This window comes from Drosophila obscura, unplaced genomic scaffold, assembly GCF_018151105.1.
Source record: "Drosophila obscura isolate BZ-5 IFL unplaced genomic scaffold, ASM1815110v1 contig_73, whole genome shotgun sequence".
NCBI lineage: Eukaryota > Metazoa > Arthropoda > Insecta > Diptera > Drosophilidae > Drosophila > Drosophila obscura.
This window is the reverse complement of record NW_024542865.1, coordinates 1,734,253-2,198,893: the sequence shown is the minus strand read 5'-3', so window position 1 is coordinate 2,198,893 and position 464,641 is coordinate 1,734,253. Positions and strand designations below refer to the sequence as shown.

Sequence of the window (464,641 nt, the reverse complement as noted above, 5' to 3'; positions counted from 1 at the left end):
GCTTTCGTTTTTAATGGCAGCGCTTTGCGTGCCTAATTTGAAGCGCACACGGCGCACATTAATGAGAGCGAGGCTTGGCTTGGCTTGGGTTGAGCGGGGGGACAAGGGCAGTGCTTGGTGCCAGGAGGCATGGGGTAGCAGGGGTGGCAGGGAGGAAGGGACAATGATACACGGTGGAGCAGGATCCCATGCATTTTCGCTGCAGACTTTCTACGGCTGCGTATTAGTATATCCCAAGAGAATATACCCGTAGAAGTAGTCATCCATTAAAAGGATTCGTTCAACAGAATTGCACTATGCCCCAAAATTACTGCAAGCAGCTGCACCTGCTAATAGCTATAAAATAGTTGAGTAAACATAAATACATACTTACATATATATTATGCCAGAGGTGCTGGGCCAAGATCGCGAGAAAGAGACGGATCAGACGCCAGCTCAGACTCTCCGCATTCGGTTGTCAGTCGTCAGACGTTAGAATGGATTTAATGAAGCGATTTAAGCTCACATCAACCTTAACTGTTATATCTTACCAACAATAAACATTCATTTAAACTTAAACTTTCACATAATATTATATATATACATATATATATATTTTGTTACGCAGAAACTCTGCTGCCAGCTGCCAATTTCATTATTGGCATTTGATTATTTAATGAATATATTCACGCCACTGTGCACACAGTTGACACAGTGGGCGTAAAGCAAACAGCTTTCGGTGATATTATATATTGCGCATACGACCCGTAGTGTGTGCGGATGATTAAATAAGACTCAAGCGGTGGGAAGCGAAGCGAGGGTGGAGACGCCAGTAAAGAGTCGTGTGAAATGCAATTTCAACGCTTTCATTTAACTGTAAAATTAATGATGATAAAGTGCGACCCGGTCAGAAGAAGAAGAAGAAGTGATGGAGACGCGGTGGGGGAGGGGGGAAGGACACTCATTGCCACTGCTACGCTCGTGCCCTGGGCACACACGCATGAAATTAATTACGAGCACATTTAAAACATTTACGCGTAAATGCTGCCAAGAAACAGAAACAACAAACAACAAACAGAAACAACAAACAGAAACAACAACTAAACAAATTCAACAAATTGCTAAGAATATTCCAAAATCTGAAACCAAAGGAGAAGCAGATGGAAAATAGGTGTGGAGGCTGGGACAGCGACGCCAGAGACAAAAATGCAGACAAATAAATGGCTGGCAAAATCTGACGCATGCCATATGAGAATAGAGTGGAGGAAGGGAGGCAGGGAGGTAGGGGGGTAGGGGGGTTATAAGAATAAAATGAAATTTGACACTTTGTTTCATTCGCATGTCCTCCCCGCCTCCCCCTACTACCGATTCAGCATAGGCATCCATCTGCTTCGTCTTCGTCTTCTTCTTTTGCTTTTGCTTTTTGTGGCTGCCAACAGAAGCATTTTGTGGGTGCCCCTACAAGTCCCTCTGTGTATGGGTATTTGTGTGCATAGAGAGAGAGAGAGAGCGAGAGAGAATGATAAAGGATGTTTCGTGTTTTGTTGTTGGCAGTAGAGATTTTCCGATCATTTTACGCGTATTTTCCCTTCGAATGCCAAAACAAGCGTAAACGACAGACAACGCACAGCAAACCTTATCATACCATACCATCCCCCCGCTCTACTCTATTATTTCCTTCTGTCAGCTATCCGCTGCCATTGCGGGGTGCGCCCCGCAACCAAATCGACTGCGACATTTACAGGACCCTAGTGGCCTTCGTCTTTGCCTCTGTCCCTCTGTCCCTTGTCCCTTGTCTCTTTAAATGTTTATGGAACGGCAAATAGAACAAAGGAAAACTTGCATCATTTGGCACGAGCACCTGAATACCCTGCCATTTGAAAGGAAACACCCTGAACGTTATGCCACACTTTGCAATGGTCACAAATTAAGTATACGCTCAGGCACATGAAAGTGGAATATATTGTATAGAAAAATGTGCTTTATATACGGAATACAAATTAAAATGGGGATTATTTTATATAATGATTTGTTAAAATAAAATGGGAATGCCATTGAACCAATTCTTTAGTTTGGAATATCCTAGACTGGAGAGTAGTACATTTTTCAATAAATATTGAATTGGTGCGCGGTGCATATCCCATTTACAACAGCAACAAAATAAATCAAAATTGAGTGGAGCTGTATGAGAAATGGCGGCGAATACTTGCGTGTGCCACTTACCTTTTGTTCTACCTTTGCTAGCGGGATACCCACCAGAACACACACACACACACACAGTTAATCGATCAATTGCCGAAACGATACCGACAGTCGACGGGGTGGTGGGTGGTGGGGGTAGTGTGGAGTTCCATTTCCCTTATTCAATAAATTGTAAATTGCATTACGCATCCGCCATGCGACTATATACACACACACAACTTATTTATTATTTATTTATAAATGTGTCTGACCGGCAAGCGGAAACCAAACACACAAAAATAAATAAAACAAAATACAGTTAAAGCTGGTATTAAACCAAATAAACAAACACAAACACACACACACAAACTCATATAACTATATTTGTATGTATAAAAGGAGCGGCCCAAGACTGGCAGAAGGTCGAGGGACAAGCAAAATACAAAACCAAAACAACAACAACAACAACAACAACAAAAAACACACACAAAAATTCTATTGAAACAAATTTGAAGATTAAATTACAGCCATTTACCTCGGCAAATATTTGCTGAGCACACGATGAAGATGCCCCAAGAGGAGTCCCCAACAAAAAACGAAGGGGCTGGGGGGGGCCTACCAAACTGCTGGCAATGATGATGATGATGATGACTATGACTATGATGATAATGATGATGATGATGATGACATTGATGGGATAACCGACAATAGACGTGGCATAGTGTGTGTGTGTGTGTCGGTTCTGGGGTCCGAATTCGAATTCAAAATCAGAGTAAAACTTTTGTGTTCCCTCCGTCTTGGGTCTTGGGTGGAGGGGGGGTGGGTGGAGGGGTGCCCAGGAAGTTTATAAATCTGTTTAGCCAGTCAACTGTATGAAATTGTCGTGAAATTGTTTATTATAATCGTTTCATTGTTGGCCATAATCCTTTGGGTTCCACAGTCTTCCACCTGTCCCTTGTATCACTTGTCACACTTCCAATTACCCCTTTGCCCATTTACTCATTTACCCATTTGCATGCTTGCCTTGTGTTTGCCTCTTGTTTTTCTGTCCGTTATTCACAGTTACTCCTTTAAGGTGACCCCTAACCCTACCCATTCATTCGTTATCCGATCCCGAGCTCTAAGCGGCACAATCACTCATTCTCTTTGTTGGGAGTCTTCCAGTTGCCAGTTTCCAGTTCGCGCTTATGCAAATCCCATTTATCGTTTTGTCGCCCATCTCTACCTTGTAATCGTTTCACTGACAGCGCTGTCATTAGCCGTTGCTAATTGAACCGTATCGATTACCGTTACCCGTTACCCGTTACCCGCTATTTGTCCAGCCATATCCGTTTCCTATTGGCTGTCATCCTGCTGCTGCCCTGCAGGCAAATTGTATGAGAGAGTTTCTGTGTGTGCCCCCAGCCCCATTCACTGCCTCTATCCGCCGCTCTCACTCTCTCTCCATCTCCACGGAGTTGGAAGTTCAAGTGCCAATGTGCTGTCAAAAAGTTGTTTAGTTCTTGGTTATGTGTCTTAGCCCCCCCGCCCATTCCGCTCTCTGTGGATGTTGCCTGCTCGCCTTTTGAGACTTGTCTGAACTGGCTTAAGTACAAATTGAGTTTCACTGTCGTTGATGGTTTGCTGTGTTCTGCAGCGAGAGCTCTCGCCTTATAAACATTTAAGGTTGTAATTTTGTTGTGCTGGCTTTTTAATGGCTTTGTTTGCCATCGGCGGCGGGCTCTTTGGCCCAGTCCCTCCCTCCATGGCTTTCGTGGCTCCGATTTGTGAGAGACAAAAGCGCAGCACATAAATTCATCATAAGCGTCGACAGTATTAGCTAAATTGACATATGACCTACCCGGGCACACAGACCCATAAAGTGTGGCCAAATGTAGGTGGGGCAAGCGGAGGTGGAGTGCACGCAACTTTTTTCTTTTTGGCATAACTTTTTGGCAGAGAGACAGCGAGTGTGGGTGGTGGATAGGGGCTGCTGCAGCTGCAATGCCGCTCTCCCTACCTAATTGCCAGGGTACATACATTAAAGACGATCGGTAAACAGCTTAAGCAGCCCTTGACAGCGCTGGAGCCCACTGTCGTGGAGTGTAATCAAAGTAATCAAATTAAATCGAAAAAAGAACGAAATGCCAGCGAGAGTGTTTTGGTGTGGGAGCGACAGGGAGGCGGGGGCTGGTAGCTGTGTGTGTGTGCTAAACTTGGCAAATTAACTAAAACCATAAAGCGTAAATCGAATTAATTTGGACGGCAATAAAGGTTAAGTTAATCATACGCCCCAGAGTGTAAGCAGCAAGGACACCAGCAGCAGCCGCAGCAGTAAGCCATTAACGCGATGACGCAGCTGTTGCGGGCTGGACCTTAACCTGGGGGAGGACCTTAGCGGAGTGGTGGTGGAGTGGAGTACCAGCAGTCCCACAGCGGAGCCTCAGGCTCCATCGGAGGCTTTTGTCTATGTAAATGAGATGGCGCCCCAAAGACGACGGCGGCTCAAACTAAACACAAATCTATATGTATGTTTGTATGTCGAGAGAGAGAGAGAGAGCGCTGAGTGAGCAAGAACAACACAGCCGAAAGCAATCTAAAAGTTCTGTTTCATTTATTGACAATTTGTTTCAAAATAATTGCCAATGGCGGCGAGCCATCACCAGCCATCAGCCACCCATTCCAGCCCTTTGCAGCAGCCTTTACAGCCACCAAAAAAATAAACAAAAATAAAAACAAAAAATGTAGAGAGCTAGAGAGAGAGAGAGAGAGAGAGAGAGAGAGAGTTGACCCACTGCTGGTGGTGTCAATGGTGTCCATGGTGTCTCTGGTGGTATCGGTTGCCGCAACGGGACCAGTTAACAGTTAACAGCTAAAAGCTTTGCTCATTTGCTTTATGCCCCCCCCCCCAGGACATGGCCACGTCCAGCGATTACGAGTTGAATGAACTATTCCGTGGGGGGCGGGCGTTGGAGGGGACTTCATGAATTTGTTCGTGTTCAATCATTTTTGGTAAGCAATTGAGACGGTTCGATCTGCTGCTGCTGGACATATCCAGCGAAAACTGGCACAAGGGCTGGGCACAAGTTGAATATGCTGAGCCAAAAGGGGAACTTGTTTTAAGCCCAACAAATGTTGGGCCCAGCCACAAGCTAATGGCTGCAAAGGCTTGCCCCCTCCATGGCGTGCAAATTGTAATGCAAAAGCCTTGCTAAGCCTGATAAATCGCGCTTCGAAGGACACCTAAGCCATTGAATGGAATTTCAAGTAATGCATTGAATTTTCAAATCATTTGTGCTGTAATCCCTATGTCCCTTTCGCTCGGGTAATTACCGACACTCCCAGCTCTTGGGATACTCAAGCGACTAAGCGGCTTTCGTTTGATATTTCACCTCCTCTGCCAACCCATCTCCCACTTACATTTAGGCCAAATTTATCTAAGCAGAAATCAGCCCAGATCGCGCCGTGCCCTGATATTTGTTCCAGCCATAATATATATGGAAAATCTGCTGCCCCGATCTACAGCGGAGCAATAAACAATAGCACTTAAATAAATAAAATAAATATTCTGTTTTTTTTTTTTGGTATTTTTCCTTTGAGTTTAGGTTCAGATTACTGAACTAAATTATTCCCATTTGATGCGTGGCGTGCCTTTCCCTTTTACGCTCACATTTTCAGTGTCAGTTGTTTTTCAGTGATTTTCTTCGTTTTATGCGGCAATTGGCTTCAAACGTGCCTCTAATGTGGCCACACACACAAAGCAAGGACACCACTACTATGTGTGGCACACGCTCTCTACCACACTCCTACACTCCTACACTCCTACTCTCTGTCTCTCTGTCTGTCTGTCTATCTCTTGCCATGGCCGTGTCTCCATAAACGCGACATTGACAGCTTAGTGCTTCAACAGCCAGCGAAGCGTGCACATACAATGAGTAGATAAGTAGCTACGAATCAGAGTCCAGTCATCGTCCAGCCACTACGCCAGAGCGAAGGAGCGAAGGGGCGGCGGCGGCGGCGGCGGCGGCGCTGCAGTCGATGCCCAGATTGGAGCTGGGCTCGAGCTGCGGATGTGCGGAGCATGTCAAACTATTCACTGGAGGGTGCTGCAGTGGGTGGGTGGGCTGTTTGTCTTCTCCTGCTGAACTCTCTATGGTACAAACTGTCCGGACTCCGGTCGTCCGTCAGTAGAACTTTATACATTATGCTTCTGCATGATTGATAGGAATGCTGCATTGTGGCCACTGATAAGTTTAGTTTCAGTTGAAAGTTACATTGTACTCAACGTCGTGCAGTAAGTTGGCATAATGCGATTTGTGGTACGTGGCTTGCTACTCTATGGCTGGGGCGGTATGTGCCATGTGCCATGGCAACTCTGGCAAGTAAAGTTAGTTCTTCGAGTGTTGAGTGTTATTAGTGGGCTGCTAGCTAATTATCGGGGAATGCCGACCCACAGACCATAGAGCATAGCCATTAGTTTCAATGGGAAATTACCCATAATTGGGGAATGTCCGAGAGTGGGGGTGGGGGAGCGGTAGCTTCAGCTTTAACGATTAACAACCTTTCCTCCATATTCTTCAGACCATTTGGCTAGTTTTCGTTTAATAACATTTTGAATGTGCAGCACATTTACGGATGCTTCACACGTCTCACGTTGAGCACAAATTGTGGCAAATTTCGTGTTAAATTATCATAAAAATATACTATGTAAGGTATGTACATATGTACATATGTATGTATGTATGAACTTGTGTTTTATCTACACAAATATTAGCGCTTGACATTGAAAATGTATGCAAATGTTTAATGGATTCACACACACACACACACGCACAAACTACTACGTGCATGTGTATGTACATACATACATAAAAGACTGCTAAGGTGTCCGTCTGTCCGTTCCCTGCTTGATAATGGGAGAGCAACGGCGCTACTCTCCCTTTGTCTCTCAACGCATTTGTTCCCAGTGCAAAAATTTAAGAGAAAACTAAATTACGCTCTCTTAACTTTCGTTAGCTACCAACAGTATTTCCCCTTTTCGGTTCATTCACAGTATTTTATCGTTCTCATTCAGCTGGGCATAGCGGTGACTGGTAACAGCAGTGACTGGGAATAGCTGCCACTTGGAAACAGTAGTGACTGGGAATAGCTGCTGGCTGCTCACAGAGAACAGCTGGGAAGCGGAACAGCTGGGACACGGAAAAGCTTGTACTGGGAACATTCGGAACTGTGAACAGCGTGGACTGAGCACAGCTAACAGCTGGGAACAGCGTGGACTGAGCACAGCTAACAGCTGGGAACAGCGTGGACTGAGCACAGCTAAAAGCTGGGAGCAGCGTGGACTGGGCACAGCTAATAACTGGGAACAGCGTGGACTGAGCACAGCTTATAACGGGGAACAGCTGGGACTGGGAACAGAGGGGACTGGGCACAGCTAACAGCTGGGAACAGAGGGGACTGGGCACAGCTAACAGCTGGGAACAGAGGGGAAGGGAACTAAGAACAGCAGTAATAGGGAACACCTGGACAGTGGTAACAGATGGGACTGCGCCGACGCGGATAAATTCCCCAGTTTCTCGGGTCGTTCCATTCCCCCAAGAGCAGGCAGAAATTTATGAATGAAACGCAAGTTACTACGCAACTGGGAACAGTTTGCAGCGGATGGGGGCCACAAGGAACAATGCCTTGGCGTGGTAAAACACGGCACTCATTGGGAATGGGCAAGCAAGTTAGGGATAGGGATAGGGATAGGGATATGGGACAGGTTCACGTTCCGCCAGAGTTGAATGACTTTGTTTGCAAGAAGTGTGAGAAGGTGTAGGAAGGAAGGCACACAACAAAATGAAAGGTAAACCTAATTAAATTGGCTTCCATCCAAATTCCAAAAATGCATTATGATAACACAAAAAGCTGCCAAAATGGCCAAAGAGCAAGAGACTCTGGCATAAAGAATGCTCAGCATGCTGCTGCTGCTGCTGTCCATAATTTCTGGGTTGGTTGCCCTTTGTGGACATCCTTGCGAGGCAATGTGTGGATTACAAACGGTTCATTTAGCCTGGCCTGGCTATAGGTATTCAAGGCTCTTCATTTGACCATCCACGCAGATCCTTTTCAAAGTTCATAATGTTGTGTAGCTCCTTCCCCTGGCACCTGGATCTAATTATAGTGGCGGATTGCACTTTGGAACAATGTCGCAATGAGATGGGGTCAATTGATTTTCATTTCATTAAAATGCTGCCGAAGATCGGAATATCAGTTGTGGCAGATCTGCAGTGATTTCGTTTAGTGGCAAGAGCCAAAAACCTTTGGCAACCTTCGCGGGCCAGTCAACGCAAGGTCAACACTCATCCGCACAGACACTGTCAGACAGTGACTTTGATTCAGTGGGGAAATATGAAGTGTACGCCACGTGCGGCACGGCGAAGAGACAACTTCTTCAACACATTTTACGCGAGTGCTCGGATATTCAACTTTAACTGGTTGGAGTCCTCGACTCAGCCCGGGGCCCCCCATTCTACCCTGCAGAATACCAAACTTCAGGCCAACGCAGATGGAAAGGGTAGGTCATAATACTCGCACAGATTCATCAGCATTTTCCCCAGTTGCTGCAGGATGCAGATGCGAAAGTCATTTTTGCCCAACTTCTTTTTCTTTTTATCTGTTTTGTCAGGGCAACGTTTCATATGTATGGCTCCACTTATATATTGTTTTACGATTTAAATAATTTAAATAAATTTAAATTTAAAATTTAAATAAATCTCACAAATTAAAACTCCAACAAATTCGCATTGCTTAGAAATTAAAATCGGCCATTTTAATGTATAGAAATTAAAAAGAAAATTACAAATTAAAAAATGGTCTTATGAATTTGTATGGGTGTACTAGACGTTTACGCCGCATTCGGCGTCATAACTTTGCCAACAAGGATGACTAAGCTACATAGCGATACAATAATTTCGGTTAGGGAGAAGCTGAACCGAAGCGCAACGAGATTTTTCTACAAAACCAGTGCATTAAGTGCAGGAAAGCTTACGAAACGGCCTGGATAAAGAAGGAGAGGAGATTATTCCCCGATGGGCTGACAATCTGAACTCTAATCAGAACCGACACTAGTGCCAGCTCTGGCGAAAATTTTGTGAGAATTTATTCATGGCTTTGTTTATGTTCGCCAAATGGTCCGAGTCCGTTTGCGAACTTTTAGCGAGGATGGCAACAAAAAAGGAACGGAAACGAGTAGGAACGTTTGAGTCGCTTCTGTGGACGCGACTCTACTTTTATTCCCGTACTCAGTCGGTACATAAATTTGTGAGCTTATGATTAATGTAAAATTTTACATTGTACACTTTTTTTTGCTACATCTGTCATCTACCTCTAACATGTTTATTCTACATCTGAAATGTAGATTCTACATCTGAATTGTAGATTCTACGTCTACTCTGCGAAAGGTCGCGCGCTGCATAGGGCAGAGTGTGAGCGAGCGAGAAAGAGAATAGTTAGCGTTAGCAGCGCTGGAGGAGGTGGGGGAAGCAACTGAAAATGAATTTCTTCATTCTGGCTATAATTATAATCCGATTTGATTTAGATTCGGCAATCTGGTAGATATGGTCATTCTGGTTAGCCTGCAGCAGATTTTAAAGTAAGCAAATAATTGTAAATCGAAAAATTGTACCCCCTGGATGTGGCTTGCAGGTGCACCGACAGGCTCTGATATTATTCCCATTAAGAGACTTTTGAGTCGGGTTTTGCATTTTTTTAAAACGTTTTATTAAAATTTGTCATCGCTTGTTGTTGTTGTTTTTTTCTCTCAATTTTGCCAGTTGGCTGCACAAAAAAATATATATATATATATATATATGTATATATGTATGTATGTATGTATTATTGCATTTATTCACTATTAAACGCCAGTGTTAACGCTAAATTTCCTTAGGTATTTGTTATGCAAAAATTGTTAGGTTGCTGTTGTTGTTTTTTGTTTTATTTGTTTGTTTTTTAAGTCAAGTCGCATTTGTTTTTGTTTGTTCGTAAAGCAAATTGCAATGAAATTGGTTGCATCGGCTGCCCTCTGCTAGGTAAGGTACTGTACTGCTTTCTTACTTACAACTTACAACTATTAAACATTACTTTCGTTATTTGTGGCAGCTTTCTTGGCCACGCCGCCTGCACCTCCGGCTCCAATGGCCACGCGAGTGCGCGAAAATTTACTAATGGACGTTGGGGACGAGGACGCAGCCGAGCCAAGGGCATCGATCCGTATGCTGGTGCCGGCCGGATACACGCAGCCCTTGCGCTTGCGTCCCGATGGAGAGCTATGATTGCTCCTATCACCGATTTGTACTAGAGTGGGCAGATCCTCGCTGCGCGTGAAAACAAACTCCTCCGAGGACAGACGCTTGCGGACTCTGCCGCCGACCACATCCGGCCGCTTGCCGCCATTGCTGAGCGGTGAGGGTGAGGCGGGTGCCACAATCGCCGGGGTCTCTATGCAGCCGCCACTGCCGCCGAGAACGGGAAAGTGCGACTCTAGCACGCCGGGACGCATGAGAATCTCATCCAGATGGAGTACGCCGTTCAGCTGATGCTGCTGGTGATGCTGATGCTGATGGTGATGGTGATGCCTGCCTGGTGTGACAAACTGATCCAGCGATGAGTTGGCGCTGTAGAAGCTCGTGTCAGTGGAGCCCAGTCCGAGTGGGCCGCTTGTTCCCCCTTCGCAGCACTGACCGTGATCGGATCGTGTGCAGCAGCCGCGCTGCGCGTCGCGACCACAGGGACAGTGCGGACACAGGCGCAGGCAGTGCTCTTCGACCAGGATGTCGCTGTCACTGAATGTGAGCTTCTTGGCTGCCGGTGCCGGACGCGCCGGTTCCTGATTGCCGTCCAGCTGATCGGCGGACTTGGAGCTGGCGCCGCACTTAACAGTCGCCGCTGGGGGCAGCTGCAGACGCTGCAGGCTGTGGGCCGAGGCGGACTCGAAGCTGTCGTCGCTGGAGTCCAGGCTGTGCGGCTGGTCGGGAAAGATGCGTGGGAATGTGACAAAGACGCGCCCCATACGCTTGTACTGGTCCATGTTGCGGGTATCCTCGGCACAGCCGGCCAGGTTCTCGCTGAATTTGGGCGCACGCCGCATCACCTTGGGCGTGTGCATCTGCGACTCGAATATGTCCTCGAGCGGCACCTTGGGACGCGCTGCTGGCGCCGACACCCATGTGCTGCAGATACCGCTCGATGCTGTTCGCCAGGCTGATTGGGCACACTGGTGCGGGACGAAACGCTGGATATTTCCGAGAGGGTCTCGGGACTGGCCAGTGGTGCCAGGCCATACCAATCGTCGTGAAGCAGATCCACGCCTGCATCGGAGGCCCGGCGCAGTGCCGGCACCTGGGCCAACGGCAGCGTTCGTGGCTTCCTTTCCGAATGCTGGCGACCCAGCAGCGAGGGCGGCGGCAGCGGCGGCGGTGTCAGTGCCATGTCAAAGGCCACCGCTTTGAGGCGTGGCACTGCCCGCTCGTTCTCTGCATTCACAATCACCGTGGCCGTCTCACTCATCAGCGATGGACTCCGGCGCATGGCCACCGTGGTGATGCTGTCATCCAGGGCGCTTGATATGTCGTACGGCGTTGTTGTGTTGTTGCTGATCTGGCTGCGTCCAAAGATGCTGCCCGCTATGGAAGAGGCCTTGCTGCCGCCACCGACAGCTGTGGATAGGATTCGCTGCTGCAGCTGCAGCTGCTCCTTGGCCGAGCCATTGGTGAAGGACGTCTCCAGGCAGAGCTTGTGCTGTGTTGTCGGCGTCAGCAGAAGGCAGTTGCTCAGGTTCGTGTAGGAACTTTGCGATGGACGCTTGCAGTGCAGTGTCTGCGTCTGCGTCTGCATCTGTGGCTGCTGCGAGATGGTCTGGCCCTGATCCGACTTCACTTCGGTCTCGTTCTGGTGGCCAATCAACTTGGGCGCCTCCCGATCCTGATCCTGATCCTGACCCTGATCATGGTCTTCATTGGATGTGGTGGAGAATGCATTCGAGGTCTGGCGTAGTGGTTTTCGTGGCCCACTCGTTGTTACAACCTAACGAGAAAAGAGAGTGTGTGGTGTGTGTGAGAGAGAGAAAGGGGAAGTGGAAAGGAGCAGCGAGAGATACCAGATGAGTGTATTGATATTAAATAAATGTCAGTCTTAAGTCTAAGTTTTTTTTTTCTTACTAAAATGAATTATCAATCCTGATTTATACAGCTGGTAGTTAAACATATACGCATATATATATGTGTGTGTGTGTATGCAGAAAACAGACAAGTATATGTGGATGTGTGGATAGGGGGATGCGTGTGTAGGTAAGTACAGTTGGACAGATGAGTGTGTTGTTGTACGAGTAGTAGGTGGAGCGAGCGAGCGAGCGAGAGAGCGAGAGAGACTGGTGCAGATGCAGATGCAGTGGCATAGCGAGTAAGTTACAAGTACAGTTACAACAAAATGTTTGATCGGACAGCCAAGCCTTGCATTGGTAATTGAAAATAAATAAGAATCTTGAGTGGTGTGTGTTGGGGGTGGCTTGGGGTTTAAAGTTGAAAGTACAGTTGACAAAAGAATCGATAGTAGTACAGTTTTGGGTGGTGAGGTGCTAGGTGCAGGACACAATATCGAGATTGGCTTTTCTTGTAAATAGTTACACATCGAAGTACAATTTATATTTAAAGAGAGAGTTTTACATAATTGATAGATTTTTCTTTTTTGTAGGTTAGGTTGAGAGCGGGATAGAAACATATATAGTATACATATGTATATACATATACATATATATATATATGTATGTATATATATATAGAGAGAGAGAGAGAGAGATAGCGAGAGACTTGTAATTCGGTTTTGGGGATATTTTAAGAATTTGTGGTTGGTTTAATTTTATACTTTTAACGAGAGCAAAATGGAAAAGTTTTTTCTTTTTTTAATGATAATTTTTTTGGTTTTTTTGAGTAGATTTTTAGAAGTACATAGAAGGCGGGCGGTTGTACCTGGTATCTGTATTTTGTGTTGTCGTAGTTGTAGTTGTAATTGTTGTTGTTGTTGTAGTTGTAGTTATTGTCGTGTTATCATTACGTTTACGAGCTGTACATGCCTTTACGGTACGATCTCTACAAGACACGACCTGTGCACATCATCGATTTTTTGGTTCATTTTGTTTTGGGCACATACAAAAATCAAAAGATATTTTGTTTATCGGTTATCGTTAATCGGTTCAATTGCATACATCGATGTCGATCACAAAAAGCAAACGAAAAAGCAAACATAATTAAGTTGATTTCATCGTTGAATACAGCAACAGTTCGTCTCAGATACAAGTAGATTTTACATATAATTAATACTCTGATACGATCCGATCAGCTAAGGGTAGGGGCGGGGCCGGGGGCGGGGGCGGGGGCAGGACAGGGCAGGACAGTCGGGGGCATACCTACAGCCTGTATCCACTACTCTCTCACATGTCAACTAGCTAGCGCACACATCATCTAGTGGGGTGAATGGCCTCATACCCAACTCAACAATACCGCAGATACATCGATGAGTGTATATTTTTGTATGCTGTTTTGGTTTTTGTTTCTCTTGGCCATTCAGAAGCTTTACAACAATTACAAACATTCCCATGCAGCAAATGTTTTTGTGGGTGTGTAGGTGTGGGTGTGGGTGTGTGGTTCAGTGGATATGGCATACAGTGTGGTGAAAAGCATAATGAAAGATTGACAACTTAATTAACTTACCAAATCAAGTACAAAAGAAATAAATCAATTTAAATAAATCATTAGACAATTAAATCTAGCATCAATTACTATTTATTTATTGTGCTCCTTTTTTGTTTTTGTGTTCTTCCAGCAGATAACGAAAAACTGTAAACTAAAATCAATTTATAATCCGCCAAATAATCCATAAATAGGTTAGGGCCACTTTCCGTTTATCTTCAAAGTGTAGCGAGTCAGAAGTAGCGAGTGCACTCCATTCCCAATTAAAATAAAATAAATATTTTTAATACAAATTTGTGTGTATATTCGTCATAAAAGAACAATTTAAACAAACAAATAAACATCGAATGAGATAAAGAAACACGAAATGCAAATTACATTTGTTTGAACTTAAGAGATAAATGGAGAAAATGTACATAATAGTGTACTATAACTTGGGATGGGGATTAATTCCATTGGCAATGCCTTGGCCTTGGCCAGGGCCACCCCCTCAACCATCGATAAATGCATAAATATAATAGATAATGGATGGGATTCAAGGGTTCAAGTGATTTGTTTGGTTTTGGCTAAGTAATCTGGCTTCTCCTCCTTCAATTGCCTGGACATATGTGTATATACTTGCAGTATCAAAAAGGAACAACAAACAATAAGTTCTTAACTCTAACGACAAACAAATATCAATAAATGAATACAAAATAATTGAAGTGTTGAACAAAATTCACACAAATTAAAAGCGATAAGCGGCCGGCCTTACAACTAGATAGCATTATTTGCTATTTTTTTGTTTTTTTTTTGAATTGAATTGAACATACATATAGAGATAGGCATTAAATAGATATGTTTGTGTGTGTGTTTGTCATGATATACGCGTATGTATGTGGGCCGAAGTGTTCGTTTGGCTTGTTTTTAAAGTGTTTTTTTTTTTTCGTTGTTGTTGTTGTTGTGGTTTTTCTTGGGTGGTTCAGTGATGGGCGACGCTGGCAACGAACGCTTTTCGACCTTAAACACTAGACTAATACAAACAAAAAACAAAATAAATACAATACAATAGTCGAACTAACTAACTAGATCGGTGCTTCTGTACTATATATGTATATACTAGAGGCTCTAGAGAGGCTATGGGACAACACGACGACGGGAAGGTGGTGGGGTAGTATGTAGTATTTCATTCCTCGTAACGTGGGAAGGGAGGGGGAACTGGCATTGTGATCCATCCGAATCAACTGGCTGTTGAATAGCTGTGCACGGAGGAGTTGCGCTCATCGTCGAACTCCGAAATTACCTTCTTGAGTGCAGCCAGAATCTTGTCGGGCATATGATCCTGCAGCATTACCGGTGATATGAGAACCTCATCGAAATCGGTTGAATCGGCCCAAATGGCCTGGTAGACGGGCTCTCGACTCTTTAGCACATTTCTGTAATATATTTCAAGCACATCATTAATACAGCAAATCCAGTTATACATATATAGTATCTGTATAGTGGGTATATAGTATATGTATATTTGAATAATAATAATATGTGGCTATGGCTAAATTCAGTCAACTATTCTATTATAGAGAGAGAGAGAGTTAAATTAGAACTTGATGCTGGGGCTCGTTGGCATGCACTTTGGGGTATTGGGTGGGTGGAGGGGGGGGGAATATTAATGTATGTATAAGATACAAGTAGAAGCGAAAAGTATTTTTCCAGACTAAGCCAAGCTGGGAGAGAGAGAGAGAGAGATATACAGAGAGAGAGAGACACTTAGTATAGAGACAATTTCTAAGGAGCAAGGGCAAGAGTAAGGAACGATGCATGCATCGATTAACAGTTGCTTTCATTCATGCACTAAAGAACACAAAAGATGACTAGAAGATCTCTGAAGATGGTACGGGGTGGAATTCCCCACTAAATTCAACAACGAAAATACTAGACAGAGAGTGAAGTTCTATGTATGTTTGTACGGTAGATATGTGTGTGTGTGTGGGTGGGTGTGCGGCTGAAACGAGAGCGAGCACGAGCAAGAGTGGCATAGACATATACAGAAAGAGATAAGGAAATAGATTGATAGATAGCTAGAGAGAGAGAGAGAGAGGAAAAGAGAGACAAGTTACTGCAGTGCACTGCTCAAGCTCTTCTTTCGTTTTCTGTTCGTTGGTTGTTGGTTGCTTGGGTGCGTGTGGAAGGGGATGCCTAGGATGCATTTTGGTATCTATGGAATTTTGTAGATGCATGTGGCATGTGGCATGTGGCATGTGTGTATGTGTGTGTGTATGTGTGTGTGTATGTGGTGTTATTGTGTGCCTACCTCCAACCACTGTCGTATTTTTGCCTGAAAAATATGGAGTATTTTTTGTAAATTATTCTCTAGTTGATCCTTTTTTGTTTTCATTTGTTTTTAATTTTGTTATATTTTTTGGGGGTGACGGGAGTGAGTTGTATAAAGTTTAAAAAACACAAAAAGAAAAACAACTAAAACTTAACCAAATGAGACTCTTTTGGCGGTGCGTCAGGGTCGCATAACTGGGAGCAACAAGTTTCAGTCAAACTCCTTTGCCCACCTATCATCCATGGCATGGAGCACACAGAGAGCATATCCCGAGAGACTAGAGAGAGTACAGGCAGCCTGGTCGCACTGAATAAGAGATCCTATAGCACAAAGACAGTCAGAGGATTGGTAGCAGTGAACCTCTACACCTCTCTGTAGCATGTACAAATAATAGTTCCAGCTAGCTTCACACATTTCAGATGGTTCCAGAAGAGTGTCTAATAATTATTATATTTATATATTTATCTCTAATATTATCCATCTACTATATGTACATATGTCCAGCCTGCTGCTCTGGCTATGACTACATATTTATTGTAATCTATCAAGCTTATGCTTTTCTATGCCATTTCTTGAAACGTAGAAGATTCAGATTAAACTTTCGTTTCACATGATTTACGAGCAGCGAGCAGGGATTGGTGACTCACAGATCGCGGCTTGAGCGATGAGCGATAGCCTTGAAGTGCGGCGATAAGCCCGATGCCGTTTCATGCGCCCCATTATCGCACAACAATTAGCGTAGTGGCGCAATGGGGGGCTTGACGGGACATTCCAGAAGCGGATGACAAATTAAAATGCATCAAAAACGAAACGGAAACAAAAGTACCAAAAACATAACAAGGGGGGCGGGGGCAGGGCATAAGATCGGTTCAGTTCGGCTGTCCGCATTTAAAAGTTAGCAAATTTTGGGGGGCCATTATCAACAGACTTTCTACAGCGCCAAAACAAAACAGCAGCAGCAGCTGGTGATACTTACTCGTCGGGCTTGGGATGATGTCGCACTATGTGGATGATTCGACCGGGCGGATATAAGGGGCTGATGGAGTGTTAAAGCTATTGAGCTATCCGTCGGATGGGCACTGGTCGAACGGGCCGTTCCACGCTCCTGTTAAGCAAAAATTGACCCAAATTGGATAATTCAATTCTGTTCGGGGAATTCAATGGGGGTTTTTACCTCCTGATACTGATTGATGTGCGTATCCTGGCCGGACATGTTCACCACGGACGTGGGCTCTGGTCCGCAGCCACAGCAAATGACCGAGCAGGAAATGGTTTTCCACTGTGAAAACAAAAAAATGCTTAAAACTAAGTTCAGAGACAGAGATAATAGCAGTCGTACCTTGGGGTCCACACTACGCTGAATGGCATTGATGAGATCCGCGCGCATTGCTTCCATTTGATTGAGCCCGATGCGCGGCACCACATCCTTTCCAAGCACCACCGAAGTGATGAACGATTTCGAGTACTCAACGGCAGGCATGCTGAAAGATAGGCACACACAACAATTGTTGAAGCAACCCAAAGCCAACCGAAAGAAAAAGCATTTTCATGTTCCCAATTGCAATACCTGAGCAATCCCCCAGGCGGTGAGTAGCTAAAACACTGCAGTGTCGGGTGCTCCGGCTTGAGGAGTATCGCCAGAATGGCGGCCGTGCCAGCGCCCAGCGAATGGCCCACCAGCACCAGATCGAAGGTGTGCGTCTGCCGCTCAGCGTTACGCTGCAGTGCCCGCTCAATGAGATTCTCCTCGAGCAGTTTGTTCCGTATGTAAATGGCCGCCTGGACCATACCCTTGTGACCCAGCCAGTCGTCGCGCGGCGGCTGCAGCGGCAACACCTCCGCCTCGGCATTCAGATCGGTGAGTATATCCTTCATGCTCAGTGTGCCCCGAATGCTAATCACAATCGAGCGCTGTGTATAGTCGACGGCCACAAAGAACGGCGTCTCGCCCACATCCACATGGTAGGTGGCGTACACAATGTCGATGTCGCCCAGCTGGAGGGTTTTCTTCAGTGCGGCATAGTTGCACAGGCAGCAGTTGTCCTGTATGACAGCCGTGTCATCGCTACTGCCACAACAGCAGCCAAAGCATCTAAAAAAAAAAAAACAGAGAGAGAGATCAGAGAGAGATATACTCAATAAGGGGCGCTCAGCTGAAAGAGGAGTCTCCAGAGCTTCCAGTGAACAATGAACTCACTTCAGTTCGGGCAATAGATGCCACATATTGGTGCGATTGATGATGACGTACATGGGCCAGCCGTAGGCGCCCTGGGCAAAGTACATATAGTGTATGACCGTCTGGAAGAAGTCATAGTTTTTGGCATCGTTGAGTGCTAGGAACTGTGTGCGCTCCGTGATGGGTACACCGCTTAGGAACTCGTAGGTGCCGTTCTTTCGCTGCCTGACAACCGCCTCGCGCTCCAATCGCTGGAACTTTCGCAACAGCACCAGTCCGGCCACCACATCCGACGGCACCACATCCAGCTCGCGAAAGAAGTCGCTCAATAGGCGGGCAATGTCCGTAAACGAATTACGATTGCGCTCCGATGAGCCCATGCAGCAGAAGAGCAAGCGACAGCGATGATCCCAGCTATCCTGATAGGCGCGTATCACTTTTCTGTTAATCGAGAATCGAGCATAATGGATATAGATAGATAGATAGATATGTATGTGTGTATAATCCATCCATTCACTCACCTCTGTCGCCAGTTGCGGTTCATGCTGTTGCTGCGCTTGTAGTTGAAACGGGACTCTGTTTCGCGCATCGAACGCTGGTACTTCTTCATCTTTACCCACGAACGGCCGGCGGCATCGAAGGTGCACCAAATGGTGATCAATGTGATCAGGACCAGTGCCCAATTGCAAATGATGATGGCTGAGCAGAAAACATAAATAATAATTTAATCAGTACAAATTTGCCATAAACAGCCACAGAATGTGCTACAAAAGCAGCAGCAGAGAGAGAGAGAGACTCACCCACAAAGACCTTTTTGGGATCATCAATTGGCGATGTGGCATAATATTGGCCCAGCCAAACCGAACCGACCGTCAGCCAGGCGATATCAAATAATATCACCACTAAAAAAAAAAAGAAAAACGAATATCGTAATATAAAAAAATTATCCATGTATAATTATAATTATGTTCCTGGCGCATACTTACAACTCTTGAGATATATCCATATATTGATAGAATTACGCGCCTCGGCATCCAGAATGCTGCCACGCATCGAGATCACACAGATGCCTATTTCTACGCATATTGAAACTGCAACCAAGAAAACAAACAAAGCAAAGCAAAACAAAACAAAACAAAAAGTACAAATTACAATACCAGCTCCAGCGATAATGGAAAATGTTGTTTGCTTTGAATACTTACAAAATAGTATTAACAAGTAGCCTATTAGATGATAGAACAATAGTTTTATGCTTAAAATTCGTGTATTATAATCAAATATAACCAACGAGACGCTAACAATCACAAAACTGTCACATTAACAGGCAACGACGAAAAGGAATTGGAATAAAATAAAATAATTAAAGAGAAAAATAGAGAGGGAGAGAGAGAGAGAGATATATATAAGTGATATCTAGGTAGATCTGGGCAGTGTGCATATTTGTATGCGTACCATATAAAATGTATCGTCAAGAGAAATGCTCCAGGCACCACGAGATCATCGGAGCCGACAGACCAGCGACGTCTGAAGACCACAAGTCCAGGCATCTGCAAATACAAAAAAACAAACAAAAATGACTGAGCATATGTAACATATGTAAAGAGTTTGTAACATCAAATCGATGGTTAAGAAAAAGGCTATATAGAAAATAAATAAATAAATAAATAAGACACTTGGACACACAATTGATTGGAAATTAACAGCAAACATAAAGGACACGACACATATAAGACAGAATTATGCAGATCAAATATAGACCGATTTGTGACACCGAAATATATAGATATTAAAAATATATTAATTTAATCACGGTGAAAAAAATGGTTTCAAATCAAAGAGAAAGATATTCATCCAAAACGTTAGAAGAGAAGGTAGAAAAGAGAAGGTTTTTCTTGGAAACCTTTCAATCTGTAGTTTAGGGCTAAATCTATGGTTAATGGTTATTTACTTGGTCTAGTGCCAAAATTTAAGGCACTAGTCACAAAAATATGCACAAACCGAAACAGATCTTGGATGGGGGGGATAGCTTTCATCGCCCCTCTAAAAACTGACGCACACACATGTGCATTATTATTATTTATAAATTGTGGATTATAATTAAGTTTCCTGTCTATTGACTCGTAATCTCTAAACACATAACTCACGCAACATTGAGCTGTCGTTTTGGGCAGTGGCGGCCACTGCTTTTAGTTATGACAGTCGCAAGGCGGGGCGGGGTGGGGTGGGGTGGTGGGAACCTCCTTGAAGTCACAAATGCAGCCCTAGGAATGTTTCAATGTTCCAATCAAATGGAATGCATGCACCATGCAAAGGCAAATGCAAAGCGCAATGATGGAGAGCTTAAGGTCCCCCCAGCCGTTTTATTGAATGTAAAGCAAAGCATAATCGACAGTGGCAAAGCAAGGGCAGAGCGGGGCAACGGGAAATAGCATGTGTTCGACATTCGCATTCCCCCTGCGGGCCGGCCATTAAGGAAAATAGTTACCATATACTCGTACTCGTACTCGTACATATGTACATAAATATATGTATCTGTGGCTAATGATGCCATTGAGGGCATCAGATTATCGTGTGTAAGCAGCGTTTAATTTTTTTTTTTTTGTGAATCACACCAAAGTGAATATATAAACACACACAAAAAAAAAAAAAAGCATTCAATATGTGGGGATATATTTTCACATGTTTCCGTTTGCCATTGCAATGTTTATAGATTCAGCGGTAAGAGCCCTCCCAGCTCTCGAGCTCTCTCTCCCTCTCGTACTCTCTTTCTCTGCTTTAATGAACACTCAGCCCGCCACAAGACCTCGTATAAACAATAAACAATAAACAAGAATGTAATCTGCGGCTATTGATGAATTCGACTACGCAGCTCGATATCAATACCACTAAACGATAAGTCCAAAAATAGTACAATTTGCACATGACTTTCCTCCATAAAAACCAAAAAAAAAAAAACAAAAAAAAAAAAAAACCAAAAAAAAAAATCAAATTCATGCTTATAATTTTTCTGTGTCTGAACCAGCAAACTTACGATAGTCTATGACGAAGCACACACAAAGAATTCTTCATAGATTCAAGAAAACGGCACCAAAATAAACAAATTAACAAGAAAACTAAACTGCAAGTGATTGGAACCAGCACCAAGCAAAGCCATTATCTTTCTTTAGAGTAAACTCAGCAGCTCCGCCTCAAGGAAAGAGGCGGCAGGCGGCAGGCGGCTGCTTTAATGCATTTTCCTTTCGAATTCACTTTTCCTATCTGATTGGAAGCAGTTTTTGTGCAGGCCCAAGCGGCTGAGCATGCCTGGGCTAAATATCAAAGGCGAATCAACTAAAAGTTCGAAAGGCCATAAAAACCATTGGCATTGGCCTTCGATATGAACTTTGCCCCCCCCAACGAACAATGAACGGGAGCTTGGGAGCATGGGAGCATGGGAGCATGATTTTGCATTCATTTTGCACTCCGTTTGCCGTGTGGCCAATGAGCCATGATATGGGCAGGCCCCCATTCAGAGAGGCAGGTGCAAAAGGTGAAGCAATTTTCTCTATTGAAAAGAAAATCCAACCATTAGACGGCCATCAGAGGCAGGCATTGTCCAGTCCAAAAGCGAAGCAGCTGCTGGCCAGCGAAATCTTTAAGTTCGAATTTAAAGGGAATTCCCCAAGGAGAAAATTACATCCCACAATAAATTATTATTTATTCTTTGATTTGAGTTTCGTATCAATAAATATCACAATAAGTGGGCAGCTCGAAGAACATTATGGGTAGTACTCAAAAAGGGTATATTTCCTACAGGGAATTTTTTTACATTTCCTTAAACATTCGCGGCACCAAAGCTTAAGCCAGATTGAGAACTCATATGCCCACAAAATATTCAAATATTCTACCAATAATAAATATATGTATAAGCGATGTAATTGCCATAATACTTAAATGATATTATCAAGGCCCGCTGATTGCCTGAATAATTATGCCCCGAAAAGTCCACAAAGTTTTATTGTGCCATTTAGCTCTTTTTGTTGTTATTTTTGTTTTGATTGTGCCTGTGGCGCGCACTCGTCGTTTACTCATAAATCAAAAATACATAGATCCCCCCCTCCCCCAACGCTTCTTATTTAAGGGACCTGGCGATTAGATAGCTCCACTCCACTGCGATGCAAGTCCACTTCCAATTGTAGTACAAACAGGTGGCATGCACTCAACAAATTGCTGCAGAGATACGACAGCGCGGGAATCCGTGTGGCAGGCAGCACACAAAACCCCTGCCTGGATGGGTGCCATAAACATCTATAGATTGCACGATAGACAATTCAATTACAATGATTCATTCATTTAATCAATCATTCGTTTATTCATTGTAATGGTAGTACGGAATTACGTTCAATTTGCAGGGGCAAACGAACTCTGCCACGGAATGACCGATACGAGAAATTGCCTATGCCTCTCAAGAAATTATTCTTTGATTTTAGTTCTCAGGTTCTCCACAACAAGTAAACCTTTAAGAACGTTTCCATATCCAATGGAAGCATTTTAAATTATTTTTTGAAATGGCATTTCATTTGAGATTTTCCTCAGAGTTTCCACTCCCATTCGCTTATGGGAAATTTATACAGCAAATCTGCGCATAGCTGTTACTTCTCAATTGTCATAGCTTGTCATAGCCTGAGAACTTTCATTCAAAATATAAAACGTAACTTCCCCAAAAATTAAACTCAACTAAAAATTAGAATTTAAAAAATTAAAAGTTTAAATTGAAAAAGTTTCCAATAAAAAAAAAAAACCATAAATCATGGTTCAAGTTGTGGAGGACATTTTTGGCATTGCCACAAATCCGTTTACGAAAAAAGCTCAAGTGATCCGCCGCTACACCATGACGAACTCGAATCACATGTCCGTGGGCATCATCACATTGGGGGCCACCATACAGAATATTCGGGTGCCCGATGCCTACCACGAGACGGCGGATGTGGTCCTGGGCTTCGACGATATCGCTGGCTATCTCAAGCATCAGGATTTGAAGTTTGGCTGCACTTTGGGCCGTGTGGCCGGGCTGGTCAGCAATGGTGAGTTCATTTTGGACGAGCATCGTGTGATTGTTTCGAAAAATCTCGATCAGAGGCATCACATCGACGGTGGTTTGATCGGCTTTGATAAAGTCATCTGGGATTTGCATTTGATGCGGCCGGATGGGATAACACTGAGCCATGTCTCGAAGGCGGGACACGAGGGCTTTCCCGGCCGCCTAGCCGTCATGATTCACTTCACCATCGACGACGAGAGTCGCCTGTTCATTCGCATCGAGGCCAAATCGGATAAGACCACGCCCGTCGACATTTGCAATCACACATACTTCAATCTGGCGGGCCACAAGGCCGGCGTTGAGGGCCTCTTCGAGCATCGATTCTACATGGAAAGCAAGGAGACAATCGAAACGACCACCACCGATAATCTGCTGCCCACGGGCCGCTGCAAGTCCGTCAATAACTCGGTGTATGACATCCGCCTGCCCGTCTTTATGGGCGATCGTGTGCGCCAGTTCAAGGATATGCCCGTGCCCGGCTATCACGTGAGCTATGCCTTGTCCAAGGAGGCCACGAATCTGGACACACGATACCTGGGACGCTTCCTGCACAGTCCGACTGGACGCTACATGGATATCTACAGCAATCAGCCGGCAATGCACTTCTCCACGGCCAATCGGTTTCCCAAGTCGTCGCACGGCGAGGATCCCATTATGGGTAAGAAGTGCACACGATATTGGCAGCACAGCGGCTATGTGCTGCAGTTTATGGGCTTTCCCGATGCCTTAAATCAGACAATGTTCCCCACCATCATCATTCTGCCGGGTGAGAACTATTTCAATGAGACCATCTATCAGTTCTGTGTGAAAGAGCCATGGCAGTGCTGTGCCACACCGGAGGAGCTCGCGGCCATGGACGAGGATATGGTTAAGAATTCATAAAGAGAACTCAGTGGATGTAGTAGAAATCACAAAGAACATTCCCTAAATTATTATTATTATTATTATATTTTTAAAAATAGTTTTTCTTCAATTATGTGCTTAAAACAATTAAATTCTTGAATTTGTGCTGACCAAAAAAAAAAGAAGGAAGTGCCCAAGAAAATTGCAGTTTTTCTTCTGCCCCCTTGGGGTTAATTGCACTTGCAACCTACCCCCTACCCCCTCATCTGCCACCACTCTTCTCTAGTTATTTACTTCTCTCTTTAGCAAAGGTTTTCCGGCATTTGCGTGACTAGCCTTGCCCACAAAATACAAAAAATATATATATGTATACATATTTATACATGTACATATGTATATAATAAAAATGACGACGTTTTGGCGGTTTATTAGAGGGTGTCAAGCCAGCAGAACGGATAGAGGGGGGCGGGTCGTGTGCCCTGTGTGTAGGTATGATAAAAATGTGGAGCCTGCGCTTTGAGAAAGGTAAACAACACACACAAAGTACATATATAAAGTCCCCACTGTGGGCGGAGTAGGCAACGATTTGGCCAACGAGCAGCTAATGTGTATTCATCCCCCCCCCTTGGCCCTTGTAATGGTGCACACGGGCATGGGGCAGATGGGCTATTATATGACACACTAAACACTGTATTTACTTGGCTTTTAAGCCGATTAAAACCTGTCCATAATTATGCATATATACATAAACAATTTGATTCGCTGTGCAAAAAATGTTCCCATAAGTGAGCGGCCACCATAACAGAGAGCATTCGCCACGAGCCTGAAAGACTCTTCGTGGAAGAAAGAACCAATCAATATCACCACCAGCCACAAAGAGCATTCGCGTCGCAAAGGAAGAACCAACCATCATTATTCGCAAACAGGAAATTCCTATCAGTTTTGTCGTACCTTCAGCTATTCGAATTTATACATTTAACGTTGAACCACAGCCTAGATCTATCATAGACAGCCTGTCATTAGCAGACAGCAGATTGACACACAAAGAGGAGACAGGAGAAGCCGCCTTCCACTCTCCACTTTCAAGTGCTTTTGTTATTGAGGATTGGCATATGGAATAGGCTCAGAATCAGAAACAAAATCAAACAAACCAGTTAAGCCCCCAACAAAGTTGTGTCGCACACACACACACACACACACACACACGCACACGCACATATGTATGTATGGGCAGCGTCGTATATCCTTTTGTCTCTATTGGGGGAGCATGGGAGCCTTGTGGTTGTCTTTCGCTGCGCGTCATAAAAACAATGTCATCAGGAGAGAAGAAGGAAGACGGCGGCCATCGTGCTAACTATAAAGGCCAATGCCATGCCGCCACCACCAGGCAACAGGAAAAGCAGGAAGGAAGAGCGACTGCAGGAGAGAGGCAAGGCAAAAGTAGCGTGGCGCAAAGAAATACGTTGCGGCAGGCAAAACAAAAAAAAAAAAGTTTTTATGGCAACGGATGACATACCATTTTAATGGTAAACGATGATGATGATGGCCGCATTGAGGATGAAGATGAAGCTTTCAGAGTGGAACAGGATCAGCGCCAGCCATAAAACAAACTCCACTTGATGATACATTAGATACATCGATTTAGATTAAATTAGATTTTATTTATGGCATTTTAGAATAGTTGATTTTAAAAGATTTATAAATCTAAGATGCTCTTTCCTGGTTAATTGATTCGAAAAAGTGGCCAAAAGTGCTAAAAGATATGAATATAATGCTTAAGCGAGTGCTGCAAACCAAAGCATCTATTGTTTGCCCTTTTTAGAGACAAAGATTAGCCCCGTTTTGGTTCATTAAAAATGGATTTGAGGTTCTTCATATTTGAAGAAGGTGAAAAGGTTTTATTGGAGGTTGCCTTCCTAGAGGACGCAGCATCATCACGCGCGTCATGCGGCAGTGTCCCTCGTTCATTTGGGTTAGGGTTATGGTTCCTGCCTAGGATTCTTCCACTTGTACATGTTCCGACTGTACTTTAACTGTTCTGTTATTCGCTTATAAAATAATGGTACTGCAATATGTCAAGGCTACTCTTAAAATCCCCAATTGGAGGAGGGAGAGGGAGAAGCTTTTTTTTTTTCTTTTTCGGTACAGTTACAGCAACAGAAAATCTAGTAAGTGCTTTTTTCTTGTTTTCCTTCTCTTTTGATGGAAGGGAGAACGGAACGGGGGGGAAAAGGCGAAAAGGATAAATGTTTGCTCATTTGACATTTTTAACCAATTTTGGAGTGGCCTTTTGGGGAGTGAGAGAGCTTCTACTCCCACACTCGTTGCCATTCCATTCCATTCCTTTCTCTTTTCGTTTGCATTTTTAATTTCTTTGGCCGCCTTTTTTGTTGTTGTTGTTGTTGTAGTTGTTTGTTTCTGTATCGCATTTTGGTATTTATTACATCTAATGGAATGTGGCACAGCACAAAATCTCTTGGCCGCACGTAATGGGAATGGAGCACAACAGGGCAAAAGAGGGATACAATAGGAAAGTGCCGGAAAACCAGAGGAAATGTGTATGCAAGGAATGTTGCTTACATTTTATTTCCTTTTTTAGCTGGGAGCAAAGCACAAGAAATAAAGTTTTGTCCATGCAGCAGGATCAGAACTTTACTAATTTCCTCATAACTTCCAAACCATTCATTGATCGGATGCGGTTTTGGGTGACAAAAGTTTGTAGAAAACAAAATAAGGAAGAAGTTTTCAGAAAGGATTCGGGAACTATTTTTAAGCTTTAAACAGTATATTGCTGGTCAGGAAATGTTTAAAACTATTTTAAAAATTTATAAAATTTATTTTTGTTTTTTCTGTTTTTATTTTGTGAATTTCTCAATCGATCTTCAAGTCTTTCCTTTAGTAAGCAGTGCAGTAAGCAGTTCAACCTTAAAGCAGTGTTAGATTCTGTAGGGCTGTTTCTACTCGCATTTGAATGAACTAATGTTAATGCATGTAAATCCAATCAGTCGGTAAATGTTCCGTTAAATATCATACGCATGCAAGTACAGGTGTGACGACAACACTCTCCAAACAACGAGAGTGTTTGCCGGCTGCATTAGGCAATGAAAGCACAATGGCAAAAACAAAGCAAAGGGAGAAGGGAGAAGGAAGAAGGAAGGAGCGTGGAGAGTGGATAACAGCAGAAGAGTGGTGGTGGAGTGGAGTGAGCTTGCGTGCGTGCGTACGTGCGTGCGTTGGTGCTTTACGTGTGCATGAAGCATGGATGTGTTCATTGTGAGTGTGTGTGTGGGCGGGCATAAACATAGAAGGCATCAACAAAAACAAATAAGAAGCAACACCCATACATACAAACGCCCGAGAACAATTGCAAAGCTTCTTAAAGCTGCTAGGAAAAGAGAAGCGAGAAAATGAGAATGAGAATGAAAAGAAGCCTTTGGCATGTTCCGCTATGCTGTGGCCCATTGTTATAATGTGCAAGTACCCTCTCTGGCTGCAAGATTATGATGATTTTGAGCAAGTGTTTGGAACTTTCTACTAAGAGACTTAATCAACAAAGGGTATCAAATGTTTCGGTCATCGTGGCTAGTGCTCGCTTCTTGTTGTAATTCCTACAGCTTACAGGAACAGTGGCGATGAAGAGACACGGTAAAGAGAGTTTGAACCGAAAGAGAAAGAGAGAGAGAGAGAGAGAGCGACAGACGTGTGAAGTAGTACCGCATTTTCTGTTCTTTTTTCTTTCTTTCATTTCATTCTCTTTCTCTGCAGATTTTCATCAACCAACAACAGGCCGCCCAGCAGGCAGTAAGAATGCTCCAAATTTCAAGTGCCTGCAAAAAATATGCAATACAAAAAACTGACAACAAATACACGCACACACGTGGAGTGAGAGGATGGGGCGGGCGAGGAAGAAAGAGTGAGAATGGGTGGGCGGCCGGGTGAGTGGTAAGGCAGGCGCGTGAGGTTAGGATGGTGGTGAGTTTTCCTAAGTTTCACAATCCCCAACACACACCCACCCCTCCACATTCTTGGCCCCACCCCATCAACTAAAAGAGAACACGCGTGGAATGGCAGAAGAGACAACACGAAAAAACATACAAAAACGCAAACAAAATCAAGGTATACTGAAGTAGAAGGTAATGCCCCCATTTTACAACCAAATTCTGGCAGGTAAAATACATCCATTTGAAACTGTAAATTATGTAGGCTTTTACACTCGCTCTCTCGCATTGCACCTTACCCTTCTGGTTAAACATGCCTTGGGACAATAGCAAACCAAAACAGAAGCAGCGCAGCCAGCAGCAACGATTTTCATTCCTGCACAAACAAAATCCGCTAAAACTCGCCGATGGTCCTCGCCACAGGCGGGTGCGATGCGGTGGTTTCTGTCATGGCAGGGAGGATGGGGCGGTGGGTGTGTAAGTGAGATTGGAGATGGCGGGTTGGACGTCGACAGCCATGTCGCGTCGCCTGGCGGCAACTTTGACATTTGCATGTGTACTATGCGTGTGTGTGTGTGTGTAAGGGAATCTGCCAATATACACACACACACAAGCACACAGGCAGCATCAGCATCAGCATCCTCTTTAGCCAAATAGAAAATCCTTCAAAGTTTCTGCCTTTTTGGACAGATGTCCCTTGACATTTTCTCTTGCGCCTCTCCAACATATAGCTGGGGGGATGCGAGGGTCCTGTGTGATCAGATCTTAGTATATTGTGTGTCCGTTCAAGAGTGTCATCTCTCTTTTTGTTTTAGTACAGCCAGACGCAGGGAAAAACTAGTGGAAACTTTGCTACAGGTTGTAACATTGAATCAAGGCCATTTGCATTATTCTTTGAGATTATTTATTTATAACTGATTAACTACTTTGTAGAGCAACAGAGAGAGAGAGAGAGAGAGAGAGAGATGGGTATAAATAACAACGACTTCCAAAGAGATCACAAAATAAAAAAAAAAATTAACTTTATCTTTAGCTTACGGTCTTGAAAGCACACTTGCTTCGAATTATCACTGCATTGGGCTACTCTGAGAAAACGCTTTCTTCTTTCCAGCTTCATACAGAACATACCATGGGTATTCTAAGCACACGTTTCCCCTCCTCTCGACGGCTGGCTGTGTGTTGTCCCCAAATATAACTAACCCCCGAAAGTGCTTGAGTCTGGGCTTTGGACCACGGGCGTTTTTTGCCATGATGGAAAACGGGCATGGAAAGGAAAGCAGCGAAAGCAAGAATGCCTGGACATGGACACTGCCACTGTGTGCTCATACAACAGTTTCCTCTCCCGTGGTGCTGACGTTCGTTCCCAACCTCCAGATGGCTGGGAACGACCCTCGTTCTGCTATCCAGACATCCCAGCCATCAGGCAGGCGGCGGCCATCCCCCATTTGCCACCCACCTTACCTACTTTTCAACGATTGCCGCTGCCGCTGCCGCTACCGGCGCCAACCAGAGCGCATCAGCAGAAATTTGTCTATTTTTATCACTTTTTGTTCAATTTTCGTGTGTTTTTTTTTTTAATTCTACCCTCCTACCTCTGCCCGGCTACCATTGCTGTTGCCTTTGCTGTCGCTTCTTGTTATTTGCTTTGCTTCTTAGGCGTCATTCGCATTTTTTTTCTGCTTTCTCATTTCGCTAAACGTTAATTTTCATTTCAATTTGCAAAATCATTCACACGTTGGCACACGTTTTTGTGGAGAGTTTAAAATTAAATATTGGGGATGACTTTTCCAGCATTTCAGTTCGAGAAAACTGAATTAAATTTAGGGGTTGATCTTTAAAAGTGGGAAAGTGGGATTGTTAATCCTACTGATAAAATGGCGCGGTGACATGCAAAATACCAGATAATTGAGCGAACTTATAGATGAAATTTAAAGCCACAATTTTAAAAATTAATTTAAAAAAAGCTTCCCAAAAGAACTCCTGATAGTCAAGGGTCTTCCAAAGTTGCATTAACCAAAGTTGATATATGTATAATTCCATTTATGAGAATTTTGTCCATTATGTTGTTGGTCGTCTGTGACGCTGTGAATAATGTTCTATCGTTGATCTCGCCTATATTTCTGTGCTGCCAGCCTGGCTGTGACCGCTCTGCTGCGATGCGATGCGCTGCTGCTGCTGTCCAAACTTTGAACTACATTTTAATTTCAATTTTGTGCTGTTTTCATTACATTTTTGGCTGTGCTGTGTCCACAATTTGGCAAAATTACAAACTAAACAGTAAAAGTATACAGTGTAAAGTGTATAAAAGTGTGTGTGAAAGAGAACACACAGTAAATATGTATATATGGGTATATGGAATATGAGATTCTTATATGATTTGGAATGAACACTTACCGCAATTTTGTTGCCAGCGCGACCGCTGGCTGCAGTCCGACGTCGACGCCGCTGCTCAGCTTACTTCACCGGCGCCGTTGACAGAGTTGCCAACTTTATGTTTGGTTTACGGTTTTCACTTATTCTGCTGATGCTTTTGCTCTTCAATGCACTGCTTCTTTTTTTGCTTGATTTTTTTCTGTTGGTTGCACTTTAAAAAATAAATGTTGAAACGTTAAAAAAAAACGCACTTGTATTGGGAGAGCTTTACAAAGCTTCACGCTTGGTTTCATTAGCATTTTTGTTGTTTATGGTTAAATCTTTTGTGGGTTTTACAAACACTTTCTCGCACAACAGACAGAGAGATAGAGGGAGAGATAGAGAGAGAGAGAGAGAGCGGCCATGGATGGCCGATGCTCATTGTATTAGTGTAACCAATTTAGCCTTTTTTTTCGCCAATATTTGGCAGTTTTCTGTACATTTGAATAAGTAATTTATAGTTTTGCTATTTATAGCCCTTAAAGACCTTTGCACAACCTGAAAGCTATTAAAAAGTTTATTAGTGAATAGTATTTGCGTGTCTCAAAAATTACTTAGAACGATATGCATACACAGTCGTTCCATAAGTTGTTCATCCACTCTCAAAAAAACCAATTTATTGCAAAGCAATTTTAAACACTTTTAAAAGCCACCAAGGCTGTTGCCTTTTCTAGTTCTCGCTTTTGTTGAGATGAAATTTAAAGTAAAATTCCAAAATTTCATGGTTTATTATTGTGGGTCAATTCTTATTTACTACTAGTCTATTATATGTTCTAGTTTATCTGCTGAACTGATTTTTCGTCACTTTGGGAAAATATCCTTTGGAATTTTCCTATGTATATTTGAAATCACTTTCTCCTCCTTCTCTCTGCTTCTTCACACAGTTTCTTAATAAAAACCTTAAGAATACGAAACAGTTCCTTCTCTTAAGTCATGGAAGAAATTGATATTATTTTGGTATAGTATTTGTTAATTATTTCGCTGATTAAATGTGATCGTTTTATTTTTGGTCTTTAGTTTTTGGCTTTTTATGGAAATTTCATGACAGCACTGTGCTGCTGTTGGCGCGGTGCCTGCTGCCGGTTTGTACCGTTATGCCTGAAGTTTCACTGCGTATTGGCGCTGGGGCTTCTGCTGTGGCGCGGCTGCATTTAATGAGTCTGAACTTTCACGCCGCTGCAGCAGAAGCAGAAGGCAGCGTCGATGCCTCGCAACCAGTGTTGCCAATTCAGCTATTTTCCCCACTAAATCTAGCAATTTTTAATTTGCATGTGGGATATATTGTAAAATAGCGGCAAGCGGGAAATATAGCTATATTCAAGATCGAGTTTTATACCATCGCTAACGAGGTATTTCACAATTTATGATCGATCGCGAATGTAAGGAAATTCCTAAGATATATACAAGACACCACATTCAAAGATTGGCTGGCTTTAGATGGGAAATTCTTTTGCAATTATTGTAAATCTAGCATTAATGCAAAACTTAGCGATTTACACGTTACCTTACTCTAACATTTTCTTTTAGCTACCATCAAAATTTTCAGGCTATTTATAGCTTTTCCAAGGCTAATATAGCTTTTTTATGACCCGAGGAGTTGGCAACACCTCTCGCAACAAGACGCGACAGCTCTGCCGGCCTTGTCGGCTAATTACCGGTGACCGGTAATGCAGGAGCCTGCGTCGCAGTTATAGCTGCGCGTGGGCGTCGGATGCGGCACGTTCGCGTAACCCTAATCCCGCTCCGGTGGATTATGTTGCCCCCAAAGGCCATGTGCTCTAGTGCGGATACGGATCGATATGGCCGCCGCAGCAGCACCGCACCGCTCTGGCTTTCTCAGTCACTCTCTCTCTCTCTCTCTCCCTCTAGCATCATTCTCCCAATCAGATATTCTTATTGGAATCACACAGGCACGCATCGACATCCAACTACATTGGGAGAGGGGTGGGGTGGGGTACACTTTCATTACCATTCAATTGTTTGCTCTTGGACGGAGGACGAGTAGTAGGAGTAGGAGCAGGTGATGACCTCGAAACATCATTCGAATGCAGTTATTTTACAGTTTCTCTTGCGAATCTACTAGTTGGTATTTTGGGTGTCTACACAGAAAGCAATCAACACCACCGCACCAACACCAATAACACTGCCAGCAGCAGCATCACCATCACCATCACCGCACCAACCCCGCCGAAACATCGTTAGTCCATCAGCATCCAAAGAAATTCGAATTGTCTGCCCGCCGTTGACGCCGGCGTCGCAGTTTCCATTCCATTGCTTTCGCTTGTCGCTGCGCTGCGCTGCCGCTGTCGCTGTCGACGAGATGCGGCGCGCTGCCGCTACACCTTGTTGTTTTGCCTTGTATACTTCTTGTTCTTTGAGAGTAATTTTTTGCTTTATGGATTTACACACACGTTTGTTTACGGTCTTTTTTCGGTTGGCGATCGATTTATATACTCTCTATTAGGCACTATTTCTACACCGGGCGTAATAAATTACAGATTTCGATTTACAATATGTTTTTCATTTATGCACCGTGTATAATCATGTAGTGTAGTTTGTAAAAGACGCGCACGCAGCGTCGATGGGGGAAATTGGGGCGGCAGCAGCCCCGCTGGTCTGCTTTTGATTTGGTTTTGTTTTGGCAGTAGAGGTGTCAAACCATCGATGGCACTATCGATAGTTTCGATATTTTACTGGCTAGCCTCTACTATCGACGGTTTTGCGAATACTGACAGATACGACACTATATCGATACCATACCTCGTTACATTGCACAGCTGATTGCAGACTATAATTCCCATCACTAGACTTTTTGAACAAACTAAAAATTAATTTTTAACAAAGTAATATTAAAGTAACGTTAGCTACTGCAAACGACAACTTACTGTGGGAATTGTGACCTTAGAAAAGCCGCGTGGACAAGATGCAGCAGAGAGTGGTTTTATACGGGATTTTGGTCTCGTTTCTAATCACAAATCCAACCACCGACGCCATACAGGCACGCAGCGACAAGGAACAGCCGCAAACGGTGGTCTCAGGCACGGCCGTGCAGTCCGTGGTCCCCGTACAGGCCCAACTTGGCTCCAGCTCCTCATCGGCATCGTTATCCTCCGCCTCCAACTCGGCATTCCATCCATTGGGGCCGAATGTCTTGTGCTCCTTTCTGCCCCGTGACTTTCTTGAGTGCAAGGATCCTATCGATCACAGGGACAATGCCACGGCCAAGATAGAGAAGGGCTACGGCTGCCTGCGATTCGGCGGTTCCTCCTACGAAGATGTGGAGCACACAAAGGTCCAGTGCACCGTCTACTCGGACATCGATTGCTACGGCAACCGCACCTTCTTCCGGGAGGGTGTGCCCTGTGTCCGCTACACGGATCACTATTTCGTCACCACGCTCATCTACAGCATGCTGCTTGGATTCCTTGGCATGGATCGCTTCTGCCTGGGACAGACGGGCACGGCAGTAGGCAAATTGCTGACAATGGGCGGTGTGGGCGTCTGGTGGATTATTGATGTCATTTTGTTGATTACCAACAATCTCCTGCCGGAGGATGGTAGCAACTGGAATCCCTACGTCTAGATACATGTTATGTTAGTTGTTTGTGTGATATTTTAGAATTTAAGTAAGTTTAAAGTACAATAAATTCCATTGTTTAGAAATTTTGCAACATTTTCAAAATAGCTAAAAAAAAAAAACCATCGATAGTTGCGCCCCAGACCATCGATTGCAGGGTATATATATGTATATTAACATGTAACAAACGTGTAGTGACTGTGTAGCTACCGTGTAGTTACCATGTAAAAGAGGGAACATTTTTGGCTGACCTTCTTTGCTGAAAGCTTATTTTAGAGGTAATCCAATAAATGGGAGTCCTTAAAATAAGCCAGATTGTAGAAAATTGATGCATCTATTTGATAAAATGATATTTTAAGTTGTTAAAGTCCTAACTAGCTAGTAATATTAAATTGAATATCAAAATTTATGAATATGATTTTCTTCGGTATATTTTGAAAATGAGAGGAATATTTTGGTATATTCTGAGGGTCTCACGGTATTTTTGATCTATAAATCCCCGGTCATACTGATGTGGCATAAAAACAAAACTCGGCTAGAACAAAAACATACATAAAGACGCATTTTTCAACCGATTTTCACACAGTTTTAAAGCAACGCTGCAGGCTGCTGATGCGCCCTCAGCTCTGCCAGTATTATCAGAGTCATTAACCTAAGCTGCGGCGTCATTTTCCAATTTTTGTCTCTTTGTGTGTGTGAAATTTTGCTTTGTCAGCTTCATTTTTGCTGGTAATAGAGCAGAAAAATGAAACTTCTACTGCTGTTGGCCATGGCCATGGCCATGGCAGTGGCTTTCGTCTCCGCCACGGAGGAGCTGTCCATGCTATCCGATGAATTCATCAAGCTGGTGCGCAGCAAGGCAACTACCTGGCAGGTAAGACGCAAAAAATAGAACACCGATTTTTTCTTTGTGACGTGTGACACTAGTATTATGTTTTGTATACAACAGGTTGGCCGCAATTTCAAAGAATCGGTGTCGGAGGAGTATATACGAGGCCTGATGGGCGTCCATCCCGATGCCCACAAGTTTGCACTGCCCGAGAAGCGTATTGTTTTGGGCGATCTCTATGCGGATGATGGCGCTGATATTCCCGATGAGTTTGATGCACGCAAGGCCTGGCCAGATTGCCCCACCATTGGGGAGATTCGTGACCAGGGTTCGTGTGGCTCCTGCTGGGCGTTTGGCGCCGTTGAAGCCATGTCGGATCGCGTAAGTTTGTGTACAGTCAGGTAGACCGGTAGCGGCGGCAGACGGCAGGTGGGTGGTGTCTTATCTGATGCCCTGACCATTCGCTTATCGATTCAATAGTTGGCCTTTTGTTTTGCGCTCTGTTGTTGCTATTTGCTGCTGCTGCTGCTGCTTCGCCTCTTTGTTTGCGTCTCGTTTGCTGATTTCGCAATCTATCTCCTTAAAGGTGTGCATTCACTCCAAAGGCAAAGTAAACTTTCACTTCTCGGCCGATGATTTGGTGTCCTGCTGCCACACCTGCGGCTTTGGCTGCAATGGTGGCTTCCCTGGCGCCGCCTGGAGCTACTGGACGCGCAAGGGTATCGTCAGTGGCGGACCCTTTGGCTCGACTCAGGTTTGTCCTCATCTCTTCTCACGCCTTGTGATGTATGCCTATTTAATTTTGATCAATTGCAGGGCTGCCGACCGTACGAGATAGCGCCGTGTGAGCATCATGTGAATGGCACTCGTCCGCCCTGCTCCAGTGGCAGTACGCCCCGCTGCCAGCATAAGTGCCAGGCCAGCTACAGCGTGGATTATGCCAAGGACAAGAACGTTGGCTCCAAGTCGTATTCGGTGCGTAGCAATGTGCGCGACATTCAGCAGGAGATCATGACCAATGGCCCCGTCGAGGGGGCGTTTACCGTCTACGAAGATCTGATTCTATACAAGAGCGGCGTCTATCAGCATGAGCATGGCAAGGAGCTGGGCGGCCATGCCATACGCATTCTCGGCTGGGGCGTTTGGGGTGACGCCAAGGTGCCCTACTGGCTGATTGCCAACTCCTGGAACACTGACTGGGGCGACAATGGTTACTTCCGCATTCTGCGCGGCCAGGATCATTGCGGCATCGAGAGCTCCATATCGGCTGGTCTGCCCAAGCTATAGGGCAAATACTTAATCAATTTTCTGTTCAACGTATATCAGTTTTGTGCCACCACGCCAAAACCAACCTATTCCATTTAGTTCGAACATCCTTGCGTATCGTATCCCCCCGAAAGGCAACGCAATGACAATTGTAGTTCAATAATAATAATAAACAACAACAAACCTGATTGATAATAATAAAGTATTGTAAATGTATTCTATATTTCATGATTATGGTGCATCCTCTCCAGCCTCTCCTCTCCACTCGGCTAATCAGTTTCCATGAGGCTAAAGTGTCAGTGCGGCCGGCTGCTGGCGGCTGGCGGCTGGCGGCTAGCTTTTTATGCATATATGTAGTATAGCTGCTGTTCAGCTCAATCTCTTGAACTTGTTTTGCTTTTCGCAGCCACAGTTTACGCGATTAGTTGCTGAATTGATTAGTCAAACACTGGGTGGCTCTGGGTATGATTTATGTACACTGCTGTACACAACTGTCGTGCCATGCCATGCCACCAATTGTGTCTGATTATGCTATCCTATGTGGTCCATCGAAGCGTGCAAATGTTCCTATGAAATGGCTAAAAGGTAACTGAGAAAACTGGCAAGCAAACGAGACTTGGAATGACCGCTTGGGAACGAAAGAAATAGAGTGCGGGAGCAGCTTAGATGCTGCGGCTATCTGGATTTACTAGCTAATGTATGCCTGAGTGAAACTCTCAGTGAACTCATCTGTATGGCTGGCCCATATATGACTCTTAATCTTAGAGACTGTAGTGCCTAGTGCCACTGGATTTTGTGTGGTTACTCCTGGCTTTCACAATTGTAATGCAATTCTGCTTGTAAGAATCGATCGTTATCAAAGTAGGTCAATTATGAAAACAACATTAGATTATTGTCGTTCAAAGTACTTCTTTAAGCGATGTACTCTCTTTTGAAATATATGCAGATAGGAATTAAGAAATGCTGGCTGCGCCTCAAGAACTTTTCAAGCTATTTATAGTTTTATAGCTGCAGAACATTACGATTCCAGAAATGTCTCAACTCGATGAAGAAGCTCTCAATGCCAAGGGCTATCTCTGTCACCTGTTGGACAGCAGCTCAAGAAATTGTAACTGGCAGGAGATAGATTCCTGGAGCAGGAGCAGAACAGACAAATATTGAAGCTGCAAATTTATAGAGCAAAGATTTCAAAAATTCACATAAATATATAATAATTCACATAATAGATATAATCAGAGTCCCGGAAAGTACTTCATTTTATCAAGCTGCGAAATGCTACGGGGTTGCTGAAAAAAATGGGGTAATCCTAGAATATTTAGCTAAATTCTGTAAGGAGCACAATACAAAAATAAGTACTTCTCGAATGAAAGAGAAAAAAGGCTACATCTGTGTTGATCAATAATTCGTTTAAATATAATATGTACCTACCTATATACTAATAAAAATCACTAATCACTTCAAGAAAATTTCTTTGGAAAATCAAAGTGCATTTTTTCCAAGTACTTACATATTATAGTTAGATTAGCATAGCTATTTAAATGAGTTCAAATAATGCAAAAAGACCTCTCACGATCGTTGATAGTAAGCTGTGCTGATTTCTATATCTAAAGAGCGCGCACTGTTTTGAGCAAACCATCTGCTTGACGCCCATCCATGCAACAAAGAACAAAAAAAACAAAAAACAGTTGTTGGGTCATTACTCACCCATCCATACACCCACTGTATGCTGTCATCAATTTAATGGTACGTCGGATGTCGTCCCCTCTGGAGCCCGTCACTGCATTGCTGTTCATTTTCCAGTCACTGATTTAATGCCGAGAGAGCTACAGCCCCGACCCGCCCTGGGAATGTGATTCCCCAGTTGTATCTATTCTGCATCAGCATTAATAACCGACTAGATATGTATATATTCCATGTCCCTCTAGATCTTAAAGCACTATATTGCCTGGAGCCATTGGATTCTGTGTGAAGTTTTTTTACTCCTTTGCCCGCCCCCCACGACAAGAACGTTTTGTTTTTTTAAATAGCATTTTTTTATATATTTATTTTTCTCATTTGCAACATCAAATAGAACATTATTTTTTTTGTTTGGATTTTCCTTTTGTGTTTTTCTTGTTTTAATTTATGTCTCATGAACCGTTTTCGATTTTGTTTGGGAATGATTAACTGCTATTGCCAGCTCGCTTGCTTCGAGTGGCCTTTTGGTAACGTCGCCGTCGTATTCTTCTTTCTTTATCATATCTTTCCTTTCGCTAACAAACAGCTTACATCGAAAAATACATATATTTTACTGCAGTATTTTTTTTTGTTTTTAATCCAATTCATTTTTCTTACAAATTTTTAAATTTTTTGTTTGTTTGTTGGATATTTGCATATATAAACACATAGTTTGTATGTATGTATGTATATATGTATATATATAGTATATTTTTTTCAACTCTTGTCTCTGTATGTTTGACTTTCTTAAATTTTCGTTCTCCTTTTTTTGAATTTATCTTTAATTTTGCATTGCATATCTTTTGCATTGCATTTCCTTCCCTTTCCTTGTTGGTTTTTGTTTTGTTTCGTTTTCATTTTGTTTGTAAATAGATTGCATTTGGTTTGCTCCACATTTTTGTTGCTGTTGTTGTTTTTGTCCGTAGAACAATTTTTTTATCAATAAATAATTACTTCATTTGTTGTTGTAATATTTGTTATACCTGGACTTTTTGCACTTAATAAATATAAAATACAATATACATACGCTCGCGTACTCTGTGGTAGGTACATATGCATATATTTAAATATTTTCAACAATTTTTGTTTTGTTTATTCGCATACCATGCGATTTGAACGGTTTTTAGGTTTCTGTAGGGGCGTCTCTTTTTTTCTGATCTCGGCTAAGTAAATTACGAAACGATGCAGCAGCTCCATCCAATATGTAAGTATACCTCATCTCTGGTTTTGAAATTAGAATTTATCTGAAGGCTGATACTATTTGGGCAAATTAAATAATTAAAATAAAATATTAAATTTCATTTGGTGGCAATCGCTAATTAGGAAATTTATATTTTTAATAAATTTAATTATTCAAATTAAATATAATATTTTAGTTGGTACGTGGAAGATTATTTTTAATATTGGAAAAAAAAACCGTTTATTAATATTACGTAAATTATATATAATATTTTAGTTGGTGGACTCCTTATTCGAATATTTTTTTTTATTGAAAAAGTATTCTTGAACTCGATTCTTTCCAATCTTCCGATTTGGCATTGATTCGGGTTTTCGATGCCACCATATGGCGCTACGAATTATTTGTATCGAAAATGAATAAAAAAAAAATCCAGCTGCGGGAAGGGATGCCATACATAAGGTATTCTTTGTCGTAAATATATTTCTCTGTAGTTCTCGTATCATTTTGTTGTACAAAATAGCTGCTGTTTTGTTTCGACAGTACTTGAATTTTAATCATTGTTTTGAGTGTGTGTGTTTGTTTGTTTATATGTGGTGTGTGTGTGTGTGTGTGTGTGTGTCTGAACTTCCATAGCGCCAACTATCTGCGGTTTGCGGTTGAGGGGAAGGTTGGCATTTCTTATCATCTAAATGGTGGGTTTTCTTTTTTCTAGTAATATCAATACAGTTTTACTTAACGCTTTATTGGCTGTTTGGGATAGCCAACGCTTACAGCTATTGTGGTGGGGTGGAGGGAGGGAGGGACGGACATACATACATACATATGTACATATGTATGTATGTATATCTGAGAGATCTGTTGTAGATCCGTTTGTAGATCTATTGAAGCCGAAATGCTTAAAGGGTTTTTTACTTCTAGCTTTTGCTTCCAACTCCTCATCAAATTGACATTCTGAGGCGTGTGTGGGTATGCATAAAAATATATATGTACATATACTATATATAGGCGCTATATATTTTTTCAACTCTGTGACTAGTTTCGTTCCCAAAGAAAAAATGTCTGGAAAGTATTCAAAATATGGAATCGTTGCATTCCACACAACGTTCCATTTAATATATAAAAGTTAGAGAATCTGTAAGTTATACTCGTATGTTGAACACGATATTGTTGTGAAATGTGTACTCGTTTTTTTTAGTATTATCTCTGCAATTAATTAGGAAGCTATTCAGGTACAATATGCATATTACGTGTAGTGTATTACGAGTCGCTGCAAACGGCCGTGGCAGGATGATCAAATAAAGTACTGTTACCACACTGTCTCTGGGAGGAATCGCGATGCGGAGCGGGTCGGGGGAGTTACGTGTTAAGCGTATTTTTCTAGACAATGAATATACATATCTCTTGATTTTTGTATTCATAATCTGATCAGTGAGTATAATATTTGTAAATTTTCCCTTTGCATATAGGATATATATATATTATATATGTATGTATAGTATAGTATAGGATACCCTCTACGGACAGAGATCATTGTGTAGTTGGAGAATCCATGAAAGTTATTCCTTAGGGTATGTAGCAGTATTTATTTTTGTTACTTGTTGTCTACAAACAAATTACAAAATTGAAAAGAGAAAACAAAAATGCAAATGCACAAAGCATAAAGAGAGAGAGGAACATATGTATTGTATGTGTGTGTGTATAGTCCACACAACAAAATACCTGCTGGATATTCGAACACACACAGTTTTTAAGTTACCAGCTAGCAAGCTTCCAAAGTTCTTAGTTTTAGTTGCGCTACATAAATATAGTATTTAGACATTACGCTCGGCTTTCCTCTATATAAATGTATACTCTTCAATTTTTTCTCTTTCTCTTTTTCTTTTGCATTTGTTTTGCCGCTTAGGAAGTAGGTTTAAGTTCTCTTTTATAACATCCGCTAATCGAAGGCTAAACCACAATTATACAATATTTATTATATTTAATGTATAATGTATATATATATATTTTTTATCATGTTCTTTTTGTACCGTTCTGTTTTTTTTTCTTCTCTAGAGTTTCCATATATTTTGTTTTGTTGTGTTTGTATTTGTTGGTTTTTTGTATTTGGTTTGCAAGGTGAGAGATTTGTTAGTTAACTTGTGTGGACAGCTTTGGTATTAGGCTCTATGTATACATAACTCTGTGTATATAGTACTACAATACATACAATATATAGGCTACACACATATATAATTTCATCATCATCATCATCAGGTCGCCTTGAGTTTGTTGGGTTTCTACTTTAAGGAGATGTAGGATATCAGATCTCTGATCCACTCTGTTCTCATTTCAAATTCGAACTCAACTTTGGTATTTGGTTTATTTTTGTAATTGTTTTTTTTTGTTTAGTTTTTTCTTTGGTATCACAAAATCGGTTTTTTTTTAGTTTATAACATTTCATATTTGTTTAATATTGATTAACTTGTTCAACTTTTGACCAGCAAAAAGAGGGGAATTTTTCATGCCAAATAACAATTTTTGTTTGTTTTATTTAGTACAGAATTTTACACTAAATATTGAATCCTTCCATTTGGTTTTTTTTTTTTTTTCATTTACAATTAGTATTTTGGTAGCGAAAGACTATCACAATTATGGAGATTTAAATGTTTTCTTTGTGAGGACCTTTATTTGGTGCCTGAAGACTGGTATCGTTCGGGCAAATATACTCGTAAGTATAATTTTTGTTGGTTGGTATTCGGAAGCCGTTAGTTTATACATTTTGTTGTTGTAAGAATTTGGTTTTAATCAAGAAATGCATTAAATTTTTCATTTGATTTTGCAACGCCTTTTTTTGCGCACTCGCTTTAGTCCTTTGGATCCTGTTGTTGAGAGAGAGAGAGATAGAGAGATCTTTCATCGGTTTGGTTTCCATTTTGCTGTTGTCCGTCAATTGGTTGTAGTAACACATTTTTTAAATTTAAATTTGGTTTGTGTTGAACTTGGTTCGCTTTCATATGTTAAGTGGCTTTATATATTGAATATGTTTATTTTTAATTTTAATTTATCTTTTTTTTTTTATATATATTTATGTGGTATATAGTTTTATGATCGGTTTTTACTTTTTATTATGTATTTATTTTCTTTTGTGTTTCTTTAAGTGGTTTGGAAAACCATCAAACAACAGGAGGAAACAGTCTTTCGTTCCAGGTACCTAAAGGGCAATAAAATTTCAAATATTATTTAAATTGTTTTTATTAAAATAGATTTTCAGTATTTCAGTATTTAGTTGTAAAGCTAATAGTTTTGAAATTTTCCATATATTTCGTTTTTTTCTTCTTTTGCAATTTTTTCTATTACTTTTCTATCATATACAAAATAAATTAAAGCATTAAATACTCAAATTAATAGGATTTTAAACTAGACTGGGCCTTCGATTCGATCATAACAAAATAGATATAGATATAGATTGTATGTAGTATTAGTGGGGGATACTCACCGCGTGACTTTTGGTTATACATATGTTGTACAATATTTTTGTTAATTTAGTATTTTGCTTTCATATATACACCCAACCCAATATTTTGTTGCTGTATATATCGCGCATAGTTTATAAATATATATAATATATATTTATGTGATATATACACAGAGGTGACATATATGGGAGGCATCAATGTTTTTTTTATCCTTGATATTATATACTCTTTCTTTTTTTTTTTGTTGTATTTGTTACTCTTTTTGCTAGTATGTAGAACGGAATGCAGGATTGCGGTGTGCTATAAATCTTTCTGGAGTTTGCAGTTCTTTTCGGGTTTAGTTCGTTTTGCTTTTGTGGTTGGTTGGTTTCATTCTAAGTTGTTTTGCTAGTAGGGACCATCTCGCTATTGTTTGATGGCTGTTATCTAGTGATGGCTCAAATATGTTTTTCGCTTCAGATAGCCGCTGCGTATGGGCGATGAAAGTCCTGTCTCGTTGCTATTTTTCATGATTGTTTTATGATGAATTTTTTAATGTTTTTAGTGTTTGTTTTGTTGTGTTGTGTTGTGTGTGTGTGTGATGATGTATTGATTTTTCAAGCAAATTTTGGTTATGTTTTGTAGATTTATTTTTGTTTTTTTTTGGAAAAAGAGAGACAGAGTTATAGTTGAGTGAAAAGAATTGAGAAATGATTTCTTGGTTTTATGGTTCTTTTTGTTTTGTTTTTTTTTTTTTTGCTGCACAACACCAATTAATTAATTAATTAATTAATCAATCAATAAAATGCTCAGCTAGAAATGCGTTAAATACATTAAAAAAAATATAACTAAAAAGGCACAAAAAACTAGGTGTGTGTGTGTGTGTGTTGGTGGTGGGGTATAAATTCTATAAAACACTAGAACTAACACCAATTATTTGCTTCTAAATTTGTTGTTTATAAATGTTCTTCCATCATTTTTGTTAAACTTCAATTGTTGCTTGTTCATGCAGCCTGTACGAGTGTGTGGTGTGTATGTGTGTTGTGTGTAGTGTGTGTGTGTGTGTGTGTGGTGAAATTGTCAGCGTGTGGGTGGTGGTGGATATACAATATTTTATGTGACGTAGTGGGTTTATTTTATTTTTATTTTTTAAAGCGTTTTTTTTTTAAAGCATTTTTGGTTCATCCGTAAAATCAAAGAACAAACAAAGAAAAGATTACAAAATCGTAATCGTAACATTATAAATCATATACAATATTATCTTGTTATATATTTATTGTACATATGTACATATTATACATATCAAACTAAATGCATTTTCTATGTATTGCGTTTATTTATTTACACGTACATATGTACATACAACTATGTTATATTTTTGTTGCATTTTGGCATAAATTTTATTATAGCAATTTTTTGTTCGTTTCGCAAATCAAACATAATATCAATATCAATATAAAATTAAAATTATAAATAATAATACAATGGATCAACTTATAGCATACATAATACAGAATAATAAATTTTGTTCTATGCACTTTTCGTTATTTTTTAATTTTATTTTTTTAAGGAAACAAAACAAACTAACAAACAAAAAACCTCTATGGGGGTATACTTAAACGAAAGCAGGGAAAAACAGGTGAAAAATACCATAACAATCTATAAGGACGACTAGCTCTTTGGGTGGTTGGTGGTGTTGTGGGGTGTGGTAGTTTAATTTTAACTCTTTGTCAGTCAGCCATGAATGCCATATCCTCGTTGAGTTGGCCCAGACTATGGCTGTGACTGTGACTGTGACTGTTGTTGTTCTGATGTTGATAATGATGGTTGCCGTTTCCCGTGTTGTGGTTGTTGTTGGTTGCCAATTGCAGCTCGAAAGCATTGCTAAAGGTGTTGGTGGGGTTGGTTGGTGGAGGAGCGGGCGGGCGGGCGGGCGGGCGTTTAGGCAGAACAGGGGTGGGTGGTGACAGGTGGCAGGATAGCAGATCGTGTGGGGAAAAGTGCAGCATCAAATTAGTTGGTTGGAAAGATTCAAATAAAATTTGAATTTTTTTTTTTGGCATTTTTAGATGAATTTCGAGCTGAAGGTGCTTAAGGATTACACACAGATTAGGCGTTACATATCACAAGAGGGCTTTGTGGTGATGTGGTGGGGGGGCGGGCGGTTATAATCTTCTTCGAAAGAAAAACAAAACATAAATCAAGAGAAACAAAAAACAGAAAGCCATAAAAAACCGATTTAAGAATTTACATACAATACGAATATATGTACATACATACATATAGAAATGGTGATGCATGTCTAAACAAACACAAACACTGACATAGATACAAGATACGTGAGAGTACGGATATACACAAGACAAGTACAGGTAGGATTAGTGGTGGTGGGAGTGGGGTGGCGTACAGATCACAGAGATTCACAAATCATACACACAAACACACACAAAACGGCTCGAATTTGGCACTCGAACCTTACCTTCGGCGTCGCGGATTTGCCGTCTGGCCGGGCAAATTGAAACATCCCCTGGGTATGACCATGCGCGCATTCCCCTTGGCCGGACGCGAACCGCCCACTGCCTGAAGGCCAGACAAATGGGCCGCATAGCCATCGCTGAGCACAATGGCATTCGATTGTAGCTTCTTGCTCACCTAAGCAACGACAAAGAGACAGAGAGAGATAAAGTTAACGAAACGAGAGAGTGATGAGGCACTTACCTTGCCCACAATAAAAATCTGATCGGTACGCATGCCCACATTTGTGTAGACGGTAATATCCTTGCTGCTGCCATAGGCGGCCGTAATTGAGATTCCATGGTTCTGCACCAGATTGTTAAGATAGGCGGTCTTGTGGCCCAACGGATCGGTGGACAGACCGTCGGCGAATGAGATCAATCCATGGGGGAAATTGTGCTGGCTCAGCCACGAGACGACACGCTGTTGCTGCATATCCGGACGACCAGTGATGTAGATGAGCAGATAGCCCAGCTCCTGCCAATGGCGGCAGACATCAACGGCGCCGGCACGCACCTTGGGATCGCGACCCGTCACCGACATCGAGGCGGTAAAGGAGCCATCAATACTAAAGACAACACACTCGGTGAGTGGTGGCACCACGGCCATATAGCAGTCCACCGATGTATGATCGCCGCGTACGACCATCTTCACCGGATAAATGCCATAGCCGAGGGACAGCTGATCGGGTATGCTGTACGAGATGCGTCCATTTTTGTCGGTCATTTCGGTGGTGAGGAATGTCCACTCGCCGGCCGGTGGATCCTTCATAATATGCACATCCACCTTCTCGCCATGCAGCGTGATCATGTCCAGGGGACCGTACATAAAACGAGCATTCAAACGCTGCTCACGTCCCTCCTGGACAATCACATCGTTGGCCCGATGATTGGCGGCCACATTTTTCAGCTTGACCGATGTGCGCTTCTTGATCCACTTTTCGCGCGGCTGTCCCGGATGGAAGGAGGCCGCATCCTTGTCATCGTTGGAGCCCACAAATGGTATGCCCTCAAATTTGCCAATCTGTCGAAATATAAACGCAATCACATCGGGGCTCTCCCAGTAGCTGGCATGGAACAGATGCGGCAATGCATGAGCGGGAAAATTGCTCAAGCCTTCGGGACAGTACAGGGCATAGTCCAAGCGCTTGGTACCCCACCATTTGTTTTGAACTGCGGATAGAAAGAAAACCATTAAGATCTAATATACTTTCTCTGTTTGCTGTCTCGTCGGCTGGCTGTCTTACGGGCATGAATTGTACTGAGGGAAACGTTCTCAATTAGTCCGGAAATCGTGCTCTGCATGGAGGCGTCCGAAAGGCGACGTCCGGCCAGTATATTGTTGCCATCGTTAAAGTGCTGCGGATGCGATTGAATAACCTCCACTGCAAATGGAAAGAGAGTTAGAGAGAAATAGTCTCCAGGATCAGGATCAGCGTGCATTCTCGTGCGTTCTCTTTTGCAGTTTTCGCTTGTGCATCAGATACAAAAATACTCACATAAATGCAATGCCTGGCCATTTCCCAGCGGATATTTGGCATAACGTGGAACATTCACCGGCGACAGTATGGAGAAGCGTGCACTTAGCAGCGGCTCCAGCCGCGCGGCAATCGGATCGGTTGGATGGAACAAATTGTACACCTGATGGCAGTTCGGTCGCACCAATGCCGTCTTGGCATCATGCAGCTTGCGGGCGGCCAGTACAACGGACAGCGGCGAGCCGAACATGAAAAAGTCACTGACTTCAAAGTCCAGTTTGGTGAGCCGCGAATCGCTGGACGAGCTGGAGCGACGACGACGCGGCGATGGGGCCACCAGCAAACGCTTGGCATCCAGATCGGCCTCAATGAAACGCTCATCATCGTCCAGTCGCGAGTGTCGGCTGTTTATCGGATGGGCATTGCTGCTGCTACCGCTGCCAGCGACAGCATCACCGCCCGAGTTTGAGGCCCCCAATCCAGCGGTGCCCGGCTGACTGCCGTTGCAGCGGCACAAGGCCTCGTATGCCAGCAGCGAGCCCATGGAATCCCCGAGCATTACAATCTGACCGGAGAAGCCATGTCCCTCTTCCGATTTCAAAAACTCATGATACACAATATTGGCGGCGGCCACCGTCTTGGTGACGGTCTCGTGGAACTCGGGCGAGGCGACAGCCAGCAGGGGTATGGCCCCAATGGGCACATCGGCTATATTCGGTATATCTGCGGCCGACGGCGAGGCATCGAACGAGTATGGACTGAGGCTGGACAGTATACCCAAAGCATCGGTGCATATCGATGGACAGGGCACCATTTTGATCGTCACGTGTGTCAGCAAGCTGGGATAGTGCTGCCGCATTACGGCCTCAAACGAGCCGCGGAATGTGGTGACATCTGATTTCTTGGCCGTCAGCTCACTGGCGGCATCCAGCACACTGCCGGCATGAACGACCAGCATCAGTATGGTGGTTGGACACGATGGCGTGCTCGGCGATCCTGGCGGCGACGAATCATGGCTGCGATCCACACTGGCCGAGGAGCGCAACTGTCGTTTGTTGCCGCGCTCCGAGGCGACGCGCATTAGAAAGTCCTGATTGAAAATGCTATCCTCCTGTTTTCCACCAGTGTGGTGGCCGCGACCACCACCCACCACAGAGCTACCGCTGGAGGGGCCACCATGTGGCGGTGGGCTGTCATCGCCCTCGCCCAGCAGCTCCAGGGAGCTCCATTTGGCCAGGGAATTGGTCTCATTGGTGTCTGCCAAAAAGAAGCACAAAGAATGGTCGGTTATTCCCTCTGAATGCACTGAATAAATAAATAAAATGGTAAGACCCACCTAAACAATCAAAGAACTCCTCATCAGAATTGGACTTGGAGTCCACCTCCAGTCGTTCCATGCGCCAGTTAGCCACCTAAGGATCATCCGCACAATGTTAATTATTTAAGTACAATTACCAAGCAAATATTAACAACGTTTCTGCTCTAATTTTGTTTTTTGTTTGCAACCTAAGCATACGAGTATAAACCAAAAATGATTGGAGAAGCGGCAGCAGCAGAATCAGACTAATTGGCTCTATTGACTCTCTACAAGAACGAAAGCTCTACGAAAGTCTACTCCTGCGACTAAAGCAAAAGCAGCTGCCTGGCAGCAGCAGCAGCAGAAGCATCGGTGCGTAACATTCTTGTTTACATTTGGCGAAGTATCTCTGGAGCTGCATCAGTCAGAATTCTGGTGTCAATTGGCTGCAATCTATGGCCACCATTCAATACAAAGGGGGCCCATTTCTTTTGGCAGGAGGTGGAACAGCAGTGGGTAGGAGAGAAAGAAAATTTTGCATTCGTGGTTCCTCGCTCGCAGTCTGGAGTCAAGCATGTTTTGTATTCTCGAGCATTCTCTTTGGTACTATTCGCTTGTGCGTCTTGAGTCGGGCCACAATGCGACTGCGTCGCGTATTTTCTATTAATTTTTGGATTTTCGTGCATTCACTTTTGGAGAATTTCCGAAGAATAAGTGAGGAAAAGATGTGCCCTAAAGTTCTTTATGAGTTACTTTCCTTCTTTGACACTTGGCATAATTGATAGCTCATTGCTTTGTATTTTTTCACGTGCATGTTTTTGGCTAAAGATTTCAAAGAGTTTTAGCAAATTGTGTCTAGGCAGAAACTCTCGTCCAACCTTTATTTCTTGACAACTTTTTGTTCTTTATTCATTCTCTGAACAATGGAACGATTGATTGATGTATTTTTATAGATACACAAATATCCAACGCTGAGGTGAAAGATCTACCAGTGACCAGGCCGAATGTTTTGCTGTATTTTTACCAACCGACCAAGCCTAGACTTTAACAAGGTTTCGATGCTGTGCAAGGCAGCTGCTTAAAAGCTAATTCTATCACTACAAGAGAGCAAGGAAGAGTTTTGTTTAACAAATGGTAGGGGTGGGGCGCATTTTTGCCTAAATTAATTACTAGCGATTGGCAAGGATTGGCAATGGGATTGAAGTTTTTTGGTTTTTTTTCTTTTTGATTTGGCGTCTAACAACGGCAACTTACATGTCTGCGCGGCGCTGTCTTGGCATGCGGCTTTTTGGACTATTTTTAGGTAGGTTTGTTGTTGTTGTTATTGTTGTTTTGTTGGTGATTTGTTGTGTTGTACGAGGAAGTGTGTTGTTGTTGTTGTTGTTGTCGGAACGTTGGTTGGAGGTTTTGGAAATTATAGAGAATTATTCGCACAGCACATTTAAAGGACAAAGCGACACAAAAACAGACACGCATATCGGGTAGAGAGAAAGTAGAATCAAAAACACACACACCGAGACAGAGACAGAGACAGAGAGAGAGAGAGACACACACAACAAAAAACAGGCAACAGATTTACATACATACATATGTACAACAAGGATACTAGATGGAAACTGAACGTTCGATTCTAATTGGAAATGCACATTGTTGGAGTGCACATTCTTTTTGACTTTCCAAATATTCTCATCAATATGCAATACATTTTTGGGTTCATTTGGACTACTAATTTTAATATGGTATTTTTTTTTCGCTTTGAATTCAATTGAAAATATATATAAATCTTGCGAGTATTAGAAGCCGGCAGTTTCCATCGGTATAAACGGGATCATAAAATCAACACCAAGAGACAGCAAACGGTAAGTGGAATCCATATGTGGGGGATTCGAACGTCGTCGTCTCTCACCTGCAGATCGAAGCTGTGCGCCGAGCCGACGGGCGAGTGTAGAGCACCCTTTGATCCAAATTTTGCCTTGTTGGCCAACTGTATGCTCTGCGATCGGGAGCGCTCCTTGGCGGTGCCCTGTGTGTTGCTGACGAGATCAACGCCAGTGCCAATTGCATCGTTCTCATCCTCATCGTCATCTTCGTCCTCGCCCTCCTCCTCGTCGGAGCTGGCCTCGGCACTGGGCGGCTGTTGGGTGACAATTGGCGGTATGGCCGGTGCTGATTTCTTTCGTTCGCTGCCACCCGTTGAGGCGGCAGCAGTGGCCGTCGTGCTTGTGTATGCCTCGGAGGTGCTATCTGAAAAAGACAGAGACAGACAGACGCACACAGTGTGAGTGAAAGAAGGCAGAACAGACAGAAAGAGAGAGAGTGTGAAGACTAACCATCGCTGCACTCTTCACCGCTGCCCATTTTCTTGGCCAGTGCCAGCTGTGTCTGACGCTCTAGCTCGCGAATATCCTGAATGGTAAGGCCAAACCATTCATCTTGCCATGCCCAGGCCTGACGATGCGCCCGCAGCATCATTTTGCGCAATGCCACATCGTGTATGAATTTCTCCAGCTTCGTTTGCATGCCCCAATATCGAAATTCAACGCGACATATCTTATAGGCCGTCATCAGGGACATGTTGCGGGGTGTTGGCTGCTTTTTGCCTTTTACCTCCCGCCAATACTCCTCCAGCCAGTCGTCGGCCAACGGGCCACGTCCCGTCTTCTCCGATATAAATTGTTTGGGATCCTCCTCCTTCACATAATCGCCGCCCCATAGCTGATCCTTGACAATATCAATTACATCTACAAGCAAACATATAAGAAATAAATAAATACATTTTTTTGGGGGGCGGGTCGCACTGCTTCGACTGACCGACAATACGATTGCGTAGATCGCTGCCCGACAGCTGAAACACATTCTCCTGATATCCATTGTCTGGGAAATAGTATGTCTCAATGTCCAGCGAGAATTTCTCCACAAAGGGGCAGGTGTAGCGTGTCCTTGTGTATGGATATGCATTCCATGCCTCCTCCTCCACGGTCAGAGCACTCTTGGGCAAGAGACCTAAAAGGGGAAAATGGGAATTAGAAATCATCTAAATTACATTTAAGGAGTATGACGAGTTGGTGGGTTGCACTTACTCTTTATCCAGCCTGGCAAATGATTGCCCACATGGTATATCTTTTTCGTATATTGACCATTGCCGCCGGGACCATCCTTATAGGGTTCATTGATGATTATTTCAACGCCGCTGCCCTCGCCATGGCTCTCCTCGCGGCTCTTTTTCTGTTTTGTGTGTGTGGGTGGGAGGAATAGATGAGAGAATTATTGGTATAAACTTGCCCATCAAAATGCATCTATTTTTATTCCAATTTTCGGGCATTTTGTGTCATGGAACATTGCAAAATATTCCAGGAAATGCATTTTGCAAGTAAATGTTTTTGTACGCGATGTTTCTCAAATGTAAAACATGCAAAAGAAATAAACAAAAGTCTGTAAATATTTTCTAAAGGCAAGCAATAATTATAATTTACTGACTTAATAGAGTCTATCGGAAATTCCTCTATCGTAAACATTTAAGGTACATAAAAACAAAACAAAAAAGTATAAATAAATAAATTTAAATTTTGTTAAAACTAGACTTAACTTATAACTCTGAATGGGGCCCTATAAATGGTGCCTTAGGTTTATAAAGAAAATATATTTTTAAAATATATATACATATATATTCATTCCGGAAATATTCAAAAGCCTTGAAATCATGACTTTGGAGGAATTTAATCCGCCAATCGCAAACATTTTTGGGACGAAATTTCAGATAAGGTCTGACAAACCGCTTGCATCTCTCTTCGAAAACGCATAAAGCTATTACACATACATATATATATATGCAGGTAATTTTAACTAAAAAAAACTATTCCCTTAAAAATATATCAAATGAGTTTTCAGCGTAAGCTTCACAATAGTTTTTATTTATTTTCTGAAAAGAAAGGTGAGTGAGCTGATAGCTAATAGCTATTAGTAGCTGGACTGCTCATCAAGCTCATCAATCAGTCTAACGTTGTGCATGTACTGAATTATACGTCCCCATTGTATGCGTCTATGTACTAGTATATGCATAGATAAAAAAAATAATTCCGTAAGGGTGTCCAATTTTTCTCGAATACGTAAATTACCAAGGCCACAGAATCGTGTGTGCTCTATACAAAAGATCTTAAGCAAGTTCTTGCATATATGTATGTACATAAATACATACATACATATTAATTGCTTTATCTATTAGGAAGGTCATCCTCATGTGCATTTGCATTTGATTTACATGAAAAATGTAATAAAAATGCCTGACATATTGTGGCCATTGGCCCCTCCACTTTTGTTCCATTGTGCTCAAATTGTGCTTTAACCATCCCTCAATCCATTGTGTGGAGAGGCACTTGATTCCACTTACCGCTATCATGTACAGCTGGGCAATCCGATACTCCTCCACGGTGAGGGGCAGCGGTATACGGTACTCCTTAATCAACATAATGCTGCCTGTGTGTGTCTTCTTTTTTTTTAGTTTTTTTTTTTTTGTTCTTTAAATGGTTGATTGATCGGATGCCTCCTCCTGATTATCGTTCCCGTTCTATCCAGTTGCCTATTGTCTTTGGTATCACGCTCGCCTTCTCCCACGCTCACTCGCTCCTCGCTCTCTCTCGCTTAGGCAATCATCGAGTGTAGTGGTACATGACTGGAGGCGACGCTGGCGCCCGGTCGTAGTGCCAGAAGAGAGTACATACGTCTATGACCTGCAAACAAAGGTGGAAAAGAAAGCAAAGTATGAGAATAAGTACAGCAAGGTTATTCAGTGTGGGGGGTCTGGGGGTTGGCTGGCCATTGTTGCTATGGCTTCTTCTTCCCCTCCTCCTCTCACTATCTGGATTCCCGCATACGGTTTGAAAATGTAAATTGCCATTCAATTTATTGATTTCATGGCGGACTGAACGGTGTCGGGACGGGATGGGGACAGATGAACCCCAACAAGCAGGCAGGCACTCCAGATAATCGGATATGCTCTTGGGGGCTTGGTGTGTGGGTAACGGAGAGCAGGGGTGCCTGTCAATTAAATATCAACGACAATAGTGTGTGAGTGTGTGTGTGTGCGTGTGTATTTTGTGGGTGTCCGATAAGGTCAGCCAACGACCGACCGTCTCGCATTTCTCTACAGCAGCAACAACAACAGCAAATTTAGTTTATCGCGCAGAATTGTTGTTGTTGTTGTTGTCACCTTGAACCATTTTCTTTCTCTTTTTCTTTTTTGCTAATTGGATTTATTGTTGACTGCTGACAAAGAGCATACCAATATATCGGTAAAAGTACATGTGTCGTGTGGTGTGTGGTGTGTGTGATGGGTACCGTACCCCTCTGACGCATTCCGCATCGCATTTTGACCTATCGGAAAGTGACAGAAGGTGTGGTTTGACTGCGGGGGGTCGCATACCACCACCATACATACATAAATATGTGTGAGTGGGAATGTGAAGAGTGCACGGCACACATGTGCTATATGTACATACAATCTGTAGTTGTAGTGTCACTTTAGTGGGGAGAGCAAACAGATGGTAATTATCTAAATAATAATTTTTGTTTATGGGACTCTAACCAACCCAGCCCCCGTCCCACTGCCACTCGTGGGTCAGCCGCTTGAATTTTATCATTCAATTATCTTGGCCAGCTGCGCACTGAAATGGCACTCGGCTACTAATTGGAGGATTACAGAATTGATGAAAATGACATTCTGCTGCCCGCCGCTGCCACAAGTGGTGCATCGGTACATAGGTATGGCTGAGAGGGAGAGAGAAGGAGAGCAACAGAATTGAAGCAGCATTCAATCAATAATTATTGGGAGCACATAGACGAGGAAGGAGGAAGGGAACCCACAAAAAACAGCAGCAGCAGCAGGCAGTTTGAGGGGTGTACATGCCATGGCTGTTACATGGGCAGAGACAACCATCAAAAGCACACACACGCACACACACACTAATATACATTTAAGCTACAGTCGGAGCATAATTACATCTTGTCGACTGCCATGGGCCAAAATCCATTGAATTGTGGAATGAATGACAAACCTCAGTGTCTGGTTAGATATAATAATAAAATAATACACATACAACCAAATGTGATAAGGGAAGTATGTACATATGTAAAATCATGATGAGATTGGGCTTTCAGCTGAGATAAGCTTTATACGTGCAATTTCCAAGACGTCAGAAATTTATGATATAGAATAATTATAAATGCAAGCCGCGACGACACACAAACTGAAATAACTTATACATTTTCTCGGACTGACAGTTATTAAACCCTTTAGCGTACCGATCGTAAAGTGTGCAATTTAAACCATGACTGGGCCCCACTGTGCACGAATACACGTGCAAACACGTACGCCTATAAAGTGACCGTGCAAAGTGCACATAGCCGTCAGTGTGTGGTGGTTGTGTGTTGTTTATGATTGTATTTTGTCATTTTACATTTTATGATGTGACCAAAGGGTACAATGCCAAAACCGTGCGGTGCGGTGGTAACGATGTGCTGGCATGGTAGCTCTTATTAAGTTCGACGGCGACGGCGGCGGCTGTAATTGCAGCAGAGAGGCTACATAGTATGTAGCTGCCTTTCATAAGGAAAAGAAAGAAATCAATTTGCACAATTTCAAAAACGGCTGAGCAACAACAATGCCAAACAGCTGCTGCTTTTGCTTTTCTTTAATGGATAAATTGCCATGGTAATTGGCAACAACAAAAAATGCCACAAACGAGAGAGTGAGAGAGAGAAAGATGGTGGGAAGGGGGAGATGCAGAGAGCGCGAAAACGGTAATAAACGCTGCCGAAAGCGACGTCAGCGTCGACGCGCATTCAAGCAGAGATAATTAAATGCGAGAGATGAAAGCCCGCTGCTGCCCACACCCGGAAGTGCGAGGGGGAAAGTGATAGTTACGAGTAACAAGCAGTATGCCAGCGGTAGTGAGAGAATCCGGGTGCATAGGGCGAATAGTAAAAAGGTCTGAAATAAACCAAGTGTAGCCTAAGGCAAAAGGTTAAACACAATTAAAGCAGTAACATCTCATCAATTTAGCCAGATTGCGGGGTTGACCTACATATGCTATATTTGACTTGAAAGAAGCCGAACCAGCAGCCCTGAAAGGGGCACACACACAAGTACACAAAGGTCGCTAGTTCACTCTCTTTTGGTCTTACTGTTGCTGTTGCTCTCTGTCTCTGCCTCTCTCTGAGCACACCTGTGGCACGCTTTATGTTTATTAATAATTTATAAATATAACAAGGCAGCAAAAGCAGCAACAACGAAAAACAAAAGAATAAGAAGCAACAAGCCAAAGACGCTGCAAGCACATTCATTGTCTGCGTGTACGCGTGTGTGTTAGTGTGTTTGTGCCTCTGCCTAGGGCTAAGCTTTTTAAGGTTCCGATATGGCCAGACAAACAGTTACAACAGGGCCGAGAACGTACTTAAAAATCACTTGCAAGAGCATTTCAATGTTACACCAGCGGCCACAAATAAATAAAAAATAAGGGAATGGAAAAAAATTGTATGTTTGCAGCTCAAAGGAATGACAATTCTTATCAGCCAGAAGCTGCAGCTTTTTGGGGGATGGACGGCGGGGACCTTGAGACCTGGCCACAGCCAACAACACAGCTTACGCATTTACGCACTGCTTTACACTCACTCACGCTCGTGTACACACACACACACACACATGCATACACAAAATACACACTCGTAGATACAGGAACAGCAGCTCGCTTCGCTACACACACAAATACACGATGAAACTGCTGTTATCCTTAACTAATTTTTGCCCAATTCAACAATTTCCACAATAAAAAACACAATAAACAATGCTGAAAACTCACATTTTTATCATTCACAGAGAGGCAGCTGCACAGCAACAAAAACAAACAAATACAACCAATAAAAACACAACAAAAAGTGAATAGAGTAAATATTTGGCTGGCTAGCTCTATTTTCTGTTAAACACAAAAGTTTATCTATGATTTTTTGCTGAACACTTTTCCAGGCCACCACAGATGAAAAATGTTTTTTGTGCTGGCTTTTCTTAGGCTGCTTGCCTTCCTTTTTTGCAATCAAAAACATACACACAGAAAAAAGAAACGGAGCTTGCGCTGGCTACCCGTCGCGTTCGGTTCAGAGAAGGGTATAGTATTGATAAATTGATATATCGAATATAGTTTATTTGCTGTGATAATATTAGGTGATATTGGCCATCAATATGGATATTCTTGTGGAATATATGAACGCAACTACTTTTCTGAAGGTTAAAAGCGCCAACCGCCTGCTTTCTGTTGTTTCGGGGGCCGCGGCCGAGAGCACACTGAACGAAGCAGCAAGCAGGGCAGACAGAGCAGAGCCAGCCCCAGCTGAAAAGCAGTGGAGAGGCACGGCAACGGCACGCATGGGGTGATTCCGAGAAACGTTTGCTTATGTGAAATAGATTCAATTTATTCAGACCGGAATGTATAAGAAAATAGCACTTTAATGGAATCAAAAGCAAAATTTCAAGTGCTGCAGCCCTGGAATTTTGCAATCGATATGCGGTCGGTCGATAAATGAAAATATATTTGTAATAAATACTTCGGCTGCGTGAAGTATAATTAAAAGAGAATTAACGAGAAGTTTGACCCGTTCATCTAATAATGGCATGCCACGGCTAACAAAACACAGAACACCCCAGTTGGCAAGTTGGTCAGTTGTGCGCAACAAAAGCGCGCGAGAAAGCGGCATAGAAAATTGCTCATTCTCCTCTCTTCTCACCCGCAGCCGGGTGACGAGACCGAGACGCTGTGTCCGTCGTAGGTGACGCAGTTGCCTCCAAGGGGTTGTAAATTGGATTTATGCATATCGGCCAATGAATAATATAAATATAATTTCCTTAGAAATTGTAATGAACCTACCACAAAACGCCCAGCGTGTTGTCCTTGCCACTGCAATCACTCACCCGTCTGGAAGGCTGGAATGGGAGGAGGCGAAGCTAGATGGCGCTGCTCCTCCGCCAAGGCATGCCAACAACCAAGGTAAGGCAGTCCGGCTCTCCATCTACTACTCGCGTAATCCCTTGCACCTACACTACTGTAAGATTAGTATACCATGTCTTCAGGCAAGTACGTGCATATGACAGACGTTGACAGAGATAGAGAGCGGAAGGCTGAGAGCCGTTAGTCTAGCTGCACTGACGTATCCCTTCCAGGTGTATTATACGGATGAACCGAACCGATGATAAGCCGCCTCATCCACCACTTGTATCAAAATGTTTAGTAACGAGTTCTCGTTCTCTCTGTCAAAGTCAAAGCAAACATGTCACGACATGCACAGCATTCCGCTTACGTTTTTGGCGTACGAACGGAACGGGCCAAAATCAACAACGTCTTCCCTTCTCTGCCACCAACCCTTCTGTCTGTCACTCTCTTTGTAGTACTCTGGGCATAACTGTTGTTTTGTTGTTGCTTTCGCCTATTCCTATGCATGTGGATAAAGTTCAACTTTGACATTTACAAAAAAACGGCAAGTGCACAAGGCGCATGCCCCAAAAGCGACAGCAACAATAATTGAGTTTGGAAATCATTTAGTGCAAAATAATGCAATATTGCACCAAGCAGTGCAGTGAGCGCTCAAGCAGTCAAGTCTCAGCCGCTTGACTGACACTAGTTGCCGTTGCCTCTGCCTCTCTCTTGAAAGCACTCGAGATTTCCTCTAGCCTCTAAGGCTGTACTGCTTTAATTTGCTTTGCTTTTGTTTGAAGGCAGCACCATAACGGTATTAAAAACCCATATATGCATTATGCTTTTGAACAGATGTTTTGCCAGAGAGAGGAGTAGCAAGTTTAACGGTATGCACATCCTTGCTCTCAACTGCTCCCCTCACAGCTCAATTCGTGGTGCACAGGAAAGTACTGCAATTAATGTTAAAATATTAAAATAAATTCATAGAAAATGGGATTTAATTTTTAGAAAATTTGCGGGTTTTATTTTTTGTGGGATTTTTTAAGGTTGTTTTTTTTTCGTTGTTAGTTAAGTTAAATTTTCTTCAGAGCTTGTTTGTTGTGTATGACATGAGCATATCCAAAGGGTCCGGGGGGTGGGGATGGGGGTGATGGATCCTAGTTCTGGTGATGGACACCGTGGTAGGAGGCCTGCTTGTGGGCTGGGGTACGCTGGCCGAAGGGGCTCTTCTCATTGACCTCGAGAATGTAGTCGCCCTGGAGATCAAAGTCGGTCTGGAGGCCCATGTAGGCGCGCTTGCCAAAGCCATCCTTCTCCTTGTACTGCTGCAGCGAATTGGCAGGCACAGCTGGGAAGTTGCGCTCATTGCCCGGACGCACAGACTCGGCAAAGTAGCGGGTAGCACGGGCCACGGCCTCGATCACGTTCTTGGCACCGGGCACACCAGCAGCCGGGCCATTGGGATAGAAGTCAACATCGCCGCAACGGAAGAAGGTGCCCATGCCATAGGCAGAGGTGTGGATGGCATCAACGAAATCAGCATCGCCGCGGGACAGGCCAACCAAGGCGTTGCGACGCTTGGAGAGCAGCTTGGCGGGGTCCAGGCCGGTGATGCGGCGCAGCTTGTGTCCGGTTTGGGCGGTGAAATCATTGCCGGCAGCACCAGCCACATGGGCGGCAATACCCTGGCCAATCAAATGGATAATCTCCTGGGGCACACCCTTGTTGGTCAGCTGCACGAGCGTCTGGCCGATCATGGCACCGGTTGCAGTCACATCGAGCATGGCATAACGCTTGAAGTTGGTCAAAGTGGATCCCAGATCGATGATCTAAAGATGGGGGGGGAGGAAATCGAATAAATGAGTCAAAGGGGTTTGTTGGTTTTTTTTGGTTTTTGGGGGCTTGCTGCTTCACTTACGATCAAATCACCGCTGGCTGTCTTGGCCGATTTCCATTGATCCGACTGCTCTTCGCTGGATGTGGAGGTGTAGTCGTAGTCCTTGCTCTTCTCCTGTCCCTGCTGCTGCTCCTGGGCATTCTTCTGCTGCTGCTGGAGGTTGTAACGCTGGATGTAGGCCTGGACCAGCTTGCGCATGGCCTTCTTGGCGGTCTGGCTGGTCTGGGGCAGGCCAGTCAAAACAATGGTAACCTCATCCTCACCGAAACCGGTCTGAGCCTTGGCCTTCTCCACATAGTTGTTCAGCTTGGCCTCCACACGATCGCCATTGGATTTGATAATCCAAACGGGCACATTGCTGGGGCTGGGCACAAAGCTGGGCGTCAGATCGTGCTTGATATGGCTAACATGATCTGTGGCGGAAGGAGGATATTATTTAGTGATTATTCAGAAAGGTTGGGGGGGGGTGCATGACACTTACAGATCTTCTCAATCAAATTGGCACCCTTATGCAGGGGCTCGTTCTCCAGACGCTCCCAGGTAATGTCGTTCAGCGAGGGCACATTCTCCAGCTCCGAGGCACTCAGCCATTTGGTGGGCTTCAGCTCGTGCATGCTCGTCGAGGATGCATCCTTGTTGGCATTGACCGCCACGCAAAGGCAGGCCAGCAGCAGGCACAGTCGCAGGCTCATGATTGGATTGATTTCGAATCGGGTTGGGTTGGGTTGGGTTTTGTTTTGTCCAAACGTTGATCGACGTTTGATGGTTGTCTCAGCGATGTTTTGGCTTTTTATAGAGCGCCCGCTCTCAGACGTTCTGAGCGGCGTTTTGTGCTGACCAGAGGAAGTCCAAGTCTGGCTCTCGGCTCTGGGTTCTCTTTCTGCTGATCTTGCACACGGGAATGCATATTACGAGCCAGCGAGTGGGCAAAATGCTGCATTTGCAAAAAAATCCTATTCGATTTTGCGTTGGGCAACCGGATCTGTTATCAGAGAGAGGTTCTTGAACCATACTCGTGTAACCTGAGCCGATTGGAAACGGCAACAAAAACACTTAGCTTAGGTACATCTCGCTAGCAAAAAAAAAACAACAAACTACAACAAAAAACGCAACAAACTTGCAGCGACTGCGGCTAACGCAGCACAAAGTCAGGTGCTGGATGACAGCCCAAGGGGATTGTGCAATGCCTACAGATGCACCACACCAAATATATACAATATATATAGATATATACAAAATTATATAGTGCTCTAACCAGGCACAGAGGGATCCAAGGAAACTAAGTGCCAGATTCTGGCAAATACGCGCAGAGCGGCGGCTCCTTTCTGCCTAAGTTGAAAATCATTTTATGGGAAACTTTCCCACACCAAAGCATCTTCAAGCCGGGTCAGGAGCTGTCCAGCCATTCATATCTTCGATAGCTAGCCCTACACCACACAATTTCCAAATTTCTTAACATAAATATTCTATATACATATATACAGCTTTATAAAACATTGCAATCTAACGCCAATGCAATTGTGATACTCTCGACGCGGACGACTCTTTGCTCTATAATCAACATTTAATATTAAATATAAAACCTTTTGGTCCACACATGGAGCTGCCTTGGAAAACTTTAAAAACTTATAAAGATGTATATCTAAAAATTAAATAAATTCCCGATGGGACATGGGCAAAGGGAATTCTGTATGCCAGATATATGATTTATAGCCATGGTTTTGATGGCCGTGCCCCTTGGCTATAAATCACATCACATTTCTGTATTTCGTTTGGGAGTATTGCAATGCAATCCATTAAATGGTACAGGATATTAAATTCGTTTACACAACATCGAAAATAGTTGCGGGGTTTTCCGGGGTTTATTCTAATAAATCGTTAGCCTAGAGAATCAGTTAGTTGACACGTTTATTGATATTGGTATAGCCAATGCCCACACAGGCCATGAGCACCTTTTGGGCACCGCGCACATCATCGGCCTCGTCCTCATCTTCGGCCTCCGGATTCTCCAGCTTGAACGTAATCGAAAAGAAGTCGCGCAGATGTTGCAGGAAGTGCACCGTATAGGTGGATAGAGCGCCTGCAAAATGGAACTTAAATATTCGAATTCTTATGCTCTGAGCGCTCTCGGTCGTACCTGTTAGGAATTTGGAGACATGCTTCTGTCCCAGGGCCATGTAGAGAGCCGCCAGCCATTGGTAGGCAGAGTCACAGCAGCCGCCACGATAGATTTCATCTAGCAGACGCATGGCCACCTCCTGGCCCAGATCCTCAGGCACAGCAGGGGTATCCTAGACAAATGACATACGAGATATTTTAGGATGAGATGTTCCCATTAGGGGGGGGCGGGAGAATCTGATTATTGCTACTTACAGACTCCTCGCGGGTATTGGAACTACAATCGGCGGCAAAGCAAACGCCCTCGGTGGTCTCGGCCAGCAGACAAATGCCAAATCCCGGGGAATTGCCCGACATTTTGCCACGATTCTGATCGGTATAGATGTACACATCGGGCAGGAATTTCAGCATGCATCCCTTGGCGGACTCCACGGTGCGATTGGCCATCGCGGGCGACACTTTGCACGCATATACCGTGCCGCGTATGCGCTTGATCATGCCCTGCGATTGACACTGGATGGCACGCAGACTCTTGCGCACGGGGCAACGGAACTCAATCTCCCCGCCACCCAATGGCGCCACACCGCGCTTCACCACACGCAGATCGAGGCCCTCATCCACCAGGAGGAAGCGTTTCAGCAGGGACAAAGCGGCCCCCTTGATGTGATCCACCGAGGGTGAGTCCTTGCTGTTGGTCACGCCGCGCAGAGTGCAGTGCAGCGAATTCTTGCAGAATGGCCCCAGGGCAATCAAAGCATCCAAATAGTAGCCAATGCCACGCTGGACACAGCAATCGTGATGGATTTGGCCGCCATGCAGCAGGCCGGGCGTGAACATAACACTGGTGCCGGCCGGATTGAGTTCGATTCGTGTGCCATTCGTGATTTTGTCCAGTAAACGTATCAGACTGATCTCGTATTCCCTTAGACCGGGGGCGGATTCATCCTCGGAGCGAATTTGTGTGATCTTAAGGGGCTTGCCGGATAGGCAAGCGAGGATTAGGCGCTGCTTAAGGAAGTTGCTGCCACGGTAAATCAGGCAATTGCCTTCCTGCGCCACTGGCGGCATCGTTTAACTTATATTTAACACAATTTACTTAAATTATTTCTGCACAGCCCTATGCACGTGCGTCCAGAACAGGTAAACAACAATCGATACGGTAATCGATATAGTATCGATGTTTTGCTAGCTATGTATGGTGCCGATCTGGCAGCCTTGTCTTAGAGTCGTAAACCATCGCAAGCCGCAAAACATCGATAGTGCCCGCGATGCTTTGACACCTCGACTCGATACATCCGCGGTCACACTAATTGTCTGCCGCCGTTTTTGTGTGAACAAAAAAATTTTGCTGCTCCTGAAAATGTCGTCGCACAAGCTCCTGAAGGTAGCACCATCCGACAAAGATGACTACCTCATCTGTCCGTTTGCCGAAGCTCATTCCATTTTGCGCAGTCGCATGGCCGTACACTTGGTCCGCTGCGCCCCCAATCATCATGGCTCCAAGAAAGTCCGCTGTCCGTTCAACATCACCCATATTTTGACCATAACTGAGATGAAGGTAAGCGTTGGCTTGGCCATTTATCAGTCCATTAAACAATATAAGCAATCGGTTGGTTTTGCTTTTATTCTCATCAGATTCATGTCGAGGAGTGTCCAGATCGCTCTTCATTCGCGGAATTCGTGAATCCGGATAAACTGAGCGCGCCTGAGGCGCTCCCTCACGAGAAAAAGGAGCCAATCGAGTCCAGTGAGAATTGGGACGACGAGCCGGCGGTGGCCACTTACGATCCTATTGCTTATTGCAACAAAAAATTTCTAATTCGTAATCCCCAGGGCAATCCGCCAGCAGTGCGACGCGAAATACGCCATAACGAACGTATGCGCTTTAACGAACATAAGAGACGCGAAGAAATGTTTAAGAAAAATAAATAGTCGCATTATATGAGAATATATTCACGGACGAGTGTGTACACATATGTATACGTACGAATTTACATACATACATAGCTGGTTTTCTGCATTTTGTCATTTGATCTATTCTCTTCCCTTTGCTTCCTATTCGTTTCCCCTTTTGAAAATTTACCGCAATATCGCACGGAGACCAACGCTTGACCAAAATTTGTTTGCGGCGGAGGTGATCACGAGTTTAATCAATTTTAAATTTTTTTTTTTTATATAAAAATGTGCTGAAACATTTCTCGTAATTCACTTACTTATTTAGACAATATAATTAACAGAAGGGCAAAGAACCGTTTTATTTAAATTTGTGATCGCCTGTTCTGCGTAGAGGATACCAAGGGTATATATGTTTTAGCTGCAGGCAACTCATTTATTATCTCAAATTTCCTGCATGCATAGGTGCCTTGTTTCACACTTCCTAATGTTTAAAATATTCGATTCCATAGACTATATTATTGCTAGAACAAACTATATTAAAAATACAATCAAGACCGTCGATATAATATTGAGAGCGGAAAGGAAAATAGGGTATACAATTGGCCATACTCGATAACATATAGCTGATATGTAGTTACCATGTACAGTAATTGACATTTTTGGCTTGAACCTTATTTTATAAACAATGCAATAATAAGGAGTCCCTAAAATGAGCCAATCTTTTAGATAACTGAGTCATCAATGGAATAAAATTATTTGTTTAGGGCTGAGAGAGCTAAATAGCTAGTATTATCAAACGGAATATCAAATTCGAGGAATATCAACATTGAATGTTTTGAAGAAAAAACAATCGATACTATCGTGATAGTATCGGGCTCAAAAAATTATTAAAAAACCATTGAAACCTGTTAGGAACTTGTCCAACTTGCAATCTTGTAAAAATTAGATGCCACCTGTCGATTTGTTTACAAATGTGTCTTCGTATTTTATAGCAGCCCATCCAAACATATCATAAGCGCACAGTCAAGCTCGATACTATCATGATAGTCGCAAAACAGTCGATAGTAGAGGCACATACAAGATGTGCAGCATACAACGAGGGGCGCAGCTGAGCACGAACGTTCCCAGATCTTGGGAATGGCCGGTGCGGGCCGCGCGGCTCATGCGGCACCAGCCGACGGCAGCAGCGGTTGTGTACCTCCAAAATATATGTGCAGAATAATTTTTAGCTGCCGAAACCGACGTTATTTCAGTTACGTAAACGGGTGTGCCGATCACCCTGGGCAGGCCGTTTGAATTGGTTTTCGTTTTGTTTTGAGGGCTGGTGTGTAGCGACCATCAGGGCCGGATCAACCCTCAACCGACGAAGCGGTCATAAAATATTTTTTCGTTTTGTTTTGAGCTGATGTTGCGACGGGCGCGCGGTTCCTTTAGGCTAGCCTTTGCCTCTGCTTCGGCTCGTCAATGCCTCAACCCGCGTCGAGTCGAGCGACCTCAACCGGGCGCCACAACTGGGGCCCCCTTGATTTTTCTCAGTGGCAGTTGAACCTCCAAATATGAATACAAATATAATGGCCACTGAGATACAAAGGGGGCAGGGGGGGGGGGACCGGCCCGAAAGGGCCACACACGCCCACAACAACAGGGCCACAGGCCACACCCAGAGGAGCACGGGTTGGGCTTCAGTCATTTTGGGGTACGCACACGCGGTGCCACGGGGCGCGAGCCGACGCGGCCCCCGAACGCGGCCATCCCAGCCGGCGGCGCGCGCGCCAGCGCGCCCCCGGAGCGCCCGAGGTAGTGGTAGAGGCTAGCAGTAAAATATCGAAACTATCGATAGTGGCTCACAATTAAACGCAGAAATGAGTCCGGAGAGCGTTTTGAGTGCTCTCTTTCGACTGGGTCATGGCAAGGTATGGCCCCAGTATTAAGCCGGCCAAACTTTATTTAAGGGCCTCGTAAGGACCTCACCCTAGCCCCGACGGACTAAATATACCATGTTTGCGCGAAAGCACAAAATCCCGCACGGTGAGTTATGTGGTGAGGTGGGTATTTTTCTTGAAAGTTCTGAATTTTGTGACGTCATACTTCACACCTCATATCTTATGCTTGCGGCGCAAACAAAAGTTTAGTCGTGTAACGTCGCTTTGGCCGTTTTTGTTTGGACCCTATTATCCAAACAATCCCATTAAAAATAGTTCTGAAAACAAGCCAATCCTAAACAAAATTCATTGAGGAACTGGATAAAATTATTGTTTTAGGGCTGAGAGGGCCAACTAGCTAGTAATGTTAAACGGAATATCAAAATCGAGGAATATCATGTCACAAAATATCATGGTATGGCAGCCCTTAGCAACTACGAATTGCACGAGTCTGGCAGCGCCTCAAAAACGACGTCACATTCGTTTTATGTTGTTTTTGTTTGAACCTTAATATGTAAATAATCCAATAAAAAGTACTTCTGAAAACTTGCCAATCATGTAGAAAATTAATGTATCTATCGGCTAAAATTATTTGATTAGGGCTGAGAGGGCCAACTAGCTTGTAATTTTAAACGGAATATCAAAATCGAGGAATATAAACATTGAATGTTTTGAAAAAACAAAAACAAACAGCAAAATATCGATACTATCGATAGTGCCCTCGATGGTTTGACACCTCTATCACAGTTATTAATTCCACGGCGTACGGTGTTTTTCTCCAGCTCATCCAAAAAAAAACGGTTTTCTGCCCAGCAAAAATCTTAGATCAAAGAAAATTACTAACAACAACAGCGCATTGTATTGGCTACTTGAAGAAAAGTGCAGCTACAACTGCAACAACATAATAAGCTCCATCCCGCTGCTCCATACATACCAGCCAGTGTGTATGCAAGTGTGTGGGTGTGTGCAACTGCATCGTAGGTTCCAGTAAAAAGCAGGAGGCAACAAGGAGACAAATCGGCTGCAACGCTGAAAATCCAAATCATTTTTTTTTGCTGTGAGCTGTGAAAAAGAGTTTAAAACGAAAATTGAAAAAAAGAGCTTTTCTCCCACTGCATTTTCGGGCCCACGCAAAATTGCCGCAAAGCCCAAGAACGAGGAAGTGGAGAGGAGAGACAGCAGCAGCACACCAACAAAAAACAGGCTCAGTTCGGCTCAGCGCAGTCCAGGCTCCAGCGCAGCGCGCCAACTTCAACTTTGTGAACGCACCCAGCCGACGTCGACAGCGCTGCTGTTGCATTTGCTGCAGTTGGCCCAAATCGCTGCTGTTGCTCTTGCAGTTGCAGTCGCCTCGTTGTGGTCGCCGCGAGTGTAGGGCAGCATCGGAAGAGATAGAGTGAGACTCTGAGCAGCGCGAAGCGAAGCAAGCAGCACAAACAGCGGTAAGTGCTAAAAGGGAGGAGGGGAAATATAAAGAAAGAAAGACAGAAAAAAAAAACAATCAGCGAAGAGTGATCCAAAGTGAGAGCAAAAAAAAAACTGGCAATTGCCGGCGAATGCGAAACTAAAAGCGAAAATACAAAACAAAAATACATAAAATAGAGTGGGGGGGGTCACAGTGTCTTCCCGAAATAATGGATGGCTTAGATTTTTTCTTTTTATATCCGTAACAATGGGGATCCTTCTTAGCGCTTCTGACACCACATATGTACATACATGTTTACTCTTTAAGAATCTGTGAAAACAATTGAAGGCCTGCTACTTCCGAGCATCTATAGCAGACCTCCAATTGGTTTTTGGAAATTTCGGGAATTTTTCTCATTTGAGTGGAGGAGATTGGCCTACGTGATAAATTGGACCGGCACGCACGCACGCACAACCGAACAGTAGCGTAGCTGAAAAACAGCTGCCTTTTGTGACCAAGGGAGAGAGGTTTTTCTTTGAAAGGGTGGGGGTATCAAAATTTGTTTTTGTTTGTTTGGCTATACAGTATTTATTTATTTGTGTATTTGCCTTGGCTAGCTCAGGCATCAGTAAATCTTATTTGTCATCAGCTCATTCCTGTTGCTTATTTATTGTGATCGCGACTGTTCATAGACTGTTGAAACAGAATGACAGTAATGATAGACAAATAAATGTACATAAAATATAGGTAACCCTGATATTTTGCCCTGACACTGTACTAAAGTACGTTCAGCATACAATGTTGCGTTCTTCTTCCTCTTCTCTGCTAGGCTTCTGAGCTTTGCAAAATTTTGCGACGCAATTTCGGCAGCGTCGGTTTTATGCTCCCTCTAACATTTCCATGTTGAGAGAGTAAGCAAGAGAGCGAGAGAGCGAACAGCCGAAAATTGTTTTGGTTTTGCGCCCTATCACGAAAAAGGGGGCACAACAAGTGCGAACATAGCTCCGGGGTGAGTGCGAAAGGGATGGATGTCGATGTCCATGCCGCGGCAATAACATAGAAATTTCGTAAAACGCACTAAAACTTTCAAGGTTAAACCGGGCAAAACAAACATAAGAACCGGTTACAGCATATAAACGAACGAGCGGGCACAGTACATAAGAACTACCCAAAAGAATGAGGTAGGGGGGGGGGAGTGTAGAAGAAGTAAAAGCCGAAGCAAAAGCAACAGCGACGCAATAATAAACCTCAGAGGCAACGCTGCTTTATATACATATGGTATATAAGTACAATATATATGTATGGATGTATGTTTATTGTTCTTATGTATTGTATGTTTTACATGTTCGAAAAAATGCACCATTAGCAGGGATGTGGTGTGAAAGAGGAGAAGAGTAGTAGAAGCTTTACTGGTCTGCTGCTCCTTTTCACACACGTCAGCAGCTGTCTGTCAAATGCATACATACATTTGCACATACCTACAAGCAACTTCATTTCGAAGTTATTGGTTAGACAGGGATGGCGCTAATGTTGTGCCGGGCGCTGCCAAAGCTTTAACGGTAACACAAATTATGTCGTTTGTATGCTTGTGTTTGTGACCTTGAATTTTGACAAGGGAGAGTTTGCCCACTCGTACACCCACACACTTTCAATTTTCAAAAGACGCAATACCGTTATTATTGTCTCTAGCTGTAGATAGAAGAACTACAGTTCCATATACATATATTACTTGCATAAAGTGCTGAAAAAAATAACTGAGAAATTGCACACTTGTAAATTTGTATGTACATATGTATCGTTTACAATATAAATATATGTTTATATATGTTTATACGAATGTATGCATGTATGGGTTGTATGGAGGCGACGTGCCAGACAGCATGTGTTTTTGTGTGTTATTTTTTTTTTTTTTGCCTTCGTCAGAACAAGCTTTTGGGCACGAGAACAGACCAGACCAGAGACCCAGACATTTGGAAAGCATTCAAATTAGCTTTGAGCCACATTTTAACAAGCTTTGGCATTACTTTTTTGTTTTTGAATTCTTTTTGTTGCAGTAAGGACCGGCACCTGGTGTCACAGTACAAAAACCAAAACGGATCCCAAACACAGCGCCAATTTTTCAGTGCATTCCAAGCGGGGCAAGAAGAAAGGTAAAGGCAAGAAAGCAATCATGGAAGTCGAATCATCATCCCATACCAAACATGCCAACAACGGTAGCGGTCGTCGCCACAACTCTGGAGGCTCCGACTCCAAGGAGAGCTCTGTGGAACGCGAGCTGAATGGCGACATCCAGGCAGTGGAGATCAATGGCGGCTCCAATGGGCATGGTCTCATCAAGAAGCCGCTGCCCGTCGGCGACGACGGACGCATTAAGCGCAAGGCCAAGAGGCTCATACAGAGACAACATAGTGGCAGCAACGGTACTGTCGCCGCCCTAACCAATGGCAGTGGCCCGGGATCGGGCAGTGCCAGTGGTGCTAGTGGTGGTGGTGGTGGTGGTGGTGCCGCCGCTGCGATTGCCACCGGGATTTTGCCACAGCCAGGTGGCTATGTGGTGCCGCATCGTCGCTGGAAGAACAGCCGCCGCTCGCGGAATCTAACTCGTGGTCGTGGGCTACCCAAGAAGGGCGGCGCTGGCGGCAAGGGTGTGTGGGGTCTGCCCGGCTCTGAGGCGCTCGCCGAGCTCTACGAGGACGAGAACGATCCCAACTATGACAGCGAGTGCAATGATCGGAATGTGGAGCTCCGTGAGGTGATCACCGAGACCACACCGGATGAGTTCTTCAAGCTGGCCGAGCCGATTGTCTTGGAATACTACGAGCACGGTGACACACACGAGGTGGCCCTCAGCTTTGATGAGATATTGCAAAGTCCATTGCGAGAACAAATTACCTCGATTCTCGTGGAGATAGCCATGGATCACAAGGACTCGCAGCGCGAGATGACCTCGGTGCTGATTTCGGATCTATATGGTCGTGTCATTACTGGCAAGGACATCGAGAAGGGCTTCAACATTCTCCTGTCCAATTTGCCCGATCTCATACTCGACACCCCAGAGGCTCCCATCATGCTGGGCAATTTTATGGCCCGCGCCATCGCCGACGATTGCATCCCACCGAAGTTTGTGGCCAAACCCGAGGAGCATCTGCAGCTGAGCGAGTATGCCGAGCAGGCTTTGCGACGTGCCGACTCGCTGCTCCATAAGCAGGTTTGGGCGCATCTCGACAATGTCTGGGGCATGGGTGGACCGCTGCGTCCGGTGAAGACCATTACCAAGCAGATGACATTGCTACTCAAGGAGTATATATCGTCGCGTGATGTGGCCGAGGCCCATCGCTGTCTGCGTGCCCTCGAGGTGCCGCACTATCATCATGAGCTTGTCTACGAGGCCATTGTCATGACACTGGAATCGCTTAGCCAGACCACCGAGGAAGCAATGTGCGAGCTGCTCAAATCGCTGGATCTCACATGTCTGGTGCTGCCAGCGGGCATGGAGCAGGTAAATGGAGCTGTGGAGAACATTGTGTGCATATGGTATATTAATGTTCTGGTCCCCTTTCCTCCTTTCTTGACCAATTTTAGGGCTTCATTCGGGCTTTTGATGATATGGCAGATATTGTGTTGGATGTGCCCTTGGCCTATATAATACTCGATCGTTTTGTCGAGCGCTGCAACCGTGCCGGTTTTCTCACCGACAAGATCATTAATAATGTGCCATCGCGGTAAGTCGCTCATTAACACTCTCCTATCCCTTTTTCTTTTCCAAATGCATAAAAAAAAAATCACCATCGAACCCATACTTACGAGTACATAAAAACCCAACAATATGCAATAAGAGCGAGTAATTCTTTACGTAATCTTAGCTGGGCATCACCGATACACGCCCCCCAAAAAAAGAAACCACCCACCCACCTTCTTATACCCCCCCGCCGCCATAATAAAAAGTTGTTTACTGGCAAATACCCTGCACCATATGGCACACAGCATATCAGTTTCATTCCGAGTAAGGTACGGAATGTACATTGGACTTGGAGTTCCTTGAAATGAAAGAGAAGACTTGATTAACACTTGTTGATTATGTTTTTTTTTTTTGCTATACGCTCGTGTAGGGTATAATATTTAATGGCCTGATAATTTCCATGCAACTATTTTTATAAGGAATCAACAGCTGTTTTTGGTCTTACCATATCCGTCTGTCCTCTGTGTTCCTTAGAACCACATTATTTCTGTTTTTTGTTGCAAGCTGTTTTAAAGATAGCTTAAGGGCAATTGCATGCTGATGGAATTGTTTGTTTCCCAGGCGAATGTTATTTTCCGCATGCTATTAAATGTTTTCGATATATTCGCAAGAATGCCCGGCTTTATCTGCAAGCTTTGCTCAAAGGCGCCAAAGGCTATTCTATTTTTAAAAATATGTATAAGTATGTAGGTAAAAGTAGGGTGTACCTTTGAATTTGCATGGCCGAATGTGTTTGTTTGTTCTGCTTTGGAGTCTGCCGATAAGTATACCTAGCAGTATGTATGTATGTATGCGTCTGCTGTGCTTTTATCTGTGTGTGTTTATATTTTGTTTTTGCCGGCTTCGACTTGTTTATTATTCTTTTATTTTTGTTGTTGTTTATTTTCTTTATACGCTTTTAGCTCAATTTCTTATATACACACAGGTATGCATATACATGCACAGCGATATATGTATGTATGTTCCTGTTTGTCTGTGTGTGTGTTTGTTTATGAAATTTCTATTGCGCAGTTTAGTTTTTTGCTTCGACACTGACAAGGCGCCGCGACGCTGCCGCGTCATCCATTGGGGCAGTCCGGGCCAGTTGCCGGTTTATCAGGTGCCTGCCGCCGGCTAGTTATATTTATATGTACATATAAATATTTACATACATACAAATACACATGTATGTACTCCTAGAGTTTTTAGCTTTTTGTTTTTTTTTTTTCTCCTTTCCTTTCTGTTTCTTTTGTTGTTTTTTCTCTTTCTGTTTCTGCTATGCATACTTAATTGTTGATTTATTCCCCTCGCCTTGGGGGCAATATCGCTGTTTGATTGTACCCTTGCAAAGAGTGTGTGTTACAATGTTTGCTACGGTGAGAATGTTACCCCCCTCCTCCCCTGTGTGCGTGCCAATTCTCGATCAGTTTCCATCAGAGAAGTCATGTTTCATTTTGTAACTACAAATCTATATGTGTATGTACCCACACAGCTACTATATCTATTTACATTCTGTACAATCGGTGGAAAAGCAATGCTTAGTGATAAAATCAGTTGGTTCTTGACATTAAAACACACATCTCTGAAATTGTGATATAGTTTTTAAATACACACAGCATAAAATATAGCGTTTTTATATGCCATACCTCTAAGCGTCCGTGGCACGTCCTTGCTCTCAAGTGCACCCACACAAGTGAATGCTGCCAAAGAGAATGCCGGCGAATGTTGCCAAATGAAAAAAAAGCTCACCGCTTCTCCATAATAATGAACGGTTAATGCTTTTAGGAGAAACAAAAAAATGCAGCAGGGTATCAAGAGGTTCGGCCTCAATGACTTTTCAACTTGCTTTTATCTGTTCTAAAAAAAGAGCCACATTGCATGAACATATGTACATATGTATGTATGTACTCGATATCGATAGGGAGAGAGGACGGCTCTTATCGACGTTTAGTTTTGTGTTTGGATTTTATTTTTTATCGCATCAAACTTTTGGTGCAACAACCTGCATGTGGCTCAAGATCGTCTTGAGTGTGTGTGTGTGTGTGCGCGAAGGTAAACATGGCGGCCAAGTTGCTGTTATCGACCTGCTTGCCACTCCCACTTTAGTTGCTTTTGCTGCTGCCGCTGCTGTTGTTGTTGTAACTGCATTTGCATTCGCCTTGGCTGCGGCTATTGCTCTTTGCCACTTTAAGCGCAGCAGCGACAACTAAATGCAACAACAACAACTAAAATCAACAACAAAACAAAAGTAACAACAGCCATTCTCACTAATACAGGGACCGAAACATACATACATACATAAACTCCATACATACATACATACATACACAATACCCCCTGGATGTTGTGGCAGACGGCAACACCGCCAACACCGCCAACGAAACTGCTCACATTTCTATAAAAAGCCAAATTTATGATGCAAAAATAAACTACAAGCAACAAAAACAAAAACAACAACAAAAACCGCTGAAAAAAAGGTCTAAACTCAAAGCCAGATGAATTGCACATAACGGGGTATCAGGAGTGTGCATGTGTTTAAGCAGCTGCAGTGGCCGAATAGTTTGATACCCTTACTAAAGGCTAGGAAACTGAAACTGTAGCTTGTTAATGCCGACTGTTATTTGATCTCTAAAATGATTATACAAATCTAAAAAAAGAAGCTAAACTCCGTGTCAGAGGAATCGCACAGCGGAGTGGCTGGGCTGTCAGATCTACAATTACGAGAGTATAGCGGGTGAAAAAGCCAGATGCGCAACACTGTCTGCTGCGCGAAAGCAGCTGCTGCTTCTTAAAGGCCGGCCGCCTTGCTTTTGTTCTGTTATCCTCTCCTCTCGCGCTCATGTGCTTTGTTCTTGTTTGTGGCCGGGTCACTTATCATTTCACATTTTGTTTTATTTTACTTGACTCTTTTTTTTTATTTTCTATATTTAAATGCAGCAATTAAGGCTCTGCTTGGCATTTTGCAGCTTAGAATTCTTCGATTGCGCTTGTCAAAGCAGCCGCCGGCTCTCTCAATAAAAACGAAAAAAAAAACAAACACTGAATACAACAACAAAAACTAGTTTCAATGCTTTGGCAACTGTCTGCAGAGAGACCGACCACTGCACTGCAGCTTCTCCCGCTCTCTCACCCACTACTTGCACAGCTGTTTTGTTTTTGTTGTTGCAGTACTCTGCAGCTGAGAGCAGTCTGAAGCAAAGAGAGCGACAGAGCGAAAAAAGGGTCAGCAGTTGAATGAACTTTTGTGCAAATTGTTTGTTGTTTAAGATGTTGTTTTTTTTTTGTTTTTGCCAAATTTGCGCAAATCTTTTATGCAACACTTTATTCCGTTTTGTTTTGTTTTGTTGGCTTGTTCTTTGTTTTCTTGCATTGCATAATTGTGTAATTGCAAAGTGCGTGAGTGTTTGTGTGTGTGTGTATGTGTGCAATTGCTCTTCTCTTTTTTCAAGCGAGACTTTCTGCAGATGTCAATTTTCATACCCCGCATACACAAGGTACAAGGGCATAAATATACCTGCTGTGCATGAATTTTAAGAAAAAAAAACTATATTAATATCGATTGGTTGTCTCAAAACGGTCAAAATTTAAGTACATCTGGGGACCTATTTCACAATAAGCTTTGCTTGTTAGAGCTAAAAGGGGTTTATTTTATTTGTCCACTGTACAAATCAGAACCGTTAAACTATACATTTTACGAGGATCAATATACATATGTACATATATGATTCAAGAATGAAGAAATCTATTTGGCCCTATCCGTATGTCTCTCACCTAATTATGATATCCTGAGACTATTATGGAACTATTATTGCTCCCTGCTGCAATTGAAAATTAAGAAATTGTTAAGGTTATAATATTATTAATGGCTCTTTATCCTATGGCTGAATTATGATCACTGATCGATCAGTTGTTATTTGGTAGAAATTCCATATTTCAAGGCAACATGTATAAATATTTATCAACTCGTTTTTCTATCATCTTTATAAAATATCTAATATTTTGTTTGTTTTTTTTTCTATTATATACAGCGGACGCAAGCGCTTTGTCTCGGAAGGCGATGGCGGTCATGTCAAGCCGGCTATTTTTCCAATGCGCGACTAAATTGGGGAGGAACTTTTCTAAAACGGGGTGGACTTATGTAGTATGCTTATATAAACAGCCCCGCCCTCCCCAAAAAAAAAAAAAAAAAAAACCCAAAGTCAACCAAAACTATTAGCAACAACAAAAACAACAACACATAAAGGATATATCTGATGAGTGGAAACAACAACTACAAAAAGGAGCAAAATATCAAGAGGATTCTGAGGAGGAGGAGCAGCAGCAGCAGCAGTAGCAGTATAAGAGAGAAATGCATTATTTGTCGCAAATTTTATTGATCCACAGAGAAACTATCGCTTAACTATCGAGAAAACAAACACACACATAACACAACACAAAAAAAAAACCCGACAACAGAAACAACATTAAACAATCAATCCGGATATTGATCTCCGCGTTTAAACTATAACTATAACGATTTAACATACACACACACAAAAAACCATACAATACATACATACATATATATTAATCTAACGAGGAACAGCAAATCTAAAGCAAGAAATATATATTTTAAATATGTGTATAAACAAAAAAAAAAAAAAAAAAGTAGAGATCCAGTTACCGCCCAAGAAAGCAAAACAAAAAAGAACAAGAAGAAAGTAAATACCCTAAAGAAACGGCGGGAGGGCACGATGATTGAATTTGTTTTTTGTGGAAAGCCTGGAAGTTGAGGTTTTTTTTTTGGTTTGTTTGTTTGTTTGATGAAAGAACGAACGAACGGACGGATTGATGGATCAGATCAGCGGCGTACTTATAGCACGGCTGCCATTTATAGTATGTCTCACTTGCAAGCGAAGCAAATTACTTATACGAACTGTTATACACAACAACAACCCACCCACACACACACACACACACACACACACACACACACAAACAACACACACGCGCAGGCAGGCACTTATAACCCCCCTTATGATATTTCATGTGAAAACAATGCAAATTGAAGGGTACAAGTAAATTAAATCAAGAGAAAAACTGTGGCCACTACTACTATTGGCGGCGGCGGCCTAAAATGTCCAAACAACAATATTATTTTATTGTAACATGTAACATTTTCATGTACAGTTATTTTTGCTTACCATTTAAACTTTGAATGTCCCTTGAAATTTCTTTTCTCTGTTTCCCGCCCAATTTCTTTTAAGAGCTTGTGTGTGAAATCCAAACCAATTGTTATTATCTATAGTTATATTTTTTTGTACTTCCTTAAAAAGAAAATCTTGCATAGATACGTTTTATTTTCGTGTGTGTGTGTGTGTGTGAGAAGACTAGCGCCACGGCGTACACATAATTATGTTTAAAATATACATACCTATACATATATATATATATAAATATATATATATATTCCACATGAACCATGAACTCCACATACAGAAAATAACTTTCCTTTTGGTAAACAATTTGGTTGTTTTTTTTTTTTTTTTTGTAATTCGAAAGGATAATAATTGCATTTTATATTTTAAGAAGTTTCCACTTTTCCTACAACCCCTTTTAGTTTTTTTTTTCGTTGTATAACAGTTGGATGCGAAATCAGGTTAACAAAATCTTTTTGTTGTACAAAAAAAAAAGAAAAGAAAACTCATGGAAAACCCATCAAAAACCAAAACTAAACAAAAACACATTGAAGAGGAAAAATTCGAAATTTTTTTACTCCAGCTATATATATTTTTTTAAGACGATTACACACAGACACGGAAAAAGAGAGGAGAGGAAACACACTCACCACAACCCTACACATCTATATATAATATATATAACTATTGTGTTAAAAATATACATTACAAAAATAAAACCATTGAGTAGTTGTTTCTTTCTTCAATGAATCGTTCGTTCGTCCATCGTTCAGTCAGTCTCCAGTAGTGTCACTGCAGGAGCATCGGGCGGCTCCAGCTTGACCTCGCATCAGGATCGGATCATGCCCAGGCCCCCCGTCGCACCCATCACCGGCGAGGGGGACATGTGGACGGGCTGCTGCTGCTGTTGTTGTTGTTGCTGTTGTCCACCCAGTGTTTGAATGCCGCTGGTGCCGCTGAGGGATCCATGCATGGACACATGCTTCCGATAGTTGGTGAACTGCTCCAGATATTGCTTGACCGTATCCGTGGGCTCGTACATGTCGTTGTGCTTGGGATGCATCTGCTGCTGGCCCATGGCCGTCATGATGGTCTGTGTGCCAAAGTACGAGGGGAAATCCTTGCCCACATTGATGTTGAGGAAACCCTGCAGCATCTCGCGTATCATCTCCCAGCAGTAGGCCAGTATCATGCACGACTTGTACTCGATCTCGATGAGGATGCCCTTGAAGTGCTCCATCATGGTGACGGATCCGAGCTTGATCACAAAGTCGCCGTACTCGAACCGGGCGCCACGTGATTCAATCTTTGTCTGCTTCTTGGAGGTGAATGTGTTGGTCATTTTGAGCATCAGCAGATCGAATATGCTGTCGGCCACCAGGGAGACCTGCTTCCCGGTCCCACTGTCGATGATCGAAAACGTCGAGGCTGGATACTCCGAGTTGTGCAGCACATGCACCGCCCGTCCCGGTGTACCATTGTGCGGCTGCGGTGTCGAGATGAAGGTCTCGCAGTCGACCAGGAATTGGCCGGCATGCGTAGCGCCAAGCGAGAGCAGACGCTTACCCAGGTAATCGATGATATGGGCGCCAGATTTACCCTCGGGCATGGGATACGGTTGTAGCACAGTCACGCCCATACCAAAGTTTTAATAAGTTTTTTCTAGTCCTTTTTATTTTATTTTTGTTTGCGAAATTATTATGGCTAACAAGTATCGAATGTGCTCTCTGAAGTATCGATGCAACCGAACAAATCATCGATGGTGTACACAATCGATGGTATCGATGGTATGGATTGAATTGGACAATTTGAACTGCGAAAAGTATCAAAATCATTCATATATTCTAAGAAAATAAAAACAATAAGGAAATAAAGATTGATGCGTTTTAATATTTCATAACTACCACAAATATCTGATGGTTTTTGTTTAAGGGCAGCTTACATATTTGATGTTTTATTTTATTTTTAAATGCTTTCGCTTAATTGGTTAGTGGTATGTAAGTTATTTAATTTGAATTATTAATTCTTGTGGTTTATATATAAACTTCTTAATTAATTTGTCTCAACTCGTTCTGGCATTTTGTGGGGGTGTTCAATTTTGCCGGGCAAAATACTATCGATGGTGCATTGCCGAAGCAATCGATGAGTGGCTAATTTTTCAATGGCGCTATCGATATTCGTTTTCTGACACTTGGTAACACTGCATTCTTGTACATTTGTTGGTATTATGATAGTTTATTAAATTGATTGTTTATTAAATTCGCGGTCACTTCATGGTTAAGCAAATGCTGCATTTTCGCTAAACGCCACAGTCTCAGCAGATCTCAATAACGAAACAGTGTGCATAGGCAGTTTACCAAAGTTTTTGCCAAACAGTTGCTCGTCTTTTTGTTTCCCCCTGCATCGACCAACGCCATATCCAACGCTTGTTGGAATCTCGTCGCTGTTTGTGGTTTGGATTTGCGCGCGCGGGTAAAAAAAAAAAATTTGTAACATTTTCCGAGTGAATAAAATTTGGCTCGTCTTGCAACGAAAACAATGTCCAACTACTCAAATGACACAGAGGAGCTGAGTCCAGCGACTCCAATCCACTATATAACGAAACTGCTGTCGGATATATGCCTATCCATAAACGGCCCCCAGCACGCCGAGGAGCATGGTAAGTGTTAAGTTATTTGAATTTTACCTCACTGCCCGTTTCTCACGGATTCATCTCCGTCAGATCGTCTGGTTAACAATGCCTTGAATAGCATAATGGAAAAGCCCAACTCGCTGAGCGAATCGGGGCCGATCTTGAGCGAGGACGATTGTGTGATCAAAATAATGCATATACTCAACTCAAAGCCGAATCCAAATGGCAATCGGGAGGAGCTGCCCGGGAATCTGTTCCTGAAAACGTACACAAAGTTCTTGAAGCTGAGCACGGATGAAAAGCGACGCGAAGACGTCATGAATTTCTTGCTGAATATTCTGGATAATGAAGAGTCGACGTTCTTGCGTCCCACGAATTTGATGCGCAATGGCAAGATTGGCGGTGGTGGTGATGGTCCCAGGGATATGCGACCGGTGGTGCCGGACCTCAAGATACCCAATTCCGATGATAGGCAGGAAGATCCGCGTCGCACCATGTCCGACAGCAAGATTGGTGGCCTGCGCACTGGCCCTGAGCTCACAGATAATCTAACAGAGGTGCTCTCTGAGAGATTGACTGGTAGCTATGCCTATCGCCAGCAGCAGAAAAGGGAGCAGCAGCAGCATCAGCAACACCAACAGCAACACCAACAGCAACAGCAACAGAATGGCAGCAGTAGCTCCTTCAACTATGATCCCAGCCAGTCAAGTGCTGGCTTGGGCCAGGAGCAAATGCTCAGCTACACAGAAATGGATGAAAGCTCGGACGCTGTCATGAATGCCATTTTTTCGTTTACGGGCACTCAGGGTAAATATCTACGAAAGGATGTCGTCACTGGGCGCTTCAAGCTGGACACGACGAACATGAAATTGCTGACAACGACCGATGCTGGCCTCCTGCTACGCCTCTCCGAGCTGGGCTACTATCACGATCGTGTGGCCGAATTTGCCGATCCCACGAAGGGTTACAGTGCCCTGGGCTGCATGGGTCAGGCCCTCACATGCTTTCTGCGGAAGGAACTGGCGGACTATCATGGCGAGGTGTCGCTGCTGCACGATCAGGTGAATGCATTCAAGATGGCCCAAGGGCAGGGCGGCAGCTTTACCGCTCGCGAGCGGGAGTGGCACGACAGACAGCAGGAGCCGGTGACGCTATTGCAGCTGCTGATGTGGTACATAAAGCCGCTACATCGTATGCAATGGCTGACCAAAATTACCCATGCCTGTTCGATGAAAAAGGGCGGCGAACTGACATCCGTGGTGTGGGACTATCTGGATCATGGCAATCCAGCGGTGGATAGATTGGTCAATGAACTGCTCACGGCCATGTGTCGACCGCTGGCGCGCATGATCTCCCAGTGGATGCTCGAGGGTGACATCACGGATATACACAGCGAGTTCTTCTTGGAGTCGCTGACCGATGTGGGGCCCGATCGCCTGTGGCATGATAAGTTTCGCTTACGCGTTCCCATGCTGCCGAAATTTATTTGCCAGGAGCTGGCCGATAAAATCCTGAGGACCGGGAAGAGCATTAATTTTCTGCGAGAAGTGTGCGACAAGAACGATTTGGTCAATGACCAGGGGGAGCTGAAAAAGATCATGGAATCGAATGGTACGGAATAAATGCGTGAGGGCAGGGCAGGGCGAGGCAGGCTTATTCAATCGGTTTGTCATTTTAGCTGGCGACATTTTCTCCTACACACAGGACACAAAATGGCATGCCGCCATTGAGATCTGCTATCAGAACACCGCCAAGAATGTCCTCGACTATATGGTGGGTCCCCACAAGCTTCTGGATCATTTGCAATGCATGCGCCGGTACTTACTGCTCGGCCAGGGTGATTTTGTCAGCGTATTTATCGAGCATATGAAGTGAGTCCTTGCCCCCAGCAGCAGCCACTCCAAACCGAATAATCATTAAATAAATCCCACCCGTTTCAGAGATGAACTGGAGAAGCCAGGCACCGAAATCTTTACCCACGATCTGTCGGCCATGCTGGACACTGCCCTGCGCTGCACCAATGCCCAGTACGATGATCCAGAGATCCTAAACCATTTGGATGTGGTGGCACAGAAACCGTTTATGGGTGACAAGGGCTGGGACATTGTTTCGCTGCAGTATGTGGTCCAAGGGCCGCTGGCCACCATGCTGGAGCCGACAATGTGCACCTACAAGGCGCTGTTCAAGCCCCTGTGGCGCATAAAGCACATGGAGTTTGTGCTGTCGACAAAGATCTGGAAGGAGCAGATGACCAACGGAAAGGTGAGTTGGCTTATCCCCCCAGAGCTCTACACTTTTCTTATCACTTTCGAGGGTCACACACTCTCTCTCTCGGCTTTTGCTCTGATCGATAATGCAATTTGGGTGGGGTGTGGAGGGGACTTCGGAGCACTCACTCTTGTGGGCAACAAATTGATTGAGGCGGAGTGGTTCCAGATTAGATTAATGCTCGGGGGCACCTGTAATCTAATCCATGGATGATTACCCATTTCCCGGTACACGCACAGCAAAAGTCTCAAAGGGCATACAAAATGTTAGTTATCCTTATGTATTATTTTCTATATTTTTGATAGAAAAAAAAACACACACACAACTGCCTGCCCGTACAAAAATAACATTAATTAGAGGGTGAAACAAAAACATATGAATACGAAAAAAAAAATAATAATAGATATACAGAAATGTGACTGCTTGGAATGCTGCTGCTGCTGCTGCTGCTGCTGCTCCTTTCTGCCAGCCTCTTACAACTTGGCATCGGTCTTGAGCAGTGGCGCCAGCTTCTGTGTGAGCATTATGTTGCCGGCAATCTTCAATTTTCCCTTCATGAACGCGGCCTGGGGATTGAGCTTGCCGAGGGCAATATCAACCATATCCTCATCGGCCACCGTCAGAGTGGTGTCCACTTTAATGCCCTGTGCGGGTCCCTCATAGGCCTTGGCGTTCTTGCAGTCGAGAGCTAGAAAACAACAACAACAAAAACGCACACACAAAAGATAAGAAATAAGGAAAAAGTAATGTAATGTAAATGTAAATTTGTGTGGCATATAAAAACCAACAAACAGCTGGTGCCGAAGTGCAAAACATTTTGCACTTTGAACTTCCCACAAAACACACACACACACACACACACACGCACACACACGCAAAAAAGACCACGTAAACCCACAGAAAATTTGAGTGTGTGTGTGTTGGGAATATCAGGCAGGGGGTGAGGTGCGGTGCGGTTGCCTAATATTTGTATTTGTATTACTTACTCCATTCCTTGGCCACCTTGCCATCCTTGGTGATTTTATAGACAAACACACCGTTGACAGCCTTGGCCTTAGCCTCGTTTTCCTTCAGGCCATCGATGATTTTCTGGAAAACGGCATCTGACTGAAGACTCATGTTTGGTTGAAGTATTTTTTTTTTTTTGTTTCTCGGGGAACGGGGTGCGCTGTTGTTTTACAAAAGAAAATGTTAATAAATTGGAGTAGCGCGCCCCACACACAAATTGGGGGGGACAAATGCTTACGCCGTGAATGGAAGAATGAGCCAGAAGCGTGCAGAGTCGTTGGTTTTATTGTCTCTCTTGTTCCTTCGTATTCGCCTGTGCCTTGAGGCGAGATAGCGATAGCACGGGTAGCAAGTGTTGCCAACTTTATAAACGCAAATAGCTGTTTTATGTTGAAAAAAAAAATAGCCAACTTTTTTTTTTGGTAGCTACGGTTTTTCTTTTATTATTCATAAAACATCCGTTCATTTTTCCATTACGACACTGGCATTTGCCATTGTACCAATATTATGTTTTATGAGAAAACCCTTTCTACCATGGCAAGGAAAACATACGGACAGATAAGCGAACTTTAGTAATATTATAGCTAGCTATAAATTAGCTGAATTGGCAATACTGGTGAGGGGAGTGTGAGCCGGTATGCTACGGGTGGTTCTCTCACTCCCATTGGTTTTGTCTGTTTGTATTGTGTGATGGTTATTGTGCTCTCTCGCTCACCGCCCGTCCAGCTGATGGCACAGTGACGCCATCAAGTGTAAAAATGGAGCCAATTCAAAAGTTTGCAGCGCAGTTAAGCCAATAGATTATTTTGGGGGATAAAAAACTAGTGCCAGTGGTGGATTTTCAAATTAAATTTATTTTTTTTTGTTCGCCTTGGGTCCACTGTGCAATTGTATGGAGTTTACACTTTAACATTTACCTATCGCACCTAACAGCGAATGTTAAAAGCGCCTGTTATCGACTGTTACTGTTACCAGGCTGTGGACCTCGGGAACAAAGTGCGCAACGAATTCGAAATCACCATAAAACAGAAAGATAAGAAGCCTTGAAGTGGCCAGATAATGGCCCCGCCCGATGCAGGAATGGAACTTTGTTTAAGAAACATTGCTTATATTTTATCAATTGCCAAATGCCAGAATTCTTTATGCCTTGGAGGCATCCACAAACGTCTCCGGGTCGAGGCCAGCCTTCTTCATTTCAACGGCAATTGAGAACAAGTAATCGTAGCACTCAGATCTATATGTGTGTGTGTGCGTGGAAGGAAAGTTAGGAAACCCTTTGCGGCATGCTTATCCATTTGTAACTCACATGGCTTTGGCTTTCTCCCACGTCTGTCCCCATACATAGACGCCGTGGCGTCTGACCAGAACGGCACTGCAGCCGGGATGCTCCATCATGGCCGCGTACATACTGTCGGCCAGGTCACGTTTGTGGAGTGTGTTCTCGATGATGGGCACCACCAATTGCTCGTCATATCGCAGATAACGCTTTTCGGCCTCATCGTACACGCCCTTGATCATCTCCAGGTGCGTGCAGCGGAAGGTCTTCCCCGGCCACAGGAGCGTGGCCATCACCGCATGCTGGGAGTGGGTGTGTATGACGGCGCCGGCATTGCGGTGTCGGTAGGCCATCATGAAGACCGGTGTGCACTGGCTCTTTTTCAGGGCTCGTATCTCAGGCGGCATTTGCAGATCCTTGCCATCGATATCCTGAACAAACAGATCCTCCGGTTGCATGCGCTCCTTCTGCACCCCCGACGGGGCTATGTAGATCTCATTGCTATTGTCTGCAATCGTTAGATTTCTTCGTCGTTGCACTGTCAGGTGGTTTATTACTCACTTCAATTTAATGCTCATGCCGCCGCCGGTGCCGGTCGCCCAGCCCAGGTGATAGAATTGCCTGCATAGCGCCGGAATCAATCGCCGTGGATGGTCTTCTGGCAAATCCTCAAAGATTGAACAATACATTTTAAGCTGCAACGTGATGAGACTACAAGATAAAACAAAGACAAGCTTAACTTTTCAAAAGACAAATCTCAAATGTAAACAAAATGTTAGCTTCGATAAACGATGATATCGATGGTGGCAACAGTGTTGCCACCTCTCTTTTAGTCCCCACATATGGCGCCTTTTACTTATTTAATTTTCCGTTTGATTATTTTCAGAAACTACGCAAAATGAGTGCTGAAATTGCCCATGCTTCGTACAGGCTTCACCTCTTTACATCCGAGATTATGCATTTCATCCATCAAATGCAGTACTACGTTCTGTTTGAGGTCATCGAGTGCAATTGGGTGGAGCTGCAGGAGAAAATGAAGCAGGCGACCGGACTGGATGAGATACTCAGTGCCCATGAGCGTTTCCTCGATACCATTACCGTGGGATGTTTCATCAATTCGATGACCGACAAGGAACGGCACCTGGAGGCCGTGTTCGAGAACATCATAGCCCTGGAAATCTGGCAGGCCAGATTCTACAAGGATTGCTTTAAAGAGCAAAACGACCGCGATGTGTTGGAGGGAAAAATTGCCCACTCTGAGAAGGAGGGCCGCTTTGGCGTCACCACAGAAGAGAAAATGGAACGGGATCAGGAGCGAAAGATGTTCGAGCAGAAGGTGATTATCGCCTGTCGTGGACTCGACGACATTTCCTGTAACTACGAGAAAGCAGTGACTGGCTTTATGATGGGCCTCAACTGCAGCGAAGATCCACAGCTTCAGCTCTTCGGCACACGGCTCGATTTCAATGAGTTCTACAAGAAGCGCGACACCAATCTCAGCAAGCCCCTTACCTTTGAGCATATGCGCATGAGCAATGTGTACAATAGTAATAGAAATAATCCAATCGGTAGTCGTTTCGTGATCAATTCCCAGGCATCATCATCACCAGCAATGTAACAGCTAATTTCAGATCGCTTTTCGCGTTCAATCATAGTCCATCAGCCATATTCATGTGCCAAGAACAGCAGCAGCCACAATGCTGTCAAAGATGATGACATTTTCCATATTAATTATGATATAAGACCTGGGGGCTCATGTAGTTGCGGAATATTATAGATATCAGTATACGCTAAATCTCACAGTTCTGCTAAATGTGATCTGTACGAGCACCAAATCGACAGCATCTCATATTTCGAAAAATCTGGCACAATCTATACAGCATTTTAGTATAATTTGGTTGCTATAAGCGAACCGATAGGAAATCGGGATAAAGTATTAAAGTGAATTTTTTTTTTTTTCTATTCAAGGGCCACAATGTTTATTTTTACTTAACAAATATTGGAACTTGTTTTATTTATTCCAATGGTGATAGACAGCCAGCTTAAAAGCTGAGAATGCGCCCTCAAAATGGATTGGTCAATTGTTATTAAACAAAGGCTTTAGAACCGAGATTGTAGAGTATAGAAACGTTTTATAATGCAAATGTTTGAAACAGTTTGAATGTCTTTTTGGTCAATTTTTTTTCCAGATTATTGGGTGTGTGTACATATATGTACATAGAGGGACTAAGCTCACAAAAACTTGGTAAGAATGCTTACATTTTGCCGCAAATGTTTTGGTTAGTTGTTAAGAAAAAAGCAAAGTATTTTAAATGTTGAAAGGAGTCGGAATGTAAATAATTTGTTGTAGACCAGCTGTAATTGAAATAAATGTTAAATCGGGAAAGAAAGATTTAAATGTTGGTTTTATTTTGAAAGCCGAAAAAAGTCAGCTAGCAAACACAGGGATGATATTCGTATGAAACCGATAAGACATTTTTCCAATGAAATTTTGTTGCTGCACTTTGTCGTATCAGTTACATACGAACATCTTCCCTGTTTTTGCGAGCTAAGACTTTTTTCGAAACTGAGTAGTATGCTTTTTTTCCTCCTCAGAATTGTAAAAACTATTATTGGTCGGTGATTTTCAGCTTGGCGGCTCTCATGCTATATGATATATAATATATGGACGCACGAAAAAAATCCATCGATTCATCGCAAAATTCCACAACCATCGATAGTGTCATCGATGGTTTGGCAGCCCTAGCAGCAATTTTTGCAAGTGCAGAAAAAAAGAAAACAAAATAGAAAAAGACGGAAGTGTGCTGCCGGTGACAGAATTGCCAATATATATATAATAAAATCAGTGTCTGCTGCTGGCCCTATACAGTTAAAATTGCAACCAAACGATAGCAGCACACCACGAATATGGCATTAAAAAAAGTGAAGGGAAATTTTGAGCGTATGTTTGATAAAAACTTAACAGATCTGGTGCGCGGCATAAGGAACAACAAGGATAATGAGGTAAGCCCTGGGTTTGTTGTTACTGTTCCAGTGCATGTGTGCACCCACTCCCACTCCGCCCACATAATCCGTAGTCCCCTTAATTACAACTTTGCTAATTGGCTGACAAATTTCATTTGCATTAAGGGAATTTTGTTAGAGTTTGTAACAGAACGCGTACGTGTGCATGTTTGTCGTGTGTCTCATTGGTGTGTGTAGGTGTGTACGTTGGCATCTGCCAACAATGCAAAAGGAAAAGAACACAGTCTCGCTCTCCCCCCCACAACAACTCCCGCCACTCAATTAGCGGCATTTCGCTTAGGCCCTAAATGCTTTTATGTCAAATTCTGACCAATTTCCCTTCACGCCAGCACTGGCTTGTCTGATGTGTTTTGTAGCAGGAGGGTACGTACACGACGGCGCACGTTTTATCAAATATTTACCCATGTAAATTCCCCTGGACAGAGCTTGCTCTTGGTCCTTATCAGCTGTGCTGTGGCACCCCCCCTCACACACAGATGTTTCTGCTTGTGTGTATGTTTTCTCTTTGCTTTGCTTTTCTGCCCCTCAGGATATATAGTCTCTCTTATGGATTAACTAACTGTTCCTTAAGCTCTGTTTCTTTATGTTCGAACTTATTGCAATGCACTCATGTATGTACATATGTCTGTATGTATGGTGTAAGTTTTCTCTTTTCCACCTCTCTGGCGTTTGTTTTGTTGTTTGTTTTTCGATGACGCCCACAATATTCAAATCGGAGGGGAATGAGAGGAGGCCTTATGATTTTTGGAGAGCAGGAAAAATATACAAGTAACGGTGCCTCAAGCCATCTTTTTGTCTATTCGAACTCGCTGATTTCGCCTTGGTCTGTTGGCCTCTTTGGCCTTGCCATTAATTTCATATTATACCCTTGAAGAAAGCAAGAAAGAGAGAGCGAGAGCGAGGTATTATGATTTTGATCAATTGTTTGCCACACAAAGTACGAAGATCGGAAATGGTTAGCAAAGATCTAGAACTCAGGGATCTGGATCCAGCTTTCTGCCATCTTTTTGGGCTGTCCGAATGGTTGAAAAACAAGTCTTTATAAATGTAATAATAAAATGCAGTATCATGAGTAGAAATGTACATAAATCAGCTAAATGAATAGATCAAAATCCAATAAAGAAATATTTGATATATAGAACGATCAATCTCCCAGGGTATCAAAAGCTTCGGTCCCCTGAACATAGTCTTGCTTTCTTATTTTCTGATTCCACGACGTCGTCATGCGAGAGAGAAAGAAGAAATTCACAAATTGCTGATTTATGCCTTGGTATTTGTACTAATTCGTGTGCGTGTGTGTGTGTTTTGGGGTGGTATGGAGGGGATGCACTGATAGCGCCCAAGAAAAGATTTTTGTTTCTTTGCTGCCTTGCACATTTCCCAAAACCAGATTCGGTGTGGCAATATATTATATTAAATAGATGTGTATTATATGGATAATAATAATTGTTTGAATCTACATACATATTTATGTGCTCTTTTCTATTGCAGGCCAAATACATATCGACATGCATTGAGGAGATCAAACAGGAGCTGCGACAGGACAATATCAGCGTCAAATGCAATGCCGTGGCCAAGCTGACCTACGTAAGTCCTCACTCTATCTACTGATTTAAGTGGCCAGCTCTTTTGCGTGTGCCCTCGCATAATGTCTATGTCTGGGACGGGCCATTCAAGGACTATATTCTGTACATTCTGCACTTGAAATTTGCCACCAAATTGCCAGCAGGCACATGGCACCCAGGCACCCATGGGGGACCCTTGTATGCAAGTCCTGACAATAAATACAAATTAAAATGGGAAAGGTTCGAAGTTGATATACCCTTTAAGGCTTAAACAGCTTTATTTTGTATTTCATATATTGCATAAATATATGTCCTGGAGACCGCAAACTGTTTCCCTTTATAATTAGTTCATCAATCTATTCACCATCAATTATTTCATTAAAAACGGCAAGTTGCTTGCAAAGATATGGGGATTTTTTCCTCTTCAGAAATGTTGGCGCTTTTCAGTTGAGGCTTCTTTCGATTAAAATCATCATAGCCTCCTCTTCAAGGGTATTGTAGTACAAGTAACAAGGAAGCGAATAGGTGGAAGAACAATTTGAAAACAAAGCATAGAAGAAGAGAAAAAATTTGGTAAGGACAAAGAGTGGGGAGGGAAGGCAGAACAAAACAACTGCAATACCACCAAGAAAGGAATATAGCGACGCTACTCTCTGGTTGCCCGATTGCTTTGATACCCTATGGCAGATTGATATTTATACCCGTACTCAAAAAGAGTTAATGGGTATATTGTATTTGTGGCAAAAGTGGATATGTGTAACGCAGAGAAGGAAACGTTTCCGACCCCAGAAAGTATATATATTCTTGATCAGCATCAATAGCCGAGTCGATATAGCCATGTCTGTCTGTCCTGTCCGCCCTGATAAGCGCCTAGTTCTCAGAGACTATAAGAGCTAGAGCAACCAAATTAAAAAATTATACTGACTGAGTACGGGCTTAAGAGTAGAGTCGCATCCACAGAAGCGACGCACACGTTCCTTCTCCTTTTTATTTAGTAAATTAATTTTTTAAAAATGATCTTTTGTATGCTATATTAACTCTAAAAGTTTGAGTGGTGCTTAGAACTCGAAGAAGTAGATTTATAATCTATGGTGTCCTATGGAGATTCTGCCATGCCTTGTTTGCATTACACACATCCCCGCTCCGTCATCAAGGGTATCAAAGGGAGAAGGAGGTGCTGCGGGATGGAACAATGTTGTAGAAAAAAGGTGGCAAAAAACTAACTAAAAGCTAACAAAGCAGGAAGGGAAGCCACTGATATGAAGAGATGGAGAGAGGGAGGTTGAAGGTTGGGTGTGGGTGTGGGTGTGGGTGTGGGAGACAGATTTCTACGCTAACGAGTCCTTTGGTCTATTCTTAAACACACACCCCTATAAAGAAAGAAATATACCTTGCTAGAAAAATGTTAATATTTATTGATTTGCACTTGACAGATACAAATGCTTGGCTACGACATCTCCTGGGCAGGCTTCAACATCATCGAGGTGATGAGTTCGTCACGTTTTACCTGCAAGCGTATCGGCTATCTGGCAGCCAGTCAGTGCTTTCATCCCGATAGCGAGGTAAGACGAATCGTTCAATACATGTCATGTATGTATGTATGTACATACGTGTGTCTACCTACCTACGTCAGTCTCAAGGAAGGCCGTGCGTGTGTGCTGTGGCACGTGAGAACATTTCTTGGCATCTCTGGGGGGTCTCCAGCTTATGCCTGATTTAAAATACCCACTGCTAATAATAAATCATGCAACATAAATATCTTATAGCTGCTCATGCTGACGACGAACATGATACGCAAGGATCTCAATTCACAGAATCAGTATGACGCTGGTGTGGCGTTAAGCGGCCTAAGTTGTTTCATATCGCCCGATTTGTCACGCGATTTGGCCAATGATATTATGACACTGGTAAGGCTGTAGAGGAGGAAAAACCACTCAATTTAAATTTCAATTCAATTTCAATTTATTTTGTCCTCCCATTTTAGATGAGCTCTACGAAACCTTATCTGCGCATGAAAGCCGTCCTAATGATGTATAAAGTATTTCTACGCTACCCCGAAGCACTGCGACCTGCCTTTCCAAAACTCAAAGAGAAACTGGAAGATCCCGATCCAGGTCAAAACTCAAAACTCATACAACAAATACCCATTCAAGCGAGACTCATACTAATGGCATTTATTTGTTGTATCTTGCAGGTGTTCAATCGGCTGCCGTGAATGTCATTTGTGAATTAGCGCGTAAGAATCCAAAAAACTATTTACCTTTGGCGCCAATCTTCTTCAAGCTGATGACCACATCGACCAACAATTGGATGCTGATCAAGATCATAAAGCTGGTGAGCGCTTCGTTTCAATTATCCCACTCGATTCTCCCCTCCCCCCCTCAATTATGTATTTTCCCTGCCACCAATTCACATGAAATTGATCATTTATGGAATTGAGATTATTTTCATATTTATATTTTGGATAATTTCCCTTTGTGTTCTGTTCCGTTTGTTCCATGGACAAACCACAGATTTCATTTTGCAATATACTAACTGTCTTTATGATACATTAATTATTGTCTTGACAAACAAACAAACAAACGAAAAATGTTTAATTAACACTACAACTACTCCTCCTCCTTCCCTCTGCTCCCACTCCATCTGCCTACTCCAAAAAAAAAAAACCAAACAAAAATAAAAATAAATATACAAACCAAAAACATTTAACAAAATGAAATGAATATACAAACAAACAAAAAACAATCAAAAATAAAAATTCAAATGAATTTTAGTTCGCGAGCCTCACGACAATTGAACCGGCGCTGGGACGCAAATTGACTCAGCCCCTAATCGAAATTATTTCCAGGTTTTTATCGGCGCGCTTTTATTTATTTATCTGAAAAAAAAATATCAAAAACAAAACGACAAATCCAAGAAAAAAAAAACCAGCACGCGCTTTGATTTACTCCTAACGCATTTTACTATATATTTCCCATTTAGTTTTTAATTTTTTTTTGTGTTTTTGGGAACCAAACAATTTGTTGTTTTTGTTGGTTTATATGTTGTTTAAATGGAAGCCACATAGTTTATGGTATTATTGAATTTAGAGTTTGTGTTTTTATTTTGTATTTCATTCGATTTGAAGGTGCAATTATTGTAAGGTTAGAGGTGCTGTGCTCTCTCTCCCTCTATGGATTGTCTCCCAGCATTCATATCACTATCACACACCCACAACCACACCCACACCCACACCCACACCCACATGAGCGTCGTCATTGATTATGGATTATTAATTGTATTTTTTTTATGGTATTTGAATTCAAAATTACATTTGCAATTTCAACACACCCCAACCCACACTTGAACGTTGAAATTTGTTGAAAGCACCAGCCAGCCAGATGTTTTACACAATTAACAGAAGCTCAATGGAAAGTATCAGCAGCAGATTGGTGTTTGAAATTTAAAATAAAAGTCGATAAGGCGCACTCGCCTCGAACACGAAAAACCACCAAAACACGACAATCAATCAGCTCTTTTTCTATATCACCCACCTACCACCCACCACCAACCACCCCCTTATACCTTTTCGGCTTCATTTGCTTGATTTATGAATAATGAACACCCAAAAAATTACAAAACATTATGTATTTATTTTGCTGAAAACAAAAAAAAACAAACCTTAAAAATGTATGAAAAAAATAGAGGGCCCCTCTAAATACAGATCATACGAGTATTCTATGTAAAAACACACGCATCAAATACATCATGAGAACTGGAAAGGACATACGGAAGTGAAATACAAAAATTAAAAAAGAAAAAAGAAAAATTAATTTTTAAAGTCAGGTTTTTACAATGTTTTTTTTTGAGACAGGTTTTAAATGAGAAAAATATCGTTTAGTGATTTTTTTATGATTTTTGTTATTGTTTATAGGTTTATAGGTCTATTGGTTTTAGTTATTAGATTTTAGATTTTAGTTCTAGTTTTAGTTGTGAAGATAGGGAAACTCTCTGTACTGTGTTTTTTGATTGTATGTAAAATTAAATTATAATTTGTTGCTTGTTTCTTTTTTCTCTTTGCATTTGCAGTTTGGCGCTTTAACTCCCTTAGAACCCCGGCTAGGAAAGAAATTAATAGAACCACTCACAAATCTAATTCATAGGCAAGTCTCTTAATTCATTCCAAAACAAACTACAAAAAAAAAAAAAAACAAATGCAGTAAAGAACAAAACAAATTTAAAAAAAAAAAATATACCTATATATGGAAAATATATGGAAAAGCGAATGCAAACAAAATAAAAAAAAAAAAGAAAAAGAAAGGATCGATGAACGAACGAAAGTTGCTGCTGCTCTGTCAGTCAGTCTCTCCATCGATGATTGAATGATTGATTACTTACTTGATTCTGGCTTCTTATGTCCGTCTTTCCTCTATATACTACAATGTGTACATATATGTAACTCGTATCTTTAACATATATGTATAACCTAAAAAAAAAAACAACAACAAATACTACTACTATGTATAACCATCCCGCTCTATTTTGTGTTTTGGATATTTTGTTTGCTTGTCTCCGAGAGCACTTTCCACGAAAGAAAAGAACCCCAGAAAGATGGATGTGTGTGTGTGTGTGTGTGTGTGTGTGTGTGTGTGTGTGTGTGTGTGTGTGTGTGTATTAAAGCAGAAGAAAGCTAAATAAAAAAATAAAATATCAAAAACATTTTTTTGCTGCTGGCTCTCTGCTCTGCTTTCTGTTTTTTCTTTTTTTTATGTTTTTATGTGTTGCATTTGATGCTGCTGCAGCTGCTGCTTAAAATATTATATATATATGTATGTATATGTATGTATGTACCCACATATTTTGTCTGTAGATATTTATTGTCGTTGTTTTGCTATCGCTATTGCCATATATGTATATATATTGCTATTGTTGCTGCCTACCTAATATTGTCGTTGTAGAAGTGCAAATTTTGATACGCTTTAAACGCTGCTTACTCTTTAATACAAAATTCTTCTTTTCACCAAACCAAACCAACAAACAAACCAAAAACGAAAACGAAACAAAACAAAAAAAACTATCAAAATCCAAACGAAATGAAAAACCACAAAAACAAAAACCAAATCCCAAAACAAACAAACGAACAAAACAAAATCAAATCAACAGCACCTCGGCGATGAGTCTTTTGTATGAATGCATAAACACGGTGATAGCGGTGCTCATCAGCATCAGCAGTGGCATGCCCAACCACAGTGCCTCCATACAGCTTTGTGTGCAAAAGTTGCGCATACTCATCGAAGATTCCGATCAGAATTGTAAGTACTAGAATTTGTTCCAGATAATCATTTTGCTCATACCCTTATTTATTATTTTTTGTATTTGTTATAGTAAAATATCTGGGGCTGCTGGCCATGTCCAAGATCTTGAAGACTCATCCGAAGAGCGTGCAGGCGCACAAAGATCTAATATTGGCGTGCCTGGACGACAAGGATGAGTCGATACGGCTGCGTGCCTTGGATCTGCTGTATGGCATGGTCTCCAAAAAGAATCTCATGGAGATTGTGAAGCGTCTGCTCGGTCACATGGAGCGTGCCGAAGGCTCTGCCTATCGCGATGAGCTGCTCTACAAGGTGATCGAGATCTGTGGCCAGAGTTCCTATCTGTATGTGACGAATTTCGAATGGTATCTGACGGTGCTCGTTGAACTGATCCAATTGGAGGCGGGCTCACGGCACGGCCGATTGATAGCCGAACAGCTGCTGGATGTGGCCATCCGTGTGCCGGTTGTACGTCAATTTGCTGTGAACGAGATGACCAATCTGCTGGACACATTCACAGTGTCGGCCCAGAGCAATTCCATGTACGAGGTGCTCTATGCGGCCGCCTGGATTGTTGGCGAGTTTGCCGGCGAACTGGAGGACGCCGAGAAGACGTTGAATATACTGCTGCGTCCGCGGCAGCTGCCCGGCCACATACAGGGCGTCTATGTGCAAAATGTGATTAAATTGTTTGCCCGCCTGGCAACCACATGCCTGGAACTGCAGGATCTGCCGGGCATTGTTCGAGTGAGTTGGGGTCCCAAGGCTGGCTTATTCTCTGTCCCTCGAGTTGCTCCAGCTGCTAATCCCACGCATATTTTCCAGCTCTGCGATCATGTCTTGGACAAGCTGCAGCATTTCAACGGCTCCAGCGACATTGAGGTGCAGGAGCGAGCCAGCTCCGCTTGCATGCTCATCGAAATGCTGCGCAGTCAGCTGACAGCGACAGTGGCAGAGACAGAGACGGCGACGGCGACAATGACAGATGAATCATCCATGGGCATGGAGACAGCCGAGAGCGGCGGTGGCGGCGGCGGCGGCGGCATACCAACGCTGGCCATTGAGATTGTGCAGGAGATGACGCTGCTTTTTGCTGGGGAACTGATACCAGTGGCGCCCAAGGCACAGCGAAAGGTGCCGCTGCCGGATGGCCTGGATTTGGATGAATGGATCAATGCCCCACCGCCGGAGGATAATCCGAGCAGCTCCTCCTCGGAGCATGACAAGGAGGAGCTGTTTGTGAGTGCCGCCCAAGCGGCAGGAGCAGGAGCGGGTCACGATGCCAGCCATGCTGGAGCGGGCAAGCGACGCAAGAGCCTCGAGCTAACGCCCGAACAAATGGAGCGACAGCGCCTGGCCCGTCTCATCGAGCAGTCGAATAATCCGCATTACCTGAAATCAACGAATGCCTCCGCCTCCGGCTCGGCTGGAGGGGCATCGTCGAATGCGGATCAATATGACAACATAGACGATATACCCATAACGGAGCTGCCCCTGGATATGGAGGGGGTGGCGGCACTGCGTGTGGGCGGTAAGTGGATACCCACAGTTGGATAAATCCCATTTGCTAAGTGCCATTCCATCTCATTCTTTAGTGACTAAGCGCTCGGATAAGTATCTGCAGGATCAACAGGCAGCGGCGGCCTTGCAGGGCGGCGGTGCGGGCAAAGATGGCAAAAAGAAGCATAAAAAGAGTAAAAAGAGCAAAAAGGCTAAAAACAAAGTGGCCTACAACAGCAGCTCCGAATCGGATGGCGGTAAGAGTGCCCCTGCCCCGCCTTCAGGAATATTTCTGATAATATATTTTTGATATTTTTTATTCAAAATAGAACCGAAACCCTTGCACATTGTCAACACCACACTGGACATGCCCGAGGGTGTGTCGCTATCAGACAGCGAGGACAAGGATGGCAAATACGATCCCAATGATCCACACAGAGCTTTGGACATTGAACTGGATATGTGAGTGTTGATTATCCATTTGAATCGTTGGGCAAAGTCAACTGAAATCGTTTTCGTTTTTCAGAGCGGACTTTGAGGCGCCTGCGGCCAGCAAATCAGCGTCCAAAAAGTCCAAGGAGGGCAAAGAGAATCTCAAGGTGCCAGCGGAAACAGCGACGAACAGCAGCTCCAAAAAAGAAAAGAAAAAGGACAAGGACAAGTCGAGGGAGCATAAGCGAGAGCGCAAGGCGCCTGCTCAGCCCATGGTCGTTGATCTAATCGATGCCGATACACCCACGCCCAGTCCCAAGCATGCTCCTGCCGCCAACGCCACCGCCACCAACGACAACGCCTCCAACAACACTTCAAGAGCTGTCCTTCCAGATGCAACATCCGAGGAGCATCACAAGCAGCATAAAAAGAAGAGAAACAAGGAGAAATCCAAGGAGACGGCAGCGGTAACAGCGGTAACAGCAGTAGCAGCAAGCGGCAGCATCATCGATGTGGAGAATGATGCCAGCGCGCTGATGGCGTCCAAGACGCACAAGAAGAAGCATAAAAAGGAGAAATCTCGACGAAAGGAAAAGCAGGAAGAATCAGCAAACGCAACCGCAACCGCAACTGAAGCCGTATCCGCGTCCGTGTCGGCAGCCGACTATGAACAGCCACTGGGAATCTCAACGCCCAGCAAAGAGATTTTTTAAATGTTTAAGATCTAAGTTCCATTATTATTATTATTATAATTGTAGCTATTATATACATATATCTACTATATTCCATGATTTTTTGTTTTTGTTTTTTTTTTTTTACATTTTTCTGAATTTTTCTACCCTTTTTTTTGTTTAAAGTTAAACAAACAATTGCCTCCTAACACAAAACTAAACAAATTATCGCTGCGATATAAAAACAAAAACCTTGAACAAAACATTAAAAAATTTATATAGCTACAAAAAACCATAGACATATATGAAATGAAACATAAATATATATAAAAAAAAAAAACAATTCGAGTATATAGAAATGTAATTTTAAAAAACAAAAGAAAGAGCCGCCAGTCTGCCAATTAGCGGCTTAAAAACATAACAAAACGAAACGAAACAATTAGAAAACTGAGAGAAAACCGATCAACTATATATACTACGTGTACTATCTATTTTTGATGAATTTGTAGCCTAGAGCATGCGATTCCACACCCCAAGAACAACAACAACAACAAAAAAAACCATACAAATTTATATATGTAGATATAAAAAAGAGAGACTTTTTTTTAACAAAACACAAAGAGAACACACAGAACACAGAACAAGAACAAGAACAAATAAAGACAAAACTTGAATGGATTGTATAAACAAAAAGTATATAATGAAACGTATATACATACCTTACATATACATATATAAAAATCATAAGAATCAAATTTAGAAGTACATAAATGCTATTAAAAAATATAACAATTAAATTGGAACAGAACGAAGCTAAGTGAAATTATACATACATGCTACACACACACACACACACGTACACAAACATAAATAAATAAATAAATCTATATATAAACGTTAAATAAATGGAAAGTACAATTAAATTTGATATTCAGAAAGCTAGGCTTTGTTTTATGCCCATATTAATTCATTAATTCAGAATGCGGAAATTTTGTAGCCTACAAAGAATCAATCTTAAAGAACATTGAACGATAGGATTCTGCAATTCCAAGGCCATCTACGTAGAGGCGCAGAGTAACATAAAGTGCTACCCACCCATTATTTTAAATTATAATTTTTAGATCTTTTAGTCTGATCTTATCCCAAGATTATTCAAAATATTGGGTAAATATTTGTGAGCAATGAACAGACAAATTTCCAAATACTACTACTCGTCCTCTCTTGCCGTGTCCGGCACTTCTCCAAAATGTGATTAAATGTGCTTTAAAATAATGGATATTTAGGGTAGGAACGAGCTACATCCAAAACATAATTAATTAGGATATTCTCCAAAGCCTTACATCAGTTTCAAGTCCATTAAAAAATACCATTGACTGAGAAGAAAATACCTCGAATCGCATTAAATCGAATGGTAGTCAAAGACAATTGACCAGCTAGCAGTATATCCAGAAGACAGGACAGTGGACTGTGCGTAAGCCAAACCCTGATTGATGTTCATCAATACTAATTGGATATTTTATAGATAAAACTGAGTGACGTTTGACGTTTAAAGTCATGTCGAAAGTGACTTAAATAACATTTCCTGTTGCTCCTTTTAACTCAACAAAACAATTCGCAATTGTATTTTTGAGGTATACCGATATAATGTTGAAATTAATGCTCGCTGCGAAACTACCATTCTTTGGTTCAACAGCAACCATCAAAAGGTAATGTTTTTTTTAAAGTTATTTTCTCATTTTTCACATTCCAAAACTTAGGCCACTGATTGTCCATGCCCGTGCATGCATCTGGTGGCGCCCCTTTGCTGCCAAGAAGAAGAAGAAGGAGAAGAAGGTACGCTCCCACGCCGAGCAGCTGGAGAGTCTGGCCAAGGAACGGGCGGTGATCTGTCAGCATAATGTCTTCATGGCGGACTTTGTTAAGCGTGTGCTGTCCGACAGTGTGCAGATCGAGAGGCGTCTCAACAAGAAATTAAATGATGCCAAGAATTTGAGCATCCAGCTGTTTTGCCGGGATCTGCTGGACATATCCGATGTGCTTGAACATATCCTAGAGTCAGTACCCGTGGAGAAGGTATGTACATAAGCCCTAACAATATATATACATATGCATATACATATTTATTTCTATTTAATCAATGAATCTACAAAAGCGGCTGCACTGCGACGACTTGTTTTATCTGTACGAAAATCTAAAGCGGACACACAAAATATTGCATCGGGTTTTCAAACAGTATGGCTTGAAAGCCATGGAGCCGCCCATCTACGAAAAGTTTAATCCGGAAATCCATGTGGCACTGTACGAGCAGACAGACCGCTCGTTGGAGCCACAATCAGTGGTGGCTGTCATCCAATTGGGCTACAAACTCAACGATCGCGTGGTTCGCCCTGCCCTAGTGGGCGTGTCCAAGCATTAAGCGTCTACTGGCTTTCCTTTCATTCTATTCAAATTTCCAGTGTAATATCTATGTGTACTATCTGTTTGGGATGCCATTTAAGGAGGTTCGGTTCGGTTTTGTTTGTTTATGTATCAAATAAAATATTTAGGTGTCAAGCTTAGCTTGGCAACATTGTATACGATGCCCGGTTTGATGTTGAGCAACATTCGCCAGGAGCGACGAAAGCGCATCATGCTGCACCTCTTGCATACTCCTCTCTCTCTCTCTCTCTCTCTCTCACTCTTCCGCTCTCTCACACTTTGCGCCGAAGCCGTCTTGGCAACATTGCAATGTTGCAATGCATTGTATACGATGACATGCAAGATCTGATGTTGAGCCACATCTCCCACAAGAGCTTCTTAATGTTGCAATCCTTCTCGCTCACAATTAAACAATCACAATCTCCAAGAAAAACACACAAAAGAATAGCCTAAAAACCAAATAAAAGATGCCAAACTAAACGCCCCTCCTTGGGAGTCTTGGCTATGGTCCGGTAAGCCCCGGCCGGACAGATTATAACATGATCGGCGCCTCTGTCGTGAGCATCGTTGCTTTTTGGCTCTAAGCGTATCCAATCCACCTCTTCATTATCACAACTCGAACTCTGAGTATTATTCTGATCTGAGGCCACAAAATCAACGTTTCTTGCCACACACACACACACGCCCCTTCTCCAGACGGTTCCTTTACACACAAATGCCAGAAACTGTAGCACACTTTTGAGCGCAGTCCACAAAAAAAAAATAAATTCAAGTTTTTAAAATTGATTTAATGTGTTTTTAAGGTTATAACAAATTGATTTAGAAAAAGATAATTATTATGCGGATAAAGATCGAAAGCTTCAAGGGAATTTCCATAGCATTTACATGGATCGGATCAAATCAATTGATTCGTGGGGTTAATGCTCCGCAGATTTGCACGATTTTGCTTCTTTCTTTTAGGGCCATTTGAAAGAGAGACAAAGATAACAAACGGTGTTTAAATGTAAAGAAAATGTTGATAAAAAAAAAAGAGGAGATACTTAAAGCTAAGCGTAGATCAGCTGCAGGTTTCAGGTTTCAGTTCTACTTGACCACATATTTATCTTGATTGGCCTCCCGACCATTCATCAGATAATAGTTGATGGCCAATTGGGTGAAGACGCGCACCCCACAGTGCTGCAAATGGGCCAGATCCCTGGCCGCCAGCGGTGCCTTTTTGATGTCCACAAAACAAACGGTGGCTGTGGCCGCCACCGGATCCTGGGCAAACGGAGAGCGCGGCTCCAAAATGCAAGCACCGCCAGCACGCAATACATTCCGTATGGCCGCTCCACTGCGCTCATGGAGACTGAGTATGACACGATGCTCGGAGTAGGCGCCACCGCCAGAGGCACTCAGTTCGGTGCGCCAGCGATGTGCGGCCACAGCAATGACATCCTCTTCGGGTGCCAGAGTGGGCAGATTGAGGGCACGCGGATTGCCCCACTCGTACAGGGCCTCGTCCAGAAAGTGGCCCCGGGTGTGGCACTGTTCGATATACTGGATATTGAGGATCCACTTGCCAGCGGCAATGCAGGCCAGCATTTTCTCGCCTCGGTTGGGACGCTCGCAGAGCAAGTGCGTGCAGGCCTCGTCATAGTTGACGAGATTCTCGCACAGTTTGCCGCCCAGCTGCTGAATGCGGTCGATTAGCTCGGCGCGCTTCTCTTCGTCGTCGCCGCAGGAGATGCTGAAGCAGGGTGTGCCCGCATGCTGCATGCGTGGCGAGCCCGATGAGCGCCGCTTGGCCGCATTGAATTCGCCTGGATCACGCCAGTCCACCGTGTCCTCGGTGGCCAAGGCAAAGCCCTCGGACTCGAATGGCTGTACAAACTGCATTTCGCTCTCGGCCGACTCCACATGGCTGTCATGGCTGCGCTTCAGGCTGTTCCGGCGGCTCTCGCAGTGCTTTAGGTAGTCGGTGATCTGCTTGACGTCCGGCGAGTTGTGGCGACTGAGCGGCTCTGGGCCGGCCGGTGCCGCTGCCGCCGCTGCAGCTGCTGCTGCTCCTCCTGTTGTTGTCTCCTCGAAGCTGATTTTATCAAAATTAATGGTGCTCTCAGCCGCTGCCACACCCGCAGGACTCTGGGTGTTTGGCACGTAATTGGATGCCGATGGCGAGCCACTAAGATGCGACACAGAGAGGCGTGGAGGTGTCGCCCTCTTAACTGTGGCTTTGGGTGTCTTCGGGGATCTTCCCTCAAAGCTTAGCCTTTGAGTCTTCTTAAGGTTGCCGCTGCCGCTGCTGCTGCTGCTGACCGGCTGCTGCTGCTGCTTTTGCTCCTCCTCCTCCATGCCGTCATAGTCAATGCCCAGCGTCTCGCAGGTAATGCGCATCACCCGCTTCCTGATCACCGATATGGGCGTGTCTGGCTGGATTTTTTGCGTGGGCAGGCGCCAGCGTCGCTCGAAATCATCGGCCATACGCTGCTTAAATTCGGGCGTCAAACAGAACTCGGGTATGCCCGGCGCCGGTCGCGGATGCTGATGGCTGACCGGCGTGCACGCCTGCCTGCGTATGCGCTCCAGCTCGGGCGTTTGGTTCTCCCGCATCTCGCGTATGATCTGGCGCACACAGTCCTTGCCCTCGTCCGTGTCCAGCCGCTGGACGAACTCTTCCAGGAACTCAAAATTGTAGCCCTGGCTGTACACCTGATTGGTGGGGGTGCGCGGCGAATCTGTGGGCGACGACGAACTGCTGCTGCTGCCACGCCGCACGCCCGCCAGCTCGGAGACGCGACGATTGCGCAGCGGCGTTAGCTCTGGCACAGGCACAGGCACTGATGGCACGACTGCAGCGCTGCTGGCAACAGGAATGAGCGTAACCTCTGGCTGGTTTTCATCCTCGTCCATGGCTGGCTGCTGCTGCTGCTGCTGCTGCTGCTCCTGACGCCGTGGTGTGCGCAAATTGTTCTCCTTGAGACGCGGAGAGATTGTGGGAAAATCGGCTTCGCTCTTGCCCACCAAATGACCGGCATACGGCAGCTTCTCGCCCGCCTGGGCGCACTCCACCAGCCAGGCGGCCGTCACCACCGGATAGTGCCACTTGATGGCCCCCTCATACTTGGAGCCCTCGGCTGTGGGGCACACCAGCAGCGGTTTCTCCTTCTTGATGAACGTCTTGTTGACCGAGGCGCCCAGGAGTGTGGCCACCGAATTGATAAAGTCGCGCTCCAGGTTCGCATAGATGGACACCACAATGGTCATGCCCTGGAGGGGCTCTCGACTGGCCGCATACGGCACTGGCAGATGATAGTATTCGGCGGCCAGCAGTTTGTTCTTTTTCATGCAGCTCTCGAGGAACAGCTCGGTGACCACATGGCGCGCTCTAACGGGCAGGCTGTCCGCCGCGAAGGGCACCTCAAAACTGACAATGGCATAGTCCACCTCATCGGAGAAGCTGGCGGGCACCAGGTGACCCTGGGCAGCCTCGCATTCGCTCAGCATTTGCGTGTAGAACTCCTTGTTGAAGGACTCCTTGTGCACGTACACGGAGACGCCCGTGAAGTAGTCCAGCTTGTCAAAGTCAATGGACAACGTGCTGGCGCTGAGATCCGGCAGGGCCAGGGCCAGTGCTGCAGCCGTCGTTGATGGGCGACTGCCAGGGGCTGGACGTATCTCCAATTGTGTGGAGCTTGCCGCCGGATGCAGCAGCATGCTCACCTCCGTACTGGCCGTCGTCGCTGTCGGCGGCAGCTGTGCTGCTGGCTCTTGGTCCTGCGAATACTGATTGAGCAGCTCCACATCCACATCCACGTCCACGTCCTGGGGCTGCTCCTGCTGTGACTGTGACTGTGGCTCTGGTTCTGGTTCAGCGCTGAACAGCTTCTTCTTGATGGGCAGCTGCTGGGGCTGCTTGAAGCTGTGATTCATCGATCGCAGCGTCCGCTTGCTGGCGGGCGAGGCCACATCTGGCTCCCCCGTCTGCGGCAGGGAGGCGCGATGCGCCAGCTCGTTGACGATACGACCAAAGCGTATGCTCTCGAGCAGCCAGTCCAGGCGCACCACATGCACGGTGGCCATGAGGCCATCGCGCTGCCACTGCCGGTACTCGGCGTCGTCCAGCTGGCCGACAATAATGTGCGATATGCCCTCGTTGGCCTCGTCGTAGCGTGTGGCCCCGCCCGTGTTCAGTATGCGATTGAGCTTCTCCCGCTCCTCGGCACGAAAGCCGCTGAGGTACACGCAACAGCCATCGAGCAGGGGGCCAGCCTTTTTGGCCTGACGCGGACAGATGTCGGCCAGAACCTGCTGGTAGCTCCTGCTGCTGCTGGCCTGCTTCAGCAGCTGCTTGGATGGGCTGTTGAGCGTCTCGTTGACGGTGGTCAGGTCGCTGCACATGCGGCCCGAACCAGAGACAAAGCTAATCCTGGACAGATCCGACAGCTGCGTCTGGTCGCCCGGGCCCAGTGGGCCGACTGCTGCTGCTGCTGCTCTCCTGGTGGGCGTGGAGACCTTCTTGCCGGCGCGCACCTCGTACCTCTTGGTGGGCAGAGCATAGCCACGGCTGTGGCTATCGAATATCCATTCGGGCAGCAGGACATCCTTCTTGTAGCGTACGGCCGCCTTGTACTTGTCGGTATCCGTCTTGGACTGCTCGGTGATGACAATGTCCACCACCTGAGAGCGAAAGGCGCGATGGTAGATGCCACCATTCTCATTGACCAGACGCATCACCTCGTCCTTGCGCGCCACATCGAGGCCGCTGCACGTGATGTTCGCCCCAAAGAACGTGGGCAGGCGATACTTGTCAAACTCGGCATCTGTGGCCCCCAGGCTCTCCCTTTTCCGCTTGCGACTCTGGTCCCAGACGTACTGCACCCAGTCGACATGCATCACGGGCACATCCGTCAGCGTCGCCTGCTCGTACTTGTGCGACTTGATGGTGTTCGAGATGAGGTGCGTGGTGCTGTGGCCGAAACTCTGAAAGTAAACGCCGCCCATCCATTTGATCAGCTTGCTCAGCTCCTCCTTCTTTTGCGGTGTTATGCCGGTGGCAGACACCACCAGATCACGCATGGCCGTCGTGTAGATGGCACTGCTGCCCAGCGGCACCGGATCGTTGTGCCGCAGGCAGGACACCAGGCAGGGCGGACCCAGTATCAGGGCCTTGGTCATTTGCAGCTGCTGAAAGAAATCGCCCTCGAATTGGGCCAGCACAAAGACATCCTTTTTGGTGAGATTGCCGGCCGCTATCAGGGGATAGCCCTCGCTGGGCTTGATCTGGCGTATCTGCGTCTCGGCCAGCTTCTCGCCCATCAGCCTCAGCGCCGTCGTGAACTGCTCCAGTGTGTCCGGCTCATTGCTGTCGCTCGATTTGAGATTGTTCACAAAATACGCACAGATGGTCTCATCCAGGCTCATGGTCATCTTGCACGTCACACTCTCACTTCACCGCTTCTTATATTCAAAATAAAATAAAAAACAATTGACAGCGTTTTCTTTTCTATTTCGCATACGCTATTTTGGCGCCCGTTTGTTGTTGCTCTTCAAGAGCAGGGTTGCCTTTCCAAAAACTACCTGATACAGCACTCATCCCCCCCCCGATAGTGCTATCGATAGATCGATGCTCTGTGTTATCGCACTTTGTTGCCATGTAAATCGCAATATTCGCTTGAGGCAAAGGAAAGCAAAGAAAAGTAGTTTCGGGAACAAAATAAAATCAACATACGGACGGTCTGGTCTATACGGGCTACAGTTAATTAGCTAATCAGCTACATCAGCTTATAATCCTCCACCCCCATAAATGGGCAACTTTGTAAGCAGGCAGAACGCAGCGGTCGAGGAAGCGGACCAGATACCCAACAATGCCTACAAATATCCGCCTCGAATGGGCAACTTCTTTGGCACCCACTTCATAATGGGCGGCGAGCGCTTCGACACGCCCCAACCCGAATCGTATCTGTTTGGTGAGAATGCAGATTTGAATTTTCTGGGCAATCGCCCGACGGCATTCCCCTATCCGCCGCCCCAGGCGAATGAGCCGACCAAGACCCTCAAGAGTCTGGTCAACATACGCAAGGAGTCGGTGCGTTTCGTTCGCTTGCCGAACGACAAGAAACCGGACTGTGTGGATGGCGCCGCCAGTCCCATAAAGGAGAAGCCCAAGCCCAAGCCCATGGAGATCCTGGACGATATCGACAAGACGAACGTAACCATCGAGGATGTCGATGGCAATGTCCTCTGCTCGATGGGCCTGGGCGGTGGCAGCTCGGACTCGGTGGCCCCGCCGCCGCCCTGCTGCTACAACATTGAGTTCACCTTCGATTCGGATGCCAAGTGTGCGATCACCGTGTACTATTTTGCCAGCGAGGAGGTCAGTCCCAGCGGCGTGACCCTGGTGGCACGCGAGGGCCTCGCCTCGGAGACGTATCACTTTGACAAGGGCATCAACCAGAGCTTCTCGCAGCCGGGGCATGTGTTCAATCCCCAGGTGATACCCGAGGATGAGTTCATATACAGCTCGGGCCGTGAGCAGTATCCCGTGGCCATACACTGTGTGGTGGAGGAGGGCAACGACGAGTGCCGACAGTCGCACACGACCATCTGTGTGATCGACCATCACCCGGAGACGAACAGCTATGTGCTGCGCGCCCTCAAGCAGAAGATCTTTGTCGATGGCCTGTGCTACCTGCTGCAGGAGATCTACGGCATTGAGAACAAGGCGGTGAACAAGTCCTCCATTGACGAGGATATCGACGATCATGGCAGCGAGTGTGTCATCTGCATGAGCGAGACGCGCGACACCCTCATACTGCCCTGTCGGCATCTCTGCTTGTGCAATTCGTGCGCCGATTCGCTGCGCTACCAGGCCAACAATTGTCCCATCTGTCGGGCACCGTTCCGGGCCCTGCTCCAGATACGGGCCGTCCAGAAGGGCATCAGTACGCATGTGCTGCATCAGAATACACCAACATCGGCGGGCGGGGACGCGGCACCCGTCGATGTGCCGCCGGGATATGTGCCCGTCTCGCTCATCGAGGCACTCAATGGGCCACCCCAATATGTGGCCAGGGCCAGGTGAGCAATTCAGCCAGTCAGCCAGTCAGTCAGTCAGTCAGTGACATGAAGCGACGTTTAATCCCCTCCCTCCCTCCTTTTTGGCTTGCAGAACAAGCGAACATGATATTACGGACACGGCGGCCACTGTGGCCGCCTCCACGATGACCAGCAGCGACATCAAGGCCACCTCGCCCGTCAAGTCCAACAGCACGCGTCGCTCCAAGATCAAGAAGAATGCCTCGACGTGCACATCGACCAGCGAGGTGGGCACCATCACCACACCCCAAACGGGCGGCAACCTGTCCGTGGTGGAGATCGAAAGCGATCCCAAAAAGACGACGGCGACGGCGACGGCTACAGCAACGGCAACGGCCGCTGCCATCACCTCACCCACCGGCAAGACTGCGGTGGAGGAGGCGAAGCAGGACAAGCTGCAGATTGTGAACGAGCGAAAGTACCCAACCACCAGGGGAGGGGCAGGTACAGGTACTGGCTCGGGTGGCGATGCCTCGGCCGGCACCGATGACGATGTGGACAGCGAGAACGAGAAACTGTCGCCGTTGCTGTCGCCGGGCAGCAAGAGCCGCAATCTCTCGAACAAGTCACTCAAACAGGTTGTGGCCTGCCTGGAGGCGGATGATGCGGACAAGACGGGCGGCGGCAGTGGCAGTGGCAGTGGCAATGGCAGCAACTCGGGAGCAGGCGGTGATAGCGGAGTGGCCAGCGATGAGACTGGCAGCAAGAAAAGCGGCGCCTCGCTGAAGCGAGCCAAGCCCAGGCCGGAGCTAACGAGCAGCAGCGGTGGAAGCGGTGCTGCAGCTGGTAGCTGCGGTGAGCCAGCGGCCGATGATTCGGACTACTATACGCCCGAGGATACGCAGAACTCGATACTAAGTCCGCTCTGTCCCACGGAGAGGGAGCGCGAGCGAGAGCGGGCCAAGAGCGGTGATCCGCTGTGCGGAGTATCCGCAGGCGGTGGCAGTGCAAGTGTCGGCATTCGTGGCGGCGTCGGCGGAGGCGGCACCCCAACCAGTGTGGTGGTGGGCTTTAGCAGTGCCATGAAGAAGAATCTACACAAGAAATCCACATCGGTGGGCAACATGGTGGGCTCCGGTTCGGGCACAGTTGTTGACTTGAAGTCCAACAATGTTAGCTCCCTGCCAGGTAGGATTTGCTGCTCTCTCACATAAGGGCATCCCCTTTAATGGCTCTCCTCTCCCCTTCAACAGATATGCTGGATAGTCCGATTAGCGGCAATTCGGCATCCACACGCAGCTCCAGTGATAGCTACTCATCCAGCTCATCGACAAAGCAATTGCTCAGCTCGAATCCAACCACAACGGCGGCCAATATCATTGTGGACGATAAGACGGCTCTGCAGAATGCTGTCAATGTCTGAGGCAAACCAAACCGAAACTCAATTTCGGTTTTATATCTTAACACTTGTTTATCTTATTCTTATTTATTTCTGTAGTAGTTGTAATTTCTTAGTTAAATCGAACAAAACTCTCTGGCGACGTGTAGCAAAGGAGCTGGCAACGAGCAGGACGAGTGGGGAAGCAGCAGCCAGAAGGGACACTTACACTTACACCTACACCTACACCTACACCTACCCACATACGTACAGCATGCATGTGTATGTAGTTTAATTAATTTAGCATAACGGCTTGGGTATATTACAACAACAATACAAACAATAATAATAAATTGTGTCCTTAGGGCACAACATTCCAAAATTGATAACAAATCGATAGTGTTTCTAGTGATGTGATGGATGGTGTTGTAAGCTCGAACAGCTGTGCGATCGATGCTCACAGCTGGGCAGTCCATACAGAGCCCATTATATGCCAAAATGATTTTTTAATAGTTCGCCGCTAAACAATATTCAGTCCAAGCTAATTTTGTGGAGTTAAATAATTAATTCATATATTTTCTATCGATTAGAATTGTGAAATTTGTTTCATACTTGTTAGCTTTTTGCCAGAGGGCAAAACTTTGCGCTGGCCAACATTTTGTGTATTTAAATCATTTCAGTTCTGAGTGAGCGTATTGTTCTACCAATTATTTATGCTAAAATATATAATTGAATAAGCTTAGCCTCTATCGATAGCTATAGTGTCAAAATGGTTAGCTTTTTGTCAGGCATATGCATGCATGACTATCGAAAGTTCGCGCTGCCATCACTAGAGGTCACAATTGGGCAACATTTTGTTTACTTTCGCCAATATTTAAACATTTCAGTCAGAGTTAAACGAATATAACGACTTCAGCTTGAATTGTGCACAAGTTTGAGCGGCGGTTTGCGGTTCGGTGCTCAGGTATGTACAGGTTACCTTACCCAATCTCACAGTCAACTACTGCTATCCCCCGCCCCCGCTCCCATCACACACTCACGTGCCCGTCCGGCCAAGGAGGTCCTGTCCTGCTTTTTGGTGTGTGTACGACGTCTGTCTCTGCCGCCGTTTGCCGGACATGTGCGTAATTGATTTTTAGTTGTCTGAATTATTTATTTGAGCCAACAGCAACCCCTCGAACCCCCCCTGAAGAGCCTCTGGTTCGTTTGATATTTTTTAAATGTTTTTTTTATTGCAAATTTCCATAGAAAAACTCCTGCAAAGCACACACAAAAAACAACAAAAAAATAGCAGCAGCACACACACTTTTTAACATTATTTTTTATGGATATTAATCATAGGTACAGATTTGATTTGATTTGAATTGAATTGAATATATGTATATATGCATGCACCAATCTATGTATATGGTCTGCTATATGCATACATGCGTACACATGTATAGGATATTTACTATATTAATTTTGCTAATTACTTTTGCATAACAAACTTGGGTGGAAAATTCGACTAAAAATTTCGACTTAAAGTGGAAAACAAAACAACATGGCTGGTGGTAGGGTGTGGGGAGGGTTGGGGAGGGGAGGGGAGGGGTCTAGGGGTTAAAGGTAACTAAATTCAGTACTAAAACACAATTGAATAGCCTCCTCCTCCGCCTTGTGGATGGAAGAATATTGGAGTAGCAGCAGCTGTAGCTGGTTTCTGGGGCAAGTGGGAAGTGGGAATGGAAGGCACAGGGGGGCTGGGGTGTGGTGGGGTGTGGTGTGTGGTGTATCCTACTTGGCAGGTCCATTGGACAGAGCGCGGGACTTGCGCTTCTTCAGCTTGGTCTTCACCTTGCGCACCAGATTGACCGTGTCCAGGCTGATGCCCGTCGTCGAGGATTTGTTCATCTGTACGTTGGTGTTCCGCTGATACTGCAGCAAACCGTTGCCGTTGCCACCGCCACCGCCACCGCTACCTGCTGCTGCCTGTTGCAGCTGCTCCGAATCCCGTGTGTCCCCCCTGGCTGGCCCTCGGCGGCAGTCCGGCTGCATTGCGCATCCGGCGTGAGCTGCTGCTGCTGCCGGGCGCCATGCCTGGCTGCTGGACGGCAGTGACCACCAGTCCGCCCGTCTTGAACTTGCTGGGACCGCGATGTGCATGTGCATGCTGTGGATTGATCATGCCAGCGGAGTAATGGCGTCCGCTGCCCGAACTGGCCAGCGATTGATTCTTGTACATCATACGCTGGCCCTGAGACGGATGCTGCTGGTGCTGCTGGTGCTGCTGCTGCTGCTGCATCTGGTGTGGATGCTGCTGCAGTGCGGAGCTGCCTGAACTGCCGCGTGTGCGGGCAAAGCGTGTGACCAGCTGTGTGGTCTCGGCGATCTTCATCATGCTGCTCGACTTGCGCTTAACCTTCATGCCAGCACTGCTGGCATCGGGCCCCAGCCCGGACATGGTCTTGCCCACCAACGATTGCTTCTTGCCCAGCTGCATGGGCTTGAAGGAGCGCATCATCTCGCGCTGTTGATCCTCGACGCGCACGAGACGCTGCGGCTGCACTTTCTTGTGCTCCTCCTGCTGCTGCCACATGATGAGCTTCTGGGAGCAGGCGCTACAAAAGAGAATTGACATTAAGGATTTGAGACTCGGTGCCAGGACCAGGGCCAACTTACTTGAACAGATCCACCTGCTCGAGTTTCCTGGGCTTGCGCGGCGCTCCCATTATGGTGGGCGGCGCTGCTGCTGCTGCTGCTCCACCCGCTTCTCTGCCACTGGCAGCAGTGAACACGGTGCGGCTTGCTCCTCCCCCTCCAGCGGCCATGGCATTGGACTGTGCCTGTGCCTGAGCCTGTGCCTGTGCCTGAGCCTGGTTCATGTGACCCTTAAACCAGGACAGCGGTCGTCCATCGGGCTCCCCATGGGCACCCGTCCAGATCTTCTTCTTGAGCGACAGCTTCAGCTGCAGATCATCCGCCGAGGAGGTGCTCGTCACATTTCGCTGGGGTATAAAGTTCCTGTGCACCAAGTGGCAATCAGAATCAATGCAAGACCAGCCCAGCAGGAGCGATTCGGTGGCGCTTACCTTCGTGGCGGCGGTGGCTTGATCTTCATCGCTGCCTTGGACTCGTTCATATAGAAATTGGCTGCCTGCTTGCTGATGCTGCTGTTGGTGGCGGAGATGGCCGCCTCCTGGTCGAGATTGTGCCACGAGTAGGTGCGCCTGGCAGACGTTGATGTTGTCCCAACGCTCACCACCTGCTGCTGCTTGTACATGCCCATGCCCATGCCCATGCCCATGGCCAGTTCGGGCGCTGTGCGTGGCGTCAGCTTGTAAAAGTCAAGCTTCTTGCCGCCGCCCGGTGTGTTGCTCTTCGAGGGCGTTGTCACAATCAGCTCCGGCGGCATATGGGCGGGCTTTGGCTTCTGCACCACCGTGTCGCCGATTTCCTCAATGTAGCGCCGCTGCAGCTCGCTCTGGAGCAGGGTGTGCCGCAGCGGGGCCACGGCACCGTAGCCGCTCGGCCCTGTCGTCGGCGAGTGCTCCTCGTCGTCGGTGGAGAAGTGCAGATCGGAGCCGGGATCGGTGGTGGGCAGATCCAGTGTGGTGCGCACCACCTCGCCGCGCTTCTTGGGCGCCTTGTTGCGCACACGAGTGCGACGCGTCTGCAACGACTAATGAGGATTACCAATGGAAGAGGGGTAGGGTGGAGTGCAGTGCAGTGCAGTGGGGGGGTGGGTGTGGGGGGACTCTACCTTTTTGCGGCGACATATGAAGATCTTGCGATTGGCCAGCCACAGGCGAAAATTGCGATCCACATGCAGCTTGTGGTTCGCCGGCGGCTTCTTCTTCTCCGTTTGCATATACTTCTTCTTCTTGCCTGCCTTCTGTTTGCCTGCCGATCCCCCAGCCGATCCCCCAGCCTGGGGGCCGCTCGCGGCGGCCGTGCTGCGTGTCCTGCGCGCCGCTGTCTTCGCTTTCCTTGTCCTTGTCGTCGTCTCCGTGGCCGCTGCCGGCTCGTTCTCCTGCGATTGGGAGCTCGAGCCAATGCTGTCGTCGGAGCTTTCCTTTTCGATTGCCTGCTTGCTGGCTGCTGGCTTCTTCGCCTGCCGGCGCATAAACGGCTCGGCCAGCGATGTGGCGGCTGCGGCGGTGTCACCAGCGCCGCTTTTCAGCCGCTTGACCACCGGCGACGGTGTCTTGGTGGCGCCCAGCTTGTGGCGCCGTCGCTTCAGTGTGTTGAGGGCCTTGAACTTGCGCTGGAACAGCGGCGTAAAGTAAATGCGATCCAGTTCGTGCATCACCTTGCGCATGCGACGCACTCGGAACTACAGGGAGCATGGGGCAGGTGGCAAGGTGGCAGGTGGCAGGTGGCAAGGTGCATTACGGTGCTGTAGTTTGAAGCGGCGACACCACCTACCTTTCGTATCTCGTGTATGACCTCCGGCGAACTGGGCGGGGCACGTGTGGGCGCACAGCAGGGTCCCTCCAGATCGGAGGCCGTGATCGAGTGCTTGCCCTCGTTGTCCGAGCTGGAGCTGCAGTTGCCCTCGTCGCTGTTTGTTTGGTTGTTTGTTTGGTTGTTCATGCGGGGTTTAGGGGGTTATACAACAAAAAAAAAGAGAAAACAATGTTAAGGGTTAGTAATGGGCTTTGGCTTTGGAGAGGTAAAATGTCTCATGGATTAAAGATTTAATTAGATTAAATTAAACTGAAAAATCAGCTGTGGCTTTTGCCATATTTTAACCTCCCTTAAAACTTAAACCCTGAGGTGGTAGGGGTGGGGTGAATGGCGTGCTGCACCGTACCTTGAGTAATCCGATAATGGTATATTCAGTGGCTCGTCGGCACTGGAGCCTTCTCTCATCAGTCTTTCGATGATTTTGGATCGCAGCCTGTCCTGTTGTTTGAGTAAATTTAAAATCTATTGTAAATGTTAATGCATTTGGATTAGTTAGAAATCAAACCCAGGCGGAAAGTAAATAAAAAATAATTAAATAATTAATAATTAAAATAAAAATAAAAATAAAAATAAAAACAAAAAATAATTAAAGCCAATGTGTGTTGTGGAAAATACAAAGCAGATAAAGCAACAACAACAACAACAACAAAGCTAAACTACAATACATCAAAATGTGGATACAAAAATCGACTGTATAAGATGGTATTTATTTCAAAAAAATAATATTTTCTCCGGCTATAATAATACGCAGTTTATGTTTCCATTTTTACTTACAACTAAAAACATTTAAAGTAAACGTAAAAGTAATGTAAGGTAAAAAATAAAAAAAAAAACAAACAAGTTATCAAATAATTCTAATATGTAATAGAAAATAGATTAGAAATAGAGTTCTCTCCGAGGAGCAGTGCGCCTGGCTGCAGAGTTTGGCTGTGCTGTGTGTACATCAAATACTATATATATATATATATATATGTATATATCGCAGCTATATTGCGATATTTACGTGTGTGATATTGAGTGGATGTGTCTGTGTGTGGGTGTGGTAAGATATATGTATATCTTCCCATTGCGTGCATAGGATCCTCTCGGGTGGTGGCGTGGGCGAGGGCGAGGGCGGGCGGGTTGGCCTATGCACGCAATTGGGAATCCAAAAACATTAGAAAAACTACGATACGCGCAAATAGACAGCATTCAAATTAATTCAATTCAATGCCGAATATATATCTATATATATATATATATGTATGTATATATAGATCTTTGGCTCTGGCCGATGTGTGGGACGCTCTTAATGCGACACTTTTTTCCCTTTTCTCTTCGCAATTTTCTCATCGTGTGTACGAGTATTTAGTATATGGGTTTATGTATATATGTATATGTACTATATATTGTTGGTGTGGGTGGTGTTGGTGGGGGGGGATATATATTTGATTTGTCAGCACAGCACAGCACGCGATAGCAATACGATTACGATAACGATTACGATTATCAGGCAAACACACAAACAGGGCGATAACAATTACGATGACGATGACGATAACGATAACGATAACAGTACAAATACATTTTGAGAGCGGCACACTACTACGATCGTGTATCTCCGTCTACTATGTGTGTGTGTGTGTGTGTATTTTGTGGTGTGTCTGTGTGTGTGTGTGTGTGTGTGTGTTTTGAGAAAGAGTTTCCGGAGAGAATCGTTTCCTAGGAGACACTTTTCTCCACAGAACGTTTCACTTTCAGCTTATCGTTCATTATACATCCCTGATCGGCCATTTTCTGTAATTTCAATGCTTTCTGTTCGCGTTTCTCGCGTTTTCTTATCTTTTTGATTTGCTTAAATAACTTTGCATGGCGCTTTACTTTGTTTGGATTCTCATCGCAATAGTCCAACAGTGTCTCACAAAATGCTCGTCCCATGTGTTCATAGTCCTGCGCAAAAGAAACCAAAGAAAGAAACAAAACAAGAAAGAAGAAAGAAGAAGTAATATCAGGCGCATAGCAATCAACTAACTGATGGAGATCGGTGGGCAGGGAAGCATCAATACACGACATGTATGTTCTTTTCTCGAGCGTTCTCTTTTAGCCGACTTCGCTTGTGCGTCTCGAGCATCCATGTGTTGCCCACCGCTCCGCACCGCTTTAGATTCCCATCATATCCTGCTGGATGGCACTTACCTGCGTATTGAAGTGCGTGCCCTTGCGCGACCCCAGCGAGGAGCCACCAAAGGATGCCTCAATCGTATAGCTATTGGTGATGCCCAGCATCCAGACGACAATGCGACCAGTGCCCTCCTTGCTGCGTTGTATCTTGAACTTGCAGCTCTCAAAGGAGAACTACAACATATATGTACATCGAATATATCGAATGTCCCTCTCGTATCATCTGTGCAGCACTCACCCGATCCGCACTGTTCTTGTGTAGCATCAGGGGGAATACCTGCTCGGTGAGCTTCTTCTCCGGATTCCGCTTGTTCTCACAGCCATAAATAAATATGTTGTGTTTGCGTGAGTGCGCGTGCATATCACAGTACATGGCCACGCCGCACTCTTCAATCAGTCTTGAGTAGAGTGGAATACATTAGGGAATAAATTTAAATGGGGACTGGGACTGGGACTCGGACTCACCTTCTAATCATGGCTTTTGTATACCAAATGGATGGATATGTCTCACGGATAACCGTGCGATACTGACGATTCAAGTCCTTGCCGGTGAGCGAGTTGCGCGTATTGCCCACAATCACACCGTCCGGATTCAGCATTGGCACCAGCTTGAAGATGAACTTGTGGCGCAGCCGCTTGGCCACTGTTGTGTCGCCAGTGATGAAGTCCATCAGTCCCTTCATCATCCACGATGCAGGCGTTTCACTTGGATGGACGCGTGCCGAAACGACAATTGATTTTTTACGCTGCGCCCAGGCCCCCAGGCCACACGAAAAATTGTGTCGAATATTGAGAATCGAGAAGATTATTTAGTTAGCTACTACTTACCCGCATATTTTCTTCGTTGCTGGATGGCGCCGTCACCGTCAGATAGTAGACATTGTTGCCGGCCAGCGTGCGGCAGAGTAGACGCAATTTGCAGAACTTTGACTTGACCGGATGGCGCTGGATCTCCATGAGATAGTCCTGCAGATCGCTGTATGTGTACGGATAGCTGTGGGCAAAGTAAACCGTATCCTCATCGTGCTCAAACTCAATGGTGAATGTGAGCGTGTATGTGGAGTTGTCCTCATCCTCCTCATTGCCATTATTGCTGGTACTTCTTCTTGGGGATGAGATGGAGAACGAACAAACAAACAATAAACGAGCTGCCGGGACTACTGCTTCGCTACGGTTCTGTACTTACTCATCATCATTGCGATAATAACAGATATTATCGCCGCAACGCCGCCAGCCCTCGCTCCTCTCCTTGGCCCCCAGCGTGGAGTACATGACCGGCTGCATGCCATCGTTGTAGAGGCTGTCGGACTTCACAAGATTCACAATCGAGAAGCGATAGAGCATCTTGCGGCGTGTGCGCCGCACACGAAAGTAGAACCACTGCTTGGAGCGGCTCGTGTAGAGATCGGGACGCAGATACAGCTCGTAATAGGTGGGCGTGATCTGTACCGCTTTGGCCAGGTTGCCGCTCTCGAAGCGCGACTCAAACTCCAGCCCGTCGTACTCCTCGGCATTCATGGGATGGCAGTTTGTGACGAATTTGGCACCGCCCACCGCCGAACGGCTGAACTGTGCTTGCGGCAATGGATTAGAAGAGCATAACAGCGATTGAGACGAGGTGTTCGTCTCCTGATTAGTCGATGATTCTTGACTCTGGTACGATGGATAAGCATTGAGGCTGCTCGTGGTTGTGCCAGTGCCAGTGCCAGTGCTAGTGCCCGGCCCCGGCCCAGTCCCAGTCCCAGTCCCACTACCAGTTCCAGTTCCAGTCCCAGTCCCACATTCACCCATGAGGCTATCCATGGAATTGTTTGGCTCTGTGTCGCCATGGCGTGCCGCCCTGTTGGCAGCTGCAGCCGCCGCAAGGGTTGCCGCATGTGTATATGGCACAGTGCTGCCGCCTCGCATGGAATGCCTCCCTCTGGACTGCTTTATCTTGCGCTGTTGCCCCCCAGCTGTGGGCAGGAGCTACGATCAAATCAACTACTTAAATATTGAGCTAAACAAATGTCAACGATTATGGCACACAAAGGCAGAGTGAACGAATGGGGGGGGGGGCTGACAATATGTGTTCCATAATCTTTGATTTTGTGTGCTCTTGCCACCGGATTGAAGCTAGATCTAGGGCCAAAGTCCCGCCAGATCTGACCTCAATCGCCTGCCTGGGCGCCGCTGCTTTGCTTACGTGCTGGCTTGATTTTGCTCTGGCTTTTGCTCTCCTCCCCCACCAAAGTTTCCGTTTCGGATACATTGCCGGAGCCCGCACAGGGCTGAGGCAGAGGCGGAGGCGGAGGCAGCGCCAGCGCCAGCGGCATGTTGTCTGCACCGCCGGCCAGTCGACACGAATGGAATGAGGCTGATTCGGCTGATTCGGTGGTGTCGGATTCCGTATCGGAATCGGAGCTGACGGGACTCGAATTGGTGCTGGCATCGGTGCTGCTGAGGGGCACCAACAGATCGCTCAGCAAATTGCTATGAATGAGCTCTGGATTCGTGACTATGGCCGAGGCCGGTGAAACGGGACGAACACTGCGCTCAAAGGCGATCTCCAGCCGAGCGATATTCTTTTTGGGCAACTTGATCGGGGATATGGCATACTTGCTCGACGACGCTACCTTTTGACTGCCGCTGGCCGTGCCCGTGCCGCCCGTCGGCTGCTTCTCATCGCCATGATCCACCAGACGATCGATCACGGCCCTGGTCACATTCTTCCCGAACTGGCTGAGGATGTAGCGCGGCGAGGCGGGCTTGTACTCGCTGGTGTTGTTCTTCCAGATGTCATCGATGCCATCGCTGATGGCGTTGCCCTGCTTGTTGCTGTTGCTGTTGCTGCTCTTGGGCTTGCTCTCCGATCTGCTGGCCGTCTGGCTGTTGTGGCCAGTGGGCTGCTGCTGCTGCTGTTGCTTCTCCTCTGCTCCGGCCGCAGCGCTCATGTAGCGGCGCTTCTTCTCCTCAATGAGATCCTTGATGATGGCCTTTTCCCGGGCCTCGCCACTGCCGCCGCCGCCGCCAGCGCCAGCGCCACTCGTGTCATAGTCATAGGGGTCGTCATCGAAATCATTGTCATTGTCATTGTCATCGTCCAGGGAGGCGCTGGTCGAGCGATTGTCCAGGCTGTTGATCATCTTGGAGACGCTGTTCAGCTTGCCGCCGCGACTGCCAGCCCCCGGCTGGCGCACGGGCGTCGTTCGACTGGGCGGCGTTGAATCGTTCCTCGAGTCCGATGAGTAGTCCGATTCATCGCTGGACTCATCCTCCTTCTTGGCCCTCGGCTTTGCCTGTGGTTTTTGTTTTGTTTTATTTGGTTTAATCAAATCAAAAAGAAATATGTGAAACTTGTGTGTGTCCCGTCCCTCTCCCTTTCCCCCGATAAGTGCCGGTTAGTGCAGAGTGCGTGTGTGTGTGTGGGGAATATTTCCAATGGGGAATACTTACATAATTGACGGCACTAATCGGACTGTAGCTGAACACAACAATGCCGTTCTCCTCGCCCACGGGCCGTGGCTTCAGCTCGTTGCCCGTCGGTGCATTGAGCGGCTCCGGCTGGGCCGGCACATAGGGAATGTGTGTGATGCGCTCCTCGATGACCTGCACATCACAAAAAGGGAACACAAATATATACATACACATATACATATACAAAAGATATACAACAAATGGGGGACAAAGTAAGGGATGCATCCACGCCTTAATTTAATTAAATATTCGCTTTTTAAATTAAATGGAATTTCAACTGTCAGAGAGAATCTATGGGCATAAATTTATATATAAATTATAAATCAATTTGAGTGCTTTTCTATGGGTGTAGCTTCCATAAGCGAACGGCACCGGCGTAGTCATTTCCTTTAGCTACTTTCCTCCGGCTGTGATTGCTCAGTGGCATTCAAGTGCCTGCCATGCCTCAAAATCTGGCGACAGGCCGAAAAAATTCTCATCGCTCGCAGTGTCCATCTTAATAAGGAATTTTAACTAAATGCCAGTCATACGCAGGGCAACCGATGGGAATTCCCCGGTACGCCCCCCCCACTGGGCCATTTCGTTTCTGTCCCACACATTCATTTGTCTGTTCTGCCCCCCCGCCCCCGCCCCCGTCTAGCCCACACAGCTTTGGCTTTCACGTCATTTGCTGTGCTTTTATTGTGCCCAAAAGCTGGAGCAGCTTATTTGCTTAGCCCTGGATGTAGTGGCGCTTACGTACATGCAGAAGACGGGCGGGATGGATGTGCACAGTGGGCCACTGTGAGCCACAGCGGCGAGATCTCGAGGGAGCTTTAAAACAAGCATAGCAAACATGGAGCGGCGTGTGCCGACGCCTTGGATACCCTAGCTCCAACTACTGTGGACTACAAACAAACAAATGCTGCACAAATTGCCCATAAGCGAATGGAGGGGTGGGGTGACTGTTAAGGGGGTTTGGATTTTGTATGTACATAGATACGATTTTTGGGTGGAATATTATCTACTATTACAGTATAGAGGGGGACACAGCCATTGGCTGCTGCATCAGCTGTTCTTTTGCCAGTCACATGCTGCTGTCAAGGGGCAAATGTAAATGTCACAATCCCATAACAGCGGCAGCACAATGGCGGACAGATTAATGTAATTCTGCTGCTGCTGCTGCTGCTGCTAATGGAACTTTAATATTGCCTACATACTTAAAACGTTTCGTTCCACTGTGTGAGGCGGCAGCAGAGAGGCTTAAAATGCAAATCTGACTGTCTTTCTGTCTGTCTGCCGTGTTTCGTTTTCTGTGCGCGTGTGTGTGTGCGCGCTCTGGCTTAATTGAAACATATCAGCCGTCAGTTTGCAGCGGCAGCGGCAGCGCAGCTCTTTCCCGAGACGAGAACAAAACGTAAAGCAAAAGCAATCCGCCCGCGCGCTGCGCTGTGTGACGTGTGCCAAAGGTTGCTGTAAATCATCCTTTACTCTCCCGCGCTCTCTCTCTCTCTGCCTGTCTGCCTCTCGGCTCTTTTTATATTTTTGCTGTATTTATTTGAGCTTATTTCTTTTGTGTGCAGTGCATGTGTGTGTGTGTGTGTGTGTGTGTTATCAAACTAACTAACTAATTAGCTTGTTTATTTCTCTCGTCTCGCTGTCAGACTTCCCCCGCGACTCACTGCTCTCTCTCACTCTCTCTCTCTGTCTCTCTTACTGTTTCTGTTTCTCCCACTGGTAATGAAAACTTTGAATGCCTTTCTGTGCCGTCGTCCCACTGTCTGTTCGTCCATTGCCAATGCCAGTGTCAGTGCAGTAACAACAAACAAACAAAAAACACCAACAACAAGTACAAGTACAACAAATAAAAAGTCAAATCAACACTGAAGGCGTTTTTGAAATTTCACTTTTTATTTGCGTTTGCAAAATTGCACGTCATGGCCGTCGTTTCGCCGTTAATGAGGGTAAGGAAAGGGGGGAAGCATAAGAGACAGCAGAAGAATCCGAGCGAAAGGAAGAGAGCTGAGCCATAAGGAAGCCAATTTGATACTCTTGCAGATCTCGGATTATTAATTATTCGATTCAGGCAAAAAACAAAAAAAAAAACAAAAAAAACAACACACACAAACACAGCTGATTTGAAGTGTCATGAAGCAGTGCAAGCAGTTTAAATAATCGTGTTTACTGGTGGTACCGAGTATCGGATACCGAGCATTGGCGTATCTCCCACCAATATTATGTTTTTATGCTTGTTTATGCTTCTATCTGCAGTTAGTTTCAAACGTCTGCTAGAAATCCTTATAGCCCTTATTTTCAAAGGGTATTCATACCAAACACAGAAGAGAAAAGAAAAAACGATTTGCCCAACTTTTCGCTGCCGTTTGTGTTCCCTATTATTATTTTTGTCCTTAATTGCATTTACAGTTTGTGAAACTTTACAAGACAAAGCGGAGCGTGTGTGTGTGTGTGTGTGTGTGAGCGTGCCTAGAGCTTCCTGCAGAGAAGAGAGCTGGAAGGGGCAGGTCAGGGTTAAAGGCTACCAACTCTGTGCAAAATATTCGATATCGATATGTAGTGGGAGTGCTGATTAATGACTATTAAAATTAAAATAATTCTATCTTTTTTTTCTTTTGCATTTCATTGATGGATTTTTTGTTGAGTTTTTTTTTTTGTGAATTTTTGTTTTTGTTGGCACTTTTGTTAATTGAAAACAAGATAATTGACAGGCGCTTTTTTGTTGTTCCTTTGATTCAGTCAAACTGCGCCACAAACAAATTGCCCAACAATTGACCTCCACTTTGATAGACTGCCCCCCCAGCCCCTCTCTCTCTCTCTCTATTACCACTTAGCAGTCACCCCGCTCTAGCAGTCAGTGTTAGCCAATTTTTTTGGCTTATCCCCCCTCCCCCATATAGCCCATATAGCCCATAGATCATTCCCCGTTGCTATGTAGCTGCGCTGCGGACAGGGCGGATGTGTAATATTTGCCTTAAACACAATTTGGCAGCAGAATCAGCAGATCAGCAGCAGAAGAATCAGCATCGAATGTACGAATCCGTTCAACAAATCAAATCAATTGTTAACATGGCTAACGATTTGGCCCATCAATTAGGCAAAAAACCAAAAACAACAAGAACAAGAACACAAATCTGAAAACAAGCGGAAATGAAAGGATTTTTCATTGCATTTTTCTTTAGTTTTTTCTTTAGTTTTTTCTTTAGTTTTTTTTTGGCTCACAAATTTGTGCCGCATGCCATGGGGGTTAACCGGTGGGTTAACGAGGTGTAAACGCCGATGGGTCGGATGGGGGAGGGGGGAGTGTGCACCTTTTATTTTATTTTAGTTTTTTGTTTTTATTGCAATTTGACCTACATGTGTATGCATTCGTAGCAGAGAGAGAGAGAGAGAGAGAGAGAGAGATGGATGGATGGATGGTTGGGCGGATGTGAGAATGGGAGGCGAATTAGTTGCTGCCTTTTTGTGGGCGCGCGCGCTGCTTTTTAAAACTTCCGCGAGGTCGCACCCCGTGCCCCGTACCACATCCTCGGCACCTCGACTCCTAAAAGATTCTCTCGCTCTGGCTCGTTTTATGTGCATTAATATTTATGAGGCGTGGCACGCATGTCCCCGGGATATCCTGGCCGACAAGGTGCGTGTCAAAGGCATTGAATATAACCCACATAACCCAACCTCCCCTAGAGCGGCGCTTGTCCTTCGTTCGATATTGAATTTAATGTGTTTGGATGGTTGCATAGATGGCTAAATATTTGCGCTATACATAGCGTCCGTCAATGGGTGGAGTCTTAACTCCTGTTGCACTTTTGGCCGGCACTGGCGAGCCACACACTCACCTGACACTCGACGGGCCATCTGGGGGCCTGCTGTGAGCAGTCATTGTCCTTGTCCTTCGGCAGGGCGAAAAGATCGCGCGGTTCCTTCAGTCGTGCAACGGGTCGCAGGGTTTTCTCATCCGTATTCACAACCAATTGATTGGTCTTCAGGCCCTTTGATAGAAAACTGCCAAGAAAGCCTGCCACACAGAAAGGGAGAGAGAGAGAGAGAGAGAGAGAGAGATTGGTAGATTAATTTATTCTTTATTCTTGCGCACTTTCAATCAAGTTCGTTTATGTATTTCCCTTCGGAACCACTCACTTCGCAGCGAAGACTTTTTTGTTTTTTTTTGTTTTAATAACATAGGGAAAATACAAGAATTTAATAAACTTTTGGCTACTCCTTTTGGGGCACACAATAAGCGGATAAACGGACCGAATTTTTACTTAAACAATTGTTGAATGTTTGACTAGAATTATGGAATTGAATTGAATTGTGAAAGGTAGATACGAGTACACACAAAATGATTATCAAGTCAAGGCTTGCGTTGTTTCGGTTTCGGTTTCAGTTTCGGTTTCTTTTTTTTCCAGCTACAAAATAATGAGAGACGGGGAAAGTGGGGAATGCCTATTAATGAATGCTGTGGGGCAGCATTTGGCGACAACAATTAATTTGCCATGGCACACACATCATTCACTCTCCCTGCCCCCTCCCCCATCTGCCCCATTTACTCTTTCCACAAGCTAAGATTTTTGTGTGTGTGTGTGCAAGAGATATTTCATTTTCATCTTTTTTTCCCCATTTGCCTGCCACTGCCTGGCCTGCAACATATTTTGTTAATTAATTTTGGATGCTTTTCTTTAGCCTCCAGTCTCAGTCTCAGTCCCAGTCGCCAGCTCCCCCTCCTCCCCTCTGCTTAGACGCATTTTATTAGCTCATAAAAGAAGATTTTTTGTTATGCTTTGTCCTGCTTCTTTTTCTGGTTTTTCTTCTTTTTTTTTCCGCCTCATTGGCTGCTACTTTTATTGCAAAATTTTTGCGCTGGAATCGGTTGGGGCAGCAGCATGTTCAGGAAGGCGGGGAAGGTGTGGGTGAACCTCTAATGTCTGACCCACTGCTGTAAATTCTGTCTTGGGGTGCTGCTCTTTTCCAGCGCATAGAAAATAATTTCCAATTCTTTCAACTCGATTAAATATCGCTAATAACTTGCATGCTCTTTTTTTTTTTAATGCGTGTGCCATCGTCATCGGGCATCTCTTTTAATGGCATCGCGGCACATCCGATGCCGAAATGTGGCCTATGTTCGCACCAAGATGAACATTTAGTCAAGCAGACAAAATCTCTTCGAGGAAAGCCAGCGAACCCATTAAATGTTGCGCAGAGATTTATGGCCAACAGATTTGTTCGTACAGATTTTTCAAAATTCAATTCTAAGATTTTCTTTTCTTAACGAAAAATGGAATTAATAAAGCGAAATAATTGGGAAATAATAGCTAATATTATTTGTTAGATATTTGGAAATTAAATGGAATTGTGAAAGCTTTTGAATGGCTGAATGGCTGGCAGTGCTGGAGGGGAGGGATAAAATCCTGGGTATAAGAGTATGGTAAAAACCAGATAAAGCCATAAGCCCTTAAGGAAATAAAGGTTTAACCCACACACACACACACACACACACACACACACACACAAAAAGTGCAATAGATTGGAAACTATTAAGGAAACTTTATACAAAAAGTGTTTATAATTTTTAAATGAGCCCTGAAGGGCAACAATTATTTCAACAAAGAAATTAATGGAAACCTATAACCGCTAATAATAATAATAATAAATAGGGTAGAAGTGACTCGATGCTTGTACTTTTTGCTTAAAAATAGAGAAGCCTTTCCCCTACAAAATTTATTATATTTAAACAAAAAAAAAAAAGTAAAGTGTTAAATAAGAATTAGAAATATGGATTACAAATATGGTATGAACTTTCTCTTTACACTTTCATATATCTTAATTATAAACAATTAAATGCAGTCCTGTGGCAATTTCTAATAATTCTATTTGCTAGCTTTTCTCTCCACAATTTCCTATACATTTTCGACCATCTGCTAAACGTTATATTTGTTATTAATCCTTTGGGAATGCGATGAAGAAGACCATTCTTAAACAGTCTTCCCCCCATTTAAAGAGATCTATGGAACTGCAAGTAAACAAGATTAGAAGATTTTCCGCCGTCACTGGCTATCCGTACGTAGCAGCCTCTGCCCCACACTCAAAAGAAGACAACAACTATGGGTACGGGTAGGGGTAGGGGTACGGGTAGGGGTACGGGTAATCCATTGCACCGAGTTCGCTCGTTGGCGGGGGATTTGTCTTTTTGAATTATTCTCGGAACATGTCAGGACGGAGATTACCCGCCTGAATATGTTGTGTATAATTTTGCACGACACTCGGCACTCATGTACAGATACAGATAGATTCCTCCTCGTAAAACTATGTCAAATCGCTTCACAGCTCGTTTCAATGGATTTCTGTGGGTTCCCAGCGCTTACCGGCAAAAAGATCAACACTCGAAATGGGGCGGAATGGGGGGGGGCTGCTGCTGCTCCAAAAGCGAAAATGACAACACAGAGCGAAGCAAAGACATGCAGAGAGAGAGAGAGAGAGAGAGGAGAGACAGAGAAAAAGAGAGGGGTTGAGTGGGTGAATGAGAGAGGAGGAGACACACGCACAGCTGTTTCGTTTTTGGGGCCGAATTTTTGGCTTGTTTTTGGCAAATGATATTCAAAAATTTCGTGTGGCACTCAAACAAAATAACACACAAAAAAAAACAAAAAAAAAAAAAAAAAAAACAAATAGAATAAAACCAAAAGCACAATGTATTTTGAACAGAAATCTATAGAAAACTTTGTGCAGAACCGATATAGATAGATAGATAGATAGATAGATAGATAGATATTCTAAGATACATAATAAACATAGAGATTGGGAGCACAGCAGAACCGTTTGGGCTTAAATTGTAATGCGATTCGATTGTGGCTTACTTTTGATTCGAAATACGCGAATTCAGCGGAGATGGAGAACGAGGGACGGCGTCCAAGAACCGTTTGAACTCGAATCGTTTTGGTTTTGGTTTTGAATTTTGATTTTACTTTTGGTTTCGATTTCGATTCACACGGATATTTGGCGTTCTGTTTTGATATTTTTGTCGGTGGATCCGTGGGTTGGTCGGTCCGTGGGTTGGTTGGTCGGTCGGAGGCGATTCTTGTTTGTGTCGTGTTTGGCGCTTGCCGTTGCCGCGTTGTTGACTAAAACAGAAAACCCAAGCGAATGTGGAGGAATGCTCAAAATCTTCCTTTGCCACACAGACGCTGCCGTTTGCCGTTGCCGTTGCCGTTTGCCGTTGCCGTTGGCTTCGGTTGTCTCTGCCATCGTTGGCGTCGTTGGCGACGTCGATGCGTGTGCACCTCTCGTACTGCCACTGCGACTGCGAGACGACGGCAGCGGCAGCGACAGCGGCAACGACAGCGGCAGCGACAGCGCGGACAGCAAATATTATTTAATTCGAAAGAGCAAGGAACCCAAAAGAGCGAGAGAGAGAGGGAGGCGCGTGTGAGAGCGTGTGAGAGAGTGCTGGCAGAGAGCTTTTGCACTTTCGCTGCCGACGCGACGCGACGCGACGCGACGCAAGCAGTGGGTGGTTGGGCGTTTTAGCTTTTTTTTTTGTGCGCCCCATCAGCTGTTTGCAGCTGTTTACCGTTATCCTGTGTGTGGGTTTTGGGTGTTTTGAGCTTCGTCAGGCTTCGTCATGTGTGTGTGTTGGTGTGTGCCCATTACGATGTCCCAACGATTATAAATCGAGCTTCAATTAATCGTTATCGTTATTGGTTGTTATCGGTGTGAAATTGTGGAATCAACAATCTAAAGGATATCGACGAATTCCACAGAGAACTCCAATCGATCGTCTCATCTAACGCCAGCAACTAGTCGCTAGTCTTCACTTAATTAATCCTATATCCTATGGTGATCGGAATCGGTTTAACTTTTGGGGGCGGGAAAGGCAAAAAGGGCAAAAACAAAAATGGTTTTAGCTGGAAACGATTCAAATGGTAGTTGAATTAACAAGGGAGATTTTTGTGCCAGAAATTTAATCATGAATCATATTAGAGAATATTGAAGTAAAAAAAAAATCCATTAAGAGATTATATTGAATCAAAAAATGATATTAAAAAGAACGAACAAATTGCTCTAGGAATTAATTCCAATTTTTGCATTTAAAGAAACTATTTAGAGACAAAAGAATATGTGAATATTTTTGTATAAAATACACTCTTCGAATAAATTTTTGGTATTTATTTATTGAAGGAATCGGAGCAAAGCTGCCAAGGGGAAATCATATACGAAGAAAATCTCTCGCTATTATATTGTTATATGCATCAACAAACACAACAAATGCAGACTAATATTACATTGTGTAGCATGAATAAAGATTTACACTAGAAGTGGACCGAGTATAGCTTTTGAGGGAATGTTTCCACGAGCAGGGGGAACGGCTGAACTCAGCTGAATTGTTAGATTTGTGTAAAGTAATTTAATATTCTGTTGCTTAAATTGTTTGTTTGCTTTGATATCCAGAATGCGCGCACACACACATGAACCACTTTGGTTGCAAAAAGCTTGCCCCACGACGACCTTGACCTTGCACTCAAACGATGCATGCGTAATGGCAGGAGACGGGACCCTGCCCTGCCCTTCCCTTTCCTTTCCTTCCCGTGCCGCTCCATTATTTGTGGCTTTTGAGCTTTCAAATGCCAGCTGTCGCTGGAGCTTTTCTTAAGCGAATAGTTTTCCCTTTTGCTGTGGTCCCCTGTCACCCCCCAGTGCCCCCAAATCGATGCCACTTTTTGTTACCCAAAAAGAAAAAAAAAAAGCAAAAGACATTCCCACATTCCTGATTTCATTCATTAACCAAAGAAAAGCAAAGCAAAGAAAGAAAGAAAGACAAGCCACCCAAAGCTCTCTCTGTTTTGAAATGTTGCGCCCAGCGCCAGCTCCCTGCTCCCTGCTGCATGCTGCATGCAACGTCGACTGCACTGTACACGGCGACGGTAGACTGGCAGGAATTTAGCATTAATTAAATTTTCATGCTCAAATGCAGGCAGCAATCGGCGTCGCGATGCCAGCCACGGATGAATGCCAAGCTGCCGATGCCGCTGCCGCCGCCGCCGCGGCTATCGGCTATCGGCTACCGAGAGAGATTCCTAATTGCAACAAAATGTTGTGCATATTATTTACCTTTTAAATTGTATTATAATTTGTAATATTTATGGCATTTTGTTTATCTCCCAAACGGCTAGAAACATTCGGCCAATGCCTTGCCCACAGGCCACAGACCACGGACCACAGACCAGACCCGATCAGAAACTGCGCTGCGTCGCAATACAAAATCTCATCTCATCTCTCGGTGGGTTCCCTCGCAACAAAATTCATCGAATTTCACAATTTTCTCAACAATTTTATTTCCCATTGTGGATATTTTCTTTATTTATTTGGTTTCTCTTGGTTTTTTTTAATTATTTCTTCTGATATTTTGGATTTCTTTGTGTGTTTTGTGGTCGTTGCCTTTTGGATTTATTATGAGCAGCTACGACCCAATATAGATGCAGGCCCACGCCACGTCTTTTTGCTCGCCCCGTTCGAGAATAGATCGAAAACAACATGCATGTCGTGTACATGACTTTTTTCCCTTTCTATTCTAACACGTTTTTGGACCTGCGATTCCGACTGACAGTGAATGAATGCACTCCCGACACCCCGGCTCAATCGTATCTTTAATTGGGATCCAAAATAACCCCGATACATATTATTATTTTGTTTGTTTGTCCCTTCCATGCGGGTCCTGAGAGAAGGGCATTCCCGCAATCGTCTTTAGCCATTTCCACCTGCAATTGCATGCTCTATATGCGATGTTTATTGCCATCAGACTCGAACCGAACGAAATGCCCGTGGTACAAAAAAAAAAGCCAAAGGAAAAGGAAAAACCCCAGCCCAGCCCCGCAAACGACAACGACAGCGACGACGACGACATTAATGAGAAATTGAGGTGGTTTTTGGTTGATTTTGGGGTGATTTATGCATGGTCTGGGGGCTGGTGGGGGATGGAGAATATCGTTAATCGCAATTCAATGAACTGCGAATGTATTTTTATGCCCCCAACATACGGGGCTGCCGCTGCCGCTGCCCCTGCCGCTGCCTGTTGGACGGATGGTATGGAAACGACTTTGATTTTTCCTTTTGATTTGCAACTTTCGAGTTCTGTGATTTCTGTGTGATTTTCTTTTGTGTGCTAATGATTTTGTTGGCGTTGTCATGACAGCCCCCACACCCCTCTCCACACACAACCAACCACGGAAACAACTTTACGGCTAATTCTAATACCAATTTATATCCGATTTGTTTATCTTCCAGTGATTGCAGCAGTGTGTGCGTGCGTGCGTGTGTGTGTGTGTGGCCAAAGAAGGACAATAAAAAAGGGAAATCAAAGGACGGAACAAGAAAGAGAACGAGAAGGAGAACGAGAACGAGAAAAGCAGCAGAAGAAGAAGGTGCACAGATTCCACAAACAAAACAAAACAAAACAAAACGAAACAACCAACGAAACCTTTGCAGCAGGCAACAGGAATTATTGAACGATTATTGAACAGTACTACTCCATCGGCCCCGGACCCAAAAATTGGGCCATGTAGTACAGGACCAAGAGAACACTTAACAAAATAAAAAAATAATAAAACAACACAAACACCGAGGTGCCCTTAGACAACCGAATTCGTACAACAAACCAAGCAACAAGCAACAAACAACAAACAAACAATTACCAATTATAACCAATTGAAAGTAAGTATTCTCTATGGATAATTCTCTTCTCACAGATAAATGTTCCCAAACATCTTTCAACATTCCTTGAGACTTGAATGTCTCCTTTGAGCACAGACAATTATATATTTTGTCTAAGCAAACGTTAGAACCTCCCGTACCTCAGTCTGTTGAATATTTCTTTATATTATTTCCGTCCCCATTTTGTAGGTCTGAGCTTACCCTTAATATCCTTTCTTGGTGAGTTCTGACTACCATCTAACAGCGCTGAGAAGCTGTCTGAAAGATGGAACTTTAACTCAGCCAAACAGAACAGTTGCGAATTGAACTTTGTAGCTTGCATGGAACCCGGGGGCATAACATAAAAAGAACCTTAAAGCGCTGCAACTGGCTTACTAAAATATACACATATAGTCTAGTCGTATGTAATATGACGATCTGAACGATCTTATATCACATACTCGCATATTAGATAGGATTACACTAACTTGTACCTCCACTGGATGCGGTCAGCGTGCAGACGGGAAAGAGTTGAGCCTGAAGAAATTGCACGCGCCCACCGCCGCCGCCAAAGTCCATGATTTCAGATTCGCGACGACCCTACGACATGATGATGGCAATGGGCCTTGAGAGGATTGCCAAAGAGGAAGAATGATGCAGGGCTAGGGCTGCTGGCTAATCCACTCGATGTATGTAGATGTTCTCGGATCTATTTCGATTTGCAGTTTTGTTTGGCTTGTTTGGCACACATTGAAATGCAAAAACTCTGCTACTACTTCTACTACTAATGGTAGTACTAGTACTAGTACTAGAACTAGTGCACTCCTGTGTAGATGGGCTTTCTGCTCGTGCTTATGCAACTCCCTGGATATGAGCACACGGATAAATGGTGTCGTCGGCTCCGGGGCCCTCGTTGGGCGGCATTTTGACGCTGATTATTATTATTTTGTGTGGCTTTCTGTTTGAATTTGTTTGCTTTGCTCGAAGACGACTCCTACTCGAACCGACTGCGACTCCGACTCCGACTCCGACTCGCATTGCGTCGCGTCGCGGCGATAACTGAGTGGTTTTCCCCATTCGATAACTGGCGGCGGCCCGCCTGCTGTGAGCCAACTTCGAATTTCCACTGTGCGACTGTTATAAACAAATAAACAAAGCCAAGCCAAGCCAAGCCAAGCCTCGCCTCGCCAGGCCTCTAGCCGTTGTTCTCTGCTGCCATTGTCGGTTGTCTCTAATGCCAAAAACAACAAAAAAACAAAAAGAAGCAAAAAAAAACACAAAAAGAATAGAGGAAGTGCAAGGTAGTCCTGGCATTCTATGTGGCATAGAGAGGCGGCCCCGACTGAGGCCCAGACATACCCATGCAGGCACACAGACATGCCATGAACATGAATTCGATTTGATTTGATTTGATTTGATTCCGGCTAGGTGTCCAAACAAAGCCAAAGGGGAAGGCAAAGGCAAAGGCAACCCAGCCTTGGATACGGAAAACAAAAAACAGAAAAAAACAACACGGAATTTGTATACCCACCACATAGTACATATATTCTAACAAGCAACAAATGATTCCTGGAAGTGGATCGAAGTGATGCATACCGTTTTGCCATTTGATTCTCGATTACGTTGGGTGGCGGGAGGTGAGCCAAAAACGACAAACGAAACAATCCACGAGACTGGAAAGTAGAAACTGTCAAGTGGCTGTGGTAGGTTCTGCAGAGCTCAGATGGAACGTTTTGGAACACTGCATCTAGTGATGGTGCACCTGCAGCTGCAGCTGCTTTATCGTTTATCGAGCGAAAGCACAGGGTCGCATCCTTACAGAAATGTGAAATGTTTTCGTGTGATCGATCTGTCGATTGGTCTATTGGTATCGAGTATCCGTTACTTGGCTCTGCGCAGCCCATTATGCCCGCCCTCTATATTGGCCCCTGGCCTCTGGCCACTGTCTGGCTGGCCCCCCGTCACGATCAGCTGCTGCTGCAGCAAAGAAAAATGAAAAAAAAAAACCTCGCTGCCAAACAAATTAGTCAAAGTCGTAGATTTCTGAGGTCCCACTCCTCCCACAGTGGCAGCTGCTGTCAGCTGCGCTGCCTATGCGGAGACAAAACGAACAGGTGTCAAAGAGTGGGAGAGAAGCATAGAAAGAGAGAGAGAGAGGACAGCAGCGACGTGAGTCCTAATCCACATGTTCCACCTCTGTCTCCCTCCCTCTGTCTCTTGATTGCTGCTCTGCCTATGTGCCTATGGGATTATGTCATCGCAAATACATAGATAGATGCACAGAGCCAGCCAGCAGCAGCTGTGGCAGTGGCAGTGGCAGAAGCAGCGGCAGCGGCAGCAATGATCTTGATCGTGCAATTTATGTGTTTTCTATTTTGGCAAGCTCCGCCCGCCATGACTGCCAAGGTGAAAAGACTCTCTCACCGTATCGTATCCCCGGTACTGCCGCATCCCGCGTCTCTGCCCTCACCACACCGCATGCTTGGCCCTCGTCAATCATCGAATTGTGCCAGCGATTAGCTCTCTCTCCCACTCTCTGTCCGTCGCTCTCTTTGGCTTCGCACTTTGTTTTGTCATATTCGTGTTCTGCTCTTATTGTGTATGCATACCCTTGCAAATATGTATGTAGGGTATATGCAGCATCTCGGTCAGCGTAGATGGTAGATGTCCATTTTCGTTGCAATTTCAATTTATAAAAAGCAATCACAGTACAGTTCTCTGGGCGAACAAATGGCAATCGCATTACTATTAAATTTAGCGATAAAAGGATGTACTTTCAAGGGAATCAAAAGACTCGGCCCTCGAACATTGTAGCCTTCCTTTGCATGTTCTCGTTGTTGTAGCCTATTTCTCTTTTTCCCGCTGGTGCTCCACCTCCACCTCCCACTCCCCCGCCCCCCTTGTTTGTGGCTGTTGTCGCTTGGGGTAAAAATTAACAAATTGCAATTAAAAATGTTCGCTTGCCACATTTTGGCAGCGCTCAACGCGCGTGTGTATGCTGTGTGCGCCAAAATAATAAACGGAATAATAATTGTGACAGAGATAAACGACGAACATGAATTGAAAGTGAAAAACGAATTATGAACTTTGTGAATTATACTTAATATTCGAATCATCGCCCCGAGGGTATTTGTATTCAGTCTTTGATCTGATCTGATCTGATCCGATCCGCTGCCTGCACGTACATACACATACACATGCACATGCACACACACATAGTGAGTGGCGGGAGAGACACTCACCATTCACATAGTCCCCCAGGACGAGAGAGCATTCCATGTCATTGCATTTGAAGTTTGCTCTCACCAAATTGACATTAACGCTGTCCCTCTCCCTGTCCCTGTCCCTGTCCTCGTCGACGGGCTGCTGCTGCTCTGCCAGCGTCTCGCCTGTGTGGGTGTGTGTGTCATTCCCACACTCATCCTCCGCGTCGCTGCAGCTGCTGCTGCAGCAGCGCTCGCTGGCAGTCTCTGTCGCCGCGTGCTGCGCATGAAGCTTGGGCTGGATGAAAGCCTGATGATATGTGGGCTTGATTAGATGCCGACGACGGCTACTTATCGAAGCTGCGCTCAAAGTACGCAGCAGACAGCTGAAGGATGATGCCTCTGCTGCTGCTGCGGCTGCTGCGGCTGCTGTTGTAACGGTTATTGTCTCATCCGCCATGTGGTGCAAAGAACGCTGACTCAGCGGGCACTTGAGGCACGAAACAACACGCACACACACACAAAAAATAATACAAAAGAATGGAATGCACGAATAACGGGACAAAGACGCGCCCGCCCTGCACTCGTCCAGCTGAATGGATATGGACTCTCCGTTATTCTCTGCCACTGCTGCAGTTCCCCACGTAAGTAGCGGGACCACTTGGCTGCCAGCCTCAGGCTCACTCTCAAAGCAACTGCGGACTGACTCTCCGGCGAGCTTGGACGACAATGATGGGCTCGGCTCCTTTGGCTCCGGCTCTGACTCCGGCTTCGGCCTGTGCCAGTGCCTGTGCCTGGGGCTGTGGCAAAATTGCGAATCACAGTAAACCACGGCATCGGCAACAACGGCATTAAAATTGTTGCTGCCACGTCGTTGCCTTTGTGCAAGGCACCGAAAAAAAAAAAAAAATTGTTTTTCGTTTTTTTTTGTTGTTGTTGTTGTTGTAGGCCTACACACGGCAAAAGCGGGGATGTGGGTGGGTGGGCTTGGAGGATTGGAGTGGTCATGAAAGAGACAGAGGGCGGGAGAGAGAGAGAGAGAGAGAGAGAGACAGACACCCCACTGACACCGCTGGCTGTTGGTGGGAGGGAGGGGAGGTGCGGGTAGAACTTGTGGCAACTCTGGCTGTGATTAACATAAATTGCGCACGACATGGGCTATAAACAGCGCAACAAAGAACACTCCGCTTAACTTCAGGCTCACCTTCCACACAACTCATGCCACAGCTCCTACGACCCACCCAACCCCATCTTCCAACGCCCCGAACATTGTTTTCTGCAATTTTAAAATATAACACTCACACACACACACACACACACACATAGGAAACTCTTTAAAAGTCCCGTTTGAGCTGGAACAAATGCCTTGCGGTCATTTCCGATCTTGTTCGCTCTCTCAGCAGCGATCACAATGGCAAACAAGAGAGCCAAAGAGAGCACACACCTTGCTTTGTACGCTCTCTTCCCTCTTGCTCCTCGTTCATGTTGCCTACTCTTTTGGCGCGTGAGCGCCACTCCCACTCCCCCTTTGTCTCACCCTCTCTGTGCTTTTTGCACGAGCCCCCGCTTGGCACCAATTTTGCAGCTTTTGCTGCTGCTGCTGCTGGCTGCTATTGTTGTTGTCGGGGATGGAGACGATGTCGGCTTATTGGCATTTGACAGCGGCCTGGCAACGGCGGGACGTCCTTAGAGAGGTCCTTAGAGCTGGAGGCTCAATGACGGGCAATAAAGGATGGGGCGTGGGGGGTGGGGCCCAGCAGGGCAGGGGGCCATGTGCAGCAAGGCAACGAAATGTGGCACAATGGGAGATCAGCTGGAACTAGAGATGCGAACAATGGTACATGCAGAGCTTTGATCGATACTCATCGCGTTATTATCGATTAATGATGATCGTGTATTGCTTGTCACGTAAAACAAATCAATATATTATTTAATTAATTAATATTGAGGCTAACTATTCCATTGGCATGAGGAGTACGAGTATACGAGTATAATATCTTTTCCACCAGCAAGCAGCAAGCAGTTACCTGAGTTCGTCTGCCTGCAATGCGTCATTGGAGCGCCCTTCCCCTCCCCCTCCCCCAACCGAATCGGGAGGTAAACCCAGACCGAGGCTCAACACTTTGCTGCAACATCCCACAGCGCACACCACCCACCCCACCCCCAGTCACTCTCTTTGTTTCCATTTGATGTGGTTGTCGGTCGGACGGGCGGGGGGGTGCCGGATGGCGGCTGGCGGCTGGCTGGCTTGCATGACTCGGTGTTGTCATTTTGCTTTACCAATTGGTTGCGTCTCCCTTTTGTGATGTTTGCTCAAATGGTTTCGTGTAGTATTTTTGGCTGCGGCCGCCCGCAGTACCCCCAGATCCCCCCACCACCGCCGCCCACCCCATAGGGACAGGCAGTCCCAAGTCAAGACAGTGACAGGAGCCAAACCAGAGAGGGAGAGAGAAGTACTAGTGCTCGTGTTCTGCTCTGTTATTGATATGCATTTGGAGCTACGAAGCCAAAAATAGACGCAGGAGCCCAAAAAAAGAAACAATTTTTCAAAACTATTTACGGGGTGGAACGGACACGGACGTCAGGCAGGCAGGCAGGCAGGCAGGCATCAGGTACGTCAAATGCCAGCAGGCTACGTACGGAAACGGAAATTGCACGGCCAAAACAGAAGAAAGTGCAATAGAAAAGGCAAATCCCCCTTTCTACCCGCCCCCCTACAAGGCGTTAAATAGATTTCCTGGGTATTTTTTTTGGTTTTTTTTTTTTTTTAGCTAGTTACCAATTAGGAAGCACTAAAGCTCTCGATGTTTGCTTTTAGATTTATATAGAGGGGAAATCACTAAGCCACCATTAAAGCCATGAAAGCCAAGGGCCATTTGGGCAGGGACTCACCATCGTTGGTCGTCTGCTTGGACTGTTGTTGCTGATCGCTGTTCTCCTTGTCTTTGTCCTTGTCCTTGACGCCCTTCTGCATCCTTGAGCTCTGGCCTATGAATCCCACAGATGCCTCACAGATGCCTCCACTCCCTGCGTAGCTTATCACTTGTGTTATTTTGAGAGAACTTTATATTTTGCCGCGTGTATTTTGCCGACTTTGTGTGTGTGCAAGAGCGAGAGAAACTTTAGAAACAAAAAAAAACGTACTATATGTGGGAATATCAGATTTGAACTATGTATATTTTGGGATGGGATATTGTGATGTTGTGCGTGTGTCTAAGGCCGAACAGTACTGGCCTGCTACGGATTGGAATGGAATGGAATGGAATGGAGCAGAGATATGAATTACTTAAATTTTTCACTCGGCACACTTTCTCGTCTCGGCTGTGATTCTCTCTCTCTCTCTCTCTCTCGCTCCGCCCTGCTTTGAGCGCTTCTACGCGTCGTCCTCCGGTGGCGAGTGAATGAACGGCCACCAATGCCGGATACCGGATTACTGGCTACCGGATGCCGCTTGGCAGCCGGAAAAAGCGGCCCCAAACACTTCGTGACAATGCGATGCGGGGTATGAGCTGGGCTGGGCAGGGCTGGGCTGGGCTGATGGTGCCGGTGCTGGCAAACAAATCAAAGCGAATTAGTTGCATTAGTGGCAGCTATCAGCAGCAGCCGAGCAGCCGACTGGGCCAGGATGCCTGCCGGCCCGGCCCGGCCCGGCTCGGCCCGGCCGCCGTCGATGCCAGTCCCATATTCATTTCCACTTCCCGATTCCCAGTGCCAGTTCCCATTACCCGTAATCTATACGACTGCCAAACTTGGGCTTGGCGTGCCAGCACCAGCGCCTCCAATAATGCACATGCGAGAGAGTTAAAACAGGGTGCCTGCCTGCATACAGCATAAAATCAATCTTCTCACGTATTATAATAAAATTGGAACAGATCACTGGCTAGACATGGCACACAGCATGGACTCTTCTCTCTCTCTCTCTCTCTCTCTCTCTCTCTCTGTGTGTTTGAGTCTGCACGCACTGTTCCAGTATTCCAGTGGTTCACCCTTTATGCGCTTGATAATCGCACAGCATGTATTGTAGCCCGTTCCACCCGTTTCACTGCTCATTGCACTGCTTCTTGCACTGCTTCTTCCACTGCTTCCTCCACTGATTATGTGCCATTAAAATTGGCTGCCAATTGGCATAAGGTTTCGTTCTCTTCTTCCTTTGAGGCTCGGCTTTTGCTGTATTTTTACTTGTTTTTTTTTCTCCGGCTCTTGCTCTTGCTCCTGCTCCTGCTCTGTTTCTGCATTTTGTGCACTTTGGCTCGGTTCAGAGTTCAATGCATTTGTCTTGCCACACGCAGGCTGCCCTGCCCCCAAAAGACCACCTGACAGGCGGTGACGGCGGCCCATTCCACACACACACACACACACACACACACTCGCACTCGCAGCAACACGCGCTCTCAGCGCTCTCAGACATAGTCGAAAAGAATTCTAAACGCAGCTTTGTGAGGAGCGGAGCTCCTCGTACTGGCACTTGCTTTGATGGCTTGATGGTTTGAGGCATTTGGGCTTTGAGGTTTGGTGTTTTGGGCGGAGCGTGTGTTCCGTTTCGTTCCTGCTGTCAGGTGGCCATCCACACAAGCCAGGATAAATGAAATGTGCGCGAGTGGGTTCCTTTGGCGAATGAACTTTGAACTTAATGCAGAGTTTTTGCCACCTCATGCTCATGCATGCATGATTGCAGCAGTAGGTGCAGGTGGAGGAGCTGAAAGGAGTGCTCGTTGCGTGTTTTAAACTTTTGGGTAACCTCGCAAAAAGGTAAATTTGCATACAGGAATACGGAGGGGGGGGAGATGCTTACAATTTTCGTTGCTTGCCAAATGCCAAAAGTGCGTCCATAAATGGAAGAGTGCCCGGCCCCTTAGCTGCCCTGAATGATGAATGATGAGGCACCGCTTCAACAAATCCTTTTATCTGGTGGTTTAAATAGAAGGGGGGGCCATTCCCCAACATGCTGGAAAGCAATATCACACAGAGGGTATCCCGAATGAAATCATATCCACCCTTATCTTTAAACAAAGTCCCTCCTCCACTTTGCCCTCTCCCCATCTGTCCATTGCCGGGCTACGTCAGCGGGTGCTGCTGCTCCACTACTGCCCGCCCTGCCCTGCCCTGCCCTGTCCCCTTTTCTGCGTCATTTGTTTGATCAATAGAGACCCAGTTATGTCCCACACAACAAAACAAACAGCAACAATGGGCAGCCACACACCACGCAGAACCAAGTGCCGAGAGACTCGAAGAAGTCGCGTCGGCTGCATCGCGCGCGGCAATCAAATTAATTGCAACTGCAACAGCATTGTCCTGTCCATTAAGCCTAAAGACCAACCTCCTCGCTACGTTTTTGTTTCCATTTTCCAGTTGATAACTGCCGATTTTTGTGAACTGACAATAAACAAAAAGAGAGTAAAACCTAAACGCAAAGAGGAGGCAATAACACAACCAACAAAACAGCGAAACAATCAGGAGAATAAATACAAATACAAATACAGATAAAAATGGGACGCAAAATAACTGTGGCTGTGTCCACACTGAATCAGTGGGCCCTGGACTTTGAGGGTAATTTGGCAAGGATATTGCAGTCCATATTGGAGGCCAAGGATATGGGCGCTAGCTATCGCACTGGACCCGAGCTGGAGGTTAGGTAAGTGCCCTTAACGCTTAAATGTAATGTGATTCTCCATTCTGGGCAGCACTTCTGCTTCTATTTGTATATGGTATGAGGAACGAGGAACAACGAACGAGGAACGATAACCGATTAGCGAGGAGCATGGAACATCGAAACAAAATGGCAACGAAACGCTTAAACGCTTGAAAGATCTTTTTTTTTTTTTGGTTCACTTAAAGAAAATATCCTTTTACTTATCTATCCAACACAGTGGCTACAGCTGCGAGGATCACTTTCGGGAGCCGGACACATATCTGCACTCATGGGAGGTGCTGCTGGAGATCATGATGTCGCCCATTTGGTGAGTGGAAGCCACGCAAAGAGCCACCGAATGAATTGTAATCCCGTTTCAAAATTACAGCGAGAGCATGCTGGTGGATGTGGGTATGCCGGTGATGCATCGCAATGTCGCCTACAACTGTCGCGTGGCCTTCTTCAATCGGCAGCTGCTGCTGATTCGACCCAAAATGGCCATGTGCGACGATGGCAACTATCGGGAGTCGCGCTGGTTCACCGCCTGGACCAAGTCCATGCAAACGGAGGAGTTCCTGCTGCCGCGCATGATATCGCAGCACACGGGCCAGCAGACGGTGCCATTTGGCGATGCGGTGATTGCCACACGCGACACCTGCCTGGGCTATGAGATCTGCGAGGAGCTGTGGAATGTGCGCAGCAAACACATCGAAATGTCGCTGGCCGGCGTGGAGGTGATTGTCAATGGGTCCGGCAGCTACATGGAGCTGCGCAAGGCCCACATCACCTCGGATCTGATACGGAATGCCAGCTTCAAGGCGGGCGGGGCCTATCTGTTCAGCAATCTGCGCGGATGCGACGGGCAGAGGGTGTACTTCAACGGCTGTTCGGCGATTGCCCTGAATGGCGAGCTGCTTGCCAGGGGCCAGCAGTTTGCCCTGCAGGACGTGGAGGTGACCCTGGCCACCATTGACCTGGAGGAGATACGCGCGTATCGCGTGAGCCTGCGCTCGCGCTGCACGGCGGCCGCCAGTGCGGCCAACTATCCGCGGATCCACTGTGACTTTGAGATGTCCACGCACAGCGACATCTTCAAGACATCAACCCCGCCGCTGCACTGGCCCAGCCACACGGCCCGAGGAGGAGATCGCCTTGGGGCCGGCCTGCTGGCTCTGGGACTATCTGCGTCGCTCCGGCCAGGGCGGATTCTTTCTGCCACTGAGCGGTGGCATCGACTCGAGCAGCTCGGCCACCATTGTGCACTCCATGTGCCGCCAGATTGTGCAGGCCGTGCAGCTGGGCGACGCCCAGGTGCTGCACGACATCCGAAAGATCCTGGCCGACACGGACTACACGCCCGACAATGCGGCCACGCTGTGCAACCGCCTGCTGGTCACCTGCTACATGGGCAGCGTCAACAGCAGCAAGGAGACGCGCCGACGGGCCGCACAGCTGGCCAACCAGCTCGGCAGCTATCACATCGAGATCAGCATCGATCTGGCGGTGAATGCCCTGCTGGGCATCTTCAATGCCGTCACCGGTCTGACGCCCCGCTTTCGCACACAGGGCGGCTGCGCGCGCCAGAACCTAGCGCTGCAGAACATCCAGTCGCGCCTGCGCATGGTCCTGGCGTACATATTCGCGCAGCTTATGCTGTGGGTGAGGAATCGACCGGGCGGGCTGCTCGTCCTGGGCTCCGCGAATGTGGATGAATCGCTGCGCGGATATCTGACAAAGTATGACTGCTCATCGGCGGACATTAATCCCATCGGGGGCATATCCAAGACGGATCTCCGACGCTTTCTGGTCTACGCCAAAGAGAAGTACATAAGCGAATTTTCATCCCTCTCCTTTGACCTGTGACCTGTGACCGCTGATCCATCTGCTATCTGCTCTCTGGCATCTGCCATCTGTTCCAGGTACAATCTGCCCATTCTGGAGTCTATCATTGAGGCACCGCCCACCGCAGAGCTGGAGCCGCTGCAGGAGAACGGAGAACTGCAGCAGACCGACGAGCAGGACATGGGCATGACCTATGATGAGCTGAGCGTGTATGGGCGCCTGCGCAAGCAGTCCTTTTGCGGGCCTTACAGCATGTTCTGCCACTTGGTGGCCACGTGGAAGGGCGACCTCAGTCCCAAGGAGGTGGCCGACAAGGTGAAGCATTTCTTTCGCTGCTATGCCATCAATCGGCACAAGATGACCGTGCTGACGCCATCGGTGCATGCCGAGAGCTACAGTCCCGATGACAATCGCTTCGACCACCGACCGTTCCTGTATCGGCCCAACTGGAGCTGGCAGTTCAAGGCCATTGACGATGAGGTGGACAAGCTGCAGCCCATCTACACACCCTCATCGATGCGGCCCAGCAGCGACGATCTGCTGCTGTCCACGCAGCGCTCCTCGCATCTCGATGACTCTAAGCACTCGTCGCCGCTCTCCTCGGCCTCGGGCTCCGCCTCCCTGGATGTGGGCATCTCGACGGCGGCCGTGCCACTGGCAGCTGCTGCCGCTGCCGCCGCTGCACCCGGCCTGGCCAAAAAGCCCAGCGGCTACTCCAAGGTGCACGTGAATGTCCTAGGAAAGATCAAAGACCGCACCGGGATACCTGTCTAGGATCTGCCGTAGCATCGAACCAAACGCACTGTTGGAATTCTTGTTTGTGTTTTTCCTTTCGTATACACACATACATAAGTATGTACAAGGATTATATGTAGGATTGATTAGCCATAGCCATCGTCTAATTCGAAACTCAAATCTTGTTCAGATCTTCATGGATACAAAACAAAAAGCCTTTGTAGAGCATCCTTTTTCCAGTTGGCCTTATCTTAAAACCAAAAAAAACCAAACTTATTCCTAATTATACACACAAGCATACATGCATAGAAATGTATATACATATATACATATATATACCCGCATCTTCTCCATCTGCCCCATGCTTAGAGAGCGCTAGTCAACAGCAAAGCCCCTGGCAAACGGCCCTAAGCAACTTTTTAACCTAAGCTCACCGTCTGCGAAATATCAGCACACTTCTTATTAGATTTCTCTTTTAATTTGCGGCCAGTTGTTTGCTAACATTTCGCTGTTGATTCTCGGCCATAAAGACACACAAAGTGCGCAACAAACTGTCTGAAATGAACCACTAAAACAGCTGCAGAAACCCCGAAGTATGCTTCTTTGTTAGTTCTCACTGTGTTAGATCTTTAAGGGAAAATGTACCGCGATATCTTTCACCTGACGTGCGCCGAAAATCCTTCGAGTTTCCTTATAATTTATGGGTATCGGATTTTGTTGACTAGTGTCTAGAATCGAATGAAAGGCGAACTATTTGTCCCAATGTGTACAATCTTTTTCTTCGTCGACTATTAAGCCCCCCGTTTCATGTGTGACTTTTGATAGTAGCTTTTATTTAGGCACTTTTTTGAGGGGAGTTCGGTTGTTCGGTTGTTCGGCTTGTGTACACTGTACAGTGCGTTTCAGAGCCACAAGCGCTCTAGGAAATTGTAGGAATTGATGTAGGTTAATTTTAAAATTGAATAATAAAAAATGCACAAAATCCAGTTTTAAATTTAAGAGGCCCTCAATGTCTTGATCTAAAACTAATCGAAAGCAATAACTGAACATTTTAGCGGCCTAATCATAATTGTTGACGCAATCTTTTCGATTTTACGAGTATTTACTGCCCCTTTTGGATAACTAAACTAAAACTTAACTCAACTGTGAGCGAGCTATTGGATAGGATAGGATAACTAGTGGGATCTAGTGGGAACTCATTCACTATGAATATATACGGGTAGTATGTAGCACACACACACACACATGCAAAGTTTTATTCTCTGAAACGCACTGCAAGAAATTTGTTATCTGTCTGCAAGGAAAACGAAACCAGTTGGAGAGTCAATTATGTGCGAGTGGATGATGCTAGGGAAATACTCGTAGAGCTGTGGCAAACACCTGACACCTGGTTTGGCTTATCAGACAGAACCCCAACGACCCAAGACCCACGACCCACGACCATAAACCGGGCTCAGATTACAAACGAGAAAAGTAGAGAAAAGTACACCCACGCGTGTGTTTGCCATATAATGTATCATTATATACTATATATGTACATATGTGCATCTTAGCTGGCAATGGAGAAAAGAGCAGTTGCTGCTGTTGCTGCCTGCCCTGTTGCTCCTTCTGATATTTAACATTTATTTAGTTTTTTAGCTAATTGCATATACGTGCATACTGTATATGGTGTGCATATGTATATACATACATACATACATATATACTACGTACTATATAGAAACTGATACTTATATCAGTATACACCTAGAGACTTTGTGCACGTGGCATCGCTAATTCGAACACTGTTATGGAACACTCGCATCAATTTATTCACTGATTGTACATTTATCAAGGAAATATATACACCAGACATTTTTGTAGTTTGATATTGCCCCTCCCGCCGTGTATTATCTTCTAGCTACAGGCTTCAGCTACAGCTACAGCTCCAGGCTTCAGCCCCAGCTACAGGCTTCAGCTCCAGCTACAGGCTTCAGCCCCAGCTACAGGCTTCAGCTACAGCTACAGGCTTCAGCTCCAGCTTGCATACAAGCATGGCGTATGCGGGGTACAGGCTCTGGATTAGGCATGATACAGTATCATCGCGTAGCTCCGCATTGGCTTAGCACTACCGCTCGTCGGCATCACCTACTATGGTATACATATTAGAACTCTGCTGTGGCACACTCGCCATCAATTTATTCAGCATAAAAACATAGATTCAAAACAAGGAGCTGCATACACTGGACATTTTGGCACGAGAACTGCACTCGGTGCTGGGTCCCTTTCTAGGACTGCTGCTGCTGCTGCTCCTCCTCCTTACACAATCTTTCCATATCAATTTCTGCTTGGGGTAGGAAAGCCGTATACGAAATGATTGTGCGAAAGGGCTCTGCATTGAGTCGACGGATAACGCGAACATTCTTGGTCTTGCCATGGATGGCATCCACCCAACGGCCCCGCAAATGGTCCAGCACCATTTGACCGCGGGTGTGGACGCCGCACAGCTCCACGGTGGCGTAGTACTCGCGCTCATCGGCGATCATCTGCTGAGGGAAGAGATAGGCAGCCGTGAGCAGAGCATCGCAGCTGACCCACTTCTGAAAGCCGCGCGGCACCAGCATGGATCTCTCCACGCGGGTGAGGAGCTCAACAAACGGATGCTTGACAGCGCCCAAAACATTGAGCCGCCAGTCCAGAGTCATCCCGAGTTCGCCATCGATGCAGGGCTCCCAGGGCAAGATCAGAGCGGGTCGCTTCAGACGCTCGAGGACAATGTGCGCCGCCTCCTGGTCCATCATGAAGTTGAATTCGGCGCTCTTGGTGACGTTTCCCTTGCCCAGAATGTTGCCGCCCATGATATAGACGCCGCCCAGCTTGTCCAGAAACGCATCGCCATATAAATTAATGCAGCAGGCGAAATTCGTGAGGGGCCCGCACAGCAGGAAGTCAACTTTGCCTGGGTGCTGGCAGGCCAGCCGGTACATGGCATTCACCGCATGCTCTTCCGACAGAAGGTCGTCGGCATTCACGGCCGGATAGTCGCCCACATCGCCCAGGCCATCCACGCCATGGAACTGGGACTTAAGTGCCCAAGTGCGGGGCACAATCGGATCGGCGCACCCCTTGAAGACCGGCACCTACTCGTTCCACCACAACAACAAACAGAAAGGGGTAGTTGGAGAGAGGAATGTGATCCATATTGATGGCAATACTCACATCCAGCCTTTCCAAAGTGGATAGCACTCGGAAGGCGTTCAGTGTGCCGTTCTCCACACTGGTGTTGCCCTGGACACAGGTGACGGCAGTCACCCTGAAGCTCTTCCTTCCAGCGATGGGCAGGCCTTCGGCACGCAGAAGCATTGCCAGGCCCCAGGCATCGTCCGTGCCGATGTCGCAGTCGTAGACCACAAAGCTGTCGCTGTCGGACACGCAGGCGTTCGCCATGGTGATGATTCTGATGTCTGAAGTGGGTTCGGTTCATCCTCTCTCTTCTGCACTGCACTCTTTTGTTTTCTCCTTCTGCTTTGCTATCGCGCAAAAACAGCTGACAGACTGTCACCTATCGCCCATTCGATAGGCTTAACCAAACCAAAATTCTATCTTATCGCGGTCTGTGGATTGGTGCGGGTACTGGGGGGTACTGGGGGGCACTGGTGGAATTTAATACTAATCTAAAGTGTGTTCAACAAACAATTTAATTTATGAGACTTACGTATAAGGTGTTGCTTGTACGTGCAATAGAGAGAATGAGGGCGGCAGCAGGCATGTGGAAACCCAAGTTTGCCTTCGGGGGAACACTGAACACCTTGCGACTTGCGCAGTACCCTGGGATTGCGCCATTCCCTGCTGCAAATGGATATTCAGATACTTTTAGTTGCTCCTCGAGTGCATCCATTTAATATACCCGTATGTACCGGGGTATATTTATTTAACTGCAAATTAAATAACAGAATTACATACATATATGTATGTATGTACCCTCATCCACCCCCGTCGCGAAAGTGTCGAAAATGGACTTGTTGCGGGCGACTTTCATTATCGCGACGACCTGCCGCAACAGCTCCGAGCTCGGCCTGGCCTGTGATGACTATCGTGCTGATTGCGCCCCGCTTTAACCGGCCTTAACACAACTTCCATGGAAGTAATTTCAACAAATTAAATTCTGTGTGTTCTTTATTGTATTACGTCGTACACAAGTGATTCGGGAGAAAGAAATCCCTTTGTTGCGTTTCAAATGGGTGCACACACACACATATCGGTCGTTATGCAGGGTATCAAAGTGGTCAGCCATCCAAAGGTGTGTGTGTGTGTGTGTGGAAAGTGCACGCAGTCCTCTCCCGGGAGAGACGAGACTGATTATCTGTCGTGCAATCGCAGCTGATTCACTAAATATGGAGTATAGAACGAAACGAAACGAGACGAGACGAGCGGCAACTGCTGCATATCTATGTACGGTAGCACATGGGCATTGGGGGTACGGGTACACACACACATCTGTGCAGGTGCGGGGATATGTACATGCATATGTACCTCTGTGTGAGGTGGGGGGAAGGGCGTTATGAAATTCCGTGCAGCCCCCATATCACTGTGGGTTGGGTTGGAATCAGAATCAGTGCCGATACGCGACGAATACGACCAGCGACGGCGACGACAGCGACAACGACGCGTGGACGGTACGAAGTCAGCCCCCGCACAAAGAGCATACAATGGAGCGCAGATTAGCTTGGCTGTTAGCTGCAGGCGTCGTGCAGGCCGGTGTCCAATCCACTGAGCAGAGCTGAGCAGAGCAATTCCGCATTTGTACGCGCACTCACAGTTCGCCTTCGATGCCAGACGGACGTACAGCAGCACCACAGCAGGAGGAGACGGCGGCGGCAGGAGAGGAGCCGGCGACAGGCAAAAGGTACGCGATACTCGACTGCGATGGCGGCAGCGACGATGCCTGGGCCCTGTTGCTGCTGTTGCACGCAGAGCGCAGCCAGCTGGTGAAGCTCCTGGCTGTGACCACCATCGGGTGCGGCAACACCACCCGCGAGCATGCCGCGCGCAACATGCGACGCATCCTAAACGCCTGCGACAGACAAGATGTGAGTACACGGGGGGAGTACTGGGGGGAGGGCATCCTATAATGTGTGTGTGTGATTGCAGGTGCCCATCTATCTGGGGGCCGTGGAGCCCCTGATTAGCTGCAGCGAAGATGACAAGAAGTATTTCCATGGACGCGACGGCTTCGGCGACTGCTTGGCGGCGTGTGACAGCGAGGAGTCGCTGGAGAGCCTCGTGCAGCCGGAGCATGCGGTGACCGCCATTTACGAGCTGTGCCGCAAGCGACCCAAACAGATCACCGTGTTCGCGGTGGGGCCGCTGACAAATCTGGCCCTCGGCTACACCATGTACGGTGAGGAGTTCGGCCAGCAGCTGAGGGACCTCTACATTATGGGCGGCAACTATCAAGGCGTGGGCAACTCCTCGCGCTCCGCCGAGTTTAACTTCCATTCCGATCCGGAGGCCGCGCATGCCGTGCTGCTCAAGACACACTGTCCGATCACCATTCTGCCCTGGGAGCCCTGTCTTCCAGAGCGTTTCAACATACACATTGTGAGTAAAAGAGGTCCCGTCCCCCCTCTCCGCTGGAACGATAATTAATTTTGTTTCCCTTCTCCCGTAGAACTGGCGCCTGGAGGAGTTCGCGGTGAGGGCGGCGTCCGTCCAGCATTCGGCCATCACTCTGCTGAACCGCGTGGAGAGCGCCCAGTGGCTGCCCATGATCGAACAGTATGGGATCGACACTTGGAATCCCTGCGATGCCATTGTGGTGGCCGTTTGGCTGTTCGAGGACCGGCTGGTGCGGAAGCAAAGTACGTGGCATGCCACAGTTGATCTGCGGGGCACGCATACGCGCGGCCAGATGGTGCTCGATCATCTGCGTGAGCGGGAAAAGTATCCGGAGAATGTGCGCATCATCGAGCTGGTGGACTCGGAGTTCTTCAAGCGGATTGTCGAGTGGGTGGCGGGGCTGGATGGTGGCGAATTCCGTCCGAATAAATAATAATACGAGTAGCACATCAAATAAACCCATTAAAATGCACAAATAGCGTATCTCAAGTCGCTTGTTTATTTTTTTTTTTAGTGCTTGATTTTATGTTTTGAAATAAGTTTTCCTTGCCAACAGTTTGAACGTCGATAAGCGCTGACAATCGGCGGGCATGCACGAAAAATTTGTCCGTCGCCACAGCTGTCTATAGCGCCATTTTGTTGGCTTCGCATCCATCGGATATTACGCCAAGGTGATATTTCCCGTTTCCGTGGCGGGTACAGACACTTCAGGTGGCAAAATGTATTGAACATATGTACATTAGTCCCTTATCAGCTTTGTTTCGATTATTGAAAGATTTCAGAGACAATGGCTGGGACTTGCCAATTTTTGTTGTGGTTTCCTCTTTGAGGAGAATTAGCGGCACCCTGTTCCTGTACCTGTACTGACATACGTTTCATAGTCGACTGATGAATCAAATTTAATGAAAACTTCCATAGAAAAGAACAGAATTGGAACACGCAAAAATACACAATCTAGGGAGGCTCTGAGACCGAACTTGATCCCAAATTTTGTTGAGGCGTAAGCAAAGCCCAGGCCTGAGCTCATTCCAACTCCAGACTCCAACCGATACACAGTTCACACATACAGAAAAATACAAAACATCAAATTTTCAGTTTTTTTTTTTTTCGTAAATTTATATTTTTTTTTTGTTTGTTTATTTGTGCTTGCTTTCAATAATGTCTTACTCTGAGGCTTCATCTATTTCGTCGGATTACGACTCCGACTCCGACTCCGTGCCAGTTCGGGAAAAGGCCAATGGCGTGCGAACGCCAGCAGCTTACCGCAATTTCTTGCGGGGCCAACGGTACTCACCAAAGGCAAAGCTCAACCTAGCTGCGCAGCGGTGGCGGGATATGGCGCCTGCACAGCGGTTCCAGTGCTCCAGCTGTCGCTTGTGGGCCCCCTGTGCTTCGTCCGTGTCTTTGTTAGACTCTCACAACGAACCGGAGGGCGCTGGCTGTCACAAGAAGACGAGAAAACGCGGCAGCTCAAAGCGCAAGCGCAAAGGAGGCAAGTGCAAGTCCAAGCGGGCAAAGTCTTCTTGTGGCAAACGACGACGACGCAAGTCACGTAGCTGCAAGAAGTCGAAGCCGAAACAGAGCTGCGCAAAGAAACCGCGTCGCAGATCCCGTCGAAAGTCCAAGTGTGCGAAGCACTAGTAGACCTGTTGATGACCCTTGAACTGATGATGAAGCTCCGTTGATGATCCAGACAAAAGCAGCACTCAAAATACAAAAACAAAAACAATTAATCAAAGCCATCGTAAACTCAGCATAAACTCGAGGCAAACACAACTTGCAGCTGAGAAGTCCCAGGAAAGCACCACTGTTGAGGACACATTAAAATACCGCCCACGCGGACGCATCCTCGACGCCTGCGACAGAAGATGTGAGTACTTACAGTTGATGCTCGTAGAGCAATACTGTTGAACGAGGCACCCATTGTTTTTGTTTTTTTCAGGCGGAACGCGAAATAAACTTGTCCAGACAAACAGCACGTGAAACATAATGGAGTACTGAAGTACTTACACTTTTCTTCCTTATTCCCAAATCAAAATTCTCAATTGCTAGTGATAACTTAATACGTACGTTACGTTTTTCCTTCCTAATTTGTAAACAAAAGTCTTACGTTTTTCCTTCCTAATTTGTAAACAAAATTCTTACGTTTTCCTTTCCTAATATGTAAACAAAATTCTCAATTGTTAATACCTGTCTGATTCGCAGATGAATTTGTGAACAAAGTAAAATAATACATTTTCTGTTACTTATTGGTCGCACTGGCTTTTCATTGGCTGTTGCTGTTTTGTATTCCTAGCGTCATTTTCCTACGCCAGCACAGGTGTTTTCCGGATTTTTTGGCGCCTTCTCTGTAGTTTAAGTGGAACATCTTGATCTTATTTGAAGGAGTGCAATTGGTCTAATAACACTATAATTAGCTTGTAAATTTAAATATGATATGAATATGATATTCTTCGGTATATTCACGGTATATTAGAAAAAGAGAAGGTATATTTCTGTGGGTCAGGCGGTATATTTTATTGATAAGTCTTGTGGGTCTGTCTGTCCTTCGGAAACTAGAGCTGTCGAACGATTGATAGTTGAGCCATCGGTAGTTTTGAAAAAAGAAACAATCGATACTATCGTAATAGTATCGGGCTCAAATAATTATTATAAAACTATGGAAACCTTTCAGGAACTTGTCCATTATAAAAACTTGATGCCACCTGTCGATTGGTTTACAAATGTGTCTTCGTATTTTAGAGCAGCTAATCCAAACATATCAACATATTCAATTTTCACAAACAAGTTTTTAAACAATACATTCGGAGGTTTTACACTCTTCGATCTGAAGATCTCACTAAACACATATTCTGGAGACACACCTTGGGCCCATCAAGCGTCCGAAACTGAATAATCGGACAATAAGTCACACACCAGTACCTGATCAATGTGGCAACACAGCTGCGATCAAACCCCTGTCATCCATGCGATGATTTAATCAAAAAAAAAAAAAAACATCAAAAGCGCAACAACTGTAGCTCGATACTATCATGATAGTCGCAAAACCGTCGATAGCAGCGGATAGCAGCAAGACATCGATACCATCGATAGTGCCCTCGATGGTTTGACACCTCTAGCGTGCATAGCAAAAAAAAAAAACATTAATTGTTTGTGTTTTTATTTTTTATTCGGTTCAGCCAACGGTTGTGTTAAGACTCGGTAATTCAAGTTAAACAACATTTCAAGTTGAAAGTGGAAAGGCAGTCATATCTCCAATTGCAAGCGAAAGTGAGTTGTTGTGTGACTTCTTCTCGTCTCCTCCATTCCCCCCTGCTTCTGTTTCTGTTTTCTAGACCGAGCAACATGTTGCCAGACAAACCGAATTATGAGGCGAGAAAATGGACGTAATCATTTAAACAAAAGGCGTGCGTGTGGAAATCGCAATCACAGGCTTCAATATCCACGCAATAGGCTAAACGGCGGCTACCCGCTAGTCGGCCGCCCTTCCCACACAAGCAGGCTCTTGCGCCCGCGCCCGCAGGCTCACACACAGGACGACAGCAGACGACAGAGAGCAGCCCCTGCCCGAAACGTAAGTCCTGCAGCCACAGCAGCCAGCAGCTGAGGAAATCCGCGCATTCCTACATATATGGTAGAACCCCACAACCCTTGGGAAGCGTACCTATGGCCAATTTCCAGGCTCTTTCCATTATTAAATTATTAATGCACACACACACTAGCGCGAAAGTCCACCCCCCATTTCAGCGATGGGGACACATTGCGACGCCTCACGTTGCTGCTGGCTGTGGGGAATGTGCAATGTGAGAGACAAACAAAACACCCACACAAATTAGATTTTGTTTCACTTTTCACTTTTATATGTGTTGTTAGCTTGTCATTGTTCCAATTGGTAGGCTGTTGCATCTGCCTTCCTGCTGGACAGACAGAGAGAGAGAGAGAGAGAGAGCATCATCGGTGGGAGCATTTTATTATTGTTTTGGAATGCATATACATGCATACTTTTGGTACATACGCTTATAGAATCCCAGTCAACAGTCAGCAGTCACCAACTAATCGTATCGGGCATGGCAGCGTGTGACATGACCCATTGTTTATCTAAAACGCCTCCTAAGACTTTCGCCCAGCTATCGATAAGATAACAACAATTCCAAATTGAATACAACAATTTAGAGAGAAAAGGCTAAACTTGAGCAAAATTCTGAAAATTACATGTACACCACTCCAGGACAGCGCTCCTGGTCGTCCCCAAGCGCAAAGGTGCGCGGCACCAATGCCCCTGTAATCCTCAGTGGATCGTTTTTCTCTATAAGCCCTGGGGAAGAAAGTAAACAGATCAGATCAGATGATTGATTCATACGCTATGGACTGGCTGACACACCATATCCCTCCCCTTCCCCCATGGTTCATTCACGAGGAACAAATAGTGGCCGTAATTGATGCGCAAATATTGTGACTCCATCTCCACTCACGACAACGGAAAGCGGCGGATCTTCTGTTGTTTATCATCTGTATCTGTCTGTGTCTGTGTCTGTCTGGGCACGTTCAGGGCAAGTCAGGGCAACTACATATCTGGCCTTGATCAAGGCCTAATCTGTAACTGTAACTGAAGCGGAGATTGGCAAGCGTTTGGCATTGTTCGTGTAACCACAAAATCTATATATACTATATACTATATACATATGCACACATGCATACAAATACGTGTATACTCGCTGAGAGGCTTAATTTCTCGCTCCCACTTCCATTGATTAGCCACCAGCTAGCTGCTTAGCTCTCTCTCTCTCTCTCTCCCTCCCTCTCTCGCTTTCTGTCTCACTTTGGCACTCAATTAGAGATGTGCGCGTGACTGTAAGATCATTTGAGTAGAGCAGAGAGGAGATGCTTTCGCTACGCAATCGTAGCGCATGTGTACATGTGTTCCATCGAATATAACGGTCTAAGAGTGGCGGCAGCACAGCAGCTGATTTCCACTGTTAATCATTCCATCCATTTGCTTGAAACCGAAATAAGTGGTATGAGAAATTCCAGACCAATTTAAATCACGGAAATGCGCAATACGGGCGGCGGGCAAGTGACGGGCCGGACACCGAACGACACCGAGCGTTGGGATGTGAGTAGGAATGTGGGCGGAACGGAACTAAATTTGAGGATAAATTGTTGCAAATCGAATTAAACGTAAATGAAAATTGCTTAAATATTCCGTCAAAATGGGAAACTGACAACAAGTTCCGTAGAGATAATTAAATTTTCATCGAAATTGATTGATTTGGAATGGAATTGGAATTGGAAATGGAATTGCCACTAAAAGTGTTTCCAAAGCAGTGTTGGAGCCGTCTCACTGGCTCGCTGGCACAAGCGAAGGCTTCCAAAGAGAAGGCTCAATTACAATTTACTTGTCACGCATTTGGCGACATGCGCACATGCACATTTTCGTTATCTTGTTGGGATTCGATCGCCTGCTCTTGCTGCTTAACTAGCTGGCATGTTTCTAGTTCTAGCTTTATTCGTTGAGCGGCCCGACGGCATTGTTCACTGTAGCGCACAGTGACGCAGTAGATTGATGCTCGGCTCAAGTTCAGCTCAAGTTTGACTGCTCGCAAAATAGCAAAAAGCCTTCCCCAGCGCTGCTCTAGAGTGTTCAGTGTTCCTCCTTAGAGGAGGAAGAGATCCACGTCGGATCAGGTCTTTCAGGCGTCTTTTCTAGCGTTTTATTTTGACAAATTCAATTCATCTTGCATCTTGCAGGAACTCTTATCTGCACTATGGAGCCCACTGCAGCGGGGAATCTGCTGGAGATTATGGACCTGGCGCGCACACTCCGCCAGGAGCAGCTCTTCATCCAGCAAGAGCAGACGGCCTTTGGCCAGCTGACGGGGGCTCTAGAGACCAATGCAGGCACCATAACAAAGGTAAATATAAATATCAACCAATAGATAAAACCCAACGTGTTTAGTCGTGTTTGTCGTGTTTCTCATTGTCTTGTCTGGTTGCCCGTGACAGTTGGCCTTTGTGTGTGCCCAGCAGAGGCAGATACTGAACGAGCTGCTGCTGGCCAGGCACGATCACGATCCCCTGCTGAGCTGCAGACGGGCGAGCGCCTACGACAGTGCACAGTTTGTGGATGCCAAGCAGGTGCTGCCGTACGAGCATGCCCTCGCCTACGAGGACCTCTTCAACTATCTGTACAATACGCCGTATTTGTTGGCCCTGTCGCTGGCCACCGCCGATCGGCTGTCGCTGCTCTCGAGCGGCCAACTGGGGCAGATCATCAATACGATAGCGACGGGCCTGTACGGGAACGCCATCAACACAAAGGATGTAGAGCTGCTGTTGAAGCTGCTGCGTGAACTGATCGAAATCCAGCTGCTGGGCAGCGAGCAGCCCCGCCGGCTGCTCCGCACCAATAGCAGCTCCTTCGCCCGCCTCTATCAGCGGCTGGTGGAGAGCCTCTTTTCGGCCAGAATCTTCCTCACGGCCGCCCTGCATGCGCCCCTGATGGGAGTCCTGAGCGAGCACGATATCTGGCTGGATCTGGATCCGCACAAGCTGATGCAGAGCTTCAGCCAGAAGGAGCGCGAGAGGCGCTTCGGACCGGCGAGCCAGGAGCCAGGCGGGGAGCACGCCGAGGAGTACCAGCGGAATGTGGCACGCTTCCATGCGGAGACGCTCGGTAAGCTGCACACCCATGCCCAGGTGTTTGTGAAGAGTCTGCAGCAGAGCTGGGCTCTGTTTCCGAGCTCCCTGCGCTGGCTGCTGCAAACGCTCAGCCAGCAGCTGCGGCAAACGCATCGCCACGAGGAGCAGGACATTCGGCACCTGCTCACGGACCTGGTGTTCACGCACTTCATCTCCCCGGCCATTGTCAGCGCCGATCTGGTGGGCATTATCGATGTGAATGTCAGCGAACGGATGCGCCACAATCTCAATCAGATTGTCCAGCTGCTGCAGCGGCTGGCCGTCAACGATGAGGGCAGCGAGCTGGTCCAACTCATGGAGCTCCTCATGCTCGGCGAAACGGGTGAGGATGTGGTGGCCATCTTGCCACAGCAAACCGACTTTGAGCGCTCCCAGCTGGCCATCAATCAACGGGAGCTGTCACAGTTTGTCGAGTTCTTTCGCCTGTTGACGTCGCGCGATGAGTACGATGTCTCGGCCGAGGAGAGGCAGCGCCTGCAGCGCATCCTTGGCAGGATACCCAAGCAGCAGCACCAGCAATCCCAGTCGGAAGTGCCAGGGAGTCCGGAGAAGCAGCAGCAGCAGCAGCAGCAAACAACAACAACAACACCAGCAAGAAGAGCAACAACAACAAGAGTCTGATGCGCTTGGGCAAGGCCAAGAAGAAGCTGGCCAACAGCATGAGCTTCAGCAACAGCAACAGCAATAGCAATAGCAATAAAAATGTCCAGCCAGCCGTCGAGCAGCTTCCATTGCCATTGGCAAATGGCCAGGCGAATGTTTCGAACGTTTCCGCTGCTTCGAACGGAGATCTCGAGCAGTGCTCCAGCCACAGCGGCAGCAATACGAGTCTTAGTTCCTGCGGTGCTCCCGTTGCTGCCCCGACCCCTGCTGCTGCTGCTGCTGCTGCTGATCATCATCAATGCAGCCACCCAGATGAGCCTGTGCTGATGTTCAGCATCTACAATGCCTCAGCGAAGAGCAAACTGAAGCCCCTCACCGAGGAGGAGGTGCTCAAGATGAACTGCATCGGCCAGGATGGCAGCAATCTGCTGCCCGCTGTCGCCTGCACCACTGGCGCCCTGGTGGCGCCCTCCTCGAACAACGATGATGTGAGCAGCCTGGAGGCGATGCGGCGGCCGCAGGACGATGCCTCCATTGGCAATTCGGATAATCTGGAGGCCATCAGCGAGGCGGCGCATTCGGTGGCCAGTTCGCTGGACCTCGAGGAGCAGCAGGAGCGCGATGTGCACGAGAACGAGGACAATCTGTCCGATATGGTGTCGGCGAATGTCTCCGGCCGCGGCACCCCCAATATCAGTGGCCGGGACACGCCCTCGTCCCAAGTGACGGACGGCGATGGCGGCGGCGGCGATCTGGCCCACCATCATGGCCATCACGTGCGTGCCGCGAACCCGCAAATGCAAAAGATGCTCCTCTCGAAGGCCCGCTCCGACATCGAGGATAAGTTCTGCAAGTTCGAGCTGAAAAAGTTCGAGGGCGATGAGAACGTGAGCATCATTTCGGACACCTGGTCGACGGATGTGCTGGCCAGCGACTCGGAGAACACCCTCGATGCCACGGGCAGCGAGCGGGGGGGCGATCGCGGTGACCGGGACCGGGACCGGGACCGAGATCGCGATCGTAACTTCTCCACGCCGCTCATCCCCTCCGCTGTGGTCCTGCCGGGTGACAATAATTTCGTTGTGGAAGCCCTGGCCCGGGCCGGGGCTGGTGTCATCTCTGGGCCCCACATGGACGCCTCCGATCAGCGTTCGGAGAGCAACTGGAGCACCGATGTGCTGGCCAGCGACTCGGAGAAGTTGGCCGAAATCGATACGGACGATAATGCCAGCATCACAGCCAAATCGGACATAGCCGCTGCCGCCGGTGAGAGGGATGCCGGAGTGCCGGAGGCCCCTGGCGGTGGCGGTGGCGGTGGCGGTAGCGGTGTGGGCGATGACGACGATGAGGACGAACAGACGCCGGGCAGCAGTGGCGACGGGGAGCCAGACCCAGACGCAGACCCGGACCCAGACCCAGACCGTGAACGGCTGCGCAATGGCAGCGAACGCAGCCAGGAGGATTCGGCGTTCTTTGATGCCGTGAACTCGTATGAGGACGCCCACCATCTGTACCATGGCGCCTCCTCGCTGGCCCGCAGCTCGGTGAGGACCAGCTACCATGTGATGGGCGGGGAGAGCAGCTTTCCAGCAGCAGTACAAATGCAGCGGTGCCGAGGGCATTGGCCGGAAGACGACCCCGCTGATGGGCACCTCGTGCATGCGACGCCAGACCTCCGCGGAGAGCAGCATCAGCAACCAGAGCCTCAATCTGGAGGAGCCGCCACCGCCGCCGCGCGCCCTGGCCAAGCATCATCATCATCGGGATCGGGATCGAGATCGGGATCGGGACAGAGACTGGGAACGCGAGCGGGACCATCGGGAGCATCACCACAAGTCGGTGGGGCTGAAGAAGAAGAAACCAGCAGCTGGGGCTGGGGCTGGAGCATAAGGAGCACCAGCATCGGGATCTCATCGATTTCAGTGATTGCAGCGAGGACAAGGATGAGCAGGAGCAGCCGCCAGGACTCGTCCAACAGCTGCTGGACATGTTCAACCAGGAGGAACAGCAGCAGCAGCAGCAACAGCAACACCAACAGCAGCAGGGCTGCTCCAGCCAGTCGTCCGTCGAGCATCGTCGCATCTCCATGGAGCAGCGCTCCCAGTGCATCGATGGGCGGCGCAATGGCATCCTGGCGGGCAGCATGCGCCGCCACCAGAGTCTCAACTATGAGAATCATGAGATTATGCTCAATTCGATGCTGCCCAAAACGGACGATGACAAGCAGGAGCTGCTGCTGTGTGCCCAGACCCAGCAGCAGCTGCAGCTGGAGGAGCGAGCAGCAGCCGCAGCAGCCGCCGCCACCGCCACCGCCGAGAGCATCAGCAGAGCCGAAGCTGCAACAGGAACCAGAGGCACATCCAAGCCGCCCAGCAAGGCCACGGGGGCCATACCAAAGAGCATTAGTTTCGATGCCAGTGCGGATAAGGAGCAGCAGCCGTACCACCGGGACAGGGACAGGGATAGGGAAAGGGAGCGGGACAGGGAACGAGATAGGGAACGGGACAGAGACAGAGAACGGGACAGGGATAGGGATAGAGACAGGGATAGGGACAGGGACAGGGACAGAGATCGTGAGCATCACAGTGCTGGCATTTTCAACAAGTTGAAGCAGGGCTTCTTCAAGCATCGCCGCGGCGGCTCGAGCAGCTCCAAAAACAATGCCATTGCCGCCGCAACGCCAACGAACATTAATCCGAATCCCAATGCCAATCCGAATCCCAATCCCAATGCCAATGCCAATGCCACAACAGATCCGGGGGGATCGCGCAGTGTTAGCTTTGATCCCAGTGCCGCCGCCTGCGTTAGCTTCGGCACCCACTACTGTGATAGCAGCGAGGATATACTGGCCAAGTACAGGCGCAAGGTGAGCAGCTCCAGCGAGGCAACCAATTCCGATTCAACGGGCAACGGAGGAGCAGCAGCAGCAGCAGCCTCAGCCACAGCCGCAGCAGCGCATCTGCATAAGCATGTGAATGGAGGGTAAGTCCAAATGTGCATTCGAATCTGACAGCTTTGCCGATGCTCTGCTCTCTGTTGCAGGCAACTGCCTGGCGTGGCGTTTGGCAGCGTGAAGCAGAAACTGCGCACGGTGCTGTCGAAGACGGATCTGCATAGCGGGGACTTTCGGCAGACGACGCCGCTGCGTCCGCTGGATGCGACCACACCGCTGCAGATCTACTTGCAGATCCAGCTGGCGCAGTGCATCAGCCTGCAGCGTTTGCCGCAGATCTCGCACGTGGCCGAGGCGCTGCGTTGCCTCGAGCAGCTGGAGCGGCCGCAGCATGGCCAGCTGCTGGTGGAGCTGCAGCATGACCTTCAGCGCAGGCAGAGCTATCTGCAGTACCTGATGCGGCACCGCCAGCAGCTGCTGTTGCGCTCCGAGCAGCTCGAGCAGCTGGAGCTGCGGCTGAGGAGTGAGGCGCGCAGCTGCCAGCGCTGCCTGATGCAATCGCTCGTCCGGCTCTATCTGGCCTGGGCCCGCCAGCAGGACAAGCTGCAGCAGTTCCACACCGAATTCGGCCAGCTAAGGGCGAGCGATGAGCGGGCGGAGCTGGTCGATGAGTTTGTTGAGCAGCTGCTGCAGCAGCTGGTAACGAGCGCCGACCTGCTGGACGACTGGCAGGTGGATGCCGCCCGGGAGGCCATTGAACGTATGCTCTTGGAGCTAATGTACCAGCAGGTGATGTTCCCCAACGAGGATGCCGATGTCTCCCGCGACACAGTGCTCTCCGAGCACATTGGCAAGCTGCAGCGGTTCGTGCATCCCGCCCATCCGGCCCTCTGCATTGCCCAGGAATATCTGGGCGAGGCGCCCTGGACCTTTGCCCAACAGCAGCTCTGCCATATGGCCGCCTACAAGACGCCGCGCGAGAAGCTGCAGTGCATCATCAAGTGAGTCGTCGTCGTCCCACAGCCGCTACATACATGACACGAAACTCTATTAATTGATTGCCGCCTGCTATTTCCCTTTCCCATCAGCTGCATCGCCAGCATCATGAGTCTGCTGCGCATGTCCTGCGGTCGTGTGCCCGCTGCCGATGATCTGCTACCCGTGCTCATCTATGTGGTCATAATGGTGTGTATATAATCCCTGCCCTACCCCCAATATATATATATATAATCGTATTGCAGGCGAATCCCCCCTATCTGCTGTCGACTGTGGAGTACATCAGCTGCTTTCTGGGCAGGAAGCTCGATGGCGAGAACGAGTTCTATTGGACGCTGTTCGGTTCGGTGGTGAAGTTCATCAAGACCATGGACTATCTGGACTAGCTCTTTGTCAGGCGCTATCCTCCTCATCCTCATCCTGCTGCTGCTGCTGCTGCTGCTGCTCCACACACCACGAGATATTTTTAGTGAATATTTTCATGTAGAGATAACCTTTTGTTCGTTACCCCCCACCCCCACCACACCCCCTGCTATATTTTCTACCCATCGTACTATATATGTGTATATATGTTTATCCTCCATGTATGTGAATGTGAGTGTATGATATTTAATGTGAAGAGAACAACAGCAAAATGCAACTTGTTAAAACGTTAAACTTTAAGTTCCACTGCGGCAGACGAGACATAATCCCCCCACTACTCCATATACTCGTACACACACACACATACACATAAGATCTGCTCGAGAGCTACATATATCTAAATATTAAGTAAAAATCAATCCACAAGGCCTCGCCTCATCCATGCAAGATAGTAGCATATACGGATATGAAATATAACATAATGCAATTGTATATTCATTCTTATGGCATGCAAACAATAACTCTGGAGGAGTAAAGGAGGGCCCTCCCTCACCCTGCTCCTCTGCAATATACAACACTGTACATACATGCATACATACATATATATATATTTATACGAGTATATCCCATATTTACATACGGTCTAGCCTCTGTCATAAGAAATGCAACTTAATATTCCTTATTGTGCAACACAAAATAATTAAAAAACAAAAACAAAATCAGTCGCCATGTGTGTGGGTGTGTGTGTGCCGCGACATGGCTACATAGCTACCCACCATGCAGGATCAGCAGCAGGAGGAATGTGCCCCGAAAGTGTTTATCAGCGGAGCACGCAAAAGATCCGGAAAAATGCCCAAAATGTGGCCAGAAGAACAGAACTGTGCGCAGCGTTCCAGCTGTGAATCGTCTCTCACCGTTTTATTGCAAAACGTAAATCATCATGTGATATAGAAAAAGCACAACGGTAAATTCGCGATTGCACCAGAAGAATCGAAATAGATACGCCATCCAAATGAAGAAGATAATGGCGCTGGTGAAGCCCACGCGGATCTCGTGATGCTTATGCAACTCCCCGTCCAGGCTTGTACCGTGGTACGCCTTCCGTATACCTTGCCGTGTGGGCGGCGATTTGATTTTCATGCCGGCGTCGTCCCCAAGGTGCCGGCTATGCTGCTTCCACCTGAGGAAGTCGCTGCTCACGGGCAGCACTCGGCAGCGACCATTGCGCACATTGAGTATGAGGGGCAGGTGCTGCTGTGACGGCGTGTTGTCGTCCCCTGGGCTGGCCTGCCAGTGCTCCAGCCGGATGAACCCCACTGAAACATGGTTCGCCTTCTGCTCCACTCCCTGGGCAAACTCCAGCCACATCCGCTCGCAGCTCTCCACATTCGACGCACAGACGCCAATTAGCCACTCGTCCTCCAGCATCAGCTCCTGGTCGTCCTGGCGGCCCACAGCTACGGGTGATGCTGCAGACACATTTGCACCCAGACAGCCGCCAGCCAGCAGCAGTGTCTGCAGAAAGGCCAAAGCGTACAAGCCGAACACGTGCATTGGGTTTTCGATTTGCTCAAATTCAATTCGAATTGAAGTCTTTGTACAGTTACAAAGTGTTCGACTTGACAGATAGATCAAAGTCATGGTGCCGATCCGCTGGCAAGGAACATGCTTAGCTTAGCGTAGGCTCAAAACTTATCAACAAAGCAAGCAATTGAACATTATGTCCACTATTCGTTAGCCGCTCGTTCTCCAAACATAGTCAATATTGTAGGAAGCCTAGTCTGGCTAACATCGGAACAGATTAGAACAGAAACGCGAACGGAACATGTCGCTCGGCCGTGTGTCGGGAATACGGAATGGAACGCTGCGAGCGCTGGCAGCCAAGAAGGTAGCGGTAACGGTGCCGGCACCAGCTAAGAAGTCGAGCAAGAGCCGCTCGTTCTACTTTCGGTATTTGGAGCTTTGTCGTGCGAAAAACCTCACACCCGTTCCGGATATTCGGAAGCAGTCACTGGACAAGAGCTCCCTGGAGTTCTACGCCGACAAGCTGAGCGTGAGCGACTGGCTGCTGGTCAACGAGTCGCTGCAAAATGATCTGTGCCTAAAGAGCCTGGTGCTGCGCATGCGGCGCTCCCATCAACACAGTGAGTAGAGTAGAGCCACAGTGGGACCGTCTATAGAGCGGGGAATCTAAGGGACCTTTCCCATGCAGATACAATCGATCCCATCGACACGGAGAATCGGGCTCGACTCTTCACACAGCGTCCGGTGGTATACACGCGCTTTATTTTCCGCGGCCTCGTCCAGTCCATCGCCAACTGTGTGGCCAGCAACAAGAATCTGACAGTGCTGCAGCTGGAGGGTCTGCCCCTTTATGGCGGCTACATTGACTGCATCGCCAAGGTACGACGCGCACCCGTCATCCATTCTAGGCACTAGCTGTTATTGTGCTTCTCTGCTTCTAGTCGCTGGCTGCCAACGATTGCCTGGAGACCTTGAGCTTCCGCAAGTCCATCATCGGGGACAAGGGGTGCGAGCTGGTGTGCAACTCGGCCAAGTACCTCAACCGAATCGCACTATTCGATCTCTCCGAGTGTCGCATCACCGCAAAGGGAGCCGTTCACGTGGCCGATATGGTCAAGGTATCGGTATAGCGGCGCTGAAGGTGCATCGGATGAATGGTAACCGGAATCCTTGGTATCCCCCACAGATGCAGAAGATTTCCCGATACACGGGCGGCTCCCACTTGGGCTTGCGCACGCTCCTTCTCGCCAACAATCCCGATATTGGGGACCAAGGACTCAAATTGATTTGCGATGTGCTGAAGGAGGATGCCTGGATAAAGGGTAAGTGCGATGAAGCATGGCCCATGCCTTGAGTCCACACTCAAATCTCCTCCGATGCCTGCAGTCGTCGACCTGCAGGGCTGTGGCCTGACTGACATTGGGGCCAATGTCATACTCGACTGCCTGGCCCTCAACCAGACCATCATGGAATTCAATTTGCGAAACAACGAGGGAATCAGCCAGCCATTGCACCGCAGCATTTGCGACCAGCTGGGCACTCCGGACGCCGAAGCGGAGCAGGAGCCAGCGTACGATGTCAGCTTCTTCGACGGGCTGCAGAGTCTGCCCAAGGGCATGAAGTTCACTCTTACCGAGCTGCGCTCGAACAACGAGATGCTTGAGCAGCGGCTGTCCTTCGAGCGCACACTGCGCCAGAGGGCTGAAAAGCTGAACATTAAGCTCAGCGACCAGCTGATGAGCATTGAGAGCCCCGTGGGCTCTGAAAAGGAAGACCACGCAATGATCTCCAGCTCCAGAGTGGAAGAGGAACAGCTGTACTCAAGCCAAATGGAGGGGGAACACTATAGCCAATCGGAGCTGCAGTCGATGATGGATGCTTCCCTGCCCTTCCCCTCCCACATGCTCAACGAATATCTGGAAATGAAGGAAAAGGACCCCATAGAGTATGTCTTGTATTTTCTTGTCTGTGCATTGTTTATCCCTGTCCTCTGCCCGATTGTTGTGCACCACAGATCACAGAAATATGGCCAGACGCTGTTTAGCGGACTATTCAACAGCTCCGCCACCACCCCGGCAATGACTCCGCGCACCGAGTTTCAGTTCAGCCATTTCGAGGAACAGCAGAAGGCGCAGCGGCAGCAGCAGCAGCAGCAGGTCCGAATGGTGCGCAGCGAGATGAAATACGCAGAGCGAAACGTGAACGAAGCCTACAAGAAACACGAGTCCAAAGTCGGATCAGGAGTTCGGCAACGAGCGCCACGTAAGTGATGTCCCCTCTGGGACAGTCACAACACTAGCATTTACCTTCATTTGCCTTTGCTTTCTTTATGCCAGTTCAAATCGAAGGAGGAATTGGAGCAGTTCATTAGCGACACTTTCGTGGTCAAGGGCGGGCTGAAGCAAGGAGGAGCTGGAGACGGCCAGCACAATTCGATGATGCATTTCGAGCAGTACCGTTGGGAAACTGTTCCTGACATGACGCAGGGCCCTTCGTGTGGTCCGAACGATGGCGCTGGAGACGGCAAGCATTGCAATCAGGTACAACAGCGAGGTCAGGGCCCAGTGCGATGCCGAGGAAAGATCGATTGACTTGCGCAGTTGCCATCCTACAAAATTGTTTCAAAATGTTGACTTTTTATTTTATATGCAAAGACAATTAAACGGCTCCACCGATTATTACGAGCATTTACATTCGCGTCGTTCCTTCGTCTGCCATTCGCTCATCCGAAAGTGCTGATTGAGAACTGACACATGATTCGCATGGCATGGTATGGGCTGCGTGTCAGGAAGAGTGCAACTGCATGAAATTGAGACGCCACAACAACCATGGAAAGGTTAGCCGTGTCAGCTAGCCAATAAAAAAATACACACACACGCACGCACATTTACAGCAGGTTTTTATATATTTTTTTTGTTGGTTTGTTTGTTTGTGGTTTTTCTTGGTTTAATATTACAATTTGACTTTCGTTTGTAAGGTATGCAGAATAGAAAGAATAAAAAAACAATGACTAAATTGAAAATTCAACTAAAGAAAAAGAGTTGCACATAATACTTTTGAGTGTGGGGGTGGCAGAGATTATTGCACAATTGTTGGTTCCGTTTGGGGATTGACTTAGGCGAAAAACAAGGAGAGAGGATTGCGGATTGAGGATCATCGTTATAATAATACAAGGCATCAATAAATTAAGTATAAATAAATAACAAATAAACAATTAATAATTATACGATGTAATTAATACGAGTACTCGTGTCTGTCCGTGTCTTTCTGTCCGTCCTGTCCAGGTTCTTTTGTCGATTTTAAATGTCGTTTTTTGAGTACAAAGTAGCCGCCGCTTCGCTAAAATTATTTAGCGTCCAACGACATGGACCAACAAGCGTGGAAAATATATATAATATAAATATATATATCTTCTATATATAAATAGGTTCCCCCACTCCACCGAGCGGCACCAAGCAGCAAGTTTCAGCAGGTATTATTCAGTGCTTGGCTCAACGCCTGGCCGGAGGGGGGGGCGGTTTGCTGACTAAACATTTACACGGGATGCAAGCGAAAGCTTTTTAAAATTGAATTGAATTGCATTTATAAATTTTGTTCGATTGGATGGGAGTGTGCCCTATGCCATTAGCAGCTCCTCGTGCAGGCCGTCAGTGTCCAGGGACTTGTTCGATTTAAACATGAAATTGTTGTCGCTTGAGCCCTGGGACTTGGAGCTGGATGTCATATTGTAAAGCTCATCGAGATCCTGGCTGCGTCGATAGCTGTTGTTGGTGATAGTGTTTCGTTGCAAGAATAAATTAAATTTAATTACATTTTTTAGGGAGAGTTTCCTGTGGAGCTCATAGCTTAGCTTACGTGCTGAGTGGCCTGCTGTAGGTGGACATGGCCGGACTGGCCGGATTGTTGTTGCTGTTATTGCTGTTGCTGTTGTTGCTGTCATTGTCGCCATTCATGTCATTGTTGTAGAGATCGCAATTGTCCAAGTATTCGGAGCGCAGATACGTGTCCAGATCATTGTCGCACTCATCCTCCTGATCGGCATAGTCCTGCTCGTTATCCTGATCCTGTTGCGACTCCACCATGCACAACCACTGCGAATTATGATTGCGGAATTTCTCCAGCTGCAGCAGGCAAAGAAAAAGGGTCAATGAGGGATGAGAAGCAGCCTAACTAGCCGCAGCCTTGAACCGAACCGAACCGAACCGAACCGAACCCACCTTAATCCGCTTGGCCCATTCGGTGTCGCTGATGGCAATGATATCCAAACAATAATCGCAAACCTTGCGTATCTCCTCGTTCTTGTCGTGCATGAGATCGATTAGGTAGGCGGGCGATTCGGTCTCCTTGATCATATACTCGCGCGTGCTCTCGTGCCTTAGGATCTGCTGGAACACATAGATAATCTGCAGAACAATCTCATCGTCCTCCTGCTTGGCCTTCAGCAGCTCAATCAGCGAGATGACCACCTTGGCCCGGCAGAAGAGCAGGGCGCACAGTTCGTCGCAGGCACAGGTGCCCAGATACACGATCGTATCGAGCACCAAGTCATCGAGACGTGAACAGGGCACCAGCAACTGCCTGATCCAAGGTATTAGCTGGAAGTTCTGCAATATTTGCGAATAGTCCAGATCGGTGAGTGCGAGATTCCCCAATATGCCAAGGCACTCGACAATGAACGCCTCATCGTCGCAGATGGTCAGAATGCGTGCCAGATCGCCCACATAGTCAATGAACTGCAGCTGCAGGGATTCGTGCTGCGAGAGATTGCGCAGCAGTTTCATTAGCAGGGCGTCCTGATACTTGAACGCACGATCCATGAGGCTGTGCAGGCGCTGGCCATCGACCATGATCTGGGCATTGCGGCGATTCAGCGACAGATTGATGCAGAGGGCAATCAGATCGAGATCGACCTTTACATTCAGATTGAGTATGATCGCATCGGTGGCCATTTGGACGCATTCCGTCTGCGTGAACATCCCCTTGACCTTGTCGTCGAGGCTCATGTGATAGAGTATCTTGACGGCAATGCCGTGATGCTTCTCATCGTTGATGAACATCACCAGCATCGGCAGATAGCCGGCGCCAATCATTTTGCGCCTCAGGCCGCCATCGAAGGAGAGATTGAAGACCAGCTTGAGGGTGACCTGCACCAGGTCCGTGTGCGTGCTCTGGAATAGGCGCGGCAGCTTGGACACAATATTCAGCGAGCACATCTCATCCTTGTTGTCGCCCACAATCGATAGCTTCTTGAGGAATGTGCTGACAAGCATCAGCAGATCAATATTTTGGCGATCCAGCGCCTTCACCAGCATCTTGACAATATGCTTGCGTCGCATCTTCTCCTCCAGCTTGACATTCTCGGCCATATTCAGCAGCAGATAGAAGGCCACACGCAACAGCTGCTCCTGCTTCTTGGCAAAGATCTTCAGCTGTTTGTTCAGGCGATCGATCTCCTCCTTCTTCACCTTTGGATCGTTACGATCCAGCGACTCGTTGCTCTGCGCCTTCAACTCGGCTGGCACAGAGCTGGGCGGGTCTGCTGCCACGCCACCACCACCACCGCCGCCGCCGCCAGCACACAGCGCCTCGTGATAGCTGCTGTTGAGAATTTGACTTTTGATCAGCGACGAGGACATGGAGCCATGAAAGCTGCTCCAGTTGCCCGATTTGGGACGCTGCTTCAGTTCGGGAATGCGTCGACGCGGTGGCTCCATCTGAAAGCACACAAAAATCATGGCAGATTAGGGCAGGGCGATTTACAGGTGGATGAGCAGCCAACCTCCTTGGGCTTCTCCTCATTCATGATGTCCAAGAAATCATCCGTGCTGCGATTTAGCTTCTCCTTGCTGGCCTTTGCCGAATGCGGTGTGGAGGAGCCATTCGGCTGCTTGCGCACATCCAGCTCGTTTCTCATTGTCTCATAGCGTCTCAGCTCATAGTCGATCACATCCATGCACAGCGAGCCAATCTATAAGAAAATTATGTTGCTTTCTTCCGCGTTATCAGTGGTGTGCTGCCCTTACCTTGTACTGCACTATCAGTGGATGGAACTTGGTGTAGGTGGAGAAGCAAAAGAATATATAGATGATGTTCGTCGACAGGTCGAGACTTTTGCGCCAGTCCTCGCGTAGTACACGCGACAAAGCACTAAGGCATGCTTCTGCAAAGAGGAGAGCAAACAGAATAAGCATCAGAATCGGATTTATAAAGTCTGCACAAGTTTGTTCGCCATTCTACCATTTTTTTCCAGCTCCTCTAGGTTATCAGGATTGCGTGCCATTTGCAGTATCATGGCCGAACCGCGAATGCGTTCGCCTAGCTCCTCGTACAGCAGCTCCACATACTCGTCAATGTTGTTGATGGACACATCCGCCGTGGGCGTGGAAGCGGCCAAAGCATTGCCACTGCCATTGGGAATGGCTGAGCCAACACCACCGTGGCCGCTGCCGCTGCCAGTGCCAGTGGTAGTGCCCGTGCCCGTGCCACTGCTGGACATGGCGGCCACACTGCTGTGTGAACGGGCCGAAGAGCGTGTATGTGAGTTATGCAAGGCAGCCGACCGGCGGCTGTGTGTATTGTTGTCGGGTATATCTGCGAAATGGTAACAATATTTTATGTATTTATGTATTTACTTATGTATAATGGCACAGAGCAAAAACCCACCATTGCTGGCATTGTCCTTGCGATTCTTCAAATAGAATATGATCTGTTCGACATCGTTTAGCTGCGATTTGTGTATCAGGTCGCATTTTTCCACCACTTCGCGGGCCAAAGCAGCCGGATCGGTTTTGGCATTCAGCGAGCGAAGCCTGATGATTTTCTGGCAATGCTATCAGAGAGAAAAACCCAAAAAAAAGCAGAGTTTTTAATAAATAATAATTAGCAATTAATCGAACACACGACAAGCGAAACGACTAGACGGGGTAAATGAGGGCAAAGACCCCGCACTGCCGACCGACCCGTCATCGACCCCGTTTCATGCTATCGATTGGCCAGCAGCTCAATGTCAACCGGAGTAGCCCCCGCGCCCACCGCCGACCATCATCACGTACCTTCTTCTCCTCAATCATTGGATTATTGGGCTCCCCAAATACTGTCGCCTCCAGCTGATAGTTGACAATCAGAGCCTTGTCCGTGGGATGCGGCTCAATGGAGCCGCCTTTCCATCGCCTAAAATGGTAAAGAACATTAAAATGGAATGCAATCAGCAGAGACAGAGACAGAGACAGAGCTACAGATAGAGAGAGGGAGCTAGCATACTGCAGCATTGGATATTGGATTGTTGGATCAATCATAAATTATGCGGTTCAATGCGTAATGAGGTAATAACTATTCCTTTGTTCTGGACTAATGTTTCTTCATTTCTTTTGTTTTCTGTTGCAAGTTGTTGTTGCAGACACACAGACAGCACACACACACACGCACACGGACACGCATAGTAACAAAAGGTTGCGGCAAGTGGAAAATCAATAAAGAGCAAACCGCCAGCAGCAAGGTGAGTGGGTTTTTGCGGGGGGACCGGACCACCTCTCTTCTGACATATGACGCGCGAGTCGTTTTTTTGTTTTTTTTGTTTTTTTGTTGCTGCTTCTCTGCCGTTTGTTCTTCCACTTCTACACCCACACGGTACTACATACGCACTTTTTAATAAACTTTGCGTCATCATTTGTTTGCATCTCTGTGGATTTGGTTTTCGCCAAATTTGTAATAGGAAAACCAAACTCCAATTCCGTTGTGGTTGTTGTTGTGGCTGTCGTTCTGGGCGGGGGGCGGCAGGTGTCACTCAGGCAGCACAAATCGCCTCTTTTTGGCCGTTCTTCCTGTGGGTGCTGCTGCTGCTGTCTCTGCGAGTCGCCGGCAATCGCATTGATTATATAATAGATGTAGTGTATCACAATTAGAAGCAGCACAAAGCCCGATATTGTTTGAAAAATTAATAACAAAACAAATTGCATGCGACTCCCCGATTCTGGCCCGTTTCGTAGAGGTGTCAAACCATCGAGTGTACTATCGATGCTATCGATATTTTAAGGCTAGCCTCTACTATCGACGGTTTTGCGACTATCATGATAGTATCGAGCTACAGCCGTTGCGCTTTTGATATGTTTGGATTGACTGCTATCAAATACGAAGAGTAACAGAAAATATATTGTTTTACTTTGTTCACAAATTCATCTGCGAATCAGGCAGGTATGACCAATTGAGAATTTTGTTTACATATTAGGAAAGGAAAACGTAAGTACGTATTAAGTATTAACAATTGAGAATTTTGTTTACAAATTAGGAAGGAAAAACGTAAGAATTTTGCTTACAAATTAGGAAGGAAAAACGTAAGTACGTATTAAGTTATCACTAACAATTGAGAATTTTGATTTGGGAATAAGGAAGAAAAGTGTAAGTACTTCAGTACTCCATTATGTTTCACGTGCTGTTTGTCTGGACCAGTTTATTTCGTGTTCCGCCTGAAAAAAACAAAAACAATGGGTGCCTGGTTCTAAAGTATTGGCAGGGAAACGAGCATCAACTGTAAGTACTCACATCTTCTGTCGCAGGCGTCGAGGATGCGTCCGCGTGGGCGGTATTTTAATGTGTCCTCAACAGTGGTGCTTTCCTGGGACTTCTCAGCTGCAAGTTGTGTTTGCCTCGAGTTTATGCTGAGTTTACGATGGCTTTGATTAATTGTTTTTGTTTTTGTTTTTGTATTTTGAGTGCTGCTTTTGTCTGGATCATCAACGGAGCTTCATCATCAGTTCAAGGGTCATCAACAGGTCTACTAGTGCTTCGCACACTTGGACTTTCGACGGGATCTGCGACGCGGTTTCTTTGCGCAGCTCTGTTTCGGCTTTGACTTCTTGCAGCTACGTGACTTGCGTCGTCGCCGTTTGCCACAAGAAGACTTTGCCCGCTTGGACTTGCACTTGCCTCCTTTGCGCTTGCGCTTTGAGCTGCCGCGTTTTCTCGTCTTCTTGTGACAGCCAGCGCCCTCCGGTTCGTTGTGAGAGTCTAACAAAGACACGGACGAAGCACAGGGGGCCCACAAGCGACAGCTGGAGCACTGGAACCGCTGTGCAGGCGCCATATCCCTCCACCGCTGCGCAGCTACGTTGAGCTTTGCCTTTGGTGAGAAGCGTTGGCCCCGCAAGAAATTGCGGTAAGCTGCTGGCGTTCGCACGCCATTGGCCTTTTCCCGAACTGGCACGTCGGAGTCGGAGTCGTAATCCGACGAAATAGATGAAGCCTCAGAGTAAGACATTATTGAAAGCAAGCACAAATAAACAAACAAAAAAAAAAAAAATTTAAGAAAAAAAATTTGAAATTTGAAAATTTGATTTTTTGTATTCTGTATTGTATTTGTGAACTGTGTATCGGTTGGAGTCTGGAGTTGGAATGAGCTCAGGCCTGGGCTTTGCCTACGCCTCAACAAAATTTGGGATCAAGTTCGGTCTCAGAGCCTCCCTAGATTGTGTATTTTTGCGTGTTCCAATTCTGCTCTTTTCTATGGAAATTTGATTCATCAGTCGACTATGAAACATATGTCAGTACAGGTACAGGTACAGGTACAGGTACAGGGTGCCCCAAATTCTCCTCCGTGAGGAAATCACAACAATCGGATACTTTTTGCATTCCCCTAATTGCAAATTGGATGCGAGATAATTGCTGACTTTGGCTCAAGGATATTTTTCATTCGGCATGCACAGCGCCAATATTAAACAAATTGATGGGCTGAAGGGGGAAAGGTCATAGCCTTTCGTATGATGTTTATTTTTATTATTATTAAATGTTTACGTTTAAATTTACCATTTTTTGAGTGGGCATCCGTGGGCCTTCTTTTAATATTTTTGTAGTAAGTTTAAGTACTTTTCAAAGACTTTATTTATGTATTTATTTATTGGTTTTAATGCCCAACAAAACCGGATTTATTTTGTTTGTTATTTTGAAAAAAAAAAATACCGCCATTTGATGAACTTTGCTAAACATAAAATTTGCCGCATTTAAAGCTACTTGAAGAGCAGTGGCAGCCTGCAGTGGGGCTCCGTCTCGCCGGGATTGTCCGAATAGAGGGACACGGTCCTGGCGCTCAGATCGAAGACGCCAACGGCAATGGTCTTGACCACCTCGTCGCAGCTACCATTCTCCCGCCACACGCAGTACTCTCCGCCAGAGACGTCGCCCAGCATGTGGCGCACATCCTGCTCGCTCATTGGCGGCTTGTAGCTGCCGAATACCCGCATGCGCGATACGCTGGAATCGACCATCAGGGCGTTCGCCTGATCCTGGCGTATGCGATCGAATCTGGGAGCGATCGAAACGGTAAAGGGTAAACAGAGTACTGTTCCTGCTGCGGATATCTACTCACTGATTCACATGGTAGTTGTGCTCGCCCAGGGGTATCTCCTTGATGTTCAGAAGCGACTCATTCTTGCGGTCTGGCGATGGGGCCATCTCCACGTTGTAGAACATCTGGCGCGGATCGCTGTGGAATGCCCAAGGGAACACTGTAGACTCTGCGGCAGGGCAAAGCCCAAAGCCCGAAGCTCCGATACTCACGCCAAGAAGGTGAAGTTAATGGAGCAGGCGTCGGCTGCCCCCACGCCAGCGTCCCTGAGCACCCTGAAGGCATCGTCCACGTTGCTGGTGGCCAGCAGAGCTCGTGTCAGGAAGTGTCTCGCTGAAGCGAACGGCATTAAGGATCACCGGATAAGGATAAGGATACGGATAGCCTGGAACAGGCACACTCACGTGTCTTGCCGCTGCGCAGCAGCTCCGCGCTGATTGTGTTGATGCTGAAGACCAGTCCGTGGTGATTCTGGTTCATGGTGTAGCCGGGCAGGTGGCCCGCATAGCACAGCGACATGAAGTGCTCCTCCTTGACGTTGTACTTGCCCTGCGGCTTGTCGCTGACGATGTGCGCCACAACAAAATAATAATGATTGAGCGCCTCCGTGAGGGCGTCCTCGGTGTGGCCCAGCAGTCGCTGCAAATGAGATGCGATGCGAGTGTTAGTGCCACCTGCTGGCGGGGGTTAAGCTGCTGCCGGGGGTTTACCCACGCAATTCTTTTGGTTGACAATAATGGTGGAGCAGCCGGTCGGCTGGTTCTTGTTGCGCGGCTGCAGCTTCAGGGCCTGCGGCAAGATGTCATCCAGATGCAGCAGAAAGAGCTGGCAAACGAAAACGAAACGCAACCGTTTAAAATTTGATCAATTACTTTGGATAATTGGCCTGCACCCTGGCCACCCTGGCAGATTGCCTCTGATTGAATATTTTGTAAGTAAGTAAGGCAGACGGCGGGGCCTGAATACTCAATCGATATGCCTGCTTAATTATTTATTTATGAGCTATAAGCTATCCCCCCAGCTGAAGCGATTCCCATGCTTATTTACTGTATTTACTGTGTGTCTGTGTGTCTGTGTGGTGCATGGATCACAGCCATGACTCTGCTCTGGTGGGCCTCTTTGGCTAGCCTTCCATTCTTGCCAACATTTGAGATATTGCAATGGCAAGGCATCTCTCAGCTGCAGCTGCAGCTCGTCATCGATCCAATTCCATGCTAATTATCAATAAAGCTGCAACAGAGAGCTGCCATCGAAGTGCTAACACAGCTTAATGCAATCATAATGCTGCTAATTTGAATTATTAATTGTCGCCCAGGTCTCAGTCTCCATCTCAGTCTGCGTCTCCGTCTCCGTCTCCGTCTCGGGCACCGTCACAGCAGCCAAAACGAACGCACTGCCCACCGTGTGGCGCTGCTGATGGGGCTGGGCTGATGCTGATTTAGTTGGTTGGATAGATGTACATATGTATGTACGAGTTGATTTTCATAGTTGCGCGGCCAGGGTCAGCGCGATTTTTGCGTGCAATTAATTGCTCGGACCAAAAGCTGTACGAATGCTGTGAACAAAAAATTATAACACATTATCGAGCAACAAGGCAGCTGCTCTGCTCTGAGCTGCGACTTCTGCATTGCTGCCCCATGCTGCCCCATGCTGCCCCATGCTAATGAGCCATGTGCCCAATCCCCCAATCCCCCAATCCACCAATCCCAATGTCAATCGCAGTTCCAATACCAAATGGCAGCCATAGGCCAGGCCAAATGAAGCCAGGCAAGGGTTAAGTTCAGATCTGAGGTGTTGCCAATTTGTCAGGCTTCTCTTCTCTGCTCTTGCCTCTTGCCTCTTGTGTGTGCTGTGGCTCTACAAATTGGCTTAAATTAGAGGGGAAAATGTCTAGGCTTAGCACTGGCAGGCACTGGCAGCTGTGGGGGATCTAACTTTGACAGTTCTACCAACTGCAGGGATAGCTGCAGATTATTTGCTCGAAATTGAGGCCATAAAGTGATAATGATTTAGGCTGCTAAAACATAGCTAATGTAACCCCGAACCCGTCTCGTGTATCGGCATAAAAATACCTGGCCCTGCCCATGGGAAGCAAAAGCAGAATCAAAGAGGGACTAAAAATCGATGGAGGAACTGCCGTTGGCTTATCGTTGGAATGAAATGTGCTGGTCGTAATTTGAGACACAATTATTTCACCACAAACCTGATTAAAAATAGTACAAGGGGCGCGTAAGTCCCAAGACTATAAATTAATAAAATTATCAATTTCACAATTGCATAAATTTCAGAAACAAGTTATTGTTTTTTTATGGCAGGCTTTATCTGTAAAATAGATCGTACTTCGAGGTAATTTCAGTGTGCCGAGTCTGGGGGGGGGGGCCCCTGGAGATGTTTCCGCTTGACAAAAGGTTGCCTCGAGTCGTGGTAACCCTTGGCTGTGGTAGGGTATGCAGCAGGCAGCAGGCAGCAGGCAGCCGCAAATCAGAACTAGTTCAATGTCTGTGCTCTCTGCACGGGGCAGTTTCGACTGCTGCTTGCTGCACAGTGATCGCTGGCTAAGTGGGAATCCTCAGCTCAGCTCAGCTCAGCAATTAGATGAGGCAGAAGCCCATTGTTGGCATTGTTGAACTGTGCACGTGGCGGGTGAATCCGCCTGCCAGTGCATCGATTACAATAAAATTAAATTGGAAAACTGAGCTAAACATCTGCTAATTGCATTGTTGGATTATCTAACAACATGCAGCCCTGGCGGTGTGTGAAGTGTACCCTTTTAGCCAATTAACACTGTACAGTTAGACAGAGAGAGAGAGAGAGAGGGGGAGGGGGGGAGAGGGCAGTGCACTCGGCGCTGTCATTGGACACCCCACAGACACGCAATGAATGTCCCACAAAGATTATTCAATTGCACGACCGACTCCGCGTCGACTTTGACTTAAAGTTTTTCCCCCTTGAGCTTTAGCTACACCGTTAGAGCCTGCCACACTCCCTCCCACACGGCGTGGCCTTGCAGTGTCGATTATTAGCGTTAAATTACAATATTTAAGCCAAGAGGCAAGGCAAAGCCAAGAGCCAAGAGGCAAGAGGCAACCCCAACAATTGTATTCATTTTAATGAGCATTTAATTGTGTACGATAGATAATGCCATATTACCCATTAGTCGGTCGCTTACAATTTACAGTTGGATTAGTTGCTAATTAGCTACAGCTACCACCCCCACCCCCACCCAGACCCTGACTAATTTGGAATTGAGGCTAGCCTATGCTCACCTTATGGAATTCCACCTCCGCACCATCGGCCACGCCCTCCAGCTCGCGTATGTACTGGGGGAAACTCTCCTTCACCGACTCCAGGGTCTCATTGTAGATTTGCTCTGGAATTAAATCAAATCAAATAAATCATTCTAATCCAATTCAAACCAATTCAAAATCCACTCGATCATCTATCCATCTATCCATCCATCTGTTGTGCTCCCAAAACTATATATTTGTGTGGTGGGTGTACTTACTGCCTTTTGGGGACTGATAGAGGGGCAAGTACGTCTCGATCAGTGTCTTCGATAAGAGCAAAAAGTTCTTAATCATCGAGCCAAACGTGCGGCCCTGCAAACCAATTAAATAAACAGAAAACAAATACAACCAAATTATATATAAATATATAAATATATTTCCATTATAATTAAACGATTAAATGCTTTCTAATTTTGTAACAAAACAAAACAAACAAACAAACAAAATAGAAGGCACGCCCCCCTATGGAGATTTTATTTTATTTTTTTATTTATTTACTTGATGGAAACAAAAACATATAATCGATCACGACCGATCGATCGATCGGCAGTGTAAAGGAAACCCAACGACGACTAAAACACAACCAGACAATAAAGAAAGAACACAACACAAAAAGAAAAAGAAACATGAAACATGAATAATGAATAATGAATAATGGAATGGGTGTTGGGGGTATATAAAATAACCTTTTGGGTGGGCAGCAGAGACGGACATGGACACGCGGACAAGCGGACACGCGGACACGAAAGCGGATAACTGCGTGCCGTGGAGAGCTCCATGCCATGCAAATTAGATCGGATCGGATCGGATCGGATATTACATATCACGAATCTGCATTAGCATTTGGCATTAGCCAAACGAAACAACGTCCCGAGACTTGACTGTAAGTCTGGTCTGTGCTCTCTGGCATATACACATATATATGTATGTATATATATGTATATTGTAGGTATGTACGGGGTAACTGCAGTAAAGATAACCCCAACCACAGAGCAGACAGATAAAGCTGTTGGCAGCTCTGCTCGCGTTGCCTGTTGCGGCCAAGAATTGCTGGGCTTCTGAGGGGTAGGATATATATATATACATATATTTATCAATTTATAATTATAGATTTATTTAGTGCAACTTCACTTGTAAGTGAGGGAACAACAGGATATAATTAATATAATCTAATACAAATATAATAATAATTATATATATATAATTTGGCTACTTTCCGTTGGCTTTAATTTGGCCTTTTTATGCTTGACTTTCCTTCCAAAAGGTAAACCAAAATAGTGTACAAATATCAATGAAATGTTGCACTTATTTGCGCAGAAATTACGGAGCACTGATGCCACATGGCACACAGTCGAAGTCCAAGTAAAGATGGTAAATGTCTTTAGCTCACTTTCAGACTCTTGCTCAACTATTTGGACTATGAGTGCACTGAAGCCATTAAGTCATTAAATCAGGATGCAATATGCTGCACTTATTCCGCAAATACTGGCACTTAATAACCAAAATTACTGAGTCTGAGTCTTCAGCCAGCCACTTTGCGTCACAATATAATCTAGATAATGAACCCAATAAAGGTCCCAAGGAATTGCAATTTAAAATTCAGTTGGCGTGACCAGCCTAGGAGTGGGGAGTGGGGAGTAGGTAGGACTTCCGCTACTTACCATATCGAAGCCAACCTCATAGTGGGTGCCGCGTGTGTAGAGGACGGGCACCGCCTGGCGACGCGGCAGAATCTTTCCGGAGGACATGGCACTGATTGGAGGCAAGTGAAGTGAAGTGAAGTGGATTGGATTGGATTGGAGCAGCGGCTGCTTTTGATAACAGTTCGTTTGTGTTTGTTTATTTGTTTTATTTGGCGCTCTAAAAATGTTATCGCTGCTGCTGGCTTGTATTGGTTTTGTTTGGGTTGGGTTGGGTTGGGGGTATACGTATCACAAGAACTAGAGTAAGGCAATAAAACTTGCACCCAAAAAAAGAACACAACGAATTTACAATTTGAGATACGGGGGCTGTATTCTTTGATTAATTGCACAGCAACTGGAGAATCAGGCGGCGGCTAATCTGTGTGCGGACTCCACTCGGATTTGGCCAGCTTGGTTCTGGCTTGGTTCTGGCTTGTTTGTTCTGTTCTGTTCTATTGCGCTTGAAGGCAGAATTCAAACTGATTTTGGTTTGTTTTGGCGCCGTTGTCCCAGGCCGGGTGGGCCAAGCATTAGCGATAGCAGCAGCAGCAGCAGCAGCAGCAGCAGGCAGCAGCAGCAGAAGCAGCAGCAGCAGCAGCAGCAGAAGCAGGCAGCAGCAGCAGCAGCAGAAGCAGCAGCAGCAGCAGCAGACGAAGGCGTCGGCGTCGGCGCTGCGGCCGAAGCACTTACTCTTGACAATATCAATCCAAACGACCAAGCAACAAACGAGCCGACTGACTGGACTGGACTGACTCTGATGACGCGGCCAGCAATGATGACGAGCTGCCGCTGTCGCTGGCGCTGCCGCTGCCACTGCTGGCCAAAGCAGAGCGCGGTGACGTCAGCGTTGGCACGCACCACCACCCACCTGTCCGTTTTCACTCCTTTAAGCTGTGATCGATGGAAGTGAATGGGCAAAAGGAGTAAGGGACAGTCGCGAAGGACTCTGCCTTACTATTCCCACGACTACTGGCGTCATAAAGTGGGATTATGTGCTGGCTCGGGGTTCCCATCCCTATCCCATTCGTATTTGCATTTACATGTGGGAGGGAACCCTGTAGCCTGTGGCTCGTAAGTCAATTAGAGGGCTAATAGGCTTTACAATTTAATGCTGGAATGGCAGTTTGTTCTTTTCTGCATTTCTTGTGCCCCTATGCTTTGGGGCCCCACATGGAGTGTGCTTACGTATACGTAATACGCGTACAACTATGACCATGAATATTTTTTTTTTGTTATTTTGCTTTTGTTTAGCGTGCACATACATATGTACATACATATAAACACGTTTAATTTATTTTCACTCCTAGCTCATTTCTTTTCTTGTTTTCTTTTCTTTACTTGGCTTTGTCTTGTCTTGTCTTATTTTCATTTGTTGTCTCATTTAAATGAGTTCGATTTTTGCATGAACGGAACTCAACCGCATTCCCCAGTGCCAAAGCTAGACTTCCCCCCCCATTCCCGCCACTGCCATGGCTGGGCAGTACATTTCCACGCTGTCTGAAAAGCGTGTGAGAGAGCTGAGAGCTGGATAATTAATTAATGGGTAAACCCCACCGAGATGATCTCAAATTATAGATTAATTTTCGGGGCTTGTTGTAGCGAATTTCCACAGCAGCGAATTAAATGCGAATAAATTACAATCACAATTCAATCGGAGATGTTTCTGCAATATATGTATAAAAATGAGTTGCATTTTAAGTTTGCATCTTCTGTATTATAATTATTATAATTATTGTATATATTTTTGGTTTTTTTTTTTTGTTAGTTTCTACATAGCGAGCAGAGCTACGAGTATGAATGATGAACTTTCCTGACGATGATGATGATGATGCGATAATGCCGCAGCGCAACTTTCTCAGTGTTGGGCCCCCCCGCCATTAGCATCACAATTAAATTAATTTTTTAATTTCACACAAACAACATTTAAAAGATAATCACAAATAATCCAGATATTATATAACTGAGAATATGGGATATGTGCTGGTACTATCTGTGGGGGATATACAAAGGTGTGACAGACAATTTCTCAACTGCAATTCGGTCTCAATGATCGAGCCAGAAGACCCATCGAATCGTTGTTCAACGATGGGGCAGAGACCACCCGAGCCCAAAGACGCTTTCATTATTGAATTTTTGAATTTTTGGTATGAACTTTCGTTACGATTTTTATTTGGCTGGCGGCTAGAAAAATGTATGCGCCGCATTTCAATGATAATGAAAACAAAAGTTAAAACAAACACAAAATGAACAAAAAGAACCGCTATGTGGATAAACGATGCTACCAGCCAGCAGGGCCAAAGAGAGTGAGAGTGGATGGCAGAGTGGCAGCGAGAGAGAGAAGCGTAGCAGCGCTGCGCAGCGACGACTGTCAAACGGTGGTTGCCAGAAAATGACATTTTACAGTTGCTTTTACACTCTCTCTCTCTCTCTCTCTCTCCTAATCGCAGCGAGCATGTGCACTTTGTGTTGCAGGCGGGGAACACACACTTTTATGGAGCTACAGAGGGGGGATACAATTGGAATCATCTGGAAAATGTCCATAGCGTCTATAACCATAACGAAACAAATCCAATATATTGTGTATTATAAATTAAATTATTTTTTATGTTGAAGTTAGACTTGGACACTGAAAGTAACCTTTCAATAATGCTCTTTAAATATTTATGTAGTTTTTCTTGTGCGTGACAATATATATATATATATATATACACTATGTTGTCATTGTTCATAATGTGCAGTTTATGTATATAATTTAATAATTTGTATGTTGCGTGACTTAAAAAATCAACTTGCTGCTTGGCTTTCAGTTTAATTGGCATTTTTCAATAGAGACACATTCAATTCAATTACATATACAAACAAACAAACACAAAAACGAAGACTATTTCACAAGTAGGGGCATCCTTTTCCTTAGGGGTTCTGTTTCTTAAGTTGATTAGTTGGTAATTAGTTGTGGGAGTACTCAAACCGAGTACGCGTAGCAGAAGTATCAATAATCATCACTAATCTATCAATCAATAGCGTATCAATCAGTAACCGTTTTGTTCGAAAATTCTTAGATATGTTTACTGCTCAATAAACTGAACTAACTTGGCAAGCAGAGTAGAACAAAGTGCCGTTGTATATACATATTATTTATAAATGGCATTGCCACTGCACTCGCTACAGATCAGACTCAGATTCAATAAGGCAGAGCCAATTCTAGAGCTACTGAATATAAGCTTATAAATAAATAATATATACCGAGTATATGCGATTATGAGCTGAGCTACTGGAGTGCCCCTGCAAGGGTAGGCACATTTCGAAGGGAAGGGCATTCAACGGTCAACCTATGCATGGACCGCATCTCTTTCCACCTCTCTCTCTCTCTCTCTCTTCCCCAAAATGCCCCGAGGCGGAGCGTAGGTCAAGAGCTGCGTCGCAGCTTCGTCTGGTCTGGTCTGGTCTGGTCGGTGGCTGTTGTATATAAATTTTGACATGGGAAAGACTTCGGTTTAAACCAATTTTGGCAAGGCGGCGGTCTATAGGCCATAAGCTGATGACAGCCACCAAACAGATCGCGTGCGCGCTTCAACAGAACCAGATCGAATCCATACCCATACCCATCGCTAGACAAAGCTACAGCTACAGCCACAGCCACAGAATGCACACGAAGAAGCCGCTGCCAAGCATGTTACAGCACCTCCTGCCGCTGCCGCTGCCGCTGCTGGTGGTGTTCGGCTGTGCCTCGGTGGCCGCCTTCGGCAACGAGTATGTCCACATCAAGGTGCATGTGCCCAAGGAGCAGGGCGGTGAGCCGGAGGTGGCCAAAGTGATCCATCACTACCATCACCATCCGCATCCGCATCCGCATCAGCTGCAGCGCCTGCAGCGCGGTCGCCTGGCACCGCCCAAGCCGAAGCATCCCAGTCCCCTGCTGGAGAGCGTCATACTCTCCGATCTGGATAAGCCGCTGCACATGAGCGAGCACGCGGACTACCTGAATCATGCCAAGGAGCTGGCCGCCCATCTCACGGAGTCGTTCAACAAGAAGCAGCCGCCGCCACCACCACCGCCACTGCCCCCCAAGAAGAAGGTGAACACCTACACGATCATCGAGGAGCAGCACAGCTCCAGGCCAGTTCCAGCTGCAGCTGCAGCTGCCGGGCACAGTGGCTACGACTACGAGGATCATCCGGAGCACAGTGTGGAGACGTACCGCGTGATTGAGTCCCGCCCGCCCCAGCCGAACCACCATCAACACTACCACAAGCAACACCACGCCCATCACGAGGAGGAGGAGGACGAGGATCTGGATGTGGATGTGGGCTACCACTACCCATCCGCATCCGCATCCCAGCGATCCCATCCGCATGCGCATGCGCATCACTCGCATCGTATTGGCGGCGGGCCCTATGCAGAGCCCGCGCCCGTCGAGGAGCACATTGAGCAGGAGGTGGAGCCAGGCTACAGCTACTCTGCGCCCTACACCCATGCTGGACGCGGCGCCAAGTCCGGCCGGGCACCGGCACCGGCACCGGCACCGGCCTACACCCTGGAGGCACCCGAGGAGTCGTCCGCCGCCTACGGCTATGACTACTCCAGGCCGAGCAGCAGTGGTGGCAGCAGCACGGGCTTCCGACCATCACCACAACTGAGCAGCGGCGGCAGCGTCGATGGCTACGAGGATGAGCCGGCGGACACCTATGGGGCGCCAGCGCCAGCGCCAGCACCAACGCGTCTTCGTCGACCGGCACTGGTGGATTGGCCCGAGGCCACGGGATTCAATAGTGCCGCCCCCGAGACGTACAACGGTGTCGACAGCTACAACGTAGGTCATGTCCAGGGCTACGGCAGCGGGGGCTATCAGTACAGTGGGCCCTATCTGTAGCGCCCAGCCCCCCCTTAATTATAGACATATTTATTGGCCCCTTTTTTTTTTTGATAGTTGATAAGAGTTCCCGAGCAGACAAATATACATATGGTAGACCTTGAATGTACTCGTACGTGTTTTTGTGTGTGGTATGGCAACCGGTTGGAAAGTGGTTTAAAATGCTTCGCTCGGAAGAGCGGGGAGCGTGGAGCGTAGAGTGAGAGTGAGAGTGAGAGAACTTCTCGAGACCCTAGCTGCTGGCTACTTAAGCTAATGAAATGAGTTATGTCAGTCAGCCGGGTGACCCAGATGTTTAAATTATATGTGGATGGGCAGGCAGGTGCGACTGGAGAGATACCCTAAGCCAGCCATGGCCAGGCTATACATCTCTGGCATTCTCGCCCATTCTCTTTGCCACTTTTCGCTTGTGCATTCGAATAAATGTTCGCACCATTTGGAGTTTCAGCTGCCCTCAATGGAGGGAGGCTCAGAGTGGGAAATACTCCTACTGCTGATGAGACAATAAATATACGGGTATTAATTTATATTGCTGTTCGTTTGCTGTCAAATAAATTGCCAGACATCCTTGGGTACTGGGTACTAGCAGGATATGGGTGTTGCCTATCAGCAGCTTCCATCAGCCGCTGAAAATGTGTCGCCGGGATAAGCCAGAGAGCCAGTAGCCAGCAGAAAACCTGCAGCCAGTTCACGATGAGCGGCCGCTTGGGCCATGTGCTGCACTTTCACCTGCGCGTCTATCAGGTGCTCGGCCTTCATGGCCTGCCCCTGCCTGGGGATGAACGGCCGCGCAGGACGCGCCAACTGCTGCGAGCCTGGAGCCTGTTCATCCTGTTGGCACTGAGTGGCATGGTAGCCGTGTGCCTGACCAGCAATCTGGAATTTCTCTACAAGGGCGACATGTTCGGCTGCGTGAACGATGCCCTCAAGTACATATTCAGCGAGTTCGCACTGCTCTCCATCTACGGGGAGACAATGGCCAGCCAGCGACCGCTGGCCCGCTTCTGGTGGCTCCACGGGAAGCTCAGCAGGCAGCAGCAGCAGCAGCAGCACGGAGTAGGCCAGTCTCGGCCAGCCTCCATGCGCAGCGAACTGCTGCAGTATCGACGCTACCTGATCTCGCTGTACGGCATCCTGGTGGGGGAGACACTCGTCAATATCTGGCTGTGGCAGGTGCAGCCCGCCGACATCCACTTGTTTCTCTTCTGGAGCACATTCGAGCCGCTCGTCTTCATCATGTACCTGCGGAACATGCAGTTTGTGCTGCACATGGAGCTGTTGCGCCAGCACCTGGCCCAGCTCGAACGGGAGCTATGCCTGCTGGCCGACTACTCGAGATTTGCCAGCCGAACGGGTCGCAGCTTCAAGGGCTTTGGGCCCTTCCTGCGACGCCGTCTGCTGCAGAAGCAGTGCGTCTACAACGATGTGCATGAGATGTACACCTGCTTCCAGCGGGCCTTCTGCTACTCCACCCTGACCGTTCTGCTCTCGATCTACGTGCGGATCGCAGTCGATTGCTACTTCATGTACTACACCCTCTACATAGCCATTGCCAATTTGGGTAAGCCACCGAGTCGAGGCGAGTCGAGGCGAGTCGAGTCGAGTCCATTCTGATCCTTTATTTTGGGCTGTGTGCACCGTTCAGATTACTCGCTGATATTTCCCGCCTTGTTTGAGATACCCGCCTTCATCTATGCCTCGCAGAGCTGCATGGTGATGGTGCCACGGATAGCCCATCAGTTGCACAACATCGTCACGGACACCGGATGCTGTAGCTTTCCAGATCTCTCCCTGCAGGTACGTATGGCCCAGCCTGCACTCCAGCTAGCTCTACTCCGATTTCAATTCGTTGTCTCATCCTTGTGGAATCTTTTTTGCAGATTCAAAACTTTTCGCTGCAAATCCTTCATCAGCCGCTGCGCATCAATTGCCTGGGCATCACCATCTTGGACTGTTTCCTGATCACGCGGGTGGGTTGGAAGAGTCCTGCAGGTTCTGGCAATTCAATTCTCTTTCAATTTTCTTGCAGATTGCCTGCTCGGTGGGCACCTACATCATCTACACCATTCAGTTTATACCAAAGTTTAGCAATCAATACTGGTAGAATTTCTACTCTATCTTGGCTCGAAATGGCTCTCCGCCGTTGTTCTTCTGCACCAACTGGAACTAGAATTAATATTATTCGCTAGAAGGCTTAACCTTATAATGCGATTCCATTTATTGTCTTATTTTCGCTTGGCCTCTGTGACGCTCCTGAAATGTTGATGCAGCAGGACAGGAGGAGGAGCGGTGCAGACTCTTGCCCCACGAACATCAACAATTGCACTGATTGCTATATGGTAAATTTAAACCAGACCAGAGCTCGAAAAAGATGCTCAACCAATTTTTTGTACATATGTATTACTGTCTGCTCGCGGAAAAGACAGAGAAAAATGAAACAGACGTGCTCTCTCTCTCTGAGCAGAACACGTATTTTTGTTGATCTCGTGTTTTCGGTTTCGTTCGGCGCTCAGGAACTGAACATCATCGCATCATTCACTGAGAAAAACGAGCCAAGTGCAAGTAGGAAGTGTCTTTTTTTGTGCGGTTTTTTGTGCTCCTTTCCTCGCAGCCAAAGCTTGAAAGAGGAAGGGAGAAAGATATAGGGCACATCCTAATTGAGGCACGGACGCAACACACACACACACACACAGCATTCGCAAAAGACACTTTCGGCTCGAATGCATAAGGAGAGCGACAAGACACTCCCGTTGGTCGAGCAAAGAGCGAAGAGCGAAAAAACGAAGCGGAAGGGTCTTTTCGATTCCGTTTTTAATCGTGTCCGCGAACGACCGGTTTTTTTATGACTTCTTGCTAAAAGGGACCACTTCGCACGAGCTCCGATTTAAGCGGATGCTGCACCACCGACAACATAAATAAAACTGCACAAACCAATTATAATAATATTGGCCGATGGAAAATACAAAAGTGCTTGGACATAGCCAGAGCAGAGCAGAAGCAGAGCGCAGTCTTCTCGATCATTTTTGGGGCATTCACAAAAAAAAAAAAGTGCTGCCGCGTTGCAAACAGCGTTTGATGTTTTATCAGAACAAGTGCCCAAGGTAATGGCAGCAAATTTCAGAATTTCCATTACGAAATTGTTTTTTTGCTTATCTAGCTAATTCATGAGTGGGTGCCGAGTCTGACAGAGTTTCTATTGGCAATCGATCCAAGTTTAAAGGTAAATTTAAATTGTTAGAGTCGAGCCTTGGGGACTGGGGCGTGGGCTAGGTATAAGATGCATTCTTTCCTGGTTTATATATTAAAGCTTTTTTATATTCATTAAAATTATACATAAATTTAAACATATACAGTATATAGTATTTATATATATATAGTAGAGGATGGGAGGGGCGGGGGTGGGTTGAGTCAGAAGCAGCGTTCGGTGCGTTGGATTATTAAGTAATTATTTACAAATGTGTCTTCCGCCTGGGCGCTGGACGGTTGCCTCCTCCCTCACTCCCGCACGCTCGCACACTCTCCTCTCTATCGCTCTATCGAGTCTACTGCAAGTTGTGCCGATTGATTGCTCCACAAATTGAGATTATTCTCTGTTCCATTACAAAATTTGTAGCTCCTCTTGTCCTTTTTCTGCCTTATGTACGATCAGGATCTAGACTCAAGTATTATCTGTTGTCTAGCCATAATGCTACAGTAATGTTTGCTGAATTGATCCAAATAAAGACCTACACACACACACACACACACACACACACAATCTACTCTCTCTCTCTCTGGGGGTAAAATATTGCTAGAATTTCAGGGCGAAGATTCGGCGAGTTCTTTGGGGGCGGGTGTGGAGACACGTGCTGCTGGGAGACTAAAGACTATGCATTGGAATTATATTTATAAAGATTGGATTGCTTGTTTAGTGTGTGTTTGGGGGGCGGGGCGTGGGCTGGGGGATATTCCATATCGCCTAATCGTATTCATGACTTGATTCTCGTTTCGCAATCAGATTCTCGCGCTCATCCTCATTGCCCTCAATGATGGTTATGCCAGCACCGGCCGAGCCATGGCTGCCACTGCGATTGAGCGGCTTAATGCGGTGCACTGTTTCGGTTAGGCCAGAGCCAGTGAGCACCTCCACCTCATCGTCATCCTCGTCGTCGGGCACTGTGAAATATGGATGCGATGAAACTGGACGGAACTTATAGCCCGTCAGCACGAAGAACACATAGGTGGCCATCTCGCGAAACATCTCGTCCAGCCAGGCATACTGGAACACCACAGTCATCTGGAGCAGGTCGACAATGATGCGTGTGAAGTAGATATAGCAAACGATCATAATGTAGAACTGGCGGAAGAGCTTCAGTTTGCGTAAATTGATCGCCGCCTTGCCATCGGTGGCAGAGGCCTCATGCAGATGGCGAATGGACCACACAATGGGGAACAGTATGGCGCCGCAGCACAGCAGATCCACAAAGAAGAAAATGTTGTGCCAAGTGCGAAACTCGGCATCGCTCTGGTCCGATTCGTCTGTGATGATTTGGGCCACATTAGCCAGAACCTAGCGCAGCAGAATGAAGACAAGTTAGAGCCCCCCCAACAAAAATCACTCCAAATGCAGGGAGTCACACTCACTTGCAGGGGGATGACAATCATGAAGATCTTTTTGTCCTTGTCCGAGAGTATGTGCTTGATGAAGGTCCAGCCAGTGCCGATAAGCACTATGGTTATGAAGAGCACAGCCCCCTTGAGCAGATGGGCGATGTAGTAGAGTATGGCCCAGGTCTCCACATGCTCGCCGCGCTTCTCAATGAAATGATAGTTGATTGAATGGAACATGAGGGAGAGCGACTTGAGGAACACCAGCACAGCCATCAGGTAATGGATTTTATACACAGTGTGCTTGCTCTTCTTCAGAATGAAGACCCAAAACAGGCCGGACAGGAAGAAGAGCAGACTCATCATGAAGTACAGCGCCGGCAGGGGCATCTCCCCCGCCGACAGATAGTTGCCATTGTTGTTCTCCTCAATGTCCACCTGTAACAAGAAGGCATAGCCAAATGATTAGTTGATGTGACTCCACCTCCCCCATCCCCTCCGGGTATCGTGTGGCTCTAACTCACATTGAAGGACACTATTTTGGGCGCATAATAATTGGGACAGGCATGGAAGTACAAGTTGTAGAGGCCCTCATCCCGCAGCGTGGCCACCAGCATGGAGAAGGTAAAGTTGTAATATGTCACACCCTGGATGACCTGCCTGTCCAGCGGTAGCGTCGAGTCCTTGCACAGTGCATTCTGCGATTGCTTGTACGAATTATACATGCTGCTGCCCTCCCCCATTTCAGGCAGACTCTCGCCGGGAAAGGGGCCAAGTGGCTCAGAGGGCCAGGGATTAACAGGGGCTGGTGCTACTTCTTCGCCATCGTTGTCGGCCTTGGTCTTGTCGGATTCAGTGTCAGTGTCAGGTGCAGCAGCTGCAGCTGCAGCTGCTGGTGCAGCTGCTGGTGGTGGTGGGAATGAAGCCACCTTTGGCGCTTCCACTGGCTGCTGCTGTTTGGGCGCTGGTACAACATCTTCCTCCTCCTTGCCAGCAGCTTCTGGGTCGACAGCAGCTTCCTGTTTGAGTTCAGGCCTCCTCGGTGGCTTGTATATGGTGTTCATCAACGATTTTAAACGCTCCTTGTCCAGGGTAAGTTGTTCAGGAATCTTGACTGGTGCATCCTTCTCAGTCTCGGGAACAGCATCGTCCTGAATTTTGGCAGGAGCAGCAGGCACACCCTCCTTGGCGGCAGCCGGCACTTTGGGGCTGGGCTTCACATCGGCTGGCGTTTCGATTTTGCCCACAACGGCGATGGGCGGCGATGGTTTCACGACACGCGGCTGTCTCAGCTCTTCCGTATCCATGGGCTCCTCCACTGAATGCTCGTCCATGTCATCGGCTCCCTCGGCAGAGTACGGCGGCGGTATATCGCGCCGCTGCCTAAACAGCGCCGAGTCACTGACCTTGGCCAAGGAGTTGCGCTTGTGACGCGAGGCGACATCCTTGTAGATGTGCATATTGCCCCATTCGGGGGAGCACTTAACGCGCACTCTGTGCATGCAGAGACATGTGTCAGTGTGTGTGTGCAAGCAAGGTGTATCTGTGTGTGTGTGCAAGCAAGGTGTATCTGTGTGTGTGTGTGTGTGTGTGTGTGTGGCTACTCACTTTAGCTCCTTCAGATCGAGAACAAAGAATAGTATGGGTCCACTGGTCTGCATATTGGGCGGCTCCTCGAGTATGCATTTGTTTTGATGCGAGTCCAGATAGGGATTCAATTGGTCAATGGTGGTCTTGTCCAGCGACAGGCCAAACTGCACAACAGTTAGGTTAGAGGAGTTAGGCTCAAGGCTCAAGGCTCAGGGGTTCGGGGTTCGGGGTTCGGGTCCACCTTCTACTTACCAAGTCCCCGGAATTCTCTCCATCAATGGTCAGCTTACTGAGCTGCACATCCAGGTGGCCATTGGTGTAGAAGCCGAATGTGCTCAGTGCAATGTAGGGGCGCATATCGTTCTGTGTGTGATAAGTGGTTAAAGGAAAATATGAGTCAGGTGCCCATTTCCACTGCCATTGCCGGTTGTGCGACAGGGTGACAGGGGCCTTGGGCGGGGGGGAGGGCGGGCCCTCACAAACTTACGCGAACTTCCAGGTGATGTTTACGCGACAGCACAGCATGGGGAGCGCTTAATAGTGTGACAATAACTAGCAAAACTATTGATTTAATATTTAAGATGTGCGCCGGTGGCACCTGCTTCGCGAATATCCTCAGCGCACGCATTTTTTTTGTTCAATTATCGTCTCGCTGGATGGTGTCGTCTCGTGGCACTTTTGTGGCTCTGTTCCAGAATAGACAACAAATTAGTATGTGCCTGCTTCGATTGATACTGTCGCAATTGATTGGTTTCGTTTGACACTACAATTTTGAATTTTTCACACCTTTATCAGAATTTATTAGTTCTTTTTACACATTTATTTAGTTTCTTTTTATCAATACGCCACCCGGCCAGTGTGACCGCGGATTTATCGATCAAATATACCGCCCGGACCCCCAGAAATATTCCGAAATATACCTTCTCACGAACTGGCCACACCATCCACACACAACAACACATTAGAGGTGGAGAAATATCGATGTTCGTGGACATCGATGTTTTTCAATGTTTTCAAAATAAACATCGATGAAACATCGATGTTTTAAAAAATAGAAACAAATTTTTTTTTCTGTAAATTAAATTAATTTAATTGAAAAGATTTGTTTAATTTTATAACAAAATAAAAAGCTTTATTCGTAAAAGCAAGAAAACAAAAACAAATTTAATGAGATCAAAATACAAATCTTATTCTATAAGTTTAACAGAACATGGTTTGGTTCTTATTGATACATGAGTTTAGCTACGACATCAACTTTAAGTCTGGTGCGACGGTCCGATATGATCTGTCCAGCCTTGTTGAAAGACCTTTCGGACTCGCACGAAATTGCCACACATCCACCGACGTTGCCTACACCACAAGTTGAATACCTGAAAACATCTATATACAGTTAATAATTCAATTTATAAATTTATTTTTGCACATACCTTCTGCGCTTCCCTTACTTTACTTACCTTGCAAAAACATCGATAGTCGCCATAAAACATCGATGTTTCCAAAAATTTTAAAACATCGATGCATCGATGTTTTCATCGATGTTTCCCCACCTCTACAACACATCCATACCAGTGCTCGAAAAAAGAATTGGGAATCCCAGACTTTTGGGATCTCTATTTTGCAGGGTCATTTACATTTGCATGTTCCAATTCGCGAAAACTTTAAAAGAGAAATAAATTTTAAAAAGAAAATTTTAGAAAACATTTCTCGAAAGTCTGCAAAAATCAGCAGACCCCAATCCCGATCTCCACGATGTCAGAAAATTCGGACAAACCGCCCACAAAGCGGGTTAAAATGGATCCAAGTGAGTCATCCTACCGGCACTCCCCCCTACGTTACTCTTGGTTAAATTTTTGTACATTTTTTTTTGTTTCGCCAATGTTGCTGGCGGCGCAGGCAGTGGTGCGGGAACCTCCCAGCGGCAGGGAATCCGGGGGGGGGGGGGGGGGGGGGGGGGGGGGGGGGGGGGGGGGGGGGGGGGAAGGAGGAAAGGGGGGGGGGCCGAAAAAAGGGGGGGGCGAACCAGCAACAGTGTATGCTCCCAGCAGCACGCACACAAGTGCAATCGGGGTTGCACGCTGAAGGAGGGGGAGGGGGGGGGGGGGGGAGGAGCAAAAAGCCCCCCCCAAAAAAAAAAAAAAAAAAAACCCCAAAAACAAAAACCGCCAAAAAGCCAATGTCGGGGCGGGGGGGGAGGGGGGGGGGAACCTCCCAGCAGCAGCAGCAGGGAATCCAGGGTGTTGTGGGTGCCGCAGAAGCTGTGGCGGCTGCAGTCGGTGGTGGAGCGGGTGGATCGCAGGACAAACGCCAGGATGTGCCCGAAGACTGCAGGTGCCAGATCCAGAAACAGTATATGCTCCTGCAGCACGCACACAAGTGCAATCGCGAGGTTTGCAACGTCACTTGCTGCAAAGCGATGAAGGCGGAGCTGGCGCACGTGAAGCAGAGCAAGGACTGCAAGCAGGGCAAGGACTGCACCATGCTGTACTGCTTCTCCTTGCGCCAACAGGCACGCCACTACAAAAACTGCACCAACAGCACCTGCACATTCTGCTCTCCGCTCCGCCAGAAAGCCAATGTCGGTGGCGGCGCAGGCAGTGATGCGACCCTCGGCGGGGGTCCACACGCCCCACACACTGACAGTGTTTAGGCTTAAGCTTGGCTCAAGCTTGCAGCACCGCGGAATGGAAAAATTCCTGCCAACTTCATATAAAAACATGTATCCGTGTATCCGTGTATCCGTGTATCCGTACTTATTCAGTATATTTATGTAGGAATACATGTTTTTTTTTGATTTTAAAGTTTTTTAAATTGAAATTCTACGAGTGGAGTGTACGGTACGAGTGAAATACGTGCATTAAACGCAAACTTGTGACTTAGAGCTGCTGCGCTGCATTATATCGAACAAACGGCCGTTGCCGCCGGACCCTCCCTCATTCCATGTAAGCCATTGGGGGGGCATCGAGGGCTCCTAACTTGCGACGCGGCTGCAGACCCAGGCGCGGCTTGAACTTGCCATCGCCCAGCATTACCTTTGGCGGCACCTTTTTGCCCCGAAATGTGGCCGCCTCGAACGAGGGCGGCGGCGTTATCTTGGCCGATCTGTGCACATCCAGTGGTATATGCCAGGCGCCCTTCTTTGTGGCCGTGACAGGAGCAGTTTCTGCATCAGTATCGGTAGCCGCCCGAATGGGTTTCACCTGAGTGATGGCCTGAGCCTCCAAGGTGTCGTTGCGCTTTTTAAAGTAGACCACCTCCAGGCCAAGGGTGATCATGGCCAGCACCAGGCCAAAGAGCGTGGCTATGAACACACCGCCCAGACTCTCCAGGGTGATGCCCTCCTGGTCCTCGGAGAGCGGACAATTGCGGAGATTCGATTGATTCCAGTAGCGGGCCTTGAGCTCCTCGAAGAAGCGATCCTTCTGCAGCTCCAGTATGGCGTAGCTGAGCTCGTCCCCCAAGTGGCTGCCCTGCTGGACGGCCACCGCATACGGCTGTTCGGCGAACACCTCGCCCACCTCCGTCAGGTTGCAGTTTCTGGTTATCTCGTACTTGATCTCCGCCGCATCATGGATGAACGCATAGTCGGCATTCTCGTGGGCATCCACGTTGGCGAAGCCCTGGCGGGCATCCATCACCGGGCCCGAGCTGTTGATGGCCAGCAAGATGTGGCCGTACTGCTCCTTGATCGGATAGTCCCAGATGCGGAACTTCTTAAAGTCCTTGGAGGCATTCAGCGCCAGCTCCTTCCACATGCGGTACAGCGTGTCCTCCGCAAACTTCATATTGATGAAGTACTGATGCGTGTCCGATTCCATGACGACCGTGTAATTGATGCGCGACTGGCGGGCCAGCTGCTCCAGCGACTGCACCGGCGTCTGCATGCGCTCCACCGTAAGGAAGGCGGCCAGATTGGCCGTAAATGTGGCCAGCATGAGGACCACGAACAGCCAGTAGGCTGCAACCAGCATGCGGCCCGAAATGGCCTTGGGCGCCTCGCCGCCGCCCTGCGGCGTGAACGAGGTGAGGGCGAACCAGAAGCTCTCGCGCAGCGTAAACTCACGGCAGGCATACGGATAGGCGGCCCGGTTGTTCCGCGAGCTGTACGGCGAGTACTTGTCCATGAACCAGATCATGAAGGCCGTGCCCACCAGGGCGGCCACAATGCTCAGCCACACCTCCAGCCGCAGGACGGTCATGAACTTGAACAGCGACGTCTTGCGGACGGGCTTCCGGATGACAATCGAGATGCCCGTCTGCTCGTAGTAGGGCGGCAGGAAGTCGATGACCTCCTCCCGCTCCGAGTACATCTTGAGGGCGGCAATGGCAATGTCCGTTTCGCCGCGCACCAGATCCCCCACCACCCCGTCCCACTCATTGTCCGCGCTCAGCTCGCCCATGTGCCCCGTCCGGGGGGCCACGATCTCGTACTCAAAGTTGAGCTTCTGCGAGAGCCGCTGGATGAAGTCGATGCAGTAGCCCTCCCAGATGGGGGCGCCCTTGCGGTCGAGCAGCAGCTCGCCGGTTCGCTCGCTGCGCCGCAGGTAGCTCCAGGGCATGCTCTCGGCGGTGCCAATGCGAAAGAAGCGACGCGCCGGACTGACCGTCTCGTTGAGCAGGCGCAACGTGCCACCGCCCAGGGTCGACCACACGGCCAGGTCCGTTTTGGCCTCATGCTCGCTGGAGTAGTAGCCGGCGGAGATGTTTGCCGCAAAGGTGAGCGCCGGCAGGACCACTGCCGTGGGCTGGCCCGGCTCCAGTTCGTCCGGATACCGTTCCTCGGGCGGTGCAAAGGTCAGAAAGTTGCTCCAGTGCACCCAGTCCAGCCAGGAGCCAGGAGACTCTGTTTCGGTCTGGGACTCGAGCTGCGGCTGCGGCTGGGTCTGGGGCTCGAGTTCGGGCTCTGCTGTGACCAGCTCCAGCGAGGCGTCGGAGGAAGTGCCATTGCACTCCACGTAGATGGGCTGCGGCATCTCCGGACTCACCTGAGCCGCATTGATCAGACTTCTAAGGACATTCAGCAGCATGGCCCGCTGCAACTGGGAGGGAGAGCGAGGGAGAGCGATGGAGAGAGAGGGAGAGGGATTAATGAAGAGAGAACGGAACACTGGACAGGGCTGTGCTCTTACTGTGAATCCACTGCCGCAGTATAGATCCGGCATGGGCATGGACCTGCATATGGCACGAGCATTCAGCGTAAAGCGATTGGCCAGCTCCGCCTGCCGCTTGTACTTGAAGACCCGATCGCGCGTGTCCAGAAAAACGAAATGCCATTCGGTGGGTCGCTCAAATATGCCGCCCTTCTGCGCCTATCACCCGTCCAAGAGAGCCAAGAGAGCCAAGAGAGCCAAGAGAGCCAAGAGAGCCAGGAGAGCAATCAATTGAGTCCGGCAAAGGGAATGCCAGAGAACTCACCCGATCGAAGAGTGCATTCATGGCCGCACCACGGGCAAACAGGGCCACGTAGTTGGGCGTGGGCCTCAGGCCTCTAATGCGCTGCACAAAGTCCCCCCGCGGATTGTCGCTCGAGCTGGCATCGAGGATCAGCGTGCGAAAGGGATAGCCGATGATCATCTGCTGCATGGCCTCCTCGGCGTCGCGTGCATTCTGGAATACCATCGCCACATTGTTGGCTCGCTTCTGGCGCATGAAGGCGCCAAGCATCTCCAGAAAGGGCCGCAGCATCCGCTCCAGCCGCACATAGCCAATGCCCCGGGCGCGCACCAGACTGTAGCCCTCCGGCCAGTGGCTGTACGTGAGATCTATAACGATGCTGGCACCCTCGCTGGCTAAGATCTCACAGACTAAGTGCCACAGAGCACAGAGTGGAAAGGAAAGTTTACAGTGGAAATCAAGCTAATCAATCGAATCGAATCACTTTGTGGGTCTTACAGCGTTGCATATCGCTGCCATCTTTGGAGCGTGTCAATGGCATGGAGACGTCGGACACCTTGATGTCCAGGCGCATGCCCTCCAGCTCCTTGAGCACCACCACCATATCCGCATCGAACTCCGCACGCTGCAAGGGCTCTATCCAGAAGGCTGTGGGAGACAAAGCAGACTTTAGTTTGCTGTCCGCCGATCACAGGCATCTCACCGCTCACTTATCTTGAGCGGCTCCTGGGCGCTGGCCAGAGTGCAGCAGCCTGCAGTCAGTAGGAGTAGCAGCAACAGCAGCACCAACTGCACCATGATGAACCGCTTGCCTTGGGTTCTGTTACCGAATTGGCATTGCCATTGCCATTGCTACATATGTCTGACCAGCGCTGGCTGACCTGCGCTGCCATAATTGTTGCAATTATAAATGCGATACGAATGGCAGGCAGGCAGGCAGGCAGGCAGGCAGGCAGACGGCAGACGGCATGCAATGCCCATCAAAAGCGGGCAACTATGAATATTTAAGGACCGCCACAGACAAATGGCTGTGACAGGCCCCAGGCCCCAGGCCCCAGAACAAAATACAAAAAAAAAAAAAGGATTTTTAATCATTTTGATGAATCCAATTGGCTTACACTGCCGCTTGGATAGATTCTCCTTCTCGTACAGTCGCTGCATAAAAAGTTTTTGCTTCCTTTTATTCTTTGTAAATATTTGGGGAGCACAGCAAATAGCTGCAGCAGCATTAAGGACTGTGTCTTGCACAGGCCCCGTTCCATGGATATTCCAAAACAAAACAAAAAAACACCATTAAATATATATTGAAATATTTGTTTTTAATATTTAAGGAGCCCCCCTCTGTCCCAACACACAAAACCTCAGTGCTTGTGGCTTGAATTCGTTGCATAGATTATCAATTTTAATATTGAAGATGTCCCTTCCAAGTAACAAATTATTTTTGAATACAAATATTTATATGTTCTTCTTTTTTTAATATTTAATGAATACTTAAGATGTTCCCCACACAACACCCAAATGTATATTTTTAATTCGTTACCATTTTCATACCATATTCGCGTTTTTAAATTGTTTTAAATGCATAAGGAGGCGGCACTTAAAAATAAAACATTTTCTTTTTTTTTTTTAATATTTTGTATGAGTATTTCAGAAGATTGTCCAACTCCCGCCCCCAACCCAAGCCATGACACATAACATTAAAGAGTTTGGCCTGAATTCGTTCGTAATAATCGTCTATTCTTAGAAAAGAAAACAAACGCTAATATTTAAATGGTTCTTTGTTCTTTGTGCTTACAAATTAAATCAACTTTCTTTCTATAGTTCTCTATAGGTATATTTATACATCGTATCGTATCGTATCGTATCTTATCGTATCGTATCTTATCGTAAATGAAACATTTGTTATTCGCGTTATTCATGGTGAAGAATGTTTGTGTGAATATCCGTCCCGTCCCGTTCCGTCCGTCCGTACATTCCTTAGAGCTTACAAAACGAAAAATAAATACTATACAAAACACTTCATCACTTCACTTCACTTCACTTCACTTCACTTCAAACGACGGTGTGAACGCGTCTTCTATGCCCAAGTCTTAATGGGTCTATAGGTAATAATAGTTCATGGTTCGTGGGCTAATTATATGCAGGTCTACATATTGCTGGGATAAGTTCAATACAAAAAAAAAAAAAAGAAAAATATAAAAGAAAAAAAGAAAAATAAAAACATATTCTCTCTTCAGTGGAAAGCCTTAAAAATATCATCTATCTGCTGGGATGAATTTACTACATAAATCTACATGAATGTGAATGAGATGGAGCGAGGAGGGAGTGGGAGAATAATTTGTAAAAAAAAAAAAAAGGGGGGGAGCAGCACGCGCAAACCAAGTCAAGTGCCATGCAAGTGTGAGAGTATAGACTCGATATCCTCAATTTCCATGGCATCATTTACTTGATTTTCCTGCTGCTGCTGCTGCTGCTGCTGCTGCTGCTGCTTCTGCTTCTGCTGCTGCTGCTGTTCTGTGCTGCGTCTGTTGTGGCGACTTGTGGTGCTGCTTGAAAGAGAGAGAGATGACAGATATTAATGTAAAGATTCCACTTGGGAGATATTCACTTACATGGCCGCCACTTCCAGATCATTCTCATCCTGCTGCTGCTGCTGCATCGGTTCGCTGCGAGAGCTAACGAGCTTGTCCGCCACTGGCGTGGATGTGGCCATGGGCTTGCCACTGATGGCAGCTCCTGCCACTGCTGCTGCAGCTACGGCTCCACTGCTGCTGGTCAGGCGGCGTATCCGCTTCTTGGGTATATTCCGGATCGAGCTAATCGCCGGCTGCCGGCTGCTCAGGCCAAACACTATGGGACTGGCCATGCGCATCGTGTGTATCTGGTTGTCCTCCATCATGACGCGCATGTGGTAGCTCTTGAAGTAGCTGTTCGAGCGACGCCTTAGCTTCGGGCTCTTGCGCTTGGGTCCCGCATCCGCATGGACAATGCTGTAGGTGTGCCTCTCGCGGCTTCTGCTCAGGCACAGATCCAGCTCGTAGTCCGCATCCAGATCGTCCTCCTCCTCCTCCTCGTGCTCATCGTCTTCGCGCGTGGCCATCCCCAGCTGCATCTCCTGCTGCTGCTGCTGCTGCAGCTCTGGCGATGGCTGTGTGGTCTGTGCCTCGGCCACCATTGGCAGTGTGGGAACAGCCGCGGCAGCAACAGCAGCAGCAGCAGCAGCAACTCTACCCTCTGGCTGCTTCTTGGCCGCCGATGACTTGTTCTTCTTGCTGGCCGCTTTGCCATTGGTTTTTTTTGGCTTCGTTTGCTCGACATTTGGCGTCTCTTTGGGCTCGACATCCTCTGGAGCGGGCGCTGGCGTGAAAAGAAACAATTTCCAAGTGATTATCAGTAGCCCACCCTCTCGCTTCGCTTCGCGTCACTTCGCTTCCCACTTACTTTTATTGTCTATCAAACGCGATGAACGTCGCGTTGTGATCCTGGCCGGATCCGTATTTTGTGGCTTCTTGGGGCGTCCGCGTTTCTGTGGCGCTGGCTGTGCGGCAATCTCCATCACTTTACGTGCCACATTCACCCTCAATTTGGGCATCTTTGGCACTGGACTGGCTGCTGCTGTTGCTGCTGCTGCTGCTCCCGAGTAGGAGCAGGACCAGGGCTCCTGCTTCTTGGCTGACAGATTCAGTGCGTACAGCAGGGGATCCAGATTCCGTTCAGGCATCGATTGTGTGGGCGTGGGCGGGGCTTCTTGTGTAGATGTTGGGAGATCGTGTGCTGTGGTTGCAGGAGCTGCTGTTGCTGCTGTTGCTGCTGCTGCCTTCTTCTTTGTCGTCATGTTTTTGGGCTTCTTTTGTACGGGCGGATTTGCCTGCTGGGCCGTCTCCCGCATGGCTGTCAGCTTCTTGGGCTTCGTCTTCTTTGGCGCTGCCTTGGCTGGCGGATGCTGCTTCACCTTGGCCACAACGCGCTCCCGCTTCTCGAGCAGCAGCTGCTGCATTTGGTCGCTCATCTTCGAGGACGAGGACGGCTGCTCCAGCTGCAGCTCCGACTGTTGCTGCTGCTGTTGCTGCTGCTGCAGCTGCAGTCGCTGATTCAACTTCTCGGCGGAGCGCGGCGGCAGTGTCAGTTTGATGGTCCTCAGTGGAGAATTGACAGGAGTTGGACTAACTGCGGCACCGGAGGGTGCAACAAGGGAGGCTGCAGGCGCCACTAGAAGCTGCGTAAGTGGCGGGCGATCCTTGCTGGGCGTCAGCCAGTTCCTAATGGGGTACCGCACCTCCCCGTCCTGGCTGACCAGCTGCCCCGGCTGGCTATCAACGGCCAGCGGCTGGGCCATCGCTGCCGCCTTCAGCCACTCCTCGTCCTCGGTGCTGCTGATGTTCGACAGATTGTCCAGGCTGAGTCGCACTGCCACTGCCACTGCCTGCCGGCTGTCAGCCGCAACGCCGTTGCTCGCCCGCTGCTGGCTCCTCCTGCTGCCCTGCGACGAGGACGATGATGTAGAGGAGCCCGAGGAGGACGTTGAGCTGCTGGAGGAGCTCGAACTGGAGCTGGACGAGGACGAGGAGCTGGAAGAACTGGAGCTGCTGCATGCCTCCTCCACGACGGATTCGGGCAGGCCGGGCATCAGTTTATAGTGGGGCGGTGGCGCCTCCATTTGCTGTTCTAGTGCCAGGGACAGGGCGGTGGCCGCCTCGATGCTGTCCACCGCATCGCTGCCAAAGGAGCGCACGCGTCGCAGCACAGTCGGCTCGATGGCCAGACGCTCGGCGCACAGCTCCACGAAGCTGAGCACTGCATCATCATTCGGATCAAGCTCTTCCTGCACGACAACTTCCTTGGGGGCTGCTTCTGTTTCTGTTTCTGTATCTGCTGCTGCTGCTGTTGCTGGTTCTGGCTGCTGCTGCTGCTGCTGCTGCTTTTGTTTCCTCCCAATCCTCACGCTGATGGATGGCGCACTGCGCATTCGCATCCGTATGCTCGGCCTCGTCCGGCCGATAGTAGCTGCTGCCCGACGAGTAATCCGTTTTGGCGGCACTGCCCAGCGGAGTGCCCGCCGGCCCATGGCCAAATGGTGTCATGCGGAAGCCGGGCGTTATGGCGCTCATCTGTGGCGTGTCCATGATGCTCTTTGTGTCCGAGCCGAACAGAAACGAGCTGGTGGGCAGCTTGCCATAGGGCGTGTCCAGCGGCGGCAGTATGGCCATGCCACCGGGCGTGGGCGGCACACCCAGCGAGCCACCATGTGCGGGGCCCATGCTGCTCAGCGAGCCAATGGGCGGCTGCTTGAAGGGCGTATCCAGCAGCATGGCCATATTGGCGGCTATTTCATCGGCCTCCTGATTTAGCATGAAGGGAGCTTCTGCAGGCTCTTTCCCTACGACAGGAGCTGCTTCAGTGGCAGCTGCTGCTTCTGTGGCTTCAGTGGCTGCTGCTTGCTTCTTATCCTTCTTGGCCTTTGGCTTTTGGGGCGTCGTTATCTTAATGCTAACACCACCGCCGCCACCGCCGCCCGTTTCTGGCTGCTGCTTCTTGGCTTTGCCGGGCCTGCCCTTGGGCTCCGGCTTGGCCCTGGCCTTGGGCTGGGTCTCTGGCTTGGCCTTGGCCTTCGCCTTGGGCTGTGGCTCCTTCTTCTTTCTGGTGGTGGGCGTCACCTTGCGGCGATTGCGTGTTTGCTTCACACTGGACGGGGGCGCCTCGTCCTGTTGCTTGGCATTGATCTCGCGCAAGCGATTCTCCAGCTCGCTGCTGGAGCCAATCATCTGGCGCTGCCAGGCAGCCAGCAGATCCTGGCCCGCATCGGCTTCGCTCACATCCGGCGGCTGATTCTGTTGGTTCTCCTTGCCGGCCTCGGCGCTATCATTGGCCTCCAAGCAGCTGGCGGGCGTCGCTCCAGCCTCCACCTGCCCCTCGATATCCGTTTCGCTTGGTGGCGCCGCCGATGCCGTGGGTTCCGCCTCCAGTGCGGGTGCCTGGGCGATGATCCGCTTGCAGGCATTCACCGCCGCCTGACGTTTCTGTTTACGCTTCGGCGTCACAGCGGCCATGGCAGGTGGCGCTGCCGCTGCCGCTTCCGCTGCTGCTGCTGCTGCTTTTTGTTTGTTTATTTTCTTGGCCGATGAGGCCCTGATCACCGTCTGATTGCTGCACTCTTCCATCGCGAACAGCGGCGGCACGCCATGTCCCAATGTGTCATTGGCACTCACATCGGACATGGAAACGGGCGCCAGGGCCGGGCCGGGCAGTGCTGGTATTATTTCCACATTATTGATCACGGGCTTCTCGTTGGCCCTGCCCAGCCTGCGTGTGGACAGCGGTGTATTGGCGATGCTGTTGCTGCTGCTGCTGGGATTCTGTGGCAGTGGGTGGTGCGGCACTTTCGGGGAGAATGTCAGCGTGCGGACGTGGGAGGTGCGCTTGCGGGGCGTCGACAGACTGCGGTAGGCCTTCACATTGATGATGCCCGATGTGGAGGGTGTGGCCCGTTCGATGACCGTGCGGGAGGAGTCCAGCGAGGCGGGTGGGATTGCAGCTGCTTGCCCTGCCAGATGATGCTCCTCCTCCTGCTGCTGCTGCTGCTGCTGCTCCTCCTGCTGATTGCTCTCTTCTTCTACTACTGCTGCTGCTGCTGCTGTTGGTGGCTGCTTCTCTTCCTCCGTTGCTGGGGGGACTTCATCGATTAGCTGGCTGGGCGGCTGCTTTTGGGCGCTGTTGATGATTATCGCATTGGGCGGCAGCTGATCGGCCGTAAATGTAATGGGCTCCGGCAGGGAGATCTCAATGTGCGAGTCCTCGGCATTGGCAAAGGCATCCGGGCCCAGCTGCTGGGCCACCCACTCGTTGTTCACCAGAAACGGCAGATGCGACAGCATGCCACCGTTCGAGTAGAACATGGGAAAGGTCAGCTGTCCGGTGGTGGCGTCCACGCACACCTGACCCGCGGCGGCGGCCTCTGCCTCGCTCAGGATGGCCCCAGGATCGAAATTCAGGTTTAGATTCTCACTGGCAAAGCTCACATTGGTGGACGCAGTGGCGGTGGCCATCTTCTGGACGCTCTCGTTCGAATTGAAGACAATCAGCTTGGAGATGGAAAAGTTGGGATCATCACAGGCATTGGCCGCCACAGCAGTGCGTATGATTAGCGGCGTTTGTGGTGGCTCTGGCTCTGGCTCAATCTCTGCCTGTGCCTGTAGCTGTGCCTCTGGCCCTGGTGGAGGAGCTGCCGCTGCAGCTGCCGCTGCCGCTTACTTCCTCTACATCATCGGCACCGACCACCTCCTGGATGATGCGATCGAATGAGGGATCCTTCTCGGTGGCCTCCAGTATGTTGCGCACCAGGCCATCCAGGATGGCATCACAGCTAACCGTGGGATTGTTCACCGTCACCGTCTGCAGTGCCACATTGATGTTGTTGACCAAAGTCTCGCGGAAGTCGGGATTATTGATGATGGCCGTTGTTAGCTCCTGTGCGGCAAGGGAGAGAAATGGCATTAAATGTTATCCAGAGACTGCCTGCCTCCCCTTACGGGCACTTACGGGCATTGATTGTGGGGTCAGCATCAGCTGGAAGGGCTCCGCCTCGCCCTCGGCATAGGGTTCGGGTTCGGGCTCGGGCTCGTCGTTCTTCTGACGTGGCGTGGAATTGTTGCACGGCTCCAGCGGCATTTGCTCTTCTCCAATATCCTCGCTGGATGTGCTGCTCTCCAGCTCCTGCTCCTCATCCTCCTCCTGCTGCTGCTGCTGCTGCTGCTCTTCGTCGTCGTTGTCCCCTTGGCTGGCCAGAAAGCTGCTTATGTGCGACTTATCGCGGTTGAGACTGCAGCAAATGTAGGGCGGCAGCAGCCGCGGACGCTTGCTTAACGTGGGCGATGGCGAGGAGGCTGCCGGTGATTGTGTGCGTCTGAAATTAAACGCTTGCCGGTTGAGAATCTCTGGCACCGGCCGCCCTACCCAGTCTCTACTTACATGCGTCTCCTCTTGCGTTGCGCGTGGCTGCTGGCCTGGCTGGGTGTGCTGGTGGTTGCCGCTCCCGCTGCTGCTGCTGGCTTGCTGCGATCCATGTTCATCAGCTCAAAGACACGCTCGGATAGCTTGAGCTGTTGCAACTGCTGGCGCATTTCCAGCGGCAGCTTCTGCACAGTCTGAGCCACTGGGGGGAGCATAAATAGGTTAGCTGTGCTGCGAGCAGACGCGAGCGCTGTGCAATCCGCTTACCCAGTCCAGTGATCTTGACATGCTCGCATATGATGTCCTCCAGGCCGCCATTGAGAAAGTTGTGCGTCTGCAGGCCCTGCTTCAGGGCAACGAATTCCTGCCGCAAATGCGGCGATGTGCGGCACAGTGTGTGAGCGGCCCTTTTCAGATCCTGATTGACCAGGTAACCTGAAAGCCAAGCCACAAAAAAAACACCCACACAAAAAGATCAGCATAATTACAAGTGTTTTGCGGGCGGGATGTAAACAGTAAACAGTAAACAGAGGCACTTACCCAATACCAGGCGAGCCACATCCGAGTGCAAAACAATTGATTCCATGTCTGCTGCGCTGCTCAGCGGCACATGCTTGCAACACACTCTGAATAAACGCCAATGTATAAAATAAACGCTTGTTTGGTTTGGACGCCTCTTCCTCTTTTCCTTCTTTGGCTCTCCGCTTTGCCGTTGCTTTCGCTTGGCTTGCCTCTCGTTTTGTTCGATACAACTGTGTTATCGCTTTTCAGCACAGTGTAGTCAGTGCTGCCAGCTTTGCATCAGGAAAAAAAACAACCGTTTATTGGACAAGAGACAAAAAGTGCTGAAAAATGCTGCAAATTTCCAGAAACATTAGGTTTACAGCAAGTATGCGCTGTTATTATCCCATTTTCCCGTTCAATTTCTGCAATATTTTCAACTCTAAGGTGGGCCCCAAAGTGTCGCTAATTCCATTAGCGCACAAGATTTTGCTGACAGGTAAACTTTTTGCAAGCAAGCCGCTTATTGCACTTGTGGTTGTGATTTTGCAATAGCTGCAGTACAGTTATGCTCATCTGTGTCAACCCTTGAACTTGGCTTATGGTATTTTGGCATTTCGAACATGTTCATAAATGTTAAATCCACATTTGGTATAGAGATAATAGTTTGCTTAAAACTTAAAACAACCCTGCCAATATTAAAAGAACGCGGTAAAAATCCAAACGAATTTTTAAAAAAATCAAGAATTCCCGCTTGCCGCAAAATCAACATTTTTCCCGCAGGTGATCTTCAAAAACAGCCTGATTTGACGGGAAAAAAGCGAAGTCGGCAGCACTGGCATGTCACAACGGTTAACATTATGTACATGCTATGTTAAGATACTTTTGTATTTTGGCAAAATATTCGCATAGTTATTTCTATTTGGTTAATTGCATTTAATGGCAGCCAAGGCCACAGTCAGTGATAAGGACGAGGGGGGCCAGGAGCCAGAGAAGGCAGCCCCCAACGATAAAATCGAGCCGAGGGATGCCAAGGAAGCAGATGCAGAGTCCAGTGAGAGCCCGGCGAAAAGAGATGCCGCCGCCGCGGCCGCCGCAGCCGCCGCCAGTGGGCGCAAACGTAAACGACATTTGTATAATTCCATTCGCAGCCAAATGGAGTTTTATTTTGGCGATGCGAATCTAACCAAGGATCGCTTCCTGCGACGCTACGTGGACCAGGATCCTTGTAAGTGGCACACAGCACAAGCACGCTTATTCGCGGCTGATTTTCAACATTCTTGACTTGACTTGACTTGACTTGACAGATGTCCCCCTGGAGATCTTTCTCACGTTCAACAAAATGAAGCCCCTCGCCCAGGATGTGCAGCAGATAGCCAAGGCATTGAACAACTCCCAGCTGCTGGAGCTGGATGAGAGCGGCCTGAAGGTGCGCCGCAAGACCAAGCTGCCCGACCAGCGGGATGTCAACGACAGGACGCTGTATGTGGAGGCATTGCCGGCAAATGCCAGCCACGATTGGCTGAAGGAGGTCTTCAGTCGCTATGGCCCGGTGGCCTATGTATCGCTGCCCCACTATCCGGGCACCAAGAAGATCAAGGAGTTCGCCTTCATCGAGTTCGAGCGCAGCACGTCCCTGGAGAAGGCGGTCAAAGCCTTTGCCCAGGTCCAGGGCGTTCTGTCCCTCGACACAGATCCAGCCGTTTTGGCCAGCGTGCGCTCATTCCAGCAACAGCAGCAGCAGCAGGCCAAAAATGTTGATGCATCGCAGGAGGATGCCACCAAGCGGGGTCGCAAGAGAGACGCCCCGTGCAGGGCCAAGGAGGAGGGCCATCATCATGATATTAAGCGTATAAAGCTGGAACAGCAGCCCAGCGAGACGTCCACGGCCGAAGAGACTGCCAGTGAATCGGACCAGGAGGCAGCCTCAGCCGCGGAGGAGGAGGCGTCCTCGCAAGATGATCAAGCAGCTGGCGAGGGCGCTGGCGCAGGCGCGGGCGCGGGTGGGACTGATGCTGATGCCGACGAGGCAAAGAAGCGTCGCCGCAAGCGCAAGAAGAAGGCCATCATAGACAAGCCCAACATTGATCGCTCTGCCGTTGAGCTGAAGGTTCTGCCAAAGGCCAGCTGGTGCAGTCTGCGCAACAAATATCTCAATCTGCAGCGTCGCCTGGTCGGCGAGGCCAAGGCGAAATTGTGGCGCGAGTCGCAGCAGCAGCAGCAGCAGCAGCTGGATCCCAATCAGCCGCGCAAGCGTACACCCATGCAGGCGGCGGGCAGCCAACAGCTGTCGGAGACCAAGACTAACATCACAAACGCGAGCGTTGGCGGCGTCGTCGTGGGTGGGGAGGAGGGGGAGCCGCTAAGCGATGTCGATGATGGCGGTGGGGCGACGGAGGCTAGCGTGCCCGTGCCGCCAAAGCGTCGCAAGGCAGTCCACAAAATGAACATGAATTTCTATGGTGCCGGTGGCGGGGAGACGGAGGACAGTCGCAGTGCCGTCAGCACCGAGGATCCCTCCCAGGAGCGCACGCCGCTCTTTAAGTACGAGCCGGGACTGATTGTCGAGTGCATCCTGCATGAGCCGTGCACCAATATCAAAGAGTTCAAGGCAGATATGCGCCAGTATACGGATATCAAGTACGTGGACATTAAGGAGGGCGATCTGGCGGCCACGTTGCGCATGGCCACGCCCACAGCCGCCGAGGATCTGGTGCGCCAGCTGAGCTGTGCCGAGCGGCAGCTGAAGGTGCTCGATGGCCAGGCGGAGACGCAGTACTGGCGCAAAATTGAACAGGATCGCGAGGCGAAGCTCACCAAAAAGGTGCGCGTACAGCAGAAACGTGGGCGCGAGAAGGTCTCTAAAATGCTGGCCAAGCATACAAAATTCGATGATACCGATGACGATGTGGCTGCGCCTGTGCCTGTGCCTGTGGCCAGTTGCGAGCCATCCTCTGGGGCGCCAACAGAGGCATAGTTCCCTGCCATATAGCTTCGTTTGTCGCAAAGCAATAAATGTGGTTGGATTTGTTGCTTATATTCTATGCATTTGGCTAACAAACAGACAGTCGTTCTTAAAGCTATAGATTAGATCCCACATATGTATATGTACATCTCTTAAATGTAGAGCGAGCCATCGGCTGGGCCCAAATAGTGCATCGATATGAGCAGAACATCGATGATGGTCCAAACGCCGAGGCCTCCGAAGCTGAACAGCTTGCCAATGCCCTCCTGCCAGTGGCCCAAATAGAAGCGATCGGCCCCAAATCCGCCCAGGGTGAGGCTTATCAGGAGCGCTGTGCTCCAGCGATAGCCCTGCGTCCAGTTGCATTTTAGATTGCGTGTAAACGAACGATTGCCCAGACAGAGCACATCCTGGTGGACGGTGCAATTGGTGCGATAGAATTTATTGCAATTGGCACGCTGCAGGCAGCTCTGCTGCCAGAGCTCCGTCTGGTAGCAGTAGCGGCAGCTCATCTGGCGCTGAAAGCTGCGCTCGCCCTGGCACTGCACGTTGGTGATGGCCTCGCAGGTGACGTTCACCTCGCGTCCATAGAAGCAGCCATAGTTGTAGCTGCATCGGATGCAGGGGAACTGCAGTCGGTCGCAGGGCGTCTCTCTATCGAATGGACACAGCATGTTGTTGTTGCTGCTGCTGCTGGTGTAGGTGGTTATGTTATCGATGGATCCACTGGAGGATGATGATGATGATGATGTCTTGGATACCATATTGCCCAGGGCGGGCATAAATACTTCGTTGTCGTTGTTATTATTATTGCTGGCGTTGCTGTTGTCCTTGTGATCGCCCTTTGCATCGGATAGATCCATTTGGTTGCCACCGCTGGCCGTCTCGCTGTTCTTGATGCCGTTTAGCACGAATATAACGATGAGCGCTATCGCGGAGCGCCTATTCACGACAATGCATTGACGTTGTGGTCTCATTTTGATCAACAAATCTTCGAAGGAAATTTAGTTGAATTGTTTTGCTATTCATGGACAGAGAACACTTAACCCGTTGTCGACCAGTGGGTATTTAAATATACACACCAATATTATGAAACTTGAAAACAATTTTAGCCCAGTTTAGGTGAAAGATATCGCAGTCATTATTGTTTCGTAAGCAGAGAGGAAGGTTCAATCTACGAGATAAATTCAAAAACAGCATTATTTTCTGCGGCTTAGCTCAAAGTGTTCACCTGTTCAAATAGAGCTGGGTTAAGTGGGTTAAGTTCGTTCTTTTTCTTGTTACATTTTAACGATACGTGGTCACACTGTATCTTGGGCTTACCGATAAATTGTGCAAATACGGCGGCGGCGGCGGCGGAAATTAAGTTATTAATAACATGTCGCACTCAGGCAACAACAATGTGCAACGTCTGCATGTCAATAGGCGTCTGCACAAGATGGGGCACACATACAAACACCCATTTCCCAAATTCGGTTTGCCGGAATGCTTTGGGATCTACAGCATGAACGCCCAGAGGGAGTTGGAGGATAATGCAAGCAGTGCCAATTACCTGTGGACGCCGCCAAAGGAATCCTTACCCATGGATCTAAAGGCCGGCTATGAGCGCGTCATACGCAAGACAGATCAGTCGGGAATTAAAGATTTGGGACAGCTTCTGAAGTACATTTACAACCATCAGCAGCTGCTGACAGCGACCGAGTCCAAGTCGCTCTCATTGCACGCAGACTTTGTAGTCCTTCGCGGCGTTCTTCGGCTGCTCATGTGCATGCCGTACGAAACGAAGGACGATTTATGCGTGCGTGCAACCATGCTCAATGGCACCATTTACATTGCCAAAATGGATACCGATCAGCAGCGCAAGGAAGAGCTAGCTAGCACTGAACGCTTCAAGGCCATGTGCTCTTGGGGCTTCAAGTTCGAGCAGTACATGTTGTCGTCGGCGCCCAATACTGCGCCCGACACCAGCCTCCCCGTGAATGAGGGCGTGGAGTTCACTGCAGTGTTTCGCTGCTCCTTGCAGGGAATGCGTTTGCTCTATGGTGCCGAAATGGATGGCATCATCAGCAAGGATCCTATGTTAGTTTACAAATATTCATATTCATATTCGTATATTTTGATGCCATTTAATATATGTACATATATTAATATTTCAGCAATTTCAATGATCCGCAAGCCCTCAAGCACGTACAGTTTGTGGAGCTGAAGACGGGCCCCTTGGATGCCACGAGCCGCCAGAAGCGCTCATTCAATTTTTTTAAATCGCGCAACTGGTGGAGTCAATCATTTCTGGTCGGCATCAAAACCATTATAGAGGGATTGCGCGATGATGACGGCATGTGCCACGACATTGTGCATCACGATGTGGCACAATTGGCACGCAACAAGCCCTGGAGTCCAGCGGCCATGTTCATATTCCTAGAGCAGTTTCTCAAGGAGCTGAAAAAACTGCTCGAGGCCATCGATGATCCACAGGCTGTGGTCGAAATTGAGTTCCTGCCGCACTCCGATAGCGTCTACTATCGTGTACTCAGGTCGGCCGAAGATCAAATAATACCCGACTGGTATCGCACTCTGATGAAGGGCGAGACCTAAATGAACGAAAACGGAAACCCCAAACGCTGCCCCCAACGCCAAAAAGGTACAAGTAGCCCTTAAGAGCAAACAAACGAAAGTTATAGTTTCTGTGAAGCATTCACAAGTCCTCTCGATTTGTTGTCCATGGAAGTTTGTCGCTTGTCTCTATCTCGCATATTTCAACTGAAATATTTACTATTTGATAATAAAGTGTTTATGTACAATATATATATAACATTCCATTCCATCAGTCACTTGAGGTCGCTGGTCTCTAGGAGCGGCACACCTCTGCCCGCATCAATGGAGCTGCTGCTGCTGCTGCCGCTGTACAGCGTGTACTCTGGCGCTTGTGTGGCCGTGGTGAGGGGGCGGCGTCTGTCTGCCAATGCCGTTGCAGATCCGCCATAATAATGCGAGCCACAGCTGCCACTGGATTCACGCTTCTCGATGACACAGTCAAAGAAGCGTGATAGCTTTACGGCATCTGTGGTGCCGGCGGCTAGACTGCGTGTGTCCCTGCAATTCAGCCAGATCTCTTCGGCGCCGCATTTGTCAGCTTAAAAAAACAAAAACAAACGGAGTATATTTAAAATGGGAATGCAGAGAGCAAACGATAGAGATAGAGGGAGACGAGACGAGACCTATGCCACCAGCCTTTTTCAAAGCAGTCTTGGGCTGACGCTTCTCATCGATGAGATCGAGCTTGGTGCCCATCACCAGTATGGGGGTTTGTGTGGCGCCCAGGAACTCCTCCAAGTCGAAGCGGACGTGCGAGCACGAGTCTGTGGAATAGTTGGCCAATGGGGATGGCGGCATTGAGCTGGCACGCGACTTGTACGTGTCCTTGCCCTCCTTGTTGAGTATCTCGTGCAGCCAGTCGAGCAGCTGCTCCTGCGACTTGCCATTCGTCAGATCATGGACCAAGATAATGCCATGCACACCGGAATAGAAGACGCCGCGAGTATTCTTGTGGCTCAGCGAACCGCCAATATCGAAGAGCTCCACGAAATACTGGCTCTGGCGGGCCGTGCCCTCCTTGAACTGATGGATCTTCACTTGGATGTTGCAGCCCACCGTCCAGCCGGGACGTGTCAGCGACTCATTGTGGGCAATCAGATGCGTCAGGCAGGTCTTTCCCACCCCTATCCAAGGGCATTACATCAATTAGTTAGTTCTCAATTGGATTAGTGTACTGGACGCAAATAAATACCTGAATCGCCGACAATAACAATACGTACACGATTGTTGGCCATATTTGTTTTGTTTACATTGGCATCGGCGACTGTCGATAGCATATACCGAAATATACCGTAAATATACCGAGGAAAAAGAACAAACTTAACCCACTTAGCCCCGATATATTTAGACAGGTTAACACTTTGAGTTAAGCCGCGGAAAATAATACATTTTGTGAATTCTTCTCGTAATATTTCATGCTAGCTGGGACCCCCAGCACTCAAGACATATCTTTATCCGATGAATGAATACATTTTCTACAAAACTGGCTAATTTTTTATGGTTACTCCCATTTATTGGGATTGCTTACAAAATATAAAACAAAAAAACAATCAATCGATCCTGTCCGGCGGTTGCGCTTGGACTTGATCTTGCTTTCCATCATCATTCCTTATTACGACCACGCCCTTGCTTAGGACCGCCCCCAAGGTCCTGCTTGCCGTCTCCGCATAATTCGTTACGACCGAGTCCTTGCGGATTCGCGCATCCCTTAACACTCGGCTTGGGGATGTCCTTCTCGACTTTCACCACGCGAATGAACTTGTACTGGGATAAGGAAAGATAAAAGTTGTGACTGTGAATCCACGAATCACTCACGCTGTACGTCTTGGCGAATTCGGGATTCGAATTGGACTCGTGAATCTTGTTGGATTCCCCCCTCACATTGCGCTCTGCGTTTTTCTTCTCGCTGCGCACCTTTTGGACCTGCAACCGTGACGCCTTCTGCTGCTCCCAGAAACGGCTGAGCCCCGTTGGCTCCACCTCGGATTGGCCGTACTGCTCCTCAGAGTCCTCGTCATCGCACAGCGTCGAACGGTCGCTCGATGGACCGCTGCGCGGGGACGATAAATCGCTGCGCGGAGTCATTTCCGGGCTGGTGACTTGCCCGCTAATCTCGGGAAAGGGAACAATGCAGAGACGCAGAGACACACAGCAGAAACAAAAAACATACTCTTTGTGATCTTCTTCGTTCGTTTCCGGATGTTCATTAGGAATGTGCGTGTGCGTGTGGGAGTGGGAGACTTCCGTGCCCTTGATTGACTCCACGACGGATTGGCTATCGTTTTCCTCTTTCGTCTGTTCCTCTTTCATTTGGCTTGAGTTCGGTTGTTCCTCTGCCGTTTGGCTTGAGGCCTGCCCTTCCTTGTCAGTGGCCTTGTGGCTGTCGATGCTCTTTAGTTGATTGGTGAGCTTAATGTTCATCTCTTCGGCCCTGAGGCGTAGTGTCCGCTCGCAGGACAGCCGCTGCTCGAGCTGCTTGGTGTTCGAGCGCAGCTGGCTAATAGTGAACTTCTGGCCCTTGGGCAGACTCTGCAGCCCGTCAATGCAGCTGAGATCGTACTCCGGCTCCTGTTTCTCCTCGACGTCTGGGCTGCCCAGGTGGTCGCGAATGTTGCGTTGCAATAGCTGGCTGATCCCCTCGTTGCCTCGCACATTGAACTCCTTTATGGCACGGTTCAGGGCCAGGCAGTCGAGTACGACATTGGCTGCAATGTCAGTCAGGCCACAGCCCTGCATGTCGACGACTGCAGGCATCGGAGGAGATTTGAGTGTGGACTCAAGGCATGGGCCATGCATGTTCATCGCACTTACCCTTTATCCAGGCATCCTCCTTCAGCGCCTCGGCGATGCATTGGAGTCCCGGGTCTCCAATGTCAGGATTGTTGGCGAGAAGGAGCGTGCCCAAGCCCAAGATGGACTGCTTCCATCCCTCTGTGCATGGGGCTGCCTTTTTGATCTGCGGGGGATACCAAGCATTACGATGCCCGATGTACTGGAACCCTTTAGCTTCGATATACCGATACCTTGATCATTTCGGCCACGTGAACGGCTCCCTTTGCGCTGATGCGACACTCGGAGAGATCGAATAGTGCGATTCGGTTGAGGTACTTGGCCGAGTTGCACACCAGCTCGCACCCCTTGTCCCCAATGAGGGACCTGCGGAAGCTCAAGGTCTCCAGGCCAGTGTTGGCCTCCAGCGACTAGAAGCAATGACACACAATGAAGGGTATTAGAATGATGAGATGATGGGTGCGCGGCCCACCTTGGCAATGCAGTCAATGTAGCCGTCATAAAGGGGCACACCCTCCAGCTGCAGCACTGTCAGATTCTTGTTGCTGGCCACACAGTTGGCGATGGACTGGACGAGGCCGCGGAAAATAAAGCGCGTGTATAGCACCGGACGCTGTGTGAAGAGTCGGGCCCGATTCTCCGTGTCGATGGGATCGATTGTATCTGCATGGGAAAAGTGCCTTAGTCCCGCAGTCCCTTAGTATTGCGACGACTCTTTCTACTCACTGTGCTCGTAGGAGCGCCGCATGCGCACCAACAGGCTCTTCAGGCACTGGTCACTGTGCAGCGCCTCCGTAATCTGCAGCCAGTCGCTCACGTTCAGCTTGTCGGCGCAGAGCTCCAGAGCGGTGATCTCGTCGGAATTCTTTCGGATCTCTGGAACAGGTGTGAGGTTTTTCGCTCTACACAACTCCAAATACCGAAAGTAGAAGGAGCGGCTCTTGCTCGATTTTTTTACCAGTGCCGGCACCGTTACCTTCCTCACCTTCCCCGGCACACGGCTGTGCGACATGTTCGCTTTCTGTTCGATATGCTCGGAATGTGATTGCACAGTCGAATGGCAAACAGTCGACTCAATATTCAAAGCCAGCAATGGCTTTCAAATATGTCATGTTTGTTTTGTTTTGTTTTGTCTTGTTTTGTTTTTCTCAACAAAGCGTCTAAAACAGGGATGATATTCACATGGGTCGCCATTGTGAACGCGCAATTATCGATAGGCAAATATTTCAAATGAAGTTGAAGAAAACTTCAACTTTGTTTAGCTATATCTTAATGTATATCCATTCTATCGACACGAATTAACATTCCTATGAAAGGTCATGTAATTCTCTTTTTAGCCCAGTATTAAAATCATTCGTGGATAATCGCGCTGCTAATGCAACGAAATTTTTAAATTTTTGAAAAAATCTTTTTGGGGTTTATTGCAAACGAGTGGGACCCAACCAACCCCGGGAGCAGACTTTATTGTCGAGATTCTGACAAATTTCGAAGTCGGCGGGAATGGCCGAACGCTCTGCCCTGCTCGTAATCCAACCACAACCAAAGTTGCGCGCCAGGGCCGCGGCGCTATTGCTTCGGTTCAGATCGTGTTTGGAGCCCTGCAAAAATGATCCAGAGTTGCGTTCCTTTTTCTGTTGTTGCAAGCGCGTTTGCAATATTTATTTAATGTTGCATATACATACATATGGGTAGGTGTATATACGTCATGTGTGGGTGTTTGTGTGTGTGTGTAAATTAAATTGTTTTTGTGGTACAAAAGTTATAACAAAATAAATAACAAGAAATTATTTAATACATATTACTCAAAGATACATTATATACTCGTAATGCAATCGCTGCACGCAATCGCTGCATCCCTGCCACGATTGGCATACATTTTGGTTTACCAGGTGACGTCCCGTCCCGTCCCCATTTCCCCATCCTCCTCCTCCTCCTCCCATCAGACCCACAGGGCAAGGGAAGTGGGATGCGGTATGCGGCGGTATGCGGGGGACTGAACTTAAACTGAACAGAACAGAAGTGGCTGAAGCGGATGAAGATGTACATACATAGAACATAGATGAGATGCCAAGCCAAGCCAAGCTCAGACATTGGTGGGCGCATCCATGCCACAGATGACCGACTTGACCACCGCTGCCGCCGAAAGGGCGGCAAAGTTCTGCCACTTGCGGGTGGACATGCCGTCCTTGTAGTCGGATATGCCCTTGACCAGAACGAAGCTCTCGCGGCAATTGCCAATAATGCTGTCCAGGACGCTGCTCATCTCGACATCGGTGGCCAGCAGGCCGTACTTGCGGGCGAACTGAGTGCGCAGATCATCGCTGCGCACGAGATCGCGACCGGAGCCAATCGGGCCGAGATGCAGCCGCAGGCGGGGCACACCGTTCACCTCATCGGCGGCAATGGGATGGGCCACCTCGATGACCTCGTTGTTGCCAATGTTCATGAAGAGCTTGTCCGTCCGGGAGTCCGGCCGGCCAAAGTCGCTCTCCGTCTTCTGGGCGAGCGTCTGCTGGGCCTGGCCCAGATAGCTCTCCCACGGCCGCTTCAGCTCCATGTTGGCCTGCAGGCTCTCGGCGATATGCTGCAGCGAGTCATTGACCGGGAAATATGTCTTCACATCCTCGCCGCTCTTGTACAAATACACGTACGGTTTCTCCTTGCTGCTGTAATTCGATAATTTAATCACTCCCGACTGAGACTCTGAGAACCACGTACCTGTTGCTTAGGAGGGCCCGCTGCTTGTCCACATACGAGATGACCACATCGCCCAGCCGCACATGCTTCTTGTAGTCGGTGTAGTGCGGCACACCGCCAGCGACGCCCACAATGAACACAAAGTCCACCTTCTGGAATGTGCCCAGGAGCCGTGTGGTCGTATTGCCCGTGGCAGTCATCGCCTCCCTGGTGCTGCCCACCGACGGCAGCTTTGTGCTCACTATCCGATGTGCCCCGATGTTGCCCAAGGTATAGACATTCGATTCGCCTGCGCAGAACGGGAGAGAATAAGCTCAGTCAGTCAATGGTCACACAAATTACACATGGGCTGGGCTGGGCACTGGGTGCTTCGATTTGGTACAGGTTGAAGTGCGTGACCAGAACAATCAGTTCACCCCACAAACAAACAAATGACACAAATATCATCATGGAGTACATGTCCCTGTCCCTCTTCCCAGGACAATCCTTTGCCATAACAACACAACACACAAAAAACAAACACGAAAACATGGAAATAAAAACGCAACAGAGAACAGAACACAGAACAGAACGAAGCGCACATTATCCACTTATATGTAGGAGGTGCATACGCACATATTGTATGTTGATCTGAGGCCAAGTTTTTACCTCCAACTGCAATTGGGCAACACACAAATATTCGTAGGATACGTACGTGTACGGACACGCACACGTAAGTTTCTCTCAAGTTTAAGCCAGGCTCCAAGTTCATGTGCGTATATACAGATAGAGATTTATGTGTAGTACCCCCCATATACCGCATGCACAAATTGAGCTTAAATTAGGGACATTCTTGGCCTCGATTTGGGTGCAACAGAAAGCATTTAAGTGCACATAAATGTGGGTTGGGTGGGTTGTTGAGTGTGGCTTGGACTTGTGGACTTGTGGACTTGTGTGTGAGGTTCTTCAATGGCTTACCAAATCTGCGTTTCTTTTTGGATTTTCTTAGGGTGTTCGTTAGATTGGGATCGGAATCTGTTACGGGTTGGTTATGTGGTTGGGTATAGGTGTCGAATTTGGGGGTGGGCAGGCAGATTAATGTGGTTGGTCGTGTGTCGCGCAGTCGTCGGGGGCAAGCCAAAAAACCAGCAACGAAATTTGATGCAAATTCATTCAATTGTTGCGTAATAGTTTCACGATGATAAAGGGTTGCCGCCCCGTGTCGTGGTTAGGTTACGATTAAGAGTGGGTGGCGGAGAGAGAGGGAGAGAGAGAGGGAGAGAGAGAGAGAGAGAGTTAAGATATTATTAGTGAGGAGCTTGGGGATGTAGAAGGATTAAATTGTTTTAGCAGCATTCTATGGATCCACTATCAATGGGTCGATTGGTCGATTGGTCGATGGTCGAGCCCCGCCGCACACCTACCCACTGTGGTGTAGCGAACGAAGGTCTCCTTGTTCTCGAGCATCGCATCCACCGCCAGCTTCTCGCAGTACTGCGCCGTAATGATGGCAATCGTCGGCTGCTTGTTGGACGCTATCGTCGGCATCTGCTTGACCACCTTGATCTCCTTGTCCTCGTGGTGGATGCGGGTGTAGGCATTGTACTCCATCGACTTGATCAGGCCACGGTCCTGCAGCGACTGTATGACCAGCAGCACATCCTGCTCGCTCCATCCGTAATCCCTGCGGCAAAACAAAACAAAAATGTTATTTCAGTTTGCCCCACTGGCTGATAGTAGGACACACTCACTTGGCCAGATCCTCGGGCGAAACGGGATTGGGATAGGCCTGCTCGATCAGCTCGAGCACCTTTTCCTGTGTCAGCGGCGGAGATTCAAACTGCGATTCCTCGAGTGAAACTGCCAAAGAGAGCGAGAGAGAGGGAGAGAGAGAGAGAGAGAGTCTATCATTAGTACAGCTCTCAGAGACGGTCGGTCGGTCAGTGGCTGGAGGGGAGCTGTAGCTGTAGCTGTAGCTGTAGCGGCTGGGGCTGGGGCTGGGGCTGCAGGGGTTATACGAGTATTTTCACATTCCAGCAGGAAACGTGAAATCCGTGCGATGCAACGAGGTTAGCAGGTGGGCGTGGCTGGTTAGGCAGTGGAGAGCGGTGGAGAGTGATGGTGTCTGGTGGTTAGCACAGAGACGAGAACGGCACTAGGGAGGCGGGTTTCGAGGGGTTTTGTTTGTCGAGAGTCGATTAAAATGCTCAAGCAGCGTATTTTAATTGCTGGCTGCAGACAAATTGGTCTCTCAAGGTGTCATTTTAGAGTTTCGCGGAGCATGAGTATTCCAGAGAGAGAGCGGGGCGGGTGTGGGGGGCAATGGATACTGATTCGCGTTGCAAAGGACAACGACCTGCAATGTCTGCAGTTGGAGCAGCACCGGAAAGCACACATTGGCAAGCAGTTCACACGAGCATAGTTTGAGGGCCACTGTAGTGAGAAGCAGACGGTCCTTGTAAGCAGTCTGCAGCCACGTTTGACAGCCAGCCAGGGTTTAATAGAAGTTACATTGCGGTTTTGTGAGCAGCATTTAGCAGAACAGTTTTGCAATCAATGAAGCTGCATTAAGTTAAAGTTATTCATTTTTTGAGTCTTTGGGCGAAACTGCAGTTTCAGTAGAACGCTTTGCAAGCAGTTTACATGCACAAGTTTCAGAACAGCTACTGATTAATAAATGCAGTTGATAGCAGCTGCAGGCAGTTAACAGAAGTTTTGTAAAGAAAATAATTACAGTTTTAGTACCATTGGGGTATGTACTGTACACATACACTTTGACATTAAGTTTTACGATTACTGAAAAACAAACTACAGTTGTGGCAGCTTTGGGCAAGCAGTTTTCTTAAGTATTCACCTTCTCAAAGTTGTGACGGCAGCTTTGGGCAAGTAGTTTTTGTCTCAGTTGCAAGCAGTTTACTTCTACCCCACTGCTTGTGGATCCGAAGAAGAAGGTTCTACAGTTGCCAAGCCACTGGTTTAAGCATTTTTTATTGTTTTTCTTGGAGTTCGCTTTAACATTTTTTTGTGAAACATTTTGGATTTTCAGTGCAAAAACATTTCTTTATTTTTTGACGTGCATTTAGTACGAAAAAACGAACGAACAAAAAACAAAATAAAAACGGAACAAACAGCAACGAGTGAGCAAAGAGAGAGAGAGAGAGACAGAGAGACAGAGAAACAGTAGGGGAGAGGGGAAAACGACACGCTTTGGATTTGCATTTGGATTAGATGGATTAGTTGCGGGGGACTGGACTGGACTGGACTGGACTTGGACGAGCACCATGGAAGCGTCAAGTGGCAAGTGGCCAATCACTTCCGCCTGGCACTCAGCTGATCCGTGTACATGTCCAGCCAAATGGCCTTCATCAGATCGCCGCCATCACCTGTTTTCCTCTGCGCCAGCAGCGCCTCCTCGAACTTGCGATTGCAGTCGCCGTAGCAATAGATGATGTAACCATCCCGAGCTGCTTCCCACACACCACCACACACACACACACCGTGAGGGAATGGGAGTGGGAGTGGGAATGTGGGATGATTCCCACAGAATCAGATCAAATCAAATCAAATCAAATCAAATCAAATCAATGATTAGGAGGAGATGGCAGTGCTCTCTCTCTTAGAGCAGAGCAGAACGGAATCTGAATGTACTTACGCGGACGCGAGGGCGGCGCCGATGTCTGCTCCAGGATGCGCAGCTCGATCTCGATCGACTGGATCTCCGAGTAGCCGTGCTGCATCAGCTTCATGATCTTCTTGATGAAGCCCACATAGTCTGCAAAGAGCGAGAAACGCGATTAGAGAGCGACCAACCCCCCCCCCATCCAAAGCAAGAACCCCAGAACCGAACTGTACCTCGGGGAAAGTCCTGCGGACTGACGAGCTCCTTGAAAAAGTCCTGGGCAATGTGGGCCTGCTTCTCGTCGTTGGTGAGCCAGTCGCGGAACCAGAAGCGCAATGTGCGCGACTCCTGCGAGTGCTTGCCCGTGTTGGCGCTGACCAGGAACACGCGAAACTCCAGCGAGAGGGCGGCCGCCTTGCTGGCGCTCTTCTGCCCGGCCACCGTGTCCTTGTTGATGATGATGCCCGTGTGATCGCCACCGGCGACATGCACCCGATCGTTGATCTCATCCACCAGCTTCCGCTCGATCAGGATCACCGTGCTGCTGGCTGTCTTGCCTCGGGGCGTCATCACGACCTGCTCTGTCCGCGGCGGTGTCTGGCTCCTACGAGAGACGCTCTCGTTCTGGCCCTCGTTCTGTTCGCCTGTTGTGGCTGTGGCGCCGCCTCCAGCAACCTGCGGCGTTGCTGCGACACTTTTATTGCCGTGGATTTTGTTGCTGCTGCTGCCACTGCTGCCATAACTGTTGTTGCCATTCGCCAGTAGCCCCCCCCCGTTGGCATTTCCATTTCCAGTTCCAGTTCCATTGCCTCCATTCGATGTCTGCGATTTGTTTGGCTTGGGGGGCGGCGGCGGTGGCCCCATCTGTGTGTGAGCTCTTCGCTCTGACATATTTCTACGGCTACGGAGACGGCTACGGAGACGGAGACTCCGATTCCAAATTCCAAATTCCGAATTCGATTCCCTCGCTCTCTGTCGCTCCGCTCAGATCCTGCTGTCTTTATGGGCGGCTGGTATGTCCTTGAGCCCAAACAAAAACTTGATGTTGATTGCTGCCAAAAGAAAAGCAAAAGTTGACTGTCAGCAAAGGTACAACAATACACGGAAGGGGTGTACAGACAGCGTGCCTACAGTGGAGCGTGCCTAAGGTATACCACACACACACACACACACACATTCAGTGGGGTAGGGTAGGTGGGGGAATTTACATATATTCTATTCCTTTTGCTTTGCTTTGATTTGTTCTTACTTACTAGGCCTGCCTGCCAGGAGCTATTTGTGCAGAAACCAAGTCTGGGAGCTGCACGCGAATTAATTTCTCAGACGAGTACGGGGAATACGAGCACGAGGAATACGAGTCTTGGGATACACTCTAAATATATCGCATATACATGGGGAAATACTTCCATCTCTCATTGCAAACGAATAGCTGCAGCTCCCATAGTTCGCACATGGAAAGGAATAAAATCGTTGGAGATGCCTTTAGCTAGTGCCAATTTAAAAGCAGCCAAAAGTCCCCCTTAAAAGTGATTTATGCTGGCCAATAGATCCCCTCAATTGGCTGCCTATCCTGAGCTGCTCTTTTGACGCAGGAAAGTGGATAAGTTCACCCTTTTCAATGTTCATTCGTCGCCAGATAAACCTTGGAATTAACTACAGTAAATAATTTCTTGCTTGAGTTTCCCTTCTCAACTTTCTTTCGCTCCTGTGGACGCTTCACTGTGTGTTTGTGTGTGTGTGTGGGGGGGGGGGTATCGTATTTTTAGGACAGGTCTTTGCATTTCCATATACCCGTGGATCAAATGTTGCGCCTTCCTCTCGGGGGGGACGGGCTCTGACGTTGTCTCTTGTTTCGTGGGGCGTGGGGCGTGCGGCGTGGGGCCGCCTGTCTGCTGCTCTGGCAATGGGCCAAACAAATTTAGAATTCATAACTAATTGGTGTCATAAATACCCAGCACCCCCTCCCTCCCACAGACCAACCCCCGCACCAGCACCTGCACCTGCACCTGCCGGTTAGGTAAATGCGACCCAGTGACTCGCTTTCGGCCTACAAAAATACAAATAATCGTAGCACAAAAAAAAAACAAAAAACGAGACCAAAACAAACGAAGAAACGCAAGAAGGAAAATCAATAGGAAAAGCTTGGCAGCACAAGAGGCAGAGGCAGAGGCAGAGGCAGACTCGGAATTGGAATTGGAGTGCATGACAACCCCCCATCCCCCAGAGACCGAGGGCGTGGAAGGGTTGCTGCATGCCATGCCATGCCAGACGCCCCCCCCACCCCAGGTACACCTCCTGCCTATTCCCACTCCAAAGCCCAAAAGTTTTGCCCGCAATTAAAGCCAAAAGCGAACTTCCGTTCCGGCCAAATGTCACCCAAAGAGCGGCCGCAGAAAGAGTTTTTTGAACTCTCTCAACTGGGGAAAGCAGAAACAGAAACAGAGGCAAAGGCAAAGGCAAAGGCAGAGGCAGAGGCAGACCCACGCACCCATCCACTGGGGGGGGGGTGGCTTGTGTCCCGTTCCGTATATTTGCATAGCACACACACAGAGAGAGAGAGAGAGAGAGAGAGAAGGGGTGTGTGCGGCCCCAGGGGGGAAAAAAAGGCGAATGAACCGCGGTGGCAAGAGGCAGCAGAACAGAAGGAAAGGAAAGGGAAGGAAAGATGGGAAAATGCAACCAAGGAAATGAAATTTACATTTTTTAGCTTTTTCTCTCCCTTTGAGAATTCCACAACCACCGACGCACACCACACACACACACACATATCCTTGGTGTATGTGCCCTAAGGGTGGCTTAAAGGGTGCCCAGTGCCAGTGCCAGTGCCAATGCCAGTTCCAGTGCCATCCAAGTATTGCTTGAGTTTCGTATTATTTAAGAACACAAAAGCTGTTGAATAGCTGCGATCCATCTGCTGTCCAGTCTCTGCAGAGCTGAGTGCAGCAAAGGTCCATGGAATGGTCCAAGTGCAGGATCTGCCATGGCTGCCAATTCACGGCTTCTTTTGAATCCATTTGATTGTGTATAACTTTTAGAGAAGAGTTGGCAGAGAGCCATGACAGGAGGAGCACCTTACTTGAGGGGCATACAAAAGATTGTGGCAAAGTAGCAAGCGGTAAATAAAGTGCATTATTTTCTCTGTAAATCGAAGCGTATTTCCATGTTTGGGAAATGCCAAACAGCATCAGCAACACTTTCGTGTTCCCTTTCTTATGCGAGCATAAATTACTTTGAGATTATTTAAAGAACAAAGCTACGATACGAATGGGAATGGGAATTGTTGCAGTTCAGGGCAACCTCCTGCTTGGTCTGTCGGGGCTGAAAGGCAGTCTCTCTAGCTCTTACTCAAGTGCCCGCTTATGCCCGAAATTTAGGCAGTTTAATCATACCAAATTTAAGCTAGAGTTGAGCTAGCAGCCTGGAGTTATTCTCTACTAATTCTCATGTAAGCCAAGCCCAGTGCTTGTCAGACTTTCACTTGAAGACGCACTTAAAGACGAATATCAAACTGGCAGTGGCAGTGGCAGTGGCAGGAGTCGCAGTTAAAAAATGGCAGATACTCGTACTGGATTCGTGATTCTTGATTCTTAATTAGATTAAAGAGATTCTTCATTTCATTGCAGCAAACCCCCCCAATGCCCCCAAGCCACTTTAACCCCTGCTTTTCGTGTGTCAAGGGTGCAGCAGCCAGCAGCCAGCAGCAGCAGCAGCGGCACTCAAATTTCATGAGCCGGAAATTATTTGACGTCTGGTCTGCAATTTCAATTAAAACAAAGCAAAAAACAAGCAAAAGCAAAAAAGAAAAAAAGAAAAAAAAAAAGGTACAGTGCCTAGAGACACTCCCTTGGGGAGCGGTGGTCTGCCCCCTGCCCCTGCCCCTGCCACAGCCACAGCCACAGCTCTGCCTTCTGCTGTAGCCCCTTTTGAAAGTGCATTTTCTTCACTTCCGCTTTATAGTTGGCCGATCTTCTCGGGGGCGTCGTCTGCAATTGGGAAATTCCTATGGCAAGTGCCTGACGATGCGTAACTGCCGGGGTGCCGAGGGGGTAAGGCAAAGGGTTTGGCTTTCCAGCCGAGAAAACATTTTATGGTTGACAGAGCGCCAGTCACGTGTCTCACAAAACAAACAAAACACAAAATCAAATTTCATATTTACACCCCGAGGAAGGAGCAGGAAACTAGAGGCATAGAGTGGGTGGGGGGGTGGGGTGGGATATCAATATGGAAGAGGAAACAATATACATTGAGAGGAAGTGCAGTATAGCGAAGGGGGCAGGAGGCAGTGGATAAAGAAGAGAGACTTAGCCCACACGCAAAATGGCAACCAACTCTGCTGAAGTTATCTTCTTTTTATTTTTGTTTCTATTTGCAGAGAGAAACTCTGTTCTTCCACTTGAATTTATTGCATTGCGAGGTCTAAGAGATGAAGCAGAACCAAAGCCAAAAGAGCCAAAAGAGTAAGCGTCAAAAAGTGGGCGAACACAGAGGAGAACCCGCAGACGACCCACAGACAGACAGACAGACAGACAGACAGACGCCCATGCTTCAGGGGCATATACATACCTACATATGTACGAGTACGATATGTGGCAGCATGCGCACAGTTGTGACCACAAGAATAGTCTCCATGAAGGTTCGGATATTTGCTGCAGTTGCCACAAGAGTTCAAGAGATTTTAAACCAATAGAAAAATATTTTAGATTTAATTTTAGTGGCAAATTGGTAAAGAAAATCAAAGAAATCCTTTGCTCATATAGAAGGCTATAAAATAATAGTATTTGCATGAATGGTAGCCAGATCAAAAATATACATAAATGAAAATTTCGTATCCATGAATTATATTTCTCACAGCCATTCACTTGCCACGCTGCCCCAAAGAGCCCTGGAGAAAACTTTGCTCACCATCAAAAGGGGAAAATATAGCAGAAAATCTCTAAGTGAAGATTGATTTGATAATGAAGAAGTTTGAGCTGAATTTAAGCGATAATTTTTAGTTGGAGATCTCTACCAGAGAAGGCCTACCAGGTCTACCCCAGTGGGTGCATATCGAGAGCAGTCTACAGAGCATCAGAGATGCTACCCGAGTGCTAGCCCATGTCTGAAACGACACACAGGATATTCCATGTCAGGGCATTACAACACTCCCATAAGTGAGCAAAGCCCCAGGGATCCAAGGTTTAGATCACAGATATACAGTACCAAAAACAATTGAATTGCAGGGACAAAGTACAGCTAAAAAAAAACGCATAGCAACTATAATTATGACCGCAATTGTAGCTACGGATGCATACTTATTGCATGTACTGTAGATAACCAATACATGCGGTTTCCTGTTGCGCGTGTGGGAAGTGAGGCTGAGGCTGAGGCTGAGGCGAATGGTGGAAACATGTGTGGCAAGCAAAACGATCGTTCAACTAAGAGATCTCTCTTCAGTGTTGGATAACAACAGTAAAAATTTACTTTCTCCCATGCAAATGGGGAATGGCGAATGGAAAAAGAAAGATCTTTCAGCGGGAAAAATATGCCCAAGATATTTTCAGTGTTGCGTATCCAGCAAATGGCACGCTATGCAACACTGTTTGGTGACGCTAACAGCGGAAACAACGGAAACAACGGAAACACGTTCGCATTCACATTTTATACTCGTTATTCATGGATGGAAATGGGGTAAATGGGGTAAATGGGGTAAATGAGTGTGCAAACTCTACATAATCTGGCATGGTTTATCTACAAAAGTAACAACAGCTAATTACCGCATAATTTGAGTTAATTTTTGTGTACCCCTTTGGAGCGTACAAACGTACGGCTGTAATTAGCCCCCAAGAGGGCGGGGGTCCGTAGGTGAGTCGCAACGGAACGTGACTCAAAGCTGAAGCAAAACTATTGAACCGATATGCGAGCTTACGTCAAATGTACACACAGACATCGGATGGACAAAGTAATTCTCTGACTCACAAATAAGGCAAAAGGCAAAGGGCGAAAGGGCGAGAGGCGACTTGCCTTCGTGATTCGATTGCAAGTTTCATTAATTAGCAATCAACTCTGAAAGAGAGCGAGAGAGAGGTAGAGAGAGATCATATATCGTATCGATGGGCACGATCCCCCCCCCCCCCATTTCTGTTGTCAGTTGTCGCATCTGTCCATCTGTTGCTTTGCTGGCTGATTGGGCAAGATATATTTCTATTTATAGGCCCAAACATTTCTGGACATTTTCATCATAATGTTACGAATCAGCGCCCCCCATTATGTTGTCTCAAGGTTTATTCCACAACAAATTGCGAGAGAACTTCCCACTCCACAGCCAGCCAGCAATCAATTCACATCCCACAATGCTCCTCTTGGCTTCGCCTTTGTTCTTTGGCTCTCAATGGCCGGGCACTGAATTTACTTTTCATTTTTGTTTATAAAACAATTTTGGAAGCATTTGGGAGTGGGAGCGCTACGGCTGCGGTTGGCATAAGGAAATGCTGCTTGATAATTTATGATTATAAATAAGGAAAAAAAATTGAGGAAATTAAAATATCCAACAGCTATGTATGTAAATTATGTTTTCCTTTGCCTATAAATATTTTCTAAAGAAATTATTTTCACATTTTGGGCAGAAAATCATTGAAAAATTCCAAAATATGTATATAATATCGCTGGCTATAAGCCGAAATATAAGCCCAAATATATGCCAAATAATTACAGCAAAAGATGAGCCATAGATCAGATTTTCAAGCACTATTTGCCACTCCAAAAACATGCACGAAAATTCAAGCAATCAATTTAAATTTCAGTGAATATTCACTGGCATACGCGTATGCCAAGAACTTCCATCCAAATATGAGAATGCGAATTTGTGTGTTTGCTTTAGTAAATTAGCAAGACAGAGATCTGGGAGGGAGATCTGTTCTGTTGAATTATTTACACTTACAGGCCAACAAATCAGACCCAAAAATCCACAAAATCCAATTATTAATTTCACTCAAATTTCTGGGAAACAAAATTGTGTTTTATTTTTCCTTGATAAATGTATGCATGTCGTGCGTTATCAATCGATCCACTTGGAATCAATATTCGCCATGATTTGTACTTGAACTTTGGCTGCGAAAATAAATTAGAATAATAATTGCAACACAATTTGCATATTTGAGTAGCAATGAGGAACACTCTCGCCTCAGCCCCCAGCAAAAGTTTTAATTGGAAGCCAGAACACGGGCCGCCTGAGAACTGACACAGCTGAGACCTAAAAACCGGAGACCCCTGGGATCGGAATGGGGTCTAATAGCTCTCAGTAATAGTCCCCTCCCCTCATGGGAGGATCGAAGATCGATCGAAGTGGCAACGGAAGAACTGGGGAACTGGCAGTGGAACTGAAACTGGAACTGGAAGTGGAATCCAATCGAAGGATGACGTCATTTATGCGTTTTATCAACATCCCAACCCAGAGCAAACTCTGACGCAATTTCGTGATTATTTTAATCGTCAAACAAGTTGGTGGAGGGGGGTTGGGAAAAACTCGTGAGAGCAGCGACTGCTGACCTTCAAAAAATATATACAATCTAAGCTTTAGTCAGAACCAGAGAGAGAGAGGAGAGCTCCAGCTCCAGCTGCAGCTCAGCTTTGAAAAGAGGTTTTGGATTTATGTAGAAGAGAACTAGATTTAAAAACTCAATTTACTTGAATGAGTTTATCTTGCTGCTAGGGCATTAATCAGAGCCTATTTCCCTTGGTCTCTGGCTAGCTACGAATCTTACGCAAATTCTAGGGAAAATATTTATACTTTCGAGACACACAATTTAGCTATAGACTGCTCGTATATATGTACACGAGCTATAGCTATGTATCTGCTGCATGCTGGAATCTTTCGTCAGACACCTTTGAGAACTTTTGTAGGGGCATGGGGCATTGGGCATGGGGCCTGCCGTTTGGTTTGTCGTGTGGGCGATGGAGACGACCTCTTGCCTCTTTCCCTCTTTCTCTCGCTGCGTTCCTGATGTCTGATGCAATAATAAGTTCTGTTGTGGCACCAAGTTTCGTCACAAGTGGCATGCGTCATCTGCCCTGCTCTCAGGCTATTGCAGCGGCTGATCAATTAGCTCTGTGGATCAATATAGGTGCCAGCTGCACCATGCGTGGATGCGTGGGTGGCTGCCCCGTCCACTCCACTCCACTTCCACTTCACTGCTCGCCACTCCACTTCACTTCACTCCAATTAAATGTCCAATTGCAGTTCCAATGCAACATTGTGGCCCTTTTATCTAAGCGACGCACGCAACACTGGCAAGGGGTAACGGAAGCACTTGGACAGCCCCCAGATACCCTGTAAAATTGCACTGCAAAATCCACAAAGAGAACAAACGGAAATATCACAAGTTCCCTTTGGCAGTTTTTTTTTTTGGTTTTCAAGCATTTAAATATTTCCAGCAATATTCTCGCACAATATTATTAATTTATAGCACAAAAAACTATTATATTTTAAAGCACGAATAGAACAATTTATTTTTTATTTATTTATTTATTTTTATTATTTATTTATTACTTTATTATTATTATTATTATTTATTTAGTATTATTACTATATTATTATTATTTATTTATTTTTGTATTTTATTTTCCGTTTTGCCTGACAAACACACAACCAATATTCCCCCTTTTTTACTGCAACACAAAAACAAAACTAAAAACAGTCGCTCAAGGGTGAGGGAAAAGTCGCCTTGGCTTGGCTTGGCTTGGGGCTTTCCTTTGCTTGGACTTCTTGGAATTAGCGTCTGGGTGGGGTGCGAGCGGTGCTTGGGTGCAAAAGTGATGCAAGGGTGGCGCTTGGCTGCTTAATAAATTAGAGCAGCAGCAGCAGCAGCAGCAGCGGCGGCAGCGGCAGCGGCAGCGACCGTGCAATATGGGCAGGCGGTGTCTTGACAGTTTTATGGCCACGTAATACAGCTCCAAATGCAGCTCACAAATGCGAAGAAACCCTCTTCCTCTTCCCTCTCCCCTCCCCCCCCATATGCCATACGTACATATTGTAGATGGATTTTCTCTTATTGTTTTTCTTTCACTGTGTCAGTGGGTGGTTTTCCTCGACTGGTTCCCCTCGTTCGCTTGTGTGTGTGTGTGTGTGTGTCTGATGGCGATTAGAGGCTGATTAAGAGTGGGGTGACCTACATTATGCCTTGCAAGGGGGGTGGTGGGTTGCCTTTGGGGGATGAAGGGGCAGCATAATACTTATAGTGCAACGGACAACCCTTAGCTTATGGTGAAGGGGCACGTGGCTAACCCGTACGAGAAGGAAATTTCATGGACGGAATTCGTGCAGGAGCAGCAGGAGCAGCAGGAGCAGCTCTTGGCAGTTCCGTTTCAGTGCTCTGCTCTCTGGCACTCGTATTACAAATAAAACTTTCAAATATGCCGCATGCCACACGCACACACACGCACACAGAAATGCTGCTGGGCCTGGGGTAAATGCATCTCAAATATCAAATTTGATTATCGCATTGAGTGTCGCTCGTAGATGGGGTTAACTCTGGATGCCAGAGTCTGCCCGACATCCTCCTCCTCCTCCTCCGCCTCCTCCCAGACAACATATCAATTTACAGCTACGCCCCAATTGCCCCGCTTCAATCTAGGGAGTCGCTCCAATGCCCCACAGAGGCAAAGTGCGAAAAAACAAATCAAATCAAATCAAGACAAAAAAAAAAAAACAAATGGAAATTACGAGTATTTTTAAATGCAGAGAGCCAACAGAGCCACAGAGCCACAGCAGCAACGGGGCACTACGGATACCGAGTACCGAGTACCGAGTGCCGAGTGCCGGAGCATCTGCTTCAAAAGTTGAATGAACCGTTACGCTATGCTACGATCCCATCCCACCCCATCCCATTCGAATGGCTTCGATTAGTTTAGTGGAGCGCAGCGGAGCTCCCTCGTCTTCGGTCTTCTAGGCAAAGGTGTCGAGCAGCCACAAAATAATGGCAAATTTGTGGCCAACAATTAATTTATTTGTAAATAAATCTTCGTTCTAGAAGGGGATCATAATAACTGTTTGTCTAAATTATACCCAGAGATGCCTGGAATGCCTGGAATTTCCGCGAAACTTTAATTTAAAAATTTAAGCCAGTGGAAAAGTGAAAATTGTAATAAGAATAATTTCATACATATTTAAATAAACATATTTCTTGTCTTTTATTGTCATTCAGTTACTTTAGGCTGTGTTTAAAATTTCATATTTAGATGAAATATTTTGCACCTTTCCCATTTATGAAGGATATATTTAATTACCTTTTAAGTGTTTTATATTCAGATTAAATATTGATTTTGTCCTGAGTGCATCTGGATGCATTCGAAATGGAGGCAAGCTGAAAGCTTCCTTTATGATATTTTCAATTAGCCATTGAACGCATCCGGATCCTATTTTTAATGGATATTCCACCGCTCCAGTAGGAATTAAATATTCTATTTAATGCTATCCCCCCACGGATAGCCGGACAAATGAATCTGATGGCTTATATTTTCAATAGAAATTTTGCTATACATTTAAGATAATTTTGCACACAATAAATTTCAATCATTGCCAATATATAAAATTAATTTCAATGTTACAATTTTGTTGCTTCCAAAAGTTCAGCAGTTAAGCAGCTCAAAATTTGGATGCCCCAAAGACGGATCTGGAAACCGAAAACTGAAATCGAAAATGTGTGGAGAGCAACAAATTTTCTGTTTACTCGTAGACCCTGAGAATGAGATCATTTTCAGAGCTCTTTCTCACTCTCTGCATCTGCCTCTGCCTCTGTATTGCCTCTGTATTGCCTCTGCCTTGCCTCTGTATTGCCTCTGCCTTGCCTCTGCCTTGCCTCTGTATTGCTGTATCTGTGTGCTTTTTGCTATTGGCCTCTCTTGATGTTTCTTCGTGTTGCGGCGTTCTATTTTTTTTCTTTTTTTTCTTTGTATACATTTTTGTTGGCCAAATGTTTTTGGCATCGTCAAAAAATTTGTTGAAATTTCTCCTGGCTCTGGAACAAGCAGCCGACGCAAAGCGCATTAAACAAAACAAAAAACAATGGAAAAGAGCAACAACAAAACGTTGACCAAAATGCAGGTCACCCAGAAATAAAACCCGAACGGATGGATGGATGGACTGCAAGGGTTCGAACAGCCGCCTACCCCTTACATTGTTTCGTGAGGAGCCCATCACACTCCCGAATGTAGCCAAGCTCCAAGGCGAGTTGGAGCTTAGTCTCCAACTTTTCCCAAAAGTGAAAATCGTTAGTCATGGGCTGCGGATGCGGGATGCGTACATATATAGTCAGGGATGCCTATTCGCTCGGGGAATTACTCACCTTGTACTTCAAGTTAATCACAACAAAGATTTCTTCGATGGAGGCTGGAGGCTTGATATGCGACACCACTTGAACAATGGGCACAGAGTATTGCGAGAATGCAGACCCAGTCAGGTTCTTGTTGTAGCGTAGCATCTTGTTGCAGGTTTTAGATTCTATTTTACGCTTTGAAAGCAGACCGTGAATATCACACGGGGAACACTGAGCTATTGACGGAGAGATCAAAATCCAGCTTTGGCCAATCGATTTGTTCGGGAATGCTCGTTCAACTGCTCCAAGAGGGCATAAGGAAATCAAGGGCTGCTTTGGTCATTCGATTTAATCGAAATATGAGCTATCAGTTTGGGGGATTTAGGGCTCTCGGGATTAGCAAATGGCAGCGTCGAATGATTCGTCCATTTCCCATTCTCGCAGCCTTTCGCTTACGGAAGCTTTCCACAACGAAGCCAATACACCTCTGCACTTCCAGGGTATCGTCTGGGAATACAATCGCACGAATTGGCGGCCACCAGCAACCACAATACTCGGGTTGTCGGTAGTCGGGCGAAGGGTAAACGGAAATGGACTTGGATAATTTGAGAGCGCACATAAAGAATAAAGAACCCAAAACAGAATAGTTATCAACAGAATTAAAATAATAAAACTGCAAATGGGGGGGACAACAAATGCCTCAGGGGAGAGAGGCTGACGCAGAGGCAGAGGCAGCGAGCGAGACAGTCATAAAGGGTAATCGTTTTTGGCTCAGCTTAATGGAGGTCAATATCGCTACACAGTATACAATACTCACACAGCCTTGTCTCAGTCTCAGTGTCTCGAAATTTAAATTCAAATGCAGCAGCAAACACACCACAGACCGATCCCCACGTTGCTCGAGTAATCCGATCTATCAGACGAGTTGGAGGGAGAGGCGGCAAACAAATTTGCATTCACGATTGAATAATGCAGAGTGGCAGGCCAGGGCACCCTTCTTGCCGCAGCACTGTATACATTTTGGGGAAGAGAAAAGATCTATTGGCCGACTGATGGAGCAGCCAAAAGTGAGCCACAGAAAACATGGTATAGAGTCACTTTATATATAGAATAGACACCATAAATCTTAAATATCTAATCAGTTTTACAGCGGGAATAAACCTGGAACACTATTAAAAAAAAGACACAACATACACGTATGGGAATCCCATGCTGGATGCAATGCATCTCTTGCCATCTATTCAAAATCAAATTCCAAAAACAAATGCAGCCGTTCGCTTATGGCACATTTGTCACAGGCAATCAGCCAATCAGCCAATCAGCCAATCAGCCAGTGCTCTAGTCTGTGGCATTCTTATACATTTGTATCCTAGTTATTCCCATTTCAAACACTTATGCAAATGATTCACACAAGGCAAAAACTATTTTGTACACTTCCAAGAACTTGTTAAACTAAATGCCCATAAAGGGTACTATTGACTATTGGCTGTAGTCATCAGAGCAGCTGTGGGGTAGGGTACGCTGCCTGGTTATAAATAGATAAATACTTTTGGTGAAAGTACAACAAAGACATTACAAGCCCCTACACCCCCCACCACCCCTACCGTACACCACGTATACCCCCAGAGGCCCCCCCTACCACTTGTACGAGTGTGTAGTATAATCCACCCGTATGGGGGACACTCACCTGTTGAACGTTGAGCGGCAGCAAATGACGTGTTTTTTTTTTGATTTTTGTTTTTTGTTTTGTATGTATGTATGTGCAACCGGTTTAAACGTTTTTTGGCTATTTTTATTGTTTATTTAATTTGTTTATTTCGTTGTGGGTTGGTTTTGTTCTTCTAAAAACACAATATGTATCATTACACAGAGAGAAAAAAAATACGAAAAGAAATGCGAAAAATGTTATATCTTATCTTATCGGCCAGCACGAAGAGCGGGGTGTGCGGTGCGCGGGGCATGGAGCATGTGGAAGTATTTCTCATTATCATCAAATGATAAGGGCACACCGCCACCGCCGATATATGTATTTAGTCGTTGCGTTTCGTTTCGTTGTGTTCTGTTTGTTGTTTGGTGATTTCGGAATGGGACTTGTGATGGGGTTGTAACTACAATAAATAGTCGCCCCCTCCCAGTCACTGATTGTGTTCCAAAAATGCCCGCTGACGTCAGGGGTTCCGCTCCACAAAACGGTAGGGAGGGATGAGTCACCACCTCTCAATCTCCCTCTCCCTTTCTCGCGCTCTACCGATCTAACGAGCCAAGCGCTCTTCCACTGACGTCATAAGCTTAGCGGATAGGACAACAAAGAGAACGGCAGAAAAGACAATAGGGTTGCACTTGAAACGGTAGCCTCCAAGCGACCCGACCGAACCGGTTCACCTTCAGCTGATCAGATCAGATCAGACCCACCCCCCCGCCATCCTGCGCCATCACGCTCCAGCACCGACTCGACTCTCTTTACTTCATCTCCTCGCCAAAACAATTGCTGCTGCGCGCCGTTCACTTGCAAAACAACAACAAATACCGACAGAACTGAACTGAACTAAAAGATAACATTATCTAGATTCTAGATACATGCAGGCAGGTATAATATCTGTGTGGTGTGCACACGCGTTATATTAATAAATTACAGTTTCCGAAAATGCGCGCGCGTCACTTACACTTTTACACTAAACAGCACAGCACACAAAAAAAAAAATAAACATTCGAGTTCTACTCAGTACACTTACGCCAAAATGCCGGCAAAACAAATTGGTTGGGGAGGGAAACAAAAATTGGTACCCGTAGCTAGCGCCCTGCTCAGTGCGTGCGATTCGTAGAAAAAGTTGCGATTGAAACTTGGCAAGGCCGCCAAAATAGGTTAGTGTGACCCCTCCATAGATGGTTCGTACAGTGTGACCTTATCGACTAAATATGCCGTCTGACCCTCAGAAATATACTCAAATATACCTTTTCATTTTCATAATATACCGTAAATATACCGAGGAAAATCATATTCCTTAATTTTGATATTCAATCTACTATTTTTAGCTAGTTAGGACTCTAACCACTGAAGATATCATATTATCCGATAGATACATACATTTTCTACAAGATTGGCAAGTTTTCAGGAGTCCTTTTTATTGCATTGCTTACATAAAAAGGTTCAAACAAAAACGGCCAAAGCATAAAACGTAAATGTGGACTAAATGTGACGTCAGTGTTGCTGGTCAACCAAGTTTCTTCTATGCGTATAGACTTTTGTATACCATATTTTCTTTAATTGATGTTAAATTTATTGTTCCAAGCTCCATTTGAACATTATTTATGATTTTATCCTAGATTGACATGTTTTTAACCTCTTAATGAATATATTTGTGTTTTATATATACATTTATCCCAGTTCTGATACCTATTATTGGAACCCGCGAGCTGCAAAACTTTTTTAATATCTTTAGAACAGAGACGGAATAGTTTTTGCATTAATTGGAGCCTGAAAATTCAAACAGTATCTCAAATCCATAATATCCATTTTCCCAAGGTATTCAGACTTGTTGCTCATTCCGTGCTAAGGTTGCACAACATTGCTGCTACTTCATTTTCCCATGCTGCTGAAATAAGATACCGTAAGATACATTTGAGTTTGTATGGGAAAAATTTCAGCAACATGCTGCCACACCACGAAAATGAGGGGAAAGTCTCCACAAAAACACTCTATTCTCCACTGAATAGAGAGCACTCTCACAATGAAGCGAGTTTGCAAACTCTCCACGAATTGAAAGCGAGTTTCAAACCTCCACGATGAAGCGAGTTTGCAACTCCCACGAATTGAAGCGAAAAATGTCAGTATTTTTGGTGCGCTAAATGAGTTTGGCGGTCATATCAAAAGTATATTAATATATGGAAAAATAAATAGTTCACTTGTTTGTTTTGTCGAGTGTGACTGGAACCTCAGAAACTTTATTTTCATAATATACCGTAAATATACCAGGAAAATAATATTCCTCAATTTTGATATTCAATCTACTATTATTAGCTAGTTAGGACTCTAACCACTGTATATATCATATTATCCGATAGATAAATAAATTTTCCACAATCTGGCTTTTTATAACGACTCCTTGTTATGTGATTGTCTAAAAAATAATCTTTAAACAAAGAAGCTGAACAAAAATGTTCTTATTTTACATGGTAACTACACGGTAACTACACATTTGCTACATATCAACGACTTATTTGTGGAGTCAATACGCGGGATATACAGATGCTAATTCCATGATTTTTATTGGTTTATTTGGATACAAAAGAAGAAGGCTCAGAAAAGGTTACTTCACAACGGATAACTTTGGAGTAAAGATACCTATAGATAAGGTCTGGTCTTCCATTGAGTAACTAGCGCAGCCGGTTTGGATCAAAATACGAACTAAAACCAAAGCAATTCGTAATAAATCTGACCCAGGACAGGAGGTTCAATGCGCTATCAATGAGAACCGGTCGCAGCGCGCTGCCGCCGTTCATTATCACCCAAAATTGAATCCGAAACCCCCAGATGGGATGGTGTGTCACAGAGTCAAGCTCATTGGACGATTAAACTTATGCTACAGATACAGGAATTATTAAATACGCGCAATTATTTCTGGTGGAGGCAATTCAGCGCTCGTGCGCTCGTGCCGCACCTGGAGAGTAAGTGGAGGAAGTTGCCCGGCAGGTTTCCGCTGCTGCTGCTGCTGCTGCTGCTGCCCGACAGCTCCACTCGATTAGAAATCCAATCCAGCCACAGACCGAATCGTTCCGTTCCCCCAAAAAGCAGTACGCGTCTGGCTGGCGAGCACGAAAGGAGGAACATGAACCTGTCTGTACTGTTGCTGCTGCTCCCGCTCCCGCTCCCGCTCCCGCTCCCATTCGCCGCAGGTAATGCAGAATAGAGAAAATATGTACATATATTGTTGCAGAAGATCGAAATTTTCCATGTACTTTTGTTTGTAGGGGCCAAGCCTGCCATCAGTCCGCTGTCGCAGCGCGGCATCATCTTTCCCAAGGAGTCCTTTGACGACTGCTTCCTGGACGATGCCAGGCAGCTGGCTGGCAGCTGTAAGCTAATGCAGGACTGCCCGCCGGCACTGAAGCGTTGGCTGGACAAGCGGGAATCGCCCAAGACCTGCTATTTTGTTAAATTCGATCACTACATTTGCTGTGAGCCGGATAAACAGCCGCTGATCGACACAACAACAACAACAACAGAGAGACCCACACTGCCCCCGCTGACGTCTCCCAAGAAGCGCCCCAGCGTGCTGGGTGAGTGAGAAATTCCCCGTACCACTCGCCATTCTAAGGCCGAGCACTTAACCATGACTAAACCTTGGATTTTCGTGTATCCCCCCTCCACACACTCCTCTCTCTCTCTCACTCTCTCTCTCTGTCTGTCTCTCTCTTTGGCAGCGTGCTATGACTACAACAATGTGATACAGCTGAACGAGCGCGACATTACCTTTGTGGTGTCTGTGGTGGGGGGGAAGCCGACAGCCTACCGGGAGTTCCCCTACATGGCCGCCCTCGGCTGGCGTTCCAATTTCGATGAGCGGATCTACTATCGCTGCGGCGGTGCCCTGATCTCACCCACATACGTACTCACGGCGGCCCACTGCATCGACTTTGGCGGGTAAGAAGACCATCATCAGATCATGCAAGACATAAGGGCAAAGATCGCCGAAATATGTATACAAATAAACCTTTCCGTTTCCTTTGCAGCGCGCTGCCCAGCCAGGTGCGCTTGGGTGGCGACAATCTAACCCTGGCCGATGGTGAGGATTTCAACATCAAGCGCGTTGTCATCCATCCGGAGTACAATGCCACTGCGGCGTACAATGACATTGCCCTGCTGGAGCTGCAGCTGAACGACCAGTTGCAGGCGCCTTCGCTGCGTCCCACCTGCTTGTGGAGCGAGCATGAGCTGGCCGATCCGGAGCTGATCGCCATTGGCTACGGCCAGACGCGCTTTGCGGGCCTCTCCTCGTCCCAGCTGCTGAAGGTGCCCCTGCAGCATGTGGACAACGAGCAGTGCCAGATCCACTATCCCGCCGAGACTCTCTCGCTGGGCGTGGTGGCCACGCAGCTGTGTGCTGGCGATGTCACACGGCAGCGGGACACGTGCCAGGGCGACTCCGGGGGCCCGCTGATCATGCAGAACGGACCCATCGGCTACGTGGTGGGTATCACATCGCTCGGCCAGGGCTGTGCCAGCGGGCCGCCCTCTGTGTACACCCGCGTATCCAGCTTTGTGTCCTGGATCGAGGGCATTGTGTGGCCCGAGCGAATGCCACAAGGACCTGCGCCCGAATTCGATCTGAGAGGAACGCTCTGAATCAGTATCTGTATCTGAATCCGCGCAGCTTGCACAATCAATTATAATTATTTATCTATTAATTCATTAAGAAAATAAACAGAATATTTCGCACCAGATGATGAACTCCTTCCTCCCTCCATTGATCGTTTAACGTTTTTGTGGGAAGTATTCTGTGGAAGGTACGCCGTCTAATGCCCACGACTGGGTGCCGTGCCGCGCAGTGCCGTGCCGGCTGGTGATAAGGGCCAAACGTTTCTGTTCTGTTCGAACTGTTTTCCCTCAAGTATTTTCAGCTGTTTTCCGTGCAGTAGTTTTTGGCCAAGCCAGCTGGGCTGCGCCCCTATAAAGCTACTGGAGCGCTGGTCAGGATAGTATTCGTGCTCCGTACTCAGAAGGTTAAAGATGCGTCGCTCTCAATGGAATTCGTGTGGTGGTGCGGTGCTTTTGCTGCTCCTGGCGGGCGGCTGCAGCCTGGCCTGGGCCTACCTGCCCGATGTGAATATCTTCACCAACTACCGCACCGAGGTGTACAATGGTAAGCGGCGGGGGGCTATGGCATCTAAAGAAGAGATGGCATCTACCAACGTATCCGCCCAATTATTTACTTGCAGGCATTCCATCGGAGATTGACACTACGCCGTTTGTGAGGATCGCGGACAACTACTACTATATCGAGCCGATGAACAAGGTGAATTGGTTTCAGGCGGCCGGGGCCTGTCGCATGATGAACGCCCATTTGGCGGCCATCGAGGATAAGCCGGAGATGGAGGCGCTGATCAAGTATATGAAGGCGAAAGGATTCCAGAACAACGATTACTTTTGGGTATCGGGCAATGATCTCGGCACTGAGGGTGCCTTCTACTGGCTGTCCAATGGCCGGCCGATGACCTATGCACCCTGGAACGGGCCCAAGCAAATGCCGGACAATTATGGGGGCAACGAGAACTGTGTCCATATGTTCGCCACTCGCGAATTGATCAACGATGCCAACTGCAAGATCCAGATGCTCTATGTCTGCGAATCCAGCGAGCCGAAAACCTTCAAATTTACCTACATCAAATGGTAGAAAATATTCATGAAAGGACTCGAGACGAGGCGCACGCATCGCATAGTTTTAGCCGGCTTTTTATTATCCGCTGTTTTTGTTTTTGTATCATTTTTAATCGTAATCGTAATCGTATCGACTATCGCTCTCATTATCATTTTTCTCATTGTTTTCTGATTCCATTCCATTTCTTTTTCTGTTTCACTTTGTTTCTTCATTTGTTGTTTTTTGTCTGTTCCGCTAATTATACAATCAGTTAATTTGTATGCTTTTATGCTAAACTTTACGATTTTTTCGACTTAAGATCTATTTGAATTTTCTACTGAATATGTTGTATACATAGACATACATACATACATACATACTATACATATATGCATGTAGTTTGTTTCAATCATTTCAATCTTAACACTGTATTTTAGTTAATCGTACGTACATTATGTATCTCTCCTAATATCGCCCAAAACGAAAAAAAATGTTCAAGAGTTCACAATTTTTACCTTTTTTTCTTTTTCTTTCTTTTTTTTTTCGTTTGTTTTGTAACAACAACGGCACACAAATACTCTTACTGAGGATGCATATGCGTGTGTGTGTGTGTGTGTGTGTGTGTGTATGCATATATGGAAAGGAGCATACAGAATAAAAGAGAGTGTGGGGAATAAAGCGTTAAACCCAGGGTCTATGTACGTAGAATGGAATTCAATTCAGAGATAAAAGAAATGAGTTGCGTGTGTGTGTGTGTGTGTGTGTTTTTGGTTAGTTACAGTGCTTACGTGGCTAGGGGGGAGGGGGGAGTTGAAACAGCGATTTGGATATTGGAAAATCTACGACATAACCTCAACATTAATATTGATGCGCAATTAGGCAATGTTATGTGTCTTTGTGTGTGTAGGGTCTCTCTGTGTGTATGTCGTGTGTATTCTAAGTAGCTATCCGTTTAAGAATCCTTAGAATTAGCCTACATATATTCTAGACATTTTGTCCAACTTGCTTTACACACACACATACATATACATATATATATATATATATATTAATTCACAAGTCATGAATATAAATATTGTATATCTTTATATTTAGTTAATAGTAGGTAACTACATACATACATATAAATATTCAACAGACGAGTGCATAAATTTAATAATTCTTAAACATTTACTTAGCTCTTCCTTCCTCTCTCTCACTCTCTCACTCACTCACTCACTCGTTCTCTATCTTTCTTGCTCTCCGGCCTTTGCTTTTACCGTTACATTTTCGTATTAAGTCTGCCTGTCCTGTCTGTCTGTCTGTCTATGTGTGTGTGTTTGTGTGTGTGGGTGCAGCAGTATGCGTGTGTCTATGTGTAGGTGGGCTTCAAAGCTCAATCTCTCTCTCTTTCTGTCTGTCTGTCAGCTGCGCAAGCTTATTGGTTTTGTTGTAATGATCGTCAGCAGCATTCTGTGAATGGAGAGGAGAGGCGACGACGGTTATTTGCGACATTAGCCAACACTGGACAACAGTCAACACAACATCGATTACCAGACACCGACCGATTAGCTATCACAATCGAATCGAACGATTGACGCGCGCGAAAGGAAACATTTAAATTCTCATTCGCGTTACATAATCTCGTAGATATTCTGCGCTTTTCTCGTAGATTTTCTTTTTACATATCGGGTACAGTTTTAGAGTTTTTTTGTTTTGTTTTTGTTTTGGTAGTTTGTTTTCCCTTACAGATGGAAAGAAGAACAGCCTAAAATGTTATACATGTACAAAGTCTCTAAATGTTCATCTCTTCACTCATGTCTCTTCGCTTTAGTTTTAAAAACCTTTCTCAAAATGGCAGTGCGTATAGAGAGGGGATGATCGGGTATGGGTAAAGCCAAGCCAGTGGCGGAGGTAGCGGGAGAGCAAGAACTAAATATATAATTAGAAAGAAAAAAAAAAACATAGAATTTACAATGTAACAAATGGCAGGAATCTCTATGCGTAATGCACTTTTGCAATAATAAATATAATAAATAATTGTACACAAATTTTTTCGTTTCTTTTGTGGGTTTTGTTTGTTTCTTTTTTTTGTGTCGTTTTTTGGGTTTTTTTTTCTTTTTGTGTGTTTAAGTTTTTTTTTTTTGTTGTTGTTAGTTTTGTTTTAAAACACACTTGCATTTGTTTTTTCTAGGGTTTAGGGCGAGGGCGGGGGGCGGGGCATTGTGTGTTCATACAGGCTACAATATTGTTTACTATCCTTAGAACATAGCATAATAATTATAAAAACTAGCAATCAGCATCATAGTAATAATAATCATAAAAACATTTACAGTATGTGTGTTTTGTGTAAGTAATAGGTAATAGGTAAGCAAGACTTCCATCAAAATCATCAAAAAACACATTTTGAAGTAATACGATACAAGCTAAGAAGTGTGTGTGTAGGGCGGGGGGGAGTGTACAGAATTTAGATTTACGAATTAGATTTTGTTGATTTTAGCATGGATTTAGATCTTAGATTTAGGGTTTAGTTTTAAGACGGCTTTTTTTGTTTTGTTTTGTTTTGTTTTGTTTGTACAGTTTTGCGCACTTAATAATAAATAGCATGAGCGCATGATATCCGGGGGGAGGGTTGCTGGAGAATGGGGGTTATTTTTGCTGCAGAGCATTCTCAGGTTTACAAAAGATATAGTACATATATCATTTACAAAGATCGTATGCGCGCACATGTGAGTGTTTTTGGGAGTGTGGTGGGGGGCGGAGGGGGGAAAAAGAAGGGGATTCTAAACATTTATAATCTATATTATTAATATGTGTGTATAATATATATATATATACTATATTTATATTATATATGTAAAAAAAAAATATTATTTAATGAAAACGGCCTAAGTTTGCTTTATATATAAGATATATTACTATATATAGATACAAGATGTATATATATATTCACATTGATGGATATACGGGCTAATTTCATAATTCATTTTCGCTTCTTCATCTTAGGATCATCCTACATCTACGGTTTGAATCCTCCTCAAGCACTCTTAACACATATATCTCCGTCTATATATAAATTGGTTTTGTTTTGTTTTGTTGTTTTTTTTTTTTGTTTGCCTTTCAGCTTTCATATTATTTTAGAAACAAAATGAAATACATTTAGCGCAATGAGTAGGCAAAAGTTGTTGTGTTTTTTGTTTTGTTTTTGTTCTGTTTTCCTAAGTCTAGTTTTTAGGAGTGAGCAGGCGCGTGCTCGCAACCCCAAGCGAGACAGCAGTAAGGATATACACTCCTAGGAGAGTGCAGAAGGCGGAGGAGAGGGACACATCGGTTCTATGGGCGGGGGGGTTTACAGACTTTCGTTTTTACCTTACGTTGAGAATATATATATATATATATTTATATATATAGTATTTGTTTTTAATTCGAAAAATGCAGAACATTTGAAGTACGGGTACGCGTGAGAAAGGAGGAATATACGACGAATATTGAATACACTCAATAAATATATATTTACGCTAACTCTCTTCTCTATCCTTCTCTAACACTATCTATCGTTCTCTCATTACGCTTACTATTCTATCTCTGTCTCTCTCTCTGCTGTGCTGTGCTGTGCTTTTGCTTTGCTTTGCGGTTTGTCTGCTACTGCTGTCCGTCTCTGTCTCTGTTGTATGGGTGTTCTATGTGTGTGTGTGTGTGGTGTGTGTATGTGTGTGGTATGTGTATGGGTTTCTCCCTAAATTTCGGCCTATCGTGACTTTTGATTACGATTCTTTCCGGATCGATTAGACGAGGACGAACTGCTGCTGGCCACCGATGATTCGGAGGATATGGAAATGATTGATATAGCAGACGACGAGTTCACTAAAGTGCCACGCAGCGGCGGCAATCTGTTGCTATTATTATTATTGCTTGCTACAGCCGCAACAGCCGTTGGCTTTTGATAGCGATTCACAGATTGTCGCATATGCTGCGTACGCTGCTGCTGCTGCTGTTGTTGGTTCTGATGCTGATTCTGGTGCTGCTGTTGCTGGCTCTGATGATGATGATGCCGATGCTGCTGCTGCTGTTGCTGTTGTTGCTGATGATGGCTATTGTTATTGCCGTGATGTTGATAGGTGGTTTTGTTCAACGTCGTCGTCTGCTGTTGCTGCTGCTGCATCGGTGGCGGTACATAAAACTGCTGGCGATAATAGCTGTTGTTGCTGTTGTTGTTGTTATTGCCGTTGTTGTTGTTGTTGCGCTGATTGTTGTAGTGCCGCCCACCTCCTCCATTTGGCGGTGTGGTCGACATAGATACTACTGCTATGGCATCATTGCTTCCCGTTGAATGGCGATCGTCCTCCTCCTCCTGTTGATGGTGCTGGTGTTGGTGTTGCTGCTGCTGCTGCTGCTGGTGGTTGGACGACACATTGATGTCTGATGGCTGTTGTAGTTGTGATGAAGAGGTTATACATGTATGCTGGTGGCTGCTGATCATGCTGGCCGCAGTTGCTGCTGCTGCTGCTGCTGCTGTACCACCAATACCAATCCCCACTCCACCACCACGCAATTGGCGCAGGTGATTTTGATTTTGATTTTGATTTGGATTCGGATTCTGAATTAAACAATGATTCTGATGTTGGATTGGATGGGCGGCGCCGGCGGCAGCGGCGGCGGCAATTGCGGCCAGCATGTTCGCATAGCCGGCAACCTGATGCTGCGGCTGCTGCTGCTGCGGCGGCTGCTGTTGCTGTTTGAATTGGACAGTGAACTGCTGCGGCTGCGGCTGCTGCTGCGGCGGCTGCTGCATGAGGAGGCCGGCGACAACCATTCATCATGTATTTAGGCGTGTGGGTGTGTGCATTACCGACGAGCCCGCTGAGGAGCTATTGTTGTTGTTGTTGTTCCCGTTTCCGTTTCCATTTCCATTCCCGCTGCTTCGGCTCCGGCTTCCATTTCCATTGCCATTCCCGCTCCAGCTTATATTGCTGCTGCTACTGCTGCTTGTGTTGCTGTGACTCCTGCTGGCTCCTGTTGCCACCACAATTGGCAGCGTCATGCCAACGGCGGACACTGGCATCGGCATGGGCATGGCCAGCGTAATAGGCACCACTGTGGCGGCACCCCGGCCATTGGGCGGGGGGGATGAGCTTATATCGATAATCTCCATGGGCACAACCGTGGAACCAGCTGCTGCTGCTGTCGCATTCGGATTCGATGCTATTGCTGTTCCTGTTCCTTTTCCAGCTGCTGGCGCCACTTCCACAATTTCACAGTCTTTGCTATCCTCGGAATCGTCACCGGATGAGGTGCTGCCCCGCCGATGCCGCACCTGCTGCTGCTGCTGCTGGTGTTGATGCTGCTGCTGCTGCTGCTGCTGTTGTTGTTGCTGCTGCTGCTGGTGCAGCTGCTGTTGCGTCGGCGGCTGCGATTGCTGGTGCTGTTGCTGTTGCTGCTGGGTGGCAGCCACCGCCACAGCCACCGCTGTCGTCGTCGTCGTCGTATATGGCTGGCCGAGATGGGCATGCGCATGCCCATGCCCCGCATGGCCGTGGGCTTGCACCTGCACCGGATGATAGATCTGTTGGACCATTGTGCCGGAGGGCATAATCACATATTTGGTTCCATTTGGGGTATAGCCGCCGGGCGGCATTGGGGAAATGCGATCCACTAGCAGCAGATGTTCAAAATTCTCGCGTATCCATTCGCGATAGTCGATGACATCGTCGGTTATGTGGATAATGCGACCTTTGCGGGATGGAACGAAAGGAAAGGAAGGCAAACGAAAAATGCGATTAGGGGGAGGCATCGCTCAGCAAACGGATCGAAGGACTGAGACTTACCCAGCACTGAATCGGTGCGCGGATCGATGCCCAAGAGATTGAGTGGACTGACGGCGAGTGCGAGGACACGGTAGGCGCACCTGAACGCCTGCTGGACATGGAACACGCCATAGCTGCTGCGTCCAATATCATTGCCGGGCGTCAGCGGATCCTCGATGCACAGCAGCGACGGTCGATGGCCATCGACCATGTCCCGCTGCAGCTCATCCTTGGCCATGTAGCGACCACCGTTCTTGATCGAGATGCCAATGCGCATGTAATTGAAACGCCGGCCATAGAGCTCAAAGAACTCGAGCAGCAGTACGCCCAAATTGGTGGTGTCGTGGTAGATGCCTCGCGGATGCAGCTGCAGGAAGCTGATGCACATGAGGATCAGCGAATAGGATGAGATGCCGCCGGTGAACACCTCATTGAGATCACGCAGCAGTAGGAACTGCTTGAGCACCAGCACCAGCTTCCCCAGCACCGGATAGTCGCGCTTGAACTTTTTAATGAGCTCCGCGGACTGGACGCCCGATTGCATATTGAACGATATGTCGACCTTCACCTGAGTCTCACGATCCGTCAGCTTGATGATCGGCACCGATGCCTTGTCCAAGACACGGACCGTGCATGCCTCTGCAATGCCCCGATTCACCAGCTCATATTCCAGTGTTCTCAGTGGCAATTTATCCCACAGACCTGCAAGCAGAAATCCACAATAACAATCAGTATCAGTAGCAGATAAAGGACAGACAGACAGACACCAAGGAATGACCCAGGGCCAGACAGACACTCACCCAAGACAACGAGATCAATATCAGAGGTGGGCAGAAAGAGTCCAGTGCGAAATGAGCCAAAGATCTCGACAACCGCCTGTGGCCAAATGCTATGCACCACATTCTCGATCCGCTTCACAACCTCATTGCGTATGGCATGCTCACAGGGCGTGGGCAGCACATACTGATAGAAATGCTCAATTTCTTCGTGCAGCCCAACGACACCATCGCCATAGGGATAGTCCGGTTTGCGCCAGGGTTCGCCCTTGTATTTGGCTATCATTGCCATGTGATTGTTCATATAATAATGTGTGACACCAACTTTGTTGTTCTCTGGACGTTTCTTACGTGACGGATTGTAATAAATGATGTTTGTGCGGTTGCTTTGGTTTGTCGTGTCATTCATGATGCCGCCTGCTACAGTTGCTACAGTCGATACAGTTGATGTTGCTACAGTTGTTCCTGCTGCTGTGGTAGTGGTCGTCGTCGTCGTTGTTGCAGGAGTGTTGCTAGTACTGCTAGCTGTAGTACTCGTTGTGCTATTGCTGGTGCTAGTGGTTGCAACTGTTGCTTCAGCTGCACCTACACCTACACCTGCAGCTACACCTGCAGCTACACCTGCAGCCGCTGTTGTTGCGGCTATACTGCTGTTTGTTGCGTTTGCAACTGCCTCGGGGCTGGCACCACTGTTGCTTGAGTTACTGCTGCTTGAGCTACTGCTGGAGCTGCTGCTGCTGCTGCTGGAGCTGCTATTGGAGTTGTTGTCTTCAGGCGCAGCAGGGCTGCTGTTGTTGCCGTTGATTTGAGGCAGGATTTCAAGTGAATCCGCACGAAAGTTGAGCACGCGACTTAGCGTACTGCTGGTGGTGGTGCTGGCGGTGGCGGTGGCGGTGGCGGTGGTGGTGGTGGTGGCGGCGGCGGCGGGTCGCGACAGAAATGCCTTGCCGTTGCTGCTGCTGCTACTGTTGCAGTTGTTAGTGTCGTTGGTGTTACTGCTACTTGTGGCTGTGGTTGTGTTGGTGCTGTTTGTGGTGGTGTTAGTGCTGCTGCTGCTGCTGTTGATTTTGGTGCCTCCTAGATTGGTGCTGCCTCCTCCTCCTCCTCCCCCACCGTTGTTGATCGCCAGCTGTAGCTGCTGATCAAGCAATGCTCCCATTTCCTGGGCATTCGTCTCCCAAATCTTTAACCATGTGCGCAGCGATGGACCCTCCTGTTCCTTCTGAAACCAGCCAACAAATGGATCCATTCAAATTCAGATGCACACGATTGTTGTTGGCTGGGATGTTGTTTTTTTTGTTTTGTTTTTGTTTTGTGTAAGCCGAGGGGAGCGATCGTTATCACTCTCTCTCTCTCTCTCTCTTTCTCTATTGAAGGACCTACCGATCTGATATCTGGGATGCAGAACAAAAATAGTGTGTGTATTTTCTGCAATATGAGAATCGTTTGCTGTCTCCCTCTTCCTTCGTATCCGGACTCTGCGGATAATCCTTTACTTCTTCTGGAGGATGGAGAATATCAGATTTCCATTTGGAAAGAACTGGAAATCACTGCTCCCGTCGTGGCAAGGAACTGCAATGAAAACAGACACAATTTATTTGAGTTTTATCCGGCAATGTATGCCCGACTCTTAGTTTTCTTTCTAGAAAATCAGGGGGCTGCAAAAAGGCCAAAGGACAGCCACTGGAGCGTTGCCACCTGTTATGCGCATAACTGTGCTTCGGGCCCATGTGTGTGTTGGGTGTGTGTGTGTGTGTGTGTGCTATCGCGACAGCTGATAGAGATGAGCAACTACTGAATAGTTCTACCGCCAAAGTGGCTGTTCTAAAAACGGTTGTATTTGTTTGCCTATTGCAAATCTGTTGTGAGTGCAGTGCACTAAATGGACAACTGCTCTTCCAAAACCATAATGATTGCATGCGCCTGCCTGCCTGCCTGCCAGACAGACAGACAAATGGAAAGCGCCTAATGGCCACCAGGCATTTCTTCGAATGATGCGCTCTTTTCTACAAATAGAAAACGGCGCGGCGGTACCCACCCCGGTCCTATCTATTCGGCGTCATCACTGGTTGCTGCAGCGAAATGCAGCTGAAGCGTTCATCACCAGGCGCCAGGCGAAAATTGTTTTTCAGAGCGCAAAAACATACACACCACTCTCTCTCTCTCTCTCTCTCACTCTCCGAATGTCCAACACGAACACACACACACACACACACACACACTACTCACATGAACATGCACATGGGAAAAACAGACCAAAAAATAAAAAATAAACTACTAAAAAAAATGGGCCATCAACAGCAAGCAGCAGCACTCAAATAATACAATAATTCGCTAGAGCGATAACAATTTGGGTAAAGCCAGTCATAGAGCAATTGCTCACGAGACTCTCGTCAAAAAACAAAAAAAAAAAAAACTATATTATATCGATGGATGTACACACTCACATACGCACACAACCCACACCCCACACACAAAAAGCACAACTACTCTATGCATATGTGTATTGGTGTTTTCTCGTGCAAGGGCGTACAGGTGGCCGTTGTATGACTGCCAAAAGGTGGTTCTCGAACGAGAGAGGGGGGTGGGGGGGGAGGCAGCGCATGCCACCACACATATGCATATGTAGAGAAAAGCGGCTTCGATTATGCAAAAAAAAAAAAATACAAATGGAAAAAACCCCGCTAATTATGTTAAAGCCTATGAACGACGCACACAAAAGCCACACCATCGAAACACACACATTTTAAAAACTTGTCTTGCGCTAATTTTCACTGTCACTCCATGTGCGAAACAAATTTTCATTTATGGGAAAACTTTGATTTTTAAATCCGTGGATGCACCGTAAACGACCAGTTCAGGCCAACACACATACACACACAATTTTGGCAAATTAACACTTTCTTGCTGCTGGTCAAATCCAGTGTTGACTAAGTTGCTGAAGCGAGATAACACATACCAGAAGCGGCAGAGCGAGATGAATTAATACTTGTGTGCCCCGGCAGAAATGCGGGCCTAAATTGTATGCAGCAGCATTGCCTCATATTCTCATTCTCCCTGCCCCGAATTGTAGTTCAAATTATTTAACATTTAATTTATTGCACCCAAATGCTTGTGTGATGGGATGGCCACATGCGCTCTTATCGATATGTGTAGGCGGTAGGTGGCGCTGCAACTAAATCAGACATTTTGTTATACAGCACTGCCAACTACAGCTAGGCGGCCCAATGTAAACATTTAATTTATGCAATTATATTTTTAGCACAAATCAAGTAAAAAATCAATTAAAACATATTTTAAATTTCATTCAAACACCCAAACACGGAAGACACTCAAATAGTAGAAGCAACAAACGTAGAATAAGCTAAAAGCACCTCTGCTCAACGCTCCCTCTCGCGTAATTCCGTTGGAATTTTTCACACACATTTTTTTCTGCTTTACCTTGACGAGTTCTATTCTGTTCTCTCCCTCTCTCTTACGCTGCGATTGCGTTGGATTTCAAGTTTAGCACATACACACACACACACACAGATTCATACGTACACGCACTCGTGTATGCATACACATGTTCATCAAAAACGAAGTTTTCAAATGCAATTTTTTCTCTCCACATTTCAACAGCAATGGAATCACAATCCGCCCCAAAAATTAATGGAAAATTACAGTTGTTGCTGCTGCCACTGCTACTGCTTTTACGCCCTCTCTCTTTCTTTTCTCTATTGGCTAGCAATGTCGCTGGCTCTGGCTCTGTCACTGGCCTGCGTTTTTATCAATCTGCTGTTCAGTTTTCGCTATATATCCTTATAAGCGCACTCACAATTTCTGGTTCTCGCTCACTTTCGTTGCTTCTGCGAATCGAACCGAAGACGACGACTGTGTGCCTCCCCGCTTGTCCGTCCCGGGGGCAGTGGGTTGCTATGCCTTTTTATGCACACACCGCACTCCGAGGTACACACAAACACACACACACGCACACACACACACACAAGAGCGCACGCACGCACTCACACGCACAGTGAGTTCTTTCGAGAAACGTTTGCTCGTTGCAATCTATTGATTGTTACGGCTGCCAACGTCACTGTTGAATTTTCACAATTTTTATTCGTTTTTCATGCGTGTTTTATGCGTTTTCCATGGGTTTTCCTTTCGAATTACAACAAAAAACGACAGAAAAATTGCAGACAGCGTGACCGTGACGATAACGATAAAAAATACCATCCGGCAAAAAAATAAATACCATTAAATACCATTTAAGTTTCGAGAAATACCATTTAAATACCATACCATAAAAAACCAGGGCAATCCGGCGATCAAACGAGACTTAACCCACTTAACACCCCTCTATTTATTCCATAAACGGTCATGCTGCTTTTGAATTACGACTGAAAAATTGCAGACAATGTGACCGCGGACTACGGATCAAATATACCGTCTGACCCTCAGAAATATACCTTATTATGTTAAAAAAATACCGTCAATGACGTAATACTCCATTTCCTACGTTACATTTTATTCCCACTTACGTTTTATGATTCTATTTTATGGTGACCCTTTTTTGTGGACATATAAAAAATCACATAAGAAAGAGTCCTCAAAGTTTGCCAAACTTGTAAAAAAATAATTAACCTATCGGAAAAAATTATAGGATCAGTGTTGAGGGTGCTAGCTAGCTAGTAATTCCAAGTCGAATATACAAATCGTGGAATATAACACCAACACACATTCTCGCACACACTCATTCGAATAGTAACTGTTCTTACATGCAGCTCTACATTTAATCTTCGCGCTCATTGAGATCAGAAATGAAATTAATTTTTAATTTTTAATTGCACTTTTAATTGTTAATCAGTTGGAAAAATGTGTCGCTTATTGTGTGTTTCTTTGCTTTTGTGGCATTTTTTATTGGTGGCTCAATTCGAGAGTTCAGCAGCAGCCGCTTTTTCTGCACGACAGAACCGCAACGATTTGGAAGGTGATCATCAGCACACGTTGGCACCCGAGTCTCCTGCTACAAGTGAGGCTACAAAAACAAGTACAGGTAAGTGGTTAATCTCCTATTTAAGTAGTGACTAATATTTGTGGATTTAATTTTTTTGTCCGAGCTTCGATTTTCATAATGGCTACCGATGAACGGTTATTTTGTGACAATAGTGTCATCCCGTTCTAGCGCATTCGTGCACAGCTATGTTTACGGTTATCTGTACCCTGCATCTCTTTCTAGCCACCAGCGGACTGCTCAAAAAATGTCTCCCATGTACCGGTGTGATTTGCGTGCCACAAATCCAATGTCCAAGCCATGTCCGCATGGAAAGCCATGAGAAGCCGCAAATTTGCGATCTACCAGCCGGCAAATTTGGCTACTGCTGCCAGACGGGCCAGAACCACACCGCTCCGCGCTCGGCCAGCAAGGAGCGTCGCGCGGATTTCCCCAGCTTTCTGTCGCCCGCCGTACTGGACGAGGCCCGGCGAAACTTTGAGCATCTGATGCATGGCGTGGCCCAGATACCCGTTCGTCGGGGTCTGCCCGACTTCAGTCACGGCATTGTCTTCCACTCCACGGCCAAGGAGGATCTGCATAACTTTGCGCTGTCCAACAATGCCCTCGAGCAGGTCTTCACCACACAGCTCTTCAGCAAGAAGGAGCAGGTGCCCGTGGACGACATCATCACCAACAACGTACCGGTCAAGTTCACAGAGACGCCGCTGGCCCAGCACTGCCGGGCTCCGGTGGTCTGTCGGGACATCCGATCCGTGTATCGCAGCCACGACGGCACTTGCAACAATCCGTTGCCAGCTCGGTCGCATTGGGGCGCTGCCGGCCAGCCGCTGGAGCGTATGCTGCCGCCGGCCTACGAGGATGGCATCTGGAATCCGCGCGCCCACTCGACCGATGGCACTCCCCTGCTGGGAGCCCGCAAGATCTCGCGCATCCTTCTGGCCGATGTCGATCGTCCCCATCCCAAGTACAATCTTTTAGTGATGCAGTTCGGACAGGTTTTGGTTTGTGTAGCACCAGAAGCTTCTGGCAAGAGATTGGAATGCATCCACTTCCCTTTTTGCAGGCACACGACGTCTCGCAGACCTCCACGGTGCGTCTCGAGGACGGGGATCTGGTGCAGTGCTGTTCTCCTGGTGGCAAACTGGCATTGAATCCGCAGCAGAGCCACTTTGCCTGCATGCCAATAGCCGTGGATCCGGAGGATGAGTTTTACGGTGCCTTCGGCGTGCGCTGCCTGAACTTGGTGAGGCTCTCCCTTGTGCCCAATCCCGACTGCCAGCTGGGCTATGGCAAGCAAATGAGCAAGGTGACGCACTTTGTGGACCTCTCGCCGGTGTACGGCTCCAGCCAGGAGGCAGCCCGTGAACTGAGATCATTCCGAGGCGGCCGCCTGCGCATGCTAAACGATTTCGGACGGGATCTGCTGCCGCTGACGAGCGACAAGAAGGCCTGTCCCAGCGAGGAGGCCGGAAAGTCGTGCTTTAAATCGGGTAAATACATTCGCTCCAATCCCTGTGTACACGCGTGGCGGCTAATGTGGCTAATGTGGGCTCTGCAGGTGATGGACGCACCAATCAAATCATATCGCTGATAACCCTGCAAATACTCTTCGCACGCGAGCACAATCGCGTGGCCGACACACTGGCGCAGATCAATCCGTCGGCCAGCGATGAGTGGCTCTTCCAGGAGGCACGCCGCATCGTCATTGCCGAGGTGCAGCACATCACCTACAACGAGTTCCTGCCGATTATCATCGGGCCGCAGCAGATGAAGCGCTTCCGACTGGTGCCCCAGCATCAGGGCTATGCGCATGACTACAGTCCGGACGTGAATCCGGCCATAACCAATGAATTTTCAGGTGCCGCCTATCGCATGGGACATTCCAGGTGGGTTTCCATTCCGATTATATGATAATATTCCTATTGACAATTCCCTCCCCCCCCATGTCCAGTGTCGATGGAAAGTTCCATATACGGGGGGAGCATGGCCATATCGATGAAGTGATCAATATACCGGATGTGATGTTCAATCCGTCGCGCATGCGCAAGCGTGAGTTCTACGACGACATGCTGCGCACGCTCTACAGCCAGCCCATGCAGCAGATAGACAGCTCCATTACCCAGGGCGTAAGTACACTTAATATCCATACCTATCCCGTCCTTGCCACTCATCCATCCCGTGACTCTGGAGCAGCTCAGTCGCTTCCTGTTCCGCGGTGATAATCCCTTTGGCCTGGACCTGGCCGCCATCAATATACAGCGTGGACGCGATCAGGGCTTGCGCTGCTACAACGACTATCTGGAGCTGATGGGCGCACCCAAGCTAAAGACTTTCGATCAGTTTCCCAGCGAGGTACGAGCTGCTGTCAGCTTTGAGATTATTCCATTTGTAACCCCCTTCCCACACACAACAGATTGGACAGAAATTGGCGCGCGTTTATAGGACACCCGATGACATTGATTTGTGGGTTGGTGGCCTACTGGAGAAGGCCGTTGAGGGCGGCATTGTGGGCGTTACCTTTGCCGAGATCATTGCCGATCAGTTTGCGCGCTTCAAGCACGGCGATCGCTACTACTACGAGTACGATGCGGCCATCAATCCGGGCGCCTTTACGCCCAGCCAGCTGCAGGAGATACGCAAGACAACGATGGCTCGCCTCATATGCGACAATGCCGATCGCCTAACGCTGCAGGCAGTGCCCCTGGCCGCCTTTGTTCGTGCAGATCATCCAGGGTAAGCGATTGCAGCATTTCCAAGTTTAACTCACAATTTGACATCTTTTGTTGTTGTTGTTGTTGTTGTTGCAGCAACCAAATGATTGGCTGCGATGATCCCAGTCTGCCCGATATCAATCTGAATGCCTGGCGCACCTGAGACTGATGCTTATTCCTTAAGTAATCATTTTCATATTTATTTAGCAAGTTTTTTGCGTGGCCGAATGCTGGATCGATTTATGTAACAAAATACCGAAATTAAAGCCCCAATCGAATTGGATTCAACTAAGATTTCCATAGATAATACTCGTACAATAAGCAACTTGCTTTTGTTACTTTGCTGTGTGTCCGTTGCTCTGTTGCTCTGTCCCTGTCCCTGTCTTTCTTTTCAGCAGCCACTCCACTCACTAATTTTGATCTAATCTTAATTTAATTTACTTATATACTATATACCACCTACACTTGTCTTCTTTCGCGCAGAGAGTATTTCCATTATGCGAACCACAAGCTAAAATTCTGTTGTGTGTTTTCTGCACTTACCTCGGCGATAATCGTTATGGCTGTTCTGTTAATAATCCAGTCATTCAGTCGGAGAATTGCATCCAAGGAACGAGAAATCGTTGGAATAGAAGTACAGAATTTTCCGGGCTTGAATTGTGCAAGCAACATCCATATCCATCCAGCTCGTGAACACTTTTGACACTGCCTGCTTTGCTTTACCCCATAAGCTTTATATCCAGACGTCAAGCAAAGTGGAATGCGACGGAAATTAAACGGCACATTAAACGCTCAACAAAAGTTTCTATTTATAATTTAAATTTAAATTCAAACACTGCACCGATAAATATCGGTTCATACCAGTTCAGTTCGATTCATTTCAGTTCGGTTCAGTGGTTCCGGTGAGCAAATGAGCCAAATCAAAAGCCGACCACTTTACAGCACTGCACTCGGCAGCAAGCCATAATTCAAAATAATACGAGAATTCTCCACAAAATGATCCATCACATAGCCCTTGGATTCGATTGTCACGTCCAATATGCTATACTCATCTCGTATATACTCCCATTCGTCAGTGCTAAGCAGCAAGTCGAAGCGAAAACAGCTCCCCACATAAAACACATCAAACAACACAACGAATAAAATTAAACACAATATATAGAAACCGGTGAGTGGATAAGTAGACACATTTAAACAACCAAAAGGGCTCGTAGCAACATGCCGACTTTAGTATTTCCGCAGACACAACTACGATGGAGGGCAAAGAGAACCACAACCCCAATCCCCAGATACCCAACCGACCTTCGCCCTCCAACGCTGCTCGCCCGTTGGTGAACAACGTCACTGTGCCCATCTACGATGCATCGGCATCGCAGGCGCACATGCGCCTGGCCATCGCGAGTAATACCGACGTACTACTAGGCGGCGGCAGGCCCTACTCGAGAGCTGCAGCGGCAGCTGCAGCTGCTCCTGAGCGGCGCCCGGTCAACGTGTATGCCCCCGACTTACCATCGGCATACCTGAGGAGGGCGCGCGCAACATTCCGCGGCCTATAATGGCTACATATGTATATTCTGTAGTTGATAATCGTTTTAATCGTTCATTGACACACAAACAGAGACTGGTGAGTAATGCCATAACAGGAAGTGCCACCAAAGGGCTGGCATAAAGTTAACTTTGCAACTTTCCCCGCAGACACAGTGCCATCCCAACCAGTGCAAACCACAGCGAACCCAGACGATCTTCGGCAATCCACACACACTGGCCCTGGTGCTGTCCGCCCGTTGGTGGGACACCCGACACATGGCACGCTGACTGACGAGCCTTTAGTTCCTAATCATTTGATGAATCGTTTTGGTGTGGCGATCATAAATGATTAAATGCTAAACTCGCAATTGGTGCTTCTATTATTTGGGAGCTATATACATATATAGGATATTTTGACATGAAGGGCAACACACACACACAAAATATGGAAACAGATTATATTTTATGGACAGATTGGCTGAGATTTTGAATTTAATTTCATGCGGAGGCCCCCTGTCATTTATTTTATTTATTTGGCGCTAAATTCAAACACAGTCGTTAATTTTATTTTGCATACACACAAAAATGTCTTTATTGTTTCGTTTTTGTTTTTTTTTTTGTTTTTGGTTTTTGGTTTTGTTTTAGTTGGTTTTTAGTTGTCAAATGTTTTGGTATACGTTGTGTCTGTTGTCTGTTGTTTGTTGGGAAATACATAGTTCTGCTATTAATACGCTAAAATCTATTTGAATTTCGCTTTCGTTTCATTTAATATACCATTTACTTTTGTTTTTGTTTCTGTTTTTTCAGTGTTTTGTTTTGTTTTGTTCGTTTTGAAATGTTCGTACGTCTTGAAACCAAATCACTTCGTTGAGGGTGGGGTGTGGGGGCGTGGGGGCGTGGGTCGCGTGTGTCACTTATCCAAATGACTAAACAAAAACATCATCATATCGCAAAAACATTGTCCAGTATTTTTGGTCATTTCTTTTGGGGATGGAAGGAAACAAAATTACATTTATATATATTTTTACTTTTTTTTTTGTTTGTACTTTATGGATAATGAGATTTAGTTTTTGTATTTGTTTTTGTATTTTTGTTAGCTTTTTTGGTTCCACATACTCGCACTAGTTGAATGGTTTCTTGTCTTTGTTGCTCTTTTTGATCTAAAAGTTCTGTTCTGTTCTGTTCTGTTCTGTTCTTTTTTTTTTTTTTTTTTTTTTGTATATGTATGCATGTTATGTACGTATGTATGTATATATATATATATATTTACTTTCGTTTATGTTTTGTTTTTTTGTTTGTTATCATAGAATTCTTGTGTTAAACATTTATAAATATGCATTTTGGTTTACTTTCCATTCCATCGTTATATTTCTTTTTAATTTCGTTTCGTTTCGTTTCGTTTCTGTAACATTTACTATTTATTTAGGGCGATGGATTTCTTCGATATTTATTTGGATCCATCAGTTTTCGAGTTTTCTGCTACAGGACCTTCCCCCCTTGTTTCTCCTGCTCCTCCTGTGTACAACATTTAAAGCTTGACTATATTTCTGTTAGTTATTTTTTTCCTTTTTTTTTTCTTTCTTGGTTTTTTGGATTTTTTGGTTTTTGTGGGATTTTTGAGTAGCTACGACCCCTTGTTTTCTTTATTGTTTATTGTTTATTTTTGTTTTTTGTTGTTGTCTGGGTCCTGCTACAATAAAATTTCGCTTGCTCATGCATGCAACATTTAACATCTATGCTTGACAATCATTTAATTCACTTCTCATACATGCATACATATACACACATATGTATGTGTTTATGTATGTCTAGTATACATATATATATATATATCTTTAGCTTTCTTTTAGCTTTTATTCACTTGTTAATGTTAATGGTAAAAAAATCTAAAAAAAAATCTCTTGCTCCTTTTTGTTTTGGTTCACGCAAAAGCACACACACACACACACACACATACATGCAAACACGAACACACAAACATTCCCCTCCAGCATCCCTGGCATCCCTGGCATCACTGGCAGCCCTGGCCTTCACAGTTCTCCTCCCACAACTGAACCTGGGGCGGGGGGCTCTTTGCTCTGTTCCAATCGGTTGACTTTGGTTGATGGTGGGCGGGGGGTGTGGGTGTGGTAGTTCCAAGCCTTGGACTTGTCTCTGTGTGGCACATTCTCCTCATCCTCCTCTTATCCGTATCCGTATCCTCCTCCTTCTATATTGTATATATCGTACTTATAGATTTCTTTTAAAATTAGTTTTATTTTTTTTCCTCTTTTGTGTGTGGAGGGGGGGGGGGATTCAATTTCGATTATCGGTATGGTGGGTGGGGAGGGGTTATACATATGACGTTTAAAGCTTTCTGCAAGTACAATGTCTGCGGAGGGGAATGTGCCCAAAAGCCCAGGGCTAATCCTCTGGCAGGTTAGTCCAATTACAGGGTACTTTTATGGTCGCCAGCCAAGAACATTCGCATACTCAGCAATACACCCGATGGGATGGATTCACCCACCATTCATGGCCATAAGCGAATCTTTTCCATTCGCAGTACATAAATATTTCTGTGGGCGGGTACGGGCGTAGTGGGGGGCTGGGGGTTCTGTTTTCATTTTCGGGCACATTCAAAACTACTTTGCAAATTTCTTTTCATTTTTGTTTGTTTGTTTTTGCTAGTTTTTGTATTTATGTTGCTGTTTAAAAGATATTTCCTCCTTCCTTTGGACATGAGTTAATTGTTTTAATATGTATTTTTCATAAATATGGTTTTTAAAATTTAATTATCAATATATACATACAAAAAAAATAACGTTCAGTCAATTATAACTATTTAGGTATGTATATATATAAAATAACATATATGTATGTATATACACATATATCCACAAACGTTTACGAATATCCAACAAACAAAAAAACAAAACAAAAACAACAAACAAAACAAATAACATACAATTTAAGGTAACAACAACAACAACAAAAAAACACACATGGAATACACACACACACACACACACACAAACATGGGCATAGGGAATGGGAAAGGGAAATGGGTATGGGGGGGGTAGGTTACATAGACACATGACAATGGGGGCTTGGGCAGGGGTTTGGGCTAGATACACACACACACACACATACACATATGTAGATCGTATAACTGGATACACGATTGTTTAAATATCGTTTTTGGTTTTTTGTATTGCATTTTTCGCAATAATTTTTTGGTTTGTGGTTCTCCCCTACGCTTTTTATCTTCCCTACGACATTTTACATCGACATTGGCTGCACATTCTCCTTCTATTTTATTTCACCCCACTCTCTCACGCACTCTCCTCTCTCACTGTTCTCTCTCTCTCCCTCTCTCTCTCTCTCTATTTTGCTCGATGACGTTGTTTTTGTTATTAATTATTTAATACACATATGTTAATAATCAGTCGCATAAATGAATCACCTTGCTTTGCTTTTGCTTCCAGCTCAGAGGGGGGCCTCCTCACTGGGCCCTAAAGCCTGTCCAGTTCTCCAGCTCAAGGAACAAACTAAGAAACTCCATCTATAGTAATGCCTCCCACCCACAAGATCGCGATCGTTCGCTCTCCCAGTGGAACTTTACTGCTGGCATACCATCAAAATAGAAACCGAAACTAATATTTAAATTAAAATAGAGTACGAGTACGAGTACGAGTACGAGTACGGAGTACCAGCGCACAGTGGATGCAAATGCAAATGCAAATGCAAATGTGTCTTGAGAGTCGAACTTTGCCACCTTCAGCTTCACCTTCACCTTCACCCACCTTCACCCTTCACTTTCTGTTGTCTGTCTGGCACTTTGGTTTGCTTTGCTGGTTTTTAGTGCTGCAGGATGCGCTGCTTTTCGGCCAGGGCCGTCTCTGACTGCTCCAGCCGCCGTTTGCTGCTGTAGTTGCACAGCTTGCCGGATAGCTTGCTGAGGGTGGTGGAGGTGCTCGACGAGGTCATGAGATCGAGCACCTGGAGGCTGTTGTCCAGCTCATCCAGAGCGGAGAGCGACGCACTGGTTGTGGTTGCCGTGATGAGGGTGCTGAGATTGCTGCCATGCTGCTGCTGCAGCTGCTGCCGATCCCCGCCGGTTTCCCCGGGATCAATGTCGATGTCGCTTAGCTGATTGGCCAGCGGATCCTCGTCGTAAGGATCGTAGGGGGGTCTTAATTATTGCTTGAACACAAACAGACCCGTGGGGTCCCACTCGTTGTCGTCGACGGGGCCGAAGCACTCATCGAAATACCATTCCATGGTCTTGTAGACGTGACTCAGCGACCTGGCGATGGCATGATCCTCATCCGGATACACCTGATGCCGGAACTTCACCTGCTGATCGACCAGTGCCCGCACCAGCATCAGCGTATGCTCCTGATGCACCAACGTATCGGCGGTGCCGTGCATCAGCATCAGGTTGCGTCCCTTGATATTGCCCGCCTTCATGGTCAGATCCGCCTCCTGCAGTGCCCGCAAATAGTCGCCCTTCAGTGGTATATAGCGCTCCGTGAAAAAGGAATCTACATGGGCAGATGGGTGGGGCAGATGGGAGAGGCAGATATTAATTCTCGTTCTGCAGTCTGTTCTTCGCAGTCCGCTAAACACTCACAATGGAAGCCAAAGTTCACAATGGGATTGATGGACACGGCACACTGCAGCACTTGCTGCGAGTCATCGATGAGCATCATGGCCGATGCATAGCCCCCGTAGCCCCAGCCAAAGGCGCAGATTCTCAGCGGGTCAATGAACTTTAAGTTGTCACGTAAATAGCTTTAAAAATAATTAAATAAATATTAAATATATATTTAGCTCTGGGGTAAATGTAACTCCAACTGCAACTCCAACTCCAACTCACGTTAGCACGCCCAGCTGATCCTCCACCTCGACTGTGCCCAGTTTGCCGTGCACCTGGGTGCGCAGCAGCTCGCCCTGGAAGCCACTGCCGCGTCCATCGATCTGTGCCACAATGAAGCTGCGCTGGCTGGACAAGTACCAATTCCAATCGATGTGAAAGCGTTCGGTGACCAGCTGCGACCCGGGCGAGGCATCTCTGCAAATTGCAAATCAAATAAATATAGATCGGGGAATCGGGGGCACTCCACTTACACATGCAGCACCAGGGGAAAGGCAACCTCCTCCTCTTCGCGCATGCCCGGCGGCAGAAAGAGTCGCACCTGGGCATGGAAGCCGTGCCGTATCTCCACGCTGAATGTGCGCATCTGTGGTGTGGCCAGCTGGGAGAGCCGATGCCGCAGCACATCGCCGGCATTGAGCACAAAGATCTTGTCATTGGTGGCCGTCTCCACCAGATAGACGCTGGGCGGCTCCGGGCCGAGGCACTCCTGCACGTAGTAGCTGTAGTCGCCGCTGAACTGCACCCGATTGTAGAGACAGTTCTTGGGTATGTCGTAGATGCAGTCATCCGGCTCGAGCCGCGCCACAATGTCCTCCCAGCTGTCGCCGCGCGTCGGCATCTTGGAGGGATTGGCCCGGTGCAGGCGATAGGTGGCCTCCGTGTTGTCGCACGTCAGGCAGGTGGGCTGTGTGGAGGTGATGTACGTGCGATTCGATTCGGTGACATTCAGCTTGAGGCTGATCTTGTAGAGATGCCGCTCGCCCGGCCGCTTCTCGGGCGCCGCCATAAAGTAGACGATCTCGTGCGGCTCGTCCCAGCCAACGATTTCGGTGACCTCGAAGCGGCCCATGGTCAGGGGCACTGGGCGGCGGTCCAGCGACGAAATGAACACCACGTGACGGTAGTGGCCATGCTCCCCGTCCCGCACGGGCAGCCGCTTCAGCAGGTAGCCCCCATTGGTGATCTCGTAGATCGTTTGGCCATTGCTACCCAGCGTATCGTTGTTGTTGCCCATCGACGTTGCCGTTGCCGTCTCCTGCTGTAGCTGCAGCTGAAGCTGCAGCTGTCGCTGTCCCTGGCGCATCTGTGCCGCAATGCGGGCGGAGAAGATGGGCCGCTCGGCGGGCAGCACCCAGCCATCGTTGATGGTCACCTCCGTGTGCACCACCTGGCAGTGGAAGCTCGGCGCCCGACAGATCACAGTGGTGGCCTTCGTTTGGTCGCGATTCGTCACCGTCACCGACAGATCGATGGGCGAGGCCCAGGTCAGGCCGCCCACATAGCTGCCGTTCGCCATCTCCGCTGGCAGCTTGATTTGCGTCGGAAACATGTACTTGATCACCGACAGATTAACCACATTCACGGTCACATTCGGATTCCTGGCACCGGTCTTTGGATACCGTTGGCTCAACACTGCCGGATATTTGATGTCATCGCCCATCCAAGTGTATCTAAGAGGTTAGAGCAATACAAATACATACATATATAGTTATAAGGGGAAAATTCCTATAGCAACTAAAGAACGTTCGGGATGCAAGTCGCTGCTGTGTTTCTGTCTTCACGAACAAATTGAAGTGGAAAAGAATGGCGACAGCAGGTTTACAGCATGTTAACAGGCTGTTGCTGCCAGCATTCGCTGTTACCACTCACTGTTACAGTTCGCTGTTACCACTCACTGTTACAGTTCGCTGTTACCACTCACTGTTACAGTTCGCTGTTACCACTCGCTGTTACAGTTCGCTGTTACCACTCGCTGTTACAGTTCGCTGTTACCACTCGCTGTTACAGTTCGCTGTTACGACTCTCTGAGAGCGCTCCACACGGCTTGCATATCGTTTAGCTTAGCATGCAATGTAAGCTAGATTTAATGACGCACCAGCCCACAGAAGCGAAGCACTTGCCTAGAACAAGACGCAACACGGACAGCGCTCAAATTATTCAATTGCTGTATATCGTATATCAATCAGCCTGCCAACGATCGTGAGGCAGGTGAAATTTTGCTGAAATCAGAGCACTTCTCTGAGGATATTACATGCGGGGCCTTGGCCTAGAGATTTCTGACATTTACAAGACGCTTGTTCGGCGGCTGCGGCTAAATGCGGCAGAGCTATGCCCTGGTGGATTTACTACCACAAATAGTTGAAATAATATCCCATGCCAGATCCGGATGCGAGCAGGCCATTAGGAAGTGCCACCCACCACCCACCACCCACAAGAATCATTGTTTTGCGACCTGTCTCTCGTTTTTTGTGTTGGTTTTTTCATTGTGTTCGGGATGTGTTTAATGGCCGTTAATGTTGTTCCAATTTCCAACAGTTTTTACGATGCCAAAAACATTTGGCCAACAAAAATGGAAACCAAAAGAGAGCGCCACAAAACAAACAACAAGGGGGGAATGCAGAGCTAAAGAAACAAACAGAAAGATAGCGTGGTAGAGAGAGAGAGAGAGAGAGAGGAGGGTCTCACTGGCAGTCTCTCTCGTTTGGGTATTTGCATTTCCACATCTGATTTTAGACTGAATTTATATCCGTTTAAGGGAACTCTGAACTTATCCAGAAACTCCACTTCAGCAGCAAATAAATCTGCCTGAGAGAAGCTTTCAAATCACACCGAAAAGTGCCCTCAGCGATCGATTTTTGGAGCTCTGAGGAGGCCTCTGTGGGCAGGAGAATCAGCTGCTTGCTGCTTGCTGCCTGTTGAGGGATGCTTCATGCCCTGCTTACGTTCCCGAATTATTCGATAATTAATCTAATTGAAATTGGGCAGACTTGCACTTGTACTCACTTGTACTCGTTGACGTCGCTGTCGTTGTAGCTGAGGAATGCCAGAAAGAGGCCGTCTGGCGAGAAGGCCATGCCGCTGCGTCGGCTATCCAGCTCCGGGACATGCTCGTACGTCCAGTCGGGCACGCCGTTGAAGAAGACCCCGCCCATGCCCGTCTGGGTGATGCGGCAGACCAGTTCGCCCTGCACCTTTGGCTTGTAGTAGATGTCATTGTGGTGCACAAAGGCAATGGCCTGATTGAGCGTGTAGGCGGCATTGCCACCTCCATTACCTGCACCTGCGCCTGCACCTGCGCCTGCACCTGTGCCCGGGGCGGTCGGTGTTGTTGTTGTCTTGCCACCACCAGCCGCCGCACCGGCCAGACTATTTAGAATGATGCTGCCACTGGGCAGCGGCGCCATGGTGGATGCTGTGGCTGCTCCTGCGGCTCCCGCTGCTGGCGGTGGATTGATGGGCGCCCACACCACATGCTGTAGACTCGGCGCTTCGGCAATGTTCTCAGTTGGTCCCAGGGGAAATGTGTTGGCCGTTTGCACCTCATACACGTGGTGTCTAAAGGGAATTAAGTTAAGAGATTCACAGAGCTAATGGGACATAGTTGGGTAGATCTACCTGGAACCCTCTGCCGTGCTGTCCGACTGCAGGAGCACGTACTTCTGGTCCGGTGCCACAATAAACGATTCTGCATTCAATTGCCGCTGAGAGAGAGAGAGAGACAACCGTATGAGCACAACACAGAAGCCGTTACCCAACACTGGCACTTACAAATGTTGAATTAGTCATCAGAATGCGTGTGGTGAGATCTGCCATATTGAGTATGGACAGACCGCCCGTTGGATCGCGATAGATGAGCTCATGTTCTGCAAATGGAAACGAATCAATGGAATCAATCAGTAAATCAATGCCAGTTGCAGATGCATCTGCTGGGCCGCCTCCTACCATTACTCCAAGTGCCATTGAAGGGCTTCCACTGGAGGCTCTTGCCGAGTATGTCGCTGGGCAGCATGCGACGGCCGCGGATCCTGAGGCCCTCATCCTCCGGCGATAGCAGAAAAATTGAGAATATGATCAGGCTAAAGACGGCGGCGATTACCAGCAGGGCTATGAAAATTCCACGCCAATTTCGACGCTCGGGTGAAATTGCCACCAGCTCCTAAAATTAACAGACACACACACAAAAAAAAACACAGAGAGGTTTGTCATTCGGAACAGAGGAAAATATATGTATGTATATTATTAATTCACTGGCTGCAAATACAGTTATACATACATAGGAGCTGAAAATAGTTATTAATATTTTGCCAAGCTGTCAGGCAGTCATTTCCCATTCCCTTCCCTCCCCCCCCACAGTTAATTTTCGCGGTTAATTGCACAGAAAGGCTGCGCCTTGTTTTTGCTCTCAGCCACCCATCGGTTTTAATCAATCTAATGGAAGCCAAGTATTTAACCCAATCCCCTACCCCCGGTGGGGTAAGAGACAAACCCCACGCAGCATTGAAATAATGATTATTGTTGAGTATTCTTTGAATACCGCATGAGGGTTTTTCCCTAAGTTTATTTATTTTCTTTTCTTTTCGTTTTGACCCCCAAAATCCATTGTTTTAAATTAAATTTTAGCTCTGACTCGGTGCGATGATGTTCCACTGGGGCGGGCAGACCCCAAATTGCCAATCAATTTCCGTCAGGGGGTGGGGCATCAATGGGGCAGAGAAGAAGCGACTTGCAGCCGAAATTTCACAGGCAAAGCAATCGCTTGGATGCATCTCAGTGGCTGGTGGGTCGGGGGTTGGTGGGTTGGTGGTGGCAGCGTCCTTGAGGCGCTTAATTGACAAGCGAATGGTAAAGAAATTAAGGCCAAATTGTTGAAAACACACACACAGACACACAGACACAGAGACACAGAGACACCGACACGATGAGTGCAGGAGGCAAGACATTGTGCGGATACAGCGGATACCCTCGAAAAGGAAAGCCAACAATGAGAGAGAGAGAGAGAGAGAGAGAGGAATGGCAGTGGTTCGTTCCATTCCACACGTTCACATGTGACTGGCAGGCAGGCAAAAAACAGCTGACGCACAGCCGTTCGCTTATGGCAAATATTTGCATTTACGATTTGTGAGACTTCCGATAAGAAGACATCTGCACTTGCAACTACATACATACATACATACGAGTATATAAAATAAACATAGTTGCAAAGAATTTGCGCATACCCAACGTACAGATAGGCGAGGGTGTTTGCCTCCCGAAGGGAGTGCGGACTAAACTATTTTAATGCATTTTGCATGTGAGCAGAGCAAACTTTTGGCACGCCCACTCCCTGGGGGGGGGTTTTGAGAACAGAACAGGAGAGACCTCGGTGCCCTCTCTCTCTCTCTCTCTCTATCCTTTTTTCCCTTATCCGAATTTCTCACCGATGGATTCTATTTTTTTTTTGGTAGGTTTTTTCTTCTTTTTGTTTGCGCTTTGTAGATTTGATTTCAGCCTTAGTCCCCGAAGTGGTTTTGCATTCAGAGCTGGACGGAATCGAATTAAAAATGTACGAGCAGTGCGGGCGGGGGGCACGACGAGTCGAGTCGAGTCGGCTAGCTATGCAATCGAATGGAAATGAAATGGAAAACAGTACAGAATATAGAATTTCCTCATGTGTGTGTGTGTGTGGACAGGGCAAGTCCTAATTGAAATTAGTTGCCCCAAGGGGTTGCCACAAATTCGATTAGATTGCTGTCTTGAGGCGAACTGAGGTCACAGTTTCAGTTTGTGCCCCCGGAGTGGAGTGCGCCCTCTGGCCAGTTGTTAAAAAGAAAACGCAACTTTATATTGAACGAAACTGTGCCACATTGTACACTCGCATCAAGTCGCTTGCCATCAACGAAAGTTTGCAAGTAGTTTCCCATGATTTTTGAATGGTTTTTGTCAGCTTTTGATGTGCTCGTAAAACCCAAAAAGGTCTTTAAAATATCTTGTGAAATTATCCATAAATGCAGGATGGGAAAATGCACTCAAAGTGCAGCGGAGACAGTGTTCCGATTGTTCGGGGCCTGCCGTCATTGTTCTTAATTTGTAGCAAGCCCCCAAAAAGGGCGCTCAAGTGTCGAGTTGTGTGGGCGGCCATGAAACCTATCGCCCCGGCGTGGCAACACATTCCATCAGGGAAATGCAATTATGCGCTCGACAAACTGCACCGCGGACAACTTGAGAATGAGCGCCGTGCACAAGTGCCACCAGCTGCTGCATTTACTGTACTCGTACAGTGGGGCACCCACACACAGGAGGTTCCACCTCCCCCACACAGTTTATGGTGTTGCATATCCAAAAAAGAAAAACATTCGATCCGAGCATTTTGTGTTTATTTATGATGCTCGTATGTGCGCCTTCAGGTCTGATCTCTGGCAAACGCTTTACCCAATCCTTTGGCACTTTTGTGCTTTGGCATTGAGTGCTCGCAGGGGTTGGAGGTGGTGTGTGGGAGGAGTGTTTGCTTGTTCATTTGAAGCATTCATGCACTGCCCTTAGCCTTAATGCTTTAGATGTTCCAGGAAATATACCTCAAGGAAAGTCTCTGCGACGATCTGTTGCCAGCTGCTGGGAACAGCAGAGGAAGAGCCATGCTGGACACTCACGGGACTTCGCTTTGCAGAAAGAATTCCACAGGCTGGCTGAGGTATGCACTGGATCTGCAGATCCTCCTGTTCACCGAGATAGAAGTGCTTCAATAAATATCTAGTATATGCATGCCCATGCCCATGCCCATGCCCATGCCCATGCCCATGCCCATGCCCATGCCCATGCCCATGCCCATGCCCATGCCCATGCCCATGCCCATGCCCATGCCCATGCCCATGCCCGTGTCTGGGGCCGGGCATTTATCGTTGCGTTTCCTTTTGTGGAGACAAACACCTTTTGTGTGTTTGTGTGGCCAATTGTCACACCTTTTTGTGGCCCATACCTTCTGCCATTAATAGCTAATGAAGGGACATCAACAGCACTGCTGCCACATGCCACATGGCAGCAGGAACCAAGCACAATTGGCGTCATGGAATGCTCAGACAATTTACAATTGCTGGATGCCACCCCTAAATGTACGTCCATTTGTGTGTGTTTGGTGGAGAGTTTTCTCGGCTGCCCAACAGAATGTCAGTTGACTTTTCCGTGTGCATGTGTGTCCCTCAGTGCTGTTGAGCCTCCTTCCTCTTTGGCAATTACGAGTAGTTTTTATTTCCATTTCTATTTATTTTTGTGGGTTAACTTGGCTCAGAAGTTCCACCAGCATTCCACGCATTTTCATGGCGCGCAGATGGGGGAAATTCCCGGAAATTTCTCCCGAAATAAACGCAAAATTGTCTGCAATTAAAGGGGAATAAATTTGAATAAAAGTTTGCTGGCCTTGCCTTGTACTACGCACTTGCCGGACACCCTAATCTTAATATTAATTGACTTCTGGCACAACGCAAATTCCCCACACAAAATTCCGACATTGAGCCAAGTGTCGATCCAGCACTCAACTGTCGGCTCTTAATTGGAAAGTGCCAGCCCTCGCCCCACCCACCACCCACAGCAGATACGAGGCAAACTAAATTTCGTGGCAATGCCAGTCAGACGATGGGCAATCGGCGGAGGGACCTTGTCCAGAAATGTTACCCGTGGGGCCAGGGCCCAAATAGGAATCATTTGCAACATTGATGGGGCCCCAGAGCGGACAGTGGAATGGAATGGAGAAGCGAGAAGCGAGAAGGATGCAGACAAATGTGGCATGCCTCAAAGTTTTGCACACATGCAGCACATGGAGCATGAAACTTGTGTCATTATGATGGACTTTGGAGGGAATGTTCCCCAGGCATGACAATTAATAATGAAAGGGTACAAAACTCTCTCTCTGTCCTGCTGCTGCTGCTGGCTGGTCTTCACTCTTTAGCCCCCATTGCCATTTGCCATTTGCTTGGCATGCAAAATTTATTGTCTACATTTATTTATTTATCGAAAGTTTTCGCTCTCTGGCCGCCTTATCTTGGCCACACACACAGCCAAAGTGTGGAAAAGCCGTGGCCAAACAGAGCAGAACGGAGGGAAGTCCGTGAAAAGTTCTAGCGCAAATATTTGTTCAAATCAATGATCGGAGGCAATGTGAAAAGAAGGCTCTTATAGGAGGAGCATTTCCTATATTTCTTCCACACAAAAATTGCCAAAGAGAAATCGATTGTTCGTTACCTTAAACGGAAAGTATCATTATTAAATGGAATATATATGTATATAGTTAGTTATTATAGTTATTTGATGGGTTTGATTGGGGTATTGCTATTTTAAAATCGCGGCTTAAGGTGCAGAGTCCATGGAGTTTCGAATAAAAATCCCAGAGCCGTACTGGTGCCTGTTCGATGCAAAGGAAAAGCCTTTGCCAGTGCGGGAAAACCCTTTCGGAAATGTCTTGAATTTAAATGGAATTCAGCCTTCGGCGCACAAATCATTTTCTCATTTCGCTCCGCACAAATCCCAAAATGAGGATAATTAAAAGCGAATCAGTGCACTGTCTCCAACCCCCCCAATCAGCAGAAGTTTAAGTTTTGTGTGTGTGCTAGGAGGGGGGTGGGGGGGCCATTTCTCATTTCCCCCCCCAGAGTCCAAAAAGTTTGTCAGCCTCGCAGCTGAAAATGAGTTTCAGTTTGAGTTTGGAAGCGCTGAAACAGCGGCATGCAGGGAAGGAAGGAAGGAAGGAAGGCAGCCCAAGGAGTCCTGGCAAGGCTTTGTCCTGGCTATGTCCTGGCGTCAGCCTTCGCTGACAAATTAAATTTAATACCAAGCATAAAGCAAAATAATGATGCCAGAAAACTGCTCAATTTTATTTGTATTTTTATTAATTTATGTCTGCGTTTGCTCTTCCAAAAAAAAAAAAGAAACACACACACACACAACAGAGAAGGTGGAAGGTAATAAAAGTCAGCAAGGCAGGGGGCGGGTCCACTTACTAGGGCCACTTATTTATGGCCAAAGATTTGCGGAGGAGCAAGAAAGTTTTTTTCGGCATCGGCTGCTTTTGATGGCTGCTGTGCCCTGCGGAGGGTTCCCGCAGCAGCAGCAGCAATCGATATGGCAAATCGAGTTTTGTATTTTATTTATGGCCACACAAAATAATGAAATGCCAATCGAAAGTTTTTGCAACAGTCCCGTTCCGCCCCCCCCGCCAATTCTATCACACAATTTAGCCATTGCCTGGGGGGGGACGCTCGGCTCCAGTATATAATTTGAAGAATTTATAAACTGTGAAATCTGCGGGGCCGGCAGGCAGGCAGGCAGGCAGGCAGTCGGGCAGTCAGGCCACTGACTATTGTTTTATTTATGAAATACTGCGCATAAAGGACTCCATGCTGCTTGGGGCAACGGGAAAAAGGCATCAGGAACCAACAGCAAAACAAAAGCAGCACAACCAAGGAATATGCTCGCCCTTCGAGCGTTTATCTGCGTCGCGTCTGAAAGCAATTAAATGAGCCCTGCAAAAAGGGAAGTCCCACTTAATCCCAGCCGTTCTGTGTCTGGGCGTGAGACCCTCCATCGCCATCGTAGCCATCGTAGCCATCTCTGGCTACAAGCCTCCTCCGAAGGCCAAGACGCAGACACAGAAAAACATTTGCATCCTTAATTAACTTGGCTTAAATATTCGAGGGGAAAGGAACACTTTTGGCATGGACAAATTGGCAAAATGACAAAACAAAAGAACTTACGGATTTAAATATGAAATTTTTGGATATTGGGGGCGGGGCGAGAGAGCGCAAAAGAAGAGGAGCCTCCACCAGAGTGTGATGGAAAAGAGATGAATATCAGGCAGGGGCAGGCTCCGGTCTTCACTTATTTTTGCTTTCAACTTTTCAAGCCAAAAACGCGCACCTTTCGTGTTTAGGCGCTCCGGTATTCGCAAATGTTGTTTATCGAGCAGAATTTGGTGCTGTTAAGCGCACGCTCTGCTCTGGTGCTTGGCTGCTGCAGAAAGGGCCTCTGTTATGTGTAACACAGATTGAATATTTTTTCCGATACAATTTTGAGGTTGGGCTACAACAAAATTATTTATAAAAAAGTTACAAGTTCCATTTTACTGGTAATGGTCTCAATTAAATGTCACTGCATCAATGTGTCATCTATTTTTATCCCTTTGCAATTAAAATAAATTATGTTGTACAAAAAGCGATGAAGATTGAGGGGATCCTTTGGTCGAGCGGAACGCCTGGAAACATTAGGGCTAAGGCTAAGGCCAAGGCAGAGCATTAAAGGAACTCATGCAAAATAATATAAGGAAAATGGAAAATGGCTCATTCCTTCCATTAAAATTACGTATTATGCTGTACATTTACATGGCAGACGAAAACCTTTGTTAAGCATAAACAAATTACGTTGTAAGGTGCGAAATTATTACCCACAAAAAAAAAATATAGAAATTTCCGCTTGGTCACCTCTCGTGAGGCACTCGGATGCGCACTAATTTATGCAAATTACTCAGGCCTCCCCACCACCAAGTAGTGGAGTTTGGGTGCACAAAACACACACACATACACATACACATATTTGGTTGTTGTTCGGTTCGGTTGGGTTGGGTTCGGTTCGTTTCGGTTGGGGCATTCTCACCTCATCCTTGGGCACCAGAGTCACCTTCTTGACGGTTGGGGCACTGCTGTTGTTAACAACGACCGTTTCACGCTTTAGCGATGGTCGCTTTAATGCCGAATGCGGCTTTTGTATCTCCACCATGACGATACGCCGCCAGATGCGAATGCCGATGCTGATGCCGATGCTGATTATGATACATAGATAGCACATGGATGATATACCCGAGATGTTGATGTTGATGATGATGATGATGATGATGGGTGATGGGTGATGATGACAAGTGGATGGGTGATGAGAGATGGCTTTTATTAGTTTGGTCTGCGGAGAAAAGTTGCTTAGCCGTGCAGAGAGACAGAAGGAGAGAGAGGAGAGGAGAGGCTGTAGCTGTTGCTGTTGCTGTGGCTGTTCCTCTGCGGCTCGGCTCTTAGGATCTCATTGTCTGGTGAGCCTTAACTGAGAATCAGCTTCAGCTTCAGCTGCTGCTGTGGCCAGGCTGGCAAGTCAAACGGCTCATTAATCAAACGAGTGTGGCCATTATGGCACGCATTAGAGGCGTACACTGAGAGGAATTAATTCGATCTTAGATGGCAGTAAGGCTGTTCCCTATGCTCCCTATGCTCTGGAGCTCTCTGGCTGTTCCCTGCTGCCGCTTTCTCTCAGTGATTTGCGTCGCTGTGCCCCATCCTGTGTGTGTGTCGTGCCTTCGGACAGAGCACAGCCCCAGTTCCCCCACCCCCCTCTATATGCCATGTTTTGTCGGGCATTATATAAATTGGAGATGTGCGTCGTAAAGATTCTGCATGGAACCTTCACCTTCAAGCTCCAAAGCTTCTACCTCAACTTTTCCCACATGCCAGAGGCTGCTCCCTTTGTCTGTCTGTCTGTCTGTCTGTCTGTCTGCCTGTCTGCCTGCCTGCCTGCCTGACTGTGTCTCTTTTAATGAGCTGTTTATGCAATCATCAGACCCCCAAAAAACCGTTTGTGTGGGGCGGAGCAATAAATTTGTTGGCGGCGAAGGAAAAGAGGAAGCGACTTTTCTGCCTCCCGACCAGAATAAAAATTTGCATAATCGCAGACGCAGGCAAGTCAGTCAGTCGGGAGGGTGGGGTGGTGTTGGGTGGGTGTCCTTGCTCGCCTGACTTAACCTGAACGCTGCCGCATAATGTGACCGCCGATGTCGGGATTATAATGATGCTTCGCAGCCCCACCAGCACCACCACACATGACTGGCTCATCCCCACCCCCCTCTGCACCTTTGGCGCCTTTTTTTGAGCTGCAAGTTTAAGCTGTTGATTCAATTTGCTGGCAGTGTTTGGCGCCAGATAAACGACTTAGTCGCAAAATTCACTAACAAACAAAAAACAAAAAAAAAAAAACAGGAAAAGAATTTGCCCAAAATTGAATTAGACAGAGAGCCACAAAGGGGGGGCGGGGCACATATGAGAGGAAAATCTTTGCTCAAAGTATTAGCATAAACCGAAGAGAACAGAACAGAACAGAAAACTTTCGTTGGCTGCTAAGGAAAAGCAAACGCCAGCTGCTGGGCAAACAAAAAGAACAAAAAAAAGAACAAAAAAAAGAACAAAAGTTTCGGCAAGAAAACTGCACGAACAGAAAATGTTTCCAAGGGGGGAGTGGGGGAAACTTCAGGCACATTTGCAATTTGCATATTGTTCGGGCAAGCGGAGGAATCGCTGAGCGAGAGAGAGGAGACATCGAGGGGAGGTGAACGGGGTTACGAGAGGTACGAGAAGGCGGTCAAGTGGCAGCAGCAGCAGCAGGAGCAGCAGGAGCCTGGGCTTTGGCCTATGCAAATGTTTGCCTCGTACAACGCTGCGTATGATTGATGTGTCGGTCAGCAGCAGCAGCAGCAGCAGTAGAAAGATGTGCCAGGCTCTGTGGCACTGTGGCACTGTGTTTGCATAGGTCTCACTTTCGCTCGGCTTTCTTTGCGTTCATTTCTCGGGCAATCAATGGTTTCGGTGCTCTCCTAATTTAAGCCTTTTCTTCTGCCTGTCCTTCAACAATGCTGTAAAATCGGATGCTTTCCACTCGCATCGCCTCGCCTCGCCTCGGCCTGCATACTTTTGCCCCGGGGGGGTTAAGCTCTTGCTGGAAAACTTATCAGAGAGGAAACTATTTTCTGGCCAACGGGGGCCGAGACGAGGCCAAGAGGCAGGGGCGCTGTGGCTGTGGCCGGGGGTGGCTGAATTTCCAGCTTGAACTAAAGCCAAGAAAAGTTTCCAGGGGGGCACCAGGCCAGGCCAGGCCAGGCCGGGCCAGGCCATAAAGGAAATATGATTTTGGCAAGTATTTTCCAGGGTGAACTTTTTTTGTTGGGCGAGTTTTCCCCTGCAGAGTTGAAACTTAAAGTTTAATCTGCAGCACAAGAGATTTTCGATGGCGAAATTTAGGGAGTTTAGGGAGGGCGTCCAAGCTGGGGAAATATTCGACGTGGAATCGACGTGCCAATCCAATCTAATCTAAAGCCATGAATTTAATCTATTTTTAGGTTTAAACATTGGCATTTGTTTCCAGGGGCACCGTTCCCGGCTTGATGTGTGCTTCAGTTCTTTTTGAATAGTCCCCAGCCTTAGCGCTTGGCTCTTGGAGCACTGGCTCTGCCCATGCTTCCCTCTATAGAGAAATCTCTCTCCCAGTGGCTGTCCATTGGTTGCAACCCAAACAAAAAATACTCCTGTCTTTGTTGTTGTTCCTCTGCTTCGTATCTTTGCTTTCCTGCCTCTAGCTTAAGTCCTTTGGTCTCTTTTTGGGCAGTGATCTGTCTTGCCTTGGCTATATCCAGCGAGTGTTTAAGCCCAGTGTGTCGTGTCTCAATATCTACAGGGCTCTCGACTACATCTTCTGGCAGTTCATAGAAGTAAAGGGGGCTGGGCTGGTGTAGGGGGGTAGGGGTTTTTCATTTCCAAAGAAGTGACATACATATATCAATGCCAAAGATACACACAGGGAATGGCAGAGACAGAGAGACAGAGGGAGACACAGGACTGCCATGCAGCATGCCCCATCTTGAAGCTGTGTGCAAACAAAAGGAGAAATGTTGGCTGGAAAGAGCCGCACTGGTGGCACAACAACAACAAAAAAAATATATAGCTCTTGGCTTTAGGTTGGGTAAACTTTTTGTCTTTTTTTTTTTGCTCATCTCTCTCTCTCCCCGCCCTCGCTTGCTCACTGTGGCATAAATACACAGACCAGAGACAGACAAACACGAGACCGCTGACATATGGACAGCAGGCTTGCAGCGGTAGGGGGAGTGGCAGTGGCAGTGCATTAAAAACAGCTGCTCTGGCAGCATTTCGAGGGGTCTGGTCTGGCTGCAGTTTGATGATAGCACAGCACAGCAGAGCAGAGCACAGCAGAGCCACTGAGCCATTGAGGCATTGACACAGTTTGCACAGTGTTTGGTTTTTGTTTGGATTTTGTTCGCCTTTTGAGCAGGAAATTAAAAATGTCCTTACAGATTTATGTGTGGCACAAACAGGACACACACAAACACACACAGAAGGATTCTTCTCACAATTGCTGTTCATTTGTTGAAGCTTTTGTCTTTGCCGTTGATTGTTTGGCTTTCATTTTCATTCAGAGCGAAAGATAGAGCAAGAGAGAGGGAGAGAGAGAGGGCGGAGTGGGCGGAGTGGGAGAAGGCTATGGGAAAACCTCATGGAGTTTGGCGGCTGCCAGGGGCGGGGGCGGGTTTAACTGGCGTAACAACAACAGCTGTTCCAGCACAACAGCACAGCACAGCTCTCTCCTGCTTCTCATTCCTTACTCCTTACTCCTGGCATACTCTTCCAGAGGGTACTACGAAACGGGGAGAACAGCCAAAGAACCGCCGCAGCACATGCCTAAGCAGAGGCAGAGCACTTTGGAGCACTTTATCACATGAATAAATGCCCCATCGCAGCATTTACTTGTTAATTGCAGCAAAGATTCCTTAAACTCAAATGAAATTGTTTCTTGTTTATCGCCATATCATTTGAACAATCAGCCAATCGATGCAGCGCACCAAATTTTATTAAAACTTCATTCAAGTGCATTCAAACTTGTAATTTTAATTGAAATCGGAGCACTATTACGAGAAAGAAATGCGAAACAAACATTCGCTGCTTGAAATACTCTGCTATCCATCTGTGCATCTGTGTATGCCCTTTAATTCTTTAGCTTCTTTAGCTTTCTTTCTTTGCATATTTTAAGTGCAAATGGAGCACTATATGCGCTGTCCCTTATACCCATTATACCCATAGGCCACACTCTAACTCTACTCTACTCTGCTCTACTCTGCTCTACTCTGCTCTGCTCTGCTCTATTTACATAGCTGCCAAACAGACAGACAGACAGTCAGAGCAACTTTTCACTCCCTCTCCCCCTCCCGGAAAATGTTGGTTTCCCCCGCATCAATTTACCGCGCACCTTTTGTTTCTTTTTTTCTGTTGTTGTTGCTGTTGTTGTTGATGGAAAGTGTTTTGCTCTGTCTGAGCGCGTTTTTGTTTTGTTTTTCACGTTTCACGTCGTAAAATTTCCCTGTTTTTCCTGGCTTAGTTTTGTGGGGCGGGAATAGGCTTTTTCCCTTTGGCTGATTACATTTTTATGTGCGTGTGAGTGCGTGTGTGTGTGTCTCGATTGGAGCAGGAAATGAATGAATGAATGAATGAAATAAATGTGCAATCGTTTAAGGAATAACAACAATAGCCCAGAGCCCACAGCCCACAGCCCACAGCCCAGAGCCCAGAGAATATCTACAGAGACGGAAGCAAAGTGTGTCTGTGTGTGTGTGTGCGTGTGTGTGTGTGTGTGTGTGAAAGAGGTGCCGCGAATGAACGCGACGACGAGAGACGTTAGAGACGTGACAGAACGTGACAGAACGTGAGAGACGGAGACGGAGGCGAGAGAGCGTTGTAGGACGAACGACGCTTCCGTGCGGAAGTCTGGCGACGACTGAAAGTGAAACTGAAATAAAGAAAACGGTACATTCCACCAGGCCCCTATATCTGCGTCTGCGTTGCTATGGTATGTGTGTTAGTGTTAGTGTTAGTGTGTGTGTGTGTGTGTCTTTTTGGGAGTGTATGTATGTATGTATGTATTGCTGTATTCTGTACGCGAGTGTATGGGGCCGCATGCCGGTTGTTCCCTTTTGTTGTTATTGTTTACGTTGCACACACACACACACACACATACACACATATACAATACACACACACGCACACATAGATCTACCATACACACACACAGCACACCGCACAAATCTTGAACATTTGAGCGCCAAACGAAAGCGACTTTCCATTCAATCAGCTGTTTACATTTATTTTTTGGTTCAAGCAAAGCTCTCGGCTAAAAGCTCTCAGTGAAAATTGTTCAAGGAAAACCAGCAGCAGCAGCAGCAGCAGAAGAAAAGCTTATTTTAGTATGGTTTTCCCCCATTAGATATTTTTCTTTTATTTATCTTAAAATTTTATGTTAATTTTAATTATTTTATTACAGATATATATATTTAAAGATTTCCCAAAATTCCCAATAAAACATATACCACCCTGCCCCCACCTTCCACCAAAGTTTTTTCCATAGAATAAAAGTTTTCAATAATTTCAAATTAGATGCTGAACAAAGGCAAACCAAGTCACGGAATTATACGAAAATATTTACCAAAATTCCTCAAGTGTGCCCGAATGTCCCTTGCACTGCTAATATTTAACTTTAAGTCTACTGACTAAATAAAACCCATTTGTTCTCGTGCTCCTCTCGCTCGTGCTGGCTCTCACTTAAGGTATTTATGACTGGCAACCCTTCTGGTGGATTCAACAGGTTATCTGCAGTGTCCTTATCCAATTAAGTGCCTTAAGAATATTTATTCACATAATAAGGCATATAAATACAACATTAGTTCCTTAGTGGAAATCTTTGCCAGCTAATCTGCACTGGGAGAGAGACACGAAGCGCGAGGCGGTATTGTTGCTGGATGGAACTTCAGATTATTATTTTCCGATTAAAGTTTAGCACATTTCTCGGTAGAAATTTGTACTTAAAATCCTTGTGCATTACATGCGTAAAATTAGAACTTTGTACAACAAAAATGAGCTTTAAAGCTCAATGCAATATTTGCAAAAAGGTTTCCAAATAAAGCTGCAAAGCTTTGCGCATCGAAATGATCCTTGCTATCGCGCATAAACCCATTCGAAAGCTACTTTAAATGGGAGACAGAAAATGGCAAAGAAAAATGTCGCAGCATTAAAAGTTGTACACCCGCGAAAAGCAAAGGCCGAAGGCGCAGAAAGTTCCTCGAAAGCAAAGCTGTTTTAAGCTTTTGTGAGCTTTTCATTGAGCTTGTTTTACAGTGTGGCATTACTTAAATGATTTTAAGCCAACGCAAGAGCTTACGACAGTTGGGATATCTTATTACGGCCCGATGCCACGATGCCACGATGCCCTGAAGATGTTTTGACCACAACGAATTTATGGCCAAGAGGGAGGGGGCAGGGCGGGAGCAGGACATGCTTGAACGCTCTGGGGAACAGATACAGGAATACAGAATTGCTTACGTTGGGCTTCAGTTTCTAGCTGACTCCGTAAATGTCAAATGCAGGTAACCCCAAAAGCCGCAAGCCGCAAGCCACTGGCAACATTCCACAAGGGGGCAGCACACAGGAGGGTTCCAATTGAAGGACAGGGGTTCCAGGCTCCATTGGAGCATAATGGAAATGGGATTATGTAGGGGGGAGTGGGGAAGAGAGTCCTGGGATTCCATGGCATGCATTCACCGCAATCGACGTGTCACCCAACTCCAAGCACTCGATTAATGTTCATTTGCATTTGCATATCTTTTGCACATTTGTCTCCTGCTCCGACACACTTCTTACGCTGCCATCTCTTCGTCTCTCCGTTCATTGCTTAACGTTTTTGTTGCGTTGTACTTTATTTTCTTTGCGGCTTGCGGCTTGCGGCGTGGAAATGTTGCAAAATTAATGCGATTTCGATACGATTACACATGTGACAACAGCCAGAAGAGAAGGCAGCAGAAGGCAGGGCAGAAGGCAGTGCAGAAGGCAGAGCAGGAGGCAGGGCAGGGCAGGGTACTTGTTGTTGCCTTTGCCTCAAAGTTGATTTACAATAATCGCTCTTCACAGGGGAAAAGGCAGCAGAGGAAGAACAGCAAATAACAGATGTAAATGCCACAACGCCACGACTGCTGTTGTCTATGAGCACTTTATTTCAAGTCATACCCAGGGCACAGGTCACGGGTTACAGGTTACAGGGTGGCTGTGGCATTCCGTTGTGTTCCATAAGCAAGAAGCAGCTCCCACTGGGACAGTCCATGCTGGGAGCGAGCAAAGGGAGCAAAGTTTCGGTCCCCTAAAAACCAAGAAAATAAACAAAATCAAATTCCAAAGCAGCCTTTACGTCCATCAATATTTGCGGCTTCGTGTTTCAGTTCCTTCCTGGTCGTGGCAATAAATTGGAGTTACGAGACGCAGAGAAGAGGCTTTCAATGGGTGGTGGGTGGTGGGTGGCTGGTGGGTGGTGGTTGAGAACTAAGCGAAGGACACCCTGTTTGGCGCTTGGTGGCAGGTGTCTCACGGTCTGCGGCGCCATAAATATGCAGTGCTTGGTATGAAGATTCAGTTGACCAAAACTCTGCCCCCGGAGCGCATTTATGTTCATCGATGAGTAACACGCACACAAACACCAGGCACACAGATACATGCATACACAATCGAGCATGTGACGGCCAAGAGAGAGGGAGAGTGAGTGGGCAGAGGGCAGTGGGGTTTATTCCAAAATGTATGCCATAAAAAATTGTGCAAAATGCCATTGAATATTTACGCATTTTTAGCCCCATTTTATTTATGTTTGTCTGCCCCACTGGGCGCGGGAGCGGGAGCGGGAGTGTAAGTGTGAATGTGAGCGTATGAATATCTGATTGTATCATATGTATGTCTCTCTCTGTGTGTGTGTGTGTGTGATTGTAAACAGGAAACGGAAATCAGCATGCAGGCGCACCAGCAGCAGCAGCAGTTGGATTATTGTTTCTGTTGCTTGTGGCAAACATTTTTAATACTACCACAGAGCCCGCATAGAGCATAGAGACAGAGAGCAGAGAGAGAGAGAGGAAGAGCGAGAGTCATGTTCTGGCTAACATCATGACCCCCAATCGACGCGTTGTAGCAACATGAGCTCGACGCCTCCTTCGGCCGCCCTGGGACTGGGATTGTGTGTGGTGGTGGCACACTGCGATTTCAATTTCAGTTGCATTGCATATCCCCCACATACATTCTGTGTATCCTGCCGCTCCCCTTGGCTTTCTCTCGGTGTAGAAATGCGCTTGATGGCCCAGGCAAATGTTTTGCTTATGCAGATGCGAGCGAGACTGAGATCGTATAAATATATTTACATTTGCATTTGCATTTACATTTAGATGCATAACTTGGCCAAAACAAGATGCGATGGACAGGCAGATTCGATTTGCAAGTGAATGGCCAGCACCGGGGGGCGGGGGAGTGGGTGTGAATGTGCCCCTTATATGTTCTATGTAGAAATTATCATGCAAGTTGATAATTTTAATAAACTACGGTCTGGTCTGTGCTCTGCTGTGCTGGCCTGGCCAGTCAGTTATTTATTCAGTCTTCGAGCGGTTTTTGGGGTTTTCGGTTTTCCGGTTAATTGTTTGAATTGATTTCTGATTTTTCAGTTATTACTGCTGCTCCACCTCGCACGCCGCACCTGAAGATAGCCGAGATTCTTGGCTTCCTGCAGATCGGCAGTGACCTTCGCCAGCAGGTGAATGTCACTCGCCTGGGCCTGCGGAGGATCCATAGATCCATAGACTCTTGTGTGTTGGTACTGCTGGAAATGTACTCACTAGACGGCGGCTGATCAGCCCCTGTAGCTGGCTGCTGCATATCCCGCAGCAACTGCTGGCACATCTCAGCGGTGCATGTCCCTGGTTGCTCGGGGCAGACTCTAGGAGTCTCGTAGACTCTAGAGAATACACGTACAGAATGTGACACTTAAATGCGCGATGGATATGTTGGAAATAAATACACAAAAAGTGGATCGGAATTGTTTGGTGAATTCGGCTTGGAGTGCATTCGCTGGCACTTGGAGTGGCATCCTGCCAGAGTGGCAAGATCAGTCGCCAGTTCTGCCATACTTGCCCCCAAAAGCAGTGGGAATACGAGAGGACTCGTTGAATATTCCAGCATCCAATCGATAGAGCTTAATCGAATGCCATCACGAGTGTAGATGGGCAGCAAAGCGAAATGCAATTTATGCAGATTAAAATTGGAATATTTTCGTAGTTTTGTTGCAGCTAAAATTAAATTGCTGGCCCATGGAAAATGCGCCAATAAAAGTCACCCAAAAACAGTGGCAAGCAAAATACAACCGGGCCAGAACGATGTTTCACATACTCTTGCAGATGCATCGCCATTGACGTGCACTCCATGGATTGGCACTAACTTTCAGCTGCATTTTCTTGTGCTCAAATCATTGCTCATAGTCCTAGAGTGTGTCCCCAATGGCATTCTCTCGGATTAGCAGCCAAGAGTGAGTTTTGCTATTGCTTTTATTGTTTTTTTTTTTGTGCTGCCTTGGACAGGATATGCTAAATCCCAGGCTGCAGAGCAAAGAGTATCCTTTGAGAGATAATTTATGTTTTTTTTTTTTTGTAATCTTTTCAGTTCTGTGCCTGCCATTCCTAATGCCGTTTTGTGGAGTGGTGGAGCGGGGGGCCCAGTGTTTTTGTAAATATCATGGAAACACACACACACACACACACGTGCGTACGTATACGTATGTACATCTGTGTGATGCGAAAGAGGGGCAAAAAGAGAGCCTGTGAAAAGTTTTCGCCACCTGCGTTTTTTTTTTTTTTTTTTTTCATTTACATGAGTAAGTTTGCACATTAAGGACACAGCAGAGCAGAGCGGAGCACAGCACAGAAATGAAAAGAAAAACCAGGCCTTGTACCTTGTACCTCATTCCCCCACCTGTTCTTCCATCTCCCCCACCTGTTCTTCCATCTCCTCCACCTGCACCTGTTTTTCCATCGCCCCATCTTAAAGTTAGGCCACAACAGAGGCTGAAAATTCATGCAAAAAATGCCACGTAAATACATTTAATTCAACATTAATTATGCGGGAAATGTCCATCGAGTATTTTGACGAATAATTTAATTGAAATTTTGCAAGCAGCGCGACTCGCATAATTGAATAAAACTCAAATTTCAATTGAATTTACAATCTATTTTTAAGCACAAGCGAAATTCAATTTTTAATGTGAAATGCCAAATTTGAAATGGATTTTCTTGGTGACTTGATTCAGCAGCAGAAATCCGCTGTAAGCATTTGCATGCCCAGAAAGTTAAACACATTTCTTCTGCTCGTTTGGCGAATGTGAAACCAAAGTTAAATAAATAAGCGGCAGTTGATTAGGCCACACGATGCGTGAGGTGCCTACGGCTTTCCACCACCACCACCACCAGCAGAGTTTCTGTGCCCCAGTGCTCCACTCCAAAGTTGCCTCCAGCCCAGCCCAGCCCTTATTAACTTAACACAAATGCTGGCAACTGCTTAGCGAGCGATGAGCTGCCAAGTGGGGTGGGCAGTGGAGGCATGTGGCACCTGTAACACGGCAGCTGGGGCTACGCACGTGAATAATAAGCATCTATTATCAGCAAGCTAGACAGCAGCCAGGAGACAGTTCTCTCCCTCTCTCTCCATCGCCCGTGGCATGCCACGCATTGACGGGGGTATATTGGACTGTGGATATGGCAGCAGCAGCGTACAGATCCAGAAAAAATTGAACCAATAAGGAAAGTGACTACGAAAATGAAAAACCTATCCAAAAGCTAAGACAAAATTATTCAATAGTGTTGGACAGTGCTAGTGCTGGCAACTGATGAATTTCTGATCGATGGCAACGTAGCTGAAGTCTCCGCAGACAGAGACGCAGCCCGAAACGACCGAGGTGTGCTGCTGCATGACACGCAACACGAATAATCGCAGACATTCGATTAATTAACGACTCAAACTGCACCCCAATTAATCCTAATAAATGCTTAAAAATGAGTGCCACCCATTCGCACCCACCCTTGTGGCAGCCCACTCTGAGTGCTTGCATTCTTTTGCTCCTGCCGCCGTGTCTGGGCTGCCATCGACGAGGTTTTAATGTATTATTTATTATTATTATTACTGCGGGTACTTTTGCCTCTTGCCCTCTCTTGCCAGTTTAACGGCAATTTAATATTCCATCTCTATGAATCTTTAACTCCCCCTCCTAGACATTCTATTGGCATTTTCCTGCGCTCGTTATTTGTTTTTTTTTCCCCACCATCACCGCGATGGGAAATTTTGGCAAAAGTTTTCGCAGATTGTCGAGTGCCTCTAATTGTCTATAAGTGGGGGGGGGCGTGGTTTATTCAAAAAAACACAAACAGACACAGACACAGACACACATATGCGGCATGTGGCATGTGGCGTGGGGGCATGCGGCGTCTCTCCAGAGGGACTTTAATACCACATGGCGCCATTTGAATGAGGTTTTAAATGTTTGCCGACTTTGTGGCCATAAAAATGGCGATCCATACGTGTGTAAGTGTGTGTGTGTGTGCTCCATGGAGAGTGTGTGTGTGGCTGGGTGGTCTCTGGTGTGTGGATGGGCTGGGAGGGATTTGTGTTAGTGCCGGGTATTAGCAGTGTTTGTTTGTGCCGCTGCTGCTGCTGCTGCTGCTGGAAATTCTTTCCACAATTTAATTGAGTTTCCACAGTTTGATTTTTTACTTAAAACCCACTCCCCCCCCCACACTTCACTCCACACTCTGTGAGCCCAGCCATTTGGGGCATATTACGTGGGGCCTGTGTGTAATGTGGCAGTTGTACCTGCTATGCATTGCCCCTGGGTGATCCATCAGTGTCTTTTCATTGATTTGCTTCTGCTTCTGCATCTGCTGCCTGTCTGCCTGTCCGCCACTCCATGTGGGATGGAAAAACATTGATAGATTGTTGCTAAGTGAAATTTTTGGTCAACCCAAAAGGAGACGAATTACAAATGGAATTTTCAACCTTTTTGGGCGTCGGCAAAAACCAAGGACAACCAACCAGATGTTGCCCTTAAATATAAACCAAATTCTGTGCACAAAAAACAAAGAATTTTCCCTGATTTTAAGTGCCCAAAAGTGAGCAGCAAACATCAAAGCATTTCTCTGAAATTACGCCAAGGAAAACCCGCCCAAAAAACAAAAAACGATGCCTAATCTTTTACGTAATCTTTTTGCAGTGACAGATTCAGGGTCTGTCCATTTAATATAATTAATTATAAGCCATGTGGAGCATTGAAAACATACTCGTAGAGGGAAGGATCTGATCTGCTGATCCCTTAATGTATGCAAAGGGAAGAAACTTTGTTGAAAATAATTTGCGTTCTCTGGCAGGGAAGTCTGGGCGTTTGTGCATTTAGCTGCAGTGAAATTTTATATGGAAATGCTATTGAAAGTTTTTCCCAGTGAGACACACACACACACCCAGACACACATGGGGCCGCACACACACACACACACATGTGCTGGGCCCCGCGCACACATAAAATTCAATTAGAGTTTTCCGTAGTTTCATCAGCTGCTTTGGAGCTTCGCCCCACTGGCCCCCTCCTGGCCCCTTCCTGGCGCCTCGTTTCCCGTGCCCGCTTTCCGTTTCATCCCCATCATCCTGCTGGCTATTTGCTTTAATTTGGCTTAAACGAGGAGTGGGAGCGGGAGCCGGGAGCGGGGATGCGAGGATGCGAGGGCGCCAGCTGGGGCGTGAAATTGTGCCAAGGCAGCCCCGTCCGTCCTGCCAACCGTAAGATCCGTAAGATGTCCCCCCTAAGACCGTACGCTTACCTGCAACGAAAAGCAGACGAGCAGAATGGAAAAAACACACACGAAATGTTCCATTTAAAGCAGCCAGAATTAATCACGGGAATCACCCATAAAACAAGCGACACAATAAGAAACAATGGCAAAATGAGGGGCGAGAACGTACTGAGCTTGCAACTGGGGCTACTATTTAAGGGCTGCTTCTATGCCACAAAACGTGCACACAAATAAACTAAGCGAAGCAGATGTATTTCTCGTACGAGTATTTGCATACAGAACGTGGCACAGGCCAACCGAAATCAGCTGCGTATCAAATCAAGTGTTTGCTGAGCCGAATCGTGGTTAAGATGGCTTGGCCATAGCGGCTATAGCTGACAGCAGCCGAGGAACGGGCGTGGGCGTGGGCATGGGCATGGACTGGGGCATTATCCTTGCTGGTGGACTGTGAAGTGAATCCCAAAAGGCACTTAGGCCACATGATGAGCTGCCTGACAGGTCGGACGGAGCACCATCGAGTGGGAGGCAGATGCTGCAGATGCTGCAGATGCTGCAGATGGTGGGCGTCCAGTGAGTGGCGTGAATGGGACATGGCCTTGCATTGGTCATGGCACCCGCACGCAGCCCTTTTCCGGTCTCGGTCTCCCACTGGCAGCTGACTGCTGCCTGCTGCCTGCTCTTCTGTTGGGGCTGCCACTGCCACAGCGACTCAGACTCAGAATCAGAATCAGACTCTCACTCAGACTCAGACTCGGGCCATGTCTTGTTGACAGTTGCACTAATTGCAAAATGCTGTTGTTTCTTCGCCTGCTGCTTGCTGCTTGCTGCCTGCCCTGTCCTGCCATTGTCTCTGGCACACTTTTAGGCAATTTGCATATTTCGTTAAGCAGATGCTGCTTTGCTCTCCACACTGCAGTAGCAGCTCTGCTGTCCGCTGTCCGCTGTCTGCTAACTGCTGTGTTGTGGCTGTCGCTCTTTTTTGGGGGCGCGCCTCAGCGGTGACCTGCTGCTGAGTCCGTGTTCTGCTGCTGCTGCTGCGGCTGCTGCTGCGACTCTTTGCAAGTCTTTCCATCGCTTCGTCTTCTGTGTGTTTGCGTGTTTCTTGGCATTTGATTCGAGTCTGCTCCGTTTGCTGCGCTCCGTCTTTGCGTTGAGTAAATATTTATGCTCCCACATATACGAGGAAGATGCCTTGGAATCTAATTGGGATTGAAGGCTTTCATTTTAACTAATAGACACAATGATTCATCACGATTTAACTTGAAAAGGAATGCTATTTCTCTTTGGTCTGTGCAATTGCAAAACAAGCTTTACGTTATTGCGAGCTTTAAGAGGAGCTTGCAAATATTTTAAAACCGTTTTATACCAAAAATGTTTGGCTTGTGTTGGAGATTGTCGAGAGAGTGCATAGTGGAGAGATTCGTTCGTATATTTCACTGCTTGTGAAGGAAACGCGACCGATTCGAACGGAGGTTAAACGTAATTATAATCAGTTAGTTCCAGCTTGCGCTCGAGAGCCGCGTGGATCGTGAAATTGAGCGCCCAGCCGCTGTCAGAGAGCGCTAACAGTGATCTGTACATGGGACTGTTAAGCGGAGAGCGTTAACAGACTGTGAGCGGGGAACGTTCGCCTGTTACGCTATGCTGTTAAGAGCGCTGTTGCCTCGTTACCTCTGCTGCCCCCTGAGCAATCAATAACTTTCAGTAATGGATCCAAACTTAGATCTTTTCTATCTATCTACGTATATCTGTAGCTATATTCTATAATATTATTTTCATATTTCCCCATGTCATAGCCGCAGTTAGTCTTGTGGAAGCCTCTGCCTCTCTCAGTGGCTTCTTTTTGCTGCTCCAATTAATTTACGTAGCTTAAGTTGGAATGAACATTTCAGCATTTTCTCCCACTTTTCACTTTTATTTCATTTTCATTTTCACTGTGAATGCAGTTTTTCCTTTTACCCCTGTTTTGTGTGTGGAACGTGACTCTGGGGCACGGACACACACACACACACACACACACACACACACACTGCCCCTCTTTGACCTCTCTTTTGCTGCACCCACTTCCGTTTCCCTCCCCACTCCCCACTCTGCATCTACATCTCGCTCTCTCGTTTGCATCTAAATTATGGCAATTGAGCGCGAGCCACATAAATCATTTTCAGCTTGCACTTGTCCCTGCTACCCCGTAGTAGCCCCGTAGTGGCTGCTGCTGCTGCTGCCGGGTATATGTATTTGTGGGCTGGAGTGTGGTATATGTCGCGCACAGGGTGGTGCCACAGTGCCAGGTGAAATATTTAAACTAACTAAATAAGTTATAAGTGGATCGGAACTATTCAGAGGACACATTCAAGCAACGCGTCTTGCAGCAGCGCCCCTCGGTCCACAGCTAAGCAGCCTTCTAAATGCTGCTGCCGGAAAAGGAAAGAAAGGGTTCGCGGTCCACCGTCGCTCCCTTGGAGCGTGCAACACGCGCTACCACACGCCGTCCAGTATCGACACCCCGACGCCCAGCAGCCCGCCACGTGGATCGCTCACGTTCCGCCTCACGTCCGATTGGGCGCGTGACGATGGCGCCTGAAGTCGAGTAGACTGGCTCCCGTTCCCGCTCGGCCTACCGAGCCATGCAACTACAGCCGTACAGGACTCGAACAAAGTAGCCAGTCCGGGAGGGGGCGAGTACTTCGATGAGGGATCAGATCATCCACTGGGATATGCAACAAATCGTACGATTGCAGATGGATTCTCCACTCCCTTCTCACTGGTCGAGGAGCAGCTGGGCCTGCATTTGCGTGCCTTGGCGGAGATAGTGGATGAGTCGACTCATTCCGGATCAACATTGTAAATTCAGTAATTAAGCAACAGATGCAGATGTCATTTTGGGCCCAATTAAAAGTGTGTTTATTGCTTAAGTTAAATTGAGAGCGGCATGGGAGGCCCTAGGAACAGCTCAAGAGATGGCTTGCACGGGGGAGCGCAGAGCGGAGTAAGGGGGCGCAGCCATCGATTAATTGTGGCTCAAGTAAATGTCATAACTATTATGATTTATATATAATTCGTAGAAGACAGAGCAGACAGCGTCCCAATCCGAATAGGGACTTGCAGCATTTCCATTCTGATTGATTTACGAGCGAAATGGCTGACGCCTGCTGTCCTGATGTCCTGCTGTCCTGCTGTCCTGATGTTATAACGTGCCTGATGTCCTCCTGATGCCGTGATGCCCTGACACGTTGTCATTCCCCCCAATGAATATTATGGGACTTAAACATGCCACACACACACACACACAGAGACAGACAGACAAACACTCGAAGCACAGCACAGCACAGCACTTATGTGTGTGTGTGTGTGTGTGTGTGTGTGTGTGTGTCTGTTCATGTTTCAATTAATTTTTAATGAGAAACCATTTATGCGGCAAAAGAGTCTTGTGGCGGAAGGGCCTGCCTGCCTTCCTTCCTGCCTGCCTGCCTGCCGCTCCTTCGCTGCTCACTTAATTAGTTGCAGCAGCTCAACTGTGGCACGGAATTTGCTGGCTACATGCAACAGCCCCACGAGCCAGCCAGCCAGCCAGCCAGCCAGCCAGCCAAAGCGCTTATGTAGCCATTGTCATTATGATCGGGATCGTAATCGTTATGTGGCAGCGATTTCCCTGTGTGTGTCCGTGTCCGTGTCCGTGTCCTTCCATTTAATTAAACTTTCGAGCCCTCGAGTGTGGATACCCCAAAAGCCCAATTGTTTTGGGGTTGCTGTTCAGTCGCTTAATTGCTAACAAACACACACAAAAGCACACTAATACCAATGCACCCACACCCACACCCACACACACACCCACGCCAGAGCACACTTTGTGCGCCAAAAAGTATGCAATAAAAATTAATGAGCGGGAAAATTTTTATTGACGCGCCTTTGGCGGCAATGCATAAATGAATAATGCCCCCCCCCCAAGGGCTCAGTGGGGCGGGGAGGAGCAGTAGGAGGAGGAGGAGCAAGAGGAGGGTAAAAGCAGCCCCCCATAATGACGAGGGCAGGGCCGAGATTCTCTTTCTCTTTCGTTTTCTCTGCTAAAAACTAAGGCAAATATCGCTTCATTGTTTCATCGTTTCACAGCGACAAGGCTACAAATCCTGCATTTTGTTTGCATGAAAAATTGTGCCCCATTTCTGCGCTCTCCGCTCTGATTTGCGGCCGCTAAAAGCTTCTCTGACATCAGCAGAAGGACATCACACACACACAGAGGGGGCAGTGGTGCAGTGGGGCAGTGGCAAAACAAATGAATGGCTGCTGGCTACACGTGTGTGTGTGTGTGTTCAGCGGAAAGGCCAGAGAGCGAGTGGCGTGGCGTGGCGTGTAGCATTATCGAAGGGACAGGAGATGAGTGCTGCTGCCTGCTGGCTAATGTGGCACCGTGGTACAAAGGATTATTATTAATTAGCTTTTCCTTTTATTGGCAACTAAACTCTAAAGTTAGCAGCATTAAATTAAAAAGAAAACAAGTTGAATAAACATTAAAACTGGCAAAAAGAAACCTTCAACTTTGAGTTTTTACATCTTCAGTTGACTTCAATGTATTAACGTGGATTAAATATCCCATGAAAGGTCATACAATTCTCTTTTCGATGCATAAGTCTTTGGTGAATATTGCCGCTGCTGATGCTGTGGTTTTTGTGCCATTTGCAGGCATGAGGAACGATCTGCGATCTATTAATTTTGTGGCCTGTGCAAAGTGCATTCGCCATTTGAACTGTGTGCCACTGTGCCGTGGCGCCATCGGTCTGTCTGTGGACAGCAAATGCGGATAACTATCCTCTGTTTTCGCAGACTCTCAATGATGCCACCGCCCACCGCCACTGCTGCTGCCACCCTTCCTGCTGCTGCTGCGCTGCGCGGCACTAATTGCAGTTGAGGGGCAGGCAAAGCGCATGGACTGCAGTTGCTCTCGTGACAGATTTATGACAGTGCCCCTGCCCCCCCCCCCAACAGACAGGCAGGCAGACGGGCAGGCAGGCAGGCAGGCACACAGGACTCTCCCAGGACTCCGACGCTCCCTGAGCGAAATTCAATCAAAGCGGGTCTGCGCCCTCTGTGTTTGCTTCAGTCATTAGCCGAGGCAGCAGGCGTATGGGACCCCCCTCGAAAATAGCCGCCAGCCGGCAAAAGAAGAGCCGCCACAAAATGCCACCACAGCAGGGGCCAAAATAGAGTGAAATGCCACAGGCGGTGGGGCGGAGAGTAGCAAGGAAAAAAGCAGAGGGAAAGCAGAGGGAAAGCAGTGAGAAGGGAAAAGCAGTGGAAAAAGCAGAGGAAAACTAGAGGAAAAGAAAAGTTCTTTATGACATCAGCAGTCGAGAAGGCGGAGGGGTAGGGGATGAGGATGAAGGAGGAGGTCACGCGAGACACGAAAAGTTGACCGGAGGGCCCGAAGGTGCGTTTGCCGTTGCGTGCCCCCCGAAAAAAGTTGTAAGTACGATATGCAAACTAAACGGGGGCACGTGACCCACACACACACCCACACACACACACACATACACATAGCAGTGGTGTGTGTGCCTTGCTGCCACACTTACGTATAAATGGGGTCCCTGAATGCCGTTCGAGTTGGACACGTGGAGGAATTTTAAATATGCCCAAAGGTGAGCGCACTTCACGGTGGCAGGGGGCAAGCAACCCCCTGCCTCTCATCCCCCCTCCCTCCCACCATTAGGTTCTATGACTACTTTGTGGCACATCAGAAAAGCTGGGGAAATATTAAGCGGCAGATTCCAAGAGGAAAATGCTCCAGGAATGCCCTCTATTGATGGAAGTTCGCTACCTAAAAGGGAGGCACTCGGAGGCGAGTTTCGGTGTGTCGCTGCCTCGAAGATCCTCGCTTTCGAGTGCCAATAGTCCCACATAGTTCTTATCCTGGGTAAGTCGCTCTCCTGGCTGCTTCCTAGGCTTGTGGCAGCTTCCTGGCCTGCTTGGCTTAGTGCCTTGTTGGGCAGAGCAGCTCGGGGCAGATCTTCCAGCTGCTGAGTTCCCGACTGCCGTCACTTCAGTGGCCAGTGTGCGGCGCCCTGTCGTGTTCGGCCGCCAACAAAGTTGTTGCCCTGCCACGCAGTAATTATGCCAGAGGAGAATTCCTTTTTGGTTGCTTGCTATAAATAGATTTTCATATTTTTACGCTGCTATTGGCCAAGGAAACTTTTAAGTTAAATGCTCCGTTGTCTGTACGTCAGCGGAAGTCCATGGCGTGTTGCATGCTGGCTGGCTGGCTGGCCGGCTGGCCGTTAAGCTGTTGGCCCGGCCCAGCCCGGCCACGCCCATGCACACACGCGCGCCCACTATCAGGCGTATTGGCCACACTATGCGGCAGGGGCAGAACACGTAGTCGAGCGGTTAACACAACAATTTGCTGAAGGATTTTTGGGAGTGGGATGGGGGCATGTTCTGCTGCCTCCCTCTCCCTTTCTCTGATTGCGGAGTCTTCTGTGTTTTATTTTTGTTTTATTTCTGCTGCTGGTGCTGCTGCTGCTATCCGGCAGCACCTGTCGCAAATTGGCTAAAACGGAAGAAGCGACACAGAGGAGCAGAAGGAGGAGCAGGAGCAGCAGGAGGCGCTGTCACGTTTTTCGAAATATTTTGCTATTTTCCCAACCCGAACCCCACCCCAACCGAACCCAACCGAACCCCAACCGAACCCAGCTCCTCCCCACTCCCACTCCTTCCCTGTGCCGTGTGTATCTCTCCGCTGGCATTGTTGTTTCCATTTTGCGCTTCCATTTCAGTTGCTGTTTGTTTTTGTTGCATACTTTTGAGCAGCGCTTGATTTGGCCCGAAAGCAAATTGGCTTTTCCCTGGCACGTTTCTGAATTATAAACAAGACTAGAAAAGGGGACTAGAAAAGGGGGACCAGAAAGGGCAGGGGGAAGGGGGGGATGGAGAGCAATGTTGCATGCCTTCAATTATGCACACAGGCTGTCATGCATGAAGGAGACAGAGTGTAGGGGGGGGGGCGACACTCCACACTGGAGGGGCACGCACAAATCTGGAAATTGCATCTCGCCTCTCTGGCTGCCTGCCTCCCCTGGGAATTGGAGTTGTAGCTTCACCAGAGGCTGGTAAATGGCATAGAAAATGAGGCACAGTGAAAACAACAAAGCGAAAGAGAGGTAGAGAGAGAGAGAGTGGGGCAGGCAGAGCGAGTAGTGAGTAGAAGGAGGTGGAGTCAAAGGCAGAGGCAGCGGCAGCGGCAGAGTATCAGCCAAAGCAACTTCCCCAAAAACACACAGCCAAAGGGACACAAATAAATACAGAGAATTCCCCCGAAAGCATTCTCCAAAGAAATTCAAATGCGAAAAATTAAAGAGCCAAATCCAATAGGAAAATTTAAAATGTGTTTGCAGTTTTTCCAGCTGCACTCCAAGAGAGTTTTGTGGCAAGAACAAATACGGAAAATAACGACTGGGATACGAGAAGGTTTTTCTTTTCTTTGGTGGCATGCCTTCGCTTCAAAGCAGTGGATTGGCCTACTGGCCAACGGATCGAGTGGCGCAGCTGCTGATCCTGCAGGCCTACCCTCCAGCCATCCTGCAGCGGTTCGAGCAACATCGCTGCCTGCTTTGTGGTTAAACTACGAGATGCCAGGCAACAGTTTGCACAGCAATTCGAAATAAATTATATTTTTATATTATATATATTATCTATGTTATATTGCAGCTCCCCCAGTCCCACAATTTGCGCAGTTTACCCGCTGAAGGGCAGTTCCCATGGATTGCTTATTGCTACACCTAAAATGTATATTTATTTCGCATCAAGCAGCCGAATATTTAATGTTCAAAATCTTTAAATTAGTTTCTGTAAATTCCAAGCGCCTCATGTATCCCGCCTCAGTTCGCCCGTTCGTGGAGCTGCATGCCACAAATCTCGGCTCTCTGCAGCTGCAGCACGGCAGCACGTGGAGCGTTTTGGATATTAGGGGGGCCCAGCGCCACAAAGGACACTTTGGCTGCCAAGCGTGTACTCTCACACACACACCGCCAGGGTTCGGGATGGGCTACACCCGTCGATGGCAGCGATGGAAGCCAAAATGGCCACAAATCTCGGCTATCTGCAGCTGCAGCACGGCAGCACGTGGAGCGTTTGGGATCATTAAGTGAATCCATCAAAGGAAAAGGAAACCACAGCGCCACAAAGGAGCACTTTCCAAATCAAAGTAAAATTTGCTCATTTTGGCTGCCACAAAAAGCATGTTCCGGTGCATCTATTAATTACGTTTTTCGGGGGTCTATTACTAAATACAAAAAAAAACAAATATATGTATGTAATAAACATTAACTTTTTGGCTGAAATGATTTTCTAATTAAAAATATATTCAAATATAAACGAAAATAAATATATTTATGGCACAAAAACTCGTCGAATTATTCTCTTTTGCCTCACACACACACACTCGCATAATCGTGTGAATAAATGCACATGGCTGTATAGCATATACTCGTGTGTATATATGTGCACTCCCTTGTACATATGTATATCCAATACTCTAATACATATATCAAATCGCCATTATTCTCAGCTGATTGCCATTCGCAGTGCCGTGGCACTCAACGTGATTTAAGTCCACGGCCACGGCCACGCCCCCCACCCCCCACCCCCCACTCGTTGCCATAGAAATTTGCATGAAGCGAGACAGAGGGAGAAAGCTTTTTGCTGGCCCCCGCCCCCACCAAAAATAAATTTATGCCAAATAAAGTTGATGCCGAAAATGTCTCCAATCTCCAGGCGAGTGCGGCGGAGGGTGGCAGAGTTTCGTTTCCTTTCCAGAGTTCCAGGCTATAGATTTGATGGCGACTCGTGAGGAGAGCGCCCAAGTCATCGCTTGAGGATATATACACATATGTATGTACATACATATGTATGAAATAATGTATGATACATGAGGGAGGCATTCACACACGCACACACGCACACGACACTCAACAGTCGATCATAAAAAGCATAATGGCAACAAACATAACCAAACCAAACCACTCCCCTTACCACCCCCAGCCCCATCCATTTATTGGCCGCACATAAAATCAAAAGTCAAAAGAACATATGGAACGAGATAAATGGACTGCATGCTCCATCTGGCTTAGCATGAAGATAATATATGTAATATTATCAGCACTTAGAAATAAATCATATGGAGAGTATTTCATGTTCAAACCTTAAAGGGTATTAATAGTTCAACTACGCACATACATATGCACATGAATTGCGTGTCCAGAAATTGAGTAGCTTACGAGAGAGGAAACAATGAAATGAAGCTCGATCGAGTTTGAGAGCAACAAACTTCTACCTGCTACGCTCTCTGACAGCGAAATCCAAACCGAAATGCAAGCACAGATCTGACTCATCCAAAAGAGAGGCTGAAATGGTCAGAGTTGTGGCCACGCAGCAGTAGCGGAGTCAGAGAGAGAAAAAGAGAGCGCGAGTAAGGAATTTACAACAGCATGCGAATGAATGGTGCAGGAATGCGATGGAATGGAATGAAATGGAAGCAGGGTGAAGCTAGTGGGAATGAGTCGCTTTGGAGGTTCTAGCAAAGAGAGAGGACAGCAGGAACTGTAGCCAACGAGTCAGAGTCGTAATGCGTAGATTACGGTAGGTATGGCTCACAAAGCAGCGGTGCTTTTGAATTACATATAGTGTGTTCTCGCTCACACTCGCAGTGGTAGGCAGAGGCTGATCACGCAGAGAGCGTGATCCAAGCAAAGAGGCGCTCGACAGCGGCAACGAGAATCTGAGTAAGTCTCTCTCAAGGCAAGTGCACATAAAAAAACTCCAATATATTCAGTAATTAAGCAACAGATTCAGATGTCATTTTAGGCCTAATTAAATGTGTGTTTTTTCCTTAAATTATTTGAGATAGTTTAGAGTGTCTATTAGCGAGGATCCGCCTGGATCTCTGGATCCCTGGATGATCCAGAAACAGAGTCAAATCAAAGCTGAGCTGTTGCCAAAAATAAAATGCGAATATTATGCGAGTATTCGCATGGCCTTGGCCAAAATCGAGTCCTAAATCGAATTAAAATGCCATTCAATTAAATTTCACTTGCGGTTTTGATTAGCTCGCTCGGCCCACGCAGCACGGCCCCCTGGGCGAGTGAATGAATGAATAAATCATTCGCTTTATTCAAATGCGAATCGATTTCTCAATGGTCAAGTTATTTGGCATTGTTGTGGGCTTCGGTTCGCTACAAATTTCAGGCTATCCAGCGGGAAAATTAATTATGCGGCGCGTACGATGCGGAAGGAACCAAGGACATGCCCAGGATCTCAGGCAGGCAGCAGCAGGCAGCAGGCAGAGTGCGCGGTGGAAAGACAAACATTCGATGGACAAGAGTCGACAGCTTAATCAATTCCTCCAGGGAGGAGCACAGACACAGCATTGTGACAGAAGGAGCCTCAAGGCCACTCCTCCGCACGCCGCACGCCGCATGCCGCATGCCACATGGGCAGCCAACGAAAAACCCAATCAAACAAAACGGAAGATGCCAACCGGAAGTTGCGCAGCCAAACACTGGACAGGACACACGAATTGATGTGATGTGATGTGGATGCTGAGCATAACTCTCTCTCTCCCTCTCTCTCTAGGACGAGGGCGGGGCAGATGTTGTTCCTGCGCCCAAAAGGACATGTCTCACACGCATCTCTCGTGTCCGGGGCTTCCTGTCAAATTTGTATGGAAATATACGTGAGTTTATCGCCATCATAAATTGATGTCCTGCCAGGGGGGGTTGATCTGGGAGAGAACAGCAAAAGGAAAGTGTATCCGAATCCATGGCGCAATCATACATACATATGTAAACATTTATTGGTATATTTATGTGTATTATTGATCGAAGGATCTGCATCTGCTGGAGTACCAAACACCTCGTTACGCCCTTCTCGTATTTCTGCCACTTTTTTTGGGTCTCCATTTAATTTTAGCTGCAACAAAACTACGAAAATATTCCAATTTTAATCTGCATAAATTGCATTTCGCTCTATCGATTGGATGCTGGAATATTCAACGAGTCCTCTCGTATTCCCACTGCTTTTGGGGGCAAGTATGGCAGAACTGGCGACTGATCTTGCCACTCTGGCAGGATGCCACTCCAAGTGCCAGCGAATGCACTCCAAGCCGAATTCACCAAACAATTCCGATCCACTTTTTGTGTATTTATTTCCAACATATCCATCGCGCATTTAAGTGTCACATTCTGTACGAGTATTCTCTAGAGTCTACGAGAGTCCTAGAGTCTGCCCCGAGCAACCAGGGACATGCACCGCTGAGATGTACCAGCAGTTGCTGCGGGATATGCAGCAGCCAGCTACAGGGGCTGATCAGCCGCCGTCTAGTGAGTACATTTCCAGCAGTACCAGCACACAAGAGTCTATGGATCTATGGATCCTCCGCAGGCCCAGGCGAGTGACATTCACCTGCTGGCGAAGGTCACTGCCGATCTGCAGGAAGCCAAGAATCTCGGCTATCTTCAGGTGCAGGCGTGCGAGGTGGAGCGTCTGGCAGCACTGAAGTCAGTCGGAGGAGCAGCCCAACCACAAGGCACTTTTCAATCTAACTAAAATATTTCCTTTCGCTGCCACGAAGATGCATTTTACGACAATGAAGACTTGCGCCAGCGATGAATAGAGCGGAACATTGAAGAGCATTGAACACTCCACTGAGGCACCGGAATGTTGGACACGATAATCGCTGCTTGGCCCAGCGAAATTATTTGGCAATAAAGCGAAACATTTTGCAACATTTATTTACGCTCCTGAGGCAGAATCGATTGCCCAATTAAAACGATGCAAACACCGAGTATTGCCACACCACAAATTCCACAAAAGTTGACCACATTTAGTGGGGGGCCTCAGTGAAGGATTAGGGCTGAAGGCAGGGCATTGGGGTGGCATGGGGGTGGCATGGGGTGGCATGGGGGTGGCATGGGTTTGTCGATTGATTGGCCAAGATGTGGACTGAAGTTTACGCTTGTGCGGACGCCTTGGGTGCAATTAAATGTGGCACAAGCCAGGCCGCAGCATCTGCCGCAGCTTCAACTCGGAAGTGGGAGAGAGAGCGAAGAGGATTGTTGTCGCTTTCGCTCTGTGGCAGAATCAATCACTTCCTCGGCTGCCAAATGCGAAATGCTTTGTCATTTATATCACGTTAAATCGGTTTCCAACTTAAGCCCCCCAGCCCCCTCCCCTCCCTGGTATCAATCAAATGCCAACGGCACACGCTTCAGCGATTTTTGGGGGTTTTGAAAAATTGTCGGACATGTTCAATAATGTTTATCAAATGGCATCTCCAGGATGCTCCATGCCCCATGCCCCATGCCCCTTGAGCGCACCTTCAGTGGCACTTCTCTTGTTTGAGAGCGAGAAGAAAAGTCACAGAGGCAAGGAAAATAAATAAAGTAAGCGGCAGCATATCGGCAAAGTGCATTTGTGATGCCCTAACGAAGAGATGAAAGCTCTCTTGATTTATGGTTTTCCTTTAACACCAACGCAGCCCCCCACTCCGCCACTCCGCCACTCCGCCACCCTAAAACCCCCTTTGTGTAAGGGAAAGAGACAGACAGACAGACACACACAGGAAGAGAGAGAGAGAGAGAGAGAGAGTAAGTCAAATGCTGCTCCCCCGTCTGCCTGCCAGTGCGGCAATCTTCTAGCTGAGCAATCACTGCACTCCTCCACCCTTCCACTCGGTTGCTGCCCTCGGCGTTACTGCGGCTCTCAGGGTATTTCCCCGATACTTGAGATTGTCATGCAGGTCCCTGGCACACTTTTGATACTCTTTTTGGACTGAGTTCCACAGCGGTCTGCTGCATGAAGTGCATTCCCATTGCCCCTGCTGGGCAAAGGTTTTCAATGATAAATGTTTCCTCTGGTTTCCCCCCACCTTAACTTTGATTGAAATTGCTGTGAGAGTATCTCAATGTGCGCCTGCACAAGTCACACAGATTATTTTTTGGGATACTTGGTATATTTATTTTTGGGCTGGAACTCGACTTGACTTGACTTTTGGCTGCTGTTTGCACTTGCACGAGTACTCCTACTTGTGTGTGTGTGTGTGTTTGGTGAGAGATAAATCCCTCGCCCGCTCAATCTCGGTCTCGAGTTCAGTCTCTGCATCGAGTGTTTGCCCCGGGCACACTGTCCATGCTATGAGAATGTCGCCTTCAGCCCCCAAATATTTGTCTTGAAGCTGCCGTTGCCATTGCCGTTGCCATTGCCATTTTGGGGCAAATGTTTCATATTGATGCGCTACATTAAATATTCATTCATTGGCACAGCTCGGCACAGCTCGAGTGTCATGTTCTTTGGCTTAGTTTTATTTCTTTGTTGCTGTTTGTTGCTGCACCTTTCAGCTTTCAGCTTTCAGCTTTAAGTGTTGGCAATTAATTCAATAGCAGCTCTTGCATTGACAGCTGATGCTGTAGCTGTAGCTGTAGCTATAGCTGTTGCTGTTCCTGACATGTGGCCGTGCCGCCGCGCGTTCGCGCACTCAATCGATGCCACCGCAGCACATGGCGTATGCGTGATGTGATGTTAAGTATACGCATCGTGCCTCACCGCAGCATACACAAATTTGCCTACGCTCACAATCTCTCACCAAAGTTAATGCTTTTGATGGGTAACCATCATCATCATCCCCATCCACATCCCCCTCCTCCACCCCTCTATCCACAGTGCGCAGCGTGTGAAAGTTTTTTGGGGTTAAAAGTTTGTGTTTGGTTTTTAGAGCCATGGAAATGTCGCGGCAGAACTTTTGCTGGATCCCCAGCATACAGAGCCCCAAATGGTGTGAATATGATGCGATAAACGTGCATTAAAATCTCCCGTCTGCCTTTCTCTACGTGCAAACTATTTGGCACATACTCGGCAGTGGTGTCGGCACTTTCCTCTCTGTGGCTGGCAATGCTCTGGTAACACTCGAACGCGTGACAGCAACTAATTAGCTTTCCGCTCTGTGCACTTAACATGAAATTGATGCGTATTTGATGCCTCTCTGGGAGTATGTTATAAGGGCAGGCACTCGCAACTACAAAGCAAAGGCAGTGCAAATGTAAACTGAACCGAAAGCCAAAAGAAAGCATTGTAATTGGCTCACGGCAGGCACGCCCCACGCACCACCCACTGTCATCTCTTGCAGAAGTTTGCTAACTTGCTTGGCCTTTAAGCTCCTCTCTAAAAGAGAGCACATGAATCACTCTCTCTCTGGGGGGGTCTGGCCTCAGCTGCTTTCCCAGCGATCAGCGAGCGAGCTCAAAGAGAAGTGCATGGACCCTGCTCTGCCACAAGTATTATATTACGGCTGAGTGGATTTCCGAAGTGAGCTCCGCTACTGAGCGTTTCTACCAATTTTATTGTATATTTTCCAATGCAGATATTCTACAAATATCAACAAGAATCGGGCCACTTTTGACTGGTTGCCCACAGAGGGAAGCACTCACTGAGAACAGAGTAAGTCTGGCCATAGATGCCAAGAGCATCCCGTTGCAGAGCAGTTGCGGATGCAAAGCAATTAATATGCTCTCGAAGCTGTGCAGTGTGGTGGCCTTTCAATGGTTGCTTTACTGCTGCCCCTTCAATAGCCCATTGAGGCCACTCAATGAACATCAATATCTGTGCGTATTGTAGCTGTGCATCCGTGCATCTGTGCATCTTGGTGTCCGGGTGTCTGAGTGTATCTTCCGTTGATTCTGTAATTAATTACATTTTGCGTGCATTTGCAATTACAATTCATTTGTGCGCCTGCTGCACTTCACTCGGGCGGCAACAGGCCATTGATTCATTTGCACATTTTCCCCTTAGTTTCCCCTTATTTTCCGCAGTGCACTTTCGAGTGCGAGTTTCTTGTATTGTGCAAATACTCGAGCGGAGAGCAGCAAACAAATTTGCGCGCATTATGTGGACTTATGCTGCTTGAGAGATTAATTAAAAGTTGTAAAGCTAGCAAATTGATTTGCAGGAAGCAGGAGAAAGGGGTGGAGCAGGGCGACATTAGAGGTCTGTGGCTGTGTCGCAGCGATGATAAGAGACGACTCTGCGGCAACTCTGTGTGATATCTGGCAACACAACACAACACAACACAACACAGCACAAGTCGCTGGCAACTGTGTGCGCGTGTGGCAGGCGACACGGAACGAAAAGCTGTCAAACTAACGAAGCGGCACACAGTCACAGACAGCCCCTCGTACAGCCAGTCGCATGGGGGGGTGGGGAGCAGCACTCTGAAATCTGTTGGCACTTTAACGCATTTTGCTGGCGCACATCTGGCTAACATTATGTTGCACATTTGCCTGATTTTAGGAGGAGCAGCAGCAGGTACACACACACACACACAGACACACACAGACACATAAATGTACGCATTAAGCATACATCAATCATTCATCATCAATCATTGAGCGAATGAGGGATATTTATGGCATCCCGTGGCACTGTAAATTTCGAGCTTTCGAGTTGCTTGTAATTTGAATGCCTGAAGGATACACTGCCCCTGCCCCTGCCCCTGCCTCTGCAATGGCATCCTGTTCCTGTGCTTTTGCCATAAATTGCAAATAAACAGCGGCCAGGCTGCAGGCATTCGTCCTGCTGCTCCTGCAGCATTCCCAGCATCATCATCGCCATTCAGCCAGAGGCAAGTGCATAATAAAATTGTATTACTTTTGCTGTTTAAGGCGGCAAATGAATGTGCAACACACATGCACAGTGTGCCACACATACCCAAGGACTTTCACAGAGAGTGAGAGAGCAGGGGTGAGCAGGGGAGAGGGGGGAACGCTCGAGTTAGCCGACGACTCCTTGACACGGGATGCCTTTCCCGCTTTCCATCTTAGATGGCAGATGGCTCCCTCCTTATGCTCAAAGTAAATGGCAGCAAATTGCATTTTAATCACATTGTTGTGCTCGTGTGGCATGCAGCAGCATGCTGCATGTGTGTGTCTGTCAAGGACTCCAGACGTGTGGCATAAGTGGAACACAGCCAAGAAGTCGCTGGCATTTGCATGGAATTTTCAGCACAGTGAATTAAATTCTAAATTCTTCTTAAATTCTTTCCTCCCTCGCTCCAGCATGAATCCCCAGGCATCTTTTTACAATGGCCCCTGCTTAGGTATGCATTAGAAAGGCCTCGTCCCTGTTTAGCCTCTGGTGCTCCAATATCTTACGCTCCTTGACCAAAAGTAGCCAGTCGGGAGGAGATCGTGGAGCAGCTGATGCTGCTGGAATGGATATCAAGGCATCTGCTTTGATGGGGTAAGGGAGTAGAGAGCATTCATCCATAGTTTATATGTGCATATATGTATATGCATATATATCTGGAATATAATAATATATTCCCAGACTCTTCTGCAGGGAGTACAAAAATATAAAATAAAAATCTCTTCCAGTTTGTTCGTTTATTTATTTATATTAATTTGCTGCAATTAATTAAAGTAATTTGGAGCATTCAATGAATTTGAACAAAGGAAGAAAATTGTTAGGCGGCTATCCCCATGCCTCCCGCTCATCCCCTTGCGGACAAACAAAAACAAAGACGAAGCTTTGTGCATCGTGTTATTTTCTATTATTATTGTACCAGCGAAGCGTCTGCCTTAGCGCCTCATGGAAACCCATTCGAAGACTCACATTCAACTCTCGTTGGAGAGCTGCTTGACCCAATTACCAGCTTAGCTCTCTCCCCCCCTCCCTTCCCAGCGCTGTAATTGCGCTCCACTGGATCCCGCTTCGTGCCGGAATGTCAGCTGGGGCGAAACTCCACTCCCCATGCCCTCCTCGGGCCTGCTCCAATGACATTTGCCAATTTACATCCAGTTTCACACTCAGATTTACTGTCAGTTGCACACTCGATGGGGGGGAGTGGAGAGGGGTGGGTGGTGGGTTGGAGAGAGGGGTGATTGGGGGACTGAGGGACGGAGATAATTGGCAATTGGCATGAGATTTCATGCAATGCAGATTAGTGTCCACTTTGCATGTGGGTTGGCTTATGGTTCATGGCTCATGGTTCATGGCTCATGGCTTATGGCTCGTGCTTCCAGCATTTTCAATGATTTTCATGCCACGTTTCCGGTTCCCCCTGCTCTCTCCTGCCCACGTTCTTCACTTGCTGTTGCTCCTCTGCCTAACGATTGACAGCCTTTGTGGTGGGGGGTGGGGGGCGGCTGGCTGTCGATTGTTAGGGAATATTGCGCATACGCCACGTTGCACACACGTTCATTTCGCTTTGACATTTTAATTAATAACCATCTCTCTCTCTCTCCACACACACACACACATTGCCATGCTCGTCTCAATGCTGTGGCAAATCATCCTCTTTGTGGCATGGCTGCCTCGCTCCCCTCCCCACCCGCTCTCTGTGTGTGTGTGGCAGGCATGTGGCATGCAGCGCAACAAATTACAGCACACCTTAGAGCGTTCCGCCAGGGGCCGCGACTGGCTTGCAAAAAATCACAATAACTTTTTGGAGAGCCTGCCAGCCCTCCCCTCCCCCACACCCTCCCCACTTCCTGCTAGTCTTCTTTGCCTCTCCCATAGCTGCTTTCGCGTTTGGCAGCCTCCTTTAGCGCTTTCTCCCTGAATGCTGTCAAAAAGTGCCCCAGGAACTGCCCTGATACCCTGCAAGGGGGTATCCTCCAGTTTATAGGGTATTCAAAGCGAGCCAGAGCGAGAGGCATCCCAGGAGAAAGCGGAGCAAACGGAGGAAACGCAGAAAACTTTGCGCAGCATTTTTTTTGCTCGCCCCAGCCGCTCTGAAGCGGATTTGTAGCGTTCTTATTTATAAATTCTTGCTCTCTAGCCCCTGAGCCTCCCCGCCCCCCGTCAACCATGGCCCGTCGCCCTCCATTGGTTTTGTGTAAGCCCCAAAAAGAGCAGCGAAGGAGGAAGGGAGAGAGGTAGTAGCTCCGTTCTGGTTTCGGTTACGTGCACGCAGTCCGGAGATTAGCTAAGCAGAAATGACGACCACAGAAATGCACAGACCGCGCAAGGGGAGAGAGGGAGAGAGAGAGAAGGAGAGGAAGGGCTGGAAATCCAACAGCGGAGGTCGGAGGTGGATCGACAGTGGATGGTGGAGGGGAGCGTTGCTTTTCCCGTGCTTTGTTCCCGCTCATACATGGGGAATTAGAAGCGTTAATAAAATGCCAGCCGACTGCGGAAGTGAAATTGCCATTTAGGGATTTTTTTTGGTCTCTCCCCTCCCGCCTGACCACTCTCTTTCCCCTCAGCCCCCGTATTCGCCTGCTTGCTCTCCTCTCCACTGTATATTTCGATTTCTTTCCATGTCTTTGGCACTGCCTTCTCGCTTGCTCTTCGGCTGGGCATTGCCAAAACTTTTGCTCGTTAAAATAAATTCCGCCTGCTTCCATAAAAAAAAAAAAACAACAAAACCAAACGCAGTGTGTCGCGGCACACGTAGCTCGACAGCAAGATACCTGGCACTCGGACATCGGACATCGGACATCGGACATAGAACGGACACAAATACGTAAGTACACTGATAGAAAAAAGGCATAGTAAAAATAACTACAATCATATTTAAATTTAAAATGCCACTTTTAAATACAAACATAGTAAAATTTAATAGAATTCACTTTGATTTAAATATAAATGTATTAAAAATGCTTTTTTAATACGGTCATATTTAATCTAAATACAAAACACTTCAAAATAACTATAATATATTAAATTTGTAGTTTAATATGTTTCATATTTAAATTGAATATTATTATGACTTGATTTCAAAATTCTTCTTTTAAAATCCAAAGGAAAAACTTTTTATTTTAAATATTCCATATTAAATGAAATCAAATATTTTTTGTATTTATTTTAACTATGTTTATATTATTTTTAATGTCCCTCGAATTCCCAGCTGGTTCCAGCTGCTGCCGCCTTGAATGCACAGTAAAATTATCTTAGCGCAGGGGCATAATCACAACCAATGCAGTCCCACTCATGTTGCGATTATTTCTAGTTAAAAACTTTAACCAATTCACACCATGAAACATATTAGATTTAAATATTAAACATATTAAATTTAAATATGAAGCATATTAACATTAAATATGAAACATATTAAATTTAGATATGAAGCATATTAAATTTAAATATGAAAAATATTAAATTTAAATATTAAACATATTAAATTTAAATATGAAATATATTTACATTTAAATATGAAACATATTAAATTTAAATATGAAGCATATTAAATTTAAATATGAAAAATATTAAATTTAAATATTAAACATATTAAATTTAAATATGAAGCATATTAACATTAAATATGAAACATATTAAATTTAAATATGAAAAATATTAAATTTAAATATGAAAAATATTAAATTTAAATATTAAACATATTAAATTTAAATATGAAGCATATTAAATTTAAATATGAAAAATTTAAATTATATTAAACATATTAAATTTAAATATGAAGCATATTAACATTAAATATGAAACATATTAGATTTAAATATGAAACATATTAAATTTAAATATGAAACATATTTAATTTAAATATGAAACATATTAAATTTGAATATGAAACATATTAAATTTAAATATGAAACATATTAAATTTAAATATGAAATATATTAAATTTAAATATGAAATATATTAAATTTAAATATTTCTATATTAATATCAAGATTTAAGTGAAAAATATTTAATTTTAATACAACCACTCTTGGATGAAAATCAATGGCATAAATATTAAAATCTAAGTGAAAATATTAAAATATCAGGGCTTTTTTCTATCGGTGTAAGTTGACTCGATTATATTGGTGCTGCATTCGAAATGTTTTATAGAAGGAAACTACAGCTGACTACAGCTAACTGTGGCTAGCTTATTGCACTGATTAATGTGCACTTAAAATTACCCTCCAAGGGGTTTCTTATTCAGCGCTTGGAAAGGGAAGTGAAGCGAGTCCTTGAGCATTTTCGGCAAGCAAAGGAACCTGCAAGGGGACGCCTTATGCTGCTGGAAAGCCGCGGCTGTTGTTCCCATTTAAGTGCAAGTATTTTAAGCATTTCTTTTAGCGTTGCAAAACGTTCCACAAATAAAGCAAAACGCGCCCCGTGGAGGGTATGCTCCTGTGTATGTAGCAAACCAAACAACAAAAAAGCAAAGCGAAGACTGCAATAAATGTTTTTTGTTTTGTTTTGTTTGTCGGCTTCATCTTGCGCTTTATCGTTGTTGTTTTTGGCTGTTTGCGTGAAAATTTACGCGCTCGACGCTTTTATGGCTCATGAGAGGACGGACGGACGGACCTAAGCCATAGCCGGCAGGCGCAGTCCCATTGTCTTTCGCAGTTTCTGGACATGTTTATGGAGTTTCTTTGTCTGGCAATTAAATGCGTGAAATGCTCTCATTCCATCTCCCATCCCCCATCCCCCATCCCATCTCCTACTCCATATCTATCCACTTATTCTTTTCGTTTTTTCTGCTGCTCTCCACCATCGGGACACCTATTGGGACTGCTTCCAGTGGCACTTTTGCAACTGATTGAGTTGCATTCGCGCTCTAAAAACTTCCTAACAGAAGGCAGCAGTAGCAGACGCAGACAACTTTTCCGATCCGACTTCTTGGCTAACACACTCGACAAAGTTTTACACCATGCCCCTTGCAAGGGAGTGGGGTGGGGTGGGGGTTCAATCAGCTGCAGTGCACTATGCGGCGCCTCAGGGGAACTGTCAGTTGGGGCGGGGCGGGGGAAGAAACTCGCTGGAAAAAGTTGTAAATTGTTTTTATTGTCAGCAGCATGCTTCAAAGTTTCTCTTCCTCTCCCACTCCCTCTTGCTCACCCTTGCTCACCCTTGCTCTCTCTTTCCTTCTCTTCTACGCTTGGGGACGCTTGTTTCGAGTTCCAGTTCGAGTTCTATGAATTTTTCTTCCGCCAACGAGTTTCTTAAGCATTTTGCTGGCTTATTTAGTGAGTTATTTGCTGTGGGAGAGAAGTCTGGGCTGGGCTGGGCTGGTCCTTGGGCGATCTCCCGCTCCGACTCCTCTGTGAGTTATGATTTTCTTTTGGCTAAGCCAAATCTTCTTTTGACATAGGATTAAATATAATTAGCCCGATGGCTGCTCTGGCAGTGGATTGGATATGTATTTACATGCCCAAAAGTATGCCCCGAGAAGCGTGTAAAATGTGCTTGAGAGCCAGATGTTCCAATAGCCAAAACTACAGCTGGATCTGAAATAAATACCTAGGGTGCAGAGACTGCATACAAAACACTTTTCGAATACAGGGTATCTCTAGCGTCGTAGGACATTCCATGTGTGCATTGGTGTTTATTTTTGTTTATTTTGTTTATTCTAGAGCGACTTACAAATGTTTTCACACACATTTTGGGGTACCTGAATGTTTCGTGGGGCTTCCTGTCCCCCAAACACACCACAAAACACCCTTTATATTTGTCAGTCTATTCATGATACTCTCACACTCTCTTCCTCCCTCACGCACTCTCACTCTCTTTCTCTCTCTCTGTCACTCCTTCTCTTTGGTCTCATTTGCTGTGCCTGTCACGTGTTAGCGCCTAAGCTTATGCAGCACATAATTTTAATGCTCCATGGCACTGCCTGCCACATGGCCAGCGAGGGGACGATGTGCGACGATTTTTTTAATGCCTGCAACAAACACACACACACACACAGATACACACACACATTTAAGGCATACGTTTCTTGGGTGTTTTTTGGTATTTATTACCAAAAAAAAAAAACAAACTCCACTGACGAAAATAGATGAAAATAAATTAAAAAAAAAATGAAATAGATTACGAAATAAATTGCTCATTTTCAAGCAGCCTTCCCTCGCGCTTTTCCACATTTTCTCTCTATTTTGCCTTTGCCTTTGCCTTTGCCTTTTCCTTACACTTTCTCGTTTTCTCGCTGAGTCTCCTCGTTGGTCACGTACCAAAATGACGATGCCAAGAATTTTGTAGATCTTTTGTTTTAATCATAAATTGTTGAGGCAACTTTTTCACTGGGTGAGGCAAGTGGTGGCTGGGGGGTGTTGCTGTGTTGCTGTGGGGGGGACAGCTACAATAATGTCTTTTGCTTTGTTGCGTAGTTTGCAATAAATTTCCAGCCTGGCACACCCTCTCCTATCCTCTCCTCTCCTCTCCTCGCCGAAAAAAAAGCACTTTACATTCATTTTGCATTTTTGGCTTTTACGCTTCTTGTTGTTGGCTGCTCCGATAAGCAGCGGAAAGGCCACAGCAGAGTGGGAGGCACACCACGCCCGTGGTGCGGTGCGGTGCGGTGCGGCATGGCAGCTGTTGACAGATAGAGCGACTGACCAAGTGACAGGAGTTCCCTTTTGCTTGAGTTTTGCGCCACTTTGCCGCCCAAGACAAATGATAAACGTTGACATTTTCTTTTTCCACTTTTCCAACACAAAAAGAGTGACGCAGCAGGGGGCGGGAGGAGAGTTTTTCATTCTACTTGCTGATAAATTGCCAACAATCGAAATTCCCCCCAATCTCAAGTCCAATCCCCAGGCCCAGGCCCAGAGCCAGGCCCCGAGCCTTCTTCATCTTTCTTTTGTTTATCTGCAAATGTAAATTTAATACTTGATTACCTGCAAAAAAAGTTTATACAAAAAATCAAAGCAAACCAAAGCCAAAGCCAAAGCCTTGGGTTAAATTTCATGGAATAATTTTACAGGCAATTTGTAAAGCAGAATACCAAATAGAAGGCAGCCCCCTGGGCTGACTCCAGGGTATGGGAGGTGGGGGGGGAATACGAGACATAATAAAACGAGTACTACACAAGAAGTTTCGAAGAAATGGTTTCCTACGCTGCTTTAGATCCATAAAAAAATCTTGTTTAAAGCATTTGGCAAAAGGAAAAAGTGGGAATATACACGGGAGAGTGCACTTGCGAGTACATAGTCCATAAAATGATTTACGAGCTGCTTAATTTGAAACACCCAAAAACAGAATATACATATGTACCAGCATTACCAGCTATACCAGCGATACCAGCAACATGCGAAGCGGACTTTGGGGGCAATGCAAGGCCGAAAATAACAGAAATACTCGTATACACTACGAGGGTATTTCGCAGCTGTGCATTTACTCCAGGAACGTTTCATTTACCATAGTAAGTAGGTATATTGGCATAGTATTTATTATATTTATATATGTTTATTATTTATGATTAGTTCATGCTAACGATGCATTGTAATGGACCGTTGCAAATGTTATAACTCGCTCTTCAAAATGCGCGTGGCTTGAGAGGGAACTTGGCGTCGATCTTCAAAGCTTAGCTCTCTCTCCGCTTTATGCCAGAGCCGACAGTCGCTTCTTGTTTTGTCTCTCTCTCTCTGTAAGCTATGTATTTTAGTTCTTTCGCTCTGTCAGAAGCTTACACTCTCTGTGACTCTACAGACTCTGTTACTCTGTGTGACTTTCCGACTCTGTTACTCTGTGTGTCTTTACAGACTCTGTTATTGTCTGTGGCTCTGCAGACTCTGTTATACTATCAGTCACTCTACAGACTCTGTTACTCTCTATGTGGCTCTACAGACACTGTTACTGTCTCTGCGGCTCTGCCCAACAAATGCCACAAATATATAGTATTTAAATTCCATTTTTCGTACTTAAATCGCTTTAGTTGCAAATGAAATGCATTGCAAATGTAATTACCCATAAATTGTTTCCATATTTAACAGAAATGTTGTGCTTCTGGAAGGCCCAGCTACATGTAACTAAAGTTAATTTTCATAATAATCTTTTGAGCATCAGGAAAATCCCACACACACTCCCACACCCACCCACAAACCGCAAAAGGAAAATGAAAGATTTTCGCCCTATCAAATATCCTCTTATGCCACTTACTATACCTACATAGTGTCTACATATATTTATTTACCGCTGCTCGAGGCGAACGCCCCCCCCCCCCATGTCTTTTACTTCCGCTTGTATCTACGCTTCATTTACTAAGAACCTCATTGACTTTCATAGATACTATATCTTTATACACGATGAAATTTGTATCTTTTCATCTCATTGCCTCATGGCCTCCTTTTTCGGTTGTCTGTCTGGCTGCGCTGTCTTTCCGGCTCTGGCTCTTGTGTCATCATCAGGCAAAAAAGCCGCAACCGCATGTGACATGTGACCCCCTCTGCAGCCTGCCCACTGCCCACTGGCCCTGCCGCTGCCACTGTCCTTGGGGCATAGAAAACTATGTATGCTCCGTAGCAAATTTTCAAATTTAATTCAATTAAGTTTCTTATTTTTTTTTTTCTTATGCGCAATTCAAGTAATGTTGCTCTGGCTGCTGCTTGTGCCACATTTTGTGGCAAGCAAGAGGAAATTTAACATGTGTTCGATGTGGCACAGGCATATCGGTAGGCGTGTGCGAGCATCTGTAGCCGTATCCGTGGCCGTAGCTGTAGCACATCTTGTGGTTTTTAAGTGCTCTAACGACGACGCCCTCAGCCTCAGCCGCCTCAGCAAAATTGATGGCTCTTCTCTGTCTCGGACTCATGACTCGCCAATGGACAGATGGGGCGCGGCGGGGCGGGCCCTCAGTGCTGGGAGGGAGGGGGCGACTATGACAATGCAAAGAAAAAACGCAGAGAAAACTCAACGATGGGCGGCCGTGGAGAGAAAGCCTATTCAAAAATTCATAGATTTGTGATTTCTGCGTGCGGAATATAAAAATGTTTGCAAAAAAAAAAAAAGAAGGAAAAGGATTACGAGACCCAAGCCAGCACGAAAGCGTGTGGGGGGGGGGGGGAGGGATTGTCTTTTTGTGCCCCATAAAAATATTGTAAAGAAATGCCTCGTAAAAAGCAGCTTTGATTTAGGGGCAGGCTTTTAGACAGGCGGCAGAGGCAGAGGCAGAGAACGAGAGGGGGAGAGGGGCAGAGTTTAAGTAGAGCTTTAAATACGAGTATTTGAGAGTTGATTCCTGGGGATGGGCTGCCTGATGCCTGATGCCTGAAAGCATCCTGCCATTTATGCCGCTGTGTGATCTGTGGAGTTCCCTGGGCAGCTTCAGGACATTTCTCAAGTGTTAATTAAGGATGTCCCGTGCGCGACATTTGCAATGGAAATAAAGGTGGAGGTGCAGCGCCGCTTGGCGCCTCCCGTTAGGTGCATCTTTTCGCTCGTTTTAGTGCTCGCTTTTTGCTCCATTTAGCGCTCCACCCGCTCCACCCGCTCCACCTTTCCTGCTCTTCGTTTTGGCGGGGCACTCCGCAAAGCGGAAATTAGCTCACGGAGTGCCATCAATGCACTTTGATTGCTCGCTGGAACAAGCCCGCACGTGCCGCGCCGCGCCGCGCACCTTCCAATTGTGTGTCAACCCAAAGGACTCGACACCAGAAACTCCCTCCTTTTCTTTTTTCGTAGATTTAATTATGCGCCTGGGAGGAGGGTGCAGGGCGGCCGGAATAACATTTCAGCATTTATTTTCTGTTTTCGTTACATTTAATTAAGGGAACCACGCAAGGGCAAAGGACTGCACAAGGAAAGACTGGGAATAGCGGGCCGAAGCAGGCCAGGCCGAAGCAGGCAGGGCAAAGGCCGACTAGGGGAAGGGTAGGGAATAGAATAGAAAACAAAAGACTCCAAGCGAAAGAGCGGCACTGGGGACAGGGCACAGGGACAGGGGCCCACGTGTCACAAAAGCGGCCAAAAGCAGAGACAGAACAGAAGCGGAGGTAGCGGCTGTGGCAGTGGCAGCGGCTGTGGCTGTGGCAGTGGCTGTGGCAGCGGCTGTGGCTGTGGCAAATCGGTGTCATGTTAATGACCGATTAGCCTGGCGTGTGGGCATGCAACACCCGTGGGGGTCGAGGAGTGGACTTGTCAGCCCAACTTAATCAAAATCATCAAACGGATTTGCTGGCGAGCCAAATTTCAATGCCCATCGAGATTGCTGGAGAGAGCGAAAGGAGTGAAAGGCAAGGCCAGAAGGAAGCAAAGGGCATCCGGCAAAAGGGGATATTTATTTATTTATATTTACTGTAGCTTAATGCTGAGACAATGAACTGGCAGCAGGGGCTCGCAGCTCTAGGGGGAACGACTTGCTTGGGCGAAAGCAGCTCCCGACAGCTGCAGATGGGATTCACTATTCCAGATACACTTTTCCCCTTTCGAGAGCTTGGATTTAGCGACATATGATATATCAATTTCATTCGCCAGACTCACCAGCATTCGATGACTTTTTTGCGAGTGCCATAGGCAAGTCTCTCGCATGCCAGCAAGCAGCCAAATGGAAATAAAACTACACGCGTAGACGAGTACTGAGCATTTTCCTGTGCAAGTATTTTCCACACTTTTCACAGGCACATTTCCCTGGCCAAGCATTGGGCAGACTTTGGTGCAGCCCCAGCGTAGCCCCCTCTGCGAATGGGCTATATTAATTCCAGCGAATCCACAGGCCAATTAAAATTGCTTCCTGCTATAAATTCTATTGCAAACCCTCAGTAATACTCGTTCGCCGCATGTTCTGATGCATCCAGCCACGTCCTGCCACTGGACTCGTTTGAATTTGTTTCTGCATATAGCCCCCCCTGTTCGGCCCAGCTCCTGTGTCGTCCCACTATAATTATCCGCTTGTTTTGGTTAGCTTAATTCGTGCAGAGTTATGGCTCGCTTCCTATGGCCATAATTCTCGCACCCGTGACTGCCGTCCGATCCGATCCGATACGATACGAACCCAACCCAACCCAACCGACTTTTGGTTAATTTCTTTACATCATTTTGTTTCCGGTGCTGTGCTGCTGGACATTTGTCCACATAACAAATTAAAATTTGGCACGCAAAAAGCCAAAGGAAAACTTCTTCTCTTGCTCCCCACCCCCCCCTCCCACCACATACAGTCGTGAAACTATTCCAGCTGCTGGTGGGCGTGGGCGTGGCTCTTTGGCGCTTTCCTTGAGCGAATATGGAAATTTTGGTGTCCTTTTGTGTGTCTGTGTGTGTGTGTGGCATTCCCCAAGGTATATGGCATATGTGTGTGTGTAGGGGGGAGGGGGGGGGGGGGGGCAAGGTAAATATAATGGTTAAAGTAAATTGGATTTCGCTTTATGCAAATTTATGCGCACAGATTGAGTGACATTAATGGATGATGAAGTCGGTCACAGAGTCAGAGTCAGAGCCAGAGCCAGAGCCATGACTGACGCCAGCACTCAATGGAACTGAAACTGAAAATGGAACTGATGCCTTGAGAGAACGACTATCCATCCCCTCCTGCCCCCCCCCCCAAGGGGGCCGCGCGAACGTGCTTTGGTTGTGACCACAAAAGCGCAGCCCTCACCCTCATTATGCTGCCTCAATGAAAAATAAAGCGAGAGAACTGAATGAACAATGGAATGGCAGGTCGGTATGTACATATATCTGGCCGAAAGAATTGCACTCGAGAGCAACGAAATGCTCCGCTTAATTAGGAGGGGAATCAAAATCACAAATGACACGAAGGAGCAGCCGCAACAGTGCCACCAGCCTCACCCTCCTGTGGGTGCTGCTGCTGCTGCTGCCGCTGTTTTATGGCCATTTAAAACATTTATGTCCCAGACCATTTGATTGACAGGTGGGAGAAGGTGTGGTGGAGCAGCAGCAGGGGAGGGCGCGGCAGAGGCAGTTTGGGGGCAAAAGGAGCGCCAGAATGAGCAGCAGATAACCAGCCTCATTATACGTCTCCTGCCTCATGGCTGGGGGCAACCTCTGACCGCCCTGGGCTTTACTTTGCCTCAAGTTTTGGTCGTTGCCGTTTTTAATTGTCTGTTCGCAGGAGCAGAAGGAGCAGCCAGCAGCATGGAAGGACATTGTGATCCTGATTGCCACTTTGGAAATGAAATTTTTATAATTTAATTTCAGTGTTATTTTTGTTGTTTTTGTTTTTGGTTTTGTTTTTGCTTTTGTTTTTGGGGGAGTTTATTTATTTTTACTTTTAGTTTAGTTGGCGTTTTATTTTTTATTGCCTTGCGGGCTAAACTTTTTTCGTGTGACGAAAATTAATTTAATGCTCGACATTCTGTTGTTTTGCCGTCGATTCTCATTAGGCAGGGCCCCCCCCCCTTGGGGGCTTATGTGTGGCTGCGTAGTTTGCTTTGATTTTAGTTGGAAGGGCGAGCACAAAATACCCCCAAACTTAATTGCCTAAGTAAAAACTTAATTGTATAATTAAGTGGATTCCGAAGTGGGGAGGGGATTCGAGTGCATAATCAAATGATTCAACGCTCCTTTGGAGGAGGAGGAGCTTAGGATTGCAAGCTATGAAATGAGCAGCCACAATCCGCTTTGGGTTCGATTTTCTTTCAACTGATTTTATGATTGATATTTCTTGCCTGAATCCTCACTTGCTCGGGGCACACCGAGCAAGCAGCAAGCGGCAAGCGGCAAATAAATTATGAAACGGTTGCCAAATGCAGCACTAGAGAGTTTCATATGCATGGATTTAATTTTTTATTTTATTTTCTTTATTTTAGTGGTTAAAAGGATCTGCATTAAGCATTTGTACGCTTTGCATTTGAAGCAGCTAACAATCTAACGATTAATGTTCAATGTTCGACTGTGTCGCAGAAGTCGAAGAGAAGTGAGGGAATGCAAAGTGGCTGAAACGCCTGCCAACGGGCATCAAACGGCTATAAAGTGTGTTATTAGATTTATGATTTATAATTCCCATTAAATGGTTATCAAAGGGCTATTAGACGAGTCTTAAACCGGGTATGAAACCGTTAAAAACTAATACAATCCCGATTATGCAATTACCGATGGACCACAGCTCGAAGCTGCTTTGGAATCATTAAAAATATTAATTAAATAATTTTATCTTATTTTTATTTATTCATTTCAATTTTGGAGAGAGAGATCTGAGTGGCTGAGCCACTCAATCAAGCTAGCCACTCAGTCAAATATATTAATATAATCCGAAGAGATAGGCTCTTCTTGAGCCACCCAGCCCCCGTGCCATTAGATTATTTGATTCTGAAGTGGGGGGAGGGGGGGTAACAACATTTCCCTTTGGAAATTCTTTCAATTTCAATTTCTCTCTTTCAGCTTCTGTGGGCTGCCTATGGAATAATTGTAGGGAATTTATGATTTTGCTTAGGGACTGTGGCCGCTGGCCAGGATGGCCAGGATGGCCATTCAAGTTGATTGCCTTGAAGCCCAATTGAGGGTCGGGTTGGGTTCGGCTCTCACTCTCTGCCTCTCGCTAATCGAATTGGTTTATTTTAATTTGTGTTTTCATTTTGTTTCGTGTTTTTCCAGCAGCCGCAGTGCGAGTGGAAAATTCAATTTACGCGAGGCGACACACAGAGAGAGAGAGAGGGTCCATCCTCCTGCGCACTGGACCGCTGGACCCAAAACGCACCTTAAAAAAAAGGGCAGCACAACCTTAAGCGAGAAGCGAGAAGCGAGAAAATACGCATGGAATGCGGCAAAAAAGTGTAGCATAATTACCTCCATTTGTGATCCCTTCTTGCCCATGGAGCCGCCACCGCCACCCGTGTGGCCGCCGCTCTGTGCGGCATTCATGGCTACGCCTGCGGATGGATTTCACTCTCTGTTTATGTATCCAGTCCAGTATCCCGTATCCGTGTCTCAATAAGGTGTATCTCACTGTGGGTATCGCTGTATCGATGTATCTATGTATCTATGTGACTTGTATTTTGATATCAATTGTCTGGCTTGCCCTGGCCCTTAATTATTATTGCTGTGGCGATTTACACTTGGGCTTTTTCGGCAATAAATCCTTGTCCGCAGGACGTCTCCGTTTCGACTTTCAATTGAAATTTATGTGTAATTTGAGTTCGTTTCGCACTTCGTTAAAGTTCGTTGAAAGATTTATGGCATTATTGGAGAATTGCCATTGATCTGCAGAGTAGGTTGCTGCTCGAGCACTCGAGCACGCCCCACCAAGCTCATGCCTCCTCTTGCAGCTGCAATGTGGCAGAGTCCTGGCCCCCGCCAGCTTTCCTCACGATGCTAATGATACCGAAAAACTAACCAAGAATCGCTTGCGCTGCTCCCACTGCGAATGAGATACTTGAGCACGTCCTCCCCGCCTTTTAATACAATGTCTATCGTCATGGAGGAATAGGAGGCAGGCGGGGCGTGGGCGTGGGCGTGGGCGGGCTTAGACAATGGCGACAGCAACAGAAACTGAAGTTGAAACTTAAATAAGCCACGCAAACAGCAACAAACAGAACAGAAGCAACAACAAGACAAGGGACAGGGTACAGGGGACAGGGTACAGGGGACAGCGGACAGGATGGAACAGGACATTCGAGGACGTTTGTGTGCGGCTAATGTAACTGTATGCGGGCACTTGAAGTCCTTGGGAAGCCAACATATCGCATGACTTGTCATCGGCTTTTGTGGGCTGGTCCGCCCCCGTGTGGGGTGGATGCTGGGGGGGGATGCTGCCGCAGACTGAAGCTGCAGAATAAATGCTTTGGGCATGTCCTCTGGCATGGAAACGAAGGCATACAATTTGGTAAACAATTGAAAGAGATGCAAAGAAACGCTTCAAAGGGGTTTTAATATTCGACAATTAACTCAAAACCAATCGCGGATCGAGCTGTAGTCGCATCCTCAAGCACGTCTGCCTGGCTGTGTCTTTTGACCGATGGGCGCTGCTGCATGACGCCAAAACAGAAAAACAGAAAAACAGAAAAGAAAACGTAGCACCACTTTCAAATTCATTTTTAGAGCAAAATAAAAATATAAAATCATAAATCATTAACCAATTTTGGTTTGATTCAGGTGAATTATACACTTAAATTGAACTGAAAAATGTACGTACAAAATCGTTAAGTCTTAAGGTTGCAGAATGCTGAGTACTGAAGCAAGTAGTCGGGACATTCAAAGCACTCAAAGATATTCAAACGAAACCCAAAACAATTCCAAAGTGATTGTAAAACAATCCATATTGATCGGCTATAAAACGTTTCAGCGAAAATTATGAAACATTAAGCAAGAAAAGGCCTCAGCAGAGCAGAAAATACGAAGCTTTCAATGGGAGGCCTTTACAAAATTCCCACAATATGCTTGAGGAATGTTTGCAATTTGAAAAGATATTTAAATGATGATGAAACGGTTCTAGTCAGCACGAAATGGTTAACATGTACAGCCACAGCCACAGTTACAGCCACATGTGTTTGTTCAGCAATTAAAAAATGCAAATGGAAATGGAAAAGGGAAGAAAAGATGCTGAGAAGCAAAGGAGTGACATGATGCGACACAAACGAAGGGGGGGCGGCATCCCTCGAGCTTTTAACAACAGAATGGAATGTCATTCAGAAGAGAGGCCCAATCCACATGTCAAACGGTTAGAGTGTGTGTCAAGCAGTGCCTCTACTTTGCTCGCAAGCAAAAGATTTCCACAGACAACTTTCGCACAAACAACAAAAGAAACTTTCGGTGCCGCCGCCAAGCCACCCGAAGCCACTCCAAGCCAAAGTGTCATTGTGATTATTAAAGAACGTAAAGGCAAGTTAAAGGTAAGTTCCCCCAGAGGCACCGCACCCGCACCCGCACCCGCACCCGCACCCGCACCCAAAGGTAACCAGCGGCAAGGCGAAAGTTTCGTTTGCCAGAAACGAACGTCAGATAATTCAATAAGCAGGAAGGAAGGCTGGAGTACTGTGCCGCATCCCGACAGCACACAGGGCACAGGGCACAGCATCCAAAACCGTATGGCATGGCTCTGGCATTCGCTTTGAATCCACCTTGAGGGCAGGGCCAATTTTAATAAACTTCTACCATCGAGTAGAGTGTGTGTCAAGTGTGTCGTGCATAGAAATGTTTTTCTTTTTTACACTTTTAAAGATGCCACAAAAAAAGAAAGCAGAATAAAAGAAAAGAAAGAAAGTTGAGGGCAGAGCAGAGCAGCAGCAGAAGGCCAGCAGCGAATGGGAAAGTGAAAGATGATGAAGGCAATTTATGTGGGAACCCTTAAGCCTTTTGATGGCAGGGGGCAGAGATGAAAGGCTCTAGCCACATGTGTGTGTGTGTGTGTGTCTGCCTACTAATTGTTGCTCGTTGTATTTCTTTGGGCTATTAATTTGGCTAAAAGTTAGGCACAACTGGGCAGAGGTAGCGCTGGAGAGAGATGCAAACAGATGTAAAGATAGACAACGAGAAAGGGATGGAGACAAATGCGTATCGCTTTGTTTTTATGCATTTGCTACGTGATTTAATTAACGCCTCTGACTTTTGGCTAATTACAGCCCAAAGGGGAACCCGACCGTGTCCATTGTGTCTCCGCTTTGGCAAGGGCAAGGGGGGCGCCCTTCTATTTGCCATGCAAATACGAGCATTAGCCAAAGGCAAACCCAACCCCCAACCAACCAGAAAACCAATTCCAGAATAAATAAGGTAAGAAATCAGCATTCGGCAGCATTCGGCATAAGGAGGAAAGGATACCCAAAACAAAAGGAGCAGTGGAAAAAAAAGTGTAGCATACATTGCAGCGCTTCGGGGCGTAGAGCGAACGAGGGTGCTGCTGGGGGTTGGGGGGGGTTGGGGGGGCAAAATCAAAGATTCCAACGGAATTCCTTCAGCAATTTGTGTATCAAGCAATCTGGCAGCGGCCGCAAGGGGCGTCTGGGGTCGTGGTGGGCAACAGGCTATTGGGCTTGGACCTAATCCCAGAAAAAAGCGAAGCAGACAGTGCCACGCCGTGATTACGGCAGACAGCAGCCGCAACATTAATTCTTTGGATTTTGGCTTGGATTTTTTCCTCGTTTTGGATGCCAACTTTTTATCGCGACGGCAAATTAACAGTGCTACAAATCAGTATGGAACCCGAGTGTATCTCTCCTGCTCAGTGAAGAGAGAGAGAGAGAGAGAGTGAGGGAGAAATGTTTCAGGCCTCTTTGCTCTTTTCAACGAACTTTTTATTAAAACATAAATCATGCACATTATTTCCTCAGCTCGGAATTGTCTGCCATATATATGTACATATATGTATATGTATTTCGCGTATATAAAATTTCAATCTGCTTTCCACCCACTTTTTATAGGCACTTTTTTGTATTATTAAATTACTTTGTGGGCTGCTCGTGCTGCTGCCTGCTGCCTGCTGCCTGCTTCCTGCTGTATTTTCTCTGTCAATTAAGCAATTTCCACAATTTATTTCGCACAGCAAAAACAACACTGCAATATCACCAGAACAGCAACAACAACAAACAAAAACAAAAAAAAACAAGGACCATCCGCAGGCGAGATAGAGACAGAGATGGATAGATGGATGGGTAGAGAGACAGAGACAGAGAGAGAGCGAGAGCGTCGACAGCAGGGGTGTGGCAGGAGGTTCGTATTTAATTTTATAGATATTTATTTGTTGTATTTGTTATTGTTAAGTTTTGTGGCGCGAAAAGCGTGGTGGGAAATTTGAAAAACGGGTAACGATCGCCGACAGACTGGCAGGCAGGCCGCGCGGCCGCGCGACGACGAAAAAGAACGAGAGAGCAGAGGACGACGACGACAAAGGACCAACGAGGGACAACGACACAACGCGCTCGCTCGCGTCTGTTCCGTGCGGTGCGTCTCGGGTTTGCGACTGCAGCAGCTGGCGTTGGGAGCGTAACTGAACGTGCCCCAAACGACGACGACGACCGCCAGCTGCCTGGCCTGGCCTGCCTGGCCTGGCCCCACAGTCACGAGAGCAGGAGTATCCACAGCATGCGGCTGCCCCTGCCGCTTTGGGGAGCTTTCAAAACATCCGCATGGCAGAGCTTTTTGGGGCCACCAGGCCGCTGTGGCACGCAAGCTTTCTACACGCCACGCCACGCCACGCTGTTCTGTCCCGTCACGTGGCAGCACGCGGAAAGCGGAAAGCGGAAAGCGACGAGCAAAACAAATGTCGGGGAAAACCCCTCGTGATGGACGCCAACTGCGATGGCAACTCGAGTGTGTGGAACGTGCCTAATGAGCTTCAATTTTCACTTTTCACTTTTCACCTTTCTCAGTTTTCCTTTTGCTGATTTCCTTAAGTTGCTTTTCCAGAGCAGAGCAGAGCGGAGCAGAGCGGGCGGGCGAGGCCAAAGACAGATGCAACACCATCGAGCATAAATCTGTGATTAATCTGAACGATCTGCAGGGTATTTGTATGCATATACATATGTACATACATACATACATACATACATACATTCATATGTACATAGTGTAACTATTTATATACATAAGCATGTACATGCATACGTTTGTCTATTTTTTAAGTAGCTTTAAAGTGTTTTTTTTTTTTTTTAAAATTTCGAAACTATTAAAAAATATTTAAAATTTTTAAATCTATTTTTTTTTTAGGTTTTAAGTTAAGTATTTTGTAATTAAAATTGTTGTTGACATTTTTCAATCTGGTATTTTTTAAACGTAGTATATATATTTTTTAAAATTTTATTATATTTAATTTTAGTATATTCAGTATATATGGTATTTTTTAATTGTATTTTAGTATTTTATAACTAGGCTCATTTCAAATTTATAACATACATACATATGCAAGTATCTATGCATGTATTTTTTTTCATTTGGTATTTTTTAATTTAAACGCAAGCCCAATTAATTTTCAAGTTCCAATGCCCAAGGGGTGCAAAAAAATTCGAATCCATTCGCCCAATGCCTGCGTCTGGTACGTGCCATCATTTGTGTGCCATGGGGCTGGCTTTTTGGGCTGTCGCTGGGCTGGTCCGTGGGCTGGCAATGTCAGAAATGAATAATGTCCAAGTCCAAAGCCAAAGCCAAAGCCAAGGCACCTGACGGTACAAGTGGGCTAAGGGGGATGCAGCTCGCACCCCGTGCGGGTGTGGGGGGGATGAGTTGGGTTAAGGGGTTAAGGGTTAACCAAAGTAGTTGATCAAGGCTGCTGCTCCAGCCTCCTCCTCCTCCTCCTCCTCCTCCCCCCCCCTCATCCATCTGTTTCATCTTTAGCCACAAAGTCAACCTTCTGCTTGGCTTTGAATCCGCGACCATTTAGCATATTTCATTGCAAGTGCCACCACACCCCTCTCTCCCCCCCCTAGACCCTCAAGACCACCGCCAACATATTTTCACATGAAAAATCATCTGGGTGAAATGAATGGCGGGCGGAGAGAGCCGCCGCCAGACCCCGCCATGAGATGAATGGGAAAAGTCATTGCCAAAAGGCCGCTTTGCTTTTTTCTTTTGCTTTTGCCCTCCTCTGTTGCCTTCCCTCTTGGCCCCTCTTAGCACGCCCCTTGGCCCTATTTTTGTGCATAGTTTTCCCCTCTTTGATTTAATGCCTAATAAGCAATTTTCACTGCTTTGCCACTGTGGGCACTGAAACTTTTGCTGTCAATGCAAAGTCAATTGAAAGATTCACACAAATGATGTACGAAAAAGTTGCCAAAAAGTTGTTCAGTTATTTGGTTCGAACTGGGGAAAACTCCGAACTGTGTGAAAAGTGAAAACTCAGCAACAGGCCAAAGCCAAAGGCAAAGCCAGAGCCAGAGCCAGAGCCTAAGCCTGTAAGGGACATAACTTTGCTGTCCCATCATGTGCCATGTTCGAAGTGCTGTGGCAAGCGGCTCTGTTTTTGTTGGGGGGGGGTTTCTGTTCTGAAATGATTTATGAGACAGCTGTGCGAAGGGCTGGGGTAGCAAATATTTCAAAGCTTTCGTTAAAGCTTAAGAAAGCTTTACTAACGGTTTGGTTTGGTTTTGGTTTTGGTTTGATCTGGATAAACAACTTGAGGAGCTTTTAGGCGTGTTTCCTTTTAGCTTTTTTCGAGATTTATTGAAAGCTGCCTAAGCTTAAGCTTGGAGCTTTTGTGGGGAACTTATCCAAAAGCTTGGTGAAACTTTCAAACTGACAAATCGAAAGCCTCAAAAAAGCCTCAAAAAAGGCTCGATGGGATTTTGAAACTGAAGATATGCAATTTTTATATATTCGCCATGTAGCCAGGCAGTGTGTGTATGTTTAACGGGTACTCGCATTAATTTGAATGAGTTCCCAAATTCAATTCACACGTAGACATTCCCCCCCGCTGCCCTGTGGCATTCATTTGTGCTCCCATTCTAATTCAATTTTATTCATTTGGCTCTGAGTGCATTCAGGCTGACTTGCAGCATAAATTTACATGCGAAGTGGCCAGGATTTCGTTGAAAATATTCCATTCCCCCCCACGTTATGGCTGGCCCAGACTTAGGCGAAGCATCTGCATACGAGAGCGAAGGGGAGCATCAGCACTGGAATGCGTAGCTGCTATTTTGCCTTCCCCTTTGCTGCTGCTGCTGCTGCTGCTTGTTTCCATGTCACTAAACTTGCATTTTCTTTGGCAGCAAGAACCCCTCAGCCAAGGCAGCCGCGCTAATTGCACAGCTAAGCGGAGGGAACACACACAGAGAGAGAGAGAAGAACACTGGCTGGCAATTATGGGGGTTGGAATCAGATCAACTCCCTCGCATCTATGGCTCTTGGGCAATTCCTTGTTTTGCTATTCCTTTGGCGACATGCAGGGAGGGGTGGGGGTAACGGGAACATCTTATTGCATGCGACACTGGAAATGCATTTGCCATGAGTCGCATCAGTCGCCGTTTCCCGCCTCCCATTATCAGCATCAGCATCATCATTGGGTGCGGGTGCGGGTGCGGGTGGGTGTGCCCTGGCACTTGTCTGCCGCATTTCTATTTCCATCGTCTTGGCAACATCCTTTTGCAGGCTTCCTTACGCACACGAAGAAAGGAGAGCCTTCCGCTTGCGTAGGTGTTTGGCTTGTGGGCATCTTTTGGCCTTAGTTTGCGCCATTTTTCTTCATCTTTTGTGCTGCTGCTGCTGCTGCTGCGGCGACGCTGATGAATTCGTTAGACGCGCCAAGCCCCGTCCTCATGCCACAGTTTCCAGCCACATCCTTGCAGCACTCCTGCCGCACCTTTGGGGCAATCGTTGCGCAGGTTGTAAACAACAAGCAGCAGCAGCAGCAACAGCAGCAGAAAAAATAAGAAAGCTGGCAGCAGCAGCATTAAGGGCGGGGGCGCGTGGCGAGTGGCGACTACGACTGGCTGATACCCTGTAAGTATTTCTACTTCTCTGGCAGATCAATTAAATAACTTGCAAAATAAATGAAAAATCGTTGACACTTTGATGGCAAGTCTTGCAGCGCCTGCCGATGGATCGCTTGCATTTTTGTTGTTGTTTAATTTATTTTCTATCTTCGCGCGTCAAGCAGCAGCGCACCTCGGTTGGCAGCTTCGACTGGCTGTTTCCCCCAGGCATTTGCTGGTGGCTGGATCATAATTGATGTTTAATTGGCCCCCCTCGAAACTCTCCGCTGCCGTTGCCATTGTCCCATATGCCCCACCCAAGCGCTATGAGTACGGGACATAAAAACCGCAATAAGTGAGCATTTCAGTGTCGCATCCTTGACGTCAGCAGCAGGCAGGCAGTCAGGCAGGCAGTCAGGCGGCAACCGCTGGGGAAATGCAAGCTGGTGACAGACCGCAGGAGAAAGCAGCAGCAGCAGTGGAAGGAAAGGCAAGGAAATCCGACAGCACACCCACACCCATACCAATACCCTGACATTTCATCTGGGAGCGAAGGAGCCGGGGAGAGAGAGAGGGGGGAGAAATCTTTAAAGCTGCTTTGCTCTGCCTTTCAACTCGGAATCAGTAGCTGACTCTGACTCTGTCGCTGACTCTGAATCAGTATCTGGGAATCTTTTGTGTGCGAGTTTGAGCTATAAAATTCTATTCGAAAATGAACTTGAAAATGTTGCAGCTGCCTCAGCTGCCTCAGCTGCTGCAGCTGCTTGTGTGGCTCTGCTGTGTGCTGCCGCTGGCTGCCCCGGCACGCTGGCAGCCAGAGTCCACATGCAATTTGATGACCAAGTCCTTGATGGATCTGTACGGGCAGCTGAAGCTGCGCCCCCTATTGGGGGGCGATCAGAAGTTCCTGAAGGACACCAGTGGCGCCCTCATGCAGTTTCAGCTGTGTGCCGATCCGTCGGTATGCTTCTCGGACAGGCAGAACATCCTCGTGAAGGACGAGGACGATGAGGAGTATGAGGATACGGCCGCAGACGATGATAATGATGATGATAATAAATGCGAGCACGACAACGATGAAGAGGAGGAGGAGCCTGAGGAAGAGCAGGGGGAGGACCAGGAGCAGGACCAGGATCTGGATGATGATGATGATGATGATGGATCCTTTATGGAGCGGGTATCCTGCATCATAAAGGGCCTGCACGAGAGCTCCCGAGCCATTGCCGATGACCTGAAGGACTTGGAAGCGCAGCTGCAGGGACGACTGGAGAAGCAGAAGCAGGATGCAGGCCAGGACACCGAATCAGCTGGCGCTGACGAAGAGGAGCAGACGACGCCAGACGAGTGCACGAATCAGCAGTCAGCGGAAGAGGAGGGGCAAGGGGAAGGGCAAGGGCAAGGGGAAGGTGAAGTGGACAAGTCCACAGAAGAGTGTGAGAAGTGCGAGGAGGATGCCGGGGGAGAGCCGCAGCAGAAGGACGACTCCGAGGAGGAGCAGCAGCAGGAAGACGAGTGCGAAGTGGAGCCAAAAGAAGTGCCCGAAAAGATACCCGACATGGATCCCCCTCCCAACTCGCAGAAGTGCCCCCTCACAATGGCCGAGGACGATGACGATGAGGCAGCCGAACCAGAGAACGACTATGACAACGACATGGACAACGACAACGACATGGACATGGATATGGATATGGACACCGACATGGATATGGATATGGATATGGAAATGGAACCCGATGCCGAGCCCGAGCAGTCGGATATGTATCCGCTGCTGCAGCTGCTGAAGTACGAGCAGCAGCCCCTGCAGTCCGCCAAGGCCAGCCCCTGCCTGGCCCAGAAGCTCTGCGGTGAGAGCTCCCTGTGGGACGATGACCTTGCCATGGAGGGGCACTGCCACGGCAGCGCCGACCCCGACGACTGCCTGGATTCGGATTGGGAAACTGATCTGTATAATTTTTACTGCTGATCACCCAACCCAACCCCCACACCCACACCCACACCTGTTTAATTGTTAATTGTTTGTGTTGATTTTGTTTCTGTTTTCGATTTAAATTAAATAAAAATGTTTATTTCGTAGTTCTGGTTTGGCAGCAAGCGGGTAAAACCCATTGAATGTAGCTCCAATAAATGCAAATGCCAGACGGAAATTATGTGGCTGCTGCTGTCAATGGAAAGCGTATTTAATTTCATTGTTTAAATGCAAAGTTGGCAACATTTGATGGGCATCGAGTAGCCCAAATGTCCCTGGCCTGGACCACCCATTGCCTTGAAGTTCGCTGTGAGTGGCTAGGGGAACACACGAGCTGTCTGCCATCAAAACGATTTAATTTTCGAGTCAAAAGATCAATTTAGCCCCCCTGCCACTGCACTGCACGGCACTGACTTTGCGACTTCTGTGTGGCACTCCTGCTGCTCCTGCTCCTGCTCCTCCTTCTGCTCCTCCTCCTGCTGCTGCTGCTGCCCTTGCAGGAGGAGCCCCTGTTTGTGGTCAAAACGTAATCAAATCACAGCTGGCAAAAGCAGCCCAAAACTGATGGAAAACTTCTGCCTGAATGGCAGTCATATTGTGGGCTGCAGCTCGCATTCCTTCTGTCCATTTTTGGCCATTTTGGGCGCCACTCCATTTCAGTTTTGTGGCTTTCGTATGACAGTGTGTGTGTGTGTGTGTGTGTGTGTGTGTGTGTGTGTGTGTGCGCCTCAAAGCCTTCAATTTTCAAACAAAAACAAAAACAAAATCGATTCTGATTTCAGGTTTCAGCTGCCCCGGCAGTCTGCTGGGTGTGTCCTGTGTGTCCTGTGTGTGTGTGTGCATTTGATGTCCTTTCGGCAACAATTATGTCCTTAAATGTGAGTTAAATGTTTATGGGGCCTTCCACTTTTCTCGCACTCGAAGGCCCATCTTTCCTTCCTTCCTTCTCCTTCCTGTCCTGGCCCTATGCTGGCCCTGTCTTGGCTCTGTGCTGGCCCTATCCTGGCCCTGTCCTGGCCCTATCCTGGCCCTATCCTGGCCCTGTCTTGGCCCTGTGCTGGCCCTGTCCTCGCCCTGTCCTGGCTCTGGATTCTCTTGTGATTTTTTTCTGCTGATTAAAGGCGAAAATCTCTTTGTCTTTGGTGCCTTTTGTTCCGCCAGAGGATTGTCTTGCTGCCGTTGTCGCCTTCGTTTCTCTGTTGGAATCATTTGCCTTTAATTCCTTTAATTCGTTTAATTTTTGCCTAAGCGGCCGTGTGGCGCGTATACTTGATGCGTGTGGCATGTGTGAAAGCCGCAGCTTCAAATGCCAGGCCCTGCCTCTGGCCCCGCAGCTGAATTATGAATGAACGAAAGGTGGAAACAGAAAAGCGCTGCAGATGCCCCAACTGCTGCCAACTGCTGCCAACTGCTGCCTCCTGCTGCCAACTGCTGCCTCCTTCTGCCTCCTGCTGCCTCCTGCTGCACTTTGCTGCACTCGTGTCTCCCGCAAGGTCAGCAAAAAGGTACTCTAGGCACTGATGGGGCGGCTGGGGGCCTGCTGCTGCTGCTGCTGCTGCTCTGAACTTGAACTTTTGTCAGACCGAAAACAGATGCTTCTCGCGCGCTGTCTGGCTAAGTCGGCTTTAATTATGGCATACAACACTTTGGCACACAGGCGCAGACCTCTCCTCGGGAAGTGCAGGGGAGAACAGAGCAGCACGGCGGGAAGGGCTGGGAGCCCAGAAGGGCTCACTGAGAAAAGACGACTCAGAGTTGGGGCAGTGGCGGTGGCCTCCTCCGTTGAGCAATTAAACGCGAGGCTACAAATTCTTCACACGCGCCCCGCACATAAATTCAAGCCCCGCAACATGGAGGAACGATGGGGGGGGGAGACGACACTCGAGCAAGCAAAACACAAAGAGAGCAGAGAGGGAGAGAGCAGAGAGGGCAGAGGGCAGAGAAATTCTTGCATATTTTTTTAAGGGCACATATTTTGTGCTATTTATTTAAGGGAAAACTTTTGCTTTCGCCAATGAAATATGACGCTTGCTTCGCAGCTACCTTTGCCAGTCCACCCCTGGCACAAGGAGCTGGCAGTGGAGAGACATAATCATATTCATGACAATATAATGGCATCGTTAGATGGGAGGCTCGAGAGGAGAGCAGAGCAGAGCAGAGCCAGTCGAGTGGAAGTCCTAGGCAACCACAGAAGTCGCTCTCGCTTTCGCTTTCGCTTTCATTTTCATATGGCAGATACCCTGCACGGAGATCGAAAGTGCCTTCAGCTGCTGCTGCTGTGAGTCACAACTTTCCATTGGCCTCATGCAGTTGGAAAAACCTTTGAGACTAGATCCATATACTGCACAGTTCCCAAAGAATCATAGAACACAAGGTCATCCATCATCTGTTGTTGGGCTCTTTGAACACCTGGCTTGCATTCAATTTTCAAGGGTATCCAGCCGCTCGACTCCATGGCTTGGCCTTCTGTCCAGCGCCAACGGCTGTCCATTAGCCAGTCAGCGAGCATAAAAAAGATAGAGAGAGAGAGAGAGAGAGAGAGAGGAGGCGAGAGAGTGGGGGCGCTGTGGGGGCAGCTGGAAGTCCCTTTCCCCATTTGAACTTCATAAATTCATGAAGCTGCCCCACTGGCGCATTAATCAGTACACAGAGAAGAAGCGAAAGAGAAATAGGAAAACGCAACGAGAGGATGGAAATTATCAAGTTTCCACGCTTCTGTTTTCCCCGTTGCTCAAATTGATTTCATTACGGCAGAGAAAAGATTTATCATACTCTTTAATCCCCCTGCACTTGCTGGATAATTGCCAACAATTGCAGAAGACAACAAAATGAATTTGGCATTTGTCTTGTGGGCAGGCATACAGATAATGTCATTCGATCTGTCTGGCTTGAGGATGCAGATGAAACTAAACGGAATGTCCATCCATAATTTCTGTAGGTTTGTGCTGTCAAATTGCTTTTCAGCGGGCAACTGCATCTTTGCAGTGCAATCAATTGCAAATTTAATATTGAGTGAGTACGAATTTCCAGGAATCCAAGGATACATAAATGAATGTATCCCATTCTCTGCCATGTGGGCGAATTTAATTAAAACAGAGATACAAAATTCGCAGAATTATCATGGCATAGAAATTCTTTGAGCTCGAATTCCAAGAGATACAACATACCAAAGGGATACAAAATTCCCAGAACTATCATGGGATATCATGGAATTCTTGGAGCTCGAAGTCCAAGCGACAAAGGGGGCAATGTGCGTAGACTAATAAATAAAATCGATGCAGTTGAAGGATCCTCTTAGTGTTTCCTCCTACTTTGAATGTTGAATGTTTACTCAAAAATGTTGTTAATCTTTTTTCGAATTGTTTAAGGGGTTCTCAACCATTTAGAAGAGTTTCATCAAGTTCAATTTCATTAAAGCACCCAATTTTCTCGTTGGCTTTTTCTGGTTTCCATTTACCCAAGAACCTTTTCAAGGCAACAATTTTGACTCATAAATCATCTATTATTTATACTATATATTTATATATTAAGAACGTTGTTACATATACGAACAAAACAACTAAATATTTATGCTAATGAAACAGTCGTTTTGGCTCATTGAACACCTGGCTTTCCAGGAGCAATGCGCTTTTCGCTGCATAGTTTTGGGATGCCAACTCGAGCTCCATGTGACTTGCCTCTTACAGGTTTACAGGCAAGAGCTCCAGCCAGCAGAGAAGTCTCCTTCCATTTCATACTTAATTCATACAATAATTTCAATGGAATATTAACATAAATTAGACTTACCGAATGCTGCTCATTTATTGATTCATTGATTCATTGTTTTTTTTTTTAATTATGTATTTATTTTGTTTGTTCAAAATTTGGTTTTTGGTTTTGGGTTTATTTTTTTTTATTTTGTTGCGGGGATTGTGACACATATACACATACATATATACATACATATACATATATATTTGGTTGGGGTGTGTACGTTGTGTGTGTGTGTGTGTGTGTGTGTGTGTGTGTGTGTGTGTGTTGTGTGTTGTGCGTGGTTGGGGGAGGGAATAGAAGAGAGAAAAATAAGAAAATAATTTTTTATATATTTATCAAATGATTGCACATTAAATTTGTGATGAGATTTCTTTTGAATCTTTTGCTTCTTTGCTTTCATGATGTATGAAATGGGGCTTGTGTCTTAGTGTGTGTGTCTCTATGTTTGTGTACTGTCTGTGTGTGTGTGTGTGTGTGTGTGTGTGTGTGTGTGGCATGCGAGCGGAGGATAAGACATATAGATATATGTATATGCTAAGAGAAAGAAAAGGGACAGCAGCTACAAGCGAGTAATATTCCAAAGAAAAAAGAAAAGAACCACAAACGATGGAAAACTTCTATATCTAAGACTTACCTGGGAATCAAAAGTCACACGGAAAACCCCCAAAAAAAAAAATAGAAAATCAAATAAAGGCAGGTGGAGCTAGGGATGATGGAGTGGGGGGAGTGGGAGATAGAATATCTAGTATTAGAGTAAAAGTTGATGGAGAGATATGTACCTAGAGATAGTGGGGGTAGTGGATGGCAGCCGTAGGGTGCGCTGCGGTGCATCTTTCCGCCCCACTTTGGCCCCAGTTAAATGCTGACATCTATTGATTTTGACAATAAAATACATGCGTTCCGCGGCGAGCAGAGCCTTGCAGCCTTGCGGGGGCTGCCCCGTCGAAAGGGCTGAAGGACAACAAACCTTATTTGATTGTTCCCCGCGCCGGCCCTACTATGCGCTAAGCCTGTTGCCAGCCAAAGCGAATGTCACGTTTCGTTTTTATTTCAATTTGCAATGCGAAGCCCCCACTCCACGGCGAGGCAATGGCTGTGGCTGGGGTGGTGGAAGGTGGAAGGTGGAAGGTGTGAGGGGGGAGGAAGCACACTACAAATCTGATTCTAAACTCAATCAAGCATGTCAGGCCCCTCCGGTGCTGGTAGCCGGTACGGTTACGCCATGCCCCGAGACCACGACCACGACCACCAGCACCAACACGTGCCTGCCGCTCTGCGCCCCAAAGAGCAGGCCAGGGCAGGGCAGGGCAGGGCAGGGCCACTGTTACGGCCACTTGGTAGAATGAGTGGCCATAACAGTGGAGCACAACACGGCTGCAAAGTGTAGAATTTATATAAAGTAGTCCACTGCGTAGTGGAAGTGAAAGTGGAACAGTGGAAGTTAACTGGAACATGCCTACACATATGTGGAACACATGAAAGGGAACGTGAGTGGCATCCAAGTGGAACCTAAATGGGCTAACCTTACAAAAAGCTAAATGGAATATAATTGAAACCCAAATGGAATACGTGGTACGTGCTTCGTGGTTCGTGGATCAACCCCAAGTGCATCAATAATTATAATAATCAATAATAATTAATAGAAACAGTGGAAATTATATTTAAACAACAAATTGGAATCCACACTAAGGCACAGAATATCCCCAAAGCGCGAATTTGTTCGCTTTCAAGTAACGAAAGCTACGAGAAAAATATGAAAATACTCTAGCAATTTCTCCCAGCGGGCAGAAACATGTTTGTGCGCATATTTTATGGCCACTTGCACAGAAAAGTGAAAAAAAAAGAAAAAGTGTGCAGTGCCCATCAATCATGGCTATTATTTCTAGATCTTTTTTTTCCAACAGATTTACGCGAATTCTGAGCATCAAGAGCCTCTTTGGCTCTACGCACAAGTTACAAAAATAAATTTATGCATATATACAAAAAATATATATTTTGTGTGTTTAGATTTCCATGTGGCCCACTGTGCCGCGGCGCAGTGTTCGTTTGATGCATTGTCTGTGGATGACACAATGGCTTTTTCCACTCTACCTGTGGACACAACGTGCACTGCATTTGATTCGATTAACGCTGACACCCATCCCCCCCAGCCCCGCTGTGGCAATGCGTCTGCTCCGTCTGCTCTGTCTGCTCTGTCTGCTCTGTCGGTTGTAACAAATATTTCCCCACCCACCCATCAGATGCATTCATCATCGTTGAACCAGAAACCAGGCGAAGCTCCTGTGTGTGTTGTGTGGCATCTTGTTTATCATCCATCTGTCTATTTGTCTGCCAAAAATGCCTGATTGCCCCACACATTTTTGGGCCTCACTGCATTACTCCCGTAACGTATCTGTATCTGTATCTGTAGCTGTATCTCTGACCTTAGTACGCCACTTCTCTGCATTACAAATCAATTTGGAAAATTGCAATCTGCCGCAAGAAGCAAAATCAAAAATCAGAGATTACAAATCAGAAATCAGAAATCATTGCGCTTCGATTAAAATTGTTTGCCAATTCTTGTAAAACATTTCTATAACAAGTTTTTGTGTGGTTGGAAATATGTGGAAAAGTGGAAAATGTGGAAAATGTGTCTGTCTGCCTGCCTGCCTGTCGATGCACAAGATTACATATTTTCCATTTCCTTCAACGACACACACACACACACACCATACATATATGAGCAAAATCGCTTTTTTCCAAGGATATTTTTCTTATTTCTTTTAATATTTTCCCATTTGCTCGCTTTAGCAAAAGTTTTCTGTGTGTGTGTGTGTGTGTGTGTGTGTGGGAGTGGTCTAGCAGTGAAGGGAGGGAGGGAGGAGACCATTGCATGTGGCTGTGACTTGAGAGACCCTCACAGCCTCTCCAAGAAAACAATAAAACTTGAGGATTATCGGATAATTTGCTCGATAAATGGGCTTTAATTTGCGGGACTTATTATTTTATTTTATTTTTTATTTGATTAGCTTTTGTCAGGCCATCAATTTATTATTTATTTTGGATGGTGGCATAAGGGTTTGCACTTCTCCACATTGTGGGTTTTAATTCATAAAGATTCATGATTCGTACTCCTCAGATAAGTCTCTGCCATCGTTCTTCCCCGTTGTCGTATCTCATTTATATTTTTCCATCCTCATCTGTCTTCACGTACTGTTATTATTGAGAGCCAGCCACCCACCGACAGATCTGACAACTCATTCAATTTCAGATGCCATGCAAGTGGTGTGTGAAGCCCCCACTGAGGGGGCACATTCAAAAGGAAGACAGCTGCCAAGCTGCTGGCTCGAGTGCAGGATGCATTCTTATATCCTTTCCACTTGCCACTTGCCACTCACGCTCTCGCACTTTGATGGCACATAAGCAAATGGTCGGATTTGGACGTTTAATGAGCATGTTGCCACCACACACACACATCAAACTTTGTGCCGTGCCGTGCCCCATAGAAACCGCAGCAGCAGAAGCAGCAGAAGCAGCAGACACATCAACCACACTACACCACGATGCAAGCCGTAGATATAATAATAAAAAAATATCGTATTACCGCAGTGTAATGGGGGGAAATCCACTACGAAAACCACTGGGAAAACTACGCAGGCGGGCAATGGGGCAAAATGCTTCTAATCCCCCTGCCCACTGAAATTTATGTGCAGATTTTATTGGATCGTAGAATTAAGCAAAATGTCGGACAGGAAGCCCAGAAAATGCACATAAAAAAAAATATAGATGGAATAGCCAAAGACAGAGAGAGAGAGAGAGAGAGGGGAGTGAGAGAAAGGCAGGGGAAGCCACACAGAAAGAGTTTTATTTTTAATTTGATTGAATTTTTAATTAAAATAACAACAAAAAAAAGAAGAGAAACGGAGCAACACATAAAATGAAAATCTTTTTCTACTTATTGTACATTTTTTCACTCTGGTAATTTATTTGCCTCTTCCATTTCCATTTGCCGGCCACCAATCTCTCGATGCTTGCAACTAAAATGGAAATTTTTTGCATTGTGCAGGAGCAGCAGGCACTGGCCAGAGATAGTCGTTGTTCGAGTGGCAGTAGACACAAGAACTTGCCTCTTAATTAACATTTGAGCTCGAACAAATAGCCGCAAAAAACAGAAGGGGGGAAAATTCTCTGCGCTATTGTCCGAATTCTGAGTCAGATGGAGAGTTTAGGGGGCTAGGGATGCTGCTAGACAGCAGGTGGATGCGTACAAAATAATATTCAATGTAGGACTTTCTTCTACCTAATACTTGGCATGCAGTAAAAAGTGTAGCTACTGTACTCATCCCACAAGAGGGATAGGGAGAGGGATAGGGAGATTTAATTACTATACTTTGTACGCTGCAACGAATGATCTGATCTGGTTGGTGAATGAAAACGAAAAGCTTGATGCCATTAAAAGTGGAATTAAAATATTACTTGAATGAAAAGCGAGCGTTTACCTCCTCATCGTTTGTGGCGGCGGTTGTCTCATTTTCGTCGACAATGTTGTGGATGTTTAAAACCATTTAATCACACTACTCCAACTGGTACTGGTGCTGGTACTGGTGCTGGTACTGGTGCTGGCACTCCTGAATGGCATTCACCATTTATTCAGGCGAAGAGTGAAAGTGAAACGTTAGCGAAGCTGCTCAAAATATAACTGTCACACGCCGCAGCGCAACATTCATGCCCATAAATGCGAATAGATATCGATACATAAAGGGCAAATATTTGTGTTCAAATAAAAGCAAATAGATAGACAGTTTGATAGCTAGATAGATAGATAGATGGATAGGGATAGAGAGAGAGAGAGAGAAAGAGTTTAATACTTACGCTTTTGCTTAGCTTACGGAGGTGACTCGCTGTTAAACCTATTGACTAAATGTTTAGTTACTCGCACTAGAAGAATAGCTGTGTGGCACTTTTTTGTCGGTCATGAGAGAGCTTGACCATGATCGGGGGGTGGTGGTGGTGGTGGTGGTTGCAACTACGTTTTGTATTCAGCTAATGACAAAAGTGAGGCAAGAGCAAAAGAGAGCCGAGCAGAAATTTGTTTGGTCACGCCCACTAAAGCTTTTTGTCGACAAAAGCATCAAATACTCGAGTTAAAGTGTGGAACGGAACGGAACAAAAATATAGCATAGAAAAATATATATGTAGGTACAATAGAACGAAAGCCAAGTCAAATATTTGTCTAGCTAAAATGCAAAAGGCAATGGAAGGCGAAAGTTTTCTTTGTTATTTTGTTCGTTGATACCCTTGCAGCGGGCTCTTACAATTATTGTAGGAGATCTTGTATGTATTATGTACTTCTGTGCCTGGGCTATTATAAGGGACTTTCTATCGTTATTAAACTGGCCTTTTACTTTTTTCTTTAAGAGTAAGGCTCTTAATATTTAAGATTTATTCAACGAAAGAGAGACAAACATTGCACTGCTTGCTAGCCAATAGTCCACTTCCAAATCTGATGCATATCTCCTGCAGTATTTGCAATATTTTGAAAATTAAAATTGCAGCTAACAGAGAAATTCTTAAATGATTTTTGCTTTTTTTTTTATTATTTGCTAGATTAATGAATGAATTATTTTGTTCATTTATAAGAAGTATGAAGATATCTCTCGAATCTCAGCTATAAGTTTAAAACGATTGGCTATTCTAATTGACATCCTCTTAATATATGTATATTCTACCTTTAATAATACGAGTCTGTGCCCCAGCTGCAAGGGTATGGAAATTTCGTTGCTCCAAAACTAAGTTTTAATGCATTTTGTGTACTATTTTATCATCACGCACTTTGCTACTTAGTGGGTGAATGGAAGGCACAGAGAAAGAGACAGATGGAGAGTGAGAGTGGGAGTGAGAGTGAGAGTGAGAGAGGATGGATGAGCGAGTGGCTGGGCTGATAGAGTGGAAATGATTATTGTTTTTTTTGTGTGTTTTTTTTTTTTTTTTGTATTTTGTATTTTGGTTTTTCTCTGTTTCTGAATGAACGATGGGTGCTGGGGCTGGGACATATGTATGTACGTCAATGTTGATTCAATGTTGCTGCTACTTACCCCAATCCTGCCCAGCAGCAGGGCATCCATTTCGCCGCCATTTTGGGCAACGGGAACTGTTGTTATCACGGATATCGTTGGCTCCGGTTGGCCACTCAAATCGACCGACATGTTGAACGGCGCGTTTACGGATTACGAATACAATTAAAAGGGGTCTGCGATGTGCTGTGTCGTGATGTGTTTTTCAGTTTGTTGTTTCAGTTGCAGTTTCAGTTGCAGGATTATTTGTTATTTGTTATATTATATTTATTATTGTATTTGTTCACTTTGGTGCTCAGTCGTCGATGCTGATGAATGCAAAATCTGCAGCAAATTTCAATTAGTTCCCAGCCGCCCCCTTAGGTTCAATTCATTCCAATGAATGGACGAAACTTTTAATTGATTCACTAATTGCTTGTGACAGCTGAGCGGAGAGCAAACGAAGAGGCGGACACGGAGAATGGTAGAAACCAATAGAAAAAGAAGAGAGAAAAACTGAATCAAAGCCCTTGGTGGAATATCCTAGACATTAATTGGCATTGGCGCGTGCCAATGGGCCACAGAAGTTTGCCATTTCATTTCATTTCATTTCATCTCAATTCAGTTTCAGTTCGTAGCTAAGGGCGAAAGAGCTGCCAATAACAATTAGTGAGCGGGATAGATTATGACGCGCCAGGGGAGGGGACTGGGTCAACTAATGGGGGCCAGGAGCCAACCACTTCTGCAGGAAGCGGAGCGTGGAGAGTGGAGTGCACTAAGTGGAGTTAAGAGATAAAAGGGAATTGTGTTCGAGTGGAGTCTCGCGCAGGGAGTGGGTTTCAGGTAAGTAAGAGAGTCGCCGCAGTATCGTTGCCACGAAATCTCTCATTTTGTGCATATTTTTACTGGTTTACACTGCTTGCTGCAGGCACCTCTTTATCGTCCACTGAACTGCTCTGCCAAGAGCACTGGCTGGTAAATTATAATTCGAACTGCTTATTTACGCTGTTGCTCGCCTTCGATCCTAACTGCTGAGCTGCTTGCTGAACTACCGATCCACAGACACTGCTTAACACTGCTTAGTTAGTAAGCAGTACAACCGCACTACTGCTTATCACTGCTTAGTTGGTAAGCAGCACAACCGCACTACTTATTGGTGTCTCGTTGTGTTAGCCAAGCCACAAAAGGAGCCTCCAAGCAAGGAGTTTGGCCGTTACGATGCTCTCCTCTCCGCGAAGCCAGCGACAAATAACAATTTCAATAAGCCGCAATTCTAATTAAACATGTCTCGACGAGAGAGAGATAAAGTCAAATGTGTGGGGGGGCCCAGAAAGAGTGAGCGCGTGTCAATAAACACCAGAAGATATATGACAACTGACAGCAGAGTGTGGGTGGGTGTGTGTGTGTGTGTGTGTGTGTGGGCCCACGGCTGCTGTTGCTGACACGTTGAAAATTTCATTTTCGAAAGCTAAAACGTCTGCTTATCCTTGCCTCTTCTGCACCTCTGGGAGGCACCTTCTGCACCTGCCACGCGTCGTTGTCGCTGCCGTTGTCGTCGTCCTCGTCGTATGCGCAATTTGTAAAACGCTGAAAATTTGTATTAACGGCATTACACACGGCTTTACGAGCAGGCCCATGGAGACGGAATAAAGGCCACACAACACACAACACACAACGAGCCGAGAGCCGAGAAAACAGCACACGACGCTAAGGTGACAATCTAAACGACTGTGAAATTGTATTTGTGTTTTTATATTTACTTCGCACACTGTAAAACCCACCAAAAAAAGCAGAGCGTATGCATGATGACATTACGACTAGGAGGATACCACATACAGGTGAAAGTGCATGCGATTTGGATGATAGGTAGAGATTAGTTGGGGAGCACCCAATATTAGCGTAATTTTTTAAGAACAATTTAAATAATTTCAAGCTTTCAAGCTATTCAAGCTACTGCTTTCAGATACGCACTGCTTGCTGTTGATCTTCGTCGTTGAATTGCTTTCTGTGCCTTTCTGTGTGCAAGCAGAAAACTTCATTCACATCCACTGCTTTGATACCAATACAAAAGCTTCTATGCACTGCTTTGCGCGCACTAAAATCTCAACTGTTAAACTGCTTGCATCTGCTGTTGTTGCTGCACACCTCAGCATACCCTCGTATGTATGTTTGTATGTACATATGTGTGCACGTTCACAGGGTGTACAGGCGAAAGAAAATAAAGGAAAAAAAACTGTCACTTCAACAAATTTTACAGAGGCCATCAAAGAATATCGTGAAAAACAGCGCGAGGTTGTCTCATTCAGTCGCGTGTGTGTGTGTGTGTGTGTGTGTGTGTGGGGTTAAAGTTTTCCAAAACGGTTTCAATATGAGAGTCCATAAAAAAAGAGACTCAATCGACTGTGAGCAGTTATGAAAGTGCAGCCCTAATCTGTGCAGTTTCTTTTTATCTGCTATTAAAAAACTATACGCAGATACGCAGATATATAGATAGATGGATAGATAGAGATGGTAGATATAGAAATGGAAGCCAAGTATCTGCTGTTGTCATTGGAGGAGCATCTGTGGCGCATCATCATACATATCATTGCTATCGCATGATGTCAGATCGTGTGATTATTGATATGCCTGGGGCACCCACCCACCCAACACTCATCCTGCCCTGCCCTGCCCCCCTTCTGTCTGTATTTCTCTGGCACTCTGTCAAGGGTATTTTCGCACACTTGAAGCGTGTGCTAATTCCGCATTAATTTCCATTTTAATACATGGCAATATTCATAATGTGTGTGTGTGTCCGTGGACTCCGCTGAGTCCCCACTGGCCCCCACCCCTCCCCGCCCCCCCCCCCTGGCAGAAGTCAAACAACTTGCGTGGCGTTCGTGGGCAGCGCATGCGTGCGAAAATACGCGCGAAAAAAAGTGCGCGAATCATCATCAGCGTCAAGCATTAATATGCAAATCAAAAAATGGGCCCAAACGCAACGCACTGCATACATAATTATGCAACATTCAGCGGAAAACAAGGAAAAACAGAACACAGATTCCGTGAGCCACAGTCACAGTCAGAGGCAGAGCCACAGTCAGAGCCACAGTCAGAGCCACAGTCAGAGCCACAGTCAGAGCCAGAGCCAGATATGCAGTCAACGGAAAAGGCCAGGATTCAGATGTACCCCAGCCCCACCTACCTGGTTACCCTCACTCTTGCACGCTCCCTCTCTCTTCCCATCTCCCTCTCTTGTTTTGTGTCTTCTCATGCATGTCCCACTGCATTTTCATTTTACCCATTTTGCCAGCGTATGCTATTTCTTTTCAAGGGGTACACAGAGAGTACACAAGGATAAGTACGACTTGCTTTGTACCAACTAGAAGTCGTACTTATCCTTATCCTTATCAAGCCAAAGCTACGAGCATCCAGTGGATATTCTTCATGGATCTCTGAGCTGTTAAACAGACGATCAAACGAGCCATTGAAACGGCAGTGAGCGCTGCATGCAGGCAGGTAGGTAGAAGCAGAGTGGCAGCATTCAAATTTGATCTAAGATCGCCAGACACCTGGGGAGTTTACGTCGTAAAATATATTCAAATATAGACCAAAGTTGGTCCCTTTTTATAGGCTATGCCTGTAGCCTTACCACTGCCTTGGCCACGACAGCAGCCAAATGGTTTTGGCCACACAGCGAGACCGACCCCGTCCCAGAGCTCGTTCTCGAGATTGAAGCTGAAGCTGACGCTGAAGCTGAAGCTGCGGCTGATGCCTGGGGGGTGCAGCAGGGAATTATGCATGAGCGCCTCAGTGCTTCGGCAAGTGCCACAAGACCACCACCACCGTCCCGTTGCAATGAGAGAGGCACCACCTCCTTCCGCCATTTAACGTTGGCCATGTACGAACACTTTTCCAACTGTCAACGCTTTTTTTTGTTGTGCAAATAATTGACATGGACTCGACTCCGACTCCGTCTCCGACTCCCATTTCAGCGGAAACATTTGGATATATATTCGGGGGGACCTTTCAAGCGCCATTAGCCACAGTCCGAAAGCTTCTTGGGGTTTTCTTTCTAATTTGTATATATATTTTTTTGTTGTATTTTGTTTTCTTTTCATGCCCCTTGGCCGCAACATAATTTCCGCTTTTGACCAAAAGATATTCCTATTTTTCGCTTTGCTTTGCTTCTAATTTCCATTTGAACTTCGAGGAGGAGAAATGTGTGTGGCATGCTTCGTTAGTTTTAATGCCACGCCATGAAACCCAACTCCCAACTCCCAACTCCCACCTCCCCCACACACAGTCATCGCTCTTTGGGGCGCGAAATTTCCACTTTGTTTGGTCCTTAATTAAATTGCATTGCAGAGGGACGCGGCACGGGAACGGCCCAGGCTCTGTGGAGGGCAGAAGCACTTCAAGTTGGCGACAATTCGCCTCCATTCTTGGCTCACCATTTCTGCGGCTTCCACACTCCTGCTGCCTGCCGCCTGCTGCCTGCCCCCAATAGCTCATAATTACACGGGTGTGCCACTCCCAATGCCACATTCCAACGCCTCCATCGATGCTCCATCGATCGTGGTGGTGGTGACTGGGGGTTCGGGGGAGTAACACATGTTCCAGCTGGTCGGAAATGCGAAAATTTTAATGTAAATTCCTGCAGCCACCTTCCCTTCCATCAGCCCTCACAGGCGGCGCAGTGGGTGTGAAAAGTCTACGCACATATCTGGCTGGGGGGCAACACATTTTGTCGGAAAAGGTGCCTCAAAGAATGTTCAAACAAATGTTTATGGTTGAAATTCCAAGGAGCATTTCAAGCAATAAATTTGCCTGAGAACTGGGCCAGTTAGCCCTCAGATATAAGCGAATAATGATTGAAACTCTTTAAGTGGAAATTCGCTACAGATTCGCTTGCAGTTCATATTGATGGGGGGGCTAATAAAATGAAGCCGGGAAAATAAATAAATATAAATATGATGCATACGCATGATGGCGAATGGAACAGTCGCCCATAGGTGTAGGTGATAGAAAGGACTAAATTATTTTTCCACTATAACGTACCGCCTGATAAGCTCTATAATGGGCGCTAAAATCCATTGGCAACTCTATCGCTTTTCTTGCGATTTTTGCAACAAAACAAAGACAGTTGCACGGCTCAAAAATGTGGCACAAAGTGGCTGTCGGGACGATCAATTCAAGCTCAGATTTAGGCCAGAGTTTAGGCAATAAAATGATGCGAGTTTCTGATAAATGTAATGTGCATTGATGTCTCTTTAAAGTGCTAGCTCACACCCACCCCGTGCAGTGGGTGTAACCATAAAACGATTTGTAAATACTTTTTAATTTAAATTGAATCCCTGTCGCACGGGACAATAAATTCCTAGCTTAATAACAGCTAAAAACATAAACAGCAGAGCCGAACATCAACCATTATTATATTATATTATTATATATTATATTATATTTATATTATATATATTATTATTATATTTTATTATTCATTATTTTTCGGTTTTCCTCTACACCCATCAGGCATTACGCATACGCATACTGGCAGCAGTGACTGTGTGTGCAGCAGCAGCAGCAGCAGCAGCAGTGTTTCTTGCAAATTGAGTTTCAGTTTCAGTTGGGGGTTGGGGGTTGGGGGTTGGGTTTAGCTTTCGGGGGTCTGTCTGCCGCTCGGTTTGGCCACAGATTTACAGCTGAGGAATGTCACACAGAATGGGCCACCAATTGGGCGTTTAATTGTGCGGAAGGTCGAATGAGATGGATACACACACACACACACACACACAGAGAGAGAGAGAGAGAGAGAGAGAGAGATAGGGAGAGAGTAAAGTTAATTAAAATGCGCTTTTGAGTTATTCAGATATTTATTTGCGGGCAGGCGAGTGACGCCATATGAGAAATGTATTTTTAATGCGATAGAAGGACGGACGGACATTCTCCTGGGGATCCTGCCTGGCTGCGCCTTTATTATATATGCATGACGGACAGTGGGTCAACTGCAGCATTAATTGCCATTTGGCTGACCTTCCGTGCATGGGGGTGGGGGTGGGGGTGGGTGGTCTGCTTGGTCTTGGGGTTTTTGCCAACCTACAGGCGACCTTCGTCTGTCCTGCACCAGTGCCCCGAATCGTTTTGCCTTAGGAAAGTTATAAGCCAAATCCCCCGAGTGCCCTTGGTCCTGCTGCCAGCCCTTGTTTTTTTTACGTCTCGTCCTTGACTGATCCTTTGGCTACCTGCCGCCGCAGCAGCAACGGCAGCAGGGACTTCGTTGCAGCAACTGCTACTTGGGGATTTTTGTCGGCTGCAAGCCGAAGGACATTTGCCGCAGACGCTGCGCTTCGGCCATTGACGAATTGCTTCAACAATTTGGGGGCCGACGAAGTTTTTGGTATTTTGATCAAATTTGAGACAGCAGCAGCAGCCGCATGCCACATGCCACATGCCGCATGCCGCATTGGATGCCAGAGTGTGGCTCTCTATGGCTCTATGGTTCTATGGCAGTTTCCTGATTGCTTTCCACGCGGCGGAAGCTCGTCTAAACAACAGCCGCAAGGCATTCTTGTGGCTTCCACTTTCCACTACACTACTCGACGGGACTTGGCTGGGCCTGGGCCTGGTCTTACTTGGGCATACGAAATGAGGTCTAAATGCAAACCAAATTATAAACTGTTTCCGAAAGTCAGTCGCTCATTTGGTTAAAAGTTTGCAGTGCGCCTCGAGCCGAAACTTTGCGATTACTTGTGCGTCTCTCTGTCTGTCTCTCTGTCCTCTGCCACTCTGTCTCTCTGCCTGTCCATCTCTCGGCCTGTCTGTCTATCCTGTCTCTAGTCTGCTTCTGATTTGGATGCTGCTGCTGTTCTGTGATTTCGAGTCAAGTATTTTGCATTAAACGAGTGCCAGTACAAGCTCAAAGTCTGCCTCAATGCACACAAATTCAGTCACAATCATTCACGCTCACACTCTACAATATTTACTTTACTCATTCGTTTTGTGAAGCAGCTTCCCCTCTCTCCTTCCTTTGTAATTTCTTCTATTTAAAGTCAAAGAATGCCCACAGATTGTTTCTTGATTTTTTGTTGTTACTTTTTTGATTTATTTTCTTTTTTGTTTCTTGTGCCATTGTAGCTAGCTGCATCTGTGCCTTGCATTGGAGCTGTTTCCCCTAGCTGTTTCCCCTTTCTGTTTCTTGCCTTTCCTTGCCCCTTTCCCCTTTCTGTTTCTTGCCTTTCCTTTCCCCTTTCCCCTTTCTGTTTCTTGCCTTTCGTTTTGTAAATTTCCATATCCGATTGAATTCGGAACTAGTTCCGCGCTGCTGAGCCCATACTCTGACAGACACACAGCCTTCCTGAGTGACTTCCTTCCTCAGTGACTGACTGACTGACTGACTGACTGACTGCCTTCCTGGCTGACTGACTGACTGACGATGCCCGAAAGGCCGTTTGCCGTTATTTATTGATTACGTGTCATATCACTCATGCGAGTCCCTTCTGCGCCCTAGCCTCTCCCTGCTGCTGCTGCTGCTGCTGCTGCTGCTGCTGGGGGCTCGATTCCATTCCATTCGATTGAAATGTAACGCAAGTGGAACGTGTTTGTGTGTGCCCCCACCCCCCCCAAGTAGCAGCAGGAGCAAACGTTGCAGAGAGGCAAAAGCGAAGCAGACGAACGAAACTTGTGCAAATAATTAAGTGCGCTTAAGTGATTTGCTCGACATCGACAGCGAAGGCGACGGGCGACGGGCGACAGCGACATCGACATCCCATGATGATGACTCTATAAAAATGACGAGCGACGAGCGACGATGATGATGATGATGATAAGAAGACGAAGATGATGAAGATGATGATGATAATGTCGCTGTGCCAGCGGCACAAATGGGTCAACAAATTTTTCGGCAACTCAAAATTATTGGCAATGCCTCGAGGCCATGCGTTGGGTTTTCGGTTATGATTAAGGTTGCTTGTTTGATCAGGGGATGAGGGGCAAAATACTCTTAATCGATTCCACAAGATAAAAGAGAATGTTCATAGGGAAATGGAAATGGAGGTGGGAAAATGGGAAAATGGGAACATGGGAACATGGGAACATGGTACCATGGGCAAATGAATGGCGAAAATAAACCAATAGAAAAATAAACTACGAGCAGCCAAAGATCCGTCAAAGATCTCCAAACTCCAACCCCCCATGGTGGATTATTTGAATCAGTCATTCGCTTGCACACCCTCCCCCACTACTCTCCTTCCTCCCATGCTCTCTGCTACCCTCTCGCTGGTGGCATAATTACTTTTTCGAGTACCACGCGCCCGCCTCGAGCTCTGTTTACATTGCTAAATGCCTTGAAATTTCATGGCTTAGATTATCATCTATCTCCCTCTCTCTCTATGCCTGACTTTTCGCCTCTCTCTCGCTGTCTCTATTTGGCTGTTGTCTCGCGTTGATTTGGGGGGCCATGGGGCGTATGATTAATATGCGTGAATTAAGTCAAATCGAATCGAATCAATCAGGGCAAATGTCGACAACGACAGACGACAAAAGGCCAACAGCAAATACATACAGTAAAGCCTCAGTACACACACACACGCACACGCACACACTTAATCTGCATTTGGGCAGGAAAATGAGAAAATATTTCCTTTTTTCGTGGGCGAGGAGGAGGAGGAGAGGCCAAAGGCCTAAAGGAAATAAAGCATCATAAAAATAAGGCTCTAAAGTGCCAACTTCCGGTCAGGGGCTAATGCTCATGCAAGCAAAAGACGACGGAAGGGGCAAAGGGGCAAGAGGGGAGAAAGGAGAGAAGGCTAGTAAGGGGACACAGTAAGCAACAATGTGACACATACTAAATTTTTATTACGAACCCAAACACACACACACACACACACACACACACACACACTCACATACACAGCTACAGAGAGTGAAAGTAAAAGAAAGTGAAACTCCTAGCGCACTTTCCCTCCCCCTCAGAGCAGCACTAATGCAATGACATTTTTATTACAGGGCCAAAACGGCAGCAGCAGCTGGACAGGACCAAGAGGCTTTTTACTGCCAGTCGCTGCCACAGCAGCAGCAGCAGCAGCCGCAGCAGCAGCAGCAGTCGACCGACGCGTCGGCAAAATTGTGTCAATTTTTATCATGTGCCCTGACCGTGAAACCTAAAAAACCCCCCCCCCATACCCTACCCTACAACCACAATACGCACTGGACATTGTTTTTTTTTTTGGTTCTTCCCTTTCTGGGCTCGTCGCATGGGCTTATCAGCGAGAGATGTCCGATTCCTTGATCTATGAGATATGTATTTGGGGGAAGGGTACTCGTACCCACACAGGCGGTTCCCTATCGATACGGTATATTTATCTACAGCTGATTGGAGGCGCAATCACAGCAGATCCCTTGCCGATTCGTAACCATTTGAATTTATTTCGGAATTTAGTCTCGCTTATGTTTCGATTCATTTTCGTTTGAAATTTGCTTCATTCTGTTACACGGCTGCTACCTTATTTTCTCTGCACCTTGCTGATGGCCTAAGACTGGCCCCAATTATAACCGTTGCATGCCCGAATCATAGCCGACTCGTGCCCTATCCACCACCGGTTCGTGCCCCTTTCGCACCGCTTTTGTTTCGCACTGCTGCTGTAACCACTTTTCTTTGCTAGTAATTTCGCATAAGCGAACGGATAAATACACGCCGTCGATAGCCGTGATAGATGATGCGAATGGTTTTTCATGGTAAATGGATTTCCAATTTTCTGCTGCTCTTTCTCGGTTGCCTGTTGGTGTTTTCTACTTCTATATTTGATGCTAAGCCACACGCAGCGATTAATTTCAGTTGAGCTGCCAGCAAACGCGCCATAGAGACACTTCCTGCCCGCGACCTGCCTCTATTCTTTTTTGTTTCTACGAGCTCAAGCCCCAGAGTTAGGGCATTAAATCTTCTGCCATTTCATCAATTTGTTTTTGGTATTTTACTTATTTTTTTTTTCATCTTCTTTTTTTTATTTCTATTTTTTTTTTTTTGTGTGTGTATTTCGAGCTTAGTCGGCGTTTATTTGATTTATGGCCAGGGCCGCTTAGATTTTTCCTGGGGTCCTTTCGTAATGATGTCCTGTCCGTGACGATGTCGATGTCGATGTCTCCTCCGGTGGCCGGCAGCCGGCGGCTGGCGACCCGAGGGTTTTTGTGCTGCGGTTCCGTTTCGTTCCGTTCCGTTCGGTTTCAGTTTCAGTTTTCGTTTTCGTTTCAGAGACCCAAAAGTATCAGGACGTGGGACACACACACAGACACAGGATGCATGAAGGGATGGAAGGAATGGCTGTGGCGCCTAATTAAAATCGACACCAAAGCCGGGTACCGCCGTTTAAGCCGGTGGCCAATTTGCTGACAATGAAAAATGAGGGGCAGCCACACAGGGCCTACCCTAGGCCATGCCCGTACCCTACCCATGCCTTTGTCCCACCCCCCCTACGACTGGAAGCAGTCACTCAATTGGCCTTTTTCTCTTCTACACCCTCGCCAAAAAAAAAAAGCAACAATATTTCGATCACTAATTGAAATGTTGGCCAAAAGCAAATACTCCGCTGATAATGTTAATGATTGCCCCCATAGAACCCCATTGGTCGCCAGCATTCTAAAGCCAAAAACCAAAACTCCAACCCCGTCTGACAGAAGCCACAATCCCCCACCCCCCCCCCCCACCGCTCCCCACGCGAGTCGAGGATGTCTATAAAATTCAAATTTCCATCCCGGAAAACAGCCAACCGCAGAAACATTATTTTTTTGGCTGCCGCTGCCCAACGTTTTTCTTCTCTCTCTTCTGTCTTCTCTCTTCTCTCTTCTCGTGTCTTCCACAATTTGAATATTTTAATATTCATGAAAATTGCTCACATTTTCACGAAGGCAACAACTCTCCAAGGGAGTGGTGGCAGGGGGGTAGAAATTCTGTGGAAAAGTTTCTTCTAATTTGCGGCTTTTGCTAATGAAAATTAAATGAAAATTGCTTAAAAGAGTCTGTTGAATTACTGTTTGAGTTTGATCCAAGAGCAAGGATGGAGGAGGAGGAGGCCACATATGGAATACCTCCAGATGGCAGCCTCCGAAGAGTAACACAGAGAGAGAGGGACAAAGAGAGAGTGAAGCAACTCCTGGTGGCGGGGTGGAGGAGAGTCTGTGTGTGGCCGTACGAGTAGAATGCATAAATCAGTTTGAAGCTCTGACAGAATGACAGTCGTCTGCCCTCCAACCCCGCCCCGACGCACCCCACTTGATTCCCATTCATGGATCTCATATCCTAGTTGGCGCCTGAGGGTCCTTCGTGCCAGCCATCACTGTGCATCCCTTTTTTTTTTTTTGTGGTGCCGCATAGATGCGGGTCCTGTCTTTGATGTCTGCCCCCCACCTACGGCCGCCAAATCGAAGACGGAGACGGTGCCTGAGTTTTGGGGGGGGGGCACAAATTAATAACCAAAATGCCAATGACACTCAGCAAATGTGCCAGTGGCAGCCATCAATGTGGAAGTGCTCTCAGAAAATGCGGCGGAAAATTCAAATGAAATTTTGCTTTTGATTTTGATTTGGAGGCTGAGTTAACATTAAGAAAGTGCCACATTTCAATGCCACTGTGCAACATGCGTGTGCAAAGCGTGTGCTTTGTACTTCGTTTAAGTGAACAAATCTATGAATATTATGTTACAGTTTTCCATTGTCCAATGGAAGCGTAAGCATAGACAATCCATGGCTGAGTGCAAGCACATTTCAGAGAGTTTTGACAAAGCGATGCTCGTATTCGTATAGATATTTAGCATGATTTAAATGCTTCAATTCGCTGCCTCACAATCGCTTTAATATCTGCTTGTTCCATCTGTCAATTGGCTGGCTTTAAATGTGCACATTGGGAATTCTATTTATAGCTGCTGCAAATCCTTTCATGCTCGTAATAACATCCTAAACGGATTAAATAAACGTTGCACATCACAGTGCACGGCGAGCTCTAATTAAAACGAATGCACACATATCAAATGAATGCCCCTTGCCATTTATATTGCAATTATTTTTGGGGGCGAAAATCGTTGCATGGGCATGTCTGAATGTTGAATAATTCAATTATTATTCATGCAAATTCTAGCAGCAAAAACTGACTTTTGCCACACACTTTTGGGCACATTATTTGAGCACCAGCATTCACTCTTTACAGCCAGAGAAATCGGGGTTTCAATACCGCAAATAACACACAAGTTTTCGCATAAAAGCAAGGTCACAAAGCAACAGAACACAAGCTATGCCATGGCAGTTATTTATGCCAAAAACCTCTATGGATTTTGTAAATAAATCCAGAATATATCCAGAAAGATATTGTGGATCGCATAGCCCCCTTTTAATTTACTCATTTCTTGTGCATAATTTCCTTTCCATTTCCCACCACTCCAACGCAAGCTTCTTTTAATTATCGTCCTCATTTCAGCGTCGTCCTCCTGCGACACGTTAATCATACGCACTGTTGACCGACTGCAATTACGACGACGACGCGGGCAAAGGATGGAACAGAGCAGAACAGAACAGAACAGAAACCAATGGAAGCAGAGTGCAAGGCAAACACATCACATCGATTCATCAATTGGTCAATCAATTGGTCAATGGCTGTAAGCTAATTTGATTATCTCGCAGAGTAGCGGAATCCGTGGAGTCTGTGGTGTGGCGGAAAATCAAGGGAAAATCAGGGGAAAATCAGTGCACAGGATTAACAATTACACGGTTATTGGGGTCAACAAGTTGAGGTAGGCAACGACTGAGAGGGAGAGGCAGAGGCAGAGGCAGAGGGATAAATATTGTGTGGCAAGGACTTAGAGACCGAGACACAGCGCACACACACAATGGAGACAGGTTGGCCCATAACGATTTAATGTTGTTACATGCATATGTATGTATATATGCTATATACTATATATATGTATATATGTACCACCATGAACTTCTATGGCCCATTCACTTGCCTTCGAGATCGCCTTTAAGTGCTGGACACTCAATTGCAAGGACAAGACGAGCCTCTTGGCTTCTTCATATTCTTTTGGCTTCATCTTGCCTGCTATCGATAGTCATTGTTTGCCACCCACACACACACCCACTCGCACACACACACACACACACACTCGCACACACACACACACACTCGTGCTGTCCCTTTATTGATGGGCGAATATTACGCCAACTAAGCAAATTAAATTGTTTACATTGGACAAAGGGCCAGAAGCAGGAAAAGAGCGTGAGGGGGAAGGGACTCGGGGCTGGCACATGACGCAAGGCTTACCCCAGACAGTGCCCCACTCCCCCACCCCCATACCCACTTGGAACAATATGGAATAGTGCAGGGATCTGGGGCAGTGGCAGTGGCACAAGGAGCACTAGGTAGCAGCCAGACAACAATGGACATGGGCAGCAGCAGCAGCAGCAGAAGCAGGAGCAAGGGTTCGCTTCGCCCTCTATTTCACGATGGATGCACACACACACACACACACACACACAACATTTCATGCACATTGAAGGGCAAAAGGGAGCTCCAAGCAGGAGACAATTAAACACAGTGAACAACCGCTAAAAGAGACAATTACAAAATATAGAAAAAGGAACACACAAAATTTAATTAACAACAAAATATGCTAATTATTATATTATTATTATATATTATATTATATATATATATATATATTATATATTATATATTATACAATTATTATATCATTTTTAATTAAATATGCTTTCTTTTTTGTAGAAACTTAGACGAAATGTTCGTTCTTATTTAATATAATTTTCATAATTTTCTTGCTTTTGGGATTATTTCTTATTTATTGCAGTTTTTTTTGGAATTTGTTATTTTTTAGCTAATTAATTTTTCATTCTTTTTTTATTTATGCTATTTTTTAAATAGTATTTTTATATATAGTTTATAGTTGTCTTGTTATTTTCAAATAACTTATCTAGCATTTATCTTTTTTCCCAAATATATTTCTGATATTTTATGGCCATGTAAGAACAGGTTTTAGAACATTTTTCTATATAAATATTCTAGTATTTTCTAGCATTTGAATTTCAGTTAAACTCATAGAAATTAATAGCCTGCGTCTGCTTTAGCGAATCTTTACGTTAACATCTCCATTGAAACGAAATTTTAGTTGCATTTCCCTGAGGAGCAGCCGACTATCCTTTCGCCAGAATCAACTTGACTCTGCCCCGCCCGGGAAGCGTGGAAGCCTGGAAGCCTGGATGCGACACCATATGCCGCCATTGTGCGGCAGCCTCAAGCAAATCCTGCAGATGTTTTATTGCCTGCCAAAAACACTGTGCAGGCTACAAGGGTCCGAAGGTGTGGTGTGGGAGCACCCGAGGTGACAAAGGATGGGGGCTTTTGCGTTTTAATCGAGTTGATATTATATGCTGGAGTGTGTGGTGGTGGAGTGACGACAAGTTTCCACAGCATTAAAAACTGTTTCCCCGCCCAATCTCATCTGTCGGTGTGAAAAGTGTTTATTTTGGTGTCTGCGTGCCATGGCCCCACAAACAGGATACAGTTTATCCCTGCACACACACACACACCAGCGCCCAAAGCGATTTGCTGCCCCCGAGACTTTTCCGATGGGCCCCCCCTGCCCAACCCAAAACAAACCTTCGACCACAGAGAGCCTCAGAACTTTGCTGGCCTCCAAAATGCAAACAAATCAACACAAAATTCAATAAGGATACTGCCCCCCAGGAAGGAGGCGGGGGCATACAGCGACTGGTCAAAATGTTCTTTGGCTTTTAATAAACAGCCCTAAACGGCTTTTTTTTATGGTGCACGAAGGGGCACGGTCGCAAAGGGCAGTGAGTGGGAAACGTAATATGATAATCAAACCGAGTGCCAAACCACCAGAACAAGTGGAGTGGCCCCCACGCCCAACGCCCAATGCCCATGGCACCCATGGCACCCAGACCAAGTCCGTTGGCAACCTTCCTACTCAATGAGCTTTTGGACATTTAAAACAATTTCTTTTGATTTCCCTCTTAAAGGCAAACGGCACAAATGGGCAAGGGACGGGCAAGGCAAGGCAAGGCAAGGGCAATAGCTATAGTCCTTTTTTAGATGGCTCTATTAAGTAGGAGCTAGGACTTGCAGCGGAATACTGAATGCCCTATAGAGCACAGCATACAGAATAAAATGTGGCAGCGGGGCAGCAGCATAGCGGCAATGGAAGCTACTCCTTTTGATCCTGAGCGACGCGATTCCTCTGACAGAACACGCGCAAGAAAGATGGCCAATAGGGAGTGAAACAAAGACTCTAGAAGGAACGCCACAGCTCGTACCTACGAGCATATGTAAATTGGGGAAATCGTTGACTATATTTGACTACATTTGACTACATTGTCACAACAATTGTCGACCAAATTTATATATATTATATACAATTTTTGTATACGTTTTCGGATAACGGATTACGTTTCGGATCTAAAAAGTTTAGCCAAATGATTGGATAGCATCCACTGCACACTCGCAACATAATTCATTTACAGAGTACACGCAGAGAGTACAGTCCGGTGAGTCCAGAGAGTCCAGAGTGTCCAGAGAGTCCAGAGAGTCTGCTGAGTGCTGCTTGGATCATGTGCTGCTGCATTTCCACCCACAAGCTCAAGCTGCTGGTCGTTTGCCTGACGCTCCTCGTGCAGGTGGGCTATCCGTTCACTCCGCTGGCCGAGCAAACGTATATTTAATCAGTGTCCCTCACCTCTGTAGATTGATGGCGAGCTAAAGGCCGCCAATAATAGCACACTGCTTCTGTACTACAGTAAGACAAAATTTCTTGGATATCTGGTAATCCGCGTCTGCCTGGGCATCTTTCTGGCCGTTTGGGCCTTCGCTGGCTTCATATCGCTGTTCTATGATTCCGTTTGGGGTGTGGCCGCTGTGAGTACAAACTTAAAACCCCAAATGGAATGATCCGATCCTTTTTCTATATCTTTGAACTGTCTCTTGTGCTCCACTCCACACAGTACTCCACTGGCATCTGTTTCCTGACCCTTTTGGATCTTTTTACGCTGTACTATCGCTATGTGTTGCGTAATCAGGGTTATTCGGATACCGTGCGATTGGAACGGCGTAGCAGATGGTCGCGTGGCCCGGCAAGTTATGAAACTTTAGATGAGGGCATTGGCGATTCTATGCTTTTGGTTATCAACATTGTTCAGGTATGTGCAGCAGCTTCAATCACTCATCAAATCAAACAATTTAGCGCTCAATATACATCTGTATATATTTTTAGGTAGCCATTCAAGTTTCTGTCAATATTGCCGGCTGGTGGCTGGCCGTTCGACTGCGCCGACACCACCAGAACGAGGTCAAGTACGAGAATGACAAGGCCTATCTGGAGGCCCTGCTCAAAACGTATCCGCCGCATCCGACGCATCCGACGCATCAATCGAATGCGCCGGCACAGCAACATCGGCCCTCAGAAAGCCACGAAAAGCCACCAAAGAACGGCAAAAACAAATGAGAAGACTCAAGACCTCGGATTCCACTTGCAGCAGCAGGCGCCTGCCTCTTCAACGCAAGTATCTTATAGAATTAGGCGTGGAGGCTGGCAAAAGATTCGTTCATTGAAATTATTATAATGCTGCCTGCTTGAGGCGGGCCACTGAACAAGTTTTTGTATTATTTTTTGTTGTTGTTGTTGTTGTTGTTGGGTTCGGACCCTCCAAAAATTGGTGGGTTGAACGTTGAACGTTGAACCCTTTTTATTCCAAATGCCACGCTTTGGGGCATATTGCTCTTGATTGGCTTTTGCTTTGTTGCTTTGTGCGGTTTTTCTTTGCTTCTTTTTCTGGTTTATTCTACGCTTGTTTTTGTGTGCTTTTCGTTTGCTCTTTTCAGCTTTTTCCTTTCTTTTCTATGCTTTTTGTCTGCCTTTTTTATGCCTTCTGCCTTCGACTCCATCTTTCGGTGCATGCAACAAGCGTTGCAGCAGCACAAGTTGACCTTAACAGGTCATGGCCAATGTCATGTCTCCTATTTGGTTCGGGTTCAAGGACTCGTTGATGCACAGTTTGGCTTTTGCTTTCGTTTTCATTTCAGTTTGACACTCGAGAGGCCTGGAGTCGGCTGGTCGGATGCTGCTGCTGCTGCTTCTGGTGGGGTATGGGGCGGATCATTGGCCTTTCCAGGCCCAAACACACACAAAATATGCACACTCAAAATTCTACTTTGCCTATCGGAACGTTAATCGATAATCGTCGATATATATTAACTATCACGAATTTTAAAAAAAATATGATTGTTGAAAATAAAATAAGAAATAATTATCGATTAACAATAAAAAAAATATACATGTGTTATCGATGAATAATCGATGATTGCACAAAAGAAAATATTGATTATTGCACTTAATGGAAAATTTCAAAATAAAATGTTCATCGATGATTGCCGAAAATCAATGCCGATGGCGATAACTTATCGACAGTTAGCGATTAGCCGATCGATAAATTATTATTATAAATTAATAAGAAACACTGTTATCAATTATTCGATAAATTTTCAAAAGGAAAAATATTCTCCGCCCCTCGACATTTTTCGATGACAAATCGATGAAACAATTACAACTAATTATATTTCAATTTGAATTGAGCTTAGCAAGAGCACTTTTTAAATGCATTTATCGATGCTCAATTGCTTAGCTTAGTTTTTATTGCGTTTCGAATGGATATTTTGTGAGTGCAGATGACTTCAATATTTTTACACTCGAATGCAAAGAAAACTTTACAAACTGCTGGGCCAGGAAAAGTTTGGTGTAAGTTTTGCAACAACGCCGCCTGGCCTCGACTTTTGTTTCGCTTAAGCCGAGAGGGAGTCGAGTTTTTGGCATTATTTGATTAATAATCGCAACTGCCCGGCAGTTAAAGTTGCGAGTAGCACCCAGGCTACCGCTACCGCTCCCAGTCGCCGGACAGCAAACCCAGACAGCTGGTATAAGCAGGGAAAATATTAATTTAAAATCCCTACACACAAGGACTGTCACGCGCACACACACACACACACGCATTTCAGTGTCCTTCAATTGGATGTGACAAATAGTGGAAGGGGAAGGACACCCCCACACACGAGGACTCGCTTGATGTGTGGCAAAATATTAAATTAATAATCCATTCGTACAGTCCTTTCTCCTTTCTGCCCAAAAGCCAGGCTCTCAATAATCAGGATAATGATAATAAAAGGGTTGCCATTACACGGTTACCCGTATCCCCTCCACGTTCGTCTCGGCTCTCGCTCCTCATGTTTCATGCTCTTTCTTGTGTTCTCATTTCTTGTGCGTTCATTTCTGTTCACAGTTCGTTTGTCGCTTTTCTCCATTGTTGCCACTCTGCCACTGACAATGTAAACAATGGCTAACATAGACACAGCAGACAGACACAGACGCACACAGACTGCCTCAGTTCTTACCCAAGCCCATGTACAGTGAAAGCTGCCTTGAGCGGACAGCCAAAGGTTCACAGGGAGCGCGTGGAATCCATCCCAACTTGTACCAAATAAAACAAACGACAGAATATTGATTATGAGGGGACAGGCACAGCGAAGGAAAGCGAGAAATTCCAAGGATCAAGCGGTTGCAGAATGAACCCAAAACGTTTACAAAAGTGTCCAGATTCCGGGATGAAGCAAACTCCCAAAACGCAATAAGACCGAATATTTATTTCTAGAACAGAAAATGCTTCCAATTGAACGTCGCGCGTTATGCAGCAGCGCCCATCCGCTGATTGCATTGCACTTTTGCCTGAGCATAAGCTTTCGTTTGGCGGAGAGAGCCCAGGCGAAGTTATGCCATAAAGGATTCCCAATACGAAAGATTTTCCTGGGGCTAAATGCCGTCGCATGTCGTTCGCGCTGTCGAACTTCCACTGTACCATCTAGCACATTATGCTATCATTTATTTTTGATGGAACCCATGTTGTGTATTTGAAGGGGGGAGTGGAAGTTTTTTGGAACTTTTTTTAACAGCTGAGCTGATAAGAAGATTTATTTACGCGCCAAATGCCGGCACACACGCACACAAACACACATCAAGCTTCTGACGTGCAGCAGCGCCCCTCGGTTGGTCGAATTGCGCGACTACCTTTCGTTTGATGTCCCCCCGCCGCAGAGATTTAGCTTTGGATAATCTGAGACTTTGCCATAAAAAGTTTCAAAATGTAGAAAATTTTAAATGAATTTTGTTTTATTTTAATTACTTTTTCTTGGTTTGATGCACGCAAAAACACACTCGAAAAAACAAAAACAAAAACGAAAACGAAACAAGAACTAGATGATGATTTGCTGCAGCTTTTTGCGTGTTGCTTTCTAGGCTCTAAGATTTGACGGATTTGATTTTGAAGGAAACGGCAAAGAAGATGCAGGAAGCGAGCGCACGAGAACTTAAAGCGTTTGTAACGGTCAAAAAAGCGTTAGCGTCGTCGTCGCCCGTTAGCGTCGCGCGGTATTTCACCAACAGAAACTCTTCGCATGTCAACACGCGCCAAAATGTTGCCAGCGACTGACTGTGGCCGTGGCAGAGTGTGTGGCAAGCAGCAGCGGCAGTGGCAAGACGCACTTGATGGAACACGAACGAAACACGATCCAAGAGACGCCCCCGCACACACACACACACACTCGTACACTTGCGGCAGGCAGGGGCATCCTCCTGGGCACAAGAGCATTCATTGAGAAAAACGAGCAAACGAAAGGACCAAGGTGGGCAGGACGAAGGACGAGGGAGGCAGCAGGCAGCAGCCAGCAGCCAGGACAAAACAAAAACCATATGTCCCCCCATATTCGCCTTAAAAGTACAGCTGATGCTGTGAGGGAAAAAGCTGCAGGCGCCAGCAGCTTTTGAACGAAGCTTCAAAGCTACACGATAGGAGAGCATGCGCAGAGGCTGCAAAAGCTCGCTCTCTTGCTCTCTGTCTGTATCTATCTCCCTCTGTCTCGTTCTCTAGCACTCTCTCGCTCGCTCTCTCTCTCTCTCTCTCTCTCTCTGGCAGTGTGGACACTTGTTGCATCTACATATATATCATATATATATAAATTATCCTCTACGAGACATTGTAATAGGGAAACATCTTGGCAAAAATCTTTTGGAACTACATATATAAAATTATACAAGTTTCAAGATTGAAACATATCAATAAATCGATCCGAAGCATTGGAAAAATTTGAATCGATAAATGAATCAGTTCAAAATAATTTCAAATAATCTATGGAAATAATCGATTTTAATTATCGACTAGAAATAATGTTAAAAATCTGTAATTAAATCAGTAATTATTTATAGTATCATTTTTGTATAGATAACCAAAAACTATATAAGAAATTCGATAGAAAAATAACTGATCGATATTCTACATTGTTGATTATCTTTTTGGCACATTCTCGCGGGATTTCTTACTGATACTAAAGGTTTGCTAAAGATCGCGCAAAAGTCAATCGATCTATGAAATTGTAAACTCTAGAGTCTAGATCGTTTCTTGGATAGAAAATTCTTTGAACTGAAGAAGCCACGAATGGCGTATCATTCTGAAGCTTTAATTGTTCGCTTCAAAAGTAACCACTGCCTACCACAATAATTGCTCTAGAATTTGTTTTATCTTTATGTTTAATGTATAATCCCAATAGCATTGATCCGATACTCAATTTGGGGTTCAACAATCCACTCTATAGTTTGAAACTAATTTTAAAATATGTATTTACCGGCAACTACATACATGTACGAATTTCTTATAGTCGTACTCGTATTCCTGCTGCTCATGATGAATGCACTGGCCACTTTTGTGCCTCGTTACACGCTACGGGGTAGTAAGTTCATCCCCAAAAAATATGCAACAAATAATTCTGAATCTTTTTCTGATTTCCTTTTCCTTTTTGCCACTCAAACAGCCAAACGCAAGTGCAAGGAGGATGCTGATCGTGAGCAATATTCAGGCCAGGCCCATGGCCACAGCCGTTTCACAGGACTCTTTTCCGCTGGCCGTGGCGGCGATGGCGAACCACCAATGTTTCAGGACCAATATGATGTATGAAAGCCACTCATTGGCAACAAATTCGAAAGGTTAATAAATTCCAACTTTAGTTAAGTCTGATGCGCGCCCAAGCTTTGCCCCAAGCTCTTCCTCATTTCATGCTGCCAAATTTCAGCGCAGTTGTGCATCAAAATGCTCTGAGAGTAGAGTGGCGGTGCATTCCCGTCTCTTGGCTCTCTTTTGCATCGCCAGACGGTTTGCAGTAAAGCTCTTCTGCAGGCAATGGGATGGAGCTTGCAATAAGCTTTCCTTCGCATTTCACCCAGTAAACAAATTGGCAAGGAAAATATTTGATTTTAGAGCGGGAACTTAGCCCGAAACGGAGGAGGGCCTCCTTCGAATGGAAACACATTCGAATGACTCGTATATTCGCTGCTTAATCCATTGATCTTATCCCCTAAAGCGGTAAATCGATTCATTCATATGAGATCTCAATTCCGACTCATTTAAATTCATTCATTCTCTCCAGTCTAATTAATTTGAGAGTGAAGATGCCGCATTCCACTCCAAACATATATGTAAAATGGATATGGATTAGTTTTCTCAGAAACTATTCGTACATCTATCAGATTCAAAGCAAATGTTTATACATATTTGAACTGAAACAGGGACCTTATAGGAAAAGGACACTGCATCGATTTATGTATATTCAAAATTATTTCTATCTTTTATTCCCTTGTGTATAAAACTTTAAAACTTAAAAAATCAAAGAAAATTAAACACATTTCAGCATGAATGGCCCCTTCCTCTGCCACTTGATTTACTGTTATTTTTTTATGCTGTTTGCGATTTTAATGGAATAAATTTCACAGAATTAATTAATACTTACGTTCAGTATACATATGTACATACATACATGTAAATATAAATTTTGTTTTTATAGTTTATGGAAATATATATTTCGTCTGCAAGAGCTGGAAATATTTATTTCAGTTTTTTTGTTTTGTTTGCTGTGCATTTGGAATATTAAGTGGATTAATTTTCTGCATTTAATTAAATTTAATGAGAGCTTAATTAATTATTCTCTCAGATTTTCGAAATATATGCTAAATTATGCTAAATGAATTAATCATCCCACAACGAATCAAATTACGAGGCAGCCCAACATCTGGATAAACAGCACCGTAGACGGGCATCCTCATCGTATAAGTAGTCACCGCCGTAGGCCACCGCACATATGGGCAGGACAGGGGCAGGGGCAGGGGCAGGGCAGGGCATTGGACTGACTATCTTGTATGCCTCATTTTCTCTACCATATTTACCATAATTAATTAAGTTTGAATCATGTCTAGCCATGGACATCATCGGAGCATAAACAGCACTGCCAAACAACGTCGATGTGCTGGCCAGAGAGACACAAACACAAACACAGACAACAGATGGGAAAATGGACAAAACTTGCAACTATAATTAATAATATGCTGGACACTGAAGTTTCCTGCTGTCAATGTGGCATAAGGATATGTGTGATAATAGATAGTACATAGAGGAGACACTCACCTCAATGGTTATGTGATGGCCGCGTGAGCGGAAATTGTCATCGGTGTTTCGTAGATTCTTCGAGTCAATTTGCACATTTGTCTGCATCTTGAAGGCCGTAGACTGGTGTGGTGTGGTTTGGTCGGGTTTCCTCTTCTGCAAAAGAATGAACGGATGAAAGTGAAATATTCTCATGTGCCAAATTGCCCCATAAACTGCACCCAAAAAGGGGGGCGCATTTACATGATGATTTGGGGGGTGGGGGGTGGAGAACTCATTGATGCGTGACCTGGATAAAGATGCCAAATAAAGTAGAAAATGCAATGGCCCTATGAAAATGTTGCCCATAAAAAAGGCAAATGGAATCGCGGTTTTTGCCCACGAAACTTTTTATGCGATAATTTTGATCGATAAACGGGGGATAAAAGGGGGTCACAATATACAGGAGAAAGATGATTAGGAGACCATGGTATGGTAGGTATGTATATAGAAATGGGTATTAGGTATGGCACATAATATTCACTGCATTGGAGAATCCATGACAGACTTTATTGCCAAGAATATCCCGAAATATCCCGAAATATATAGACAGCCAAATGGAGTGTCGATCATTTAAATTTATCAGCTTTTAAACTATTTTTAATCGATATTTATCGATATTTTAATCAATCGATACATTGAAAATTTTCTTAGTATTGTGGATCAAACTAGTTTTTGTTTGTTTCTTTTTTTCCACACGAATTTACAATTTGTATATAGATTTCATATGCAAACACAAGTACATACCACATACATATGTACATACATATATGTACATCATTGTGTAATCGATTTACTTATCGTACTTTTAAGAATCTCCCAAAAACAAAAACCAAAAAACAAAACTGTTCCCTTATCTACCACTTGCCACGCCTAAACGAACTCCTTAACATTCTCAGTCGTAGGGTGAAGAAATTCCATCAAAATTTCATAAAAGAATATGCCAGAAACAGAGTGCGAGAATTATGTGAGAAATTTTCATCATCCGCAGGCCTCCAGTGTTATGAGGAAGAAGCAAGTCCTGAATTCTGAAGTCTGTTCTGTGTAATGAATGTCCTTTGGCATGCCACAAAACTGCGTGGGGTTGGTGTTGGTGTTGGTGTTGGTGCGACTGGGGTGGAAAAACCCATCAACCTGGATGTGAATTTATTGTTGTTGTTTTTGTTGTTTTTTGTGTTTGCCAGACATGTTTATCCCGGGGTTTTCCCTTTCCCTTCCTTTCGGTTTTTTTTTTTTTTTTTTGTTTTTTCTTATTTGGATAAATCGGGAAACCGCATTGCCGATTAACACAGGAGCCAACCAACAAGTGCAGAGACATGGCCACTCCATTGGCAGGTGCCTCTGCCCCCCCTGTCCCACCTACACTTGTGAGGCACAACGAAAAATTCGAAATTTAATTTGCACCTAAGCTTTATTTATGCAGCAGCAGCAGCAGCAAATTGAGCGAGCTGCAGAGGGCGGCAACTTTAAGGGACGAAGACACCAGCAGCACTGAGCACTGAGCACCGAGCACAGTGGAGAAGGCAAAGTCATTTCTTGTAGTGCCACTTGCTGGATTCCTGCCTCACTTCACTTCATGTTACAGCCAGCCACGTCCATCCCCTCGAGTGACGCCTCGCCACGCCACGCCACGCCAGCATTTCTGCATTTTTCACCCCCCTACATCTCTCGGTTTCGGCTCCATTTAGCGCGCGCGCCTCCCACCAAAACAGTTTCCCAACCGCCCGGGGACATGAGCTATGAAAACCAGAAGGAAGGAACCACAAGCTCGGCCACCATGGAGCCAAGGAGCCAAAGAGCCAGGGAGTCCCACCAACGCAATCCGCAAGAAGTTAAGCCACAAGGCCACGGAAGAGTCTATGAAAATGGAAATGGCAAATGGTGGGGGTGGGGTTAAAATGTTAAATGAATTGCTGTGTAGGAGTCAAAGAGTTAAACATTTGCTGGGAAATTGTACTACTAAGAAATTGTACCGCAGTGGACCCAGCATGCTAAAATACCATCGGGGTCTGAGAGCGCACAGGTGGTATCACATGCATTAAATGTTAAAATACCAATGTACATATGTATGTATTTATGTGTTGTTATTTACGACATTTATGTAGGTTTGTATGCACATGTGCATGTAGTGGCGTCGTTCAGAATAATATGTAGACGTTGTTGTTACTTTTCTGAAGAGTCGAAGAAACAAAGAGAGCATTCTGCTCTCCCTCCTCACTGTAATTTACAGTTGTTTCTGCTTCAGCGCTGGCTGATCTGTCCGAGCAATCTATCGCTCTCTCGTTCTGTCTACAGTGATGCGCGCTCGTGGTGTCGTTCTGCGTGGGTGGAGGAGAATGAAGGAATGCAAAAACAAACTGAGAGGCCGCTGCTTTGCAGTGATCGAAGCGAGTACGAAGTAAAGACTGCCATCGAGAGTATATTCGGCTGTGTGTTGATTTGGACATTGCTGGACGTACTCTGTCGTTGATGCTGAGCATTCTCTCTCTCAATCACTTGCGTGAATACAACATTCCCTTGCTGCTGTCACTATTGTGGGGTACACACCTGTTGGTGGGGCAGGAGGGAGAGTAGAGTAGGGGGAGATGCTCACAAAGGAACGTAAATAAGAGTATGATATATTTTGATTGTAGCTTCCGCAAAGCTATCCTACAAAGAGTATCCACGTGTATTTTCTGTGGCGTATTGTTTGTCGAGTGCTAACCAAATTAGTGGCCACTGTTGCACTGTTGTGTTCCTTCAGGCAACAAACACACACACACCACAAAGAAGAAACAAAACAAAAGGAAAAATACATATGTATGTATGTATGTACGTATATGCATTGCCGCCTACTTACATATGCATGGGGCATTTCCTGGCATTGTTTTCCACACAGTGTGTTTTCTCTTGGTCGCAATTTCATGGCCCTTGGTGATTGCGGTGGCAGCCGGGCCTTGTGGCAGGCCAATCAAGCTGCAATTGTTGCCACTGTTGTCAAACAACAGCAGCAAAAATTCGTTGCATTTTTGAGAGGCACAGTTTTTCGCGACCTATTCGGCACGGGAATGTGATGGTGAATGTCAATGCGAATGCGAATGCGAATGCGAATGGGTTTGCATAAGTGATTGCTTCATTTAGAGGGTATCGTCGAGTGCTCTGAGGACATGGGGATATCCCCACCCCCCCCGCCAAAAAAAAAAAAAAAAAAAACAAACAGGGACATCCCTTGGTGGGGAATTGGTTTTTCTGGCTTTCATTTCCAGAAATCAAAGCATTCAAAATGGCCATAAATGTCCTTCATAAATAGTTCTGCCATTCTACCCCTCCCCCCCCTTGCACACGCACTCATTCCGAGTCAAGTGTCTGCGATTATTCTCAGCATTTGCATCTGTATGTGTATGTGTGTATGTGTCTGTGTGCGTGCGGCAGACAGCGTGTCCTGAATGTGTATTGGGTCTCTATTGGCGAGAGTATCTGTGTCTCCATTTCGATGATGTGTGCATAGAATTGTTTATTCTACGAGTAGTTGTTGCCTGCCACCAGCCTGCCACCAAATCGCAAAAGCAATCAACATTCGCTCCAGCACCAGGCGCGTATAATTCGATCGTTTGCAGGTAATTCGAGTGCTGACAGAGCCCCAGCCCCATGTTGCTCTGATTTCCTTTTGCCATTCTTTTTTTTTGTTTTTTTTTCTATTCGCAGTCACAGTTCTGCAGCTCTTTCCCATTCGATGCTTACACTGACAGTGCTGTTTATATCGGCGTTGTTCCACTATGTCTCAAGTGCCGCGTCATACGGCAGCCCTCCTCGGTCGGTTGGTTAGCAATTTTGCGTGTCAATTAACATAGAAATTATTCAAATTTGATCACAAAATTAAGAACAATTTTTTGATGTTTTTATATATAAATAGATCGAAAATCTACAAATATTATTGCAATTGCTAGATCTGGTACGATAATTAGAAGTGTTCTTCTTTTTTTTCTTAAAAGTTTTTATCCATTCAAAAATCACGCTTTGTCCATTGAGAATTTCCCATTAAATGTTATGTTAATTTTAATTAATTAATTTAATTTAATTTGCCTTAATTTCCATCAAAAGTCACCGTTTACATTATTTCCCATTAGAACGAACGAGGATGTCCACAGTTGTTCACAGTTGTCTCTATAAATCGCTCTTTCCCCTCATTAGGTGACAAAAAAGAGCTAGAATTTCCCGCTCACTAAGTGACAAAATGTTGGGTTTTCCTCTCCATCAATTTCACAGTGCAACAGAGAAGGCTGAAGCACATTTCCATTTGGGACTTTGGCTTCGCTTTGTGGCTTGATTTGGTTTGCTATCCCATTCGAAATGTGTGTGTGTGTTTGTATTAGCTTTTGTATCTGTGTTTGTACATCTCCTCTGTGTGTGTGTGTGTGTGTGTGTTTGTGTGTATTTTCATTGTCTGGATAATAAACAGCCTCAGATATTTCACTCGCTTTACCAAATAGAAACAGAAACCCACACAGAAATCCCCCACGGAAAGGGAGATGTTGCCATAGGGAGACGGTCTACAGTTGTGGGTGTCCCATAAGCATATCTGGGGAGAGCTAGTGCTACCTGGGGGGTGGGATTGGGGGAATGTATCTGTGGATCTCTCGAATGTGTAGCAGAGAGTGTGTGGCACGTTGTAGTGTGTGTCGCCAGAGTGTTGCCATTGTCATTGTGGCGCAAAATGACTTTGTCTTTCATTATTTATATTTATATTTGTTGTTGATGCTGTTTCTGCCTCCACTGCCTCTGCCACTGCCTCTGCCACTGCCTCTGCACTACTTTGCCACTTTGCCGCACTTGCCCATCTTGCGTTGCAATAAGCGCCAGCCCAACGGAAATCTTAGCATACTTAAGTGGGCGCCAGCGCCCTAGCAGGCATGGACTGCAGTCTGCAGTCTGCTGTCTGCTGTCTGCTGTCTGCCTTTCTGCATTAAGGGAGTACGCTGCCAAGTCGCTGGGCAAGCAGACAATCCGATTTGCTGGCTAGCAGAGCCCACTGCACTGCCCACAACAAAACAGCTTAAGTGCACTGCGAGAAATGCGAAAGAGCAACGAGCAGAGCACACATATTTAGAGTGCATAAATATAGGGTGAAAGATCTCTAAGATTTGGTGACATCTATCTACTGTCTGCATTTTCTTTCAGTGCAGCTGCAGCTGTATGTGTTTGTGTTGCTTACGCGAAAGGCGGAATAAATGAAATGAAATAAATACGAGTTAAGGCAGCGGCAACAGAGGCAGGGAGCAGGCAGCATTAGAGGCAAGGAAACATCATGTAGAGTGAGAAAATTTTCCAAACACAACTTGCATTTTTCAAGGAGCCTAGCTGCCCCGCAATACTGTGCCAGCAGAACAGAAAAGTGTTGCACAAGGACCGGGGCACAATGCTGGCAATGGTGCATTCAACTCAAAGCAGCACCAGGGGACGATGGGGGGACAGAATGATGGGCGGACACGGATGATTGCCATCAAATGATTGACAAATGACGCAAAAACCTTGAGGTGGCATGCAACTATTAAACAATGAAGCAGCACAAAGCACAACAACGAACCCGGGACTGTCTAAAGAAAAGAAAAAAAAAACTTCATCAATTTGTGAATAAAAGAAAACTTAATGGGGTGAAGGAAATTTAAAGAAAATGAAAAGAGATTATCGGCACTAAAGTAAGAGAAGGAGAAGGATCGATGGACTGATGGGGACTATCTTTTTTGAAATTCAAACTTCGGTTTTCTTTGCCTTTATACCTTAAGTTTATCGCAGCTTGTCTTTGCATTTTCCATTAAGTTTCCATTGAAATATCAACAGCAGAAGAAGGAACGAAAGTGCCGCCCCCCTCCCACACATCACACATCACATCTCCATCACGGGACACTCCAACGCACACTCGACACACCACGCCACACAACCCATTCCCCTTGTGTCACCTGTATCCAAGGAGAACGTTTCACCAGATATGTAAACAAAAAAAAAGTACTACATGATAATAATCATAAATAAAGCAGAAAATAAAAGAGAGTGCAGTGGGGAAACGCAATTCCTGAAACGTTCCACACAAAGAAGGTACACACATGCCACTTTCTGTGGCAGCAGCAGCAGCAGCAGCAGGCAACTCTGCTCTCTTGACAAAAGCAAAAAAAAAACACCTTCGTCCGTTCCCCTTCCCACGATGTGTGACATTATCCAAACCATAACGTGATGATAATGTTATCAATGGGGAGAAACTCCTTGTTGTTGTTGTTGTTTTTCTTTTTGCCACTCGTTTAACATTTTAACTCACTTTTTTTAGGGTATTTTCACTTCGTTTCGTGTTACTCAGGCACTGCCAGGGCGCAGATATACGTACTGCCTCGGTTAATCGCAATTTTTCAACCGCTGACGAGCCGTGAAAATGTTTTATTAGATTGCCAAAAAGCTTTTTGTTATTGTTGTCTTAATGAAGTTTTTCGGGGGGGGGGGCCGAGCCCCGCTTTTGTATCAACTTTCTCTTTGACTGGGACTTTCTTCTTCTCCTTTCAGCCAGAACAGCAGCCTGGGTATCCTTTGGGTTAACTCACATTGAAATTTTTGTTAACTCTACATATATTTTTTTCTGCTGTTGGAAAAACTTGCCTTTTCAGTCATCTTACGCCTCAATGACCAGCAGCAGCAGCAGCAGCAGCAGCAGCAGGAGCCGAGGCAGCGGCAGGAGGAATTTTCCCGAAAGTGTTAATCAGTGGCCCGCATCAGGGGAGCAAAAGTTTTCCTTTTCCATCATCTTCGGGCCAATAATTTGGTTATTCAAAAGCTTTTTATGAAATCTCCTGTGGAATTTCTCTCTCCTCTCCACACACTCACACACACACACACACAAAACTTTTGCTACTTTTCCGCCTGCGCATCCTATTTTCGGGTAGTTCAAAGGGTTTTTTTGGGGATCTCTCATGCATTGCGCTTGACATTCGACACACGGCAAATATCAGCAAAAATGCCATAATGTGGGCAGATGAACAGCAAGAAGGAGCCAGTCAAATAAAAAGTTTTTCTCTTTGAATGGAATCGGTGGAAGTGGTGGATGTTATTGGGGGTGGGTCACCTTCATTTCCAGCTGCTGCCGAAAAGTCAGGGTCATGGTGACATTACGTTCCCCCCTTCCCCCTTCGCTCTAGTCACCTCCCCACACTACTTAACTCTCCCTGCTGCTCAAACACACATGTGTCTGTGTGTGTAAGTTAATTATACCCCGCAATCGGGACAGCACCAAGGGTATGTTGTGTTTATACTGGTGTATGTAACAGTGAGAGAGAAAGCTCAGCATCAACGGCGGAGCACCTCCAGCAATGTCCAAATCAACACACAGCCGAATATACATCTCCGATGGCAGTCTTTACTTCGTACTTACTTCGATCACTGCAAAGCAGCGGCCTCTCAGTTTGTTTTTGCATTCCTTCATTCTCCTCCACCCACGCAGAACGACACCACGAGCGCGCATCACTGTAGACAGAACGAGAGAGCGAGAGATTGCATTCTGCCTGCGAAATATTTATGAGCGGACAGATCAGCACCGAAAGCAGAGACCAATGCAAATTACAGCAAAACTTCCGCATACATACTTATGCACATACATATGTACATACATATTGTGTAGACAGAGCAGAGCACACGTCTGGCAGTCAAATGATACGGTAAATGTGCTCGCAAGCACAAAAAAGTCTCTCCCTCGCTCCAGGCAAAGCGAACGAACAAAATTGTGCGCTCACTCGCGGCGCTCGATCCGTTATGTATGTATGTATGTATGTATGCATGCATAGTGTGTGCTAAGTCAATGCTTTTATTCTTGTAAATCATAGTACAGGGTATCCTTTAAGTTGTAAATATTAACTCTACGGCCCTTTGCTTGTTTCCATTGGCTTGTGTCAACGCGCAGTGATGCCTGATGCCAGGATGCCCTCATGTTTGCCGGCTGTTTGCTCATTTTTTGGAGGCAGGCCAGAAGTTGTCGCCTCTTGCGAAATGCAAACTGCAGCTTCATTTTTGGGGTCGTGTTCGGGGAGGTCAGGGCTATCCAGAAACATGCACGGAAGGATGGACACCGACACCAACACCCAATCCACAAACTACATCCCAATACCAGGCCATGCACTCAGCTTGATTCCATTTTGGAACACTCTGCAACTGTTGCACTTTGCTTCTCCTCCTACTCCTCCTACTCCACCACTTGCTGCTCTCTCTCTCCCCTCTCTCACCACTCTGTCTGCTTATTTTGCTCGATTTTTATTTGTATTGCAGTCGCTATCTGTTAGATATGCAAATGTCTCAAAGAAATGACTACAAAAACTGCAACAAAAATATGCATCCAAATAAACAACAATTTCAACATTTTGCAGAGTCCCCAAAGTGAAGCCAATCGTAACAATGTCAACAAGGGGCGCACGATTTCCCCCGAATTCCCTACCACCCTTCCGCCATTATCCCAGCACAATTTTCTCTAGTGAAAACCCTTCATCCACTGGATACATGAGCTATGGGGAAACGTTAACGAAGATAATACCATAATCGTCGCATGAGATATTTTCCCTGGAAACAGAAATAAATAAAAACAACTTTCCATTCCACGGAAAATGGATGCGTATTTTTTCATGCATTTTTCCCAGAATTTTCCTTGGAGGGCAGCACTGCACTTTTTTTTTTGGGAAAAACGATTTATCGTGGGATTTATTACACGAAAAACATTCGTCAAGGGTTTTTTTTTTGGTTTTATTTGGTTTTTATTCTTGGTAAAGTTCCTGAAGGAACTTTTTGGCGAACAATTTGATTAACAAGTTATTTGCCGAATCGATTTATGGACCAATTTTTGTGGAAAGAATTTGTACGAATTCACATTTAAATGTTTATGCAATTTTTCCACAGAAAAATTGGCAGATAAACTTTTTTTTATTGCACAATTCTTTGAATTTATGCTTCAGAAACTTTAGTCAGTTTTTTTTTTTATTTTGGGAAATACATGGAAGCTTTTAAAAATCTTTAAGCTTACATTTTAAAAGTATATGAAAATCATTATAATAAATTTAGGAAAAATATATAGATAATAAACCCAATGAAAGGCCGTTGCTTTATGGCCAATCAGTAGTTGCAGAAGAGTATTCCCCTTTTCTCTTGGAGACTCTTTGCCTCTCTTTGCCACGCTCAGGCCTTTGTTTTTGTGTCAAACGGCTGGGAAAAGTTTTGGCGCATTGTTCAATGGTTTGTTTTTGTGTGTGTGTGGTGTGTTTGTGTGTGTGTTTTGGCTCCATTAAATGGTTTGTGGTGCATGAATGGTGTGGTCAGTGGTGCATGCTACGTGCTGCTGTGCGTTCCATTGTGTGCTTCCGGTGCTTGCAACATCAATGTTATTGTTGAGAGAATTTGCATAATTGAGTAGCCGCCATAATTCCGCCGCCAGTCAAATCGTTTCATTGCAAATATCAAATATTTTGCATATATTATTTACGTTCATTCCTCAATGGAATTGTGGCATGTGGCATGTGGCATGCACATAGATGGCTCTCAATTGCAACAGACGCAAATTCGAATACACAATTCATGCTTCGGCGTGCAATTAGCCATCGCGTGCTCCCAGTCGGGAAGTTTTACCGCCCCCCCTTTTGGACATTCGATGGATGGGTTTAAGCCATCAAACGCGAGTGTCAATCAAAATGAATTGAAATGGATGCGAGGGGCAGGGGCTCCATTCTGTTTGATCACAATTCCATTAAGCAAATAAATATGTTAAGAGTATATTCCTGGATTTATATTGGCTGACATTCGCTGCTGCCAGTTCTGTGAAAATTTAGCCATCAAATGTTTGAAGTTTCTATGAATTTATTTCGGGTTCCACTAAGTTTTGGCATTGGTTTGGTCAGCTAAAAAAAAATAATATCAGATGGCATTTCCTGTGAAGGTTGTTACATATCACGCGAGGCAGAGTGGCAAAGAAGGAGGCTGCAACGGCTCCAATAAAAACTCTGAACGTTTGGGCTTTACAGCCATATCTTCCATTTATTTCTTCTGTCGTATGTCAGCCGTTGTCCCTTAACTCATGGGACTCTCATGGGAGTCGCTATAGCAATGGGTGAAATATATTTATTTATATATTTAACTTTATTTTATTTTTAAAATATTCCAAAGTAAACTCCATTTTCCTTTTGCCAAACATTAAAAAGATTTTAATGCACAAAGATTTTAATGGTGCCAACATTTTGGCTGCGTATCCCTTAAATTCCATGCTACATCTATACACGTTGTATGTGTGGCATGGCATGCAACATCGAGCCACAAGCAATCCCCACTGGCGCCGCAGCTTCACTCGATTGGCCCCAATAAAAGCAAATGAATTAAGCGCATCGTCAGGCGTCAGGCGTCAGGCATTAAGGGCGAGATTTGTTGATGCCACGAGCGATGCCAAGCGAAGCGATGCATTTAAATATTGAACATATTTAACATAAATAATGCGACAAGCAGCTTAACGCGTATTTTGCATCAAAAGCTCATTAAAATTTCATACGACTCGTTCGATGGGAAATAAATATAAACAGGCAAGGAGGAACAGGAAATGGGGTGGGGTGGGCTGGGTGGTGGGGCTGAACACAGTGGAAGGGCAAAGCACATTCCAGTGTCAAGGAGCAAAAGGAGCAGCAGCACTCCACTGGATAATCAATCATTTGTGTTTTAACAGGAAAGCAGCCTTCGTTCTGCGAGTGTGTTCCTGTGTTTGCAACTCATTTGTAAGGTATTTGCCACCTGCAACATATACGGAAACACCACCACATATCCATCCAAAAAGAAAGCCACACAGAGTGAGAGAAAGAAAGAAAGAGAGAGCATTGAGAGCACTTTCTGCTGCTCTATCTTTGATAAATGTCAAAACATTTACAGGCAGGTCTTTCCCCCCTTCCCTGGCTGCATAACAAATCAAACGTTTGACAGATGTCAGAGGAGCAGCGCAATCATTCGAGAGAGAGAGAGACGACCCTCCATGGGGTACGTGGCATGGGGGCGGGTGCGGGTATGCCTGAGCTGTTGGGCACTCAGTGGAAAATATAATGGCTTTTGGGTATCAATTGTGCCACTCTCCCACTCACGCTCAGGCCACTCTTTACGATTGTTGTGTGCGTGCAATTAATTAAATAATTTTATTTATTTATTTATGAGTTACGGGAACATACAGGGCATACAGGGAGCTCACGACATGAGCACGCTGCCGTGGATGATAATTATATTTTCTACATTTAAGAGAAACTTCTCTGCGCTTTGCTACTCCCCCTCCCTCTCCTTCTCCGTCATTCAATTAGCAAAGTCACGTGCCACACACACACACACAAAGCAGTAATAGAAGGCGACTAGGGGTTAAGCTGCTTAACTTCATTAGGCCATAAAACTCGCGCTTATTTCGGACGCCTGCCTGCAATTCCCCCGGCAATGAATGCGGATTGCGCTCCAAAGTGTGCTACAGTTTCTGGCATTTCTGTGTGCACAAGCAAAGAAACGTCTGGAGAAGGGGCCTGTGTGTGTGTGTGTGTGTGTGTGCGTGTGTGTGTGGCATGTGAGACGTTGATCTTGTGGGTAAAGAACAACATTTTTGTATATTCCAGCTCCAGTTCCCTTTTGCGGGCAATCAAAAGCAAAAAAGAGAGCAAACAAAAAGAAAGGAATGGAATGAGAAATACGAAAGGGAATAAGCTACAGGTAACGAGACGATGTTGGATAAGAGAACACTGCACAGGAGAGTGATGCAGGAGAGCTCGGGCAACCCGTTCCCAGGGCTAGCCAACGTTCTCTGCTCACAGTTTTATTGTAAAATGTTCGATTGTTCCACTAGTTCCACATTCGGACCCACATATTCCTCACAATGATCAGGGCAGCAGCTGTAACAGAGCAACAGCGCTGTTAACACACCAGGTTAACAGCCTGTTACCGCTCTCAAATAACGTCCAGTTGCAGCGCACTGTAATCACTCTCAGAGAGCGCTCATAGAACGGCACGATCGCGCTCTCTCGCGCGGTCTACGCTTGTAAGCTTGAATTCCGCTAGAAACTTCTGTACTAATGTTCCCATAACCGAAAAAAAACACGTGAGTGCTTAACGTTGGGAGGGAGTCTGTTGCCATTTCTCGTGTGTTCTTCCAATTTTTCATTTCGCATTTTGCATACCACTAGAGCACACAGCGCAGGCTTTCGGTTTGCTCGTAAACACTAAACAACAATATCCATGAATATTTATCCTTGGGCATATAATTATCTGCCACGCACCTCCACACCTCCACACACACACACACATCCACACACTAAGTCATACACATAGATACACGGCCTAGAAGCCTTAAGAACAAACAATTCCCAATGGGGCACAGAGGGCATAGTGGGCATAGTGGGCATAGGGGAGCACTTAGTTAGGGCTAAAAGTGCCCCATTGTTTCCACACATTCATTCTCTCTCTGTCTCTCTCTCTGTGTGTGTGTGTGTATCTAAGTGTTTGTGTGCCTTAAATTGCTTGGAATTTATGCATCCTGTCTGTGTCGGCGGGAAAAGGGCAGGAAGGACAGAGGAGTGCGACGGCGACTGCGAGTGCGAGTAGGAGAATGTGGGATTTACTTGGGTTATCTCTCCTTGCGTCGGTCATAAGTCGAGCTCATTAGAAAAGCGTTAACATGCACACACACACACACACACACACACACACACACACAATATTTTTGCCCGCATTTTTCCAGACACCGTTTTAAAAGAAGAAAAATGCACAAAAAAAAGTGCAAAAAACTCTAAAAAAGAAAAAAAGAAAAGAAAAAAACGTAAGCAAATGGCAAAAAGCCAGCAGATGGCTTGAGAAATTTTCCTTTGCCTTTGCTGATGTTTATTTTTAATTGCAAGCAGCCTGTGAAGGAAGGGACAAGGACAACAAAGAGAGCGTCAAAGAGTTGGGGGCGCGGCGAGAGCCAACAGGATCGATCGTTCATTCCTTCTGTGTGAGCCAACTTAAGAGAGAGAGAGAGGGAGAGGGGAACTGCCAGCGGCAGGACGATGTAGATAGCAAGGACACTCCACCATTTTGACATTCCACGCAATGCAGGAAATGTAATTAAAGAATTTCCCTAATGCTGATAAATTTCATTTACTTTGCCTTTCCCGTTTCGAGAGTACCTGTCCAGCAACTCCCCCCACCCAGCAACCACCCATGCTCGGGGTCCTTTCCCTTTTGTGTCCTTTAGCGGCTTGGTTTTGATGAGTGCAATTTGCGGGCAATGCGAAGCGAAGTTTAAAAGCAAAACTTGGTCAATTAATTCAACAACGAGAACGAGATAGGGCCAAACAGTAGGGCAAAACAATTCTGATGATGAAGACCACTTGAAGGATACGTTTGTGTCCCTGCTGCTGCTTGTGGCATCGTTTCCTGTTGCGCATTGCGGACACAACACATGCTGTGCGAGGGAGGCTCCGAGGGCTCCAACTCGAACTTCCCCTTTTTGGGTTGGGCAGAGACAGGAGACAGGAGGCGGGGAGACAAGTTTGTTGTGTAGCAAGGCACCGACCGTTGTAGCCTGCGGTCTTGCCTGTCCATTGAATTTAATGCCCCAGCTTAACTTTTCAACCCACCCATCCATACATCTGCCCCTGCCCCAGTGCCCCAGTGTGCCTGTGTGCCTGTCCTGCCCAGTGGCTGCCCCCTCAATGATGGACGTACGTGCCATGCATCCACAAGTTCATGCCACACACAAGCACACACAGCTGCAGCTGCAGCTGCAGCTGTATATCATATTGCAACAGCAACAGCAATGAAAATAAGATAAAAAATAATTTGTCTCTTTTGATTTCTCAATACGAGAACGCAAAGGGAGTATCTCCCGCTGCTGCCGAGTGCAGGCTTCAATTACGATTTTAATTCCGGTTTTTAGTTCCTTTAAACTGAAGCATAAACCCATCCACAGCGCGATACACCAGATGGGTGGCAGCTTATAATCGTTTGGTCGCGTTCAAGCACCTTCTAGATAGCTCTTTGTGGGCAGCACATTCCTGAGCACATTGCCAGAATTGATTGGCAAAGAGAAACCCTGAAAGACCAGCTGCTCCAGGCAGCAGCTGGGCGGCCTTCACAGTAAATTAAAAAAAAAAAAAAATAATAATTATTATTATTTTATTATTTCACTATGCCACACTCCTTAGATCCAAAAACTAATAGGCACGTGTGCATATGCACCCATTAAATTTCCTTTATAAATATCACGAGTATATTTGCCATTTTATTTGAGCTAAAATTCATTCTTTAAGCCAAAAACAAGTTTTCTACAAAATTTATTGATTTCTTTTTAAAATGTAAAGCAAATATCTTTTGCTGCCAGACCAAAAAAACCAATTGTTTTGTTCTCTCCCATTTTCTTTCACAATTAAATGCAAATTTTCCTTTAATTGAAAACAATTGTTGGTGCATGATATTTTGTTTGTTTTTGCTTTTATTTTTGTATTTTTCAAGCAATTCGATTGCTGTTCAATTATTATTTCGGTTTAAGGTTATCATGTCCAAGCGTTCGCTTTTCTCTTTTCATATAAATAATCCAAGCAAATAAATCAACTCGAAAGTAATTTTCTTGGAATTTTTGGGATGTGTTTGGTTTTCTTTTGCTCTAAATATTTAAGAGATATCCTGCCGCTGCTGCTGCTGCTGCTGCTGTCCGAGGATGCAGGATGGTCGATTGTTGTATTAATTTGAGAGAACATTTTAGCTGCAATTCGGAGACGATAAGCCCTGGCACAGACACACACAAACACACAAACACACATGCCACACATGACATTTGACAAGGGCTTAAGGGGGCGCAAAAGCTTTAAAGGCCATGGCTCTCATTGTTGCTGCTGCTCCCTATGCGTGTGTGTGTGTGTGTGTAGTGTGCTGGAAGGGTGTAACCCCGCCCCCTTTGGGCCATAAAAGTTAAGATGGATTTTATTGGCAAGAATTGAGGGGCAGCCACACACACACACAAAACTTTATTGGCACATAATTTGTTGAGCGATAGATAGAGCAGAGAGAGAGAGACAGAGAGAGAGAGAGGGGCGGATCGAAACGGACCGCTCTGGACCGGAGGCGTCACATTCGTCTGGGGAGTGCTAAGCGAAGGAGAAGCGGAAAAGCGATACACAGCAGTACGTAACGGAAAGAGGAAATGCACAACAGAGCCGAAACCGATAAGCGGCTGAAACAACAGCAGCCGTGAGCCAATGCAACAGAGCGGAAGTGGAAGTGGAAAAAGGAGAAAGGAGACACACACAGAGAAAGAGAACGAGAACGAAAACGAGAGTACCGAAAATCTGCTTCCGTCGGGAGCCCACTTAAGTAGGCAGCACTTTTTTGTTCGCTTTTGTTTCTGGTGGCCCATTAAACGCACTGCATAAAGGGTATATTGGTGGCACCGCACAGTGGTTTTTTCTCCGTTTCTCCATAAAAACAAATCAAAGATTAGCAAAGAGTTTTAAGTAAGTAGTTATTAGCCAAAGTGTGCAGATTAATCAGACACTAACGCTTTTACTTCGAATTTTTCTAGTACAATATGTGTAGACATTTGGAGCAACAAAAATCGATCATAAGACGCAGTACCGCAGCACATATTTCACATAACTATCACTCAAAAAAATTCAAATGACAAGCATATTATGTTAATAAATGAAAAAGTGAAAGCCCTCGTCCATTATATTAATACAACCTTGCCGAAGTGTAATCTAAAACCTCGTTGCAAGTCGGCCAGATCGGTTATATGGCAGATATATGAAATAGTGCTCAAAATCATATCAAACTTGGTAGAGTTTATGCCAAAAAAACGGGAAAAAAAAACCACTGTGCAGCGGTAGAAGGCGCCGAAAACCGAAAGACAAACTACGACACATTAAGCCGCAGCAACAATAAAAAGAGTACACACACACACATTAACTTGGAGAGAAAAACGCAAACATTATTCAGATTTATACACAATTTTTTTCAGCAATCAGCAATTCTTTATCCCGAGCTTTTTACGCATCGAAAAAAGAAACGCAAAGGCAAACCCTCTCCCTCTCTCTCTCTCTGTCCCTTACAACAAAAACCAAGAGCGGACGTTTGTGCTTGCCGTTACAGTGGGAAGAGAGAGAGAGAGGTTAACGGGTAGATGCTGATCATGTAGAATGTATTTAAATATGTAAATGCAAGTAGAACTCTATGTATGTATGCTACATGGCGTAGAAAGTAAAGTAGAATGCATAAAAAAAGGGAATATTTTTTTAAATCATTTCAAAAATCAATCAAAAAAAATATTATATTATTTCCAACCAATATATGTCTGTCTATGAAAAGCGGTTACCTCCAAGTCGGTGCAAAAACTGCGAGTGCAGTGATGCTGCTTGCTTTTTGACTCCAACTTCAGCCTTTCAATGGGAAACCCGAACTATATTCGATCGAGGAGTTGGGGTGGGGAGGGGCGACCAGCAAAAGCAAAGAATGAACGAATGAATGAAAAGAAAAGCAAACGAATGCTGAACGAAACGAATGTTGCGCCCTACCCTGGCAGGGGTTTTTGAATGCAAATACGCAAATTGCAGCCGCACACAGCCTCCACACACCATCGAACCTAACGAGTACAGAAAAAAACAACAGCAACAACAACAGAAAAACCAGGGAATTAGTCGTGACCACGCTAAGGGCCTATGCTGTGTGTACTGTTGGCCATTTGTACCAGGTGGACGAAATCCCTTCAACCCAAAACAAAGGCCATTAAAAATGGGGCCAAAACCATTCCCAAAAATGGGCAGAGTGGGTAAAGAATGGGTAAAGAGTGGGTAAAGAGTGGGTAAAGAATGGGTAAAGAGTGGGTAAAGAATGGGTAAAGAGTGTGGTGCAAAGGGGGGTGGCAAGAGGCGAGGGGTTTTGTGCCAAAACCATCAACGAATCCGAAACACACAGAGGCGTAAAAACAGCGACAAAATCTCAACGGACTTGCCAACAAAAAGGCTTAGCTAATGACAATTTAAGGATTTTCTCTGATTTGGCATTAGCATAAATTTACTCCGAGTCTGTGCAAAAGGGAAAGGTGTAAAACGAAAGTTGCTGTGCCGCACAGCCACACAAAAAACTCCTTTGCCCCGTCTCGCATTCGCGCAAATCTTTTGCGAATCTCAATGCCAGCCACAGTAACCAGTAACGAAATTCTGTGGCAAATCATGTGGCAAGTGTCGACGCTGGGCATACCCCAGGCTTGCATTTGTCGTTTGGTTATGGGAAATTTGCAGCACAGAAACACATGGCATAGGAACGGCATGGAGTGGAACAGTGGAACTGTGCCCTTTCATATATAGAAAGCCTCCAAATAATGGCACTACCCCTGCCGTAGGTAGTGTATATAGGAACAATCACACATCACACTGGCGAAAACATAAATGTTCCGAGTTGTTTTTTGCACACACACACACAAAAAAAAAAAAAAACACACACACACATAAAGCTTAATGTGAGAAATGTATGCCTGTGCCTGTGTGGGTTTTCGTTTTCTTTTATTTTTCTTTTATTTTTTACTCTTTTCAAAAATATATATGTACATATGTATATGTTTATTAAATATGTACATATGTACGCCACATATAACACACCTTGGTGACATATGCCAACTTACGACAATGACATGCGAAACATCAGCAGGCGAGTACCACAGAAGCCGCAAGACCCACAAAACCCACAGAGAGCCAACGACACGTCGCGACGGGACGGGACGGGACGGACCCCTGGATCCCCTGGTGGTGTAGGTGGCAAATGCTCGGAAAAGTGGGGCAATGGGCAGAGTGCCGCCGCAATCAGATATAAACGAATTTTTTTAATATTTTGGTTGGAAACGCTGGAAAAGTGTTCTTTGCATCGAAAGCAATTATCGGAGCAGATATCAAAACAGCGACAAACGTTGGGCATTTATCGGCTACAACAGCTTCCATGGCAACACTTTTTCAATCCACTCGCCGTCATTAAAAGTGAAACATTTTTATATATATTCGAAATCGTTAACAGTTCATTTCCATTTATCCCAGAAAAACACTTGATAGCAAATACTCGCATCCCCATGACATGCTCCGCTTCTAAGCAAAACATCTGTGTAGCCCCCGTAGCCAATGCCTATAAAAAGAAAAGTCACACACATAAAAAAGAAACAAACCCACACACAAAAAATACAAAAAAAATATAATAAAAAATAAAATAAAGCACAAAAATCAGTAGCAAATGTTTACGATTTCATGGCCATGTTTCCTGATATTTCTACACTTTCTTTGCTGCTGCTGCTGCTGCTGGTGGGAGTGCGAGTACGTTGAGCGAGACCAAATGCAGAGCAAAAGCTGGGATAAACCCTCATAAAACACACACGGAAAAACAGCACTGGGACTGGGACTGGGCGGAAAGCCCTGGGCTCTGGCCAAAGTGAAAATCCTAGAAATAAAGCCAAAATCTCAACCTAAGTTTGCTGACGATTGGTGTTTTTTTTTTTTTTTTTTTCTTCTGCTCTTTTTTTTTTTGGTATTCGGGTGGGAAGGGTAAAACAGAGCGAAGGGTATGCAAGTTTCAGCGATTTTATGGAGTTCCGGGATCAGAAGAGATTCAGAAGCGCAAGACTAGGCATCCTCCGCTGGGGATCCATCGGTAATCCTGTGATTTGCATGCAGATCAAGCCAAGCCATGCCTAAAGAAAGAACCCAACAGGGTGGGGTTTTTTTCGCCTGATTAATGGGTATCCCTGCAGTCCTTAGAGGAACTCTCTCACTTTTTCGTTTGTCAAATGCAAAATATGTCGCCCTGCAAATATTCACAGGGAAATATTCTGGCTGCCTGGAATGCCCAAATGATAAATGCAATTCGTATAAATGTCACGGGACGCCCAGGATACAGCAGGCAAGTGTGGCCTCAAGTGGGAGCTACTATGACCCGCGGCACGTCACTCTTGGCCTCATTCAAAATCGAGGACCCCCCCCGAAAACATTAGGCCAAAGTCATAAAACAAGAGCAGGGAAAAAGCGATGAGTTTTTTTGTTTCTGTGTGTTGCTGTGTGTTGTTTTTGTCGCAGGCTTCCGTCCGGGAGGAAATAAAAATGTAAATGTAACCAGAGTCCAGCAAATGAAATTATAACAGCAATGGAGGGGGTCCCATAGACCCATTCAAACTTTTGTTATACGCAACAACAGCAACAACAGAAAAGTGAGAGATGGCGAGCAGGGATAAATGGAGGAACTAAATGAATTGCGAGTGGTAATAAAATTGAGTGCAGTTGCCGAAACAAGAGAACGAAATACATAATACGAAAAATCACCACCCAAAAAATAAGCAAAATGAAAATGTTTGTCAAGCACGCCAATGCTGGGTATCCAAATATTCCTCAATCTTGACCGCAGGCAATGCTGCCAAATGGTTGGGTCATAAAGCGAACGAACCCCCCATCCGCCCAACGCATCCTTCCCAAGCCGCCTCGCAATCCCAAAACCAAGAAACAAAAATCCCAAAGCCAAAAGTCGCAAATGAAAACGAAAATAAAATATGTACATGCACATAATTTAAATAGGAGCCGCAGTAGAGCGGTAAAGTCTAAGGGGAAAAGCACAAATCTGGTCCAAAGCGTACCCATCCAAGGTCAGCAAAATGTTTGGGACCAATTAGAACCTGAGGTTGGCTCTGTGGCCGGCCTCTGGGACTCTTTTGAATTGAATTGATTTGGTGCTAAAATGCGAGTGCGAGTAACTAAATAAATCAAAAACAAAAGCGGGCAGCGGGCCCGAGAAGGCTGAGCAAAAGAAAATTGAATAGGGTTGGGGTTGGGGTTGGGGCATGGGGATGGGTATGAACTGCTCAGAGGATTATTTGTAAACATCGGACAAAAATCCTCGGGGTCGCTCGATTGTGGGACATTTGAACAGCGAATCAATTGTGCAATTATTTTTAGTATCTAGAATTTTTTGCGGAAGTATCTTTTGTGAAAATATCCCCCGGGAAATTACATACGAGCATCTGCTTTAGATGCAACTCCTTTAGAGATATACTCTGTGGAAGTATCTCCCTTACAAGTATCTCCTTTAAAAGTATCTACTGTGGGAGTATCTCCTTTGAAAGTATCCCCCGTATATGTATCTCCCGTATAAGTATCTACTGTACAAATATCTGCTATGAAGGGTGTTACACCCTTAGAATAATCTTCTTTGGAAATATCTTTTGTTTAAGTATCTTTATCTGTAGATTTGAAACGATCTTTTGTCGAAGTATTTGCTTTGAATTTATCTCTTCGATGGAGGTATCTTTTAGAGGTCATCCTCCCTTTGCTTTCTTCAATTTTTGGTGCTTGATTTCAATTTGAAAATCAACTTAAAAAAAATTTAAAAGAATTTTCCATTACATTTTCGACATTTATTTAATCGAATAATATTATTCTATGCTCTCCCCGCCGGAGAGCAAATAAATGTCTGAGGAAATGCCAAAAGGGAAGACGAAGAGTGCGAGAAATAATAAGAGAAGATTAATAATAATAATAAAAATGCGTTTTTTTCGTTGTTTTTTTTTTTGTTTTTGGTTTGTTTGCTGCATGGACATTCCTCTTGCTGGCACTCACAATGACCGCATCAGCGAGGACCTCTGGCCCGAGTCCGAGCCCGAGCCCTGGCCCAATCCTTTTGCGCTTCGAAAGGGGTCCGTCCCCCTACTGTCACCCATTTGGTGGGGGTCCGTTGGACGCATTTTGTTTGCTCTGGATGCCAAAGGACTTGACGGCGTCAAATTTATGGGGCTTGACTCTCGCTCTGTTGGCATTCCGCGCCAGAATGCAGCACCATTGTCAATATGCCCCCCAACACTCCACAGTCCACAGTCCACAGTCCCAGTCCACAGTCCCCAGTCCCCAGCCCCCATCGCCATTACCATTACCGACTGCCTCTTAAAAGCATTCCACAACATTTTTGGCGGGCGACAATTTTTAGTGCCAAAAATAGTACCATTGAAGGGAGCCAGAAATGCATAAAAATCAAACAACATAAAAACTAAATAAAAACAGCATCAAATCACTTGAAGGATGTTTGATGGCGGCGCGGGGCGGGGGTGTAGGAGGTCCTTGAAGTACTCCATGCCGCCACACTAATTAGTTTACAGATGGTGCGGGGCGGGGCGGGGCAAAGCGAAAGAGCCAGCAGGAAAAGCAGAAGCCGCAAAAAAAGGCATAGAAAGGCAAGAGAAAACATTAAGAATAAAAAAAATAAATACATAAAAATGCCAGAGACCTATTTAGGGAATACACTTGCAGAGTGAATGTCTCTTGTGATAGATCCATAGATCTGTGAATATATATTTTAATATTTTTTTTTTTAAATATACAAAATTGCTACTTGTACATTTTTTGGTTTTATTTTGTTTGGTTTTTTTAATAATAAATATTGTAGAAATAAATATGATGCATATGCAGATATATTTAACGCTGATGCAGATAATTTATTTGTATACATTATAAGAATTTCCTATACCTATACCATAAAAAGTATCTTCCAGAAAAAATATACAACAAGGCAACAAAATCTTCCCTTTGGATTTAGAAATAATAAAATAGAAATATTTAGAAATATAAAATATCTACGAAAACTCTCAGCATTAAGGTGAACATTTACTTGTAGATATGTGCTATCAAATAATAAAAATCACACATAGAGGAAAGGGAAACGAAATGAATGGCGAGGAGGGTAAGCTCCTGACACAATTAAATCTTGAGATTGTAGCCAAAAGATACAGAGACATTGCCAGTGTAACCCAACGCTCTATGAAATTACACGTAGTGCTTGGCAAAGTTTAAATAAAATAACTAGAATACCCCCTGGTTAGGGCATGATAAATCAATGACAGATGATTGCTGGAGCAGACAGCCAAGCAACATTCAAGAGTGCAACACAGTTGGCAGAAGAATAAGTGAATGCTGGATATATACATTTACATATATACTATGTGCGAGTATATATGTATGTATGTACGTATAAAGTACTATTTGCATGCTTAGCATTTTAAACATTTCTCTCTCTCTAACTCTCTCTCAGTTGATTCGTTTATTTGTTACGCGGAGCCCAAAAGTGCTCTGGAGAAATGAAGAATGCAGCGGGCGAGCAATTTAGTTTAGTCTCTCCCCTCCCCAACTTCCGCATTCGGGGGGGATAAGAAAAGTCTTCTTGCTGCTTATATTTCTGTTGCTGTGGTGCCTGCCTGCCTGCCTGCCTGCTTTTGACTGTTTTACAAATTGAAAAACTAAATTAAACGCACAGAAACGTGGCAGATATTTTAGCATGGAAATTCAATTCGTTTGAAACCGCACACACAAAACACAAAAAAAAAAATGCCATTTGCCACATTTCTGCTTTAATTAAATTGAACAAGATGAAAGACATTTTGAGCATGGATTTAATTTAGATAGTTTTCATGTCTAACGCTTTTGTGTTTGATAATTAAATTAATGAGTCTTGAATCTTCAAAACTATAAAGATTCAAACACAAAATTAGAAGAAACAGATAAAATAAAAGAAAAGAAATATAACTAGCGCCTTCTCAACGGCAGAGGCCCATTGACCATGACAGGCCCACCCCGCCCCCACATATTGTGTGAATATACTGAGTATACTTTGCCCCATGGGCCCCCCAGCCACATGTTTTAATTATGTAGATAAATCCTTTAGGGAATTTACCTAGTAGCTAAATGTTAATTATATTCCATTAACAGCTTCAAGCCGATCAAAGCAGAACACACTGCCACAAAAACCACCTGTCCAGTGCTCTTTCTCGGGTATTATAGCCCTAGACTCGACTCTTACTCTTATAATGAGAGTTGTGCATATCGTACTTTGTGCTCGGCTTTCTTTAAATTATAATATATAATTTACTCAGCTGATGACAAGACTCACATAATGCTCCTCGGGCTCTCAAAACTAGGCCCTTTACTCGCACACCAAAATCTATGGTGTTCTGTGCTTCTCTCGCTCTTATCTGAAGCTTAATTGAGATTCACTTCAAGCTTACATCACTATAGGCCTCTCCTTCTCTCTTATACATTATACGCACAGCATTAGAGCTTATAAGACTATGCTCCTCTCGCTCTAGGCTTTAGAATTGTTAACCAAAGGCAAATGTAACACAACTAATTACCTCTCGCTCTGTCTTGTATATTATAAGCCCAAACATTTTAGCTGTAAAATTCTACTCCCCCCCTTCCTACAGTTCACTTACTCACTCACCTTTTCGGGGGATCTCCCTCTCTCTCACTGTCTCTCTGTCTCTCACTCTGTCTCTATATTAACAGCAGTTTTGTCACTAACTTCACGTTTTCGTTTTTGTTTTTGTTGTTTTAATTCAAATGTTTTAACCAGCCGAGTTGCACTTCACAATTGACCGAAACTTTAGTTGTTAACTAACATTAAACACGTCACAGAAGATCACTTGAGAAAAAAACAAAATACGACCAAAAATGGTGCATGCTTAAAACCGTTACACACGAGGCGATTTGAAAACACGTCTACCGTTATGGCGGGTATTCGCATGCTTTCGGATGCTCTTTGGTCCTGCTGTGTGGTGCGCTGCTTGCGCCGTTGGCAAGCGAACGCTGGCGTTGTCAATGCTGAACTGTTGGCTGCTACTTGTGGCATTCATCGTCCTCTGGATGCCAACGCAAAACATAAGAAGAGCAGAACGAAAAAAAAAAAGAAAAACAACCGACACACACGCATAGAAGAGGCGCCACAGCAGCAGCAGGCAGGCAGGCAGGCAGGCAGGCAGGCAGCAGCAGCAACAGAGACGCCACACGAGCAACAATGTGGATGTCGTGCCGTGGTCGTGGTCGTGTCGTGTCAGCTCGTTTGTCCCCCTCTTTTGGGTGCCAGTTCATTTCGTTTGATTCACTGCCGAATTCGCCTGCCGCTGCAAAATTCGTCTTCTGGGTAACGGTGAAAGCACAAGCTCCAGCTGACTCTCTCCTCTCTCAAAGCCTAGCTCTCTCACTCTCTCGCGCTCTCGCTGCAAACAAAAAGCCGGCTTCAATGCGGGAGCGTAAGACGCACAGCTGTTCTCTTTCGCTCTCTGTGCTTTACCGGTGCATTGGCAAGGTCCAATGGGCGTAAGGTGATGCAAAACTTCGGTGAAATAACGTCACAGGTGCCTGAACTGGAATGCAAATGCTGAAACCACAACCTACATATGCATGTGCATTGAACATGTATGGATCAGAGCGCGCAAAAATTAGAAAAATATATTAATTTGTACCAGATGCTTTGCTTTCCTATACAGAAACAAAATAAACTATAGAAAAATCTGTGTGGGCTAAAGCCCCTTGAAAGAGTTGGTTTTCCTTATCCAATCAAGTCTTCCGCCATATTGCACACTCGACATAGTTTGGACAGTAACCCCCTGCATCACCAGAGGGAATAATTTAGAAATTTAGCATAATGACGTCACAGCAAAGAGCAGAGCTCTGCCCTACACCCTACAATATGCACCATGGTGAGCGTGAGCGTGTCCGTGTCCCCACTCTTTGGCACAGTCCTGTCGAAAAGTATTCAAATAATCTTTCCATTTGTTTTGGTTTTTTGTTGTTGTATTTTTTAATTAATTCATAATAAAAGTTTCTATTTTTCGGTTTTTGTTGTTGTTTTGTTTTGTTTGTTTCGACGCTTAGCTAATATATTTTTATTATATATTATTTATATGTATATCTACAATAGTTATTAGCATTATCATTAATAAACTGTTTTTGTGTTTTTTTTTTGTTTGTTTGTTTGTATTATTTTTTTTTTTTGTGTTTGCTTAGGTTCATTCCGCTTTCTTATGTGGATTTGTGTGGTGTGGTGTTGTGTGTGGGGGTTTTTCGATTTTTAAGATTAGGGAAAACACCCGGAAAAATTAATATTCTCTTAAGACCGAGCGCTGACGGCGCCGCCCCACCCCTCCTCCCTATTCGATTGCTTAAATAACCAAAAAAAAAAAAAAAGAAGAAGTAAAGAATTGTTTTGTTTATAAATATGTATATATAGCGGAATATCTATATATTCATTTAGGCGTACATATAAAGTTTTTTTTAGTCTTAAATTTAGGGTTATCCAAAAAAAATTACACTAAAAAAAGATAATTATACATAATTATGCGGGAAATTGAAAGGGAACAAAATAATATAGTAGTGCTATATACTTAAGATACAATTTGTAGCATCATAAAATAGTAAACTTAAGTAATAAGAAAATTTTGATGGGATGGGTGGGGATGGGGGTAGGGGAACGTGTGGCATGTGGCATGTGTGTGTGTGTGTGTGTGTGGATAGTGCAGCCTGTGTTTGTTTGTGTATGTATGTGTGTGTGGGATCTCTAATAACTATAGACAATTTCCATCCTTAAATTGTTGAACATCGGGGTAAAACCATTGCACTTATCAAGAGCAATCATCCATAATCCTTTCATCATCCATCAATAACGATTCCCGAAAAAACAAACGAAACATCTCTCTGTCTCTCTCTCTCTCTACATCTCTGGGATATTGCATTTCAAATAAATATTAATCATTTGTTTAAACAGTTTGGTCAAAGCTGAACCGAACAGCTTGGTGTTTTCTTTGTTATTTTTTTAGTTTGTTTGTTTTTTGTTTTTGTTTTTTTGTGGTTTTGGGTTTATGTGGGGGGTGGGAAACATAAAAGTGTTTCTCCCCCCCGTTGCATTCCTCAAGCTGTTCTACAAAATTACTTGGTAGAGAAGCAGAGAACACAGGTCGTAGTTGTTGCATGTAGTCCTCCCTTCTCCTGTGTGAATCTTTTATTTGTTTTGTTTTTTGTTTCCTGCTAACGAAGGCTGAAAGCGTGTGGAGGATTCGACTTGTTAGACTTGACTCGCATTTTGGTTGTGTGTGTGTCCATCATCATCATCATTAATTATGTTCATACAATATATAAATGTAGATGCTGCTTTTTGTTTTTGTAAATATACAATCTTTATATACTCTATATATATATATATATGTATATATAATTTGTATATAGTTTAATTTTAGCTTTTTTATTGCAGTTGAGTATACTATGTTGACTTTTTGTTGGTGTTCTGTTTCTGTTGTTGTTGTTGTTGTTGTTGTTGGTGTTTTGTTGGTGTTTTTTTATCTTCGATTCAATTCGATTTTGAGGCTATATCTCTATTGCTTCTTAATTGGTTTTCAATTTGTATATTGTAGTCATCTTACTTTCATTTTACGGGTTGTTGGTGTTGGTTGGTGATTTTTTTTAGTTTCTTTTTCTTCCGCTTCTTTGCTTCATTATTTTTTTGTTTTTTTTTTAATTTATTATTTAAGTTACCTTTTCTTGCTAATTATAAATTATGTTTTAGTTTTTTGTTGCAGTTGGTTTTTTTTTTCATCTTTTTGTTGAACAGCTTGTTGTTGTTTTTTTTGTTTGCATCTTGTTGTTGAACAGCTTATTTGTTGTTGTTGTCTTGTTGTTGAACATTTCTTTTCTCGTTGTTGTTGTTGTTGTTGTAGAGCTTTGCATTTGTTAAACTCATTCTGGATCCCTTGCGCTGCAGCCGAGAGTTGTAAAACTGTGCCTCCATTGTGCTGCTGCCACCCACAACAGAGACACATGAGGGTTCTCTCGCGGGTCACAAGAGCGGCGGATCCATTGTGTGGTTTTTATAATTTTGGGGCCGGCGAGTGATGCGTCGCCTTGTGGGTAGAATCGAGTCGAGTTGTAGAGCAGAGCAGCAGGATGAACGTGTGTGTGAGAGTCCTGGTGTCATTGGTGGCCGGCTCCCCCACCCGCAGTCACCAGCGTAGTCCCCACATCACCGTCAAAATGGAATACGGGCGAGGCAATGCTGCTGGGTGGGGTTCTGGGCGTATCATCAACACATCATCGCAATCATCATCAGCTGCGCCAGAAAATGCTCTTTTTGAGCCTGACAGACAGCTTGCGATGCACGCGCAGCCTAACCTGCTCCTGATCCTAAGTATCGTCAGACATGAACGCGTTCTGAGTCTTCGACTCCTCAATCCGGCGGATCTGCTGCCGCAGATACATGATTCTGTAAAGCAACAACAAAACCAAAACAGATAAAGAGACTATTGTTTTGTGGAGGGGGTGTGTTGGGGGCGGCACTCACTTCTGTTCCTGGAGTGTGGCATTGATCTCAGTGCTGCGCACTAGACTCCGGGCGCATTTCAGTTCCGCGCAAATTCTCGTGCAGGTAATATCCCCAAACAGATGCGTATCCTCGCAGCATTTTTGCGCCTGCAACAAGGTACCAAAATGAATCACAAATGTTCAACCAGAGACGGGCAGATGGGAACGGGGGAGGGATGGGGGTTCAAATCAAACAGTTAGCAGGGGAGTCAAATCAAAATAGAAATATGTTCATGTGTTATTGTACGACCATATCCTACCTCAAAGCTTACCTGACGCTCCAGTATCTCGGCCTGCCAATTGGTCACATGCGCAATCAAATCAGCGCGAAAGTATTTCGCCAACTTTGGCGATATCTCCGGCCCCCGGAGATTGGCCGCCTGCACCGAGGCCGCCTGCAATGAGATAAGTGCGCCCGATGCCCCATCCACTACACACGAACGAAATCGAGAGTGGAATTATTATTTTGCGGGAATTATTTGGGAATTCAATCACGGCAATTCACTTACACTTTCGCTGCTGTTGGGCCTGTTGCGCCGCCTGCTGTTGCTGTTGGACCGATGCCTGAGCGACTGCAAGGGCTGCCGCTGCCATTGTGGCGGCCATCGCCACCTGTTGCTGCTGCTGTTGTTGTTCTAAAGCTGAGCTTAAATCTAATTCCATGGTTGGTGTGGGCGGACCACCGTCGCCAAGGGACATGACCCCCGCCACACTGTTGCTGCCCATTGAGGTGATCACACTGATCCCACTGACGGCACCCAGGCCGGGTACAATATTTTGGCTGCTACCATTACCGCCGCCGCCGCCGCCGCCACCGCCGCCGCCACCTGGCGTTGCCGGTGAGACACCGCCATCGACAACAGTCTTGATCGGGCCATAGGTCGCCTGGCAGGTATATGAATTTCCAATAATGCTGGCCATATTGGCGGCATTCACAACCGTTCCGGTGTTCGTAATACCCACAATCGTTGGTATGGGACTCTTGGTATAATTCAGCGGGGGCGATAGATTGTGATGGGGATGCGACATGTACAGCGGCGAATTGATGCTGTTATTGTCCCTGAAAGTGAAGGAAAGTTCCGAATTAGAGACGCGCAAGACGGAGGAATGACGGGCAGCAGACATACCTTAAGCTGTTTAAACTATTGCCGGTGACTGAATTATTGACCGAGTTGTAGGCATGATTCACCATTGCATCGGACCCTGATGCATTCACAGATGAGTTGTGTTGGCCATGGTCGTGCACGCCCATGCCCAAATGCATCTTCTGGCGTCCCTTGCTGCCGCCGCCGACACCGCCGCCCCCGCCGCCAGGCGGCAACGGTGCATTCGAGTTTAGGTGATGCTGGTGTTGATGCTGCTGCTGGTGGGGATCCTGATTCGACAGCGTTGGCACAGTCGTCTGAAATAAGTCAATTATCAGTTTGCTGCCAAGCAAACGAAAGTGAATAACTTACGCTGGAGGTGGAGCCTATGTGGCCAACAACTGAGTTTCTAAGGCTGCTGCTGTTGCTGCTGCTATTGGCAATGCTTGGCGGCACCGAGGAGAGTCCGCTGGTGGGCAGCATGGTGGCACCGGTAACGGGTCCCCCGCCTGGCCCACCGCCACTGTAGTGCATTGCAGCTGCTGCCGCTGCTGCTGCTGCTGCTGCAGCCGCTGCTCCGCCCATTGGCGCTCCACCAGCTCCCGAAGAGCTGCCCGTATTTGGATGTGAGGCCAACCGTGGCAGTGCATTACCCATGGGTTGATCCATTGTTGAATTGCTGCCATTGCCACCGCCACCTCCTCCGCCGCCTCCTCCTCCTCCTCCACTCATCCCGGTGCCGCCATGCGTGGTGGGGGTGCCGCTCAAGGAATAGCTGGCCTCTGAGGTGGGCGTCGAATCGCCGCTAATATCCATATCAGCATTCTCGTTATGTCGACCTGTTGTTTGGTCAGAGACTTGCATGAGAAACGTAATCCTGCATTAAGTTTCGGGCCCAAACATACCATCCAAACGTCTCCGATGACTCGGCGGGCCCACATCATCATTGTAGCTCCATCTCAGTCGTGTATTGTCCCGCGAAGAATTGGAATGTTTGTATGCTGTCCGAACGAGAGTGAGAAAGAGAATCGAATCAATCAAACGAATCCTGCAAATGCATTAACCCAACAGAGAGACAGAGAGGCAGAGAGAGAGAGAGAGAGACTTACTCGACCTGCTGAAGCGATCATCGCGATCTCGGTCCCGTTCCTTATCGCGATAGTCCTTCTCCCTGTGCTGGTCACGGGGCAAATTCCTAAGCACAGATAAATTGATACAGATTGATTGTAAGGAAAGACTGAGATTATGGTTTACCTTTCTCTGTCCACCCATTCCTTTGGCTTCTCCCACTGAGAGATTTCCGTTTTGCAGTTGTAATAATACATTTTTCCTGCAAGAGATAAACAAGTGCGAACACGTTTAGCACGAGGCATCGATCGCATCTGTGGCATCTATCTATCGGTGGTAAACTTACCCGACGAGCTGACATGTTCACTCCAGTCGCCATAGCGCGCCGTACGCTCGCCCCTGTCGCTGCGATCGCGCTTGTCTTGAAAGAGAGAGAAAAATTAAGCAAATCGTGGATCAGGTAGGTTTCCCGTCTGTTGACTCACCTGCATATTTATCCTTCTTGTACATATCCCTGTCACGATCAGAGCCCCGATCCCGCTTGTCGCGCATATCACGCAAATCACGATCCCTCTCCCGATCACGATCATCAGAGCCGGAACGTTTGTCGTTCTCGCGGGAGGAGCAAAGTTTGCCGCTGGCACCGCTGCCACCACCACCGCCACCGCCACGACGATCCCTGTCATGATTAGTGCGATACGATTCCGAGTCCCGATCATTGCCACGTCGATCTCTTTTATCTGCATAAAAATAATAGAAAATTAATCATGGGAAAATGGTTGTAGCCTGTAGCCTGCAGCCGATTTACACTTACCGGAATATTTATCCTTCTTGTAGACATCACGATCCCGATCGCGCATCTTTTGTATGAAGCTGTATCGCTCGTTGCTACCGCCACGGCCACCGCCGCCGCCGCCGTTGCCACCGCCACCACCGCCACCGCCGCTGCCACTCCCCCGATGATCGTTGCGATCCCGCAGATCGTGTGATCTCGATGAGGGGGAATCAATGTCGGGCGATTGGGAGCGATAGCTGTTGCCATTGTTTAGTGGGCCGCCGCCGCCGCCGCCGCCGCCGCCATTGCCGCTGTTGCTGCCGCCACCGGTGCCGCTGCCGCCGCCTCCACCTCCACCGCCACTGCCACCCGGCGAGAGGTCGCGATCGCGATAATTGGAGGAACGATCACGTTCATAGTCGCGCTTTGAACTGCTGTACTTTGAGCTCTGCATTGATGGACAGATGGACAGAACCAGAAGTGGGAGCACAAGTGTTGGGGGCGAGAGTTGGGGGGGAGTAGAAGAAGTACATTGTCATATATAGATTGTTTTAGTCTGGGGGGTCTCTCTACAAAGCTGCGGATGGATGCGGATGCTCTAATGCACTGCTCTGATTACGTTTGTTTGCTTTTTTCTTTTTCTCTTTCTTTTTTCTCTTTTTTGGTTAGTTGGTTAATTAATTATTATTAAGTTATGGTTTTATGGTTACGGTTGCGGCTTTGCTGCGTGGGGGGACGGGGGGACAAGTACTTTCGGTTAGTTGTCAAATGAAATAATAAATTCTACTTGAATGGTTTTAACTAACTAAAGTCTCATAAAATATATATTGTAGATATAGTGACCAAAAATAATACGGCTTACGGAGTAACGGAATGCAACAAACAAAAACAAAAATGCATCTACTATTATTGCCAATTTGTGTTTTTGTTTTTGTTTTTTTTTTTTGTTTTTTCTTGTGAGAGAATTAATATAATATAATGCCAATACGCCAATATATGTATGTATAGAAAAAAGGAAATGACAGATTATTATCTGAGATTTATAGAGACAAATGATATGCAATTTTGTTGTGTTTTAAATTTTTGTTTTGCGTTTGTTTTTTTATCGGTTTGTAAATTTTCATTTTCGAATTTCTTTTCCACTGCAAAATGAAAAACGGTAAAAAAAAAAACGTAGGAGCGAACGAAACTGGAACGGAACGGAACGAACAAATGGTAAACGAAACTCAATTTGCGTTTAAAATTATAAAAATTCATACGAATTTTGTTTTTTGTTTTTTTTTGATTAAATATTTTGTTTTGGGCATTCTTTTTTTTTTTTTGTTTGGTTTCTTTTCTTTGTATGCTTCTTCTGCTGTTGCTGCTGCTTCATCTTTGGTTGCATCCTTCTGGCGGTGCTGCTTATCCCGTTTAATCCTGTCTCTCCTTCTCACTCCCACTCTCTTCTCTCACTGTCTCTCTCTGTCTATGCTCTGTCTGTCTCGCTTTTACTTACATCTAGGCGGCAGAAGCCAACAGCTGACGTTGACATAGACGTCATTGCTGCTGCTGCGACGGCGCTCTTGCTGCTGCTGCTGCTGCCGCTAACGCTGCTGCTGCTGCAGTTTGCTGCCGCTGCCACCGAGAGAGACAAATCAACGGCCATGTTGTTGCTGTTGCTGTTGCTGCTGCTGCTGTTGATGTTGTTGTGATTGTGGTTGTGGCTGCCGCTGCTGCCCCTCATCGATGACTTGCTGCTCCTCTTGCCCAGGGGCCGCCTGATCCTGATCCTCGTCCTGGTCCTCGTCCTAAAGCTGATTAGGATATCAATGTTGTTGGATTTTTTATATAAACTTTGGATTTTTAAAACCGCAGAGTAAGCTCTGCTTTCCGTCTTGCTGCTGCTCCTTTTCGGCTTCTCCTTGTTTTTTCGTTATGTCCTCTCCCTTCCTTTCCTTTCCTTTCCTGTTCACTTTCCTTTGGTTTTGTTGTTGTTTTAATTGATTGTTGCTTAGGTTGTTTTTTTTTTTTGAGGCACGTTTGTGTATTTTGTTGCTATTTTGTTGATAGTTTATTTTTCGTTATTTTTTAATAGTTGCTGTTTGGTTTTGGTTTTTGTTAAGGCTACTGATTTGATTAAGATTTGGTTTAGGCAGCGCTTAGTAATTTGTTGTGCGTTTTAATTATTGCTTCTAATAGTCGTATACATATACATATACATATATATAAATGTATAAATATGTATATTTTTAATAGAGTTAATAAATGGAAATATTCGATTTGATTTGTATAATTGTTTAATAATAACTTCTATAGAATATTTATAGATCTCGGTTCTTAAAGCATTTTTTCCGGCCCTTCTTTTGTTTTGGTATATTCCGTTATCCGTTTACTGTTTTTCTGTTTGATATATTTTTTTCAGATTAATGATTTTATGGCGCTAACTTTTTTATCGTAGGATATTTTGGTTGTATTTCGTTTGTTTGTTTGTTTGTTGTAATTATTTTGTTTGGTTTTTAGTTAAAAAAACTTGCAGTAAATATATATAGTATATATGATTTGGCGTTTTGTTTTGTATTTGCTTTTAGTTTCGAAGTAGTATATTTTCTAGGCGTTTTTCCAGTTTCGTTAATAATTCGTTAACGGTATATATATATATATATATATTGTTTGGTATGCTATATAGATTCGTTTCTCAATTTCAATATCAGTTCGATTGGCTGCAATGCCGCGTGTTCCCAATGGGTTAAAATGAAACGGTTTTTGTCAGTTCTAGAATGGATGGTGGGGTGTGGGGGGACGGGTCGAATATGGGCGGCTTGTGGGTTTTTGAGAGGTGTCTGTGGGGGGTAGAGTGTTTCTTGACATTTGGATGCACACACACAGACACGTTTTGGGGACACACACACACACATCGATAAATTAAGGGAATAAAATTCTGGGTTTATGTTGTCTAAAAATCAAACCATTTATCAACGCAAAAATTAGACACTGTGGGTTGGGTGTTCTTCTACATAAATTGGGATGATAACTGGATGGATTTTGCATTGGCTTTTTGGCTCTATATATACACACACATATGACCACTAAAGAATAACTACTTGTTAACACTAGCCTACAAAACAAAACAAAACAAAAACGAAAAACAAAAACACAAATGCAAAATATGCAAGCAACCGAATCTCAAAATACTATACAAAAAAAAGGATACATCAGAGGGCGGGCGGGTGTTTGTTTTTGGTTAGTATACATATATTACGAGTAGTAAGTAAAATTTTGTATTTTTTTGTAGTCTGTATTTCGTTTCTTGGTTTCTTGTTTTTTTTGGATAATTTGGACTTTGTTGTTCTTTGGTTTTCAGCTGTATCTTCAAGACACGGGAACTGTCTGCTCACCTGGTAGGAAGTGTGACTGGTATGCTTCTCAAAGTACCTGCAGAATTAAAGATAAAGAGACGAAATATATGGATTAGTTGATATAACACAAATGATTAATGAAAATAAAAGCCACACACAAAAACCACACATATTGCTTTTTCTATATCCATTATATATCCTTTCTATTGTGCCGTTACCTTGTTTGGCGTATTTAAAAACGTTTAAAAGGTAAACAAAATTAATGGGAATAACCGAGAAATACAAATAAAAGAACTAAAAAAAGAAAGAGTTAAATGGCAAATGCCAAAACGGTAAATGTGGATAGGAATCTCTTTTCCGTTTGACAGCTGAGCCGGTGCGAGCGAGAGGCAGCTAGCGTGTGGTGAAAATACAAAACACACACGAACAACTGGAGAATGAAGCATAGGCCAAAAATTACAACCAAACGCCACCTTAAAATGAATGAAATTATTTGTTGAATGGCCGAAAATCATAACAATAGTGAAATCAAAATATTGGAACGGACGCTAAAAGATAGATGAGATAGGGTAGGGGGCCTGGGCTGCTACGAGCATTGCCACACACAGAACGTAAACAAAAAATATTCAATTATGGGTTTGCCTCTATGCATGCATGTGTGCGTCTGTGCCTGTGCTTCCAGCCTGCATGTGCAATTGCAATTGCCAATGTGTGCGTGTCTCTGTGTGTGGGTGTTAGTGTTATTGGAAATCGTACCCATCGTTCATACGCTGCGGTTTTCTAGCATGCATTACCATCAATGCAAAATTTTCGCCAAATACGCTGCTTCTATTGTGATTGTTTTTGTTGTTGTTGTTGCTGTTGTTGGTGCCTCCAATCCCGCTCCAATGGCAGCGTGGTGCTCCTCCAGCTGCTACTGCTACACCTGCTGCTGCGCTCAGCGTGACAATGCTGTTGGCATCAACTGTGTGGAACCTTGTCTGTCGCCAAACTGGGCCTAATTACGGATAGGGTCCGGCCTCTGTCCTTGGGTAGTTCCTTTGGCTTTCCTTGCCTGTGGTTCTGCTTCGCCTGCTGCTGTCTTTTGTGGCGGCTAATGTTTCTTTTTCGGGGCTTTTGCCGCCTCCTTCTCACCTGCCAAGGCACACGCTTGTAGTTGTGTAGAATATATATGTGGCTGTGTGTGTATTTCAGTGTGTTGGGGGGCTCTCCCAACGCGGGCGTGTGCGTGTGTGTTTCGCCGTTTAGCAGCCGTTTATCGGCTCTGATTGTTGCCTCCTGAAAAACAGAACCAACATCAGCTATTTGTGTGTAATTCCTGGGCAAATGATTAATTTTATTTGGAAGAATGCATAGCGGCTTGCAGTTTTTTCACTGGTTGGTGTGTGCGCTCGCATATGTGTTTGTGTGCGTGTTCGTGTGTATGTGTGCGTGTGTGAGTGTCGTTGTCGCTTCTTCGTATTTTTCTTCGCTTCTTTGGGGGGTCTTTGGGAACTCTACTCTGGTTTAATTAGCTTACCGCAATTTGCTTACCGCTCGCATGTACAACGCATTACACGGTGCATTTAGTTGTTGGGAATATAAATTACTTGATAACTCGCCCCCGACTGCTGCGTTTGGATAGAGGATGATTTTTTTCAATTCTTTTACATTACGCTTTGCGTGGTCTGTTCGTCGGCACGGCTGTGTTGAATTTGACAAGTCAGTTTATATACTCGTCTCCCTTGCACTCTGGCTGGCCCATCGGCCATTTCCCCTGCCAAAGGTGATAACTGTGCGAACGACAAGGCCAGAAGTATGTTGAAACATTTTGGTACTCGTGGTGAACACCAGCTGGCGCCAATAATACAGCGCAGCGCAGTGTTCATACGGTCACTCGATTGTCAAATATGAATGCTCATATTTGCGCTAAAAGAGGTAAAAAATATCGGTATAACGACATTTTCATATCATTTACTTGATACCGATAATTTCATTTTCTTTCTTTGATACCGATAGCTGCGTTTCATTATTTCATATCGATACTATCGATAGTGCCCTCGATGGTTTGACACCTCTACAAAAGAAAATAAGAGGAAATTCCCGCAGATTTTCACGGCATGAGACCGCCGCAACCCAGCAGTATCATCAGCAATCACATTTTTCTGACCCACAACAACGACTACGGTCGCAGCATAGAGAAGGTGGGTGCACAAGTCAACACAAGCATTTATGTGCTCCTCCAAATTCATAAAATTCTTTCCCCTAGCTATGCGAACGTGTCACGCTCCGTGACAAGCGAGTGCTGTTCATCTCGAGCCGCATTGACGATCTGTCGAATGTGGCCGGTGAATGGAATGGCCGCGAGGCCATCGTCAAGGGTCGTATTACGCCGTTCAGGCTGACTGACATCGAGAGTACGCCGCAAAAACTGCTGGACATACATGATGAATACCAGCCATCTCACGGCCTGCCCGATCTCATTGTGTTTGACTTGCATTCCGTAATTGCGGAGCTGCTGCAGCGACCCCTGCTGCAGCAGTGCTCCACCGACAAGCTGGTGCGCCACATTGCCAAATGTTCGGCGTCCTTTGCCAATTATCGTGAGCTGCTCTGCAGTGAGTGGCTCGGCGGCAAGTCGGTGGATGATAGTGGGCACAGTGGAGTGGACACTGTAGTGGTCATGTCGCAGGAATCGTATCCCATGACGCCGGCACAGTTTAAGCTGCTGATGGGCCTCTATTACTGTGGCAACGAATGCTACACAAGCTTCTCCAAGCTCTCCACCCAGATCTCGCTGTCGCAGGGACTAAACGTCTAACCGGATAGAATGTGCGCCGGAACGTGCCTTGGACGTGTCACCGTGTCGTCGTCCCCTTAACAACTAGTTCCTTCAACAAACACATACTCGTACTCGTACTCGTGCATATCCCCCCGCTATCCACAGCGACAGTTCTTGGAAGCAGCTGTTAGCAGATAGATTATCCATATATATATATACATTATAAATAGGTACTCGTAGACATTTACCCCTCGAGCAAACAAACAAAACCTACATGGCATCCATGCAAACTGTTTATACACAAAACGAAAACCACATGAATCGAATCATCGATTGGAGGAGGCCCAAGACTTGAAGACTTAAATCTAAAAAATTAAACATTACCAAACGAAACACACACACACACACACACAAAAAACAAGTATAATGTAATTGTAATATACATACAAGCATATATTTAACAACATTATACATACATGCATATATACACATGAATTCCAATGAAAATTTACAATGCTTTGCAGTCTTTGAATCTGGTGGGCCTTTCGTGGGCCTTTCGGCTGGATGAGCACACACCTCTTGCTGCAATTTGCGGATTGATCGGAGCACTGCAAGCTGTCGAAGATAAAGTAAACAAAGCACAGAGGCGTCAAACAGTCTCCAAACTCCAAGGCTTTCGTCTCTGGAAGCTGATAGCTGGGAGTGGGGTGGCAGCCGTCGCGTTCGCCTCTCTTAGGGACGAGCTGTATGCACATTTCTTTGACCCACCAGACAAGAGGCTTGTGCGGGCGAGGATCTGCAGCAGTGCTAACCCCAGAGCAGCCAACCCCACAGATATCCAAACTATATGACATAATGATATATTACGAATATTACGAATTTATTTCCTAATCGCGATTAAAACTACAAAAAAAAATGTGTGTATAAATAAGATATAAATTCGAATATACAAAATGTGTAAAACAGCTTAATAAGTTAAACTAAATTTAAATCTCAGCAGCAGATGAAATTAGTTCGATTCGATGAGTAATTGCTTGAGGAATGTGCATATATATATTCCTAAGATGCGATCGAGATTTCCGATGCTTAAAAGCTAAACACAAAAACAAAAAAAGGAACTAATAATTGTGTGTATAAAGCCCCAACCCTGACCCCAGAGTGACTCAAGCAGAGACCAGAGACCGCTCTTAAATGTAGTCCAGCATTCCGCTGACAATCTCGAAGGCATCCCGCGCTGTCGGCTCTATGGCGCTGCTGGGCAGCAGGTAGCCATGCACCCCATTATCCGCCAGTTGGATTGTATAGCTAAAGGGTATGCCGATCTCGTACGCGGCAAAGGCATCAGCGCAGCCTGACAAGAAAATAAAACCAAAAAAATAAATAAAAATACTTGCGGATGAGTGCAAATCCAAACTGGAAGGAAGGTTTATGCTCACCGGAACGCTGCTCGATTAGATCATTGGAGGCGTCTACTTTGTAGCGCGATTTGCTGCCCTTCTTGCGCAGGCCATCGGTGCCCACCATGGCCACGTCCAGAAAGTCATCCAAGCGCTCCGAATTAAATGTGGAATTCGTCTTCACCGGATACGAGACCACTTGGCCGTACGCCTGCAGCGAAATGTAAAGCTGCGGGGGTGGGGGGGGGAAGCGAGAACCTTAATCCAGGCAACCGTTTATAAAGGAAGAAGGCGAACCGAACACCCACCTTGATTTGTGTGCGTTGATCCATGAGAAAATCGGAGACGGCCTTGGTCTCGGGTTCCGAGAAGGGTGCGGGTCCTGCATAGAACTCATTGCAGGGCGCCTTGGAGCTGCCCCGCTTGCCCCAGTGGTACAGCCAATTGCGGTCAAGATCCACGCCGTGGCAGACCTTATCCTGGCCGCGTTTCGGTTGCAGCCACGTCATGGCCGAGTCGAGCAGTCCGCCTGGGGCGCGTGCCAAATGCTGAGAGCGCGACTTCTTCCAGAACCGATCGTACTCGTGGCTATACGCATATCCATCAGGATTCAGCACGGGCATTATGTACCACGTGGTGTTCCGTATAAGCTCCAGCTCCTCGTTGTTTTCTAAAAAATTGAATGGGAATAAAGACGAAATTAAACTACAGATACATATTGCATTTTGTTCGGAGGTGGAACTGTGCCGTGCGATACGATACGATACCAAAAGTTCCATCTCTAGCTTTTAGCATAAGCCGCTCTCTGAGAGCGCAGAACTCTATCAACTTTGTCGCTTGAGATGAATTTAGTAATAAAATGACGTCGTACGTTGTGGAGGACCATGATGAAATTATACAAGGTGATTAATTCCCGCAACGCGCTTCTTTCGGGGCTTATTTTGCTCGTACAAATGTAAATACTGTAAAATACTTCGCTGTGATTGCATGTGTGTGCGTATGAATAAGGCCGCAAAGAGAGGGAATGACTTGCATCATTTCTCTCGGCTCTCACAGACACAAGAGCTTGAGTGACAAAGCACTCTTGTTGTTGCTGTTTTTGTTGTCTGCTTGGTCCTCGAAAGAGAGCAGATGCGGTGGTGATGACGTCACTGCCTACGCTGCGCCTGCGAGCTGCGCAATCAGTTAATTGCGAATCTAATTGACATTTCATTCGATTTGAAATGTTTCTCCAATCAAAATGGCCTTTGCTTTAGTCGTATCCTGAGTTTCCTCCCGACAGAACCCAGAAAACAAAAAAAACATCAATCAACCGGAGATCCGGAGATCCGGAGACCCACACCCACAGAGTTTCCCAACAACCAACAAAATTGAACGTGCAACCAAAGCAACCACCAACTGAGGCCGCGAACGGAGGGGAGGATCCCTGTGCTGGTCGCTCCTGCTGCTGGGCAATGGCAGCCAAAACTGGTCCCTGGCGTCCCCCGGCGATGATGGACTACAGCTTGGGCATGGCCATGCGCCACCTGTGCACATCGTCGCAGTGTCCGTGCAGAAAGTGCAGGGCACGCCACATGTCGCAGGCCAGAGCTCCTGCAGGCACGGGCAACGGCACAGGCAACGGCACAGGCAACGGCAACGGGCCAGCCAGAGGAACTCCACCAGCGTGCAGCGGACGAAGCAGTCCCGGCCCCATCCACAACATCGAATCCAGGCACATGAACTTCACCGGCAAGAACACGTTCGGCGAGCGGGACAGCAGTCTGCCGCAGGGCAGAATAAGGCCGGAGGTGGACGACATCACATGCAATGCGGCCGCTGTGCTATCGTCGTCGTATGTGCGCCACTCGAATCTCCGCGACACATTTGGGGTGCAGGTGCCGCACGGCACCGGCGATTTGGTTGGCCCCGGCCACGGCCTCTGCAGTGCGGACATGCGCTGTGACGAGAGCTGCGGCTATGGGACGGGCTGTGCCGCCGGCTGCGCAAGTCGCAGGCAGCCGGGCACACCGCCAGCCAGAGTCGAGGGCAGCGGCTTCAGTGGCAGCGGCCTGGCGCTCGCCGCAGCAGCGTCCAGCGCCTGCGGCGGCAGGATAAGCGCATTCGATGGCAGCGGCTTTGGGGCACCAAACGGTTCCGGCGGCGGCGTAAGCGGCTGCGGCAGGAGAGAGTTTGGTTACAGTGTCACCAGCAGTGGACTCGGCGGCGCCAGCAGCCTAGTCCGTGGAGGTGGCAGCGGTTTCATCGGTGGCCCGGGCAGCGTCTCACGAGCGGGCGCCAGTCTAACCGGTGGCGTAGGCCCCGGCGGATATGGACGGGGTCGGGGTTTCGTAGAGATCGAAGAGGCCACGGCTGGTGGTGGACGCCCGCCACCGGGTGCTGGTAGAGAGCCCAACAATACGCTCCGCGGCCCCGTGGGCATTGATTTGTTTCGGAACGAAGGCATCAACCTCGCACTCACCTTCATGATCGAGATCATGGGCGTGCTCATGTGAGTATCTGAGCGTCAGTAGATCCCCTCAGTCTCCTGATTCCCTGTCTCCTGTCCCCTCTTAGCTTCTTTGCCGTCTGCACCATCAGCTTCTGGATCACACTGGGCTACTATGTCGTCAAGCTATTGGTGGACTTGAAGAACGCGGACAAGCGCGTGAAGACGGCCGTGGCCATACTGGTGGGCCTGCTGCTGATTGCCTTTCTGGTGACGCTGGTCACGAACCGCGAGGGGGGCTTCTGCTGCCGCAAGAGTCGGCCCAAGGCCAAGAGCAGGTGGAGCCTCAACTGTTGTCCCAGGCTCAAGGGTTTGATCGGCAGCTGCCCCAAGCACAAGCCCAAGGCCAAAGCAAAGGTTGTGGTAGTGCCCGTCTGCCCCAAGCCAAAGCCACCCGCATGCCCCAAGTGCAAGGCGACCCCGAAATGTCCCGCGTGCAAGGCAACCAAACCGGCGAGCTGCAACGTCAAGCCAGTGGCCTGCAAGCAGAAGGCCAAGCCAGCGCCCATCAAGGTGGGCAAAAAGCCCGTCAAATGCTGGCTGGGCAAGTGCAACATCAAGGCCACTTCGTGCCCCAAGAAAGTGCGCTACACGGACAAGCAGGGACGTGCCATATTCCAGAACTCCAAGCGGTATGCCATACCCTGTGAAATGAAGCAGCCGCCGACGGTGCTTATCTGGCTAAGGGATCTCATTTTGAATCTGCTGGGCTACTGATGGCCGAATCACGAGAAGCGAACACGAGAAGGGCCAACGAGAAGGGACAACGAGAAGCGAACACGAGAAGGGACAACGAGAAGGGACAACGAGAAGGGACAACGAGAAGGGACAACGAGAAGGGACAACGAGAAGGGACAACGAGAAGGGAACGGAAACGGGGGATCAGGAAAGCGGAACAAACCAAAATTTTGAAGTTTCAATAAACACTCTAGTTGGCATGGAACGAACGGGGCTTAAGTGGTGGCCATGGAGGTGTGGCTTCAACTGGGGGGGATGGCCAACCTGAGTGGGATCCATGTCTTGGTCGGTCTGTTTCGGTTCACCGAACCATATACATTGCTTGGGCATGAGACAGCAAAGTCGGGCACGATTCCAGTTGCACAATCGAATTGTAGGTATATCTGGGACAGTCCGGGAGACTTGTACCGAAACCTGGGCCCAAAAGCAACGCTCTCGATGTTGGGAATCAATTTTATATTCCTAAACTTAATACTCCTGATCTAAATATCCATCCATAACCCGAAAAAAGCTAAGAATATATTCAGAAAATTAAAGCTGAAGTCAATTCAATGATCATCGCATAAGAAAGGGTCCATTGCAGCTATAAGGATGCTAATTTAATGCTAAAGAATAGAAAAAGGTATCCAAGAAGATCACCAAAAAGATCCATTAAGATCCAGTAATTCTCGTACTTAGATATCCGAAGTATACTCGAAATGGGACTCAAAATATTTTAGCATCTATTCTTGAGAATACGAATGGGCTATAGCAAAGACTATGCAACACCAAAGACTGTGTATTACGGAGAAGTAAATCTCTTTTCTCCTTTTTTTTGTTGGATTTAGTGGACCGATTCTGCCCAAGGCATTGACCGCACAGACGAAGCCGAAGTAACGGCCCGAGTGAGAATCGAAGTACCACGAGACCACGTTGAAATGGAATTTATAGAATTCTACAGTCTTTGGTTATAAATTAAATGAGAGAAAATACGCGGATATTTTGGGGCTTCTTCTTTCTACTCACTGCTGGTTTTCATCAGTCGCAGCAGCTCGGAGATCATCCAGGTGGCCGTCGCGGGCCCAATCCAGGCCAGGCCATGTGCGCCCGCCTCCACAAAGACGGCATTCGCCTGGCCAGACTTGCGCTTGCGCTTGGGCCTCTTGTAGCCCGTGGCCGTGGCATTGGCTGCACTGGCCGCCGATTGCTTGGACTCGATTTTGACGACAATCAGGGGACGACCCTCGTAGGAGCGTCCAATGTGAATGAGCTCGACCAGCTGCGGATGCCGCATGCGCATCGTTTCCAGATACTGGACAATCTCGTCGTGTGTGTGATAGCGATTCCAGGTCATGCCTGGCTTCGACTGGGATGGCGATGGCCGCGATGGACGCTTCAGTGCGATGGGTGTGGTGTGCAGATAGTCCTCCTTCGATTGCTCATAGGCAATGGCCTTGCCCACATCGAAGATGAGCACCTCATGGGCAATGCCCTCGTAGTTGAGTGTGCCCTGGAAGTCCACCAGTATTTTGGGCGGCACCAGGACATCGGTGAGGCCTCTGGCAGGCGAATTATTAATTATTTTTTTAAAGATTTTACTCTCTGCGGCTAAGCTCTGTTCTCACCTGAGACTGGGACCCTTGAGCCAGTGCATCTTGACGCCATCCTCGCCCTTCTTGAACTCCTCCAGGACACGCACCTGTGCCTCATCCTGCGGCTTTAAGCGCCAAATCTGATACTTCTCGTAGCTTATCCTGCGCGGCATATCCGGCTTCGTGGTGGTCGTTGTCGTCCCTTTGGTCGTCGTCATTCTGGTGACCAGCGCCTGCAGCAGGGGATTCGCTGTCGTTGTGCCCGTCGTGTTGACTATGTGATGGGCGAGTATGCCAATCCAATTTTGGGGATTCCTCAGCGGATCCACAATCGTCAGTATGGGCACCTGAGCAGTCGGTTGGCTGGTTGTCGTCGATGTGGTCGTCGTTGAGGTGGTGCTGCGTCGTCGCACTTTCCGCTTGGGCTTCGCATCGAACCAGCTATAAAACCATTCTGGAAGCGCATAAAAGTGGATCGCATTTTAGGTTTATTGAAGAAAGAATGGAGTGCAGAAAGCGTGACACACAGAATAAACTGCCCACATGCAACCAGCAACCATCAACCACTTGAGGGTCGTTCTACCTATTGATTAACGGTGGGTCTTGGCTCTGGCTCTGGCTCTGTCTTTTGGTTAGGTTGGAGGGGGCAAAGTGCCTACCAGTTGGGTAGGTTTCTTTCCCCCATGCCCCAGAGTCTTTGCAAGCAACCGAGGTGCGCTGCCGCATGTCGAATCGACTTCATATTGATTTGTGTGTAAACTTTTGGGCTCATTTGAACTTTAAATCGAATTAAATTGTTACAAATTAATGCCACTAAAATCATACAAAAAGAGAAGGAACGTTGTGAGTCGCTTCTGTGGCCGCGACTCTACTTTTATACCCGTACTCAGCAGTAACATTGCTTCGCTTTATCTTCAGGTATCGACACAAATCGATCCCTTGATCGATTCATGAATTCTGTACATATACTCACTGTCATAATCATCTTCATCGGCATCCATGGGCGCTGTTGTTGTCGTTGTTGTCGTCTTGCCAAAGCCAAACCAGGACTCCAGCCAGCCGGCGGGCTCTTCGGTGGGCGCTGGCACTGGCACCACTGTGGTGGTGCTGCCAATTTTCTTGGTGCGTCGCCCCGGACCAAACCAGGAGCCAAACCAACTGCCCAGGCTGCTGCTGCTGCTGCCATCCTCCTCCTGCTCCTCATCCTCGTCCTCATCTTCCCCGTCCTCGGACTGAGCATAGGCCTCGTTGCTATGGGCGCTGTGGTAGAGCGTGTAGCTGGGATATTTGGTATACTTTGTGGGCTGCACCTTGTGAGCCTCCTCCTCGTCCTCATCGTTGGACGCTGACGTTGATGGACTGCCAAAGCCCAAGTCCATTAGGCGTGACATGGCCACTTGAACGGGATAGAAGATCATGCGAAAGAAGCCACCGATGCCACCAGAATCATCATCATCGTAGTCGTCCTCCTCCTCCTCGGAGGAGGCAGCAGCAGCAGCAGGCGGCCTTCTACGTATGCGTATCCGCTTCTTCTTGGCCATGCTGTTCTTTGTGCTGGACAACTCTTCCCCCTCCAGCTCCGTGCTTGTGGGGGAGAGTGTCGTCTCCGTCTCCTCCATGGCCCCAAAGTCGGCGCCCTCCTCCGCCGAGCTGCTGTCCTCCTTGAGATCTTCGGGACTGCTGCTGCTGGTCGTTTGTGCCGCCTGTTCCGGCTCTTTTTCATCACCAGCGTCATCCTCGTAGTAGAACGCATCCTCCTCCTCCGCATCATCATCATCATCATCGTAATCCCCGCCAGACATTAGTTCGAATATATCAAAAGGCGACGTGCCCTTCTTTGCCTTTGCTTTTGTCTTTATCTTTGATTTGTTCTGTTTCTTTGGTTGGATTTTGTTCTGATCTGGCAGAGGATTATGCTCCTTGGCTGCTGCTGCAGCTGCTGCTGTACTGTGATTCCCGTGCAGCAGATGGACAGCATGTGACAGATGCAACACTCCAGTGGCCACACCAGCACCGCCTGCCGCTGGCTCACCGCCCACTTGCGGCGTGGTTTGCGGCTTTTGCTTGGGTTGGGATTTGGTTTTGGTTTTGGTTTTGCTGCTGCTGCTGCTACTGCCCTTGGGTCGCCTTGGCCTTGAGCTGCCAGATCCTCCGCCCCTTCTGCGGGATCTGCTTGATTCTGCTGCTCCTCCTCCTCCGACAACAGTGGCTGATGCTGCCTTCAGTGGGACTGATCTTTCGAGGGAGGGCCTTACTTTAGCTGTGGATCCTTTAACAGCTGCTGCTCCTGCGACTGCTGCTGCTCTTCCTTCATCGACTGATCCTTTTGCTGCTGCTGCTGCTCCTTCTGCTGCTGCTGCTCCTTCTGCTGCTGCTGCTCCTTCCACTCCCCGACGACGTCTCACATGGGCCTGGGGCTGAGTTTTCTGATAATGCTGCTGATATCCCCGATTGTTCCCAAATGAATGCTGACTGAAAATATTCGCCCCCGTTGAGGTGGTGGCCAGCGGCATGTGTGGCTTCTCCAGCTGTGTGGATGTGGATCCTGGCGGTGGTCTTGTTGTCGTTGTTGTTGTCGTGCCGCTGCTGCTGCTGCTTGGTCGCTTGCCCAGTATAATGAGCGGCGAAGCTGGCTGGTGTACCGGCTCCTTGGTGCTGTTGCCTCTCCGCTTGTGTCCAGGCCGCGGCCGCCGTTTGATTGGATTCGGATTTGGCCTCTTCTTCTTGCGCTTCTTGCGCTTTGTGTTGGACGTCTTGGGTCTCCTTGTGGTGGTGCTGGTGGTGCTGGTGGTGCTGCTGCCTTTGTGATGCAACTTCAACACCTGATCGTTGACGGTGGTTATGGGTCCGCTGGTCACCATCACTGGTGGCGGTCGATGCTGTGGCTTTGGCAGCTTATTTGTGGCACCTGGCTGTGTCCTTTTTGGCTTCTGCAGCCGTATGATCTGTGGCCGTGCCGTCACTCCTCCGCCCAGTCCTTGGCCGTTTGGCTTTAGGCTCGGCGTGGAGAGCACAGTGCCTGGGGGCGGCTGCTGCTGCTGGCACTGCTTCTCGTAGCGCTGCCGCAGTGCCAGCAGGTCCGCATCATACTGTGCCTTGGTCACATAGATGGCTATGCCGGAGCTGCTATCGTTGCGGGACTGGGATGCCTGCGATCCCTCGCCCACCTGGCTGATGGCATAGACAATGCCTGTGGCTGGATTGGTAAAGAAAATGGGAAAATTCGCTTGTCCCGAGGAGGAGCTGGTTGGCTGCGGTGTGGGCTGCTTTATCTCCAGCAGCTGACTCTGCACATGCATCAGATCTGGCTCGTGCTGCTGCTCCACGGACTCGAACACATATGGCAGCTGCTGCTGCTGCTGCTGCTGCTGCTGCTGATCCTCCGCTTGCTCCTGAACTTCCTGGCTAAACAATTGAAAATCCAACTCCGTGGCTGGCGGCTCGAAACGTATCGAGGTCTCTGCGTGCTGGTATCGCGGCACAAAGCGCTGCTCCGAGCGCCGATCGCGATGCCACAGGCTGTCGTACTCCTCGGCACTGGGATGGTAGCCAAAATCGTAGGCCAGACACGGCCAGAGGTTGGCCAAGGCCAAGAGCAGCTTGACCACCATGTGACCGCCATTATGGCCACTAGATGCCATCACTCTCTCTCTCGCTCCCTCTCTGTCTCTGTCTCTTTTTCTCTGGCACTCTCTTTACCGCGCGCGCGCGCTCGTCTCTTCACTCTTCACTCTTCAAAAGCGGGGAAGTTCTCTTTGAGGCGTGCGCGACCGTTTGGCTGCGAGTCTGTTTAATAAATGAAACAACGCGACGGCGGCCCAGCCACAGCGACCCAACTTAACCGGCAGGCCCCAGCCGCAGCTCCAGCCCCAGTGACAGCCGGAGAAAGCCCCCTCCCAGCCATTTGGCCATTCTATTGCCTCCCCCCAACCACCCATGCCACCCATCCTACATGAGTTTCGGCTGCTTGGCTTTTGGCCCCGTCGTAACGTTTCAGTGAAGATGATGGCACCGCTGCCATCTCTCCATCTCCTCCACACCCCCCTCCGCTCGTTGCGACCTGTCGAATGTTCTCGCAGGGAAGGGCAGGTGTAGGGAGTAGGAGTAGGAGTAGCAGGCAGGGGAGTAGAAGGGGTAGAAGGGGTAGGAATGCCACTTAATGCCGCTTAACTGGCCTTGCGACAGTTATCGAAGCATTGCAAATTGCCGATCTAATCATACATAGACGGCAGACAGACTCTGCTCTTGTCTAACGAGGCACAGTGGCCACCAAGTCCAAGTCCAACTCAAACCCATCCTCCAGCCCCAGTGTAAGATTTTCTATAAATATTGCCAGGGAAAATCGAACGATGGAAGTTTATAATTATTTTGGTACATATGTTATACATACATAACATACTTATTTTTATAAAAAATATTCCCAAGAATATTCCCAGATGTGGGATTATGTTTATATATAAATGGCATATAAATACCATCGCAAGATTTACGCTTTAAAACTATTAAAAATTTATAAAAATGTCTGCAAATATTCATACGATTTCTGTAGGTAGAAGCAGCAGCAGAAGCCCCCAAGAAGTTTCCCTGTAGAGTAACAATTTCCGAAGTATTATTTAAATAATCTTTAAAAAAAAACAACCAAAATATAAAAAATATGCAATAATTAAATTAAAATGAATTAATTAATTTAAAAGTATATCAAATTTATATACTGACCGAGTACGGGTATAAAAGTAGAGTTGCGTCCACAGAAGCCACTCACAGCGTTCCTTCTCGTTTCATCAAAATTTGTTTGAATTTTTGAAACCACTTTTTGCCCCAAGGTGCACCCGCTGTGTGTTAGCCCACGAGTACCAGCGCCAGCACCAGCACCAGTGCAAGTATTTAAGTATAAGCCAGAGATTGAGATTGAGATTGAGCTTGAGGTTGAGTGCTTCCTGAGGGACGGGGGGAAACGGTTCTAACCTACTCTCGCATGGCAACACGCATGGATCCGGCGGATCGGCCCGTGAGGAACGCGGTCAGGTCATTTGATTGCTGCCACAGCAGCGGCGGCAGCCGCGGCGGCGTGTGGCATGTGGTGTGGGGGCTGTGGCAGTGTGTCCCACTTAGGCGACACAACTCTTTGCTGCCTTTTTGGTGGCAGGATGATGATGATGTTGCTGCCGCTGCTGCTGCTGCGGCTGCTGCTGGAAGCCACCAACAGGTCGGACTTGTCCCAGTCCCAGTATAAGATGGAGGGGGGAGGCAGGCAATAAAAGAAATGCCATGCGATGACGACAATTCCCAGATGATCAGAGATCATCAGCAGATGATTCACATGAGCGGTGCAGGCGGCGCAGCTCCATGGAGTTCCGTGGGAATGGAATGACAGCGAATGGGTGTGCTGGACATCCAAGGGGCAAATGCGAATGCGAATCCATTGGATTGAATTAGTTCAATGGAGATACATTTTAGTCAAATGAATCGGAAAGGCAGTACCCAAAAGAGGAATTTTTACGGGGGGCAAATTATTTGCGGGAGATTTCCATTTTGGTTGCTACAAAACCAAAACCACAACCCCATATCTTTACTTTCTTTGCTCCAATTAAATCTGAATTTTGCGGCCTTGTTTTTTATTTTTTTTTTGGATGTTCAAGGCAGTGACCCGCCCCCTAAGTTAAGTTAGATTTCCATTTTGGTTATAGCTTATGATTTTGTAAAAACTAAAAAAAACCATTCTACCCCATATCTTTCACTTTCTTTGTCATTCTACCTGCACTGAACGCTGTAAATCTGAATTTTGCGGCCTTTTTTTTTTTGGTTTTCGATTGGCGTTTTTTTTCTATTCTGCGCTTTCAGTTTTATTCTTTAATTTGGTGCCACAGATTTTCGCCGTGGGGGGATTCCATGGTCTGGTACAATTGGTTGCCCAGGCGTCAAACGCGGACAGCGGCAGTGACCCGCCGCAGACTGGCTCTCGACTCTAATGTTTAAGAATATTACGAACGTTTTAAACAACTTTTACAAAAAAACCCGGGGGAAACAACCCAGAAGATAAGACTCATTTGAGACCGAAGCTTTTGGTGCCCTTTCCAAAAAATATAAATTCGCATAGCTGATAAATTGGCGTTCCTATTCAACTGAATTTTCGAAAGTTCTGTTGGGTAATCTTTATTAATAATAGTTGCCCTTTTTGCTCACAGGAACCTGGACATTCATTCATTCGATTTGCATGAGCTTTGGCTGGCCTTGGCTTTGTATTTCTTTCTTGGAATATCTTCAAAAATAAATACGACTCGTCATACTTATGATACAGTAATCCGATCCAGACGGTTCCGATCTTTACCACTTATCCATACTCAGTGGAGAAAAAAGAAAAAGAAGTAAGAAAAAGAAAAGAAACACAACACATATTTAAATCAAATATTTTTGTAATTAAAAATTGTAAAAGTATTTTTAATAAAATAAATGAATAAATTAAAATCATAGTCAATATAACTAGCTAGTAAATAACATTTATAGCAAATCTATTTAATCTAATTATACAAATAACTAATTTAAATATCAAAGATATTTATTTGAAGCATGAATTATATTTTAAATATTTTGCATATTAATGGTATACATTGTCACCAGTGAAAACAATTTATTTTTATAATTTGCAATCGCTATAAATTTTTAAATCCAAATCTTAAAATATTCGATGCTCTGGGGATTTATTCAAATGGGCTAAAGAGAGGCTTCTGTGTCAGTTATACCCAGCCGGAAAAGGGTAAGACAATATCAGGTAAAGCACAGCACAGCACAGCACAGAAGCATACTGTCACCGGTAATTACAACTACTAAGACAAAAACTAAAAGAAACAAAAAAAAAACGATAGCAATTTGTTGTCTTTATGCTGTTGTTGTTGTTGCTGTTGTTTTACTGTACTTACTGGAGCATTACTAAAAAACGTTTAACGTTCCACCAGCCAACGGCAATTGGCAGACCAGACGCCCCAGTCCGCGGCGGCAGTGGGGGGCTTTGGGGGTTTGACATTTAATAACAATAATCTAGAGAATAAGATTTACAACAAAAAAGAAAAGAAAAAAGCTAAAAAAAAAAACACAACATTTTAATTGCGAGTTTTCTTTTCGGTCGGTCTCTCGTCTATGATCTAAACAGAAGCCAAGCATGTCAGACATGCTCGTACGACATATACTTACTACATACATATATATATATATATATATATATATATGTATATTATATATAAAAGATATATATCTCTACGTACAGAAGACCAAGAAGATTATCTACATACATACCGGTGCCTGTTTTGTTGCTGTTGTTGGACGAGTCAAGAAGTTAGTTCCAGGCCAGCGGCCACATAACTTTTATTCGACTTTGAAAGCGAAAGTCCAAGAGAAAAAATCATCGCTTTCTGCACAGCTTAGAACCATTTGCTTAGATCTCACATCGATCCAAAGTACTCACAAATAAAATCAAACACCAAAAAGTAGCCTTTGGATATGTCAATAATTATTGATTATAATCCATTGGTTGTGCATAGAGGAGGAGTAAGCCAGTTGAAAGTGTTTCACTTTATGAGCGATCTGGGAGATGTATTGGTGTCTGCTGCAGTCCAAATCTGAGGTTCTAAATTGGGTTTGCAGGAGGGTAAAGCATACCCTTAAGTACGCAAAATGGTTACCCATTTTCTCTACTGTCCACAGAGGATCTAGGCGGCTCCGAAGAAACAGGACCTGATTGTTGCTAAGAAGCGTAAAGCGAAATCCCTGATATTTCAAAATTCGTAGTGCTAATAATCATTGTAGCAGCGTATTAACATATATTTTATATTTGTGGTTATTTTATGTCCTTTGAGAAGGTATTACATATGTATATTCCATAATCAGCATCGAACAGGTGTTCCAACTGTTTGAAACTTTTTTCTTCTTTTTTGACTTTTTCTGATGGATTTCGGGATTTAAAATTGTTTAACGAATTAAGGCTTTTTTTATATGGTTTATTTTTTTTTTTTTAACAACTATTTAAAATCTGGTAATTTTTTTAATGTTCTTTGTCAGAGGTAGTGCTTCTATTTTTCACATAGCTTAAGTATCTTATATCTGGTTACAAAGAACTTTGCAGCTCTGAAAAGCTGACAAATGCAGCTATAAATCCGACCCAGAAACTTCGTAGCTGCAGCCTAACGTCTGGAAGATATTAAGCCTTTAAATTCAAATTTGATAACAGGAAAAAAAGTTCAATTTTGTCGAGCAGTGTAATTAGCAGCCATGAAATGTGTGTGATGTGTGAAAAGAACAAAAACACAACGAAAACAATATGAAATTCAAAATGTAAAATTAAAATAGAACGCTCCACTCGAGATAAAGGAAGATCCAATGATAGAAATGTTTAAGAGATCATAATTTAATATGATGGCAGTTCATTGAGGATCAAATCCATTAGCAGCAAGTTCAACGACATTTAATGAAAATTCCTTCACTCAGCACACATTTTCTTCATTCTTCATTCAACATTCAACATTCAACTCAGATACATTTTATTTGTTGTTTTGACAGAATGATAAATAGAGAATCAGAGGAACAAAAATAAAGATATAGACAGGCAGACGGAATAGATCCCCACGCACGTTCTGGCTCGTTGGCTGCTTGACCCAAAATGCGATCTTGGCAAGGGCAATCAGAATTTCGTGCTAGGCCGAAAATAAATATTATCCTCCCTACCTCCCACCCCCCCTTGACTGGCGAAACAAATGAGTCTCTTGCTATCATTCAAATCGTGCAAAATCACGGTACAATGTTCGATTCGTTGCCACACAGCAGCCAAAGCGAGTTTTCGTATCGTATCCCTCCCCCGACATATATTTATTCATATATTTTCTGATCTCTTGTCAAGGTCAAGGTTAGGCCCGCCTCCACCTCCGCCTCCACCTCCACCTCCAGGGTTGGCATCATCCATACCCATGCCCATACCCATTGCCGTTCCCAATTAAATGTTCGTTCGTTTCTTCAAATAGTTGGCGTGTGTCTCTCAATCTAAAAGCCATGGAATGAGTGCTATGTATAGAAGAGTAGCCGCAGTCCCTCCTCTCGACAGATTCTTCTTTGTACTCGGCGCCGACAAGAGTCGGCGTCGGTCGCGTATGTACGAGTATCTTTGCCCGAGTCTTTAGCTTACTTTAATTTTCTTTTTATTTAAATCAATCAATAATAAAACACACACAAGTTAAACGATTCATTAAGAATGGCGTTGTCGTCGTCGTCGTCTCTTAAATAGAAATGATTCGACTGGGAAATGCTCTCAGCATCAAAGTTGGTTTGCCCGTTTCTTATATCATGGATATCAAAGCGATTATAGATAGATATATGTACATATGTATGTATGTGCAAGTAAAGCTAATAAGCCATAATAATAGTCCAATAATAATTGCCTTTTCTTGATGGATTCATCAATATCAATTATTCAATCATTTATCAAGTTATAGGTTATGGGAAGTGCCCTGTAAAGGTCTGTAGATTTTTAAGTATCTACCCATAAGCATATGTCTATTTTTTTTCACTTTCTTTATAACATTTTGAGATCTTTTAATGGAAAATGTTTGAAAATTCTTAAGATCTATGATCATAGTTATCGGAGGGATTTCCAGCACGTGACGTGCGGTATTGCATCTTTTGTCATCCCAAAAAGTCTCTTAAATTTCATTATATATATTGGCAATCGTTTAAGCAGCGCCACCTGTCGGAATAATGAGTAAGAACCGATTAATCATTCCTTTGCACAAAGCCACAAGCGAAACACACAAGTGTGTGTGTGTGCGTGCGTGGAGAGAGAGAGAGAGAGTACAAGAAAGTGTCTGAGGGAGTGAGTGAGTGAATGAATGTGTGTGGGAAGAGATGTTCAATGGAACCGTTTCTCATCAAACAGCTGATCGACAACCTGTTGGGACACACACAGCCACGCCACGCCACACCACACCACCAACTTGGAATAAAACGACTTGGGAATGCTTTTGTAATGAGGCAGCAGCGGAAGAGACGGAGGATGCGATAGGGGCTGGCATAGCGGGTGACACAGAGTAAAAGACAGAGAAAGATATGCAGAGATCTCTGCCAGAATTGAACAAAAAAAAAAAACAAAACAAAGTTACACTGAAGCGGGGGTGAACGCCAACCGGCCCGACGATGAACGCCGCGCGCGCTTTCGCTCCGCCCCAACAACCACCTCAGCTCTCCTCCAAACGCCTGTCAGCCGCCTGTCCGTCCGTCTGTCTGCCTGTCTTTCCGTGCCATACAAGCGCAACAAGCGAATACGGCCAGGCCCGGCCCGGCCCGGCCCGCCCGGCACCGGCACCGTACAGCCGGTCCGGTCCGGCCGTCCCCCATCGGTGTCGTCGTTGTCGTTGGCGTTGGCCCGTCAGTCTTGAAAATTTCGTGGAGCGATTAACACACACAGAACGCTGACGACGGTGAACGCACCACCGCATCCGCATCCGTTCCACAGGAGCCAGTCGCCGCCGCAGCCGTAAAAACAAATTAAAACAAAAAACCCGATGCAGGCTCTAAAAATAAATCACTTAAATTAAGAAAGAACTTTGCCAAAATTACGCTTTTCTTATTGCTCAACGTGTGGATTTTTTGATTTTTTGTTGCGTGTGTTCTTGTTTAATTTATATATATATATTTTTTTTCGGGGTTTTGTAAATTACAACACGCTCCCCCACCCCCCAACTCACGTCGCTCGTCTCGTACGTTGACCGAGTTCTTTGACAACAACAACACAAAAAAAAACACGCAGCAGCAAGCAGTGCAGCAGCAGCAGCAGCAGCAACAACAGAATGGATGCAGAGGTGTGTAGAGTGCAGTAATTGTAAGCGTTAAAATTAAGAGCAAGATATTGGATACCCTTTGATCGAATATTGGATACCCTTTCAATAGCACAAACATTTCTGTCCTAAACTATCTAAAAGCAGAAAACAAAATTGGCTTCAAAAGCTGACGCTTGTATACCCTTACAAAGTCAGCTCTGGGATGTCATTTAACGCATTGGGAATGGAATTTCACAGGATTAAGCAGACTTAAACTAAGTTATTCATCATATATTTACATACATGTATTTACTAAGCTTGGTTGTTGCTGATGCATAATAAATACTGCCTACCAAACAGCTCTGCAAGCCAATAATACCCTTCTACCCTAACAAAAAAAATGTGTACAAATTAAGAAGAAAGCGTAAGACAAAGCAAAAACGAAAAAAGTGAAACCCAAATTAAACAACAGCAACAAGTGTTTGGTGGGTAGGGTAGGTAAGAGGGTTACGAGAAGGGCAGGAAATAAGAGAGGAGTGGAGTGAAGTGGAGTGGAGTGCCAGAAGAAATCACAACGTGCTTGCGAGTTTTTGTTATTGTTTTGTTTTGGTTTTCAACACAACGCAAAGCAAAAGCACAAACTTCTTTTGCGATAACAAATATAAATACATATTCAAGTGCAAAGTCAGCCGGCAATAGCAGCAGCAGCTGCGCAGCAGCAGTGCAGTCAGAACAAGAACAGCTTCAGATCCACAACATTTGTGTGTTTGTGTGTGTGTATGTGTGTGTTCGTGTTTACGACAGCTGTTGCACATGTCAAGCAGAGGCGTCCCAATGGAGAGGGATAGTGAAGGGGTTGCAGAGGGTGTCTAAGTATTTGGAAATAATTTACATAAATATGAACAAGCATGAATGCGTGTGAATAATTGAATATGAACGAGTATGAATGAATAAAAACGCTGGCACCGAATTAAGGGAATTCTAGGTTCGGAAAGCTGCCGCTTTTGATACCCTTAACAATTATAGGATTTAAATAAAAATATAAATTGTAAGTATAATTCGCTTAGGGGAGCATTGGCCAGAGAGAGAGAACATTTTTCGAAGAACAGAACATATGATTACCAGATGATTAAATACTATGATTATCATAATTTTGTATCAAACAGTTAGCCCGACCCCCAAGGCAAATATTTTATGAAATATTCTGTACAGTGTACACACAAAATCCATTCCGAATCCCATTGGAATGGCAGTAAATAGTATACGAGTAATATATATACTAGATCAACGTACAATTACGATTGGATTATTGATTAAGTGGAAATTTTTGTATATATTTCTTATCTTACCACTGGGGCTTTGAATTTATGGTCTGAGTTCTTTTCAGTGTCAGTTAAGTGACGATTATGAATAGATAGTGTTTGATTTATGAGCCCCTTCCGCAGGGGCGGCGCGCGCCACTGACTTTTGCATAGTTACGCCTGAGAGAACGGTTATTAAAAATGCAAATGATGGAAAGGAATGGAATGGAATGGAATGGCATGGAAATTCTCACACTTTAATGCACTTTGCTTTTGATCAAGGTCAGAGCTCTGATTCTCCAGAAATTGTAAAGATATATTGTATGGATGGCACAGTATGTGCCACACCGCAAGGGGGGGTGGGGGTGGGGGTTGGACAATACAAAAGCTTTGCCAATAAAAGCCAATCAAGGTTCTCCCTCTCTCTCCCTCGCTCTCAGATTTCCGGCAACACTTAATAAACGCGGCAAAAATTATCATTTTGTTGTTGTTGCTGTTGTTGCTGTGCCTTTGTAGTGCAGTGAACCCTCGAGAATGGGAACCCCCCCTATAAGCATGCCCCATGCCCCATGCCACTGCCACTGACCGTCGACCAGCGTCAAGAAACTTGTCGTGGCATGGAAAATTTTCCACTCAAATCAATGTCTTTGAGTTTAAAATGAAAGAAAAAAAAAAAAAAGAGCAACAAATAAAACGCAGAAAGAGCAGAAAGACCACAAATAAACTTCAGGGCATTTTGCCAAAGGCCAGCCATGGGTTAAGAGTTGCCGGAATGGGATGAATATAGCCACGTACCCGAAGGCTGCTCTATCTATCCATCTATCTGGTGTTATCTATCATTAACTAAACCCAGTCCCATTCATTTACTTTAGAGTACTACTACAACAAAACGACTAATGAGAGTTGTACACGCAATTTTCATGCCCTACCCTAGCCATGCCAGCCATTTAAGAATGTCAATAGAAGATCTCTATTTAAAATAAATAACACCCAAAATACATACAAAATAAATACCAGAGATTTGAGGTTTTCACGAATTAAGGTAGTAAAATATGTTTTAAAAAAGTATTCGATTGCATTTGGCTAGCATAATATTCGAATACGTCCAATCCTAGATGCATGTGTTTTTATTGATTTTATTTTCTTCAGTAGGAGACCAAAGATAAGTTAACAATCGTCTTTAAACACCGAACAAATGTGCTTAAAATTAAATTGATATTTCCTTAGGAATTTAATGGAACAAATTCATGGGAAATGGAATGGCAATCTAGATATTGGGGTAACCTTTCGCTTAGGGGAAGTGAACGCTGTGCCCTAATCGTAATACCTTAGCTTGCCTATAGAGCACAACAATTAACAATTTACGAGCATTCTTTGTTTAAACTTTAGGCTTTAGTTGCCGATACGATAAGCGCCACAAGCCAAATCGTTGTCTAGATTTACACAAGGTTGTTCGCATGGGAAGCACTACTCCGGGCACGGGGGAGTATCCGCTGAGCACTCTGGCACGTCAGGGGCGCCTCCACGCGTGAGATTGCGTATACGACAGGCGGGGACGTAATCTCAATGAGCACCTCTCTAATCGGATGGAGGGTTGGCAGCGGGAGTGGGGGGAGTGGGAAACAGCTCTCTAATGATATGAAGCCAAAAAGTAAATCAGTTTGCGATAATTCTGTCATTATTTATGATTCCGAAAATGCACATATAGATTCGCGATTCCCGATTCCCGATTCCCAATTTCCGATCCTGGCAACAGAGATGCCACACGAATTGACATTCTGCCGTGTGGCAGCAGTATCTGGAGAGCTCATTGAAATCTGACGAGTGGGAGTTTATGGTCAAATATATATCCCCCCCCCCCATATCGCTGTCGCAATTTCTTTCCTACTTTTGGCTTTATTTCATTATTTCAAATGGGTTGAATGAACAGCAGTGGGGACTAACGGGGTACTGGGATATCAAAGGGCTGCTTTGGCGTTTGATTTTATTTGGATATCCAAATTTCAGCGCAAATTGTTCCAAAGCAAAGTGGGAAGAAAATGCCTTTGTTCAGGCATTCGGGCCTTTCATTTCTGTGGCCACTTTCTTAGCAAATAGGCACCCAATCACTTATCCAATGATACATGAAACATTTCACACATTTCTGTGACTGTTTTCCGCCAGCAATTACCGAAAGTGCGTAATGATTCACGATTCACGCATCGATAATCGCTGAAGAGCGAAACGTGTTGCATGCCGAGGTTCCTCATGTTACTCCAAATGATTGGAAGCTGACATTGAAACGCTGCACAAGCGCCCGATCAGGGCAATTTCTATAGCTATATTTACAGCTATAAATGAATTAATTAATAAATGGAGAAATGGAGAAATGAGTCCCATTGTATGGCACAGGCATGTGCTAGGGTAACCGGTGCCCCATATCTGTAGCTATATCTGTATCTATATCTGTACAGTGTCCGCAGTCTGGCTGATGTTTTTGGCACTCGTTTGAGTATCATTGAAAGGGTAACAGCACTCGACGTGCATACATACATATGTACATACATATACGACGGGTTTATTGATAGCGTTCAGTTTGTGCCTTCGATTTTCGCTTTTATGAATCCATTTAATTGGCTCTGATTTGATTTAGTCTCTCTCTCCCACTCTCTCTCCCCCTCCCTCTTCTTATTAGAGCAACCATTTGGGCAATCAGTTTGAGGTCTAAATCAACACAAAAGCAAAGCAATATAATTATAATGGAATGCTGGGAATTCCCTTTTGTTTTGTTTCGTTTATATTTTAATTTATTACATCAATTGTTTTTGCGTTGAGAGGAAAAATACCTAATGGAAATAATATGCCACGATTTGTGTTGTCTGAAGTTATCTCTTGGGATTCCCCGTAGATTGGATCGTCGTGCCTTTAGAGCAGAATTAAATCTCAAAATAAACAATTGTCAGCCAAGCACAACACTGAAAAGCAGCAAACGAAAAAACCAATTAAACATTGAACTAAAGCTTAAGTTTTCCCTTCTTCTTCTTCTTCTTCTTCTTTCCCTTATTTTATTGTACATATTCCTTTTGTTTGCCTACGAAACCGAGCAGTCCACGTTCCAACAGAATCCAAACCAGAACCAGAACCAGAACCAGAACATGACAGGACCCAGACAGGAGGCTGTGGAGACAGCGGCCAGAGCTGGAGCTGCAGTTGGAGCCGTGGAAGTGGCTGGCAAATCCACACGAAAGCAGCCCCAAGATGAGAACGAAGAGGAGTACCATCCGCCCACAAGGTATGGACAGCACAAGAATGATGAAGTCAAATCCCCAAAAGCTAATCCTCTGCGGAATCCTCTCCCACAACTAATTCCCACCACCGAAAAACCGAAAATAACCAACCGCTCCCTCCACAATAAACCCAAAAACCAAAATAAATCCCAAAACTAAAACCAAAACTAACCTCAGAACCTATTACAAACACGCAAAAATAAAAACTAACAAAAAAGCCATCAAAAGTTCTGCAAAAACCAAAAAGAAAAACCCAACCCCACCCTCAGCTCAGTGACTGTTTCATTAACAGCAGATTTATGCACACCGGGGACACAGATTTAATCCCACAACTCCCATAAAAAAATCAAGTAACTTTGCTGCTAAGCGACCAATTAACCTTTGAGACACGCTTCTATGACCATGACTAACCCCCCAACTCGAGTGAATGCCACGCCAAACTTTGATCCTAAGCACCGTCATCACTTATCATGTACTAATCCTGAGGCAACTAATGGAACCACAACCTATGTGGGTTCTCGCACTTCCCCAAACTGTCAGCAGAAATATGCAAAATCAAAATCGAAGAAATAACAAAAGTAACTTGGAAATCGAACTGCAGCGAAATTCATCCGAAATATTCCTCTTCTTTGCTTTATAATTACTATCAGACTTGTAAAAATATTAAAACAGAATAGCCACTAACCGAACCAGCACTAATCCTCCACAATCCACTAGCCCTCAAGTGCCAGCTAATAGTCCCGCTTATACCTTGAGAAATATGATCTAGCTGCCCACCCAAAACCAAACTTCATTCAGCGGTGGGAATCATAGCTTATGGGTGAATCGATCTGTGGGCAGCTCCTACCAAAATATTGCATAAAGTAAAAATCTATTAACACATAGAATGGATGCAAAGATTGCTGCATGTACCTACAAATATGGATGAGCCGCATCTTCTGCCACTTTTTGGCCAGATTAAAATTAAATTAAAGCTCGCTTTTGGTGTCCATCCTTGGGGAATGAATGTGCCTTGGTTTCTCTTTCCCAAGTGCGAGCAATCGGGCGTGGGATGTCTGTATTCATAGGATATCTAAAATATATCCCAAAGATATCAGTAGCTGCTCCTCCAGCTCCAGAGGCTTAAGGCTTCCCACTCAAAGAGGAACCAGCAGCAAAAAAGATCTACTAAAGCGCGCAACTAACACGAAATATCATCGATAGCCGAAAAGGAATAAACTAACCAAAAACTCCAAACCAACCCAACCCCACACAACCCCACCCAATCCCCGCTTGTAGTCCTGTCGACTGCAGGCCCTCGAAGTGGCGTTAATGTCTGATGTATTTTCTGAAGCTACCTGGAGACGATTGTGCACCTGTTCAAGGGCAACATTGGGCCCGGTCTGTTTGCCATGGGCGATGCCTTCAAGAATGGCGGCCTGCTTGTGGCGCCGCTGCTGACGGTGGTGATTGCCGTCGTGTCCATCCACTGCCAGCATGTGCTCATCGCCTGCTCCAAGAAGATGCGCGATCTGCGCGGCGACGCTGTCTGCGCCGACTATGCCCAGACGGTGGAGATGTGCTTCGAGAGTGGGCCCGTGAAGCTGCGGGGCTGGTCGCGCACCATGGGACGGCTGGTGGACATTTTCATATGCGTGACACAGCTGGGCTTCTGCTGCATCTACTTTGTGTTCATCAGCACGAATGTGAAGCAGGTGAGTTGCGTTGAATGCAGTCAGCAGCCAGCAGTAGGCGGAGGAGGAGGAGGAGCAGTATGAACAATGTCCCGTCATTTCCCGAAGATCCTGCAAGCGTACAGCATCGACTTGGATGTGCATCTGGTGATGCTGCTGGCCTTTGTGCCCGTTCTGCTGAGCTCCCTGATCACGAACCTCAAGTGGCTGACGCCCGTCTCGATGATTGCCAATGTGTGCATGGTCCTGGGCCTGGCCATCACCCTCTACTATGCCCTGAAGGATGGACTGCCGGAGGTTAGGGAGCGCGCCTATTGGACAAGCGGCTCCCAGTTGGCCCTCTTCTTTGGCACCGCCATCTTTGCGTTCGAGGGCATTGCCCTGGTGATGCCCCTGAAGAACGCCATGCGCAAGCCGGGCCAATTCGAGAGCCAACTGGGCGTCCTCAATGTGGGCATGTTTCTGGTCTCCGTCATGTTCATGTTTGCCGGCTCCGTTGGCTACATGAAGTGGGGCGAAGATGTTGGCGGCAGTCTCACACTCAATCTGGGCGATTCAATGTGAGTGGCTGTGCCTGTGGCTGTGCCCTGACTCCTTCCTTCCTTCCTTTCTCCATTCCTTGACTGCTTCCTTCTGCTTTCACAGTCTGGCCCAGGCCGTCAAGCTGATGGTGTCCACGGGCGTACTCTTGGGCTATCCCCTGCAGTTTTTTGTGGCCATTCAGATCATGTGGCCGAGTGCCAAGCAACTGTGTGGCATCTCCGGCCGCTCGCTGCTCGGTGAGCTCTCCTTTCGCACCATCATGGTGATTATTACGCGTAAGTATCGCCGCCCCCAATCTCCCTTTGTCCCCTTTCTGCAGCACTAATCCCTCCCCACTCATTAGTGGCCATTGCTGAGATGGTGCCCGCATTGGGCTTGTTCATCTCGCTGATTGGCGCCTTGTGCTCCACGGCATTGGCCCTGGTTTTTCCGCCTGTGATCGAGCTGATTGCCAGCAGTGAGCCAAACAAGGGACCCGGCCTCTTTGTCAGCACCAAGAATCTCATTATACTGGTGGTGGCCATGCTGGGCTTCTTCACCGGCTCCTACGAGAGTCTCAAGCAGATTGTCAATCACTTTGGCGAGATGAATGGTTGACGGAGGACGCCCAGCACAGCAGCATCAAGTACGGATCAGCACAGTATCCTACCCAAGAAGAGGAGATATCAGAGGAGGACCTCATCACGGGATCATCACAGAATATTTATACAATACAACAAATGCTCATCTGCAAAAAGCATCAGCAAGCAATCATCACAGTATCTTGGCAGCGATATCCACCTTATACATACATACGTAATCGAAACATAGCACACACACACACACACACACACACACACACAAAATATCTACTATTAAATATATATAAATTTGCATGCGCATTTTTTCTGGCCAAAATGGAACGAAAAAAAAAGGGCAACTGGTCGAAAGAACCAAAAAAACAAACAAACAAACAAACTATACGGGAAATACTCCTTCCTGTAGCAAGAGAAGTGCCTTAGCCTAGTGCCACCCACCCCTCTCCCACTTTTGTGTCATTTTTGTGAGCGTGCTGCGCATTTTACTTATTATAATTGATTCTTTAATTCGTTTTTTTTTTTTTTTTTTTATTTTTATTTTAAATATATATTTTTAATAGATGTTAAGTGAAAATAAACGATGCGACGTTTTGTTTTGACGTCATCGCAAATGACAAATGTGTTGGACTTGCTCTTAATATGAATATGAATATATATATTATTTATACATACATATATAAATTTACTTGGCTTTTGGTTTGGAATTGTGGAATATTTGCTATGCATTTAGAAAAGTGAAAAGATTTTTAACGTGTATCCGTTCGCTTATGAGCAATTTGTGCAGCGAATATCTGTACAAAATATGCCCACAAAATATATAAAAAACAGCAGATTAAATTTACGAGTTTATCCTCTTGCTTATGGGAAATTTTGTGCACCGAATGGGCCCTAAGGACCGAAGCATCTGAGGCATCTCTAAGCGTAAGCAGTTGCCAAGACCTCTACCATAACTACATATGTCCCTGATAAACGTTTTCTTCGATGCACAACATTATCTCAGATGCTAGCCATCCATCAAATATATCAAAGAGCAATTGAATCTGCTACCAGTGACTCAGAAAGCGTTACCCCGAACAGGTTACGCGCGACGAATACTAAACAAGCAGCGGAACGGGTTCAACGGGCGAAAATGAATTTAATTTGACAGAGATTATGTCCAAATATTATTTGATGTTTAGCATTAACATTGACCCCGATACGCGCCATCCAGAGAGAGGAGAGGGGAGAGAAAACGTGTGAAAAATTAACAAATTTCGAGCAAATGATCGACAGATGTGCCATAGTATAGTTCTAGCTGCTAGCTTTCGCTTTCCGTCTGGTATGGGTAGGCGTGGGTACGGCCTCTCTCCCTCTCTCTCTCTCTCTCTCTCTGTGTATGCTTCAAGGAATTAATACTAATCTAATCCGAATCAAACCGAATCCAAATTAAATCTAATCGAAAATCGAAAACTGTTTTGCCATTGTCCCCAAAGGCGGCGACCTTCAACCTTCAAAACCGATTCATGAAACAATGAATGGAACTGCAGTCGATGCCGTTAGATATGCACAGCCGGAAGTCAGGGGCGTCGATGGGAGGGGTACTGTACGTAGGTACAGTTATGTGAATTATGCTAATGTTTCCCCTGCCTCAGAGCACAAAACTAAGATCATTATTATATTTATTATATATTATCAGCTGTTTTTTTTTTATATATTTTGTATAATATTTAAATATTTCCTATCTATATTTGAGTTTTATATCCGTTCGCTTATGGGAAATTGTTGCAATAAATCGAAGTCATTCAAACATGTCCTAGAATGGAACAGGGGCATTGGATCAGTCAGTGACAGACGAGGGTTACGAGGTAACCCCCTTGACTGGGTCTGTTCGTTGTTATGCATTTGGTTAGATGTCTTATATAATCCAATTGCTGAATTCCGTAAACATCGATCGCATCGATGGCTCGATTGATTGGAACAAGTGAGAACGATAGAAAGAGATGCAGCTACGAGCAGAGCAGTGCACGGCAGAGCAGAGCACGGCAGAGCAGAGCACGGCAAAGCAGAGCACTCTGATGCTCGTACAATATGCAATTAATTTAACTGGCGCTTGCACCGGAATCCAAAATAGAACGTTTCCTCCAATCAATTCGGTTAAATTTCCATGCACTGTACATTGTATGTGAGAAGAGAGGAGCAGCAGCAGGTGTAACAGCAACAGCAACAATAACAATCTTGAAACGTGCACTGGGCCGACCCGACCGACGATCGATCATCGAAAAGCGAACAGCGAAAAACGAACAAGAATTCAATATTTGCAAATGCGACAATGGGCACGTGCAGTCGATACGACCTACCGATTCGGCTAACGAATTCCGGTACGCAGGGCGGATCCTTGAACCTGATCGAACCACTTCCTGCTGGACCCGGACTGCTTGCTGTTCCAATTCAGTGTCCCAATGCCGTGACGTGCCGTTCCGTGCCGTGACGCAATCAACGTTATGGATCGTAGCCGCGTACTCGTACGCGTACCTATCGTACCTATTTTAAAGTTAACTTTAAATGCCTGAGCTGACACACAAGCAATTCCTAGATTTTATTTGCCCATTAGTGTGTGCTCCCCGGCAAGAGTTATTTGAAATATGGTGTAATTCAGTACAAAAAACAATAATAGTAATGCACGTTTACGAGTCGTAATAAAATTAACCACTTGGCCGAGTTGCAGGCCAGCAAGCAATTAATTTTTTTTTTTTTTTGCACTGCCAAAGCTGCGGGGGATTTTTCCATGTCTATTGATCTTTGTCGGCGGAGCTTTGCATGCAAACTACTTTCAGAAATTAGCATATTCCTAATGGGTACAATTAAAATTAAATCAAAATGTTGTGGGAGTAATTTTCCTATAGACTCCAAAGATATACGACTGCATCTGGGGGTCTGAGTAATTGGAAGAAAAAAACGTGATTTGCTGTAACAATTAATAGCCGAGGGAATACATTCGTTACGACTGCTAAAAAAAAGGATTGGGTTCCATGTATTGGAAAGTTAAATGCATTTATAATAAATTTCATTTTGAGTAATTTTTTGTTTAATATTTGAGCATAAATAATAAAAATTTATCCAGCGCAGTGGTGTTTCTTTCAGTGTATATTAATCATATTTTCAGTGAAAATTTCTAAGAGCTATTAAAAACCTTGATCCATATCGATTTGCTGATCGTTAATCGATTGACTGCATCCATGATATTGCCAAGCTCTTCCTTTCCTTTCCTTTCCTTTCCCTTCCGTTCCCTTCCTTTCTCTTCCCTTCGTAAGAGAATGCACCACATAAATCTCTCCGCTTTTTCGATTAACAGTTTAAGGGAAGAGAATATTTGGGATTGTTTGTGTGTAGCTCCCTTTCTAGCTGGCCCTTCCCTTTACACATTAACCGTTAAGTGCATTTTTGCATTGCCTAGACACACACACACACACACTGAGAGAAAACAACAAAGTTAGGCGGACAGACACACACACACACGCACACACAATGGCATTTGTCGAGTGCTGCTGTTCCGCTTTTGTTTTGTTTGCTTGGCGCCGGGGGCCCCAGCCCGATTCTGTTGGCCAAATCGAGCATTGAGTCTGGTTTGAGTTCTTGCCGCGCACGGTCCTACAATCGCCGGAGGAAAACCCCCTCTACATATGTACATACATTGGTCTAATTGTTTGTACTCTACGTAATCGTCAGTTGTCGTTATTCCCCTTCATTGATCGAGCAATTGAAAGGTGAAAATTGAATTCGAATCAAGTATGAGAGACTTCGATTCCGATCGATGCTTATCGGTGATACTCGTGCTACCTACTATGCATTGCAGAGGCTATCGCTTATCATAATGGCATAGCACGATATTGATTCATTATGTGATTTGGATTGGATTGGCACAGTTGTTAGTGATTTACGACAGCCAGCCCACCCCCCCCCCTGTGAATAAGTGCGAATTGCGTCATTGTGCATTAGAGCAACAATTAAATCAGCGTGAATTTTTGGGGGAGTTAAATAACCGGAATTCGCTCAAAACTTTTAATTAATTTGGAATGACTTGGCACAAGCAACCTTGAGTGGCTCCGAGTCACAGTTAATGAGCGCGAGCCTTCCTTCCTGCTCACCTCACCATTTTTGTTTGATTTGATTTCAAATTTATTTGTGTGTTTTAATGATTCCACTTCCACCCACTTGTCTTGCTTAGGGTTAATGGATAGTGCAAGAAAAAGATGCAAGGGGTTAAGTGCATAAGAGAGAGAGAGAGAGAGAGCTTACTCACTCATTAGGAGCATCAAATAAATCCTCTCTTAACAGCTTTCCTTCTCTCTCACGCTTGTGAGACATGTGCTTTAAAGAACCGTTAGATCTCACACAACAGCCGATGCAGAAGCACAAGCAGCAGAGGAAGAAGAGGGCGGAATAGAAATTGAACAAAAAAAAAACTTTCAATTGCATTTAAAACGTCGTCCGTCTCCGTCTCCTTTCCGCACACAGCAAGATCAGCAGAAGCAGCAGCAGACCGTCAGCGAACAGAAGGCCATCGAAGCTGGCGAAATGGGCAGAACACTGGAGATAACACGGGTAACGGGAACTGCAACGGCAACGGCAGCGGCAACGGCAACGACAAATGGAGACCATCAGATGGAGAAACAGGCAACGGATGTGGAGGGCAATAGTAGCCAGGTGAAGAGGCGTCATGCCACCAGCAATTTGGAGGCAGCCACACACCTGTTTAAGGGCAGCGTGGGCGCTGGGCTCTTTGCGATGGGCGATTGTTTCAAGAATGGCGGACTGGCGGGTGCCACCATCTTGCTGCCGATCATTGCCGTAATGTGTGTCCACTGCGAACGGATGCTGATACGCGGCTCCGTTCTGGCCGTAGAGCGGACGCCAGGCGCCACCTTTTTCGACTACCCAGAGACGGTGGAAAAGTGCTTCGAGTATGGGCCGCGTCCCCTGCGGCGCATGTCGCGCATCATGAAGCTCATTGTCGAAATGTTCCTGTGCGTCACCCAATTTGGTTTCTGCGCCATTTACTTTGTCTTCATCACCGAGAATTTGCATCAGGTGAGTCCCGCCCCCCCACTACAGGCTGCGATAATTGCATCGATTCAGGTGGCTCTCGATGGTGAATTAATCCCTAACCCTAATCGCTCTTTGTTACAGGTGCTACAGCAGAATGGAGTGGACATTGGCATGAGCATGGTGATGCTGATCACCCTGCTGCCCGCCATGATCCCCTCACTGATGACCAATCTCAAGTACATCTCACCGGTGTCGGCCTTTGCAAATGTGGCCCTGCTGTTTGGCCTGATTGCCACGCTGTCCATTGCCTTCTCGGACGGACCGATGCCATCGGTGGGCGATCGGCATCTGTTCACCAGCGGGTCCCAGCTTTCGCTATTCTTTGGCACCGCTCTCTTCTCGTATGAGGGCATTGCACTCATCCTACCGCTGCGCAACTCAATGCGAAAGCCGGAGAACTTTAGCAGCCGCTTTGGCGTGCTCAACTCCACCATGTTCTTCACTACGGGCCTGTTCATCTTCACGGGCTTCGTTAGCTATGTGCGCTGGGGCGAGGATGTGGCCGGCAGCATTACGCTCAATCTCGTTGTGGAGGATGTGTAAGTTCTGCTCAAGGCAGCTGGGAAGCTGTAACCTCATTTATAACGTATGTTCTTCGTGCAGCTTGTCGCAGGTGGTGAAGGTTGTGGCCGCGTTGGGCGTATTCCTTGGCTATCCCATACAGTTCTTTGTCATGATGAAGATACTCTGGCCGCCACTGAAGCGCTCCAATAGCTGTGCCCAAAAGTATCCCATCACCATGCAGGTGGTCCTGCGCTTCGTTATGGTCATGATGACATGTAAGTAATTTCCTACTGTCCAACTGATTCCCGCTAAGGTTTATTTTCATGTTTCTTTTCGTTTTATTTGATCAGTTGGCGTTGCTCTGGTGGTGCCCCAACTGAATCTATTCATCTCGCTCATCGGAGCACTCTGCTCGACGTGCCTGGCCTTTGTTATACCAGTTCTCATTGATTTTGTAGTACGTGCCCAGGTGCCCAAGGGCCTGGGGCACTGGTCATATGCAAAGAATTTATTTATTTTGGCAGTGGCACTGCTGGGCATTGTCACTGGCACCTATCAAAGCATCGTCGAGATTATAAGAGAATTTAAGTAGGTAAAATTCCAGTTGTCAAGTATTTTTTTTGTTGGTGTAAATAATGCTGTAATGTAATTTGTATCTGTATTATGCGAATGCGCTGTATTGTTGTAAAGTTCGTTTAGTCTTAAGTCTTATATGTAACTATACAATGTATTTTTTTCCATTTTTTTTTTGTTTATTTATAGTTTTAAGCTGTGTATTTTTTTTTTTTTAATTTTGTATGCATGGAACGTCAATTGGCTTCTAGAAGGGGAGAAAAAACAAAATGATCTGCAACACAAAATAATTTTAATAAATGATTACAAATCGTGCATTGTTAGCTTGTCTCTCTCTCTTGAATTTGGCGCCATGTTTTACAGCACTGGAAACCGCCCCACGCTTATCGGAAAGTATCGAAATATTTGGTATTTTATTAGTATTTTAACAAGTCTCAAATCTAACAGTCAAGATCATCGAATGACGTCTCTGCTTCTTACGTACCGGTCCCGTCCTACCTACATTCCTGCCGCTGATAAGCTCTTATCCATGAAGCGCCTCTTGGCAAAGCATATCCACCATTTGCTCGGCTTATCGTCGGGCGTGTCAAAGACCTTTTCCAGCAACCGATTGCCCGTCTCCTGACGCAACTGCAGCAGGTACTGACGCATCAGCTCCGGCTCATTCGTCTTGACAAATACCGAGTTTAGCGGAAAACCAGCCTCCCCCGGCAGATCAAATTTTGCGATGGCCAGACTGTAGAGCTCCTGCTGGCCCTGGCTCTTGCTGGTGCATCGCGCCAATCGCTTCAGGCATTCGGTTATGTACAGCGTTACATAGATAAGAACCCGGTCCACTTCCGACTGCGATTAGATATGAATTAGTATTAATGTTTCTGTCCCATGTGGGTATGGGTATGGGTATGCACAAACCTTCACTTCGTATTCCCGAAAGAAAACGTTCGATTTGAAGTAATATAGTGACTCATCAATGATGTCGTTATCATCCGAAAAATTGGGCGCTGGTCCTCGCACTTGGGTGCGTAGCGGCAATATGGCCATATTCCCCACCGTCTTTTGAAATTCTACGATCTCTGAGTGATATGCCTTGTAAAATAAATGTAAACAAAGAGGTTTGGTTGTAAAGTTATCAAATTTAAGTGGAAATTTCTGTAAATTCCAGTTTACACGCTAGCGAGCTTGAAGCCTGCCCTGGAAAATCTACAGCCTGGCCAAGTGCTTACCATTTAAAGACGGTAGTGACTGCACAAACAAGTATAAATAATGTCTTGCGAAATTAAAAGTTATTTTTACCAATGTCAGTAATCGCTAGTGCTGTGAAGCGAGCCAATTTTCAAAGATAAGGTATTTTAACTGATAGGTTGGTATTTTTTAGGCCTTTTGGATGGTATTCTTTTTTGAGTGAGCTCCCATCTCTAGGTCACACACGTTGCAACTTTGTCAGATATATATCGGTAGACATTTTGAATAAATGGTCGCTGCTAAGTTTTGGCGCCACGCACATTATGTGATATCTTAAATTAAATATATGTAAAAGATAGGCTTGCTTTCACTCCCTTTAATTGGGTTTTTGTTATAAAATAAAAAGTCAACATTTTGAAACAATTTTGTAGGATGGCAACTGCGCAAATCAATCGATCTTTCCTCGGCATCGCACTGGGCCTTGACCTCGCTGTTGTACCTGATTGCAATGCTTGCCGTCTCCAGCGCCATCGTTCGGACCACACGAAGGGCCCTGCGTCATGTCAGGGACAGTTTCCCAACGGTACTGCTCGAAATGCATCATCGAATTGTGCTGGCCGTCTCCAGCTCCTCCTTGCTTCAGCCCGCCCTTGACTACGAAAGTGTCGCTAATGAACTGCTCAAATTCCTCCTTCGATTTGAACTGGCATAAAGAAAGCAAAAGGAAATGAAGGTAAATGTTAGTTGTGACTGTCCCAGAGGGGACAGGGAATCCGTGCAACACTTACGTGGCGCTCGTTGCCGAATTCATAATCCGACTTGGACTCGTGTTTCTTGTAGGCTTCGTTCACGTTTCGCTCTGCGTATTTCATCTCGCTGCGCACCATTCGGACCTGCTGCTGCTGCTGCCGCTGCGCCTTCTGCTGTTCCTCGAAATGGCTGAACTGAAACTCGGTGCGCGGAGTCATTGCCGGGGTGGTGGCGGAGCTGTTGAATAGTCCGCTAAACAGCGTCTGGCCATATTTCTGTGATCTGTGGTGCACAACAATCAGGCAGAGGACAGGGATAAACAATGCACAGACAAGAAAATACAAGACATACTCTATGGGGTCCTTTTCCTTCATTTCCAGATATTCGTTGAGCATGTGGGAGGGGAAGGGCAGGGAAGCATCCATCATTGACTGCAGCTCCGATTGGCTATAGTGTTCCCCCTCCATTTGGCTTGAGTACAGCTGTTCCTCTTCCACTCTGGAGCTGGAGATCATTGCTTGGTCTTCCTTTTCAGAGCCCACGGGGCTCTCAATGCTCATTAGCTGATCGCTGAGCTTATGTTCAGCTTTTCAGCCCTCTGGCGCAGTGTGCGCTCGAAGGACAGCCGCTGCTCAAGCATCTCGTTGTTCGAGCGCAGCTCGGTAAGAGTGAACTTCATGCCCTTGGGCAGACTCTGCAGCCCGTCGAAGAAGCTGACATCGTACGCTGGCTCCTGCTCCGCTTCGGCGTCCGGAGTGCCCAGCTGGTCGCAAATGCTGCGGTGCGATGGCTGGCTGATTCCCTCGTTGTTTCGCAAATTGAACTCCATGATGGTCTGGTTCAGGGCCAGGCAGTCGAGTATGATATTGGCCCCAATGTCAGTCAGGCCACAGCCCTGCAGGTCGACGACTGCAGGCATCGGAGGAGATTTGAGTGTGGACTGGCAGGGGCCATGCATGCTTCATCGCACTTACCCTTTATCCAGGCATCCTCCTTCAGCACATCGCAAATCAATTTGAGTCCTTGGTCCCCAATATCGGGATTGTTGGCGAGAAGGAGCGTGCGCAAGCCCAAGTGGGAGCCGCCCGTGTATCGGGAAATCTTCTGCATCTGTGGGGGATACCAAGGATTCCGGTTACCATTCATCCGATGCACCTTCAGCGCCGCTATACCGATACCTTGACCATATCGGCCACGTGAACGGCTCCCTTTGCGGTGATGCGACACTCGGAGAGATCGAATAGTGCGATTCGGTTGAGGTACTTGGCCGAGTTGCACACCAGCTCGCACCCCTTGTCCCCGATGATGGACTTGCGGAAGCTCAAGGTCTCCAGGCAATCGTTGGCAGCCAGCGACTAGAAGCAGAGAAGCACAATAACAGCTAGTGCCTAGAATGGATGACGGGTACGCGTCCTACCTTGGCAATGCAGTCAATGTAGCCGCCATAAAGGGGCAGACCCTCCAGCTGCAGCACTGTCAGATTCTTATTGCTGGCCACACAGTTGGCGATGGACTGGACGAGGCCGCGGAAAATAAAGCGCGTGTATACCACCGGACGCTGTGTGAAGAGTCGGGCCCGATTCTCCGTGTCGATGGGATCGATTGTATCTGCATTGGAAAAGTCCCTTAGTCCCTTAGTATTCCAACGACTCTTTCTACTCACTGTGTTGATGGGAGCGCCGCATGCGCAGCACCAGGCTCTTTAGGCACAGATCATTTTGCAGCGACTCGTTGACCAGCAGCCAGTCGCTCACGCTCAGCTTGTCGGCGTAGAACTCCAGGGAGCTCTTGTCCAGTGACTGCTTTCGAATATCCGGAACGGGTGTGAGGTTTTTCGAACGACAAAGCTCCAAATACCGAAAGTAGAACGAGCGGCTCTTGCTCGACTTCTTAGCTGGTGCCGGCACCGTTACCTTCTTGGCTGCCAACGCTCGCAGCGTTCCATTCCGTATTCCCGACACACGGCCGAGCGACATGTTCTGTTTGGGTTCTGATCTGTTAGCCAATTTTCTTCCAGCTAGTTTTCTTATAATATTGACTATGTTTGGAGTATAAGCGTCTATCGAGTAGTGGACATTATGTTCAATTGCTTGCTTTGTTCATCATCTTTCATGTTTATGTGCGCCAAGCCTCAGTCAGATCAGAAACATTTTCTTTTGCTGTACAAAATTTTGTCTAGCAGCCGCCATTGCACCTCCCTCTCTAGGTCACACACCTTGCTACGTTTTTAGATATAAATCGATATTTTTGTTGTGATAGTAAAATATTCGTAAAATATCAATTAATATTTAAATTATATCATACGATAGCATCGATGTTTTTCGATTCATTCAATGTTTTATGTGTCCGGCCAGGGCGGCCGAAAATGTCAAACAGCTGACTACTATCGACTTTGACTTTGACTATCGATAGACAAAAGTTCATGCAAAACAACTGCGTAGAATAACGTTTCGATATGTCAAAAGTGAGATAAATAAAAGCCACATACAAATTAAAATTTACACAAAGTAACAAAATTACCAAGTACATATTGTACTTTTTCTCGAAATCGTGCCATTCTATAGAGATAATACCACAACTCAGACGCAAGAATTGTAAGTACCAGCATAGCATATCAGGAGTGGAGTGGGGGGGCAGCAGCGACAATTCAATTTTCATTGCCAATGATTTTTACGCATTTGCAGTAGCTTATGATATAATATAATAATGTCGCGTACACTGATTCGCGCACTCGAAAGCGTCGGCCGCAACTGCCACATACCGACAACAATCGGCATCCATGTCCGGAATGCGTTGCTCAACGTCGAGATGCCAATGGCGGCCATGAGGATTAGTGCAGTAAACTACTCAAAGCGCGGATCGGGATCGCCCTCGGACGCAGGCAGTCCGTTTAAGATTGTCAGCAGGACGCGTGAGCTTGCCGACGATGATCTCAACAGCATTGAGTCCGAACTGAACTGGGAGCTGACCGCCCCAAAGAGCAATCGCTTCTACTTGCCGAACGGCTATGGCCCAGCCTGGCAGGGCTATAACTCCACGATTGAGCTGATGACTCCGCTCTCGCAGCTAGTGAATTTCAAAAAGGACGCCAATGCGGACAAGTCCAGTCTCGAGGTCTCCTGCTGCCAGTGTCCCATTCTGATACGTGACACCCTCATCGAGCTGTTCCCAGTGCGCGCCGTTGCCAACAAGGAGACGGCCATCACATTGCTCACCCTGAGCTATGAGGGCGACATCGAAATAGGCGCCACCAAGGTAGGGCTGCTCAAACGAATTCCGTTTTAATGCAATTCATTAATTTGTATTTATCCGTTTAAAGTTTGTGCTGGCCGCCAGAGACATCAGCGATCGTCTGTTATCGCTGGGCTATTGGTCAGACTTCCTCAATCCGTTCAGCGGACGACCCTACTTTATGCCCAAAGATGATGACAAATTGTACAAGCAGGATTGGCGCTTCCGCGGACTGAACATGAATCTAACTGTTAAGAACCATTGCATGGTGATTTCGGCCGAGGAGAATGACAATACCCACTTCTCAGGGACCATTTACTGTACGGCGCCCAGCAACTACGATGTGCTGGTGCAGCTGCTGGCGCCCAACGAAGAACAGCTGAAACATAACCGGCTCTTTTAACACAAAAACAAACAAAAAAGAGACCGGGACACCCCTTAGCACAATTAGCTGCCCACCACAGGATAGTAGAGAATGCTGCTAAACGACGATGACGAAGACAAAGCCTATTTGTGATGAATACTGTGGTAACTGTGGTTAGGTTAATAGTTCCGGCTTTGTATATGGCTTACAAAGACAGTGACAACTTGTTATTTACTGCGAGAAAATACATTATAAGATTGTTTTGTTCCTACTATCTAATGGCCATCTGATTGCAATGCCTCTCGATCTCCTTCAGCCGATTGATCAGCGAATGCAGCTCTTCGGCATTGCACACAAACTCCACAATGGTTATCCGCTCGCCGCTGCTCTGCTTGAACCGGCCAAGATTAATGCAAAACTGGGCAACGCCCGTACTGCTGTCCGACGTGGAGGACTTGACGTCGCACACTATGCGCCACTGGACATCGGTGATGTGTGGAAAATTGTGTCCCACTTGCAGTTGACGCAGCACCAGATCCTTTCGATTGTCCTCATAGACGCGTGTCAACTCGTCCACGGCGCTGCTGTGCAGCGCAAGGCCCTCCAGTTGCTGGCGCAGTGTCAGTCCGTCCCAGGCATGTTTGGTGGCCAGGGCGTACAGGGTAACGACGGCATATTCGCTTTGCTTGGCGCTGGCCGCATTGTTCGCATAGATTTCAGGCACTGGCGCAATGGCTACAAGGGGGGGAATGAGGATGATATGCATTAGCTTTAAATCACTTCAATCTTTTTGGTTTACTTACTAGCATCCGGATGCAGCGTCAACTTGAGGGAATTCGCAATGAGAATCTTGGTGATGGTTGGCGTCAGAATTGTGCCCAGGTTTTTGAGGCCCGCCACCACGGTGGGCGATATCAGGCTGCTGGCATCTGTGTCCGCCTCCGCCGCGGGGTCGCAACGCGCTGCTGTAGTCGTGGCCATTGGTTAGGTCGCGTTATCCATTAATATAAACAATGCACAACAATAATAATGACTGCAAGACACAATTGCGCTTAACAGCACAAAAATAGCAGCAACCATGCAAATGAACCGGATCCAGCGCTGTTAACAGAGCGGAGCGGAACTGGAACCAGTAAGGCGAACCAGCGCTGTAGTGTATGTAATTTCGATTTATTACAAATAAAGTAAAATATTTACACGACCACTTGTTGCGTTGTGCCTAGATTACATTACATTACACCCTGTAGAAGCACTCCTTGGCCCGCGAGGAACAGTTGTCGTATGTCTTGAACATGGCATCGCCATGAGCCGCCTTGCCGCCGTCGGTGTCTATTTGGTCTAGTTCCGATTCGGGTACACAGGCGCAATTGAAATTTGTATTGCCGCGGCTATACAACTTTCGTGGATAGCCCGTCCAGGCGCGCTCCTTGCCATCGCCGCTCGTGTTGGTGCACCACACACGCGTCCCCTTGGCCTCCGACCACTCGATGTTGCAGCCGGGATACTTTGAGCGCAGCTCGTCCACCTCAGCCTTCGCTATCTGAGCCTGCTCCAAGAGCGCCAAATACTTTTGGTAATATGTCGTCGGTTCGCCCTGCTCATCGTAGAATCGTCCAATCAGCTTCCCCTTGTAGATGTATTCCTTCTCGTAGAAATCCCTCCAATTGGCCAGGCCAAGCAGATCGTTGGGCTTCAGGCTGAGCACATCGTCCGCTGTCTGCGGATCATACTCCTCAAACTCGCCGCTTATGAACGCCACAGAGGCGTCGCGTCCCACAAAGAAGCTATAGCTGCAGCCGGTGCCATAGTGCTTTATGCCGCGTGTGACATCGAACACGGATCCCAGCAGTGCCAGATAGATGGGCTGTCCATCCTCCCCATTGTATTTGGAAAGTTCTGCAGGCGTTAGGAGCGTGGCTTCGTTGGCAGCTTTGAACTGGAGCGAAACGGTCTCGCCATTGGCATCGGCATTGTCCACATAGTTGGCCGCATGTCTGCTTGCAAACTGTTTTATTTCCGTGCGATAGAGGCCAGCCAGCACAGCTGCCAATATGAAAAGAAACTGCAATTTAAATAGATATTTCACAAACCCAAACATTTCTGTTTTTCCTTTGTTTTGTATTTCTTTTTTTTTTGCGGATTTATGCCTAGCACGCCTTTTCAACGGTACGCTGGATATTGCCAAGTCAAGGAGTGGTCACGTTGCTTATTATTTGAGTTTTTATTTTATTTTTTTTTAATTTCGTCGGTGAAATCTTGTTTGGGTACGAGCTGTTGTTTGGGATATATCGATAGGTCAGATATGCTCTCTCTCCTGTCAGCGATGCGCGCCGCTGTTAGTTTTCCGACTTCCCAAAACATGTTAAAATGAATGGCTTTCAACGTAAAACGGCGCTTTCTGGCCGCCGCCTCATTATAATGAGTAAAGTCTAAAATTCATTTTTAGCAATGATAATATTTAAGTTTTTTGTCATTAACCTACACTACACACATATATACACATATTTACAAACGAGGGGAGGACGTTATCACACTCGTTCACACCTGCTCCAAATTCGTGGGGGGCCGTAGAGTGACCATTACTTGGTTTCTTTTATTCACAGAGACCCGGAATCGTTGCCCCTCATGGACTTCTATTCGCCGCCGCGGCAGCCGTGGGGCAGTGGGGTCGATGATGAGATCCAGATATTGCTTCAGGTTGGCTATTAGCCCCGGGGGTAGACGGCGTGTCGGTGCAATAATTCGCCATTCTTTCGGTGGCTCTTCCCAGAGTTCTTCCCCTTTAACGGTGTCTAATGGATCAGGTCGCACGTTCTCGTCATGGATAGGTAGCGAGAGCCGAAGTTTCTTCAGTGGCGGCACGTTAAAGTCGGTTTCTGCTGCCGTCGACGGCGAAGGGACGACGGTGTCGTCGTTAGAGGCCATGTCTAGGGATCGAGACGAGGCGGCTTGTAATTTCCTTGGAGACAACTGCAAGACGGAACTTCCACATACGATCCTCGCTTTGATGCGGCAGAGAAAATCGAGCCCCAGTATGACCTCGTCGCGGATCATCGGCAGTACTAAAAAGGTCAATTCCGTTTCCTGTAAGTCGAGGCGTACCTTGGTTATCACCGTTTTCGTCACTTCTATGTTTGAGCCGTCAGCCAGGCTGATTTGGGTACTTGTGTTTTGCATGTTTCCAACCGGTAGCGCCTGCGCGGTTTTCTCGCTCAAAAATGACAATGAGGCGCCAGTATCGAGGGTGGCCCACACCGTAAACTTTCCCGCGATGGTCACTAGCGCGGCAATTCGACCGCGGCGATTGTCCAGACTCAAGGGATGTGTTACACCTGGCGGTCCCTCGGATATGTCGTCTATGTGCCGACTAGGCGGAAACGTCATGGTTTCTGTTTTATTGTTTAATTTCTTGGCTAGCGTCGGTTTTGTTTATACTATCTCGCTAAAGCTTCTGCGACGGCTAAAACCATAGATGGCACTATCGATAATATGGTTTTGGAACTGTGCGATAGAGCGCATTCGATACATCGTTTGAGAGAAAATATTGGTATTGCCAAATTTGTTTAGCACGTACAATTTTGTGGTGTGCTGAAACAAAAAATAAATAACGGGCTGAATTGTTTCTTTTTACCTTAATCTTTAATATAAAAAAAAAACATCGTGGGCATCATAAACATCGACTTTCGCAAATATCGATGTTTTCGCATTGGCGTACGATAGCTATCGGGCTCAATTTCGCGCGGTAAAATATTTAAGTATTTCTTTAATTTGCTTTGAAAATGTTTATTTGTTTCTCGGTGAACTTCTATTATAATATCAATTATGTATACAACTAAGTACATCTACTGGCACTGGCTCAGAGCGTGGGTGTAGACTGTTTTCTCCTCGGTTCCCCGCTTGATCACATGCGGAATTTTCTTGGGTTCCATGCTAAAAACAAAAAAGGAGAGAAAACCATTTAACAAATGAATACAATTTGTGTGTGAGATATTGGCATACGTGATGCAATCAATGATGGGGCATACGGAGACGCAGAGCGTGCAGCCCGTGCAGTCATCGTTGACGCTGGGCAAGTGCGTGTCCTTGTCGAATTCGATGGCCTGGTAACCGGAGTCCGCACACGTCATGTAGCACTTGCCGCAGTTGATGCACATGTCCTGCAATTAAACGGAGATATGTAAATGCCAGGTGAGACAACTGGGGATGTCATCCACTCACATCGTTGATCAGGGCCACCTTCTGTTGCTTGTTGTCCAGTTGGTTGTAGGTTCCAATGCGTGGCAGGGCAGCGCCGATGATATCGGCCACCTTGGGCGCCTCATTTGGCCCGCCATTGGAGGGGCAAATGGCTACAGCACCCTGCTGGGCATCCCACAAGGCTCCCTTCTTGCTGCGCAGCTCGGCCATCGCGATGTCACGCTCCCGCTGGTAGGGCCCGAAGAAACCCAGCGTGCTGTTGCCCTCGCCCGTGAGACGCAACACGGGCTTGCCCTTCTGGTGGACGGGCGTCGGCGGGGACTGGCCGTCCCAGAAGGCGCCATTCTCTGGCGGGGGATTGGCCCGCAAATACAGCAACGCCCTCAGACCGGTGCAGTAGTCATCGATGAGGGTAAAGTCCTGGTTCTGCACGGACGAGCAGATCTGCAGCACTGAGGCGCCGGCATGGAGGAACTGCAGGGCCACTTCGCCGGAATCGATGCCGCCAATGCCCAGAATGGGAAAATCGGGAACTTTGTTGGCAATTTCCGAGATGGCACGCAGTGCCATGGGACGTGTAGCATTGCCGGAAACGCCGCCGTATGTGGTGCGCTTCTCCTTGCCGACGGACGGCCAGGCTGTGGCATCCGCCTTGAGGCTCATCAGCCCCTGGACTGTGTTGATGGCCGAACAGCCGTCGGCGCCGCCCAGCTTGGCTGCCATGGCAATGGCCGTGATGTCCGTAATGTTGGGCGTCAGCTTAATGAAGAACGGCAGCTTGACGGCGTGGCGCACCCAGCGGGAGATCTGTTCGACCATATCGGGTATCTGGCCGCAGGCCAGACCCATGCCGCGCTCGCCCATGCCATGGGGACAGGACAGATTCAGTTCGAGAGCATCGGCGCCGGCTGCCTCGGCCTTGATGGACAGTTCCGTCCAGTCGGGCTCGTTGTAGCTGCACATGATGCTGGCAATCACGATCTTCTCGGGAAAGTCGCGCTTCAGCTCGGCGATGGAGCGCAGCCAGTACTCGGCCCGCTTCTCCGAGATGAGCTCGATGTTGAGGAAGCATCCCTGCTGCGGTCCGTACTTGTAGCCGGAGGTGGTGCCCCGGACAATGCGCGGCGAGACATTCGTGACCAGATCCTTGTCCAGGCCGAAGGTCTTTGTGACCACAAAGCCCCAGCCCTGCTCGAAGGCGCGTCGTATCATGGCAGCGCTGGTGGTGGGCGGTGCCGAGGCCAGTCCGAACGGATTCTCAAACTTCAGGCCGCACATCTCCACGGATATGTCGACGCTGTCGATGTCCGTGTAGAAGAGCGGCAGGGCGGCGGGCGTGTCCAGGGGCAGACCCTGCAGCTGGCAGTGAATGCCCCAGGCGGCCACCTTGCCATCGTTCACCGACTCCACTGTGGTGTTGGCCACTCCGGCCAGATCTCCGCCAATGAACACCTGCGGCAGACTGCTCTGCATTGTGGTCCTGTCCACCACGGGCAGCTCGCCGCGGAACTGCAGCGGCGCCAGAGCGTCGCGAACGTCCGGATCCTGCAGGCCCGAGCCGAAGGCGGAGATCACAAAGTTCGCCTTGAGGCGCACCGTCTGATCCTCATCCTCCACCCACTCGTCCTGCTCGTTCTGCTCGGTGCGACAGAACTCCATGCCCGTGATCAGGCCATCGCGGAGGCACACCTTGCGTGGACTCAGATAGGGCAGCATCTCGCAGCGCTCCTCGCGCGCCAGCTCCACCTCCTCGGGCACGGCTCGGATGCCCGACGAGCCCTTGCGGAAGACGACAAAGACGCGACGGGCACCGCAGCGCAGCGCGGATGTGGCACAATCGAAGGCCGTGTCGCCGGCACCCAGAACGATGACATTGCCATGCAGCTTGGGCAGACTCTGCGCGGCCTTGCAGGCGCACAGGCCCGGCTTGGAGCCATCCGACACCAAAGGCAGGAAGTTCTTGGAGGTGTAGAAGCCCGCTTCCACGTCCAGACCCTTAAAGATCGGATTCAGCTTGGGCTCGGGCAGGCCAATGCCCACGAAGAGCGCATCCAGGCCGCTATCGAGCAGACCCTACACAGAGACAGAGACAGAGAGGGAGAGGGAGAGTTGCTGCATCGTTGTGCTGGAATATTGGGAGGCCCCTGGAAGACCAACTACCTGCCACCTACCTGCACTGTCAGATCCTTGGTGCTGAGCGAACGATTCGTCTCGATGCATACGCCCAAGTCCTGCACCAGCTGGATCTCAAAGTTGACCACATCGATGGGCAGGCGATACTGCGGTATCTCGGCAGCACTCAGTCCGCCCAGGTAGCTGCGACGCTCGTAGATTTTGATGTCCTCGTAGCCGAGTCGAGCCAGAAAGGTGGCGCACGACAGGGAGGCGGGACCGCCGCCCAGCAGGGCGATCTTCTTGCCCAGCGGCTTGGTCTGCGGCGGCAGCCGCTGGCGTATGCCCATCCGCTTGAACATCTCGGTGGCGAACTGCTGCAGTCCACCGATGTTGATGGGTCCGGCCTCGGAGGCCTGCAGATTGCAGCCACCCACGCACAGGTCGCTGGTGGGGCAGACCATGCCGCAGGTCAGACCCAGCGGATTGTCCGAGAAGATGGCCTTGGCAGCGCCATAGTAATTTTTGTTGGCAATGCTCGTGATGAAGCTCTTGATGTCCAGCTGCGTCGGGCAGGACTTCTGGCACGGCGCATCGGCACACTTTAGGCAGCGGGCAGCCTCCTCGAGGGCCGCCCGCTCCGACAGTGTCGTGTGCTTAATGTCCTCGAAATTATTCGACAGCGTGGTGCATGGCGGTGCCGTGTGATCATTGTTGCGCTTCCAGTGCTTCTTGTTCTCCTTGGTCTGCTTGGTGGGCACCACCGTGCATTGGGTTTTCACGCGCGGATTCAGCGACAGCAGATCCTGCAATCAAAATTGCGGATTCAAGTGCTGATTGGCTGTGGGAGTGGGTGTGGGTGTGGGAGTGGGTGTGGGAACCTACCTCAATGTCGGGTGAATCTCTGCTCAGCATCTTGCGGGTGCACTCACTCCTCCTGGCTGGGGGTATGTCAGATCTGCAGAGGCAGAACAAAACGTACTTCAATTATCGATCACAAGCAACGGGCGCGGCGCTGGTGGCGGCGTTGGGGGGCGCCACTTATCTTTGCTAATCTACGGCTACGGCTACATTCCTTATCACTTCTTACCCAACGAACAAGTGTCTTTGGACAGCCCGTCCGGCCCTGAACAGCGCTGCTGTATCTAAGCGCATATATATATACAATAGTGCCATATTGGCAGAGAGCTCTTATCGTTTTATCAGTCAAGGTTGGAACGAGCGACACAGAGAGAGAGTGAGAGAGATTAGGGGGCAGCTGGGCTGGGCTGGTCTCGGCTGGTCTGGGCTGGCAGTGGAACGACGTCTTACAATGCCCGAAAATAGCCACAAAAATGGGGCCACAACCCCTTGCCGAGAAGGCAAGGTTAGGGGAAGGTCGTTAAAAGAGGGGGGCCGGGCCGGGCCTGCGCTGGGCCGAGCCGAGCCAATGGGTGGGATGATGTCACGAAGCCAGCCGGCGTATGCCTCACGCCAGATCTTTGGTCGTTCAATTGATTTCTGATCCAGATTTTGAGGCAATTTGACGCGTTGCACGCGTGCCCGTGCAACAGTTAAACAATTTAATTAAATGTCATACGAGTTTCATTTATAAATTGCAACTTCAACTTTCAGTGCCGTCTGATAGCCGTCTGCAATTTTGACTCTGACGCTGACTCTCCTCTCTGTGCCGTTTAATATTTAACTGTTTGTGTTAATGTACTTTGACGTGTTTACTTTTAACAAAAAACGTTTCGTTATGACATAAAACTCGTAAGTTAGTTGAACTGCTTAAATGCTGAAATTACTTGTAAAGCAGTGCTAAGCAGCAGTAAGCAGTATCGCCACAATCGCTCCATTCACAGTTGCATTAAGTACATGCATGTAAGTGCGTACTCGCATGACTCGCATATTGTGCACATGCATTCATATGTATGTACATACATGTGGGCAGCAGTCAAAGCAGATTACAATTTGTAACACTCGACTAGCCTTGTCTGCCTGGGCAGATCTCCATCTGCTTTGACTGCTGATTCTTTCCTCAGATTCAGATTCATAATGTATTCATTGTATTCATAATATTCGTTTAACAAACAGCTGCCTCAGCATCATGTTGGCACCCCCCTCCATCCCCCTGCCCCCTGGCCTGGGCTGGTCCCATTATCAAAATCGTTTTGGGTTCGGGCAAGTGTTTTTTAAATGTCGCTCGCATATGCTAATAATGTCGATGCGAAAAACAAGTTCAGATTAAAAACTACCTTATTAGAGTGGAGACTATTCTCACTCAACGATCAATGGGTCTGATTCGATTGGAAGGAACAAAACAATACAAAAAAAAACAAACCTTATTATTTGTATGGAAACACTCCACTGAGAATTGGATTGTGGAATTCCCCGATTTCGATACACACTACAAAAAAATATATTTTATTGCGAGATACAATATATGTATATGTATATGTACTCTCCACTGATCGGCAGTGGAACTGTTTGTTTCGATGGAAAGCACGCGGAAACGGAGACGATACGCGAGACAGACGGCGGAATTGGTCTTCACACTGGAAACGCCAAATTAATAATGAAAATCGTAAATAGTTTCAAAACCGTTGTTGGCTTCGAGATGGCCCGATCGTCGAAGCCGCGGGTCGCTGGCGAATTCTGATTACCAGCGCAGCACCCACTGTCCACCCCACCCCACCCCAGGCAGATTCTTTGTGTTCTAGAGTTAATTTATGACTGTAGATAAATATTATGGTGTATGTGTATGTGTATGTGTAACGGGCAGCTGTTTGTTCACATTTTAAGGCGTGCCCCTGTTGTACGTTGTACACTCTTTTCAGTAACAGTGATAGCTAACAGAAAAGCAGAAAAAGCAATAAAACAGGCTGCTGAAAGCTGCATTTTAACATGCCCATGTTAGTTTACAGTCGCTGATCTTACAGCGGAAAGCTAATCGAATCTGAGCTTTGCTAGACATGCTAGAAAAAGCGATAAAACGCAAAGCAAAAGCTACCCGAAAGCTTAGCTATCTACGAAATCTACCAGTCAGTAATGAGTAAAAACATAAAAAAATGCCTAGAATCGAAATGAATTCGAATGTGGAGAGCTTTGAATGTGTGACGTTGGAAGAGCAAGGGCTTCTTCTTCTTCGACGAGCTAAGCCAAACGGGTCTTCGAACTCCGAGTTCTCTGTGGGCAGAAGACAGTAGCCTGGAACGCACTGCTTCCTTAAGAGTAGCTACTATACGCCTTTTAGATCCTTAGATTGGCGCTGTGAAAGAAACCAATGCATGAGAGCCTGAACTGATCTCTCATCAATTAATTCTTCTCATTAATGGAATATTGAGATAGCCTACGGCTCCTGTCATATTTCACTTTATTTTGGGAGTACTTCGATATGTGAGAGAATTAAGGGAAATAATATCGAAGCAGGTGTGCTCTGCTTGTGGGTGTTAAGTCCATTACATATTATGCGATAAAGCGATGCGCGTTCTGAGAGTAAATGTTCCAAATTAGTTTCGAAGCTATAGCCAGTCTATCAGTGTTTATAGACGTTACTCCTAGACAGATACAATACATAGACACACTCACACTCCTTATCTTCTTGGATCTGGTAGAGATCTTCCGACTGCAATGATGCGAGTAATATCCAGATTCTAGAAAATGAATCAGAAATGGAATGATCATGTGGGTCTGTGGGTCTGGTCTGTGGCATATGGATTAAGAATTATTATTTTGTAAATATTATAGCCCACGATTATAGCTGTAGACATTGTGCCTATGGCCAGTGGCTGCCACATGACATTGGCTATAAACTTGAAATGATGCCATCAAAAATGGACACTAACTGGATGCAGCGCCAGCGCACCGGATGGGATGCCAAAATGCAGATGCATTCCTGGCCGATGGGAGATGGGCTAATAACTAAATTTATGGGCACACTTTTCATTCATTCACTGACCACAGGCCACTGGCCACTGGCCACTGGCAACTGGCTGTTCATTAAAAGTGCATAAATAACACAACGGATGGGGAAAGGGGTTCGGGCTTCTGGCTGGTGCTGGTGCTGGTGCTGGTTCTGGTTCTGGGCCTGGGGGTTTTTCTCAAGGAAACGTGCCCGACACTGAGAAAGTAAATCAAAGCGTTTAATTAATATGCACTGCAGGCAGTCTGGCCATAAATTACATTGGAAATGTATGCCAAAACAAGGAAACGCCACCGACAAGACTTACCTGCACTTGCCGGTCCCCCTCCGACACTCCGCAACAACAAAAAAACAACACAGTATTTCACTTTCGATTCGCTGCAAAGAGTCGTTCGATTTGGCCCGACAGCCTCGCTGGGCCTGGGGTTTGGGGCTTGGGGCTTGGGGCATCGGGGGGATTTGGGCCTGAAGAGACTGAAGAGACACTACCCAAAAAGAACGAAGAACCGAAAATGACGGCGCCAACGCAATTAAGATTGTTTCACTTTGCAGCCAACTGACACGCACTGCGAGCAGGGGTCGACCCTGGGCATGCCCTGTAGCTGGAATGGACGGCTTCAATGGCGCGTTGCAGTAGGTAGGAATCCTGATAGATAAGTTTGTAATAGATCGTAGCTTTGAGGTGATTTGATTGAAACTAATTGAACTGAAGAAAGCATGCAGCAGATCTATCAGCACAAATGTCTTCTCACTGGGATTGGTCATGGATGTACCGCGGTACCCATATGCCGCGGGGAGTGTGAGTGTCCCACTGTCCCACTGTGTGCTCTGGCCAGGGTATGCGGCAGACAAATGTCGTGTATGCGAATGGGAATTGCGTGCAATTAATCAAATTTGAACCGAGTGCAGGCACCCCATACACATCTTTGCCACCAGTTGAAGACGATCCACTGGGGCACCCCCCACCCCCACCCAGGCACCAGAGTCGTCTCGTTCCCCGTTGCTCTATATCCTGGCTGCGTGTGCGTGTGTGTTTGTCTGTGTCTGTGGCACAAGTTAAAAGCAATTTGTGATTAGAACATACACATGCGACAGAGCAGAGAGTTGCTCTTTCATCTAACGACAGATGGATATAGTCGATGGAACGGAATGCTCCCTCCATCTAGATATGTATGTAGATCGGTTCGATAGATAGATACACGACGGATGGTCATTATTTTTGTTGTTCATCTACATCTAAATCTACTCGTATATGCAGCATAATTTATTACGATTTTTATTATAATTTTATTTATGATTTCTGAGTTTTCAAATTTGTTTGTTTGGCTCTCTGGCTGCAGGGGCAGGGGCTTGCCATTATTGTTATTGTTATTACTGCATATACTCTCTATATAATTTTAGGGTATATATTTAGTAGCTATCTGATGCCCACAGTGGGTATATTTTCGTTTCGCACATATCCCATATATCCTCGCCATGAGCCACTCGACGACACCGAAAGAAGCAAAAAATTCATCGAATAAATTGATCGGACAGGTGGAGCTGAACCGTGGGTTTGGCCAACAGTGGAAACACTCACCTAACGCATAGTTCGCATTTCACTGGCTGTACTTTCCCCCTGCGACAGTCATCACTGTATACAGTGTACACATGTCCATGCTAGAGTATTTCGATATTCGCGAAATTTCTTTTCAATAGTTTGGCAGAGAGACAGAGAGAGAGAGAGCAATGGATTTGCTTTTAATAATTATTTTTTATGCAGACATTTTCTTGCGATTTAATGAGCAAATTTACTGAGGCGGCACACAACTGAATCAAATATCGAAAGAGGCAAATAACAAATTTATATTAGACATGCTACACTTACATACATATGTATGTATATCTATCTATTCATGGTATAGCCAAACAAAACAAAAAACAACTTATAAGTATATACATATATTTAATCGTAAAACGTGCCTGGCCCTCCCTCGTGTGACTCGCCAAACTGTCGCTTGGTCATTTGGTCGCTTGGTCGCTTGCGAAGGCGTCAGTGGCCGCCTGGCCTGGCCTGACACAAAAATAGATCCAGCCCCCCCCCCCAACTTTAACGTTCGCCCCCAAGTCCACTGCAACTTTTAATGGCAAATAAAACAAATGCTAACAACCAAATCGAATCAAATGGTATTGAAATTTATTGCGCCGCTGCATACATATAAAATATGCCGTATACCCGTAGTAGCGCAGGAAATGCCTGTCCATATCTTCCTATAATAGCTCTTTGATAGCCAGGAACTAGAGAGACTAGAGAGTCACTTCAAGTGAAAACGAAAACCTTTAACCGTCTCAAGCTGCCAAGTTGGCTGCTCTGTTTGTAATCCTCCTCTGTCTGGGGTATTTTTTTGGGAGATTATTTCAAAATGTGTCTGCCGTGTAGCGCCTCGGGGGCTGCAGGGATTAAAAATCATTTTGACAAAACGTTGCCAAAGCCCCCATAAGCCCCCTCCCAGACACACACACACACACACACACACACACAGACACACACAGACATAGGCGGCGTACTCATCGTTCGTGGAGTAAAGTTTTTAATTTATTATAAATAAATAAATACAAATACAAATAGAAATAGAAATAGAAATACAATTATTAAGTTTAGTACACACAACACAACAAATTTGAGGGGAGGGTGACTACTTGGAGATGGGTGACAGTTGGGGGAGAGCTGGGCCTGCTGGGCCAACTTGAATCTTGTCCTTGCCCGCCCAACCATTACATTTAAGCCGTCTCAGTGGCAGCTGGAGCGGAGGTGGGGGCAGGGGCAGGAGCGGTAGAAGCTGGCGCGGCTGCTTCCTGCTCGACCCGTGCAGCCTCCTCCAGGGCGGCCAGCAGCTGGTCCGCCTCGGCTGCCTTGGCCTGGAGTTCGGCCAGCTTGCGCTGCTTCTCGGCCTCCTCGGCCAGCCGCTTGGCGCGGCGCTCCTCCTCGCGGCGCAGCAGCTCCTGCATCTGGGTGCGCACCAGAGAGTCGCCGAGGCCCAGCTGGTCCATCACCTGGATGACGTCGCGACTGTAGCGGAGGCGCGTGTTGGCCGCCAGCTCCTCGCTGCAGTCCTCACGGCCCTGGCCGAGGCGCTGCAGCACCGACAGCTTCGCATCGATCACCATGTAGTTGCTGTTGGGTATGAAGTTGTCGCTCTTCTCGTTCAGGTACTGGACCAGGGTGCGCAGCGAGTTCGAGTTGGCCTTGGCGTTGATGGCGCCGCTGGCAAAGTCCTGCGACTTCATCATCTGGGCATGCGTGGACTTCTGCTTGCACTCCAGGCAATTGTAGTTGGGATGCGGCAGACCGGTGATCTCTGGCACCACCAGGCCCGAGCAGTTCATGTCGCGGCAATACAGGCCCGAAATATAGGCGCCTTTCTCCTGCAATGGCAAAAGAAGAGACCAAACCATTCCGATTAATGATCGATAGGTGCAACAACGGCAAGGAGGAGTCGATAAGTGCAACAGTGAGCCAGTCAATAAGTGATCGATTAAAGCAGCAGAGAGCATTCGATTAATGATCGATTGCAGCAACAGAGAGCATTCGATTAATGATCGATTAAAGCAGCAGAGAGCATTCGATTAATGATCGATTGCAGCAACAGAGAGCATTCGATTAATGATCGATTAAAGCAGCAGAGAGCATTCGATTAATGATCGATTAAAGCAACAGAGAGCATTCGATTAATGATCGATTAAAGCAGCAGAGAGCATTCGATTAATGATCGATTGAAGCAACAGAGGATTGATTAAGATCGATTAAAGCAGCAGAGGCATTCGATTAATGGTCGATATGATGTGAAACAGAGCGAAAACTATTAGTAATCAAATAGAAGGATCAAATCGAAGCAATTCAATGAAAGAAACAGGTGTCAAACAGGCAAAAAAAAAAATTTTTAAATAATAAATTAAGTATAGAAGAATATTATAAATTTATTCATTGAAGATTCATTGATAATCCGTTAAGGAAAAGTAGTGGCCAAGAACGAATGAAAATGAAACTGCGCAAAGATTAAAGAGATAATACGTCAATCATTTACAAGAAAAGAAGGAATGGGAAGGAATTCAAAGACAAAGCAAGGGCTCAAGATCATTTGGGAAGAATATAACTGAAACGAGCCAAAAGGGACAGACTCCCTTCTGCTTATTATAATGAATAATGAAGAGGCACTCCAAGAGGCATTTCCAGTGTGAAGAAAACAAATCATTTAATGATTCAGAAATCACTTGAGCTTACAGCAATTGGAACACTTCAAAAGCCAAACAAAAATTTGATCATTAGCATCCGCCGATCTGCGGCGGATCACTTGAGATATATTCGATGTGAGTCATGGGCATTCAGATTCGTTCGGTCCGCACACAGATAATGTTGTTCGCATTGTTAGGATTCCGATTGCAGCTAAAAATAATCCATAACGGATTGAACAAGTTCAACGTGTGATCTCTATATCTCATAACTATATCTGCCATATAAATACATATTCATGTTCAGCGAAGAAGCGTTTGCCTGCATATACATACATATGTACAAATGTGTTTGTGTGTCTCTACGCAGATCTAAAAAATTGACACATAAATAAAAAATACAAAAAAACATTTAAAAAAAATGTCGCTACGTGTGCGTTTTAATATTCGCTCGTGCGATCGATATATATATGTACTATATCTACGCGCATAGTCACAAAGTAAATAATTCAGTTGAGTCTGCAAAATACGGAATTCGGTATGCAGGGAGGGACAATGATGATGATGATTTTAGCATGGAATCCGTTTCAGTCTCAGGTTGTGAAGGGAAAGCCACACACAGACAACAGCCAGCCACGTCATGTCTATTAAATATTTGAATCGCTTGGCCAATTTGCTTGTCCATAAATTAAACTCGATAATTAATGGATCCGATCCGCAGATCGGTTGCAAGCTAAAGCGGATAGCGGATGGTAGAAAGGAAGCCACCTCAACCTCAATCTCAACGATTGGCGTGCCATGTTAATCCCACTTCATAGACAGACAGACAGACAGACAGACAGACACCCCGAGAGAGACCCCGTGAGAGTTCACTGAACCAATTTCACGCAGTGAGATCTGTGCAACCGGAACCGTAGCGGAGGAGGATCGTGCCATTACAACCGTGCCGCACCACAAAGCAAAACAATCCCAAAAGGCAAGGTCACAGAGCAGTGAACAAGCAACCACAAAATGTGGTTAATCCACAGGAATAATATTCAAAGTAAAATCAATGGCGAAGACTCTCCACATAACAGGATGCCAGTTGGCCAGGTTTGTTTTGCCATCTTTTAGCTTCATTGATTGTTGTAAACCATACAAAGTATGCATCATAGTTTTCGTTTTTCCTGCATTAAACAGTTTTAGTTTTGTTCATTATTCGACAATGGCCTCTCGCATTCAAAATGCGAATGTCAAACGGGTAATTACGACTCGACGGCGCTATACTCGTATGTGTGAGTGACCCTGGCCAAGAAAACAAAAATCTGTTTCTTTATGTTTTATACGTGTGTGTGTGTGTGTGTGTGTGTGTATAGAAGCCAAAACAAAAACGATTAAAAAACATATAGCAACAATTAAAAGAAAAAGAAAAAGAAAAAGAAAAAGAGAATGAATAGGTGAAAAATGCGACAAAAATGAATTTAGGAATCTTTAAAAATCAAATTCAAATCAATATGAGCGCAGAAAATTCCGGCAAGCAGAAAATCAGCAGAAAATATGTGTGTCCATATAGAAATCGAGGCGCGAAAAACATATAGATAGATATAGAAATCGAGATTCAGCCGCCAGCCGCCAGCCACCTCAGCTACCTCTGAGGCATTTTGCAGGCCGAAAATATATTGAATAGAATCAAGCAAATTAAAAAGCTTTTTGGAATCACATCTATTTATTTGTGATTTAATTGAATTGTTTTCAGCTCGTTCAAAAATAAACCAACAATTGTTGCTTGTTGTTGTAGCTGCCAAAAGGCCGTCGCTGTTGCCGCCGCCACTTGTTGCGCCTGGAAATGTGTGGACTGGGAATGGGAATGGGCATGGGCATGGGCATGCCCACGGCGTGCGGGAGGAAATCAATTTACGGCCAAAAATAACAAGACTCAACCAGCCTGTAATAATACAAGTGGGGCGGAGATATGAGGATGATGATGATGATGGGAATGGGAATGGGAATGGGGCTGGGGATGGGTGTGTGTGTGTGTTATTCTGTTGGTTTAATTGTTTTCGGATGAGTTTTTGATGTGCACAGGAAATCCTTAATGAAAGTATTCCCCTCGCTCTGCCACCAACAACAAACAGAACTAAAAAGGCGGCAAAAATCAAAAAGAATTCATCCGCAAAGTACGGGAGGATTATTCGATATTGGTATTGTGATCCGATCGATCTCGATGCGAGTTATATTTTAGAAAATTAATTTACAAAAATATATTAGGGCTTTTTTTTTTATTTCATGAAAGTTGATGGCGTTTTTTGGGTTAGTTTTAGAGAGTTGCCAATTAATTGCAGACAGATCTTTTAGCTGCATTCATTATGAGTATTTTGACAAAAAAAATTACTAAAATCGGACAACATTTGAGCTGTCCAACAAAGGTACCCTTCGATACACTGTGCCCTAGGTCCCTGGCCCCTAGGCCCCAATGGTCTCAAATATGCGACCCGACCCAGCCCATCGGATGGATTAAATTCGTTGGTTAATTGGCTCAAATAGTTTATACAGCTGGCAGATCGCTCATCAGTTGGCGTCGGAGTGGGGAAACAATTGGTGTTCGAAGCACTTAAGAACTGCCGCGAAATGGAGCGATCTTCGAGTTGGCTCGGCCAGTGGCTGCTCAAAAGTAGCGCGAGTAAAACGTTGAAAAATATCCATAAAATGCTCCTAGATATTTGCAATATTTATGCCAATCCCCATCGTTGATCTGCCATAAAGAATCTAATAAAATAACATTGATAGGCGATCAAATTCTATTGCTTCTACTGGTAATGATCCGCAGAAACTTAATTGCCGATCTCCAACAAAATAGTGTCCCAAAGAGAGCTAATTGTGGGGTCTTTTGCTTCTGCAAATCCCTGATAACAATCACGATGTAATCTGCCAACTTGCGGCAGAGAAACTTGGAATTACTACCCATTGGAGGTTTGAAAAATAGTACGAGAATAAACTGCTAACGATCGATGCCAATAGATATTGATCACTCAATAAATTTGTTTAAGTGTTCGCATTAAATTAAATACCAGAAAAATCCAATGGTATGAATAAAAAAAGAGTTCCTTTTATTTATCCCAAGTATCTACTCGAATGAGAGGTACATTAAGGAAAAGTGAGATCTTCTAACGATCTTTCCACTATCGAAAATATGCCTGAGTAAAGAAACAACAGCTGGAACAACAAGTGATTCGAAAACAAATATTCTGCCAGTAACTTAACCTGAATGCAATGCCAAAAATGCATTAAAAACTGATCGAGTGGGATCTATGCTAAAGTTGGTTTATATGCTCACCGTGGGATCGGAGCAGCGGGAGCACTTGCAGGTGAATCCCTTCTTCATTTTGAGGAATAAATGTCGCGCAATGTTGCCCGTGAATAGTTTGGTGTAAGTGGTGGTGATCTCGAAGCCCTCGGGTATATCGACGGCGGCGCGAACGATCATTACGTTGGTCTTCTCCTCGAAGGTGTAGTACGAGTTGGGGATGCAGTCATGGTTCATGACGGCGAACAGGGGATAGAGGGCGCGATAGTTGAACTCCTGATTGTCGTTGGTGCGATCGGTGGTCTTGTCAAAGCCGTTCGTTCGCAGTACGGCCACGGTGCGGTTCATGATCTCGAAGACCTTTTTGTCGGTGGGGAAATTCTTGAATAGCTTGGCCGCATTGCGCACCTCCACGCGATGGTTGTTATCCAGATTCGCCTGCAGACAGTAGATCAGATCGCGCTGGTCCTTGTTCAGATTGAGGGCCCGGGCCACGCACAGCAGCCGTATGATCACCGAATTGGCCACCTCCGGCTCGTTGGGGCCCCACGACTTGAGCAGATCACAGTCGGTCTTGTGCTGTTTCTTCTTGGAGCAGAGATTGCAAACGGGCAGGCCGCAGCCCACGCGGCACATGAAGCGCGTATCCGGCAGCTCCCTCAGGCACACACTGCACGCATTCAGCGAGTCCTCCTCGAGGGCGGACAGGCCGATCAGCAGCGGCATGTCCTTCAAGATGATCTCGCCGCGCTTAATGCCGCGCGTGGCCATCAGGCCGCGGCCGGCTATCTTCGAGACGCCCACCTCCCAGGCGGGATCCTTGTCCTTGAACGGAGCCAGATGCAGGTCCAGCAGCTCCGAGGTACGTTTCGGGCAGATCATGGCGCGACTATTAACAAATTCCGCTCTCTCGTAGTGCACACACAAAAAAATTAACAAAACAAAACAAAATACGAGAACGAGTACGAGTGCGAGTATTCGATCCGATGCCAACTATCGTATCACAATTATCGCTGTTTATTTCTTGGGGAAAACTTCTGATCCACTGAGGAGATTTTTTTCTTTTCTTTTTCTTTTTTTCTTTTCTTTTGTTTTCTTGTGCTGGTGCGGAGTTCTTTTCGCGACTGCCGTTCGTAAACTGTCGCCGTTTTCCAGCCTTACATGATTTTTATGTGAAAAGTCGGACGGAAAATTCTTTTGCACAGCGAAAAAGCTGAAAAAAATTCGCTTTCAACGAGCGATCACGAGCCGAACGACGACAGCGCCGCTCGCTGTCCGATCTTGCCCAAAAACGATGCTGTAAATATACGAGTGTTCCCATCGCATTTTGTGGGTGGAGACGGAGACGGAGACGCACAGACTGAGGGACGAGCTAACATCATGTGGCATCATTATTCCCGATCCGATCCCAATTGCGATCCTTGTCCCCTTATGGATGGATTCGATGCACAGGCACTTGGTTCGTGATGCTCTGACAAAAGTGCACACAGGGGCCTCGCAGTTGAATGGGCGGTCGGTCGGATGGATGGATGGATGGATGGTTGGCTGGTTGGCTGGCTGGTTGGATATGGATGGGATAGATGGATGGGCAGACGGATGGATGGACGGATGACTTGTTCGCTGGCGGATGTACAGGCATACAAGGCAGCCCCTCCCATCCCGGGTACATTCTAGATGTATCCACGTTTGTTCATACAAATCGGGCATGGATTTGTGCTGTGCACTTCTGACAGCGCTCTGGAGTTGCGCCAAGAATGCTGCCACTGCCACTGCCGCAGCCGCTGCCTGTATGGAATGATGAACGATTCATCAGAGGACAGGACGGGGTGCTGGTGGTGGTGCTGGTGCTCCGCCTACGAGTGTGTCTGGGGCTGGGGATGGCTTAAATCACTCGACTTTTGCTGATGTTTTTGTACTTTGAAGCGATTCATTTTGATTAGTACACATCAAACCCTCGCATCGTGAGTGTGCGGAAGTAACGACCCCAAGGCAATGCCCCCACCCTTATTAACACGTAGCCACACCACAGATATGTATGGTACAGTGTTTACTGGTACTAGTAAACGGCTGCTGTACAATTTCCTGTGCAAAGATCTACCTCCAGCTGATCATGTCCAGCCAATGAAACCACTTATGACACGCACTGTACGCAAAACAAAACAAAACAAAGCAATAAATAATTTCTATTCCATTATCAAATTGATGATAGGCGGTGGTAAGCTGACCCCCAAAAGATCTGTGGCCAAACTCAATCTTGAGGGAGGGCGAGAGCGCGAGAGAGAGGTGAAGCTGGAGGTGGAGGTGGAGGTGCCTTGGCTGCCTATAAAGATCGACTCGTACGGCGGAGCACATATCAGTGTTTATTTTGAAAATCAAACGAAATGTTCAACCGTAAATTTTTGCTCATTTGCGTGGCATTTGCTGGCATTGCTGCTCTGGTCAGTGGCAGTCCTCACGGCGATGGCGATGGCGAAGTGCCGCCCCCAGCATTCGGTGGACTCGGTGCACCCAGGACGTTGAGTGGAGCGGAGCTGGAAAACGCTCATGCGACGCTGAAAGCCTCCCTGGACAGACTGGCCGCTGGCGAGGGACCCAGCTATCGGTAAGTCACCAAGGGACACCATCCATGGACCAAGCCATTCATTAATCCTAATTAATCCCTTTTTGTCTGTCTTTTAGAGTCTCGAAAATTCTGTCAGCCTCCGTGCAGGTGGTCGCTGGCTCGCTGAACTCGTACATTGTGGAGCTAATTGAGCCGAATGGCATCACCAAAGTGTGCGAAGTGCGGATCTGGTCCAGGCACTGGCTGCCCAATGGCATTGAGGTCACCTTCAACTGCCCCAACGAGCCGCAGGTGATCAAGTCCCACAATGCCCCACCACGAATTTGAATGCAATAAAGTTTGGCATTTTCTCTGAAACGATTTTGGAGTTTTTTCTATACCAAGTGCGATGCGAAATCCATCGAGATCCTAGCCAAATTTTGTATAATTTTTTGCATTTGCTGCTGCAGCAGATTTTGCAGGGCCAGGAGGCGTTTCTTAATGCTTCAGCTTCTAGGTAATAGTCTAGACTCCAGTCGCATTTGCAGAGAGAGAGAGTAACCTCCCCTTTCCCCTGGCACCGAACTCTGTTGCGTTTTGCTGCTGGCAATGCTGTATGTAAATTCAAGCCTGGCAAAAGCTAAATCTAAAGCTCCCCCATAAGAGAAGTGAGAGCTTTGAGCGAACGAACCGAACCGCCTCTCTGGCTTCGCTATCTGATGCATTTCGCTGCTGGCAGTGCCGCGCATATGCCAATTCCTTCCTTCCACCTTTCTAATGCAAATTGTCTACTTTCTGATCGTAATGTGATGGCAAGCAAATACTAGTCGAAGACAGGGAATAAATAAACCTAATACACTCGACAACTTGCAAATTGGCCACCGCCTGGTTGGCCGCTGCCTCCATCATCCGCGATCTGCGTCTGCCGTGCCGTGCCGTGCCGTCCCCCTCAACGCACCAGCACCAGGACGGGTGACGAAGACGACTCACGTGCATCAGAGTCAGTCGTCGTCAGGCCAAAATTTGGTCTGCAAATTGGCTCAAAATTCGCCTTCCGACAGCTAATGCCAACCGCAGAGAGGCGCAGTGGCTGTGTGGCACCAACAACAACAACTTTAATTTAATGATATGCAAAATAAACACACCCCAACACAACACAACACAACAGACCAACAACAAAAACAAAAACAAAATAAACTAAACCGAAAAATATTATAATATAATAATATTCGATGTATGCAAATGGCTTGCAAAATATGCGAATAGTGGCAACAGGAACCAAATCACATTTATTGGCGCTTTGACGCGTTTTTGCAACGCTCCGCTGGCAATGAGGAATTTGGCGCCCATCGCCCCGTGGTCGGTGGTGCGCGGTGTGCTCATTGCCATGTCGTCGTCCATGTCACACAAAGTTGCCACAGATCCGCCTGCCACACACATCAGCAGCAGCAGCAACAGCAGCAACAGCAGCAGCAGATCCAAAAAAAACCGCATGAAACTAATTTTGCCAGTTGTTGCTGTCAGCTGGCGCCACTCCAGGCGTTGCACCTAGGCGCTTCCGCTGCCAAACAGAGACAGACAGAGAGAGAGAGAGACGGCGGATGGATGAACGAACGGTGGATCGAAAGCTTGGCGGAGGGGGAACAAATAACTACAGTTAATCGACATGAAAGTACGAGAGCCCCTCCCACCAGAAAACCCAAAAATAATAATTTCAATTTTCAAAATTTACAACAAAATCGAAAGACAAATAAGTGATGGCGCAGAGGGGAGGCACTGTACTCACCGATGGCGTCAAGTCTCGCACAAGTACTACCCTTTTTACCCACACAAAAACCAAAGCACCTGTAGAGCCCATACCCCCCAATACCCCTTGATTCGTATTCCGCATCAAAATATCTATGAAAATTTGCTGAAAACCCAAAAATCTATGCCATGTTGTTGCTGTAGCTGATGTTTGTTTTTCCTCAGTTTTTCCTCAGTTTTGTGGTTTTTTTTAATGTTCAGAGTCAATTAAAAATTGTAAATTTTACTTATAATTTTAAGGTAGGGTAGGCAAAAATGCAATGCGACCAACGTACCCGACGACGACGACAAGCAAATAAAAAAAAAAATTTGCAATTAAAATTTTTCGCGTCTTTGTCACGGCAACATACTGGCCGGGGCAGGGTGGGGTGTCGTTTGCAGCATGGCAGCCGGAAGACGGAGCAGACGGAGGCGAGAGAAGGTTGAGAAGGTTGGGCCCCCGCTTGATGGCGGCAAATTTGGCGTTGAATGAACCTCACCCCCAGTCGCACCACGTTGCCCCCGGTCTCCCACACGTGGAGGATGGGATGGGATGGGATGCGATGCGATGCGATAGTTGCAGCAGCGGCAGAAGATCGGGTGAACTGTTTGCGTGGCCCATTGCAAGCATGAAGATGCACCCGTGCCGACATGGAAGGGTAATTGTGTTGATTGAAGATATGTAAATATGCACACACTCGTAGGTGCAACAGAGGCAAATGCGACTGCGTCTGTAGATTGCCGTGAACGGAAATGAACCCTCAGTTGAGTCTCGGCCACAGTTCATTTGAGTTTAATTGGTTTTCCAGTGCATATCATACTCGTGTCTATCACATATGTAGGTAGGTATATTAAAGCAAGTGAAAACCAAGCGTGAAGAAGGACATACGAAGGTTAATATTAATAATCAACACATGCTTATATTATTCAGTTGAAATTAATAAAAACAACCAGAGCTAATACTTATGGTAACCTCTCGAGGTGGAGGATCTGCTGCTGTATTGCTAAAGCTGTTTTTCAGAATACTTCCTAGAGGATGGAATAACACCCTTATACTCGAAGCTCGAGTTGAGCATCAATGGGGAATTTATGTTGTGTTTTACCATTCTCGGGCATTCTCTTTTGCCGCATTCACTTGTGCGTCTTGAGTTGAGAGCAGGGGCTTATACACGATATTTACTCCAAGGCTTAAGGATTTCTGCTATCTATCATTATGGATCGATTGTGGGGGTGATCTGTGAGTTAAAATTCCGACCAAATAATAAAAGTATTTACTCTCGAAGGTTTGCTCTTTTATTCGCTAAAAGTCTCTCTACTCGTAGCTCAAAAGTCCCTTCGTTTGGAAGCTAGCACGCTGCTCTTCTTGTTGTAGGATCAGCTGGAGAGCTGAATTTCCCATGGGGAAATTCCCCTTTGAAAGCCTCTCTTGGGCTTTCTTCACCCAACTTCATTTACCGCTATGCCTGCCTGCTCTACAGCTACAGCTACCAACCTGCCTTGGTTCGAGGCATTGAATCAACATACTTGTGGCGGGCGGGTAAATTTCGCATTTGATTTTAATACACTTAAACGCAATCAATTTTATTGCTCTCGTTGCGGTTGCCTGTCGAATCGAATTCGATTTGATTTGCTTTTGAATGTGGGATGTAGGATTGGCTATGCCGATGCCGATGGGGATGGGGATGTGGATTCGATTTGGATATGGATTTTGCCTTCTGCGCCATTCGCAAGGTCCCTGCCTGCCCACCTGAGACCGTGACTGTCCCCTCCTCCACCACATGCGAAAGAAATGAAAGAAAATTAAAAAAAGAAAATCTTGTTTACAACCAATATGCGAGTGTGGAATGTTACGAAAATGTTGGCGTTGCTGTTCCCATTCCCATTGCCGTTGCCGTTGCCGTTGCGTTCCATATGCACATGCTGATCTAGGCGATCCATATAGCCATGTCTGAACTGAACGAAGACCTGAACGAGACCACGACCACTCGGAATACAGATCTGCGACTTATGTGTTAACATAAAACAGATGACGAACGGCAGCTGCGACTGCCAATTTCGCTTCAAAAACTTTCGAGTGGAGAGGAGTGGAGGAAGAAGGCAAGATGTGGAAGTGGACGTGAACGTGAACGGCGAGCGAGGTCCCTGATAGAGGCGAAGGCTTCTGCTTGCTGCTTCTGTTTTCTATCGCAGCACGATTACTCCCACCCACCCCCCTGCACCCGACGCAACGGCACTGACATCATCACTAGCACATGGATATGGGATGGCGCTGATTTGATAATCTTCATAATCCAGATAAGCTTAAATTATTGTCCAGCGTCTATGACGACGACAACGACGGCGTCCGGCTTTCTACAGCTTAGTGCAGTTTTGCGCCTACAACGGAGACTACCAGACGAGACCTACAGAGATCGCAATGGGCCAACGGTCGCTGTTGCTGCTGCTGGCGCTGGTGCTGGTGCTGGGGGTGAGTAATCTCCATGATATGGAAATCGAGCAACAGATTCCACCCCTGCACAAACCGGTTGCACCTGCGGATTCCACTTAAAGTTTAAAATCCATGATTATACTATATCCAATAATAGCTTTTGGCGGGTAATAGGTGGGGTAGGTGTTTGCATAACTAACAGCAGGTTCCCTTGCCATAATCCAATTAGTTTTATCCAATCGATTTGGCCCTAACATTTCACTCTCATCATTGAAAAAGTAATAACATTATGTTATTAACATAATTAGCTTAAAGTCTGCAAAGCATTTAATTGTTTTCTTGATGCATTTGCAGATGCTGCAATGCGGCTCCCTGGCCGGACCCTCGCCCATACCAACAGCATCTCCACTGAGGAGAGACCCCCAATCGCTGGCACTGCTACGGGCCCGTGACCAGTGCAGTGTGCACCTGAGCCACGCCCAGCGAATGCGCATGGATCGGATGCAGTATGAGAATCTGCCGCATGTGCAGCGATATGTTCACTGTTTCTGGTCGCGCCTGCAGCTGTGGCACGACGCCACCGGCTTCGATGCCCTGCGCATTGTCCACAGTTTTGGGGGACCGCGGCGACTGAATGTGGAGCAGGCACTGCCTGCCATCAATGGCTGCAATGCGAAGGCGCGCAGGTTGTCCCATGGACTTGTCATGGACTGGTGCTACAGAGCCTTTGCCTGTGTGCTGAGGACGCCGGTGGGCGATTGGTATCGCCGGCACATGGCCGATGTCATCAATGGAAATGCCTAGGAGGAACCGAAGCGACCGACTCGTCGGTTCTTATGTAGTAGCCAGTAGGCTGTAGAGAAAAACTTCACGCATTTCGATAGGAGATAGCTGCCAAAATCACAAAAAAAAATGTATGTTCAAACGATTTGCAGTCACTTCACAACGAAGCCGTTTGCAAAAATGAAATCTTCAAAAGCACGCAACTTTCCGGCACTTCAGAACATCGAAGGGGAGACACAAGTGGCCACGATCAGCGATTCTAACGGCGTACAGCGGCGTGGACAGCCACTGGAGTCTGACCTGGGTCCCTGCATACTCGACAGCTCGGGCAAGTACCAATTGTGTCCGTTTTTGAGAGCGAACGAGCAAGAAATTCCGGAAACCCAGGCAACCGATCAGAATAGTAATAGTAATCCGAAGGCTGACAATAAAGAGGAGCAAAAGGATAAGAGTAAAGAGCCGCCGGAGGAGAAGAAGAATCGCTGTCACAAGTGTGGCAAGAAATTGGGTCTGACTGGGGCATTTCCATGCCGTTGTGGCGGCATTTACTGCGCCGTTCATCGCTACAGCGACCGGCATGAGTGCAGCTTCGACTACCGCGAAATGGGCGCCAGTGAGATCCGTCGTGACAATCCGGTTACTGTGGCCAAAAAGTTGCCAGAGATATAGTGTCCATACATAAAACATATCAATAAATAGCTATGTTATCCAAAAATGCATCTACGATGCACAATCCCAATCAGAAATAATCCTATGCTGTAAAATACCAACCACAAAATACCAACAATAAAATACCAGCTAATCTCCTATCATATAATATTTTTTGAGTTTTTTGCACTTGTAAAATGCGATCAGCAAAAGGACCGTGGCGGCATAATATCATTTCTTAGCATATTTTATTTATTTAAAATTAACTAATTAATCGGAAACACTAATTTATTGCATTAATCTATCGACTAGCTTGCTGACTATCGATATGTACAATTCATTTTGTGACATCTCTAAGAGCGTGCAACTTCAAGGCACCACGAGTAAAATGCAAAAAACTAAAACCAAAACAAAATCAAAACCGAAGCTACTGGTCCCAGCTGAACCTATGCACGTGGACAGTGATGCGGCTTCAGACGAGAAGGTCCAAGAGGAGGCAAGTGCATCGGAGGACGAGGATGAAATGGACTTGGCCAATTTCAAACCAAGCTCCGCCGCCACTGCTCAGAAAAAGAAACGCAAGAAAGGCATTATTTACATATCAAACATACCCAGGCACATGAACGTGACGCGCATGAGGGAGATCCTGGGGGAGTGCGGCAAGATTGGACGAGTCTACCTGCAGCCAGAGAAGCAGTCAAGTGAGTGGAAAGCACGTGCCTTGCCGGCCACAGGCAACTGATTATCCTCTTTTGGCTTTTCTTCCCTAGGTGACAGGGCAAAGAAGAACAAGCGTAAGCGATATAACATTCACTTCACCGAGGGCTGGGTGGAGTTCGAGTCGAAGCGTGTGGCCAAACAAATTGTACCTCTGCTGAACAACAAGCAGATCTCGACGCGCAAGAGCTCTCAGTTCTACGATTCGCTGTGGAGCATGAAGTACTTGCCGCGTTTCAAGTGGGTCCATCTCACCGAGCGCATGAACTATGAACAGGCGGTGCATAAGCAACGTCTGCAAACGGAGGTGTCCCAGGCCCGCAAGGAGACGACATTCTTCCAAAACAATTTGGACAAGAGCGAGTACCTTAAAAAGCAGGCCAAAAAGGCGAAAAAACTTGACCAAGGCACCAAGAATGAGGCGTAGCATTAGGAAAAAGATATTTTTTATGTAGAACTGAATTCAAATATACATAGTTTATGATTATCAATTACAGATTCGCCTTTCAACTTTATTATGGCTTTAAGCGATTACCGTAAATAATATAGCAATTTTCAAATTAAAACGCCGATAAGTTACGTGTATCGCACGAAAATATCAACATTTAACAAATTCCTACCCTGATCATCGATAAAACATGCCAATAATTAAGAGTCGCGAGTATATCTGATCTAAAATGACGTGAAACAGTGTCGATTTCCCTCGAGCTCTGAAAAGTAGTATTGTGTTTGGGATATACACTACAAAAACATCCATATTAATATGTTCATCAATTAAAATAAAATATCGCCTACAAATATATTACCAACAAAAATAGTACATACATCGATACATTGTTATTTCAATATATATTTAACATCCCTAGCATTCCGCCATTTTCCTTTGTTGCGCCCGTGTGGTATTCGTAAATTCTGTGATCAAAAACTTATTAATTACACATAGAAAATGGTAAATTTAAATCAAGCATCTATATTTTTTTAATTGTTTACAGTGCAAGTGACAAGTTGAAAGTATAATTTATTAGTTTTCATTGATAATTTCATACAAATTAGCATTTTCATTTGCCGGGTGTGTGACCCCGACAATGACTCGAGCTCCCCAGCAAGCCCAAGCCATTTTGACAGGCGGCCGCTTCGCTTCGCACGTGAGCGGGGAGCGCCTTGCCCTTCTAGAATGTTCTCAATATTGTACAAATTAGAATGGTTTTCTTACAAATGTAATGCAATTATTACAAAATGAGCAACAGTAGAACTTTCTAGAATGCAATCCACGCCGTTTTGCAGGTTTTCGAGCGATGAATCACATCACTCGCCGCTCTCTCGCCATTTTAGGGGTTAGGTCGAGGCGATGAGACAAACGGGAGAACGAAATTAGCTGAGACACTCTCAACAAGAAATGTTTACTTTTCCCCCCATACAGGAGATGTCTCTAAATCCCGTGCGCGTTCTCAAGAATGAGGCGCAGGAGGAGAAGGCCGAAATGGCACGTCTCTCCTCGTTCATTGGCGCCATTGCCATCGGTGATCTGGTGAAGAGCACACTGGGACCCAAGGGCATGGACAAAATCCTAGTGGCCAATGGCCGCAATGCCGGCCGGGTGGAGGTCACCAATGATGGTGCTACCATATTGCGTGCCGTGGGCGTTGACAATCCAGCAGCAAAGATTCTGGTCGACATGTCGCGTGTGCAAGACGAAGAGGTTGGCGATGGCACCACCTCGGTCACTGTACTGGCCGCCGAGCTGTTGCGCGAGGCCGAGAAGCTGGTCGAACAGAAGCTCCATCCACAGATCATTGTCTCCGGCTGGCGCATGGCCACCCAAGTGGCCCTCGAGGCCCTGACTGCCGTTGCCCAGGACAACTCTGCCAACGATGAGACTTTCAAGGCCGATCTACTTAACATTGCACGCACCACACTGTCCTCCAAGATCCTGCACCAGCACAAGGAGTTCTTTGCGAATCTCGCCGTTGAGGCTGTCCTACGTCTAAAGGGCTCCGGCGAGCTCAAGTCCATACAGATTATAAAGAAGTCTGGCGGCACATTGGATGATTCGTTCCTGGATGATGGTTTCCTGCTGGACAAGAAGCCAGGTGTGCATCAGCCACAGCGTGTAAGTGTGAATGACCCCCCCACTACCCCAACCCAAACCCAAACCAACAATGCTGCTGCTGCTGCTCTCTCTCTCTCTCTCGTTCGCTCTCTCGCTTTCTGTGACTGCTGTTGCTGCTGCTGCACATTAACGCGTCAAAATGACTGTGAGCTATGTTGTTTTTGATCTCATATCACAGCCATTTTGACGAGTTTGATGTGCAGTCCATCATCCCATCCATCAATTCAACGGCAGAGTACAGAGCTTTTCCAGTGTTGCACAGTACAATCGAAACGAACGCGCGTGACTTTGCAAAGAAACCAAAGAAAATCCAAACAAAAATTCAATTCAATTATTTAAAAAGTGTGAATAGAAATGGGAAATGCATTTATGAACTGCGATTTCGATTTTTTGTTTTTATCTTTAAGCATTGTGTTCTCTTCCCTCTCCCTCTCTGTGTAGATTAAGAATGCTAAAATTCTCATTGCCAATACGCCCATGGACACGGACAAGATCAAGGTGTTTGGTAGCAGCATTAAGGTCGATTCATTGGCCAAAATCGCCGACCTGGAGATGGCCGAAAAGGAGAAGATGAAGGAGAAAGTCAACAAGATTCTCAATCACAAATGCAATGTGTTTATCAATCGTCAGCTGATCTACAACTATCCGGAACAGCTCTTTGCCGATGCCAAGGTGATGGCCATCGAGCATGCCGACTTTGATGGCATCGAGCGTCTGGCATACTGCACTGGCGGTGAGATTGCCTCCACCTTTGAGAACCCAGCGCTGGTGAAGCTGGGCGAATGCGATCTGATCGAACAGGTTATGATCGGCGAGGACACACTGTTGCGTTTCAGTGGCGTTAAGCTGGGCGAGGCCTGCACGATTGTCATTCGCGGTGCCACTGAACAGATTTTGGATGAGGCCGATCGTTCGCTGCACGATGCCCTCTGTGTGCTGGCCGCCACGGTCAAGGAGTCGCGCATCATTTATGGTGGTGGCTGCTCAGAGGCCCTCATGGCCAATGCGGTGTTCAAGAAGGCCGCCCTGACGTCCGGCAAGGAAGCCATTGCCATTGAGGCCTTTGGACGTAAGTGTCCCCTAGCAGCCCGTTGGAAATTTTGGTCAGAGATTTATATATTGATTGCTTTCCCTCCCTTTTTCGTAGGTGCTCTGCTGTCGCTGCCCACAGCCATTGCCGACAATGCTGGCTACGATTCCGCTCAGCTGGTCTCCGAGCTGCGGGCTGGTCATGCCCAGGGCAAGAACCAGCTAGGTCTGGACATGGATCAGGGCAAGGTGGCCAATGTACGCGAATTGGGCATCACCGAGTCGTTCGCCGTCAAGCGACAGGTGCTCATGTCTGCCTCGGAGGCTGCCGAAATGATACTGCGTGTGGACAACATCATCAAGTGTGCGCCACGCCGTCGCGTGCCCGATCGTGGCTACTGCTAGACTACTCCTAAGTATTCTCTTGTTCTAGGATCATATGTTTTTTTTTAAAACACCACACCCCGCACCCCACCCCCCATACCCTCCTCTCGTTTAACATTTGTACGTTGTACGTGCCTTTTTTTTCGTTTGTTTATAAACAACGCAAATAACTTCTTTACACAAGCACGCGCAACATACCCCTCCATGCCCCTGCCCCTTCTCTCGCAAAACACGTTTTATTTTTCATTTAAACGCACTGCTCCACACCCTTTAATGATTGTTAAACAACAAACAAGCAAACAAACAAGATAAAGCCCAGCTTTCATAAACAACAGACTCTGGCATCGTAGGACGAAGGAGAGCGAACAAATTAAAGCATTTTAAAAATGTCTAGATAACTGCAACAAAACAAACGCCTCGCCACACCACAACACAACACAAACATGTAAATGAATACAATTTTTGTAAACATTTTTGATATGTGCAGCGAAGCGAAGAGTCGAACACTAAAACCACACACACACACACACCTACACACACAAAGAGAAAGACCACTAAGAAATGGAAATAAAAACGATAATATTTATATGCTTAACAAAACTAAATGAAAGAATTGTGCAGTTCATTTCGAATTATCTAAGAGGTGTTTGGGAATAAGTAGACGTACGTATACCCAATCCCCACTTGGGTGGAACTGTCTACTTTCGAATTTAGTTTATATTTTTTAAGATTTAAGGCAAAGCAAATTGGATGGATTTGTGGGTGACGGACGGTAATTAACGAGCGGCATTTGGTTGGGAAGACGCCGCTGCAGCTCCACAAACTGGGCCCAATAGTTGATCATCCTGATGGTGAAAGTGTACACAACCAAAACGATTTTATTGCTCGTGTTCGTGCGCTCCAGCGAATTCATGCCACAGTCGGAGAGCTTGTCTGCATGCTGATGCACATCTGGGGTCCACATGCCTGCTGCTGCAATGCTCTAGCTTTCTCTGGATCTTAGATTTGTAAGGTGTTTATTTCTGTTATTATTAACAGAAATGATGACAGAGCACGGGTTAAGGATATTCCCATTTTTGTGGGCACAGCTTAGGAATCATTTTCACTCTGCCATAATCAATCAAATTAAATAGAAATCTAAATAAATAAATGGACACATCACATTAACATTGCAAACACACATTTTTATTGTAAATCTTTCGCGTTCCTTCATTACAATCCAAACGTATCAAATGTGGGGGGTATGTGGCGGGGAGTCAGAGCATTTTTTCAAAATGAAAAGTTACAACAATTAATAAAAAAAATAGTTTTCGTCGTTTTGCGCACCCAAATCGGTAGCGGTAGCGGCAGGTCGGGCTAGGGGGGGTGGTGTTATATATGGCCTATGGATATAATATCCATAAAGTGGACAAGGTTATCGAAGAGGAGTACGAGGCATTGGGGGTCCTATAAGTTATATATGTGTCTCGTATAAAGCGATGAAGGGGTTACCGTTTTCGGAATTTTTGTTGGGTTAAAACAAGCACAGAGAAAACACACACAAAAATGAAAGGGCTTTAAATAGAGGTCTTTAAAATATATACAATTGGCCTCTGGACTAAAATTATCGTTGGGTTTAATACACACACACACGCACACACACACACAGACACACAAAAAGAGAAAACGGGGGGAGAGAGAGAGAGAGAGATGGATAGATAGCTAGATAGATAAAGGGGGTGAGTGACTGAGAGAGAGGACGTTTCCAAAGTTGCAAAAATTGGCATTAAGTGGGCGCAGATCCCTTCGCTTTCGGGGGTGGGATGGGGTGTGGATCCTTAGGAGATGGCGCACTCCATTTCACCGTGCTTGGGCAAACAGTCCAGTACGAGTGCCACGGCACGCGACATGTATGTCATGGTTCCATAGCTGCCGCTGGGAGCGCTGTCACCGCACATCGGAACATGAAAGTGAAAGAGAGGGAGAGAGAGAGAGTTAGCTTTAAGGCTGATAGATGTGTATCCTGTGGCGCTCGCCTACCTGTCGTACAGATGCTGACAAATATAGGCCGCACCGCCACACAGTAACATCCCCGAAGCGGCCTGCTGCTGCTCCTTGCCATCCTTGATCTTGGCACAGCACAGTGTGGCATCGCCTTGGACCTTGCGCTGATCCTCGAGGAACAACTGATTGGCCTTGTGCACCAGATGCTCCACATAAATGATGCCACCCAGTGTGGGCACCATATTGTGCTCGGTGACCAGGGTGAGCACCATTAGGGCCTCGACCACCAGCTGCCGATACTCGGGCTGTGGGATCTGATTGAGGGCCGTCTCCACTTCGAGGGCGAACTTAAGCTCGCCGGGCGTCATCTCCTGGGTGAGGCTCTGCTGCAGTACACGTCCCTCGATGGCCAGGCCCTGGCACTTCTCCAGCACCGTCCAGACGCGCGAGTAGAAATCACGCGGCACCCGATTGAGGGCGCCATCAAGACGACGACGACGGAGCCACTGGCCCTGCCGATCATCGATGGTCGCCATCAGGGCATCCTCGCCCTCCGGATCGCCCAGACCGATCTGGCTCTTCTTGCTGACGCGACTGCTCTTGCAGCTGACAATCGACAGATTGCCACGCGCCACTGCAACACAAAGCAAAAGCAATCGAACAAATGAGTGAATGGACGGAAGGAAAAATACCATGGGACATGGGACCATGGGACATGAACATACCACTGCTGACAGCGAACTCCTTGCCGCTGAGTATGTGATAGAGGAGATTCTTCATCTCGAAGGGCGAGAGGTTAAGTAAATGCTCCGATGCCGCCTCACCGTCACAGTTCAAGGTGCGCGACAGCTCTTTGGCCATCACCTGAATGATCAGGCCGACGCGCAGACGCAACATTTCGTGAAACAACTGCGGCTCGGTGCGTATGAACATGGCCAGGTAGACCATCAGCTCCTGTGTGAGCATTGCTGTGCTCTCATCATCTCCATAGGCCTGAAACACACAAAAACGAGTTAATATTGATAGTCTGATAATCCAAATTCTACTTTGTATATATATAGCAATCTATTCACATCGTGTATCAGTTGGCGCAGCTCTCCTTCGGGCAGGGGTGCCGTTATGGTGTGCTCATTATTGGGTGGCATGCCGACGGTGACCTGCTTCTGGCGCACCAGCAAATCGGTGACGGCCTTGGCCAGATCCTCGACACGTTTGCCCAACATCCCGGCCGTGTGACGCACCAGTCCCCAGAGCTTCTGCTGGCAGGCCTTCTCGTAGAGGCCCTTGAGCAGGTCTCGCACGGTGACCACGCGTCCCTCCTCCAGCATTCCTTCAGAGTGAGAAGAATCGTTGTTAGACGGATTCACATTCAGATTCAGATTGAGGCTGCTGTTGTTGCAGTTGTTAGTGGTGTTGGTGCTGCTGCTGCTGTTGCTATTGTTGCTATTGTTGCTGCTGTTGCTGATGTTGTGGCTGTGGCTGTTGATGTTGCTGCTGCTATTGCTGCTGCTGCTATTGGCGGTGGAGGCGGCAGCGGCGCCTCCTGGTGTCGGTGTCGAAGTCGTTTTGGGCGTCGAAGTGGCATTGGCCTTATCCTTGGCCGAATTCGGTGTGGCTGTAATTGAAGCAGTCGCATCATCGATGATCACTGTGGGCAGCTTAGCCCTCGCCTCATGCCCGTCCCCAGTAACCACCACCAGCCCCACCACCACCTGCAGCATTAGCATTAGCCAGTCCGAGCACCACCTCGTCCACGAATGCTTGCTCGAGCTCTTTTATTTGGTTATTTTGTGGTTATTTTTTGTTGGTTTGAGTTTGGGTTAGTTTCGGGTTGCGTTGGGAAACATATATATATATATATATGTAGTATATGTAGTATGGGAAGAATCGGTTGGATTTTGATTGGTTTTTTTTTTTTTGTTAATGCAACATGCGGCGGCATAAGCGGGACACACACAGAGCGCATGCGTGGAATGTGTGTGTGTGTGTGTGTGTGTGTGTGTGTGTGCGTGTGATGTGTGTGTGGCGTGGAATATAAAATAAAACGTAAAAGAAATACAAAAAAATTCGATTTAGAAAACATTCATCAAAGGAGTCCCAAGTAACAAGTAAAAATATAAAATGATGGATTTATGTTTAACATAATTTAATGCATTATAAAGCCATAACTTAAGCAGTAAAGAAAGCGTTTCAAATTGATGTGTATTATTAATGCTAAATGCTAAATAAATTGTAAATAAAGGCAATGCCGATTTGGGATGAAACAATTGACACAAATCACACACAAAAAAAAAACAAAACAAAGATACAAAAAGAGGGGAAAAATAGTTTAACAGAAAGTTGAAGGGATCTCTGAAGGCTAAAAGGGAAAAATAGTTAACAGAAAATTAAAGTTAATTATTGGACAATATCTGGGAGAAGTAGAAGGAAGAGAGTGGGAGAGTAAAGGCACACAAAGAGACAAAAAAAAAAAGAGAGGTAAAAGTGAACAGAAGGGTAAGGATTTCTTTGCCAATCTCTGGCTGTAAATCACAGAAAGTAGGACCATAAAAAGGATTAAAAAATATACACAGAAAGTTAAAAATAGTAAACGGAAAATTTAACGAAATTTTTGGACAATATTTGGGAAAAAATAGAAGGAAAAGCAGGAGGATTAAAAGGGGGATACAAAGAGAATTGGGAAAATAGTTTGTGTGAATGTTAAAGAAATTATCTGCCAATCTCTGGCTATAAATCACAAATCGCAGGAGAGTGGTGTGTGGTGTGTGGGAAAGGAGTGTAAACGACAGCCCTGGGTGGGTGGATTACAAGCCCCGTACCAGTTGGATGCTCTTACAAAACAACGACCACCAACAGTAGCAACGATCTACAACCATCAATATAGACAGACATCTGGGATGGAAAAGACAAACTTACCTCCAGCTCCGGCCATGGCAGAGGCATTATCATCCGATTTATTCTTAAATCCCAGGCCAGCTGTAGACGACCACAAATTACGAGCACGGAGAACGGAGCACGGAGTACGGAGTACGGAGTACGGAGAACAGAACGATGCACGATGCACGATGGACAAGAACAAGAATGTTCATTTTTGAAGGGGGGCACCACAGAGAACAATGAGTACAATAGACACGCATATAAAATGATTGAATGTACGGTTTAGATGCCAACAATTTCATGAATGTAGTAGATCAGACTTATACTTAGGCAAATGTTTGAAATATTCAACTCAACTAAAAAGAAAGGACAATCCAGGCTAAAGACAAAACTGTAGATACCCGTAATCGAAAGAGACTAAACGCATAAAGTACATATTTACATGTATGTATGTGGTACGTGGCATGGAAACAGTCAGACGGACGGATTACTAGAAAATTCTGATTTAACTGTTCACTTACATCTGCGCTCAAGCTTCATATCTCTCTCTCTCTCTCTTTCTGTCGCTTTTGTTCGCAGCTTTTCTAAGCTGCTCTCGCGCTCTCTTGCGCTTTCGCTCTCTTAATTCCAAGCCTCGCTTGAATAGGGCGAACCTAACCTACGTTTACGTTGGTACCTTTACAATGATTGCAACGATACACCTAAGAAACTTCTAGTTGTATCTGCATTTCATTAACATTTTTATCTGCATTTTTAATTCTAATCAATTCCCAAAAACTAAACAAAATATTGAGACAGAATATCTGCAGGACGAATCAAGTGTGTGTTGTGTGTGCTTATGCGTGTGTTTAGGCGTGTGTATGCTTGGCATGTGTGTGTGTGTGTGTGTGTGTGAGGCGTTTGCTTGTGTTTGTTCGTTGTCCTCTCGTTACAGAAGAAACTAAAAGCTTAAAGCTGATCTAAACCATATATTAAAGCAGGCTTGTTTTTCTTTCCATCTCTTGGCTTGACTTGGCACTTACCTGTATTAAAGTCCAGGCCCTGTGTATCGACCAGATACTGCAGTATGTCGCCCTGCTCCTCGAGATTCTCCGTCTCGCGCAACATGGCAATCAGCTCCTCCACCTCTGTGTCCGCAAAATTGGTTTCCGCCCGATGGCGTTGGATGAGAATTTTTGGCACCGTTACTATTATGCATTATTTACAAAATATTCGCACGAACAAAAACGCCAAAACAAATCATACGGCAACAAAGGGAAAAATGTAAAGAGAAAACATACGAAAATATATCAAATTAGGAAACTAAATACGAATTAAAAGAAATGGAAAAGAATGGTGGAATGGCGGGGGTGGGAAACTAACTCTCTTGCTGGCGCACAAACTCGCTGCGCCTATCGATGGCCGAACGATTCGGTCCGTGCGGATCCACGGGATAGATATTCTCGCGAATGACCAGCTCGTTGCCCAGAAGGAGATTCGGCGAGCTGGGCCCCTCCTCGGGCGTGGTGGCAAACACTGAGACATGGCTCTGCTTGTTGGCCTGCAGCCAGGGCGGCGGCACCACCGACGACAGTCGCCGTTCGGTGAGCGGTGAGGGCCCCTCCATGCCCAGGTTATCGGCTGGAAAACAAAAACAAGAAAAATATATGTAAATAAATATAACATAAATAAATACAAATATACAAATAAAAATCCCGCTTACAGTCGACATTTATGGAGCGCGTCTTCTTGATGGCTCCCTTGCAGGACATGCGCCGGCGTAGGGTGCGTGGCCTCAGCTGTGCGCCGCGTAGATTCATTGTACTGCGATTGCTGAACGAGCGCAGCAGATGCTCATCCAAATAGGTCTGCACATCGGGATGCAAACGGTCCGGATAGCCATCCTCGGTGCTGCCCAGAAAACTCAAGTCCGTGATGGCCGAGGTGTTGAGAAAGTCCTTCAGGCTGCCCAACATCACGCGGGTGCCATTGATGTAGCCCGACTTGAGTTTCCTCATCGTTTGGATCATGGCCAGCGGTATCTTGTCCTGGTCTGGATCGGTTATTGACAAAATGTTAGCTTTACTTCTGCTTCAATTTGGGCTCTTGTCTTATTTGTGATGTGTGGATGTGTGGATGTGGCTCATCTTATTTTCTTTGATCGATCGATTGATTGAATGGAATGGAATAGTTTCTGTGGTTGTGTTTGGTTATTAGGGCGCTGTGGCTTATAGCTATGATTTAGTCACACAATAAATACAACAATAACCGATATACGAGTATATAGTATATTATATACGGATCAAATTCTCATCCAAAATTCCAGCAGGGGGGGGGGGGGATTAGTCAAGTGCGCAGTTCAAACCAAGCCAAACAAAAAGGTAATACAAATTAGGAGCACAGCCGCCACACAAAGTAGTTACAGGAGGAAGGGATAATACTTTTGGATAGTAGATGGCATAGAATTTCATAAGCATAGGCATAGGCATAGGCATAGGTAGATTGGTGGATTGGTGGATTGGTGGATACTTAAAAATGAGCTATGGGACGCGTAGTTTGCAGCGACAATTTCAGCGATATCTGAGGCAATGTTTCAATATCATCATATCAATTTTTAAATGTTTTAATTTTACACAAAATTTAGCTATTCTTCAAGCCCATTCTTGGGCTTACACAAGTTAAGATTTTATCGATTTTAAAAGGGTTCATGAAATGATTTGTCAATTGTTTTTGGTTTTGCACACTAAATTTTGATTTTTTTTTTCAGATATCTTCAATACCTTCGGCGTTTGTGCGAATGTTCAAATTTCGCATAAGCGAACGGCCAAACTGTGGCATGTACGGGATGGGTATGCATGGGTAGGGTAGGGTAGGGTTGGATTGGGATGTATTTTGTCTGACTTTTGAGCCAACACAGCGCAGGGCAATTATAGAGCAGAGAGCACACATAAGAAAGAATAGCAATACATATTTTTGGCATTGTTGGTATTATATACATACTCGTGGGTTATATTAAAGTTTAGAGGCAGCATTAAGAGGACTAGAGTAGTAGTAGATAGCTAGAGAAAAGACTAGTTGCAGACACAAGCGAGAAGATTACAGATTGCAGATCACAGATCACAGAATCCATTAATGCTGGAGTTGAATATCAATTTGTTGTTGTTGGTTTTGTTGTGTGTGTGTGTGTGTGTGTGTGTTTGGGGGGTGTGTGTGGGAGGAGTGTTGCTGGAATATATGGATTTTTTCTTCTTTTTTTTTTTTGTTTTTTTTTTGGGATGCAGAATCGGGTTGAGGATTGGTTTTTTGGTTTTTGGTTTTTGGTTTTTGGAATAGTAATTACCTAGCATATAGTGGGTTGCCATTAGTGTGATTGTCGGCCTGCCCAACATGTGACGCCAATTGTTGGTCAAGAATGCTAAATTTGTGGTAAAATTGCTGGCAAGCAAATCGGGATCGCGTGTTGTATAGTATTCTTCATAGTCGATATGCTGTGTAAGTGTTTTATTGTTGTTTGATTGATTGATTGTTTTTGTTTTATTGTTTTCAGTGTTTTGTTTTGTTTTGTTGGTTGGTTGGTTGGTTGGTTGCATTTCGTATAAAATAAACAAGAGAAAGGTATTTTGATTGACTTTTTGTTCATCGATTTTCTATGGCCAATTTTCAATGGAGGAATTTAGGGGATAAACTCAAGAGTAAAGTTCAATCAGAGAGCGGGAAGTAGCGAATGGAAATGTCAACTAAAAACTAAGTAAAATCCATTACAAAAGTGTAAAAATATATGTATAGTATGTATGTATGTGTGGATGGTTTCTATAAGTAGATATGTATGTTTAAAAATTAAAATAGTATCAGGTGGTTCTTTTTTGTCAACTAATTTAAGTTACAGGCTCTACCATAACCAAGAACTAAAATAAAAATAATAATCATTAAGAACTAGTAGAATCGATTGCCCAATGGGCATGTGTGTCTGTCATTCATTTGGATCTAAGTTTTATAATCCAAGTATTACCATATCACACGGTTCAATAAGTTTCCCAAGCACAACTGATTACAAATTAATTAAATTAATTAATGACAAGAATGTGGGCGGCAACAGTGCTTCAAAAGAGCCCGAGAGTGAATGCGCTGAGTGCGGGCTCACGTAAGACTCGAATGCACTACATTTAAACGAAGTGAAACGAATTGAATGAGGAAAAGTCTTGCGTTGTTTCCCGAATATATTAGAATTTACATAAAACAGCATTTCAGCATTTCTCTGCATTAAATTGCGGGCACTTATTGAACCATGGCAAGTACTGGAAATACTGAAATTAGATCCGGCAATCACTCGAACCCACCATTTGACAATCAATATCCAATTGGATGAGAGTAAACAAAGGCCATTGGGGCAATCGAGTGGAATCATATAACAAATGGTTCTCTAATAAATAAATAAATTCAAGTGCGTAATTGTGTCTATGTGTGTCTATGTGTATGTGTATGTGTGTGTGTGTGCATGTGTGTCAATTAATTTATAAACAATACAGAAAGAAAACCAAACGCAAACCCTTGCAAATAAATTTCTTGAAAAAAATAGTAATAATAAAAACAGAAAGAGATTAGCAGATAAAGGAGATAGTAGGGAGGGGGAGAACCACACAGAGAGAGAGAGAGAGATACATGTTAAATGAAACAAAAATTAAAGAAAATTAAAGTACAGTAAAAATTGATGAAGAAGAAGAAACAGAAACAGAAACAAAAAATATTTGCTGTGTTCTGTGTGTTGTTTTTTTTGTTTTTGTTTGGAACCGACCTAAGTGGATGCGCTTCAGCACTAGGGTGACCAGTGGCCGGCCCAGCAGATCCCAAGCGGACTTGAGAAAATTGATTTCGCCCTTAAGGATGTCGATCATGAGTTCGTTATCGGAGGCTATATAGAAGCGCGACAAGTCGGCAAACTGATGCACATCATACAAATAATATAATAATAATAATAGTGATGAATAGTAAATAAAAAATCAAATAAATAATAGAGTAGAACAGAATAGAGCTTAAACAGAGCAAACAGAGTAGGAAGGAGGAAGGAGGGAGCTTTTCTGGGGGGCGGGGATTCAGGGACAAAAAACTGTGAACTCACCTGCGGCGTGAAGGCAAATATACGATCCTTTAGGGAGTACAACTTGCTGGTGCTGAGTATGCCCACATCGCGGGACTTGCGACCGCTGAGCCCCAGCTTGCGATTACGCCCCAGATACGTGTATAGGTGGCTAAGGACACGTGCGGGCTGCACCTCAATGGGCGCCACCTCGGCTATGGTCTGGACATGCAGATCATGCTCGGCCAGCTTGTCGCGTATCTCATTGTCCTCGGCAATGATCACCACTTGGACGACCACATCGGGTTTCTTTTGGGCACCCAGGCGACGATTCAATGGATCCAGTTCGCCCACAGCCAGGAAACCCTACAGGGGAAATGGAAATGAAATAGTTTTAAGTGCACAAATCTCCTGCCTCCACTATGCATACATTACCTCCTGCAATAGGCGGCCCAAAATGAAGAGCGATTGACCCCAAAGGAAGGGGCAACGGCCCACAACTTCGCGCAGCTGTGAGCCCGGTTTTTGGTACTCAAATCCAACCAGATCCTGGGGCACAGCATAGCTTTCGGGCACCAGCAGTGTGCCATCCTCGGAGCGGACCATTATCTTCTCCAAACGATCGGCATACTCCTGCACCGAGCGTTTGTCGTTTTGAAATGCATGGAACAGGATGAGGTAGCAGAAGAAGAGCGGCCATTCGCATTCGATGTTCTCGAACATGCGCAACTCCCAGCGCTCGTAGTAGAGCCTGGAGGGATCTTCCTTCGGTGTGCGATAGCCATCGCGCAGGAAACGCTTGCAGCCGTATTTGCCCTGCAGGCGGGACAGAATCGCATCTTTGGTTTTGTGTATCAGCTGGGCATCGTCCACGGCAAACGCGGGAAAGCCAATCACACACAGGAGGCCCGAGTCCAGCTCCTTGCTGTTGGATTCACGTGGCAGCATCGACTGCAGCACGGCCTGGCATTTGTGCGCCTCGTCGGCCAGCACATGAATGACGCTGGCCGGTCCGCCGCGTGCACCAAACAAATCCAATTCGTTCATGGCCTCCAAGGCGGCCTTGGCCATGCCAATGGAGCTGGCATTCAATTCCGGCTCACCTGGAACATAGAATTTCGATATTGAGATGCACAAAACGGGGCGGAGCATTCACCCACCGTGATTGGTCTTGTCGCCTCGCTCCCAGATGCCATAGTCGGGTATGGAGTAGGCCGACTCAATGTAAAAGACCAGGTTCTGTATGAACGACACCTCGTCCAGGGAGAAGACAATCTGCAGGCCAGAGGCCGTCATTTGGGCCAGGATCAGCAGATACAGAGAGACGGCATCGATCTGCAGATGACCCCACTCGCCATCCCCGACCACGGGCAGGCCATTCTTGCTGGAGTACTTGGCATGCAGCGAATCGTACGGGCTCTGCGTCATCTTGAACTTTTCGACCTTGTCCTTTTGGTTCATCATGGCCATGAGCAGGCCGCGCATTAGCTTCACACAGCTTTGCTCCAGCTCATAGCATTTGGCACGATCCTCGTCCTGGTCGGCGATCTTCTTGTAGGCCATCGACAAGCCCCAAACGGCCAGAATGCAGTACACATTGTCGCGTATCCATGCATGCGAGTTGACATTGGAGGCAGGAAATAGGCCGGTAACCGGCTCCTGGTGCGCCAATATCAGTCGGTGAACAATGCGCTGATAGTAGTCCAAGCGGACGCCCGAATTGCTACGGGAACGCATCTCGGAGATGTGTGCTATGTGCTGTGAGCTGTGGCTACTACACGTACAAAAAGAGCATGTCATGTGTGTGTTAATATCGTTGGATGCGTCTGCTGCTGCTGCTGCTGCTCTTGACATGATCACTTACATAATTTAGAATCGTTTGTTGTGGTCTGTGGGGCAGGCAGGGCACGCACGCATGCAATTGTTGTCTCACGGCCGTGAGAGGCGCCTCTCACACAGAGGCAGAGGATGACCGACCCGACCGACCACTGCGACCACACGCTTCCTCAACCTCTAGAACCCGCTAGAAACGTCGTCAGCACTTGCACTCCAGATCATTCTCGATGAGAAGTCGTATGTGAAGTTACGCGAGTGGCCACAATCAATAGCAATGTATTTTCTGTCCGTTCTTTGCAAATAAAATGTATTGTAATTAAAAAAACCAAACCAAAAGTCAACTCAATGTCATGCAGTGTGACCAGAGCTGGTCAAATAGTGCTGGTTCGTTCATGAACGAACCAAAAAAATAACTATAAATATATTGTTTTCTTGTTGATGATCAGAAATCATATTTCTCGATTTTCATATTCGGTTTAGTCTTGCCAATTAGCTAGAGCCCTCAGCACTGTACGTATAATTTTATGCGATGAAATAATCAATTTTCTACAATATTAGTTAACTGAAAGTACTCTCATTTATTTGATTGTTTTTAAAATGTGGCTTAAGAAAAAAAGAGCAACAAAAAATATAGTAAAACATAAGTGTTGAAAAGTTATTATTTTAGTTTAGTCTCACAATCATATTTTACTTTATATAATGAATATTGTTTAACCGATAGTTTAGGCGATAACTGAATATCGATGGGGTATGATCACTTGATTAAAAGAAAAGAGAGGACACGCGGGAAGAAATATAGTTTTAAGTTTGAAAATTGTAAAAGAAACTAAATAAACGCGCAAAGCGCAACGGAATGGACAATCAAAGAGTGTGACGGATAGCCAATCCAACGCTTTCGAGCCGGATAATACAGTTAACATTCCACAGGTACAACAACATGGCTTTCGAGCCGGATAATACAGTTAACATTCCACAGGTACAACAACATGGTCCTTCGTAGCCTTGTGAAACAGCATATGAAATATGCCACATCGCATTTGCTTTAGCACTTACGACACTAAGAGACGCTATTTCATCATCCGTTGTAAGTGTGTAGCTATGTATGGTTCTAAGTTGTCATTTAGACACGCATACCAGCAACAGACAGTTGCACCGACGCATACACACAACACACAGACCCAACGACATTATATGTATAAGCCCAGGCTTGGGTATACATAAAAATTTGCAGCAGCAATAAGGCAGATATCAGACAGCGATCATGCCACCAAAGCGCAAGCCGAAAACGCCTAAAACGGCAGACAAAGAAAAGATAGCTGCCGACACGACATACAGCATATTTCCGATTATGATGAAATTAACAACACAGTAGTTCCAGCTTCGACACCTTTCCTGCTACACAAAAGGAGGATAGGAACGTCAGAATGCTCTGAAATCGAATGGGAACCAAATTCAAATGGATTTTTTGATGACAACAAGTTGATCTTCAACAACAAATAGAACTGGAACGGGAGCGACCTCAGGAGCGTGCAAAACAACGATACATGAGACAAACACAGGCGGAATCCAGAACACGTAATTGGATCGACGGACTTCCACGTAAGTTCAGTTTGAGTGTAGCGCTGACATAGTAACAACGAAAGGCGAGTCCAAATTTAATTGCAGTTTTATGGCAGACAAACAATCGCGCAGGATTTACCAAATTTGAGGCGACCCTTTAGACTGGCCATTTTCACGCTAGTTTGTCAACAGCACAGCGAGTTGTAAATTTAATGATTACGAAAATATTATCGTTTAGAAAGGCTTTGCAGGTAGGCTAAGGAAGCAGTACAGTCGCTTTATTATGCCACAAAATGTTGATGTGTCATTGGGTTTTGAAGAACGATTTGGCGATGCAAATCATATTGTCGCAGTTAATTGATAAATAAGAAATATTCCTGTTTTAAAAGATGACAAGTGTGAAAGATTTATCAATTTAAATGACCAACTTACAAATTTAATTCATACTTTGTTGTCCCTTGAACAAATTGACCATATTCGAAATCCGATTTTGTTTAATGACATATTGGAAAAACTTCCAGTATCACAACGCATGTCCTTTATGCAGCATTATCAAGAAACAGATAAAGACGAACCACAACTTCTAGTGTTGCAGAGATGGATTGGCAAAAAAGTAAAGCTGCTCAATTATTAGGGTATGGACTGAACAAGCCAAAGAAACGACACTTACTATATCGGATGATAAATGGCCACTAAACAAATAACGACTAAATATTTAATTTTTGTAAACTGAATGATCACTATGTGTCATCATGTGCAAATTTAAAAGCCTAGACGTTGACAAACGCTGGGGACGTCTCAAAAATCATTTGTGTATTGCATGTTTATGTGAATCATGCAATGAAAATTGTAAACGCAAAAAGATTTGTAGTATTAATAAGTGTACATACAGCCATAATACATTATTACATAAAGATATGCCACCGAAAATCAAGAAGATCAACCCTGCATCTCAACGCCAGAGAGATCAAGTGAATAATGTCGCCAGTCTGACAAAAGAGATCTTGGCTAGACATCCTGGATTAGACGAGAACCTGGGAACTGATATCAACGAAGAATCCCTAGAGAAACAACAAGAGATGATTGAATCTATTGCCTCTAATTATCCTGGTCTGAGCGGTGCCAACCCTTCTGTTCAACCTTGTGGGATAGATGGGAAAGATTCCATTGCACTGTTAGATGCCAACCCCCCTATAGAGGATGATGGAGCAGATGACTTTGTCCAAGGTGAGAATATGGTATCCTATGATTTGGAGAAGAAGACCAGCCCGTCTAGTGATCTTCCGGGGACATCCGTCGGATCATTGCTATGTCTATTAATCTCCAAGATTAACGGATTAAACACTGGGGTCCAATTTGAATTAAAGGGGAATCCCTTAAATCTAGACGTTCAGATCAAACAAGCACCATCTGATGAGCTACTAAACCTCCCGTCTCTGACATCTCTCTTGAAGGATGTTGAGATCAATAAGAGCCCCCCGAGCGCTCCAGATGTATCTCAAAATGCATGTGACCTTCTCGGCATGAGATCGAGATGGCTCAAATTGATGGAGAAGGGTTATCAATTGAAATATTTGGACAAGACGTGCAGGAAGACTTATTGCATCCATCCGGATAACGAGGAGGTATCTTTTGATATTATGTCAAGGGCCTATGAGGGAATATCAGTATTCCCCTCAAGCGATTTCAACTTGGTGAAGAGATTGTTAATCTTCCAAAAGAATGGAATGATATAGCACTCATTGATTTTTCGCCACTCAGAGCTCCCAAGCAGTAATTCAAAAGAACAAGCTTAACAATAATCCACTGACAACATGAAAAAAAAAAAAAAAAAAAATTGGAAGTTTCTAAATGACTTTAAGGACTGTGCATATCAGAATGCAATGCCTAAGATACTTATTGGACAAGACAATTGGTCACTCATAGTCACGCGTAAAATTAAACATGAATCCTTTAGTGGCCCAGCGATTAGCAAAACACTCTTGGGATGGGTTGTTCACGGCAATGTAAATTTAAATGGTTCGGACAATAATTCAAATTATATGTTACACGTAACTGACTGTTCATATAGAGACGAAATAGACGATTTAAGTATTTTGCACAACCTTGTCAAGTCCTATTGGTCAATGGAGAATGAAATGACTTTTCCAAAAGATAATCCAATATCTCTGGACGACAAAAAATGCTTGGATATCATTGATAGACACTTGTAGAAAAGGAAATAGATTTGAGTGTGGGTTATTTTGGGAACGAGATACTGTATTGCCAGAAAGTTACAATAACGCATACAATCGACTAATTCTGTTAGAACGCAAAATGACAAAAACAAACTATATGGTTTAAAATATCACGAAGTGATAGAATCATATATAGACAAAGGATACTTAAAGAAATTAGTGAGATGAATCTTCAATTCAAACCCCCTTGACCTACTATTTACCACATTTTGGTGTTACAAATATCAATAAGCCAAACAAACTCCGGATTGTCTTTGATGCGGCTGCAAAAAGTCATGGTACTTGCTTAAATGATTATCTTCTGACAGGTCCCGACCTTTACAACGAGTTGACAACTGTTTTAATGAATTTTAGACGGTCTAAGATAGCATTTGTTGGTGATATTAAGGAAATGTTTTTGCAGATAAAAGTCAGACAGGAAGATAAACAAGCCAAAGATTTTGTGGCGAGGATATGATCGTCTAAAAACCCCTGACACATATCAGATACAAGTACTTTTCTTTGGTGCAAAATGCAGTCCGTGTATTGCCCAACAAACTAAAAACCGAAATGCCCTTGACTTTCAAGATCAGTTTCCACAAGCATGCCAGGAAATAGTTTCAAAACACTATATGGACGATTACTTAGGAGGAACTAAGATATTGCAAGCGCTGTTCAGATGATAAAAGACGTCTCGCATATCCACAAACAAGCAGGTTTTGAAATGTGTAATTGGAGTTGTAATTCATATGAAGTTTTGGAGCAACTCACGGACATAGACAAACGAAAACGGAACCAAAAACGAAAAGTTTGACTGAGGAACGCGTATTAGGATTGATATGGGATTATGAGAAGGATTTTTTTACGTTCAATCTAAAATTTCAATCAATTTACAGCGATATCTTGACTTTACTAGACGACCGACAAAGCGCGAAATTCTAAAACTCACCATGTCGATCTATGACCCTTTAGGATTTCTTTCTAATATTTTGATAGCAAATAAAATACTTTTACAAGCTATCTGGGAAAGTGGCATGAGTGGGATGACAAGATAACGACTGAAAACTGTTCTTTGTGGGAAAAATTATGCAAAATATAGCCAGGTTAAGTGAACTAAATATCTCAAGGAAAATGACTAATTTAAATATTGACGAATGTAATGTGCAGCTACACATATTTTGCGATGCCTCAAAATTGGCATATGCTTCGTGTGCATATTTGAGATTTGACGATGGAAAACATATAGACTGTTCGCTTGTCCTTGCTAAGTCGAGAGTCGCACCACTTAAGCCAATGTCCATACCAAGACTTGAGTTACAGGGTGCACTTCTCGCCGCACGACTGAGTAAGACAATTAAAGAAATGATAAATATCCACATTGACAAGACTTATTTATGGACGGATGCAGAGATAGTGTTGAATTGGCTTAAATCGAGTACCAAACGATTCAAAATCTTTGTTTCACAAAGATTAGGTGAGATTAAAGAATTGATAAACATTGGCGACTGGAGATATGTACCGACAAAGCTCAACCCCGCAGATGAAGCCACAAAGATTCGAGACATAGACTTTTCATCAACTAGTTCTTGGTTGAAAGGACCCACGTTTTTGAGTAAACATGCAAATGAATGGCCAAAGGGAAAGTTGTTTAACGAGATTCAGGTTCATGATGATCAGGTGACAGTAGAATATGTACACGTCACTACAATTATAAATGATGCCAATATTTTGCCAGATCCTGTACGATTTTCCAACTGGATGAGGTGTTTGAGAAC

The 464,641-nt window shown here is 46.2% G+C and overlaps 65 protein-coding genes and 2 long non-coding RNA genes across 109 annotated transcripts; 35 read left to right on the top strand and 32 right to left on the bottom strand.

Moving 5' to 3' along the window:
• Positions 1–10,012: 10,012 nt before the first annotated feature.
• On the bottom strand, positions 10,013–32,788 carry LOC111064972. Its single transcript, XM_022352893.2, is given in 18 exon segments — positions 10,013–11,326; positions 11,328–11,390; positions 11,392–12,204; positions 15,148–15,280; positions 16,156–16,179; positions 17,153–17,211; positions 17,213–17,281; positions 17,351–17,455; positions 17,516–17,657; positions 17,744–18,268; positions 18,374–18,793; positions 18,874–19,051; positions 19,153–19,254; positions 19,339–19,443; positions 19,555–19,661; positions 19,805–19,899; positions 30,608–30,797; positions 32,595–32,788. Coding segments are annotated over 16 exon segments (4,014 nt in total). The 5' UTR covers positions 30,608–30,797; positions 32,595–32,788; the 3' UTR covers positions 10,013–10,252.
• Positions 23,071–24,435, top strand: LOC111064974 (galactose mutarotase). Its single transcript, XM_022352897.2, has one exon. It carries the CDS (start codon positions 23,142–23,144, stop codon positions 24,312–24,314), a length of 1,173 nt encoding a protein of 390 aa, XP_022208589.2. The 5' UTR covers positions 23,071–23,141; the 3' UTR covers positions 24,315–24,435.
• Positions 32,789–33,390: 602 nt separating the features above from the next.
• LOC111064975 (TM2 domain-containing protein CG11103) lies at positions 33,391–34,273 on the top strand. The gene has a single exon (XM_022352898.2). It carries the CDS (start codon positions 33,549–33,551, stop codon positions 34,206–34,208), a length of 660 nt encoding a protein of 219 aa, XP_022208590.2. The 5' UTR covers positions 33,391–33,548; the 3' UTR covers positions 34,209–34,273.
• Positions 34,274–34,742: 469 nt separating this feature from the next.
• LOC111065119 (cathepsin B) lies at positions 34,743–36,513 on the top strand. The gene is made up of 4 exons (XM_022353115.2): positions 34,743–35,076; positions 35,152–35,412; positions 35,618–35,785; positions 35,848–36,513. Exons 1-4 carry the CDS (start codon positions 34,948–34,950, stop codon positions 36,316–36,318), a joined length of 1,029 nt encoding a protein of 342 aa, XP_022208807.1. The 5' UTR covers positions 34,743–34,947; the 3' UTR covers positions 36,319–36,513.
• A 5,752-nt stretch (positions 36,514–42,265) lies between these two features.
• LOC111064934 (protein retinal degeneration B) lies at positions 42,266–57,186 on the bottom strand. Of its 10 annotated transcripts, none has more exons than XM_022352800.2 (13): positions 55,769–56,248; positions 52,303–52,642; positions 50,996–51,140; positions 50,727–50,918; positions 50,246–50,656; positions 49,822–50,159; positions 49,170–49,208; positions 47,955–48,030; positions 46,640–47,875; positions 46,388–46,525; positions 45,346–46,313; positions 45,107–45,279; positions 42,266–42,383 (listed from the first exon to the last, which is right to left on the bottom strand). In XM_022352800.2, the coding sequence occupies exons 2-13, from the start codon at positions 52,378–52,380 to the stop codon at positions 42,326–42,328; spliced, it is 3,852 nt and encodes a 1,283-aa protein (XP_022208492.2). In that variant the 5' UTR covers positions 52,381–52,642; positions 55,769–56,248; the 3' UTR covers positions 42,266–42,325. The 10 variants fall into 10 exon arrangements, with proteins under 10 accessions (XP_022208492.2, XP_022208494.2, XP_022208491.2 ...); XM_022352799.2 differs by lacking the exon at positions 42,266–42,383 and adding an exon at positions 42,874–43,147; XM_022352801.2 differs by lacking the exon at positions 42,266–42,383 and adding an exon at positions 43,457–43,640 and having other exon boundaries at positions 55,769–56,247.
• A 682-nt stretch (positions 57,187–57,868) lies between these two features.
• Positions 57,869–59,548, bottom strand: LOC111065090 (vitellogenin-3). Its single transcript, XM_022353069.2, has 3 exons — positions 59,251–59,548; positions 58,791–59,182; positions 57,869–58,701 (listed from the first exon to the last, which is right to left on the bottom strand). The coding sequence occupies exons 1-3, from the start codon at positions 59,459–59,461 to the stop codon at positions 58,030–58,032; spliced, it is 1,275 nt and encodes a 424-aa protein (XP_022208761.1). The 5' UTR covers positions 59,462–59,548; the 3' UTR covers positions 57,869–58,029.
• A 1,063-nt stretch (positions 59,549–60,611) lies between these two features.
• Positions 60,612–62,040, bottom strand: LOC111065091 (probable RNA 3'-terminal phosphate cyclase-like protein). The gene is made up of 3 exons (XM_022353070.2): positions 61,143–62,040; positions 60,907–61,060; positions 60,612–60,849 (listed from the first exon to the last, which is right to left on the bottom strand). The coding sequence occupies exons 1-3, from the start codon at positions 61,953–61,955 to the stop codon at positions 60,665–60,667; spliced, it is 1,152 nt and encodes a 383-aa protein (XP_022208762.1). The 5' UTR covers positions 61,956–62,040; the 3' UTR covers positions 60,612–60,664.
• A 188-nt stretch (positions 62,041–62,228) lies between these two features.
• On the top strand, positions 62,229–62,830 carry LOC111065073 (gametocyte-specific factor 1 homolog). The gene is made up of 2 exons (XM_022353041.2): positions 62,229–62,445; positions 62,523–62,830. The coding sequence occupies exons 1-2, from the start codon at positions 62,248–62,250 to the stop codon at positions 62,817–62,819; spliced, it is 495 nt and encodes a 164-aa protein (XP_022208733.2). The 5' UTR covers positions 62,229–62,247; the 3' UTR covers positions 62,820–62,830.
• Positions 62,831–65,451: 2,621 nt separating this feature from the next.
• On the top strand, positions 65,452–74,329 carry LOC111065180 (programmed cell death protein 4). The gene is made up of 4 exons (XM_022353202.2): positions 65,452–66,147; positions 68,165–69,609; positions 69,693–69,832; positions 73,857–74,329. Exons 2-4 carry the CDS (start codon positions 68,281–68,283, stop codon positions 73,927–73,929), a joined length of 1,542 nt encoding a protein of 513 aa, XP_022208894.1. The 5' UTR covers positions 65,452–66,147; positions 68,165–68,280; the 3' UTR covers positions 73,930–74,329.
• A 1,275-nt stretch (positions 74,330–75,604) lies between these two features.
• Positions 75,605–76,744, bottom strand: LOC111065181 (mediator of RNA polymerase II transcription subunit 20). The gene has a single exon (XM_022353203.2). The coding sequence runs from the start codon at positions 76,642–76,644 to the stop codon at positions 75,835–75,837; it is 810 nt and encodes a 269-aa protein (XP_022208895.2). The 5' UTR covers positions 76,645–76,744; the 3' UTR covers positions 75,605–75,834.
• Positions 76,745–77,197: 453 nt separating this feature from the next.
• Positions 77,198–84,581, top strand: LOC111065179 (gamma-tubulin complex component 3). The gene is made up of 5 exons (XM_022353201.2): positions 77,198–77,664; positions 77,728–79,248; positions 79,316–79,508; positions 79,578–79,899; positions 83,076–84,581. The coding sequence occupies exons 1-5, from the start codon at positions 77,544–77,546 to the stop codon at positions 83,805–83,807; spliced, it is 2,889 nt and encodes a 962-aa protein (XP_022208893.2). The 5' UTR covers positions 77,198–77,543; the 3' UTR covers positions 83,808–84,581.
• On the bottom strand, positions 80,170–81,073 carry LOC111065183 (peroxisomal multifunctional enzyme type 2). Its single transcript, XM_022353206.2, has 2 exons — positions 80,892–81,073; positions 80,170–80,593 (listed from the first exon to the last, which is right to left on the bottom strand). Exons 1-2 carry the CDS (start codon positions 81,022–81,024, stop codon positions 80,379–80,381), a joined length of 348 nt encoding a protein of 115 aa, XP_022208898.1. The 5' UTR covers positions 81,025–81,073; the 3' UTR covers positions 80,170–80,378.
• On the bottom strand, positions 82,005–82,953 carry LOC111065182 (probable methylthioribulose-1-phosphate dehydratase). The gene is made up of 3 exons (XM_022353204.2): positions 82,751–82,953; positions 82,220–82,690; positions 82,005–82,147 (listed from the first exon to the last, which is right to left on the bottom strand). The coding sequence occupies exons 1-3, from the start codon at positions 82,876–82,878 to the stop codon at positions 82,054–82,056; spliced, it is 693 nt and encodes a 230-aa protein (XP_022208896.2). The 5' UTR covers positions 82,879–82,953; the 3' UTR covers positions 82,005–82,053.
• Positions 84,582–84,925: 344 nt separating the features above from the next.
• LOC111065077 (AP-3 complex subunit delta) lies at positions 84,926–94,786 on the top strand. 2 transcript variants are annotated; one of them, XM_022353045.2, is made up of 13 exons: positions 84,926–85,192; positions 86,705–86,800; positions 88,212–88,340; positions 88,545–88,685; positions 88,763–88,892; positions 88,973–89,112; positions 89,553–89,626; positions 91,921–92,069; positions 92,143–92,819; positions 92,898–93,603; positions 93,668–93,829; positions 93,902–94,034; positions 94,099–94,786. In XM_022353045.2, the coding sequence occupies exons 1-13, from the start codon at positions 85,097–85,099 to the stop codon at positions 94,715–94,717; spliced, it is 3,252 nt and encodes a 1,083-aa protein (XP_022208737.2). In that variant the 5' UTR covers positions 84,926–85,096; the 3' UTR covers positions 94,718–94,786. The 2 variants fall into 2 exon arrangements, with proteins under 2 accessions (XP_022208737.2, XP_022208736.2); XM_022353044.2 differs by lacking the exon at positions 89,553–89,626 and adding an exon at positions 90,847–90,920 and having other exon boundaries at positions 84,927–85,192.
• A 1,430-nt stretch (positions 94,787–96,216) lies between these two features.
• On the top strand, positions 96,217–97,249 carry LOC111065102 (grpE protein homolog, mitochondrial-like). Its single transcript, XM_022353085.2, has 3 exons — positions 96,217–96,381; positions 96,433–96,748; positions 96,828–97,249. The coding sequence occupies exons 1-3, from the start codon at positions 96,320–96,322 to the stop codon at positions 97,089–97,091; spliced, it is 642 nt and encodes a 213-aa protein (XP_022208777.1). The 5' UTR covers positions 96,217–96,319; the 3' UTR covers positions 97,092–97,249.
• Positions 97,250–98,087: 838 nt separating this feature from the next.
• On the bottom strand, positions 98,088–102,610 carry LOC111065138 (DNA topoisomerase 2-binding protein 1-A). The gene has a single exon (XM_022353138.2). It carries the CDS (start codon positions 102,500–102,502, stop codon positions 98,177–98,179), a length of 4,326 nt encoding a protein of 1,441 aa, XP_022208830.2. The 5' UTR covers positions 102,503–102,610; the 3' UTR covers positions 98,088–98,176.
• Positions 102,611–102,716: 106 nt separating this feature from the next.
• Positions 102,717–105,877, top strand: LOC111064948 (E3 ubiquitin ligase Rnf157). The gene is made up of 3 exons (XM_022352823.2): positions 102,717–104,152; positions 104,244–105,298; positions 105,364–105,877. Exons 1-3 carry the CDS (start codon positions 102,879–102,881, stop codon positions 105,531–105,533), a joined length of 2,499 nt encoding a protein of 832 aa, XP_022208515.2. The 5' UTR covers positions 102,717–102,878; the 3' UTR covers positions 105,534–105,877.
• A 1,347-nt stretch (positions 105,878–107,224) lies between these two features.
• Positions 107,225–132,648, bottom strand: LOC111065104 (cytosolic carboxypeptidase Nna1). 12 transcript variants are annotated; one of them, XM_041595579.1, is made up of 17 exons: positions 126,719–126,818; positions 119,381–119,559; positions 115,530–115,682; positions 114,280–115,372; positions 113,281–114,049; positions 112,923–113,196; positions 112,560–112,840; positions 112,333–112,492; positions 112,110–112,268; positions 111,795–111,863; positions 110,281–110,396; positions 109,893–110,028; positions 109,228–109,800; positions 108,557–109,146; positions 108,147–108,488; positions 107,496–108,085; positions 107,225–107,446 (listed from the first exon to the last, which is right to left on the bottom strand). In XM_041595579.1, the coding sequence occupies exons 1-17, from the start codon at positions 126,801–126,803 to the stop codon at positions 107,262–107,264; spliced, it is 5,754 nt and encodes a 1,917-aa protein (XP_041451513.1). In that variant the 5' UTR covers positions 126,804–126,818; the 3' UTR covers positions 107,225–107,261. The 12 variants fall into 12 exon arrangements, with proteins under 12 accessions (XP_041451513.1, XP_022208779.2, XP_022208778.2 ...); XM_022353087.2 differs by lacking the exon at positions 126,719–126,818 and adding an exon at positions 132,320–132,648 and having other exon boundaries at positions 107,225–108,085; positions 111,696–111,863; positions 112,923–113,199; XM_022353086.2 differs by having other exon boundaries at positions 107,225–108,085; positions 111,696–111,863; positions 112,923–113,199.
• Positions 125,958–138,842, top strand: LOC111065105 (glutamine-dependent NAD(+) synthetase). Its single transcript, XM_022353099.2, is given in 6 exon segments — positions 125,958–126,245; positions 134,777–135,059; positions 135,295–135,384; positions 135,445–136,189; positions 136,191–136,879; positions 136,976–138,842. Coding segments are annotated over 5 exon segments (2,367 nt in total). The 5' UTR covers positions 125,958–126,245; positions 134,777–134,913; the 3' UTR covers positions 137,673–138,842.
• A 942-nt stretch (positions 138,843–139,784) lies between these two features.
• On the bottom strand, positions 139,785–141,279 carry LOC111065108 (pyrimidine-specific ribonucleoside hydrolase RihA). Its single transcript, XM_022353101.2, has 2 exons — positions 140,832–141,279; positions 139,785–140,752 (listed from the first exon to the last, which is right to left on the bottom strand). Exons 1-2 carry the CDS (start codon positions 141,057–141,059, stop codon positions 139,901–139,903), a joined length of 1,080 nt encoding a protein of 359 aa, XP_022208793.2. The 5' UTR covers positions 141,060–141,279; the 3' UTR covers positions 139,785–139,900.
• Positions 141,280–142,282: 1,003 nt separating this feature from the next.
• LOC111065106 (uncharacterized protein C1683.06c) lies at positions 142,283–143,725 on the top strand. The gene is made up of 3 exons (XM_022353100.2): positions 142,283–142,702; positions 142,764–143,213; positions 143,284–143,725. Exons 1-3 carry the CDS (start codon positions 142,442–142,444, stop codon positions 143,662–143,664), a joined length of 1,092 nt encoding a protein of 363 aa, XP_022208792.2. The 5' UTR covers positions 142,283–142,441; the 3' UTR covers positions 143,665–143,725.
• A 664-nt stretch (positions 143,726–144,389) lies between these two features.
• LOC111064997 (histone-like protein 18C) lies at positions 144,390–144,872 on the top strand. Its single transcript, XM_022352922.2, has one exon. The coding sequence runs from the start codon at positions 144,390–144,392 to the stop codon at positions 144,870–144,872; it is 483 nt and encodes a 160-aa protein (XP_022208614.2).
• Positions 144,873–146,334: 1,462 nt separating this feature from the next.
• Positions 146,335–155,039, top strand: LOC111065164 (receptor-mediated endocytosis protein 6 homolog). The gene is given in 10 exon segments (XM_041595637.1): positions 146,335–146,501; positions 146,567–146,805; positions 148,980–149,143; positions 149,235–150,487; positions 150,523–152,116; positions 152,118–152,372; positions 152,425–153,515; positions 153,576–154,427; positions 154,515–154,611; positions 154,668–155,039. Coding segments are annotated over 8 exon segments (5,430 nt in total). The 5' UTR covers positions 146,335–146,501; positions 146,567–146,805; positions 148,980–148,996; the 3' UTR covers positions 154,809–155,039.
• Positions 155,040–156,467: 1,428 nt separating this feature from the next.
• On the top strand, positions 156,468–158,956 carry LOC111065166 (protein Cep78 homolog). Its single transcript, XM_022353174.2, has 7 exons — positions 156,468–156,929; positions 156,998–157,188; positions 157,251–157,427; positions 157,496–157,631; positions 157,696–158,254; positions 158,324–158,571; positions 158,646–158,956. The coding sequence occupies exons 1-7, from the start codon at positions 156,611–156,613 to the stop codon at positions 158,678–158,680; spliced, it is 1,665 nt and encodes a 554-aa protein (XP_022208866.2). The 5' UTR covers positions 156,468–156,610; the 3' UTR covers positions 158,681–158,956.
• A 235-nt stretch (positions 158,957–159,191) lies between these two features.
• Positions 159,192–164,322, bottom strand: LOC111065165 (kinesin-associated protein 3). Its single transcript, XM_022353173.2, has 9 exons — positions 163,951–164,322; positions 163,362–163,479; positions 162,973–163,138; positions 162,547–162,900; positions 162,333–162,469; positions 162,089–162,277; positions 160,527–162,023; positions 160,165–160,430; positions 159,192–160,070 (listed from the first exon to the last, which is right to left on the bottom strand). Exons 1-9 carry the CDS (start codon positions 164,262–164,264, stop codon positions 159,926–159,928), a joined length of 3,186 nt encoding a protein of 1,061 aa, XP_022208865.2. The 5' UTR covers positions 164,265–164,322; the 3' UTR covers positions 159,192–159,925.
• A 760-nt stretch (positions 164,323–165,082) lies between these two features.
• Positions 165,083–165,562, bottom strand: LOC111065168 (histone-like protein 18C). Its single transcript, XM_041595489.1, has one exon. It carries the CDS (start codon positions 165,560–165,562, stop codon positions 165,083–165,085), a length of 480 nt encoding a protein of 159 aa, XP_041451423.1.
• Positions 165,563–166,246: 684 nt separating this feature from the next.
• On the bottom strand, positions 166,247–171,834 carry LOC111065167. Its single transcript, XM_022353175.2, has 8 exons — positions 171,594–171,834; positions 170,151–170,244; positions 169,912–170,015; positions 167,360–167,470; positions 167,050–167,284; positions 166,858–166,978; positions 166,667–166,783; positions 166,247–166,602 (listed from the first exon to the last, which is right to left on the bottom strand). The coding sequence occupies exons 1-8, from the start codon at positions 171,678–171,680 to the stop codon at positions 166,308–166,310; spliced, it is 1,164 nt and encodes a 387-aa protein (XP_022208867.1). The 5' UTR covers positions 171,681–171,834; the 3' UTR covers positions 166,247–166,307.
• A 3,318-nt stretch (positions 171,835–175,152) lies between these two features.
• Positions 175,153–176,578, top strand: LOC111065112. Its single transcript, XM_022353108.2, has one exon. The coding sequence runs from the start codon at positions 175,153–175,155 to the stop codon at positions 176,482–176,484; it is 1,332 nt and encodes a 443-aa protein (XP_022208800.2). The 3' UTR covers positions 176,485–176,578.
• Positions 176,579–177,057: 479 nt separating this feature from the next.
• Positions 177,058–178,680, top strand: LOC111065007 (gustatory receptor 8a). Of its 2 annotated transcripts, none has more exons than XM_022352935.2 (4): positions 177,058–178,045; positions 178,130–178,281; positions 178,365–178,454; positions 178,514–178,680. In XM_022352935.2, the coding sequence occupies exons 1-4, from the start codon at positions 177,178–177,180 to the stop codon at positions 178,586–178,588; spliced, it is 1,185 nt and encodes a 394-aa protein (XP_022208627.2). In that variant the 5' UTR covers positions 177,058–177,177; the 3' UTR covers positions 178,589–178,680. The 2 variants fall into 2 exon arrangements, with proteins under 2 accessions (XP_022208627.2, XP_022208628.2); XM_022352936.2 differs by having other exon boundaries at positions 178,365–178,458.
• A 1,479-nt stretch (positions 178,681–180,159) lies between these two features.
• LOC111065006 (protein GPR107) lies at positions 180,160–183,554 on the bottom strand. Its single transcript, XM_022352933.2, has 7 exons — positions 183,448–183,554; positions 183,149–183,347; positions 182,914–183,024; positions 182,680–182,825; positions 181,596–182,565; positions 181,108–181,509; positions 180,160–181,033 (listed from the first exon to the last, which is right to left on the bottom strand). The coding sequence occupies exons 2-7, from the start codon at positions 183,287–183,289 to the stop codon at positions 180,443–180,445; spliced, it is 2,361 nt and encodes a 786-aa protein (XP_022208625.2). The 5' UTR covers positions 183,290–183,347; positions 183,448–183,554; the 3' UTR covers positions 180,160–180,442.
• A 246-nt stretch (positions 183,555–183,800) lies between these two features.
• LOC111065009 lies at positions 183,801–184,211 on the bottom strand. Its single transcript, XR_002606943.2, has 2 exons — positions 184,089–184,211; positions 183,801–184,031 (listed from the first exon to the last, which is right to left on the bottom strand). It is a non-coding gene; the product is annotated as an uncharacterized LOC111065009 (long non-coding RNA).
• On the top strand, positions 184,209–185,449 carry LOC111065008 (histone acetyltransferase p300-like). Its single transcript, XM_041595488.1, has 3 exons — positions 184,209–184,462; positions 184,555–184,574; positions 184,874–185,449. Exons 1-3 carry the CDS (start codon positions 184,411–184,413, stop codon positions 185,306–185,308), a joined length of 507 nt encoding a protein of 168 aa, XP_041451422.1. The 5' UTR covers positions 184,209–184,410; the 3' UTR covers positions 185,309–185,449.
• Positions 185,397–188,888, bottom strand: LOC111065005. The gene is made up of 5 exons (XM_022352932.2): positions 188,763–188,888; positions 188,551–188,700; positions 188,074–188,462; positions 187,788–187,967; positions 185,397–187,697 (listed from the first exon to the last, which is right to left on the bottom strand). The coding sequence occupies exons 1-5, from the start codon at positions 188,848–188,850 to the stop codon at positions 185,592–185,594; spliced, it is 2,913 nt and encodes a 970-aa protein (XP_022208624.2). The 5' UTR covers positions 188,851–188,888; the 3' UTR covers positions 185,397–185,591.
• Positions 188,889–190,414: 1,526 nt separating this feature from the next.
• LOC111065143 (serine-rich adhesin for platelets) lies at positions 190,415–196,728 on the bottom strand. Its single transcript, XM_022353146.2, is given in 9 exon segments — positions 190,415–190,601; positions 190,665–191,409; positions 191,494–192,907; positions 192,909–195,294; positions 195,296–195,516; positions 195,589–195,952; positions 196,018–196,201; positions 196,267–196,434; positions 196,540–196,728. Coding segments are annotated over 9 exon segments (5,694 nt in total). The 5' UTR covers positions 196,586–196,728; the 3' UTR covers positions 190,415–190,435.
• A 623-nt stretch (positions 196,729–197,351) lies between these two features.
• LOC111065049 (la-related protein 7) lies at positions 197,352–199,537 on the top strand. The gene is made up of 2 exons (XM_022353009.2): positions 197,352–197,728; positions 197,808–199,537. Exons 1-2 carry the CDS (start codon positions 197,440–197,442, stop codon positions 199,475–199,477), a joined length of 1,959 nt encoding a protein of 652 aa, XP_022208701.2. The 5' UTR covers positions 197,352–197,439; the 3' UTR covers positions 199,478–199,537.
• Positions 199,527–200,533, bottom strand: LOC111065052 (TM2 domain-containing protein almondex). Its single transcript, XM_022353012.2, has one exon. The coding sequence runs from the start codon at positions 200,440–200,442 to the stop codon at positions 199,618–199,620; it is 825 nt and encodes a 274-aa protein (XP_022208704.1). The 5' UTR covers positions 200,443–200,533; the 3' UTR covers positions 199,527–199,617.
• A 227-nt stretch (positions 200,534–200,760) lies between these two features.
• LOC111065050 (decapping nuclease DXO homolog) lies at positions 200,761–202,081 on the top strand. Its single transcript, XM_022353010.2, has 2 exons — positions 200,761–201,544; positions 201,622–202,081. Exons 1-2 carry the CDS (start codon positions 200,844–200,846, stop codon positions 202,058–202,060), a joined length of 1,140 nt encoding a protein of 379 aa, XP_022208702.2. The 5' UTR covers positions 200,761–200,843; the 3' UTR covers positions 202,061–202,081.
• Positions 202,082–202,263: 182 nt separating this feature from the next.
• Positions 202,264–203,340, bottom strand: LOC111065051 (rab-like protein 3). The gene is made up of 3 exons (XM_022353011.2): positions 203,253–203,340; positions 202,684–203,184; positions 202,264–202,598 (listed from the first exon to the last, which is right to left on the bottom strand). The coding sequence occupies exons 1-3, from the start codon at positions 203,335–203,337 to the stop codon at positions 202,294–202,296; spliced, it is 891 nt and encodes a 296-aa protein (XP_022208703.2). The 5' UTR covers positions 203,338–203,340; the 3' UTR covers positions 202,264–202,293.
• Positions 203,341–203,656: 316 nt separating this feature from the next.
• Positions 203,657–205,989, bottom strand: LOC111064954 (protein Cep78 homolog). Its single transcript, XM_022352835.2, has 7 exons — positions 205,577–205,989; positions 205,323–205,513; positions 205,084–205,260; positions 204,872–205,016; positions 204,231–204,804; positions 203,876–204,167; positions 203,657–203,824 (listed from the first exon to the last, which is right to left on the bottom strand). Exons 1-7 carry the CDS (start codon positions 205,860–205,862, stop codon positions 203,663–203,665), a joined length of 1,827 nt encoding a protein of 608 aa, XP_022208527.2. The 5' UTR covers positions 205,863–205,989; the 3' UTR covers positions 203,657–203,662.
• Positions 205,990–206,478: 489 nt separating this feature from the next.
• Positions 206,479–225,295, bottom strand: LOC111064952. Of its 6 annotated transcripts, none has more exons than XM_022352828.2 (9): positions 225,166–225,295; positions 211,379–212,197; positions 211,179–211,298; positions 210,910–210,990; positions 209,278–209,386; positions 208,951–209,210; positions 208,505–208,561; positions 207,569–207,836; positions 206,479–207,516 (listed from the first exon to the last, which is right to left on the bottom strand). In XM_022352828.2, the coding sequence occupies exons 2-9, from the start codon at positions 212,034–212,036 to the stop codon at positions 206,934–206,936; spliced, it is 2,136 nt and encodes a 711-aa protein (XP_022208520.2). In that variant the 5' UTR covers positions 212,037–212,197; positions 225,166–225,295; the 3' UTR covers positions 206,479–206,933. The 6 variants fall into 6 exon arrangements, with proteins under 6 accessions (XP_022208520.2, XP_022208519.2, XP_022208521.2 ...); XM_022352827.2 differs by lacking the exon at positions 225,166–225,295 and adding an exon at positions 224,121–224,226; XM_022352829.2 differs by lacking the exon at positions 225,166–225,295 and adding an exon at positions 224,121–224,226 and having other exon boundaries at positions 206,479–207,513.
• Positions 225,296–226,801: 1,506 nt separating this feature from the next.
• Positions 226,802–228,872, top strand: LOC111064978 (serine protease snake). The gene is made up of 4 exons (XM_022352902.2): positions 226,802–227,326; positions 227,402–227,710; positions 227,855–228,074; positions 228,164–228,872. Exons 1-4 carry the CDS (start codon positions 227,011–227,013, stop codon positions 228,774–228,776), a joined length of 1,458 nt encoding a protein of 485 aa, XP_022208594.2. The 5' UTR covers positions 226,802–227,010; the 3' UTR covers positions 228,777–228,872.
• A 261-nt stretch (positions 228,873–229,133) lies between these two features.
• Positions 229,134–229,994, top strand: LOC111065187 (C-type lectin 37Da). The gene is made up of 2 exons (XM_022353217.2): positions 229,134–229,293; positions 229,370–229,994. The coding sequence occupies exons 1-2, from the start codon at positions 229,161–229,163 to the stop codon at positions 229,822–229,824; spliced, it is 588 nt and encodes a 195-aa protein (XP_022208909.1). The 5' UTR covers positions 229,134–229,160; the 3' UTR covers positions 229,825–229,994.
• Positions 229,995–233,475: 3,481 nt separating this feature from the next.
• LOC111065184 (non-canonical poly(A) RNA polymerase protein Trf4-1) lies at positions 233,476–240,532 on the bottom strand. Its single transcript, XM_041595446.1, has 5 exons — positions 240,165–240,532; positions 236,372–237,919; positions 235,593–236,273; positions 234,617–235,497; positions 233,476–234,481 (listed from the first exon to the last, which is right to left on the bottom strand). Exons 2-5 carry the CDS (start codon positions 237,594–237,596, stop codon positions 233,516–233,518), a joined length of 3,753 nt encoding a protein of 1,250 aa, XP_041451380.1. The 5' UTR covers positions 237,597–237,919; positions 240,165–240,532; the 3' UTR covers positions 233,476–233,515.
• Positions 240,533–241,168: 636 nt separating this feature from the next.
• LOC111065185 (chorion peroxidase) lies at positions 241,169–244,376 on the top strand. The gene is made up of 8 exons (XM_022353216.2): positions 241,169–241,385; positions 241,569–242,347; positions 242,410–242,836; positions 242,905–243,232; positions 243,298–243,472; positions 243,540–243,698; positions 243,760–244,079; positions 244,154–244,376. Exons 1-8 carry the CDS (start codon positions 241,205–241,207, stop codon positions 244,218–244,220), a joined length of 2,436 nt encoding a protein of 811 aa, XP_022208908.2. The 5' UTR covers positions 241,169–241,204; the 3' UTR covers positions 244,221–244,376.
• A 716-nt stretch (positions 244,377–245,092) lies between these two features.
• Positions 245,093–246,170, top strand: LOC111065186. Its single transcript, XR_002606967.2, has 3 exons — positions 245,093–245,225; positions 245,289–245,681; positions 245,753–246,170. It is a non-coding gene; the product is annotated as an uncharacterized LOC111065186 (long non-coding RNA).
• Positions 246,171–249,093: 2,923 nt separating this feature from the next.
• Positions 249,094–261,003, bottom strand: LOC111065014 (inactive dipeptidyl peptidase 10). Its single transcript, XM_041595462.1, has 9 exons — positions 260,838–261,003; positions 254,166–254,379; positions 253,992–254,086; positions 253,839–253,924; positions 253,227–253,778; positions 250,694–251,893; positions 250,443–250,637; positions 250,197–250,357; positions 249,094–250,107 (listed from the first exon to the last, which is right to left on the bottom strand). The coding sequence occupies exons 1-9, from the start codon at positions 260,958–260,960 to the stop codon at positions 249,761–249,763; spliced, it is 2,973 nt and encodes a 990-aa protein (XP_041451396.1). The 5' UTR covers positions 260,961–261,003; the 3' UTR covers positions 249,094–249,760.
• Positions 261,004–311,289: 50,286 nt separating this feature from the next.
• On the top strand, positions 311,290–312,657 carry LOC111081879 (serine-aspartate repeat-containing protein F). The gene has a single exon (XM_022378034.2). The coding sequence runs from the start codon at positions 311,378–311,380 to the stop codon at positions 312,626–312,628; it is 1,251 nt and encodes a 416-aa protein (XP_022233726.2). The 5' UTR covers positions 311,290–311,377; the 3' UTR covers positions 312,629–312,657.
• Positions 312,658–337,784: 25,127 nt separating this feature from the next.
• On the top strand, positions 337,785–339,056 carry LOC111065015. The gene is made up of 4 exons (XM_022352949.2): positions 337,785–338,088; positions 338,156–338,326; positions 338,413–338,607; positions 338,682–339,056. Exons 1-4 carry the CDS (start codon positions 338,023–338,025, stop codon positions 338,910–338,912), a joined length of 663 nt encoding a protein of 220 aa, XP_022208641.2. The 5' UTR covers positions 337,785–338,022; the 3' UTR covers positions 338,913–339,056.
• Positions 339,057–371,494: 32,438 nt separating this feature from the next.
• On the bottom strand, positions 371,495–380,116 carry LOC111064982 (WW domain-containing adapter protein with coiled-coil homolog). Of its 5 annotated transcripts, none has more exons than XM_041595469.1 (15): positions 379,929–380,116; positions 379,166–379,687; positions 378,449–378,485; positions 375,114–375,522; positions 374,785–375,039; positions 374,646–374,720; positions 374,486–374,561; positions 374,341–374,426; positions 374,137–374,232; positions 373,604–374,070; positions 373,274–373,548; positions 372,656–373,206; positions 372,407–372,576; positions 372,127–372,254; positions 371,495–372,048 (listed from the first exon to the last, which is right to left on the bottom strand). In XM_041595469.1, the coding sequence occupies exons 2-15, from the start codon at positions 379,204–379,206 to the stop codon at positions 371,970–371,972; spliced, it is 2,745 nt and encodes a 914-aa protein (XP_041451403.1). In that variant the 5' UTR covers positions 379,207–379,687; positions 379,929–380,116; the 3' UTR covers positions 371,495–371,969. The 5 variants fall into 5 exon arrangements, with proteins under 5 accessions (XP_041451403.1, XP_041451404.1, XP_022208600.2 ...); XM_041595470.1 differs by having other exon boundaries at positions 379,943–380,116; XM_022352908.2 differs by having other exon boundaries at positions 372,419–372,576; positions 379,929–380,114.
• A 324-nt stretch (positions 380,117–380,440) lies between these two features.
• Positions 380,441–382,099, top strand: LOC111065095. The gene is made up of 2 exons (XM_022353073.2): positions 380,441–380,592; positions 380,658–382,099. Exons 1-2 carry the CDS (start codon positions 380,509–380,511, stop codon positions 381,207–381,209), a joined length of 636 nt encoding a protein of 211 aa, XP_022208765.2. The 5' UTR covers positions 380,441–380,508; the 3' UTR covers positions 381,210–382,099.
• LOC111064995 lies at positions 382,021–391,020 on the bottom strand. The gene is made up of 7 exons (XM_041595487.1): positions 389,770–391,020; positions 388,338–389,583; positions 387,398–387,818; positions 386,799–387,331; positions 382,876–383,237; positions 382,607–382,796; positions 382,021–382,521 (listed from the first exon to the last, which is right to left on the bottom strand). Exons 1-7 carry the CDS (start codon positions 391,003–391,005, stop codon positions 382,358–382,360), a joined length of 4,152 nt encoding a protein of 1,383 aa, XP_041451421.1. The 5' UTR covers positions 391,006–391,020; the 3' UTR covers positions 382,021–382,357.
• Positions 383,792–386,144, top strand: LOC111065093. Of its 2 annotated transcripts, XM_041595550.1 has the most exons (3): positions 383,792–385,058; positions 385,124–385,816; positions 385,856–386,144. In XM_041595550.1, exons 1-2 carry the CDS (start codon positions 384,022–384,024, stop codon positions 385,770–385,772), a joined length of 1,686 nt encoding a protein of 561 aa, XP_041451484.1. In that variant the 5' UTR covers positions 383,792–384,021; the 3' UTR covers positions 385,773–385,816; positions 385,856–386,144. The 2 variants fall into 2 exon arrangements, with proteins under 2 accessions (XP_041451484.1, XP_022208764.1); XM_022353072.2 differs by having other exon boundaries at positions 385,124–386,029.
• Positions 391,021–397,927: 6,907 nt separating the features above from the next.
• Positions 397,928–411,998, top strand: LOC111065189 (proton-coupled amino acid transporter-like protein CG1139). 2 transcript variants are annotated; one of them, XM_022353219.2, is made up of 5 exons: positions 397,928–398,202; positions 410,016–410,588; positions 410,688–411,145; positions 411,210–411,385; positions 411,461–411,998. In XM_022353219.2, the coding sequence occupies exons 1-5, from the start codon at positions 398,191–398,193 to the stop codon at positions 411,700–411,702; spliced, it is 1,461 nt and encodes a 486-aa protein (XP_022208911.1). In that variant the 5' UTR covers positions 397,928–398,190; the 3' UTR covers positions 411,703–411,998. The 2 variants fall into 2 exon arrangements, with proteins under 2 accessions (XP_022208911.1, XP_022208912.1); XM_022353220.2 differs by lacking the exon at positions 397,928–398,202 and adding an exon at positions 409,104–409,264.
• Positions 402,559–405,787, top strand: LOC111065190 (proton-coupled amino acid transporter 1). Its single transcript, XM_022353221.2, has 5 exons — positions 402,559–402,732; positions 404,061–404,421; positions 404,509–404,960; positions 405,046–405,218; positions 405,287–405,787. The coding sequence occupies exons 1-5, from the start codon at positions 402,596–402,598 to the stop codon at positions 405,538–405,540; spliced, it is 1,377 nt and encodes a 458-aa protein (XP_022208913.2). The 5' UTR covers positions 402,559–402,595; the 3' UTR covers positions 405,541–405,787.
• A 68-nt stretch (positions 411,999–412,066) lies between the features above and the next one.
• LOC111065194 (actin-related protein 2/3 complex subunit 3) lies at positions 412,067–413,015 on the bottom strand. The gene is made up of 3 exons (XM_022353226.2): positions 412,907–413,015; positions 412,596–412,769; positions 412,067–412,526 (listed from the first exon to the last, which is right to left on the bottom strand). Exons 1-3 carry the CDS (start codon positions 412,907–412,909, stop codon positions 412,182–412,184), a joined length of 522 nt encoding a protein of 173 aa, XP_022208918.1. The 5' UTR covers positions 412,910–413,015; the 3' UTR covers positions 412,067–412,181.
• Positions 413,016–413,229: 214 nt separating this feature from the next.
• LOC111065188 (protein Cep78 homolog) lies at positions 413,230–415,795 on the bottom strand. The gene is given in 8 exon segments (XM_041595445.1): positions 413,230–413,568; positions 413,654–413,897; positions 413,967–414,195; positions 414,198–414,524; positions 414,590–414,725; positions 414,794–414,970; positions 415,033–415,223; positions 415,279–415,795. Coding segments are annotated over 8 exon segments (1,872 nt in total). The 5' UTR covers positions 415,592–415,795; the 3' UTR covers positions 413,230–413,313.
• Positions 415,796–416,031: 236 nt separating this feature from the next.
• LOC111065191 (cobalamin trafficking protein CblD) lies at positions 416,032–417,484 on the top strand. Its single transcript, XM_022353222.2, has 3 exons — positions 416,032–416,209; positions 416,300–416,870; positions 416,935–417,484. The coding sequence occupies exons 2-3, from the start codon at positions 416,322–416,324 to the stop codon at positions 417,247–417,249; spliced, it is 864 nt and encodes a 287-aa protein (XP_022208914.1). The 5' UTR covers positions 416,032–416,209; positions 416,300–416,321; the 3' UTR covers positions 417,250–417,484.
• On the bottom strand, positions 417,388–418,277 carry LOC111065193 (COMM domain-containing protein 3). Its single transcript, XM_022353225.2, has 2 exons — positions 418,014–418,277; positions 417,388–417,945 (listed from the first exon to the last, which is right to left on the bottom strand). Exons 1-2 carry the CDS (start codon positions 418,189–418,191, stop codon positions 417,482–417,484), a joined length of 642 nt encoding a protein of 213 aa, XP_022208917.1. The 5' UTR covers positions 418,192–418,277; the 3' UTR covers positions 417,388–417,481.
• Positions 418,278–418,359: 82 nt separating this feature from the next.
• Positions 418,360–419,516, bottom strand: LOC111065192 (neuferricin homolog). The gene has a single exon (XM_022353224.2). The coding sequence runs from the start codon at positions 419,306–419,308 to the stop codon at positions 418,445–418,447; it is 864 nt and encodes a 287-aa protein (XP_022208916.1). The 5' UTR covers positions 419,309–419,516; the 3' UTR covers positions 418,360–418,444.
• Positions 419,517–420,977: 1,461 nt separating this feature from the next.
• On the bottom strand, positions 420,978–426,124 carry LOC111064943 (dihydropyrimidine dehydrogenase [NADP(+)]). Of its 2 annotated transcripts, none has more exons than XM_022352817.2 (6): positions 425,843–426,124; positions 424,405–424,477; positions 423,579–424,325; positions 421,429–423,480; positions 421,210–421,367; positions 420,978–421,140 (listed from the first exon to the last, which is right to left on the bottom strand). In XM_022352817.2, the coding sequence occupies exons 2-6, from the start codon at positions 424,432–424,434 to the stop codon at positions 421,053–421,055; spliced, it is 3,075 nt and encodes a 1,024-aa protein (XP_022208509.2). In that variant the 5' UTR covers positions 424,435–424,477; positions 425,843–426,124; the 3' UTR covers positions 420,978–421,052. The 2 variants fall into 2 exon arrangements, with proteins under 2 accessions (XP_022208509.2, XP_022208508.2); XM_022352816.2 differs by lacking the exon at positions 425,843–426,124 and adding an exon at positions 424,610–424,910.
• Positions 426,125–430,047: 3,923 nt separating this feature from the next.
• Positions 430,048–435,879, bottom strand: LOC111064945 (SET domain-containing protein SmydA-8). The gene is made up of 2 exons (XM_022352818.2): positions 434,946–435,879; positions 430,048–430,828 (listed from the first exon to the last, which is right to left on the bottom strand). Exons 1-2 carry the CDS (start codon positions 435,795–435,797, stop codon positions 430,184–430,186), a joined length of 1,497 nt encoding a protein of 498 aa, XP_022208510.1. The 5' UTR covers positions 435,798–435,879; the 3' UTR covers positions 430,048–430,183.
• A 1,384-nt stretch (positions 435,880–437,263) lies between these two features.
• Positions 437,264–437,830, top strand: LOC111064946 (sarcocystatin-A). Its single transcript, XM_022352819.2, has 2 exons — positions 437,264–437,517; positions 437,595–437,830. Exons 1-2 carry the CDS (start codon positions 437,297–437,299, stop codon positions 437,803–437,805), a joined length of 432 nt encoding a protein of 143 aa, XP_022208511.2. The 5' UTR covers positions 437,264–437,296; the 3' UTR covers positions 437,806–437,830.
• A 3,231-nt stretch (positions 437,831–441,061) lies between these two features.
• Positions 441,062–442,651, top strand: LOC111065156. Of its 2 annotated transcripts, none has more exons than XM_022353159.2 (2): positions 441,062–441,709; positions 442,025–442,651. In XM_022353159.2, the coding sequence occupies exons 1-2, from the start codon at positions 441,659–441,661 to the stop codon at positions 442,472–442,474; spliced, it is 501 nt and encodes a 166-aa protein (XP_022208851.1). In that variant the 5' UTR covers positions 441,062–441,658; the 3' UTR covers positions 442,475–442,651. The 2 variants fall into 2 exon arrangements, with proteins under 2 accessions (XP_022208851.1, XP_022208853.1); XM_022353161.2 differs by lacking the exon at positions 441,062–441,709 and adding an exon at positions 441,874–441,948.
• On the top strand, positions 442,500–443,267 carry LOC111065155 (AN1-type zinc finger protein 6). The gene has a single exon (XM_022353158.2). It carries the CDS (start codon positions 442,583–442,585, stop codon positions 443,120–443,122), a length of 540 nt encoding a protein of 179 aa, XP_022208850.2. The 5' UTR covers positions 442,500–442,582; the 3' UTR covers positions 443,123–443,267.
• A 185-nt stretch (positions 443,268–443,452) lies between these two features.
• LOC111065058 (pre-rRNA-processing protein esf2-like) lies at positions 443,453–444,292 on the top strand. The gene is made up of 2 exons (XM_022353023.2): positions 443,453–443,802; positions 443,872–444,292. The coding sequence occupies exons 1-2, from the start codon at positions 443,490–443,492 to the stop codon at positions 444,243–444,245; spliced, it is 687 nt and encodes a 228-aa protein (XP_022208715.1). The 5' UTR covers positions 443,453–443,489; the 3' UTR covers positions 444,246–444,292.
• Positions 444,293–444,663: 371 nt separating this feature from the next.
• LOC111065217 (T-complex protein 1 subunit beta) lies at positions 444,664–447,899 on the top strand. The gene is made up of 4 exons (XM_022353271.2): positions 444,664–444,767; positions 445,239–445,928; positions 446,370–446,997; positions 447,076–447,899. The coding sequence occupies exons 1-4, from the start codon at positions 444,765–444,767 to the stop codon at positions 447,360–447,362; spliced, it is 1,608 nt and encodes a 535-aa protein (XP_022208963.1). The 5' UTR covers positions 444,664–444,764; the 3' UTR covers positions 447,363–447,899.
• Positions 447,900–448,504: 605 nt separating this feature from the next.
• On the bottom strand, positions 448,505–459,451 carry LOC111065215 (probable phosphorylase b kinase regulatory subunit alpha). 8 transcript variants are annotated; one of them, XM_022353265.2, is made up of 13 exons: positions 459,119–459,449; positions 458,415–459,028; positions 457,690–458,357; positions 457,297–457,620; positions 456,973–457,117; positions 453,904–454,233; positions 453,564–453,821; positions 453,224–453,388; positions 452,241–452,300; positions 450,398–450,939; positions 450,050–450,317; positions 449,361–449,958; positions 448,505–449,264 (listed from the first exon to the last, which is right to left on the bottom strand). In XM_022353265.2, exons 2-13 carry the CDS (start codon positions 458,989–458,991, stop codon positions 449,159–449,161), a joined length of 4,041 nt encoding a protein of 1,346 aa, XP_022208957.1. In that variant the 5' UTR covers positions 458,992–459,028; positions 459,119–459,449; the 3' UTR covers positions 448,505–449,158. The 8 variants fall into 8 exon arrangements, with proteins under 8 accessions (XP_022208957.1, XP_022208960.1, XP_022208956.1 ...); XM_022353268.2 differs by having other exon boundaries at positions 450,398–450,654; XM_022353264.2 differs by lacking the exon at positions 456,973–457,117 and adding an exon at positions 455,521–455,668.
• Between the last annotated feature and the right edge of the window lie 5,190 nt (positions 459,452–464,641).

Coding starts and splice junctions, on each gene's coding strand:
- LOC111064974 (XM_022352897.2), top strand. CDS start 23,142: ATGGTTCAAGTTGTGGAGGACATTTTTGGCATTGCCACAAATCCGTTT.
- LOC111064975 (XM_022352898.2), top strand. CDS start 33,549: ATGCAGCAGAGAGTGGTTTTATACGGGATTTTGGTCTCGTTTCTAATC.
- LOC111065119 (XM_022353115.2), top strand. CDS start 34,948: ATGAAACTTCTACTGCTGTTGGCCATGGCCATGGCCATGGCAGTGGCT. Junction 35,077..35,151: donor GCAAGGCAACTACCTGGCAG/GTAAGACGCAAA, acceptor TGTATACAACAG/GTTGGCCGCAATTTCAAAGA. Junction 35,786..35,847: donor GACCCTTTGGCTCGACTCAG/GTTTGTCCTCAT, acceptor GATCAATTGCAG/GGCTGCCGACCGTACGAGAT.
- LOC111064934 (XM_022352796.2), bottom strand. CDS start 52,380: ATGTTGATTAAGGAGTACCGTATACCGCTGCCCCTCACCGTGGAGGAG. Junction 48,031..49,169: donor AGACAGCGCCGCGCAGACAT/GTAAGTTGCCGT, acceptor GATGATCCTTAG/GTGGCTAACTGGCGCATGGA. Junction 46,314..46,387: donor CCTCAGTACAATTCATGCCC/GTAAGACAGCCA, acceptor TTCTATCCGCAG/TTCAAAACAAATGGTGGGGT.
- LOC111065090 (XM_022353069.2), bottom strand. CDS start 59,461: ATGAGCCTGCGACTGTGCCTGCTGCTGGCCTGCCTTTGCGTGGCGGTC. Junction 59,183..59,250: donor CAATTTGATTGAGAAGATCT/GTAAGTGTCATG, acceptor CTTCCGCCACAG/ATCATGTTAGCCATATCAAG. Junction 58,702..58,790: donor CAGCCAGCGGTGATTTGATC/GTAAGTGAAGCA, acceptor CCCCATCTTTAG/ATCATCGATCTGGGATCCAC.
- LOC111065091 (XM_022353070.2), bottom strand. CDS start 61,955: ATGCCGCCAGTGGCGCAGGAAGGCAATTGCCTGATTTACCGTGGCAGC. Junction 61,061..61,142: donor CCAATACCCGCGAGGAGTCT/GTAAGTAGCAAT, acceptor TCATTTGTCTAG/GATACCCCTGCTGTGCCTGA. Junction 60,850..60,906: donor TGTCTCCAAATTCCTAACAG/GTACGACCGAGA, acceptor TCCATTTTGCAG/GCGCTCTATCCACCTATACG.
- LOC111065073 (XM_022353041.2), top strand. CDS start 62,248: ATGTCGTCGCACAAGCTCCTGAAGGTAGCACCATCCGACAAAGATGAC. Junction 62,446..62,522: donor TGACCATAACTGAGATGAAG/GTAAGCGTTGGC, acceptor TATTCTCATCAG/ATTCATGTCGAGGAGTGTCC.
- LOC111065180 (XM_022353202.2), top strand. CDS start 68,281: ATGGAAGTCGAATCATCATCCCATACCAAACATGCCAACAACGGTAGC. Junction 69,610..69,692: donor TGCCAGCGGGCATGGAGCAG/GTAAATGGAGCT, acceptor GACCAATTTTAG/GGCTTCATTCGGGCTTTTGA. Junction 69,833..73,856: donor ATTAATAATGTGCCATCGCG/GTAAGTCGCTCA, acceptor TATTATATACAG/CGGACGCAAGCGCTTTGTCT.
- LOC111065181 (XM_022353203.2), bottom strand. CDS start 76,644: ATGGGCGTGACTGTGCTACAACCGTATCCCATGCCCGAGGGTAAATCT.
- LOC111065179 (XM_022353201.2), top strand. CDS start 77,544: ATGTCCAACTACTCAAATGACACAGAGGAGCTGAGTCCAGCGACTCCA. Junction 79,249..79,315: donor AAAGATCATGGAATCGAATG/GTACGGAATAAA, acceptor TTGTCATTTTAG/CTGGCGACATTTTCTCCTAC. Junction 79,900..83,075: donor AGCAGATGACCAACGGAAAG/GTGAGTTGGCTT, acceptor GATTATTTTCAG/AAACTACGCAAAATGAGTGC.
- LOC111065183 (XM_022353206.2), bottom strand. CDS start 81,024: ATGAGTCTTCAGTCAGATGCCGTTTTCCAGAAAATCATCGATGGCCTG. Junction 80,594..80,891: donor CAAGGTGGCCAAGGAATGGA/GTAAGTAATACA, acceptor GTTGTTTTCTAG/CTCTCGACTGCAAGAACGCC.
- LOC111065182 (XM_022353204.2), bottom strand. CDS start 82,878: ATGTATTGTTCAATCTTTGAGGATTTGCCAGAAGACCATCCACGGCGA. Junction 82,691..82,750: donor GGCATGAGCATTAAATTGAA/GTGAGTAATAAA, acceptor TGCAGACAATAG/CAATGAGATCTACATAGCCC. Junction 82,148..82,219: donor TGGGAGAAAGCCAAAGCCAT/GTGAGTTACAAA, acceptor ACACACATATAG/ATCTGAGTGCTACGATTACT.
- LOC111065077 (XM_022353045.2), top strand. CDS start 85,097: ATGGCATTAAAAAAAGTGAAGGGAAATTTTGAGCGTATGTTTGATAAA. Junction 85,193..86,704: donor GGAACAACAAGGATAATGAG/GTAAGCCCTGGG, acceptor TTTCTATTGCAG/GCCAAATACATATCGACATG. Junction 89,113..89,552: donor TGATCAAGATCATAAAGCTG/GTGAGCGCTTCG, acceptor AATGAATTTTAG/TTCGCGAGCCTCACGACAAT.
- LOC111065102 (XM_022353085.2), top strand. CDS start 96,320: ATGTTGAAATTAATGCTCGCTGCGAAACTACCATTCTTTGGTTCAACA. Junction 96,382..96,432: donor TCAACAGCAACCATCAAAAG/GTAATGTTTTTT, acceptor TCCAAAACTTAG/GCCACTGATTGTCCATGCCC. Junction 96,749..96,827: donor AGTCAGTACCCGTGGAGAAG/GTATGTACATAA, acceptor AATCTACAAAAG/CGGCTGCACTGCGACGACTT.
- LOC111065138 (XM_022353138.2), bottom strand. CDS start 102,502: ATGACCATGAGCCTGGATGAGACCATCTGTGCGTATTTTGTGAACAAT.
- LOC111064948 (XM_022352823.2), top strand. CDS start 102,879: ATGGGCAACTTTGTAAGCAGGCAGAACGCAGCGGTCGAGGAAGCGGAC. Junction 104,153..104,243: donor CAATATGTGGCCAGGGCCAG/GTGAGCAATTCA, acceptor TTTGGCTTGCAG/AACAAGCGAACATGATATTA. Junction 105,299..105,363: donor CAATGTTAGCTCCCTGCCAG/GTAGGATTTGCT, acceptor CCCCTTCAACAG/ATATGCTGGATAGTCCGATT.
- LOC111065104 (XM_041595579.1), bottom strand. CDS start 126,803: ATGGACTTTGGCGGCGGCGGTGGGCGCGTGCAATTTCTTCAGGCTCAA. Junction 115,373..115,529: donor CGATTAGTGCCGTCAATTAT/GTAAGTATTCCC, acceptor CAAAAACCACAG/GCAAAGCCGAGGGCCAAGAA. Junction 109,801..109,892: donor TCATACACGAGATACGAAAG/GTAGGTGGTGTC, acceptor TGCTCCCTGTAG/TTCCGAGTGCGTCGCATGCG.
- LOC111065108 (XM_022353101.2), bottom strand. CDS start 141,059: ATGGCGAACGCCTGCGTGTCCGACAGCGACAGCTTTGTGGTCTACGAC. Junction 140,753..140,831: donor CCACTTTGGAAAGGCTGGAT/GTGAGTATTGCC, acceptor TGGAACGAGTAG/GTGCCGGTCTTCAAGGGGTG.
- LOC111065106 (XM_022353100.2), top strand. CDS start 142,442: ATGCCAGACGGACGTACAGCAGCACCACAGCAGGAGGAGACGGCGGCG. Junction 142,703..142,763: donor ACGCCTGCGACAGACAAGAT/GTGAGTACACGG, acceptor GTGTGATTGCAG/GTGCCCATCTATCTGGGGGC. Junction 143,214..143,283: donor AGCGTTTCAACATACACATT/GTGAGTAAAAGA, acceptor CTTCTCCCGTAG/AACTGGCGCCTGGAGGAGTT.
- LOC111064997 (XM_022352922.2), top strand. CDS start 144,390: ATGTCTTACTCTGAGGCTTCATCTATTTCGTCGGATTACGACTCCGAC.
- LOC111065166 (XM_022353174.2), top strand. CDS start 156,611: ATGTCGCTCGGCCGTGTGTCGGGAATACGGAATGGAACGCTGCGAGCG. Junction 158,255..158,323: donor AAGGAAAAGGACCCCATAGA/GTATGTCTTGTA, acceptor TGTGCACCACAG/ATCACAGAAATATGGCCAGA. Junction 158,572..158,645: donor AGTTCGGCAACGAGCGCCAC/GTAAGTGATGTC, acceptor TCTTTATGCCAG/TTCAAATCGAAGGAGGAATT.
- LOC111065165 (XM_022353173.2), bottom strand. CDS start 164,264: ATGCAATTTGTTTTGTTATTAATTTTTCAAACAATATCGGGCTTTGTG. Junction 162,901..162,972: donor CAAGGACAATGCCAGCAATG/GTGGGTTTTTGC, acceptor ACCATTTCGCAG/ATATACCCGACAACAATACA. Junction 162,278..162,332: donor CACTGATAGTGCAGTACAAG/GTAAGGGCAGCA, acceptor ATTTTCTTATAG/ATTGGCTCGCTGTGCATGGA.
- LOC111065168 (XM_041595489.1), bottom strand. CDS start 165,562: ATGTCTTACTCTGAGGCTTCATCTATTTCGTCGGATTACGACTCCGAC.
- LOC111065167 (XM_022353175.2), bottom strand. CDS start 171,680: ATGTCCTCCGGAAAGATTCTGCCGCGTCGCCAGGCGGTGCCCGTCCTC. Junction 167,471..169,911: donor CGGAGGTGGAATTCCATAAG/GTGAGCATAGGC, acceptor TTCGTTTGCCAG/CTCTTTCTGCTGCATCTGGA. Junction 166,979..167,049: donor GCTGCGCAGCGGCAAGACAC/GTGAGTGTGCCT, acceptor CGTTCGCTTCAG/CGAGACACTTCCTGACACGA.
- LOC111065112 (XM_022353108.2), top strand. CDS start 175,153: ATGACAGCCACCAAACAGATCGCGTGCGCGCTTCAACAGAACCAGATC.
- LOC111065007 (XM_022352935.2), top strand. CDS start 177,178: ATGAGCGGCCGCTTGGGCCATGTGCTGCACTTTCACCTGCGCGTCTAT. Junction 178,046..178,129: donor CATAGCCATTGCCAATTTGG/GTAAGCCACCGA, acceptor TGCACCGTTCAG/ATTACTCGCTGATATTTCCC. Junction 178,455..178,513: donor ACTGTTTCCTGATCACGCGG/GTGGGTTGGAAG, acceptor ATTTTCTTGCAG/ATTGCCTGCTCGGTGGGCAC.
- LOC111065006 (XM_022352933.2), bottom strand. CDS start 183,289: ATGCGTGCGCTGAGGATATTCGCGAAGCAGGTGCCACCGGCGCACATC. Junction 182,826..182,913: donor GAGAGAATTCCGGGGACTTG/GTAAGTAGAAGG, acceptor ACTGTTGTGCAG/TTTGGCCTGTCGCTGGACAA. Junction 181,034..181,107: donor TGATTGTCATCCCCCTGCAA/GTGAGTGTGACT, acceptor CTGCTGCGCTAG/GTTCTGGCTAATGTGGCCCA.
- LOC111065008 (XM_041595488.1), top strand. CDS start 184,411: ATGTCAGAAAATTCGGACAAACCGCCCACAAAGCGGGTTAAAATGGAT. Junction 184,463..184,554: donor GCGGGTTAAAATGGATCCAA/GTGAGTCATCCT, acceptor CTGGCGGCGCAG/GCAGTGGTGCGGGAACCTCC. Junction 184,575..184,873: donor GCAGTGGTGCGGGAACCTCC/CAGCGGCAGGGA, acceptor GGAACCTCCCAG/CAGCAGCAGCAGGGAATCCA.
- LOC111065005 (XM_022352932.2), bottom strand. CDS start 188,850: ATGGTGCAGTTGGTGCTGCTGTTGCTGCTACTCCTACTGACTGCAGGC. Junction 188,701..188,762: donor CCAGGAGCCGCTCAAGATAA/GTGAGCGGTGAG, acceptor TGTCTCCCACAG/CCTTCTGGATAGAGCCCTTG. Junction 187,698..187,787: donor ACTGCGGCAGTGGATTCACA/GTAAGAGCACAG, acceptor TCTCCCTCCCAG/TTGCAGCGGGCCATGCTGCT.
- LOC111065049 (XM_022353009.2), top strand. CDS start 197,440: ATGGCAGCCAAGGCCACAGTCAGTGATAAGGACGAGGGGGGCCAGGAG. Junction 197,729..197,807: donor CTACGTGGACCAGGATCCTT/GTAAGTGGCACA, acceptor TTGACTTGACAG/ATGTCCCCCTGGAGATCTTT.
- LOC111065052 (XM_022353012.2), bottom strand. CDS start 200,442: ATGAGACCACAACGTCAATGCATTGTCGTGAATAGGCGCTCCGCGATA.
- LOC111065050 (XM_022353010.2), top strand. CDS start 200,844: ATGTCGCACTCAGGCAACAACAATGTGCAACGTCTGCATGTCAATAGG. Junction 201,545..201,621: donor ATCATCAGCAAGGATCCTAT/GTTAGTTTACAA, acceptor TTAATATTTCAG/CAATTTCAATGATCCGCAAG.
- LOC111065051 (XM_022353011.2), bottom strand. CDS start 203,337: ATGCTATCGACAGTCGCCGATGCCAATGTAAACAAAACAAATATGGCC. Junction 203,185..203,252: donor TGTTATTGTCGGCGATTCAG/GTATTTATTTGC, acceptor GCCCTTGGATAG/GGGTGGGAAAGACCTGCCTG. Junction 202,599..202,683: donor GAAAAAGGCTGGTGGCATAG/GTCTCGTCTCGT, acceptor TGTTTTTTTAAG/CTGACAAATGCGGCGCCGAA.
- LOC111064954 (XM_022352835.2), bottom strand. CDS start 205,862: ATGTCGCACAGCCGTGTGCCGGGGAAGGTGAGGAAGGTAACGGTGCCG. Junction 205,514..205,576: donor GCGGCGCTCCTACGAGCACA/GTGAGTAGAAAG, acceptor TTTCCCATGCAG/ATACAATCGATCCCATCGAC. Junction 205,261..205,322: donor ACATTGACTGCATTGCCAAG/GTGGGCCGCGCA, acceptor CATTGCTTCTAG/TCGCTGGAGGCCAACACTGG.
- LOC111064952 (XM_022352828.2), bottom strand. CDS start 212,036: ATGTCAGAGCGAAGAGCTCACACACAGATGGGGCCACCGCCGCCGCCC. Junction 209,211..209,277: donor TCGCCCGAGGATCTGGCCAA/GTGAGTGTGTCC, acceptor GTTTTGCCGCAG/GGATTACGGATGGAGCGAGC. Junction 207,837..208,504: donor CAAAAAGAAACGCAGATTTG/GTAAGCCATTGA, acceptor CGTTCTGCGCAG/GCGAATCGAATGTCTATACC.
- LOC111064978 (XM_022352902.2), top strand. CDS start 227,011: ATGCTACAGATACAGGAATTATTAAATACGCGCAATTATTTCTGGTGG. Junction 227,327..227,401: donor CCCGCTCCCATTCGCCGCAG/GTAATGCAGAAT, acceptor TTTTGTTTGTAG/GGGCCAAGCCTGCCATCAGT. Junction 228,075..228,163: donor CACTGCATCGACTTTGGCGG/GTAAGAAGACCA, acceptor TTTCCTTTGCAG/CGCGCTGCCCAGCCAGGTGC.
- LOC111065187 (XM_022353217.2), top strand. CDS start 229,161: ATGCGTCGCTCTCAATGGAATTCGTGTGGTGGTGCGGTGCTTTTGCTG. Junction 229,294..229,369: donor CCGCACCGAGGTGTACAATG/GTAAGCGGCGGG, acceptor ATTTACTTGCAG/GCATTCCATCGGAGATTGAC.
- LOC111065184 (XM_041595446.1), bottom strand. CDS start 237,596: ATGGATCCATTTGTTGGCTGGTTTCAGAAGGAACAGGAGGGTCCATCG. Junction 236,274..236,371: donor TATTGATCTCGTTGTCTTGG/GTGAGTGTCTGT, acceptor TTCTGCTTGCAG/GTCTGTGGGATAAATTGCCA. Junction 234,482..234,616: donor GCTCCTCAGCGGGCTCGTCG/GTAATGCACACA, acceptor CAGCCGCCGCAG/CAGCAGCAGCCGCAGCATCA.
- LOC111065185 (XM_022353216.2), top strand. CDS start 241,205: ATGTGTCGCTTATTGTGTGTTTCTTTGCTTTTGTGGCATTTTTTATTG. Junction 241,386..241,568: donor GGCTACAAAAACAAGTACAG/GTAAGTGGTTAA, acceptor ATCTCTTTCTAG/CCACCAGCGGACTGCTCAAA. Junction 242,348..242,409: donor TGCAGTTCGGACAGGTTTTG/GTTTGTGTAGCA, acceptor CCCTTTTTGCAG/GCACACGACGTCTCGCAGAC.
- LOC111065014 (XM_041595462.1), bottom strand. CDS start 260,960: ATGGTGGAGATACAAAAGCCGCATTCGGCATTAAAGCGACCATCGCTA. Junction 254,380..260,837: donor CTCTGGTGCCCAAGGATGAG/GTGAGAATGCCC, acceptor TGTTAATTTTAG/GAGCTGGTGGCAATTTCACC. Junction 253,779..253,838: donor AGCACGGCAGAGGGTTCCAG/GTAGATCTACCC, acceptor AATTCCCTTTAG/ACACCACGTGTATGAGGTGC.
- LOC111081879 (XM_022378034.2), top strand. CDS start 311,378: ATGAACTTGAAAATGTTGCAGCTGCCTCAGCTGCCTCAGCTGCTGCAG.
- LOC111065015 (XM_022352949.2), top strand. CDS start 338,023: ATGTGCTGCTGCATTTCCACCCACAAGCTCAAGCTGCTGGTCGTTTGC. Junction 338,089..338,155: donor GCCTGACGCTCCTCGTGCAG/GTGGGCTATCCG, acceptor TCACCTCTGTAG/ATTGATGGCGAGCTAAAGGC. Junction 338,327..338,412: donor CCGTTTGGGGTGTGGCCGCT/GTGAGTACAAAC, acceptor CACTCCACACAG/TACTCCACTGGCATCTGTTT.
- LOC111064982 (XM_041595467.1), bottom strand. CDS start 376,797: ATGAGGGGCAGCAGCGGCAGCCACAACCACAATCACAACAACATCAAC. Junction 375,040..375,113: donor CAAGAAGGATAAATATTCCG/GTAAGTGTAAAT, acceptor ATTTTTATGCAG/ATAAAAGAGATCGACGTGGC. Junction 374,721..374,784: donor CAAGAAGGATAAATATGCAG/GTGAGTCAACAG, acceptor CTCTCTTTCAAG/ACAAGCGCGATCGCAGCGAC.
- LOC111065095 (XM_022353073.2), top strand. CDS start 380,509: ATGAGACCGCCGCAACCCAGCAGTATCATCAGCAATCACATTTTTCTG. Junction 380,593..380,657: donor ACGGTCGCAGCATAGAGAAG/GTGGGTGCACAA, acceptor TCTTTCCCCTAG/CTATGCGAACGTGTCACGCT.
- LOC111065093 (XM_041595550.1), top strand. CDS start 384,022: ATGGCAGCCAAAACTGGTCCCTGGCGTCCCCCGGCGATGATGGACTAC. Junction 385,059..385,123: donor GAGATCATGGGCGTGCTCAT/GTGAGTATCTGA, acceptor GTCCCCTCTTAG/CTTCTTTGCCGTCTGCACCA.
- LOC111064995 (XM_041595487.1), bottom strand. CDS start 391,005: ATGGCATCTAGTGGCCATAATGGCGGTCACATGGTGGTCAAGCTGCTC. Junction 387,332..387,397: donor CTCAAGGGTCCCAGTCTCAG/GTGAGAACAGAG, acceptor TTCGCCTGCCAG/AGGCCTCACCGATGTCCTGG. Junction 382,522..382,606: donor TCTAATCGAGCAGCGTTCCG/GTGAGCATAAAC, acceptor TTTTCTTGTCAG/GCTGCGCTGATGCCTTTGCC.
- LOC111065189 (XM_022353219.2), top strand. Junction 410,589..410,687: donor TCACCGAGAATTTGCATCAG/GTGAGTCCCGCC, acceptor TCTTTGTTACAG/GTGCTACAGCAGAATGGAGT. Junction 411,146..411,209: donor AATCTCGTTGTGGAGGATGT/GTAAGTTCTGCT, acceptor TTCTTCGTGCAG/CTTGTCGCAGGTGGTGAAGG.
- LOC111065190 (XM_022353221.2), top strand. CDS start 402,596: ATGACAGGACCCAGACAGGAGGCTGTGGAGACAGCGGCCAGAGCTGGA. Junction 404,961..405,045: donor CTCAATCTGGGCGATTCAAT/GTGAGTGGCTGT, acceptor CTGCTTTCACAG/TCTGGCCCAGGCCGTCAAGC. Junction 405,219..405,286: donor CATCATGGTGATTATTACGC/GTAAGTATCGCC, acceptor CCCACTCATTAG/TGGCCATTGCTGAGATGGTG.
- LOC111065194 (XM_022353226.2), bottom strand. Junction 412,527..412,595: donor TTCGGGAATACGAAGTGAAG/GTTTGTGCATAC, acceptor ATCTAATCGCAG/TCGGAAGTGGACCGGGTTCT.
- LOC111065191 (XM_022353222.2), top strand. CDS start 416,322: ATGTCGCGTACACTGATTCGCGCACTCGAAAGCGTCGGCCGCAACTGC. Junction 416,871..416,934: donor TCGAAATAGGCGCCACCAAG/GTAGGGCTGCTC, acceptor ATCCGTTTAAAG/TTTGTGCTGGCCGCCAGAGA.
- LOC111065193 (XM_022353225.2), bottom strand. CDS start 418,191: ATGGCCACGACTACAGCAGCGCGTTGCGACCCCGCGGCGGAGGCGGAC. Junction 417,946..418,013: donor GACGCTGCATCCGGATGCTA/GTAAGTAAACCA, acceptor CCCCCCTTGTAG/CCATTGCGCCAGTGCCTGAA.
- LOC111065192 (XM_022353224.2), bottom strand. CDS start 419,308: ATGTTTGGGTTTGTGAAATATCTATTTAAATTGCAGTTTCTTTTCATA.
- LOC111064943 (XM_022352816.2), bottom strand. CDS start 424,695: ATGGCACTATTGTATATATATATGCGCTTAGATACAGCAGCGCTGTTC. Junction 423,481..423,578: donor CCAAGGATCTGACAGTGCAG/GTAGGTGGCAGG, acceptor GTCTCTGTGTAG/GGTCTGCTCGATAGCGGCCT. Junction 421,368..421,428: donor AGGTGGCCCTGATCAACGAT/GTGAGTGGATGA, acceptor GTTTAATTGCAG/GACATGTGCATCAACTGCGG.
- LOC111064945 (XM_022352818.2), bottom strand. CDS start 435,797: ATGATCTGCCCGAAACGTACCTCGGAGCTGCTGGACCTGCATCTGGCT. Junction 430,829..434,945: donor CCCGCTGCTCCGATCCCACG/GTGAGCATATAA, acceptor TTGCCATTGCAG/GAGAAAGGCGCCTATATTTC.
- LOC111064946 (XM_022352819.2), top strand. CDS start 437,297: ATGTTCAACCGTAAATTTTTGCTCATTTGCGTGGCATTTGCTGGCATT. Junction 437,518..437,594: donor GGCGAGGGACCCAGCTATCG/GTAAGTCACCAA, acceptor TCTGTCTTTTAG/AGTCTCGAAAATTCTGTCAG.
- LOC111065156 (XM_022353159.2), top strand. CDS start 441,659: ATGGGCCAACGGTCGCTGTTGCTGCTGCTGGCGCTGGTGCTGGTGCTG. Junction 441,710..442,024: donor CGCTGGTGCTGGTGCTGGGG/GTGAGTAATCTC, acceptor ATGCATTTGCAG/ATGCTGCAATGCGGCTCCCT.
- LOC111065155 (XM_022353158.2), top strand. CDS start 442,583: ATGTATGTTCAAACGATTTGCAGTCACTTCACAACGAAGCCGTTTGCA.
- LOC111065058 (XM_022353023.2), top strand. CDS start 443,490: ATGCAAAAAACTAAAACCAAAACAAAATCAAAACCGAAGCTACTGGTC. Junction 443,803..443,871: donor GCAGCCAGAGAAGCAGTCAA/GTGAGTGGAAAG, acceptor TTTCTTCCCTAG/GTGACAGGGCAAAGAAGAAC.
- LOC111065217 (XM_022353271.2), top strand. Junction 445,929..446,369: donor GTGTGCATCAGCCACAGCGT/GTAAGTGTGAAT, acceptor CTCTCTGTGTAG/ATTAAGAATGCTAAAATTCT. Junction 446,998..447,075: donor TGCCATTGAGGCCTTTGGAC/GTAAGTGTCCCC, acceptor CCTTTTTCGTAG/GTGCTCTGCTGTCGCTGCCC.
- LOC111065215 (XM_022353264.2), bottom strand. CDS start 458,991: ATGCGTTCCCGTAGCAATTCGGGCGTCCGCTTGGACTACTATCAGCGC. Junction 457,621..457,689: donor TGGGCCGCCTATTGCAGGAG/GTAATGTATGCA, acceptor TTTCCCCTGTAG/GGTTTCCTGGCTGTGGGCGA. Junction 454,234..455,520: donor GGCAACCCACTATATGCTAG/GTAATTACTATT, acceptor TAACCGATCCAG/ACCAGGACAAGATACCGCTG.